The 576716-nt window shown below is 41.8% G+C and overlaps 16 protein-coding genes, 1 long non-coding RNA gene and 2 other non-coding genes across 49 annotated transcripts in view; 8 read left to right on the forward strand and 11 right to left on the reverse strand.

Annotated features, from left to right (window-relative positions):
* Positions 1 to 18368: 18368 nt before the first annotated feature.
* Positions 18369 to 34363, reverse strand: CLDN11 (claudin 11). Its single transcript, XM_073358751.2, has 3 exons — positions 33930 to 34363; positions 30821 to 30985; positions 18369 to 19714 (listed from the first exon to the last, which is right to left on the reverse strand). The coding sequence occupies exons 1-3, from the start codon at positions 34153 to 34155 to the stop codon at positions 19482 to 19484; spliced, it is 624 nt and encodes a 207-aa protein (XP_073214852.1). The 5' UTR covers positions 34156 to 34363; the 3' UTR covers positions 18369 to 19481.
* A 5468-nt stretch (positions 34364 to 39831) lies between these two features.
* Positions 39832 to 75318, reverse strand: SKIL (SKI like proto-oncogene). Of its 2 annotated transcripts, XM_073359408.2 has the most exons (7): positions 75204 to 75315; positions 71641 to 73624; positions 65299 to 65396; positions 55445 to 55683; positions 54963 to 55204; positions 49861 to 50085; positions 39832 to 45284 (listed from the first exon to the last, which is right to left on the reverse strand). In XM_073359408.2, exons 2-7 carry the CDS (start codon positions 72745 to 72747, stop codon positions 45123 to 45125), a joined length of 2073 nt encoding a protein of 690 aa, XP_073215509.1. In that variant the 5' UTR covers positions 72748 to 73624; positions 75204 to 75315; the 3' UTR covers positions 39832 to 45122. The 2 variants fall into 2 exon arrangements, with proteins under 2 accessions (XP_073215509.1, XP_073215510.1); XM_073359409.2 differs by lacking the exon at positions 49861 to 50085 and having other exon boundaries at positions 75204 to 75318.
* Positions 75319 to 85939: 10621 nt separating this feature from the next.
* On the forward strand, positions 85940 to 86012 carry TRNAV-AAC (transfer RNA valine (anticodon AAC)). The gene has a single exon. It is a non-coding gene; the product is annotated as a tRNA-Val (tRNA).
* A 5062-nt stretch (positions 86013 to 91074) lies between these two features.
* Positions 91075 to 144498, reverse strand: PRKCI (protein kinase C iota). Of its 5 annotated transcripts, none has more exons than XM_073359458.2 (19): positions 144402 to 144498; positions 134803 to 135000; positions 124772 to 124893; positions 120953 to 121042; positions 117031 to 117081; positions 115006 to 115091; positions 112101 to 112241; positions 110844 to 110898; positions 108212 to 108270; positions 107642 to 107818; positions 107250 to 107347; positions 105887 to 105973; positions 103980 to 104115; positions 101057 to 101144; positions 99229 to 99354; positions 98326 to 98405; positions 96456 to 96545; positions 96032 to 96147; positions 91075 to 94109 (listed from the first exon to the last, which is right to left on the reverse strand). In XM_073359458.2, the coding sequence occupies exons 2-19, from the start codon at positions 134931 to 134933 to the stop codon at positions 94022 to 94024; spliced, it is 1821 nt and encodes a 606-aa protein (XP_073215559.1). In that variant the 5' UTR covers positions 134934 to 135000; positions 144402 to 144498; the 3' UTR covers positions 91075 to 94021. The 5 variants fall into 5 exon arrangements, with proteins under 5 accessions (XP_073215559.1, XP_073215558.1, XP_073215557.1 ...); XM_073359457.2 differs by having other exon boundaries at positions 134803 to 135147; positions 144402 to 144496; XM_073359456.2 differs by having other exon boundaries at positions 134803 to 135355; positions 144402 to 144496.
* PHC3 (polyhomeotic homolog 3) lies at positions 144304 to 257248 on the forward strand. Its single transcript, XM_078854364.1, has 16 exons — positions 144304 to 144534; positions 147921 to 148113; positions 151077 to 151235; positions 154885 to 154962; positions 158047 to 158205; positions 162859 to 162957; positions 213039 to 213279; positions 214785 to 215659; positions 221749 to 221899; positions 225211 to 225464; positions 226447 to 226606; positions 233972 to 234086; positions 244725 to 244875; positions 244967 to 245198; positions 249818 to 255956; positions 256482 to 257248. The coding sequence occupies exons 1-15, from the start codon at positions 144494 to 144496 to the stop codon at positions 249970 to 249972; spliced, it is 3063 nt and encodes a 1020-aa protein (XP_078710490.1). The 5' UTR covers positions 144304 to 144493; the 3' UTR covers positions 249973 to 255956; positions 256482 to 257248.
* Positions 171071 to 173542, reverse strand: LOC140916865 (A-kinase anchor protein 4). The gene is made up of 2 exons (XM_073358752.2): positions 172141 to 173542; positions 171071 to 172041 (listed from the first exon to the last, which is right to left on the reverse strand). Exons 1-2 carry the CDS (start codon positions 173540 to 173542, stop codon positions 171071 to 171073), a joined length of 2373 nt encoding a protein of 790 aa, XP_073214853.1.
* On the reverse strand, positions 200188 to 202554 carry LOC140916866 (A-kinase anchor protein 4). Its single transcript, XM_073358754.1, has one exon. The coding sequence runs from the start codon at positions 202552 to 202554 to the stop codon at positions 200188 to 200190; it is 2367 nt and encodes a 788-aa protein (XP_073214855.1).
* A 5997-nt stretch (positions 257249 to 263245) lies between the features above and the next one.
* On the reverse strand, positions 263246 to 387774 carry GPR160 (G protein-coupled receptor 160). Of its 4 annotated transcripts, none has more exons than XM_078854366.1 (4): positions 387597 to 387774; positions 268219 to 268269; positions 266635 to 266746; positions 263246 to 265989 (listed from the first exon to the last, which is right to left on the reverse strand). In XM_078854366.1, exon 4 carries the CDS (start codon positions 265933 to 265935, stop codon positions 264928 to 264930), a length of 1008 nt encoding a protein of 335 aa, XP_078710492.1. In that variant the 5' UTR covers positions 265936 to 265989; positions 266635 to 266746; positions 268219 to 268269; positions 387597 to 387774; the 3' UTR covers positions 263246 to 264927. The 4 variants fall into 4 exon arrangements, with proteins under 4 accessions (XP_078710492.1, XP_073215565.1, XP_073215562.1 ...); XM_073359464.1 differs by lacking the exon at positions 387597 to 387774 and adding an exon at positions 275012 to 275229 and having other exon boundaries at positions 268219 to 268264; XM_073359461.1 differs by lacking the exon at positions 387597 to 387774 and adding an exon at positions 275012 to 275229.
* On the forward strand, positions 275324 to 332979 carry LOC144930877 (uncharacterized). 4 transcript variants are annotated; one of them, XR_013636331.1, is made up of 5 exons: positions 275324 to 275629; positions 276802 to 276831; positions 276991 to 277078; positions 280002 to 280107; positions 331860 to 332979. It is a non-coding gene; the product is annotated as an uncharacterized LOC144930877 (long non-coding RNA). The 4 variants fall into 4 exon arrangements; XR_013636330.1 differs by lacking the exon at positions 331860 to 332979 and having other exon boundaries at positions 280002 to 281844; XR_013636332.1 differs by lacking the exons at positions 276991 to 277078; positions 331860 to 332979 and having other exon boundaries at positions 280002 to 281842.
* On the reverse strand, positions 311872 to 347543 carry SEC62 (SEC62 preprotein translocation factor). 5 transcript variants are annotated; one of them, XM_073359416.2, is made up of 9 exons: positions 331690 to 331917; positions 330768 to 330841; positions 328324 to 328429; positions 324101 to 324335; positions 322781 to 322991; positions 320531 to 320623; positions 315641 to 315701; positions 314209 to 314328; positions 311872 to 312471 (listed from the first exon to the last, which is right to left on the reverse strand). In XM_073359416.2, the coding sequence occupies exons 4-9, from the start codon at positions 324289 to 324291 to the stop codon at positions 312002 to 312004; spliced, it is 1146 nt and encodes a 381-aa protein (XP_073215517.1). In that variant the 5' UTR covers positions 324292 to 324335; positions 328324 to 328429; positions 330768 to 330841; positions 331690 to 331917; the 3' UTR covers positions 311872 to 312001. The 5 variants fall into 5 exon arrangements, with proteins under 5 accessions (XP_073215517.1, XP_073215514.1, XP_073215513.1 ...); XM_073359413.2 differs by lacking the exons at positions 324101 to 324335; positions 330768 to 330841; positions 331690 to 331917 and adding exons at positions 334521 to 334629; positions 347439 to 347543; XM_073359412.1 differs by lacking the exons at positions 324101 to 324335; positions 330768 to 330841; positions 331690 to 331917 and adding exons at positions 334521 to 334629; positions 346812 to 347095.
* On the forward strand, positions 347134 to 390282 carry LOC144930859 (uncharacterized). Its single transcript, XM_078854317.1, has 3 exons — positions 347134 to 347542; positions 385934 to 387390; positions 390241 to 390282. Exons 2-3 carry the CDS (start codon positions 386167 to 386169, stop codon positions 390280 to 390282), a joined length of 1266 nt encoding a protein of 421 aa, XP_078710443.1. The 5' UTR covers positions 347134 to 347542; positions 385934 to 386166.
* Positions 369177 to 392736, reverse strand: SAMD7 (sterile alpha motif domain containing 7). Its single transcript, XM_073358882.1, has 8 exons — positions 392551 to 392736; positions 384540 to 384666; positions 382995 to 383131; positions 381627 to 381705; positions 379406 to 380088; positions 371404 to 371525; positions 370526 to 370636; positions 369177 to 369449 (listed from the first exon to the last, which is right to left on the reverse strand). The coding sequence occupies exons 1-8, from the start codon at positions 392651 to 392653 to the stop codon at positions 369177 to 369179; spliced, it is 1635 nt and encodes a 544-aa protein (XP_073214983.1). The 5' UTR covers positions 392654 to 392736.
* A 30420-nt stretch (positions 392737 to 423156) lies between these two features.
* Positions 423157 to 440316, forward strand: LRRC31 (leucine rich repeat containing 31). The gene is given in 8 exon segments (XM_073359418.1): positions 423157 to 423475; positions 426130 to 426297; positions 430391 to 430558; positions 433093 to 433260; positions 434950 to 435011; positions 435013 to 435118; positions 437773 to 437940; positions 439331 to 440316. Coding segments are annotated over 8 exon segments (1464 nt in total). The 5' UTR covers positions 423157 to 423171; the 3' UTR covers positions 439651 to 440316.
* Positions 440317 to 445701: 5385 nt separating this feature from the next.
* LRRIQ4 (leucine rich repeats and IQ motif containing 4) lies at positions 445702 to 453650 on the reverse strand. The gene is made up of 5 exons (XM_073359411.2): positions 452532 to 453650; positions 449630 to 449803; positions 448592 to 448730; positions 447425 to 447621; positions 445702 to 446171 (listed from the first exon to the last, which is right to left on the reverse strand). The coding sequence occupies exons 1-5, from the start codon at positions 453633 to 453635 to the stop codon at positions 446022 to 446024; spliced, it is 1764 nt and encodes a 587-aa protein (XP_073215512.1). The 5' UTR covers positions 453636 to 453650; the 3' UTR covers positions 445702 to 446021.
* Positions 453651 to 457424: 3774 nt separating this feature from the next.
* On the forward strand, positions 457425 to 493799 carry LRRC34 (leucine rich repeat containing 34). 6 transcript variants are annotated; one of them, XM_073359424.1, is made up of 12 exons: positions 457458 to 457537; positions 458256 to 458332; positions 464121 to 464241; positions 467387 to 467508; positions 467662 to 467726; positions 468835 to 468918; positions 470217 to 470345; positions 472507 to 472602; positions 473919 to 474073; positions 475782 to 475937; positions 480136 to 480262; positions 480581 to 481214. In XM_073359424.1, the coding sequence occupies exons 2-12, from the start codon at positions 458311 to 458313 to the stop codon at positions 480782 to 480784; spliced, it is 1281 nt and encodes a 426-aa protein (XP_073215525.1). In that variant the 5' UTR covers positions 457458 to 457537; positions 458256 to 458310; the 3' UTR covers positions 480785 to 481214. The 6 variants fall into 6 exon arrangements, 5 of the variants coding, with proteins under 5 accessions (XP_073215526.1, XP_073215525.1, XP_073215524.1 ...); XM_073359423.1 differs by lacking the exon at positions 457458 to 457537 and adding an exon at positions 493408 to 493799 and having other exon boundaries at positions 457748 to 458332; positions 480581 to 480789; XM_073359425.1 differs by lacking the exon at positions 458256 to 458332 and having other exon boundaries at positions 457425 to 457537.
* Positions 484671 to 503322, reverse strand: MYNN (myoneurin). 5 transcript variants are annotated; one of them, XR_012160736.1, is made up of 9 exons: positions 503135 to 503322; positions 501552 to 501844; positions 497076 to 497878; positions 495094 to 495253; positions 494147 to 494325; positions 493700 to 493783; positions 492934 to 493020; positions 490320 to 490645; positions 484671 to 485614 (listed from the first exon to the last, which is right to left on the reverse strand). XR_012160736.1 is itself a non-coding variant. In XM_073359419.1 (8 exons), exons 2-8 carry the CDS (start codon positions 501815 to 501817, stop codon positions 490377 to 490379), a joined length of 1848 nt encoding a protein of 615 aa, XP_073215520.1. In that variant the 5' UTR covers positions 501818 to 501844; positions 503135 to 503322; the 3' UTR covers positions 484671 to 490376. The 5 variants fall into 5 exon arrangements, 3 of the variants coding, with proteins under 3 accessions (XP_073215520.1, XP_073215522.1, XP_073215521.1); XR_012160735.1 differs by having other exon boundaries at positions 486049 to 490645; XM_073359419.1 differs by having other exon boundaries at positions 484671 to 490645.
* A 4775-nt stretch (positions 503323 to 508097) lies between these two features.
* Positions 508098 to 508170, reverse strand: TRNAV-AAC (transfer RNA valine (anticodon AAC)). The gene has a single exon. It is a non-coding gene; the product is annotated as a tRNA-Val (tRNA).
* Positions 508171 to 511725: 3555 nt separating this feature from the next.
* On the forward strand, positions 511726 to 516096 carry ACTRT3 (actin related protein T3). Of its 3 annotated transcripts, none has more exons than XM_073358757.1 (3): positions 511726 to 511928; positions 515078 to 515482; positions 515669 to 516096. In XM_073358757.1, the coding sequence occupies exons 1-3, from the start codon at positions 511726 to 511728 to the stop codon at positions 515994 to 515996; spliced, it is 936 nt and encodes a 311-aa protein (XP_073214858.1). In that variant the 3' UTR covers positions 515997 to 516096. The 3 variants fall into 3 exon arrangements, with proteins under 3 accessions (XP_073214858.1, XP_073214857.1, XP_073214856.1); XM_073358756.1 differs by having other exon boundaries at positions 515078 to 515126; positions 515238 to 516096; XM_073358755.1 differs by having other exon boundaries at positions 515078 to 516096.
* A 41009-nt stretch (positions 516097 to 557105) lies between these two features.
* MECOM (MDS1 and EVI1 complex locus) overlaps positions 557106 to 576716 on the forward strand; it is a 458380-nt gene continuing 438769 nt past the window's right edge. For 4 of the 5 annotated variants that reach the window (XM_073359440.2, XM_073359443.2, XM_073359442.2 and 1 more), the window contains exon 1: positions 557106 to 557270. In XM_073359440.2, coding sequence (XP_073215541.1) covers positions 557234 to 557270 — 37 coding nt within the window. In that variant the 5' untranslated portion in view covers positions 557106 to 557233. The remainder of the gene's footprint in view (positions 557271 to 576716) is intronic. The other variant, XM_073359449.2, reaches the window with a different exon arrangement.

The following is a 576716-nucleotide window of genomic DNA, read 5'->3' on the forward strand; positions in this document are numbered from 1 at the left end:
ATCTAAAAGAACCTTCCATTTATGAGAAATAAATAATTAAATCAAGGAAATTAAGGATGGAATGTCCTGTATATAATTTCATCTGTTTGAGGCAAGACAAAGTGGTCCCACTTTTACCCACAGATACCTATTGACTTTAACAGGAGTTAAGTCAAAGCTGTATCAGACAGCGGATCTAGCCCCAATGTAACCTCAGCTAGATTCAAGCATGTTTATATTTAGATTTGAGAGGAAGGATGTAGACTCTGAATCTCCTAGCTTTTACTTGTTTTTACAATGCTTTTAAAATTCTGTGTAAGTTACTGTGTGCATCTGTACACACATATACATAGTATAGTCTATTAGAGAGAGAGAGTGTGTGAGACTATATACTCTTCTTAAATGATATACGGCTGTATCTTCATCCAGGGTTTCTGATTTGAACAGAAGCAAGAGCAAAGCTTGCATGATTTGTACATGTCACCAGAGTCCTGTGATAAAAACAGCCTCAGAACATATACTGGTTGGGTGTATTTTTTTAAAAACTGAAGTATCAACAAAATCACATCCTTAATATAAACTCAAATTGTTATTCAACTATTTACCTCATTAACTTAATGTATTTATGTTTCTTCCACAAATGTTCTTCCCTGTCCAAAAGAAAATCTGAGTACATTTCCAAAGGGCCTTCGTATAGAGCACCCACAAAGTGCAGCCCTTACATAGGCAAACATCCCAATGGGAGTTTTGCCCTTAATAAAGATCACAGGATCTGAGACAGAATTTTCACATGCACCTTTTTGCATGCATGCAATGTGAATGTGCCATTGTTGATGCCTGTGGCATGAGGACCTAATCAGTGTTTGTATTTGCAGGTGCGGCTCAGATGCATGGTAAGGTGGGTGGTACATTTTGCAGGTGTAGTTTGAGGGGCTTTGAAAATACAACCACATAAATCTACATCAGGTACCCACTTATATATATATATATATATATATATATATATATATATATATACAAATTACAAGAAGGAATCCTGGACTCCCACCCACTGAGAATCTGTAGTTTCAGTGTGTTTGTTTATTTAATCAACAGTGATATCCTCTGTGTGGGTCTGATCCTGAACCGTGCTGAGCAGCTCCTGAAAAGATAATATCTCACTTAAATCTGATGCTTAGATATCATGGTGAAAAATGTGTTCGAAATACCTAAGACAGATAGATGGCACCTAAGCAGGTTTGTCCCAACATTTTCAGGGAGAAAGAATATGCCTTATTTTCCTACCAGCTCCTGTACTAGATAATATTTTAAAATAGTCATTGCAGCCCCAGTTCTGCAAGGTACTTAAGCATGTGCCTAACCATAAACACATGCCAAAGTTCCTTGCTGAATGAAGGCCTATATTCCCATGCAGTCTAAATAGCTTGTACCAGAGTAGTCACCAGTAACAGTACCTGTTATCATGCAATCACTAATAATACTTGTGTAACTAATCCAGGGCCCATTGGATACAGCCCTGTGGCTATTAATATCCCTATACTTGATTCTAGCATTTCTGTATCCATCCACCCCTTCTTTTTCCAGGCAGATTTGTGAATTTCTGTAAATTCTGAACATTTTGTTCACAATCACCTCTTATGTCATGGGCCATTAGAGGGAATCATCCACTCCACTCTCATCTAAAAACAAAGAAAGAAAAGAGCTTATGCAGGAGGAAAGTTTATGCTGCAGTACTGATTTTGGTAGCATTAGGGATAATGAAGTAGTATTTATGAGTATGGAAAGCATAAGACACATATAAAACTGTAATGAAAGAACTAGGCTATGTTCCATAAGAATAGGCTCTTTCTAAATATATTGCACAGATTAATATAATTTGTAATCCCCTTTATAACTCCTAGGAGTAGATTAAGAAACAATTAGCATAGTCCAATGTCAAGCCGTATGGTTTAAAATATTTTCCCTTATTCAAACAATTAAAACTACCAATGGACAGGTGTATAAGCACATGTGGAAATTACTAATTTGTGGCAGAGATGGGCCTCAATGCAAACCCTAGATCCAACTACCACGAATTTGGAGAAAGTTCAGAACCCCTGAAAGTTGGGGTCCAGGTCCATCTCTGGTTGCAGGTCATCCATGTTTCCCCTAGTAGCAGAATCTTGGGGCTCTTTGATGTTCAGGGAAAAAAATCAAGGCCAAAATTTTCTGAAGTCTCCACTAATTCTGGGTGCTTCCATTTTTGGGTGGCCAATTTAAGGTACTTAAAGGTCCTCACTTTCAGGGGTTCTGAGCACACCAACCAAGTGAAGTCAAATGGGAGATGTGGGTGTAATTCCATGTTCAGTGTCTCAGATTGGGTCCTCAGAAATGGGGGCATCCAAACTTAATGGGCACGTTTAAAAAATGCAAGCCTATACGTACCCTATAATTCCAATTAACATTAATGGAAGCTACACACTTCATTCCCTCTGTTCAAGTGGTGACTACATCCTGATGATCATAATACCTCCCTTTCAAAGGAACCAGAATATTATACTGGTGAAGCATAAACACTTCAACTCTTTTTGGCCAACTTCAGATTTTAGTCCCTCTACAACTTTTTCACAGCACGTGGTTACAACAATTTGATTACAAGACCCAGCATTCTAGCATCCTCACTGCAGAAAATAAATCACACACTGACATCAGGTGTTATAAATTCAGCTTGTAAATGATCTTTACGTTTTTTCATTTTGTTTGGTCTTATGATGTATAACTTGCTTTTATGCAGATGGTATTTTCTGGTGTAACAATTCTCTGCAGTTCTGGTATGAATTGATGTATTTGTTAACAAGTTTGTGATATTATTATTATTTTATTTTATTTGTGGTTTCCAAAACCCCATTGGTGCACTGTACAATGGGAACTTGTGGTGTGTCATGAAGAAAGAAAAAAATATGCAGATGTGTTATGGAGTGATTTTTATTTTCAAATGAGTGTTGTTGATACTATATATATTATATATATATAAACTTATCAAGATACCAAGAAAAGAAATCTAAATTTACCAAAATGTGTATATTTTAATAAATGCATAAAGCTTTATTGTGTGCCTTTACATTTAAAAAATGAATTTATAAAGGAAGCCAGAGAAACCTGTGTCTTAGTATAAATTTCCATAATAATGTAAAGCTTTCAAATGAAAGACTACACCAAAAAAGGAAAGAAAAAAATCCCATATAAATTTTGTTAAACTGATGAGTATCTGAAGGTATGATATTTTTTCAATGCTAAATTGAAGTTAAATATAGACAAACTTTGCCTTAAGTGCTCCAAAATTTCCTTTGTAGAAGAAACATTTAAATGGGCTGATTTTGGAATTTACTTGCATTGTTGTGAAAAATGGTTATTAGTTTACACAATAAAAACCTAAGAAAGTGACAGCAGGTTGACTATTAAAGTTTTAAGTATCAAACAGTCAGTGTTATATTCTGCCTCTTAGACTAGTTCTTTTACCCTCCCCTCGCAACCAAGACCAATTGCATCAACCCGTAAATTCAAAGTGGCAGTTGCAGGTCCCACCCCTTCCTCTTCACAGCTGGGAGCATGCAGGATGAGAGGATACACAAAAAGCCTTGTCGGGATTGCAAGAGAAACACACTACTCACTCCCTGACTGTTTTGCCCTTTGCTCACTGAGTCCATAGTGTCTGTCTTTTTCCATTCTGCCACCCTTTCAAACCATATGCTATCAGCAGATTCACAGTGACAAGCTCAGATAAAGGCCTTGTCAAGGTACTTGGGGCATGGGCTGTTGTATTAATAAGAGGTGGGGGTAAAAGGCCCAAATGGCCGCTGGTTCTCAGTCTTTTCCATTCTGTGACCCCCATGTTACAACAGAGAAAAAGTTTCATCCTCTCCTCTAGCCATGAGGGTGGTTGCAACTGCTGAAATCTGCTCATGATGCCCCCTGGTGGTCACAACCCACAGGTTCAGAACTTGTGGGTTTAGGTGCTCCTGCAGGCCAAGGGGCCAGGCTCTACTTTTGAATTGTTCTACCCAGAATCAGTTCATTTTAACAAAAATAAAGGCAAAACCCTGAACGTTCCTATAATCAAGCAGTTTTTGTTTTGAAGCAGCTCTAGAGCTGGCTGGAATTTGTTGAAATGGAAAAATTCATCAACATCTTAAAACCTAAATTCATAAAATGTTCCTGAAACATTTGGTTTGCCAACCTGCCTGAGCTCTGCTATGTATTAATGCATTAACCTGAGCCTTCTGTTGCTGTTTCATTTTAGCTGGAGCCTCAGCTGAGAGTTAGAAAGATTTCCCTCCACTCGTCTTTGCATCCACTTTGTAGACTGGTAACTGCATGTCTGTTCTTTTTAGTACATGCTCCCCTACTTGGGTTGTCATCTCTACCGTTTATTACACAGCACCTCCCAGCCTGCTCTGACATAGTCACACTAGCTGGGTTCAAGCTAGCACACTCAAAATAGCAGTGTGGACACTGTAGCTCAGGCTGTCAATCCCACCATGCCCTAGGCTTGAAAGCCTGAGCTCCAGCCTGAGCCACAATATCCACACTGCTATTTTTAGCATGCTAACTCAAGCCCTGCTAGCGTCAGTCACGCTACTCAGGCTGGGATGGTGTCAAGGTTCCTCCCCCACTCTGAACTCTAGGGTACAGATGTGGGGACCTGCATGAAAAAACCTCCTAAGCTTATCTTTACCAGCTTAGGTCAAAACTTCCCCAAGGTACAAAATATTCCCCCCGTTGTCCTTGGACTGGCCGCTACCACCACCAAACTAATACTGGTTACTGGGGAAGAGCTGTTTGGACGCATCTTTCCCCCCAAAATACTTCCCAAAACACTGCACCCCACTTCCTGGACAAGGTTTGGTAAAAAGCCTCACCAATTTGCCTAGGTGACTACAGACCCTTGGATCTTAAGAACAATGAACAATCCTCCCAACACTTGCACCCCCCCCCCTTTCCTGGGAAATGTTGGATAAAAAGCCTCACCAATTTGCATAGGTGACCACAGACCCAAACCCTTGGATCTGAGAACAATGAAAAAGCATTCAGTTTTTTACAAGAAGACTTTTAATAAAAAATAGAAGTAAATAGAAATAAAGAAATCCCCCCTGTAAAATCAGGATGGTAGATATCTTACAGGGTAATTAGATTCAAAAACATAGAGAACCCCTCTAGGCAAAACCTTAAGTTACAAAAAAGATACACAGACAGAAATAGTTATTCTATTCAGCACAATTCTTTTCTCAGCCATTTAAAGAAATCATAATCTAACACATACCTAGCTAGATTACTTACTAAGAGTTCTAAGACTCCATTCCTGTTCTGTCCCTGGCAAGAGCAGCATACAGACAGACACAGACCCTTTGTTTCTCTCCCTCCTCCCAGCTTTTGAAAGTATCTTGTCTCCTCATTGGTCATTTTGGTCAGGTGCCAGCGAGGTTACCTTTAGCTTCTTAACCCTTTACAGGTGAGAGGAGCTTTCCCCTGGCCAGGAGGGATTTCAAAGGGGTTTACCCTTCCCTTTATATTTATGACACGCCCCCCAAATCTCAGCTAGGGTGAAACACTGGCTGGGGTTTCTTCCTGGAGCTCTAGGAAAAACAGAGTTAATAAGACACATGCATCTCTAAATATACTACCAAGTACATAAAGACTAACAATATTTTCCACATCTCAAGGACGATTTTAACCAGTTGATTCTGGGAAACTTTCACGGGAGAGTGCATCAGCCACTTTGTTAGAAGCTCCTGAGATGTGTTGGATGTCGAAATCAAAATCTTGGAGAGCTAAACTCCACCGAAGAAGTTTTTTGTTAGTTTCCTTCACGGTGTGAAGCCACTTCAGTGCAGCATGGTCGGTTTGCAGGTGGAAACGCCGTCCCCAAACATATGGGCGTAGCTTTTCCAGAGCATAGACAATGGCGTAACATTCTTTTTCAGTGACTGACCAGTTGCTTTCCCTCTCAGACAGTTTTTTGCTGAGAAACACTACAGGGTGGAATTCTTGATCAGGTCCTTTCCGCATTAAAACTGCTCCCACACCACGCTCGGACGCATCTGTGGTTACTAGGAACGGTTTGTCAAAGTCTGGGGCCCTTAGTACAGGGTCAGACATGAGTGTCGCTTTAAGCTTGTTAAAGGCCTTCTGACACTTTCCGGTCCACTGAACAGCATTTGGCTGTTTCTTTTTGGTTAGGTCTGCCAGTGGGGCAGCGATTTGGCTGTAGTGCGGTACAAATCGTCTGTAATAACCGGCCAAGCCTAAGAAGGATTGAACCTGTGTCTTTGACTTTGGGACAGGCCACTTTTGGATAGCATCCACTTTGGCCTGTAGGGGGCTGATAGTTCCTTGACCCACCTGGTGTCCAAGGTAAGTTACTCTGTTTAGGCCTATTTGACACTTCTTAGCCTTAACAGTTAGTCCTGCCTCCCTTATGCGCTCAAGGACTTTTTGTAGATGTTCCAGGTGGTCTGCCCAGGAATCCGAAAATATGGCCACATCGTCAAGGTAGGCGACTGCATATTCTCCTAATCCCGCTAGAAGACCATCTACAAGTCTTTGGAAAGTGGCGGGTGCATTTCGCAGCCCGAAAGGGAGTACATTAAATTCATACAGCCCAAGATGCGTGATGAAGGCTGACCTTTCCTTGGCAGATTCATCTAGTGGTACCTGCCAGTATCCCTTGGTTAAGTCCAAGGTAGAGATGAACTGGGCCCGTCCCAGTTTCTCTAATAGTTCATCTGTGCGTGGCATTGGATAGTTGTCTGGGCGAGTTACAGCATTTAGCTTACGGTAGTCCACGCCAAAACGTATTTCCCCATCTGGTTTGGGAACTAGAACCACTGGAGATGCCCATGCACTTTCAGAGGGGCGGATTACACCCATCTGTAACATATCCTGGATCTCCCGTTCTATAGCAGTTTTAGCTTGAGGAGACACCCGGTAAGGTTGAACCCTAATTGGGTGAGCATTACCTGTGTCAATGGAGTGGTATGCCCGTTCAGTCAGTCCTGGGGTGGCTGAGAACGTTGGCGCGTAGCTAGTGCACAGCTCCTGGATCTGCTGTCGCTGCATACGCCCAAGGGTCATGGAGAGGTTCACCTCTTCCACGCCACCACCACATTTCCCTTCGTAGTAGACACCTTTGGGCCACTCAGCGTCGTCTCCTCCCTGGGCTGTAAACTGACAAACCTTTAATTCTCTGGAATAAAAGGGCTTTAGAGAATTAATATGGTACACCTTAGGCTTCCGGTTGGAGGTGGGGAATGCTATGAGATAATTAACAGCTCCCAGGCGCTCCTGGACCGTGAATGGCCCTTCCCACGATGCTTCCATTTTATGGGCCTGGAGCGCCTTTAAGACCATGACCTGGTCCCCTACTTTGAAGGAAAGCTCTCTGGCATGTTTATCATACCAGGCTTTTTGCTCTTTTTGAGCATCCTGTAAGTTTTCTTTAGCAAGGGCTAAAGAGGTTCGGAGGGTGTTTTGTAGGTTGGTTACAAAGTCCAGAATATTAGTTCCTGGAGAAGGTGTAAATCCCTCCCATTGCTGCTTCACCAACTGCAATGGCCCCTTAACCTCACGGCCATATACAAGTTCAAATGGGGAAAACCCTAAACTGGGATGTGGTACAGCTCTGTAGGCAAAGAGCAACTGCTGCAACACTAGGTCCCAATCATTGGAGTGCTCATTTACGAATTTACGTATCATGGCCCCCAAAGTTCCATTAAACTTCTCCACCATGCCATTTGTTTGATGATGGTAAGGAGTGGCAACCAAGTGATTTACCCCATGAGCTTCCCAAAGGTTTTTCATAGTTCCTGCATCTGTGAGGATGTCGGAGGGCCAACCTACCCTGGCAAAAATGTCTGCTAGTGCCTGGCACACACTTTTAGCCCTGGTGTTGCTTAGAGCTACTGCTTCCGGCCATCGGGTAGCAAAATCCATGAAAGTCAGTATGTACTGCTTTCCTCTGGGTGTCTTTTTCGGAAAAGGACCCAGAATATCCACAGCTACTCGCTGAAATGGAACTTCAATGATGGGGAGTGGCTGGAGAGGGGCTTTGACCTGGTCTTGGGGTTTTCCCACTCTTTGGCACACCTCACAAGACTGGACATAGGTAGAAACATCCTTGCCCATTCCCTCCCAGTGGAATGACCCCCCCAAACGGTCTTTGGTCCTGTTCACCCCAGCATGGCCACTAGGGTGATCGTGGGCTAAGCTCAAGAGCTTGGCCCGGTATTTAGTTGGAACTACCAACTGTCTCTGAGGATGCCAGTCTTCCTGGTGTCCCCCAGAAAGAGTTTCCTTGTATAAAAGTCCTCTTTCTACAACAAACCTGGATCGATTAGAAGAGCTGAGAGACGGTGGGTTGCTCCGTGCCGCTGTCCAAGCTCTCTGGAGGCTTTCATCTGCTTCCTGTTTGGTCTGGAACTGTTCTCTTGATGCTGGAGACATCAGTTCCTCATTGGATTGTGGACCTAGGCTTGGTCCCTCTGGAAGCGATATAGAGGATGGAGCTGTTTCTGTTGACTGTGAACCGCTCTCCGCTGGTGCACTATGTTGGGATTCAGGCTCCGGCTGAGCCTCTTGGGTAGGGTTATCGGCTGCTGCCAGTTCAGGTTCGGTGGGGCCCTCTGGTGTTGAGGTTGCAAGTACTGGATTCAGTGCTGCCACGGGGTCTGGTGTTGGTTGTTTGGCTGGTTCCGGTTCTGGGACTGGTTCCGTCTGGGTCTCTGGGACTGGATCCACTACTGCTGTTGCAGACATTGGCCTGGGGTCCGGGTCCATCACCTCTGACCGGGTTCTGATAGAAGTTTCCGGAACAGAGCTAGGCCTCACAGCTTGTTTAGCCTGGCTGCGGGTGACTGTTCCCACCCTCTTTGCCTGCTTCACATGATTGGCCAAGTCTTCCCCCAACAGCATGGGGATGGGATAATCATCATAGACTGCAAAAGTCCACATTCCTGACCAGCCCTTGTACTGGACAGGCAACTTGGCTGTAGGCAAATTGAAAGAGTTGGACTTGAAGGGTTGAATTGTCACTTGGATCTCTGGGTTGATTAAATTGAGGTCCACTAAGGAAGCATGGATAGCTGACACTTGTGCTCTGGTGTCCCTCCACGCGGTGACCTTCTTCCCGCCCACACTCACAGTTTCCCTCCGCTCCAAGGGTATCTGGGAGGTATCTGGGCCTGTGGACCTCTGGTGTGATTCCGGTGCAATGAACTGTAATCTGTTGGGGTTCTTGGGGCAGTTGGCCTTTACATGCCCCAGCTCGTTACACTTAAAACATCGTCCAGCTGACGGGTCACTGGGGCGAGGTGGGTTGCTGGAGAACGGGGTGGTGGGACGATAAGGGGTCTGGAGGGTTCTTTGGGAGGTAGGTGGGGCTTTGGGCAGCCCCCGGTAATAGGGTGTGGTCTGGGGTGGTCCCTTCTGGTCTCCGCTCCAACTGCGACCAGTTTTCTTCTTCTCTGCCACCTCCACCCATCTGGCTCCAATCTCTCCTGCCTCGATTACAGTTTTGGGCTTCCCGTCTAGGATGTATCTTTCTATTTCCTCAGGAACACCCTCTAAGAATTGTTCCATTTGCATTAGGAAGGGCAAATTTACTGGAGATTCAACACTTGCTCCTGATATCCAGGCATCCCAATGTTTCACAATGTGGTAGGCATGTCGGGTAAATGACATGTCTGGTTTCCACCTTAGGGCTCTGAACCTCTGACGAGACTGCTCGGGTGTTATCCCCATTCTGACTCTCGCCTTGGATTTAAACAGTTCATACTTGTTCATGTGTTCTTTAGGCATTTCAGCTGCCATCTCAGCTAAGGGTCCACTGAGCTGCGGCCTCAGCTCTACCATGTATTGGTCAGTAGAGATGTTGTACCCAAGGCAGGCCCTTTCGAAGTTTTCTAGGAAGGCCTCAGTATCATCGCCTGCCTTGTAGGTGGGGAACTTTCTGGGATGGGAAGTGGTACTTGGAGAAGGATTACTAGGGTTTGTTGGGATATTCTGCTGAGCCTTTATCTTCTCCATCTCCTCCACATACTTTCTCTCTTTTTCCTTCTCCTCCAGTTCTTTGTCCCTCGCTTCCATAGCTCTCCTGTGAGCAGCCGCTTGGTGTTGTTCTGCTTCTCTCGCTGCCTCCCTTTCTTGTTCCTTCTTCAGCCGCATGAGTTCTATCTGTCTTTCATGTTCCCTTTGTCTTTCCTCAGCCTGAAATTTGGCTAATTCGAGCTGTAGTCGAGCCGCGGATTTTGCCATTCTAACCTCTCTGTTTTTAACTAACTTTACACCCGAGGTTTAGAAATAAACAAACAAAACTTGGCTGTAAAATTTTGCTGTGCTGGAATAGAATACCTATTCTCTGATAGTGACTGTCAGCCTACAGAAAAAGACAATTCCCTTGTCTCTGCTCTGGGCCCAAATTAAAGCAAAAAACCTCCAACTACTTGGAAACCTGCTTACCCAGCCCAAAGAAAAAGCAAATGGGTAGAACACACACCCCCTATTTACTTTTAGGAAGAAAAGAAAAAAAAAACTCTGGGTTGGAAGACTGTGAATTTCACTGCAGGAGTTAAGTACCCTGCCTCCAGGCAAAGAAAACCTGCAATTCGCAAAGATAATCCCCTTTTGTCTCTGCTTGGCCACAGTTTCAGCTTTCAGTTTCAACTGCTTTCTGGACTTCCTTTCCAAAGGAAAAAAAATTTCCTTTTTAAAATCTGTATTTCTAGTTCAAAAAATCTCAACTGGATCTCAAAATGATTTCAGGTTAATCCCACCACTGTGCCACCATGTCAAGGTTCCTCCCCCACTCTGAACTCTAGGGTACAGATGTGGGGACCTGCATGAAAAAACCTCCTAAGCTTATCTTTACCAGCTTAGGTCAAAACTTCCCCAAGGTACAAAATATTCCCCCCGTTGTCCTTGGACTAGCCGCTACCACCACCAAACTAATACTGGTTACTGGGGAAGAGCTGTTTGGACGCATCTTTCCCCCCAAAATACTTCCCAAAACACTGCACCCCACTTCCTGGACAAGGTTTGGTAAAAAGCCTCACCAATTTGCCTAGGTGACTACAGACCCAGACCCTTGGATCTTAAGAACAATGAACAATCCTCCCAACACTTGCACCCCCCCTTTCCTGGGAAATGTTGGATAAAAAGCCTCACCAATTTGCATAGGTGACCACAAACCCAAACCCTTGGATCTGAGAACAATGAAAAAGCATTCAGTTTTTTACAAGAAGACTTTTAATAAAAAATAGAAGTAAATAGAAATAAAGAAATCCCCCCTGTAAAATCAGGATGGTAGATACCTTACAGGGTAATTAGATTCAAAAACATAGAGAACCCCTCTAGGCAAAACCTTAAGTTACAAAAAAGATACACCGACAGAAATAGTTATTCTATTCAGCACAATTCTTTTCTCAGCCATTTAAAGAAATCATAATCTAACACATACCTAGCTAGATTACTTACTAAAAGTTCTAAGACTCCATTCCTGTTCTGTCCCTAGCAAGAGCAGCATACAGACAGACACAGACCCTTTGTTTCTCTCCCTCCTCCCAGCTTTTGAAAGTATCTTGTCTCCTCATTGGTCATTTTGGTCAGGTGCCAGTGAGGTTACCTTTAGCTTCTTAACCCTTTACAGGTGAGAGGAGCTTTCCCCTGGCCAGGAGGGATTTCAAAGGGGTTTACCCTTCCCTTTATATTTATGACAGATGGTGATCAACAACAGGTGATGATCATCAACAACAGGTGATGGTTTGCATCTGGCACAGTCTCAGAGAAACCCTCACGTGGGAGTTTTGTGTTCAGCAGAGAGAGATTCTTGCTGTGTAGGTCATACTGCCTCTCTGACCTCCCAGCTGCACTGAGAATCATTAATTGTGTGATGAGGGCAGCCGTGACCAAGTGAATAACTCAACTGCCTAGCTCTTAGAGCCGGTATTACACCCAGTATGGAGCTCTTCTTCCACCCAGGAAAACTATATTTTGAGGTTTTAGGTCAGTAAATAAGAGCCAAGAGCTGAGAATGTTTCTTAAAGGCAATCTTTGGCCCAGGCAGCCCAGAGGTATGCAGGAGCTGGAGATTCTGCCAGGACAGAGGGAGGCTTTGGAAGTGTGAAAAACAGGTATTTGTCATCTGATCCTTTGTGGTTCCTCCAGTAGCTGTCCCTTCATCTCAGCCAACACTAATATCCTGGCAACCACTTGGCAGGACACTGGAGTTTACAGAAAATCACATTTTTTGCTTTGACTATGTCTGTTTCTTCCCTGTAGTAAACTTTATTCCTGCGTCAGAATGGTCTCCCTGGGGCTTCTGTGGATTTGATTTGGGATCAAACACCATCAACCTGTAAACCAAGAAAATGCAAACACCGCCCTTTGCAATGGCTGAAGTGTGCCTCTCAGAGAGCTGGAAAGAGGACAGTGGTTCTGCTTTGCATGACCTTCTCTTTCCATTCTGGTGCCTGTTGATTCACTAGCTAGGGTACATCTACTGTATGCCACCACCACCAACAGAGGAACTGACTCCAAGTTTTACTGTGAGTTTGTGTTTGAATTAACCCAATTCTCAACGTCAAACTCAGATGAAGCAACAGAGTGTTCCATGGTTTCCACCCCAAACCATAAATAGGCCTTCAACACTTGAAACTGGGCCCAACTCATCTCCAAACTCATCCCTTTCTACCTCTCCGTTCACTCTAACACTCAGTGAAGGCTCTCCCTGAAACTCACCCTAGAAAGGTTTGTGCAGCTGGTGAATATGGCCTAACATTTGTGTTTGTAATAAAACCTGAAACCAAACCAGATGGTCTGTGCTTTGAGTATGAAAGTTTTACACAGCCCTAATTGAAACAGCCACACCCAAAAATCTGGATCCAGACAGCTCCAAACTCTGCAGGTGGGGGATTCAGAATCCAAATCCAGATCTAGGTTTTGCTCCAGCTCTACAATCGGTCAAATCAAAAATTCTGGATTTAAAATCCTGATGTTCCAAAACAAACTTAAGCATCCATCAACCAAGAAGCATCTTTTAATTGAAATCATCCCTTTAACAGCTCCTAACTGCAAGAGAAGTTAAAAGCCTGAGCTGCTCCCTCTCACTGCACATGATGAACACAAGGTAAAAAGAAAGAAAGGTAAAGATCTGTGAGGCAGGATCTGTGAAAATAAATACTGACCCACTTTTATGCTGGGACCAGTAACATTTTTGCACCTTACAGTCTGGGACTATCATGGAATAGCTACCTTTGAATAGTTCAGGCAGATGAGAGATTGAAGCCCAAAACAAAAATGACACTTGCATTACTGCGAAGCAGAGACTTACAGGGTATGCAGATCACACCAGTGAGAGCAAGGAGGGTCCAGGGGAGCCATTTGACTGCATGGGTCTGCTGTATATTTACGAAGAGCACTAAGAAGATGTTACTAATTGATTTATAATCTAATATAAGCAAAGAAATCTGGACAACATTCAACAGCCATTAAATTAAATCAGTGCTGGCTATGGGCCATATGCCTTTGCATGCAGGGTATTTCTGATTCTGAGATTTGCAAGGAACAATTCTCATTTTCCACTGCTGGTTTGGCTCTATCTTGCGAAAAATTAGAGTAGATGAAATGCACAGGCTCTTTTCAAAGCAAGCTGTTGTTATACTAATGACATGCATTTAGGTTTACTAAAAACAAAGGCCATAAAACAAAACTGAGCTGAAGAGGGGCCCTGTACTCTAATGGAATAAAGATATCTAGCACTTTATATTTTTCATCCACACCTTACATTCTCTCCAAATTACAGATGAGGCAAGGAATTCTGCCCAAACAACAAGCCAGTAGCAGGGCCAGGAATAGAACCTGGATCTCTTGACTGTCAGACAGCTGCGCCCACTATTCTGGACCATAGTTGGCTGCAGAGTAAAACTATTGCCAGTGTGTGCCTTAAGCAGGTCCCTATAAAAAAGGAGCAGTGAGGGTATGGCAGGGGGTTAATGGGGAAGATGAAGCAAAGTGAGGTCACTGACTGAGCTCCAATCCAAACAAAGAGACATGTCAGGCCAGACTATGACCAGCCCCTGTGTCAGTGAGCAATGAGACACATGCATCCTCCCCACGCCCTTGTGCCACCCACGTGGAAGTTGCAGACCCCAAGCAGAAGAACTGTTGTAATCTAACTTTGGTAGCTGGCTGTGGAGGAACACTGGGAGGTCCTTGCTGTGAGGAACCATGCTTCTCAGAGCTCCCCCTGGAATGATGAGCCCTACCCTCAATGGGAAGCTCTTGCTGAATGCCACTATTTAGTTTTTACATTTCACTATTCATATTTGTACTGCAATTTGTGTCACCTAATAGAGACACACTCCTCCTGCACCAGGACGTAGCTGCATAACCCTTTGTTCTAATCCTCAGTTTACTTTTAAACAACTCGAGACACATTTTTATTCACAGAAAATATACAAATTGAATGGGAGTTTGGTTAAAGCTTTGGGAATCAACAGGTCTCTGGCTTTTCCTGGTTTGTAGGCTGGTGTTCCAACAGCCTTTGCTGTGGGAATTCTCCAAGAGGCAATCACCTCCTTTGGCTCTCTGAGGAGGAGCTATTCAGCATAAAGCAGCATTCCCCAATGCACAGTCCACAATCACAGGCCGATCTCCACAACGCTGCACATCTGTGTGTTAGACAGTCTTTCATGGTGCCCACATATCAAAGACCGCACTTATTGCTCCTCTTGAGTGTATACAACAACTAACTGTACCAGGCCTGTGATGTAATGAGCACAAGTGTTCTGCCAAAGAACTGGGGAGTTACAGTTCACATTGTGTACATTATATAGAACAATACAACACAACAAAATGCAGTGTGAGAAAACCACATTTGGATCTGTTTGGCCCCAAAGGCAGCTCAGTACCAACACTATTTGTGTTGAGTCAGCCCTGGAGAGGAGGCTAAAATAGAGCTCTGGGTCTGAACCCCCTCCCCCAAAGTTTGGGGGAATTCCACTCCAGCCTGTGTGTCATTGCTTCGGCCTCCTTCTAATCAATGCATTTAAAAAAAACATTTAAAGTCTGAGAGTGGTAACAGTACATTCACCTGTTAGTGCCATGCCCCATTTTCAGTCCCTTTAAGCCTTCCAGCATGGCTTTCTGCAGGAAAGGAGAAGAGGGGGAGAGAGCTGAAGTGTCGCATCCTCGTGAGCCGTGTTGTTCTAAGTACCTTGGAAGAGAAGGATTATGGCACAACAAGGCCCAGATCCACCAAAACTTTCATGGCACCTGAACAACCTTTCCTCCTAATCATCCCCACTTCCAACCCTACCTCCTCTGAACATTCTCCCCCCATTCTGTCATATAACCTCCTCCCCAGGTGGACATGCCAATTTCCCCCATTCTTGAGTCTTCAACTGAGACACGCTCAGCCATTTTGACCCCCACCTGTGCAGACAACTGGTCAAAATTAGCCACTGCTTTCTGCTCTGCTTTCTCTAACTGCAGGGCCTGGATCTTAAGGATTGTGCCTTTGTTCATCCACATGCCATCCCCAGGACCATCCAGTGTTTGGGTATCAGGAGATGTCATAGAATCATAGAATATCAGGGTTGGAAGGGACCTCAGGAGGTCATCTAGTCCAACCCCCTGCTCAAAGCAGGACGAATCCCCAATTAAATCATCCCAGCCAGGGCTTTGTCAAGCCTGACCTTAAAAAATCTAAGGAAGGAGATTCCACCACCTCCCTAGGTAACACTTTATTCCAGTGTTTCACCACCCTCCTAGTGAAAAATTTTTTCCTAATATCCAACCTAAACCTCCCCCACTGCAACTTGAGACCATTACTCCTTGTTCTGTCATCAGCTACCACTGAGAACAGTCTAGATCCATCCTCTTTGGAACCCCTTTTCAGGTAGTTGAAAGCAGCTATCAAATCCCCCCTCATTCTTCTCTTCCGCAGACTAAACAATCCCAGTTCCCTCAGCCTCTCCTCATAAGTCATGTGTTCCAGTGCCCTAGTCATTTTTCATGTCTAGTCCCCATTCACTACCTTTGCCAATAGCTACCATTTGTTTTCATTACTATATAGACCACGCATGATTTCGTTAGTGCTCTTCCCTATTGACAGATCTGTTCCTGAGGTCAGTCAGGAAACACCAGTTGCCTTTCCATCTCCACTACCAACACTAGTGAATAATAAATAAATTATTGTAATAATATGCACTTCTACAGAGTATCATAAACCTGAATTAAGCCTCACCGCAACTCTATGAGGAAGGATTATTATTCCCATTTCATAGACAGGGAAACTGAGGCACAGAGTGATTAAGTGACACACCCAAAGCCATGAAGAAAACAAGTGTCTGAGCAGGGATTGGAATTCAGGAGTTCCTGGCTCCCAGATCTGTGCTCAGATCAACCCCCTCCCTTCTATCTTTAATGTCTTTCCAAGCAAGCCAAATGCCAGCATAGACCAGACACTGCACTTGTCCTTCCTCATCATTCTTCAGAGGTAAATTGCTAGCTGCGTGTAGTCAGTCAACCTAGGCTGGAGTCAGGAATGCAGATCTGTAATAGCAGAGCAGTAAGTGAAATCGCCTGCTGTCAAAGATTACCCAATAATGATCAAAACAGAAATCAGCAGTGTGCTCTAAAAGGAAGGCACCTCACATTGTTAACATTCCAACCAATGTTTGGTCGTGTGAAATAAATGGCTTAGAAAAGTGTTGCCTCTTATTATCTTAAAGTTATTGGTAAAAATATTAGAGTAAATTGGTGCTCAAGAAAATTCTTACGGTTCACACCTATGTGCTTGAAATAGTTAGGATTCCTTCTCCCCCAGTAAAATAATTCCATTTAATTCTCCATGTTTTGTTTAATGTATACCAGCCATAAGAGAAAAAAACCCAAAACTATTTGATTTCCTTGAGTACTTCAAAAAGGCATTTCCTTTGTACTGGAGTCTCAGGAACATGAAGAAACGTGTTGCTACCAATGGGTACATTAATAAAACATGAAGGGCCAACACGCTCTAATCTTCCCTCAGTAAAAACTTCCATTGATTTCAATCCGGATTTTGCCTTAGCACACTAAGAACTGCAGCGTTAGGCCCTCCGGGAATTTTTAGACACACACAGGGGGAGAGATTCTTCTGTTACTGACACAGGGACGAACTGGAAATGACTTTGCTGAAATCAGCGGAGTTATTTTGGGGTGAAAGAAAACAACCCAGCTCAAGGTCTTTATCTCCAGCACCATCCAAAGTTCATTTCAGTCAGTGGGAGCCATTAACTGAAGTTTCAGAGTAACAGCCGTGTTAGTCTGTATTCGCAAAAAGAAAAGGAGTACTTGTGGCACCTTAGAGACTAACCAATTTATTTGAGCATGAGCTTTCGAGCTGTAGCTCATGAAAGCTCATGCTCAAATAAATTGGTTAGTCTCTAAGGTGCCACAAGTACTCCTTTTCTTTTTATTAACTGAAGTTAACTTCAAATTAACTTTGGATCAGACGCTCAGTCACTAAGGGTATGTCTACATTGCAGAAAAGGTGTGTTCTTAATTCTGGTTAAAACAGGTGTGAAGACACAGCAACTTGGCTTTTAACTCAGGTTAGCAGCTCAAGTTCAAGACAATAATGGAGCTGGGATTGAACTCGAGCTGCTAACCTAAATTAAAAGCAGAGTTGCCATGTCTTCACTACCATTTTAACGCAAGGTAGGTAATTTGAGTGAAGTACACACTACTGCATTTGCTAACATCAGAGCTATTCCCTTTTCTCGTTCCAAGATCTACACAGTTTTTGAATTGATTCAACTATTTCAGATAACGATGTGATTTAACAATATAGTTAAATCAGTTCAGCCTCCAGCGAGGATGCAATTAGAGCTTAATCCTGCACCATTTAAATCAATGAGAGCTATAACATTGACTTCTACGGGCCCAAGTTCATGCCCTTACTCTGTTCTAAATGTGCTTCTACTGGTATAGCTTTTAAACGATACCCGTATAAGCACTTTTATAATGGTATAACTATGTCCACATTAGTGTGTTGTATCACCTTAACAATACTGATTTCTACGTTTTCCAGACATACAAAAGATTATTGATAATTATGCTGACTCAAGCTATCATTTGGAATGTTAATGCAAGGAATGAATGGTACTATAAATAAATACCCCCTGCACAGGGAGTCTGACACTTTGATCATTATAACACAGCATCAGAACAATACTGAGCAGTACAGACCAACTACAGAGTAGAATTACTCTCCCTGAATCACGAAGAAAATCCTTCAGAATCACTGGGAAAACTGAATAAAAACATAACAGGGAATAGATATTTGCAGACACACAGGGAGGAAGAAAAAGCCAGTGTTTGCACATACTTTTTTGTTTATTGTACAATATTTCATTTAAAGTACAAAGGCATCATCAGTATTCACTGGAATTTACTGTATTTGTAACGGGTACATTATACTGCGTGTTAAAAAAACTTCCATTTTAAGGATGCAAGTCAGAACACAAATTAATTGGAATAAAGAAAAGAATGTTTTTTTTAAAAAATCAATGTAAAAATACATTTTTTTAGTAACCGATCTGTACAAAAAAAACATGGATAGTGGGGATTAGAGCCCCCTCATGTCATTTAAAGCTATATACAAATGCACCATTTACCTTGTAATTCGAACCTTTGGGCTTCATTTCCTTCATACTGATGAATTTAGAAAAACATTGTTACTAAAATGATCAAATTCCAAAAGAAGTATTTACAGAGAAAGGCAAACAACCTTCCCTCCACCCCCAATCTTACAAAAGAGAAACATCTGTGTGCCTGGAATGCACAGAGTCTCTCCCTGTCCCTGCCGTTTCCATCCTAACTTTGCCAAAGGAGTGACCTTGAGTGGGGGAGAAGTCTATGGTAATGCATTCAGAGAAGCTATCAGAGTCACTTTAACAGTGGGAAAGTGTCTCTTCCACACTCCCATAATCATGGGAGCTGGAGAAAAAGAATAACTAAACAACCACCAGCTAACGTGGAACTACCAAGAGCATCATGAATGCAAGAGGTTAGGGTGGATAATCAGCAAGAAATAAATGGGGCATGGCCTGGTCTGATTTGCTAGAAGTGTCTTTTAAGGCAAAAGTGGGGGTTTCATACTTTAAAATATCAGGCACTCATGATGTGTTTTTTTTTAAATCCTCCACTGTGGAGCTTGGCAATGGTGTGTAACAGTACAAACAAACCCAAAGCACCCAAGTCCACCAGTAAAAGCATAAAGAAAAGGAGTACTTGTGGCACCTTAGAGACTAACCAATTTATTTGAGCATAAGCTTTCGTGAGCTACAGCTTATGCTCAAATAAATTGGTTAGTCTCTAAGGTGCCACAAGTCCTCCTTTTCTTTTTGCGAATACAGACTAACATGGCTGTTACTCTGAAACCAGTAAAAGCATGTGATGATGAAGGCTCTGGGGAGTCTCATGGTTGCTTATACATGAGCACTCTTAGCATGGGTAGGAGAGCTGGATCCCGATGCGTAGTAGAAACGGTTTTCACCAAACGACTGAGCATCTCCTGAGCAACAGACGATGACGCAGCCACCAAAGAGGCAAAGGGCAGATCCAATCCAGCCTGTGTAAAGGGAGTATCCAAAACTCACAATTGTGGTCTCACGGTGAGCAGACACAGGGAACCAGATAGTAGCAACGATACCACACAATGCTGGGGAGACATTAAAAACAACAGTAACTGCAGCACATCAATCCAATCCAATCATAGATGTAGTCATGTGAGCTACGTTAAATAAATGTGAGGCACAGGCTTCTGCTGCTAGCCTGATCACAAGACAGACTGAGCAAATGCAATTCCCACCAAAGTCAATAAAAATTGCAAGCTACTTAGCACCTCAAGAACTGGGTCTTGATCCTGCATGGCACCTCCTGGGAGACAGCAAGTGCCCTTAAGCTCCCACTGACATGACTGCCCTTCCAGGAGGGCAATGGGCACCTCAACGCAAATTTGGAAGGATTCTGTTTTCAATCCTTTAGGAACCTGGCAGATCACAGTAGCTTTTATTGCTGGAGACCTTGAACCATTGGCACATTTTTACAGGACACTTAAGACCTCAGGGTCACTCACCATTGTTTAACAATCAACATTCAGTGAATGTCAAGATGTGCAACAGATTCAGGAATAAACTTACAGATCACAATATTTCACAATATTCACTTCTTAATATTTCGGTTTTAGGCAGGATGGGATAGCAAATTCCTTTTCAGGTCCTCACTCTCTCTTCCTCTCAGTTCATGCTGCTTCTATTTTCATGGTTAACAATGAAATTCATGTTTCAGAGTAGCAGCCGTGTTAGTCTGTATCCGCAAAAAGAACAGGAGTACTTGTGGCACCTTAGAGAATAAATTTCTTGGTCTGTAAGGTGCCACAAGTACTAATGAAATTCAGGTTATGATGCAGTTTTGAGGGGGTGGGGAGGAGGAGAAAAATTACCAATATTTATCAGTTCAAATTTAACCCTTTCAAGCCTATCTACAAACCATTCAGTGTTACTAATGAAAGTCACTTGCCAGTAAGTTTAAAAGCACAATAACAGAGGAAGAAACAGTGGGTATGAAATCCTGACCCCACAGAAGTCAATGACTTCTGACTTCAATGACTTCTTGCAGTTGACTCCAATAACCCTAAAGATAAGCAGTGAACTACCCATTCTTCCAAGTTAACTTTTGGGTTGGCGAGGGCAGGGGAGAGTGGGTATACTTTGAATGGCTTTGAGGCCTTACTTTGTTGCTTTTAGTGCCGAAGAAAACAAATAAAGGCACTGGCATCTGACTGGTAAAATGGCTTCAAAATTCATAATATCAACAGACAATCCAACCAGAACTCAATATAGCAAAACACTTGCAGCCGGACTCTCATTGCCCAGCAGCTCATGTAGTCATTTACACCAGAGCAAAGTGCTACCAGATCAGAACACCACCCACTTTACACGGATGTAAATGAATACACAACATGCAGGGCTACAGACAATCCCAACCCTAGTGTCTCCACAGATTTGACAACACTACTGACATAAAAACCATCCTCCCAAAATACAGCCAGTTGGGTGAGGCACATGAAGCTATGAATTATGCAGGGAGTTTCCAATTGGTGAGGATCATCGCTAGTAAATAAGTATCATTTTCTAAACTATTATCCATATCAACAAATAAAGAATAACTACCCTGAATATTTTACAGTTAGTGCACATAGAATACATTTGTGCATAGACTCCGTGGGCTATTGACAAAGTAGGCAAATTAATTCTCCCTCTGCTTCCCTCCATTTATATACCCCACGCTAAGGCTATATTTAAGATTTTAAAGATCACCCTCAATAGTTCAGTTACTTTCCAAGGTCTAGCTTCCAATGAAGTCCATGGAAAAACTCCCATTGACTTCAGTGAGAGCAGGATCACATAGAATGCAAAATGACACGATTGTGATATAAACAGATGTTAAAAATCATTCCTACCGATTCGAAAAGAAGCTAAATGTGCCCTTTTCATAAACACATCACAGAAGTTAGAGTATGCGGATACTTCATAGTCCTTTTATATTGCACAGTAGAAGGAATATTTTGCACTTGCATAACAGAGACCAGAGTCTTGCCCTGTCTGTGTATTAAATGTGTGGAGTTTAGATATGACAGGCGTAACCTATTTTCCCTTGAGAAAACAGTAGCATGCCCTCTCTCCCCCCCGACTTTGTCCTTCAGGCCCACTGTGGGTTCTCATGAACCTTATCTTCAGTATTTGAACTGAGTAACCTGCAGAAGGGGTGGGAACCTGAACGTGGGAGGATAAAAGCCTTACAGGAGAGATCTGAGCAGAGTGGAAGAGAGAAAGTAGGAATATCCTCACAGGCATTTAAAGGACACCAAAAAGACACTTGCCATTTGGTGCAATCTGATGCATTCCAAAGGCAACATAATTAGAACTGGAAGGATTAGGTATTTATCAATAAATGTCAATTTCACCATAAATACACAAATTGAGGAAAAGTAAGAAAAACACTGCTTGAGAACATATTAGAGTTTGATTTAAGGATATTTACTTTGTATATTTCGATCTGATGTTGACAGTTTGTGTTTTAACAGTTATAAAGCTTTAACTTTTTGAATCTCAAGTTCTATTGCTATTAAATAATTATTGGTTTCAGAGTAGCAGCCGTGTTAGTCTGTATTCGCAAAAAGAAAAGGAGTACTTGTGGCACCTTAGAGACTAACAAATTTATTTGAGCATAAGCTTTTGTGAGCTACTGCTCACTTCATATTGTCTGACCACACATTGTCTGAGCCTCCCATAATTTCCTGCAACTGTGAACATTTAAATAAATAAAAATTGAAAAATGCTTAAAACACATCATTTTTCAGCTACTGGGAAAATTTAAATAGAAAAGAATGTTTAAAAATAAACATTGATATATCCATTAAAATGATTTAAAATAAAAATTAAATTCTGCAAAGCCTAAGTATAGTTATGGCCCAAGGATAAAAGTCATCCCTGGAATGGATGATTTGAAGGTATTCAGAAATAAGGAAAATTCCATAGGAGGGCAGAGAAAACACATCTCCAGTTCAAACATAAAAGCAATATCTATTGGCAAGCAAGTAAAATGTATGTGTCAGATCTTCAGCTGAAATAAATCAACATAGCTCCACTGATTTATGAGCCAAATTCTCAGCTGGTGTAAATCCATATAACTTAACTGACTTCAGTTCACATGAAAACTATATGCCTCCGACCCATAAGAAAATAACCCTAACAAAACTCTCGCCTTTTATTCCTATTCCTTAATTATAAGCTATGTAGGTTAGGCCTGATTCTTTTCTTGTTTGTATCAGGAGCAATTTCAGGGAAGTCAATCGAGTCACCCCAGAGTAAGTGAGCAGAGACTCAGGCCCCTTTCTCATTATAATACTCCTCCTTGAAAGGTCCCACATGGACAGGAATATATGCATTTCGGAAGTGCCTCACCAATCAGGGCACCATATAACATAACATAATATAATATAGGCAAATTAAGAACACTCTCAGAAAAATTAGTATCAGCAACAAGAAGGAATCAGCTGCAAGGGAAAAAGTCCAAAAAAGGAATGGAGATGGGAAAGGTAGAAGGAGAGATGGACAACAATATTCAGGTTAAAAAATAGCATAAGGGGGAAAAAGCTCAGACTTTTTTTTTTAAGGGGTCAGAGAAAGGGGAGACAGATTTTAACTGTGGAGCAAATTCCACTTCCCTGTGGGAGAAGAGCTATAGAATTTAGTAGGGACAGAACCAACAGGGGTCTACAGAAGTTACTCTAAAAACCTATAGAATTAAACAGAAAATTAGATCCTTTTTCTGGGCTTTTGAACTATCCAGTAGGATTCTATAACAAGGATTGAAATCTATTACATTCTACTGCATGGTCAAAAAAATCTACTCCAAAGGGGTTTTTTAAAATTAAATTCTATAGAACTTCTTCATAAAGTTGCAGGAATGGTACAATGGCTTTCCAGTCTACAGCGTGATTGTGATGCTATGAAGCAGTTGGCGTGTGAACACAGATGTCCCTAGGTTATAGAGGAAGTTTCACATACAGCCAGAAGCCACACCCTTAAGGGCATTAAAAGCCAGAAGTGACCAACTGAAAAACAATGCAGCACTTTATAGGCAACCAGGGTCAAAAAATACCATTTGGCATAATATGATCATGGCTGCTGAAAGCAGTGAGAAAACATGCCCCTGTATTCTGAACATGCTCATTGCTATATGAGTTCATAATAATCACCCTCACTAAGGGTCTATCATTGATCCTGCAAACACTGAGTGCTCTTAACACCCATTGAAGGCAATAGGAGTTGATGATACTAGGCACTCTCAGGATTGGGCCCTAAAACAACAATTCTTTATGGCTCATACATCTGAGAAGAATCAATCTGCCCATGTTTTATTTCCTGCAAGAGCAAGCTGTGCTGGACTCCGTCCTTGTGGCTATCAGGGAATCAGAGCGAAACAATAACAAGACTATGGCAGAGTTACAGATTTCCACCAACCGTGTTAAAAGATATCTTGAGGTTGTGTCAAAAATTAAAGTTGCAAGGGGAAAGATGTGGGGAAAGAAAAAGGAAAACTGTTTGGTTAAAGCAGAGAACTAGTGAGAGACTCTGTCCAGGAAAGCAGAGATTGCAACCCCAATGGCTGCCGTTATTATTAGAGAAAATATTTGTTTATGGAAAAGAGAGGAACATTTGAAGAATGCTAATAAAGCCAATAATAATTTTGAGCCTCCCGAAAGAGAAAGACCAAGGGGATTTTAAAGGATATTTGGGGGGGTGGGGAGGATTTGAATTTGTCCTGCATGTAGGTCAGCTTTATCTGATTCTTACAAACAAGAAAATCCATGAGCTTCTAATGTTTTCAAACATGAATGTATCAACTGAGAATCTGCAAAGCCATCTGATGGCTCATGTAAAAAGCTTCTTTGTTGCCCACAAAGGGTACAATCATCTTTTCTTTTCTGTCGGCACTGGGTAAAAAAAATATATTTATGTCCATAGACTGTAAGAGCCTTATCCTTCCAGACCTCTCCCCCACAACACAGGACAGAAGAAAACACTTGCTCTGATATGAGAAGAGCTCTCAGGGTCATTGAAACAATAACATCTCTTGTATATGTGGATAAACTATGTGTAAACCACCTTATTTTGATGTTGACAATGTTGGGAAACTCTGCGCAACACAAGCCAATCAAAGACACTCTATGGGTCAGTTTCACCTCCCCACATTTGGTTGTCACCAGCTGCCACCAGTTCTAAATGAGTCTGTTGATCCTGATGAGGGATGTGTTCAAACTCTGCTGGATTCCCAATACTTTGCATGGGTAACGTTTCAATGTAAATCCCCCCAAAAATATTGGGAAAGAACATGCCACAATTTCAATATTTCTACAAGTCAGCGGGTTCTGATTTTACTCTGGAAGTGACAGAGTAGGATTCAAGAAAACTTGCTTTGTATAGCAATGGAAGGAAAAAGCAGGAGTTTTTGTAGGTAATTTTTAGGCAGGATTAAGGGTTTAGTGAAATAGGTTTCCCTACAAGCTGTCTGAATATAAACTGCCCCTACTTCTCTTTTTCTGCTAATACTGCCTAGGATTTTTACTAAGCCAGCCCATGACCTCTCACAAATGAGACTGGGCGTTGACATGCCATACATTTATACTTGCTCCATCATACTACTATAAATTCATATTGTCATGTCCTCCACACTAAATCCCAACCATGCCATTAATGTGTCGATTGGCCATGTGCTTGCAGGGGTTCAGACCACTGCACTGAAACTCTTAATCTTCTGCATTATAAACTTAGTTTAATTGGGTGGTACATTCACCTAAATAGGGAGCATAAAAGGGGATTGGGGGCTGGTGTGGAGGATAGAGTAGTGTGAATCTAGCTTGACATACTGTCAAGGGGAGTGAGTCCCCACTATCTGCTTTACTATAAAAGCATTGGAAAGTATCCGCAGAAGAAGTAAGTAAAGACAGTGTATATTAAGACAGTGTTACACTTAGGGAGAGAGAATGTCACTGCACATGGAAATTTCCCTGAAATCTGCCTCAATGTCTCCTGTTCTCTCCTATTCAGTGTTATCCAGAGCGAGTTTCTATGATCCTCATTCTACCCAAATAGCAGCTTCCCAATTCTTTAATAGAATGTTGGGGTTTCTTTTTATATTAAACATTTCTTTTAAAACAAAATGAAATGATTCTGGATTCCCAAAGGGGAAACAATCTGGAGTTTTCCTTTAGAGTGTGTGAGGATTAGCAGAAATTTGAGATTAAAAAATAAAAGGCAATCTTTCCTTCTTGACTGCCATAATTTTATTTTAAATGTGACTTTATAACATTCAAAACTATCAGACTTCCAAGAATGGGGCTATTATGAGAGAACTGGCTGACCCCAATTTAATCTTTTACAGACTTTCCATTATTCAATGTATAAAATAACCAATGCGGTTTCCAGTTATCTTAATTTTCAAAATCAGAATAGTAGGTATTTGGTTTTTTTTCACCATCCTTTATTTCAGACCCCACCCAATCTACACTAGGAAATTGACCTTTTGTTATCAGCAATGGATCCCCATAAAACAAGTACCAACAGTTTGGCTGCTAATCTGTTTTTTCTTCCATCAACACTAGCAGTTGAACTGTTTTCAGCACTGAATCAGAGGGAACCACTTCTGACAGCTGTTTGCAGCAACAGATCGATTCCCTAGTACAGACGGGATTAAAGCAGACATAAAAATATACATCAGCACAAAAGATAGAGTGGTGTGCACATGTACAATTGTTCTTACTTCAGCCTTGCTATTTTCAGTGGACATTAAATCAATGGAATATCTGAGCCCACTATTTTCCTGGCAAGTTTTCAGTCGTTATTTTAAATTCCATAATGTGTAACACGACCTCTGTTTTTCTTTTTAACGATTTCAGTGCTAAACGCACATCAATTTCTTAAATTAATAGGGATATTTACAGTGTTGGCAACTCTTGTGATTTCTGCTCAAATTTCACCAAATTTGGTATTATTCTTAAAGCCTTTCTTCCAGGAGTCATGTGACTAAGTGAGATATTTTCAGCCTTCATTTAAGAAAAAAGCAAGTTTTTAGTCCTCATGGTTGTTCAAAAAAGCTTGAATCCTAGAATCTCAGGGTTGGACGGGACCTCAGGAGGTCATCTAGTCCAACCCCCTGCTCAAAGCAGGACCAATCCGCAAATTTTGCCCCAGATCCCTAAATGGCCCCCTCAAGGATTGAATTCACAACCCTGGGTTTAGCAGGCCCATGCTCAAACCACCAAGCTATCCCTGCCCCCGTACTGAAAACGCGAACCACAAAATCCGACAGCAAATAAAAACAACCATTTTAACTCAATCTCATGATTTTTGGAGCCTGACTCATGACTGTTGAATGCTATGGGCTGGCAACACAATATTTGTTTTCCAGAGGACAAATCATTAAGCTGCAGTGGTACTAAAGTCATGTACTTGTGTCCAGTATTCACATTCCAAGGACACCACACCTGGCCAAATTTGACCGAGAAAATGTAGGTGGTGTAAAAATTTATTTTAAAAAGCTTATGATGCATTTGTGATTTTTGTAATCTAACTGAAACAGTTTTATTTTAAACATTTCCCTGCAATGCCCACACAATTTAAACACTGCAGCACTGGGCTACTGCAGGAGAGCCTGAAAGTGATTTGAAACTGATTAGAATAAAAAGCAAAACTGACTACAGTAATATATTTTCATTGATGGAACTGAGTGAAATGCACAGAGTAAGCAACGTTGTAGTGGAAGGTGCTACACTAGGGCCAAAGGGGTTAGAGCAGACAACATGAGAAAGCAAATATGTTCGGTTTTAATCCGCCATAGTATTATTGGTAACATGGGTTAGGAAATTTGTTTATTTTTATTTATACAGCACCAAACATCTGCTAGGCACTTCAGGGCTTGATCCTCCTGAACACACTCCACTCCCATTGACATGGGTAGTCAACACCTTGCAGGACTGAGCCCTTACAGACAGTGGGACTGATTCTGATCTCATGTACACGAGTGTGTATAAGGAGTTATTCCATTGGTCGCAATGGAGAAAAATCAGTGAGCGATCAGAATCATGCCTAAGGAGTATTAACTGGTCCATGTCATTTTAACATTAACACTTTCTTTTCTCAAAGGAGTTGCCAGGTTGGAAACATACAGTATGTCTACACTGCAGCTGGGAGTGTACGTCCCAGACAGGGTAGATAACACATGCGAGTTCAGCTCAAGCTAGCATGCTTAAAAATGGCAGTGTGGACAATGCAGCACAGGAGCTAGTCCGTGCTATTGCCCATGCTGCAAAATCCACACTGTTATTGTTGGTGCGCTAGCTCAAGCAGAATTAGTCTGTGTCTGTCTACCCTGGCTGGCAGCACCCAATGAGAAAGTAACTGAAATCTCGAGAAGAAAAGAATTATGAGCCAGACCCTTTTTCATCATCTGCAGCTCCAGAGGGTCCTGATGCAGGCACAGGATTTCTGGAACCTCCTAATTCACATCCAGCTCTGCTTGGTCTCCTGTGTCCCAATGAGAGTGAGGCTAAATTTTTCAACCTAAACTTTTTTAGGTGAAAAATGCAGACTGGTGACACTGAAATATTTCACAAATTTGTGTCAATTTGGCCAAATTGTTTTGGTCAAAAAAAAATCTATAAAAATGGAAATGTTTTGGTTTTAGCATTTTCAAAATGAACTGTTTTGATTTTTCAATACAAAATGACTTTTTGTTTTGAGATTTTCCTTGAATTTATTTTTTTAAATCTAAAAACATTAGAAAATGTTCAAAAGCTAAACAAAACATTTTGTTTCAGGTCAAGGAACCATCTGCTTGACCCCAAACAAATTTTTGTGCTGACTATTTGGAATTGGTGGTGAACTGAAAGATCCATTATTCAGACCTCTTTTGTCCCAATTTTATGGTGGGGCTAGCGGATCCATCTCTACTCAGATCCGCCAACCACTGCACCCCACAGAGCTGGGACACACAAGCCAGGACTATTTCCCCCCTCTTATTTCTCCCCTCCACCAGGATCCCCCTCTGCCAAGGTTGGCTATTTTGGTGCTCAAGGTTTTAGACTGTGGTCAGTGATGAGTTCACACATTACATTAGCCCTCTATTTTGACTGCCTACTATAGGGATGGTCTGGCAAACCTGCAAACCCACACAGGGCCTATATATCTGATTTTAGGGACATCATTTGTGACAATATCCTTTTAAAATCCAGATGCACTGCTACAGGCCCTAGCATCACAGGCATGGAATCAGTCTCAGGATTTGTGCTGGAAATGGCCCACCTTTATTATCATACACATTGTAAGGAGAGTGATCACTTTAGATAAGCTATTACCAGCAGGAGAGTGGGGTGGGAGGAGGTATTGTTTCATGGTTTCTGTGTATATAATGTCTTCTGCAGTTTCCACAGTATGTATCCGATGAAGTGAGCTGTAGCTCATGAAAGTTTATGCTCAAATAAATTGGTTAGTCTCTAAGGTGCCACAAGTCCTCCTTTTCTGTTTGCGAATACAGACTAACACGGCTGTTACTCTGAAACCAGTATACATTACAGTATTATCCTCTGACCAGTGAGCCTGTTAAATGAGTCTGGGGACTCAGCCCAGTTCCCAGTGCACCACACAGGGGCAAAACCTACCATCATACTCTTGTTGGAATGGTCAGGAGAGAGCCCAAGGACTGAGCAGGCATGAAGACTCAGTCTAGTTATGGAAGGGATTCCCTTCAGCTCAGAGATGAGAGGAGCTGCCCCTCTTCCAAGGACTTCAAAAGGACTTCTCCAGGATGTTCTTCAAAAACATTAAGTCACATGGTGTTTTTATAGGTGTTTAGTGCTTAGTTGCTGGAACTATTTGCAGAATGAACAGCAAATTAAAGGCTAAACTCATAACTGGGGGTGAGGGGAGGGGACGGGGGAGACTGGAGCTGTTCTGCTGTGCTCACTCCTCTTTAACTGACTAACCCTTGTGCTCCAATCCCCAGCCCTGGCATGTGCTGCAGCCGCTCATCCGTTCCCAAGCCCCAGCACTGACTACCTCTGCACCCAGTGTTCACTTTAACAAAATAAAAAAACCAACAACTGCATGATGTCAGTGCTGGCTGCCACGCTGAGAAAGCCAAGGACGAGGCAGAGCTTGCACAAAGAGGCCACTTTCCCTCGCCCCTCCTCCCCTGCTAAACAAACTGATAAAAACAAGACACCAAGGCTGTTGTCGAGATGACGAGGCCTCAAGAATACACAGGTGTTACACTTGGGACAATGAGCTTCACAGTCTGATTCTGGTCAAAACAATCTCCCACTCAGTTACGGAGAAAGGGAAGAAATTGTGAGAGTAACTCAGAGTCAAGGGGGAAAGGGCAAGACTGACGGGCCACATAGGGAAGAACTGCTGACGGTATGCGGGCATATGTCCTTGCCCTCAACTTTATACCCTGTCCTGTTATTGAAGCCAGTATGCCTGCAAGACTTGTACCTTCTTAATCCTGCTTTCCTCACCCTTACACTCAACTTATTTTTATGTGATTCCACCTGTGACACTTCACAGGCACAGAGCTAAGACGAGAATTTGGGGGCTAATCTTTTTCTCTAGGCAACTTTGGGGCAATGGGCAGGGGCGCTGTAACAATTTTTTATGGTGGGGGTACTGATGATGTAAACCATGCGTTTGTTATTACTACTTGAAGCCGGGGATGCAGCAGCACCGCCAGTTCCAGCACCCTTGGCAATGGGAATCTAATTCATGTTCCCGCTCTCCCCTGCCTTACCCCGCAAACATAGTAACACTACTGCAGGCTAGCTAGCCAAATCAATCACCCATGGGCAGCTGTGTGTCTGTCACTACTGATCACCCTACTGCAGACTCGTGCTGGGTGCTTTACTTGGAGCAAGATGCCAAAGGACTCCCTAAGACAATACACAGTAGGGTTTAGAAACCCTTCTCCTCCCCCCGCCATCATTCATTGCTTCTTTTATTTGTTCTCCTCCTCATGTTTATGCATTTGTTTTCTCCAACAGACTACGTAGTTAGTCCACTTGTCCAGGCTGTGGTTAGGCCAAGCCCAGACAGCCATGTCTTCTGAGCGATGGATCAGGTAATCTCCTGCCTACTCAGTTTGTACAGCATGTTATCCTTAAATCAAAAGACGGGAAGTATGTCCAGTGGCCAGATGTGCACCTTACCCAAGAGAATGAGCAGGACTCCTCCCAGCTGGGAACGCCGGTACTTGGCAGCTCCAGGTTCATGACCCATCCGAATACAGGGTAGAACAGTCAGCAGCAAGAAAACAGCAGGGAGGCCCAGCACTGTGGCAGCAATCATCAGTGCTCGGCATGCCTGGACATAGCCTGTTGACAAGGAAAGGAAGCAGAGTCTTGATTAATAAACAAAAACAACAGGAGGAGATATTCAGCCAAACACTCCTATATTACTAACTACCTAAGCACCAAGAAGCTATGGAGCTGGGGAGCAGAGGAGAGGACAGCAAGGGAAGAATTTGGCTTGGGAGGAATTTTCCTAGGTTCCCAATCCTTAACACAGAAATGAACCTGGTTAACAGCGGAAATTTAAAATGGAAGTTCTCAGACAGTGGTCCATGGTCCACACCACAAAGCCCATCCTGGTGGTCTGCAAAATGAGAGCAATCTGGGTCATTTACATTCTTATAACTCAGGGATATAAAACCACCCCGACACAGCTGAGATATGGGACAAAACCCAATCGATCCTGAAGGGAGCATAAAGTAAGGAAATGATCAACTCTGTAACATCAATCTTCTTTCTCATAACCCTATGGTAGCCTCTCCTAGGAGGTATCTAGGGGGATTAGACTTCCAGCAGTGAGGACGGGCAATACCCAGCTGACCCATGGCACTGACCCCCCACCAAATCAATGGAACTTCAGTAGATACCTCCACTCTGTACTTCATTGTGTAATATTCCAGTGCTGTTGAAGCCCCACACACAGTGGAGGCAAATTTCCAGAGGCTTTGGTCAGCCAGGCTAGATGGGGGATTGAGAGATGGGCACCAGTTCTAACAAATAGGAAATTCCACGAATCCCTCAGGCCAATATGGACATCACAGGATTCAGGGGTTTAATAGGCTGAACTCCCTGCCACTTCAGCAGGCAGGTAAACCATGTCCTCTACTGAGCTTCTGTTAACCTATGCAACAACAGCTCAACACAAGACAGCAGGAGATCATAGAGCTGGTGACTGTCAGTGTCCCAGGACAAGGCACGTGTCATTTATATTTGTCTGTGAAATGCCATACACTCCTATTATAACTAACAAAGTAATTACATACATAATAATAATGCTAAAATTTGCTTTTGTTAAAAGGGTCACATGTTTGGCTTTGGTACAAAGTTTGTTCCTATTGTTTGGAAGTCTCCTATCTGCTCCGGACACAGTCTTAATGGGATAGGGAGGTTCTAGGGGAAATGCACACATACTCCCAGCTCCCATTCCCATCCTGTCCAACAGAAGGAAATGACAGCACTGCCATAGGAGAGAGGATTCATGAGTTCAGGAACTCTGATGATACCACACAGTATTTCTGCAAACAGTGCCTTGAATCAAGAGTCACAGAATTAATTATCATGCAGATGAGAAACCAGGGTTCAAGCATTTTCCTCTTCTTGGACATGTAGACTCTGTGTACATTTGAACATCTGCTTGAAAACAAACTCTTTAAAAGGTGTATGGTAAACAAGACTGAAAAGCCCGGTGTGGTTTCAGTAGAATCGGTCCCAGTTAAACATACATACGCATTTATTTTAAATCCTTCTAACTCATTCAGTAAGAGGTACTGTGTGGATTTCAGCTATTAGACAAATCAGGATACATTAGTCCCTGATGTATACCCACTGGTATTAAAGAAGTTACTGCAAGAAGTATTTTGGCCTGTGAGATGTTATTTTTGTTGAAGAGGGGCATTGTTTTCTGCTGCTAAAAGATTTATTTACCTATTAATGAAAGTTTAATAGCACAATCTTTCTTTCTTCCAGGCAGGGGTTTTCTCAGTGACTTCTACAGCAGCAAGTATATTGTGGGCAGTGTGGCACTATACTAAAAATAAACAAGAAGGAAAATTTACCAAAAACTAAGGCACAGGAAAAAAAACAGAAATATGAGCGGAGTCTAATTAGTTACTATGGTAGTGGACACTGCAAGAAACCCTGTGATCAGCCAAATTTAGTGCTCTGCAACACTGACTGACAATATCTGAAACAAATCCAGGGCTTTTCCACCTTCACTGAAACTCACTTCAGAGCACCTTGTAAAAATGTGAATAAAGAAAAACAATTCACTGAAAAGTGGCTGGCAGACCTCCTCCTACCCCTCCTGAATTGCAGGGAGGAGGCCAAAGGCACAGAACAATAAAAAAGTGTTACAAAACTGACGGTCATGGAAATGGATAATGCTACCAGCTAGCTAAACTATTTACAGGTGCCAAGATTGCACAAAGAATCCATATGCTAAGGTCCAGAAGTTTGGTTAGTTAGCACAAAAGGACATATTCAAACTTAGTGACGCATCATGTTTAACTTGGACTTTAGTGTGAAACTAGTTTAGCAAATTACACAATTAGCAAATATCAACAATAATTCAATATAGCAAATAGGAATAACTCTATAATTAAAAGTTCTATATTGTATAGTCTTAATAGGAGCAGAAAGCATTTGAATATCAAGACTAAGTCTTCTAAATTAAAATAAACTGTTAATAATCTAGCATTAAAAATTAATTATACTCATCAATATTTTAATACAGTAGATCTATAATATTTGTAAGAGCAGCTTAGTTATTTATTTAAAGAACTTTATTATTATCTGAAGTCAAAGCCTAAAGTTAATAGAAATAATTGTATAATTCAAAACTCTAGGCCATATCCTATTATTATAATGTATTCTTTGTATGGCAGTAGCACCCAGAAGACTCAGTTGTAGACCACAAGAGAGAGAGAGAAAGAATTAGTGTATCAAGAATGATAGCAAATAAGAATAAAAAATAAAATGGATCGACAGTGTAATAAAATAGAATCATACTTAAGACATAATTAAAATATTAGCCATAATCTATCTTTAATATTAGCTGTAAATATAGGATAGTATCAATCTAGTAGAATTTTGAATTCTATGTGTATTATAATTAGTGGGTGAGATACTGCGCTGTTGAAATCAGTTGGAGTTTTGCCATGGTCTCACTCTGGAGCAGGACTTGTCGCAAGAGGAGCAGCACTTCTCCCTTCATCTCTGTACCAAAAGGGAGACAGTGAGGAGCCCATACCTGGCAATATGAGGATGTCCACTAGTGGCTTGCAGTGATAGAGCCCTGTTGCCATGACACAATCTGCCCACAGCCCTTTGGATCCCAGCTCGTCCATCTTCCTGCAAGTGGTGATGGTGTAGCCACAAGTCACGACCCACTCATTGGTGGCTGTTGCCACGATCACACCAATCCAGCCAACAAAACTAGAGACAAATCCAACTAGGTGCAAGCAGGTGGCAACCATGTTAAGCTGTCAAGCCAGGCAGCTGAAAGGAAAAGCACAAAAAGTAAAGAGTAAAGGAGATGACTGGGCTTTGTAAGCTGGAGCAGCCTTGGTGCTGAACAAAACAAGTGCTGGGACCTGCCCTAAACTGTCAGCAGATAGGACTGGAGTTTGGTGTAAGCAGATCCTGAGTGGTGCTCTAGTGGCAGGGATGCCTCTGATCAGTTCAGCCTCTGGGAGTGGTCAGAACTCCTGCCAGCCCCACTGACAGAGATGGGAGGAGTAACACAGGGAGCCCTATTTCTTCCAGCTAATCAAGAAGGAGCTGAAAGACAAACTAGCCAATCAGAGAGCAGGGAGAAGAGAAGACTTCAGAAGTGTAGACTTACCCCATTTCTATTACCTTGCCTTGGGGTCCTATGTTACTGTCAGAGAACTAAACCCATCAGAATGTAACAGAGTTGAGTGTGGCTTTGTATTTTTATAAATACATTCTCTCTCTGGCTAACTGAACTAATAAAAGGAAAGGCCAGAGCTTTAATTTAAAAAAAAAATCAAATAGTTGGACTATTGGAAATGCAGAAGAAAGTGGAGGTTAAGCAACATTGTGGGGCTGACTACAGGTCATCACACTAAGACACTCCCGTTGGAATGGGCTGGAGAGGGAGGGAGGGAATAGAGCTGGCAGATAAAGTTACTGGAAAGAAGAAATTGATCCTTTTACCAAAACAGAAGCTGTCTGTAGTAAGCAGCCTAGTGAAGATCAGTCATGTTTCCTTGGGATCTTTTCTGATGCCTTCTCTGTCGATGGAAAGAAAAGACAGACAAGTTCCTGCACTACCTCTACTGTGCCCCAGTTCTCAAAGTACTTTGTAATTCAGACTCAAAATGTCTCACTGATCTACTTTCCAGCATCTTATTATTTCCACTTCTGAATTGTGAGACCCAGAGTAACTGATTTTTCACTCATAATTACTTAGGTTTGTAGATTTCAGGTTATTTATTCTGTAAAGAGAGGAGTAATACATTTTTTTAAATGTCAAAGAAGAAAAAATTCACTTTTCCTTCTTAGTCTGAACCAGGTCAAGAAAGGTTGAGAGAAACAGGAGATCTTCCTATTCTTATACTTATTTGCAAAAAAGCATAAAGTCTTTCCAATGCCAGCAGAGTTCTAGCAGAACTGCATAGTGCTCCAGTAGCCAATGTTTGGAATTTGTCAAAGAGAAGATTTGAGTGTAATTGTGAAGCTTTGGGTCTGTACAAATAAAATGTGCCTGTGGAGACCACTAGTGGAATTTTTTTACCATTGCACTGTGTAAGGGAAGAATCTAACATGAAGTAAGATTACATCAAATGCTTTGTCCTCTTAATTTGTGTTTAGAGCTGTTAAAGGAAAGCATTGGGAGCTGATCCCTACCATTTAGATACTGATAATAAATAGCAGCCATGGGCTGTCATTCCAGTGGAGAAATCTAATGAATTCAGATTGCTTGGAGCAGGTCTTCCTTGGCACATAGTTTGTTAAAGTGTTTGCAAGCTTGTGAGAAGTCATGCCCCGTGGCTTTAAAAAGAGACGAACTAGTCAATTTCTAACAAGAATCTCACCTCCAAAATCTTCATTTTTCAAATCTTAGAAATAAGTATGAACAGAGAGAAAACATGAATTTAATAATTGTTTTAGACAGAATTAAAATGAAATGTTTTCCCTGTCAGATATATAGTTATTTTTCAGCTTTGAAAAATATTAGAACTTCAAGTCTTTTTCTAAAAGTTCTTTTAGCCTTACACCTCAGCAAATAAACTACGCAAAAGCACAAGAACTAACAAGACACATGCTAAGCTTCCCCTGTCAATCACTTTACTTTTTTATTGCATCCCAGCTCCTCTTTGTATGTTATTTAGATTTAAAGCTCATTGGGTCAGGGCCTTTGTCTGTAAAGCAGCTGCTAGCACATTGTGGGTACTATATAAACAATAATATAAGGTTCAGAATGAGGGGGACTTAGTAAAAATACATATTTTTGTGGTATGTTTACATTAACAACGCTGTTGCATATGGATTTCTGCGTTGTTTGGTTTGACATGGCTAGGTATGAATTCTTGTTTGTATGCTGTCCAGAATTTGTTGTAGATTTCATAAAAAATTAAGGATTTGAGAAAAAAATTGTGGTCCAAGGAGTCAGAGCACAAGAAGAACACACCTTCTAAAACAAATCCTTCTGTGGTGGTGGTCTCTTTATTAGATGGGACTTGTGAAACTACAGGAAAATGAACCTGAAAACTATAGACTTCTATTAAAACATGCATAGGTTGCCTTGATCTGTTATGAAAGTGGATGAACTCTAAAAAATGGAAAGTCACATTAGGAGATAAGCATCCCAGAATTGCAGACAATAAAAAAATACAGCTTTATACCCTGATCCTGCAAAAGCTTCAGTGAGTAGTCCCACGAGTACTCATGGCAGTAACTGCACGTTAGTGAATATTTGCAGGATAAGGTCCTTAGTTTATATGTAGCCTTCCTATATACTATAGTCTTCCTGGTATGAGTAGCTGCCGTTTCTGAGACTACTGTTGCTAGTGGTCACCTTGCTGAGAAGGGCTGGCAATGTGGAAGCTTCAGTGACCAACACCAGTTTCTGACTCAGTAGCTAACAGGATTAATTTCTCCTGGTTTTTGCCTTTCCTATTTAGTTTCCCTGGGCTGTCTTTAAATTCTCCTGAAGTGTGTTAAAAGGTAGGAGATGCCAAAGACATTTTCGATAGGACATCCTTCTAATTTCTTTTTAGATCATAAAGAAAGGATAACATACTTCCTGTTTTTAAGTAGCTTTCACATAGACAAGGCTCTGGCATTGAAACACTTTATTATGTGTATTATGACCTAGAGTCCCCAGCTGAGATCTGTGTCTCATTGTGCTCGGCACTGTATAAATGCATAGTAAGAGACAGTCCATCTCGGAAGAATTTACAATCTAATTAGACAAAGACAGACAAAGGATGGGAGGGAAAAGAGTCACAGAGAGGTGAAGTGACTTGCCCACAGTCACATAGCAAGTCATTGGCACAGCCAGGGTAGAACCCAGGTCTGATACTATTCCAGAGCTGTAACATGGTCTGCATGTAATATTACATGGAGCACAAATCTGCTTTTATGAGAAGCAGCTGCAGTTTACCATATGCAGCTCTCTAAAGCTTTTGACAAGACAATCTTCTGCAGCTATTAACATCCCTTCATTTATTTCCACTGCTAGAAGGGCATGATGCAAGATAACAGGAGTCCTTTCAGAGGACAGAATGATCTCTTACGTGGAGAAAGCCATGCAAAGGGACATGGAAGCAGGAAAATTCCATGCAATCCTGCAAAACATTCCTTCAAAGCAAGATACATTGGCTAGCCAAAAGACATACTGCTCCAAGAAATACTGTGTCCATATTCTAATTACTTCCTGCATGGGTGTGGGAAAAACTGCCCTGAGCTCCCTCCCCAAAACACTCTGCAACTGCTTAAGGGCAGCCACAGCATAGTATTAAGTTGCTATTAGTAATACAGGTAAGGAAATTCACCTTTTAAAAATGTGTTTTTAACTGGAGAGCATCTCTAAGATCTATGGAAATGTCAAGATATTATTTGAGCTCATAATTAACCAAGGAATACAACAGAAACATACTGAGCATTACTACTGAAACATTGATGAAAAGTAGGTTGACTGGCTTTGGGGTTTAAAAACCAAACAAATGCCCTATATCATACCAACATACATTGTCCTAAGAAATTCTGAGTGTATTTGGGTTTTTCAACACAAAGCAAGAAGCATTTCCCTACATTTTCGCTATACATTTAATCTCAAACAGGGCAACCATTCACATTTTTGCATGGTGGTTAGGGCAAATACCTCTTGCACACAGCACAAAAACAATAACACAAATGTTCAAACCTGCCAGAGAATACAGATGTCCATTTCCCATTAATTTTAACAGGAATAAGGTGTTCAAATACCTTAGGCATCTTTAAAAAATCTGTTTAAAGTTTCAATATCTTGTCATGGTCAGAGCAACACCCAGATTCTTGTACCAGGATTGTGACACCAGAATCAATAAAACAACAAACCACAAACAACAAAGAATGATCTGTCATAGTGCATTTAATATATATTCTTCAGGACAATATTTTGACTGACATGAGTGAATAAGTAATTTTAATATTAAAAAGTAAATGACTTTGCCAACTTAAAAGCAGCTGCCATTAATGTCAATATTTATTACTTAGGCAACAATAGCATAAATGCTTTAAAGCTTCTAAACTTTATGCCTTGTTATTTAGGAGAGCTCCCTGGATCAGCATTCAGTGTTTGCTCTGACAAGTGATCTTAGTTGCAATTAGTTTAACATATTTGTATTAGTTTTGATGGCAGTCTGAATTTTTAAATCATTCAAGCGATTCACTCCTGGATTGTTTCTCCATGTAATTTTCCTAAAACTTTTCAGAATTAATGACTGCTGATTAATCTGGACACCTAGAAAAAGCATGCAACAGGTATATTGACTGCTCACAAGATGCAAAACCACAAAGCTGTATGTGCTAGCAGGTTTACTCTGTTGGTTGCATTAATCTAATTACAGCTACTGATTCACTTTTTCTACTCTGATATCAGAGCTCCTCACAAACATTAATGAATTTATCCCTGTGAGATAAGAAAGCATCCCTGTTTTACAATAAAAAATTAAGAGACTTGCCCACAACCACACTAAAATTTTGTGATGGTCAAGAGCAGAACCAAGATCTGCCAAGTTCTAGTCCAGTCCCATAATCACAAGACATTTTTCCTCTCACAAGAACAAAAATAATATACAGCATAAATATTTTAACATTTCCTCAGCAAGAGAGAAAAATCACCTAGAAATTCTCCATGGTTTGTCAACTAAAAACACACAATTTTTATTTAACTAAAAAAAAAAAGTAAAATCATTTTACTAGAATCTTTGTTTTAAACTTAGTCAGTGCAGGAGTACACAAAAAGGCCTGACCCAAAGTCCATTAAAGTCAACAGAAAGAGTCCCACTGATTTCAACAGGCTGTGAATCAGGCCCTAAATGTTACAATAGGAATATGTTCTGCTTTAATAGGAGAACTTGGCACAGAGGATTTGCAGGAACAGGTCCCAACATGTTTTCTTTTAAAACAATTTTTCTGGTGTTTTCACTTTCCCAAAGAGAGACTATACTGTATTTTTACAGTAGCTAGATAGGGGAAAGGCTTGTTTTCCTGAGAGAATCTGCCAAGCACACAAAGGATGTTTCATTTACATAAAAACAAATACCAGTATTTCCAGGTATATAGAATCTTGGTTCCATAATTCCCAAGTAATATACTGATGCTAAGGGCAGGGACAGTTATGGAAAAGTGGACCTACAAGTTTTAGGAATGCAAAAGTTTTTGGAATCCCGGTCCTACTATAGCCAATGGGAATTTTGCTATTCTTTTAATGGGGACCTGGATTTCAGCCCTAGTATTACCCCCCCCCCCCTCCAACCTACGTATTTTGTAGCAGGAAGGTTAGGTGTTTTTTGAAAACAAGCCATGAATGTTCCAGTGTCCTGTGTAGAACTATAATACTCAGAAAGGCCTTCCACAAAGGTTAAGTTCACACAGCATTGTAAATAAATACCATGAAAACAAGTGTTTTGACAGTACAGTTCTTTATTTGTATTTGAATGCACAATCTATACAGAATATTTACAAGGCATGAAAATGGAAAACAGCACAAAATACAATTGAGGTATAAGCTAAGAGCACAGTATGTCATGTTTCAATAAATATAATTCAAAATTTGTAAACTAAGTGACCAGATAGATGCATCTTGTTTTACTAAAACCATATAAAATATTGGTTAATCTCACGTGAGGTAGAGGACAGCTTTGCATGTCATGTAATGCAACCACAGCAATGCTAACCATAAAACTGTACATCATTGGCAGAAAATTAAAAATTGTTGAATGCACTGATCATTTTATCTCAGGCTTTTTACTAATTTCAGAATAGTTATTCCACTTGTTGCCTTGATTAGAGATATATTCTACAATGTTTTATCAGTTATTCTTTGTAATTGAAAGATTAATTATACTGCCATGTCAGCATCAATAAATACTTCCAATAGTGAGCATGAAAACACAAAAATAGATTTGGTCAATCACAGACCTTATAACCCTGGAAGGCAACAATAACTGCAGCAAAACATTTTTAGACAAACTTTTATATTTCCTAGAATTATTTTAAATACAGTACAACTGTGCTTTCCTTGTTTTCAAGTGAGGTATCTACATTTGAAGAAAAATATTTTATAGATTTTTATTACATTTAGCTGATTTTCAAGTGTTTTGCTTTCTTTTTAAAACCTTTTGATCTGCTGTGCTTGATGAAGAAATGTCTCAACCCACCAATTTTTCAAGCATTTTCCAACTGGAACAGTAACTCAGCAGAAAACAAAAATTCTATCCTTAATAATAATGGAGACATATCATTAAATGTACCATGCAGTTGGTAAGTTGGTGACTTTTACTTTCACAAAAGTGGCTACTAGGCAGAAAACTGACTGTCCTTTTGAACTAAAGGAGAAATGTAACCAATATAAAATATTAGAACCAACATTCCAGTAAGGAAAATGTGTAACTGCCTCTCATACTACAAATGCAACAAACAAATGTAACATTACTGAAATCTGCAGCTTTTTGTACTAAGATATTTTACTGTTGACAGCTTAGATAAAATTACTTAACCACTGCAAGCACAGAATTACAGGTAGGTGTACTTAAGTATTTTGTTAACTTTACCATACTATAAAAAGTTCTGTCATGTGGATTAATTACATAGATTAAGTGCAGGGGAAAAAATACAAATTCAATATTTTTACTGACTAGTCAAAATATATACCCTACTAACAAGAAGTAAATTTTAGGAAGCTGACTATGAAAGTATTTCAAGGCCAACTTTACAACTAATACTACAAAAATGTTTCTAAAATTTCTTATCCCATCATTATAGTTAATTGAAAAATTAATTTTTCAAATTTAATTTAATGCTTTTTTCAAACTAAAACCAAGAATGTATGAATAAAAAGTTGTTCGTGACTTCCAAAAGGTGGGCCTGAGCAGTGCCTGACAGGCCAACATACCAGTAGCTTTATACGCCCTCTAACTTTGCCTACTTCACTAACTGCATTTTACCTTTACTATATACAAATAATTTTACACCTAAGCTATTAATATATTAAATATAGAATAAAATTACTTCAAGAATGTAAAACAATTACTATATTTAGCCACATACTAAAGTTAAAGGGTAACTAAAGGATAACAAAAACTAAAGCAAAGCTTCTTTGAATTAACATCAAGATTTTGCTAACCTCTCTTTATCTAGTGTTAAATGATTGCATTTGTGAATCTGGGTGATTTTACAGCTTCCAACATTACAAAAGATTTACTACTCTTCTAAAGTCATTACATTTCTCTTGCAGAGTGGAGTGCACCTAATATATGAAAGTTTTCCTTTAAATTAAAATGTATATTAATAAACTAGGTATTTATGTTGAATACTAATTATTTTCTTCCAAAAGTGCTCTAGGCAACTTTGCTTCTAAGTGTTCATTAATGAAACTTTTAAAATTAAGAACATTTTAGTCTTTTTCTAAAAAATTAATATTAGGAAAATCTGGAAAACAAACTTCCTGTGTAAAAGACCAACATACAGAAACTAGAATCAAAACAAATTGCACTATTAATATATAAAATGAGCATCATAAGATTAAGAAACCAAGTTCATATTGACAGATTAACTTTTGCCAGCAGTCTCTCTAAATGGGCATTCCAAGTCTCTGCATACATTGTCAAATAAGCAATTTATCATAACTACTCTAAGTCAGTAAAACAGCTCAACATAAAACTATTTATTCTAGAACTTATACAGTATTTACAATTTACTAGAAAACTATCTTTCAATTACTATGGACACAAAACCTATGGCACATTTGTATATATTTTATTACCTAAAATCTGTGTAAAATTAAGTCTACACATGTGGAATTGTGTTATGCAAAGAACCTAAAATGGTTATTTCTTTACTCAATGTAGGAGGATTACAGTAATTTAAAACTTATTGTAATTTTAGAATTAAATGGTATATTTACAAAGTTACCTTTTAAAAGATTTTAATCAATTTTAAGTGGCATTTTGAGCCAATTATTTTATAATTAAGAGGCCATATCTGCAATGGGAATTGTTTTGCTAAAACTTACCACAGCTCCACCTCTGGTTGCAGTAATGGGAATACTAGTATAGACTGTAGCCACTAGCATTTTAAACACTGTATCATTTAGACGGGTTTTGAACAGAGTTAGATAGCATGTGATTACAACACTGGCAGATCCATGGAGCCCTGTCTACAGTAGCACTGGACTCCCATGGGTGTTACCACTGGTAAGTTGAAATAGTGGCAACAACAATGGGAAATTTTGCAGACATCACCTAGTATAGACAAGAGTCTAAAAGTGAAAATTGATATACTACTACTACTGTAATTATCCAGTGAGGACTCTACCCATTCAACAACTAACACATGAAATACTGTGGTAAATCAGATAGTATAAGAATATTAAACAACCCCTTTAGGTCCTATCTACACTGATGATTAAACTATGTGAGCCAACATGGTTTGAAGTGCAAGATGCACTCTGAAAAGTAAGTAAAAATGGCATAATGGGATTCTTTACTGCCTCAATGACATTCAGATCAAACATTTTCAGTTTACCAGAAAACAGGGTATTTTTCCCAGCTGTTAACTGGCACTCACAGCCTGAGACCTGAGAGCAAGCTGTGTTCTTTCAGGCTCCAACATCTAATAATAAGGATTTTGCAGTTGGAATGTGGTCAGCAGTTTTTTTGGTATGTAAACTAGACTAGAACACAGCTCACTCTCTCATAGCTGTATTGACTATGTATATAGTAGTAAGACTTTTGGGGGCGGGGGTCTTTAAAGCAAATAGACATGACTTTGAATACAAAAGCATATAAGGAGCAATCAGGCACTTTTGTCTCCACCCCATAGTCCCCTTTAAATAGTTTGGCTTGCCCAGATAGGGTAGATAGGTATACCTATTTTTAAAAGAATGATCCCAAGATGCCAGAGTGAAAATTTTGTGCTCTGTAATCCATAATAGCAAGGGACACGATGTTTCAAATTGCTTCATTTAACCTGCTTTAATCCTCAGTGTAGATGGGACATTAAGAATTTATTAAAATTCTAAAACACATATTCTTAATTTTATCTCTCCAAACTTGAACAAGCAGTATATGGCACATATGCCAACTTAATCTTTCTTTGTACAATATTTGCTACATTTGTGAAAAAATTAAAATGCATGCAAAGTTTTTAATTTTAGCTAATTCAGAACAAAAATGGAAGCAGACATTTTTACTCATGATTTTATCTAACACTAATTTAACTGTGGAGAGAACAACAAAGACACAAAACTATAGCAAAACTATTTCAGTTAACAGTGGACTCAGATTATGGAACATGGAACTACTAAAAGTATTTCTAATCAACAACAACTAAAGTCTGTCATGAGAGATCCTTCAAATTTTTTGGAAAGAAGTAAGAGACTGTATTCTTTCACCCAATTTTGTAATAATGCATTTAATATGTCAGGATTCTAATAATAAGGGATTCTAAATCCAATCCTTTGTGACCAGGATTTTTCAACATTAATGTCAAGTATACCAATATAGGGATTCTGTACTTCTATCCATTTTTAAATATTATGGTTGAACATGCAGTATTTTTGAAGATTATGGTAATATTTGCCATGTTGTTTAACCACACAAAGTACCAAAATGACTTTCAAAGTGTCATAGCTCAAAATTTGATGTTTTTTTAAAACTTTTTACTAATTACCTAAATGTCAATAAGGCCTGTTTCTACATACCAAAAGAAATCTGTAGAGAAGAGAGACTTTTGGATATCAAAGTAACTAACATATATGAATGATAACAATTGTTATTCTCCAGAGCATTAATATTTTCAAAACAATGTTAATTATCCAAATGTTGAGGGTTTCTACAATACAGCCCCCATTTTATTTTAAAGACTTTCTTCAATAGTTGTTACCTGAAAAGGATTGGGGGGGGGGGGAGTGGGGAGAGAGAGAGAGAGATGGGATGGGATGGGATGGGATGGGAGCAGAGGGAAGGAGATTTTTAAACTTTAAAATACACAGGATTCCATTTCAGTTGTTCCTTTTCACACTGAAATGCATAATGTTATCATCCTCCAAAATGCCAACAGAATATCACAACTTAGATTTTGAAATTCTTTCATCTTGATAATGGACATTTAATAGCAACTATTAAAAACAACAGTTTGAAAATTCTTACAGATGAAATTATGGAAAAAAACCTCTGGCTATTATATTTCTGATGGTCAAATCTCCCTTTATCAGCATGTAAACATGCAGCATTAATTTACAAATGAAAAGCTGCCCTTATTGTCACTTAATTTCTTACTGTAACCCTAAATTCTGCTTTTCTATTTTAAGTTTAGAAAAGATCATAATTAAAAAAAATACATTTCTATAACTGGATATCCAATAGACAGCAAAATAAAAATGACCACAGTATATTTTAAACATACAATGCTGCTTTCAAAAGGTGCAGAGTCCTCAAGACTGCATTAGAAATATAGGCAGAAACTGTCTGTTCTTAAACAAAAGGTTTCATATTGTTAATAGCTGTCTGAGAAAAAACACCAGTACAAATAAATGCAGATTTTCATTAGTTAAGAAAATCTAAAAATGTATATCAAGATATATATCATCACCTTGGTTTTCAGTTTGGGAACTAGAAATACCTTGTCTTATCATACAGATAAATTGCGCACAATTCAACTACAAAAAACCCAGTTTGAAGGGTACAAGTGAGTTTCCCGCTACCAACTTCTATTTTCCTTTTCCATTCTTTGAAGATTTCAAAATCTGAAGCTTCAATTCCTTAATCATCATCTCTAACTTTTCTCTTGCTTCTCGTTCTTGTCTCAGTTCATCTTGGAGCTCTTGTCTATCTGCCTCTGCATGATCCAGTCTCTGTCTCAGTTCTGCCAACTGCACAAATAATTAAAAAGAAAGGAGAGAGCAATTTTTACATATATATTTGTAAAGGCCAAGTATTCATTTAATGAACCAGCTGATTAACGTTGTAAGTATCAGATAAAAATATTTCAGATGAACAATGTGTCTCAGATCAGGTCACAAAGACTTTTTTAAAATAAAGAATCTTTTTCAAAAAGTTGCCATGTACTAGTACACTATTGGCAACAATGTAGTACTATACATGCATACCCACCCTGGTACAATACAAGTAGATCCCCACATTGTGTATATTTAGATATGTTTTCATATTAGTATATGAACTGTCATACCACATCATATCATTAGTACATGTAATCAGATATTAAGTCTCTACCGGTGGTCAGTACCAGATGCTTTTCATATCCCATATTGTATCCCACTGTTTTTGTTCTCTCCGTTTAATTGTCTTGCCTGACAAAATGCTACTTTATTCCGTAAGCATTAATTTTAATGTGCCTCTATAACTAAGGATGTCACCAGAATAAGACATGATGGTATGGTCAGTTATGATTACCTTTAGTGCAAACCAAAGAGAACTGTGCAAACTAAAGAGAAGATGACTATTTAAATTACCTACATAAAAACGTATAAGTTAAAACATGAGCATACATATAGCACAAATATTTTGAATAATATAAAATCAATGTGCTTACTTCACAAAGAAAGCCATGCTAAGTGAAAAATATAATGTAAAATACCCCAAAGCCAAGACATTCATAGTTATAGTTCAAACTCACTAGAGTGATAGAGAATTTAAATTAATTTGCAACATCAAGTCACCTATTGTTGCAAAGATAATGACCCCAATAATACCAAATCATTCTTGGCAAACTGATTAGTGCATACACTATATTCTTGGGATTATATACTTTCATTTCAATGTCACATGTCTATCATGCTGGAAACTCATACCCCCAGTTAACTTGGTCGCCATGAGCACGCACACACTTCTCTCCTTAACAGTCAATTCAATATGTTCAGTATATTGCATTACTTAATATTGAAGGTAAACTGAAGAACCTGATGACCAGTTATGCAAATGATACAATAATGCCAGGCTACAAGTTCTCTCATAGAATTCTTTGTTCATTTCTGGCAATGACACTGATGAAGATTTTGTTGAACTGATAGCTTGAGGAGGTGATCTGTTAGAGCTGGTTGGGACATTTTGACAAAAACATGACATTTTTGCGTTCTTTTCAATTTTCCAAATACTTAGTAATTGGTGACTTTGAAGGCCTTTCCCCGCCCCCCGCCCCCCCCCACACACACACTATTCTGCTAAGGAATAGTGTTCCATGTACAATGAGTGTTGTGAAAGAAGATAAAGAAATATCTCCCAATACTGAACTGAACTAATTTATCCCTGAGTCTCCCCATTCTTTTTTTAAAGATATGGACGCATTTTTGAAAAGTGACATTAAGCCTAATGCAGTAAAAACAAAGAGCAGAAACGAGAGAAATCAATCAGACATTGAAGCCATTTACTATAGAACTGTAATATAAATATAACATTGCTTTGGGTTTTGTTTAGAGTGTCTCTTACATTCAAACTCCTTTCCCCCCCCAAAGGAATGATCATGGATTCAAGTGTCTTAGTCTAGATTTTTCCTCCCCTCCATTCCTCTCCTTCCACAAAACTCTTTTTAGGACAGAAGTGGGAACTGGAGAAGCCTGCTGATGTCGTTGGCTTTTTTTGTGGGAGCTCGGCCAGCTTGATCAGAAGGGTACTTTAAGCAGTGATGACAGTTATACTCCTGCTCCCTATCTGACTCATGTATATAGATAATCCAATAATTTATCTCTAACAAAAGGGCTTTATGAAATCTGGAGAACTTCAAGATTAAACTTGGTAAGTTTATGGAGGAGATGGTACGATGGGATAACATGATTTTGGCAATTAATTGATCTTTAACTATTCATGGTAAATAGGCCCAATGGCCTGTGATGGAATGTTAGATGGGGTGGGATCTGAGTTACTACAGAGAATTCTTTCATGGGTATCTGGCTGGTGAATCGTGCCCACATGCTCAGGGTTCAGCTGATTGCCATATTTGGGGTTGGGAAGGAATTTTCCTCCAGGGCAATTGGAAGAGGACCTGGGGGTTTTTCGCCTTCCTCTGCAGCATGGGGCACAGGTCACTTGCTGGAGGATTCTCTGCACCGTGAAGTCTTTAAACCATGATTTGAGGACTTCAATAGCTCAGACATAGGTGAGAGGTTTATTGCAGGAGTGGGTGGGTGAGATTCGGTGGCCTGCATTGCGCAGGAGGTCAGACTAGATGATCATAATTTTCCCTTCTGACCTTAATATCTATGAGTCTATGAGCTGGGCACTGACACAGGTGTAAGCATTTTCTAATTGTTCTGAAGTATGCCAGGCACAGATGACCAAGCTGCTTTGAATTTAGAACCATGCCATTTAGAACCATTTATGGCACTTTCTCCTTTAGTACTGACCTCTTTCTTCATGATCAAAGCCAATTAGATGGTCCTTTGAAAGTGGCAGGCTGTTAGCATGGACTCCTTGACTACTGTGCTTTTGTGGAGAGCAGGTAACAGGTGCAATGAAATAATATGCATAATGCCACTGTGATGTATGCAGTGCAGGAGCCAGGAAGAGAGCCTCTGATTTCACTTTCTTGCAGGATTCCAGCCATTTGGAAGGATCCACTGGCAGTCTAGTGATACTGGCTAAACTACTCCACCGTACTTTGTAGGGAACTGGTGGCAAGTGTGGTAAAATGGCAGATTAGACTAGACCATTTTGCTACACTCACTGAGGGAGCCAGGAAGAAGGGACTTCCACCCACAACACCCTCAGGCTGGTCTAGAAGGAAGAACAATGATCCAGGTAAGCTCTGAATTCCGCTTTTTCTTGGTTTCCCAGCAGAAGGATATTTCTCACAATTTAAAGCTCTCAGAGGTAGAGAGCACAGCCTGCAGATGCTTTCTATGATAGAAATAGTGAACTGAGGATCTCTGGAATGCTACATCCAGCCTATGAAGAAATCACTGTTCAGAAGAATTATATTTCACTCAGATGCGTCTGTGACTGATGCTGACGGGTATGGCCAAAATCAATTGCTAGTAACGTAGAAATAATTAGACAAGAACGCTTGAATGAGCTGTACTGTCCCATTGAACCACACAGCTAAACAATTGGGAGTTTACGTGAAAAATGTGTTTAGCCTCATAAATCTAACTTTTTAAAAAACGCTTTGGAGAATAATTTACTATTCGTGCCCTCCAAAGAATGTAAACTATACAAAAAACACACGGAACATAATTATCTTCATAAATCAGAATACGCTGTTATCTGCAGTAATGGGGCTTGTACCAGATGTTTAGTAAATTGGACTACACACCGAAAAGATTACTTCTGACAGCAGAGTTTAGGAATCCTACTGAGCAGAATGTCATGAAATTAAGCTCAACAGAAAGGATTTCTGATCCTAAATCAAACACTTCTTCATTCAGCCAGTGGCTGCTTTTCATCTGGTGGTAGTTTTAGTATAGTAAGGGAAGTATAATATAATTTTACTGACAAGTTGACCACAAAATTTATCGACTTTGGGTTTTAGAATTTGTTTTTAAATAATTAGGATGACTAGATCTCTATGACAGAGGATCTGAGACCTGAAATAATTAAAGTTTCATGGCAAGCAAAATTAATAAACAAAATATTTAGAAGAGTCAGACTCCATGCTGCCTGATGCATCCAGCAGGATGACAGACGCTAGCTCCTATAGAAAAGAACAATGATATAGATTAAAAGTTATTTAGTCTAAAGAAGTGAAAGTCTAGCTTTTGACATAGCAGCTTTTGACATAGCGGCGTTGGAGACAGGAAAGCTGGGGGAACTTCCAGAGGTAACGAATCGGGAGACATCATGGGATGAAGAACTCAGACTATGGCCTTCCTCTCCAATAGGACTCTTAATCAAATGCTTCTATGAAAAGTAGAGGTAGCCTCACCTAATCCTATAGTGGACTCTGACACCAAGGGAAGCTGTCAGTCTAACCAAAGTGTGGCCAGAGAAGTGGTTACTTCCAAAAAATATAAGTATTCTTTTTTTCTCTACAACTAAAATAAGAATATTTTATTTTGTTTAGTTTACAAGTGCAAATCTAAATGTATTAAGCAAACCATTTTTGTTTTAATTGCATTTTCTCCTCATTTTTAAAAATTCTTGTTTTTATTAAATTACTGTGGTATGGGTCATTTAATGCAGGCATCCCCCAAAAGAAGAGAACTGCATAATCTCTAGGGAGAGATGATGAAGGATAAAGAGTTTCTGTACCCTATGTCCCCTTCAACTCTGGTCAGCAGGCATGGTGAGGTGTGCTGCCATTAGGTGAACAAGAGAGGAAAGACCAAAGAAGATGAAAGCTGGCAGTGGTACAGGTAACACACTCTTCATAGTAAAAGTTTAAGAGCTGAGCTGCCAACAGCCTAGTACAATTAACTTTATTTGGCAATTTCATAATTAAGTAGGTGGTGCTAGACAAAACACAAGACAGATTTCAAGCAGTGTTTTTTTCCTTACCTGTGCTGCATACTCAGCTTCTTTGTCCTTTTCTAAATTGGAGTCACAGGTACACTTTTGTCTCATCACCTGTTCCAGTTTTTTCTCCAAGTCTCTCTGCTCAACATAGAATTCTTCCATTCTTTGAGCATGCTCAGTTTGCAAAGACTCAAGTTCTTTCTGTAAATTCTGCTGCTCCTCAGTTAGTTCCTTCATAACTTTAGAGTTACTTAACATTTCCACTTCCTGTCAAGAAATGATGACGATTATACACAGAGTGATTCTAAAATCACTACAATCAAAATCATTGTTTCTATTAATTTAAATGGGTATCTGGAAATACTGAGGAGAAAAACAGAATGTCCACTTTGCTGCTGTGTAAATAGGAGTGTTGAATTCTGTAGTCATTATGCAATATAACAAAGTGGTATTGTCAAACACCCAGAGCTTCCAAAAACAAATTCACAGGTCGCAAAAGTGAACCTATGTGAGCAGCAATTTCATTTTATAAACCAATTAAAATAATAAGAACATTACATTTGTTCTTTTATATAAAAATGCAGAGATCAAAATGGGCTGCCTTGTGGCAGCTTAGCAAGTCAGTATTTTTTCTGGATATTGCCTTCTTTTCCTCTGTAGTTTGAATATGTTTTTTAAATGAAAGCTAAGTCTTTGAACCAGGTGTAATCAAACTAGTGATATATACCAGAGTCTGCAAGCAGCCTGAAATAGCAGCTCTGGGAGGCGTGAGCTGTCCCATTTTACCTCAGTTGTGTTGATTCTAAAGTCAATTATACCAGTGTTAAAGTGCAAATTAACTACTTTATCGCTGGTCAAAGAACATGAAACAAAGACAACGATCAACTGACAAAAATGCATGCAAAGCATGCAAGAAAGAGAGAGAATCACATTATGAAGATATGAACAACCTGATGTAAGTGGCATCTTGCTTTGGGGCCTGAAGTGGGCAGAGTTTAGTTTGTGATTAGAGCTTATGATAATTACATTTAGCTTTTTCTTCAATTCAGTCCCTGTACTACTATTTCTCTGATAAGTATCTATGGAAGAGAGGGTTTTAAGGCTAGCTATGGAGAGCTGCGGAGGTCTCTGCTACCACAAATAGAAGGGAAAGAAATCTTCTGTATTTAAATTAATCTTGCCTTAATTTGAATTTAACAAAGAAGCAGAGCCGAACTGGTGATGACAATAGACTTTCAAGGGGAGAGATATTTTTCTGCTCCAAAGGGAAAAACAGACAAACTTTGCTGGAATATTTAGTTAAAAAGCTACTACAAAAGGGAAACCGTTGTAAGCAGCCTAAACAGTAAATATAATCATATTTCAAGCTAGCAGAAGTGGTTAACTTAAAACTAAAGTACTACATGGAACCAGAGAGGAAGATAATATTTATACTTTCACAAAAGTTTATTTTTGTTTAAATACCAATACATAGCATCTTTCATCCACAGATCTCAACGCACTTTACAAAGGTAGATAACTATCATTTTTCTCCATTTTACAGCTGTAAAAACTGAAATATGGAAAAGTAAACTGACTTGCACAAGGTCACAGTGAGACAGTGAAAGAGCTGATGACAGAACCCAAACCTCCTGACTCCAAGTCTGGTGCCCTAGGCATTGAACCATAAAACTTCCCTGCACCTCTGAAATAAGTCTCGTACCTGGTGCTAGTGCCCATTATAAAAACCAAACATTTACCAAACTGTGGCACTAGAGGGAAGGACTGGTGAAAAACTATATTGTGGTGCATGGGATCAGAGTCAAAATTTCAAAAGCCATCATATGATGGTAAAAACCTTTGTGGGATCAGCCAAACCACAACCAACTAAACAGAAAAGTTGATGGTTTGGAGCACAAAGGAACAGAAAGTATATGGGCCAAAGAGAGGCCCAGGACAATCAAGTGCAGTGTTTTTAGCCACAAATGAATAACTCTGGAATAAATTTCACAAAAATCTAGAACAAAATCATAACAGATGAACAATGACCTAGAGCAACTCAATCCTTTGCTGAATCCCATGTTCAATCCACCTGAAAAGACAGACTTGCCTGATGAGAAGTGATTCAACCCTACTGGAGTTTGAAACACTATTTAATAGTTTTTGACAAATGTTTATTTTTTAACTCTTGGTGCTGAAGAAAAAAATTAAGATTAAAATTAACACACATTCTAATTAAAAAACAAGCATTATAAAAATCAATATAGTACATATTAAATGGATTAAAAACTGGCTGACAGATGTCAAAACACAATTGTTAGTAGGAAGTCATCAATGAGTGGCATGTTTTTACTAGGGTTCTACAAGGATCAATTCTTAGCACTGCGCTATTCAGTATATATTTTTGTTAAAGATCTGGAAGAAAGATAAAATCACTGTTGATAAAGTTTGCAAATGGCACAAAGATTGGTGGAGTGGAAATAATGACATCATTTATACAGAACACTCTAGATCACTTGGTATTCTAGGCACAACAGACAACTTGAGTTTTAATACAGCCAAATGCAAGATCTTACATCCAGGATGGAAGAATGTAGGCCATATTTACGGGATGGGGGGACTGAATCCTGGAAAGCAGTGACATTGAAAAGGACTTAGGGATCAGGGTAGATAACTAACTGACATGAGCTTCGATATGCATTGGCAAAAGTCTAACAAAATCCTTTTGGCTGTATAAAGCGGAATATCAAATAGAAATAAAAAGATGTCATCTCTTTATATGGACTGGGTGGGACTACTGCTGAACAGTGTGTTCAGTTTTGATGTTCACACCTTAAGATGACGTTGAAAATTGGAAAAAGTTCAGAGAATTGCTAGAAGAATAATTTAAGGTTTGGAGGACATGCTTTATAGACGGAGACTCAATCTCTTAAAGAGCTCAATCTATTTTACTGAAGTAAGGGTTAAGAGGCTACTTGATCACAGTCTGTAAGTTCCTACACAAAGGGAGAAGACTCCTGGTACTAGTGGGCTCTTTAATCTAGCAGGCAAAGGCATAACAAGATCCAGTGTCCAGGAGTTCAAGCTAGAAAAATTAAAACGGGAAATCATGCACTTTTAAGAGAAAAACAATGAAAGCACTTAACCACTGGAACATCGTATCAAATGTGTGCTTTCTCCATTGCATAAAGACTTTAAATCAAGATTTGATGTTTTCTTAAAAGATATGGTCTAGTTCAGTCATAAATTATTGGGTTTAAGGCAGGAATTACTGGGTGAAGTTCAATGTTTTGTCAGACTAAGTGATCATAAAGGTCCTTTGTGGCCTTAATCTGTAATTCTATGAAGATGTGAGTATGGCTGGGGAGAATGTATTTACCTGCTAACTGAACTAGAGAGTTAACACAGTGAAATTACTGAAACCCAGATCTTGCAATTTACTCTGTGTAGGAACAAGGATCTGCCCACACTGAACCAGTTGCAGGATCAGTGCTAATATTTATTCATTCAGAGTAAAGATTACCACAGTGTCAACAGGACCTATACACCAATGACAGTGCTAAACTTTATCACAAGGTTTAAGAGGGACTCAAGTAGAGCAAAGGTCCTTGTGCAAATGTAGATGCAAACTTCAGGTATAAACAAACACAAAACTCTATTTCATACTAAACTAAATAAGCATGAAATTCACCCCACTGCAGAGGGCCTGCACAAAGCCTTGGGCACCATGCAAGCCCTTAACTTCTGCAATGGGCTGAATTTCAGTCTCATTTATTATTAAATTATATTTTCAGGTACATAAGGCCTAGTGTAAAATTTGGTATACAAATGTAGTGTGCATGCATAAAAATTGTGTGAATACAACTTTAGCAAGAATATTAGGTAACTATTTTTGTAAAGCCAATGCTGTTTAATTCTAGTTAACAACAGAAATATCCTGTAAAAAAAAGAAATTTAAGTACAGTACCTGAACTGTTTTTTAAAATATATTACACTACTCTGGAAATGACATTTTATTATTGCTGAATTAAATCTTAGCTATCAATGAATACAGCATTGATACATTATTTCAAAAGCAAGTGTACCATATTGTACCACACACAAAGATAAAAGTCAAAGCTTTTGTTATCTGTCAATTCTAAACGCCAATGATAGCTCGAAGAAGGTTGAGATTTTTCTATTGACCAAACCTCCTCAATTTTTCTACCACAGATATAAACTCAAAGCATAGTTTTATTCATTAAGAATTCTTCCCTTTTGTTAATTTTACTTAATAGGTCAAAAGCCTAAGACATGATCTGACAGTATGTGAGAGGTAATCTTAAATTTTATTCAAAACTGAGTCAAATAATTATTGTTCAACTAGCTAGCAACTTGCAGCTCATTTGAAATGGTTAAATGTAGATTTCAGAGTAACAGCCGCATTAGTCTGTATTCGCAAAAAGAAAAGGAGAACTTGTGGCACCTTAAAGACTAACCAATTTATTTGAGCATAAGCTTTCGTGAGCTACAGCTCACTTCATCGGTTAAATGTAGAGTAAATTATGTCAACTGCTAGTGAAACAATATTAGACAAAGGAAGTTTCTATTCCGGTAATGGTTTAGACAGCAGCAAGATCTTAAACTATCTGGCATGTGATAGAAAAAAAACAAGGTTTGAATACAGTCAGCTATTAAGCTATACTTTAATTATTAAGGTCATATACTGGTTGAGTATTTAACCTCCAAACCTACAAATTAACACCATAGAATACCTATGGATTATTTTGGTTAAAAAGAGGATTTTGACAATTATACTTAAAGAATTCTATTAAAATATGCAATGCACATTGAAAGAAATATCTAAGCACCAAAAATGCACATTGAAAGAAATATCTAAGCACCAAAAATTAATTAGAAAGTGAAGCACGTGGGTTTTTTTCTCCCAAGTGGCAATACACGTGTACCAAGATCTGAAACTCGGTAAAATCAATTAAAAAATGGTTTTATAGTTTATCCTGTAAATGTTAACATAACGTACATTAGAAAGACAATATAGTGAATGTCAGGTTCCTAATATGAAGTATCACTTGTGCTTTATTTGTAACAGTAGCACTGATTCTAGGACCAACAAGTTAAAAGGAACAACAGTTTTCTGGTGATAAAATCAAAGGTTGGTACCATACCATTTGAAGCTGCTGCTTCTTTTGCAAAATAGTATTCAGTTTTTCTTGCTGTTTAAGGTAGGTTTTCATTACTTCCTCCATGATTCTTCCCTTGTCATCTTCACAATTGATGTCCTTGATAGGAGTTGGGGATGAGGTTTGTGCACCATTGCCTACTTCAACCTGGTTAGATTCTGCAGCGGCTTTGGAAGTGGCATGTTCAGATTTCCCTCTTCTTGTACAATTAGTTGACATAGGTGGATCTTTAGAAGACAAAAAGGTGGCAGAACACTTGTAGAAATTTGTTTGTTGAAATTCCAGATTGCAAAAATACAAAGCAACCTATAAGATTATGTAAAATGCATAAGAATGTAGAAAAAGAATGCAGTAATATATGAAAATTACAAAATTGGCTTGCCTTTGATCTTTACTAAAGTAGATATTATTGGGTATAAAAACTGAAAGAACATGACAGCACGTTTCAAATTTCATTATCTACTCACCCACACTTTTATGCAGTTCTGTGCTAGTTTTTAAGTCGATTTTTTCCTGCTCTTCAAGAGAGAGCTCTGGATAGGAGGCAGCTTTTTTGTGTTTGACACTATTGAATGGTTTCTGTGACTGTCCAGGTAAAGATTTAATTACTTCTGAAATCTTGACTGCTGTTTTTGTAGCTTCTTTACATTGCAATGTAAGGGATACATTTGGAGCAACCACTTTATCACACATGTAAAGGTAATGGCTGAAAGAGTAGAATAGCAAAATTAACAAAAAAACCCTAAGATTTAACAAATGTGAATTAAAGCAGCAGTAAGTTATATTTAAGATGATTTCAAATATTAAATGTTTCATAAGTATAAAAAATTTGCAAGAGAAAATAAATGAATGCCAGAGGATGTTGTGAAGGTCAAGACTATAAAAAGGATTCAAAAAAGAATAAATTAATGGAGGATAGGTCCATCTATGGCTATTAGCCAGGATCAGCAGGGATGGTGTCCCTAGCCTCTGTTTGCCAGAAGTTGGGAATGGGCGACAAGGAATAGATCACTTGTTCTGTTCAGTCCCTCTGGGGCGCCTGGCATTGGCCACTGTTGGACGATGGGATACTGGGCTAGATGGACCCTTGGTCTGACCCCGCATGGCCGTTCTTATGTTCCCTTTTAAATTGTTCTTGTATAATAGAAAGCATAGCTATCTACTGAATCTTTATGCAGTGATTACATAATCTAGGATCTTCAGAACCAAATCAAGTGGAGGAATCCAATTTTCAGTTGATTACTTTAACATGATGTACAAATTACTCATTGGATACAAAAGATAAAATTAAAACTATAAAGGCACTTATGCATGTTAAATGACCATTTTAATTTCTCAAGTATTAATCTGAGGATTCAAATGTTCGATATGGACATTCCATAAAAGATTCTTCTTTTAAAAACTGGGTTCACAGTCTCTAGACTGTTACAAGACACCTTAGAACTCTTACAACTCTTACATTAACAGTATGTCACTGTAATAAGTTGTTAAAGAAGATTACCAAGGTGAAATCAGCAGTTGCACTCAGAGATTAATCATATTCCTTACTCAGTTAACTAAGTGGGCTGTTAAAAGGGTCGTTTCTTCTCTGAAAATTATTTTTGAGAGCCAGATTTATTTACAATGCATTGCTGGAATCTCCCAAACTACTTCATTCAGTACCAAAAAGAAATGTATATTAATCACCAGTACATCAGTCACACAGCAAATATATTCTTTCACAGAAAGAATTCACATTTTCAGTTCAGAAGAAAACTTCTTCCCATCAATCTTAATGATTAGGTCTTGTGCAATGTTCCCTCTAATTTTTTACATCCATTTGTGGAATGAATTTTGTTATGTGCACCAATATGGAGGTGATGTGGGGCAAGGGTGGGGCCAAGGGGTTTGGAGTGTGGGAGGGGGCTCGGGGCTGGGTTAGATAGTTGGGTGCGGGGAGGGCTCTGGCTGGGGGTGGTGGGGCTGAGGATGAGGGGTTTGGGGTGCGGAAGGGGGCTCAGGGCTAGAGCAAAGGGTTGGAGTACAGGGGGGTGAAGGCTGCCCTGGGGCTGTAGTGGGGAGAGAGGACTCCACCCAGTTCTCTCTCACTGCAGCGGCCCAGGGCTGGGGAAAAGTACCTCTCCCCAGTTGCAGCAGCTCCAGGGCTGGGAGAGAGGCACCTCTCCCTGCCGCAGCCCTGCACATCCCCTACCTCTCTCTTCTCCAGTCCAGGCCCCTGTGGCTGCGTGCCTGCATGGCCCTTGATAGCCTGCTGCGTGGCCGTGCAGCTTAGAGGGAACTTAGGTCTGGTGTATCAGTGCATCACGATACAGAATAGTAGTCAGGGAGGATACCAAAAGAGAAGCTTATACTATTAAAGGTCATGTTTTTCAAAACATTGTGCCTCAGACAAACCAATGTAGAAGTTTTTAAATTTTTGTTTATATTTAAGATTACTGAACAGACAAGATGCTAATAATTCTACTCTCCCACTGGAAATTATGTTCTGACAGGTTTCTAAACAGGAGACAGTAGGAAAGCCACTGGTCTGCATTGATATTATCTGTTAAAAAGATTTAAGTATGAATCTGTACTAAGCACTAATATACCGCCTGCTATGACACACAGAATGTTGCTATGCTATTGGAGCTGTGGCCATTTGAAAGGAAAACAATGCCACACAGTATATTTTCTGTTTCCACCTATTTTCCTTACTGTTTCTCATAGTTGCATATTTTAGAGAAAGCATGCAATGTAAAAACTGCAAATCAGTCAGTCTTGCTCAGAAATAAAAAGTTTAATTAGATAATAATGCAAGCTAACACACTAGTCATACAGTGTTTCGGTATTCTTTTCTTAAATATATAAATGAAACTCTAGATAAAGAAGGTGGGGAACAGAAGAAATAATTTGAAAGAAAATATGTAAAATCACTGAGAATCGTACCTGAACTTCCATGAATTTGATTTTTTAAAGTCCTGTTCAGCATCACCAGTTTTGCCCACTATGTGATTTTATCGCTAGAGCCCTGCAAATCCACAGATATCTGCCTTTTATCTCCGGACCATTTTTGCAGATCATGACTCGGATGTGGATACAAATTTTATATCGGTGCTGGACTCTATTTATCATAAGTCTCACAATACTTGATGTTTGTCTTAAAGCTCAAGCTCCTGGAGTCAAGTGATTATGTGAGTGAGTATCTCAGCTTTCATTTTAAAAAGTAAGCCTGGAAATGTGAACCAAGCATACCCTAAAGCTAAGAAACCAGAAGACAAGTAAGAACCCCAAATTCATGACTTTTTTTTTCAATAATGATTTTTAAGCCAATTGCATGATCTTCTGGAGCTTGACTTTAAATTTTTTGAACATTTGGGATTGGCAATACTACTGACATACACCTCTAACTCTGACTGATTTTATTGTATAAGTGCAGGGCTCATCACAACAGATTTGAAGGAAAATGACACATGGGAGGGGAAGGGGGAAATTACAGGGGAATAGAAGGACGCATACTCTACAGCAACTCGATTCAGAGTAACAGCCGTGTTAGTCTGTATTCGCAAAAAGAAAAGGAGTACTTGTGGCACCTTAGAGACTAACCAATTTATTTGAGCATGAGCTTTCGTGAGCTACATCCAATGAAGTGAGCTGTAGCTCACGAAAGCTCATGCTCAAATAAATTGGTTAGTCTCTAAGGTGCCACAAGTACTCCTTTTCTTTCTACAGCAACTGTGGTTCTTTGAGATATTGTAGTCAGCGTGGATCCCACTGCAGAAGTGCATTTGCAAGACTGATTTTTTTTTTAAATAAATGCATCTACTGAGGCTGCACAAGTGCCCCCTTGTGCTCCCACAGGAGGACAAAAGGGGTGTTGTGGCCACAACCATCCCTGGGTTCCCTTGAAATTCAAAGACTGTGACAATAGGGGATTCCGAAAGTAGGGATGGAGGGCAGGGCCACAGGATCCCCACTAACTACATCATCTCTAAGAACCACAGTTAATGCAGGGCAAGAAATTATTCTTTCTTCTGTGAATTTGTGTCAGTGTGAACCCCATTGTAGGTGACTGGCAAACAGTATCCCTCTGGATAGTGGGATGAGGAATATCACCTACATCAGTCCAACAGAGTTTGTAGTCTCTCTCTCCTGAACTTGGCATTTTAATGCTTTAATGCTTGACAAAAGTCAGTAGGTTAACTCCACATGACCGCCTTGCAGATTTCAGAAACTGGCTGTTAGATGCAGGGACTTCATGTCTGGATATATTATCTCACTGTAATGTTGTGAAACTAGGACTGGGAAGCCTGGTAGCTGAACAGACATCTGTAGCAGGTCTGTCAGACACAACTACCACTGCCCATAGGGAGCTAAAAGAATGATTGTGGCTCTCTCTCATTTGACTCTGGAAAAGATCCTGGGGATCAGGGGATTAACTGAAAGACCAGATGAAAAAGGAAGGCATGTGGTAACAATCCCAGACTCATGCCACCTCTGGAACAAAACTTCAAGAATTTGGCATTGTTCTTGGTGGTGAACAGGTCTATCATGGGAAGTGCCCAGGGACTAGTCTCTATGACAGACCTCTACAGCAACCACTCATGACTAGTCTCAAACTGTCTTCTCAGCAAGTCCACCAGCTTATTGCTGACACTCAGGAAGTGAAGAACCACAGAGGCTAGCCTGATGGCTCAGAGGTCTAAGACATTTACATAGTATGCCATGTCTGCTAGGGACGATGTCCCTTGCATTTGTACGTGGTTCCGGTGGGCTCCCCATTCTATTCCTGATGCATCAGTGATTATTTAAACTCAATACCAATGTGGACACAAGAACAAATGGATATAAACTGGCCACTAGGAAATTTAGATTAGAAATTAGACGAAGGTTTCTAACCATCAGAGGAGTGAAGTTTTGGAATAGCCTTCCGAGGGAAGTAGTGGGGGCAAAAGATCTATCTTGCTTTAAGATTAAACTCGATAAGTTTATGGAGGAGATGGTATGATGGGATAACATGGTTTTGGTAATTAAATATTCATGGTAAATAGGCCCAATGGCCTGTGATGGGTTTTTAGATGGGGTAAGATCCAAGTTACCCGGGAAAGAATTTTCTGTAGTATCTGGCTGATGAATCTTGCCCATATGCTCAGGGTTTAGCTGATCGCCATATTTGGGGTCGGGAAGGAATTTTCCTCCAGGGCAGATTGGAAGGCCCTGGAGGTTTTTCGCCTTCCTCTGTAGCATGGGGCACGGGTCACTTGCTGGAGGATTCTCTGCTCCTTGAGGTCTTCAAACTACAATTTGAGGACTTCAATAGCACAGATATAGGTGTGAGGTCTTTTTTAGGAGTGGTGGGTGAAATTCTGTGGCCTGCATTGTGCAGGAGGTCAGACTAGATGATCATAATGGTCCCTTCTGACCTAAATATCTATGAATCTATGAATCTAAGTCCTTGTCAGAGAGGGGACTGAGAATCGTACCTCTCCTCATACACTGTTGAGTTCTAGCCAGTATCCTAGTTCTGCAACAACATGATGTGACAACAACATCTTTCTGTCCATCCAGCATATCAGAGAGTAGACTGACATAAGCCAGAGTTACAGAAGCCACAGAAGAAGTCAAATAAGCAGCGTCATGTATGTGCATGTTGACATATGGCCCAACCCTCCATGGCAGGCCAGTATCATTGTAGCCAAGCTTGATTTTTATCTTGAGTAGTAGTAATTGCAATAACAGGAATTTGTCCTCGAGAAGGTGCACTCTCTCTTACCTGTAATTGATCATAATTCCCATGAACTCTATCATCTGTGATGGAATGAGAGATGATTTTTCAGTACTTCACTATGAGGCTCATCTGAGCAAACAGAGTGCATATTCAAGGTTTATCATCATCCCCTGCTGGGACCTGTCTCTGATCAGCTAATAGTCCAGGTAAGGACAGACATGGATGCCCTGTCTTCTTGGTGCGCCACTACCACCGCTAGGCATTTTGTGAAGATTCTTGGTGCTGTGGACAGTCTGAATGGCAGTAGTTGTATTAGTAGAGATCTGGCACTACTGTGAACCTCAAGTAGTTTCTGTGGGCCAGGTTGATGGCTATGTGAAAGTACATATCCTGTAAGTCGAAAGCCATGAACCAGTCTTGTGCCTGAAGAGATGGAATGATGGAGGTAAGTGTTACCATCTTGCATATGAGGCCGTGTATGTATTTGTTCAATCCTACAACTTTGGATCCTGAACGATCAACCCCTTTTCTTCTTTGGGATATGGAAATATTGGGAGTAGAGACTTCTTCTACTACATCCTAGAAGTGGTACCTCTGTGGCAGTGTTCCTTCTAATTTTTTAAGTCTATGTGTGGAATAAATTTTGTTATGTGCACCAATATGGAGGTGATGTGTGATGGGGGTGGGGCCGAGGGGTTCAGAGTGTGGGAGGGGGTTCAGTGCTGGGGCAGACGGTGGGGTGCAGGTGGGTGAGGGCTCTGGCTGGGGGGTGCAGGCTCTGGGGTAGGGCTGGGGATGAGGGGACTGGAGTGCGGGAGGGGGCTCAGAGCCAGGGCAGGGGGTTGGTGTGTGGGAGGATGAGGGCTCTAGGGGAGGGGCTCCTCTCCCTAGCTGCGGCAGCTCCAGTGGGCCTGGGCTGGACGAGGGGAGGGGCTCCTCTCCGCGGCAGCTCTGGCAGACCTGGGCTGGGCTAGGCCGGGGGAGGCACTCCGGAGGGGCTGGTCCGAGTGAGGGGCTCCTCTCCCCAGCTGTGGCAGTTCCGGAGGGCCTGGGCTGGGCTGGGGGATAGGCTCCTCTCCCCGAAAGCTCCAGCGGGCCTGGGCCTGGCTGGGGGAGGGGTTCCTCTCCCCAGCTGCAGCAGTTCCAGAGGGCCTGGGCTGGGTGAGGGGTGCCTCTCCCCCCGGCACAGCCCTTTATAGCCTGCTGTGCGGCTGCACAGTTACAGGAAATTTAGCTTTGTGGCTCCTAGACGAAACAATGAGGACACAAGAATGGTCCCTGCAGAGGGATGGGGAAGAAAGGTGGGTGGAGGCAAGGAATAGAAATGGATATAGTAGCCTTCGGCAATGATATCTAGCACCCATTTGTAGGCTGTTATAGCATCCCACGCCCAATGGCAAGGGGTTCCCAAAGGTAGCAATAAGCTCTGGATTGGCTCCAGTGTCATTCTCGACACTCCTATCAAACCTGCTGTCTCTATGACTGCCAGATGTGTGACTAAAGAGGTTGACAATGGGCATCTCTTGGCAGGTACTCAGGCTGTCAAGCTTAAGAATAGGACACCTATTGAGAATAGGACCGTCCTCTACTTCTGGGGCTGGTATTTATGTTTTTCAGGAGGGACTCAGGGTTTAAGTCCCTAATGACCGCAGATAAAGGGAGCACTTTCTCTGTTCTGTGGCTAAAGAGTTCCAACCCTTTAAAGGGCATGTCCCCTATGGTAGTTTATTCCTCTTTTGGTACACCAGATGCTAGAAGCCATGAGGACCGCCTGATCATAATGGCCATGGCCATCGATCTCCCACCCCATGCTGATATCAGCTGTGTCCAAGACCACTTGCAATGACATTCTAGCAACCATTTGACCCTTTACTGATATTTTTTAGTTCCTCCCTATTCTCCTGGGGGATCTTCGGAAGGGAGTGACCCTTTCCCAGGTGAAGAAGTTATTTTGCAAACAGGGCCTGGTAGTTCGCAACCTGGAACTGTGGTGAGGCGGCAAAAGAGTATACTTTGAATCCGAAGCATTCCAGTTTCTTAGGGTCTTTACCTTTAGGTGTATCCTCTGTACCCCGTGTTTGGGTGGGCATAGAAAGATTCAAAGCCCTTCAGGGGTACCTTGTATCTCTTTTCCATTCATTTAGATGTGGGACGAAAAATAGACAGTGTTTGCCAAAGTCCCTTTGCCAGCTCAGCTATACCCTCTTTGTAAGGTAAGCGATCCTGGATGTAGTTGTAGAGCTCAGTATATGAAAAAGTTTGTGGGACTTCCCCTGGATGACTGTGGTTTCAATGTCTAGGATCTCCGTGATCTGGGACAAAGGTCCCAGAAAGTCTCAAAATTGACTGCTGGTACTACTGCTTTATCTGACGACAGGAATGATTCCTTAGGTAGCGAGTGAGATTGTTGCTGTCCCTCAGTTGTCACCTGCTCCTGGATGCAGACCTCTGGTTCTGGAGTGAATTGCCTGGCTAATGATACTACTTGGAAGTAAGATGTCCTTTGCACCAATGTATGAGAGAGGCATCTGCTCCGGAACATATCTGACACTGGTCCTCAGTATGGCCAGAATGGCCAAGGTGACATGCTATAAAGTTGCTGGCCAGGTTGAGGATGGTTGTCCCAGTGCCATTCATGGCTTTACAGAGGTGGGACCCAGAATTAGTGGCCTCCAGAACTCTCCCTAGGGTCACTATCCAATAGTAGGGGAGAGAGATCTCTATTCAACATCGGTAAGAATGATTTGGCAATGGAGTATACTTCCTCAAACAGCGGGGCTGTAGAGTGGCATGATTCAAGTGCTAGGAGAGCCTGCGTTGGTCGCTGTTTGGAGCAGTGGAGGTCTCCAGTTCCTCTATTTAGGTATAGCTCAAACCCTTGACAGGTTTGGCTACCAGTGCTGAGGTCAATAGTGAGGCCAGCACCAGGACTTCTTTACCACTTGTTACATCAGCTGACTGGCTTTTCTTGTCCAATTTGGGAAACATCAGGAATTTGGAAGCTTTACCTTTGGAGAAGTAGGGTTTTGAGTCCTTTTTGTGAGGGGGTCCGATGTGGTGCTTGGCACAGTGTTTGCACTCCAACCCGCTTTCCCTCTCAGAGTTTCCCTTTGGTGTTAGTGGCACACATGCTGGCCTTGTCAGAGTTGGTGCCAAGGTAATTGGTGCCAAGTCACCATCGTTGAAGTTATCAGTACCAATGTTGTTGGCTCCTTCTTCAATGTATCCTTCTCTTCGAAACCCCAGAGTATGGTGTCTGCTTGAGGAGTGTTAGCAAATTATTTCTTTGGCTCAGGTCAAGCTGTTAGCATCTCTTCTGGGTCATAAGTGACCTGCATGGACTGCTCTAGCAGATGTAACCTGAGCCAAGTATTACTGGACTTGTTAATCCTTGAGGGGAAAGACCAGCACATAGAGCACCTGTCTGGGATGTGGCTCTCTTCTGAGGGGGAAAGGCATAGACTGAGTCCATCCATAAGTGGGATGAGGCCATCACAGGACAAGCAGGGTTTGAACCCTGATAGCTTAGTCTACCATGAAAAGAGGCAGCTGCTGCAAAGCTCCTCACCTAGCCATAACACGGTGTGCCTGGCAGGGGGGAAGAGCATTGCTGTTGGAGTTCTTTTCTTTTCTTTTGGAAATGTCCAATATGAAAAGGTAAAGAAGATGAAGTTCTTCACCCATTTTTGTGAAAAACAGAGGTTTTGAAGCTCTCAAGAGTACTGGTTTGGACACTTGTTAAAATCCGTTTTGCTACCACAGGCAGTAAGAGGAAACCAAGGAAGGTTCATGGCCACTCCATCCTTTATGTCCCTCACTCAGAAACACAAGGAGGCACAGGGTGCATGAGTGGCCCCCATAAACATGACTATTCAAAGGAATCTTATCTCACACACATGAGGCACATGTGCACCTACAGTGCACACATTAACACATACTCAAAGAAAAAACACTTTTTCTGGCTGCTATAAGGACGAAGTGAGTGCTATACTGAAGAAATGTGCTTGGTTTGTGAAATCAGGGAACCAACAAGTGCTATGCTGAAGAAATGTGCTTGGTTTGTGAAATCAGGGAATCGACTAAACAACGGCAGTAGTCAGCATTTTACAGACATGTCATCAGAAGGGTGAGGTTTCACCTTGCTTCAATGTAGAATACAAACTATGGAAAGATTTAGTCCTAGTTACACATGAAAATTATATTTCAATTATGGCATTAATGAGGTGTGTGGCGTTCTACACACACATTAAGTTACAGAGAGGTTAGAATTTAGCATCCATCACAAAGCCATTTTTACTTTGAAAAGTGACTCAGTGTGATTGCACTTTCCAATTTTTTTCCAGTTCAACAATGCTCAAACATCTCTATTAAACAAAACAAAGTTACTATTAAGTGATGTATCATTTGTTTATTAGCATTAAGCATGACAACTTCACTACCTTACACTAAAAAAATCCAGTAGACTTAACTTATCCTTGTGTAATATGCTGCAATTTTCCCATAAAATTTCAGTTAACAAGTAAAGTTATAATTACATTTTAAAACCTAAAATAATCTTTGAATAATTAAAAACTATTAGACTTAACATACACATTTCTGTAGAAGATGTTCAGTTACCTGGGATGGATGAAAGAATGTGACTGAGTAACAGGGTCTGCTTCATGCTTTATAACTGGATACCATTGCTGCAATTCTAGGCTTTGCTGAGGATCTGACTGAAGAAAAAAATAAATAAATAAAACCAATTTAGGATTGTTTTTACTCATCTTTCAACTTCTAAGAAGTCAGCTTTGCTAAAGAGTTAGTAAAAATGTTATTCAATTATTAATGGCATTTATACAATAAACTCATTTTATTTCAAGCTGGGCAGCATAAGGCAGATGGGGGAACAGAGAGAGGAGAAAGGAAATATAGGCCAATGAAGAGCAGCAATGCGGGGCAAGGAAAGCTGCATGACCTCTAATTTGTCCCATCCAACTATGGATAAAGATGAAACTGCATTAAATATAAACATAGAACATTCACTAATGCTTGTTTAAAATTGGCTCAGAGACACAACACAAATGGATTATTTTTCACATATGGCATTTCAGTAACTGATAACTCTTAGACTGAAATATGGCATGCAAAAAGACAGAATGGGTGTCTACACTGCAAATATATACCTTAAAGCTACAGATATTAACTTCTTTATTAAAAGATGCTGCTTATTTATTTTAGAAATGTACTGTATTACACATAATTCAACTTTAACAATATCTATATTAGCTATATATAGAAAGCAAGAGGGAAAAAGTAGTAATGTGCACTTTATCCCCGAGCCAAGTCTACATACTGAACTGCATGGAAAAACTCCTAAAAATCCATACAAAGATTTCATTGGCCTTCCAAATTTCTGCCAGAAGCATACTATAATTATATGTAGTAAAGGGAAGTAGAACCCAGGATTGCTAATGAGGGCAAGGACAGGGCCTATGCTGCAATGAAATCTTCATCTCACTTTACACAGTTGTCACACACTTTATTGCAAAATGAAGTCTACAAAGAAAAAGCAAGAGCAAATTACTCCAATCACACACTAGGGGATTTTACTAGTCATAGATGTTTGTTTATAGAGGAGGGAAAGATTCACCACAATAACATGACTAAACAATGTTATCTTGAAATACTGACATACTTTAGATATTACCAAGGAGTGACATTGTAAAAGCCTTCCTCATTTCATATTTGAAGAGAAATTTTTGTTCATTTTGTTTCAAGAATATGGAGCCTGGGAAACATTCCTTATCAATTTCTGGCAGTATTCAATGCTCCACTGTGCAAAAAGCAGTAGTATTACTAGAGAAGAGTCTGATACACACATGAGCAACACATATTTTAACATCTACGAAAATTTTTTTTAAAAGTGTGCACATATATCATCTACCAATATATCACAACTTTACAGTAGGAATCCCAAAAATAAGTTCTCATAACTACATCCTTAGCTGTTGAGAGAATACCTGATTAGATAAGTGTACTTTGCACTTCGCCATGTAGCGTCAAACTTGAACTCTAGCAGACCATGACAGAGAGCAAGCTCCGTAGCCAACAACCCTCCAATCAGAATCTCCAGTACACCAAGTTCAATCTTAGGAACTAAAATCAAGAATGCCTCCTTCTGATCTCAGGACAGGACACTGGGGAGATGTAGGCCGCAAAGGAGCTAGGTCCCAGAATGGTAAAAACTTTTAAAACAATAAATACTGCCTTAAATGTAAAGGATTTGAAATACAGAGAACACATAACTTCCACACAAATGGCCTGAGAAGCTGGATTCCAGTCTATTAGTCAGGTCATTCTGATAATTTAAATACTTTATATTCATTTTTCTACTTATGTAGTAGCTATTGTACAGCATGATTTTTACTTTTACCATTTCTGGATTACATTATCTCCACCTTTTATATCAGATGTTTTAACTTATAGATGACCTTTTATACAATTATGTTATACATTACTATGCTATCAGACCAGTTTTTTTAATGTACATGTTCTCCTTTGTGTCTATTTCACAACTGAATTATTTGAAATACAATGAAAATGTTACTTGGTAAAGCCTCTGGCAAATACATTTAAATATATAATTAAAATATTTCCCTTTTCTCTCACTCACTGTCCAGGTCCAGCCATTCTAAACCAAACTATTAATAACATTTTCAGCCCCTGAGGGAAAGTGTCCATTTAAATATAGACTGTATATGCACATATAATAGTAGTTAATGAATATTTGAATGTACTGTACATAAAAAGACATTATCAAAGCTGGTAAGCCTAAAATTTGACCTCATTTTACTCATGTTTGTAAAAGCTATATAAAAATGATTTTATATAAAACAAATGCTTCCAGGCTCTTTTCTAAAAAGCCCAAAACAAATAAAGTAATTGCCAAAAACTTAATAAAAGTATGCATATAAAATGAAGAAATGTATTTATATTTGTATTATGGTAGCATCTAGGGCCTCAGCCAGGGATCTGAAGACCACTGTGGTAGGTACTGTACAAACAAGTAACTCAGACCCTTTCTCTCTCAAAAAAGCTCACAAGGTAAGACAAGACATAACATATGAATGAAAGACAAATGGCGATGTAATGGTATGGGAAGACAAGGTTTTTGTTTTTGGTTGGTTGTTTTTTGTTGGTTTGTTTTTAAGTACTACTGCAGAGGTAGGATTTAAGGAGAGATTCAGAAGAAAAACTGTTGACTCTGCAGATTGTGACTGGGAGTTTTCCCCATACCTAATGAGCAGTGTGGCGGCACTTGTGGGAAAAGCAGACTAGAGGCAATCAAAACAGAGATCATGGACAGAGCAAAGGTGAAGGTCAACAAGGTAAGATCTTGGTAAGGTGGGGTTAAACAGTCGTTACCTTTAAAATCCTTCATCAGAAGCATAGTCAATGGGAGGGATGCAAAGAGGTAGGGGTCAGGTGGTCAGACCAATGAGCTACTGAAATGATCCTACCAGCATTCTGAATGAACTAAAGGGAGACCAAAGTGGGGATGGGTGAGAAGACAACTGCAGCAGTCAAGGCCAGAGAGGAGGAGATTACAGTGATCAAGGCAAGAGTTTAAGCAGCCTGGATAGACAGGGGTTAGATCTTTGAACTGATACATAAGAAGCGGCAAGATTTAGACACTGCCTATATATGTGGGTCCAGAAATAGGGCTGTGATGACACGTAGGCCACTTGGGCCTTCATGAAAGGAAAGGAAGGCAATGGCTTGGGGGAGATGCCAGCTTGGTTTTGGCTATGATGAGTTTAAGTTACATATGAACAGAAGAACAAGCATACTGGGTCAGACCAATGGTCCATCTAGCCCAGTGTCCTGTCTCTGACAGTGGTCAGTGCCAGATGCTTCTGGTAGTTGGAGGTTTAAGGACACCCGGAGCATGGGGTTGCATTTCTGACCATCCTGGTTAATAGCCACTGATGGACCTATCCTCCATTAACTTATCTAATTCTTTTTTGAACCGTTATACTTTTGGACTTCACAACATCCCACGTCAATGAGTTCCACAGGTTGACTGTACCCTGTGTGAAAAAATATTTCCTTGTTTTAAATTGTATTAATTTCATTGGATGACCACTAATTCTTGTGTTATGTGAAAGGGTAAATAACACTTCCCTAATCACTTTCTCCATACCATTCATAATTTTATAGACCTCTATCATATCTCCCCTTAGTTGTCTCTTTTCTGTGATGAACAGTCCCAGTCTTTTTACTATCGCCTCAAACTGAAACTGTTCCACACCCTAATAATTTTCATTGCTTGTCTCTGAAACTTTTTCACTTCTAATATATCTTTTTTGAGATGGGGGACCAGAACCACATGCAACATATAAGGTGAAGGTGTACCATGGATTTATGTAGTAACATTATGATATTTTCTGTCTTAGTATCTATCCCTTTCCTAACATTGTTAGCTTTTTTGACTGCCACTGCACATTTAGCAGATCTTTTCAGGGACCTATCCACAATGACTGCAAGATTTCTTTGATGAGTGGTAACAGCTAATTTAGAGCTCAACATTTTGTATGTATAGCTAGGATTATTTTTTCCAAAGTGTATTACTTTGCATTTATCAACATTGAATTTCATCTACCATTTTGTCACCCAGTTTAGTGAGATCTCTTTGTAACTCTTCAAAGTCAGCTTTTGACTTAACGATCTTGAATAATTTTGTATTACCTGCAAATTTTGCCACCTCACTGTTCATCCCCTTTTCCAGATTATTTATGCTGAACAGCACTGGTCCCAATATATATTTTGGAGGGCCCTTTTATTTACCCCTTCCATTGCTATAGCAAGTATCTATGCTACAGCAGCATACCTGCTGTACTGCAGCTGTGCTACTGTAGCATTTGTAGTGTACACGTGCCCTTGAAGAGATTATTAGAGAGTTTAGTGAGAGCAGTTTCAATGGAATGGAGAGTGGAAATTGGATTGTGGAGAGTCAAGAACCGAGCTGAATGAAAGTCAATACATCAGCTGTAGACAGTCAATTCAGTTAGCTTGGAGGTGAAGGGGAAAAGGGAAATAATATTGGTGAAACAGGTCGGATCGAGGGGGTTTTATTTTTTAAGATAGGTGAGATCAAAGCATACTTGTATTGTGAGGGGAATGAAACTGGACAGTGAAAAGTTCAGAAGAAAAGTGAGGCAACTCAGGGTCTGGAAGTGGCAGTGCTCAAGGAGCTTGATTTTATTACTTTCAATTCTTTATTCAGTAATTTTTAAAACTGAGTTTGTGTTATTGTTTTCCTGTTCTGCAGGTGCACTATGCTTCATTCTCTTTTGTTTCCCTTTAGCAGCAAGAAATAGGAGTTCTGAGAAGAATTCTGTTGGGGTGAACAAGAAAAGACAACACAAACTGAATACTGCCTCTGCTACCCTCAGATCTGCTCTGAGCACGTGGGTTTCATGGACTGGACACAGCAGAAACCACCTGAAGATCGCCCTTGTTACTTTTGGGCCTGCGCATAACCAGCTTGAGAAGTGACAGAGCCAGTGCTTTAGGCTGTCAAAACCGTCACTGAGAGATAGAAGGCATATTTGTACTTTTGCAGGTGTTATACCAGTGTGTGGCACTGCAATGAGAGAGTGATGCAGTGGTTAATCATTCTAGGAGCAAGCACACCACTGACCATACTATGAACATCTGTGCACGCTTAGTAATAATTGTATGTGCGGAAGGAGAATTTGTTACAGGCATGTTATAATGTTAAAATGTCAAAATTCTCTATTGGCTTATTAATAACTGTCACGTTACTGTTGTAAAGTGGGCAGCCCCTGGGTCCCTACACTGATAGTTTCTCAGAACTTGTTTCCAAGGGGTGCCAACTACTTGTAACATTCATGACCATCTGCTTCTCCCTTGAATTGGATGGCAAAACTTGCACCCACTTTAATGGGTGTATGATTAGGCCCGTAGCTTGCAAATGGACAAGTAAATGCTTCAAAGAACACAATATATCCCAACAGGAAGAGGGAAGCATTTCAAAACCTCAAAGTTTAAACTCTCTCTACAGCAAAATTAATAGTTGCACACAAACATCAGTGAAACCAGTGCCTCAAACAATCTCCTATCTTCACCCATTACTTACCCTCACTTCTCCTCCAAATCTCTTATAACCCACTTCTTCAAGCACTAATAATTCCTTCACTAGGACTGTTTAATGTTTTGGCTAATAATTGTATTATTCAAATTATGAGCTCTTTGTGGCACAGACTAGCTTTATGTTTGTGAAGCAATGTATAGACTTATAGCAATACTATTTGCATATTTTTATTACAAGTCCCTCCATAGTAGCTCAAAGTGCTGGCATAAAGAATTGTTAGATTGCTTAAAAAACCATTTATGGCATATCTATATTATATATAACCTGTTTAATGAAGAAAAAAATTACCAAAGTCTTCTGTTTTTAAATAGTATCTTATCAATGCAACATTACATTAATTGAAAAATCATGGTATGCTAGTGGGTGCTTGGTAAGCTAACAAACTCGCTTTAACTGACACAAACAGAATTAAAGCTGACGCTCCATTCTGAGGCTCCCTCCTGCTTTGCTTAGCCATGGCAACACACACTACATAGAACATCACACAAAATTGGTAACTGAAATGAGAAAAGTAGCGCAGTGTTTCCATGATGGCTCTAAAGTTCCTAGCTTTTGCCAGTTTAAAGAAAAAGAAACCTACCTTTTAGATTAACAGTTTTTTGGCAAGTTTCCTACCACCATAAAAACCCCAACACAAAAGGAATATTCACTACTGCTTTGTATTATCTATGCTAAAGATCTATAGTGGCCTTAACTTATACTTGGTTTGATACCTACTCATATTGATAAAAATGAACATACTTCTAAAAATAAATATTTCATCTTTGATCCAGAAGTTTTTCAAGAGTAGTTGAACTTACTTTGGAGTGAATTCTTTTCTGATTTTTCATGCTAAACTTCTCCTTCATTTCCTCCAAAAGATGTTTCAGTTTTCTCTCCTCTGAAGTGCCTAAATATTTTTGGTTAACATGAAGATAACAATGCCACTTGGCTGATTCAAAGCCCCAGTGGCAGGTCCTCTTGTCAGGGGATCTATGCGAATGCATCACAAATGTCTGGGGTGAAAACATTCCGTAGCACTCCAAACACTGGATACACGGAGCATCCGGCTGAAGATAAAATTGAGGTGCAAACAAACCCTGGCACTTGCCCAAGCATTCATGCTCTACTTCGAAGGCACTGCCAGTCTCTTTCAATTGGACCAATGCGTTTTTTGCAGGAGGCAGAGTGCCATTTTGAGGAAAAGTGCGAGGACGTAGTAAAGCATTGCATAGTCTTTGAGCATCAGTCAGTGTTATCAACCCACAGGATGGGGCATTAAATGGAAGGATCCCCAAAACCTTCAGGATATGAAGCTGGTCGGAAGTGCACCTCGAGCAGTATATATACAGTTCATCGCACACTGTATTAATTTGCTGTAGTGAAAAGTCTCGGAGCACTGAATTCAACACTTGAGGCAAACAGAGTCTTTTTTCCCCTCCAACTTTAAAACAAGAAATAGATTCTCCCTCCAATATACTCTGAGTGAGCTCTGTGGAACTGTCTGAAGGAATGAGCAGTGGACTAGGAAGTATCTGTGGTGATGAAAGAGGCACGAAGACAGTGGGTGACATGCTTTCCTGGGAATAACGAGCTGAAAAAGCTGCTGGTCCACCCAGTGAACTCTGGCTGCTTAAATGGAACTGTGCCAATGTGTGTTTCAAACCAGGATTTAAATTCAAAGACTCAGATAGTGTAGTACTGTTCGGTTTGGCATTTTCTCCATCAGACTCCATGGGAGTGTCTTCATATTCATCCATGTTTTCCTTCTTTATTGTTGGCATCTTATTTACTACAGCTTGTACTTTGCTATTTACATGCTTTTCTGTCATTACTTTTTTTACTGGTGGACTGCCATCTTCTTGGACTTCACTCTCTTTTTGGTCAGAAACTGGACTTACAGAGAAATCCGTTTGTGGACTTTCCATCACTGAACTGCAGAATTTTAAATAAATAAATTTGAAATGTGCATCTTCCTAGTTGTGTTTGTTTTGTTTTTCTTAAAGACACACCAATTTCCAACTATTTTAATTATATCATGCCCAGCAAATGTTGTGCCACCTCCTTATAGAGGTTAAAAGATTAAATCCTTGCAAGAGCTACAAATGTAACCCGTTTTGCATGTAACAGCATAAAATTAAAGGGTGGAAGGGTTAACAAGAGGTTTTTTGGGGGGTTTAAAAATATTTGTTGAGTTCTCTTTTATTAAATGGACAGCACAATGTACATACAAAAGAGTATAGTTTCATACCCCTACACCACTATATATAGATCATTCTAATAAATTAATCTAGTAGAAAAATTGGGGTTTGGTGATCAAAACCAGACTTCTTTTTGCAAGTTTTTCTTTTAAAAAACATACTGACTTTTCTTATATGTTTGCATTTAAGTATTAAAATACAAAAATGCTCACTTGTTTTCACTGAGCAGTGCTGGTCTTAATGCAAATCTTCCAAAAGATAATTTCAGTTGGGTGTACAATTTACGCAGCACATCCCTTTCAACTCACAGGATCCAACACAGAGCTTAGTCACTTTATTTATTGTGCAGCCAAGTTTAAATCACACCTCTAGTGTTGGAGAAATGTATTATGGTAATTCAGTGATAAATCCACGAATTAAAGGCTGATCCAGGTTTGCTGGTGGAAACTAAACATCCCTACAAGGTCGGCATCAGTAAAAATTATCCTAGCATGCGTCAGTTTTCCTACCCTAAATTACTGACAATGAAAATAAGATCCAGGCCATCTGCAAGATTCATTGTTTGGGCTAATAATACAAATCTTTGTCAATCCTTTTATATAACCTGTAAAAAGAGGAAAAGATCAGTAATCATCATTCAAATTTATTTGAAGAATACAATCTTTATCTAAAACAGTCTCTCATCTTGAAATGGATTCAATATACCAAGGTAGGGATATGTTCCCTAAATAACTCTAATTTGCAGAGAACTTTGATTTAAAATCATAAACCCTATTATGGCAGCTGCAATGTAACTCATTCAGAGTGCTGCAAACATGTGGCAAAGGGGACACAGAGGGGAATCACCTATTCCCTCACCCTATTCAATGCTCTGTAAACCCCAGGGACAGAATCCAAAAAAAAAAAGGGGGATTACCACATCTCTCTTCCATGCACTGCAAAGTAGGAGAAGATTAACACAGGGAAAGGGGACAACTAGCCCCTCTTTCTTTGAATATGTATATGAAATGAAAGTATTTTCTCCTAACCTCAGCCTTCACACTTTTTACATTCAGTGCCATCCAAACAAATCCAACATAACTAAACTGAAACAGCCTAGACCCTTTCCCACACCAGACGCCATGCAACACTCACCACTACTGCTTCCTCTGAGCCAAACTGTACTTATGTGTTTTTCCACAGCTCACATGCGCTGTATTCTCCCTTAGATTAACATCCCCTCCCCCATAATTTCCTCTGACATACTGACCCTTCCTGGAATAACCCCAACACTCACCACCATCCCGTCTCTCTCACACTCCACCCAGACTCGCCTCCCCCTCCCGCCCATGACTCACCTCCACCTCAGTCTATATCACTCTCTCAACCATTACCCACGCTCTCCTCTGACAAGACTCCATCAAACACAGGACTTACCCTTTTCTCCTCCTTTCCACAGACACCCCAAATACTGAAGTGATCCCGCATTCAAACCTACCACTGACTCTCCCAACCCCCTGCCAATTCTCGTGTAGCCCCCCGAAATCCCACCTCTCAACGGCACACCTCACACACAACTTCTCCCCGGCCCAATCCACACACACACACACAAACCCACCTCACACAAACCCCACCACGCAACTCTTCACCACCCCACCCCCAGGACACACACACACACACACACACAACACCCCCTCCCAACTAGGAACAATTCCCTTCATTCAGTGACTCCCCACATTATGACCCCCGCTCCTCATGGGGTCCCCCCTTCCCCGAACGCACACCCAACCACGAAATAACACCCCTCCCTCCCCCACTAAGCCCCATCCCCCACAGACACTCCCCCAGTTTAGGGATAATGCTCCCACCCCCACCGACGCCTATGGACTAAACCCCCAGCCTCCACAGACACTCCTTCACCGCAGGCATAATCAGCCCCTCTCCACACAATCCCCTGGGTTCGCCCCCTTCCCCCAGACACTCCGACCCCTCTCACGAATACCCTCCCCTCCCCTCCCCTGGGTTCGCCCCCTTCCCCCCCAGACGCTCCGACCCCCTCTCACGAACAGCCTCCCCTCCCCCCCTCCGCCGCGCACACTCCTCCTACCCCCGGCTGCGCCCCCCAGCCTCCTCCCGCCACCCCCGGGGCGCTCTGCCCTCCGCCTCTGTGGCAGGTCCCCTCACCCCGCCGCCCGGCGGCTCACCCGGCATCGTGGGGTCTCCGACACCCCAACAGTAGAGCAGAAGCCGCGCACGCACCGCCCACTCGTGACCTCACTGCGGAGACGGCGGCGCGCGGGCACCAACCCGGCGGGCGCGCGCCCTCGCCTCCAGCCCCGCCTACTGTCTGGGGTAGCGCCGCGGTTGCGGCGAGTGGCTCCCCCTCCCCCTCCCCCTCCCCCTCCCCCGCGAGCGAAAAGCTGGTGGAATGAAGCCAGGGGCTCCTCCTCCCTCCTCTCCACACGGAGAGCTCCCGTCCCACTGCGCAGCGCTTTCCCCCCGGGCACCCCCACGCGCCCATAAGGCCTTCTCGCCCCCTTCCGTGACCCCACGTTCCCCCAGGGAGCGCGCCGCGCCCCCAGGGCCCTTCCCTGAGAGAACCCTACGCTCCTCCAGGGACCCACCCCACTTCCGTGAGTGACCTCAGCTCTCCCCCCCGCTCCTCCCCCGAGACCCAGCCGCCTTTCGTGAGTACCCTCAACGCTCCTACGGGGATCCCCCCCCCACCGCTGAGAGACCCCGCCCCTTGTGAGAAAAATCCCCACGATCTCACAGGGACCCCCCAACCCATCAGAGGGACCACACCCCCTTCTGAGACCCCCACGCTCGCACAGACACCCTCCCCCTTCCATGAGAGAGCCCCATGCTCCCCCCGAGGCCCCACCTCTACTGTGAGGAACCCCCAGCCTCCCACAGGGACTCCTCATCCCTCAAGGGTCTCTCAGGGGTTCCTGCCACACGGTGAATCTATCCCCCACAGCAGCCTTCTGCTCCCCTCCTCCTTCGCTCCCAGAGACCCCAGCCTCTTCTCACCCCAGGCCTCCCACGGCCCAGTGAGCCCTGACCTCCACAGAGACCCCCTTCTCCCACAGCCAGCTCTACCCTCACTCAGAGGCCCCTCACCCCACAGAGACGCTCTCAACCCTCCCCCACCCAGAAACTCACCTCACAGGTATCCCACTTCTCAGCAAGAGCTCTGTCTGCACCCCCAAGGGAGACCTTCTCCCACAGAGAGTCCCTTCCCCCAGGTGTTTCCCTCCAGAGAGTCCACCTTCCCACAGAGAGCCTGTTCCTACTTCACCATAGTCTCCCCACCCAGATACCTTCCCTCTGACTCCTAAACAAAGCCCATCTCCTTCCCCACTGCCCATGGCAACAAGCCCCCAAGAAGCCCTTCCAGGGCCCTCCTCACAGATGCTTCCCCTCCACCAAAATGACCCCCTCCTTACTTTCCCCACACATACAATGCAGCTCCCCATTTCTTCCATTGTGAGACAAACATGGAGACCTGGGTGAAGGACTGGAATCTGGGGTGAGCCTGGGCTGTTACAGCAGGGATAAGAGGGAGAGAAGAGAGAACGCAGGGGAAATCAAATCGGTATCTTAGATGTCTGTATACTAATGCAAGGAGTATGGGGAATAAGCAGAAAGAACTAGACATGCTAGTCAATGAACATGAATGACATAGTTGACGTCTCAGAGAGTTGGTGGGATAATATACATGACTGGAATATTTGGTATAGAAGGGTACAGCTTGCCCAGGAAGGATAGGCGGGGGAAAAAAGAGAGGAGGTGTTGCCTTATATATAAAAAATGTATACACTTGGACTGAGGGTGAGATGGAAATAGGAGACACTTGTTGAAAAGTCTCTGGGTAAGCATAAAAGGTAAAAAATAAGGGTGATGTCATGGTAGGGGTCTACTACAGACCACCTACCCAGGAAGAGGAGGTGGATGAGGCTTTTTATAAGTGACTAACAAAATCATCCAAAGCACAGAACTTGGCGGTGATGGAGGACTTCAACTATGTAGACAGCTGTTGGCAAAATAATACTGCAGGGCACAGATTATCCAACCAAGTTCTTGGAATGTATTGGAGACAATTTTTTATTTCAGAAGGTAGGGAAAGCCACTCAGGAAGAAGCTGTTCTATACTTGATTTTAACAAATAAGTGAGAATTTGAAAGTGGAAGGCAGCTTAGGTAAAAGTAATCATGAAATGATAGAGTTCATTATTCTAAGGCAGGGGTCGGCAGCCTTTCAGAAGTGGTGTGCTGAGTCTTCATTTATTCACTCTAATTTAAGGTTTCATGTGCCAGTAATACATTTTAACGTTTTTAGAAAGTCTCCCTCTATAGGTATATATTATGTAACTAAACTATTGTTGTATGTAAAGTAAACAAGGTTTTTAAAATGTTTAAGAAGCTTCATTTAAAATTAAATTAAAATGCAGATCTTATCAGTTTAGTGCAGTGGTTCTTAACCTGGGGTGCGAGACATGCGAGATTTTTTTTAGAAGGTAAATCATCGAAAACACAAATTAAGCACAGGCACATAATTACAACTACTTTGTTTCATCAAACCTATGTATTTATTAACATTATACATTTTTTAATGATTACTGTAATATACAAAGTTTTTAAGTTTTCAAGTTTTTAAGCTAATTGTAGTGTAATTTTTTATAAGGGGTGAGAGAACATATTTTGAGAACTCCAGACCATCAGCGGGCTGAGCGGGGCCAGGTGTAGTGTATTAAATTGCTCCCCATAGGAACGTGCTATTTACAGTGTACTACTTACGGCGGCCAGTCCTGGTGCTCTAAGCGGCATGGTAAGGGGATGGGGAACTGGGGTGGTTGGATAGGCGTGGGAGTCCCGGGGGGCCTGTCAGGGTTCGGGGGTGTGGATAGGGGTTGGGGCAGTCAGGGGACAGGGAGCAGGGGGGCTTGGATGGCGGGTGGGGTCCTGGGGGGTGGTTAAGGGTAGGGGGTCCCGGGAGGGGGTGGTCAGGAGACAAGGAGGGGTGGGGTTGGATGGGTGGAGGGTTCTGAGGGGGGCAGTCAGGGAGCAGGGGGTCCTGGGAGGGGGTGGTCAGGGGACAAGGAGCCGGGGGGGGGGATGTTGGATGGGTCAGGGGTTATGAGGGGGGCAGTCAGGGGGCGAGAACTGGGCCAGCTGTTTGGGGAGGTGCAGCCTTCCCTACTGCGGTGTACTGTATTAAATTTCTCCCCGTAGGAGTGTGCTACTTACGGTGTGCTACTTACGGCTGCCAGTCCTGTTGCTCCGCAAGTAGCACATTCCTATGGGGAGAAATTTAATACACTACACGGGTGGACAGAACCCCAGACCGGCGGTGGACTGAAAGGCTCAGCCTGCCACCGATCTGGGGTTCCGTCCACTGGCTCCTGCCAGCTGGGGTCCCAGCCGCCGGCCCCGCTCAGCCTGCTGCTGGCCTGGGGTTCCGTTCATCCAGTCCGGCAGCGGGCTGGGCGGGGGCAGTGGCCGGGACCCCAACTGGCAGAAGCGTGCCAGTAAAAATCGGCTTACATGCCACCTTTGGCACACGTGCTGCAGGTTGCCGACCCCTGTTCTAAGGTGGTAGGAGGGAAAACAGCACAATAAAGAAAATGGATTTCAAGAAGGCAGACATAGAAAACTGGTAGGTAAGATTTCTTGGGAAGCAAGTCTACGGGAAAAACAGTTCAGGAGTTCACAGTTTTTCAAAGACAAAAGGGCACAAGAGCAAACTATAGGAAAGATAGGAAGTACGGCAAGAGACCTCCCTGGCTTAACCAGGAGATCTTCAATGATTCTCAAAAGAGAATCTTACAAAAAGTGGAAACTAGGTCAAAATACAAAAGATGAATATAAACAAATAAGTACATAAGGACAAAATTAGAAAGACTAAGGCACAAAACAAGATTGAACTAGCTAGAGATATACAAAGTAACAAGAAAATATTCTACAAATACATGAGAAGCAAGAGGAAGACTAAGGACATGGTAGGCCTATTACTCAACAAGGGGGGGAAACAATAACAGAAAATGTGGAAATGGCAGAAGTGCCAAATGACTTTTTTGTTTCAGTTTTCACCAAAAATTTTAGTAGCAATTGGACATATAATTTAATGAATGCCAGAAAATAGGGAAAGAATACTTTAAAAATTACTTAGGGATAGTATACACTAGAAGTGCTACATTGGCACAGCTGCACTGAAGCAGCTGCGCCGCTGTAGTGCTTCTGGTGATGACACTCTATGCTGATGGGAGAGAGCCCTCCTGTCAGCATAATTACTGCACCTCTGCAAGAGCTGGAAGCTATGTCGGCAGGAGAGCATCTCCCGCCAACATAGCACTCGTGTGGACAGCGCTTAGGTTGTTGTAACTTGCGTTGCTCAGGAAGGTGGCTTTTTCACACCCCTGACTGACATAAGTTATATCAACATAAGCAGTAGTGTAGACCTGTCATTAAACAAAGTTAGATTTTTTTCAAGTCACCAGGGCCTGATGAAATACATCCTAGAATACTCAAGGAGCTGACTGAGGAGATATTTGAGCCGTTAGCAATTATCTTCAAAAAGTAATGGAAGATGGGTGAGATTCCAGAGGATTGGGAAAGGGCAAATATAGTGCCAATCTATGAAAAGGGGAATAAGGACAACCCAGGGAATTACAGATCAGTCGTCTTAACTTCAGTACCTGGAAAGATAATGAAGCAAATAATTAAGCAACCAATTTTCAGACGTCTAGGAGATAATAAGGTGATAAGTAACAGTCAGCATGGATTTGTAAAGAAAAAGTAGTGTCAAATGAACCTAATAGCTTTCTTTGACAGGATAACAAGCCTTGTGGATTGGGGGAAGCGGTAGATGTGGTATATCTTGACTTTAGTAAGGTTTTTGATATTGTCTTGCATGACCTCATAAACACACCAGGGAAATACAACCTTGATGGAGCTACTATAAGGTGGGTGCATAACTGGTTGGAAAACCATTCCCAGAGAGTAGTTATCTATAGTTCACAGTCAAGCTGGAAGGGCAGTTTTCAAGTACATAAAAGGTTGTTAGAAGGGGGAGGGAGAAAAATTGTTCTCTTTTACCTCTGAGGATAGGACAAAAAGCAATAGGCTAGAATTGCAATAAGAGAGGTTTAGGAAAAACTTCCTGTCAGGGTGGTTAAGCACTGGAATAAATTACCTAGGGAGGTTGTGGAATCTCCATCATTGGAGATTTTTAAGAGCAGGTTAGACAACCCTCTGTTAGGGTTTAGATTGGGGTGGCCAACCTGTGGCTCCAGAGCTGCATGCTGCTCTTCAGAGGTTAATATGTGGCTCCTTGCATAGGCGATGACTCAGAGGCTGGAGCTACAGATGCTAACTTTCCAATTTGCTGTGGAGTGCTCATTGCTCAACCCCCTGCTCTGCCTGAGGGCCTGCCACCACTCCACCCCTTCCCCCGAGTCTGCCATGCCCTTGCTCCTTCCATCCCACCATCAACCTCAGCCTGGTCCAGTCCACACAAGAGATCCACTTCCTGGACACTACAGTGCTAATAAACAATGGTCACATAAACACCACCCTATACCGGAAACCTACTGACCGCTATTCCTACCTACATGCCTCCAGCTTTCACCCTGACCACACCACATGATCCATCGTCTACAGCCAAGCTCTGCGATACAACCGCATTTGCTCCAACCCCTCAGACAGAGAAAAACAGAGAAAAAAGATCTCTGTCAAGCTTTCTTACAACTACAATACCCACCTGCGGAAGTGAAGAAACAGATTGATAGAGCCAGAAGAGTTCCCAGAAGTTACCTACTACAGGACAGGCCTAACAAAGAAAATAACAGAACGCCACTAGCCGTCACCTTCAGCCCCCAACTAAAACCCCTCCAACGCATTATTAAGGATCTACAACCTTTCCTGAAGGATGACCCAACACTCTCACAAATCTTGGGAGACAGGCCAGTCCTTGCCTACAGACAGCCCCGCAACCTGAAGCAAATACTCACCAGCAACCACATACCACACAACAGAACCACTAACCCAAGAACTTATCCTTGCAACAAAGCCCGTTGCCAACTGTGCCCACATATCTATTCAGGGGACACCGTCACAGGGCCTAATAACATCAGCCACACTATCAGAGGCTCGTTCACCTGCACATCCACCAATGTGATATATGCCATCATGTGCCAGCAATGCCCCTCTGCCATGTACATTGGTCAAACTGGACAGTCTCTACGTAAAAGAATAAATGGACACAAATCAGATGTCAAGAATTATAACATTCATAAACCAGTCGGAGAACACTTCAATCTGTCTGGTCACGCAATCACAGACATGAAGGTCGCTATCTTAAAACAAAAAAACTTCAAATCCAGACTCCTGCGAGTAACTGCTGAATTGGAATTCATTTGCAAATTGGATACTGTTAATTTAGGCTTAAATAGAGACTGGGAGTGGCTAAGTCATTATGCAAGGTAGCCTATTTCCCCTTGTTTTTTCCTACCCCCCCCACCCCAGATGTTCTGGTTAAACTTGGATTTAAACTTGGAGAGTGGTCAGTTTGGATGAGCTATTGCCAGCAGGAGAGTGAGTTTGTGTGTGTGTGTGTCCCGGGGAGGAAATGGGGGGTGGTGAGAGAGCCTGGATTTGTGCTGGACATGGCCCACCTTGATTACCATGCACATTGTAGGGAGAGTGGTCATTTTGGATGAGCTATTACCAGCAGGAGAGTGAGTTTGTATGTGTATGGGGGTGGGGGGGTGAGAAAACCTAGATTTGTGCTGGAAATGGCCCACCTTGATTATCATGCACATTGTAGGGAGAGTGGTCACTTTGGATGAGCTATTACCAGCAGGAGAGTGAGTTTGTGTGTAGGAGGGTGGAGGGTGAGAAAACCTGGATTTGTGCTGGAAATGGCCCAACTTGATGATCACTTTAGATAAGCTATTACCAGCAGGACAGTGGGGTGGGAGGAGGTATTGTTTCATGATCTCTGTGTGTATATAATATCTGCTGCAGTTTCCACGGTATGCATCCGATGAAGTGAGCTGTAGCTCACGAAAGCTTATGCTCAAATAAATTGGTTTGTCTCTAAGATGCCACAAGTACTCCTTTTCTTTTTGCGAATACAGACTAACACGGCTGTTACTCTGAAACCTGTCGTTTTGTTCAGAGTTATGAATAACCTCCATTCCTGAGGTAATTCATAACTCTGAGGTTCTACTGTACAATATTTTGATTTCCTTGGCTGCAGGATGGAAATTACTGACTCCCCTGTTAAGACCTGTCACAGTTTAACCCTGCCATACGTAGCCCCTCTATCTTATCACATTGTCAACCACCCATTTACTCCACCAATTGTGCCAACCTTTGATAAACCTTCAGGTCCATTTGTCCCTTTCTTCTACAAGAGCTGGAATCACAAAGGGATTTAGGCACCTAACTGCCATTTTAGCTAAGTCCAAAATATAGATCCTCAAAATCCTTGTTCAGCTGCTGCCTGACCCTAAATGTAGGTGCCCACATTTCTGTTGGTGTGCGTATGCAAAGCCACCTCACTCCCAATGTTACTGGTGTGCTTGGTGGCCTAATGTATGCCTGAGTTCCTGGGGGATTTGCAAACAAGATGTGACCTTGCCTATTTGCTTGCAGAGCCTGGTTTGGTAGGAGTTCTCAGACATGCCTAACCTGCACAAAACACAGCCAAGGAGGAGAAGGTACTTTCCTTGTACCCAATAGTTGAATGGTTAACACACTTGTTTGTGATGTGGGAGACCTAGGTACAAATCTCTATGTTTCTATGCAGGGACTTGAATACATGTGTCCTAACTCCCAGATAAGTGCCTTAACTATGGGGCTATAAGGTATTCTGGGGAGGGGCTCTCTCAATCTCCTGTTGAAGTTGTTCCACCTTGCATGGCAACTTAAATTCCTATGAATTGTGCACTTAGCTAGTGTGTTCACAAATATGTGTATATTGCTGTCACTTCCTCTAGTTTTGTATGTTAAAACACCCCACTTGTTGCATCTGATCTTAAGCTTAAGAACCTAAGAATGTAAGAACTGCCATACTGGATCAGAACAAAGGTCCATCTAGCCAAGTATCCTGTCTCCAACAGTGGCTAGTATCAGAGCTTCAGAGGGAATGTACAGAACCGGGCATTTGGAGTTTTCCACCCTTTCTTCCCTCCTTGCTTCTGGTAGTGAGCAGTTTAGGGTCACCCTGAGCATGGAATTGCATCTCTGACCATTTTGGCTAATAGGCATTGATGGGCCTATCCTTCAGGAACTTACCTTGTTTGGTTTTGAAGCCAGTTGTACTTTTGGCTGTCACAACATCCCGTGGGCAGGAGTTCCACAGATTAATTGTGCTTTGTGTGGAAAAAGTACTACTTCTTGTTTGTATTAAACCTAATGCCTATTAATTTCATCAGGTGACCCCTGTTTATTGTATTGTAGGAAAGGGCAAATAACACTTCTCTAGTCACTTTTTCCACACCAGTCATGATTTTATAGACCTCTATCAGATCCCCACTTTAGTCTCTTTTCTAAATTGAACAGCCCTAATATTTTTAGTGTCTCCTCATATGGAAGCCATTCTGTATCTTTGATCAGCTTTGTTGCCCTTTTCTGAACTTTTTCCAATTCCACTATATCCTTTTTGAGATGGGGTGACCAGAACTTGATACACTATTCAAGTGGGGGCACACCATGGATTTATGATTAGATTGTCACATCTTTGAGATGGGGACTGGTACACTGTGTTTCTACAGCAGCTAATGAGGGACTCTCTGCTGATTGGAACCCCTTGGTGCAATTGTAATATAAAAATAATAAATATCTAGAAAGTTTAAATAGTAGAAAGAGGCTCAGTATAACTGTGTATAAACAGTTGTTGCTGAGAGTAGAACAATAGTTCTGCCATCACAAAGCCAATAATGATTATATTTATTTTTGAAACCTAGAGAAAAGGAAAACCACTTGACCTTTCTATCACTAAAGGGCTCTGACAGAGATGAGGGAATCATGAATCCGTAACAGAGCATGAACTCAATTCCTTTATTCAGTGGTAGATGTTTCAACAGCAACACAGGATCATAATTTTACTTTTACCATAGTGTACAGGCCTATGACAGCAGAAAGGTAAGCCTATTATAGAATCATAGAAGATTAGGGTTGGAAGAGACCATAACGAGGTCATCTAGTTCAACTCCCTGCTCAAAGCAGGACCAACACCAACTAAAGCATCCCATCCAGGGCTTTGTCAAGCTGGGCCTTAAAAACCTTGAAGGATGGAGATTCCACACCTCCCTAGGTAACCCATTCCAGTGCTTCACCACCCTCCAAGTGAAATAGTGTTTCCTAATATCCAACCTAGACCTCCCCCACTGCAACTTGAGACTATTGCTCTTTCTTCTGTCATCTGCCACCACTGAGAACAGCCTAGTTCCATCCTCTTTGGAACCCCACATGAGGTAGTTGAAGGCTGCGATCAAATCCCCCCTCACTCTTCTCTTCTGTAGACTAAACAAGCCCATTTCCCTCAGCCTCTCCTCGTAAGTCATGTGCCCCAGCCCCCTAATAATTTTCATTGCCCTCTGCTGGACTCTCTCCAATTTGTCCACATCCTTTCGGTACTAGGGGGCCCAAAACTGGATGCCATACTCCAGATGTGGCCTCACCAGTGCTGAATAGAGGGGAATAATCACTTCCCTTGATCTGCTGGCAATGCTCCTACTAATGAGGCTCAATATGCCGTTTACTTTCTAGGCAACAAGGGCACACTGCTGACTCATATCCAGCTTCTCATCCACTGTAATCCCCAGGTCCTTTTCTGCAGAACTACTGCGTAGCCAGTTAGTCCCCAGCCTGTAGCGGTGCACGGGACTCTTCCATCTTAAGTGCAGGACTCTGCACTTGTCCTTGTTGAACCTCATCAGATTTCTTTTGGCCCAGTCCTCCAATTTGTCTAGGTCACTCTGGACCCTATCCCTACCCTCCTGTGTATCTCTCTCTCCCCTCATCTTTGTGTCATCCGTGAACTTGCTGAGGGTGCAATCTATCCCATCATCCAGATCATTAATAAAGATGTTGAACAAAACCGGCCCCAGGACCGACCCCTGTGGCACTCTTCTTGATACCGGCTGCCAACTAGACATTGAGCTGTTGATCGCTACCCATTGACCTCGACAATCTACCAGCTTTCTATCCACCTTATAGTCCATTCATCCAATCCATACTTTTTTAACTTGCTAACAAGTTATGGTTGAAGAGGTGCCAAAACAAAGCCTTAACTTTGCTGAAGGATTTAAGCCTCCAACTTATTGAATATTATGTGCATCCAACTGTCCATGTTTGAAACAGATTCATTCCACAAACATTTGAATGCTTCCAAAAAGAGTTACCCCTTTTCGTGGGGTGAATTCGTTCCATTCCATGTGTGTCAGAGAAAAGAAGAAAACTTACCAAAACCTCTTATCTCCTTTAGTGCAGAACACAACCACTGAATACACTCATTTTTTGTCTCTTTAAACTTCTTCCCCTTTGTTCATCCACCTGATTAGCAATCTGAAATCACGGAAAAGCTTCCTAGCTGCAACAGAACTGCTTAAAACATAACCGACACCTACACAACTGGAAATGTAGTGCACATGTCTCAAAATACTCAGCGAGGATGTTAAAATGCACGGTGATGTTGCAGAATGCCTTCCTGCATGTGAGGAGAGGGATTGGTCGACCTGGAGATATTTAAATCACCTCTGAATAACAGTTGGCAGGTCAAAAAGCCAATATGCAGAAGTGGAGCTATTCCAACAATCCAGACACATGTTAGCAGTAAAACACAAACCATGGAACTCCGTTGGTCTGCCAGCTCCTGGAGGAATTGTGCACCATGGAAGATCTCACCAGGGCTATAGACTGAACAAGGGCAAGTTTCCGTAGTGTAGTGGTTATCACGTTCGCCTAACACGCGAAAGGTCCCCGGTTCGAAACCTGGCGGAAACAGTTTGCCAATTCTGAAAGATACTCAGGTCCTCCTGAGATTTGTTGAGTGCCCAAAGCTACCAATGAAGTTGGAATTCAAAGTATTTGTGATTGGACACCAAATTAATAATTGGTAGCACCAATGTCTGACTCTTGTTTTATGGGGGGAGGGATAGCTCAGTGGTTTGAGCATTGGCCTGCTAAACCCAGGGTTGTGAGTTCAATCCTTGAGGGGGCCATTTGGGATCAGGGGGCAAAAATTGGGGATTGGTCCTGCTTTGAGCAGGGGGTTGGACTAGATGACCTCCTGAGGTCCCTTTCAACCCTGATATTCTATGATTCTATGAACCATATATCATGTGCCCAACACTGGAAAAATCTACAGTTGTGGTGGAAGAACACAAGCAGATGTAAGTATATGCACAATAGACTGATATACCCCTGTCTACTTTCACCTACACTATGTGAAGCTATACCTCTCTTGGACTGTTTCCTTGGGAAAGCAGGAGGTGCTGTAGAAATATATGTGCTTGGTACAGGTGCCAGTAGGGGAAGGGCATATATACACAGGCCTGAGTGATACTGTTTTGCTGCAGGCTGAAAAACTAGCATAATTGAAAATGCCAGGGCTTAAAGTAGTCTCAAAGAAATGCTGAATCTATCATTGCCCAAAGAGACAATTTAATTAATATAGCAAAATGTTGGAGCTTGTTTAAACACGTAATATTTTTTTCTTCCTGTGAAGGGGGCAGGGAAGGATTTTTAATATTAGATAACAGAAATAGAAGGTATAGCAAATTGAAATTATTTGGATTTGCCAATGTGAATGCACTGCAGGACTATTCCAGCAACATTAGAAGCCAAGTAAGTATGGAACCAGAATGGCTAGACACCAGTGTCTGAATTGGTGCTTCCCTGCTGGCTGTAGATCATATTACCCCTTCTTCAAGTATCAGTCAAAACCAAAAGTCAATGAGATGTACTTGCAAACCAAAATAGAATTGCAAATGGAATTTTTGTTTATTTGTGAACCTGCGTGTTCCCCACATGCCCTCCTCTGGACACATCTTTCCTAAAGCGTGGTGCCCAGAATTGGACAAAATACTCCAGCTGTGGCCTCACCAATGCTGACTGGAAGAGGACAACTATCTCCCATTCCTTACATACAGCTGTTAATACACCCAATATTAATCTTTTCCACAGCTGTGGAATTTTCAATTTGTGATCCAATATAAGCCCCATATCCCAGTATTACCACCTAGCCACTTATTCCCCATCTTGTAGTTGTGTACATGATTCTTCCTTCCTAAGTGAAGTGAATGTGAGCTGACAAAAGAAAAGGAGAGTGAAAGAAATAGAATTCAGAAAAAGTGGCAGAGAATGAAAATCACTGACATACAACTTCTACCACGTTTCACTTACAAAGATTCCAATGATGTCAAAGCATTTTTAAAAGATGGAGATCATCCCCATTTAGATTTTTTTCTTTTCCCCTTCATTAAGTAAATTCTTGTGGCTAGGACACTAATTAGTTCTATTAAGGGAACTTTGGAATAGTACTAATACTGTGTGTTCATGTAATATGTAGGGATTCAGGGCCCTAGCAATGGATTATAGCAAATAGAAATATTTGGGATCTACCCATCTTTGGGCCCGAACCTGAAGGATATTGAGGATGGGAACTGTCCTGCCTGGACATTAGTTTTCATGAATTTGTAAGAGTTAGCTATCCTTGTCCAAAACTTTTCTAGCCTTCTGTCCTATTGTACAGTTGGATGCCTGGCCATCCCATTTTTCTGTAAATTAATTCCTGTACATATAAAAGTGTGTAAAGTGTTTTGGCACAAATGGTGTTACATAAAGACATTTGCCTACAGTTCTTGTTCACAAGTTGCATTAAAAAAAAAAAATTGTGTTTTTACTACTAACCTCTTTGTGCATAAACTAAAATTAATTTCTTAGGATACTAAGGAAACTCATATTTAAGGCAGTCTTACAGTGCAATGCAAAACCAGACACCCTCAGGTATTCAAAATACTGATATGTTTAAGTCTAAAGCAGCCTCAACTTATGTCTTTATGGAAGACCTTTAAAAGCAATACATAAATAGGATTTTTTCTGTATTATATGATGTATTGATATAGCCTGAAAGGGGTGTTTTGTTTTTTTCAGTTGAAGTGGGATAACGGATCCATGTCTAAGACATCCAAGAGGTCCTACAAAAGTAATGAAGACAAGAGATGACGTGCCTAATATTTCTAAAATAAAAATAAGCAGAGCACACCCACAAAAATTTAAGTCTTCAATATAATAAAGTAAAAAAAGTACACTTTTTAAAAAACCCATTACAGGTCACCTTTAACATTCTTTAATGTAGTCTCTGGTGGGCGATACCTCTCACCCACACACTAAGAAGGGGAGAGAGTGAGACAACTGATCTGCATTTCTAATGCGTAAGTGAAAAATTTCATTCCAAATTACTGCCTGCAAAGTGACATGTCAATTAATGTTGTACTAAGACTTAAAATAAAAGAATCTTTCAGGTGAGCTGGTTAACACACATACTAAAACTGTTTGTCAAACTGCTAAATGTGTAAAAGAATCTTGTCACACTGTTTTCTGAATCAGATTCCATTCAAGTGGCACATTTGTGAACAAAGGGAGTTTTCTACAGAGAAATTTAGCATTTGCTAATGTTTCCTGATACATAATCTCTGAAACTGCCAAAATAAAATTTAATTGAACACAGAGATAAAGGACAAAAATATGCATTTTCTAGTCAAGCAAGTATTTGTTAGCATGTCCTTTTTTCTGACAAGTTAAAGCTAAAACAGTTGCTTTAGTAATGTTTAAGATGTAATATTATAAATATTGCAGTAACATCTACAGCACTTGACTTGCGTAACACGGTTGTAGGCCCCACTCATGGCTTAATCCTGTGAAGTGGTGCAAAGCTCCTAGAGGCAAGCTTCCGCTGACATCAACAGAGTTTAGGGTGCTCAGCAGCATGCAGGATCAGATCTTTTAGGAATAACTGTGTATCAAGTGCTTATTAAATAATTGATAGTGTAGGCTTAATAAAACTTTGTTAGTGTCCCCCAAAAGATTGTTCTAAGTGTCTTTCTTCCCCTTTGAAATATGAGGAAGGTCAAGTCTTGTCTTTCTTGGTGGAGGGCTCTTAGAGATCTCAAATGTGTGCAGGAACATGCAGCCCTGAATTGAAGAATAGGTGTTGAGCTCAGAGAGCTGTCATTCATTATTCCACGAGTTTTAATTAGTAGTGCTGGCACTTGATGTTAATCTTACATCAGCCACAGGAGTATTCAAGAATAGTCCATGTGAATTTCTAAAGTGAACAAAACTTGAAGGTGAATTTTCTTTCTAGACACTGCAAAAATAAGCAGAAGCTTGTTGTTCTTTTACAAGTCATTTAGATCAATTTCCTCATCTGTGGGAAAAGCACAGCCAATATTTCTATGCAGAAGATAGACTATTCCGAGGACACATACCATGCACAAATCTTCACAAGTCCACCAGAATAGAAATCTGGAACGGTTGCATTACCTGTTTTCTGTTGTGCCTATTTCCAATGTACAGCTTGATATTCTTCCCAAGCCATCCCCAGAAGGTAATGTAACAATCTCACCCAATTTAAAGATTTGATAAATTATAGTAACTAGAATGTTACAATGTACATATAAAATCGTGTTAGCTGCTTGACAGTCTAAGAAGAGACTGTTTAAAAAAAACCTGTGATGGAGAAAATGTCAAGTTGTATCAATGTGAATCATATACAGTAAGTTATTTTTAGCAAAATGACTGAAGCCTGAGTTTAGATACCTCTGTATATCCTTTTATTTCATGATGGGACACAAGGACAGGAGGAATTGATCAATTTGAAACATGGAGGGTTTTTTTTGGTACTTGCATTAGTTCTCAGTACCAGTACGTGTCGTGGCAAAATATAGTTAAATACAATTTTGCAAGAAAATCTGTGGTTTCACCTATCCTAGCTGATGTCACTGCAACTCAAAAATCACACCTAGAAAGAAATTCAAGAGCAAAGGTTCTCAACTTTTTCCTACAATAGGACCCCTGCAGATCCCCCCTTCCATCTAATATGGGAAGGGTGCGGTGGTCATAAGACACAGGTTGACAACCTCACACCCTAATCAATCATAGGATCACACAAGGAGGGCAAGTGTCTTTTGAGTCCTTTAAAACTCTAGGGGAATGCTCTAACATCAACGCTCAGCTTCAAATATTGGAAAGTGACAGGTTCTGAAGGCAGGGAGGACATAGGCTTGGACTATGTTTTGATCTCACAGGTTAGGAGAAGCTGGTCAGACTTATCTTGAGAATGAGATGCTTTCCTGGTGAGAAAGAATGCTTTTTGCTTTTATGATGTTTAGTGGAGGCAGTTAGGTAGTGTAGGAGGTGGCTGCAGCACTCACCTAGGGAGAAGTAAAATTTTCCAAGGGTGTTACTGCAACACAGTCCACATAGAAACCAGAAAAAGATGTTTTCCTGGTAGCAGAATGGAACCTGTTTGTTGGGGCCCTTGGATGTACTCAAGCACACAATTGGGCTGAACTGAGTATGATCTGGCACTCTTAAAAACACAATATCCTTGCCATAATATCTTTTAATGTAATATTTTTATAAACAGCACTAATCAAATTGTTTGGTTACAGTTGCAACGTGATCTCCATATGACAGCTACAAAATTATCCCATTCTTTCTGATTTGAAATAGCACTGTAAACTGTCAATTTTATCCCCAAACCTGTCATATATGCTAGCCGCTCAGTCACTGGCTAGCACCACTAAGTACTCCTAAGCCTTGCTCCTTTCTCTTGCACACAAACTTGATTCTTTTGTTGGGTCACTATTTCAGGACTTCCCTGGGTGAAGGTCTATGGCTACATAATTATGAAATGCAAGTCAGTGTGCTGTGGGAACTGCTTGCAGAAGAGACTTGGATAAAACTGTAGAGGTTCCAACTACAGCATACAATCCAGTTACATGAAACTATCCATCATCCTCTGAGTGCGTTATACTGGTGTTAATACAATATTCAGAGCCCTAATATAAATGTTTTATTTAAAGACAAGTAAAAAAAAGTGTGCACAAATACAGGAAATGATTACACAGTATAATGTTCAAAACAGTGTTCTAGGTGAAGCAGAAAAATACAGTAGCAACAGTATTCAACTAGAAGAGCACCCAGAGTCCAATTTGTATACAGAAATGAGGTTACTCCACAAACACATGATCCTGATGTAGACAGTTTATCTTTACAAGATATAATAACCTACTGTACTTGACTGTCCATGCCTGATTTCCCTGCTGAATATGCTAAGACAGCCTCTACACATTTAACAACTTAAAAAAAATTAACAGTTAATGTCATGGCACTTAGAGTTTAGAAGAGAAAGTAAAAAATAGACTTGCAGTGACAATTGTTTAAAATATTTACCACTTTTTTTGTTAACTAAGTTGATACTAAAACAGAAGGCAGATCTTAAGGTTAAAATACATAAATAAAAAATGCGTAACTTCTGTAACATTATCTATAAAAAAGTTTTTGCATGAAGCACAAAAACTTCAAAGTAAGAATTCCATTCATCTTTATGTGCATGATGAAAATCTGAAAATGCACTTCCTATATGAAACTGTTTTCCACTGAATATCCTATGAATTTGAGTCACTGTACAGAGTCCAGTCCATTCCTCATGGATAGCAGCCTCCGAGTTTAATACCAACAAATTCCAGACTTCTATACAGATGACGACTTTACAAGTCAAAGGCTAAATACTTCAAGATTATCCCAAATTTAACTTGTGTAGTGGAAAAAAACCTTTAAGATTTAAATAGATTAAAGCCTAAAGAGCAGCTTCTGATTTTAAGGGCCCAACTTGAGACATCTTACAGGAGCATTATTTTCATGAGACTAGGGGGGCCAGGCTCAGTACTTCCCAAAAGTTGAGGCACCCAAAACAGCTTGTCAGTTTTGAAAATGTAGCCTAATATATTTTTTAAAAGATTAGTCTTACAATGTATCTTGTAAACAAAAGTGAGCTAGGTACTGTACTATGGGCATGAACCACGTAGTGTCAACCTCTCTCATTAAAGCTACTAAGTCAGTGTATGAAACAGTTTAAGTGTACAAATGAAGGTAATTCACATCACCAAGACTGAAATTATAGTGTCAATGCACTATAGCTTTCAAGGGAAAACAGCAGCAGAGGGGAAGCTCATTAACCTTAGGTAACTCTTGCTAAAGGCTTGTCTACATGGCACTTGCAACTATATCAATGCAAACTAGGTACCTTTTAGAGCACACCAGCAGGGTGTACACAGTACAGAATATTAGTGCACTCTACAAATCCCACCCCCTGATGTGCTTTGCCAGCACAGTGTAGACAAGCCCTAAGGTATGTTGTGTTTTCAGAATAGTGTTCTATTAACTCTGCTTTTACTAAACTTAGCAGTTTAGCTTAAGCCTTTTATAGGAGAATTTATATAGATTTGACTGTCTCTTAATATCCCTTTTACTTAAAAATGTTTTAAAACCAAGCATAAAATATATTTGGCATCTCTTCAGCCAATAGATCCCTCAAAGATTTAAAAAAAAAAAAAAGTTTGAATATTTAGGTATCCATAAGGACATTTATAAGAATCACACTTCCGGTCAAGTCACTTCTTGTTTAAATTATTTCCATTTATTCCAATTTTTCTGCCAGTTAGTTTAAGTCCATTGTGGACACCTAAGATTTGGAAGAGCTTATTCATAATTGAAAAACACCAAAAAAGTTCAGGAGTCACTGTGGCTAGCCCTTCCACTTTTCAGATACTGGATTACATGAATAAAAAACATGCACTCTTTTTTCCACTGGGAAGAGTGAACACTTTTCCAACAGCATGGCAATAAGATTCTATTAATTTTACTGTCTTCTCCTTAGCTAGGCTGTAGCTATAATATAACCATTTCAGATCTACCAAAACTTAAGGAATAAATAACATGAGGTCCTACATTCTTGAATATTAGCTGCCAATTTCTGCTAAAAAGAATTCTCTGTGCAGATTTTTTCCTTTAAAAAAAGTATGAAGTGAGTTCCACTCACTTAAACTGACACTTTACATCACTTACAGCCCTTGCTGAAAGGGAGAGGCTTGGAAAGGCACTCACTTTTCACATAGCAAAGTGTGTGTGTGTGTGTGTGTGAGTGTGAGAGAGATTATATATATATATATATATATATATATATATATATATATATATATATATATATATATATATATATATATATATATATATATATATACACACACACACACCCCCAGTTATCAATCAGAAGTAGCTCAGGAGTGGAATCTATTCATTCAATTACACGAGCATAATCTTCTCTTGGAACAGAATCAATGTTCCCTAGTCCAAGAAAGCAGCCACTCTCCTTCACTCTACCCATTTTAAAGAACTGCTGTCCTACTGTCATTTGAGTGTATGGGGGCAACACTACAGCTTCAACTGTAAACCTGAAAAGGTCAGTGTACATAACAAGGTTGGAGAGAGGCTTTAGAAGTTACCAGGGCTAAAGTCTTGTCAGTCTTGCTGTTAAAATGCAAGTATATAATGGCTTTTAATGCTGTTTCATTATGTGCCCTAATGCAACACATGCTCTTAAAGCAGTAAGAAGATTTTTCCTTAAGCAGACAGCTACATTACTTACAGCAGTTTAAACAGAAAAATCGCTAGCTGAGAGTTAGCAACCAATGGCTGCTTCTATATTAAAATTAGACTTTGGCAAGATTGTTGGAAGATTAACATTTCAAAAAATTTCTGCAGCCTAACACAAAGTTCAGCATGATACCAAGTTGTAACAACCAAGATTAAAAATCTGACTCCACAGCTGGTGGCAAGGGTAAAATGTTTTTCATTTGATGCAAGTGCAACCAAATGGCAATTTGTTTATCCATGCAGAAAACAAGTGATAGGTGCAATATATGGCACAGTCCAGAAACGAAAGATCAGACACATTCCTCAGCTGACATCAAAAGAGGATTAATATATTCAAAGCCTTCAAATTCAGATTGGTCAATCTTCTTCACAATATCACTGTTAAAATAAAAACTAGTTAGTATCTTGAGTTAACACAAAATTGCTACTTGCAATATTACTCAACTAAGAGTATCAAAGTTATATAAAAAGGATGAGGAAACTAAACCATAAAGAGTTGGTCTTAAACTTTAGAACCCTAAGGAGGGCTTTCTTCTGTAGTCCTCTGAGGAACAGGAGTCAAGAAGTTGCAGGGAAGCAAGCAACGAACAGGTGCATAAGAGAACAGGCAACAGCCCTGTTCTGGTCTTCATCCAGGCACCAAAGTAGGCCCAGCCACTCCATCTCAGTGCAGCAAAATCCTCACACAAACTTATTTCTCTGCCAGCCTCTAAACACAAAGAGACTTCTGGCTTCATACCACATTCTGCCCTCCCCATGGCTCCTGCTGTCTCTGCTCTTTACCAAAGAGAGATAGGGGCTGAACACTCCATACAGATTTCAGACTAGCAGCTGTGTTAGTCTGTATCCGCAAAAAGAAAAGGAGGACTTGTGGCACCATAGAGACCAACCAATTTATTTGAGCATAAGCTTTTGAGAGCTACAGCTCACTTTATCGGATGCATTCAGTGGAAAATACAGTGGGGAGATTTTCCACTGAATCCATCCGATGAAGTGAGCTGTAGCTCTCAAAAAAATTTGTTAGTTTCTAAGGTGCCACAAGTCCTCCTTTTCTTACTGCATACAGAGGTACGAGGCTGGCTCCATTTATGAGAGCTGACTTGGCTTCTCCTGTCTTTAGGTCCTCCTGGCACAGCACTCTCTACAGGTCTGTTAGGTTAAACCCTTCTAGAATGGATGGTGTCTTAAAAAAATTAAGAAATTAGTTACTACTCCTCTCAGTGTATCTTCACTCAACTATCTCAAGCAAGATACTTATTTACAATAAGTGAGGGTATGGAACATTTGTATCGGCTGGTAGTGCTTACAAGTTATTCATGCATAATGTTCCAAAGTTATTTCATTAAATACTATAGAAAGCCCTCAAGCTCCTAAAATAAAGAGAGCAGTCTGGTTTAGGCTGATTACTAAGGGTGGAGTACAGGAGTCTACGGCAGAGCGATCGGGGATCGATTTATCGCATCTACACTAGACTCGATAAATCAATCCAATAGATTGATAGCTACCCGCCAATCCGGCGGGTAGTGTAGATGTACCCTTAAGACTGCAGCGTCCCAAGAAATCAAATGATGAAATTAAAACCCCCAAATCTTGGTTAAAGATCTACCAGACTGCAAATATGGCGTGTGTTCATAAGCACCAACTCAGAGGGTGCTCCGGGATTAAAGCACCACCGGGGGAAAAACAGTGGGTGTTGAGCAGCCCCCCCCCCCCCCATCAGCTCCCTCCCTGCCCACTCAGTGTTTGCCACCTGCCAGCAGGTCCTGCTGATCAGTGCCTCCCACACCCTCCCCACCACAATCAGCTGTTTCACAGCATGCAGGAGGTTTTGAGAGGGATGGGGAGGAGTGAGGGAGAGACGTGCTGGGGGAGGGGGCAGGGCCTTGGAAGAAGGGGTGGTGTGGGGGCAGGGTCGGGAGCAGAGCTAAGGGTCAAGCAAGACCCAGCACACTGAAAAATCAAACACCTGTGCTTGTGTTAGCAAAAGGTCTCTTCGAAGAGGATACCCTCAAGCCTCCACCTCCAAAAGAGCACTCATTGACTGTCTCCATAAAAATTTTAAACACTTTGAGAGCATCTTTTTCACTCCCAAAGTTTTTGTAATGATTTTGGTGTAAAATTCGGTTCACTTTTTCCAAGTCTAGAGAGAACCACACTGAATGGAAGTTCCCACACCCTAGCAGCAGACTGCAATAAAAACCCTGTAGGTACATCTTTTATAAAGCCAATCAAACTGATCTTGCACCATTATAATTTACTAACTTTTTTAAAAAAGGTTTTGTTAAGTTTGAGTTACTTACTCGTCATCTGGAGTGAGCTGGACAGGTTCATTAGTGAACTGGGAATCAAAGTTATCCAGACCAAATTCACCTGATATATTTGGTTTAAATGGAGGAACCACCTGTTTTTGTTCCATCTAGAAATAATTTAAAGTATGTATGAGTAACAGCCTATCAGACAGATTACATTTATGTTTAAAAAAGGACTGAGTTCTGAAAACATTACTTAAATTTCTCATGTCTCTTACAAATATTCCAGCAAATTAATTAAATAAATTAATATGATTAGTGTGTAAAAGGGTTAATGGAATCTACGTCCTCTCTTTACAGAATAGTTTAAAACAGTTAAAAAATATTAGGCATCCCTTTTAACCTTCAGTTAAGACAAACTTTCAGAGTTATACTGCACATACCAGAAGAAACAAACCCATCAGTGTTTACATACCAGATCCCAATCAACATTGCGGAAGAATGGATGTCCCTGAATATCTGCAAATCCTGTTTGAGGATGGCAGCCTAAACGCTCCTTTGGATCCTATGGAAAACCGAAAATGTTTCAAAGTGAAAAATTATTTGGAGAATGTGTGACCTCGAGCATAAAAGGCTAAAGTTACTCGTAGATTTCATAAGACACACTAATGTCAAAGCTGCAAGTGTATTAGGCTAACGCACTGGCCAAAGTAGCCCTATTCTCAAATTTAAATCTGCAACTGTTTTACTCTGCCTTCAGAAACAGGAAGAATTGCCTAATATATGCTGTAATTCAGTTACAAGCTTCTGTATTTGGTTATATGCCCCCCCCCTTTTAGTTAAAATGTGCAAATATCAAAATATATTGCATGCTTGAGACCTATACTGGCGAGGTCACAACTGGATTTAATATGGGAATTTTCATAGGTGGAGAACATCTGACAATCCCAGGCAACCCCATTAGAAGACCCCAAGTTGAACCTGGGGCAAACGGTTGGGGTGCAGAAAGGGGTGAAGGGTGAAAGCTCTAAGAGAGAGTTTGGGTGCAGGAGAGAGCTCTGGGCTGGGGCAGTGTATTGGGGTGCAAGAGGGGGTGCGGGCTCTGGGAGGAGGGGTCAGGGCTGGGGCTTAGGGTGCTGGCTCCGGGAGGGGCTCAGGGCTGGGGTGCAGGAGGGGGCTTGGGGTGCTGGCTCTGGGAGGGGGCTCAGGGATGGGGGTTGGTGTGCGGCCTCCTGCCGGGTAACACTTATCTCCAGTGGCTCCTAGTTGGCAGTGAGTGCAGCGAGGCTAAGGTAGGCTCCCTGCCTACCCCTGCCCCATGCCTCTCCCGGAAGGGGCCCAACGTGCTCCTGCAGCACCTAGAGGGGAGGGGGCACATGGCTCTGCACACTGCCCCTCTCTGCAAGCACCGCCCCCCGCAGCTCTCCCAGCCAATGAGAGCTGCGGGGGCAGTGCTTGCAAGCAGGAGCAGCGTGCAGAGAGAGACCCCTGCCCCCGGGACTGCGCTGGCCACTTTTAGGAGCAGCATGGGGTTGGGGTAGGCAGGGCGTCTGCCTTAGTGGCAGCCACACTGCGCCACCGGAGAACGCGATTGACAGAGATCCTCTAGGATCAACCTGTTGATCGTGATTGACCAGTTGGTGACCACTGCTGTAACACACGTTTAACTTATTGAAAAAGTTGATAAGCATTTGCCGCCAGTTCATGTCAATTTTCCAAGCAAAATTTAATGTCTTTGGTATTTAAAAATAAATGACATGGTCTTTGTCATCACATTTGAAAGGGAAGTTTGTCAAGCCCAGAAACTTGCATTCAAGACCTTCACTAACTAACATGGGGGGAGACATTTTGTTCTGAAATAAGAAGTCTTAAGTGATCTCTCAGAAGTTCCCTTCTGAAATATTCTGGCCATATTGTTTCAATGCAAAATTCCACACGCATTAAGTCCACCTACTTCCAATCATTCAGAATGATTATGATCTAGCAGACCATAAGTACCACAGAATTTCAGAAGTGATGTTTCAAAAATTATGGTAAAAGTATCTGTTTCCTCAATGCCTGGTTAATATGACTATTCTGTGCATTTCTAGATCTTTTATTTTGTGTTTTACCCATTAGGTCTGAATATTTACAAAGTTTCAGGTTTTTTAAACAGTTAAAAAAAAAATCAGCCAAATGTAGGTCAGTTCCATCTATTAAGAATTCTGCTTTAGAACAGGCTTAGACCTTGTCTGCAGAGCTTCAGCTCAGAGGCAATTTTAATTTCAGTTATATCCTCGTAAGTGTAAGTTGACAATGGGAGCTCTTGAAAAACCTTAGTTCAAATATAGGGCTTTAGATCTTACCTTGTTAAGAAAACTTTTTAGAACACTTGCTGCTTTAACAGAAAGGGATCGTGGAATACGGATTTGTTTTTCCAAAATGACTAGAAGAATCGAGAATTTAAGACATCAGAACTTCGTATGGTTAAAGTTTCTTTTCTTTGTAAAAGAGTGTTTTGTAGAGACAACAAAAACCACTAAATAAAGTGGATGCCGCTTAATAGCAACACTAATATAAACAACTTCCTGTTAACAGCAACATTTTGTCAGGAACCAATCCCATCCCATTAACTAATGTTAAGGATATTGGCAATGGCAAGCCACTTACTGATTTTTTTTTTTTTGGGGGGGGGGGGGGGGGGGGGGACATAGCCACAGGCAGGTTTGTGGGGCTGCAGCCAGGAAGGAAACACTGGACAATGCCTTTCCTGGCTGCAACCCCAAAAACCTGTGTGCAGCTGGTGCTGCCATGTACCAGCGCTTCCTTTCGTGGCTGCAGTCCCACAAACCTGTTTGTGCTCAGGGACTGCACAGGAGGTAAGGGGCAGAGACGCCTGCATCCACACCCAATGGGGGAAACCCTGCTAGAGACCCAGTGCTGCGGACTGGGAGAGGAGGCTGTCGGCAGGACAGCAGTGGAGATTGGTACTGTGCAGTTCAGTGGTCCTCCAGCACCCCCACTGCTGCCCTGGCCACAGTTTTCCCTCCTCAGGGGGGGCCCTGGCATCTGAGCTGCACCCATCCTCCCCACAGATAGATTTGCAGGGCTGCAGCCAGGTAAGGCACTTTCCAGTACTTTCAGCTGCAGCCCTACAAACCTAACTTTTGCTTTTTGGCAACTGCCAGATAATGGTAACTTTTTGCTGTCAGCCAAAGGATTGCCAATAAGCAGAATCTATTGTACGTTAAAACCTCACCACTACTCACCTTGAAAGAGATAATCTTCTGTGTTCTGATCAGGGTTATCGGAGCTTCCAACAATATCAAATGGGGATCTGCCAGCCATCATTTCAAACATAAGTACACCTAATGCCCACCAGTCAACGCTGAAGCCTAGGATTTAAAAAAAAATCAGAATAAGCACTATTTTATCAGGGAGGACTTAATTTTAATAAGTATCAATGCTAACTATATGAAGAACAAGATATATTTTACAAATGAATAATTGGACGTCTTGATAGTCAGAAAGGCATGCAATGGTTAAGTTATGACCTAAAGACTACTGTACATTTAAGGTGGGCATGACAATGGGAACAGAAGTCCTCTGGTTCATTATGTGCAGGATGGAAGGCAGTACTCGGGAAGGAGATGGAATGGAGACTTAAAAGGTTGGTGCTGGAACCTTAAAGATTAGGTTCTCAACTTTAAGTAGTAATGTTAGTATTTAAGGGGGAATAAAAAACTCTCAGCCTCAGCTGTGTATTAACAGCATTTTTTGGTGGAAGGTTACACAGATATTTGTGTCAAACACTGCAACAAACAACAATGGTTATTTAGGCAGGTGACATCACATATTCTATTGTTCACTGCTGAAGACAGGGATCAATTAACAGTTCTAGTATCTTGATTCTCCTCAAGGCTGGGACTGCTATAAAGATAGCCTGCTTAGCCTGGGGAGAATCTGGCAGAAAAGAGGAAGGGTCTTGTGTCACTGAAAATTAAGCATACCTAACAAGACAATACTAAGCCATCTCCCTCCTCTGGAAGGAAGGCAACTGTGATAGGTTATAGGGTGAGCCTCAGGCTTTTGCCAAAAACATAAGATGCAAGTAATGCAATGTTCCAGAAATGTCTGCGACTAGCAAAATACCCTTTTGTATTAGTATAACTATAAAAGTGGCCAAGTTAATCCTGAAAGAGAAAAAAGTGTTACACCTACAATAGAACTTGTACATACTGTGTTTGTATAAATTTTAATAGCTATTAAAGGTCACTAGATACATTTTACTTAGGTTTATATGGATAAAGCATTTTAAAATGCTTAAGTACCTGTTTACTTTATAGTATCTGTGACCCAATACTTAGGTTTATAAGAGAGCTACAGTGAAAAAGGGAGCAAATGATCAAGTTCTAAGCTAACAAATGCTTTACCACTGAGACAGGAGAGAGGCAAATTTATCTTGGACCCCGAGAAGAATGATTCTTTACCTTAGAAGGAAGATGAATAAGACGAGACGTGACGAAAATACATAATGAATAGTATAGAGACAGGAGATTAGGAGTTTGTTCCTTGTCTCATGACACAAGAGAACATTCTATGAAATTAAAGGGTAGCAAATTCAAAACGGAATTCCCCCCTTCCCCCCACAAAATGCATAACTAAACCATGGAATTCTGTCCCAGAACGTCATTGAGGCCAAGAAGTTAACAAGATTGAAAAAGGGACTAACTGGACATTTATATGGATAACAATCCAGAGTTATAATAGCTAATGTTAATAAACTGTGGAAGATATTAAAACCTCATACTTCAGGGTTTAATGCTAATTATAAGGGATTAAACCACTAGCTAACGGGGGGGTGGGGGGGTGGGAAAGAGCGCGGAGACTATTCCGCATCTGCCTAAAATGAGATATCTTGCCTCTTCCTGTGAAACATCTAGTGCCGACTACTGCTGGAAACAAGATGCTGGATCATAGGTCTGATCTAGTATGGTGATTCTTATTTTCTTCCACAAATCATTTTACAAGGAAGTTAACAGAAATGCATTACAGCTCAAGTATTTTATGATGCAGCACTGAAATAAATCAAATTACCATAATCTTCTCCTCGCAAAATCTCAGGAGCAATATAGTTGGGAGTTCCACAGAAAGTGCTGGTTGTGTCTCCAGGCCTTAATCCTTCCTAAAAAAAGGAAAGGAAAAACAGAGGGGAAAGTTTTATACCATTTGCTAAAAATTACTTCTGTTTACTATATAAAACAACTATACTTTGTGTAGTGACCCATACCAAAATAAGTTACTAGACTTATATAGTGCTTTGTATGCAGATTACATGCATTTCTTCGATAAAAATAGATCTGTATGCAGAGTGTACAGTGCACTAAGAAAAGCTCTGTCTTCATTGCACCTGTCACTGTTTTCTAATAATGGTCAAAGAATGAAATTAAATATTCCCTTTCTAAAACACTAGATGTTTAAGTTACAAAAACACTATGTTGAATGCATTAAAAAACCAAATCATGTTTTAGGCAACACTATCTTAATTACCAGTCAGAAATGTGTGTTTAAGGTATAATGGATTGCAGTGCTTTCCCATGACATGCAAGGCACCACACAGATCTAAAACAATTTAAAGCAATTGCAGTGTCAGTGGAAATCTGGCTTCATCTAACCTAAAAAGCTAAAAACCACAAAATGACAGACAACACAATTCAGAGAAGCTTCTGTTCCTATTACTAGCCAACATGACTGATCCCAACAATGAAGGTCAGAGGTTAAGCCCAGGACAGGTAGAAGATGTTGAAGTATGGCTGAGGGAAAGTAACGAGTTTTTTTTTGTTTGTTTTTAAAGCATTTAAAACAGACTCCAGATTCCTATCCCAAACCTTTGTTTGCAGAAGTGGTGTATCACAATTGGTTGCATCAAAATGGTGGGAAATCGTAGACGTGACGTTCCTGACCACACCACCATTGAATTCAGAATTTTGACTGTTTTAAAAACACCTGCACTGTTCTCCAGCCAGTTCTGCAACAGTGTGCTTTTAGCACATTTGTCTTGATTTGGGTGGCACTAACAGCCTACTGCCTGAACAAGTAAATAGAAAAGTACTGGTATCCAAGGGCTGATACAGCAGAGTGGCAGATCTAACTAGTTAATAGACTGGGAACTATGTTTTGTTTCAGAAAGTGTGAGCATTTTTACCTTTAATGAATAACTGTATGGCATTAAGTCATAGCATGTTGGGTTTCACTTCATAAAGCCCTTTTTTCCCCCAAGGAAAAACAACAAAAAGGAAAAAAGTAGTGTTTTTTCAGGATTTTGAAAGCAACAGCTCTGATTGCCATGTCCAGATTTCTGTCCAATAGATTGAAGCACAATCCTCTGGTCAATGACATATGGATAGGGTGTTTTTTGCTGCCATGGCTATTTGGGCATCCAATAACCTTAAGGAAAGACCCTAAGACTGAAAACTTGCTTCTCTATACATTAAATAGACCCACTACAGAAAGAGACATTCCCCATAAACAATGATTAGGCAGCCAAAAAACACTTTTTTATAAACTGCCATGGATTTGGAATGACAAAATGCTTAAAAGCTTTTAACACTATGTTTAAGACAATGTAGTTCTTACTCCTCCCTGAAAAACACAGACACTGAGCCCAGCTTAAGTGGCACATATGCAGAGCTCCATTCCTGGCCTTTAATAAGATAGCTGAAACTTGAATGCTCTACCCTGTAAAACTGAAGCACCTGAAAAGCACAAATAAAACTTTCTGAGATGAGGATCCAGTTTAGGGGAATGGACCCAGAATGGTGGTCAATGAGGAAATTCTAATTGCCAATCATTTTAATTGAATGAGTGAATTCATGCAAGCAGACGCAGACTTTCAATCCTAAGCATTTTATAAGAACATCATTTAAATCAGAAGTAAACTAGACCATTTTGAAAGCTGAATTCCACACACAAGTTGTGATTGTATTTCCCTGGCAAGCATCTGCTATGCAACTTATTTTTCTCCAGTGCCCAACAACCAGCTTACAACTGAAAAGTGCACAACAAGCAAAGACAAGTTCATGTTTCAGTATTACATCCACAGCATGAAAGTGGACAATGCTATTTTGGAAAGGGGAGAGTAACGCAGTCTTTAAGAAACATGCTGATATTCCTTACATGACCTATTTTCCGTGGCTATTTTTAGGATGAGACCTCTCTCTCCCCTCAGTGTCTGAAAGAATTGTTATCCTCATTCTGTAGCCCAAGCATACCTTACTGTCTGCTTTGCCTGTAAGCGAAGTAGTGCCTTAATTTTTTTCCCTGGAATTATCTTCAGTCTGGTCTGAATATTTAACTCCTCTGGAAGATGTGGGGAAAAACTAAGCAAGGCAGTTCTCTTGTGGTGCGGAAGCAACGCTCAGCAGCCCAGTGATGACCATTTTAGAAAAGGCCTTGCTCCTAACCTGCCTCCGAGACAGGTATCAAAAGGCTGTTCCTTCTGTTTGGGCTGGGGCATGCTGGGATATGGGAGAGGCGGCCAAGGCCCTTTATAGAACTGGACTTCTTTCCCATTCTCAGAAGACTGAGTGGACACATCTCCTGGCTAGGAGACACAGGAAGCTGTTACTCCCATCTGCGTGTACATAGAATTAATGTGTTCGGGTTCATCTGTTTAAAGTAACACAAGGCTGAAACATTCACAGCCAGAGAGTTGGGGTAATACGCTCATTTTGTGTTTTTCCATTTTCAGTTTATTATTTTATCCTGCTACATTCTGCGATTAGCTTTAGATCCCAATATACAGTGGATTGTAGGCAGGAGTGTTTACACATCTGAGTAGTTCAGCATTTCTTGTTCTTCCTTCCTCCTTTTAATTTCAGATGGGATAAAGCCTTTTGTTTCCACATGAGCTGTATATAAGTTGATAACAGACTTAGTCAGTTAATAAGCTACCATAAGTTACAAGGTAGCCAAGCAAGAAGTTTCACATTTTATCTATTTGGAAATAATTCTCCCTCACCTTGCACATGCCATAGTCTGTGAGTTTTATGTGCCCCTCAGAATCCAGTAACACATTGTCCAGTTTCAAGTCTCTGTAGATTATCCCTCGCTCATGAAGATAGTTCAATGCTAGACTGATTTCTGCAGAATAAAACCTAGAATGAAGTAAGATACATTGATGACACAAGGTCCCTCAGTTTTTCAAAACAGATTTACAACTACAGCATAATAAATAGTGCAGCAATAAAGTGTCCTTCGTGTAATTCTACTCTGAAAACCAATACTGTTTATTCAGTCATAGATGCTTATAAGTGCAAAAGTACGTTCACTGCTGATAGCCCTGCAGAGCCAATACATCTAAGAGAGAATAGGATTCTATTCCTTTTTGCACATCAGAATTGTTCACCAACTTCATGCTGCAGTGACAAAGTCTGACCTCAGTCACACTTGTGACCCCACTGAAGCTGCACAGATGTAAATTGGGGCTGAAGAATTTTCTTAGTAGTGATGATACATAAATAGAAAGAACTCAGTTGAACCCTCAGATCACAGAAGTAGTTTGCAGAGATGGAAGTTAGGAAGGTTTATATATACATACACACACACACACACCCCTCTTTATTTAACTGTTATCAATATACAATCTATATGGTACACTGTTAAACTGGGAGGGTGTACTGAGTGGGACCCACTGGGGTCAGTTCTGGGTCTGGTACTATTCAATATTTTCATTAGTGACTTGGATAATAAGGTGGAGAGTACACACGTAACATCTGAAGATTATATGAAGCTGGGAGCAGTTGCTAGCAGTTTGGAGGACAGGATTAGAATTCAAAATGACATTGACAAATAGAGAATTGATCCGAAATAAGTAAGATGAAATTCAATAGACAGGTGCAATGTACTTCACATAGAAAGGGGAAAAAAAAAATCAAATGCACAACTACAAAATGGGGAATAACTGGCTAGGTGATAGTACTGTGAAAAGGATCTGAGAATCAGTGCATCACAAACTGAATGAGAGTCAACAACGTGATGCAGTTGCAGAAAAGGCTAATATTCAGGGGTTTAAGAGACAAAGTAATTGTCACGCTCCACTTGGAACTGATGAGGTCTTACCTGCACTACTGTGTCCAATTCTGGGCATCACACTTTAGGAGTGATGTGGACAAATTGGAGAGAGCCCAGAGCAGAGCAAAAAACCGATAAGGTTTAGACAAATCTGATGTAAGAGAGGAGGTTAAAAAATGGGTATGTTTAGTCTTGAGAAAAGAAACACAAAGGGGGAGTGGATGATAGCTCTTAACATATTTGAAGACTGTTACAAAGACGACGATGATTGACTGTTCTCAGTGTCCACTGAAGATAGGACAAGTAGTAATTGAGATTGAGGTTAGATATTAGGGAAAACTATGTAATTTTAAAATTAGTTAAGCACTGGAATAGGTTTCCAAGGGAGGTTGTGAAATCCCCATCTTTGGAGGTTTTTAAGAACAGGCTGGACAAACAGATGTGATCTAGGTTTACTGGGTCCTGCCTCAGCATAGGGGGCTGGACTAGATGACCTCTCAAGGTCCTTTTCAGCACTACATTTCTCCAATTCTATTCTCTGTAATTTAAAATTACAAAGTCACTCTTTAGACTTCAGGGTGATTCTAGTGTGAACAGGACTTCTGGTTAATATTACGGTCTTTATTCTGAATTTAAAAGGTATCTGTAGCTTAAAGCACTAAAAATTAAATAGCTACTTATAGGCACTCATCTAACAGAAAAAGTAGAATTTTTTTTGACAAATATCGCCATCTCTTAGCTCCTTTCCATTTGGAGGATACAAGAGTTGGGAGGCCAGTGTCAACAAACTTTGCACTGCTGCATCATGTCAGAAACAGATTTCATGCGAACAATATTCTCTCAGATTAAACATACCTGGCATGCTCCTCGGGCAGTTTCCTCTGCCGCTGCATATGAAACATTAAATCACCTCCATTTACGTACTCTATCACAAAAAATAATCTGAAACACACAAAGGTATATTAATGCAAAAATTGATTGTTTCAACTTTTCATTTGATCTTTTTTACCCTCACAGTTCTTGGAGCTTGATAACTTCTGAACAGAAGGACTGAAAGGGTCTAGCAAGGATTCTCCTTCTCTCTCTCTCTCAGAATATGGATTAGAATGGATTACTCCCATTCCAACATCTTATGTTCATGTCTCCATATTTCAGGGCCTCTCTCAACAGCCAAACAAACAGAATTTGTCCTGGGGCTTCCTTTATTACTAAAGGAAGGTAATTAACTCTTCCCATTCTCCCAAACCACCAGGATTTCTAACTTTCTTTAACAACATTTATAGGTGTTATACAAAAACAATTCTATAGATTCCAAGGCCAGAAGGGAACATTGTGAGCATCCAGTCTGACCTCCTGTAGAGCGTTCCCAAAGTAATTCCTTTTGAATTAAGAATCCTACCACTGAACAATCAATGCTCTGTCTGAACTACCCACGCCCAATTGTGAATGGTTCCCAAATCGACCTCCATACACCCAATCCCACCATTTAGTCCAGCTGTGCCTCTCATTGCCTGACACATCTCAAAAGTTATCACAAACTTTAAAGCTGAACTTATGTTTCCTCATGATTTCCATCACTGACAACCCAACTATCCTTCATTTATCCAGTGTTGTATTTGACTTCTCACTCATATATCCAGTCTCCGACAAGGTCCCTCTAATACAACATAAACAAAATGCAATTTTCTCACTATCCTTGCTGCTTAAGCCATCTTGGCCATCTTTTGCCTTTATTATTTTTAACCTTCTCTCTCATATCCAAGCTATCAAATACCACTACTAAAGTAATCTCTCCTGCCACCTCACCACTCCTTTTTGAATTCCTTCATTCATTTCCTATTTAACAGCATCATATTCAAGCTCCTTTCCCTCTTCGAGGCCCCATGTAACATCATCATCCCCCCCCCCACACATTACATCTGTTCTCATTTCTTCATACTCCCTCTCATTCTCTATGTTCCTACTTCTTTTCTCCCATATTGGGCTTTTTCTTCTATCATACTGTCTCCTATGCTTAGGACAGTTTCTTTCTTCAAGGAAGGAAACATCCCTCCTTCAAATTCCCTTCTTCTCAGAATCCTTTTGTTTACAAAACACCACAGACATTTATGGTGCTATAGTTTTTAGTAATTATTCTGCATTCAGTATTTGGATAGCCCTTTGGGATACCTACCAGTATGAAAAATATCATGAAGTGTCAAATAGTTTCTGACCTTACCTGCTTTCTGTCTGGAAGCAAGAGTGTAGTCCAACAAGGAAAGGATGATTTGAAGCCTGTTCAAAGACGTGTTTTTCCGTCTGTACCCAATCAATATCCTATTTATAAAAACATCGCAAGCTTAGAAAACAATGTTCTTCTTTGCATTTCTTAGGTCAAATACTATTTAAAACTGTATCAGTCAGACACACTGAAATGTTTACATCTTGCATCTAGTTTCAGGATAAATTAAGACAGACTTGTATCAATTTACCTCCATGACAAACTTGCAGCCTTATGCATAATATATAGTGTGATTATAGTACGGTTGAAAATCTAGTTCTTACGGGTACTGTGTGCAAGTTCTTTCTAAATGAAGTATTATTTAGTCCACTGATAGAAACATTGCTTACCTCATCATCATTAACTAGTTCTTTTTTCACAACCTTCATTGCATAAATGCGTTCAGTTTTCTTTAATCGAACCAGTAGCACTTTAGCATAACTACCTCTTCCTATAACTCGGAGCAGATCAAAATCTTGAAGGCCCAGACTGGAGGAAGGTTTGCCACTTTCTCTAATACTCATCGCCTATAAATAAAGATTTTAAACACAACTAAGCAACCTTGCCATTATAATAATATATTGGTAACTGCAGATTTTTTTTTTTTTAATATTGGGGGTTCAAATAGCTTATTTACTGTGCTGCAGCAGTAATAAAAAGGGGGGTGGGGGGATAATTATTAAAGAACAGCTTTGTAGATTAAAATGCTTAATCTCTCCTTTCAGTTTCATATTGAAGTTTTTCCTGCATATTGAATTCTGTGTCTAAACACAAACTTTGTGTAGACTAACTTGAGTTTGCACATGAGATAAATTAGGTAATCTGTATGTAGGTCGCTTTGTGCTAAGATTTTAAAGTTAGTACTGATATACGTTTCCAGACCTTTGAATAGTTAGGTGTACTGCTCTAAAACACTTTACCTCTTTTTCTTCACCAACATGGTCCAAGCTCTCATGACTAGAAGGATTATATGGAATCACTAAAAGAACAAGCAAAAAAAATGAAGGTGTTCACTCTATTAAATGAAAGACAGACAGATATTCTCTATTTTTTAAACTTCCGTGCACAAAAATAGAGGATTACAGTGTAGCAGAAAAGATTTCAGCAAATATTCTAAGAAAAATAGAGTATATTGATTTAAAAGTTGGTTTACCAGCTAAAAAGCTTTGGACACTATTTCACCACCACATTGTTGAAGAATCTCTCATTCATAATTAATACAAGACTCCAAGTTAAAAATTTGAATCTCTAAAACATAGGGTAGCTTGCATTATCTGGGCTGATCTCATGCAGTGATTTCTGAAGACAGAGAATGGTAAAGAGAGAAAAAGATGGAGCATCTGTTAAATTCTGGTTTTACTGGTAAGAATAGTGACTAGATCCAAGTTTGAAAGTGAAGATTACTATTCCTACTTAGATACCCCTCCAACTTGATTTTTGTATAAAAGACATTGCCATGATGCTAACTACTAGTTAACTTTATTCTCTCTCTATTTTTGTAGAAATCAAATCACACCCACCACATTCTTTTGAAGAGCTACCCTATTTACAGAGAGGTGTAAACCTAAAACATGGGGAAATATTTGTTCTCCATCTTTAAACTTTTGATTTGAACAGCAGGATAGGAGATTAAGGTGTAGTACAAAGATCTGTGCATGTGCATTAAATAAACAGGCTTAAAAACAGGCCTCTTTCCCTAAACAGAAGAGAGTAAGGGATGTTTTCCTTAGCTTTTCAAAATGGGGTCCCCATCAGGTATCAGACTACAAGCTCACACAAATGTACCATGAAGCCAGTGATACACCTGATATACATGGATGATATTTTTGTGCTCTGGATAGATGACAAACACCCTCAAATTTCCACCACAACTTCAAGCACCACCACACATCCACTAAACTCTCTCTGGAACACTCCCACACTAGCATCAAGTTCTTGGAAAACTCAGTGAGCTTCAACAATGGAACCATACAGACAGCTATATACAAGAAACCCTCAGATCACCAGACCTACCTTCACAGAGCCAGTAACCAACCCAAACATACCAAGAAATCGGTTATCTACACCCAGGCACTCATACCACAGAATATGCTCTGAGGAGAAAATCCAGGGAATACACCTTAATACACTCAAAACTACCTTTACCAAAAACAAGGACACTCCACCGAAATACCCCAAGACAACCTGCTTCAATTCAGAAATAAAAAACCCCTCCGAATGCACACCCCTAGTTGTCACCTTCCACCCCACACTTGAACCCATATGGGGAAATCAAATAGCTAAAACCCATATATGATGGGAATCCCATCCTGAAAAAAAAAAATCTTTTCTGAACCTCCTCTTCTGGCCTTCAAACAATGCCCCAACCTCATCAGAAGCAAGCTCTCCACAGACCAGGACACACTAAGTCAAAGCTGCACCAGGCCCTGCCAGAACAGATGCAAAACCCGCAGACATCTCCACTGCTACAATGATCACCACCACCCCCAACACACCTTCCATGGGTCCTACACATGCCTATCACAACATGACATACCTCATCCAGTGCACTAAATGCCCCAACAACAACTATTTGGGTAAAACCAAACAGTCACTGATCTCAAATGAACTATCACAGGAAATGATAAAAGACAACACACACCATATCACCTAAGTGGGTGAACAATTCAGAAATTGATCACTCTGACTTATCAGGCCTCATCCTGAGTGGAAAGCCTGCACAACACTTTCAAAAGACAAGCCTGGGAGCTTAAATTCATAACTTTGCTAGATGCTTTAAAAAAAAAAGTATGGTCTTAAGACAGCAGATTTATGGTTTATTGCAACAACCTGTAACCAGTTAACTCTCCTTTTTTGTCCTATGACTACAGGGGTGTTAATAGGCCACTTCACCTTCAGTGGTCCCTTAGAATATGTCCTAACTACTTATGCTACACTATCTGTTTGATCTTGTATTTAGTTGTAACATTCTAAGGCCAGCTCTACACTACAGACCTATAATCGGTATAACTACTTCGCTCAGGCATGTGAAAAATCCATACCCCTGTGCAATGTAGTTATACAACATAACCCCCTGTGTAGACCGTGCTATGTTGATGGGAGAGCTGCTCCTGTCAGCATAGCTACCACCTCTCAGGGAGATGGATTAACTACGCTGACGGGAGAAACTTTCCCATAGGCATAGTAGCATCTTCACTAAAGCGCTACAGTGGTGCAGGTGCACTGGTGTAGCTGTGCTGCTGTACATGAAGACAATCCCTAAGTACCTTTCCCATACCTGAGGAAGAACTCTGTGTAGCCTGAAAGCTTGTCTCTCACCAACAGAAGTTAGTCCAATAAAAAAAAATATTACCTCACCTACCTTGTGTCTTTAATATCTTGGGATCAACATGGCAACAACAACACTACATAAAATTATTCTGTTTGTTCACATGCAATGTTTTAAATTATTTAACAAATCATAATTAAACTGAATTAATATATTATTTCAGAGTTAAAGTACTTGAAATTGCAGAAACTTTATATAAAAATACATTTATTCATTCATCTTACCTGGTTCTATGTTATCTGGGTGCACTGATGACTGATCCATAGGTATTACAGGCTCCTACAAAATGTTCACAGTAATGGTTCATTTCTTGCCTATTAGAGTTTGTAACAATTAACTATATCTTTAGGACTGAAAATGGAAGAGCAGAGGCATTTGTCCCTTTAAGTCCGAGACTCAGACTCCTTTTTAGACAGAGCCAAGTTTAACTAGGGGACTCCAGTTCCTATTCCTTTCACATTTTACTTAAAAAAACCCAGACTATCATATATGATCGTTATCTGATTAACATATTCTAGTTAAAATTTAAAAGTTAGACTAAGCAGCATCCATATTGGCATAATTCAAATAGTTATCACAGATTGCACAAGGGACCATTGTGATCTACTCTGATCTCTTGTTCACACAAGCCATAGAACATCCTCAAAATAATTCCAAGACCATATATTTTAGGAAAAAAATCCACTCTTGATTTAAAAATGGTCAGTGATGAAGAATCTACAATGAATCTTGATAAATTGTTTGAATGGTTAATTATCCTCACTATAAAAAAAAGTATATCAGAAATGCATGAAGGCGGCAACTATTTTGGAACTATTCTATTAATTCTACATAGATCCAGATTTATTCATACTTCAGACAGATACTGAAATAGCAATCTACTCCAGTAGAGAAAAAATAGAGCAGTGGGAATGGGATAGACAAGAAAAGTTCAAATGGCCTTACTAGTCATTTGACTAGTTCAGGGATGCCCAAAATACAGCCTGTTGAATTCTTAAGATGTGGCTGTAGTTGTCTCCTTTTTAATTGCAGGGTGAAGACAAACTGATCTGCAATGTTTTGATGATGTCTGACAGGTAATCCTAGTTATGATATTATGGGCTAAACATAGTTGACTTGCTGTGTGGCTTTGGCCAAACTGCAACTTCTGTGCCTCAGATTTTCCCATCTGTAAAATTGGAGACCTACTTTCCCACTCAATAGTGATATGTGAGGAACCATATTTTTTTCCCCTATGGCATTTGAAGATGTAGAGCATTATACAAGTAGCATCAATTAAATAAATACAGATACAAGCAACAGGCAGGGATGTACATTTATTTTTGATACACAGATATGCAAGTTGGGTGCAGGTATCAGGCTCCTGTCCAATTGCCACTAAGGTCCTCAGCATTGCAGAGTTTGGGGACCATTTCCCTAGTTACCATTCCACTATGCTATGAAGTTTTATTTCAGAATAGTTACTAGATAATTTCACTTACTGGTTGTAGTGCGTGGCGGCCACATTCAATGTTGACTAGTTTGTGGCACTTCTTGTGAACAAGGAGTTTACAGTTGATACATTTATATCCCTGACGCCCCAGGCCCCAAATTCGGTCAGTGCAGATGGCACAATGAGCTCGCTAAGATGACAAATCAACAAAATTCAGATTAAAAATAAACACTAGAAACAGGAAAACAACCAGCAGCATTTTCATTGTTTATATTACAGTAGAACAGTGGTTCTCAACCAGGAGTCCAGGCCTCCGCGGGGGGGCTGTGAGCAGATTTCAGGGGGTCTGCCAAGCAGGGCCAGCATTAGACTTGCTGGGGCCCAGGACAGAAAGCCTAAGCCCCACTGCATGGGGCTGAAGCCCGGGGCCCTGAGTCCTGCAACCAGGGCTGAAGCAGAAGCCTGAGCAATGTAGCTTTGTGGGGGCCCCTATGGGATGGGGCTCAGGGCAACTGCCCTGCTAGCTACCCCTGACACTGGCCCTGACATTTATATGCAGAAAAAAATAAATAGTTATGACAGGTGGGCAGTGGAGTTTTTATAGCACATTGTGGGGCAGGAGGGAAGGGGGCTCAGAAAGAAAAAGGTTGGGAACCTCTGCAGTAGAACACAAACGTCAATCAGGACCCCATCATACTTGCCACTGTACCCTTAAAAAAAGATGGTCTCTGCAACAAATTGCTTTCAATCTATGTATATGACAAGAGAAAACAAGTGATAGTCCTGGAGGAATTCTGCACCACTATGCTTAGGAGACAGAGGAAGATGCTGGCAGTTTATGGGAGCTGCCTGAAGTAAACACTGCCCGGAGCCCACACCCTAAACCCCCTCCAACACCTCAACCCCCTGCCCCAGACCTCAGCCCTGTCCTACACCCAAACTTGCTCCCAAAGCCCACATCTCCTCCTGTACTCCAACACCTTGCCCCAGCCTGGAGCCCCCTCCCACACCCTGAACCCCCTCTGCCCCAGCCCAGAGCCCCCTACTACTCCAAACCCCTCATCCCAGGCCCCACCCTAGAGCCCTCACCCCCTCCTGCACCCCAATCTGCTGCCCCAGCCTGCACCCTGAACCCCTCATTTCTGGCCCCACTCTGGAGCCTACACCCCCAGCCCATACCTCCTTCCACACCCCAACCCCCTGCCCTAGCCTGGAGCCCCCTCCTACACAACCCCTCAGCCCCAACTCCTAGCCCCCTCCTGCACCCCTCATCTCTGGCCCCATCCCAGGGACCACACCCCTAGCCAGAGCCCTCACCTCCTCTTGCACCCCAACCCCCTTCCCCAGTCTGGTGAAAATGAGTGAGTGACTGGGGGTGGGGGAGGAGAAGAAGTGAACAGAGGGCGGGGCCTTGAAGAAGGGGTGGGACAAGGATTTTCGGCTTTCTGCAAACAGAAAATTGGCAACTCTGCTCCCTTAGCTCTTTCATTATCCTTGACTCCCTTTGCACTGCTTTTGAGGGGTGCAGGAAATACGTTTCTGTACTACAGTTTAAAGGAATTACTACTCAAAGTTCTGTATTAATATGTCTAGTAAGGAAACTGTCAAAAAGCATTTCCTGAATTTTTGTTGTCTGTATTATTACAGACCTATTTGTTGACAGGTATTCTGAAATAAATTACCAAAATAATTGAAACTGACATTATATTGTGTTATTTTGACAAACAAAATATGCAGAATTTTAAAATATTGTGTGCAGAATTATTTTTGGTGAAGTATTCCCCCAGGAGTTAAATGGGTATAATAGATGAGGAGCACAAGGTAGTAATAAAGCTATTAACATAAGCAGCAGTTTCAGTACACTTAGAGGTGTGTGTAGGAGGGCCTCACAAACTGAGCTTTGGGCAATACTCACTGATAGAAACAGGAAGAGGACAATCCACAAAATGAACACTAACAAAGCAACTGGGGACAAACAACCATAGAGGCGGCTAGTTAGAGGTCACTCAAGAGACTTTGGAAAGAGCTGCTTCAGTGGAACAAAGAGCAGAAACCAGACTTGGAGAGGGTCAAGGAGGGAGCTGGAGAGAAATTCCATGTGTTTGAGTCCAGTGGTGAAGGGGAGAAGATATATTGTCTATGGACCTGTATTATGCAAATACTACTCATTACACATTGCAGATTTTCTTACACCATGTTTAAATGTTTTAAACAAGTCTGAAAAAAGTACCTAAAAAGTAAATAATTTCTTACAGTTAATATGACAAATACATGCTTGTTACTTTTGATTCCTCTTACTCCAGCATATGGAGGCTGGGCTGGCTGAACACCTTAATTCTTACTGGTAAACCATAAAGAGAAATCCCTGTAACACAAGTGACTCAAACTGGTTTGTTCCTAGAGTTCAAAACAGTGACAATGCCTATTGGTAGCTCAGTACCCAGAGTGCTCTGCCAGCTCACAGCCATTTAAAATCAGTGCTGGCATCTAACCTCTGCAAACAAAATTAAAAGAATATTGGTGTTATGTACCGTTGAAATAATAAATTTTTTGGTGTGCTTTGGATTAAAAAAAAATAATCAGTGAATTTGGGTTATAATTTACCTATTTAAGTGTGTAACATTTAAATAGTCCAAGTGGCAAATTTTACTGAAAGCACAGGGTTATCAAAAGACCAAATACTAGAGATTAACCAAAAAAACTACTTACACTATAAACAAAGAAATGAGAGGTGTTGAAGCCAGAAATGTAAACTTGAGTTACTTCTGTATACTTTCTGGTTATCAGAACTTATATAAAAGGAACCACCTTATTTGATACACTGAGGGCAAAGTCCATTTTCTTTAGACAATGAACATTTTAATCTTTGGAGGCAGTAATAGTACAACTACAGAAGAGAAGGCCAGTGCATCAAGATTTTAACATTCCATTCAACTACCCATGGAAAGTCTTACCCTGTTAAATCGCTTAGCTTGGAAAGTATGACCATTTGCACAATAGAGCTTCCGCCACCGCCGGGCACCGCGACGATAAATAGATTCTAAGATAAGTAAAATACAATTATATCCATGCAAGTGTGAACATTACACCATAACACATTCATGGACACTTTATACACTAATTTACAAATAAAGGGCCCAATCCTGTAAGTCTCTACTCCAGCAGAATTTGATGTCAATGGGAATGTCTTGCCATGAACAGAAACTACAATTTAGGACTCTAAAACCTCTTCACTGACGTGAGTGCTGCCCCCACCAACCAAAACCTCCGAACCCTGATGGTAATTACAAATAATTGCTATTGCCTAAAAGCATTCAAGACTGAGCCAAGAGAATGGAGATTGTCCAGGTATTACAAATATTTGAATAAAAAACCAACTATTTTATTTAAATTGAAAGAATAAAGAGGAGTGCCCTGATTTACACTTTGTTTGCTGCACTATAATTCCCTGATATTTTAGGCCCACAGCTGCCATCACACAATGCATTTTGCACTGGCAGTACCACATTAGGACCACACTGAACCACACAGAACTGCATCTTAAGTTGTTTTTCAAATCCACTTACGTTTGGGAATGCCAGTTTCTAAAAATCTGAGTGATGTCACACTTATCATCCATGTGTATGGTCAAGCAAACCAAATAAATTTTAAATGGGTTTCATTCATACCAATAGTATGCTTTTTTATAGCTTTAAGCACCCAAGTTAAAGCTGAGGCTTTTCTTAAGAACTAGTAGAGAACTAACAATTAACACTTGGGTAACATGACCTCAAATTTCAAGAGCAGGAGCTGAACTGAATCTATAAATTGACAACCACTGCTGTACGCAGGAAGACAAAAAAAAATATGACACTTCTTTACTGGTGACAAGAACTCCAAAGATCCACCTACAATATTCAACCAGCAAATTGGTAACTGTCCAGGAGAAGCTGACATGTAAAAGAAATGGTCATGTTAGGGGGCAAGCTGGAGCAAGTAAAACAAAGAGGCATGAGTGGTTACAAATTAGGTAAATTCTTATCCAGGAGTGACAAAATACAGCACAACTTTGAGTGTAGCAAGACCTACAATATTAACTCAATGTGCCTTCCAGCACAAAAATTTTAACAAGTTCATGTTGGATGAAAACACGCAACTTGCATCAAGTGGGTTTACTTCTGTTGTAAAGGTCTGAATTGGTTCTCATGAGATTTTCTCAGCACAGGAAGCTAATTGCAAAATACCAGAAACTCTTAGTTTTCTGTAAGCTGCGTAGGAATGTGTTTGAAAGTCCCAACCTCTGGGAGACTTGTCTTCTGTGGTGTCAGAGAAAAAGTAGTCACATACCAACACTGCAAGATTCCTCACACTGCCTTATGAACATGATAAGCTGATCTGGTGGGACCACATCCAAGGATGAATGGGCAGGTCTGCAACCTTAATTTAAGAGCAGCGGTTGAATGCAAACCATTGTAAAATCAAATATATTGGGGAGCATGGGGAAGGAAAGCCTCAGCTGCATAATCCATTCAAAAAGTTATCTGGGCAAATCCAATCTTAATCAAAATATTAATTTCAATTGGCACGACGAGGAATTCCCAAGAGTATAATTTAAGAGGTAAACAGTAATTCCGTCTTCCACCATTTCATTGAATTGCAAAGCATTTTCAGCACCATATACAGTTTTCAGAGTCCATTGAAAGACAGCAACGGGAGACTGCCTGAAAGGTGCCTGAAACGTAGTTTGATTTTTGGCCACTTCAGCTAATAAGATTGGACAGCACTGTTAGTCATCATGGCTATCCATCTTTGCGGAAAACCGGATAGCCTGTTGAGAAGAGTAATAGCCACATTTCCGTTTCAATTTCTTAGGTTCTATATCAAAGCTTATCAAGAGGAAAAATAAAAAGCTACTATTTTAATCAGTTCAGCGTATGTTCTGGGATACCATACAATGACCATTTACAGAAAGTATTTCCTTTACAAAAATGCCTACTTACTATCTTCTCCTGGACAAGGCATGCCAGGCCTTTCTGGTACACAAGGGAACACTGTAAGGTAAAGAGTAATGCTTCAGATTGATCTTTTACTTCAGATATAAAGATACATTTTCAAAATATACAACAGATACGAAAAGCACTTGTATCATCTGGGAAGAAAGAGGATGTCAAGGACAATGAAAGATCTATGGTGTAAAGCCAATGAGGTTCCTTGAAAAAGGTTCTTTTAAACAGCTGCTCAAGAGGTCTCCTGCATTCCGTAAGCCAACCTGTACTGAATTAGTTCACTGAAGACCTCTTGCTATGCTAGAGGCTAGGCTTAAACAAAGAATTGGAGCCAGGAACTCCCACATTCTAAGACTATCCTGACTTCTTCTGTGACCTTTGGCAAGTAATAAGAATTCTGGCTTCATTTCCGCATGTAAAATGTGGATTACAATACTTCCCTCACAAGAACATGAATGATTAATGCAAGTTTGTTCATCTGATATTATCACGGACACAAAAACTGGCTTCAAGTACTCATCAGAAGAGCTGTATTGCTACCAAATCTATAGATCAGACTTTTACTATAAGCATTAAGTACACTTTAACATTTTTAATGGCTACATCTCAACTCATTTTTAGTCGTAGTGTCCACGTGACAGCTACAGCAGTTGCCTACATGGCAAAGTAATATTAGGAAATTGTTTAGTGTATTTTTACATGTCAAATAAGGTAACTGAGCAACAGTAACTGAGAAGCCAGCACCATGTAACCAGCAAGCTCTCTAAAGACCACCCGCAGGCCATGGACCCGAGCTCAGGAACCTCAACCATAAATACCCCACGTTATAGAATCATAGACTTTAAGGTCAGATGAGACCATTATGATCATCTAGCCTAACCTCCTGCACAATACAGGCCAAAGAATCTCACCCACCCACTCCTGCAACAAACCCCTAACCTATGTCTGAGCTACTGAAGTCCTCAAATTGTGGTTTAAAGACTTCAAGGTGCAGAGAATCCTCCAGCAAGTGATCCATGCCCCATGCTGCAGAGGAAGGCGAAAAACCCTCAGGGCCTCTGCCAATCTGCCCTGGAGGAAAATTCCTTCCAGACCCCAAATATGGCGATCAGCTAAACCCTGAGCAGGTGGGTAAGACTTACCAGCCAGACACCCAGGAAAGAATTTTCTGTGGTAACTCAGATCCCACCCCATCTAACATCCCATCACAGGCCATTGGGCATATTTACTGCTAATAGTCAAAGATCCCATCATACTATCTCCTCCATAAACTTATCAAGCTTAGTCTTGAAGCCAGATAGGTCTTTTGCCCCCATTGCTCCCCTTGGAAGGCTGTTCCAGAACTTCACCCCTCTGATGGTTAGAAACCTTTGTCTAATTTCAAGTCTAAACTTCCTGGTGGCGAGTTTATATCCATTTGTTCTTGTGTCCACATTGTTACTGAGCTTAAATAATTCCTCTCCCTCCGCTGATATATTTATAGAGAGCAATCAAATCTCTCCTCAGCCTTCTTTTGGTTAGGCTAAACAAGCCAAGCTCTTTGAGTCGCCTTTCATAAGACAGGTTTCCTATTCCTCAGATCATCCTAGTAACCCTTCTCTGTACCTGTTCCAATTTGAATTCATCCTTCTTAAACATCGGAGACCAGAACTGCACACAATATTCCAGATGAGGTCTCACCCCTGCCTTGTATAACGGTACTAACACCTCCTTATCTCTACTGGAAATACCTCGCCTGATGCATCCCAAGACCACATTGCTTTTTTCATGGCCATATCACATTGGTGGCTCATAGTCATCCTGTGATAAACCAATACTCAGAGGTCCTTCTCGTCCTCCGTTACTTCCAAGTGATGCATCCCCAGCTTATAACAAAATTTTTTGTTATTAATCCCTAAATGCATGACCTTGTACTTTTCACTATTAAATTTCATCCTATTACTATTAGTCCAGTTTACAAGGTCATCCAGATCTTCCTGTATGATATCCCGGTCCTTCTCTGTATTGGCAATACCTCCCAGCTTTGTGTCATCCACAAACTTTGTTAGCACATTCCCACTTTTTGTGCCAAGGTCAGTAATAAAAAGATTAAATAAGATTGGTCCCAAAACCAATCCCTGAGGAACTCCACTAGTAACCTCCTTCCAGCCTGACAGTTCACCTTATGGTGCTTTAATAACCAGGCATTTATGGTCTTGCCTACACTAGTACTTTTCACAGTTTGCCTAGCACCCAGGACTCTCCACTGGAAATAGTAACAGAGGAAGCACTAGTGTAGACCACTGAGCACAGTTAGACATGGTGCTAGTTTAAATCACTTCAGCCTGTCACAACTGAAGTGGAGTCAAGGCAGAAGTGAAAGCATATTACAGCAGTGGTTCTCAACCAGGGATACATGTACTTCTGGGGGTATGCCATCTCATCTAGGTATTTGCCTAGTTTAACAACAGGCTACATAAAAAGTACTAGTGAAGTCAGTACAAACTAAAATTTTATACTGACCTGTTTATACTGCTCTATATACTATATAGTGAAATTGTAAGTACAATATTTATGCCAATTGATTTTATAATTATATGATAAAAATGAGAAAGTAAGCAATTTTTCAGTAATAGTGTGCTGAGACACTTTTGTATTTTTATGTTTTATTTTGTAAGCAAGTAGTTTAAGTGAGGTGAAACTTGGGAGTACACAAGACAAATCAGACTCCTGAAAAGGGTACAGTAGCCTGGAAAGGATGAGAGCCATTGTATTACAGTATATCACCATGTATGCAAAGACTTAGGTAATGATCTATTTGAACTAAGTAGAAACTAGAAGGGATCCGGAGCAGTCCTCAAGTCCAGCTCTTTGCATTCAGGCAGGACTAATTAAACCTAGACCATCCCTGAAAGTTTCTTAAAAACTGTCAATGATGGGGATTCCACAACCTCCCCAGAAGCCTATTCCAGAGCTTAACTACACTTATGGTTTGCAATTTCCTAATAGCTAACCAAAAATTCCCTTGCTGCAGATTAAGCCCATTACTTCTTGACCTACAGACACTCTCAGAAGTGAATGCCAGATACTACATTAAATACATGGAATTTTGCCTCTTCCCCCATGCCTTCCCATAGTGAAGATAGTTAACATTAGGAATTCTGTCCTAGGAGGTAGAAAGATCCATCATTTTAGGAATCTTGAAAAATGAAACAGTAATTAGGACAACAGCAATAACCAAGTATGACTGGAGTTAGAAGTTATGATTCTTGCTCATGTGCACAGAAATAAATTGATTCCCAAATCCAGGACTGTGAAGGTATTTTCCCCTCCTTCCAAGCAGACTGGCACTGAATGTTGGGGCTGTCTCACTTTCACTGAAGCAGGGGCCAAATATTCTGTGGCACATACTATCATCATTTCTCTGGTGACCCATCACTTTCCGAAGAATTTCAAGTTTAAACAAAAAGATAGTTTGGGACTGTGGATGGAGCTAAGTGAAATTTGTTTTTCCTAATAATACAACCCCTACTCTAAAGCACTGAACAGGAAACATATGTTAGGACATTGCATGATATACATCGCTCAGTCTCTTGTGACTATAAACAGGAAAGCAGTGGTGATGGCCAGACCCTTCCATCCTTCATTTTGGTGTATTTAATGTAGTACAAGGAGAAGTATGTATCCTCCAATTAAGGAAGTGCTGACATACTACGATGGGAGTTTGGGGCAGTTTTTTGCCATGAGGCCACTGAATGTTTTTTGCCATATGAGGCTTTGATGTTTGGGATGGAGAGACGGAGAAAAGTGCAAAATAGAGAAGGATCCTCAATATTCAGATATTATGAGATAGGCCATAAAGTATCAACTTATACAGAAAAAAAAAATATGTACTGGCCCATGGGTGTAAGGAGAAAGACAGCAAGTTCTATCCTACCATGAATTAGAAGCTCTGAATCCTTGTTTAGTTCATACAACCGAAAGGCTTCCTCTAACTCCAGCTGAGAAGAAACTGTGCATGGGTCTCCTAAAAAAGAATCAATTCAATTTGAGAATACAGCATTGTGACGGAGTCCTCCCAAGACTAGCAGCACTTAATTTTAAATCACAGTAATACTATGAATATTTATGCTAGTATCTAGATTAATATTAGCAGCCTCAATATTAATATTTCAACAGTCATCCTGAAAGAATCATATTCCAGAGACGCCATCTGAACTCCCTCCAGAATAAAGAAGAAGTTAAGACCTATTTACTCAGTAACTATTTTGATTTACAAGTCTTTACACATATGACCTGTTATCACACCCATTTAGACTGGGTAGGACTAAATGCGAGCTACAGATCTAAGGGCGTGTCTACACCGTGCATTAGTGCGTACCAGCTGGGATGAAAACTTCAGTGTGCACCAGTGTGTCATGCACTAAGTGTACATGTGGGCCCTGCTGGTGTGCACTAAAAAGTTCCCTAGTGTGCACTGGTGTAGTCATGTTTCAAACAGCACTGGCACTGTGTAGACAATCTTCTTTCTAAACATCATGCTGTTCTTGCACATACATCTAGTATCTATGATGCTAGAAAAGATTATTGTAGTTGTAGCACAGCATTACTTTCAAGGGAGCTATGAATCGCATGGGAAGGCTGTCTGCTATCTCTAGATCTTTCTTCAACAAATTAGTTCAAGCTGGAAAAAAAGAAGATTCTCCTCCAGCAGGTATGTGCACTTCCAACTTCCATCAGAATCAGGACTGCCTCAGCCTCAAAAGGGATGCCCAGTAAGAGGCAGGCACACTAAAGCTCTCAAATATTAAGTGGTTTTGGGGTTCATGAGCCTGAGTAGGTACTACTTCACCACATGAGATTATTAAGATTTCGCTCAAGATTTCACACACATTCTAATATTTCATAAATGCACAATGTTAAAACTGGGTTAACTTCGCCTTTATATTTTCTCCATCCTTCCTATCAGACACAAAACCTTAAAGTGAAGAGGAAAAAAAAGGCAGCCAATACTCTAGTACTTTCCTCAAATTAACCTGGATGAAGATATAAAATGAATGATAGTCTTAAACTCAAAATCTGAAGGATGATAAATATGTAGTTGTTCTCTCCCCACTGCCCCTTGGCCCACAAGGGACTATTCGCCCTAACTTTTGCAGCATGAATCACAGCTGAATGGGGATGTCATAACAGACCTGACCATTTTTTACCTTACATTTACCTACAGAAAATGTGGATTTGACTATATTTTAATTTTCGTTCTCATGATCATGTGATTTTATCACTGATATCACATGTAATGTCCCAACCCTTCGCAATTTTTGTTGTTAGATGATCACCTACTAAAATGTTTTGGCAGCAAGTATAAACTTCCTCTTTCCTGCCAGCTATGATTTGTCAAGACTAAAATAATTTATATGCTCTTAAAGCCAGACTGTCACGTCTCACTACATCCAATGTGAGAGATTAGTTCCTTTGTGGGACATGGAACTGCCCACTCTCTGCATAAATGCATGTGCTCCAGAGGCTTAAAAAAAGGAACTATTTTTATTCTTGTGCTGCAATATCAAACCAAACCAGTTTTTCTACCACCAAACAGGAACAGAGAACTGTAACACAGGTTTCAGAAATACAAGAAGAGAATGGGCAGATGCTATTAGATATCTCTAAGGAGATTTAATGCCTATAATGCTTCTGATAGATGGTAAATGTTTCATTCTCAAAACCTGTACTAATAGCTTTTTCTAGGTGTGCCAGGAAAATACGTGCTGTTCTCCCCACCACATTCACACAATCTTTCCTTTAAACTTTAAGACGAACAATAAAAATGTTTATTCACAAAAGGGCATAGTGACTTATTGCACCACAACATAAATAGGTCACCCATCTGCTTGTATACATCCAAGGTCTAGAGTGAGAGGCTAATAGAGTGAGTAAATTTAACAGTGAGTAAATTTTTCTGGAAAAAAAAAAAATTATGCTAGCTCTGACATGACCTACAGATTTCAGCTGTGCGCTCCTAACATTAAGAATCATGGCAGGTTATTCAATTAAGTGCTATTAGATAAATAGAGGAAATCTCGTAAGAGCACATGAACAAAGCCATGAAGGGAGGAAAAAAAGGAGATGGATTTTACAGGGAATAAGCAGCAAGTATCCTTTCAGGAGTAACATCAACATTTGCTGTTTTGCATGCATTCAAAGAAAGTTGGAAGTAATGAATTGTATAATAGTATGCATGTGTGAAAAAAAATAGAAGTTACAATACATCAAGCTTTTTATTTTACAAGAGCTAAAAAAATTAGACCTAGTAACAAACAAAGGAAAAATCGCATAGGAGAGTGTGACTCAAATAAAACTGTTTACTCAGGCAGTTTTAAGCCATAGTTTCACTGCTTGCTTATTAAATGCCATATTTCCTGTATTATATTCCCAAGAAGCATGAATAATTTAGTCTAGTGAGCTGTAGCCCATGAAAGCTTATGCTCAAATAAATTTGTTAGTCTAAGGTGTCACAAGTCCTTTTCTTTTTTCTAAAATAATTGAAAGTAAAAGCATGTGCATTATAAGCTGTCAGTTTACATACTAGTAGTATAAACAAGCTGTATTGAGGGTATTTTAAAAAAAGCTTTGGGAAAGGAATTTTTGTGCAATAAACTAAATTACAAGTTTCTAGGAAAACTAACCTGACTAAGGGTTTTCTTTGGCAGGCAGGCAAACAATGTATACTGAAGAGCTATACTTAGTACATATGGGTGGGATTTTCAAACACAATCAGCATGGGATGAACTTTGCTCCCAGTGAAGTCAGTGGTCAGGCCAATGCTGAATGCTTTTGAAAAATCCCACCATATGAAACTAAAAGATTTCAGCATAACCACAGCACTATTAATAAGCCCAATTTTTCACCCTTCTCTAACTTAGGATAGGGCTAAAGACCGCTGGCAGAAAATACCGATATTACAATTCAGACTGAGTACAAAAATTAAGTTCCAAGAAAATTCCTTATATACAGAAGTTAAACTATTCCCTTTGCACATTTCAAAAAAAAAAGAAAACTTATGGTTTTATAGGCCCTCTCTTCAAAATGGAAATCTCATCTATTTAGTTTGTACATACAGCTGTAGATATTTGTGCACAGAGTCAGTTTCTCTTTAAAAAGAAAACAGAAAATTATTTGTAGTCATAGTGTCCATCCCCAGCATGCACTCATAACAAACTTTCCACATCAGTATAATGGTAGAGGTATACTACTCTTCTACAAGTCGGCTCCTCGGAAAGATGTATGTGCTGAACTGTTACTACTGTTCCTTCATTCTACAACACCACTCTTCTCCCCTGAAGAAATAAGGTTTTGAATCAAGGGGTCTGATTGACAGCTCACAGAAAACAATGGGGGGCAGAGGGGGTCACTTCAATAGGATTTGATATGTTGCATTAAGATGCTTAAGTCCATTTCCATAGTTTAAGACTAGGGTTGGAGGAAGGAAGGGTGGGTAGGTTCTGCAACATTTGACCCTAGTGGTAGCTATGAATAAGATTACTATGTTTTTTGTTTTGAACTAATTATTTAGTATAGAATCCAGATACCACCATTATGGATGTTTTATAAATAAATACTTTCAGTAAGAAAATAAGTTTACAGAGGAAAGGGAGGACTGGTTCTCATCTGAACTCAGTTACACCTTCTTAATTTATGTAGGAGAAGGATGGAGATCTAAATTGCCACAAGACAAAACTATGTGATGTCACTTTACCTTCTTCATCAATCCATTTCATAGTGAAGAGTTGTTCATTGTCAAAGAAGCACAGGTCTCGAACCTTATTACACAGTCCTTCAAATGAGATGGAAGGTTCAAAATAGGTTATCATGATGTCCCTGAATAAGGAATAAATTTAACAAAATTATTCAAACTCAGAAACTACAATGTTGTATGCAGGACTACAGAGTTATTCATTTCCTGAACTCTACTGCTTGGTTTGCCAATGCCAAAAAAGTCTTCCAAAAAAAGTTCATCATCCTAAAGTACTTCCTTGTACTCTTATCTGTTTTAATCCATGTGTAACATGAATACACCAGTGCTAGGGAAATAATTTGGCCTTTGTAAGCCATTAAAACAGAATTAATAAGCACTCCAGTTTATTTTCCGCAATTTAGAACCTGGGCTTCAAATGATTTTATTACCTGTTTGAAAACTGGAAGAGTAATCATCTACTTTTGAAAGATTAAGATGTATGGCCCTATGCTACATCATTCCAACATGCATGCTACATCATGAAAACACCAATCACTTATCAACAGGACAGATTTTAGCTATATATGCAAGTAACCAGTACCAACAGAAGCTGGACTGAGAAGAGGGAAATGCTACAATTTATAGCTAGAAAGAAAAAAAATTCTGTAAGGTTAGTTAAGCAGTACATAAGAAGCTTGTTTGTTTCATGAATCTATATTATAGTGAAATAAAATCTATAAATTATTTCTGCAACAAATGTGCAACAAGCTATGAAATGTTCATATAGTCTGTAGATGTACATAGCAACTGACAAGACAGAAGAAATCATTGCCCCCTTTTTGAGCTAATACTGACAGATGAAACAAAACATTAACAGTTCCAGTAATAACTGGGCAGGAGGCCAGCAAAGGAAGGATTCATGAAGTAAGTGGGTTCTAAGAAGGTATCTGAACTGGATAATCTATCAAATAGGTGGGAAACCAGCTCCAACTATTGGAAGCAGCTGGGGGGGGGGGGGGGGGAGGGGAGGGAGCATGAAGCAGTGAAGCAAAGAACAGGAACACAGATGGAGGAACAAAAAAAGTGTGTTTTGGGAGAAAGGGGAGTAGCAGGAAAAAGAAGAAAAAAAATTACATGAGCCATTGACAGTGAAGAACAGGGGTAGGAAACAATGGTGGTACCATAACAAAGCTCTACATGCAATCCCAGAGAAGCCAAGTATTTTTATTAAAATGACAAGCAGCTAATAGCACCGCCACTTACTTCCACAATTTATGTTTGTGGTTGATGGTTTCTATATATTAATGATCTAACATGACCTTTTTAAGCCATCATCTTCTGCCACCCTTTTTCCTGCCTTGTTTAGACCTTAAACTCTTCACGATGGGAACAATCTATGGTACTTAGCACAACGTGGCCCTAGTCTGAGGACTTGTCTACCCAGAAAAGTTATACTGTTACAAAGTAGGGTGTGTATTTAAACCACTGAACTTATGCCAGTATATTTGCTTGAGTGGACACACTTACTCTGGTATAAAACAGTGTGCCCTTTTTTGGTTTAAAGTTATGTCCTTTCAGAAGCAGTTTAAAATACTCTGGAATAAGACTGGCTTTTTTCAGTTCAAGTCTATACTGGTGTAACCAAAACTTAAATTCAGCCAGAGCTGTACGGAGCGCAGCTCCAGTAAATATTTTCAAACCTTAACTCCAGCCTGATGCTGTGTGGTGTAAACCAGCGCTTCTCAATCTGCGGCCCTCTTGGGGTCCATGAGCCAGTTTCAGGGGGCCATGGGGCAGAAGCCCAGAGCCCTGCTGCCCCATAGTTGAAGCCCGGAGCCCCACCACAGGGCAGAAGCCCTTAGCCCCCCTCTCCTCCAGCCCAGCAGCTGAAACCCGGAGGCCACCCTGACACCAGTGGGCCCTGGAGTTTTTAATAGCACGTTGGGGTGGGGGACAGAGAGTCTCAAAAAGAAAAAGATTGAGAACCCCTGGTATAAGCAATACAAAATGCATGTTTAATAAAAATTATGCAACAATTTATTTTCATGGTAATTATGACAAATTAACAGTTATATACTGTACATGGAGAGCAGGAGGAGCCCTTCATAGGCTGGCAGACCACAGATATGGGTGGCTGACAGAATATAAACTACCACGCCTTTCTGATGTAATCAATGAGGGCAAAAGTCAGTGGGTAATCGCATCTGACTTGCATGTGTGGTTAATATCTGTGTACAGTACTCAATTTTCCAACATGAATCAAAAAAAAAAATAAACGCACTATATTTTTCACAAGAAAGAAGAAACTGTCTGATTAGGAGGAGAGTGGGGAAGTTGTTCATCAAGATGAAGAAACAGCACAGAGTATCCCTGAAGAGCACGAACAACACTATGACGCACAGGAATGGGGCAGGAGTGACCTATTGCTGTGTTGGTTAGACAGCCAAGAGAAAGAATTGGGGAGGGGAGGATAAACCCATGACAAAATGTTAGAAAAAAGATTAACTGGGTTGCAGCATCTAAACAAATGTACAGTTTTCAGAGCTATGAGCAGAAATCATGGCTTGAAGATTGGGCTAATTCTTATATTTCAAGCTATGGGGACAGCAAATTAATTAATTAAAACAAATTAAGCCTCTGTGCTCATATCTTTTTCCTCAAAGTCTCAGTCACAAAGCCACAGAAAGTATTCACAGTGAGGCAGAGAAAGATAAATTGATAGCATGCCAAGCGCAAGGGCAGTCGCAACATACTGAACCAACTTGCAAAGTATTCCATACTGCGTACAAACTGGTAAAACAAAATTGTCCCTCCTATAATTCTGAAACAAATTGATCTGCAGAAGTTAAACAGACTAAATATGGGGCAAATTCTCCACTCAAATGTCACCTGCACTAGCGTACAGCAGCACATTGTGAAGGAAATGAAGAAAAAATATTTTAAAATATAGCATCTTGTAAGTTCAAAAATCGCAGTAATGATTGATGAGTCAACTACTTTGAGCCAAGCTTACACTGTTAGCATCTACATATGATTTGCAACAGAGGAGATGGAGCAGCCTATGAATGTGTTTTGTTGACCTAATTGAGCTTCTAGCCACTGATGCCTCAACCATTGCCAGAATCTTACTCCAAAAATTGGATGCAGTGGGATTCACAGAGGCTTACCTAAAGGAGCACTTGATGGCTCTTGCTTGTGATGGAGCTGCAGTTATGCTAGGTCACAAGAGTGGAGTGGCTGCTCTGATACAGCTGCATTTTCCTGAATTGTCTTGCACTGCTCTGCCCTGAACACTCTGTTCACATCGCCGTGCCAGATATTCATGGAGTCAACCACTTTAAAGTGTTTATGGACAAACTGTACTCTCTACTATGCCTCCCCTAAAAGTGCAAAGGAACTTCAAGAATGTGCGGCAACTTTGCATGTAGAAATCTTGAAAATTGGGCCTGTTCTGGGAACATGGTAGGTTGCATCAAGTAGCCATGCAGTGAAAGCGATCTGGAAGAATTACAGTCTCTTTTTTCACTTAGAGCAGTCTGCAGAAGCACAAAGTAAAGGGGAAAAAAAAAAAAAAAAGACATGCTCAGCAGACTCCAGAAACACTTGACATCTACATAATTTGTACTCAACCTGGGCATATTTTCTGACGCTCTACAAGAGTTTGTGGAACTGTCACTTGAGCTACAGTCCATGGAAATCAACATCCAAACTGCACAAGACAAAACTCTGAGGTAGATTTGTGTTTTTGAGCAGAGACTGCAAGCACCAGGGGAGCAAGAGAGGCTTGCCTGAGAAGCTGAAGCTGTGATGTAATTTCAAGACATCACATCAATCAACCAATCCCAATTCTACAGAAGTTTGCAGCATAGGCTCAGACGAAACAGATGAGCAATTTGCTGCTGATGTTAAATTTCTATAGCCTAGGAACTAGCCGCAGCATGCCAACATACTCCATGGAGAATGCGAAGTCCACGCTCCCTGCTATAGACTGTAACTGGATAAGAGAGTGGTAGCATGTGGGTTCAGAGAGTAGAAGTACAGTCACCAGAAGGCAATGCCAGGTCCTGTAAAATCTCTTGTAAAGTGCACCAATATCTACTGATAACATCAAGTGAATGCGGTTTCTCGCACATGAATATAATCTCTGAAAGTGCAGATCATATCAACACTACTTTTCATTAGCTTGGTAGGACTGTCTCTCACAATGTTCAATGCTGAGCCATATGCGAGATCCTAGGTTAGGAAAGGAAGACATCCTGCAACTGATCTCAGGAGTACAGTCAGAGAAGAAAAATAAAGTATGAAAACAACTTGATACAGCTGTGGAGCCTCCTCAAGCAGCTTTTTGTCTATCTGGTAGGTGGAAAGGGAGCTCTGGGAAATACTCTGAGAATTTAAGCCGTGGGTATAACCATAATAGTTTATACTAGTATAACTGGAAATACCTCATACAGACATCTCTTACATAGACAAGCCCTTAGCTGGAGCCTGTAAACCCTTCTATAAAGCAAAGAGTAAAACTGAAGCTTCACAGCAAACACCCCGTGGAGAAGAATGGGACACTCAGTGGTATTGCCTGTATCTACCTTCAGACTTTGTAACACAGCGCTGTTCTGTCATAAAGGAGAGGCAGCTTCTGCCATAATTAAGACTGAGAGTCAACTATGTTTCAGAAGACAACTATTCTAAGCCTCTGAAATCCATATGCCAGTTTGGATTGTCCTGACATTTGCAGTGGCTTATGGCAGAGTGGGGTAAGTCCCCTTCCCTCTGCTGTTACCCAGTGAGAGGATTATTGGTCCAAATTTAAACAAGGTATTCCTAAAACAAACACCCACACCCCCACTGTGCAGGAGTGAAATCTTCCAACCTGCTCTAACTAATCCTGCCACCATTAGTGACAGTTACACCAAAAAGTGAATGCAGGCTCTGGGCTGGGGCAGAGCGTTGGGGTGTGGCAGGAGCTGCAGGCTCTGGGATGGAGTTTGGGTGCAGGAGGGGGCTCTGAGTTGGGACAGAGTGTTGGGGTGCAGGGTGCTGGTTCTGGGACGGGGGTCACAGCTACGGCTTGGGGTGCAGGAGGGGGTATGGGGTGCAGGCTCTGGGAGGGGGCTATGGGCTGGGGTGAGACCTCCTGCTAGGCAGCACTTACCTCTGGCGGCTCTCAGTTGGTGGCGCAGTGTGGCTGCCACTAAGGCAGCCTCTCTGCCTACCCTGGCCCCATGCCGCTCCCGGAAGGGGCCAATGCGCCCCTGGGGAGGGGGTGTGGGGGCACATGGCTCTGTGCACTGCCCCTCTCTGAAAGCACCGTCCCCGGAGCTCCCATTGGCCAGGAATGGGGAGCTGTGGCCAATGGGAGCTGCAGGGGCGGTGCTTGCCGGCAGGAGCAGCATGCAGAGGGAGACCCCTGCCACCCCGCCCCTGAGGCCATGCTGGCTGCTTCCAGAAGCGGTGTGGGGCCGGGGCAGGCAGGGAGCAAGCCTGCCTTAGTGGCAGCCCAGCTACACTACTGGAGATCGCAATCGACTGGGTGGTGGACCACTGGTCTAGGTTTCTGGTCCTGCCACGACTTGATGACTTCTCAAGGTCCCTTTCGAGGCCTACATTTCTATTATTTGCTAACCCTTAATGGTGGTGTAAACACCTCCACTATAAAAACTCGATTTGGGCTCTGAAATTAAAATAATAAACTCTGAAAAATAAAGGCCTTATTTTACAAGGACCTGTACAAATACAGTCAGAGCGAGACCATGGCCTGAATACCTTGCATTTAAAACAAATATTCAAAAGCTCTCTTTGTAAACATTTAAGATGAATAGGATCCTCCTTCAGTAAATAAAAGAGGCCTGCTCCACCCCTGGAAGAAAAAACTTAAAGCAACATTTCACATGAGTAGCCTCTCCAACAGAGTTAGTAAATCATGAGCTACACCGAAATTGTGTTTATCACTATTGTCTTTCCTGGAATTCAATGCAGTAAAGACTCAAAACAGACTGATTCGTTATCGTATCTAAAAAGGGATGCTGTACACCTTGTTGCTGCCCCCCCACTTTTCAATTGAGATCAAATGGCTTTTCTTCATTATCCTTAACGGTCATTTTATATACAGCCTTTGATATACAGCTTTAACGGATTTAAAATTTTTTTTTTATCTAACGGATACATTTATCCCATTGTTTATTATCCCACTGGTCTCCCACGGAAGCCTAAGATTAACTACTATGCACAGTGGGGATAGAGACTAAATTCTTTAGAATCTTACATCTAGATGCTTTGGAAAAAAACTCCTCCATGCATTTATCATGCTCCCACATCAAACATTCATGCTTTTGAGGAGGTCTAATTACATCACTCAGAAAGTCACAATATAAGACTCCCAGAATCAGTCTCCTATTTAAATATTCTCATCCAGTACTAAATCGGAACTCTTTAGAGCATGATTTAAAGTGACCCTTCTCATAATGGATGCTTCAAGGTCTGGAGATCACGTACTCCTGCACAGTGAGATTTAATTGCTCACCATGCCTGAAGACCCAGTCATCCTCCTACCCAGATTAATTTTTATAGTGAAGTATTTACAGCACCGACTGATAAATTATGAAAAGAAAGTAAAAGGTTTACTCCTCTTAAGATATTCCTCCACAGAAGACCATAAGAAGTTTGGTCAAGACAGTGGAGAAAAACTTTCTGTTCTACTAACTTCATACTAACTCATGTGCTATAATTTGCCCAATACCACTATAATCCAGAAAAGAATTCTAAAATGAAGATACACAACAAAATCAAATTCAAGTGTCTGCTGAGTTATGTTTTGGCTCCTTGGTTATATATTAAACAGTTATTTCCCTTTCCTACTCAACGCTGCTATATTAATGTAAAAAAGAAAAGGCAAGTTAACATACCATGAAGCTCATGATACAGATATTTTCTTGCTTGTTCTTGGGACAAGACTACTTATGCTCTGTGGTCCTTCATTATCCCCAGTATATTTAATGATGAATTAGTTTTGATACTAGAACACGAATTCCGTTTATTTTACTATGCATTCACTCAGGATATCTTCATGATCTATTATAAACAGACTACTAATTTTCCTGGGAATTTAACTTTTCATCACTGGCATAAGTTATACTGTTGAGGGGGCTGAAGCATCTTTATCCTGTCATCTAACTGTCCTCTAAGCCTGGTCTAAATTAGAGCTTATGCTGTTGAAAAATAGGTAGAGAATTTTCTGACACTCCATCTACGCCAATCATTAAAGGTAAGCACCACTCAGCACTTCCTGCAGTCTCATCTTAACCTGGATGGATAATGGTTCCTCCTCAGGACTTGCCTTTAACAATGATAGATCTACAGGATTCATCATTGCATACAACAGCATAAATTACTGCATGACCTATTTCTAGCTGTTCTAAACCATGCCGCTAATAATTTATTCCTCTACTTCTACAGTATTGAGATCATATAGCTTTATTATTGTACAGCACGGATAACTGGTATCACACAATCGGTTAAGTACACTAAAGTATGGGCCCATCACAACGAACTTCCAATCACAAGGTGGTGAAAATGTACATGAGAGCTCACATGCTTATACAACGGGTGCTGGCTCTTTTAATTTGTTGTTGCTGAACTCTTTATTAATGTCACTGTGCAAGTACCATGTAAAAATTTTTTTTACTAGTAAGTAAATAAGAATATGGGTAAGGTGCTTAACATAGCCAAATAGTCCTATTAGCAACAGTTGTATCTCTTGCCAACTCCCACTCTGAGGAATTTATTTTATGCTCTAACTGCAATGACCACTCTAGCAAGTAAGTGTTTGAGTAAAAGATCTGTTTTATCTTGAGTTACTGTCACTGCTGAAGAAAGCTATGTTGCACACAGGGGTTCAGAGTTTCAGGTCCTCAGCTCCGAAGCCTGTAGAGGCCTGGAATAGGAGTAGGGAATATCTTGCACACTAACAGTTCCTCAATGGTGCAAGGTGAAAAGTCTGCAAGCGTGCAGGTTTGCCAAAAGTATTTTGACTGCAGGGAAGCAGAAATCAAAATAGGGGATCCCATGATGAACAAAACCCTGTCAAAATGTAAGACCTTAATACAAATCATGACTAAGGCATTCCAGTCAGATAGCTTGTTTATAACCAACTTCCTGTGTGATTCATTTTAGTTCCATATTTAGTAATGAACTACTGACTGCATTAACACCACTCAGGTAGAGTAAATAAACGAGACATTAACAATTATTTTTGAGTGATGCCAATTCAAATAATCACACCGATTGGCATAATTAAGACAGACCTTGCTCAAGAGAAGCCCAGAAACAAACTTCTTTACACATTAGGTCAGGAATGAAATTGAGTGACAATGATCAAACGCAGAAAAGGTTTATGGTGCTCAGTCTACACATGGCTTTTTAACTTTCCTTTAAAATTATGAAACTGCAGACATACCTTAAATATTCACTATTATTGAATGGCAAGCACTACAAACTTAGTAAAATTGCTGCTATAGCTTCATCCAACTTTCTGTCAAGAAATGTGATGTTGTACCTCTATCTGAAATGAACTTTCACCGATGTTTTAGCTATTTGGATTGTGATTTCTTCGGGGCACATGCTGTCTCTTCCTAGGTATCTGTTCATCGTTTAGCACAATAGGTCCCAACAGAGATTGTGACCCTACGCACTACCTTAGTACATAAATTCAAATCTTTCTAAAAATACTGTAAGTAAATCAAGCAGAATGTGCTCATTCTGAACAGTTGTCAGCTGCTGAAAAATGTATTAGAATATCTGGGAGGGAAGAGGGAAAGGTTATCCCAGGTAAATTCATATTTGTGAGTAATGCCACTGTAATGAGCACAGCTGATGATCTGGAGTCAGAATGGGTTCATCTCTTCACTTCTCCCCTGAGTGCCTCTTCCCACAAGCAGTTTCATGAAACCTGACACCACCCACCACCCCCAAGATGTTCCCTGGAGCACAATCCCTGTTAAGTTCCAACTGTGTTCAAAAGAGTGCTTAAGAACCATTTCTGAAAAATACTGCAACTGGCAAGTTTTGGAGCAACTGGCAGCGCTTCCTGAAGCACAGTTTAACACTGTCTATAGATGTATTGCATAAGCTAAGGGACAGAAGTTTAGCATCAAAAAACCACCCCGAACATTGTTAAAAGCAACAGCATAGGCAGAATTCACACTCCCCTACCTCCTACCCAGCCAAGAATAACATTCCAAAAAATGGGGCATTCCCATTATTTCACCATTAGGGAGAAAACATGAGTATTTTCAAATCACTGATTTATAAAGTCTGCCAGCCCAAAAGTTCACATTATCTAGTCAGCATGATAGTTCTCTCCTAACTTACACGAGGGTGCCCCGCCCCCGCAAAGCCCCATCTTCCTTAGATCCCCTTCAGCTTCAGTAAATACTCCTTCCTGCTTCCTCTGATTTCCCATTCTAATGCAACTCTGGAATCCCCCCATAATCACTGCAGGCACCCGCTGAAACCCTAGATTTCCCCTGGCGCCAAGCTTCTGCAGAGACTGCCGGTACCCCCGCCCCGCCTGTAGGCTCACCCTCTCCCCTGAGGCCTTGCTCCATTACCTGCCCATTCAGTGCCGGTAGCCACCACCCCAGGGATCTACAAATATCACCTACCGCTGCTGTCCCTCAGCTCTATCCCTCAGGGGGGAGGGATAGCTCAGTGGTTTGAGCATTGGCCTGCTAAACCCAGCGTTGTGAGTTCAATCCTTGAGGGGGCCAGTTAGGGATCTGGGGCAAAAATTGGGGATTGGGGGATTGAGGACTAGATGACCTCCTGAGGTCCCTTCCAACCCTGATATTCTATGATTCTCTCCGCCCCTCACAGGCCGCTGCCCCGCTCCCGCCCCCATCCACTCCCCTACGTACGCTTCCCTGCAACCGCCCCGGCACCGCCCTCCCCCCAATCAACCCCCTGGCCCCCAGACTCCACTCCCACCCCGTGCTCCCCACCCCCCACGCCACCGAGCTCCCGTCCGCCAGGCACCCCGCCCAGGCCGTCTCACTCACCCTTTGTAGTAGGCTTTCACCCGGACCTGGTGGGCGCTCTCCCCGCCGAGGCTACTCCCGCCCAGCGTCGGGTGGGACATGATGGTGGTGCTGCTGCTGCTGCCGCCGCTACTGTCCCGCTGAGTCGGCATCTCCCCGGCCCCGCGAGGCGACCAGAGGAGCAGGAAGGGAGGAAACGAGCGACTCCGAGAGCGGCCCCTGTAGTGGCACAAGCGCCGCAGCGCCCAGGCTTCAGGAAGCTCTTCAGCCCCGCCTCCGGCCAGCCGCTACGAGCGCCTCAGAGTCAGCCCCGCCCGAGACGGGCAGAGCCCAGGGCCCATACCGGGAGGCAGGGACAAACCACTTCTTGGAGGGAGGCAAGATGAGGACAAACCAGTCCGGTGAGGGGAAGAGGCGGGATCAGCCTATACTCCACAGCAATTGGGGGAGGGGGACGGGACGACACACCACTACTTCCGGCGAGAGCAGCAAGGGGACCACCCACCCAATCCCCCTATCAATTGCCTCCTTGGTCTCCTCCAGTGCGCACCTGTTGAGGAGACTGTTCTACGCTCTGAGGAAGGAAGGGGGGGGGAAACAAACACCAATCTCCTTAAACGGGCACCAGAGCGATTTATCCGGAGACAAACTGTGCAGAAAAAGACAGGAACTGCCACCACCTTCTCTCGTATTCTGTAAAGTGAAGGTGTGCTACAGCAGTGATCTGTTATCCGCAGTTGGTACAGTCCATAGCTTTCTGGGGAGGGGGATATTACAGCGGGAATGGGCAAAGCCATACGGAATTCTGGGGCTTGTAGTCACTAAGGTTCAGAATCAGGGGGCATGCGCGGCTGCTGTTCTCTACCCTTGCTATAGTTGAGTAGTATGTGTGGGTGAAGGCATAGAGGTTGTTGGGATTTTATAGGGAAGGATCTGCCTGGGGTGAAATAGAAGTGTCTGACAGAGGTTTCTTAAGGGTGTAGTGCTCTTCACTTCGAGGAGTTAAGGATGGGGAGCTTGCTACCTTTGGTAGGTTGTACCAGCACAACTGCTACTTCCGCCTCCTCCCTCATGTGGTGTGTGAAATCAAGAAGAGCACTTTTTTTTTTTAAAGTTGTGCACGTGCTTGAATGCTTTGCTGGATTTGAGCCTAATCCAATTCCTGTTTTAATGCAGTGTCATTGTAGCCTCGTTGGTCCCAGAATATTACAGAGATGAGGTGAGTGAGGTAACATTTTCTATTGGACCAACTTCTGTTGGTGAGAGAGTCAAGCTCTGTGTAAGCTTGAAAGCTCTCTCTCTCTCACTAACAAATTGGTCCAATAAAAGATGTTACATAGAGAAATAAATGGGGGGTGAGGTATTTTAATGGTAATATATCAGTTGTTTTGGGAGCAGAAGTAACAACTAGAGCAGCATTTGCTGAAACTCACTGCAAAAATCCTTTTTTAGCACACTGATGTGATTTACCACTGTTTTGAGGTTATGATTAATTAACAGGTTTGAATTCAACAAATGATTGAAACCTGCATGCACTACACTATTCACTACAGCATTCAGGTGCAACAGGATAAAGTGTCATCAATAATTTGCTAGGACAATCTACTCCATTTTTCAAGGGAGACAAGTAATTTGGTGAGGAGTGTTCTGCAGTAATGTAGAATACTCAGGAAGCCTGGGTGATCTATTCTCATTTTTTCCCATGTATCCACTAATATGGGTGTAATTTTAAACCTGTTTCTGTAGGCAGCAAAACATATCATCAGTAATTTACCAGAAGGAAACATAGAGCTATGGTAGCTCTTTGTCTAAATTATTTCTTTTAAGCAATCATACAATTAGAAGTTTCTAGATCTGTTTTTTTTTTTCCCTGACAATCAGCTACAGACCTTGTTCCTGCTGTCACTGCTTTGAGGTCGGTGGAGTGAAATATTATAGGATAATGCAACAGTTTGTGACAAGCTGGTCAGTGCACTTGTTAATCACCTCCAGAAAAAAAAGGGGGGGGGGGAATCCACACATTCAGATCTGGACCTAACGTAATTTTGAACTTCCATTCACCAGCATTAAACAAAGGAATAAGGCCTGGTCTACACTTAAAAATTAGGTCAACATTGCTACGTTGGTCAAGGGTGTGAACAATCCATGACTGATGTAGCTATGCTGACCTAACTGCTAGTGTAGACACAGTTATGTCTTCCTCTGTCAATGTAGCTACTATTGTTCGGAGAGGTCGTGTTCCTACACCAACGGGAAAAATCTGTTCCCTCGGTATAGGCTGCATCTACATTACGGGGTAATGCCAGCACAGCTACAGCAACATAGCTATGCTGGCATAGTCTCTTTAGTATAGCCTTACCCTAAGACTTGCATTTACTAGAGATCAAATAATATAGGGTAACAATACCTGTAATTTAGTCAAACACGTGCTTCTTCCAGGTCCCAGTATGTTATTTTCTAGTTCATTCTCTATTGTTAATTTACTACCTTACCTGTGAGGGGAATCAAGTGACTGCAGCCAATCAGCTTTGATAAGAAAACAGTTGTTTTCTGGGAAATTATTACAAATCTAGTTGCTAACTACCTGGAACAAGATTTTAACCCTTGGCTTGCCAGGCATCAGACAAAATGTATCAGCCTGCCATGCTTCTGTAATGCAAAATCTTAAATTATCCCACTCTGTTACTGTATCACTGACTGACCAACCAACCTGATGACCCATATTGTATGATCCATAACAATTTAACAGAAGGCATTACAATTGTAATCAAGTCAATCTACTTGTATGTAAATTTCAAGGAGATGTACTAGATCAGAGGTTCTCAAAATACATTTTTTGGTGGCCTCAGAGTACAGCCGCCAACTCTTGCGAGTGGCTGTTCTGACAATTTTTCCTACAATACTTAACTTTAGGAAAAACAAATAAATATGCACATATACATGTTCAAATCATTGTAAATTTATTTTGTAGAGGTTTTTTTTCAGACTCAATTATTAAAAATAATGTACAGTTGTCTCTATTCTTTACTAGACCTAAACAGAATAGAAACTCAAATAAGGCGTTTTGCACATTCTTGTCTCTTTTGTTGTTGTTTCTTTTGCTTTTTGGTTGCTTTTTTAAAAAACCTGCTAGCTAGTAAGTCTGCTGCTGTGAAAAGTAATATTTGTTATCAATTTGTTATAAATTTGTATATCAATTTCCACAGCAGATTTACTAGCTAGCTGGGAGGCTGTGAAAAGTGATATTAACAAACATACAAATATCAATTTTCACAGCAGACTTACTCAGCCCTGGCAAGCCAGGGGACAAATTAAGCCCTGGATGGGAAGGTTGTTAGGGAAACAGCGGGGGCCAAGGGCAATGGATGGGGAGCAGGGGAGGCAGTGGGGGTCGGAGGTGGTGTGTGTGTGTGTGTGGTGGGGGGTGAGCCGAGGGCTGGCACCCACAGCCAGGGTCCAGGGCTGGAGCCTAAACCCCCACGACCAGAGCCTGCTGCCCCCCACCCCAGGACTGAAGCCCAAGCCTCACTGCCCCTGGAAAGGTGGGGAACTCACACCGGCTGCCTGTTCCTGTGGCGTTTGTGGCTCCAGAGGGAGGGAAGTGCCAAACCCCTGCTGATGGCCCTGGGGGAGGGGCCACTGCTTTGCACCTGACCCCCACCCCCCAATCACTGCCTAAGAGGCTGTGGCCACTAGAAAAGCCTCTGGTGGCTGCATTTGAGAAATGCTGTAGTAGACTAGCCATCATCAACTAATTCATTTGTAGTAAAAGAAATCAAAGGTAGATGCCAAATGCATTTGTCTGTGTTTACCTATATCTTGTTATAAGTTTAACAATGTAACCAGATTAGCTTGTAGTAGCTTGTAGCCCCTGGTGCGCCGGATCAGTTTGTTTACCTGCCGCGTCCGCAGGTTCAGCCGATCGTGGCTCCCACTGGATGATGACTCAGCACATGTTCATTTTAAGAACACTTTCACTGTAGATTTCACAAATGCAAAGATGGTACCAATGTGAGATTTCTAACTGACTCAAGGTTTAAGAATCTGAAGTGCCTTTCAAAATCTGAGAGGGATGAGGTGCGGAGCATGCTTTCAGAAGATAGCTCAGTGGTTTGAGCATTGGCCTGCTAAACCCAGGGTTGTGAGTTCAATCCTTGAGGGGGCCATTTAGGGATCTGGGTCAAAAATTGGGGATTGGTCCTGCTTTGAGCAGGGGGTTGGACTAGATGACCTCCTGAGGTCCCTTCCAACTCTGATATTCTGTGTGTGATATCAACACTCTGATGCGGAAACTACAGAACCCGAACCACCAGAAAAGAAAATCAACCTTCTGCTGCTGGGATCTGACTCAGATGATGAAAATGAACATGTATTGGTTTGGATTGCTTTGGATTGTTATTGAGCAGAACCCGTCATCTGCATGGATGCATGTCCACTGAAACGGTGGTTGAAGTATGAATGGACATATGAATCTTTAGCACATCTAGCATGTAAATATCTTGCAACGTTGGCTACAACAATGCCATGCGAACACCTGTTGTCACTTTCAGGTGACATTGTAAACAAGAAGCAGGCAGCATTATCCCCTAAAAATTGTAACAAAACTTGTTTGTCTTAGTGATTGACTGAAGTAGGACTGAGTGGACTTGCAGGCTCTACAATTTTACATTGTTTTATTTTTGAATGCAGTTTTTTTTGTACATAATTCTATATTTGTAAGTTCAACTTTCATGCTAAAGAGATTGCACTACAGTACTTGTATTAGGTAAATTGAAAAATACTATTTCTTTTGTTTTTTTACAGTGCAAATATTTGTAATAAAAATAAATATAAAGTGAGCACTGTACACTTTGTATTCTGTGTTGTAATTGAAATCAATATATTTGAAAATGTAGAAAACATCCAAAACTATTTAAATAAATGGTATTCTATTATTGTTTAACAGTGCGATTAATCATGATTATTTTTTTAATCGCGCAATTAATCACGGTTAATTTTTTTAATTGCTTGAGAGCCCTAGTTATAATGAAGGACCAACTAATTGCTTTATGTGAATAAGTGTAACTAGTTTACCTGGGTATGCATAGGAAGTAGAAGACTAGCTTCAAAGAAATGGTCCACATAATATATGCATGACCTATTCTTTCTCGGGGGAAGGCTCTGCCATGACAATATCTCTTAGGAGGTTTGTCAACCTGCTAGAAAAGCTATAAATAGGGCCCTACCAAATTCAGGGACCATTTTGGTCAATTTCACGACCAGAGGGTTTAAAAATTAGCCAATTTAACAATTTCAGATGTTTACATCCAACCCAAAATGGGATAATTGGGGTGGGGGGGCTTGAAAATTGTTGTAGGGTTGTCACAGGATTGCCACCCTCACTTCTATGCTGCCTTCAGAGCTGGGCTCTGAAGACAGCAGCTACCAACCTTCCTGAAGCTAGAGGAGGTTCCCAGAGCTGGGTCCCAACTGCTGGGAGCACCTCAGCTGGGGGCTCCTAACTACTAGTCCACTGGCAGATTAATGCAGGGGCCCTGGCCAATTTGGGGGCCCCCAAATGCGTGATGAAGCTCCAGCTACAGCCATGGGGGCCAGAAGCCCCAAGCCCAGGTGCCCAGAGCCCTGGCAGGAGTGGAAGCTCCGAGCCTGGTCAGAAGCCATCAGGGTGAAAGCCCTGGGCCAAGTCCTGAAGCTGCTAAAGCACAGAAGTGAGGGCACTCCCAGCAGCATGAGAAGATCAGATTTCATGGGGCAGGGCTTATTTCACGGTCCGTGACACATTTTCCATGGCCATGAGCCTGATCCTGCCATGTCGAGTCTGCTTAAACTTTGAACAAGGAAAGTATAAGTTGTCAGATGGAGATCTTCCAAATAATTATTTGGAATACTCTGGAAAATGCATGGAAAGACTTCAACAGACTTTACATCTAAGCTGCCTTTCGATTCTGACCTGTTGGGAAGATTCCAGAGAGACTTTTACAAGCCAGCAATTTATTCCATCACTGCTGTGATCCTGAACTCTGAACACTGGAAGTCACTTGTATGTATATTGATCTTTTAACCATTTGTAACCCTCTTCTTTCTTTTTCCTTTTATTGTTAAATCTTTAGCTTTCGTTACTAAAAGATTGGCACCAGCATGATTAGTGAGACTCATATTGACCTGGGGATAAGTGTCTAACCAATCCAAAAGGACCAATCTCCCATAGGGTGAATCAGGTTTTCAGTAACCCCTCTCTATACTCCACTTGGCTGTCTATATGCGATCCAGGATTGCTAAAAGGTGACTATGGTTGGCTTCTTGTTAACCAGTGTGGCATTGCAGAAGCTGTTTTGTTACTGGCTTGGCTAATAAAATTATAGAATAAACTGACAGTTTGGGGGATTGTCTGCCGTATTTCTTGCAGTCTGCCCTAAGTGTGGCATTCTCAGTGTGGCTATGGCCCATTCAGGCTTCCATTGAAGTCAACGAAAAGACCCTCCTCATCCTTGACATCAGTGGATACAAAATCAGGCCCATATCCTGTGAGGTGCTAAGTACCTCCTAGAAAGTACTGAATACCCTCAACTTCCTTTGAAGTGAATGGATGAAATCCTGACCCCATTGACATAAATGGCAAAACTCCCATTGACTTCAATGGCATCTGGATTTCACCCAGTGAGAATTGAGGGCTCTTGGAATCTGTAGATGTTTAGCACTTTGCATGATCAGGCTCAGAATAAAAGATAGTTCTCTGGCAGCAGACAGTGATTAAAATCATGCACGGATTTGATAGATACAGTACCACTATACCTGCTAAAAATATAGAAATTTTTAAAAAAATTCTAAAATGTCATTTTAAAGTTTTTTAAAAGAACTGATTTTTAAAATTTTAACAAAGTATTTACTGAAAATATGAAGGGTATTTTTTTTAACTTCTTCACCCTATAATTTTACACAATCCATAAATGGCTGCACTCACTGTTCTCTGCAGGACAGTGAGGGTGTGTCTACAGAGCAAAGAAAAACCTGTGGCTGGCCTATGCCAGCTGACTTCTACTCACTGGGCTCAAGCTGCTAGGCTGTTTCATTGCTGTGTAGATTTATGGGCTCAGTCTGAAGCCAGAGTTCTGGGACCCTCCCACCCTGCAGGGTCCTAAAGCCCTAGGGTGACCAGATGTTCCCATTTTTTATAGCGGCAGTCCAGATATTTGGGGCTTTTTTTTATATGGGCTCCTATTGCCCCCCACCCCTGTCCCAATTTTTCACACTTGCTATCTGGTCACCCTATAAAGCCCGGGCTCCAGCCCAAGCCTCCATGAGCCCAAGTCAGCTAGCATGGGCCAGCCATGGGTTTTTCTTTGCTGCATAGACATATCTTGAGTAACTACCTTACATTGGTCCCAATCCTACAAACAGTTAGGCACATACTTAGCCCCATTGATTTCACTGATTATGTTGTGTGGCTTTATGTTTGAAGGTGTTATTTGTACCATAGGTTACTGCTTTTTTGAATAATTGTGGCACCTTAGAGACTAACCAATTTATTTCAGCATAAGCTTTCGTGAGCTACAGCTCACCTCATCGGATGCATACTGTGAAAAATACAGAAGTTGTTTTTATACACACAGACCATGAAAAAATGGGTGTTTATCACTACAGAAGGTTTTCTCTCCCCCCACCCCACTCTCCTGCTGGTAATAGCTTATCTAAAGTGATCACTCTCCTTACAATGTGTATGATAATCAAGGTGGGCCATTTCCAGCACAAATCTAGGGTTTAACAAGAACGTCTGAGGAACAGTGTGTGTATGGGGGGGGAGGAATAAAACAAGGGGAAATAGTTTACTTTTTATAATGAACCAACCATTTCCAGTCTCTATTCAAGCCTAAGTTAATTGTATCCAATTTGCAAATTAATTCCAATTCAGCAGTCTCTCGTTGGAGTCTGTTTTTGAAGTTTTTTTGTTGAAGGATAGTCACTTTGAGATCAGAAATCGAGTGACCAGAGAGATTGAAGTGTTCTCCGACTGGTTTATGAATGTTATAATTCTCGACATCTGATTTGTGTCCATTTGTGTCTGGACAGTCTCTACGTAAAAGAATAAATGGACACAAATCAGATGTTGAGAATTATAACATTCATAAACCAGTCGGAGAACACTTCAATCTCTCTGGTCACTCGATTTCTGATCTCAAAGTGACTATCCTTCAACAAAAAAACTTCAAAAACAGACTCCAACGAGAGACTGCTGAATTGGAATTAATTTGCAAATTGGATACAATTAACTTAGGCTTGAATAGAGACTGGAAATGGTTGGTTCATTATAAAAAGTAAACTATTTCCCCTTGTTTTATTCCTCCCCCCCCCTCCTCAGACGTTCTTGTTAAACCCTGGATTTGTGCTGGAAATGGCCCACCTTGATTATCATACACATTGTAAGGAGAGTGATCACTTTAGATAAGCTATTATCAGCAGGAGAGTGGGGTGGGGGGAGAGAAAACCTTCTGTAGTGATAAACACCCATTTTTTTCATGGTCTGTGTGTATAAAAACATCTTCTGTATTTTCCACAGTATGCATCCAATGAAGTGAGCTGTAGCTCACGAAAGCTTATGCTCAAATCAATTGGCTAGTCTCTAAGGTGCCCCAAGTACTTTTCTTTTTGCGAATACAGACTAACACGGCTGTTACTCTGAAACCTGCTTTTTTGAATGTGATTGGTGGAATTAACTTGATCACTGAGTTAGCATGTCACTACGCAAGGTGATGACATTTTGTTGCTATGCAGTCATTATCTTGGTGTGAAAATGTCACAACACAACCCAATGTGATCATGAGTCACAACATCATCATTGAATGTGTGGTATCAAAGGGGAAATTAATATATGATATATATTTGTTCAACACTAAAAATAAATTAGTTGCATTTCTATAGTGTCTTCTATCCAAGGATCTTAAAATACTTACAGATTAAAGTGATTTTCAAATGTTAACTAATTTAGCCCTCACAACATCTCTGAGAGAAACATTTAATTATACAGATCTAACGAGGGGGAAACTGAGAGCAAAGATTTTCAGAGTTGTCAACCTCTTGCAGGTCTCATTAATTTCTGGGGGAGATGTGAAGGCTGGTACCTCTGAAAATCAGGCCTGAAGTGACATGCACGGTGTGAGCCAAGCAGGGCAGGGAATCCAGGTTTCCCTTTCTCTCAGCGCCCTGCTCTAGTTACCCTCTAATTCTGACCAGCCTGTCTCCTGTGCACGCTTTAGATTTTTCCAAAAACAAACACTGGGGAGGGGGACTGGAGGGAGTGCCATTGCGTTGGGCTAAAGCGCGGCCACCATTTTACCATGACCCGTGATAACCTTTCATGGGCCCTGGCCGGGGGCAATTTGGGATACGGGACTTGATTAAAATGGTAACAGTCCCCTCGAAACTCCCACGACCCTGGGCCACGGCTATTAGCCCTCCGCCTCCCACTCCCGCTTTAAGCCTGTGGCGACTTAGGAGAAGCTTATTGACAACACAAGCGGTGTGGGCTGGGCAGCGTGAGGGACGTAGGACGCGGAGCAGCGGCTGTCTGCCGCACTCTGGCGCCCACACAGCTCCAAGCAGGACCGCGGTGCTAGGTGAGGTACCTGCAGCAGTGGGGCCGGACGTCTAGAGCCGGGGCCTCACAACTCCCCCTGTCCCCCCGACTTCGACCTCCCGGCGGCGGCGCGCATGCGCAATGCCTCCCCGTGAGGGAGGAGAGAAGATGGCGGAAGCGGAGTGAGTAATTCGTTCGAGGCGAATCCGGTCCCGCTCGGGTGGATGGGGGAGGGGAAAGCGGGCGGGGCCGGGCCGGGAACTGGGACCTGATAACGCGGCGACCTTGGGCTAGCCTCATGCAGGGAGCCGTTCCCCTCTCCCGTCTGACAGCGGGTGCCAGGCAGGGCATCGCCGGGCGCTGGGCCACGGGCACCTCCTGGCTCAAGGGCTCCTGCCTGCCGTGCTGCCCCCACCAGGGGCCCGTCTTGGCCAGCCCGCCCCACAGGACGGCACTGTGGGGGTGGTGGCACAGTGGGTGTCCTGAGGGGGCGGTGACCTGGCCTGAGGTGGGATGCGGTGGCCTGGCCCAGAGGTGGCAGTACCGTGGTGGGAGGCTGTATAGCGCTGGGGGTCGTGGGGTGGGTGTCTTGGGCCAGCAGCGTGGTTGTCTTAAGGTGTGTGGTGGCACGGAGAGGGCAGTGGCAGGAGCGCGGGGGAGGGTTGTTTCTACCACAGGGCAGCCTGCTGAGGGCACGGCCCAGGCATAGGGGAGGGTGGAGACTGCTGGGGTGGCTAGGCCTCATCAGGCAGTTTCATGGACTCTGCTAAGCTTACTTGGGTTTGTGATTAAACTTCAAAAACAGACTCCAAGGAGAGACTGCTGAATTGGAACTAATTTGCAAACTGGACACCATTAAATTAGGCTTGAATAAGGACTGGGGGTGGATGTGTCATTACAAAAAGTAAAACTATTTCCCCATGTTTATCCCCCCACACACACACACACTATTCCTCATGCGTTCTTGTCAACTGCTGGAAATGGCCCATCTTGATTATCACTACAAAAGGATTTTTTTCTCTCCTGCTGGTAATAGCTCACCTTAACTGATCACTCTCCTTATAGTATAGTGTGTATGGTAACACCCATTGTTTCATGTTCTCTATGTATATAAAATCGTCCTACTGTATTTTCCACTGCATGCATTCGATGAAGTGGGCTGTAGCCCACAAAAGCTTATGCTCAAATAAATTTGTTAGTCTCTAAGGTGCCACAAGTACTCCTGTTCTTTTTGCAGATACACGCTAACACAGCTGAAACCGTTGTTTGAAACCTATTGTTCTACTGATTCTTGGTGTTTGATGCCTCTGTCATCTGGTAATTTTATGGGTTCGCTTAGTTGCTTGGGTTGCTCCAAATTTTAGTCTAAGGCTATGTCTACACTAGAGAGCTTGTACTGAGGCAGCTGTGCCATTGTAAGATCTCTTGTGTAGCAGCTCTATGCCAATGCTATCAAGTCAGTCCTATAAAGGGACTTTGGTTTCAACCTTCAATATGGAGAGGTTATCTTCTGTGTCATAAATCATCACCCACCTGCTGAACTGATTCTGGATTCCAGGCTCTTCAGCCCCCAAAATACAAATTTCTCAAAAATGGTAGGTCTCTGTCACTTGAGCTAACAAAAGATCATGTTATCTGTCAGCTAATGAAATACCTGTAGTTCTTTCTACGTTGCAACTGATTAATAGAGAAGATAATGTTCTCTTTTTCTTTCACACACACAAAATGTCCACATGTTGCTTCCATTACTATTGTTTGTACTGTGGTAGCACCTAGGTACCACCAATGAAGGACCCTGTTCTGTTAAGCCCTGACCACATAATCAGTGGCAAAAAATACAAGAGCAGGGTTGATTTGAGTGAGTTATGCACCCAGGGGGTTTAAGATTGGATCTCAAATTAAACATAACAAAAACTCTGCATAATTATAGTATATTTTCTTCATATAATTATTGCATTAATTTTCTACAAATGAATGCTTGGGAAAGTTGGGAGCGTAATAAAGCTCTTTTTGAGCAAGTGGGACCATTTAAGCTAAAGGAGTAACTCTTATCTTGCAGAAATCATAGCCTGTTGGCCTCTTGTGGATCAGCCACTAGAGGCGGATACATCACACACATAGCCAGTGTTGTACCTTCAAAATACTTATCAATTATGAAAATTAAACATCCAGAGTGATTCCCTATATTAATAACTTAGTTGAATTAGACAAGATTCTGCTCAAATCGGAAAGAGAAATTTTAAATGTAAATGTTTCATTGAAGTGAACCCAAGATCCTGCACAGGAGGGAGATACAATACTGTAAAGTTTGCCTCTATATTAATTGCCTTCTTACCTGTTACATTTTTTTCTTAATATTGAATGATACTGGCATGTGCACATAGGGGTGTTGTCCTCTGCTGGAGAGTATCAGAACTGATCAGCTTTGTACCATAATCCCTATACATAACACCTAATGATGATGATACTGTACCTAACTCTTACATATCATTTTTCATTAGTAGATCTCTAAGCACTTTGCAAACAAGTATCATTATTCCCATTTTACAGCTGGAGATTCTCTTTCAGTTCAAGTGGTAGGACGCCTATGCTTTTGGAGCAAGAATTCTGAGTTATTTTCCCACTACTGCAATGAGGTTCCCAATGGCCATGGCAAGCAGCATAGTGACAAGTGTGAAGTCCTAGATTGTCACATGTTTGTTAGAATTTATTGATTATTACAAGTTATGTACTGTAAGCACTCTACAGAGCTTTGTTATGCTCTTAGCAATGCTGTTCGTCTGCAGTATACTGCAACTTTCTGAAGGACTGCTTTCTGTGCTCTGCTACCTTCTCTTAAAAACATAAAGTAAAAGAAAAAGTATGTTCTCCTATGATCCTACTCCTTCCAAAAATAGTAGTCCTGCTATTTATTGTTGCTCTGACCATACTGAAACAGAAAATCGAACAAAAATGTTAACTCCTCCAGAAACTCATAGTGAGTTTACTTAAATTTTAAACACGGCTTCTGTGAAGAGAAGTCATCTTCTACAGAAGAAAGAAAGAAAGGTTGGTTAGGAAAGCTGAGGAAGTCTACATTAAGTGAATGAATCTGTATTTCAGATGGTGGGTAAAGAGAGGCCAGAATAGATAAGAAGATTCCCTTCGTACAACACTGCTCTTCTGCATAAAGCAGCGGAGAAGTAAAAGCAATTTTCCCACAGTCTTGTCTCCTGAGGGCAAAAGTGAACCACCAATGATTTTTTTTTCAGAAACTTTATCTTGGTGCAGGTGCATGATGTGAGTAGGCAGTGGCTTTCCCACTGTGCTTCTTTGGAGGATGGTGATATAATGTGTAGCTTGGTGGTATTCAGTTTTGACGGTAATTACATCAGTAAACTACTACTTTAGGAGTTTTTGATGTAGCTTAAGTGTATTATACCTAATAATTAGAATACCTTCACAAGCTTAAAACTATGTCTGCCTGTCCATAAGTGATATACAATGAGTCCTTTTCTTAGGAATTAACATAAATTGTTCATGATTATTTCTTGGGAATAATTTTAGATTTTTTTTTCTTTAAATTCAGTACATCATGTACTAGTATAAATGAACTGCTTGAATTTCCTGCCAGACTGAAAGAACATTGCACTGCTATGGAGAATGAATCCAATGCAACAACATGTTCCGCATGTACAACTACCATCACCACCACCTCCTCCTCTCGGACACAACCACCACAGATATCTGTCTACAGTGGCTCTGACCGACATGCTGTACAGGTACTGGGCTGTGATGTAGAGCAGAGGTTCTCAACCAGGGATCTGGGGCCCCCAGGGGGCCACAAGCAGGTTTCAGGGGGGCCTCCAAAATAAGAGAGCAAAGCCAGTGTTAGACTTGCAGGAGCCCAGGGCAGAAAGCCGAAGCCCGAGCCTTGCCATACGAGGCTGAAGCTGTAGCCCGGGCAACTTGGGCCCCCTGTGCCCCTGCCCTGTTTGCTACCCCGTAACGCTGGCCCTGGCTTTTAATCTACTGGATATGTAGAAAAACCGTTGTGTGGCACAGGTGGGCCAGGGAGTTTTAATAGCATGTTGGGGGAGCCTCAGAAGGTTGAGAACCTCTGATATAGTGTAGAGAGAAATAGAAAGAATTTCATAAACAATGTTTACTGATTAAAAACTCAAACATAGGCAACGTACTGGCTTATAAAAATAAATCGGGCAGTGCTGCATGCTAGTAAGTTAAAAGTTTCATTCTTTCTTTTCTGGTTCTCACTGTCTGGGTTGTTTGAGTGTTTTCATGAAATAGTGATTGTTTACAAAAAACTTTCAGTGGTAGAAACTGTGCTGCTGACTTGAATCTTGCACTATACAGACTAGTTTTGTTATCACGATCATAAGTAATGGAGCGGATGAAATATCTAGATTCCCTGGAACCACAGCCTTGTCATGACAAGGGTCAGCTCAGCTCTCTGGTCTTTTGCATAGATAAATTGTGTACCGTGTATTTTGTAAGGTTGTATGTGAGGTTTTTCTGATAAGACCTTTAAAAACCAATGTGCATAGACATTAATGATGAAATCTTGGCTTCATTGAAGTCAGTGGTAAAACTCCCATTGACTTCATTGGAGCTAGAATTTTATCCCAAAGGTCCTATGACACGTTTTTGAAGCGTAGGTGTAGAAGGTTGCCCCAGCGTTCTTGCCAGTCTTTTCTCTCTAATCCCGGCTGTTGTGCAACGTTTCTTAGTGCCAGTTATCTGCTTATCTGTCATTTACCTCAGAAGAGCCAGCATTTCAGTAGGGCTGTATAGTATGTATTTTATCTGTAAATTGATTTGGGAACAATTGAGCTGAAAGGTGCTATATAATGTGGATTGTCAAAGAATAGGCTTATACTATAGACCAGAATGTGTGTGTTAGTTACAATCTATAATTCACTTGAACGTTGATTATGTAGGAAGTTTAGTGTTATGCAGGTGTTCAGGGAGTGGGGGAGTGTTTGTTTGTTTTTTATTTTCTTGCAATGGTGAACTTCCATTATAGCACTAACAAGATTAAAATAGTTGAGTATTTTGTAGGGCTGTCAATCGCAGTTAACTCACACAATTAACTCAAAAAAATTAATCATGATTAATACCAGTTTTAATTGCACTGTTAAGCAATAGAATACCAATTGACATTTATTAAATATTTTGGATTTTTTCTACATTTTCATATATATTATATTCTGTGTTGTAATTAAAATCAAAGTGTATATTATTTTTTATTACAAATATTTGCACTGAAAAAATTATAAACAAAAGAAATAGTATTTTTCAATTCACCACATATAAGCACTGTAGTGCAATCTTTGTAGTGAAAGTGCAACTTACAAATGTAGTTTTGTGGGGTTTTTTTGTTACATAACTGCACTCAAAAACAATGTAAAACTTCAGAGCCTACAAGTCCACTCAGTCCTACTTGTTGTTCAGCCAATCACTTAGACAAACAAGTTTCTTTACATTGACAGGAGAGAATGCTGTTCTCTTCTTATTTACAATGTCACCAGAAAGTGAGAACAGGCATTTGCATGGCACTTTTGTAGCTGGCATTGCAAGGTATTTGAGTACCAGATATGCTAAACATTCATATGCCCCTTCATGCTTCAGCCACCATTCTAGAGGACAAGCTTCCATGCTGATGACGCTCATTAAAAAAAGAATGCGTTAATTAAATTTGTAACTGAACTCTTTGGGGGAGAATAGTATGTCTCCTGTTCTGTTTTACGTGCATTCTGCCATATATTTATCGTTATAGCAGTCTTGGATGATGACCCAGCACATGTTCATTTTAAGAACATTTTCAGTGCAGATTTGACAAAATGCAAAGAAGGTATCAATGTGAGATTTCTAAAAATAGTTACAGCACTCTACCCAAGGTTTAAGAATCTGAAGTGCCTTCCAAAATCTGAGAGGGATGAGGTGTGGAGCATGCTTTCAGAAGTCTTAAAAGAGCAGCACTCCTATGCAGAAACTACAGAACCTGAACCACAAAAGAGAAAATCAGCCTTCTGCTGGTGGTATCTGTCTCAGATAATGAAAATGAACATACGTCGGTCCACGCTGTTTTCGATTGTTATCGAGCAGAACCCATCATCAGCATGCATGCATATCCTCTGGAATGGTGGTTGAAGCATCAAGGGACATATGAATATTTAGCACATCTGGCATGAAAATATCTTGCAACACTGGCTATAACAGTGCCATGAGAATCCCTGGTCTCACTTTCAGGTGACATTGTAAACAAAAAGCGTGCAACATTATCTCCTGCAAATTGTAACTAAACTTGTTTGTCTGAGCGATTGGCTGAAGTAGGACTGAGTGGACGTGTAGACTCTAAAGTTTTACATTGCTTTATTTTTGAATGCAGTTTTTTTTGTACATAATTCTACATTTGTAAGTTCAACTTTCATGATAGAGATTGCACTACAGTATTTGTATTAGGTTAATTGAAAAATACTATTTCTTTTGTTTTTTACAGTGCAAATATTTGTAATAAAAAATATAAAGTGAGCACTCTACAGTTTGTATTCTGTGTTGTAACTGAAATGAATTTATTTGAAAATGGAGAAAACATCCGAAAATATTTAAATAAATGGTTTTCTATTATTGTTTAACAGTGTGATTAATTGTAATTAATTATTTTAATTGCTTGATAGCCCCAATATTTTTTAATTGTGGTTTGTTATGTATTGGTATATTGCAGGTTATTCAACAGGCCTTGCATCGTCCCCCTAGCTCAGCTGCTCAGTATCTTCAGCAGATGTATGCAGCCCAACAGCAGCATTTAATGCTGCAGACTGCTGCTCTACAACAGCAGCACTTAAGCAGTACCCAGTTTCAGAGTCTGGCAGCTGTTCCACAGGTGAGACTTAAATATGTTATGATGTTCTGCTTAGGACACCCAGAACTGTGAGCCACCATGTTACCCCTCTGCCCGCCCCCAGCAAGAGTGAGTTTTGCTGGAGATTAAACTGTGTCCCCGCTCCCTGCCAAAGCAACTTGTCTGCTTCACCAGCAAACTCCTCAAAACTCTGCCAGCGTTAATCTTGCCTTGCAGGTAATAATCAATGAACCTCAGTTCCTGAGTTCCTCACTCAGTGTGTGGTTTCAGAGTAACAGCCGTGTTAGTCTGTATTCGCAAAAAGAAAAGGAGGACTTGTGGCACCTTAGAGACTAACCAATTTATTAGAGCATAAGCTTTCGTGAGCTACAGCTCACTTCCTCAGATGCATATCATGGAAACTGCAGCAGGCTTTATATATACACAGAGAGTATGAAACAATACCTACTCCCACCCCACTGTCCTGCTGGTAATAGCTTATCTAAAGTGATCATCAGTGATCAGGTGGGCCATTTCCAGCACAAATCCAGGTTTTCTCACCCTCCACCCCCCCCACAAATTCACTCTCCTGCTGGTGATAGCCCATCCAAAGTGACAACTCTTTACACAATGTGCATGACAATCAAGTTGGGCTATTTCCTGCACAAATCCAGGTTTTCTCACACCCCCCCCCACCCCCATACACACACAAACTCACTCTCCTGCTGGTAATAGCTCATCCAAACTGACCACTCTTCAAGTTTAAATCCAAGTTAAACCAGAACATCTGGGGGGGGGGGGGGGTAGGAAAAAACAAGAGGAAACAGGCTACCTTGCATAATGACTTAGCCACTCCCAGTCTCTATTTAAGCCTAAATTAATAGTATCCAATTTGCAAATGAATTCCAATTCAGCAGTTTCTCGCTGGAGTCTGGATTTGAAGTTTTTTTGTTTTAAGATAGCGACCTTCATGTCTGTGATTGCGTGACCAGAGAGATTGAAGTGTTCTCCGACTGGTTTATGAATGTTATAATTCTTGACATCTGATTTGTGTCCATTTATTCTTTTACGTAGAGACTGTCCAGTTTGACCAATGTATATGGCAGAGGGGCATTGCTGGCACATGATGGCATATATCACATTGTTGGATGTGCAGGTGAACGAGCCTCTGATAGTGTGGCTGATGTTATTAGGCCCTGTGATGGTGTCCCCTGAATAGATATGTGGGCACAATTGGCAACGGGCTTTGTTGCAAGGATAAGTTCCTGGGTTAGTGGTTCTGTTGTGTGGTATGTGGTTGTTGGTGAGTATTTGCTTCAGGTTGCGGGGCTGTGTGTAGGCAAGGACTGGCCTGTCTCCCAAGATTTGTGAGAGTGTTGGGTCATCCTTTAGGATAGGTTGTAGATCCTTAATAATGCATTGGAGGGGTTTTAGGTGTGGTCTCTCTCACTAGACACTCACAGAAATTGTTAAATTAAGTTTTCTTCCTCCAAAGAGACAGTGTACATATTAGCCTGTTTACTTAGCTGAAGACTTTCATTTAGTTCAGTATAATGGCACTGAGATGATTCATAGTAAAACTTAGAAAAAGTTTTTATTAACAAAGAAGAGATTTTAGTGATATTCTAAGCAAGAGAAGGAGACAGGTATGGTTATATACAAAACAAAACATACTTTATATTGTCTAAAACTTAATTTTAGCAGGATACAACCTTTGCCTAAGCAGTTTTCTTACTTATATCAGGTTACCAGCATCCCCAACCTTTCGGATGACAGGATCCAACTGTCACAGGCTGAAAGGGTACTGTACGCTATGTCCCTTAAATAATGGATAGTTTAAAAGTCTTTTTGCTCCCCTTACGTTACCCAAAACCCATTGTCTCTGCCTTAAGAGCCAGGAACGCATCCTAGGTACAGGTTCTGTCCCCTGGTGAGCTCACTAACCTCCTCCTTCCATTTGTTAGCTTGATGGCTTTGTTTACCTTATACGTAAATTTGCTTTCATTGTCCTTTGCCTGCAATCAAGATGGTGAGACAGGCAAATCCACGTTCCTTTGTTTAGTGTATGCACTGCCTCCCAAGCCCATATTTCCAGCACACACACAACTCTTTGTACACAGACTGTACATATCACACAATGATTTTGGAACCAGCGTGTCATCAGTTTACATATAATACCTTACAAGACACCATTTAGATACGTATTATGACACCAGTGCATTGTGGGTACTGTGTGTGTGAGGCCTGATATGCACTACAGTATGATGGGCCCTCTGCCAGTTGGCAATGAGGGCTCCCAGGGTCACATGTGTAAAACTAATACTCTAGGATGAAAAATGTAAACCATTACTAAACATAAACAACAGCTTTACTGTGCATGTCTAAATATCTCACAATAATTCATTGTAGTATTTTAGTGACTTCATTCTTTTAATTGTCTCTGTGTGGACTGCAAACCCACTTGAATATTTGTAGTTTTGTAAGAATCTCATTAGGTGCCTATCCTATGCTCTGGGTGTCCATTACATATATTATATAATTATCTGTATAGTGTATTTTGGTAAAGTAAAGGACTTAATGATGTTAACAGGAAAAATCCAAACTTCTCCAACCCTCAACCCCGCTTTCCAAAATATGGATGCAGGGGAAGGAACATAATAGTCCTTAATACAGATAAAATAAAAATAATTAGTGTTTTATATTTTATTTTGGTACTTAATTTTAGTGAATCATGCCGAGGAATATGGGTACATAATAAGTTACAATAAACCTTAGTTGTAATTCTGAAATTGGAAAAGAAAGTACGAGACAATGCCATGTTCTGTTCCCATTTGCAGAGGCTTTAGCATTAATCATCACAAGAAGCCTTCTCCAATGCTCATTAAAGTCAGTGGAAAGACTTCCATTGACCTCAGTGGTTATTGGAAAGGGAACAGTACCCTGGTGAGAGAGGTAATTATCATTTTACACATGGAGAGGCTGAGACATGAAGAATTAAAGACCTCAAGGCTATACAGCTTTATTTTATCAGACATAGGATTAGGACTCGGGAGTTGCTGGATCACAGTCGTGTACCTCTTCCGCTGGATCATGCTGATTGCCTGAGATAGTCATATGATCTCAACTTATAATTGAGATGACTCAGAAGAAGGTAACTGATGTTGCATCCATGTTCAATAAAGGACCTTGAATTTAAAACAAATAAATACAATCCACACAGGACTTGACCTGGTAATCCTTACTCATGTGAGTACATATTAAAATATATGGGGGTTGTCTTATGTGAGTAAGCATAGTGGGATTGCATTCTTAATTAGAAAGTGGATCCTGTTTCCTTGCTGTTCAGATATGTTTTAGGCTGTTATCCATATTACAGGTAACCCTGCTCTCACCCCCAAAAGCAAAACAAGATTGCCATGCAAATAAAAGCGAAAAGTTGTAAACAGATTCAAAGGTAGCCAACATAGAGAGAATTGAGGACACTGGGCAGTTTAGGACCATAGTTTGGAGTACACTGTGCTGTAAACAGATCCCTAACTCTACTGGGTAAAATTTATTTATTTTTACTGGTAATTCAGAGAAAGGGTAAAACTAGAGGTGGGTTTCTGTTGGCTCATGTAATAGTATCTGTTTAAACTTTTTTTTTATTTCCGCTTAGCTGACGTATTTAACATATATTCTTGCTATTTAGGCAAGCCTGTCGGGTGGAAGGCAGTGTGCATCACCTACTGGGAGCGTCACTCAGCAGTCAAGCATGTCACAGACCTCGGTATGTAATCAAACAAGGTTCTATATCCCATCCTAGCCTTCAATGGCTATAATGCAACTTCTTGTAAAGAAAACATTTTTCATGTTTCAAATAAATAAATCTGACTAAAATTATTGCAACATAATGAGAAGTAGGTACATAATGAGACTGTAGTAGTTAGAGGTAAAAAAGATGTATTCGATCATAGAATCATTAATTAATGTAAGATACACTCCTCTAAAAGGACATCATGTGTTTAAACTAGTACCCCAATTAGTCTGGGATTTTCAAAGGAATCCAAGACAGTTAGTTGCCCAATTCTCCTTTGAAAATCTCAACCTTTATCTTAAGAAAATACTAAGTACAATTTCTAGGAAGCATAATTTAACATTAAGTTGCACAATATTTTACAGTTATTGGACAAAATTTTCAAATTTGAAAATCTAAAATTAGGCACTTAAATCCATATGTGGGTAGTTAAATAAAGGTAGCTTGATCTTCAGAGCTGCTGAGCAAGCTGTGGGTAGTTAGCACCTTAAAAGAGTAGACCACTTTTAGTCATGCCTAAATATGGATTTAGGCACTTAACTTTAGACACCCAAATGTTAATATTTTTCTTAAAATATTAATTGCTGGCTTGTACCACTGTATTCAGTAAGTATCTATTTGTGGTAGCTGTTCAGATTAGTTTCCACAATATTACCCTTTATACTAATTATTGTTTCAGATTCTGATTGAGGCACAGTGTTAAAGTACACAAATACCCAATTGTTGTTTATGAATTACAGGCCACTGTGTTTAGTGCAGTCGTTTTCAACCCTTTTTCATTTGCGGACCCTTAAAAAAATTTCAAATGGCGGTGTGGACCCATTTGGAAGTCTTAGACAGTCTGCAGATCCCAGGTTGAAAACCACTGTTGAATGGTATCTGCAGCCTTTCGCGGAGCCCTTAGGCATAGTCTGTGGAACCCCAGGGGTTGAAAATCACTGGCGTAGTGCAAAAATAGATACACTTTGTTTGGCCTCTACAATTACAGATTTTCAATGCTGTTCCTTTAAAACGCCACACCTTATTTGTATGACATAAGGCTTTTTGCAGTTATGGTCTCATAAAATACATGTGTTTAGTAGGGAGCTATTACACAAGTGCTTGTCAGTCTGTTAACTTGCATCTGTTAATTGGAAATGCTGAGGAACAGATTAAAGTAAACATAAGGTTTAATTTTTCAAAATCTCAGAAGCTCACTGTTGCATCAAATTTCTAATTTTGTAACACTAGGTATTGTCATTGTTAAATGTCATTGTGCATTTAAACTGAGGTATACAAATTGGCCAATTAAGTATATCTGGCCATCTTCTCATATAGATACTTGGTTTGTGTATGCATTCATGATAACTGTATACAGAGATCAGACAAGCGATTACACATAATTTGAAGATTCTGATTCCTTGAAAACCAGTACAAGCATAGCAAAATTTTAATGTGGCGATGCCGGGAAGTGTAATATCTTCAAAGTCAAAACATCATAAGTCTCAGGAAGACAGATTTAACTGTTTCAGTAGGTTCCACTTTTGAATATTGTATAATGGAATAGCTTTGAAAAACTAGATGTGACAGATTACTATGCTTGCAAAATATTTGTATCCTAATGTTTTTCCTAGTTGTGAGCTTAATTCTGAGCTGCTAATCTTATTTTTTACTTTGTAGTAACTCACTTTATATTAAACTAATGTATAATAATTGGTTGGATTACTAACAATTATAATAGACTACTAAGTATTTAGAGAGACCAACCTTGTCTCTCTAAATATCCTGGGATTGACACAGCTACAACTACACTTCACACTAAGTCTTTGACTTTTAACGTTCTATGGCCATTTAGCATAAAATAAGTGTAATTCTTTGGATAGTACAAACAACTGGCATCATCAGATGAAAACTATGTTATCTTTTCTTCATGTCATGGTAACTCTGGTAAATTATCCATAGTTAAATAACCTTTTCATTAATTAGTTTTTGTTTCTGTTCAACCATAATAAATTAATTGTTGTCTTCTCCAGTGCATTCATTCTTTAGCTAGAACTTCCATTCACAACTCACAAAAACACCTATTGATCCAACAATGACAGTTTATCATTCATTAAGAATGCTTACATTAAACCAAACATTCATTATTGGGAATTATGCATTTTCATGTGAAGAATACAATGCACAGTGTAAATTTTAAATTGGCAATGGTATTTAAGGATTTGTTTGTAATGGCCCTGTGTTCCTCAAAATAACATTCATGCAACCTAGGCCCCACATTTACTTTTTTTTTTTTTTTATGTACACACGAATCATTAATTATTTAGAACCTGTATCCGGGTGAATTATGCCAGTGCACAATTCTTTGAAGCCAGTTATCTCTGAACCTGTGAAATTTTAAGCCAACATTTTCACATTCTTCTTTATCTTCACTAGTTTACAATTTTACCAAAATACTGTGAATTTCTTCATTTGAAAATTTACCTGTGTGAACTCTTTTGTTGTTTACTTCATTTATATAAACATGCACCTCTGTAGTGATATGTAAATAACTCCTTGTTTTCCATCCTAATTTAGACAGGGGCAGTACATGAATATGAAGGTGTGAGAAAAGGAGTAGATCGTGTTGCAGTGTGGATTATTGATGCCACTGATTTGAATCGGTGCCTTAAACTAGTGACAGACCACACATTTCTGTATTGTTTATGCTTTAGCTATTTCTGTTTCATGTTCAATGCAAAACTAAAAATAAAACTTATGGTGACAAGTAACTCTTCAATTCATGGATTGAACTGCCCAAGCATGGCTGCATGTAAATTGCATTATTATAATGAAAATGTATAATACTGCCACATTAATATTGCTACTTATAAAAAAAATGGTACTGCATGAGCGTTCACACAGTAGCTGACTTATTTTGATGAGAATCTTTAGCAGTCATACACTTTTTAGATCAAAATATTGCTGAATTCTTTACAGCTTGGATGCCACAACTGCCTTGATGTATTTGGTAAGGCTGATTGACTTTAAAACCTAGGATGAAGGGCCACGACCAAAGTAACGTTTTTACTTCCTTAGATTAACCTTTCCACCTCTCCTACATCTCCACAATTAATAAGCCGTTCACAGACCTCCAATACCACTAGCAGCAGTATAACCCAACAGACTATGTTGCTGGGGAGTACTTCTCCTACCCTGAGTGCAAGCCAGGCTCAAATGTACCTCCGAGCACAAATGGTAAGTTTCACAAGTTGCCGTGTTCACAGTTAATTTTTGAAAGTTTTACTGGTTTGTTTGTTTGTTTGTTTGTAAATGGTTCAGGTATCTTTAGCTTCAGGCAGTGTTGGGAATTTGGTAGCTTATTTTTGTACATAAATAGTTCTTAGAGCAGAGGTGGGCAAACTACGGCCCGCGGGCCACATCTGGCCCTCGGGCCCGTCCTGCCCGGCCCCTGAGCTCCTGGCTGGGGAGGCTAGCCCCCGACCCCATACCCTGCTGTCCCTCCTCCCCCGCAGCCATGGCGCTGCACTGGTAGTGATGTGCGCGGCGGGGCTGCGCGCTTATGCAGGGCAGTGCGTCTGGCTCTGGCCAAGCAGTGCGGCTCCAGACACACTGCTCTGAGCGGCATGGTAAGGGGTCCGGGGCTGGGGGGTTGGATATGGGGCAGGGAGTCCCGGGGGGCAGTCGGGACAGGGAGCAGGGGATGGTTGGATGGAGCAGAAGTTTGGGGGGGGGAAACAAGGGGGGTTGGATGGGGGAGTCCTGGGGGGGGCGGTTAGGGGCGGGGGGTCCTGGGAGGGGATGGTCAGGGGGCAAGGAGCAGGGGGGATTGGATGGGTTGGCGGTTCTGAGGGGGGAAGTCAGGGGGTGGGAAGTGGGAGGGGTTGGATAGGGGGCGGGGGCCAGGCTGTTTGGGGACGCACAGCTTTCCGTACCCGGCCCTCCATACATTTTCGCATCCCGATGTGGCCCTTGGGCCAAAAAGTTTGTCCACCCCTGTCTTAGAGCAATGTGACCCACAGAGACAAAGGGACTGTTTAGTCCTTTAAGAGCAGAAAAAAGAAATTCTGCTTTAGAACAGCTCAATGTTATTTGATGAGATGATTGAACATTTGTAAAATAGGACAAGAACATCTGTCCTTGTTTAGTGGATATATGACTAGACATACAGTAGCCGTCTGTATTCCCAGCAGATTGTTCTAATGTGTTTCTAACATCAGAGTTCACAGGCTCTTGATTAAAGCTTTCTCACATTTAACTAAGAATATGCTTCGATGGAGTATTGCCTCTGGAGACTGACTTGGGTCTATAGATTTCATTCTGTTAAGATTCATATGGGATTCATTTGATTTTTGCAATTTCCTGTCAGTGTTGTATTTTCATGTTTTTAAACAGGGTAATTTTCAAAGTTTGAATAATTCTACAGTGAAAGAAAATGACTGTTGTAAAACCTTAATTATGGAGATTTAAAATATTTAATGCTGTTCACAGTGCAAGCACAGGCTCCTGTCCTGCAGTGGGCTTTGCATGGGCAGACCCCTGCCCTTGTGCGGAGCCTCACCGAAGGCATTGGGGCTCTGCACAAGTGCACAGATCCATCCAGGTGGTATTCAGTGCTGGTGTGGGGCCAGAGATATTTCTGTTTGCATGCAAGCTATGGCCCAGGTCCTGCAAGGACTTACGCATGTGCTTTGTGCACTGAGTACTCCCCATCGACTTCAGATCTCATTCCATAATAGGGGTTCTTGATATTAGTGGGACTACTCACAGTGCATGAAGTTAAGTACACCGGACCCTCGCGCGAATTCACATACAACGTGGTTGTGGCCATGGATCCCAAATTGAATTACTTTAATTGCAATTCATTTTAACGTGGTCCCCGCTATAACATGGTACCACGCATGGATCCCAAATCCCGCATTCTAGTGAGGGTTCAGTGTACATGCCTAAGGCTTGCACGATTGGGACCTATAATTATATTTAGGAAAAATCCCCTCGTCCCCCTGAGATTTGCAAAACAATATAGGTACACCCTGGTAGAGCTTTTTCTTATCCTATTAAATTTCCTACATACTTATTGGGAAAGTAGTTAAAACCATAGATGCAGCAATCTAGTATATGCTACCAGTGTATTGTGGACATCTGGAAGGAGCTGTCTCCAATTTGCAAAAAATAAATAAAGGGAGTTTCAAAGAGACTGATGTATAAAGCTAATGGTGGATACCTAATGTATTGAATAGGATGGAAAAAGACACAATATATACCTGTGTGACCAGAGTCCCAGGGGAGCCACACGGAGTTACTCAATTAGGGTGAACTGCAAAGAATGGTTTCAGAGTAACAGCCATGTTAGTCTGTATTCGCAAAAAGAAAAGGAGTACTTGTGGCACCTTAGAGACTAACCAATTTATTTGAGCATGAGCTTTCGTGAGCTACAGCTCACTTCATCGGATGCATACCGTGGAAACTGCAGCAGACTTTATATACTCTAAGGTGCCACAAGTACTCCTTTTCTTTTTGCAAAGAATGGGGCACATCCAATTCTTAACAATACAGGTTTGCAGTTCAAAGTTCTAGCCTATCTAGCATGGAGTGGCCCTAATTACCATTCACATACTTTTCTAACATGTCTCTACAGGTTGACTCTGGGTCATTTAGCCTATAGAATGCTTAACCCTTTCTGGCCACGTGTCACACTTTGTATAAGATTTGCTGCAATTATACAACAGTGGTAGCAACAATGATTTGCATGGTCATAATTTAATCAGATCACGTCACAACATGTATATCTATTTAACTTTTCAGTATGTGTTGTCTAGCTCTTGTGAACAGCTAATTTACTCAGGTCCCCCCCCCCACTCCAATGCCAGTGATATTGGTATTTCAACATTTGACACTCAATTCAAGTAAATAATGTAAGTTATTGTAGTGTACAGCAGTAATACAATATCAGTAGTTTTTCATTTCAGTTCCCTTTTAGATATTTGAGAGCAGCTATTTACTGAGTCTTGGGAGATTCAGATGTGATGTGGAAAGTGCAGAAGATACGCTTTCATGTCTCTTTAGTTATGATACAGTTCTCTTTATAATATAAAATACTATCTTTGTTTAAGACCTGTAGGAGAGTGCAGTCTCCAAGCTCACCCTCATGCAGTGTGGCATGTCACTGCAGTCCCCTACCTCAGTTTCCAGATATAATTCATTTACACTCCAAAGTCTTTAGGAACAATATTCTCACTCTTTTGGGTTCTAATTTATTAAACATTAACCCAGCTCTCAAAAGAGCTGCCTTTTCATCCAACCCTAGGTTCAGGGTCCCCCAAGTCCTCCTTTCTGGGACTGTGTGCTTCAAGTGCTGGTGTTCTCCATCCGCAGACTCCCCTGTTTAGTTCAGGGCTTTTCACAACCTTCCTTGTTGGACGGTGTCCTTTAAATCCTCCCTTCAGCAAGCTCTCCCTGACTGGGCTTGGAACCTTGTTTTTTGAGTCATCCATCCCCATCATCTGACCACTCCCTTGACCCTTCCCATGTGGGTCTAATTATCCTAAACATCTGGGTAGGGAGCCTTGCTCCTCTCACTCTACAAGGCTCATGGGCCTAGGCCTTCCTGCTGCCATAGAGAGCAATGACCTGGGTTTTTCCTATCCCTGCCCCCTTCAGACACTATCTTCCTCTGACCCAGTGGCTGTTTGGGTTTCCTTCAGCCTTCCTCTGCCATCCCCAGACACATGGAATGGGGTGACTGGTCTCTCACATTACTTCCTTTAGCCTTAAAGGGACAGGACTCTGTTACAGGGCCCAATCTTGAAGACTTTTTCCTGAATCATAACCTTAGGTTTGGGCCATTTTGTTTTTATTTTTTATGAAACCTTGTTTGTTGAATTAACTGTTCCATGGTCTCATTTTAACAGACATGTAGTCTGCTTAGTTCAGAGTGGATATCCTCGTCAACCTCTTTGGCTATCCTTTAAAAGCATTCTTTCTTGCCTTTTTTGCAAGAGTAATTCTTCTGAGGAATTCTAGTATTACACCTACAAATTATTCTGTCTCTTGCAGTGGATGAACTGAAATATTTTTAAAACAATGTTGACAATATACAACACCAAACCCCCACCACCATTAGAACTCATTTGCAATTTTGTTGGCAATCTCAGCACCTGGCTCTAGAGAGGATAGAATGGACAGAGTCTGAACTGTCCCTAGAGAAAGTCCTTGCAGGTCATGACTGAGACATACTGGTGGTGCTTTGTGGGGAAGCTTCCATTGGTGTTATCTGTATGGTATGTTATCTTAATGAACAGAGGATTTCAGTCTCTAGCTGTGACAGTTTTTTCCCCACAAAACACTTAGTGTATACTTGAAAAAAGAGTCACTTTGTGTTACTAAACATGATATTCTCTAATTTGAAAATTCATTTTGAGACACTGTAGTCCAGTTGTCTGAGCAGACTATTGGGAGTCAAGACATGTCCGGTTCTGTTGCTGCTTCATTCCATATCTTTATCTGACTCTGGTTGCTTGACTTTGTGCCTCTGTTCACCCCCTTGCTCTGTAAAATGGAAGAAAGATTAAGTAAGCCTCTTTTGAGGCAGTTGGATGGAAGGCAACCTATAAGTACAAAAGTATAATTATCCTTAAAATGCAGAACAATTTTTTAAAAATACTTGTTTATATAATGTATAGTTTGAGATACCACAAATATTTGCTTTAAAAAAAAAAGTTGAGTTAAAGACAACAAAAATTTAAATTAGAATTCATGCATCCCTAAGTGTAACACATTTTACTCCCTACTATAAAACATTTTATTTTGTAAATTTCAAGGTTTTACTGTTACCTGACTACTTTATCTGTAAATTGTGTTTTCTTCAGTTTTCTTTTTCTGTCTTCCCAGCTGATTTTTACTCCTGCTACCACTGTGGCTGCTGTCCAGTCTGATATTCCTGTTGTCTCATCATCTTCCTCCTCTTCCTGTCAGTCTGCAGCTACTCAGGTGAGCTTGCCTGGATTTGTTGTATCTCCATTTCACTGAGCTAGAGCCCTATGTGAAATATCAATGTGTATATGTTTTCCATGTTTATATTATAATAGTATCTATAAGTCCTTAATGTGCTCTCTTTAATGTCATAACATAATACATGGAATATTTGGCTTTCAGATGTTACAAACCATAGATACATTTTTTTTTTGTTACAGTAATAATTAGTTAACGGCAGTCTTCCACAACTCACCTAGCAATAGTTATTTTGTAGGTTACATTGTATGTCTTGCTTTGCTATGAGGCAGATGCATTCCTTTAAAGATCAAGACCTTACTGTTTGGTTCTCATGTTGTTTACATTTATGACAGTTCTTCATATAGTTCCATTGTTTTTTGACCTAATTTAAAAAAAAGTAATTTAGTAGAAAGGATTACTACATCTTACAAATATGAATTTACATATTGGCATGTGTTATTATTCAATGTGTACGAAGCCACAGAATTGAAAAGTGGCAGGGTTTTCAGTAATGTTAATAGAACCTGGATCTATTCGGACCATCCTTTCAGATCCCAGGGTTCAGTCTCAGTACCCTCTCCCTGTCTGATCAAGGTTGATGAGTTCATGGGAGAGCTGATTGAAACTGATCTTGGATAAGGTGGAGGTATTACTAACAGGTTGGAGAAAATGTCCAGAAGATCTTGCTTGCATGGTGGTAGATTTATTGTTTGGGGCCAGGCTATTCTGTTGAGGGGTGGCTAGATGTAATTTTACCATACAATGAACATAGAAATTCAGTACTTGTGGAACCTTAGAGACTAACCAATTTATTTGAGCATAAGCTTTCGTGAGCTACAGCTCACTTCATCGGATGCATGCAGTGGAAAATGCAGTGAGGATGTTTTTATACACACAGATCATGAAAAAATGGGTGTTTATCACTTCAAAAGGTTTTCTCTCCCCCCACCCCACTCTCCTGCTGGTAATAGCTTATCTAAAGTGATCACTCTCCTTACAATGTGTATGATAATCAAGGTGGGCCATTTGAACCTTTTGAAGTGATAAACACCCATTTTTTCATGATCTGTGTGTATAAAAACATCCTCACTGCATTTTCCACTTTTATGCATCCGATGAAATGAGCTGTAGCTCACGAAAGCTTATGCTCAAATAAATTGGTTAGTCTCTAAGATGCCACAAGTACTCCTTTTCTTTTTGCGAATACAGACTAACACGGCTGCTACTCTGAAATAGAAATTCAGGTTTCAACAATAGTCAAGAAAGGCTTATTTTCAATTACAGAATATTCTGATGTTGCATTGGACTTGCCACAATGACCTTTTCAGACTCAAAAAAAACCCCACAACTTACGCTCAGAATACAATAATAAAGAATGTGGAAGCACAGCTACTCCAAGGCTTTTGTCCTTGGGGATAAGTAACACTCATTCTATGCATTGTGTACAATTCAAGCTCATTAAAGGTTGGAAAAAAAATTGTATAAACCTATTGCACACACAAGATTATGTGAGAAGAACGTTAAGGTGCCAGATTCAATCAACCAAAGGTTAGCAAATGCCACAATTTAAGGTTACTTGTTGCCTGTGTAACTTTAATTCAGCCCTTATGTGTATGCATTATAATACAGTCTTTAGTGGATAATACTTAATGAACAGCGATTCAATATTTTATTTTCTGCCCACTGTTCAGTGTGTGGCCTGTGTCTTATTTACTGTACAGAACTCAGGCCCTGAAAATGATCAGTTTACTGTAACAGGGTCATCACTCACCTCACACAAGGGGCCCACCCTGGTCAAGTGCATGCGCCTGCAGTTTGTGGAACGGGGTGGCACCCAGATCTTGTGAGTGCCTCCTGTCCTTGGTCAATGGTTTCTTCAGTGGGTCTTCAGTGACTCAGCCGCAGGGCTGAGTCACACACACACTGTCTGTAGGTGGAACAGAACAAACCCCTTCCAGAATATACAGTCTTTACCTTCTCCTGGCTCTTCTATGGGGTTGTACCTTCCCCAGGGCTTCTTCCTGGGAGACTCTGTTTTCCTGCAGCGCTACCTAGGCTCAGTTCTGGCTCAATCCCCACAGCCAGCCAGGAGCCCCTGGTCCCTGCACTGAACTGTCCATGGTCCTGCTGCTCTTTCAGCCAGCCAGGAATATGGTCCTCTCTCTTCCAGCTCCTGCAACAACTGTCTGCCTTTGTCTCTGCAACTCCTTTTTATATGGCTCTCCTGGCCCCTGACTGGCCACTCCAGGCCACTTGGAGGACTTTTCTTCTGGAATGAGTTACCTAGGGAGGTGGTGGAATCTCCTTCTTTTGCGGTTTTTAAGGTCAGGCTTGACAAAGCCCTGGCTGGGATGATTTAGTTGGGGATTCATCCTGCTTTGAGCAGGGGGTTGGACTAGATGACCTCCTGAGGTCCCTTCCAACCCTGATATTCTATGATTCTGCTCCTCTCTGGGGTGAGGTGTGGCAGGTGAAAGGTGGATGGATAGAAGCAATAGATATATCTTGATTTTTAGTGACGCTTTTGACAGTCACACATGACATTCTTAAAAGTAAATGAAGGAAATGTGGTCTAGATTAAGCTACTATAAGGTGGATGCAAATCTGGTTCACAGACCATATTCAAAGTTATCAGTGGTTTGCTGTCAAACTCTGGGGACATATCTAATGGTGTTCTGCAGGGGTCAGTTCTGAGTGTGGTACTGTTCAACATTTTTATTAATGATTGGATAATGGAGCAGAGAGTGTGTTTATAAAATTTGCAGGTGACATGAAGCAATGAGTGTTTGCTAGCAATTTGAAGGACAGAATTAGAATTCAAAATGACCTTGAGAAATTTAGAGAGTTGGTCTGAGATCAGCAAAAGAAATTGAATAAAGACAAGTGCAAAGTACTACACTTAAGAAAAAATCAAACGCACAGTTACAAAATGAGGAATAACTGGCTAGTCAGTAATATTGCTGAAAAGGATCTGGGGCTATAGTGGATCACAAATTGACTATGATTCAGATATGTGCTGCACTTGTGAAAAAGGCTAATATAATTCTGGGGTGTATTAAAAGAAGTGTTGTATGTAAGATACGAGAGATAAATGTCCCACACTCTACTCAGCACTGGTGAGGCCTTAGCTGAAGTACTGTGTCCAGTTCTGGGTGCCACACTTTAAGAAAGATATGGACAAACTGAGAGTCCAGAGGTGAGCCACAAAAATGATAGAAAGCTTAGAAACCTGACCTATGAAGAATGGATAAAAAATCTGGGCATGTTTAGTCTTGAGAAAAGAAGATGACGGGGGAAGACCTGATAACAGTCTTCAAATATGTTAAGGCTGGACAATAGGTATTTGGCTTAATCTGCAGCAATGGAGATTTAGGTTACAGATTTGGAAAAACTTAACTATTAGGATAGTTAAGCACTGGAATAGGTTTCCAAAGGAGGTTGTGGAGTCCCGCCTCATTGGACTTTTTAAGAACAGATTAGTCAAACACCTGTCAGGAATGGTATAGGTTTACTTGGTCCTTCCTCAGCACAGAGGACTAGACTAGGTGATCTCTGCAGCTTCCTTCCAGCCCTACATTTCTATGAAAAATATCTACTACTTTTGGGTGCCCATTGGTAATTTTTCAGAATGCTTAGCATTCTAATAAGGCTTGGAAGGATTAATTTTTATTGGTAAATGTCAATTTCACTATACACACACACAAACCAACAAAAATATTTATATTGGTAATTGGAATTTACAGGTAACCAAAGTAAGAAAAATGTTGCTTGAGAACTTATTAGACTGAGTGTGATTTAAGGGTACTTACATTGTACATTTTGACATCATATGCTGAGAATTTGTGTTTTAATGATTATATAGCTTTTTAACATTTTGAATTTCAACATCTACTGACATTAAATAATTATCAGACCCACCGTATAATTTCCTCAACTGTCAAAATTTAAATAGATGATAATTGAAAAAGTTGCTTAAAAATAAACATTGATATGTCCATTAAAATGATAAAAAAATCAGTTTCTGCCAAGCCTGATTATATATCACTTCATATGTTCGAAGCACAGCTCCTATTAACTTCACTTGCAGCGGAGAGTGTTCAGCACTTCTGCAGATCAGACTGCAGGGTCTTAAGTCCGGCACTCAGAAAATGAGGAACACACAACTAGTGACCACCTGTGAAAAGTACAGTTTAAGTGGTTTGATTGACATCACATAGGAACTCAGTGGTCGAGGCAGGTATCAACTTTATTTCTGTAGGGCAGCATTCAGCTGCCTTAATCATGAGACCATCCTTTCTCTTCCTGCACTTCCCTGTCTCATTCACAATGCACCTTCCTAGTTTTGCAACAAATGTCTGTAGGATGCCTGCCTCAACAGTCTCCTTCACTTCACAACTCTGCTCCACCCCCAGAGCAGGCCCATTCTGTGTACTGAATGAGTCCTTTGGAAAAAATGGTATGCGATCAAGTAATTAAAGACTCTCAGAATGCATGTGCACAAGGTGGCTGAATTAAGGTTGCATAGGCAACCTTAATAGTGGCATTTTTTAACTTGAGTGCTTGATTTTGAAAACCTAATTCTTTTAATGTAGTTTGTGCATGTAATTTCCTAGTTTTTTTTTTTTAAAAAAAACAGACTGGAAAAAAATTCCATCATTTGGCATCATATTGACACCCACATTGGTGGTCAGTAGGGATGGAACTTTTAGATTCACCACACAAATCTCTGCCAGTTGAGCTAAGGAGTAACTGATAGCTGTAATAGGTTGTCATCCTCTGTGTGGAGCAGCACTAGAAGGGGAGGGATTCTTAGATACTTGCTGACTGCAGTGGGATCTTGGATTCTGTTCCAGGCTCTGGACGTGAATGTGCCTCAGTGGGCACAGATTCTGATCCCCTCCTCACTGGGACCCCTTCTGCCCCATCCTCTCTAAACTCTCACTGTTTCAGTCCAGTTTCTTCCTACCCCCTGGGCTCCTTGTTCTAGTCTCATTCTCATCACCTAACCAGTCCCAAACTCTGTTCCTCAGGCTTCTCATCCCACTCCTCAGGTTTCTCATCTCACACTCCCAGTCCTAGTTTCCATTCTACCATTCCCACTGGCTCCTAGTCCCATTCTTCCTCCCTGGGCTCCTGATTTAGTCTGAATGCCCTCCCTCAGCTCCTTGTCCAGCCAGTCCCAGTTCTTTCCCCACCATCCTTGTGAGATCTGTCTTCATCTCCTTCCCCCACCTTTCTCAGTCTGTCCCAGTTTCTGTCCCCTCACCCCCAGGCTCCTTATTCCAGTTTCTTCCCTCAGTCCTCCTGCAGGTCTGGCTCTTGTCCCCTCTGCATTTGAGCCAGGCAACTTATTCCTCCAGCTTGCCTGGACCCAGCAGGTGAGTCAATGACAGTGCAGGAGAGACAGTCTCCCTGCTTTCAGCTCAGGTGCTCGGATCTGGACCTGGCATAACCTGCAGCAGTCCAGAGCTATACCTGCGCCGTAATTAAAACTCAGCCTGGGCTGGAGTATGCCCAGTGTCTATGGAATCTTTGGGGAATTTAGCTGCTAAAATCTAAGATATGTCAGCTGAGCATGTGTAAACTGTCATTTTTTTCCCAGAGGCTTGTAAATTGGTCAAGTTTGGGCACAAGGCACAACCCTGAAACAAAGTTCACTCTCCAGCCAAATTTCATGTGTCTGCTCCAAAGCACAGAGATGCTAGAGTTTTTCCAAGAAAAAGCTGCCAGAATTTTTTAACTTGGGCAAAACAATGTATTTTCCCCTAGGCTTTCTTTCAGAAGTGGCTGAACCATTTTGGCTAAAATTTTCAAAAACAAAACAAAAGTCAGAGGTAGACATCTGGCATTGAAAAATTTAGCTCAAACTGTTTAAAGTTTGACAAAGTTACATGCAACTCAAAATAAGGTATTTATAATGCAACTGCTGGGCAACCTTAATAATAGATGGTGCTACCACCTGTGCCTGTACTAATCCAAGTGAAACATTAAAATGCAACATTGAAGCATCTCTACATAATGCAATTCTGAATCCTTTTTTTGAAGGAAACTACATTTATGTTAATATTTTGACATAAAGAAACAACAAAATTGAAGTAATTTGTAAACCCCCACAGTAAATGTGGAAAGTTATTCTCTGTCCAAAAGATTTGGAAGAATTGAGGCCATTGCTATAAATGCTTGGAAACGTGATACGTTTGTAAAGAAAACCCTTCATGAACTTATTTCTTTGTGATCAGTTTTCAGCTGCACAGTAGTTGTTTATCTCTCATTTTTCCTGAAATCCTGGGATTATAGGACTAAAAATACCTGGAGATCCTAAATTCCGGGATTAAACTCCCTAATATCGCCTCTGTGATAACCTGTTGTCTCTGACATGGGGAATGTTTCCTTTGATATTAATGTATGGTATATAGTATCATGAGAAGAAGTGGGCTTAATAGTCCCTATCTCTCTTTTCAATTTGGTGTATATCTCAGGGCAAATATCTGTATTGCTTTAAAGGAACAGTGTCAACTTGAAATCAATTAATTGTTTAGGGCAGTGTTTTCCAAACTTGGGACGCTGCTTGTTCAGGGAAAACCCTTGGCTGGCCTGGCCGGTTTGTTTACCTGCCACGTTCACAGGTTCGGCCGATCGTGGCTCCCACTGGCTGCGGTTTGCTGTGCCCGGCCAATGGGGACTGCGGGAAGTGGCGCGGGCCGAGGGACATATTGGCCGCCGCTTCCCACAGCCCCCATTGGCCGGGCACAGCAAACCACGGCCAGTGGGAGCCGCGATCGGCCAAACCTGTGAACGTGGCAGGTAAACAAACCGGCCAGGCCCGCCAGGGGCTTTCCCTGAACAAGCAGCGTCCCAAGTTTGGGAAACACTGGTTTAGGGGAAAAGAAAGTTAAAAGTAATGTTAGGGACCACATTTGTCTTTGTGCCACTCTGCTCGTTTGAGGTTTTACAACTACATTGTATCTAAACAAATGGGGAACTGCTATAGTGAAACTTCATTTGACAGCCATTTTTGTACAGTTAAGGTAAATAAATTGGAAAAAAAATCTCTAAACTTTCAGTTATTGTAATATTACATATATATTTACAGATACATGTATGCTTTTTATTTTTAAGTTGACTATGTCCCTTGAAGTATGGGGCTTGAAAAATACACTCACTCTGGGCAAGGAGGATCCATTAACCTCTGCAGAATCTAAATTTTGATTTTAAAATTTCCAACCTTTTTAGCCTTTCTGGTTTTGAAAAAAACCTTCCAAATATGAACAGAGCATAAATTAATGTTGCTTCATCTTTTTTGCAAAGAGATGGCTCCAGTGCTTCTGCTGCTGTTGGTAACTTTGCCAAACAGCAGCAGTGTAAAATTAACAAGACTCTGCTCATTTTTACTGCTACCGTTCTGAACCCTGTGGATAGCAGAACTGACAAGAATTGTGTTAATTCTATGCTACAGCTGTTTTAGAAGGCTCTAAGCAGGAGCAGAGGCAAACTCACTGGGGAGGACACACAAATGTGACTGGGAAGTAGCTACAGGAACACAGATCTCTTCAATCCCACCTTCTACTCCCTGTAGCATCCAGCAGGTTCTGAGGAAGGAGAAGAGACAAAAAGCTCTTTCCAGCAACTAATGGACGATGGAGATAAGTTTTTATCTGACACCTGCTAGTCAGAGGATGATATGAAAGACAAACCTGTGAGCAGGACCCATGATCAACACCCTAGTCAAAACTCCAGTACCCTTCCACTTCCAACAGCTTATGGCAGGGGAGCTAGGTTTCTCATTACGGCATTGCCTCTGCATCTTGCTGGTGGATACCTTCCTCGCTTTATCTATCTTATCTATCTTTGTTCCAGTACTGTCCTCAGGCTAGTATGTGTGTGGCAATTTTTAAATGTCTGATGAAGTGCTTAATAAAAGAATTAATGGCAATAGGGGTGGTATTTTTTTTATTGATGATATTGCTCAGCTAGTGCGTAACAACCTGAGGAATTCAGTGTAGTGTTGTCTCAGGAAAATCAGTTGTATTGTTCTTGTTATTCCAGCAGGGAGTTAAGATGGGCATTTAGCTGGGCTGAAGTAACATGAGAGGGAAGAGTTGGCACTTGTTCACAGGTTAGCAAGCAGCCAGTCCAACAATCCATAACGAGACACATTTCCCACAGCGGCATCAATCTGTTGTTTTTCAAAGTACCTCATTACCTCCTGGATAATATCCCCCACGCTGCAGCCCTTCTTTGCTGCTTTTTCAGCCAACAGAGGAAGCTTTTTCAAATTCCCTTCCTCTTCATTCATGAATGACAGATTGGGCACATTGAAGTGGGAAGCAGCCATCCACTGGAGGATAGCCTGGAGCTCCTGGTTCTGTGTGCTGCTGTTGGTATTCTGGTTGTTCACTATCACTTCAGAACCGGATGATAAATCTGATAGCTGTTTTCCACTTGACTTCACTTGTGAAGCTTCCCTTGACCCTTCTTTATCAAAAGCTGTGGATTTGTTTCTTGAGAATGAAGCACCAGCTGCATTTTGCTCATCTGATAGGTCACCTATCGCTAAATCAGAATTGTTGCATTTAGTCATGAATAAACACAAGTTCATCACAGATTCCACCAGTTGGTCAATAAATTTCTTGTTTACCTGATCCATGTTGTCAAACTGATCTATGGCTGAACTGGGCTGTGTAGATAAGGCCTTTTTGCTGGACTCACTATCAGTAGTGGCAACCTGTTTAAAACTCTTGTTTGTCTCACTGGAATTGTCATCTATATTGAAACCAGCCTCACGTAAGACCTTCTGGATGATTGATAAGAGGATACTTGATATATCACCCTTTTGGGAGTTGAGCTCTTGGGGAATATTCCTTGACCCAGCAGCCATTGCAAGAGACTTGGAGCTTTGGCTTTTCCCAGCCTTTTCAAAATGAGATTCACGAGAAACAAACCCAAGTGAAGAAGTGCCTGAATCATGAGCGGTTGAATCTCTGCCACTGTTTGTCTGTTGGATTAAGTGCTGTTGTAGCAACATTAATGCTGTCACAGTGAGGTCTTTTGCTAGTGACTCTATTGAGGTGCTGACCTTTTCTGGCTTTTTTTCCTGATTCCCTCTTACCTTTTCTGGAGCTTTGCTTGCAGTTTGTTTGGAATGCAACATGGTTAGTCCCTCCTTAATTATGTGCTCACTTACTTTCTCAGCACAGGTATACATCTTTGGCTTTGGTTTTTCCCTATCCTTCTTTTGTGTTTGTGTTTTCAGTGTTGCAAACTGCATACTTTGAGATTTTGAGTCTGATGGGAATGCCGTTTTCAGTATGGAATATGCTAGGCTGTGAGACTTGGACTGTCCCTTATCGTTTTGCTCTGCTACAAGGACATTATACAGCCGTCTTACCATTACTTCCAAAATTTCAATAGATTTCTGGCTTCCCATGTTATATAGATTCTTCTTCACTGTGGAAGCAAAGTCAGAGTCTGTCATGAGCACCCCTGTGACATTATGCAGATTTTTCATGGTTGAGTCTATCAAGTCTGATATGATGTCTTTGGTGTGTTTGAGGATTACTCTCTTCAAAACTACACAAGCTGGGAGTGTCTTACCATCCTTCCTTTGAACTTTCATGGTCTTCATAAATGAGAACATCATGTCTGAAGCAACCTGATTTGCATAAACCATTAACCCCTTGCTCACAGAAGTACCAGAATCATCTTGCCCAGACTGTTTTACTTGCTGACACATTTGTTTATTATCAGACTTTTCCCCCTGTCTACAGCCACTTTGATTAGACATCTCACCATAGAAGAGTGATGTTCTCTTAGAACCTGGAGTATCTTCCTTCTTGGTAGTCTTTTCTTGAGATGGCCTGGGGGATGGTAGTTTACCCTGGGGTTTCTGTGTGCTTGCTGCAGTGGATTCATTCACTGTTTGTGATGCAGTTTTGTTCACAGAACCACGGGGATTGTTATTTTCATGAATTGCCTGGTGTATACACTTACTGGCAGCACCTTCCAATTTATCTGCGATCTCTTTACGTGCCATTTGAAAAACCAAAGAACAGAGCTTATTTACATAGCATGAAACATTATCTGGATCTCTTTTTCCCTTTTGGGCACCGGCAGACTTTAAAGATGTGTCACTGTTCTGGGACAAAGATGAATCAACAAAGGTGTTGCTGTCTTTGTGTTTCTGAGGGGTATCTGAAGGGGTCAGTGCATGCTGGAGTCCAGCTGCATATTTCTGAAGGTCATTGTTGAGCCAGCTCACAATGCTGAGTTCATCAGTTGAACCTTGTTTGAAAAGACATACTGCTCCTTCAGTTTTAGAATGATTTTGCTTCTCATTGTCCTTTATTACAATGACTTCTTTTTCCTCCAGATTGCCCAGATCAAGTTCATTTGAAGGTTCAGAGATGTTACTGTACTGGCTAGCAGCTTTCTTTGCTTTTGAATCTTTGCCCTTTACATTCAGGCTGGAGACATCTACAAAACAGATCACTTTCCGGTCCTGGTCCTTCTGTTCATCAGGGTTGTAGAGGTCTACTTTACACACACCTGCTTGGCTATGTAACCAGTCAACTTCCTGAGACATCTTTACAGGTTAAAAGTAGAACTGTAACCAGTGTTCTTGTGTTAGATGAGCTGCTGTGATGACCCTGCCAGACTCGAGATGTTGCCTCCTCTCTCAACTTGCCATGGTCTTCTACTGCCAGATGGTATCTTCACCTTTGTTAACACATCGTTTCTATAGTAGTGGTGACATCATAAAGAAGAGATTTTTGCCAACAACTAGTGGTGTGTTTCCAATTATTTAACACGGACTTGCTATAATTTTTATTTCCTTTTTAGCTTGTGAGAAGTCTGTCCTGCATTGTGGGGAAGTTGGATTTAGATACAGGAGGTGCAAGAGAAGAGGGTGGTGTCTTTGTCTATTTCATCATATAAACAGAAGCACGTCTCATAACCATAACCAAGGATAAAGGCAACCTATGACTTGACAAATAAAGCATTAAGCTGTATTTTTGCTGGAAATAGTAATACTTACACCTGAGAGAGAGATCTGTATATTGATAATACAACACAGAGTTCAGCTTTAAAGGAGAAGATACCTCTGGAGACAAACACCTTGGAGATATTTTTCTGGAGGACATCCTGAGACTATGTTTTAAAATATGTGACATATGCTGTTGTCCTGTCCAATCCTAAATTTTATTAGTCCCAAAAACCAAAGCAAAATTAACTTCTCTCTTTGTTACTTACTCTACTCACTGGGGAATGGGGGCTAGAACAAGTGCCCATGACAGTATAGTTGCTGTGGTAGTTTTGGTGCTGACAGGGAGGCAGTTGTATGGATAATAATATTTAGGGATTTTTCTATATGTATTGAAAGGATAGATGTTCATGAGACATGCTAGCACTTTGGCATGTTCAAACACAAGCTTTCATTTTATCTACCTTAACATACATTGTGAACAACCATGCATTATTAATATCTGTTTCAACTCTGAAAATGTACTTTGTCATTCTGGGATTATGGGATTCAATATTTCTTGTTTTACTTTCATTCTAGATTAAATGTGCTCAATTTTCAAGTAAAAAGCTTTTTCCTAACTGCCTGTCCTGCAACAAGTCTAGAATCTGATAGGCTGATTACTTTCCCTCCTGATCACCACAACTAGCAGTAAATGTCAATTATGTTCTGTGATGCTTGTGCAACTCCATAATCTTTACATTATGCCTTACGCAGCCTCTCTGCCTTTAGTGATTGCACAGGTGTAGCTGTTTTGAATTTAGTAAACAATTATAATGATGAACAAGATAACATGGGGTCTGAGTCAAATCCCGTTAAACTCAGTTGGGGTATTTACATTTGGTATCTTTATTCTTAGTTATGTTGCCTTTGCAAGGCTATGGAGTGTGTGTGTAAAAAGCTGGTGGGGGGGGTGACACAAAGAAAACCCCAACCCTTCAAATCTTTACTTTTTTCACTGAAGACAGATGATATGACTGAATAGACACACAGGCTTATCTGTTAATTAAGAAGGTGCTCTTTTTAGGTAGAACAGACTTCCTATAGAGCTGAGCCAATATTAAAATATGTCCTTTACCAATACTAAAGTTGGTTCATTTCAACAGAATCAGTGCCCTTTAGTTGTCATGAATATATAAATTTCTGAAAGGAAACAATGTTATTTTAAATGAATGCAAGTATGCATGAATAGATTCAGTATGACTATACATATGTTTGTTTACATATGAACATATTCATTTTATTATTGCTGAGAAGTCCTTTTCCTGCCACCCTGTATATATACAGTCTTTATCTAAGAACAGTATGGGAGTAGGAAGGTTACTTAAATAGGAAGTTTTTATGGGAGACTGGAAGAAATTCTTCCTGTGATTAATTAGTGTACTTCTTTGTCACTCAGTTTCATACAGCAGACACATACTGATCAGTAGTCAAGAGGAGGATTGAGGCTAGATGTTGCCTAGGTGATGACATTTCCATCAACTTCTGGGACCATAATTTGATGTGTATGTGGAGTGATCATATTACATAGCATATCTCTGAATAGCTACTTTGCAAGGCAGCAGCACAGCTTGAAGTGCAGACTTCAGGTGGCTTCCAATGCCAGTCAGCAAATAGAGAGGAAACAGAAATTGCTGGCTGAAGATATCAGGCAGTGGGGAAGTGTAGATAGAGATGACCAGTCAGAGGCATTTCTGGATTATTTGAATGTTTCTGTCAATGGTCAGCCATTGTTCCTTAACACTGTGCTGACAAATTTCCTTCTTCAGTTGGGTTTTTGGAAGAATAGGTTGCTTCTGATTTTGGGTGAGAATCTCCTGTTCATGATGTGGCTGGGGAGGAAGACCATGCCATGGATGCACCTGTTCCCACTGAGACAGAGTTGGCTGAGGCGCGTTCTGTAGCTGCTAGTGGAGGTTTTGGCAAGGATTTTCCTTGTGATAGGGTATCCCTCATCTCATACTACTGATGGCTTGACCAGTCTGCTTTTTCATGTGTTTTATAGGTACAGCTGAGGGAAGGTACTCTCTGCAGAGTACATAAAGACAAAGTGCCAGTTAAATTTTGATGTATAAAGTTTGCCATTGGCCACAGCTATGCAATATCTTATTCTTAATACAGTGTGTTATGAAATTAAATGTTTTAAAAGGGTCGAGCTTTTGGTAGGGGAAAGACTGTAGCACACCCAGAATATACTTTTATTCACTTTTATGCAATACACACCCATGACTATCATCTGGATAGAAGGTAATGGTTCATTAATTTTCATCAATGTACATCCAGAAATACATGGGTTTGTTGTTTACAGGGTTCATATAGTGTGTGTAGTCTTAAACATTCATTCTCTGTGATACACACTTCATTTGTAAGTGGGGATGATGAAATGATGAACTATTTTCTGACATACCTTTTTTTTCTAGTCTGAAAAAGCCAAAATTTTTATTATACAAGTCTGAAACAATGTCATCACTTATACAGGATGGCACAGTGCTGCAGGAAGCAACAGCAACTCCCACATACATAGTGACATGTTTTCTGAATGATATGATATATTGCGTGATAACTGTAGAGTCCCGACAGAGCCTCTTACACTATGTGGAATGGTCTGGGTGCTGCAGTGAAACACATTGGCAACAGAAAATGAGTACCCTCCTTTCACCTGATCACAGGGTGCATATCTCTGATGCCAGCAGCAGCAACACGTACACACGCACTGTGCATTTGCTGAATAATAGTGAATTACATTATGTGGGATTTATAATAACCTTATAAGGAATAACACAAGTCACATAAATGCCCTTTGTGATGCAGGCTGCATTTGCAGAAGCAGTAGCAATCTAAAGAAAACATGTGCAAGGTGTAATAGCACTCAGTGATTTCTCACTGCATTTCTCATATACTGTCAAAATGTAAAAATGTGTATTTGCAGATGCAACCTGAATCACAAAGGACATCTGTGTGTGTTGGAAAAGCCAAGGTTATAACACTAATATGATGTTATAAATTATTTCTCTCATAAAGTGATATTTACCCTCATTCACCAAATGCATTTGGTGTGCCTAATGCTGTGACAGCCTCATGGATGACAAGTCTAAGGCCTCATGGGTGCTGAAGGGATATGCATAACACTAGGTGATATCTGCCAATACAAACCCTGTGCTGGCATTTGAAAAGATGTGAGTAGCTAGCCTCACTTACCACAATTTTCCACCACCAAGATGATTGCTGCTCTAGGTGCCTAGTTAAACAAGAGCTTAACTTTAAGCCCATGGATAGTCCCACTGAAGTCAATGGGATTATTTGTGTGTAAAGTTACCCGTGTGCTTAAGTTTTGCTGATTTGGGGCCCTAGTGTGTATATTGAATGGCTTTGCAGTGCTGTGGATTCTGTCCTTGCTGATAGGCATACTTGCTTCTTCATAGGCCGTGTGGCGAGACAGCCATTCATTAAAATAAACAAAATATGGCAGATATAAAAAGCATGCAAATACAAAATGTTGAGCATATGGTCTTCAGTAGCAGGCCCTAGTGCATGTTTATCTGATCTTGTTTAGATAAAAGCCAAATACATCTGAATACTCTTTATTCATCTTGTTTGAGGACTGGATTTGGGAGTTCACCATATGCTCTCTCCTCAGTCTTTCTACTTTATCTTCTGTCACTGTATCCAGAAATTGCTGTGGTGGTGTGGTGTTTGTTTTGCTTGTTTGCTGCAGTCTACTGCTTGCAGCAGCAGTACTTGCTTGTGAGGATGACTGTACTACTAAGCTGGTGGTGTCCATGTTACAAATGGCCATGGTCTTCTGCATGGTATCATTGTGTTGTCTTTGTGGCAACAGAATCCTTCTTTCCTCCACTGAACACTTTTCTAGTCATGATGTGGCTTAGGTGTTGATACGATCACCAATAATTAATTTTTTTTTATGGGAACAAAACATTAGTTAAGCTACAAAGCAGAGAGTTAATCCTCTGGTTGGCAGTGAAAGATACAGTTATTTAATGTAGACACTACCAAGGCAGACATAGGCATGGGCGAAAATTCTCCTCCCACCCTACTCAATGCTGGGAACCACCATAGACAGATAGTGATAGCTATTGGTATGTGGCAGATAGATTTAGAGATGACAGTCATTTTTGAATACCATAGTGGTGATGGTCAGAAAATAGTGTTCAATTCAAAATCATTAACTAAATCAATGATACTCAGACCGTAGTGGTTCAGGAGCCAAATTAGTGATCAATATTACACAAAAAAGCCCTAGTAGTGTGAATTCATTGTTTCATTTACTATATACTCACAGAAAAATGACTGACCCAGTATTCGACAATTGGTTAATAACATAGTAAAAGCATCCTGATTGGTTAATAACTTGGATTGGTTAATAATTAAATCACACAGTTTTTTAATATGTGCAGCAAAGAGCTGCAGGAGACATATTAAAGAGCCACTTGCAGCTCCAGGGCCTCAGTCTGAATATCCCTGAACTAAATAATATACATAGTTGAGTTTAAACCAGAAAAACAAGGCCAGACATATGCCTTACAGTAGCAACAGTTGGACTTATGGAGCACACAGTTGAACATGTAAGAGGCAGAGGCACCATTATAATACAACTGGAAAACATTATGCATGCACAAGTGCCAATAGACTATTGGTAGGTGCCCAATTTGATGGCATTGAATGTAGTGGTGGTGGTCAGAAGCTACTGTGGTATTCAATATTGGCAACAGCAAGAGAAGTATTCCACCCAGAGTCCATCCTCTACCTGAGAGAATCAAAGCCACAATGAGTTCTGGAGGCATGGCTCCAATTTGTAAAAGGTAGGTCATTCAATCACGGACCAGATCCAAACTCTGCTAACTGAAGTGAATTACCAATGATGACCAAAGAGATTTTGTAAATAATCTGTAAACTCAATTGTTTGTAATATTTGCAGAATATTTTCAAGTGAACAGATATGAAAAAAATTGAGATTGGTTCATGAAGCATTCATGAACCAAGAACCAAAGAAGAGCCAATATTTGATGGGCTTGCAATGCTCTGAATACTGTTTAACAAGCACTATCATGTATCCAGATCACAACATTTCCAGTCACATATTTATCTGATTTTTAAGAAAGTAGTTAATTTTTATTAATTCAACAGGGTTGTAATTATGAGATCTGAGTTGATTATCTAACTAATACAGCGCTGTTGAGGTTGTCTTGAGGCAGATTTGGGAACAGCAAGTGTCATTTGAATAGCTATTGTAGATTGCCATTAAAAGTGAAAGATGTGCCAATGAGTATTGGAAATAAAAGAGCTAAATTTTGTGGAATGGGATCAGCGGGCTGTGTTTTGGTGAGGTGATTAATCCTGTTTGCCTCAGGGCATCATTGGGTTGCTCTGACAGACCAGAAAAGAAGTTAGATGGCGGGAAAGTGCAACAGGCTTCCCCCCTTGGCTCCATTAGACTGATGTTGGAGAGCCTGGGTGATTTTCCTGTTCTTTAGGAGGGATGTGCCCCTCATTTATATCCTCAGAGCATTCTTCCTTGAAGGGTGATGGGGATGTTCCTGTGTGGCTTGAACTGACCTCTTTTTCTTGTTGCTCATGTTGGGAGTTATAGCACATGCTTAGGAACCTCTCAACTTAGATGATTTGATCCCCCATTTCCTTGAATATTCCGTGTCTCAGTTCTCCATCCACAGACCTGTTGTCATCCATTCTTGGAAAGCTTTCTTGGTCAAGTTCTTTATCCCTATCTTTTTCCTGGTTTGTTGCCTGGGGAAACGCAAACACCAATAAATGATGATAATACACAGAGTGAGACATCTTAGAAAAACCTGATTCTTAGGGTATGTCTTCATTTTGTGGAGGCGAGTATGTTCTTAACCAACTCAGGTTAGCTAACCCGGGTTACAGTAGTAGTGAAGATATGGTGACTCTGTTTTTAACTCAAGTTAGCAGCTTGAGTTAATACCTATATGGGAGCCTGGGATGGAACTTGAGTTGCTAACCCAAGTTAAAAGCAGAGTTGCCATGTCTTCACTGCTGTTTTAAACCTGAGTTGGCTGATTAGCTAACCCAAGTTAAGAACACACGTTGTTTTTTTTTTCTTCCTTTTCATCAATGAAGGCACACTCTGAGTGGACAGAGTGCCTCAAATATAACATCTCAGAGAAATTTCCTTGGCCTGAACAATGCAATTCCATTGTCTACACGCTATATTTTAATCTGGCAATATAAAATTAAAACATGTTAAAGGGAAGGAGGAACAATGACTGGGACATGATACTAAATGATCTTATTCTCTAGATATCTATTATCAGACTATTGAAAAGTCATAGAAACAAATGTCAGAGGTGGAGATGATGTCATCTGGTCCGTTTTTCTGTCAAAATAGGATTGATCCCTCAAAACATTTTTCCACGGCTTTGTCCAGGATAATTTTTAATCTCTCAGATTATGTGGCTTCCCATATTTCCCTTGTAAAATCATTTAACTAGCAGGAAGTGTTTGTGTCCTCATTTTGTCTTTTAATTTCATCTAATTTCTTTTAGTTATATTTATGCAAGAAAATCGATATCCTTATTATTTACCCTTTCTAATCGTTGTTTAGCCAAATTATGTACATTAAATTGTTTTAATCTTTCCTCATAAACCTCTCCCTTTAGTCCTCTATTCATTGCTGTTGCTCTTTTCCTAAATCCTTCTAGTTTGTCAATATCTTTTCAATACCGAGTGCAGAATTTAGCAGTCTCATCAGAGCTATTTAGCTATATATATCTTTATAGTTTGATGTTTTTGAGTGTCCAGTACCAAATTCCACCATTTTTACTGTCTGTTGCAAACTAATATTCATAATTTTCTGAGTATGAATTCAGGAGAGAATAGATCAAATCCATGATTAACTGTATAAAATCCAGATATATTACATTTACTACATTAATTTCATCCACTAAATCCACTATTCCCTTTTTTATTTAATATGTAAAAAACATACCTCTCCACCTCTAATAGACTTCATCCATCAACTGCTCAGCAGTGCTCCAGATAGAGTACAGCAGCGCAAATGTTTGAGGATCTGTTAGCTCGCTCCTGTAGGGTGTGATGGTAGCTGGAGTTGCCTGCCACTGCTTCAGGTCCTCTTCTTCTTGGTAGTATACATCTGAAGACACCGTACAAGTCTGGTACTCTTTTTTTCAGCTCCTCTTTGTGCACAGCCTGAGATGCATTGTGTTAGTGGCTGTCCTTGTGGAGAAAAAGGGCTGGGTGGTCCAGAGACTCTTGTTGCTGACTCTCCTTGTAGACTGTAGACCATGATGCATCACTCAGGTGGTTCTGCCCCTCCTGCTGCTGCCCATTGTAGGACTCTCCAGTTGGCACAGTGGCTATTTGGTCCTTTCTCATTTCTCTTCTCTCCTTCCTTCTAGCTTCCTCCCTTGTATACCACTTTACTTTTTTCTGCAGAAAAACAAGACAGAGTTTATTAGCTGTCCCTGTTCCCACATTAAAAATCTTGCACAAACAGAAGTCTTGGCCTTTTCTGTTGGAGGCCTATGACTTAATCATCCTGGGGAGGTCCCGGACGACTGGCAAAATCTTTAAAAAAAGGGAAGAAGGAGGATCCTGGGAACTACAGGCCAATCAGCCTCCCCTCAGTGCCTGAAAAATCATGGAGCAGTCCTCAAGGAATTAATTCTGAAGCACTTAGAGGAGAGGAAAGTGATGCGGAACAGTCAGCATGGATTCACCAAGGGCAAGTCATGCCTGACTAATCTAATTGCCTTTTATGATGAGAGAACTGGTTCTGTGGACGAGGGGAAAGCAGTGGACGTGTTGTTCCTTGACTTTAGCAAAGCTTTTGACACAGTCTCCCACAGTATTCTTGCCAGCAAGTTAAAGAAGTATGGGCTGGATGAGTGGACTATAAGGTGGATAGAAAGCTGGCTAGATTGTCGGGCTCAACGGGTAATGATTAATGGCTCCATGTCTAGTTGGCAGCCGGTATCAAGTGGAGTGCCCCAAGGGTCAGTCCTGGGGCCGGTTTTGTTCGATATCTTCATTAATGATCTGGAGGTTGGTGTGGATTGCACCCTCAGCAAGTTTGCAGATGACACTAAACTGGGAGGAGTGGTAGATACGCTGGAGGGTAGGGATAGGATACAGAGGGCCCTAGACAAATTAGAGGACTGAGCCAAAAGAAATCTGATGAGGTTCAACAAGAACAAGTGCAGAGTCCTGCACTTAGGACAGAAGAATCCCATGCACTGCTACAGACTAGGGACCGAATGGCTAGGCAGCAATTCTGCAGAAAAGGACCGAGGGGTTACAGTGGACGAGAAGCTGGATATGAGTCAACAGTGTGCCGTTATTGCCAAGAAGGCCAATGGCATTTTGGGATGTATAAGTAGGGGCATTGCCAGCAGATCGAGGGATGTGATCGTTCCCCTCTGTTCGACATTGGTGAGGCCTCATCTGGAGTACTGTGTCCAGTTTTGGGCCCCACACTACAAGAAGGATGTGGAAAAATTGGAAAACATCCAGTGGAGGGCAACAAAAATGATTAGGGGACTGGAACATATGAGTTATGAGGAAAGGCTGAGGGAGCTGGGATTGTTTAGCCTGCAGAAGAGAAGAATGAGGGGGGATTTGATAGCTGCTTTCAACTACCTGAAAGGGGGTTCCAAAGAGGATGGATCTAGACTGTTCTCAGTGGTAGCAGATGACAGAACAAGGAGTAATGGTCTCAAGTTGCAGTGGGGGAGGTTTAGGTTGAATATTAAGAAAAACTTTTTCACTAGGAGGGTGCTGAAACACTGGAATGCATTACCTAGGGAGGTGGTAGAATCTCCTTCCTTAGAAGTTTTTAAGGTCAGGCTTGACGAAGCCCTGGCTGGCATGATTTAGTTGGGGATTGGTCCTGCTTTGAGCAGGGGGTTGGATTAGATGACCTCCTGATGTCCCTTCCAACCCTGATATTCTATGATTCAATACTGTCTCCCTCCATACAGGCCACAGCATGTTGGCAGCATCCTTCAGACTTTCATTTATTTGTTTTTACAAGATAAAATATTCTCACAATTTTTGAAAACTCTTTGTAATGGTGCCCAAAGGTATGTGGCTCTTTCAACCTATGTATTAGCTAAACTGCAACTGTAAAAACCCTTTGTCATATCCTTAGATCTCAATCCTCAAGTCCTAACAATTTCTCAGTGACATAAGATAAATATTGTAGTGTTTTGAGTGATGCCAGAGTGAGTAAAGTGAACAACAGGATGTGAGAAAGTATCCCAGCTCCCATTACCACTGCAGAACTACAGCTGCGGAGACAAAATAGCACATGATGCTGACTGTGACACGGCAACTTGCACTTACTTTCTTCTGAATTGACATGCCCAACATGACACTAAATTTGTTGTGGAATTGCTGAAGCTATTGTGTCTCTTCCTCTTCACCATGTTAGAGAATTTTGCTACTTAGTCTTTACCCATGCCACCCTACAATACAATACAAAGCAACAGTAAGGCAAGAAAGTAATCTGCTCCCTTCATCATAGAGAGGATGATGATTATCATGGTTGACTTCATTAGATCACCAGCAGAGAGCCCAGTTCCTGTTAGATTTGGCTTTATGACTGTCATAAATATAAAGGGAAGGGTAAACCCCTTTAAAATTCCTCCTGGCCAGAGGAAAAATCCTCTCACCTGTAAAGGATTAAGAAGCTAAAGGTAACCTTGCTGGCACCTGACCAAAATGACCAATGAGGAGACAAGATACTTTCAAAAGCTGGGAGGAGGGAGAGAAACAAAGGGTCTGTGTCTGTCGGTATGCTGCTTTTGCCGGGGATAGAACAGGAATGGAGTCTTAGAACTTTTAGTAAGTAATCTAGCTACGTATGTGTTAGATTATGATTTCTTTATATGATTTAGAAAAGAACTGTGCTGAATAGAATGACTATTTCTGTCTGTGTGTCTTTTTTGTAACTTAAGGTTTTGCCCAGAGGGATTCTCTATGTTTTGAATCTAATTACCCTGTAAGGTATCTACCATCCTGATTTTACAGGGGTGATTCCTTTACTTCTATTTACTTCTATTTCTATTAAAAGTCTTCTTGTAAGAAAACTGAATGCTTTTTTCATTGTTCTCAGATCCAAGGGTTTGGGTCTGTGGTCACCTATGCAAATTGGTGAGGATTTTTACCAAACCTTTCCTAGGAAGTGGGGTGCAAGGGTTGGGAGGATTTTGGGGGGAAAGACGTGTCCAAACTACGTTTCCCAGTAAACCCAATTAGAGTTTGGTGGTGGCAGTGGATATTCCAAGGACAAAGGATAAAATTAATTTGTACCTTGGGGAAGTTTTAACCTAAGCTGGTAAAAGTAAGCTGAGGAGGTTTTCATGCAGGTCCCCACATCTGTACCCTAGAGTTCAGAGTGGGGGAGGAACCTTGACAATGACATAAGATCATTGGGAGTTAGATGATTTGGTTTCTTAGTGACCATGGCAACAGTGAACCCAGTTACAATGAACAGCTATGTCTTCCCTAGTTTTTTTCAGAAATGTCTGGCTCATCAAGTTCTGGTCTCCTAAAAAGTCTAAGGGTATGTCGACATGGCGGCTGGGAAGTGTGATTCTCAGATCAGGTAGACATACATGTGCTAGCTCTGCGCAAACTAATACAGTAAAAATAGAAGTGTGGCCATGGCAGCACAGGTGACAGCTTTGGTTAGCTCAGGGGTGGGCAAACTATGGCCCGCAAGCTGTTCTAAGCCGGCCCGTGAGCCGCACCACACAGCTCGGCCCCACTTCAGTGCTCCGGCCGGGGCACTGGGTCGGGAGCTGGACCACACGGCTCGGCCCCGCTCCGGCCAGGATGCTGGGTTGGGGGCCACACCACATGGCTCCCAGAAGCCAGGGCATGGCCCCGCTCCGGCTCCTGTGAGCACCAATGGGAGCTGCAGGGGCGGTGCCTGTGGATGGGGCAGCGTGCAGAGCCGCCTCTACATAGGAGCCGAGAAGGGACATGCCACTGCTTCCAGGAGCCGCTTGAGGTAAGCGCCGCTCAGAGCCTGAACCCCTGAGCCTCTCCCCACGCCCAAACCTCCTGCCCCAGCCCTGATTCTCCTCCCACTCTTCAAACCCCTTGATCCCAGACTGGAGCACCCTCCTGCACCCCAAACCTCTCATCCACAGCCCCACCCCAGAGCCTGCACCCCCAGCTGGAACCTGCACCCCTTCCTGTACCCCTGCCCCAGCTCTGATCCCCCTCCCACACTCTGAACCTCTTGGTCCCAGCCCAGAGCACCCTTCTACACCCCAAACTCCTCATCCCCAGCCTCACCCCAGCGCCTGCACCCCCTGCCACACCCCAACCCCGATTTTGTGAGCATTCATGGCCTGCCATACAATTCCTATTCCCCGATGTGGCCCTTGGGCCAAAAAGTTTTCCCACCCCTGGCTTAGCAACTCAAGTACGTATCTAGAATGTTAGACAGGTTTGTACTCAGGTGGCTAGTTGGAGCTACTGCCATGGCCATCGTGGTCACACTGCTATTTTTAGCATACTAGTTCAAGAAGAGCCAGTACAGGTATGTTAACCCAAGTTGGGATTCGCATCTCCCAGCTGCTATGTAGACATAACCTAAGGAAGATTATGTGACTCTTGGTGAATTTATATTTTTGGTGCAATAAATCAAGCAATCTCAGATAGTCATAACCTATTCAATCATCTAGTTCTTCCTTTGTCAATGTATGATTGTTCCTTATTGATTATAGTGCTTTCTTCAATTTTAAATGTCTCAAATGCTGTGGCTTCTATGACTTAGCTTAGGATACATACTTTTCCATATTCTAATACCTGCCACTGTCAGGGAGTTAGTTATCTGACTAGAGTTTTCCTTTATTAATTTTTATCCATTTATTTCCACGGTTTGTCTAGACTGCAGTTTTGTTTGTGATGTAACTCAGGTTAACTAAAAACAAATATTTGTGAGTGTCTAGACTAGCATTTATAATGCTAATTTGAGTTAGCTGGAATCAATTAATTCGGGTTGCAGTACAACCAAAAACTGTAATCCAGGGCAGTGCTTAAAATCTATCCCTTCCAGTCTGCACTGTATCGCACTAAATAATTCCTCTCCATTTGTTGATGTTGACACTCTTACACTTAAGCTGTTATGTTCTTCTGATTACAGAGACAAGATGGGTCAGGTAATATCTTTTATTGGACCAACTTCTGTTGGTGAGAGAGACAAGCTTTCGAGCCACACAGAGCTCTTCTTCAGGTCTAAAAGCTTTTCTTTTTCACCAACAGAAGTTGGTCCAATAAAAGGTATATTATCTCACCCACCTTGTGTCTGGGACCAACATGGCTACAACTACACTGCATACAACATGTTCCTCTTATGTCTAATGTAGCCAAGAGATACATATTTAGTGCTTTTAATCTTTCCTCATAAATCATTTCTTTCAGCCTTCCAATAATTTGCTCTTTTCTGAACTCCTTCCAATTTGTCAGTATTCTTCCAGATTCTGAGATGCCCAGAATTAAAAAATTCTTGTATATCAATAACCCCTTTTGTACTTCTGTTAAGTATTATGTATCATACTGCAGTATTTTTCCTTTTATTTTACTATTTTCCAACCCAATTTGTCTTTGGTACACGCATATGTTGTGCAATATGATAAACTTTCTTTCAGTGCTTGCATATGTCCATTACACTGGAGGTATTTACATGTCTTGTGTACCTGTGCCAGAGTTTCCCCTAATAGTAGCCACAGACGCAGCCCCACCCACAGCACGGCTCCTTGTATTCCAAACGGACAGTAAAGGATGGTGACACCCTTCCACTCCTTCAGTTCCTTCTTATGGTTTGTAGTCAGAGCAGTCTGTGTTTACCGCCTCGTTCTTTGGGAACAGAGTTATGGATACATACTTATTCTTCCTAGTGGTACTGTTTTTGTTCATTGCACATTTTTCTTATTTTCCTTTTTGTTAGAAGTTTTCTGTCAATTTTTCTGAGTAAGGCAAGCTTCAGGCTGTTGCCCTGTACCACGGGATCCCATGCCAACGTCCCCAGGTTTCAAGCCTTGTTCTGCTTGCTGAAAGCTGATGCCTGGCAGTAATCCTCATTCCTGCTATCTAAAGTGCTTGGATGATGGCCGTGTAAGAGACAGGTGCTCAATTTGCCAGGGCTTCAAGACCAGGACAAAGAAGCTGCAGGAAGAGCACCTTTGATATATTCTTGTGGAGGTTTCCCTTAGACCAGTGTCTGAACCCCCTTTGTTCTCCAAGGGGATTTCATTGACAACTCCTTTCCAGAGTACTCCCCATTTTACTGGCAAATAGGAGCCATAGGAGATCCCCATCACTGGGACCATCTTCTTCAAGGTCAAAGACATCAGACCAATTCCAGCCTCAGAAGGATAAGAAGTTGGTATTGGGCTCTTTGACATTTGCAGTGAAAGATTCCTCCATGGAGGTTCGTTCTGGTGCCAATGGTAGAGCATGCCCTTTGGCTCCCCACTTTCTGTTATTGGTTCATACTTTCTCTCATTGACCTGAGACGTTAACTCTGGTGTCCTCCAAGGGACCGTTGAGACTGGCGACTTCCTCTGTTTTGACACTATATCAGACATCTCTGATTATGGTGGGACATCTGCCTTTATTGGTACTGACAATGCTGGAGGCCTGTGTGGCGGATTATGCATTTGAGGCCACCGCTGCTGTTAATTCAGGGTGAAGACCCTCATCCAGCACCATTCCAGGTACCGTAGTCATCAGCTCTGGCAGTTTGCTGTGGGCACATCAACCACAGTCCTGCTACCCTTTCTTCAGGCTCCTCCACTGCTGTATTATCTCTGTTTTGTCACACAATACCAGCAGCTAGGAAGCTGTCCATGCTTTCTCTGGTACCATGTTCCCGGAATAGATCCTGGTCACAGTCTCCAACAGCTGCTCCCAGTACTGCACCACGTTGGCTCTCAGAATATTCCACTTCTTTGTCAGAATCCGAAGTGGGCTTTTGGATCTCGCGCTATTGACAGTCTAGGGTTTTCTTCAGACCCTGTTCTCATACCCACAAAAGGAGATATGAGGAGATTAGAGCCAGAGATTAGGACAATTGGTGCAGGCACAACTGCGGTCTGGGGCCATACCAGCCTCCTCACTGGCTGTATTGAATGCCTTGGGGGATACAAATCAATATTTCCACTCTCTCACAGGAGCAGATCACATATGAGAGATGCTAGTGATGCTTGGTACCAGTCTGCCTTTTGACTCAGCATTACTGGATTTAACTCAGCCTGCTATGCACAGTGGTATTGAGATATATCCTGAAATTTCTTTCTATTCCCTCTTCCCACTCCTTCTTCATGGACCCCCTCACGAGTCTCTACTGAGATAACAAGTGCAAGATACTGTGTTCTTTGGTGCAGGGTTTTTTATTCCTGATACTTTCCAATACCCAAAGCCAGAAGGGAGTCTCAGACCCAGTCTAGATCTTCTGAACCTAAATAAATACAACAAGAAGTAAAAGTTCCGTATGGTATCCCTTGCTATTGTTATCCCTTCCCTAGTTTCAGCAGACTGGTGTGGTACTCTCAACTTTACAAGACACTTACTTCTGTGTGGTGATCCACCCGAGTCACAGGAAGTTCCTAAGTTTCGTGATATGAGATCATTACAGTTCACTATTCTGTTCTGTCCTTTTATCTATCATCAGCACTGTGGGTTTACAGCATGGTGGTGTGTATGGTGGTAGCTGCCTATCTCTGCCAGCCAGATGTCTGTGTAGCCCTATTTGGGTGATTTGTTGCTTTGAGATCACTCCAGACACCAAGTAGAGGCTGCTATCCATCGCACTCTCTGAACATACAGCACCCTGGGCCTGAAGTTAGAAAACACAGAAAAGTCAACATTATCACCTCTACAAAGAATAGAGTTCATTAGAGTGGTCCTGGATTAAATTTTTGCCAGGGCTTTCCTGCCTTTCCCCAGAATCCAGATCATATTGGGCCTCTATACATTGCTCAAGGATCAGCCAGGAACCACAGTAAGGAATTGCCTCAGACTCATAGGTCACATGGCAGCAGTACTTATGTGACCCCTCATGCCCAGCTCTACCTCAGGGAAAAGTAGACATGGCTAATGTGAGTTTGTCACTCTCAGATTCAGTATCTGGACAGGCTGGTATGCATTCTAGACAGTGTAGCTGTCTCTGAACTGGTGGATGAGCCAAGACTGTATGGGGGAGAGGGATGTCTCTTTTTCTCAACCTTTCCCTTCAATCACTTTGATAACAGCGCTTCAGCCATGAGTGGGGAGCACATTTGGGAGATCTTCAGGCTCAGGGTTTGTGGACTGCCCATGAGGCCACCTTACACATATGTTCTTGAGTTGTGTGCAATATTCTGTGCCTGTGAGCAGTTCCTGCCTCACATTCAGGGCAGGACTGTCCAGGTTCTCTAACAACATTACAGTGGTATTTTATGTGCGCTAGGTCAGACAGCCTGTGCCAGGAGGCAGTCAAGTTGTGGAATTTCTGCATGTTGGAGCTTGGTCAGTCTCAGGGCCTCTCACTTGCTAGGTGTTCAAATGGCCTGGTGGACAGCTTGAGCAGATACTTCAAATTAGACCACAGATGGTCTCTCAACACAGTGGTTCTAGCTTGAGTGTTTTTTGTATGGTGATTTCTGAAGGTGGACCTGTTTGTGACTCAGTAGAACAGGACATTTCTCCAGTTCTGTTCCAGAGTAGGTCATAGCCCTGGGCCAATTTTGAATGGTTTCCTGTTTCTATGTATGCATATCCACCAGTGCCCCTTATTCCCAGAGTCATTGTCAAGTTGAAACAAGATTGAGGCAAATTGATTCTTGTAGCTCAGGCAGCCCTGGTATTGTGATCTACAAAAGCTGTCTAACCCAGGTAACCCTTGCTATTGTCACTAACCAGACACTTGATAACTCAGAATCACAGCTGTGTGCTGCACCCAAATCCTCAGGTGCTACACCTCTCAGCATGGTTTATCAGTGGCTGACAACAGAGGACACATACTGTTCAGTGGCAGTCCAGAATGTCCTCCTTAATAGTAGAAAACAAGAGTAGGTAATCCTCCATCTGGGCGGTTACACATAATATCCCGCATACTCAAACTATGATTCAAAGAATTCTGGACTACTTCTTTATTAGGGCTGTCAAGCGATTAAAAAAATTAATCTTGATTAATTGCGTGATTAAAAAATTAATCACAATTAATCACACTGTTAATACCCATTTATTTAAATATTTTTGGATGTTTTCCAAATTTTCAATATATTGATTTCAATTACAACACAGAATACAAAGTGTACAGTGCTCACTTTATATTTATTTTTGATTACAAGTATTTGCACTGTAAAAAACAAAGTAGTATTTTTCAATTCACCTAATACAAGTACTATAGTGCAATGTCTTTATCACGAAAGTAGAACTTACAAATGTAGAATTATGTATAAAAAAAACTGTATTAAAAATAAAACAATGTAAAATTTTAGAGCCTGCAAGTTCACTCAGTCCTACTTCTTGTTCAGCCAATCGCTCAGACAAACAAGTTTGTTTACATTGACAGGAGATAATGTTGCCTGCTTCTTGTTTACAATGTCACCTGAAAGTGAGAATAAGTGTTCTCATGGGACTGTTGTAGCCAGCGTCCCAAAATATTTATATGCCAGACACGCTAAAGATTCATATGTCCCTTCATACTTCAACCATCATTCCAGGGAACATGCATCCATGCTGATGATGGATTCTGCTCGATAACAATCCAAAGCAGTGCGGACCGACAATATTCATTTTCATTATCTGAGTCAGATGCCACCAGCAAAAGGTTGATTTTCTTTCTTGGTGGTTCAGGTTCAGTAGTTTCCGCATCGGAGTGTTGCTCTTTTAAGACTTCTGAAAGCATGCTCTACACCTCGTCCCACTCAGATTTTGGAAGGCACTTCAGATTCTTAAACCTTGGGTTGAGTGCTGTAACTATCTTTAGAAATCTCACATTGGTACCTTCTTTGCGTTTTGTCAAATCTGCACTGAAAGTGTTCTTAAAATGAACAACATGTGCTGGTCATCATCTGAGACTTCTAGAACATGAAATATATGGCAGAGTACGGGTAAAACAGAGCAGGGGACATACAATTCTCCCCAAGGAGTTCAGTCACAAATTTAATTAATGCATTATTTTTTAATGAGCATCAGCATGGAAGCATATCCTCTGGAATGCTGGCCAAAACATGAAGGGGCATACGAATGTTTAGCATCTGGTCTGTGAACTGAGGAGCCATCAGCTCCATCCAGACAGGCTTCATGTCTTGTGAAGGCTGTTACGAACACAACTTTGTCCTTCAGACTGCCATCCACATGGCCAGAAGGGCATGGAGGCAATGTGCCATAGCATGGATCGACCTGCTTAATGCATTTGGATCGATACCCCACCAGCACATTTTTGCCACGCTGCAAGAGTTTGGGATGCCTGAAAACTCTCCAAATGATCTGGGAACTTTTTGAAGGCTGCACCACCACCATCTGCTCCATAGAAGGAGAGACGCCTAAAATTCCTATCCGTAACAGTGTGAAGCAAGATTGTCCCCTCAGCCCCATTGTTTTCAACTTAGCCATGGAGCCGCTCATTTGAGCTATCTCCAGTGGTCTAGGCAGTTTTGACCTGTATGGCAACAGTGTGAATATCCTGGGCTACACAGACAATCTGATCCTGATCGCAGACAACCTCGAGTATCTCCAACAAAAGCTCGACATCACCAGCCAGGCTGCTAACTGGATGGGACTCCACTTCAATGCTAGGAAGTGCGCATCCCTGCATATTGATGGCAGTAGGGGGGACTCTGTCTAGGTGATGCCTTTTCAGATCCAGGGTGAACCTATGATCTTCCCCAAGGATAGGCAAGCATACCAACGTCTCGGCACGCCCACCGGTTCCACGTACAGCAGACACCTGAGGATACCATCACGGAGATTCTACGAGATGTGGCCAGGATCAGCTCCTCCCTACTGACACCATGGCAGAAGATCAATGCCTTGAACACCTTCCTGATCCGCATATCTCATTCATCCTGAGGGAATCTGCCGTGGTGAAGGTACCTCTGAACAAGGCAGACAAAAGCATCAGGCAGCTAGTGAAGAAGTGGATGTTTCTTCCCCAAAGAACCAGCAATGAACTGGTGTTCATCTCACACAGGCAGGGCAGCACCAGCATCCCTTGTATGGGTGATCTGTACAACATTGCGGTGATCACTCACACCTTCTGTCTCCTGATGTGCCCAGATGCCATGGTGAGAAACATCACAGAAAGTGCCCTGCAGGATGTAATCAAAAAGTGAACTGCCAGAACCCCCTCCAACTAAGATGTTGCCACCTACCTGAGCTGCTCACTGGAAGGTGAATTTGGAAGAGATGGGGGAGACTTTGCTTCACTCTGGACTTGTGTCCGCAACGCTACATGATGACTGGAGAAGCATATTGGCTGCCGCTGGATGTGGTGCGAAGAATGCCAGGAACTGGGACTCCTGGTCCCACAGGTGAAGAACACAGACCATATAATCCTGTGAAATCACTCTGAAAGCTAGAACCATGCTGGAGAGGACCCTGAAGGATGCCGTCTGCTGCCAGTATGTAGAAAAGCTGGACCAGGGCAAGGTTCAAGGTGACGTGCAAGTGGGATGCCAGCAATCACTTCCTCTCTGGCGGCAGCTTCACCTGATTTGCCAACTAGCGGTTCATCCACGGGGCCTGGCTCAACTGAACAGAGCTGTCCGCCATGGGAATCAGGACAGACGATGTAAGAAGTGCAGCTATGCCAGCAAACAGTGTCCCACCTCCTGTGTAGCTGCAAGCCCCATTCCAGAGCCTGGGAGCGGCGACACAACGCCATCCAAGATCACCTGATTAGAGCCATCCCACCACCTGTAGGAAGGGTTGCCATGAACTCCACCATCCCTGTAACCGACAGCCAAATGTGACTAGACATCGTCATGACCAGTGAGGACCAGAAGAAGATCATCATGGTGGACGTCACAGTGCCCTCGAAAACAGGACCCCAGCCCTCCACAATGCCCAAGCTCGAAAGGAGGAGAAATACTCCCCTCTGGCTGAAACCTTGAGAGCTGGGTTTACCAGGTTCAGATACACGTGTTGATCATCGGAGCCATGGGCTCATGGGACCCCAGTAACGAGCGAGTGTTGAGAGAATGCGGAATCAGTCGACACGACGCTCAGCTGATGCGGCAACTCGTGGTGTCAGATTTCATCAGGTGGTCGAGGGACATCTACATAGAACACATCATCGGACATGAGTAATACCAGGAGAGAGAAGCTGGAGTGCCTATGAGAAGCGCAGTCAGGAAAGTAACTGAAATACTTTTTGTGTCTTCTAAATAGACAACAATTTCTAAATGCTCAATTACTGAGGGACAATCTTCACTCATTGATATATTTTGCTTTCTACAACAAAATCTCTACAACTTTTCATGTGTGATGTACCCGAATACTTGGATGCTAATATCTAAACTGTATTCTTAAATTAATTCACCTAAATTTGAGTTATTGCTGATTATGTACTATATGTATCATATGACTTTTAAAAACAAACTTTATATTTGTGTATAATCTAAGCACTATACCCAGATGTACAGACACTCTTTTCTCAACCTCTGTATTTATAAAATTTTAACATTCACTTTAATGAAATGTTTAAATCTGGAACATAAATACCTTGCAATGCCAGCCTCAAAAGTGCCGTGCAAATGCCTGTTCTCACTTTCTGGTGACATTGTAAATAAGAAGAGGGCAGCATTATCTTCTGTAAATGTAAACAAACTTGTTTGTCTTAGTGATTGGCTGAATAAGAAGTAGGACTGAGTGGACTTGTAGGCTCTGAAGTTTTACATTGTTTTGTTTTTGAGTGGGTTTATATAACAAAAAAAATCTAAATTTGTAAGTTGCACTTTCACGAGAAAGAGATTGCACTACAGTACTTGTATGAGGTGAACTGAAAAATACTATTTCTTTTGTTTATAATTTTTAAAGTGCAAATATTTGTAATAAAAATAATATACACTTTGCTTTCAATTACAACACAGAATACAATATATATGAAAATGTAGAAAAACATCCAAAATATTTAATAAATTTTAATTGGAATTCTATTATTTAACAGTGCAATTAAAACTGCGATTAATCGTGATCAATTTTTTTAAGCACAGTTAATTTTTTTTAGTTAATCGTGTGAGTTAACTGTGATTTAATCTACAGCCCTACTTTATATCTTAGCGTTTGCTTTAGCCCTCAGCCCAACTAGGATGCATCTGACTGCAATTGCTACACTTCACCCTCAAATTGATGGTAGAACTGTTTTTACTAATCCTACGATGACAAGATTCCTGAATAGATTGTTCCTGTCTGCTCAAGTTCAAGTACACCAGGAATTTGAATTTAGTTTTGTCTGCTCGTATGGGCCCTCCATGCAAGTCTTTAGGCTCCTGCTTGCTTTTGCACCTGTCAGCGAAGTTAGCCTTTTTAGTGGCCATCACCTCAGCAGGAGAGTGGGGGGACTAAATGCTCTAGAGAGACATAGTCTGGTTAGGCTACACCCTAAGTTTCTGTCAAATGTAGTATCTGATTTCCACCTGAATCAGTCTACGTGCTTACCAGTTTTCTGCTCAAAGCCACATTCTCACAAGGATGAAAACATTCCTTTTTCCTTGAGGAGGTGATATTTCACTGGACTAAATACACTGCATTGGGAGTTATTGGTAAACAATTTTTGTTCAGTAGTGGTTCAGTTGTGCCTTTGTTTAACTATTAATACTCGTTAGTAATATGTCAGTAAAACATGTGAGGCTCTTTGTAATGTTTAGTAGTACTAATAGTATGAATGTTCTTCTGTCCCCACTTAAGCTTTAACATAGCAGTCTATGAACCTCAGAAGGCTATGTGTTTCAGTTTAGATAGGCACCAAGAGTTCAGTATTTATCCAGACCTTCAGATTTGTCTCCCTGACCTCCAGGATGCTTCTCCCTTTGCTCAAGCTCTTTGGAAAGGGTAGGTATTATTTCTGTTTTTAGCCTGGACAACCCAGGCCACTAAGGGAGTGTGTCTTTGAGCCAGGATTAGAATTCAATATTCCTAGCCCCCAGTGCAGCGCTCATTACTAGCCCACATCACTGAAATAATATAGCGGAAAGCATTATTTTATATTTTGAAATGGTATTCTTTCTTTTTTTTCTGCAACCTTAGTTAACTGGTTAAAATGGGAAATGACTCTAACTGCCTGGTGACCATGTATGGGTGAATCTTAGTGACAGAGGCCAAAATGATAGAACTAAATGTAGGCACCTAGATCCATGTATAGGCACTCAAATAAAAGTGGCCTAATTCTTAGAGATGCTGAGCGTTTCTCACTGTCATCATTGTAAGCTGTGAATGCTCAGTACCTCTGAATATCAGGCCACTTGTATTTGAGAGCTTAAAAATTGGTCTGGGTTCATAAGTGGTGAGACTGCTTTCGACATCCCTCTAAAGGAGTTCATTTACACAAGCCACAGATACTTTTATTTCAGTACATTGTTGTAGGGCACAGCACTAGCTGTTGCCTCAGTTTTGAGGGGAATATTGGGGTGACTTACATGTTTTATATATTTTTTTACATTTCTACCTTCCACATAGTTTAACCATTTCTCCCTCCTGTACAGTAGAGGAGGGTGAACTTGAAAGGAAGAGACCCCAAAGACCGCAGAACAAATATGGACATACTTGAAAGAAAGAGCCAGAAAAAACTGCCACTCAAGAGATATGGGGAGTAAGGGCTAGTAGGTGTTGAGTGAGGGATCCTCTGTGAGAAATATATCTCAGGGAACAGCAGGCAACTCAAATAGCTAGCAAGTCCCCACAGAAGTAGTCAGAATCCCTTCTAACAGGCCAGGCAGCAGCCCACAATGGCCTGCTCTCACTTCTGGCATAGAAACCCCTGGACAAAACATAGCAGCTAGCCAGAGTATTGGGTTGTTGAACTGCACAGTATGTGGAATTGCAGAATTACTCTTTTTGGGGGGGAAGATGTGATTCAGCAGTAATTATCACAGTTTTTAAAGGATGAGCAGTGTCTTGTGCATCATTTCACTTCTGAGGTGAACTGTTCCCAATGGTATCCCATATAAGGATTCTACTGTGACTGTAGTCCATTGTGTTAATCAGCTTTCAGACCCTACCACCCTGGTGTTCAACTGCCATGACAGTGTCTACCTTTTGAGAGCTTTCTACTCATGACATGCTCCTAGTTATCTGTGCCATTGCTTCTGTGTTGGGTGTTTAGTGTTGCAAGAGTGCTATACATTCATAGATCATAGCCCTTTCCTGCTCCCATAGGTTTCCTCAGTCCTTGAAAAGTCTCCTGATGCAAAAATGAATTTAGTCTGTGTCACATGGGATCGATTGGCCACTCTGCACTATGAGTTTACTCTCTTTGGACTTCACTTTTTTTGAGAGAGAGACACTTCCCCTAATAAATTGATATGTTTGGACTATAACTCCTGAACTGTTCTAGACAGATGAAGGAAATAGAATGGTTTCTGATGCCAACAGTGTTTCTTGCAAATTCCCATCTAGTTACACGTATTAGTCATATTTCACATCACTATCTACATATGGCGATGGCTCCTCTCCTCTCCTCTCCTCCCCCTGACTGGCACAGCATAAATCCTTTATGTGTGTCCCCATCCCCTGGAAACTCAAAATGGCAGTTTAACTGGTTTTATTTCTACTTCCTTGTGTTTGGTGACTCTTGCTAGGAGTTTAGTTGTATGTTGTTCAAAATACAAGACCTGAGAGTTTTCATCTCTGCTTCCTTTCCTGGTCCTGTTAGGGATTGGACCATATGTGAGCTGTAAGGATATTGCTGGTGCTATGCCCAGCAGCCATGATGTGCTTTCAAATGACTGTGTGTCTGGCTTGTGCGTAAAATAGCTAGTCTAATAAACCACTGAAAGGCAGGTGATTTGGAGTGGTCAGTAAGTAGGAAGCTCATTGCAATGTTTTTACCTGTCCTTTCCTTCCTAATGAGCACATGTCAGGCCAGATGCTGCTGACTGCACTCTGGTTGTACTTCTCTTTGAAAATGTTTGGTGGGTATACTTCCCACTTATGTTCTGTATTTTTTTAAGTGTGCAGACATTTGAAAATACAGCTTAATGTGCAACTAAGAGCTTTTGCTGTATTAAATGTTGTTACTGTTGCTCTTCCTCTTTCCCTGCAATTCAAAAAAGCAACTCATGCTGCAATGTAAAGATGAGAATAAAGAGACTTAATAAAATAGAGATATTTTCTGTTTAAAGTAGGATTAAAAGTCTTGAACAAAAATGTATCAAAAAGTTAAACAACATTTATTAATATGATTGCTAACTATTCCTCATATGTAACATCTCTAAACAGTGCTATTCTGGATATCTTTCCAAATGACAATTAGTAGTTTAAGTACAGTGTTAAATTAATGGTGATATAGTGTAACTTGTCAGAACCAAAGCAAACTTGTGTAATTTACTTGAAATTATTGTGGGGAGCAGGGAGATGGTAGTTCTGAAAGTTTGGGAAGAAAGTATGCCTTTGGTATAAAGATTTGAAAAGCTTTTAAACGGCAACCTTTTAAAAACTATTCCATTTTACATTAGTTTTCAGATGAATGTTAATATATTGTTTACTTTTCCTAAAATCCTGGTTTATGGGTCTGAAAAAACCTTAAATTCCAGGACAATTTTCCCTTAGCATCTCTCCTTTGAATCTCTGTTAAGAGTTTAAATGTTATAAGAATCATATTTACAGAGATAAACCTATGGTTGTTAGGCTCGAGAGAGTGTTTCCTTTGATTCTCAGGTGATAAAGTTAATGGTTTTGCCACATTATACGGTTTGATATCTCTCAGGCAGAAGAGAACCTTGTCAATATTCTATTGCTTTAATAAAGGAATTTGTTATGAAACCAGGGTCTTGTAGGCAGTTGTCTTGTCATTTTCCTAAAACTTTTGTATGGTGCTTGCAGTTGCATATGATTCCTATAATTTTAAAAGGTAATTGTTAAAGATACACTGCCCATTGGGGGCAGGTGGGGAGTTACAACTTCCATGTCTGCCGCTATATATGGAACCTCTCTCCTGAGCACCACCCCTTTCCTCATTTAAATACTTCCAGAAGTCCCACTTTTCTCACAGTACTTACAAGATATTACATCATCTCAACTCTGTTTTTTCATCTATTTATCTTAGGGGTGAATTGCTTGTTTGTGTGGAGAGAAAGGGCATAAGGGTACTGGACATTATGTTGGGCACTTGTGAGAGGGAAGTTGAGGAGTGTGGAGGTATGGACTTAACTGCTGGTGCACCCCCTTGTGGCTGGGAATGGCAATATAGGCTTCCACCCCTGCCAACAGCTGCTTTGGCCTTGTGGTGGTTTGCCTCTTCTCATGACTCAGCCCTCTGTCCATGGTTAGTTTGACCCTTCCAGGGTAAACAGAGTCCAGTAAACTCAAAGAAATATAATATAACTCTTCTCCTCTGTCTGGGCACACCCACTGCAGACTCTTCACCCTTTCCCAGGCTCTGCAGGGTGCAGAGCAATGCATCTTAGGGGGCCCAGCTCCAAACTCAGTAGTCCTCCTCCCCTTTGCACCAGGGTGTTTCTGTACTACCTTTTCCAGTGAACCAGTAGGGAAACCCAGACCCTCCCTCTTCTCCAGGTCCCAGTCCAGGAACCTGTGGCAAGTAGCTAATTTCTACTCACTCAGTATAAATAATAATAGACAATGTAAATTGTATAGGCTAATTTCATTCCTAAATATCAACTATACAATGTTCAAAAAGATGGAAGCAAAACCTGTATTCCAGGTTTATTCCAGTTGGATGCCTACTAGATATCCATTGTGTAATTAACTAATAAGAAATTCTGGTGCTAAGAAAATGTTAATTGGACACAAAAAAGCTTTAACAGCGGGAGGGATTTTTGAAGGCGGTAGTCAGGGTGGGGAACAGTATTTAGAAAGCATCTGATTAATTTGTTTTGTACTGTTGTTTATAAAAGTCAAGGCAAGAACTAATCCTTATTTTGCATAATTTCCTACTTGGGAAATCTTCAAAGATTTGTAGTAATTGGTTACTGCATCCTCTCATCTCTCCACTCTCCCAATATAAGATGTGTTTCTAAACTCCATTTTTGCCGTGTTTTACAATACATGCTGTCTACAGAAGTAAGAACTTTGAAATAGAGACTCACTAGGGCAAGTGAGAAGCTTACTGTGAAGGGATCTATACCGTCTTCCACAGAATCTAAACTTTTTTTTTTTTTCAAATAATGAAATTTCTAGCCCTTAAAGTTTTGAAGACATCTACTTTACTAAACAGTACCAGAGTGAAATTAATAAGACTATGGTCAGTTTCACGACTACTATTTGGAAGACAGTGGACAGCAGTAAAATTGGCAAAAATGATCTTAATGTGATGCTGCTTGAGGAAGTTCTGAGTAACAGCACAGGCAAGCACTGGGGTTATTCACTGTGAAGGAAGATTTTAAAAATAGCCTGGGAGAGTGACAGAGAAGTGGAGACATTTTTCCCTTATTCCTTGCAGGAGCTAGTAGTCTTTGAAAGGGAGAAGACACAGAAAGCTCCTTTTCTGTCCAAGATGGGGGTGGAGTTTCCAATCTATCAGACACCAACTAGTCAAAGATTGATATGAAAGATAAAATGTCCAAGCAGTGTCCAGAGACAACACCCTGGTAGAAATCACAAAAACTATCCTTTCCAAGATACTCTAGAAAGGCTTCTAACAAGGAACCTCTCTGATGGACCCTCCCCCCCCACCCCCCTTACTGCTCCACTTTGCCTCCCATCTTTTAATTTCCTCCTCACCCCACTCTAGTTTTCATATCTACCTGTGGGGAAGCAGGTTTATTGCTCTGACTAGTGCCTTGTATTTCTCACACTCTGTTGAAGTGCTTAATAAAATAGTCTTCCTTTTTAAAATTTTTTTATTGATGATCTTGCCCAGCTAGTGTATGACAACCTGTTGAATTCAATGCAGTGTTGTCTCTTGCAAATGAGTTGTGATGTTCTTATTTGTTGCGCCAGCAAAGATTTGATTTAGGCGCTTGGGCTGGGTCAAAGTAACATGAGAGGGAGGAAGAGTCGGCACTTGCTTACAGGTTAGCAAGCAACCAGTCCATCAGCCCACTACGAGGCATGTTTCCCACAGCGGCATCCATCTGTTGTTTTTCAAAGTACCTCATTACCTCTTGGAGAATATCCCCAACACTATAGTTCTTCTTGGCTGCTTTTTCAGCCAACAGAGGAAGCTTCTTCAAATCCCCTTCATTTTCATTCATGAATGACAGGTTGGGCACGTTGAAGTGGGAAGCAGCCATCCACTGGAGGATAGCCTGGAGTTCTTTGTTCAGTGTGCTGCTGTTGGTATTCTGGTTGTTCACTATCACTTCAGAACCAGATGATGAACCTGATAGCTGTTTTCCATTACCCTTGGATTGTGAATTTCTCCTGGGTGCTGCTGGCGTTTTTGAGGATGAAGCACCATATGCATTTTGTTCGTCCAACAGGTCACCTATAGCTAAATCTGGGCTGTTGTTTTTGGCCATGAATAGACACAACTTCATTACAGATTCCACCAGTTGATCAATAAATTGCTTGTTCATCTGATCCATATTGTCAAACTGATCCATGGCTGAATTGGGCTGTTTAGATAAGGCCTTTTTGCTGCACTTGCTATCATTGGTGGCAGCCTCTTTATAATTCTTGTTTGTTTCACTGGAATTGTCATCTATATTGAAACCAGCCTCACATAAGACCTTCTGGATGATTGATAACAGGATACTTGATATGTCCCCCTTTTGGGAGTCAAGTTGTTGGTGGTCATTCTTTGCCCCTGAGTACCTTGATCCAGCAGCCATTGAAAGGGACTTGGAACTATGGCTGCTCCCAGCCTTTTCAAAATGAGAATCACGAGAAACATATCCAAATGAACTGGCACCTGATTCACATGCTGAGTCTTTGCCATTTGTCTGTTGTAATAGATGTTGTTGTATCAACATTAATGCAGTCACAATGAGGTCTTTTGCGTACTTATCCATTGAGCAATGCTTTTCTGAAGCTTTGCTTGATGATGATTGACCCTTGCTGGCTCCTCGGTCTTTGTCCTTCCCTTGGTTATGCATTTCACTTTTCATTGCTGTAAATTGCATGCCTTGAGATTTGCTGTCTTGGGAGCCTGTTTTAAGTGATGTGTATGCTAGGCTTTGAGACCTGGACTGCTTATCATCCCCTGCTAGGGCTTTAAACAGGCGTTTCACCATTGCTTCCAAAATTTCAGTAGACTTTTGACTTCCTATGTTGAAAAGATTTTTCTTCACTGTGGAAACGAAATCAGAGTCTGTCATGAGCACCCCTGTGACATTATGCAGATTTTTCATGGTTGAGTCTATCAAGTCTGATATGACATCTTTGGTATGTTTGAGGATTACTTTCTTCAAAACTACGCAAGCTGGGGTTGTCTTACCATCCTTCCTTTGGACTTTCATGGTCTTCATAAATGAGAACATCATGTCTGAAGCAACCTGATTTGCATAAACCATTAACCCTTTGCTTACAGAAGTACCAGAATCATCCTGCCCAGACTGTTTTGCTTGCTGACACATTTGTTTATCTCCAGGTTTTCCTCCCTGTTTATAGCCATTTTGATTAGACATCTCACCATAGAAGAGCGATGTTCTATTAGAACCTGAAGTATCTTCCCTCTTGGTAGTCTTTTCTTGAGATGGTCTGGGGGATGATAGTTTACCCTGGGGGTCCTGTGTGCTTGCTTCAACAGCTTCATTCACCATTTGTGATGCGATTTTGCTCACAGAACCACGGGAATTGTTATTTTTCCCTGAACCATGAATCCCCTGACGTATAAACTTACTGGCAGTGCCTTCCAATTTATCTGTGATCTCTTTACGAGCCATTTGAACAACCAAAGAACAGAGCTTATTTACATAGTATGAAACATCATCTGGATCTCTCTTTCCCTTTTGGGCACCGGCAGACTTTAAAGATGTGTCACTGTTCTGGGACAACGATGGATCATTGAAGGTTTGGCTAACTTTGCGTTTCTGAGGGGCATCTGAAGGGGTCAGTGCATGCTGGAATCCAACTGCATATTTCTGAAGGTCATTGTTGAGCCAGCTCACAACGCTGAGTTCATCAGTTGAACCTTGTTTGAAAAGACATACTGCTCCTTCAGTTTTAGAATGATTTTGCTTCTCATTGTCCTTTATTACAATGACTTCTTTTTCCTCCAGATTGCCCAGATCAAGTTCATTTGAAGGTTCAGACATGCTGCTGGACTGGCTAGCAGCTTTCTTTGCTTTTGAATCTTTGTCTTTTACATTTAGGCTGGAGACATCTACAAAACAGATCACTTTCCGGTCCTGGTCCTTCTGTTCATCAGGGTTGTAGAGGTCTACTTTACACACACCTGCCTGGCTGTGTAACCAGTCAACTTCCTGAGACATCTTTGCAGGTTGATAATAGGACCGTACCCAGGACCGTAGAGTGTTCTTTTTTCAGTTGAGCTGCTGTGATGACCCTGCCAGACTCGAGATGTTGCCTCCTCTCTCAGCTTTCCATGCTCTTCTACTGCCAGATGGGATCTTCACCTGTGTTGACTAATGGTTTCTATAGCAGCAGTGACATCATAAAGAACCAGTTTCACCAACAACCAATGATGCGTTGGCAATGCTTTAGCAGTGGACTGCTATACATTTTTTTTCCTTTAGCCTGTATTAAACCTGTGTCCTTTGGGTTTGGAGGGTGTTTTCCGATAGGTGCGCTGAGGGAATGGAGACTCTTTGTGTTTTGTTTTCCATATAAACAAAAACACTTTTTCGTAAACATAAACAAGGAGTCAGCACCACTTAACAAAGAAACTTGCATTAAGCTGCATTTTCTGGATATACTGTGAATATATTGATAGTATAAGACAGAGGTTATCTTTTGATTAGAAGAGGGAATGAAGATGGTGGTAGTCTCATGGTGTTCTCCCTGAGGTGGTGACATCACAAAGATCAGTGCTCACCAATAATAGCTGAACAAAAAACCTCTAGACTTGAAAAGTGTCTTATTTCTCTTTCCATTCCCCACTTTTTTTCTCATTCTCCTTTTCTTTTCCCCTCTTTTCCTTTTGTCTTCTTCCTTCCTTTTTTTTCTTAGGACTAGCCTGTGTATCTTTCTTTTTTCCTCTACTCTGAAATAAAATAAAATCTTTAAATCGAAACACAGGGAGTGTGACTGAGATTATAAAACCAAACTAGTTCCTAATCCCTCTATTGTCAGATGATTGAAAAATCATAACATCGTAGGAATTATATTGAGAAAAGACTTTTTGTCATCTGATCTATCTCTCTGCCAGTGCAGGATTGTTCCCTAATAAAATATTTACCATAGGTTTGTGAGATTAATATTAAATCTCCCTGGTGACATTTCTGTTTGTAGATTATTGCATACCTTGTAGGTCTGGAAAGAATGGATGCTCTTGTTAAATCACTGCACTGGTACTCGGGAGATCTAGGTTCAGTTCTCAGCTTTACCACAGATCTCCTGTTAGATCATGGGCAAGTCACTTAACCAGTCTGATTCTTAATTCCCAGTTCCCCATCTGTAAATTGGGGATAACTCTTCCTTTCTTTCACCTTTTCCCTGTCTTGTCTAGTTGGATAGTAAGCTCTTCGGGGCTGTGTCTTACTACGTGTATGTACCATGCCTCGCACAATGGGACTCCAATCTAGGTTGGGTCCTCTAGGTATGATTATACTACAAATAATAATTACATACATACATATCTGTCATTGTCAGCAGTTGAGTATTTTGTATAATACTCATAACAGCGGCAATTTTCTTTCCATTATGTGGGTTTTTTTCCAGCTCAGTTTGCCTTTGTTATTGTCTACAACATAATTGTATAAAACATTTTGTTCAAAAATATTGCCCAATATTTCACAACTAATTAATGTATAGCACCAGATACCAACTAAATATGTAGATTATAGTTCATTTGACAGATAACAGGTGTAACATGATGCAGAAAAAGTGGGGTATCCTGGTCAAGTACAGGTAGTAGAGTCATAGAATCATAGAATCATAGAATATCAGGGTTGGAAGGGACCCCAGAAGGTCATCTAGTCCAACCCCCTGCTCAAAGCAGGACCAATTCCCAGTTAAATCATCCCAGCCAGGGCTTTGTCAAGCCTGACCTTAAAAACCTCTAAGGAAGGAGATTCTACCACCTCCCTAGGTAACGCATTCCAGTGTTTCACCACCCTCTTAGTGAAAAAGTTTTTCCTAATATCCAATCTAAACCTCCCCCACTGCAACTTGAGACCATTACTCCTCGTTCTGTCATCTGCTACCATTGAGAACAGTCTAGAGCCATCCTCTTTGGAACCCCCTTTCAGGTAGTTGAAAGCAGCTATCAAATCCCCCCTCATTCTTCTCTTCTGCAGGCTAAACAATCCCAGCTCCCTCAGCCTCTCCTCATAACTCATGTGTTCCAGTCCCCTAATCATTTTTGTTGCCCTTCGCTGGACTCTCTCCAATTTATCCACATCCTTCTTGTAGTGTGGGGCCCAAAACTGGACACAGTACTCCAGATGAGGCCTCACCAATGTCGAATAGAGGGGAACGATCACGTCCCTCGATCTGCTCGCTATGCCCCTACTTATACATCCCAAAATGCCATTGGCCTTCTTGGCAACAAGGGCACACTGCTGACTCATATCCAGCTTCTCGTCCACTGTCACCCCTAGGTCCTTTTCCGCAGAACTGCTGCCTAGCCATTCGGTCCCTAGTCTGTAGCTGTGCATTGGGTTCTTCCGTCCTAAGTGCAGGACCCTGCACTTATCCTTATTGAACCTCATCAGATTCCTTTTGGCCCAATCTTCCAATTGGTCTAGGTCCTTCTGTATCCTATCCCTCCCCTCCAGCGTATCTACCACTCCTCCCAGTTTAGTATCATCCGCAAATTTTCTGAGAGTGCAATCCACACCATCCTCCAGATCATTTATGAAGATATTGAATAAAACCGGCCCCAGGACCAACCCTTGGGGCACTCCACTTGATACCGGCTGCCAACTAGACATGGAGCCATTGATCACTACCCGTTGAGCCCGACAATCTAGCCAGCTTTCTACCCACCTTATAGTGCATTCATCCAGCCCATACTTCTTTAACTTGCTGAAAAGAATACTATGGGAGACCGTGTCAAAAGCTTTGCTAAAGTCAAGAAACAGTCATTTAGGCCCAGGGGATAAAAATATAAAAGCTTCCATAAGAATTAAATGCTGGCAAAATTCTGGAACCACTAACATAACTGAATACTCTCTGAAATTAAATAATTTAAAGTATCATTTATATTTAGAAATAGTATTTCTTTTCTCTTTTCTTTGATACCTTAGTTCACTGGGTATGTGGAAAATGCCTCTCGTTGCCTGGTAACCATGCATATATCCATTTTAGGTTGATGTCAAACTGATAAAATTTGGTTGCCTGAAGCTAGGCACAGGTATCCAGGTAAAAGTGATCTAATTGTTTGGGATATTGTGTTTAATTCTCATAATGAATCTCAAAACAGGAGCAGAAGGGGTTCAGAGATGAGCAACCAAATTGATTGCAGGCATGGAAGTGTTTTTGGAAGGATGAGAGATTGAAAAGTTTGGGATTGTTTAGAGAAGAATAGTAGAGAACATGGAGATGTATAAAATAGTGAACAGTGTATTAAAGATAAACTGGGGGTGTGTCTGTTTATTCTTTCTCGTAATATGTGAACAAGGAGACATGAGATGGAATTAAAAAGATCACATTTGAAAAGTGTAAAAGAAAATACTTCAAAATTGCTATGAGATATCATTGATGCTAAGGACTTTATAGGATTCACAAAAGGATTGAATATTACTGGTGGGGATGTAGTGTTGCCTCTTATTAAGGTTGCATGACACTTCCCATTGTAAGACCCTGTTTTCAGTAGCTTATAATTTTTGCAAAACTTTTACCATTTAAGTTGAAACTTTCCATGCTGGGTGTCTGCCCCAAGCACTCTCTTTCTATCTCTGTTTGTGTTTGTTGAAATCTCAGTCCAAATGGTTGTCATTTCCAAGAAAAATATGTTGGTTTGCCCTGGTAAAAAAATTCTTAATATTTCCTTTGAGAAGCTCTAGAGTACACATGCTTTGGAGCAGAGAGTTGAAAGGAGGTAATCTTTATATCAGGGATGTACCTTTTGCTATCCCTGTGAAAATCCACTGAAATTTGACCAAAATATAAACCTTTGGAAAAATAATCGGTTTTCACGTTCTCACTAGAGACTTGTCAGAGCTTATCAGCTAAATTCCCCAAAGAGTCTCCTTGCTCCAAGCAGAGTAGAAGGGGAAAATCTGGACTGGGGTGTTGCTGTGGGTAGGCTTGGGTCCTGACACCATAACTCCTAAGTGTGTCAAATTGGGCACCCAAAATGAATGGAAACTTTTCACTTAATCTCTTTGTATCTCAGTTCCTCACCTGTAAAATGGGGATAATACCACCTCCTCACCTCACAGGGGTGTTGTGAAGATTGATTAATTATTTGTGAAGCATGCAGATAATATAGTGATGAACACCATAGAAAATCCCAGGAGGAAATTAATAATTCTGTCTTCAGAGCAGGGTTTGAATAGTGTGCAATAACTAAGACATGGGGCCACACAATGAATAATGAGAAGAAAAAAAATATTGAAAGGCTGCTCATTAACTGAGTGCCATCTATCCTGTGCACTGAATGAAACAGGTTCCTGGAGAAAAATAGTATGTGGTCACGTAATTAAAGAGTGTAGTGTAATGCATATGGACAAGAAGGCTGAATGAAGGTTGCAGTTCTGCAGATGTGGCATTTGCCGCATTGTGCTCCAGAAGCTGTCTTCATTTTTTAAAAATGGTTTCTATCCCTTGTGGTTGCAAAAACAGTGAATAGTTAAAGTCGATTTCTTAAAGTGCTCTTAAAGTCTATTTCTTTACTCCACCCCCGATGAAGGGATTAGTGCTGAAATCGGCCTTGCTGGGTCTAATTTGGGGTACTGTGGACACAATTCGACAGTATTGGCCTCCAGGAGCTATCCCAGATTGCTCAGTTGTGACCGCTCTGGACAGCGCTCTCAACTCAGATGCACTAGCCAGGTATACAGGAAAAGGCCCGCGAACTTTTGAATCTCATTTCCTGTTTGGCCAGCGTGGCGAGCTCACCTGCATAGATCACCATGCAGAGTCCATCATCACAGGAGACCATACAGTCCCAGAGTCACCAAAGAGCTCCAGCATGGACCAAACGGGAGGTACAGGATCTGATTGCTGTATGGGGAGATGAATCGGTGCAGGCAGAACGCTGTTCGAAAAGACGAAATATTTGAAAAAATCTCCAATGGCATGAAGGACAGAGGCTATAACAGAGACCTGCAGCAGTGCCGCGTGAAAATTAAGGAGCTCAGGCAAGCCTACCAAAAAACCAGAGAGGCAAATGGCTGCTCCGGTTCAGAGCCCCAGACATGCTGCATGCCATTCTAGGGGGTGCAGCCACCACTACCCCAACCCTATACTTTGACTCTGTCCAAGGAGTGAGAGGCAATATGGAAGCGGGTTTTGCGGGCGAGGAAGTTGAGGAGGAGGAGGAGGTTGTAGATAGCTCACAGCAAGGAAGTGGAGAAACCAGTTTCCCCAGCAGCCAGAATCTCTTTATCACCTTGGACCTGGACCCAGTTCCCCCTGAACCCACCCAAGGCGGGCTCCTGGACTTTGAAGGCAGAGAAGGGATCTCTGGTGAGTGTACCTTTGTAAATATTATACATTGTTTAAAAGCAAGCGTGTTTACTGATTAATTTGCCCTGGCATTTGCGGCCAGTACAGCTACTGGAAAAGTCTGTTTAACGTGTCTGGGGATGGAGCGGAAATCCTCCAGGGATATCTCCATAAAGCTCTCCTGGATGTACTCCCAAAGCCTTTGCAAAATGTTTCTGGGGAAGGCAGTCTTATTCTGTTCTCCATGGTAGGACACTTTACCACGCCAGGCCAGTAGCACGTAGTCGGGAATCATTGCAGAACAAAGCATTGCAGCGAATGGTCCCGGTGTTTGCTGGCATTCAAACAACATCCGTTCTTTATCTCTCTGTGTTACTCTCAGGAGAGTGATATAATTCATGGTCACCTGGTTGAAATAGGGTGGTTTTAGTAAGCGGACATTCAGAGGTGCCCGGTCCTGCTGGCAGTTTGCCTGTGGCTGAACAGAAATTTTCCCCGCTGTTAGCCACGCAGTGGGAGGAGGGGTGAAGCCATCATCCCAGAGAATTGGGTGTGTGTGGGCAGGGGAGAAGGGGGTTAGTTGGGTTTCTGCTGCACATGAACCCGGAAACCGCAGCTCCTCCTTTTAAAATTGCCAACCCATTTTTAATGGCCAACCCAACGGCTACTTCGTATGGGAAATGAGGGCGCTGCTATTTGAAGCCATTCCCACATGTTATGAGGGTTAAAGAAGCCAAAGGACTGTGGCTTACCATGGCTGCCTGCAAGCCGAATTCTGTTACTCAGCCCTGCGTGAGAGATCTCTCACACCAAACCGGCATACCCTCAATAAGAGGCAAAATGCAACCTTGAAATGAAATGCAATGTGCTATGTAATGTTAACAGCAAGGTTTACCGTGAAAGAGTGTACCCATTGTTCTATAAAAGTGTCTTCTTAACTACCACTCTCCCTTTTTTTTTTTCCCTCCACCAGCTGCATATGTTTCTCCTTCCCAGAGGCTAGCGAAGATTAGAAGGTGGAAAAAACACACTCGCAATGAAATGTTCTCTGACCTCATGCTGTCCTCCCACACTGACAGAGCACAGCAAAATACGTGGAGGCAGACAATCTCAGAGTGCAGGAAAATACAATATGACCGCGAGGAGAGGTGGTGGGCTGAAGATGGCAGGTGGCGTTGGCTTCCTGAAAGAAGACAGGAGTCAATGCTCAGACTGCTGGAGGATCAAACTCATATGCTCCAGCGTATGGCTGAGCTGCAGGAAAGGCAGCAGGAGCACAGACCGCCACTACAGCCCCTGTGTAACAAACCGCCTTCTTCCCCAATTTCCATAGCCTCCTCACCTAGACGCCCAAGAACGCGGTGGGGGGGGCCTCCGGCCACCCAGCCACTTCACCCCATAGGATGACCAAGCAACAGAAGGCTGGCATTCAATAATTTTTAAAGTTTTCAAGTGCTGTGTGGCCTTGTCCTTCCCTCCTCCACCATCCCATCCGGTGCTTCCCTCCTCCATTAGCCCTCCCCGGGCTACCTTGGCAGTTATCCCCCTGTTTGTGTGATGAATAAATAAATAATGCATGAATGTGAAGCAACACTGGCGTAATTGCCTGTGCAAGATCGAAGGGGGGAGGGGAGGGTGCTTAGCTTACAGGAAAGTAGAGTGAACCTGGTGGGGGAGGGGACTCCATCGAGGAGAAACAAACAGAACTTTCACACCATAGCCTGACCATTCCTGAAACTAGCTTTCAAAGGTTCTCTGATGCGCACTGCATCCTCCTGTACTCTTCTAACCGCCCGGGTGTCTGGCTGCACGTAGCCAGCAGCCAGGCGATATGCCTCAACCTTCCACCCCGCCATAAACGTTTCCCCCTTACTCTCACAGATATTGTGGAGCGCACAGCAAGCAGTAATAACAGTGGGAATATTGGTTTTGCTAAGGTCTAAATGACTCAGTAAACTGCGCCAGCATGCTTTTAAACACCCAAATTCTACCACCATTCTGCACTTGCTCAGCCTATAGTTGAACAGCTCCTGACTACTGTCCAGGCTGCCTGTGTATGGCTTCATGAGCCATGGCATTAAGGGGTAGGCCAGTCCCCAAGGATAACTATAGGCATTTTAACATCCCCAATGGTTATTTTCTGGTCTGGAAAGTAAGTCCCTTGCTGCAGCTGTTGAAACAGACCAGAATTCCTGAAGATGCGAGCGTCATGTACCTTTCCCAGCCATCCCACTTTGATATTGGTGAAACGTCCCTTATGATCCACCAGTGCTTGCAGCACCATTGAAAAGTACCCCTTGCGGTTTATGTACTCTCTGCCTTGGTGCTCCGGTGCCAAGATAGGGATATGGGTTCCGTCTATCGCTCCACCACAGTTAGGGAATCCCTTTGCAGCAAAGCCATCCACTATGACCTGCACATTTCCCAGAGTCACTACTCTTGATATCAGCAGCTCAGTGATTGCGTTGGCTACTTGCATCACAGCAGCCCCCACAGTAGATTTGCCCACTCCAAATTGATTCCCGACTGACCGGTAGCTGTCTGGCATTGCAAGCTTCCACAGGGCTATTGCCACTCGCTTCTCAACTGTGAGGGCTGCTCTCATCTTGGTATTCTTGTGCCTCAGGGCAGGGGAAAGCAAGTCACAAAGTTCCATGAAAGTGCCCTGACTCATGCAAAAGTTTTGCAGCCACTGGGAATCGTCCCAGACCTGCAACACTAGGCAGTCCCACCAGTCTGTGCTTGTTTCCCGGGCCCAGAATCGGCGTTCCATGCCATGAATCTGCCCAATTGACACCATGATGTGCACATTGCCGGGGCCTGTACTTTGTGAGAAGTCGATGTCCATGTCCTCATCACTCTCATCACCGCGCTGCAGTCGCCTCCTCCTCACCTGGTTTTGCTTTTCTTGCAGGTTATGATTCTACATATCATGCTGGATAATGCGCGCGGTGTTTATAGTGCTCATAATTGCCGCGGTGATCTGAGCAGGCTCCGTGTTCCCAGTGCTATGGCGTCAGCACTGAAAAAAGGCATGAAACGTTTGTCTGCCATTGCTCTGATGGAGGGAGGGGCGACTGACAACACGGCTTCCAGGATTGGCTTCCAGGGAATTAAAATCAACAAAGGGGGTGGCTTTGCATCAAGGAGAAACAGAATGGCCCCCTCAAGGATAGAACTCAAAACCCTGGGTTTAGGAGGCCGTTGATTTCACGGAGGGAGGGAGGAAAGGGGGAGAAAATGAATACAAAACAAATCTGGTCTATTTCTTGTTTTGATCCACTTCATCTATCTTTATAGATCTTGCTGGCAGCAGACGGTGCAGTACGACTGCTAGCCATGGTCATCTCCTGGGTGCTCGGCAGAAAATGGTGCAGTATGACTGCTGGCCATCGTCATCTCCTGGCTGCTCATTAGAATACGGTGTAGTATGACTGCTGTCAGGACTGAATCGCCATGAAACTTAAAAGTGACTGAGTCACTCCCACGTTTGCCCAGGTGCCCCTGACCGACCTCACTGAGGTCGGCTAAAAGAGCACCCTGGATTATGGTGACAATGGCTACCAGTCATACTGCACTGTCTGCTGCCAAAAGGGAATGAGCTGCTGCTGTGTAGCAATGCAGTACCACGTCTGCCAGCACCCAGGAGACATACGGTGACGGTGAGCTGAGCGGGCTCCATGCTTGCCATGGTATGGCGTCTGCACGTGTAACACAGGAAAAAAGGCACGAAACAATTGTCTGCCGTTGCTTTCACGGAGAGAGGGAGGGAAGAGGGGGTCCTGACAGTATGTACCCAGAACCATCCGCAACAATGTTTTTGCCCCATCAGGCATTGAGATTTCTTCACGGAATTCAAATGGGCGGCAGAGACTGTGGGAACTGTGGGATAGCTACCCACAGTGCAACGCTCTGGAAGTCGACGGTTGCCTCGGTAATGTGGACGCACTCTGCTGACTAAATGCATTTAGAGCATATGTGTGGGGACACACACAATCGACTGTGTAAAAATGCTTTCTACAAAGCCGACTTCTATAAATTCGACCTAATTTTGTAGCCTTAGAGTCAGATATTTTTCCAAGATGCCACAAAATTTGGCATTTTTGTCATGGAATTGGCCACTTTGTTGCAGCCATGTGCCTCATGTATTGTTCTGTCTCGCAGCCATGCCTAGACCTTCCTGTAGTTGCCTCTTGATTTCCAGCTTTCCCTCTGGATTACAGAATACACTCCTTGCATTGTTGCATGTATCCAGGCAGCCAGGGATAGAGGAAACAGGTTAGTCCAGTTTACAATCAGGGAGCAGTAGGCTGGGTTGCCTGGAGAATGGCACAGCAGCCAACAACTGGAGAGCTGGAGATGTGAGTTACTGAAACTGGCTACCAACTCTCCTTTCTCCAGCACGAATTGCAGAGAAAGAGCTTCTGAGCTAGATTGCCTGGATAACATTGTGGGAGCTGAGATCTGGGTAGAGACCGGGCCACCTAAAGAACATAACAGAAAAATCCATTGTCAAAAATAATCATTTTTGAAAGTAATCATTGACTAATTTTATGTTCCATGAGACATAGTTATGTATATTGTGCATCAAGGTGGGAATAAAGGGTGTTTCATTGTGACAGAATAAATTAACGTTGCACAATTAGAGGGCTCGCCACGGAATTTAAGGATGCTTTCAGAAGAATATGGTCCTGTTTTGTGACACAGGACCCTGACTAAAGTTAAACAACCTCTCTTAATATACACATGTTGGTGATTGTGTCTTTACAGTATTGAAAAAATGCAATAATGTATCTCTTTAAATTGTAAAGAAACAGCAATATTGGAGCAATTTGTCAGACTCCAAATCAAATCAGAGAAAAGTTGTTTTCCAACCATTACAGTTTCTTTTCAAAAGACTGGAAAGAATGGAGGCCTTTGCCATAAAGCTTGTAAAGATCAGCACTTGGAAAATATTTCCTTTGTCATCAGTTTAAAGCTGAATTGAATGGTAGTCTTCTGTCTTACCTGAAATTATGTGATTTGTAAAATGCCCTGATACTAACTTGTGTAGTTTTTTTTTTTACAGATATGTTGGTATCATTTGATGAAATGCATCAGATAAAGTAAATAACTATTGTCATCTTTGTCTTTAATGTATTAGATTTGTAGCTATACTTTTCATATTTGGTTCTTTTCTCAGGTTCAGAACTTAACATTGCGCAGTCAGAAGTTGGGTGTATTGTGTGGTTCACAGAATGGCCCACCAAAGAGCAATAGTCAAGCTCAGTCATTGGCTCTGTGTACTAATAAAACTGTAACTGGTACCAAGGCCAGCCAACTGGATTCTCCAGACAGCAACAGAAAAGGAGAGAGCCCAACTTCTGAGTGTCGAAGTACATCTGTCACACGGACATCAAGTATACATCAATTAATAACACCAGGTGTGATTAAGCTTTAGCTTTTAAAAGGTTGTTAAAAGTTCACCCTGTCATTTAGAGCCCACAAGCAAGTGTCTAATATCTCAAATATTCATTGAATGTTTGAGGTCTTAAATCACTTGGAGATGAATAATTACTTTCAGTGGTGCTTAAAAAATTTTATCTTAGAATTCTCTATGCCTTCACAGAGAAGGGCAGGAGAGAGAGAAAAAGAATTCAAAAAGGAGCATGATTGTGTGTGTGTGTGTGCGCGTGTATTATCCAGGGTGGTGGTAGTTACGATATTTCTGTTGCATTAGCACCCAAAGGCCCAATCATCAGGACACCATTGTGCTCAACAATGCATAAACTTCATAGGTAGATCTGTGCCTGCCTCAGAGAGTTTATAATCTAGTTTACAAGAAGTCAAGAAAATGAGCATGACGAAAAAAAGTGGGGAGCTAGAGGATGAGGTTAACCAAGCTAAGACTATGCACTTAGGTTGGCTATTGCATAATTTAATAATTCCAGCTGGTTCAAAGAGTAGAAATTTTGCCATGGTAAGTGGGCTGAGTGGGGCTGGTGAGCCAGACCTGCTGAATTTCAGGCTTCTTGAGAGAGAGAGAGAGAGAGAGAGAGATAGAGGCTGCAAGGCAGACAGCTCTTGAATTTTTGACCCCCATTGTTGTCAGTCAGGAAAGTAACCTATCCCCTACTTTATCATTTGATATCTAATTTTTTTTAAATTTATTTTTTAAATGAAAGAGAAAACAGGTAGGGCTGGGAAGAGGTATGGAGAAAAGGAAGGGTATGCCCCAGAGGAAAATCTCAGGCATTTCAATTTCCCAGGGTAGGCAGTTATGACAAGGAGTCACTGGCTCCTTTGTGAGGAAGGGAAGTACATCTCTGAAAATGAGGCCACTTTTTAGGTTCCTAATTATTAATTAGTTGCATAACCTTAGGCACTTAGTTTTTACAGACTTAGTCTAAATGTTCTAAATTAAAACTCTTTCAGTCCAATATTTTTAAAAACCTATTTTTAAATAGCACTGACCGACATTAAGTTAGCAATTTTAATCAAACCTTATTGACTCTAAAGTACTTACCTCTTTTATATTATAATTATTTTAAAGCAGGTAAATGCTGTTCTTTTCAAAGTTGAGGATGGTATTTTTTAACTAAAAGTCTTATTAACAATAGTCTTAGAACTGGTGGCAGAAAGATAGATGTCTTTCTATAAAAGCATTAATGTATCTAAAACATGTTGTTTAATTGTTCATTGCTGTATTTCACTTTGGAATTTACCAAAATAAATGCATTATGTTCACGTGTTATATTTGAGACACAGTATATGATTGAAGAGGATATCTTCTAATGTATTTCTAAGTTGTGCTCATCTGAAAGGCTTGGTCAAGTTCTGTGCTGATTTTAGTCATCTGATGTGAAAATTTTCCTCATTTAAATATTTATTGTAATGTTCTTGGAACTTAAGTAAACAAATACTAATGGTCATTTTTTCCCCCTCACAGCTTCATATTCTGCAATTCAACCTCATTCTCTAATAAAACATCAGCAGATACCTCTTCATTCACCACCTCCAAAGATTTCCCATCATCAGCTGATATTACAACAGCAGCAAGTTCAGCCAATCACACTTCAGACTCCTCCCAATCAGGAACCATCTCCATCACAGCACTATGTTCCACTCCAAAGCCATGGTCTTCCTCCAGTTCCCAATAGTGTCCAGTCACAACACTGCTCACCTGGTCACATACATCCTCCTCCTTTAACAATATCTCCTACTCCGTCCCAGTCAGCTCAGCAGTCAGTAGTGGTGTCTCCTACACCTGCACACTCACCTAGTCAGTCACCCACCATAATTATTCATCCACAAGCACTTATTCAGTCACAACCACATCCTCTTATGCCATCAGCTCTACAGTCAGAGCAAAACCCACAGCAACCCACTACTAGTCCGGTACGACCAGTAGCACAACACCTTAATCTTCCATCCCATCTTACAGTTCCACCTTCCCCAGTAGTACACATTGGACCAGTAGATCAGCCGAACTTGATGTCCCCAGGCCAGCAGATAGTGTCTCCAACACCACACCAGCAATATCCAACCTTACAGTCCGTGCCAATCCCAGTTGCAACCCCTCCACATCTGTCAACATCTCCAACCCAGATTCAGCAACTGCCCTTGCAATCTGTGCAGTCTTTACAAATGCAGCCTGAAATTCTATCCCAAGGCCAGGTTTTGGTGCAAAATACTTTGGTTTCTGAGGAGGAGCTTCCTGCTGCAGAAGCTTTGGTCCAGCTGCCATTTCAGACTCTTCCACCACCACAGACTGTTGCAGTAAACCTTCAAGTACAACCATCGGTACCTGTTGAAACCCCTGTGGTAAGCCCTCAGAAATTTCCTTTTTGATGTTTAACTGAAAGTGAAAAACCCTTTTTCCAACAACATTCTATTATGGCCATAGATGACAAAAATCTCTTGTGTGTGTAAGGAAAGAAGAATCTGTTCTCAAAATCATTTACAGGTTTGGTAAAACTGGCATTACTGCATGGCACCTGAACAAAGTGGTGTGTTGAAAAGCTGGCTCCCAGTCTGACACTCATTTTATTGCTGTATAAGCAAGTAATATTACTCTCTTTGCAGAACTGACTTTTCCATTTTGAAACCATATCCTTTGAAGAAAATGTTTTGTTGTTGTTCAAAACCAAGTGAAAATTGAGTGAAGCCCAGGAATATGAGCCAAATGTCAGACAGCCTTTTGGGGCATATTCTGCATCCTACCACAAGTTCTACTTGAGTTCATTTGAAGGAGATGGAGGTTCACAGAGAACTGCACAGGAACAGCTGTAACTTACACCACTGTCATAAGGTCCCTCAGGGAATTAATAGCTCCCCCATACCCGTGGAATGTCATTAACATAATCCCTTCTTCCCCTTATGCCGGAGTGGGGAACAGTTGGTGCAAGAGCTGTCTCCACCAGGTTTATGCCAGTGGAAAGTTCCCCTCTGGACTATGAAATTTTGGCCCTCTATATTAAATACAGTGCAATTTTAATATTCAGATACATTTGTCTAATCAAGGCTTTGGGAATTTTCAATATAATAGACATCAGGGAACATAAAAGCAAGTTATGGGTAACTGAATTTTGGATAGTTCAGTTGGTACTGTAACTGAAAAGCCTCTCCACCAAGAGAGATTTAGGGAATGTTTATGCCCACTTTGTGTTGACAGCCACTGCCCTAATCAAGTTGTTCTTTGCTAGTCTTAGCTCTTATTATTTTTTAGTTGTTGTTTTCAGTTGTGGCTCAGTCATTTTGACCTTGATTCGGCAAAGCACTTAAGAAGGTGCTTAACAGCAAGCATGAGTAGTCCCATTTAAGACAGTGGAATTACTCACATGTTTAAAGATAAGACTATGCTTAAGTGTTTTGCTGGATTAGAACCTTTGTCATCTGGTTTTCCTGATGTGCGCCTACTTGACAGCTCCTATTGCTGTCATAATTAAAGCACTTACTCATTCACTCACCATCCACCTATGCATTTCCATTGATTTTTTCACTCATTCACACTGACAAAATATTATTTTTCATTCAGGCATATTTTCTTATATATTCATAAATACATTTATTTCCTCACACACTATATGTTCTTTGTGGTGTTGCATGTGTCCATCTATTAAATATTGAAAGGGTGGTGTTATGTTTCAAACTGGAAATATTAGAAACATTTAGAAATATTAAAATTAAAGAAATATTAAACAGGCGAGAATTTACACCGAAAAGAGCATCAAAGGTGAAAAACTAAGAATGGAAATCAAACATCTATACTTATCAATACACACAAGGAAAATGAATAAGCCCTCTATGCTCACATAATGGTGGAGGAGGGAAGATAATTTAGAGAAGGTTTATTAGATAAATAATGCGCCTAAGCTTATTTAGACTTGAAAAAAATGGTGAAAATACATAAGGGAAACACTGACATCTTCATTACCTTTTAATATTATATGTAAGAGAGGCAGAGTATAAATCACTGTTCAGCCAGCCAGCTGGGATCATCCCCAATGAGCTTGTGAAAAATATTTGACTTGAACCAGAAGTGTGTTTAAATTCTTTGGATTGTACAGGATTATATTTCAATATACATACAAAAATAAGATGTCCTTCCCCTGCCCCCGCCCCAGTTTCCTATTCTGTGACCAGCTGTTTTTCATAAGCTCAGTAGGGGTCTCTTGTATCCGTCACAGCTTGAGTTCTGATGGGCCAGCAATTTAACTGTATCTGTTCCAAAGAACATTTCCAAAGAGAGTTAGTGCTACTATAATTAGGGATGTCAAGCGACTACAAAAATTAATTGCGCTGTTAAACAATAATAGAATACCATTTATTTAAATATTTTTGGTTGTTTTCTACATTTTCAAATATATTCATTTCAGTTACAACACAGAATACAAAGTGTACAATGCTCACTTTATTTTTTATTACAGATATTTGCACTGTAAAAAACAAAAGAAATAGTATTTTTCAATTCACATAATACAAGTACTGTAGTGCAATCTCTTTATCATGAAAGTTGAATTTACAAATGTTGAGTTATGTACCAAAAAAACCTGCATTCAAAAATAAAACAGTGTAAAACTTTAGAGCCTACAAGTCCACTCAGTCCTACTTCAGCCAATCACTCAGACAAACAAGTTTAGTTACAATATGCAGAAGATAATGCTGTTTGCTTCTTGTTCACAATGTCACCTGAAAGTGAGAACAGGCGTTGGCATGGCGCTGTTGTAGCAGGAGTCACAAGATATTTACATGCCAGATGTGCTAAATATTCATATGTCCCTTGATGCTTCAACCATCATTCCAGCGGACATTTGTCCATGCTGATGACAGGTTCTGCTCGATTTACGATCCAAAGCAGAGTGGACCATCGCATGTTCATTTTCATCATCTGAGTCAGATGCCACCAGCAGAAGTTTGATTTTCTTTTTTCGTGGTTCGGGTTCTGTAGTTTCTGCATCGACGGGTTGCTGTTTTAAGACTTCTGAAAGCATGCTCCACACCTTGTCCATCTCAGATTTTGGATGGCACTTCAGATTCTTAAACCTTGGGTCAAGTGCTGTAGCTATTTTTAGAAATCTCACATTGGTACCTTCTTTGCGTTTTGTCAAATCTGCTGTGAAAGTGTTCTTAAAACGAACATGTGTTGGGTCATCATCCAAGACTGCTATAACATGAAATATATGACAGAATGCTGGTAAAACAGAACAGGAGAGACACAATTCCACCCCCCCCCCCAAGGAGTTCAGTCACAAATTTAATTAACGCATTTTTTTTTTAATGAGCATCATCAGCATGGAAGCATGTCCTCTGGAATGGTGGCTGAAGCATGAAGGGTCATACCAATGTTTAGCATATCTGGCACGTAAATACCTTGCAACGCCAGCTCCAAAAGTGCCATGCAAACGCCTGTTCTCACTTTCAGGTGACATTGTAAATAAGAAGCAGGCAGAAGTATCTCCTGTAAATATAAACAACTTGTTTGTCTTAGCGATTGCCTGAACAAGAAGTAGGACTGAGTGGACTTGTAGGCTCTAAAGTTTTACGTTGTTTTGGTTTTGAGTGCAGTTATGTAACAAAAAAAATCTATATTTGTAAGGTACACTTTCATGATAAAGAGATTGCACTATAGTACTTGTATGAAGTGAATTGGAAAATACTCTTTCTTTTGTTTATCATTTTTACAGTGCAAATATTCGTAATAAAAAATAATACAAAGTGAGCACTGTACACTTGCTTTTCTGTGTTGTAATAGAAATCAATATATTTGAAAATGTAGAATAACATCCAAAAATATTTAATAAATTTCAATTGGTATTCTATTGTTTAACTGCGATTAATTGTGATTAATTTTTTTAAGTTAATCATATGAGTTAACTGCGATTAATCAACAGTTCTAACTGTAATGTGAACAAGATTATGTATTATTTGCTTCTGATCTTTTATTCTGATGTATTCAGACATGTATTATTTATACAGTGGACTTCTTCTAAATTCTTCCCCTCTTCCCTGATCACAAATACTTGGAAACTATATGCATTTTTCTTACAGACCTTTTATGTGGAAAAGGACTATTGTCTGTCTGTATGACTGTGCTTAATATTCCTGAAGCAGAACAGGGGTATCAAACTCTTTCCATGTGGAGGACTGAATTCCATTTTTAATTATAATCTGTGGGTCAGAGTATACATTTAGGACTGTATACTACCCTCAGTGGAACTCCCTGATGTGAATGGGAGGTTTGCACAAATATCAAGTGTAGAATATGACCTTTATATAGCAGTAAACTTTTAGGACTGGATTTTGGTGCCCTTTCTCATAATGAGCAGTCCCATTGATTTTAACAGGACTACTTGTAGAGTAAGGTCCTGTTCTAAGGATGTTATCAGAGGATGGCTAACAATTATCATTATTTATTATGTTATTTAGTATTATGTATTCAGGACCCCAGGTGTTCATTCCTTTTTGTTTCTCTATCTTCCCTATCCTCCTTTTTTTTTTTTGTTCTTTCTCTCTTCTCCATCTGCAACTCTCTCTCTCTTTCTTCCTTCTGGATTTCATCTCTGCAGCAGCTCTCTTCTACCCTCATGATCTTCACTCTCACCATCTACTAAAATGATCAGTTGTGAAATAGCTAATGCTGACATTTAAAGCATCATCATTAGGCTTTAGACATAACACCCCAATGAGATTAATGGTGCAGGGGAATTCACACCTTTCATAGGCTTTGTTTCAGGCTATCACCAGACTGAGGAAAATACTACTGTAGTTATTGTTTGATCTGCATTTGGAAGGTAATGTTAATCCCAGTCCCCTGTTAGTTTAGGCAGGGACAAGACCTGGGGATGGAAGCAAGGTGTCTCTTGACAGCTTGGAGTTGAACTCCCTAATCTCCTGAGTTGACTGTCAGTAAATCACTTCAATGTACATTATAGTGTTGGAGAAAATAATTTATAACAACTTTAGCTGGCAAACTTGGCATGTTCTCTTGAAATCCTTGTTTTGCTTACTGTAGTATGCAGCTGTATGAGAAGGAAAGCACTCTGGTGTTTGCACATAATTTTGGAGACCTTGTACATTAAAGACTCCAAACTGAATTGATTCTTGCTCTCAGTTCAGAAATATTGATTGTAAAATATAACTTCCCCTATTAACATGAAGCCTTTTTTGTTTGATACTGTGAATCTCTGTATTTTTAATGAAAAGGTATAATTTGTAAACTCTTTACCTAAGATTGTATAAAAAAAATGACATTAAAAGAATGTTAAGTTTACAAAGTCAAACACTCAAAAGTTAGGAAATGGCAGAATTAAGGTTGCCTGTGCCATCTTTAATTTGACCCCCTTGTGCGTATGCATTATGATAGTGTTTAATGGAATGATCTCACATTTTTCCCGTAGGACCCCTCCTTTTCTATGCATCCTGAACGCCAGCAGGGCGAGCATTGTGAGCACAGGAGAGATAGTTATCCTGCTCTCAGTTCCTGTGCCTGGTGCCCCAAGAGCTGGGAGGAGAAATTGATGGGAAGGTCTCACTCAGACCCTGCAGACCCAGGATGGCGCATGCTCAGTAGAGACAGAATCTTCAGAGAATTTAGCTGCCTAACTCTAACAAATCTCCACTGGCCATGTGCAAACTGCAATTTTCAGAGGCTTATAACCTGACCAAACGTGGGTGGACTTTCATGAGGATGTTAAAAGTCACATCCCTCATTCCCAGGTGACCCCACCTGCCAAATTTCAAGTACTTCTGGTCCAAAGCATGGGGATGATAGAACTTCTTAATGAAACAGTTATAAGATTTTTTTTTAACATGGGCAAAACATTGCATTTTCCCCTAAACTCATTCTGAGAAATCGGTGTACAGTGTTTGCTGAAACTTTCCAAAAACATTCAGTATGAGGCAGACACACTTGGCACATTAAATTTTAGCTGAAACAGTTAGTTTGGCAAAATTATAAACAATGAAAATAGGGATCTTATAATGTAAAGTGTTGCGATTTCAATCCATGTCCTCTTTACCAAGATTGCCATTCTGTTTTATTGCTTAAATCTAGTGATAGTCTTTAAATATATATAATAAAACATGGAAGACTAGAAAGATTAGAGATTGGGAGGGCCAGTTAAGTTCTGTGGACCACCTGTCTGTGAAGAGAATGGTATACATGTCTTAGAATTTGGCTGATAGTTTTGCTCTCATTATTACTATGCCATCAGAATCCACTCATGGATAGATGGGGGGGGGGGAGGAGCGTGTCTGTAGTGTGGAAAAATGAAAGTATATTATTAACAGGTGATAATATATTTTTAAAAACCAATTGGAAATTTGTTTGTCAAGATTACATTCATGTATCTGTTTTGGGGTGCTATGGAAGAATGGAAATCTTTCTTAAACCAGTGATCTGTTCAATGCAGATTTACCAAGTGGAGAACGTGTGTGAGGAAGAGATGCCAGAGGAGTCCGAATGCGTCCGTATGGTTAGAACCCCGACCCCACCAACCTTGTCTCCACCAGTCATAACCTTAGGGAATGGCGAGGAGCTTGCTTCAGAGGAGTCTTTGTCAGGTGAGTGCAAGTGCAGAGACTGGTGGAATTAGGTCAGCTTTTCTGCCTGAATCTCTTTCTGATCAGGTAACTTTCCTAGCTTGAAATGTTTAAAGCAAAAGTATCTGACTTTCACCTGTTTTTACGGTTTAATGAGAGAGTTCTCTAAGTTAATGAAGCTTCATGAAATATATTAGAAGGCAGGATGGTAGAATGATGTATTCAATTATAAAGAAATATATGAAAAAATTTTAATTTTAAGAAAGCTATTTATATAGAGAGAATATGCTTTTTGATTAATTTTAATTGATTTTTATATTAAAAACAAACAAAAAGATAAATGACGTACAGCTTGTATATCATTTGACCTCTTAGACACAAGGTCTCTGTGGCAGCTACTCTGCTTCCATATTTGCTTGTACAGCACCTAGCAAATGGAACACGTGTCTTGACTGGGGCCCATAGGCACTACCACAATTAATTCATTAATTAATAACAGTAGTAATCTTCATTGGTTTGTGAACTGCCCCCCACATACTGCAGCCCTGATCATACAAGCTGATCTGGAAAATGCTATAAGGATATCAGCTGCATTGTAATTATTCCAATTCACTTCAATTTTTGGTAGGTCATGAGAATGGCATATTGTGAGACAAAAGGAACCAGTAAATATATTTAGTTTAATTATAGAAAATATTCTTTGTCTGTATCTTCCATTCTGTTGCACTAGGTCCTGATCCTGCAGGTAGATGAGTACTCCTGTGAGGTGCTGAGTACCTTCAATTCCTCCCTAAATCAGAGGGAGTTCAGAGCATTTTGATCATCACAGGAGGTGCTCCGCACATTGTAGGATCAGGTCCTGGAATAGACCAGGGAGAAGAAAGCATAAAAAAGTCTCTTCCCTCAGACAGCAGGACATGATTTATTTATTGCCTTCACATGCCAGGAGAGAATGCTGACTGGTATCAGGATCAGTTACCGTATATACTCAGTCAAAAACAAATACTAGCCAACATCAGGTACAAGTATATTTTACTCCTGCCTGGAGGAGCCAGCATATTATGCCCTCCTGGAAGGCTAGAAGGGATTCTGCCTGGACTGAAGAAGTCATTTTGCACAGGTTCCACTATTGTTGTTTTGCTCCCACTCCAACTAGAGCGCCCTTTGTGTGTATTGTATAACTGTTATTAGTAATTGTCATGAAACAACCCAGACATACCTGAGTCTGTTGGGGGAGTCCAAAAGAAATGGTCTCAGATATGTGTTTTTCAAGTTTCAGCAAACAGAGGAGTTAATTACATAAGCAAACCTGCAGTGCCACTCATTCAAAAGGTTCCAACCCTTCAGCTATTTCTTTGTGTTCTTCCTCAGAGCCACAGGTCTGTTTCTAGTATAGAACCACTGTAGAACCTCAAAAAGTATCAAAGCAGGTGTCAATATTCTACACTACAGAATGCCTAACTTAATTCCTGTTACTTTCAACCCCTATCTTATCCCAGGCCTTCATTTGTTTTGATGAGAAACTTCAGAGCAAACACTTTTATTCTAAACACAGAGTAAATTAAAAATCCTAATATATATTACACATTTACAAATCTCTTTAACTGCAAGTTATTCTACTATTTTAATTAAGTCCTCTTAAGAGATTTGTATCAGTCCAATCAGCTTCTTGGGCTGGAAAGATGAGAGAAGTATCTGGCAAGGGGACCATTACACCTCTGAATGTGTGTGTGACAGCAAATAAAGAGGGACTAGGGCATGGAAGGACAAAGGAAACAGCAATACACTTGTGGTTTTTCAGTTTAAGGCATATGCAGACCTTGTTGGTTTTGAGGGTTTTTTTCTATAGAATAAGAGACAAGAAGTGAATATTATTGATGCACTGCAACAAATAATTAACCCGCTGAGATGAAGATTAGAATAATAGTGAATTTATTTATATACCATAAGTGTTGTGACAAAGCTCTGTCTTTGCCTCCATGGGTCCCGTGTTTCCTAGCGGATTTCACTAGCCTCAGAGGCTCACTGTGACCCTCCACGTAACCCTTCTCTCTCTAGAGACAAGGGTCACAGTCTGAGACATTTTCATCATAAGCCAGCGAGGGAGGTGAGGAGAAGTTATACTTCCTTGCACAGTCTCTGTTGTCTCCCAGTCTCAGCGATTAATCAGGGGGAAAAGGGGGTGGGGGAGGGGAGCCTGGGCCCACCCTCTACTCCAAGCTCCAGCCCAGGGACCCTAATAGTATCAGCTATGGTAGCTGACCTTTTATAAACATGACATGTACAATCCCCTGGGCTACTTCCCCCACAGCAGCCCTCACTTCCTCAAGCTTCACTTCACCCTTACCCCAGGGCCTCCTTCCTTATACCTGATATGGTGTGTACTGCTCAGTCTCTCCAACAGCGCAACTTCCTCACACAGCTCCTGACATGCACACCCACCTGACTAACTGGGAGGCTTTTAACTAGTTTCAGCCAGCCCCTGATTGGCTTCAGGTGTCCCAATCCACCTAGCATTCTCCCTGCCTTCTAGAAAGTTCTTAATTGGCCCCAGGTGTCTTAATTGAGCTGGAGCAGCTGCCATTTCACTTATCCTGGTACCAGGGATTTGTTTAGCCTGGAGCTAATATATCTATCTCCCACTGCTTTTCTATAGCCATCTGGCCTTGCCCCATCACAGTGTGCATGACATCTTAGATGGCCACTAGGAGACACAGGCCAAAATTTTCAAATCTGAGTGCCTACAGCTGGGCTCCTGTATCCATATTTAGGCACCTAAATAGAAGTGGCCTGGCTTTCTAATGAGTTTATGAATTTGCAGCTCAGTAGGAACAGGGTTTGTCCAATAAGACCACTGGAAAACAGACCGTATCTAGTGAAGTGCTTCAATATGGTTTTAGGAGCCTAGCTGTAGACTCCCAAGTTTTAAATGTTGGTCTCTGTTCCTGCCTTGTGGACTTACAATCTAGATGGATGGCTAAGGACTGTATGATACAAATATTTTAAAGATGTTTGTTGTGGACAAAGGTGGGTATAGCTGGGAGATACTGAACAAAGGGAGATTTAGGTTGAATGTCAGGAAAAATGTCCTAATGGTGCAGGGTATTAGAATAACTTTATTTTCCTTGGAAGACTGTTCCACGGAAAGTAAAGTTGTCCTATCATTGGTATAATTTAAAGTTTATAATATAAACCATAGGGAAAAAATCTGCATTGACAAGACCAGGAATGCAGTAATGTAGGTGTTTTCCATCTCTGCTTTCTATAACTCTGTGAAAATATCTGGACACTGATTAAAAGTATAATATATTATTTTAAATTATTTTTTCCAGAACAAGTGGGACTTCCTGCCATGGCATCATCAGTCAGTGCCTCAGTAATTAAATCTCCATCAGACCCTTCACATGCCTCTATTCCACCACCTCCTCTTTTGCTTCCAGCAGCTGCCACAAGGAGTAACATCACATCAATGCCTAATAGCATTCCTAGCCTAGAAAACAAACCTCCACAGGCTATTGTTAAACCACAGATCCTGACCCATGTTATTGAGGGCTTTGTGATTCAGGAGGGTTTAGAGCCATTTCCTGTAAGTGTAAAAGTTAAAAGCTATTAATATATGTTTTAAAAGGCAAACAAATCTGGTTCAGTTATTTGTGGCTATTACATAGATAAGTTCTTTGTATTCTGAATAACTTTTCAGAATTTTGGGATTGACCCTCTTTTCCTTCTGTTTTATAGCCAATTTGTTACAGCACTTTTACAGCATATTTTATATCTGCATATTTACATGTATTACAGCATATGTGAATCAGGTTTATCTTAAGTGTATAGTTCGAATTCATGCTACTTTTTTCGTCCAGCTGTATAATTGAATGGCAGGTTACTAGTTTTTAATAGAACCATAGCAAAGAATTTTTCTGGGGGAGCGGGAAAGAGGGCTATTTAAAAGTATATATGTTTTTGTGAGGACATGTATATAGTGAGATGAAATAGTTTTAGTAATATTGTTTATAATATTTAGTTTTATTTTTATCCATCTTATAGAAAAATTACTTGATGTAGATATCTGAGATGGTGCTCTGCATATACTATGATTTTGGTGTTAAGATGTGTTGGACAAACTTTGATCCCATTAAAGTCACTGACAAAACACTGACAGGAGTTGGCCCTATAAGAGCAGATTGTTGCTAACCACTAGAAACTTTTAAAGCCAGAAATGGCCAGTTCCAGACTACTGGGTCTGTAGTTTTGAAAAGTGTGATGTCTTCTGCATTGCTGATCACTTTATTGGATAACTCTCATGGACTCATTCACCTTCCTCATCTCCGTTTGCTTACTATAGTGTCTTCCTGTGTTAAGTCTAGTTTTGATTGTAAGATCCATAGGGCAGGAACCTGTCCTTTTATTTGTCTATAAAATGATGTGTGCATGAGTGGCACTATGTATCATAACAATGAACAGGATAAAGAATGCAAACACTGTTGTAGTGGCTCAACTACAAGTGCTAAATACCATGTGCCATTTTCTTCTAATTGTTGTTTCATACTGCTCTGCTTTTATTATAACAGGTAAGTCGTTCATCTCTGCTGGTTGAGCAACCTGCGAAGAAAAGGCTCCTAATGGAGGGTCAGGTCATGAGTGTTGTGTGTGTTGAGTCAGAGCTGCAGAACAATACAAAACATGCAGAGAACTCCTCGGACACAGAGATAGAGGACATAATTACAGAAGGTTCGTAGATTTAATTTAATACACATTATTCTAGTCGATGCTATGGCATAGACTGCAGTCTGTACATCTGTACTGTTTCTCTATCTTAGATCCTTTCGACACTTTTGATGATGTTTGAAACCATTTTCAAACAGTTATAGCCAAACACAGATTGTAATGGTGCTCAGTGTGGATGCACACTGTTTTAAGAAACTATGCAGTTGACTTACCTAAGTAGTATAGCATAGCTTGGGCTAGCACAGCTCTCAAAAAAGAGACCATGCTGACAGTAGCTCCATTGTAAAACAGTTACAGAAAGTTTTGTTAGAACCCTGGTTTTCAAACATTTTTTTTAACATGGATTATTTTAGTACTATGGTTCATAGATTCAAAGGCCAGACAGGACCACTGTGATCATCTAGTCTGATCTTCATAACACAAGCCGTAGAACTTCCACAAAACCTCTATTTGAATTAGAGCATATCTTTTAAAAAAAACATTCCTCATCACTGGCAAATTTTAAATCAAGAATGAATCTACTACAACCCTGGCTAACTTACTCCGATGATTAATAACCAGTCTGAATTTCCACTCTGAATTTGTATAGCTTCCACTTCCCACCATTGGATCCTGTTACACCTATGTCTTCTACACTGAGGATCCCATTATCAAATATTTGTTGCCCATGGTAGGTATTTGTAGCCTGTGATTAAATCAGCCTTGAGCCTTCTCTTTGTTAGATTCCAGGTGTTCAATCTATTTAGTTTATCACTGACACATGATTTCCAATCCTTTAACCAATCTTGTCGCTCTTCTCTGAACCCTCTCCAATTTATCAAAATCCTGTGTTCAAGCCTTAGTATGGATAGCATCATAGATCATAGAGAGAGAAGAGATTTAGACCTCCTAGTCCAGGCCCCAGTCAATGGTGAATTATTCTCCACCTTACATTTTCTAATATATTTTCAGTCTAATTTTAAAGTCCCAAATTCCATCATCTCCTCTGGGGGTCTCTTCCACAGACTAATACAGCTGACGCTGTCAGGAAGTTGTTTCTGGTACTATGATTTTCTTAATTTTCCACCTCAGCTTCTAGTTTATACCTCCTTGTACCATAATTCCTTTCTGTTCTTCAAATATCCATATATTGTTAGCTTGTCCTCTCCCCTGACCCAAATGAGTTGTTTGTTATCCAAGCTGTACCATATGTACATCTTTTTCTAATATTTCCTCATAAGGGCCTCAGAGACCTCTATAGCAATTGGAATTGTTCACGTCTGCGGTTCTCCCACTAGTGAAACTGATATAGAAGTGATGGGAAAACATACTGTATTTATAGTATATCTCAATGACAAACAAGCTCAGATTTCAACCTATTTAATTATTAACTTCTGGAATATTGTTTTTACTATCATTGTTTGCCACTGCTTAAGAGAGAAGAATTGCAGGTTTTTGGGGAGGGAAAAAGCATAGTGTTTCTAACGGTTCTGAAGCTAAGAGGAATATTTGTTGATGTTGACATAATAGAAAATTTAATCACTATTGGATTTTTATTTAAAGCTGAGATTCAGGTCACCGCTCAAACGCTATTTGGGGCCAGATGCCTTGAGGTTGAAATGGATGTAAATTCTCATCTTAGTAGTTCATTACAGTAACACATTGGAACAGACACACATCGATAACTTATTTATCTTGGAAACACTTTATTGAAATGGGATATAGTAGTTTGCAGTCCTGTTGCAAGTCAAAACATGTGAGATGATAGCTAAAAATTAAATACAAAATTAATTTTAAGCTTCCAGTTCAGGGTTTTCTGACTTGTTTTAGTCTGAGAGATCACAATTGCTGATATGGCTCATAAAAGTCCTCCAAAACCTTTTTTGATTTTGCAAGGACAGCCTTAATTTAGTAATTTCCTGATGTTTGAGGATTTCACTTTGAAACCGTAACACTCTTTTAATGCAGTTTTTTAAATGACATTTCCTACATATTTTAAAATGAAAAAACACAGCAATTTCACCATGTTCAGCTATTTGGTAGTCATCAGTGGAACAGTCTGTACTCTATAATATGTACAACCAATGAGATTTGAGCCCCTGGCCTTTCCGTATCGCATGTAGGCAAGATTCTTCAGAGCCCTGTCTTTTTCCCTGAGAAAGCTACTTAACTCCTTGGCTTGCATGTTGCTTAACATTTGAGGGATATGGAGTATGGTAAAGGAAAAGATGATAACTGACAGAATATTTTACAAAATATTTTAGAACTATCTATCATTGTTTTATTGTCTTCATAATTGTGAATGATGCCGGTGTCTCTCAGTGAGTGCTGCCATTTTACTGATTCTTCTGGCAGGAAGTACAGTCTGATGACATGAACAGCATAAGAGAGGCAGGAGGCTTTCAAAGTTGTTATATGTGTGGTAAGTTCTGTTACTTGTGACTTTTTTTGTTAATTTAACAATACTATATACAATACCTTTCTAGACTAATAAATGACAAAACTTACCTTGCAACAGCTTTGTAAATCTCCTACCTCATGTTTGTGTGTGGAGCGCTCTACTTCTTGATTTATATTAAGCTATTAGACTACCAAGATGGCAATTGCCTGACTCATTGGTAATTACTAATTTTTTACTTCATGTGAGATTTTAAAAATATTAAGGACTTTTACTTTTGGTGTATGCTTTAGAGCGTTTGCAGTTTCAGTGGCGTAATTAGCAAGTCATCTTAAATTTAGTAGTTACACTGAATACTGTTTCATTTTTCACAGGACCCTCCAGGGTTCTTTGTATACTAACAAATAAGTAAGGCTAAGATTTTGTCACGGATATTTTTAGTAAAAGGTCATGGGCAAAAAAGAAAAATTTATGGAAGTCGTGACCTGTCCATGATTTTACTAAAAATATCCAGGACAAAATGGGGATCTGTGGGTCCCCACACCGCCTGAAGTAAGGCAGCTGCACAGGGGCTAGGAGCCGCCAGCAGCAGCTGAGGGCTGTGAGGTACCCCTGCCACCTCAGCTCCAGGGGGCCGCCGCTGCCTGTGGAGATCAGGAGCTCTGGGGTGCTCCCACCCCCATCTCAGCTGTGAGCTGCAGGGTACCCCCACCACTCGCAGCTCCAGAGGCTTGCTGCGGCCAGGAGCTCAGGGTTTCTCCGACCCCGCGTGGAGCATAGGGGTTCCCCCCACCACCTGTGGCGGCAAGAGCTGTGGGGCTGCCTGACCGCTGAAGTCATGGAGGTCACTGGAAGTCATGGATTCCGTGACTAAATCGTAGCCTTAACCATAAGCATTTGTTCCTGAGCAGATTTCAAGCAGACAGGTTATCTATTTTACAGCACTGTTCAAACATTTTCATTGTAGTTATTATTTCTAACGGTTTGTTGTTGTATCATAAACATTCTGCAGTTATTCAGTTGATGAGTCAGAAAACGTTTACCCAGCATTGAGAGCCATTCACAAACACCAAGATCAAATAATTTAATCCCTTTTCCTATCGTTCAACAGTTAAGCTGTGGGTAAAAGGAAGAAGTGCTCATATGCAAAAGAACAGTTTCTTTTTTACCCATTTTCCCGGCAGTCTTCTAAGGGTCTTCTTCTTTTTGCAGGTAGCGTGATCTAGGTTGAATTGTATCAGTATATTCCTTTTTCCCGTAGGAAGAAAGATTGATTTTGAGGGTACATTTGTGTGGTTTTCATTACTTCAGTTGCAAAGTTGATGAGATCTGATGCATTTTCCAGTTTTTAATCAGATGAGATTGAGGTCCTTTCTCCATTGTTACTGCAGTTGTAATACAGTATGAGTTTATAAAACTGGTATATAACATGGTAATATTTTCATTCTTAAAATGAGTTTAGCTTTAATAATATATTAGGATTCTGGGACCTTAAAGTTTTTTCCCCACATTAATCTATTCAGCATTGTTTGATTTCTTCTTGTTGAAATAGTGCTTTCCAGTTTGCTATCCTATTGACAATGTAGCAGAGTGAGCATTGGGCAAGATTCTCGATGAGTAAATATAACCCAGTCAGAATATTAAAGGTTCAGATACCTGACCCTTGTGTTAAACTGCCATACTAGAATCTTCGTTAGCTAGTATTAGAGTTCCATGAACAGTCTAGAACCAAAAAATAGCAACCATAGTTGCAAACAAAGTGGAAATTTTGTGTTGCTAAATATGAATGAAAAGGGACAAAGAGCAAGAAGTAAGATGTATTCAGTGAATTGCCTAATTTTGGGGGGGGAATAGCTAAATAACGGGGGGGCCCAGAAACTAAAACAAAAAACCCCCTCTTTATATGTTCACTTGCATTTTAAAATGAATTTGTTTTTGAACATGCTTGCACCCGTTTTGTAAGCAGTTGAGCTTTACTCACATGAATACGTGCAGAATATAAATGTTAAATTTGCTCTCTTGATCATTAGCACCAGTAGTGTTATATTTCAATAATTGTGCATGAGGATAACTTGTCTGAGGCCAGGGGTCAGACTGGGGAGTGGGGGGAAAAAGCTGGTGGTACTCTTTCTGGATCTACCCAGGTAAGATGCTGCTCATAGTAGTTTGTGCAGATGGTCAAAATATGACCAGGCATGCTATCTGTGCTTCTTGCTCTTGGCTCCTCTTCAGTGGGACTTGGAAACACCCATTTGCACAGGACAACACATGATCTACTGTGCTTCTCAGGCTTATTTTCCCCTCAATGAAGCTTGTGTGCCCTGCTGGGCTTCCTGAGCTTGGCTCCCCCTTGAGGGGCTCAGAGGCCCTGCTGAGCTCCTCTTTGGTTGGGAAGAAGTGGCACCAAAATAAACTGTCAAAATAGATTGTTCAGCTATCCATAATATGATCAGCCCTTCTCCTTTCCTTTCTTACATGCTCTGAAGTTAACAACAATGTGACATCTAGAATATTCTCACTGGCATCCAAGTTAACATCTGTTGATATGAATGGGGCAGATCGCACCTCTAAAAGCTGTTTCCAGTTCTCCAAAAGCAGGCAGATGTCACTGCATCATTAAGTATGTCTGCACTACAAGGGCTACAGCAGCACAGCTGCAGCAGCACGCGGTACAGCAATGGAAGGGATTTTTTCATCACTTAAGTAAACGCACCCCCTTGAGAGGCAGTAGCTGGGTCGACCTAGCAGTGTCTACAGCATGACAGGTCCTCATCTTTGGCAGTTGCTTCCCTCCTGGTTCCAGCAGAATCTGGATTTGTTAACTTTCCAGGAATGATACATAGTCTGATTTCTCTTATAATATTTTGGGGAATTAAGTGTCCTAGGTGAGAGGGCAGGAGGCTGAAGGATAATTTCTATGGGTTATATGATATGGTTGGGTACAATGCCTTAAGTTTTCTTGTGTGTCAGTAAATTGCAAAATTTGCTGTTGAAATTAATCAAAGTATAGTACTGAAAAATATTTACATTTTTAGTGGCTCTGACCACTTCCTTTGTAACCAGGACCATGCATTCACATATAATTATATCACTGAGTGTGGTGATCAGTATGCATTACTGACTATGGAGATAAAATATGTGAAGTAATGTTATTAAAACAGTAAATGAAGTATATTTTATATAAGATGGGAACACTGCTTAACACAGGAGAGGACAGGATTCCCTGAACCACTTGGCAGAGCACAAAGACAATCAAAGGAGCCTGACAAAGATTTGATCACACATGTCACTACATTATGCAGTCTGCAAAGAAAAAATAAACTAAACATAGGCAATACATCTTACAGTAGCCTAATATTTCTAGGAGTCCTGGCTCGGGCATGGCCTGTGTGGCTTAGAAAGGAAAATATCTTAATAATATTAATTTCCTTTCTATAGGCTTATTCTCTTCTTAAATTGCTATAAGAAAAGGAGGACTTGTGGCACCTTAGAGACTAACCAATTTATTAGAGCATAAGCTTTCGTGAGCTACAGCTCACTTCCTCAGATGCATATCGTGGAAACTGCAGCAGGCTTTATATATACACAGAGAATATGAAACAATACCTATTCCCACCCCACTGTCCTGCTGGTAATAGCTTATCTAAAGTGATTTCCAGCACAAATCCAGGTTTTCTCACCCTCCACCCCCCCACACAAATTCACTCTCCTGCTGGTGATAGCCCATCCAAAGTGACAACTCTTTACACAATGTGCATGACAATCAAGCTGGGCTATTTCCTGCATAAATCCAGGTTCTCACATCCCCCCCACCCCCATACACACACAAACTCACTCTCCTGCTGGTAATAGCTCATCCAAACTGACCACTCTTCAAGTTAAAATCCAAGTTAAACCAGAACATCTGGGGGGGGGGGGGGGGGTAGGAAAAAACAAGAGGAAACAGGCTACCAGGCTTTCCTCTTGTTTTTTCCTACCCCCCCCCCCAGATGTTCTGGTTTAACTTGGATTTTAACTTGAAGAGTGGTCAGTTTGGATGAGCTATTACCAGCAGGAGAGTGAGTTTGTGTGTGTATGGGGGTGGGGGGGATGTGAGAACCTGGATTTATGCAGGAAATAGCCCAGCTTGATTGTCATGCACATTGTGTAAAGAGTTGTCACTTTGGATGGGCTATCACCAGCAGGAGAGTGAATTTGTGTGGGGGGGTGGAGGGTGAGAAAACCTGGATTTGTGCTGGAAATCACTTTAGATAAGCTATTACCAGCAGGACAGTGGGGTGGGAATAGGTATTGTTTCATATTCTCTGTGTATATATAAAGCCTGCTGCAGTTTCCACGATATGCATCTGAGGAAGTGAGCTGTAGCTCACGAAAGCTTATGCTCTAATAAATTGGTTAGTCTCTAAGGTGCCACAAGTCCTCCTTTTCTTTTTGTGAATACAGACTAACACGGCTGTTACTCTGAAACCTTAAATTGCTATCTGTTCCATAGATTAGATTCAGTGCTTCAGTGGCTTCCCCAACCCTCCTCCTGATTATAAGAGTTATTCTTATCCATTCATGGAAGACAAATAGTACTATGTAATGATGTGACATATTACAGCTAAGTGACAGAGCTTGAATTTTGAATATGGATTGTCAAATGCTCACAGTGAACTGTTTGTGATCGGTCCGTGGTGGGGGGCGGGGGCGGGGGGAAGGTTGATTACATTTGAGGACATTACCTGCTCATGGATAGTATGCAAATGAAACAAAACAAAAGAGGCTAAATTCATTAGATAAATTAACACTTCACTCTAGTCAAACAATGATTTGTATAATCTACTGGTTTGGCATCAGTTGTCTGTTTACCTGCTTAAAGGCATTCAGTTAAATGTGTTGATATTGATATTTGAATTTTACTTTACCTCCTTAAGAGATGAGAAATTAAATGGCATCATGTTTAAATCATTCAAACTGACTTCTTGTGTGTGTGTCACTCCTTCCTTTAGAGGGACTAGATGAAATGGAAAATGATCTCCTGAAGTGTGAGTTTTGTGGAAAAATGGGATATTCTAATAAGTTCCTACGGTCAAAGCGATTCTGCTCCATGTCCTGTGCCAAAAGGTATTCTGCATTATTATTATTAATGGATGTATATTTATTAATCAGGATATAACACTAAAATTGTATATTGCCCTGAAAAATAGTTAAACTACCCATGCTAAATAACAAACAGGGTCTTTGCCCCAAAGATTTTACAATCTACAGTGATGAGGGAATAGTGTAATATACTAAAAAGAAATTCAGAAAACAGAGTGATGTGTTCTGGCATAGCTGAAATGCTGCACAGAATAGGTAGGGCTTTAGATCTTTATTAGACTGAGTGGGAATAGAATCATAGAATCATAGAATATCAGGGTTGGAAGGGACCCCAGAAGGTCATCTAGTCCAACCCCCTGCTCAAAGCAGGACCAATTCCCAGTTAAATCATCCCAGCCAGGGCTTTGTCAAGCCTGACCTTAAAAACCTCTAAGGAAGGAGATTCTACCACCTCCCTAGGTAACGCATTCCAGTGTTTCACCACCCTCTTAGTGAAAAAGTTTTTCCTAATATCCAATCTAAACCTCCCCCACTGCAACTTGAGACCATTACTCCTCGTTCTGTCATCTGCTACCATTGAGAACAGTCTAGAGCCATCCTCTTTGGAACCCCCTTTCAGGTAGTTGAAAGCAGCTATTAAATCCCCCCTCATTCTTCTCTTCTGCAGGCTAAACAATCCCAGCTCCCTCAGCCTCTCCTCATAACTCATGTGTTCCAGTCCCCTAATCATTTTTGTTGCCCTTCGCTGGACTCTCTCCAATTTATCCACATCCTTCTTGAAGTGTGGGGCCCAAAACTGGACACAGTACTCCAGATGAGGCCTCACCAATGTCGAATAGAGGGGAACGATCACGTCCCTCGATCTGCTCGCTATGCCCCTACTTATACATCCCAAAATGCCATTGGCCTTCTTGGCAACAAGGGCACACTGCTGACTCATATCCAGCTTCTCGTCCACTGTCACCCCTAGGTCCTTTTCCGCAGAACTGCTGCCTAGCCATTCGGTCCCTAGTCTGTAGCTGTGCATTGGGTTCTTCCGTCCTAAGTGCAGGACCCTGCACTTATCCTTATTGAACCTCATCAGATTCCTTTTGGCCCAATCTTCCAATTGGTCTAGGTCCTTCTGTATCCTATCCCTCCCCTCCAGCGTATCTACCACTCCTCCCAGTTTAGTATCATCCGCAAATTTGCTGAGAGTGCAATCCACACCATCCTCCAGATCATTTATGAAGATATTGAATAAAACCGGCCCCAGGACCGACCCTTGGGGCACTCCACTTGATACCGGCTGCCAACTAGACATGGAGCCATTGATCACTACCCGTTGAGCCCGACAATTTAGCCAGCTTTCTACCCACCTTATAGTGCATTCATCCAGCCCATACTTCCTTAACTTGCTGACAAGAATACTATGGGAGACCGTGTCAAAAGCTTTGCTAAAGTCAAGAAACAATACATCCACTGCTTTCCCTTCATCCACAGAACCAGTAATCTCATCATAAAAGGCGATTAGATTAGTCAGGCATGACCTTCCCTTGGTGAATCCATGCTGGCTGTTCCTGATCACTTTCCTCTCATGCAAGTGCTTCAGGATTGATTCTTTGAGGACCTGCTCCATGATTTTTCCAGGGACTGAGGTGAGGCTGACTGGCCTGTAGTTCCCAGGAACTTTACTTACATACAAGTCTTTACTTACATACAAAAAAGAGAAATAAAAAATGTAATGAGTAAGTATAGTTAAGTTGATGTTTTCTAAAGCTGCTCTGGTGCTCCAAATAAACCAAGCTGTACAGCAGTTACCTGTTTACTTAATTAACAAAGTAACAGGTGGTTTCAGGTCCTTCTGTGGTCTGATTATATTTGACTTTGTTTTTTAAAAAATTAAACTTTTATTTGTGAGCTCTTTAGTCAGTGCTGCTGGGGTAGAAATTTAATATTGAAGTCTACAGATACACCATTAACTTAATTAACTAGAGATATTAATCTTTTAGTGGTCTTTTGCTGTAGAAGTTTACCTTGTGTTTTTTGCTTGTTTGAATGTTTAAAATCAGTTTTAATTTAGAATGAAAAAGTAAGCTAAATTCATTTTACTGTCAGTTTTCATAGAACTGCTTTCATTAATTCCAGAGCATAGAGAGGAAAGCATGATTTATCCACTGACCGTTCTAAAACAGAAAAGTATGTGTCATTTTTCTCTAATTTGATCTTCTTTTGAAATTGTTGAAGACTGAATGAGATCATTATGAGTAAAAACATCAGACAGTTTCTGTCACAAATTGGTTGAGTAAATAAATAGAATCTATTAAACTCAAGGCTAGACATAGATACCATAGATCCAAGGAGAGATGAGATTTGGTGACTCTGCTTTTCCTAGGTGCATCGGAGCTGATGTTGGTGATCACACTAGAACTTAAACTCTTTTTGATTTCTGGTGAATTCAGGATTCCAGACACTGAGGTATCTAAATAGGGTTGTCAGGTATCCGGCTTTAGACTGGAACGCCCGGTCGAAAAGGGACCCTGGCAACTCCGGTCAGCAGTGCCGACCGGGCCATTAAAAGTCCGGTCAGCTGTGCTAAGACAGGCTAATCCCTTCCTGTGCTGGCACCAGGCTGCACACCAGAAGCAGCCAGCAGGTCTAGCTCTGAGGTGGGGAGGCCACGGGGCTCCGCGCACTGCTCTTGCCCCAAGCACTAGCTCCGCACTCCCATTGGCCAGGAACTGCAGCCAAATGGGAGCTGTGGGGGGACGGTGCCTGTGGGCGAGAGCAGTGCATGGAGCCTCCTGGCTCCCGCACCCAGGAACCAGACCTGCTGGCCACTTCCAGGGCACAGCACAGAGCCAGGACAGGCAGGGAGCCTGCCTTAGCCCCACTGCACCGCTGACGGGGAGCCACCCAAGGTAAGCCCAACCCCCTGCCGTAGCCCTGAGTTCTGCCAAACCTGGAGCCCCCTCCTGCACCCCAAACCCCTCATCCCCAGAGCCTGCACCCCCACCTAGAGCCCTCACACACACCCTGCACCCCAACCCCTTGCCCCAGCCTTGATCCCCCTCCAACCCTCTGAACCCCTCAATCGCAGCCTACAGCACTCTCCTGTACCCACCAAATCCCTCATCCCCAGAGGCCACACCCCCAGCTGGAGCCCTCACACCGCCCGCGCCCCTGTCCCAGCCCAGAGCCCCCTCCCACACTCTGAACCTCTCAACCACAGCATGGAGCAACTTCCTGCACCCCAAATCCCTCATCCCTGGCTCCACACCAAAGCCTGCACCCCCAGCGGGAGACTTCACCCTCAACCCCCCCCCACTTCCCAACCTCCTGCCTCAGCCCAGAGCCCCCTCCCACACCCTGAACCCCTCATTTCTGGCCCTACCCTGGAACCCACACCTTCAGTCCAGAGCCCTCACCTGCTCCTGCACCCCAACTCCTGCCACAGCCTGGTGAAAATGAGTGAGGGTGGGGAGCACGAGCAACAGAGGGAAGTGGGGGATTGAGTGACTGGGGGTGGGGCCTCAGAGAAGGGGTGGGACAAGGGTGTTCGGTTTTGTGCGAGCTGAAAGTTGGCAGCCCTACATCTAAAGAACATGAGATTGTTGGATTAGAAAATATAGGACCAGATTCTCAGTACATGTGAATCAACGTAGCTCAACTGAAATCAATGAGGCTGCATGGATTACACTGTCTGAGAATCTGACCCATAATGTAGGGAACAATCCTTCACTTGTAAGGGAAATGTTAGATGATCTTAAATATAACTTATAACTACAGATATTACAATACTGCAGGGTTTTTTTGCATGATGCTAAGAATTTAAACTGCTTTTTGTGTAGAGAGCATTAAGAATTTAATGAAAATACTCAGAATTAACTTTTCCAGTTAGTGATTGTTTTTTAATAGTTGAGCTGAAAGTAGAAAAGTCCATTCCCCGTTATTTACCTGCCGTCTGAAGCAATGGAACAAGGGTGAACCCTTTAGGCTAAATTGAGAACTTGGTTTATTAACCAAATTAAATGAGTCACAAATGTGATGTGGCAGGAAAAATGTTCCATGCACTTTTTGGGTTGTGTACACAGAGGAACAAGGCAGTAATGGATACTCTGAGCATCACATTACCAAAATGATACAGTATTGATAAATTTGAGAGAAATGAGAGAAGAGCAACAAAAATTAAGGAGCTGGACCAGAACGATTAATGATGAAATATTAAAAGAGCTAAACATGTATAGCTTGGCTAACTAACCCATGACTATGAAGATAATAGAACTGTTACAGATATTTGAAGGCCAAAGAGTCAGACAAGTCTTTTGATGTTCTTCAAGGGGGCATAGTTAGGGACCATGAGATCAAAGTAAAACAGAAAACTTGAATGTCAAGGGAAATAGCCTGACCGAGTGGTTTGTTGGTCTGTGGAATAGTCTCCCAAGGTGGTCTGAATGAAGCCCCGGTACTTGAGCTACTTAAAAATAGATTGAATAAAGCACTGGAATATGTACTGTAGGGAATAGTCCTATACTGGGTGGGAGATTGAAATTAGACATGGGAAAAATCTATTATTCTGTTTAAATTCTGATAAAAGCTTCATATGAACATGCACAAAAAGCTTCTGAGGTGAGCCCCACTAAGCTTTTGCCAGTGAGGAAAAACAAAATTTTAGCAGAAAGGTCTCCTTCTGAAATTACTTGTGCAGATACCCATTGTTAGGAGTGCCTTGCTTGGTCTTACAAGCCATAGAATCATTTCAGTAGAAAAAAAACTAAGGGGCACACGTACCCCAGACTTTCTGGAAATACAGCGGTATGGGTAAAAGGCCCTGCTTCCTAATCATCCATCCCTCTGTTCCTTTTTCTGCCATCAAGAGTTGCCATGTGACCTCCACCTCTCTCTTGTGTCAGTTTAGATCATACTACTATCCTTGGTGTCTGCGTGAGGAGCATGCACGCTATAACTCTACAATCTGTCTGGGCTTTTATGTCCCAAGCCAGAGGCAATGGAATATGGAGGAATATTTGTCAATCTCTTGATTCTGCTGACCTCAGATAATGCCTCATGATGAGGAGGCTCCAAAGCCTTCTGCTCCTCACCCTAGTGATCTGAGCAGTTGTGGCTGTCTGCTCTTGTTGTTAAGGCTCACAGATGTATCCTTATTTGGACAAGTGGTTCATAAGAATTCTGTCAGATCAGGTGTGAGTCACATCAGCAAGATAACATGCTTCAACCCTTTTGGAATGAGGATACATGTAAAAAAGTCTGTATTGAGTCCAGCTCAGATGCTACAATGTATAGGAGCTTCTTTGGATTCCAGAAGGATCCCTGCTTGTCTGGTTCAAGGCTGATTCTACAAAAGGCAGTCGTATTAGAACTTCCCAGTAAGCATCTGTTTACAGTGGTAGGACTGATGGCTTCATGCACTTTCATAATGCCATTTATGAGACTTCTTATGCATCTGCTTTAGGGGTTTGGCTAAATTTTCTTTACAATCTAGTCATTCATAGTCTGCATAGAATTCCATCTCTGGTCTCAACAGAGGTTGAAAAGTTTATTTTGAAATCCAGAAAGCATTTCACTAGGCATTGTTATACTTCGAAGTGGAAATGTTTAAAGGAGTAGTCAAGTCCTGAAAATGTTGATCCTGCTAATTGACCAATCACAGTTACTTTTGGTTACGGTCTCTTTATGAGAAAGATGGTATGATTTCTGTCTAAGGTACATCTGGCAGTCATTTAAGTTTACCATGCACCTATGGGTTAGTATACAAAGGGATGAGAAGAGACTGAAAAACTGTTTAAGGGGCTGTCACACTTGTATTTATTAATTTTTAACTGTAGAAGTCTTCAGGATTTCAGTCTGATCCGACCAACTCTTTTGTGTACTGATAAATTGAGGTATTTTTAAAAAGTGGGGGGGAGGAACCACAAACATTTAATCAATTTCTTTGCCATTTTTCATCAAAATTTGAACTATTTTGACCAGCTCTGCTGATAAGTGACTGCTTTCGCCATTATCCTTTGAAGCTTGCATTTTTATTGCCATTACTTTGGCTATAAGGCTCAATAAATCCATGCCCTTGTGGCTGATTCTTCTTTATGCCACCTTACAGGAAATTTCATCCCAAACCATTTATTTAGTTTGTAACCTTTAATTTCCTAGAACTTGTGATTTATGATGAGAGGCCAGATTCAGAATCCATTGGTTAGATGTTACAAGGATGCTGTGTATCTCTTTTTAAATTTAGATACATATAAACCTTTCTGTAAGTCACCTAATTTGTTCGTGGCATTGGTGAGGAAACCTAAAGTCTCTGTTGAAGTTTAGAAATCATCAAAATGGATCAAGTTATGTATTCAGATTTGTTGTGTTCCGGTGCCAGAATGACTTAGGACTTGTCTTCACTGCTGTTAATTTGAGTTATAACTCGAGTATTTCCCGTCCACGCACAAACACAAAACTCCTTAATTCAAGTGTGGTGCTGATTTTCACTTGAATTGGCTGGCTCATCAGGGGTTCCTGCTAGAGCTCAAGTTAGGACAACAGCTGCTAATATGACCATTCTGGAGTTATTTGAGTCCATACTGCACTTCAGTGTCACTAGTCCTCAGTGGCATCCCATAATTTCCTCCAGTGCCCAGAAAAAATAGACATGTTCTCCCACAATTCTTTGGGAAAGAAGTCACAGAGCAGCTCAGCTTTTTGCAGTGCAAAGAACCACAGGATATGCCTCTACAAATCTTAGTGCAACACATGAATGAGTGCAATGCTAATATGGACACAACAACTTGAGATTAATTTTGCCGTCTGGCTACTCTTATTCAAGCTAAACTAATTCAAGAGAAGCAACTTGAGAGTCTAATTCAGTTACCTCCACAGGAAAGATATACCTTAAAGGCAATGTTTTCATTAGAATCATAGAATATCAGGGTTGGAAGGGACCCCAGAAGGTCATCTAGTCCAACCCCCTGCTCAAAGCAGGACCAATTCCCAGTTAAATCATCCCAGCCAGGGCTTTGTCAAGCCTGACCTTAAAAACCTCTAAGGAAGGAGATTCTACCACCTCCCTAGGTAACGCATTCCAGTGTTTCACCACCCTCTTAGTGAAAAAGTTTTTCCTAATATCCAATCTAAACCTCCCCCACTGCAACTTGAGACCATTACTCCTCGTTCTGTCATCTGCTACCATTGAGAACAGTCTAGAGCCATCCTCTTTGGAACCCCCTTTCAGGTAGTTGAAAGCAGCTATCAAATCCCCCCTCATTCTTCTCTTCTGCAGGCTAAACAATCCCAGCTCCCTCAGCCTCTCCTCATAACTCATGTGTTCCAGTCCCCTAATCATTTTTGTTGCCCTTCGCTGGACTCTCTCCAATTTATCCACATCCTTCTTGAAGTGTGGGGCCCAAAACTGGACACAGTACTCCAGATGAGGCCTCACCAATGTCGAATAGAGGGGAACGATCACGTCCCTCGATCTGCTCGCTATGCCCCTACTTATACATCCCAAAATGCCATTGGCCTTCTTGGCAACAAGGGCACACTGCTGACTCATATCCAGCTTCTCGTCCACTGTCACCCCTAGGTCCTTTTCCGCAGAACTGCTGCCTAGCCATTCGGTCCCTAGTCTGTAGCTGTGCATTGGGTTCTTCCGTCCTAAGTGCAGGACCCTGCACTTATCCTTATTGAACCTCATCAGATTCCTTTTGGCCCAATCTTCCAATTGGTCTAGGTCCTTCTGTATCCTATCCCTCCCCTCCAGCGTATCTACCACTCCTCCCAGTTTAGTATCATCCGCAAATTTGCTGAGAGTGCAATCCACACCATCCTCCAGATCATTTATGAAGATATTGAATAAAACCGGCCCCAGGACCGACCCTTGGGGCACTCCACTTGATACCGGCTGCCAACTAGACATGGAGCCATTGATCACTACCCGTTGAGCCCGACAATCTAGCCAGCTTTCTACCCACCTTATAGTGCATTCATCCAGCCCATACTTCCTTAACTTGCTGACAAGAATACTATGGGAGACCGTGTCAAAAGCTTTGCTAAAGTCAAGAAACAATACATCCACTGCTTTCCCTTCATCCACAGAACCAGTAATCTCATCGTAAAAGGCGATTAGATTAGTCAGGCATGACCTTCCCTTGGTGAATCCATGCTGGCTGTTCCTGATCACTTTCCTCTCATGCAAGTGCTTCAGGATTGATTCTTTGAGGACCTGCTCCATGATTTTTCCAGGGACTGAGGTGAGGCTGACTGGCCTGTAGTTCCCAGGATCTTCCTTCTTCCCTTTTTTAAAGATTGGCACTACATTAGCCTTTTTCCAGTCATCCGGGACTTCCCCGGTTCGCCACGAGTTTTCAAAGATAATGGCCAGTGGCTCTGCAATCACAGCCGCCAATTCCTTCAGCACTCTCGGATGCAACTCGTCCGGCCCCATGGACTTGTGCACGTCCAGCTTTTCTAAATAGTCCCTAACCGCCTCTATCTCCACAGAGGGCTGGCCATCTCTTCCGCATTTTGTGATGCCCAGCGCAGCAGTCTGGGAACTGACCTTGTTAGTGAAAACAGAGGCAAAAAAAGCATTGAGTACATTAGCTTTTTCCACATCCTCTGTCACTAGGTTGCCTCCCTCATTCAGTAAGGGGCCCACACATTCCTTGGCTTTCTTCTTGTTGCCAACATACCTGAAGAAACCCTTCTTGTTACTCTTGACATCTCTGGCTAGCTGCAGCTCCAGGTGCGATTTGGCCCTCCTGATAATATTCCTACATGCCCGAGCAATATTTTTATACTCTTCCCTGGTCATATGTCCAACCTTCCACTTCTTGTAAGCTTCTTTTTTATGTTTAAGATCCGCTAGGATTTCACCATTAAGCCAAGCTGGTCGCCTGCCATATTTACTATTCTTTCGACTCATCGGGATGGTTTGTCCCTGTAACCTCAACAGGGATTCCTTGAAATACAGCCAGCTCTCCTGGACTCCTTTCCCCTTCAAGTTAGTCCCCCAGGGGATCCTGGCCATCCGTTCCCTGAGGGAGTCGAAGTCTGCTTTCCTGAAGTCCATGTTCCATATCCTGCTGCTTACCTTTGTTCCCTGCGTCAGGATCCTGAACTCAACCAACTCATGGTCACTGCCTCCCAGATTCCCATCCACTTTTGCTTCCCCCACTAATTCTACCCGGTTTGTGAGCAGCAGGTCAAGAAAAGCGCCCCCCCTAGTTGGCTCCTCTAGCACTTGCACCAGGAAATTGTCCCCTACGCTTTCCAAAAACTTCCTGGATTGTCTATGCACCGCTGTATTGCTCTCCCAGCAAATATCAGGAAAATTAAAGTCACCCATGAGAATCAGGGCATGCGATCTAGTAGCTTCCGTGAGCTGCCGGAAGAAAGCCTCATCCACCTCATCCCCCTGGTCCGGTGGTCTATAGCAGACTCCCACCACTACATCACTCTTGTTGCACACACTTCTAAACTTAATCCAGAGACACTCAGGTTTTTCTGCAGTTTCGTACCGGAGCTCTGAGCAATCATATTGAGCCCATTTCACTAGAAGAATGGCAGCTACTGGTCTTTGGCTAAACTAATGTCATTTGTGAAAATTGGCAAGGCTGCCCTTTGAAGTTCAGTTCATGCTTTTACAAAGAATTGTCTCTGTTTGGCGACAAGGTTGGATATTCATGTGAGGGGACCAGTGCTTTTGTCTCTGTTCATGTAGTACCATGTAGCCCTTGTTCTGAGGATCCGCTGTTTGCTCCAGAATAGGGCTCTGTGGAGCTGGTTTCATGAGAGGGGTGAAAAAAAAGTATATTTCATAATAGTAACAGAAGTTCTCCAATTATATTACCTCTGCCACTCCATACCAGACATTTTCCCTCCACCTTCAGAATTTGTGTTAGGCTCTTCTGAATTGAGAGAAACAGAAGGACAGTTAGCGGGCAGGACCTTTCAAACCAAAGGCGGTGTCAGCTGGAGCCCCAGTGTAGACAGTGATTGTCTATACTGGGACTTCTCCCACTTGTGTTAATCTTATAAATTTCCCAGTGTAGACAAGATTTACCTGCCAGAACATCTCTGGGTGGGAAATGCACTGAGCACTGGTGATTTTTGCTACTGCTGGTTATGGTTTGATGATCTGTGAAGTAAGTTTGTGGCTCCTACAGTGTGGCTCTGCAGAGAAAATATATTGGAGATCTTCAGTTACTGGTAAGTAACCTTGTCCTATCATTTTTGGTCATAATTTGTCAAGGCATGATTTGTGTGTGCCACCTGTTCAAAATATTTTGTTTATTAAATGGCCAAATTCTGATAAGGAAGGGAAAAGTGGTGTAGTTATCCCCAAAATGTACACACTGCAAAAATCAGTGCTCATGCGTGCCTGTAATCTGTATAATAGCAATTATATGTACAGGCTCAATAGGCATTCTGCCCCTACTAAAAATTAAGAATAATCTGAATAATGGGTACTGCTGGCTCAGGGAGTACACAAGTATTAGCATGCAGGCCAAGCGCTATTACAGCTCCCCAACTTTTCTAGGGAAACAGGATTGGAACAAACATGTTCCACCAAGCAGACTACATTTCCATAGGAAGCATAAAATGTTGTTTATATTGATTTAAAAAAAAATTCTACTGAGTTATCAGTACACTATTGAATATATTTTGTTTCTTTAGGCACAACGTAAGTTGCACTAAAAAATTTGGGCTGTTTACATCAGACAAGAACAGTCGTTGGAATCGGAAGTCAGATAGCCAAAGTCTTGGACGACGTGCACATCGACCAAGTGGCTCTGATGGGGCATCACGAGAGCATTTCCTTAGACAGGTCTGTGGAATACTTGCTTAAAACTAGAGCACTATTTTAGGAATTGCAAAAGAAATATAATAGTGTAGTTTCTTTGTATTACATTTTCCAGCTTCCAATTACTTATCCATCTGCAGAAGATGATTTGGCTTCTCATGATGATGCTGTGCCAGCTGCCATGACCACTCGTCTGCGAAGACAAAGTGAGAGGGAAAGAGAGCGTGAACTTAGGGAACTAAAAGTTAGAAAACTGCCAGAGAACATTGACTTGCTACCATCTGTACAAGCTGATCCATCAATGTGGACAGTTGATGAAGTTTGGGCCTTCATACATTCTTTGCCTGGTATGTAATGTAGATACTTTCACTTTACAAAACAAAAAACAAACAAAAAAACACACACACACACACACACACACACAGTTTTGGAACATTAAAGCTCTTTGCTTTTTTTTAGCATGGTTATGAGGGAGAGGTACTGTAACAGCACTCAGATGCTAGTTAATTGGTAGTAGAGGCTGGAATGTGATTTGTTTCCTCTTGCTTGTTCCCTCAGCACAACCGGGTTTCCCCTCCAAGCCCCATGTCGATAGAACTAGTCCCACCTCTGCTGTGGCATCCCAGCTGATGGAGAGTAAAGGTGTTCCTCCCTTCAGTCTGATTTCTCTCAAGAGGTCAGTAGAGAGATTGAATCAGACACACTTCCTCCCTTTTATGCTTCTCTTTCTATCTCTTCTCTCCTTACTCATTCTTCATTTAAAAGAGAAAGCAAGAAAGGGGCTCTTCTTTCCTTATATATTATTGAAAGATTAACATTAAAGATCTTTTATAATATAAAAGACTGATTTACATTTTTTTTTCCTTTATAAAATTAAATCCACAGTTTGTATGGCTTTTCAGAGGACCTGAGATACAGAGGGCCTTTTCTATGTAGCCTCTAAGGATGCATGTATTGGAAATCGTACAGACAATTGTAATATTCCATTCTGATATCTAGGATGGGTCTCCTGTCTTGTTATGTACATATTTTCTTTTTTAGCTCAGTGTTCATAGTTGTGATTTTACATTTGTTTGGCATTTTCTTCTGTGACTAGCTCCCATATCTGCTTCCCCCTTGGGGAAATGTAGTTTTGCTCAGGCACATATCTTACCCTTTTCTGGTGATGAGGCCTACCTCACTACCTGAAGCAATCAAAGATTCTTCTCTTACCAAAACATGCCTCTTACATCTCTGCACATTGAAACTCAGGTTGGCTCTGTTCTTATTAGTTTACTTGCTTCTGGGATTTATAGTGATAGCAAACAATTTCTCTTGAAACACAAACATTTTAGTAAGATGATTTTTTGTGGGAAAGTATCTTCATCCCTGGGTGATAAAACTTGCCTTTTTGCCACTGGTCTTTTATGAAGTAAATCAAATTTAGAAGAATTTAATTTGACAGTAAGTGATGCTTCTATAAAGAGGTAGAAATTTTTAATCCACAGAAATTACCCTTGATGTACATTCCTTCTGGTGACTATAATACATGGATGTATATTAAGCTGCATTATCTACCTTGGATCACCTTACAGTACGTTTTTAAAACATGCAGAGCAGCCTAGGCATGAGAAATTCCTGTGCAACTGTGCTAAACAAGGACACTGTTCTTAAAATCCTAATGTATAGTTCTCTACTTTGAAACAATTACCTGAGGAAGTTTCTACAGGATACTGAATCTGTTCCTCATATATGTTTGATAAACATGTTGATTTCTGAATTTAAATGAGACTTGTTCAGAAATTTCTCTACAGTTAACATTAGGTTTCAGTCCAGTCTAAGGTCTTGTTTTCTGCCCTCCTTGGAAATTATTTATCTTCTAGATATCCAAATGATGGGCCCCAACATACCAAAAAGCTTCCTTATTACTATATGGCTACATTTCTTATCTTTTTGGGCACTTCCAGGTTCTCGTCACACCTCCAGTATGTTTTCAAGCAGTATTCTAGAAAATGTTCTCCTATATTACTAACAGAATTGGCAGAGGTGATTGACCTTTGTACAGAAAAGAATCAGGATAGTAATTGGACTGCATATATTATTTTGGATTATGAATCTAATGCACGCCGTACAGGCCATCAGTCTTGTTATACAACATTGATTTGTCAGTTTCTGTCTTTGGTAATCCATTAGATACCTTTGATTTACAGCCTTCTAAATAGAATCCATGAACTGAAATCTAAGCACAGAATAGGGTCTCCTCATCTGGTGTCTATACGTAGCTTTTCCTGAATTCCCTGGGAGCTTTTTTAGGGTCTGTTGGTTTCTGTGACATTTTTACTGCTGCTAATTTCTCCTGGAGAAGAAGAAGAATTGTTGGATCTGCTGTGGCATATGCTCCTCCAGAGATGTTCCACTTTCACATATACTGTTCCAAGGTTAGTGGTCTTTATATAACCCCAAATGCTCATTACCAACTGGGTGCAATACAAGGTATATACAGTATACTCACTTTTTTGGCAGTTGTGAATGCTAGTATATATTTGAGTAAGGGAATTGAAATAATCCAAACTCCAATCCCTCAATTTTCCAAAACTGACTTTAAAACAGGTTTCTTAGTAAAACTCTTTAGATAAGCTATTACCAACAGGAGAGTGGGTTGGGGGGGAGGAGAGAGAGAAAACCTGGATTTGTGCTGGAAATGGCCCACCTTGATTATCACACACATTATAAGGAGAGTGATTACTTTAGATAAGCTATTACCAGCAGGAGAGTAGGGTGGAGGGAGAGAAAACCTTTTGTAGTGATAAAGACCCATTTTTTCATGGTTTATGTGTATAAAAACATCTTCTGTATTTTCCACAGTATGCATCCGATGAAGTGAGCTGTAGCTCACGAAAGCTTATGCTCAAATAAATTGGTTAGTCTCTAAGGTGCCACAAGTACTCCTTTTCTTTTTGATAATAGAATATGTAATCCTTTCTCTGGTGTGTTATCAGGGTATATAGATCATTATGAGATGCTTAATTTTTCTTTTCCTCTTTTTATGCCACTATACTTGTTAGTGTCCAGGAACCCCAATCAGGTATCAAGGCCCCATTGTGGTAGGTGCTATACCAACAGTTAACAGAAGACAATCTGCTGCTTTACAGTAGCTATGTTAATTAATGTGTTACTGAGTTGTAGCTTAAAGTTCCTGAAGGCATAGTTTATGCTATGGAATTCTCCATCAAGACGTTCCTGTTTCCTAGCCATTTAGCTCAACAGTCCTCTAATCTGCATCACCCTGGACTGTAACTAGTTCATCTCCTTAATAAATTGTCAATTGATTTGATACATAACCAAATCTGTGTATAGAGTACTAAAAAGGAAATAGAAAGTGGGTTTACTCTTTATGGCGGGCTTCCTGTTTCAGCTCATAAATTTTATTGCTTTCATACGCAGTGACACTCCACTCAAGCTGAACTAACACTTCTTCACCACTTTCTATTTACCTGTCCTTTGCTCATTTATAAATCAGACTGAAAAGAGGACAATATTCATTCTTTTATAGAATTTAAATATAAAGTTACAATGAGATCCAGAATTAGTCACTTGCTCTCATCCTAGGAACAATGGTGCCTGGTTCTGTTGGGAACACAAATAGGGACTTCTCCATGTGGAGGATTTCCTCATAACTGTACAGATTCTTTATAAAAGGGAAAAGCCAAAAATATTAAATGAAATCAAGAAAGTAAAACTTATTGAGTAATAATTAAAATCAGGAATGGGGGGTGGAAGGTTAAGGGAGAAAACATCTGAAAGGATATAAAAAGAAATGTGCCAGACAAGTGGATTAAGAAAATAAGTTATTGTTTTTAAATTAATATAAAATATGAGGTATAGTGGGAAAGGAGAATCTTCAAGTCAAAACTGAAAATGAGTGGTCTTCTAGGTGCTAGAGGACATTTATACATTCTCCATAGGACACAACTACCATACAATTTGGCATAATTGACAGTTTCTGCTTAACAGATTCCTGGGCTGGCATTGAAATAGCAAGAATGTTGCAGGTCAGGTTGAAATATAACAGAAATCCCCACTTAATGGGATTAGGAAAACTGTTCATCAGGACATCTCTCAGAGAATCATTTTCTTTCCCCCAATGACAATCTGTGGGAGAGATTGTTGGTTATTTGAAACAGTCTTTCCCATTGAACATCCCAATTTTCTGTGTTAAAGTTGCAACCATGTATCAGTGAGCTGAATGCTTGTTACCTTGTTAGTTAAGGAAAGAAAAAAAACAAACAAACCTGGGAAACACAGCATTATGGTACTCCTCAAACAAGGCACCCAACTACCTTAACTCACCTCCATTGACATGCCAGTCTACTATCTTTCCTTCTTCAGACATAGAGTATGCCCTTCAATCATTGCCTGTAATATTAATGATTTTTGTTGGGGGAATTCTAATAAAACTTCATAGCTAAAAATTCTGAAAATTTAAGTCAGAGTTGTACATGTGAACCCAAAAACCGGGGATATTTCAGAAATTATAGGTAAGTAATTTTTTTCTGAGCCTCTGAGATTTGAGCTGTTCACACCTGCAGAATATTAATGTCATCTTTTCTTGCCGGAGAGAACCCAGATGGATTCTGTGTTTTTATTTAATAGATATTTCTTTAGTCTGCATCAAAGGACTCTGAGATCATGGCAATCATTCTTGTAAACAAAATAGGAAAAAATTGCCTTGTTTTACACTAGGATTTTTAATTTTTAATGGGCACAGTTGTACCAGTGGTAGCACCAGTCGATGATGTAATGTAGATAGGACTCAGCTGAATTCAGGAGCTCTTGCAATCGTTGTCTAACTCTCATCTACACTACAACTTCCACCAATGAAAAATACAGCCATTGGGAATTATGAATCAGAAAAATTCCACTGTATACAAGGCCATTGCATCTGTCAGCATTTATTTCTAACCTACTATTTCTTATTCCACTGCAGGTTGTCAAGATATTGCAGATGAATTTAGAGCACAAGAGATCGATGGACAGGCCCTTCTCTTGTTGAAAGAGGATCACCTTATGAGTGCAATGAACATTAAGCTGGGACCTGCACTGAAAATTTGTGCCCGCATCAACTCATTGAAGGAATCCTAATGGGAAGCTTTAGACAGTAGCTTCTCTCTAACAGACTGATACATACTATGGCATACCTATTACTGTGATATTTTGCTAAATATCTTTTTTTCCCCCGACATAATGACTTTAAAATTTACTCCTCCGGCTGTATCATATAATCCTCCAAAACTTCCAGTAATTAGCAAATTTATAAGCAATGCTTGGGAATTGTTAGAATAAAGCAGAGGGTGAGGTAGGATGAGTGGCACATATAAAATGTAATATGTTGTGGTAGATGATACTAGTCTCTTCCCTCTTCCCCCCCCGCCCCCCCCCCAAAAAAAAACCAATACCCAAAACCATGGTCTATATCATACAAGGTTAAGGGTTTTTTAACACAATCTGATCATCGTTTGAATTTTGTTCATATGTTCAGAAAAACAAATTTTTCCCACAAGCATTTTTTAGACTATGGAATAACAGAAGAGTCCACAAAGTCTGTGGAAGCACTGATTATGGTAAAATGCTATGCATTTAGACACTCTCTGAGTTTCATTTCGTCTTGAGCATATCATTTGAAGGGAATTTGTAACAAACCTCTTCTTACAGCCTAAAGCTTATCTGTTGGCCATTGTAGTATTTTCTTCATTTGGAAGTATTCTGTAAAATGTAGGGTGTTCATCGTAACTCTAACATTCGCAGTGGTAGAACTACTGGCAAGCAAATGGCATGACACTCTTCCCAGAGAGTGCTGAAGCACATACATTACTTTTGTTGTTTGTATGCTGGTATGCACTAAGACAGCATTAAATTGTTATACTTCTAGTTTGCTTGCTGCTAGTTAACCTAGACCAACACACAGTTGCTGGTTAAAAGGAAAGAATTAGTCAAAGGTGTGCTGACATTTGGCTCCTATTTCACAGATGACTTTGAAGAGCAAATTGGACCTGCAGAAAATGGTGTAGTTCCCTTTCCTTCATTAGACATAACACTTTGTTTCTATCTACCAGAGGTCAGCATTAGAACCACTGCATTGAATTATAACTTCTTGAACTGACTGTATCAAAAGATTCTGTTCCGATATTTTCTGTCAGCCTACGAAGCTGGAAGTTAAGATTACCCAAAGTTACCTACTTAATGCAAAATGTATGGTGAGAGCTTAACACCCAGTGGGGCAACAAAAGATTTAGAAAAATACACAGCCAAAAGCTGGGGGTTTTTTGCAAGGCACTTTTAGATTTATTTTTTTCTGTACACACAGTGGTGTGGGGAAGACAGTCTAATCTGGCTAATCCTAGTGTGGTTAAATCAAACTTCTTAGCTGAAAGTGCACTGTGCAGATAGTTGGCAGTGTTAATTTCAGTGGTAAAAGAATGGCTACTTTGGGTTCTGCTTAGCTTTCTTTTTTTTTTTTATCTTATCTGTGCTCATTTGATAAGCTAGTAGAAGACTAAAGATATGTTGATATTTATCTCTTGGATTTGTCAAAACTAGAGAGCGTTAATTATTTATATACAAAAATACTATTGGCTAATTTTTTAATCTTTGTCTGATTACTGTGTTATTCTTTGTTTGGCAATGTAGAAAGTACATGTGTTACACGTGAATTGATAATGAATTACAGTATGTTAGATAGTGTGATCTTCTATTGTGAGGCTTATAGCCTAGATCTACAGTTGTTTGTAGTGTTACATGCATGTTAGTTTGGTTATTGTTTTAATCTTGAATTGTTGGACAGTTTTCAGAAAAACACTTCTACAGTTAGCAGTTATATGTATATAAAGACTAATATATATATATATATGCATGTCAACAAGGATTTTTTATATATATTAGCCTTTAATATATATAAATCCTTGTTGACTAATTATTGACAGACTGCCAGGAGCTCAAAGTAACCCAGATTGCTGTACACATTCATTCTGGCTCTTTTGCTGAGCTACACTTCATATATAATTCCTTATAGAGCTGGGAGAGCCACAAAACACTATGTATGCTTTAAAATATCATGGATTGGAGAACTGGAATTGTAGGCCTGGTCCACACTTAAAAGTTTTGCTGCTTTAACTATGCTAACATAATTAAAGCAGTGCAACCAAAAAAGCTAGTGTAGATACAGTTATATTAGTATAAAATTATAGCTTATTCTGGTTTGGCAAAGTGAAATAAGCTATCTTGGATTAGAGTAATTAATATTGGTATAACTGCATCCACACTGGAGCTTTTCCTGGCATAATTTATTCAGTAAGATCACTTTTTAAATTGATGCTGCTTCAAAACTAGTTGATCAAAAAGGAAGAGAAGCTTATGATTTTCTAATGTGTGTGGTCTTGGAGTTTTTTTTTTTAAATTATTACTGTTGAATGTTGATTGGGATATGGGGCTGAACAGAGCTCTAAGTTCATATTTTTCAGTCTTAGATGTTATTTATTGTTCCTACAGAAGTAATTGTAATTTTTTAAAAAGTCACTTTTGCACAACGAGCTATAGTTTCAGTTTGGAAATATTTTAAAGAGATTTAAAATAGAATAAAACATCTACATATTCAGAGGAATTAATATCAGTGTAAGTCAGATGACTTACATTAGAGCCAGTAGACTGTGCGGCTAAATCCCTGCAGATTGCTTTGAAAATGTGGGGGCATTTAAAAAGTTTAATCCCAGTATCATTTTCAGATTCTTCTATACATTGAAATGTTAGACCCATGTTTGAGAGGTGTTGCTGCATCTTTATACTAAGAAAAGCTTCATTGATTTCTCATGTGCCAGGCCTTGTAAAAGTCAACTCCGTTATTTCGATTGAAAGCAGTAGGATGCACATGAAATAAAACCTTCCCACTGTACATCAGAAAACAGTTAAAGTGTTAGAATACCAATGATTTAAGAGTAGGAGGGCCTGATCCGATGATCTCTGGAGACAAGGGAAGTTGTATTGAGCCCTAAGTGTGTAATAATTGTGTGGAACCGGAGGAGAGATGTTTGTGTTCTAAAGGCTCTATACACTTTTGGACATACTCCTATATTAATTTTTATTCATTATGTAGTAGGGCCTGTCAACACCTACATTCAAGTTGTGAGTACAGTTATTATAGTAGGGTTTTTACAAGCATTGTTTTTTACTATTGTAATAACTTATGAGTTAGTTGTTTTGTGCTTTATTTTGCTAAAAGGATGAAGCTTTTGGCATTTAGGGGCTGGTCCAGCACTCTTTGAAGGTTGATTCCCCTTGACTTCAATGGGTGCTGGATCAGGTCTTCAGTGAAGCTAAAGAGAGAAGTATCTGAAAGTGCTACTGAACTGAGCACTACCAAATAACCTTAATTAAGTCAAGACATCTCACTGGTAGTATTTGCAAGTCTTTTCTCTTATTTATTGAAGATGTGTGTAGATATAGTGAAATAAGTTATAGTTTGAGCCAGATTTTGCAGTGTGCTTATCAGGTAAGTGTGAGCCACAAGGTAAGAACGTTTTATCAGTTTTGCCAAAAATTTCTTTGTAAACATGATTAAAAGTTCATCTTCCCCTCTTTGTTTTAAATGTAATTTAGAGAACATGGCCAAGTATATTCTTAAAGAGAGAGGGGAGTTTCACTATTTTTAATGAAAAAAAGTGTCTAAAATTAGACAAGTTAATATTTGTCTTTGAAGATTAAGGGAATTAGTGCTGGCATAAGCAAATTCAACTCTATAGAGTTGCACCTGTTTATGGAAGAGAAGAATTTGACTCTGTTTAATTTGTGTTCTCATTGCATTGCAAATAATATCATCTGAGTGAGAGAAATAGTGCTGTCTTCTCGTACCACACATCTTAAGGAGAAGTTTTAAACTATGCCAGATTTCCTCCCCAAGCATCACCATAGAGATTAAAATATGTGATTTTTACATCATGAATGTAGGCTGTGTGCACCAGTGCCTCTTGTGTAGTGGTTAGAACAAGAGACTGATAACTAGGCTCTCAGAGTTCTATTCAAGTCTCTTACGTTAAAATCGCAGTGTAACTTTGGTTACGTTTTCTACACTTCAGTTTTTACCCTTCTATAAATTGTGTAATATTTATACATCTCAGATGCTATTATGGGGCAAATCAATGTTGAAATGGTGAAATTCTGAGAAGAAAGGTAATATATAAGCAGCATATTATTTAAATTTTTCAATAAGCTTGCAGTTCACTTGGAGTTGACAAAGATGTGGATTCAGCTTTTCCTAAAAAGCACATGCATAAGAATCAGTGGGGTAAATATATTTCAAGAGAAATTGAGAGGATGAGTGAAAATTTCAGACTGACTTCCAATGCAAGCTACTTGCTGCTAAATTATCCAAAATGTCATCTAGATATAAAATAGACATCTAGAAATAGAGCCTTTTGAAGAGTTTTATATGAATTATAATTTGAGCACAAATATCTTAGTACAATGATAAATAAATATTAAATAAGTATAATGTTTAATTCATACTTAATGAACATTTTTAAAGTACTGTATTCTTCTATAGCTGCAGTTGAAAAGTACAGCATTGTTCACACATAATAAATCAGCATATTTCAGCCTCCTGATGAGGAAGTAGAAGTAGAAGCACAAAAATAATTGACACAAGTATAGAATGGTTTATTAGGTACAACTGCTCTGCAGATGAAACCAGTTTGATCCAGGAGAGATGTGAGTTAGCATTAGTAAGAAAAATAAAAGATGAATAAGTACCTAATATTTCCATTTGGAGCTGAAAAGCAAATAAAATCTCTCATTAAAGAGCAGATTTACATGGTCTCATCTGAGTCCATTCATTGGTTTCTTAATGGAATCTAAGATGAGATGGATACAGAAAGTTCTTAATAAGGGTAGCACCTACATCATGAATTTATTGGGTGTTTTATAATAATGATGGCTAGATGACTATACAGAATTTGGATGGCATGTGGCCTGTTAAAGGAGGACTTTAATGCTGACACAAGCATGCACATAAATTAATGCACAAAGCACATTTGGCAGTGATTTTTCTATAATTATTTTGCCAGTATTTGAAATATTTGCAGTTACCACCTTCTCAACATATTAGATTCTGCAGTGAATCTGTAATCCTGTTAATCATATCATGGTGTGCAGTTGTATTGTTATATCAAAGATGCAGCATTATAGCTTCCCACTGTAGTATCAGCTAAGATAAGAAAATGGGGTAGAGAGAGAAGATCCTTTATTTGAACACAGATAGCTTATGGAAGGGTAATGGGATACAGATAGTTTTACCATAGGTCACTGGGGTTCAACTATGATTTTAAAAAAAAGTTATCCTCGAGCTGGTATTCTACATGACATGAGTCTATTATCTCAGTCTAGGATTTAGTGAACAATTTTTCCACATGCTAATTGCTTTCTTTAAATAAGAAAACAAGGATTAAATGAGCAGAAAGAGAAAACTACCATTTCATATTTAAAGATGGTTCCTCCAACACTGGGTTAAAGCACAGTAGGAGGATGGTATGTGGAAGCTGGTCTTCCTGCTGTTATCTAGTCAATGGATACATTGACATCCTGAGGGTTGAAATCCTATCTGATACCTTTTCCCAAAGTGTGTGGGTTAAAAAAAAAAAAAAAGTATTCTATTTTAAAGTTTTCTAAATCTTGCTTTAAAAGTATTCTTTGTAATATAAAGTTTGTGAATTGAAATTGATTTGCTTTGTCACATTTCCATGTAAAAATTGCCATTCGCTTTAAAATGATTGCAGCAAATATTAAGAATGCTGCCATCTCAGGACAGATAAAGTATGTAATGTACTATTAGATCTAGATTTTAAAAGCCAAATCTGACTTGTCAATGTTAGTAACCTTATCTAACTTTTTAAAATTTCATCTATAGTTCATGTTCCATTTGAGAAGTTGATGTATCATAATTCTTACTGGACTAGAGATTAGATTAACCTCATTAAACAGGAGCTGCTAAAATGGATGTGACAGAACATAACCTTATAATCTTCACCTATTGTCATATGAAGTTAAAATGAAGTATTTTCATACATAAACCTGTGGATTAGGTAAAGTTTTACTTATTTCATTATCTTTAAATGCCTGGTGCATGAATACATTTGAGATATACTGATTTTTAAATTCCATTGGGTTTTTGTAAATATTTTATCAGCCCTTTTTGGTGTGTATCCAGTTTATATAGGCTGAAGAAACAGTGTTCAGAAACGTGGTAGGGCAGGGTTTGCCCTATATCTTTTCAAATAGTAACTAGAAATTAAGTTTATTGGTTGGTGTTTTTCAGGGTTGTTCTTGAAGGTATTCGTTATTTTCCTATTTTTAACATAAAATACAATACCGTTTCCATGCTGTGTAAGCCAGCATAAGGGATGAACCTGTGATTGTGGTGCCAAACATTTCAAACTACGTATTGTTAAATATTGCCTTTTCCTGTTTGCACTAGTTCTTAAAATTCAACTGTTTATTGGTAATTTAGCAAATGACACCATAGGCATTTCACTTGCTTTTTAACCATACTTCCCCCAACCATTTTGCATGTGTTTAAATTTTTGCTCCTCCTTTTGGTTACATCTTAGAAAAGGACACTTTGGTTATTGAAACCTCAGAAAGATGTGGCACGTGGTGAATGAGAGAAGCTTTATGCAAGGTAAAGTCATGTATTAAAACTGACAATTGAACTTTTGTTTGCAGAAACAAATTTGGATTTATATATATATATATAAAAAAGAGAATAATGTGTTTGTTCTTATCATGGAGTGATATCATATTGGATTCTTCTTTACCAAGAAGTTTTAGCATATGTAGCATCAAATTCAGCAACTAGATCAATGTCTATAATTAAAGTGTAATATCAGTGTCTATAATTAAAGTAATAATGTAAATGTTAATCCAAAATTAAGTTAAAGAAATTTTACTGTTGAAGAGCACAGTGAGCTATGTAAAATATCATCTTCACTTTGTGTATCATTTTTAAAGAAAAAAGCACTTTCCTATTAACCAGCATGTGAATGAATTATAGATTCTCATATTTGTTAGTCTGTAACAGAGTGAAGTAAAATTTACCTTTAACAACATGTCTGTGAATGGATAATCTGATTATACAAGTGTTGAATCAAAGCACCTTATACTATGCTGCTTAAATTTGCTTGTAATTGCACCTTTTGTTATCTGCACATTTTTTCTTATTGAACATTCTTGTGTGATAACATTGCTCCCTGTGGGTCTAAGTGGAAAACTAGCCAACCTATAGCATCATTTATTTATATCATTATATTTCAATACTATGTTGTATTGTGAGTTCAGTGCTTCAAAAATAAAAGCTACTTCCATTTGTTTACTTTGATTATTTAATCAGTTTTATTTTTTCACTTTAAAATTAGAAATTAAATGCTACATAAAGCTTTAAGGACAGGAGGAGAACAACCAACATCTATTCACTTGAGTTGGGTTAGCCGTTACAAGTTAATATTTTTCCCACTAAGGTAGGGAATATAATTTTTAGTTAAAACATTTGCTTTCATATTCCAACTATAAAAAAACCTCTCGCTTTAACCAGGAAGTAACTGTCCTTTCTGACTGCTGTCAGATTGCAACTTATTTTTTTTTAAAATGTTTGCATATACAGTATCGTTTTTGGTGCATATAAAGTAGGCATATTTACACATCTTGGCAAATAAATCATGAAACATTTTTAAAATGTCACTGAGAGCATCTTTTTTTTAAAATATGCTTAAATAACAAAACACAGGTCTAGTTTCTTTACCCATTCTGTACAACCAAGATCCTTATATCAGCCTGCCTGCCTTCCCCATATCTTTAAAATCAATATCTAAAGATATGTACAACATTCCAACTGTGGAATAATCTCCTATTCTAATTCTTAATTAGAATCTTTTAATTTGTGTTCAATTCCTTTATGCATCCCATTCTGTATTGATAAATATTTTATAGATGTATTTAAAAAATACATATATAAAATCATATATACGTAGGGCTGAAAGAAACCTTGGGAGGTCATCAGGTCCAGCCCCTGTGCTGAGGCAGGATCAAGTAAATCTCGACCACCCCTGGCAGGTGTTTGTCCTACCTATTTAAAAACCTCCAGTGATGGGGATTCCACAACCTTTCTTGGAAGCCTATTCCAGAATTTAACTACACTTATAGTTCAAAAGCTTTTCCTACTATCAAACGTAAATCTCCCTTGTCACAGATTATGCCAAATTACTTCTTGTCCTACCTTCAGTGCACATGGAGAACAATTCATCTCTGACCTCTTTATAACAGCCCTTAACATAAAACTGTTGTTAGGTCCCCACTCAGTCTTCTTTTCTCACGACAACCTGCCCAGTTTTGTTTTGTTTTTAAACTTTTCTTCACCAGTCAGGTTTTCCAAGCCTTTCATCATATTTGTGGCTCTCCTCGGGAACCTCTCCAATTTATCCACATCTTTCCTAAAATGCGGCACCCAGAGCTGGACATAGTACTCCAGGAGAGGCCTCACTGATGCCAAGTAAAGCGGGACAATTACCTCCCATGTCTTACCTACAACACTCCTGTTAACACATCGCAAAACACTAGCCTTTTTCAGAATTGTTGACTCATTGAATTTTTGATCCATTATAACTCCCAGATCTTTTCAGCAGCACTACCGCCTAGCCAGTTATTCACCATTTTGTAGTTGTGCATTTGAGGTTTCCTTCTTAAGTGAAGTATTTTGCATTTGTCTGTATTGAATTTTATGTTTGTGATTTCAGATCAGTCTCTGATTTGTCAAGGTCATTTTGAATTCTAATCCTGTCCTCTAAAGTGCTTGCAATCCCTTCCATCTTGGTGTCATCTGCAAATGTTATAAACATATCCTCCATACCATTATTAAGTCATTAATGAAAATATTGACTACAGAAGCGACGGGTGGTGGTGGGGACATGCTGGATCACATGCCCCCACAGATTTGCTACGTGGGTTGTACTGAGCATTTTTAGTAACACTGCTGAAGCCAGCTGCCCTCACTCTGCACCCCGACTATCAGCATTTGCGGATCGTCTCGGATTGACTAGTACTGGACCTAGTACTGACCCCCATGGGTCACCCTCCCAGTTTGGCAGTGAACACTGATAACTATTCTTTGTAGTCTTTTAACCCACCTTATAGTAGTATCATGTAGACCACATTTACCTCCCTAACTTACAAGAATGTAATGTGGGACTGTCGTCAAAAGCCTTACTAATATTAAGAAAAGGAGTACTTGTGGCACCTTAGAGACTAACCAATTTATTTGAGCATGAGCTTTCGTGAGCTACAGCTCACTTCATCAGATGTTTACCGTGGAAACTGCAGCAGACTTTATATACACACAGAAATCATGAAACAATACCTCCTCCCACCCCACTGTCCTGCTGGTAATAGCTTATCTAAAGTGATCAACAGGTGGGCCATTTCCAGCACAAATCCAGGTTTTCTCACCCTCCACCCCCCCCCCCCCTGGATTTGTGCTGGAAATGGCCCACCTGTTGATCACTTTAGATAAGCTATTACCAGCAGGACAGTGGGGTGGGAGGAGGTATTGTTTCATGATTTCTGTGTGTATATAAAGTCTGCTGCAGTTTCCATGGTAAACATCTGATGAAGTGAGCTGTAGCTCACGAAAGCTCATGCTCAAATAAATTGGTTAGTCTCTAAGGTGCCACAAGTACTCCTTTTCTTTTTGCGAATACAGACTAACACGGCTGTTCCTCTGAAACTAATATTAAGTTGTCACAATTATTGTTCCCTGCCATCTACTAGTCCAGTAACCCTGTCAAAGAAGGAAATTAGGTTGGTTTGGCATGATTTATTGACAAATCCATGCTGCCTATTCTTCATAACGCTGGTATCCTCTAGGTACTTACTTACAAATTGATTGTTTAAAAATTTGTCCCAGTATTTTCCCCATGTATTGAAGTTAGGCTGACTGATCTATAGTTCCCCTTGTCCTCTTGCTCACCTTTCTAAGGAGAGGTACCATGTTGTCCCAGGAGACTGAAGAAGGGCACTCATCCATTGCCCATGCATTCTCAGGGATAATTGCTAACAGTTCCAAGATGGCTTCAATTAGTACCACAGGATGAATTTCTTCAGGCCCTGGCAACTTGAATACATCTTACTTACCGCAATATAATTTAACATGTTATTTCCCTATTTTAGCTTGCATTCCTTCCCCCTTGCTGTTAATATTATATATATGACTATATGGTCATCATTTACCTTTTTAGTGAAAACTGAAGCAAAATGAGCATTTAACCATCTCATCCTTCTTGATATCATCAGCTATTAACTCTCCTTCTCTGCAAAATAGAGGACCTTTCCTTTACTTTCCTTCATCTTTCTGTTGACCTGAATGCATTTAAAGAACCTCTTCTTATTGCCTTTTATATCCCTTGCTAGGTGTAACTCATTTTGAGCCTTAGTCTTTCTGGTTTTGTCCCTTCCTGCTTGTCCTATTCTTTTACACTACTCCTTAGCAATTTTCTGTTTCCACTTTTTGTAGGATCCTTTTTGATTTTCTTGTCATTAAAGAGCTCCTGATGGAGCCATATTGGCCTCTTACTATTCTCCCTTGTTTTTCCTTCACATCAGGATAGTTTGCAGTCATGTCTAATACTGTCTCCTTCAGAAACTGCCAGCTTTCCTGAACTCCTTTGCCCCTTAGATTTTTTTCACATGGGATCATACCTACCAGTTTACTGAGTTTTACAAAGTGTTTTTTGAAGTCCTTTGTCCTTATGCTGCTGCTCTCACTCCCTCCTTTCCTTAGGATCATTAAATCTATCATTTTATGATCACTTCCACCCAAAATATCCTCGACCTTCAGATTTGCAACTAATTCTTCCCTGTGGGTCAGAATCAATTCTAAAATGGCTATCCCCCATTTTACTTCCTCCAGTTTCTGAAACAAAAAGTTATCCCCAATACATTCCAATAACTTATTGGGAATTCTGTGTTTTCATAGAATCATAGACCTGGAAAGACCTCAAGAGGTCATCTAGTCCAGTCCCCTGCACTCAAGGCAGGATTAAGTATTATGTAGACATCCCTGACAGGTGTTTGTCCAACCTACTCTTAAAAATCCCCACTGATGGGGATTCAACCACCTCCGTAGGCAATTTATTCTAATGCTTATCCACTCTGACAGTAAGTTTTTCCTAATGTCCAACCTAAACCACCCTTGCTGCAACTTGAGCCCATTGCTTCTTGTTCTATCCTCAGAGGTTAAGAATAATAATTTTTCTCCCTCCTCCTTGTAACATCTGTGACAAAGCTCTGTTCTTGCCTCCATGGATTCCATGTTTCCTGGCAGATTTCGCTAGCCTCAGAGGCTCACTGTGACCCTCCATATAACCCTTCTCTCTCTAGGGACAAGGGTCAGTTTACGGAATCATTTTCATCATAAGCCAGCAAGGGAGGTGAAGAGAAGCTATCCTCCCTTGCACAGTCTCTGTTGTCTCCCAGTCTCAGTGATTAATCAGGGGGACAAAAGTGTGGGGGGGGACCCAGGCCTGCCCTCTACTCTGGGCTCCAGCCCAGGGACCCTAATAGTATCCACTATGGTAGCTGACCTTTTAGAAACATGACACATACAATTCCCTGGTACTTCCCACACAGAAGCCCCCACTTCCTCAAGCTCCACTTCACCCTTACCTCAGGGCCTCCTTCCTTATACCTGATATGGTGTGTACTGCTCAGTCTCTCCAGCAGCACAACTTCCTCCCACAGCTCCTGACATGCACACCCACCTGCCTAACTGGGAGGCTTTTAACTAGTTTCAGCCAGCCCCTGATTGGCTTCAGGTGTCCCAATCAACCTAGCTTCCTCCCTGCCTTGTGGAAAGCTCTTAATTGGCCCCAGGTGTCTTAATTTAACTTATCCTGGTACTAGGGATATGTTTAGCCTGGAGCTAATATATCTATCTCCCACTACTTTTGTTGCCATCTGGCCTTGCCCTGTCACACATCCTTTTATGTACTTGAAAACTGTTATCATGTCCCCTCTGTCTTCTCTTCTCCAGACTAAACAAACTCAACTTTTCAATCTTCCCTCCTAGGTCATGTTTTCTAGACCTTTAATAGATTTTGTTGCTCTTCTCTGGACTTTCTCCAATTTGTCCACATCTTTCCTGAAATGTGGTGCCCAAAAGTGGGCACAATACTCCAGTTGAGGCCTAATCAGCGCGGAGTAGAGTGGAAGAATTACTTCTCGTGTCTTGCTTACAATACTGTTGCTAATGCATCCCAGAATGATGTTTGCTTTTTTTGCAACAGACTTACACTGTTGACTCATATTTAGCTTGTGATCCACTATGATCCCCAGATCCCTTTCCGCAGTACTCCTTCCTAGCCAGTCATTTCCAATTTTTTATGTGTGAAACTGATTGTTCCGTCCTAAGTGGAGTACTTTGCATTTGTCCTTATTGAATTTCCTCCTATTTACTTCAGACCATTTCTCCAGTTTGTCCGGATCATTTTGAATTTTAATCCTATCTTCCAAAGCACTTGCAACCCCTCCCAGCTTGGTATCGTCTGCAAACTTTATAAGTGTACTCTCTATGCCATTATCTAAAACATTGATGAAGATATTGGACAGAACCAGAACTGATCCCTGCAGGACCCCATTCATTATGCCCTTCCAGCATGACTGTGAACCACTGATAACTACTCTGTGGGAACGATAACTACTCTGTGGGATGTATAATGCAACACCTCCTTCCTTTTTATCCTGCCTGACCTTCCTGAACAAGCTATACCCCTATTTACCAACATTCCCCTCATGAGATGTATCCCACCAATGTGTGATGCCAAGTAAGTCATAATTTAGCTTATGCACTAAAACTTCCAGGTCTTCCTGTTTGTTCCCCATACTCCTTGCATTTGTGTATATACATCTAAGATGTAGAGCAGATTCCTTCACTTAATGCCATCCTGTTGCTCATATGACTCTATAGAAATTTACCATCCCTTCTCACTAGATTGGTGAATCACCATGCAAAGATGCTCTTCCCCTTCTTAGATGGACCCCATCTTTTCCCAGCACTCCTCCTTCCCAGAACAGCATCCCATACATACTGTGCATGTAAAGGACAGGCAGAATAAAGTTCCTATGTCAACTCTACTCATGAGTACAAAGAAGCAGTGACATCCAGTGGGTTGAGCACTAGACTGGGAGCCAAGACACCAGAGGCCAGATCCTCAGCCAATGTAAATTACAGAGCTCTGACTATTTACATTAGCTAAGGATCTGCTATGCCATTGGTCTACTGTGTCACTGTAACCAACTCACTTCTCTCTTTCTTCCTTTGTCCATGAAGTCTATTTGGACTATGTTCTTCATAGTGCCTACTATGTGTTTGCACAGTGCCTGGAACAATCAGCATTGGTATCATTAAGCACTACTTTAATATAGTGGTGAATCATTTGTTTTATCCAATGACCACTATTTTGTGTTTATTAATGTTCTGTGAAGATATTCCATTTTATCTTTCCTCACTGGCACCTAATTTCTGAAGCCACACAATATGCAGAAAAATATTTTTTCTGCTAAAGCTCATATTTTATCCACTGATTCTTTCTACAGATTTACATACAGCTGCAGATCTTTCACACCTACCCTGTACATTTTGATAAGTCATTCTTTCACATTTTTGATACTATCAGCAGTTTAATTTATTTGTACCAAATAACTGTATGGAAAACAAGATAACCTTTGACATTAAAGTAAAATTTTACATTTATTTGTACACTAAGGAAAGCCACTGCATTCTGATGTTACTGGTAAAGTTAGTGTAATGCTAAATATAGAATGTAAAGACCGCAATGAAGTAACAAATAAATAACACTTGCTTCTACAGTACAAATTGTATGTTATGAATGTCTAAGTTACATTTAGTGTTTACAAAAAGTTTAAACTGTCACACTTAATGTCACCCTGGTAATTGTGCATCTTATTGGTCTTTCTTTTTTTTGTGTATGCAGTGTAGTTGTAGCCGTGTCAGTCCCAGATATTAGAGAGACAAGGTGAGCGAGGTAATATACTTTATTGGACCATCTTCTGTTGGTGAGAGAGACAAGATTTGAGACACTCTTCTTCAGGTCTGTGTGGGTCAAAAGCTTGTCTCTCACCAACAGAAGCTGGTCCAGTAAAAGATATTACCTCACCCACCTTTCCTTTTTTTGTGAACAGTTTTAAACATAGTTTACATGATATTTACTTTTTGAGGGGAGAAGGTAGTAAAAGTTACATCCATTCCTTTTAGACAGTTTCTCTTTCCTTAAGCAAAGAGGGAAACTTCCATTTTAAATAGGAAATAGTTAAACTTTTTTAGAACTGATCAATTATAAAGGAGGTAGTTAAAGCTAAAACGTTTGACAATAAATAATACTAGTCCATAGTTAGGGTGACCAGATGTCCCATTTTCATAGGGACAGTCCCATTTTTTGGGACTTTTTCTTATATAGGTGCCTATTTACCCCCCACCCCCGTCCCATTTTTTCACAGTTGCTATCTGGTCACCCTATCCACAGCTGTAGAAGTCTCAAGTTTAGCTAAAGATTTTATTCCTCTCTCTCTCTCTCTTTTTTTTTTTTTAATATGGAAGTTCATGCATCAGACCTGCTTTATTTTAAACAATCTCAACTTTGTTTATTAGCATTTAATGTTAAAATCAGGCAGTTTTTTGCAGAATATTGGACATTTTTATGTACTCAGATTTTTCAACTATATTTGAAAATATAACACAATTCCATTAAAATATTTTGTGCATTAAGCACCCATTTTTGTTTGAAGTCTAGCTTGGAAAACAGTGCAGTATTCCACATTGTAGTGCAATATTCCATTATATATTGGAGCATTTTGTGAATTTTTCTTCAGATTATAGTTTGAGGAATTTCCTTATATAATCCATTTACACGTGTTCACAGAGGACCCAAAATAGCACTGTCCGACACCTCGGATGCACAGCACTTACTTGCATTCTTTTCACACAGCAGTTCATTAACAGATGATTACTGTGCCTGACTTTTCAGCTTGCTCTGTATTTTGATTGTTAAATGGGATGAAGCAGAATTTCCAGCTGACAAATGGATCTGCAGACCACGTCCCCTCTGTCAATCGAATGTCATGACACCTAAACCAGAATGCTGTTGCGATTAGAAAGCTGTTTATGAAGTATAGCCAGGGGACATTCATCTCCATGTAGGCTGGAATCTGAGCACCGAGCAACAAGATGATCATCTGAAGGAAAACAAAAGGTGCCCAAGTACCAAGAAAGCAGATGAGGAGTCTTGTCAAAAGCTGCTTTTTACAGACTGTACAATTGCAGTCAGATGCATATGAAAAAATTAAAACAGTCTCACTTGTAAAGGAAATAATCCTGACAGACCGCACCATAGTTATAACTTCTGACCAACAAATCACAAAAGCCACACATATGACAAACACAATGGCTAATGATAGCCAGTAGCTCTGAACACTGATATAGAAAGGGCATGTAAAAAAGTGGTTCTGTATTTCTAATTCTGCAGAGACAGCTGGAACTTTCAGAATATAAAAGAGGACTGAAATCCATATAAAAACCACAGCAAGTATATAAAATAGCCTTTGACCTATGCTAGCAGGTTTAGGGGTTTGAGCTATAGTCATGTAATAATCTAGAACAGACACAAGACAAACTGGGTAATGCAAGACACCATACGTAAAGGAAATTATCTGAGTGAATAGACAAATGTGGTACTTGGTAAATCTCATACCCCAAAGTGCAAAGTCCTCAAAATACGAGATGAAAGCTATATTCACCAGAAGTGTGAAGTCAAGGACTGCCAGTGAAATACAGAAATATCCCATAAAACTTTGTTTTACATCCCGTCTTCTAACTCCCAACATGAAGAGATTGAGGGACACTTTTCCAAGCATAATCAGGAGCAGCATACAGCTAGCTTCAAGAGGTTGATTGAGTTGGCTGTAGTATTGAAAGGAACAATTTTCACAAGACATGGCAGCCATTCTTCAAGGATAAGAGCCAGCAAAATAAATCTTACAGGACACAATGGTTCATACCTGAAAAGAGAATTAATGACAGTCTTAAAGTATATTAACTGATTACTGTTGTAACTTTCCTGCCAATCATAACTTCCCCACTGGAAGGGATGTTAAGGAGCCACTTCACTTTCAATGGTCCCTTGACATGTGTTATCCACTTATGCGAAACAATCTGTTCCACTTTGTATTTAGTTGTGCCACTGTTGAGTACATTTCCCATACCTGAAGAAGAGCTCTGTGTAATCTCAAAAGCTTGTCTCTCTCACCAATAGAAACTCATCCAAAAAAAGATATTACCTGACCCACTTTGTCTCTCTAATTTCCTGGGACCAACATGGCTATAACAACACTGCATACAATCATAACTTTATTGTCAGTCGAGCAGTTATAAAACTCCTACTTAAATTTTCACAAGTCTTTGATTGTGTATAAAGCTTATATGAAACACCATTTTATTGACAGCAAGTTCCTTTATCTTCTATAATGTTCTTAGTTTTGTAAATTAAAAGATCTGTCATCTTCAATAATTTTTAGATTTAGATTTTATTTTTTACTGAGTGATTTCACTTTTTGTTTTCCATTCAGATTTTTATGGGTTTATTTTTATAACTTGTTTGCATATGTTCATTTCTATACAAAGTGAGCCTGGGATGGCTGCTTCACCTGCATCGGCATGGTAACATCCTCATGCTTATGCTGTCCTCTGGAAGAAGTCATTTTGCTTTCCTCCATTTTTCCTAGAGAACCAGGATGTGGTAAGATCAACTGTTCTTATCTGTGTGTTTAAAGAAGTGAATAAGAGTAAATGAATTAGATTGCCACCTAATATATTTTTTTTAAATCTGTTTCCTAATCCCACAAAACTAATAACTATCACTTTCATTTTTTTTTAAAGTGGCTTTCTCTCCTCATCCAATCTTCTACAAAGAAGCCACTACAACCCTGTGGGTGATGTCTGCTTGTTTTCTTTCTCCTCTGCCTGCCTCTTGCAGAAAATTGGGTGTGGGGTACTTTAAGCCACAGTTTCCCCAGGAGTAGCTCCTCCTGATCTGCTGAGGAAGCCTTGCAGATTGCAGCAGCCCAAGTCTAGAGCACTCTTAGGCCCTTGTGCACAGAGGCATGTGTAGTATGGAAGTACCAGTTGCAGTTAAGGTGGAGTTAAGTTTTTCACTTTCAGCCAGTGTTCTACTACTTTGTTACATATGAAGAATAGAGCAAGAGAAGAGAATCCTTCCCTAAATTACAGTACTTTGAATATAGAATTAATTTTCTGAGAATTTAGAACTAAATCAATTAAATAATCAAAAGTGGGTCCATAAAATATTAGCATTGGGTGTCAAGACTTTTTGTGTCTAATAGTTTCAGAACAGAGTAAGACATTTCAAATAATTAAAACTCAAATTTTGTGCATCAGCTACATTTGAAGAATTTTGGGGAGAATGGTAACTTTTTGCCATTATTCTTCATAAGTTTCTTCTTCAGAAATGCACTCAAAAACAAAACAATGTAAAACTTTAGAGCCTACAAGTCCACTCAGTCCTACTTCTAGTTCAGCTAATTGCTAAGACAAATAAGTTTGTTTACATTTATGAGAGATAATGTAATATTCCACTATAGAGAATTCTACAAAGAACTGCCCTCTTTCAAAATGGCAGCCATCTCCTCCTTTTGTTCGCTAAGAGACTAAAGCCACCAACTGTCTTCAAGGGTGTCAGAGTCCACCATCACTCTGAGGGAAGCTTGGTTTCACTCCTGTGGAGAACAATGGGAGGCTGTGGCTATTTTGAAAGTGGGCATCTTCCTGTGTTAAAAAACTGAGGCAGCGATGGTGGGCATATGCCGAATCCTGTTTGCCGTATTCACCAAGTGAGGTTCCAATTAAACTCCCACTGATTTCAATTAATTTTGAATTGGGCCCTTTAGTTGAATTGGCTTCAATAATACTCACTTGAGTAAGGTAAGTAGGATTTGGCCTTTAATAACAGTGGTTCTATTTCCTTAGAGAACTTGTATATTACCACTTCCATAGTTAAACTCATCTTTAAACATATCTTTCTCAGCTTTTCCACAATAATCAAATACCACTTTCCCAAGATTGTTTTGTTTTATATTCTCCCTATTGTAACTAATCCAATCCCATTCTATGTAGGATCCCATTAATTTGTCATGTTTTCAGTTACTGTGATATGCAGTTTTACAACTTAATCCTGAATTACTAAACTGCAATAGGCTTTTTAAATACTTTACCATCATTATTAAAGAGCCTCCTGTTTCTTGAAAGCATGGTCCATAGCTGCCCTATGAGAGAGAGAACATAAGTTGTCTTTTCATTCAGTAAGAATGATCAGTTTGCATTTTTCCAGAAATAAAAAAATCTTTGCTGTCTCTATTATACTATGAATATAACACTTATAATCATCTTAATATAACTTCATATATCAGATCTAGGCATTTTCATTAAACATTTTCATTTCTCTTCCCTACACTTTGCCTTTCTTCTTCCTTATCCCAATTCCCCCCTCAAAGGCTTCTGCTTCAGGTCTCAATTTTTTTCAGCTTCTACAGACCAACTTCTGCTTTCAGCATTCTATTTTTAACAAGTTAAAAAAATTTATTGTCCAACAACAATTTTTTTTCCAGGGGAACTGAAAAGCTTTTTACCTGCCAAGACTTTAGGCAGGGTTTTGTGTTCCTCTTACAACACTGATCTGTCTGTCAGTCTTTTCACCTGCCTCAGGTGAAAGAGAGCTGCCAGCATACACTCTGTGTTAGGGTGGTGTGATCAACTGTTGCAGGGGGAAAGCCCAGAACTCAAGCCCTGACCATTAAGGTAAATAAAGAAAGAATTATTCTTTCATTCTCTTTTATAACTGATTTATTTGTATTTAAATCTCCATCCATATTTTGTTACCATTTTGCATAAATAGAGAATATTTGTGAACTAGGTGTAATTTAAGTACTACTCTCAATGGGAAGAGAAGACAGGGTTATCTGGAGCTTGAATTTTACTGTCTCCCACTTTAATGATAGCTAGCCGATATATACCTCAGGTTAGAAGGTGGCCCTAAGGCTTTCTATATACTATACACACAAAGAAAAGGAGTACTTGTGGCACCTTAGAGACTAACCAATTTATTTGAGCATGAGCTTTCGTGAGCTACAGCTCACTTCATCGGATGCATACCGTGGAAACTGCAGAAGGCATTATATACACACAGAGACCATGAAACAATACCTCCTCCCACCCCACTGTCTTGCTGGTAATAGCTTATCTAAAGTGATCATCAAGTTGGGCCATTTCCAGCACAAATCCAGGTTTTCTCACCCTCCACCCCCCCCCCCCACACACACACACAAACTCACTCTCCTGCTGGTAATAGCCCATCCAAAGTGACCACTCTCTTCACAATGTGTATGATAATCAAGGTGGGCCATTTCCTGCATAAATCCAGGTTCTCACTCCCACACCCCCCTCCAAAAACCACACAGAGAACCTGGATTTATGCAGGAAATGGCCCACCTTGATTATCATACACATTGTGAAGAGAGTGGTCACTTTAGATGGGCTATTACCAGCAGGAGAGTGAGTTTGTGTGTGTGGGGGGGGTGGAGGGTGAGAAAACCTGGATTTGTGCTGGAAATGGCCCAACTTGATGATCACTTTAGATAAGCTATTACCAGCAAGACAGTGGGGTGGGAGGAGGTATTGTTTCATGGTCTCTGTGTGTATATAATGTCTTCTGCAGTTTCCACGGTATGCATCCGATGAAGTGAGCTGTAGCTCACGAAAGCTCATGCTCAAATAAATTGGTTAGTCTCTAAGGTGCCACAAGTACTCCTTTTCTTTTTGCGAATACAGACTAACACGGCTGTTACTCTGAAAACTATACACACAGTTATACTATATTTTTAAAATAATTGTACATTTGAAAGCATATTGTCAAGTTTGGGACACATTTAACCTGGTTACACTTGGACAGATCTTTCCACCTTTAATCAAACAGCAATGAAAATACTTTAAAGGTGAACGGAAAAGCTGCTAAATAAGGAGGCAAATAAAGGTCCACGCCTAACAAATGGCTCCTAATTTTGTTTGCACAATCACTTGCACCTTAAATGTTGTGTGCAAATTTAGTCATTGCTGCATACAAGTGATAGTGTTTTCAGAATTGCACACACAAAATTAGGAGAAGGGCTGGCTCTATTGAAAAATTTAGCCTTCATATCAAAATTTTCAATGATGAGTGCTTAAAGTTATGCTCTAAAGCCATGCTTTGGCACCTAAGTATAACTGTCCTGATTTTCAGAAATGTTTATTACTAGGGCTGTCAAATGATTTAAAAAAATAATTGCAATTAATCACAAGATTTTAAAAAAATCACAATTAATTACAGTTTTAATTGCACTGTTAAACAATAGAATACCAATTTAAATGTATTATAAATATTTTTCTACAGTCAAATGTATTGCTTTAAATTAAAACACAGAATACAAAGTGTACAGTGCTCACTTTAGATTATGTTTTATTACAAATATTCGCAATATACAAGTCAAAGCATGATGAGGCATGTGAATGTTTAGCACGGGGATGGCCAACGTGTGGCTCTTCAGAAGTTAATATGCAGCTCCTTGTATAAGCACTGACTCCGGGGCTGGAGCTAAAGGCTCCAACTTTCCAGTGTGCCGGGGGATGCTCACTGCTCAACCCCTGGCTCTGCCACAGGCCCTTCCCCCACTCCGCCCCCTCCCCTGAGCCTGCCATGCCCTCGCTCCTCCCCCTCCTCCCCAGCCTCCTGCACACCAGGAAACAGCTGATCGGGAGGGAGGGAGAGGGGGAGGTGCTGATCGGTGGAGCTGCTGGTGGGTGGGAGGCACTGGGAGCCAGAGAGGGAGGGAGAGGAGCTGATGGGAGGCTGCTTACATATTACTGTGGCTCTTTGGCAATGTACATTGGTAAATTCTGGCTCCTTCTCAGGCTCAGGTTGGCCACCCCTGGTTTAGCATATCTGGCACATAAATAGCTTGCACCACTGGCTACAACAATGCCTTGCGAACATCTATTCTCACTTTCAAGAGACGTTGTAAATAAGAAGCGGGCAGCATTATCTCCCATAAATGTAAACAAACTTATTTGTCTTAGCAATTAGAAGTAGGACTGAGTGGACTTGTAGGCTCTAAAGTTCTACATTGTTTTGGTTTTGAGTGCATTTATGAGAAAAAAAAATTCTACATTGTAAGTTGAACTTTCATGATAAAGAGACTGCACTACTGTACTTGTATGAGGTGTACTGAAAAATACTATTTCTTTTGGTTTGTACAGCGCAAATATTTGTAATAAAAAATACTATAAAGCGAATACTGTACTTTTTATTCTGTGTTGTAATTGAAATCAATATATTTGAAAATGTAGAAAAATATCAAAAAATATTTATCATAAATTTAAATTGGTATTCTATTATTGTTAACATTATAACTATCGTTATAATTAATTGCAGTTAACCACAATTATTTTTTAATCTACTTAATTTGTTTTGCGTTAATCACTTGCATTAACTGCGATTAATTGACAGCCCTATTTATTACCCATAAATCTCACTGAAGTCACTGGGAACTTCAGGTGCTCAGCAGTTTTGAACCACAGGTGCAACATATTGCTCTTGATTCTAGAATTATGGTTCTGCCCCAGTCTGTCTTTTGAATTCCCCTTCCTATTTCCCCTGGTCTTTGAGTACCAGTTTCTTCCTGTTTGGCCGCTCTTGTTGCAAGAGATTTTTCTACTGCAGTTCATGGTATCTGAAATAGATCTATAATTCCACCTCATGAACTTTTCCACCTCTTTTCTAATCTCATCTCATAGCATCTTTCACTGTACAACTCCTTTTGCTTTTGGCTTTAACTCAATTTACTCTGTTCAACATGGCTCACATTTTCAAAAGTGCACATCATGCAAGAGTTCACTCTATAATTGTGTACTGGCTGTTGCATGTGCACAAGTTGGGCAGGAGCAATTTTGGGGGGGTGTGTGTAGGGATAGAGCAGCAAACATTATACAATATAAATTAAAGCACTTATGAATGGATGAAAAATAATTTATACTATTCTGCATACGTCAATTCTCCCACCTGCTGAACAATCAGCATCAAAGGGGTTAGTAGTATTAACTCCTGAACAATAATACCAGAGTCCTTTATTCAAAGAGAGAGAACTTTTGCCGACAGCCCCTGCCCCAAATGTTGTTGCTGTCATTTTCAACTATCCAGCTAGTAGTTAAGTTGTGTAAGCATTTCTATTATAAACCACTATTTTCAAAAGGCCTAAAAGGTTCACTGTAGGTGAAACTCAATTCATGAAGTCATAACATTTTGTTTTCCAAACACTTTAAAACAAACCTGACTGTATTATAAAAAACAACTTTGTTTTGGTGGCAGTTAAGATATATTAGACACAAGGGAAGTGGGTTGCACTGAGTAGGAAGACTTCATCTTTTCTTTTTCTTGGTCTTGTAGTGAGAGCAATGGGTCAGAGAGAAGTGTTTAGGGAAGAAACAATGGGTGAACTAACCAACCCATAGGTAAGTGACTGGCCACAGAAGAAAATCAACATTAAAACTGGGAGGAAAACCCAGGAGTTCCATTGCATATTCTGCTCTGACATTCCTTCTCTTAGAAATCACAGATGATGGAATTACCCTCTATCTATAAAGTGTGGTCCAGCATAGATGCACAAGTACAAAACAAAGTTTGTATTGCATCTATACTGTAGAGACAGAGACTTCAGGGCTGCCTCTACACAAGCAAGCTTTGTAGCTGTAATTCTGCAATAGCAGAAACTGTAGAGTCAACAGGACTTGAGGCGTTTTTACGCATGGCTACACCTTCCACCAACGCTATCACTGGTGGAGCTGTACTGGTGATGAATTAGATCTTAGTTTACTAGGAAAGATGCAGCCACATTTGGAGGAGTGGGGGTAGGAATCAGCATCAAAAGAAAAAGATTGGAGGGAAGTTAGAAACAATAGTGAGTTTCCTTGTCTCTGTATGTGTCTGGGCCTCTCTCAATTTAGCCCAAAGGCAAGGAGCTTGGCTTGTCATCTTACCTTAACGCTCTGAGGCCCCATCTACACTACAAATAGAACTAAGGTGACAAGGTTACAGCACTGTTATAATTCATAGTGTGAATCAAACCTGGCTATCAAATATGACTTAGCAAGGTTTTAGGCCAGTTGTGGGGAAACAGTTCCTTTCTACGCTACATAAATTAAGCTATGTTGTAGCCAGTACCAACCAAACTTTAGGTTTTGTAAAAAGAATCTTTTTCAAAATCTGACACTAGAAATGTTTAATTTTAAATTTATTAACAAATAGTCCCTTGAAGTGTGTGCCACCAAAGAAGATTACATATTTTACAAGTCCTAATGCAAAAAAGTCATGATACTAAATTAAAACTTTGTAAACTTTCTGCTGCCAAGTTGGGCACTCAGACATCCTTGATCTAGCCTAGAACCAGTAGATGAAATGACAAGTCTATTTTCATGTCTAAGCTGAAATGGTAAAAAATAAATATTTATAAAATTGCTTTTAATAATCTAGAGTATTATAAATAAAATGGGTAAACAAATTTTTCTATCTGTGATTTTAAAGCCAGGTGCCCCTTAAACAACAAAACAAATGGACTGTGTCTGAAAGTGCAGCCAGAGGATAATGAAGAGGGGCAAAGGATCTGCAATTCTAGGAGAGAAATTTTTCCAGAGCAAATAACCAGCATTGTAAGAAAGAAGCCCAGACTGGAATGTGGAGGATTTGTCAGTCTTCAGCATAACTGAGTTCTGAAACCCAAACAGGTTACAGAGGGGACAGTATATCTATTATCATGCTATATGAGTAAACTGGACCAAAATCTGGAGCTCAGATCTGAGAATAGGAAACATTATTTTGTGAGACTTTATACCACTGGGCTACCCCACATACTGTGTTTCTTGATAATCCCATATTACTTTAATGGTCAGGGGTCAGAGTTTATGCTCTGAAGTTCCCTAACTCCAGGGTGGTGGCATCCTGCTCTCACAGATAGTCAGCTTCATATCTGACTTAAACTTGAACTTTCAGTTCCCAGAAGCACCACAAGCCTCAGTGTTGGGTGGGGGTTTGTTCTCTGCCTGGTGTCACTGTTTTCCCTCCTGCTACCCCACAATGCTTCTCCTCGCCAGGCTGCACCCTCCTGTGCCCATCCTCTCAGCTGGGGGCTGACAGACACACTCCTGCTTTCTCCAAGCCCAGGGTGATCAGAGAGCACTCCTTCCTCTTTGCTCACAGAGAGGAAAGTTGCAGGTGAGTGTGTGTGTAGGGAGAAGAGACAGTAGGCATCTCCCACAAGGAGTGAGTTGAGGTGGGTGGAGGGGACATCTCCCACAGTGGGAAAGTGGGATCTGGAGGGGAAGTGGTAGGTAGGGGGGCAGCCCCCATAGCAGATGAGCTGAGGGCTGGGACAGAGGTGCATGGAGGGGTAGGGGTCCTCCCTCATAGTGGGTGAGCTGAGGGCTGGGAACAGAGGGGGAGAGGAGGCATCTGCCACAGCCACGTGTGTTTGAAGTCTAGGCGGCAAGAAGAGTAGGGGGCATCTCCCACAGAGGGTGAGTTGAGGTCTGTGGCAGAGGTAGGGGGACATCTCTTGCAGCTGGAGAGTAGAATTTCTGGGGGCAGAGAGGAAAGGGACATCTCTCACAGTGGGTGTACTGGGACCTGGGGGGAGGGGGCATCTCATGCTGGGTGAGTTGGGTTGGGGGGGGTGGGATAGGGGTCCTCTCAGAGTGGATAACCTGAAGTCTGGGCACAGAGAGGAGGGAATAGCTGGCCACAGCAGGTGAGTTGGAGGGGGAGGGGGCATCTCCCCCAGTGGGTGAAGAGAGGTGTCGGAGCGAGGGGGGGGGTCTCTCCCGCAACCGGCTGGGGCAGGGAAGGCAGACGGGCTGCCAAGGCTGGGGCGGGCGGTTTGGCGATGAGGGGGAAGCCCCTCTCGCTGAGCTCGGAGGAGCCAAACCCACCTGCAGCTGCAGACGCTGCCTCCTCGCCTGGCAGCCCGGGGGAAGTGGCTTGCTGCGCTCCTGCCCCCCCAGCCCCGGACGGGGCTGCTTCACACAGCTCCCCAGGCGGCGCTGCGCCGTGCAGCTCTGGCTACGCGGGGGGCTCCGTGTTGCTCCCCCCGGCCTCCCTGGGGGGCAGCTGCGGCTGGCGGGCTCCCGCCGGGCTCCGCCCTGGGAAGCGAGACGGGCCTGGCAGAGGCGTAGCCGCCCACAGGGAGGGGACTGCTGGGGCGGAGCAGCTCACACACCGCCGCCCTGCCTGGCGCCGCCGGCGCTGGGCGGGACCGCAGAGCCGGTTGTGTCCGCGGAGGACAGGGGGCAGCCGCCCCGCGGGGCCCCTCTGCCGCTCCCCGGGGGGGTGGCTGGCCCCGCACGCCCCCTGCACTCGCGGGCGGCGATGGGGCCCCAGCACACGCCGTTCCCCAGCGAGCGGGAGTCCAGACTGGAAAGATAATTTGCTTAGTTTCTCCCCTCCTCAGTCCAGGGCCCCATGCTGGGAAAACAGGCCCCCAACTTTCTCACAGTGTTGTGCGCGTCCACAGGGCCCCGGAGCAGAGAAGGGCCCAGCGAGCGCCAAAGGTCAGAGCATAGGGCACGGGGTTCTTTGGGAACAGGGAGGGTTGGGCTGTCCTGTTTCTGAGACCTGTAGGACTGGCCGGGACCTGGAGAGGTCATCCACAGAATCAGCTAAACCTCCGCCAACCGTGCGCCAGGGGTTTCCTCCAGCCTGCCCTTCAAAACTCCAGCGATGGCGATTCCACAACCTCCCGTGGAAGCCTCTTCTAGAGCTTAACTCCCCTTGTAGAGGTAACCCCTCTCTCTGCCGACCAGCCAGGGCCATTGGAGCAGTGGCAATAAGCACAGGCGTTCACTGTAGGTGCAGTCTTTTGTGGGAGACCCTAAGCCATTGTCCGAGCTACTGGGGTGGGGAGGAGAAGATTGTGAAGGGAACCTGATGGAAGGATTATTGGGTAGATTGAAGTTAGTGACTGGGGACTGTGCTTGTGCTCCCTGAGTGGGAGATGGGAGCCAAGTGCTCCTACCCATGGTCTAGGGCAGTGTTTCCCAAATGGTTGGCCCTAACCCACCAGTGGGTTGTAGGAGGCTCTAGGCAGCCTGTCAGAGGCCCAGTGAGGAGGTGAGAGCTGGGAAGGGAGTTGAGTTGTAGAATAAGACTGCCCTGCACTCATCCCATAGCAGTGGCACCAGTCCTGAGGTCTGGGTCCTGCTCCCCACTCCAGGTACTACAACCTGAAGCACAAGGTTACACCACTGCCCCTCTGTGATGATGAAGGGGCAAACAGGCCACATTTGAGTGAGTGCTGCTTTGGGATGAGCTCACTTTCTTCCCCCGCCCTTCCCCACATACGGGGGCCTCCCCTCCGTGCTGGGCTGGGATTAGGATTGCAGTGCTGGGGCACAGGGTGCTGTTGTGCGTGGTGGATGCTCCCTGGACAGGGCATGGAGCGAGAGTAGGCAAAGAACACTGACCTATGATTTTGGGCCACCCTGGCTGGGTCACAATAAAAGACAAACTGCAGTTGGGGGGTTGCCTTAGTAAAAAGTTTGGGAACCAGTGAGCTAGGGGCCAGTTATGGGGCCAGTGAATAGTCAAGTCCAAGTGAAATCAGCAACCTATAGGATCAGGCTCTGGGAATTTTAAAATTGGGAATATGGAGTGTACATATTTTGGTTTGAAATGATTTTGTTGCAGTTTGAATGTTTAGTGTGCTGTTATATTCCTTTTCTAGGCACTCAGCTGATAGAGAAGATAATTCCAGGTGAGTGTGGATACTATTTCCTACTGTGTTACCGTGATCCTTAGCTTGCAAACTGCAGGCAACTTGCCAGCAGTTGACAGTGAAACATGTTGAGACCCAGACAGTGAGGGATGGGGATGCTGGTCCAGGAGAAGATTTATTTTATAAATTGATCCATAGAATGAAAAAGATGAAGCTACAAATACTGCTTACAGATAAAAAGCTGGGACCAGAGCCTGGCTCTCGCAGTGCAAGCAAACAAGTTGACGTAAGTAGAGACAGGTAAATCACCAGAAGATAAAGGCCAGTGTAGCAACTCCAATCCCATTGCTTCTTTCCTGATTTCCAGCATAAGGCATGTAGTCAGAAAATCATTAGGACTGGCCAATCCCTGACAGCCACAACAGCCCTGTGGTAGCTCTCTAGTTCCTTAGAACCAGACCAGCAGCTCCACTTCATGAGACATGAAGCAATACAATCCAGTAATTGCTCAACATAGGCATCTGCACGTCTTGAATTTATTATTAGAAACATGTCTGTAGAAAAGTGAGGTCTGCTCTAGGTCAACTGTGTCCATTAGCCTTCATCTAATCTCTTTGTTTACACTTTAGGAAGCATTTTATAATCCAGATGTTAGAATGATATGATTTTCAGATGGTTAGGTGTTTCCCTTGAAACAAAAATATTCCAACTTGAAATGGGAAAGAAATACTATAGTAAGAGCAGATGAATGTGCAAGAAACAATGCTTATGTATTCAGTGCAAAGTTTTGTAATGCCATAAACAGTGGAAAGACAGGTTTCAGAGTAACAGCCGTGTTAGTCTGTTTTCGCAAAAAGAAAAGGAGTACTTATGGCACCTTAGAGACTAACCAATTTATTTGAGCATAAGGTTTCGTGAGCTACAGCTCATTTCATCGGATGCATACTGTGGAAAATACTGAAGGTGTTTTTATACACACAGACCATGAAAAAATGGGTGTTTATCACTACAAAAGGTTTTCTCTCCCCCACCCCACTCTCCTGCTGGTAATAGCTTATCTAAAGTGATCACTCTCCTTACAATGTGTATGATAATCAAGGTGGGCCATTTCCAGCACAAATCCAGGTTTTCTCCCCTCCCCTGCTTCTCCTGTTGGTAATAAATGGCCCACCTTGATTATCATACACATTGTAAGGAGAGTGATCACTTTAGATAAGCTATTACCAGCAGGAGAGTGGGGTGGGGGGAGAGAAAACCTTTTGTAGTGATAAACACCCATTTTTTCATGGTCTGTGTGTATAAAGACATTTTCAGTATTTTCCACAGTATGCATCCGATGAAGTGAGCTGTAGCTCACGAAAGCTTATGCTCAAATAAATTGGTTAATCTCTAAGGTGCCACAAGTACTCCTTTCCTTTTTAATGGAAAGACAGTTCTCAATGGCCTTTGCCCTGTTGTTAAAGCTGCTTCATGTCCTGAAAGTGTAATTACTGAAGCGCAGTAGGAACCTGATCCAAAGTCCATTGAAGGCAATGAAAAAAGACTAATTTTAAATCCCACAGTGATTGATCGAAGTGGAGGACATCCCCCCCCAGTAAAATATTAGCACCTACAGCCCAAAATAGGTGCTTTTTAAAATAAGTTGCCATAAATATTTTGGGCTCTAGGTGCTAATATTTTACCGGGGGGGGGGGGTGTCCTCCACTTTGATCAATTACTGTGGGATTTAAAATTAGTTTTTTTTCATTGCCTTCAATGGACTTTGGATCAGGTTCCTACAGTCAGCATGGATTCACCAAGAGAAGGTCATGCCTGACTAATCTAATCGCCTTCTATGATGAGATTACTGGTTCTGTGGATGAAGGGAAAGCAGTGGATGTATTGTTTCTTGACTTTAGCAAAGCTTTTGACACGGTCTCCCACAGTATTCTTGTCAGCAAGTTAAAGAAGTATGGGCTGGATGAATGCACTAAAAGGTGGGTGGAAAGTTGGCTAGATTGTCGGGCTCAGCGGGTAGTGATCAATGGCTCCATGTCTAGTTGGCAGCCGGTATCAAGTGGAATGCCCCAAGGGTCGGTTTTTGGGCCGGTTTTGTTCAATATCTTCATAAATGATCTGGAGGATGGTGTGGATTGCACTCTCAGCAAATTTGTGGATGTTACTAAACTAGGAGGAGTGGTAGATACGGTGGCAGGTAGGGTTAAGATACAGAGGGACCTAGACAAATTGGAGGATTGGGCCAAAAGAAATCTGATGAGGTTCAACAAGGATAAGTGCAGAGTCCTGCACTTAGGACGGAAGAATCCAATGCACCGCTACAGACTAGGGACCGAATGGCTCGGCAGCAGTTCTGCGGAAAAGGACCTAGGGGTGACAGTGGACGAGAAGCTGTATATGAGTCAACAGTGTGCCCTTGTTGCCAAGAAGGCCAGTGGCATTTTGGGATGTATAAGCAGGGGCATAGCCAGCAGATAGAGGGACGTGATCGTTCCCCTCTATTCGACATTGGTGAGGCCTCATCTGGAGTACTGTGTCCAGTTTTGGGCCCCACACTACAAGAAGGATGTGGAAAAATTGGAGAGAGTCCAGCGAAGGGCAACAAAAATGATTAGGGGACTGGAACACATGAGTTATGAGGAGAGGCTGAGGGAACTGGGATTGTTTAGTCTGCTGAAGAGAAGAATGATGGGGGGATTTAATAGCTGCTTTCAACTACCTGAGAGGTGGTTCCAGAGAGGATGGTTCTAGACTATTCTCAGTGGTAGAAGATGACAGCACAAGGAGTAATGGTCTCAAGTTGCAGTGGGGGAGGTTTAGGTTGGATATTAGGAAAAACTTTTTCACTAGGAGGGTGGTGAAACACTGGAATGCGTTACCTAAGGAGGTGGTAGAATCTCCTTCCTTAGAAGTTTTTAAGGTCCAGCTTGACAAAGCCCTGTCTGGGATGATTTAATTGGGGATTGGTCCTGCTTTGAGCAGGGGGTTGGACTAGATGACCTCCTGAGGTCCCTTCCAACCCTGATATTCTATGTTTCCACACTTAAGACTGATTAGAAAACCAGGAAACAAATTTGGGAATTCTGCCTAATGTCCTGGTTACAATGGCATTACAATTATTAACATTACGTAGTGCTTTTATTGAATGTTTTCATATCCATAGTACAGCTCAAATGTTATCTAATCTCATAACCATATTTGTTCTTTCACAGGAGAACTTCATATTGAGCTGGTAACCCCTTTCATGTAACAATACTGTGTATACAAGTGAGAAGATATTTCCCTCAGGAATCTTTCTTTGAACAGAATGTAAATATGGTAAAGAAATTCAACTCTATCTGGAGATACAATTTAGGGTGTGTTCAGGGCAAATTCAATGTCATTGTTCTGTGGAAAGGATGTAGTCCCTCCCTCTGGGAAAGTGGGAGGTGGCCCCTCCCCTCAGGGGGAGGGGAAGTGAGTTGGAGGAAAATGGGGACTGTTGAGGGACAGAGGCAAGCAGGGGAAGCCTGAGAGAGACACAGAGAAACAGTCTGGGAGTAGCTGAGAGAAAGAGGGTGAAGGGAGGGCATGGACAGAGGGAAACCGGGACTGAGAGAAACCAAGAGTGGATGAAGAGGCTGAGACTGGGCAGGAGAGAGGCAGACGGGCAGGAGAGGGGCCCTTTAGTTTTAGAGCTGTCTGGTCAAGTCAGCCCATATTTGATGGCATGTTCCTTGAGCATCGGATCCAGTCATCTCCTATCACTGCTTCATATTGTCCCAGACTTCCAGAACAGGAGAACCAAAGGTCCTTCAGATCCCGTGGGTCTGGTGTACTGTGTACCTCCGTAAGCAAACACCACTGGAGTCAAGTCCATCTCTACAGGAAGTTCTGAGAGGCCCTTGAGGTTCAAAGACTCATTTGGGCATTAGACAGCACCTAGTGAAAGATTGGGAAAAGGGGAACCTTGAACTAATAATAATCTATATGATAATAACCTGTGTATACAGATATATATTGAGGGACTGGGTTATATATAGTTAAGTACACTTAGTAAGTTAGTGTGTGTGTGTATTGAAATCATTTTTATTATATATATTATTAATATATTTAATGTTATTATAGGTAGATGGAATCCAGTTCTGGTTGTTCTGGTTTACATAAAATCCCTGTTATGTGGTTTGTTTAAAAAAAAAAAATTGTATTGTCTTACCTACCATTAAATCTTTTTTCACGGTATAACACCCACCCAGCTCTCACCTGCCAAATAAATTATACCACCACTGTGACAGACCATTATTAAATCTTGGTCAATGGTTTTGGGACGGGGTGACCCTCGACTGTACAGCATTTCAAATTATAACACAATAACTACTCAGAGGTCAGTTTACAGTAACTTTAGAAGAGGAATGGTTAGCATTAAAAACAAAAAGCAAGCTGCCTCTTCCCATCCTCGATGTTCTGAGAGATTAAGGACTTTTAGTAATGAAGCTAGGAGATTGTAGCTTGTTTTGAACATTAACAAAAGCTTCTGGAATGGCTTCAGGAAGGAACTGTGTCAGATTTAAAGCTAGTTCACTTTGATTACATTTTACCTTTGATGTGTAGCTTCTGTTGTTTTTTTTTAAATGGAGTTAAGAACTTCCTTTAACCAATTTCTTCCTGTTTCCAGATCAAGCTATTGACTTTTGTATTTTTTTAAAGCCACTTGCTGATGATGGTATGTTAAAGATATTAAGGTATTTTCGATTGTGTCTATAGAAATTCAGAAATAAAGTCTTTTGGGATTGTTTTGGTGCATATGGAAACCTTGACTTCTCTTTAAGCACAAACTCTTATTCAACATGCTCTAGTATAGCTAAAAGCTGAGCCTTTAGCCCATTACATTAATATTTTTCAGGAAAGTTTACGAATACTTAACTCCTTTAAAGACAAAAAGTCCTGTCAATTTGCTGCCTATAGCTACCTCCTTGCACTTTTATAGAACATCTTGTGACGGGTTTGGTCACAGAAACTCCCTCAAGACTGTCACTAGATGTGCTGGGATACCACTGAGAAACTTCCCTGCCAGAGAAGGCTTCCCTCCACTCCTGTCTTATTGAGCTGGACACACCAGTCCGCTACAGCACAGACCAAGAGGTTAGGCCAGCCCCCTGCAGTTCACAGAAACTAAGATTCACTTAGCCCAGGGGCTTCTCAGTTAACAGGGACTTTCCCAGCACCCAGTATTCAGTCTTTCTGGGAGCCTAAACTCCAAATGAATCTGTTTTACTCTGTATAAGCTTTATACAGAGTAAACTCAAATTGTCCACCCTCTATAACATAGAGAGATATGCACAGCTGTTTGCTCCCCACAGGTATTAATTACTTACTCTGGGTTAATTAATAAGCAAAAGTGATTTTATTAAGTATAAAAAGTAGGATTTAAGTGATTCCAAGTAATAACAGACAGAATAAAGTAAGTTACCAAGCAAAATAAAACAAAACATGCAAGTCTAAGCCTAATATAGTAGGAAACTGAATACAGGTAAATCTCAGCCTCAGAGATGTCCCAATAAGCTTCTTTCACAGACTAGACTCCTTTCTAGTCTGGGCCCATTCCTTTTCAGACCAACGTTGTGGCTTATGGCCTGGGTCCAGCAATCACTCACACCCCTGTTGGTACAGTCCTTTGTTCCAGTTTCTTTCAGGCATCTCTTTGGGGTGGAGAGGCCATCTCTTGAGCCAGCTGAAGACAAAATGGAGAGGTTTCCTGGGCCTTTTGTATTCTCTCTCTTGTGGGTGGAAACCCCTTTGTTCTTCTGTGCAAAATCACAGCAACAAGATGGAGTTTGTAGCCATCTGGGCAAGTCACATGTCCATGAATGATTCAGCTTTTTGCAGGCCGACGCCATAGTTTACATGTTAGTTTGAATGTTCCCCGGAAAGCTCAAATGTGGATTGGCATCTCCCAAAGTCCATTGTCAGTTAAGTGTTTCTTGATTGGGCACTTACTCAAAATAGTCCTTTCTCAGAAAGCTAACCAAATGCTTCACTGATGCTACTTAGAGTCAAACACATTGAGATATAAGTACATAGCCAATATTCATAACTTCAAATACAAAAATGATACACACATACAGACAGCATAATCATAACCAGCAAATTACAACCTTTCCATAGACACCTTACGTGACCTCCTTTGTACAAGATTTGGTGCAACTTCAGGACTTTGGTTGCAACAATGATCTATACAGTCACAGTTCACGTCAATATTGTCACACCTCTCACCTGTGGAGCTCAAAGCATTTTACCAACATAGGCAAGTCTTGTTAAATCCAGTTGGCAGTTGGGGAAATCTGGGAAAGTCTCCATCTCTCTGTGCCTAAATTCACCTAGCAAATCAGTGGCAGCACTCAGAATAGAATCCTTGGGACCTAGTTTTAAATCATGTGCTCTCACTACTAGACAAAGTGTCTTCCATGGTGAAACCATTAAATGACCTTGTATAAGAATGCCTTTAACTAACTCCACGGCCCTTTTCCTGTGTCAAACATTCCTTGAATCTGGAATTTGTGTGTGCATGCATGTGTGTTTATTTTCAGGAAAATTCTGCTGCCACTTCTTGGTCTATTATGAAGGTGGTCAGTTTCAGTGCCCTGGTTCAGGATGCTGCTCTGTAATCATCTCTAGCACAATCCACTTATTTCCTTTATTCCTGCCTGGCAGCATTTAGTTGCACTTTCTGGAGGAGGTACTTCCACCTACCAGAATTCTCCAAGTACCAAGCATTGATATGAAGGAAATTGCATTTTGAGACATTTCCTTATTCTAATTGCCATAGTTTGGTCTCCATCTCCCACATCTCTTCACACTGATCTGCATATTTTACTTTGGAACAAAGAATGGCCCGCCTAGGCCAATAGTGGCAGGAGCAGAGGGGCAATTTGGAGCCAGTGGTCTATCCAACCTTTATACCAGGCTGAGGAGAGCTGCTGAAGCCACTCTACTATCCACACTGTTGGGTTAGCAACAAATCAAGCCATTTTCATTCAATAAACTTCTTTAAAGAAAACTATGTAGGAATGTTAGACTTGAAATAGACTTCCCAATTTACTAGTGTCCTCAAGAGCTGTTGCCCGTGCCTGTATCGTGCTGATGGAATATCCCTCGTAACTCTGGCTTTTGTTCTGAGATCTGGCTTCTTGTTTCTCTGGGTAGGTATAGCTAGGAACAGTGCAGCTACAACGTGCTCAGTCTCAGGGGTGGGGGTTCTCTCACTTTCCATAGCACAAGTAGAGTTTCATTTCTACACCTGCTTTATGAGAAGCAATGATGGTTTATTAACGGAGTCATGTTGGATCGCATGTGGTCACAGCAAGGGACTGGAGGTGGGGTGGGTGGGAAAGCAGGTGAAGAAAGTGTCCTAGCTGCTTTCTCTCACACAAAGTCAGAGAAGACCTAAGTGGTAGATAGCATTACTGTCTGTCTCTGTCACCTTCATTTGCATCCGATGAAGTGAGCTGCAGCTCACAAAAGCTTATGCTCAAATAAATTTGTTAGTCTCTAAGGTGCCACAAGTCCTCCTTTTCTTTTTGCTTCATTTGCAGTGTTCATCACTGCTGGCATTTTACAGTTATGCTGGAGTTCTTTTGCATAGCAGGGAGAAGCACTGCCCCCTCCCCTGACCAGAAATAACAAAGTATTTTAGAATTAAGGGCTACAAAGCTAGACTTCCAGAAAGACCCCTATCTAATCCTTCCAGATATCTGATCAAGGAATACCACTGCACTTAGACAATCAGTCTGTGATTATATACATAAGCTACTTGGGCAGCAATGCATTGTCCTTGATCTCAACAGATGCTAAGTAACTTGACACCATTCCAGAATGTAGATCTAGCTGAAGTAGGTAGTTTCTCTTGCAATCACTTCTTGTATTCCATTAAATAAAGAGAGCCCTGGGTACTCTCGACACAGTCACCTCTATCAGGGGTTCTCAACCTTTTTCTTTCTGAGGCCCTCCCAACATGGTATAAAACTCCACTTGTGCCTTAGGTTATTCTGCGTATAAAAGCCAGGACCAGCGTTAGGGGGTGGCAAGCAGGACAACTGCCTGGGGCCCCACGAAGCTAAGTTGCTCAGGCTTCAGCTTCGTCCTTAGGTGGCAGGAATTGGGGCCCCAGGCTTCAGCCCCTTGTGGTGCTGCTTTATCTTTCTGCCCCAGGCCCCAGCAAACCTAATGCTGGCCCTGCTTGGCAGACCCCTTGAAACCTGCTCACGCTCCCCCAGGGGTTCCCAGACCCCTGGTTGAGAATCACTGACCTAGATCACCAATTATCTAACTCTTCAGTTCAAATATGTTGTCACAGTAGGATAAACAGCTGTTAGAGACCCCTCCCTGGGTGAACAGCCAGACTGGAAACCTTTGTAGCTCCTTTCAAACCCTTCTGATGGGACTTCCCCTAAAATCACATGAATCTCTAAAAGGCTGTGGGCCAAATTCTGCCCTCATCCTTGTGCAGCCACAGTGAAGCCAGTTATAATTACCCCAATGTGTTCTCCCACCGACTTCAATACCCAGGTACTGAACACCAACGTAACAAGCAGAATTTGGTTTATAAGCCATCTGATCCAATTCCCATTTAAAATTTTCCCATAGCCATATTCTCCATTCCCCATTTTTGGAGGAAAAAATTATTTCCAACATTAAAATAAGGGGCCCCAGATTGCCTCTTCCTGGGTCTCACAGCTAATGTAAATACCCATAACTCAGTAGAATAAATATGGAAAGTTTCTTGCCCTGAGTTAACCTGACTTCCTGAATTTTCCAGCTTTATTAGGGTCTTCTTCCCTTTTAGAAAGCAAGCATAAGTCCATTCTTGACGCATTCTTGGCTACATTACCTCTCTTTGCTACAGTAGCTTCTTACCCCGCAAGGAAATAAAAAACAGCTGGAAAAGGGACATGAGACAAAGCTTAATTGTAAAGAGGCAGCCCCACACAATGTTTTATCCATTGCAGAAAATCATACATTTGTATCATTATGTGATCCTTTGCGTGATTGTTGTTAAAATACAGAAAATATGTAGAAGCCAATGGAGCTACACCAATCTATACTAGTTGATTTGGTTCTTGATGCTAAATGTTAGGCATCGAAGGACATCCCTTATAAAAAGGGACAAGTGAGCTTCACTCTAAAATATAAGGCACCAAACAAGGAACATTCTTGTAACATCTCATACTCAGTGAATTTTCAAACTGCTACACTATGGAGACTAGACCAAATTCATCTCTGGAATAAGGATCACAGCTCCCAGTGAAATCAATGGAAGCTATGCCTGCTTATAGCAGGGGCAGGTGTGGCTCATGATTTCTAGTTACAGGTATCACTCTTAGCTCTCTCTTCCTGGGAGCAACCAGTTTAGCTGCACTGAGATTACCTCATTTTTCTGAACCTAAGGAGAAAACATCAATATGGCAGGCTTCACATCAACACTGCAAAATAGAAACCTTAAACTATCTTACGATGCAGAGAATAGACTCACTTAAGTCCTAATGCTGTTTTCCGTTTCCTCATGCCAACGGGAGATCATCACCACACAGCTGAGCTGGAAGGGAATAGATCAGAGGTGGGCAAACTTTTTCACCTGAGGGCCACATCAAGGTTCTGAAACTGTATGGAGGGCTGGGTGAGGAAGGCTGTATCTCCCCAAACAGTCTGGCCTCCCGCCCCCTATCTTTCCCCCTCTGACTTCTCACCCCCCTCAGAATCCCTGACTCATCCAACCCCCCCTGCTCCTTGTCCCCTCACCGCCCCCTCCCAGGACCCCCCGCCCCTAGCTGCCCCCCTGGGATCCCACCCCCTATCCAATCCCCTCTGCTCCCTGTCCCCTGACTGACCCGACCCCTATCCACACCCCCGCCCACTGATAGGCCCCCCCGGACTCCCACGCCTATCCAACTCCCCACCCACCGTTCCCCATCCCCTGACCGCCCCCCCAGAACCTCTGCCCCATCCAACTGCCCCCTGCCTCCTGATTGCCCCCCAGAACCCTCTGCCCCTTATCCAACCTCCCCCTCCACACTCCCTGCCCCCTTACTATGCCACTTAGAGCAGCAGGACTGGCAGCTGCACCACGCTTCCCGGCAGGAGCTCACAGCCCTGTTGCCCAAAGCACTGGCAGGACAGAGAGATGAGGCTGTGAGGGAAGGGGGGACAGCAGAGGAGGGTCTGGGGGCTAGCCTCCCCAGCCAGGAGCTCAAGGGCCAGGCAGGACGGTCCCATGGGCTGTAGTTTGCCCACCTCTGGAATAGATGCAGGTAGTTGACCTTGTATAGTTTCCTCTCCTGTATAGTTTCTTCCTAGAAAAGGAAGAATTTGGCCCATTATTAGGAAGTTGCAAGTTTTAGATTGACCACCTGTTGTTCTCAGCTGCAAATGGAGACACTGGTTCAGATTTCACTGTGTTAAAGTGACAGTAAAGAATTCAATACAGAATCTATTTATAAATAGCATTACAGTTTTGTTTAACACTGACCTGGTCAGAGGTAAGTAGGTTCCATCTCCCCATGTCAAGTTATCCATGACCCCCTTCTTTTTCTTAATCTCTTCTAGTCATAACTCAGTTTATCCTACTGTAGCCTCCCTCATAGCTGTACTGTCAGCAACTGAATGAGCTGAATTTCTAGTTGTATAATGACCTCAAGTGATTGTACCCTAAGCATGTCACACAAGAATTCCACATTATTCTGAAAAGCCTTTTCTGATCTTTTCTGGAGAACAAACTAAGCATTACTACAGCATGTAAGATGTAGCTGAGGAGTTTTATATTAATAAATGACCTTCATAAGTATGAACTATTCAAATGAATGAAATACCCCTCAGAGATCAAGTGTATCAGGTGTCACTAGCAATTTCTAATTGTTTGAGGATGATCATCCTGTTAGATTTACAAAACCTAGGGCCAGCAAGTGGCTATCACTATCTAAGTTGGAGGATAAGGGAGAGATAGGGGCTAGCAGTGAGAGCACTTAGCTGACATGAAGAAGGATAAGAAATGGAATTGAGAGCCAGGACTGTGTTCTAGTCCCAGTTTTGCCACTGATTTACAGCACGAACTTCAGCACTTGAAGTTAATTAGATTAATCTAATCAGAGTAAACAGAAAAGTGCCCTTTCCTGGAGTTCAGCTTGGTCCTGTAACCTCCAGCTGTGGAGCCCAACATTCCCAAGGCATTCTCTCCCTTCCGGTTCCCAAGAAGCCACTGTTTAAGATCTTCCTTGGACACCTATACAAGGTGAGCTAGAGTTAATTTCTTGTCATTGGGTCCAAGCAATGCCCTCTTGTGTTTGTGTCTGATCCAAAGTCTATTGAAGTCAATGGGAATCTTTCCACTGAACTCAAATGGGAAAGGTAGTTTAAGCTCTGTGTCTATTTTTGCATTGTTGTGAAAGCTGTCATGCTGATGTTCTATTCCTTTGATTAAGAAAAGTGAGGTGATGTCAATCTGCCTACACTGACTGCTCCTAGGAAGAGAGTTGCTTTCTAGTGAACCACATTTGCTCCTGTAGTGACTTCACTGGGAGCTGTACTCCTTATGCCTCTAGTCACTTAATTTGCAATTTTGGGTACTGCTATAATCAGCCTTTCATAATCTAGGCTCTCAGTAATTGAGTAATGTCTCTTGTTCTATGTCTCTGCCCTGAAGTTACAGTCAGCTAGGTGGGACTGGCTTTTGGTTCTTAGGAGCAAATCTACAACAGCGCTTTCTCAGTTTAGGGTTGATGTTAAGGCACTATGCAAAGCCTATGTACTATTTCACGTTCATCCCTATTTGGCTTTTGATTCCCCGTGTGTTTTTCCTTCCTCTCCCCACTGATCCCTCCCGCCCCCCAAAAATGTATTAATCCCATTCCTTTCCTAGTCCTTGCGTTAACTGGGAATAGTTTCCACTTTTGTCATTAGGAAGGTTGCAGGAGGTTTATTGGGCTTGTGGTCGATGTTTTGGTTCTTGTTGGTGGCCTGCCTACTTGGCCTTCATTTGTGATGCTAATGTGTGCTGATTTCATCATAGGATGCTTATACGTTGGTCTCTAGGACATAAATAGTCTACTCCATTCCTCAATTTCCTCCGCTACATGAGGTGGATAGTGATGTTTACTCATCTCACAGTGATGTTGTGAAGCTACATAGGGTGGGGGAAGAGAAAACCTTTTATAGTGATAAACACCCATTTTTTTCATGGTTTGTGTGTATAAAAACATTTTCTGTATTTTCCACAGTATGCATCCGATGAAGTGATGCTCACTGTAGCTCACGAAAGCTTATGCTCAAATAAATTGGTTAGTCTTTAAGGTGCCACAAGTACTCCTTTTCTTTTTGCGAATACAGACTAACACGGCTGTTACTCTGAAACCTACATAGCTAATAGTTAATGCTTGAAATGCCCTTTGAATTCTCCTTAAGTACAGGAGAGCAGTGTGTTGTTAGAATAATACACAACAGTGTGTTGTTAGATGTCTGGTACATCATGTTTGTCAGAGTACAAGTGCTATAGGGCTGGGACCTGGTCTTTTTATGTGTGTTATAGCACTGTCTACTGTGCTGTTTAAATAACAATGGGCCAAATTATCCCCTCTGCCTGTGAAGAGGAAGAAAACCAGCAGGAGTGTGTAGATAAGGGAGTTGGCTCCCTTTGTAACATCATACCTTTGTCCCTGATCCTCTGAGAGGGCCTTTCACTAGAATAGGGATTCCTATTTGGGGATGGAACAGGTTGGAGGCAGAGTAGAGAGTGGTACAGGAGGAGGGGTTAACTTTACACATTGTTTCCTATTGGCAATCAGCACTGAATCTGTTATTTTACATTTGTTGCCTGATATATGGATTGTGCATTAATTACATTGATATTTTAAGATTTTCCAGTTAACACTCTGAGGTTTGATAGGTTTTTGTCCCAAGATCAGGGCCAGTATTATTAAATTATTAATAAATGTTCATTTGGGAACCCCGATGTGTACGGTTGCAACATTCACACTTAGAAAAACCCTTCTGTATCTGTAATAGTTGTATTAACAGGGTTAGCTAAGTCACCAACATTCTAACCAGCAAGATAGATAGAGATAATACAGAATGTACATTTGAACATCCGTATACTCCACCATCCCTTGCAGAACAACCTGAAATGTTAGACATTATCTCTCTCATCACCATCACCTTCCTCATTGCCATAACCGTGGTCATCATCCTGGCACCTCCCAAGGGCTACATCTCTCCCTCCCAAAGCACCTGGGCTGGAATACAATTTTTATAATGTGTTACGCTGACACCAGGATGCCTACTGCACATTCAGTGGCGGGGTTCTCCACCTTTCCTTGTTTGTTTTTTCCTCACTGTGCTAATGTTGGAGTGCCCTTCTTCCATAGGTTACTAGGTGTTGTACCTCAAGCTTATTAGAATATGCATCCATTAGTTGCCATGGCACTCTTGTGATCAGATATCTGCAGATGTTCCTATCTTAAAACATCAAAAAGCTTATATCAGTTCATATTCCTTTGCTTACCTGGTTCCATTTTATACAAAAAATCCCCTAAGTGTAATAGCCCGGGTTCCCCAAGAACTCAGGGTCACTGTTTGGTAACTCACTCATGCTAAGGCTCATAGGCCTCAAAGCTTTATGATAACTGCTCAAGCTAGCAGGATGTAGGTCTGTAGGTTTCTTGCATTACTGATACATAAATTACCTTTAAGCTAGGTCTATAGGCTACACCTAACTACTGTACTTAAGTGACTTCACTCAGTGTCCAAGCACCTGAGGCTGTATGGATTTTTGGATGTGCTGTTTCTATACTATGTACATACCCTCTCAGTCCTTTATGGTGAATTCCAGGGACAGTTGCCTCTGTTGAATGTAGCTATGACACTGTTATGTATTTTTCTTTTTCTATACTGATGGATTACATTTCTAAGAACTCAGGGTGGGAGCCACAAAAATACTTCAGCATCTAAAAATGGGATTTAGGGGCCTAAGTCCCACACGGCAACTCACAAAACTCCCGCTGAATGCTGTAGACACTGAAGTTCACTTGTTGCCTAAGTTTTTCAAAGTGAAAATTCCATAGGCGCCTACGTTTTTGCCTCTGGGCTTATGCACGGCTGCTTTGCTCTAGGTGTCTGGATGCCTATCCCCCACCTAAGCCCCAGGGCAATTCATGAACCAGGAGAAGATAGGCATTCGACTGCCAGTCTTGCCCCTGGGGCCCCATCAGGTAGGTACCCTCTGAGTATGCCTACCATATTGGGCCCCATTCAGAAGTCAGCTAAAGGAAGAGGAGGAGGAGATGGCAGTCCTCTTATAACTTCTAGCCCAGTGGTTAGAGCACTCACCTAGGATGTGGGAGACCCAGGTTCAGTTTCCCCCTCCTTGCAATAGCAGGAGAAGGGAGTCCCCAGTTCAAATCCCAGCTCTCAGGCGAGTGCTCTAACCACTGAACTAAGAGAGTCTGATATGGCAGTCCTTCAGTCTCTCCTGTTGAAGCTGTATCATTGCTGAGAAATAATGAGACTGATTGGAGCAGGGGGACTTGACCCCAGGATACCCTAACCACTAGGGGCTTGGGGTGTAGGAAGGTGCTCTGGGTTGGGACTGAGGGGTTTGGAGGTTGGGCTGGGGTGAGGGCTCTGGCTGGGGATGCGGGCTCTGGGATGGGGTGCAGGAGGGTGCTCCGGGCTGGGACCAAGGGGTTCAGAGGGCTGGAGGGGGATCAGGGCTGGAACAGGGGGTTGGGGCACAGAAAGGGGTCAGGGGTGCGAGCAGCTCCCAGAAGCAGCGGCATGTCCCTACTCCATCTCCTACACAGAGGTGTGGCTAGGCAGCTCTGCGTGGTGCGCTGTCCGCAGGTGCTGCCCCTGCAGCTCCCATTGGCCGTGGTTCCCATTCCCGGCCAATGGGAGCTGTGGAGCCAGCGCTTGGGGCAGGGGTCCTACCAAGGTCCCTTTTCAACTGGGCACTCCGATCAAAAACCGGACACCTGGCAACCCTACTCAGTGTTGGTGTAGCCTATTAGAATGGAGAAACACTCTGCTGTCTCATGGAGACTTTATTACTTTAAACTGAGAGTCCATGTTTTACTCTGTGTGGAAAGTTTTTAATGCCCGTAGAGCACCTACCAATGGCAAGTGACGTTCTGGCACTTACAGGAGGTAAATTCAGAAGAATTAGTGCTCAATTTTATTGTTTCCTGTTTCATTCCATTTCAGTGGTTAAATAAACTTGTGAAAAACGAGAAATTCAATAATTCTTTATTTTAAAAAGATGATCACTCTTGTAGTTTGGAAAGATGCCACAAGCTAGCCTAGTGAGAGTCATGTGTCTGATCACCATTTCCATGAGACTCTTACAAAAAGTACCCATGCAACAAGCACACTTACTACTGGGTATTGCTGTACACTATGAGGTAGTAAACATTTTGTCCACAAGTAAGAGTTTGCAGGATAGGGCCCTGATATAGAGTTTAATATTGTGCTTCAGGTTTAATTGCAATTAGATACTTTCTAGCTGCTAACTTCAGGATATATGACTTGCTCTGGTTTGTAACTGGCTGCACGCACAAACCTGGATGACATCAGAGATCAGAGCTCTGAAAGTAAATGTAGCCCTTCTGCCCATCAGAATTGGCAGCAACGAGGGCTGGGTTCAGTATCAAGGGGTTCCATTTCAATAACACAATGCAAAACCGACTTGAGATCCCACCCAGTGACCTGGGACAATTACATACCACCCCCCTCTAAGAGGCAATACTTCCCCTCTCGCAAGCACAGAGTCTGAGTGTAGCAAAAATCCTTTTAATAAAGGAAGGAAACAATGTGGCATTATGTTGGGGAAACATCACAAACAGGATTCAAAACACAAACCATGAGCAAAAGACCCACCCCCAAGTAAGTTTGGCAATGTCCCTTTCCCCTAGAGTCTTAAGTCCGTCAACCCAACAGTCACCCCACCCACAGTTTCTGACCTTGGTCAGTGCAGCCCCCAGAGTTCAGGAGTTCATCTGCGGAGTTCATTTCCCAGCCTGGGTGGAAGTGGCGGGAGGTATGGGGGTGCATCTTCCATGCTCTGCTGCTCAGGTCAACGGCTGAGTGCCACGCCTCTCCATGGGTTCTGCTGCAGTCTTCACCGCCAGCTGAGCCTCTCCGCCAGCCATCCTGCTTGCCGCTCCTCTCTGCCAGCCGCTGTGCTATCCACTATGCTTGCCACCAGTCTCCGTGCTATCTGCTCCGCTCCATGTCCTGCTAGCCACTCACCGACTGGTCTTCAGGCCCCCCATATAACAGCACTCAGTGATTTCAACTCTTAGTAATTTTAGCTCTTTAGTGATTTCGGCTCATAATAGGGGAAGCCTCAGTGCTTCTACACCATTTTCCCCAAGTGAATTCAGTTCAGCAGCCTGTAACCAGACTTCTAATAGTATCAAAATTAGCTCTGATATTACACGGTGGGGCAAGGAGAGGGTGAAATTGGTGTTTAGCACCCCTACCACCAGGTATAAATACCTGTCCCCAACCTCTTTCAATTCACTGGGTTTTGGAACCCATGTCCTTGCCTAGCGAGTGCTGCTTAGTTGAGGGCGAGTCCCTCTGTCATAAAATGCCAAGTACAGTTCTGCTGTCCTTGATTCACATAACCAGGATAGCAACCTTTATTACTCTTGCCCCAATAACAAAGAGACTGGGGATCCCACAGCAGCCAAAGTGACCATTTGGGCAGGCAGACCATCATGTTAAGCAGGGTGGGTGTGCCCATGCAAACAAGATCAGCCCCTGAAGTCCTTTTCCACAGCTCACCACCAGATGTCAGGGTAGAGCTCATTCTGACTCTGCTTACATAAATAAATTGCTGAAATCCCCTGATAGGTAAATAAACCTCTTCACCGCGGTTTCTTTTTCTCTGTATTCTTGAATTCACAAAACATACCAAATTACATAAGAAGTTTGTGAGGTGACATTTTCTTTTCATGAAGTGGTGTGGCTTTTCTTGTTGTCACCTGAAACATTGACTTATTTACATTGTGACATTTCCTGTTGCTTCCTATTACCAATCTCAAAACGTAACAGAGCAGTACACTGAGGAATGAGTTAGGGGAAAGGCACCTTCCAGCGTAACTGATCAATGGATATGCCACATGTATTTTCCATCTTATCATAACTTACTAGGTTCTTATGTAATATGACCCATGTGCCACTGTGTTGAACTGTGACAACTGGAATGAGTGAGATTTTAGTTGTCTCATTGGAATGTGTTGCAAAATCCTCCCTCTCAGTAAGGAAGCACTTAAAACCTGCCTTAAAAAGAATCTCAAGTGAAGATGCCTCCTTCCAAGTGACTTGGCTGGACTGGTGTGTGCATGTGTGTGGACTGGTGTGTGAAGGAAGAGAACCAAGTTCATATTGCACTCTGTCTTACTATCATTGTCTATGACTCACTATCTTGATCTACTATCCCCATTTGATCAACTGTGCTCTCAAAATGGACAGACCGTGGGATGTTGCCCCATCCTAGGGAAATAAAATGCAGTGTAGGTGAGAACCACTAGTTTCTTATGTTTGATTTATTTTTAAGCATTTATTTATACATAAAACAAAAATGATTTTCTTTCTTTGATTGGGTGGCTCTTTTGGATTTTTCTTTAGGGGGGTCCCTTGCATCTAATTGAGCTGTGGGGTGAGAGCTCAGGTCATTGAAGGACTGAAATCAAGGAATGTACCTAAGAAAGATGGCTTTGACCCAGAAAAATACAAAAATTAAATGTAGTTTTGTCTCTGGATAGTGGCTCATTACTCATCTCCTCCAGTCAGGCATTGATCCTGTATTGACAGAAATCTTGAGGATCACTTACTGACCCATCTCCCTTTTAAATCTGAATGGATAACTTTTCCAAGAGGTTATCCTCTCTGCTCATTCATGCATGCATTGTGAGTTGAACTGGGTAGACTCAGGTCATTGTGAGAACTGGTTATCGCCACGTAGGCCATGTGCTTCCATAGAAGCCTCTGTTGATCTCATAAGGGTTCTGGGGTTCTCTTTAAAGCTTTTGAGTGTTATGTCTCAGGAACAATGTTATACAAATTGGATGTGGATTTTTTACAGGTCTCCTGAAATAGTGGAGGTGAATGGCTCTATCTCCCTAAACAGGGAAGCTACCAAGACATTTCCCCTACTTATAGGAGCCTATTTTAAAACCTGCTTCTTCTCAGTGCAGAATCAAGAGAAGATTCAGACCTTTCAATGTCCCTGTCTGTATAAGTGAAAATCCCAAATATTCTATTGGACATTTTGTTTTCCTCTCTCCTCTTTCTCCTGGGTCTCTTGATCTGTCTGATGTGGCATAGGTGACATCTCAAAGGGTTAATTTTTTCAAGGCTATGTCTTACACAGGCAGCTTGCAGAAGTGTGATATCTTCAGGGAAATCACAGCCAAAGCTTGTTCTGACAGTTTAATGCTTCTAGCTTGATACCCTGGCTCTGAGCTCTGGTAGGCAGCATTTCTGTGGAACCACACAGAAGTGCTGGGCTCTCTCTATCTAGCTCATAGGTGCCTCATCATAAGAATGAAGTAGGGCCCTACATGCTAGGAGAGGCTGCAGTCATTTGTGTAAAGGAAGATAATATAATATTGGGGACTGTGACATTCCCCTGGTGTTATCTGGACCAGTGATCTGCTAGGTCACTCCAATCCTTGACTCTGGGAGCCAGCCTTACCCTGTTCTGCTGTCAGAACCCCCACTCCAGGGCTGTTCACACACAGCCTCTGGCATGTAAGCTGCTCCCAGCTATTTGCAATTGAATTACACTAGCCAGTATCCCCGGTCCCAGAGACAACCCTAGGAAACTCCATTTTGCAGTGTCCAGTTATGCCCACTGGACGCTGCAAGCTTATATAAGTTTGACACTTTAATAAAGAAATTGATATGTACCAGGCTTGTTATCCCAAGGGGAGTCTCTGGCACACTTCAAACCAAACACACTGCTTTCGGTAGAATAAACAAACAGATTTATTAACTACAAAGATGACTTTTAAGTGATTATAAGTCAAAGCACAATAAGTCAGATTTGGTCAAATGAAATAAAAGCAAAATGCATTCTAAGCTGATCTTAATACTTTCAGTGCCCTTACAAACTTAGATGCCTCTCACCATGGGCTGGCTCTTCAGCCAGGCTCCCCCCTTTGATCAGTGGTTCAGTCGCTTGGTGGTGGTGGTGTCTGCAGACACAGGTGGAAGAGAGAGAGCATGGCAAAATGTCTCTCCCTTTTATCATGTCCTTTCTTTCCTCTTGGCTTTGCCCCCCCCCTTTAAAGTCAGGTGAGCATTACCTCACTGCACTCCCAAACTGCCCAAAGGAAGGGGGTGACTCCCTCGAAGGTCTAACAGAATCTTTTGTTGCTACCTGAGCCAGAGTCCATTGTTCCTGTGAGGCTGGGCTGGGTTTGTCCCATACATGCCCTGCCGAGGTGTGAACGGCCTCTCTGCTCTTGGAAAGTTTTTGCCTGGGCTTGCTTTAAGCCACGAGGATACATTTTCAGCCTCATAACTATATACACGAAATTATAACCTTACTATGACATTAATGTAATAATTACTATAACATCACTATAACAACCATGCTCAGTGCATTATGAGCCTTCCAAAGACACCCAACATGACAAACTTTGCATTGGATACCACATAATCATTTTATAAAGATGAACATGGGGGTGCAGGGTGTTCCCCCGAGGTAGAGAGCATCACAGGGGTATAGGGACACAGCTCCTGGACTAGAAGACTGACAGAGTTGGGAATCAAATGAGGATTTTCTGAGTGGGCACTAACTATATATAGCTGGCACTTATGTACTGCAGAGACAGACACAGGCACCAACTTTCGCTGGCACCAGTGGGTGCTCGTGCCGCCCCGGCCCCACCCTGACTCCGCCCCCTCACTGCCCCTATTGGACCCCTCCCTAAATCTGCACCCCAGCCCCACCTCTTCCCCAAGCACACCACGTTCCTCCTCCTCCCCCCTCCCTCCCTCCCTCCCAGTGCTTGCTGCGTGAAACAGCTGTTTCGAGGTGCAAGCACTGGGAGGGAAGGGGGAGAAACAGGACGTGGTGGCGCACTCAGGGGAGGAGGCGGAGCGGAAGCCGAAGTGAGCTGGGGTGGGGGAGCAGGTCAGAGAGCTGCCAGTGGGTGCAAGCAATTTTTCCCTGTGAGTGCTCCAGCCCATGGAGTCAGCGCCTATGAAGGTCAGGTGCCTTAGAAATATCCATGAGACCTGTATAGGTATTTAGAAGGTGTGCATCACCATAGCTCATGGTATCTGAGTGCTATAAAACTTACATAAGAGACTTGGGTCCCAGTTTTTTCTCTGTGCTGAGTGTACGAATGGATTGGTGGCTGGGGGCGTGGGGAAGATGGCTTTAAGCCACTTTTTCATTCCATGTATTCTGGAGCTGTTTGGAAGTGCTATAACCCAAGCATGGGTTACAGCAGCCTCAAGGCTGCTTCCACTTTGCTTCCCATGGCTCCCTATCCATCCCTTTCCCCAACAGTCAGTGTGGTAGGTGCTTGAAAGTTCATTTATTGCTTGTTGTTTAATCTCCTCTGAATTAATATGGTAATTGCTATCACTCCAAATGCAGTCTCATGTCTGAGTGCTTAAAACAAACAAATAGATCACGTAGAATAAAATTTCTCAAAAATTAAATACCTTGCACTTGAGAAGAGAGGTCACTTTGGGCCCTACCCTGTGAAGTCCTGAGCTGAGCTCTGCCAGCCTCTTTTGATTGCAGTGAGAGCTGAGAGCCCTAAGTGCCGCACAGGATTGGCCCCTTCTTCACTATCTCTTCTTTAGCACCATGTTGATTTTAACTATGTAACAAAGCCCACAAGCTTTTTGTTAAGAATCTATCAGTAAGTTTTGTAAATAATGGGCTGGATTGAGCCTCCAGATTTAGGATGTTGGCATTTACACCTGCTTGCAACTGTGGAAACATTTTAGGGTGGTGGCTGTTATATTTGCTTAGGGATAGCGTAGGTGGGCAGGTGAGGGAAGTCACCCGGGGCTCTGGCATGCAGGAAGTGGTGCTAGGGGAGAGCAGCTTTAAATGTTGGCTGGAGCTTCATAGCAGATACCCTTCTAGCTGCAGAGTGGGGGATGGGCTGAATCAGTGCATCATCCAGGTACTGTTGCACTGGCTCAAGGCAGGGCCCTGACAGAGCCAGGGTTGGAGTTAGCATGCACAGCATGCTACTGGGAGCTCGCAGCCTGGGTTCTGCAGTGAATCTGGTCCTAGTGTGTTTCATGTCACAGCTTCCTCAAATTTGTGCGGTTTAAAAACCGTCATTGTCCTGCAATGAGTGCAGAGAGCACAAAAGGCTGTTGCAAGAGAAGCTGTGGTTTGCTGGTTGATCAGCTTCCTGTTGACCAGTGTGTAGAAACAGACTTTACTTCCCCACCACTGCTGATTCCTTCCTTTTTCTTCCTCTCCCAGGAATGAACTAGAGATTATGCTGGGGAATGGACAGGGAACTCTACCTTCCGTCTTGGAAGCAGTAAAGGTTTTCTCTGCATTATTCATGCAGTCCTTTGAGTTTGTTTGCTTCCTTCTTCCCCACGCACTAAACAAACACTTCAGGGCCAACAAGCCTACAATAACAAACCAGCAGGTAGCCCCAGTGGAAGAAAAACACCCAGAAAAGAAACAGACTTAAGTCTATCCAGTGAGCCCCCTCCTCTGGAACAGTGACCCTCCTCCTCCATGTCTTCAATCCTTTAACCCTTCCACCAACAAGGCTCTATATTGCAGACTCCAACTTTCCAGTAAAAGATGGTCTGATGAGATTCCATTTGCAGCTCATTGAGACTGTTCTGAAATTGCTTGGAAGGACTAGCACAGAAAAGCAGAATGGACTCCCTGCTTCCATGATCAGAGGTTTGTGTGCTGCATCTGCATCATCCCTAGCTCTGGCTGGTTCAGGCCAGGTTATTCTCATTAGGCACTGGGGTATATTGGAGGTAATGAATAGTTCCATGCAGTATGACCCTACATCTCCTTAAACTTCCTAAAGAGCCCAGCTGCAGTGCCATGCTTTAGAAAGGTGCAAGCTGTTTTCTTCTCATAGCTGCCTCATCTTCTCCAATCCCCTCTTTTTGGAGTGTCTTGTGCTCAAGAGGCTAGTTGAAAACAGTTCTTGCACCCAGAAAAGAACAGTGAGTGCAGTTGTGACTGGCCTCTGCATAGGCTCACAGAGTCTTCTCCCCCCACTTGGACATTTTATAATCTGACCGTCAGGGAGCAAGAGATGGTGATCATAAGCATATCTAAGCTTCAAACTTCCAAAGGGATTAATAATGTAAGCATGTATGGGAGAAATGAAAGGACCTGAGAGTAGCAGGAACTTCTGTCAGGAGAATTGTATGAGAAACTAGTATGTTTAAAAAACAAAACAAAGTGGTTGGGCTGAGACAGTATGTGGTGATAAAGGTTTTAATGGATTAATGGAAACTTAATAAACTATTTATTTGACTGAGGAAAAAAAGAGCCATGTGTTTATTCAAAAAATTGTTACATCTAAGAAAAATACTGCACTACTGTTCCATTAAAGGGGTGTTTTCTGTTTCTTATAATCTGTCCCTTAAGGGATTCCTTATTGCTATTAATTAGGGCTCCTGATCAGACCTATTTCCTCCCATTTGTTCCTGGATTGTTTTTTCTTAAGTAGATACTTCAACAATTTCCTTTGTCAACTTTTAATTCAAAAAGCTTCTCTTAGTCGTAATCTGTTTCCAGATACTCAGTTGAAGACCAGTAAACCCTACTGTACGTCGGTGTATTCTTCTGCTGCATGTTGCAGCTCATCTTTCACACAGGTCACAAATGATATTAAATCCAGCCTTGAATCATGATCAGTATTTCATTTACTGAACTAGCAAGTTTCCTTAACATTTATAACTGCAGCATGTTTCCCCATCTGTAGTGTAAACACTGCTTCTATATATTATGACACTGCAGTTTTCTCTGCTTGTCTTTATCTGGTTGTAACAGCTTTGGTAGATGGATAGGCAGAGGTACATACTGTAAGTCTCTGCCTCTCCTGCGATGAGAATCATACTGGTAAACACAGATGGAGCTAGCAGGCGGACAAGTCCTAAGTGAGAGGTGCAGTTATTTATAATGCTGTTTGTTCAGCAGCTGGAGCATTAACTCAAATAACTTGTTTACCAATAACTTTTCTCTCCTTGTTTGTTTCTGAAGTTGCTCAGTCTGGTGATGGGTGCTATATATGAACTGAGAGACTGGTTTGAGATCTAGTGCATTATACCCACTGCAAGCAGAAAAAATGATTACTCACCTTCTTGTAACTGTTGTTCTTCTAGATGTGGTGTTCACATCGATTCCAAGCAGGTGTGTGTGTGCCACATGCATGGTCCTCAGAAACTTTTTCCCTTAACAGCTCCCATTGGGGCAGCTAGGGAACCCCCTGGAGTGGCACCTTCATGGGGCTCAATATATGACCCTGCCGACCCAACCCCGCTTCAGTTCCTTATTGCCAGCTACTCCGACAGAGGGAAAGGAGGGTGGGTATTGGAATGGATGTGAACAACACATCTCAAAGAACAACAGTTATAAGAAGGTCATCATTTTTTCTTCTTCGAGTGCTTGTTCACGTTGATTCCAATCAGATGACTTCCAAGCTTTCCCCCACAGGTGGGGTCAGAGTTAAGGAATCACTGATTGGAGAACCACTCTGCTGAAAGCTTTGTCCTCTCTAGCATAATGGGTGGTAAGCATGTGCACCGAAGACCAGTTTGCCACTCTGCAGATCTCCTGGATGGGCACCTGGGCCAGGAAAGCAGCAGAAGAGGCTTGAGCTAGTGTTGAGTGGGCTGTAATAGCCGGGGCTGGGACCTTGTCGAGGTCATAGCAGGTACGGATGCAGTCCGTGTCCCAGGAAGAAATGTGTTAAGGAGATCAGAAGCCCCTTCATCCGGTCTGCCACTGCTACAAACAGTTAGTTCGACTTCCTGAAAGGCTTTGTGCACTCAGTGTAGAATGCTAGTGCTCTCTGGACATCTAGTGAGTGAAGCCTCTGTTCCTGTGCATTAGCATGCAGCTTGGGATAGAAGACTAGTAGAAAAATGTCTTGGCCAATGTGAAATTGGGATACCACCTTGGGCAGGAAGACTGGGTGCAGCCTGAGTTGTACTTTGTCCTTATGGAAGACTGTGTAGTGGGGGTCGGAAGTTAGCACTTTTAACTCAGACACCCTCCTGGCTGATGTGATGGTAACCAGGAATGCCACCTTCCACAAGAGATAAAGAAGGGAGCATGTAGCCAGTGGTTCGAATGGGACCTCCCATTAGCTCAGAGAAGACCAGATTGAGATCCCAAGCAAGTACCAGCGGTCGGGACTGTGGATATAGCCGTTCCATGCCTTTCAGGAAATGGCCCACCATAGGGCTGGTGAATACCGAGCACCCCAACTCTCTTTGGTGGAATGCCGAGATGGCCACAAGGTGTACCCTGATGGATGATCCCGCCAAACCTTATTGCTTCAGATTGAATGGTATAGATGCCTGAAGTGGAGGTACGTGACGCTGCTCACACCAGCATGAGAACCTTTTCCACTTCACTAGGTAAGTAGCCCTGGTGGAAGGTCTCCTGCTACCAAGCAGCACCTTCCTCACCAATTCCATGCATTGAAGCTCCGTTGGTTTAACCATGAAGCTTCCAAGCCATGAGATGGAGGGACTGGAGGTCCGGGTGAAGGAGGTGACCGTGGTCCTGTGCGATCAGATTGGGGTAGAGCGGCAGTGTAATCGGGGTATCCACTGACTGCTCCAGAAGCATTGTGTACCAATATTGGCATGACCATGCTGGGGCCAGCAGAATTACCTCCACTTTGTCCCTGTGGATCTTGAGCAGCACCTTGTGGACGAGTGGTATCAGTGGGAAGGCATACATTCGACGGTCTGCCCAGGGTAGCATGAACGCGTCCAAGATAGAGCCTGGACTGTGTTTTTGGAAAGAGCAAAACATTGGACACTTCTTGTTGTTCCTCATGGCAAATAGGTCTACCCGGGGGAACTCCCACCTTTGGAAGACGGAATGTTTGATGTCCGGATGGATGGACTACTCGTGGTTGCGAAACGACCTGCTGAGGTGGTCTGCAGGCTTGTTCCGTACTCCAGGGAGATAGGATGCCTCCAGGTAAATGGAGTGGGCTGTACAAAAATCCCACAGCTGAGAGCTTCCCGACAGAGAGGGAAGGAGCAGGCTCTACCCTGCTTGTTTATGTAAAACATGGCCGTGGTATTGTCGGTCATCACCGCCATGCACTGACCCTGCATTCTGGCTCGGAAGGTCTGGCAGGCTAGACACACAGCTCTGAGCTCCTTGATATTGATGTGGAGTGAGAGCTCGACCTGCGACCACCGACCCTGCATCTGTAGGTCTTCTAGGTGGGCCTCGCAACCCAGAGCTGACATGTCTGTTACTAGGGTCATGGAGGGTTGAGGGGTGCTGAATGGGACTCCTTCACGGACCACACGAGGGTCTAGCCACCAGCGAAGGGATTCTAGAGCTCGCTCCGGTACTGTCACTCCTGGGTCCAAGCTGTCTCAACCTGGGCAATAAGTTGAGGCGAGCCATGCCTGGAGCACCCTGAGCATCAGTCTGGCATGCCATGTGACCGAGGAGACTCCGGCATCCTCTTTCAGTTGTGGTGGTATACCACCTGTCATTGCTAGAAATCTGGACTCCGGCAGAATTGCTCTGGCCTGTACCGATTAATTCTATTCTTTGGATTGGTGAAAGCGTGGACCTTTAGGAGGAGTCCAAGTCTCAAAGGTGTCTCTGACTTACCGGACTTGGGACTCCACCTGCTCCCTGGAGCACCCCTGCGGCAGCCAGTCGTTGAGGTAGGGATACACCTATACCCTCTTTCAGAGAAAGGCCACAACCATCAACATGCACTTGGTGAACACTCGGGGGGCTGTCAATAGATCAAATGGGAGCACCATGAAGTGGTAGTGTTTGTGGCCGACCAGAAACCTCAGGAAATGTCTGTGGCCCAGACAAATGGCTACATGAAAGTATGCATCTTTCATGTCAAGGGTGGCATACCAGTCTCCCGGATCCAGGGAAGGTATGATTGTGCTCAGTGAGACCATGTGGAACTTTAACTTCACATGAACTTGTTGAGTCCTTTTAGGTCTAAAATGGGTCTGAGACCTCCCTTCGCCTTGGGGATAAGGAAGTATCTGGAGTAGAATCCCTTGCTCTTGAGGAACCTCCTCCACTACCCCTATGGCAAGGAGCGATTAAACCCCCTGAACAAGGAGTTGATCATGAGAAGGGTCCCTGAAGAGGGATGGGGAAGGGGGGTGGGAGGGAGTGAGGGAAGGAGCGAACTGGAGAGAATATTCCACTTCTATCTTGTGAAGCACCCGGTGGTCCAATGTTATTTGCGACCAAGCACGGTAGAAGTGGGACAGATGATTCAGGAAGCACGGGGCAGGATATTGGCGAGCACGCCGTCCTCGGGCTTCCCTTCAAAAACTTTGTTTGGAGCCCAACGATGGCGTGGTTGGGCCTTGATCCTGCCCTGAAGGCGGGTTTGAAGGCTTGCGCCTGTGATTTCTGCCCCTTTGCCTATAAAAATCCTGCCTCGGCTAAGGATGATATGGTGTTGCTGTTGCTTAAAGTGTTTGCATTGGGTTGCAGGGGTGTACATCCCCAATGACTTAATGGTCACCCTGGAATCTTTCAAGCTGTGCAGTTTGGAGTCAGTCTGCTCCAAAAAAAGCCCTGCGCCCTCAAAGGGAAGGTCCTGCAGAGTTTGCTGCACTTCCGGGGGTAGCCTAGATGCATGGAACCAGGGTGTTTGTCGCATGGCTATTCCTGAGGAGAGGGTATGGGCGGCCGAATCTGCCAAGTCCAGGGACGCCTGCAGATTGATCCGTGCAGCCACTTTCCCTTCCTCAACTATAGTGGAGAATTCCATTCTGGAGTCTGCCGGGATCATGTCTTTGAACTTCAACATGGCGGTCCATGAATTGAAGTTGTACCTATTGAGGATAGCCTGCTGATTGGCTATCCTCAGTTGTAGCCTGCCCGTGGCATGGACCTTTCTGCCGAAGAGGTCCATCCTTTTTGCCTCCTTGGACTTGGGTGCTGGCCCTTGCGGTCCTTGATGCTCCTTCCTGTTGACAGCCAGCACAACGCACAAGCATGGCTGTGGGTGCGAGAGCAAATACTCATATCCCTTGGAAGGGACGAAGTATTTACACTCAACGCCTCTAGCAGTCAGCGGGATCAAGGCTGGGGTCTGCCACAGAGTTTTTATATTGTTCTGCACTGTCTTGATTAGAGGCAGAGCCACGCGTGATGGACCTTTGGGGGCGAGAATGGGGTTCTTGGTCTCGACAATCTCCTCCGCTTGCAACCCCATGTTGCGGGCGATTCGCCTGAGGAGGTCTTGGTGCGCCCTGTGATCTATTGGAGGTGGCCCCGAAGGATGCCCCGCTACAGCTTTCTCTGGGGAAGAAGACGAGGTGGCTAGTGGAGGTATTGGGTCCTCCTGTCCCTCTAAGTCTCTGACCTCCTCTTGGTCAGTACAGACTGTTGTGGCCACTACAGTAGATACCTGGGACTGGTCCTGTGGTGGAGATGTCTCGGCCACAACCTGAGCTTAAGGGCTTGGGCCTGGTGCCTGGAATCCAGTGACGGAGACGGGTAATGCGTGTCCAGTGCCAGCGAAGGCGGACGAAGACCAGGTGCCGTAGGTCGGTGCCGATCATCTCCTGGCATGGGGGATCGATGTCAGTCTGACCGCGGTGTTGGAGAGGTGGGGCGTCACATCACCGATGCTGGTGAGTCTGTTGCCAGGCTTGGTGCCAGGGAGCAGCGCCACAGCGAGGTCAAGCAGTGCCAAGGATGGTGCTGAGCCAGGGACTGGGAGTGCCCATCATAGCTGGCTTGCCTCTAGATGGTACCAGCCTCATTGGCACCAGAGGCTTGTCCCTTAAAGCTGGGTGCTGTGCCACCATCATCTCTATCAAGTCCCTGGTGGCTTCAGAAGTATCCGGGGTGGAGGGTGGCTCTGTCACCTAGCACTGGCCCACTGGAGAGTCGCTGCGTGCTAGACTCGGTGGTCCCGTCTGGGGCACCAAAGTCGATGGCAGTGACTCGTGCTGTCTTGGCACTGGGTCCTTTCTAGGGTGCCCTTGTGCCTCCCCTGAATGACTTGCTGCTTTCGGGGCCAGTGAGCCCCCTGTTTCGGTCGGCCTTCTTGTGCAGCACCAGGGAAGTTGAGCGGTGCCGGCTCGCTGATCCTGGTTGTGGAGCCAGAGCCGAGGGTCTCTTCTGCTAGAGTCCTTCTTTGGCCCCATGTCGCATACGGATGCCGGGGCACTCTGTACCAACATGCTTGGTGCTGGATCCTGGCACTCTGCGGCAGGCAAAGAGCAGACTCCATTAAAAGCTGTTTCAGGTGGAAGTCACGCTCTCTTTCTTTGTTCTTGGCCGAAAAGCTTTACAAATTCTGCACCTTTCAGTTTGGCATGCCTCCCCCAGACACTTTAGGCAAAAGTTGTGTGGTCACTTATTGGCATAGACTTATTACAAGTGCTGCACGGCTTAAAGCCTTGGGCTTGCAGCATGCCCCGGAGCCCAGGGAAGGGATAAGGATTGAGGAGGTACCCCGTTCCACACCTACTGATAAAACTAAACACCAACTGGATCTAACAAGAGAAGCGAAGGGAGAACTTGCTGAGCACCGTTCCAACGGCCATCATGGACAGTAAGAAGGAACTGAAGGGGGGTCAGGTCGGCAGGGTTGTATATTGAACGCCATGAAGGCGCCACTCCAGGGGGCTCCCTAGCCAACCTGATGGGAGGGGCTAAGGGGAAAAGTTTCTGACAACTGCATGCGGCACACACACACAGCTGATTAGAATCCACGAGAACAAGCACTCAAAAAAGAATCAGTGCTTCACTGGTATAAGGCAGGGTTGTCTGTTGATCCAAATGAGAATTGTCTTCTAATCTTTACTAATACCGTCACATGAGAATTTTGCATGTATAGCAGATAGGCTGAAATGTCCTATGTGTACTTTATATTTTATTATACATGGCTGATTTGCACCACATATCTTGGAAATATAATAAGGGATTCAGCAAACTGGGTTCATTATAAATGATTCTGCACCTTTCTCTGCTGTCTGTCATAAGCACCTGGCTATATCAACAACCACAAACCAAAGGCCAGGAGATCTTATAGCTTCAAACAAACTGGTGTGGAGGAATGCCTGTCTCACCAGAGGGGCCTGACCCTGCAGGCATGCTCAGAGAATGCCTACCAGCTGTTACCGACCAGCCACTGCATCAAGTGTGTGGAGGCAGGCCACTAATAGGTAGAGGGACAGCAGAGGACTGCACAGAAGATAGCTGGGGGCACAGGGAAACACAGGGCAGGTGTGAGAGAGGTATTGAATGTGAGCAGGAGAGAGAGAAATAGCTGTTAGGGCATTGGTCTCTAAGTCCATTCAGCTGCTTAGGTGCCTTATTTTAAGATAGGGTTCACAGATGAAGACCCCAAATAGAGGGAGGTGTCTGTCTCTGGTCTGTCAGCAACATAAGTGCCTAAGCCCCTCTTCTCAACAATTTACTCCTGGTTAACTTCAGTAGCTCCCCACTCAGCTGGCTGGCTTGTGAAAAATCCCTTCTGTAGGTGCCTAACTCTTCCTGTGTGTTGTATGGGGGAGCCAGGGTGCTGCACTTGGGGCTCAAAATTCCACTGTGTGGCAGGTCGCCTAGGATTTAGGCATTGCAATGCTGAATGGAGTAATACCTAAGGATCTGCCCCATGTGCCTTTCCCCCCGTCTTGTGAAATAAGGATAATGACATTTATTATCTTTTGTGAAGTGGTTTGGTCTAGCTCTGAAACATGACAATTGCACAGAACTCTTTTTTTTCTTTTCCCCACCCCTCTCTACTTGAGACTTATACTGGAATTATTTGCATGATGCTCATCACCAACCCTAACACTTTTTCTGAAGTTCTTTGCAGGGGGAATAAATGTTTTATGAAACCCTTTTTTCCACTAACTAAACATAAGTTCAGCACTAATGACCACTGTATCAACCCATGGAATAATGGACTGCATACACAATCAGGAGCTATACCTTTTTGTTTTCATGGGTTTGTTCAGTTGCTACATTATGAATAAAATCATCCAATGTTTTTTATTAAGCAAAGCAAGAAGCAACTGTGAAATTATACCAGGAAGTCTATTGAAAACAGACTCAAGCATTCATTTGCATTGCTGGGGTTATTTTGTCCTGCTCTGTCTGTAAATGAGAAAGCTACAGTCTAACTCAGTGTACAATACAGCCTTGCACCATTTTATGCCATTCTCCTCACAAACTTTTCAAGGCACATGATCAAAATCAATGATAAACTGAGTTCAGCACTAAGGCACATACATACCAATTCTGCAATAAAAATGTGCACAGCAATAAAATGAATTTTGACTTCCAAGTATTTTACAAAGGATGATTCGTACATCTTCCCAATGCCCCTGTATGGCAGGTAAATTACTATATTACTCATGTTGCAGAGAGGTTAAGACTCAAATTCTCCTTCAGTCATATGACTTGGAATAAGAAAAGGAGGACTTGTGGCACCTTAGAGACTAACCAATTTATTAGAGCATAAGGAATGACTTATGGAATGGAGTTGCAAGTCATTCCTCCAACTTGCAGTGGTGTTGGATTAGGTTGACAGAGAAGAACTTGGCCCTATGGGTTTGACTGGTGCCATAGAATGAGTCAGTATCAAAGCTGGGATTAGAATACAGGGGTTTCTAGTTCCCAGTTCTATACATTGAATAGAACTGATCCCCTCTTTGTTCTGGATTCAAAAGGTTTGACAACTGCTTTAAATAGTAATGTACCATATGGATAAAAAATGTTGAACACAAAAGCCTACAGTTCAGTTCTCAATGCCAGCAATGGAGATGGAGCACCATACTATAAAAATTGTTCCAGCATCTCTGCAAGTGTTTCTGGGGTTGCTGTTAAGATGTATTAAAAGGCATCAGATATGAAACTCAAGTCAACCAAGTAATTAGGACTTATTAAAAAAGCCACACTAGCAAATGAACATGCTGCCTCCAAGAGAAATGGGCTTTGGAACTAATCTCTGACCAATTATAAAGCAGCATTCACTGACTGTCCTTCATCAAAGGTGGAGGCAGAGTGGCTGAGATACAACTAAATTTGCAATAAGTTTCTGTATTTTAGCATAATATGGTAAAATGCATGATTAAGTTACTTAGCTGTCTCAGGAGGCAAGTCAAGACAGCTAGATTATGAACTCATAGGTTCAGGGAGTCAGCACGTTGTATTCCTACAGCATCTCTGCCATTAGGCTCTTTCCCTAATCAGACATAAAAAAAAGGCTCCTGGCTAAAGTGTAATTTACCAGTCATTTGAGTCATTCCCCTTCCCCTTTGTCTCTCCTTGAAGCTACATTACACTCTATGGATCTAATCTAAGTCCCATGGACTTCACTAGAAGTTGGATCAGGCCTCAAATGAGGCAATAACAAAGACTTTTTAATATTTAAAATACTTGAGAGAAAATCTGAGATACACATCACAGGGTGGTCACGGTCCCATTTGTCTAATATGTATTAAAATTCTACTAAATTTCTAGTAACTATACATTTGCTCAGTTTCCACAGCTACTAGTAACCTCCTCCCCACTGCCATACTCTCTAATGCATACAGTACAGATTTGAGAATGAGTTGAAGAATATTTGAGTCTTGTATACATTACCAGATAAAGATCTGAAAAAAATTAATGTACACTAGTTGATAGAGAAATTAGGTTGAAAATTCTAGTCTACCCTGTTCCCAGAGCAGGTTTCAGTATAACATCTCCTCTAGATGTTGACCTGCATAGTTTTCTGCTTAACTTTAAAATTTTTAATAATTTTTCAAAATTGGTTAAACCAAGGGTAATCACATTTTATCAAAAAAGAATAACTATTACACTTGTTATATAGCTATAGGGAGAAAAATCAATGAGACCACTAAAATTGTATTGCAATAAGGAAATTTTAATAGAGTAACTGTTTAAATGTTCCACTAATATAAATAAAATTGTTCCCATTAAAGTCATCCTACTAGACAGGCATATAAATTATGAAGTTTAAATCAAAACTGGTAAGGGGAGTAGAAGCAACTTACTCTGAAATACTTTGATTTAAAAAGTAGCCACATATCTTAAGAGAACTGAATGCTGGTCAGTACCTTCATTATGTCCATATCTCTATTTGGACCCTGTGTCTGTTTTGGAAGTGTGTATGCAAAATGTCACATGTCCACTGATCCTTTTTTTCTTTAGTTGTTGCTGGCATATCAAATTGTAGCCACTCATTTCCTATCTAACCCTAAAATAATTTTTATAATAAGTGCAGTGAATTTAGTATTTGTGGAAATATCTAATAGAACTGGGCAGTGAAATGCTTTGCGTCTCCACAGAACAGCTCCCAACAATAGTGCACCCTTTCTCACGTTACCCTGTCACTGTGTGAGTTGATCACTGCAAATTTAGGGTTAAGGGTAATCGGGGGTTCAATGTGTACATGAGCTGGATGTTCCACCCACTTCACAAGTTCTTTTTTAAAGGTGATATGTGAACCAATAAAGTTTAGGAGCCAGTGGATTGGAGGATAGTTCCAGTTCCATGCCTAGTTAAGCTATGAACTCTCCTGCCCCAGGGTTGTTACGGGTTTTGAGATCTAGACACCTGTCTGTCTACTAGGAAATGGACTTCCACCACAAGCTCATTTCAAATAGGTCACTGCACAGACAGCAGGTGACAGCTTTACTAAATAGGTATTTAATATTATTCCAATTTAGAATGATTAAACTTAATATTCAATAGGATTATTAAGATGTCATTTCATTTTAGCTGGGGAACTAGAGCTATAATACATTGCCCTAAAGGCTTCAAACTGGGGGAGCCTAATTGTTTTTTTCTTGGAAAAATGCTGGACCTTATTTTCAAATATTAGTTAACCATCTTCAGCTTATGTATTACACACTTTTTTTCTACCTCAGGTTCTGTTCTCCAGGTTTTTAAAAACTAGAGAGAGGCCAAATGTCAGTCTGACTTGATTTTAACTCACTGAAATCAATGGGAGTTTCACCTGAATAAAGACAAGATTTAGCTTCAGCGTCGACTACAAAATGGCTTTACCACCCTGCATTTTACAGTAAAAGCAAGGGTTCTGTGCTGTTCCTGCTCAGCTGAAAGGAGGATGTATGTCTACCATTTTATATGATAATACTGGGTGTTTAGGGTGGTGCTGAGCTACATCACAGAACCAAATGGCTAGAGCGTTGTACACAAAGGATTGCAGTCAGTTCCCAATGCTAGCAACGGAGATTGGAACTGCAAGCATGGTAGATTTTAGCTTCTGCCTGAAGGCCGTGTGTTGTTCAAAATAATTGCTAAACTGAGTGGAGAGAAGAGTTTTGAGCCAGTGTACTATCCCATTACACATGCACCTCTTAATAAGGTAGTGGATGGTACTGACGGATCTGTTAAAACAAGTCACTGTAAACAGCAACACCACACAAATGTCAAAGTTTGTTAGGGAACAGGTTAACAAAAATTTCTTCCATATTAACAGAAAAATGCATAACAGATCCAATCTCTGTTCCCCATACAATAAATATTCAGAAGTAGTAAGCAAATCAGACCTTAATGCACATGTAAAAAGTATATATTTGCACAACCAGAAAAATTAACATCTTCATTCAAAACACTGGTGATGGAAAAGAGCAATTCAAGAAAAAAATCTGTCAGCTACTGAAAATTCAAGCAATATCTAGTATTCTTTCCTCACAGTGGTGTCAGGCAGGAATATCATCTGTATTCACTATTTCAATTTCAGTCTGAAACTGAACAATTCAGAATGTTAAATCTTAACTTTTTAAATGCTTATATAACAAAATGTCCTCCAACAGTCTAGCAAATAAGAGATGTGTGAGAAACTGAACATTCAAATTGCTTCAGGAGTTTTAAAAACAATTAGCTTTTTTGTTATCTGTACTCCTGAACAGGTGAATACTCTCAAGCAGTGCCTACTCCTCAGTTAATACAGTACTCCAGTTTCTGAATATAGAAAATGTTAAGATTAACATTAAGGCATACAGACAGCTGTGTTATCTGCTTTTGTTTAATAAAGGATCAATTTACTCACTCAAATACATGGAATGTTGGCAAGAAACTAAAAGCTCCTGGGACAAATCTACCAATCACGTACAGATTCTGTGAGGTCCTCCATCTTGCATTTCTCTAATAAACACACCCTGAAATGGCTTCAATTATACAAATTGAAATTTGGATAAAACTTCTAAATAATAAGTAACAGTTAAAATAAAAAGGGTTGCTTTATTTTAAAATTGATGGCAGGGGAAGTGAGGGGGAAAAGACGACAGCTGGAGTTTCCAAAATGCTGTTCCCTTTGCCTCCTCGAGATGACACCTTTCTCTGAACCAGATGTACAAAACAGTTTGGATTTCTTAAGTTGGTGGTACACAATTTGTACACAACTGAAAACACTGCAGCCAAATAAGCACTACCAGCTTGTGGGTCTTTAGCAAAATACTTTAAAATTACCTTCTGCTAAAACTAGTTGTCTTAAAGTTCTCTCTTACAATTTTATAAAAATCAGGAAGAATGTCAAGAGCCATCAGCTAAGAAGTGCTTTACTTAACTAGCTATTAAATGAATATACTAGGAATAATCTGAGATTTGGTTATTCAACTTTTACCATTTTACAAAGCTATTTTGAGTAGGCTATACTTATTGAAAAGTTATGCAAGTATCAGAAAATGACAATAGGGAAACTATGTTCTTCGGTATGTTTGAGGACTATCTAGACAAATCATAGGATCTGACAGAAAACTTGTCAAATTGACAAAACTTTTGTAAATGTGTATTAATTCAGATTGTACCAAGTAATCAAGCTAATAGTTTTTTAAAAATGAAGATACTAGATATAAAACTGTTTGGATAACATGTATTTCAGCAAACAAATGGAAAGAATGTTACTGTAACTACATTTTGGTGATCAGCCAATGAAGAAAATCCAATTGTTTTACACATATTCAGTCTCAAAACTACAGTGAGTTAGGATTTTTCATGTAAAGACCTAGTTTCTTCTTCCTCTTCCTCCTCCTCCTCCTCACAATCTCCTTCATCTGTTTGCTGTTCAAGTTCCTCTCTTGTGATCATTTCAAAATCATTTCCATTTCCACTACTATGCTGGGATCTGTCATCCTCACGCCTATCACTGTCTGTGTCTGAATGCCGCTCTCCTCCAGAGCCTTCTGCTCCTGAGTTGCCTGTTGCTTCGACTTTTCCTTCCTCATCTTCCTTTTTCTCACCATCTGATTTCTCCTCACTGTCAGACTTCAGCTGCTTTTTGGTCTCTGATTTCTCCTCTTTCCTTGAGTCTGCTTTTGGTCCCTTGTATTCGTGTGTGTACAAGGGCCTGAAGGAGTCAATGAAACCCACGTCTGCTGTCAGATTTGGCAAAAACCAGAAATGATGCCTTCCTCCAGTTATCAGCCAAATAATAAGGAAGAGGATGCAGCGGGCTGTGAGGAGAGAGCCCAAATATTGTATATAAATATTTACAACATAACACAACTGTTTTTATTAGTTGCCTCTCCCCTGCTGCACTCAAAATCAAGTTGAGGACAGACAAAACACGCAAAATACAAATGAAACCAAATTCCTGGGCTGGAAGGATGGGTCTAACAGCATGTTCTGATACTTAATGGTGGTGATGGAGAAGTAAGCAAGGGGGAGAATTAAAAGGTGCCATCCTTCAACCCCCTCCCAAAAATAAAAGTCTGATGATAAAAGTTAGAAACAGTAAAGAGCTAATAGACAGAAAAGTCTATTCCCTTGCAATGGGATATGATCATCTGATCTTAGCCAAAGACCAAGTTTTCTCTATTGCAGTTTGTAAATCTCCATGAAAAATAGGAGGGTCAGTGATCTCCGATCTGCATTTTAAGCATTGTTTTGCTCAGCTACACACCATACAAATCAAAAAGAAAGCTTGATTACCTGCATCCAGCTCCTCAAAGGTAGCTAGGCTCCTAACTTCCACTGATTTCAGATTTAAGGATTTGGGCCCAGATCCTTAACAGGTGAGCCACATTCTCAGTTTTATTTCTTTTGCAAGTGCTTATGTGTTGGTCCTGAGCTATTCCTTAAGGGCACTGCATCTAATTCTGCCTAGAAGAAAGGCAGGTGGCCAAAACGCAGGCCTCTGATATCAAGATGCAACACGTACCTGAATGCGACTCAAGTGGTTTTCCTTTCCTTTGTATTCTAGCTACATGCAATGCCCATAAGTTTATAACTAACACACTGTTTCTAGGTAAGGTGATTCCACTTCTGCCCAAAGCCTGAACTGGCTTTTCAGGAGGAAGCACACATTCTCTGGCCAACAAGAAGCACTGCCTCTAATTTGTAGATGATGGTCCTTTCCCCCTCCCTGTTGTCTCAAATTTTTTCTTCTCTTCACCTTAGCCACTGTTTCTCCTCCAGTTTAAATACCCCACCACCTTGGGCACCTCTCTTATCTCCCATTAGATAGCAGCAGCAGCAGCACTAGTGCCTAAAACAAGAGTGAAGCAGCGAGAGGTCGAACATGAACAGTGGACTAGAGAGCTCTGATAGGAGAGAGTGCTTATGCTGTCCTAAGGACTACGATCTCCACTATGCAAGATCTAGATTGCACATGCTAGTGTAAGCCTGCAGCCTGAAACGGACCCTGCGGAACACTTTTTTCCAATGCCACAGTAGTGACATTTAGTAGCCATTAAGGAACTACTCACATAAGGTAAGTCTACGGCAGTGGTCCCCAAGCTTTTCCTCTCGTGCTGCACCCCTTTACCAGTAATGGAATGTGTTCATGCTCCCCTGGCCAGGAGCAGGGCTGGGGTGGATGGGGGTGTGTGAAGCTGTGGTGGGGAGGTCAAGCTGGGGCCGGGAGCAAAGCTGTGGACGGGAGCAGAGCTGAGGGCAGAGTTGGGCTGGGTGGCACTTACTTCCCTATGGGAGCTGGCCAAGGCCCCCCCAGATATTCCTCCATGCTCCCCAAAGGGGTGCATGTCTCACAGACTGGGGACCACTGGTCTATGGCTATTTTAAAGAATAGGGGTAAAATTTTCAAAAGTGAAGTTGACAGATTTAGGAGCCTAAGTACTTATTCCACTTTTACAGATTAGAAAGGGTTCTAAGTCACTTAGACATGTCTGAAAATTTTACCCTACTTGTCCTGTTCAGGTAACTTCTATTGATAAACAAATGACACTTACCAACAGCAAGTAGGAGAATACTGGCTACGAAACAGCCTGCGCCTACACTGAGGTAATAAACACCTACTCGCATCTCTGCAGGCCAAAGTGGGAAGAGAGTTGCAGCTATAACCGCAATCACTAAAAATGAAGAGAAGAGTTTGAGAAACATGGATAAGTTACCAATTAAAGGGCAATAGTAGTCTGGTGGTGTTGCCTGTAGTAATGTTTGTACAGTACTTTGAATAGGCATTCCCATTATTTGAGTGCCATTCAGAAACAGAGTCCAATTTCTCTTGGCCCACAAATACACATATATAAATGACCAGCTTAGGCCATAAAAACCCAGTAGAACAGGCTTAAGTTTAGCAAGCAAGTGAATATCCCCACCCTTTCATTTTTTGCTTGTTTTTCAGTCCCCACCCTCACCCCCCTTGTCTTCCATAGAGTTGTGCAGTTTCTGTCCTCCTGCTATATGCTGAAGTCTACAAGATTGCGTAATCACATAACTGGCTCCCAACACCACTTTAAAAGCTAAGCACATTACCTTTCAAAGCCCTAAATATATCATGATCATATAAATTATATCATCTCCTTAGAGAACTGTGCTGATGGAGAAGTGATATGAACATGGAACTGGGAGCCAGCAACTCCTACATTCTAATGCCAGCTCTGACACTGACTTACCCATGTGGCCTTGCCTTGGCAAGTCACTTCCTCTCTGCCTCAGTTTTCCTCATCTTATAATTGGAATAAACAATATTTACCTGCCTCAGAGATGGTTTGAAAAGATGATCTGTATAATTCTCAAGATAAAAAGCACCATATAAGTAGTAAGTATTCCCCGGTAAGTGTAGACAGAACCCAATATACAAAGTATACTGTACACTACAACCCCACTAGTTGTAGCATGGTTAGGCCCTTTACATACTGATCAAAAATATTTATCCATCTACCTTAGGTATTTCGAAGGTGCCCATCACCATAGTGGTTAGGCATAAAGTGTCAACAGGATTCTCTAGAAAGGTGCTACCATGATTTCTAAACTCAGGGAAGTTGGGTGCCTTTTAGGCCCTAACTTTTTCTATTTCCCCTTACACAGCAGCATCTAAGGAAGAATAATAGACCTGTGTGTAAACATTAAAATTAGTCTAGACCTTAAAAAAAATTGCTCGGGCCAATGATCTACATAAATAATACTGGGAGGTGGAAGGGAAAGGGTATCAATTGTGAGTGTTCAGTACCTATTAAGGACACAATCTATTAGTGCTAAGCAATTGAAATCTACAGAGCAGTTAGCAGGTGTAACTGTAAGCGAGGTGCAAATTGATAAAAATGTTAATTCTGTGTCTGAATATGAGAGAGCAAAAAGGAGTTTGTCCATGGGAAAGAAACAGATGTGCCTGTTTGGTACTATAGCCTATACTACACATTAACATCCATTCTTACTTACCAAGAACAAGTCCCATGGCAAATGTTTTAAAATGAACTGGGTCATAGATCCACACATACACCTGCAGTAAGAATAATCAGGTTAAAATTAACAAATTATATTCCAAATTAAAGATCTTTGGTAAGAGCTTTCAGATTAGTTTCCTCATCTGCACATTTCTGTATTACCATATTACTCTAGTACTAGGTTACACTCACCACCAGGTGCCACTCTGTCCTCCAAGTCAGCACTAAACCACAATACAGCATTGTGGTGAGGGGGCACTGAATTGCTGGAGGTTCTGTATTTTTGGATAAGACATGAAGCCAAGGTCTATGCCAATTCTGCTCAGTGAAGTAGCTGCAGAAGCAGATTTATAATCTTGTGGCTACCACCCCTTTAAACCTACACAAATTGCCTCAGCAATGCACTGACCTTAATCTGACTCCGTGAGCAGAAGGCCTAAGCATAATACTTTTATTGGAGAAGGATGTATAATACAAATATTACACTGGTGCCATATCTTGTCAGGCACAAGGATGAAGGCTGGGAGCTTCCAGCATCTGATAAATGCTTTTATTAGGATATATGTTGCTCACACGCTGGTGTGTGTTGGTGCCTTTATTTAAAATATTTTAATGATTGACGACTTACTAGTATTATTTACTCCCGGGGGCATTCTGTGCCAAAAAATTAAAAATTCTGCACACAGTATTTTAAAATTCTGCAAATTTTGTCAAATGTGGAGGCTCCAGCTTAGCATTGGGGAGCATAGGCCACTGGCTGCACAGAGGTGGGAGATCACTGTGCAGCTCCCACCCAGGGACACAAACTCAGCAGTCTTTCAGAGTGGTAGCCGTGTTAGTCTGTTTCAGCAAAAAGAACGAGGAGTACTTGTGGCACCTTAGAGACTAACAAATTTATTTGAGCATAAGCTTTCATGGGCTAAAGCTCACTTCATCAGATGCATGCAGTGGAAAATACAGTAGGAAGATATATATATTGTGACAAAACTCTGTCCTTGCCTCCGTGGGTCCCACATTTCCTGGCGGATTTCGCTAGCCTCAGAGGCTCACTGTGACCCTTCATGTAACCCTTCTCTCTCTAGAGACAAGGGTCACAGTCTACTGAGCCATTTTCATCATAAGCCAGTGACGGAGGTAAGGAGAAGTTATCCTTCCTTGCACAGACTCTGTTGTCTCCCAGTCTCAGCGATTAATCAGGGGGCAAAGGTGGTGCGGGGGGGGGAAGCCCAGGCCCACCTTCTACTCCAGGCTCCAGCCCAGGGACCCTAATAGTTTTAACTATGGTAGCTGACCTTTTAGAAACATGACGTACAATTCCCTGGGCTGCTTCCCCCACAGCAGCCTTCACTTCCTCAAGCTCCACTTCACCCTTACCTCAAGGCCTCCTTCCTTGTGCCTGATATGGTGTGTACTACTCAGTCTCTTCAACAGCGCAACTTCCTCCCACAGCTGCTGACATGCACACCCACCTGACTGACTGGGAGGCTTTTAACTAGTTTCAGCCAGCCCCTGATTGGCTCCAGGTGTCCCAATCAATCTAGCATTCTCCCTGCCTTCTGGAAAGTTCTTAATTGGCCCCAGGTGTCTTAATTGAACTGGAGCAGCTGCCATTTCCCTTATCCTGGTACCAAGGATTTGTTTAGCCTGGAGCTAATATATCTATCTCCCACTACTTTTCTATAGCCATCTGGCCTTGCCCCGTCACAATATATAGAGAACATGAAAAAAAATGGGGGTTGCCATACCAACTCTGAGAGTAATCGATTAAGGTGGGCTATTAGCAGGAGGAAAAAAAATTTTTTGTAGTGATAATCAGGATGGCCCATTTCAAACAGTTGACAAGAAGGTGTGAGTAACTGTGTGTGTGTGTGTGTGTGGGGGGAATTAGCATGGGGAAATAGGTTTTAGTTTGTGTAGTGACTCATCCACTCCCAGTCTTTATTCAAGCCTAATTTAATGGTGTCCAGTTTGCAAATTAATTCCAGTTGTGCAGTTTCTCATTAGTCGGTTTTTGAAGTTTTTTTGTTGAATAATTGCGACTTTTAGGTCTGTAATAGAGTGTCCAGGGAGGTTGAAGTGTTCTCTGACTGGTTTTTAAAATGTTATAATTCTTGACATCTGATTTGGGTCCACTTATTCTTTTATGTAGCGACTGTCCAGTTTGGCCAATGTACATTGCAGGGGGGCATTGTTGGCACATCATGGCATATCACATTGGTAGATGTGCAGGTGAACGAGCCTCTGATAGTGTGGCTGATGTGATTACGTCCTATGATGGTGTCCCCTGAACAGATATGTGGACAGAGTTGGCAACGGGCTTTGTTCCAAGGATAGGTTCCTGGGTTAGTGTTTTTGTTGTGTGGTTGCTGGTGTGTATTTGCTTCAGGTTGGGGGGCTGTCTGGAAGCGAGGACTGGCCTGTCTCCCAAGATCTGTGAGAGTGAGGGATCGTCCTTCAGGATAGGTTGTAGATCCTTGATGATGCGCTGGAGAGGTTTTAGTTCGGAGCTGAAGGTCATTGCTAGTGGCGTTCTGTTACTTTCTTTGTTGGGCCTGTCCTGTAGTAGGTGTAGGTGACTCAGTTGTGAGGCTGCACCCAACCCTGACACAGCTCAAGGACCGGGCCTGCCCCAGAAACAGCCCAGGACCATGCCCCTCAGTGCCACGTGCACCAGGTGTAGGCAGGCAGTCTCAGCAAGGCAGGATCCAAGTGTGGAGGGGCTTAGTGTGGGGGGATCCAGGTGTGGGTTGAGAGGGTTCTGTGTGGGATCTGGGTGCAACAGTAATGGGAGTCTGCAGGGGGGTCCAGGTGAAGGTGGTTGGGGCTCAGCAGGTTGGGGATCTGGGTGCAGGGGGAGCATTGCCTGCTGGGGTTCTGGGTGTGGGGAGAGTGAGGCTTGGCAGGAGGGTCTGGATGCATGGGGGTTGGGTGGATGGGGGAGCAGCTCCTTGTACAGTGATCCCTCCCGCTGCAGCTGAGGAGTGATGGGTGCAGGAAGTGGGGAGTTTGCAGAGCTTCCTACAGCCAGGGGAGAAATCTGGGGGTGGATCTGACACAGCCCCAGATACCGTGCAGGGGAAGAGGAAGTCCCGTCCTCCCCAGCGCAGCTGGGACTAGCAGCTGAGCCCAGCGCAGGGTAAGAGCCACCAGCCAGGTCTTCCCCAGTCCTGCCCTTTGCCCCACAGTGATTTACCTCTATGCCAGCTGCCCTGGGCACTCAAAACATACTGCTGGGGAGGGTCATATGACCGCTCTTGTGGCTTCGCCATCAGAAAGTCATTTTGCTGCAGGGAAGCAAAGAAAACTGAGGGGGATATAAATTCTGCGCAAGTGCAGTGGCGCAGAATTCCCCCAGGAGTATATTATTTTCCATTAATAATACATAGCCCTTTACACTTTCAGCATCTTACAAACATTAATCCTCATAGCTCCATCAGAGGTAAAGAAAGGAAAGTTACTCTTATCTGGCTTAGCTGAAAACACCATTTAGCTGTATATTTCTACTTGAAGTTTAGCATGAGACTGGAATAAACTTCCCTAGCTCTCAAAGACTAACATTTTCCAGTGCTGATAGTTGTGTCTCATTTACTGACCAATCAGTGGTGCTTCAATGTCCCACTTGAGCATGCATTTGTAATGCTTTAATGAGTGGGAAGCATGGAACTCTCTAACCTCTGAGAATCATTTGTGAGCAAAAAAATAGCTAAATGGACAAAAGGTAAATCATCAAGGGTTCATCTCCCAACTGTAAGGAAGTAGGAACACAAAGGATATCTTCAGAGAATTACAGGTAAATAATTTTCCCTTCTCTTAAGCCATAAAAATCACTTTCCTGAATGGATTCCTAGAAGTGTTACTACTTAAAAGAAGCTTTAGCTAAGAATAATTTATGAAAGATGTTTTCTCCAGGAGTTCACATTAGGTAACAGACTCATGGAAATGAAAGAGCGTCAGAAATAATACTAAATCACAGTGTTTATGGAGCTTTGGAGGTACTGGCCATGAAGCCATAACTTTCAGTAAAAAACAAACTCATGTTCCCAAAAGGGAAAAAAATATATACTTTGAACTAGTAGGATTAATGAATGTCAGGCCAGATAGCATCTTCATCTAGTAGTGAAGACTCCAAGTACCTGACAGCAGTAACTGGTAACCTTCACAGCTGAAAAGGTGACTTATATCAACTGCATACCAGACATATACAAACCCACTACTGTAGGTGCTCACCAATTTTGTGGAGAAAGTTTCTCTCAATGTATAGTCTGTAGGATAGACAGGGAACTGGAACCAGTCATAACGGGACACTCCTTTGCTGACCTCCATCAGAAAGGAATTTAAGGAAACATTCCAGACAGCTGTGTCTCATTGGCCCATGTATGAGACATTTCCCTCTGTTTAAATGGGCAAAATCACTGAAAAGTACAGGAATTCCCTCTTGTCTCAAGATATAAGTGCAAGAGCAGGAATCCAGTCTGATACCGTTAGAGAAGTAAATCATCTGATTTAAAGAAGAGGCAAGTGAGGCACGAAGAGATTAAATAATTTAAGGCCACACAGAAATTTGGTGGCAGAGCCTAGTTTAGAATTCAGGTGTGCCTGACTCCCAGTCCCATGTTCAGACCACGAGGCTTCTAGATGGCAGCCACCTTGGACTCCCTTCCCTGTAACTGAATTTGAAGCTCCAACTTTTGTTTAAAAATACTTCAATATGGCATGACTTTACTAGCAAGAAAGGCCAGCAAGGTTTCCACCCATGCTGGTAACTATCAAAAGGGCAGAAGGAAAAAGTCTGGAGAAATCAATCAGTCTCAGTATTTTATTGTCAATGTACTGGTCACTGATAAATGTAGGAAGTGTAGAAATATAAGTTACACACAAACCTCACCTCATTTCCATCCAGAAAAACTTGATCTTCATGTGGCTCAAGTTTAAATTTTCTCTTGGTTTCCTTTTTCTTGGGTGTTCCTGGGCTCTCATCCTAAGAGCATATCAATCATGAAACAGAAGGAATAATTAAAAAGGAATTTAGAGACTGTAAAAGGCTCCAGATTCATAGGTTCCATTTTGAAATTTTGGCTGCATCCATATATCCTCATTACAAAGTTGCTTATGAGTGCTGAACAAGAAAACTACTGCAAAAGCACTCCCTATTACTAGCCAACATTTCAAAATAGGACTTCCATTTCTACACATGCAACAGCACACACAAATTTGGTGCACTGTCTTACATATATACAAAAGTTAAAATATAGGTGTAGCACTCTGCACCTCAACGCAGCACCCTGGAACCCTCATATGACCGGGTTGAATATCAATTATGATATATTTCATACAAAACATGCCATGTAAGATATCATATGAAAGGTCACAATCTGGTGAACCTGACTGTTCTATCAAAGTATGTATATTGTTAGTGTGTATGAAGTTATGTAATTTTGCTATATGGTTGCTACTGAAATATGTTGTAAGTTTGAGGCTGTCTCTGCATGGCCACTTTCAGCGCTAAAACTAAGTTGTTCAGGGATGTGAAAACACCCCCCCCTAAGCAACAAGTTTTAGCACTGAAAAGTGCCAGTATAGACATCGCTTTATTGCCGGGAGCTGCGCTCCTGATGATAAAGCTACCACCACTCATTCGGGGTGGGTTTTTTCATTGCCAGGAGAACTCTCCCTCGGCAATAAAACATGTCTATATTGCCCACGTCACAGCGCTGCTGCGGCCGCACTGTAATGTGGGCAGTATAGACATACCCTGAGAGTTGTCCAGTGCTAGTTCTCCAGTGACAACAAAGGAGGTTATCCTCTCCCAGGAGGGTGTTAAGAGACTTTTAATCAGCAGGGGAGAGGTAAACAAGGGGTTTACAATGCTGTAAGAGTGCTACACAAGCATCACACAATGGGGGACTGCTCAACTCTGTGACTCGGCAGAGCCCACCAGGACATATCTGGACTAGTGTTTTCCAGGCACATGGACTGAGGATATCAAATAGGGGAGAGAGGCATCATGCTTCTACCTCTCTCATCCCCCACCTACGCTGGAAGCAACAAGAACGCTGTGAAGACAAAAAGAAAAGGAGGACTTGTGGCACCTTAGAGACTAACCAATTTATTGCCACAAGTACTCCTTTTCTTTTTGCGAATACAGACTAACACGGCTGTTACTCTGAAAGCTGTGAAGACGAAGACTTGAACTGAGGAGACTGGTCTCAGGCTTAAAGGAGAGGCCTGTGCATTACGAACTGTGACCTACCTGCAACATCCAGTGAGTTCAGAGAAACTGCTTAATCTAAATATTGCCTAGTCTACTAAGATTTAAGATTTAGACCATGCATTTACCAAAAAAAAAAACAACAACAACAACTATCTCTCACCTTTTGTGCCTACCACTTATCACTTAATAAGTATCTTTCTATAGTTAATAAAGCTGTTTTACATTTTACCTGAAACAATGTATTTTGCTTGAAGTGCTTGAGAAACCTCAGCTCAGTTTACAAAGGCTAGCGTGTGTCCTCTCCACATCGAGGGAGGGGTGGACTGGGTAATAAACTTACACTGGTCAGGCTTCTGACTTGGGCAAGAGGGTATATTCTGGGGGTGCAAGGCTGGCGGCTTGGGAGACTTGCTGGGCCTTTCTCTGCGTGATTCATGAGTGGCTCAGGGAGCATTCATGCAATTAGCTGGGTGTGGGGCTCCACATGCTGTTGTGCTAAGTGATGATAGTGCCTGGAGGGGTTTGCTGCTTATCACTAGCAAAGCAATATGAGAGCTAGCCCAGGCTGGAGAGTTAAGGGGGCACAGTGGTACCCCAGTTCCAGGTTGTACCCCAGGGATCCCATCACAATTGGTACAAAGGATCACTGCATGTTCCAACCAAAGACAACTGTGTTTTGTTTGTTAGCGTAAATTCCATCTTCTCTGTCATTACGATAAAATGATGAGGTGCACAATTGGAGGCCAGGTTGGGCTCCCTTGGAAAATTTAGATCCAGATATTTAAAGTAAGTAATAGAATAGCAAGGAGATGGTAGGTTAAATTTTGGGTCGAACCACCTTACCCTTTTAAAAACTAGGTTTTTCGCAGTAGTTAGCAGTATCTGCTAATAGGTTTGACCGTTTTCTTTTTGGGTTGCACTTACCTTCTTGCACTCTTCTTTCTCACCATCCTTTCTCTTTTCCTTCTCTTTCTCCTTCTTAGTCTTTTCATCTTTGCCACTTTCCTTCTTGCTCTTTTTCTCATCCTCTTTCCCACTCTCAGTCTTTCCTTTCTCTTTTTCTTTTTTTGTGTCCTTATCAGGCTTCATTTTCATCACTTTCAATGCTCGGTGAAAGAACTGTTTCTTTAGAAGTCTTACAATAAAAAGGTTATATTACGAAATCAATTCGGAGTTAATGGTGCGGTTATATGTTTAGAACACAGTTATGTTATTGGATATCTGTGACAGCATGATGCAAAGACAATATCACACCAAGCAGGACTGGTTATTAATAAACATAGTGGGCCTGATTCTCCTCTGCCTCACACCTGTGTGCCTTCTTTGTAAGCCTGTGCAAAGTGGAAGTAAAACCTCTAGCTTCCTGATTCGGTTGCATTTTGCAGAGATGTAGATGACAACACCAGGAGCGGAAAATCAGGTCCATTATTTAAATTTTTCTTACATGTCAACATTTCCCACAGCAGCAGGAGATATGAGAAGTGGACATACAACTTTCCAGGCTATGTGGTTCAGAGCTGTAAGTTGACCCAAAATGTACTACTGAAACCAAGGTAACACACCTAGACAACCACATTCTGTGCTGTCCCAAGCGTAAACTTGGTGCCAAGTGAGGGGGAAAGTGTTGGGGAGACTTTTACATCTGAGAAATCAAGCATATGCCAACTGAGATAGCCACAGCATAGAATACTGTGGTCATGGCCTCTGCCACTACAAGAGTAGGGGCTGCAGGAGGCAGGGATTAAAACACCAGAGAATCTGGCTCTTACATTGTGGGCTAGTTAGTCTGAATTATTGCCATCTTCACCCAGTAACTGATTCTTGTCCTTTCATTTATCTATTATTGTAGATCACGTGTCTTTGTCAGAGCTATTTATGGTAAATTTACCTAAATATTTTACAGGGAAAGAAATCAGCTGAACTACTTCATTGGAAAAACTATATGCAGAATGATATTAAAATAAAACACACAGCTGGAGGCACAACAAAAATTAAACAGATAAAAAAAAGAAAAGCAAGGTTTCATTCTTTCCTTTTTAAGGCAGAATAATTTTAATAAGAATGTTTGAAAAATAGTCCAGTTCTGCTAATCTGATCCTAAGCTGCATTGCTTTCAGCCTGACCCTGCAGTTCCTATACACACACAAACTCCCACTAAAGCCAGTTGGAATATTTAATGCAAAATGGCAGTAGAATCAGGTCTTCAATTCTTTATTCAAAAGAAAAAGAAAAAAGGTTACTTACCTTACAGTTACTGAAGTTCTTTGGGATGTGTTTTCCACATGGATTCCACTCTTGGTGCACACGTTCCTCATGCCTGTAAGATTGGATTCTTTTGGCCAGCAGTGTCCATTGGGGCCGCACCTGTGCCCTAGATCTCCTTGCTTCCCATCCACCCCCCACCTCAGGCATAAGGGTGGAGCGACCCCAACCATCCTTCAGGTCTTTCGCCAAAACAGAATCCCAGAGGAATAGGACTCTAATAGCAAGAAAGTAGGGCAGGGTGTGGAATTCACCTGGGCAACACATCTCAAAGAATCAGTTACTGTAAAGTAAGTAAGCTCTCTTTCTTTCAGTGATTGTTCACACAGATTCTACACTTGGTGAGTAACAAACAATTCATTTGCTTGTAGGTATCCTACTTAAACAAAAATGGCAAGACAGCCCTACCAAGATAGGCATCCATTCTGGAAGCCTCTGCCAAAGAATAAGGGTCCCCACAATAAGGGTCTGAATCCCCAACCCTTTGAGCTGATGTAATGGCAACTAAAAAGGCAGACTTCACTGATAGCAACCACCTAAAGACACTAAAAGGAGACCTATCAATCCTGTTAAAACTATATTGAGGTCCCAAGAGGCCGGTGACTCCTGAACTGGAGGGGGTAAAAAAATAAAACTAATGAATAGGGCCTTTAAGAAATCTAGCCACTCTAGGATGGAAAAAATACAGTTTGGTCCTGGATAGCAGGGTGATGTGCAGATATTATTGCTAGATAAACCCTTATGGAAATAATAGGAGGCCAAAAGTTGTTTCAGGTCTAGTAAACAGTCCAATGCGTTGAAATGAGAGTTGAGGACAAAAATAGTGTAAAATCTTTTTTGTGGAAGAAGATGGCTCTTGCTGACCTGAAATCTAACAAGACTTCTATGAACTCTCTGCTTTGAGTCAGTGTGGCAAAGAACTTTAAGGCTACTTTAATCAAGTTGGCCATTTGCTGCGGTGATTTTTCCTGGATCGACCCATCACTGGGATATTGGTAGACCTGGATCCCTTCTCTCCTTACGTGAGCTGCTACATCTGCCAAGTCCTTGATGAACAGTACTAGTGCTGTGGAAAGACCAGAAGACAAGACACTGTACTGGTAATGAGATGTTCCTACTAGGAATCTGAGGTATTTCCTATGAGCCAGATGTATGGATATCTGAAAATAGGTGTCTTGCAAGGTTAGAGCCATGAAAGTCTTGAGGATCTAATAGAGGCTCGAGTCACCATCCTGAACCTGAAATGGTGGATGAAGTTGATGAGACATCAAAGGTCCAGAATGGGATGCCAGCCTCCTTTCTTCTTTGGAATGAAAATATAGTGTGAATAAGAACTCCTTTCCCACCCCGAACTCAAAGGGCACCTCATTCCATTGCTCAGAGATGCAGGAGAGAAACCACCTTTCTTCAACAGTATCTTGTGAGAGTGTCTCAGAAGAGGAATGGGGAAGGTACCTGAAGGGTAGTAAGCAACTGGAACTGTCAGCAACAGGTATTGCATGCAATCTCTCACATCCACTGGTCCACAATGATCCCAGCCCAGGCTTCCCTGAAAAAAGACAGGCAGTTGCCAAAAGGGCTCAACTATGGCATGAAAACTGCTGTTGAGAGGAAGACGTTGAGTGCATTGTAGCAGAGGAAGAGGCGGTGGGTTCTCTATTCTGGAAGCTCTGCTTCTCCCTTACTGGCTCCAATATCCTCAGAAAGTTGTAACAGTATGGAGCAGAGCGACTATGTCTGAAGGAATCTTGAGGTTTGGTTTGCTTTCTTCTTGGGGCTGAGGTGTACAAACCCAGAGAACGCAAAGTGACTCAGGAGTCCTTTAACAAGGGGAGGGCCTCATCAGTTTTTGATGAGTGTTTTGGACCTCCCCAATTCTGAACCACCACCAATGTGACCATGGTGCAGGCGGACGTATCCGATACATCCAAAGCAGCCTACAGGGAAGTTAAAGCTATCAGCTGCCTCTCTCGCATGATGGATTTTAATTCTTCCTTATGCTCCTGCAGCAGTCTTTCCATAAACAGAGAGAATCTGTCCCAGTTCAAATAGTCATAATTAGGAGATTGGCAGAGAAGACAACTTTTCTGCTGAACAAATCTAGTTTCTCAGGGTCCTTTTTCTTGGTGATGTTTTTGGGGGCCCTTTCTGCTTGGATCGTTCTGTAACGGCCACTATGACAAGTGAATCTGGCACTATAGGAACGGCCATAGTGGGTCAGACCAATGGTCCATCTACCCCAATAACCTGTCTCTGGCAGTGACTAGTGCCAGATGTTTTAGAGGGAATGAACAGAACAGGACAATTCTGAGTGATCAGTCTCCTGTCATTCAGTCCCGGTGCCTGGCAGCTGGAGGTTTAGTGACACCCAGAGAATGGGGCTGCATCCCTGACCATCTTGGCTAAAAGCCATTGATGGACCCCTCCTCCATGAACATATCTAATTCTATTTTGAACCCAGTTATACTTTTAGCCTTCACCACGTCCCATGGCAACAAGTTCCACAGGTTGACAGTGTGTTGTGTGAAGAAGAACTTCCTTATATTTGTTTTAAGCCTGATGCCTATTAAGAAGCAAATAAAAATACCTGAAGCCCTTAGGAACTTCATACTGTCTATCCACGTTTTTGGAAGTGGCAGGTATCGATGCTGGAGCCTGCCATTAGTCCACTGCAGGTTCTAATAATCCCTTGTTAATAAGCATAGAGTCTACCAGACATGGAAGGATGCAGAATGTCTAGCAGCTTTTGCAATTTCTCTTGCACTAATTTCCGTGGGATGTCAAGGGTCTTGGCGACACATTTCTTCAGTTTTGGAATGCCTTAAAGTCATCTGCTGGACAACGTAGAGAGATTGGCTGCCATATCAGAGGAGGAGGAGGAAATTGTTGCCAGGATCAACTGTTCCTCTACCCCTGCCTGTTATAGCCTCCCCCCTCTTAGGGGAAGGCAATCTTACTTTAGAAGTGAGGGCAGAGGACGTTGGTTTGAGGGCATATGGCTGCATACACCAGGCATGCGGCTGCATACACCTTACACCAGTAAGGCCGTGACTGATAAGTAGGAATTGTTGGGCCCGCTCTGCCCTTATGCCCTTGAGTGTGGGGGCTGGAGGACATCTAGAGCACAGGCCCACCCCCAACAAGCACTGCTGGCCAAAAAAATCCAATCCGGTGTGCATAAGGTGGAATCCATGTGGACAATCACTTGAACAACAAGGCATTTAAAGCTTCTCCCAATTTCAGTCTTTACTGGAAAGTTCATTTTGCTCCTACAAGTCATGAAGTAGAAACTTAAAATCTATCTTTGCTGCCCTCCAATGCAGCCGACAGTTTCTTGATCGACTGCTGCTGGATATTTGTCGGTTATAGAGCCCAGGCCTTCAGAGCAGCAGTCCCACAAGAATTCTTACATAAGAACAACCATATTGGTCAGACCAAAGGTCCATCTAGCCCAGTATCCTGTCTTTTGACCGTGGCCAATGCCAGGTGCCCCAGAGGGAATGAACAGAACAGGTAACCATCAAGTGATCCATCCTGTTGCCCATTCCCACCTTTTGGCAAACAGAGGCTAGGGATACCATCCCTGCCCATCCTGGCTAATAGCCATTAATAGACCTATCCTCTATGAATTTATCTAGTTCTTTTCTGAACCCTGTTATAGTCTTGACCTTCACAACATCCTCTGGCAAAGAGTTCCACAGATTGACTGTGTGTTGTGTGAAGAAATACTTTCTTCATCTGAAAGAGCAGCTATTCTGCTAGATAAACATTACAATGTTTGTGAAATTGGGAGAAAGATACTTTCACTTAGCTATTATTTTACTGTCTCCTTTTTCCTCCAGGGGTGCTGCTCCAATGGCAAAGCCACCAGTTATTACAGGATCGGGCCCAATAAGTTCTTCTAATTGTTAACAGTGATATAATTACAATTATTAAACTACATTATTTCTATGTTACTGATACAACACCACAAATATTTTTTCAAACATTCTAATCATAAACATACATTGCTTCAGCAGTCTCTTTTGAAGTAACTATAAGGTACACACAAAAGGTTAAGAAAAATAGTGAAAACAATTTTTGAAAGTAGCTGTCCCATTTTCAAAAGGGCCCAAGTGATTTAGGACCTTCAGAAAATGGGACTTTAACGCTTTTGAAAATTGTACTTGTTATTAAGACTATTTATCTTGACTAAAAGGCCATACCTGTTGCAATAGTCAACTATAGACTCTCGAGTTGTAAATAAGGCTTCTTCTCCCTTCTTGGCTTTTGTCCACTTAGAATCCAAAAGGCAGTCCACAGCTTTTGAGGCTGAAAGGAAAAAAGGAAAAACAAACCTGTGATAAAATATAGAAAGAGTTCACTTCAATATCTGATCTACCCAAATACTACAAAAACAGAATCTGTAATTAGTTCTCTCAGTTTTGCTAAATACAGGAAAAAAAATCCTACCTGCATAATGAAACAACCCTCCCCCACCCCACTCTTAGAGAGATAGGCTACACTATTGCAACAGAGCTCCCACTGATACAAATGGGAACTTCGACTACATAAAGAATCCAGGTTCAGATGCATACTTTTTACAATATTATATTACAAACCAATTTTAACAGGACATTGCAAGAGCAAATCCTATCCTAAATAAGAATTTTGTTATAATTCCAAAACTAAGGTGTGGGGATTTTCTGTTTAAGAAATTCCAAAGGAACCTTAAAAAAAAAAAAATTATCCTCTACAGTAGTTTGTGCTGCTAGTGAATGAAAATCAAAAAAGTTAAACTGATTAGTCCATTTTTACTAGCCAAGCTGAAATACAGGAAGTAAAACATGTAAGTAGTTAAAAAAAAGTCAGATTTTAAAAATGTATTTCAAGGCATGATTTTTTATTTTTAATGTGACAGTTAAATCTTTAAATATTCTTGGCCAAATTCTATGAAAGGGAGCCATGTAACTATGTAAAGCAAAAATCTGGCACAAAATATGAAATGGATTGTTATGTCCAGGCTCTAAAAGTAACAGCAATACACTAATCATGGAGCAGATGAGATCAAAGGAACAAGCGTAGAGGTATTTGTTTATCCTGGAAAATTCTGATTAACCTGTCCCACAAAATTGCTGTCCCACACCTTCTGTATAAACTGGCTTGCAGACACCAAATGTCCAAACATGTACGAAGGTGTAAGCATGTGCATACAGGCTCAGAAAGAGTGTCTGAAATCATAATGAAGATTTTAAAGCTTAAAACAACCAAACCTCAACTCTGAGAGATCCAATTAGTTACTTTAGAAGTTTAAAGGCTCCAGGACAGATCCTGGCCCCCAATAAAGTTACTTTGCCCTGGTAGTACAATGCAGCCTTCAAGCCATCTTAACCAGATACCAGAATATGGGAATTTCTCTGGCATAGTGGAATATTCAGGTGGTGGAAAGATAATGTAGCCAGCCCCACAGCATTGCTTCCCAGTCTCATCATAGAGGGCATTTTCGGGACACAAGGCCTGGCTGGAGTGCTGCTGTGCTCTGGTACTCCTTGGCTACAAAATGGCTCTGTGGGGGCCGCTGCAGTCAGGTGTTTAGTGAGAAGGTAATTTACAGGAGAACTATTTTTGTCCAACCCTTCAGCTGCACGGACTGGAGCTCTGGCACAACTGATGATGCATCCTTTTCCCCCCTCTTTTTTAATATTTACACTTTGTACAATAGCTATTGCACAAACAGTCTGCCGGTCTGTACTCCAATTATATTGCTTTCAGCCAATCATTACTGAAGCATTCTATTAATGGTATTGATTATACCATGTGATCTCCCACTTCAAGGTTGTATGAATTTAAAACACAAACACAGCTGTGTGTGTGTGTGTAGCTAGGAAAAGAGTTATGATTTTTTCACTCTTTAGTCAGGCATATTACACATTTTTGTTTTACAATCTGTATTATTGAGGGTTTTTTTTTAAAAAAACAATGTCATAACTATGCTCCGTACAATGCCAGAGCATCATACCAGAAAAGTGTAAACTTAATGAAAACACTTCCAACAAACTTGAATTTGGAGTAAGGACTTAACTGTGTTCCATGTGATTGGACTGGATTTTGGAACTCTAGAACAGCTTCATGGCAAAATATATTGCTGAACTATTCTTTCAATCATAGGACTAGAAGGGACCTCGAGAGGTCATCTGGTCCAGTCCCTTGCACTCATGGCAGGACTAAGTATTATCTAGACCATCCCTGACAGGTGTTTGTCTAACCTGCTCTTAATCTCCAAAGATAGTGTCAAGGTTCCTTCCCCACTCTGAACCCTAGGGTACAGATGTGGGGACCTGCATGAAAACCTCCTAAGCTTACTTTTACCAGCTTAGGTTAAAACTTCTCCAAGGTACAAACTATTTTACCTTTTGCCCTTGGATTTCCACTGCCACCACCGAACGTTTATCTGGGTTTATTTATTAGGAAAGTGTTGTTTGGAAACATCTTTCCTCCCAAAATCCTCCCAACCCTTGCACCCCACTTCCTGGGGAAGGTTTGGTAAAAATTCTCACCAATTTGCATAGGTGACCACAGACCCAAACCCTTGGATCTTAAGAACAATGAAAAAGCATTCAGTTTCTGAAAAGGATTTTAATAGAAGAAGTAAAAAGTAAAAAAGAATCACCTCTGTAAAATCAGGATGGTAAATACCTTACAGGGTAATTAGATTCAAAAACAGAGAATCCCTCTAGGCAAAACCTTAAATTACAAAAAGAGACACAGACAGGAATATCCATTCTATTCAGCACAACTTAATTTCTCAGCCATTTAAAGAAATCATAATCTAACGCATATCTAGCTAGATTACTTACTAAATTCTAAGACTCCATTCCTGTTCTGTCCCTGGCAAAAGCATCACACAGCCACAGACCCTTTGTTTTTCTCCCTCCTCCCAGCTTTTGAAAGTATCTTGTCTCCTCATTGGTCATTTTGGTCAGGTGCCAGCGAGGTTATCCTAGCTTCTTAACCTTTTACAGGTGAAAGGATTTTTCCTCTGGCCAGGAGGGATTTTAAAGGTGTTTACACTTCCCTTCATATTTATGACAGGTGGAGATTCCACAACCTTCCTAAGCAATTTATTCCACTGTTTAACCACCATGACAGTTTGGAATTTTTTCCTAATGTCTAATCTAAACCTCCCTTGCTGAAATTTAAGCCCATTGCTTCTTGTCCTATCCTCAGAGGTTAAGAAGAACAAATTTTTCTCCCTCCTCCTTGTAACAACCTTTTATGTACTTGAAAATCAAGTCCCAGCTCAGTCTTCTCTTTTCCAGACTAAACAAAACCAATTTTTTCAATCTTCCCTCACAGGTCATGTTTTCTAGACCTTTAATCATTTTTGTTGCTCTTCTCTGGACTTTCTCCAATTTGTCCACATCTTTCCTGAAATGTGATGCCAAGAACTGGACACTGTACTCCAGCTGAGGCTAATCAGTGCAGAGTAGAGCGGAAGAATTACTTCTCGTGTCTTGCTTACAACTCTCCTGGCTAATACATCCCAGAATGATGTTCACTTTTTTTGCAACAAGGTTACACTGTTGACTCACTTAATTTATGGTCCACTATGATCCCCAGATCCTTTTTCACAGTACTCCTTCCTAGGCAGTCATTTCCCATTGTGTGTGCGCGCAAGTGATTGTTCCTTCCTAAATGGAGTACTTTGCATTTGTCCTTTTTGAATTTCATCCTATTTACAATTCTGTTTTATATCCCACAGTAAGAATTAAATTTCCTAATCAACACAAGACAAATGGTTTAGAAGGAGAACCTGAAGCAAAAGAAGAAGAAAAAAAACCAAACAGTTAGGAATACACTGATCATCTTGGCTGTATTCTGGATGTCACAGTGAAACTTGCCCCTTTAAGACAGAGGGGGGCCCACTGCACCTGTGACTGGTCAGGTGCCTCCCAATTGGGCTTCAGAGCAAGGCCATATCACAAGGAGGAGACTGAGACAAAGAGAGAGTATGAGCATGTCAGAGTCAGGAAGAGGCATGAGCAGCCTGAGACCAGAGGAGAAACAGAAGAGTAGCAAAGAGTGGCTAGAGGGAAAGAACTCTAGGAAAACAGTAACTGTGAGCTGCTGGTGACAAGTTCTGAGGAAAGCTGTTGGGAGGACTGACTAGCGCTGGGGAACCTTTTATGAGTTGCAGGAAAGCTTGTGCAGAGGCCTTAGGAACAAGGGAAAGAACCAGTCTGATCAGTGTAAGCCAGACCTAGATGCAAGGAGAAGAAGATCCCCAGGACCAGAGGTAAAACTCATAGGTAAGGAGGTCTGGGGAGTGGAATACTGCAGGGATCTAATGTGGGGCTATACAAGACGACTTGTGAGAAAGAAACTGGTCTTGGAACTCTCAGGTGAATGCCCTGGAGAGTGAGGATTCTAGAACAGGGATAAAGAAACTGGGGTTGAACGGTTAACAACTCTCAGGTGGGCAACCAGAGAATGGTGACCTCTGAACGGGATTGAAGAGTTCTATGTTGTAACCTGGAAGAATGCTGTGTTCTGTTTTGGGAGAAACTGTTGTTACCATGAAGGATCTGAAGATTGTGGCACTTTATATGAATAAAAGGGTTTGAATTTGCTGCTGAGAGAGACAATATTCATTTGCATAGGCAGCTGAAATGGAAACTGAGGTGGGCTACGCCTGTGCTACTAATGTCGGCACCAGGGGGGTGCCCATGTTGAGGTTTCCCTGCAACACTGAGGGATACACAATAGAGCACTTTTTTTTTCTAACCAGGCAAAACAGACTTTGAACTACTATAGTATTACAGCACCATTATACCAAATACAGGTGGAGTAATCCTGATACCACACCACACATGCCTTACTCCTAAGCCAGTAGGGGATGGGTACAAGTGAAAGTAGTATCCTTAACCCCTTCAGCCAGGACAGTCACCTTAACTTGGGGCTTTTAAGGGTGGGATGGGAGAGGGGCGGAGAAAGGAGGTGATGGATGCCCTTCAAAAAATAAAACAAATGATTAACATTTTAAACACCAGCATGACTTACTGAACACTCAAGCAAGAAATGCCTTCATTTGATGAGAGTGGAATTTTCTGTTATATTACTGCCATTTTTGTATAAAATTTTACCAGTAATACAATGTCATCTCCAAAAGTTACAAGGAAAATAAGTGATTGAAAAATATAACCATTCAAACTACCAAGAAAGTTATAATACAAGTATATAGCTCTTACATAGCCCTTTATATCTGAAAAACACTATGAAGATTAATTGAACCTCACTACACCCATCTGAGGTATATAATTACCTTCATTTCCATTTTACAGATGGAGAAACTAGGGCAGGAAGGTTCAGAAGCTCGACCAAGGCTACAGAAAGGAGTCTGTATGAAGTTATAAGTAGAAGTAGGACGACTTGTCTCATAGTCCTAATGCCACCCCTCACAATTTTTGTAACATTACTTCATAATGAAAAGTGAACTAAAAATAGAGTTTGAAAAAAAAAAAATCACTGGCCATGGCACATGGGAAGCTTTCCCTAGTGATTATGAGAGACTACGCCATCAATTTCATATTAAAAGATAATTTATACCCCTTATCATTACAAATAAGTTTCTGGATGAGAACAGAATAGCCAATGTAGTATTGTCTTGCAAAGTCTGCAAATAGTACCTCTGCTACTCCTCATAGCTCAGAGAGGCAGCAAGACAATTAAATCAACAAGATTTAGGTTAGTTTCCTGCTTCCATTCAGACCCCTCGAGGGGTCATATTAATTTTAATCATATTAATTTAATGCTGCTATTGCTGTTTGACAAAGCTCTGGCTTTATTCATAGAGAAAAAAGACCCAAAACCTGGAGACGAAGAGAGGGGTTGTGTAGTGGAAATTTGCTGCCACTTTCCCCCCAGCAGCTTGAAGGCTCTGGGGAAGTAAAGTAGCAGAGTCTGTCCCTTTCACAGCAACCAGGATACTCAAGAGGATGGGGAAGAGACAGAAAGCTACTGCTCCCTTTCAGCAGCTAGAGGTGGGATGTGGTGTCAGATTTATCAGACACCTACTACTCAGTGACCAACGTGAACATTAGAGCCCCCAAGCAGGGTGCAGGGACAACTGCCTGTTAGAAATCTCAATCCTCCTCCCTTACCAGCAGATAGGGGTGGAAGACAGACCAGGCTTTTCACCAGGGCGTCTTACTCTGGACCTCACTTCTGCTTTCCTCCTGACTGTGTCTTCTGCATCTGCTTCAGGTTGGTAAATGTAATCTTCTGACTAGTAAGTGCCTTGTTAATTTTCCTGGGCTATAAACCTTACACAGCTTACTAATTAAAAATACTAGTAACCTAAATTTAAAAAAAGTACAATATTAGTAAATATGCAGTATCATTATTTGGTTACAGATAATCTTACCAATAAAATAATCAACTCTGTGGCCCATCATGTTGGTAGATTTTGTAGGACAGTTGAAACGTAGGTATTTGGCTACAGCTTTCTCCTCTTTGAACGGCTCACCAACTTCCTATAATATAAAAATATATAATTAATACTGGTTTAAATACAGCCAAGAGAGTTTCATTTTAACTTAAATCTCAATTATTTTAAAAAGCACCAAGTTTTTTTTTTTGGCAATATATAAATAATGAACAGCATGGTCCTTGCTCCAAAGAGCTTTCAGTCTGCATAAGACAAACTGAGCCAAAAGTTCAGTTCTGAGATAGTTTGAAGACCACGTCATGAGATCAAAGCTTGAAGGCTTTGCAAGAGTGAGTTAAAGGAGGAACTGAGGAGGAGAAGGAAGGCGCTTGGCACATGGAAGGTGGGATGCTGTTCTAAGCATACAGGACCGCATGAAAGAAATTATAAAGTTGAGAGTGGAAAGAGACAAAATGGAGAACCCAGGAGTCAGAGACTGTCAGATGATAAATGTGCAGACATGTTGGCAGAGCTGAGTGGCACAAAACCTTTAATGCAATGAGAAGCTTGAACCTAATGTGGAAAAGGAGTAGAAACTGATGAAGTCTTTAAAGGTAGGGAGGCACTTACAGAATCTTATGACTGGTAGCTGTAGGTGATACCACATGACTTAAGAATGACTTTACAAGCAGAAATTGAGACAACAATTGAAGAGATGCTACCAGTTTGGAGAAAGGAAGTAACAAGACAAAAATGTGCTGGGCTAAGATGTAGAAACCTCAGTTATCCTCACAAAAATGGGCATTTGAGGAGAAGGATTAGCTGTTTTGCATGTGTGAATATTAACATATTTGTAAGAATGTAAAGTGATATATTAGAGTGTCTCTGCAACCCAAATAACACTCAGAGATCAGTCACTGCAGAATAATGCTATGTCATGAAACTGAAAGTATCATCTCTGTGCCTGTGCTTGCTTTGCAGGACTGCAGAGCACGGCACTAGAACAGGCTGGGTCACTTACATGGCAGTATGGAATATGAATGCTCTATAGATGTATTAGTTATTTTTAATCCATAACATGCCTGTCATGAACCACTTCTGGTCTTGCACTTATAGCAATACATTTTAATTCTGCAATAAACACTTTAAATGGAAATGCAAAGATCAAGTATTTTTTTAAAACCAAACTGAAAAGTTTTAGACAGAGTGAGAGGGTATTACCAAAATTAAACAATTTGTACACAAACAGGAAGAGCTTGTAAAATAAATTGGTTGATGAGTGGTCATCCCACCTGAGCACGCTGTTGCCTTTCCTATCTGAATGGACAACTTGAAAAGGAAATTACACTTAACATACGACACACACTTTACCAAATGACAGAATGTACTGGGTAATTCTCAGAATGCCAGTATCTTCCAGACTAAATCCTTTGGAGCATGTATCTTGTACACACATATATATGCAACACACGTAAGGTTGAACGCACATGCCTGTACTACAGTGGATGATTGTACATTAGCCCTTATATAGGCAAAATGAAGCATTTCTCCATGCTCCTACTTGATTTCTGAATCTTCACTTGAAATCTTTGTAAATCTATCCCATAGCAATGCATAAACAAAAAATCTACACAAATAGATATACCCAAACACCACACATAACTAATGCAACTATAATTGATATGAACTGACTCGCTCTGTTGTGTTGATACTTTGACATGCATACTGATGTTATAAATACGGAGGAATAAATACAATGGGTTAATTTTCACTTAAAGTTTTTGTAATATTTGTGAGTTTCCACCCTATCAAATAACCTATATTTAGTACAATAGCTCCCTACAGGACAAATGTCCTTATTTCACAATGCAGAGTATGGAAATGCTCTCTTGGAAAAATCATTCACATTTTCCATCAATGCTTAATTTTACTGCTAGTCTTGCTTATGTTTTTCCCCTGCCTGTTATCCGGCCAGTTCACGATTGTTCCCTACCTACAGTGCATTTTCTAATGTTCTGTCCAGTCTAGTTTTCAGTGTTCTAAGCAATAGGGCTCTCCCTTGGGAGGCCATTCCAGAGTTAAATAGCTCTTACCAAGTGTACACGGGCATATATTTAAAAAACAAAACAAAAAAAACCCACCAAAACACAGAACGTGTCAGAAACTTAAATATATTGCTCTTTTTAAAGATGCAATTTGACAGACCTCTATTTCAGACCTAAGAATATCAAAACAACAAATATTTCAACTCCCATTAACTTGAGCAGGGCCAGAATTTCAGCCCTAATTTCCATTTATGCACATTCCTTTTCTTGTAGGCACATTTTATGTCATCTAAATGCCTAAATAACAGATTACTTATGTAATTTGCAAGCACAAATAGCCTAAATTATTTCCTCAAATGATTGCAGGTTCAAAACTATTCCTGCAAATGGAGGCCTGGTGAAGATCCAGATGAAACCGTTAACCCTATGTACTCTAATCTCCCCTCAACATGCATTTGTAATTTCCATTGATGCTAATGATGGCTCTGCATGGACCCAAACAGAACGGAGCTATAGATATTTGACAAATTGAAAACTTCTGAAGTTTTTAAAACCTGCGCATGCTAAACTGGTCTTAAGCTTCTCTCTCTTTTGTTCCCACGTAGGTGTGACTTGTTCACTGAGGCTCTTCTCATTTGTGAGATGATTGACATGACCTAAAATAGGATGTTTCCCTGTCACAATATAAACAAAGTTTCTGGAAAAACATAATAGAACTAATGAGGACTGTCATTAACAAGATATTTAATGTGAAGACAAAATATTAAGAATCTTGGTGTCCTTCTAACACTAAAGAAGTGATCACACTTCTAAATAATCTTTGAATTTATCCATATGAATATTTAGTAATAATACTTTGTACTTCTATAGCACCTTTTCAGGATTTCAAAACATCTATGAAGTGGAGTAAATATTTTACTCAATTTTCAAATGAGGAAATGAGAGAATTTACAAGCTTCATTTTCAGAGCTGCTTGACATTCAAAGGTCCCACTAACTGTAGTGGGATTTGTGGATGTTCAGTAAGTCTGAAAAAACAGGCCCTGTGTGACTGGTCCAAGGTTACACAGCAAGTGATGGAGCTGGGAAGTCAGATATAGAGCCTGACTCTCAGTCCCTTGTTCTAACATCTCCTCTCTTATTATTACAGTACTGCAACTGTGTTAAAATTATTTTAGTTAAATGCTGTTTTTACACTCAAAACATTGGGATGGATCCTAAGGCACACCAGAGCTCTATTCAGTGTATACTAGGGAGGAGGCAGAGGTGTCATTATACTATCTTTCCAACACCTCCTCCCACTTTGGGGGGCATAAATTAAAGCAGCCACAGTCCTCTGGTGATCCTATGTCAACAGAACAACCCCTGAGTACAGCATCATGCTATCCCCCAAAAGTCCTCCAAGCATTCTATTATACCAGTTCTGGGTCACCAGGGTATTCCCCAACTACACCTTCACAGCATCCTTCAGTATAGTGGCACAAATAGGACTTAGTTTGGGCTAAGGATCTGTACTATTTTGAAAGAATTTGAAAGAAATTTATTTAGATAAGCTATTAATCATTGCAAGATGGGTCTCCTAATAGGAGTTATGGTAGTGGATATTTTATAAAAGTAAGTAAGCATGTACAGCAGGGGCGGGCAAACTTTTTGGAAACCACATCGGGTTTCCAAAATTGTCCGAAGGGCTGGTTCTCACCCCCTGATGAGCCCCCCCACCCAGAAGTCCTGCCTCATCCACTCCCCTCCCCCCCACTCCGTCCCCTGACCAGCCCCAGACCTGACTGCCCCTCGCTGCCACATCCAACCCCTCCTCTCATTCCTGACTGCCCCCCGGGGATCCCTGCACCCATTCAATGCCCCCTGTTCCCTGCCCTGTGACTGCCCCAACCCCATCCACACCCCTGCCCCCTGACCACCACCCCGAACTCCCCTGCCCTCTATCCAACTCCCCCCACCCCTTGTTCCCTCCCCCTTACCACGCTGCCTGGAGCACTGGTGGCTGGCGGTGCTATAGCTGCACCACCCAGAACACCAGGACAGGCAGCCATGCCGCCCAGCTGGAGCTAGCCACGCCACAGTGCAGCAGAGCATAGGGTCAGGCCATGGCTCTGCAGCTGTGCTGCCGGTGGCAGAGTGAGCTGAGGCTGTGGGGGAGGGGGAACAGCAGGGGAGGGGCCAGGGGCGTCCCTCGGGCCAGATGTTTGCCCACCTCTGATGTACAGGCTCAAGTTACAGTTGTGAGTTGCTGAGTTTATGGTAAACCGCAGTTTTCACTCACTTGCCTGTCCAGATGTTTTGCTTTCTGGTGGGAGACATTAGTGGAGAAAAGAATGTGTTCCTGTTTAGTCTGAAAAGGATTGTATTTGATCAGAGTGTTTTTAATGGATGACAATGGTGCTAGAACCTGGGACAGACTTCACTTATGAGTTAAATATAAATAAATAAAAATTAACTAGCTAATTTCACTTTCAAAAAATTATGTACTCATTCAGGACACATTTTTATACAAAATTCAATCACACAACATGTCTAAGCTTGTGAAACTCAATTATCTTGACTAAATCATATGAAAGATGGGAGACAATAACAAAATTAAAAATTAAAGCTTACACTGTATCCTAGAGAAAGAACATTTATTTTCTGTTTGCCTTTGTTGGTTTGTGTAACATCTTTAGCATTTATTTAAGAAATGTGTCAAGGTAAAAATATCACTGAAAAAAAAAAAAAAAACACCTTTGCTATTTTAAAACACCTCTCATCCAAGGATCTCAAAGCACTTTACAGGCATCTAATTAGAGTTTAGAACTATCAGGCAGGTCAGTATTGGAAACTCAGGTACAAAGGCTAGGGGTCAGATTTTCAGAATTATTTAGGTGTCTATCTTACATCTTCAGGTATTTAGTGGGATTTACAAAACTGCCTCTCTCCACCTTTAAGCACCTAAATATCCCTGAAAATCTAGCCCTAAGTGATAAGCTAAGACTAAGACTAACTCTAGACCAGGGATCGGCAACCGTTTAGAAGTGGTGTGCCAAGTCTTCATTTATTCACTTTAATTTAAGGTTTCACATACCAATACCATATTTTATCATTTTTTAGAAGGTCTCTCTCTATAAGTCTATATATAATATAACTAAACTATTGTTGTATGTAAACAAGGTTTTCAAAATGTTTAAGAAGCTTCATTTAAAATTAAATTAAAATGTTGATTTTATACCGCCGGTCCACTCAGCCCGCTGCCGGCCCGGGGTTCTGTTCACCTAGACCGGCAGCGGGCTGAGCGGGGCCTGCAGCCAGGACTCTGACTGGCAAGCGCAGCAGCCAGAACCCCAGACTGGCAGTGGGCTGAGCGGGGCTGGTGGCCAGGACCCCAGACCAGCAGTGGGCTGAGTGGCTCAGCCCGCTGCCGGTCTGGGGTTCCGTCCGCTGGCTCCTTCCAGCCAGGGTCCTGGCTGCCGGCCCCCCTCAGCCCGCTGCTCATCTGGGGTCCCGGCCCTGTCCACACAGAGTAAGTACCTACTTTCTCCCTGGTTCTGGCCCATTCTCTTCCTCTCTCTGAGATGAAGGTGGGAGTGCACTGAGAACAGGGCTGGGGGTGAAGGAGCAGGCTGGGGGTTGGGGTGCAGGGTCTGGCCAGGAGCTAGAATGAGGAAGGGGGCTCAGGGTTGGGGCAGGAGGTTTGGGTGTGGAGCGCTTACCTGGGCAGCTTCCATTTGGTGCAAGGGGTGCAGGTGGGAATGTGGGTGTGGATGTGCAAGAGTCAGGGCATGGGGTGTGGGGGGGTGCAGGGGTCAGGGCATGAGGCTGGGGTGTGTGGGGGTTGCAGGGCTGAGGGCAGAGGGCTGGGTGTGTGTGAGGAGGGTTCATGGGTCAGGGCAGAGGGCTGGGGTCGTGGGGGTTCTCCCAGCCCCCTGCCCTGAGCGGCTCACGGCAGGAGGCTGGAGGCGATATGCCGATTCCACGCCCTTCCCCAACATCACCGGAGCAGAGAGCTTGCTGCGGCTCTGCTTTTCCCTCTCCCCTTCCATAACAAGGGCTGTCAGCTGATCGGCCACAGGGAGGGGCAAGCTTGCCTGCCCTGCAAGGAGAGAGCAGTGGGCGGAGAAGAGTAGGCCAGGCCAGGCAGGATTTTTAATTGCATGCTGCTGTCCCCGGCAGATAGCAGCGTACCATTAAAAACCGGCTCACATGCCATCTTTGGCATGTGTACAATAGATTGACGACCCCTGTTCTAGACTAAGTGACTGATATGTGAGTTACCCGAGGTCCCTCAAAGGAAGCCTGTTGCAGAACCAGGCCTAGAAGCAAGATCTCCAGACTACCGGGGTACTATATTTTAACCATAAGAAATGCATCCTTTAAGAAAAAAGGATGAACAATATTGCTCATTGCAGTGTTCTTGTAGCCGTATTGGTCCCAGGTAAATAGAGAGACAAGGTGGGTGAGGTAATATCTGTTAGTGGTCCAACTGAAGATATTACCTCACCCACCTTCTCTCTCTACTATTGCTCATTGACATTGTGTCCCATATAAATATCTCTCACTAAAAAAGAATCATCTATTTTTTCCTTTATTATATTCAGTCATAGCTTTAATTTTGTTGTGCAACAACTAAAAGTATCATATTTCAAAATTAATAATTAATGACAAAATAGGAGGAGGGGACAACATTTTAAAAGCAAAGGTCATGCCTAATTTTTTCTCCTAGCCTTATGCCAGGTGATTTGGCCCTTCCCCACACCTGACTTGGTGTTTTTGAAGAGCATACTACTTGTCTGACTGACAGTAAGTGCTGTTATCATGGAATAAATTATCTTTGTCTTCATATCCTGTTTTGCTACTTCTCCTGTTTTTCTTGTTCTTCTTTTCTTCCTCCTCCACTATCTGACATCTCTTGTGCGTACACTCCTCTCTACCTTTTGCCATTCTCCCTCCCTGTCTCTCCAGCCAGCATCTGACCTTTTTTAAAAAATCACCCTGAAACTAACCGAAAAGAGCCCTAACAAATGGGAAAGTTGGTTTAGTTTTAGTGAAAAGTGTTCTATTGTCACTTCTGAAGACCAGTCCTTTATTCATCCACTGAAAGGGTAAACCACAGAAACAGTGGTGCAAGCTGTTGTACAATGTCCTACCCACAGATTCTAACCCAAATGTGGAAGAACCAACTGTAGGATTATGAAGTTAACGGCTTCATAAAAATAATGAGCAGCACATCTTTCATCTAGTTGAATCCCAAAAGCCTGTGTATAGCAGTTAGAGAAACTGACTGAAAAAATCAAGAAATCTGGATTTCTATTCCCAAGTCTGCCACCAACTTGGACTGAGGCATTGACCAATCACAATCTTTGCCTCAGTTTCTCCATCTATGTAATAGTGGTCATATTTACTAATATTTGTGAAATACAGTGACACTAAGATGAGAGGCATTTAATAAGTACTAATTATTTATCCAAATACAAGTATAGGCACAATTTTAGGTAGGCACGATATAATTATCCACTTTAGAATTTGGCCAGTACAGTTCCAGCTGTGATGTTCAACTGAACACCTGTCCAAATGAACTGGACTAAGACAACTTTGTGTTTAAGTGAATACTTTCATTGTAGGTTATAAAACATGTTTGTTTTGTTAACGACATGAAAGAACACCTTGGATCAGGTTTCCGGGATAACAGAAAAACACAATAACTCCCCCTCTCCCCCCAATACCTTTTTTGAACATATGTATTTAGACTTTCTTAAACAGATGTTAATCTGCAGACTGTAAAGGAAAAATTTTTTTAAATACATCCTATTATATATACATATATATACACACACACACACAGCTTTCTCGAGAAATTAAAGTCTTGGGTCTTCAGAAACCTCAATATCACTAAGTATCACACCATTTTTAGCAATCTGATTCCCTCAGGATTTTCTCTTTTCAACATTTTGTTTAATATAGTGCTCTTCCTATTACCTCAGTTAAACTGCCACCCAAGTTAAGATTTACTAGAATCTTTACCTCCAAAATCCTTTTTATTGATCCTTCAAAGACCAAAATTTTAGTAAATTTCACCTTGCTGCCAGGACACTACATAGAAGAGAGCTGTGTGGCAGGGAAACACCACTGAGTGGAAACAGAGTAAAAAGGAAGAGATGAAGGTGGGATTTCTAGACGGAGAGAAACAACACAACTTAGATATGGGGAAAATGAGAGACTACATAACTATGGAAAGGAAATAAATCCTGGTGGGATATGAGAAACTTGGTTTTTTTCTTATTTTGCCTAAGTCAAGAGGCTAACCTCCTTCATTGTTTTATGTCTAGATTCATAGATTCCAAGGCCAGAACGACAACTGTAGTAATCTAGTCTGACCTCCTGTATAGCACAGGACACACAATTTCCCCAAAATAATTCCTAGAGCGTATCGTTTAGAAAAACATCCAATCTTGATTTAAAAATTACTAGTGATGGAGAATCCACCATGAATATTGATCAATTGTACCAGTGGTTAATAATTCTCATTGTTAAAAATTTACACCTTATTTCCAGCGTGAATTTGTCTAGTTTCAACTTCCAGCCATTGGATTGTGTTATACCTCTCTGCTAGATGGACAAGCCCACTATAAAAATATGTATTCCCCATGTAGATACTTGTGGACTGAAATCAAATCACCCCTTTACCATCTCTTTTTGTTAAGTTAAATAAATTGAGCTCCTGGAGTCTACCAATATGAGGCAGGTTTGCTAATCCTTTAATCATTCTCATGGTTCTTCTCTGAACCTTCTTCAATTTTTCAACATCCTTTTAGAATTGTGGACACCAGAATTGGACACAGTATTCCAGGAGCAGTTGCACCAGTACCAGATACAACGGTAAAATAACCTCTTTACTTTTACTCGAGATTCCCCTGTTTATGCATCCAAGGATTGTATTAGTCCTTTTGGCCACAGCATCACACTAGAAAATCATATTCAGCTGATAATCCACCATGACACCAAATCTTTTTCAGTCACTGCTTTCCAGGATAGAGTTCCCCTATCTTGTGAGTATGGCCTGCATTCTTTGTTCCTAGATGAATACATTTACGTTAGCCATACTAAAATGCATATTGTTTGTTTGTGCCCAGTTTTACAAGCATTCCAGGTTGCTGTGTTTTAGTGACCTGTCCTCAATATTTACCATTCCCCCAATGTGTGTGTCATCTGCAAACTTTTAGTGATGGCAAATGATTGGAAGTTTAAACACCAGCCTATAATCAACAGTTAGGGTGGAGTCCACAAAGCAACGTAGACTCCTAACTTATATTAAGGCTCCTAACTTCCACCGATTACAATAGAAGTTAGGAGCCTACATTGCTTCATGGATTCACCCTTGGTTCCAGAAAATCGGATATACATTTATAATGGAAAAATTGACTACCTTAATAGAGGCAGCTTGCAGTATTACTTTGAAAACTGGTGTTCCTTTTTGAACTATGCCAAATCAGTCCGAGAAGCTAAGAAAAACAACTGACTCATTTTGGCCAATTAAGAACTCTGCGAATTAAAGAGTACTCTCTTTGTGGACTCATCTCCTACATTCTGTTTGATATATGATGGAGAAACTGCTAAGAAGGCAACATGTTTATCTATATATTTGTGTTACAAATTTAGGCCTCGGTCCTGCCAACTCTTATACACATACTTAACTTTAAGCATGTGAGTAGTCCTGTTAAATTCAGGAGTACTTCTTAAATGCTTTAAATACACGTATGAGTTTTTCAGGATTGGAGCCTTAGGTTGTTATTACACCAGACATTAAATGTCATATTTAAATTGTTATTGCAATGGATGCAATTCTAACTTGTAAGCACCTAATTATTTTCTTGTTCTAAATATGCTTTTTCCAGTTTTCTTTTTTTAATAGTAATTTCTTTTAAAGTTTTTAAAAAAAGAACAGGTCACAAGCACAAGAATGAATCCTGCCCTTCTTGGGCCAAACCAGGTATGATTTTCTTCCCCCAGAAAATTCCAAATTGGGAGGAAGAAAGAAGAAACATTTCTCTGACCGTTTTTTCTTTTTTTAATGGCAGCCGTTTGACACTGATCATGGGCATGGCATGCTAGAATGAGTCCCAGTGTGATAGATTAGTGGGGACAGGGCACGTGAGATGATCAAAGTGAATAAATACACAAACTGTATGACTCTACAATTCATTACATGAACACTGCCTCCATGAGTTCACACACACACACACTCAACCTTAACTTCATTTTAGTATATTTTGCCAGGGAATATATATCAGTAATGTAACAATATAAAACATTTCAGGGATGGTGTAATTATTCCCAAAAGATACATTACAAACCCAGGAAATTCAGAGTTAAGGTTACATTTAAAAGAACTCCAAACATATTCAGGTTAAAAAAAAAAAACATGGTGAAGAAATTTAAACAACCTTATCTCTGCCCTGAAGTAATGTAGTATTTGTGATCCCAGATTAAATTTATTTCTAAAGACAGATTTTTTTTTTTACATATTCCCCTCCCTGCATGGCATCATTTTCTGTGTTTGTAATGCTTGGTTTTAGGATAATTACAACTTCTCTATAATGTTTTCAATTGAGAAGTTACTGATTATTTGATATATATGCTCAAACTTAATTCCATGTTAATGCAGTTTGTTCTCTCATAATTTCTCTAGGGTTTTTTCATACATGAATACTAAACAAGAAACCTAAGAAGAAGATTACCATACATCATTTCTAATTATTTGAAGATCTTTTTTTGAAATTTGAAATTTAGGGGCAAATTCACCAGTACACCAGAACAGCCAGAGCACGTCAGCTAGTTAAGATGGTTTTACAACTGCTTAGCATCATTAGAGCAGAATTAAGCATACTGGAGAATATGTCCCTTAATTTGCAATTGACTTATTAAGTGAGAGAGAGGGTTGTATTAGCGAAACTGGTGATATGTGAAGGAGGGTGAGACTCTCTGTGCTTCCAGGGTTCCCCCTGTGCTCCTGCACAAGATTTCAATTAATTTTAACTGTATGGGAAGTCTGAAATGCCTGCATTATTCCATTGTTAAAATCATTTGGACAAAGAAAAGACTGATAGCTCCTTAATTTCTTAAAGGTTTGTTTTTAACTTAAACTAACTTAACAAAATAACTTGTAAATTCTCAAACTCTCTCTTGCTCAATGACTGTTCCACTGTGGATAAATCATTAAATCATCATTGGGCCAGAAACAGGGGGAGAGAATGACTGTAGTACAGTGGGTAAGGCATCCACCTGGGAAATCAGAGACCCCGGCTTCAGTCTCTCTGCTCCACTCACTTATTATTTATCCACAGTGGACCAGCTTCAGCAGGAGACATTGAGGGAACCTAACATCAGTGATTAGGGCACTCTCCTGAGAGATGTGGGATACCCCATCCAAATCCTCCCTCTGCTAGAGAAGGGGGAATTGAACCGGAATCTCCCACATCCCAGGTGAATGCTCTAACCAGGGGGCTAAAGTTATAAGATGGGAACCACCTCCTCCTCCGGCCAGATACTGAATGGGACCCAATCTGGTAAGCAGATTCAGAGGCCACCTACCAGTTTAGGCCACGTATGTGAGATAGGCAGCCAAATGCCTATCTTTCCAGATCTTGTGAATTGCTCTGGGGTTTAGGCAGGAGATGGTGTCTCAACCCCTTGAGGAAGGCAGACATGTACACTCTCAGAGACATAAACATAGGCACAAAGGAGAACTTACCCTGAAAACTTAGGTGCCAAATGAGTTTAGACACCTACAGCATTTAGTGCGTGTTTTATGGATCTCAGTGACACGAAAACTGGGATTTAAGAACCTAAGTAGCATTGTGGATCCCACCCAATATGTTTTGGCAACCTGAACTACAGATGCCTTTATTGCTCCAGCTGTAATAAATGCTTTATTCCCCCCCTTGAATATTTACTGAAAACAGCTCCTTCCCACTTCGTTAGTATTTGTCTAAATAAACTTTTTAATATCTAAAGACGACAGGATTTTTTGAGGGGTGGGGGAGATGTAGGAGGGATGATTTACTGTACCTGAAAAGACACCCACCATTCACAAAAGTAATCATTTATCTGTCTAAATTTCAAAAAAAGCTCATCTCTTTCACCAACAGAAGCTGGTACAATAAACGATATTACCTCACCCACCTTGCCTCTTTAAGAAAAAGAATGAAAAGTTTTAAGCCATATTATGAAGAAAATCCCTTCCACATATTTTTGCTTACAACTGAATAGGTCTTTAAGCTGCAAGAAGGTATGAGAAATTCAGACAGTTTCCAGGATGTGGAAACCCCTTCCGTCACCTCCTCCAAAAGGAAGAAAATGGTTATTCCCATTAATTCAATGGCCAGCGCACAGCTGCGCTTTTGCGACAGGTGTAGCGCACTGGGGGTGCCCCTCTGCACAGGTGTGTCGGTGGGGGAGGCTATGTGAGCATGCATAGGAGCTGGGTGGGGGCACGCAGGCCAGCACGGAGCTGATGTATTGCTACGGTACCACAACAAGGGTAGCATGCAGCCGTGGTCCGTGTGTGGTCACATGAGGCAGGGTGCCAGTGGGACAGGTGGGCTGTGCGCAGGGCTGGGCTTTGCACGCGGGTGGGGAGCGGGGTATGCGGCGGGGCGCGCAGGCTTCAGGCGGGCGTGCTCCAGGGAGGAGAGGGGCACTCGGGCAGGGCCTTACGGGAGGGAGTCAGGGGCTGAGGCGAGAGGCTGGTGGGGGGCCCGAGGGTGGGCAGGAGGCCGGGGGCCTCCAGGCGTCGGGGGCGGGGAGCAGGGCCGGCCGCAGGGTGCTCGAGCGGGAGCAGAGACAGGGCAGGAGGTCGCCACGAGTCCCCGCGGGAAGCTGCAAACCTGGATCCGCTTCCTATGTCTCCTCCGCTCCGCCATGTTGTCGCCGTCTGGTCTGCCGGTGACGTGGAGGCGGGAGTCCCGCGAGAGGCTGCGGGAGCCGTTATGTAAGCGGGGCGGAGCGGGCTGGTAGTTAAGTTGGGGCTCGCGACGGGTGGGAGGGGTTCCGGGTGCTGTGGGGGCCGGGTTAGGGGCCGGCTCGCGGGACGGGGCGGAGAGCGCTTCTCTCCGCCGGCTAGGGTGGGGGAGGCAGTTTTGGCGGGGTCCTGGCGGAGAGCGGGGCTCGAGCTACGTGCCCTGCGCTTCCCCTGCCCCGCGCGGCGGGGGCGAGCAGCCCGCTGGGCGGCCTCCCTCGCGTCTCCCTTCAGTAGCGCGCTCCTGCTCCCTCATTGTCCCGCCTGAGGGGAGGGGAATGTACCCTGCATCTTACCTAGCGCCCCTGGACGGGATGGTAGGTGCTAGTGCGGTGTCTACACTAGCGCTCACAGTAGTGTTAGTTAACACGTTAATTAACTCAACTAACCATTCAAGTGTGGCTAGATCCTTGGGGTTCTTTTCTCACCCTTGTGTGCTATGATCCCCAGGGTCACCACCAGTTTGGGACATTGGTGCACGTCACCCTTCCTATTCTCCACCTGTGCCACAAACGTGTTCAGGGGACACCATCATAGGGCCTAATCATATTAGCCACACTATCAGAGGCTTGTTCACCTGCACATCTACCAATGTGATATATGCCATCATGTAGGCCAGCAATGCCCCTCTGCCATGTACATTGGTCAAACTGGCAGTCTCTACGTAAAAGAATAAATGGACGCAAATCAGACATCAAGAATTATAACATTCAAAATCCAGTCGGAGAACACTTCAGTCTCTTTGGTCACTCGATTACAGACCTAAAAGTTGCAATTCTTCAACCAAAAAACTTCAAAAACAGACTCCAATGAGAGACTGCTGAATTGGAATTAATTTGCAAACTGGATACAATTAACTTAGGCTTGAATAAAGACTGGGAGTGGATGTGTCATTACACAAAGTAAAACTATTTCCCCATGTTTAGTCCCCTTCCCCTCCACCCCACCCCCCGCTGTTCCTCAAACGTTCTTGTCAACTGCTGGAAATGGCCCACCTTGATTATCACTACAAAAGGTTCTCCCGGCCCCCGCTCTGCTGCTGGTAATAGCTCACCTTACCTGATCACTCTCGTTACAGTGTGTATGGTAACACCCATTGTTTCATGTTCTCTATGTATATAAATCTCCCCACTGTATTTTCCACTGAGTGCATCCAAAGAAGTGAGCTGTAGCTCACAAAAGCTTATGCTCAAATAAATTGGTTAGTCTCTAAGGTGCCACAAGTACTCCTTTTCTTTTTGCAGATACAGACTAACACGGCTGCTACTCTGACACTAGTTTAGTCTGTTGAGAACTGTAATGCTTTAGTCTAAAATCCAGATTATTGGGTTCAATTCAAGGGATAACTGCGTGATAAACAGGAGGTCAGCCTAGAATCTGATGGGATGGTCTCTTCTGGCCTTCAACTCCGACTCTGTGTCAGCATACACAAACTGATGTATGCAGCTATCACAATTTAGAATAATTGCCTGAAATGAGCCCGCAAATGTAGGTGCCCAATTGTGCATCCATTTTTGCACATTGGCTAGAGGCATCCTGTTTTTAAAAGGTCCTGAATTTGTATACAAAAGGCTAAAAATCCTTGGTCAAAATTTTTAAACGGAAGGTCCAAAGTTAAGCTCCTAAATCTGTATTTACTCAGGTGTTTTTCTTCATCTCTGCCTACTGTGTTCATGTGTTCTATTCATGTACAGTACAAAGCACGTCACGGTGCACCAAATGTGTGTGGCAGCACTCCAGGTACATTCTGCCAGGTACACTATTTTATGCCAGGAAATAGATTAAACAAACCAAAAAGTATCCGTAAATTGCCATAGATGTTATTCTCTCTCTTGAAAGTCTGCCGCAAAGCTAGATTAGTAATAACCCATCCTTTTTAATATAGGCACATACATTTAGGATGGACAATTGACTACGCATTCCTAGATGAGAGATTAGAGCAAAACAAAGATAGCTGATGCACCGTGCCTCTATTTGTAGTTGCCTTTTGATATGTCCATAGGTCATGAAGGCATTGTACCTGTTTAGGTTAGTCAGACCTTTGCCCATAGTTTAAGCAATAGGTGCAGATATACATCTTACATAAAAATCAAATACCTTTTTATCTGAGATTGTTTCACCACGTGCTTTTACTAATAGGCCATATATATTAGGAAAGCATGTTTAGTTCTGTGCCAGAATATGCAACCCACACCAAACCTTGTACGCGGTTATTCCTGCTAATCTGGAAGCGCTCAGCCTGTCTCAGTTTGTATTCCTGCGCAAATGAAAATTATACTCTCAACTGAAAACCAGACAGAAAAAAAAAGTTTAAAATAGTTTCAGATATTATACTTGCCCCTGAATCACCCTGCCCACTTCTGTGATTTTATAATCACAATTTCCTTTTTTTTTTAAAATGTTTTTCTTTCCCTTGTTGCTGGACAACGGATCCACACAACCTACAAGTTAATCTGACTGATTGTATCATAAAATCATAGAATATTAGGGTTGGAAGAGACCTCAGAAGGTCATCTAGTCCAATCCCCTGCTCAAAGCAGGACCAACACCAACTAAATCATTCCAACCAAGGCTTTGTCAAGCCAGGCCTTAAAAATCTCTAAGGATGGAGATTCCACCACCTCCCTAGGTAACCCATTCCAGTGCTTCATCACCCTCCTAGTGAAATAATGTTTCCTAATATCCAGCCTGCACCTCCCCCACTGCAAGTTGAGACCATTGCTTCTTGTTCCATCATCTGCCACCATTGAGAACAGCCTAGCTCCATCCTCTTTGGAACCCTACCCTTCAGGTAGTTGAAGGCTGCTATCAAATCCCCCCTCACTCTTCTGCAGACTAAATAACCCCAGTTCCCTCAGGCTCTCCTCATAAATCATGTGCCCCAGCCCCTGATCATTTTTGTTGCCCTCCGCTGGACTCTCTCCAATCTGTCCACATCCCTTGTGTAGTAGGGGGACCAAAACTGAATGCAGTACTCCAGGTGTGGCCTCACCAATGTCGAATAGAGGGGAATAATCACTTCCCTCGATCTGCTGGCACTGCTCCTACTAATACAGCCCAATATGCCGTTGGCCTTCTTGGCAACAAGGGCACACTCATATGCTGCTTCTCGTTCACTGTCATCCCCAGGTCCTTTTCTGCAGAACTGCTGCTTAGCCAGCCGGTCCCCAGCCTGTAGCGGTGCATGGGATTCTTCCTTCCTAAGTGCAGGACTCTGCACTTGTCCTTGTTGAACCTCATCAGATTTCTTTTGGCCCAATCCTCCAATTTGTCTAGGTCACTCTGGACCCTATTCCTACCCTCCATCGTGTCTACCTCTCCCCCCTTCTTAGTGTCATCTACAAACTTGCTGAGGATGCAATTAATCCTATCATCCAGATCATTAATAAAAATGTTGAACAAAACCGGCCCCAGGACCGACCCCTGGGGCACCGCTTGATACCGGCTGCGAATTAGACATCAAGCCGTTGATCACTACCCGTTGAGCCCAACAATCTAGCCAGCTTTTATATCCACCTTAGGGTATGTCTACACTACGAAATTAGGTCGAATTTATAGAAGTCGGTTTTTTAGAAATCGGTTTTATATATTCGAGTGTGTGTGTCCCCACAGAAAATGCTCTAAGTGCATTAAGTGCATTAACTCGGCGGAGCGCTTCCACAGTACCCAGGCAAGCGTCGACTTCCGGAGCGTTCCACTGTGGGTAGCTATCCCACAGTTCCCGCAGTCTCCGCTGCCCATTGGAATTCTGGGTTGAGATCCCAATGCCTGATGGGGCTAAAACATTGTCGCGGGTGGTTCTGGGTACATATCGTCAGGCCCCCGTTCCCTCCCTCCCCCCGTGAAAGCAAGGGCAGACAATCATTTCGCGCCTTTTTTCCTGAGTTACCTGTGCAGACGCCATACCACGGCAAGCATGGAGCCCGCTCAGGTCACCGTCACCCTATGTCTCCTGGGTGCTGGCAGACGCGGTACGGCATTGCTACACAGTAGCAGCAATCCCTTGCCTTGTGGCAGCAGACGGTACAGTACGACTGGTAGCCATCATCGTCATGTCTGAGGTGCTCCTGGTCGCCTCTGTGAGGTCGATCAGGAGCGCCTGGGCAGACATGGGCACAGGGACTAAATTTGGAGTGACTTGAGCAGGTCATTCTCTTTAGTCCTGCAGTCAGTCCTATTGAACCGTCTTATGGTGAGCGGGCAGGCGATACGGACTGCTAGCAGTCGTACTGTACCATCTTCTGCCGAGCAGCCATGAGATGTGGATGGCATGCAGTCCTTCTGCACCATCTGCTGCCAGCCAAAGATGTAAAAGATAGATGGAGTGGATCAAAACAAGAAATAGACCAGATTTGTTTTGTACTCATTTGCTTCCCCCCTCCCCTGTCTAGGGGACTCATTCTTCTAGATCACACTGCAGTCACTTACAGAGAAGGTGCAGCAAGGTAAATCTAGCCATGTATCAATCAGAGGCCAGGCTAACCTCCTTGTTCCAATAACAACGATAACTTAGGTGCACCATTTCTTATTGGAACCCTCCGTGCAGTCCTGCCTGAAATACTCCTTGATGTACAGGCACACCCTTTGTTGATTTTAGCTCCCTGAAGCCAACCCTGTAAGCCGTGTCGTCAGTCGCCCCTCCCTCCGTCAGAGCAACGGCAGACAATCGTTCCGCGCCTTTTTTCTGTGCGGACGCCATACCAAGGCAAGCATGGAGGCCGCTCAGCTCACTTTGGCAATTAGGAGCACATTAACCACCACACGCATTATCCAGCAGTATATGCAGCACCAGAACATGGCAACGCGATACCGGGCGAGGAGGCGACGTCAGCGCGGTCCCGTGAGTGATCAGGACATGGACACAGATTTCTCTGAAACCATGGGCCCTGACAATGCATGCATCATGGTGCTAATGGGGCAGGTTCATGCTGTGGAACGCCGATTCTGGGCTCGGGAAACAAGCACAGACTGATGGGACCGCATAGTTTTGCAGGTCTGGGACAATTCCCAGTGGCTGCGAAACTTTCGCATGCGTAGGGGCACTTTCATGGAACTTTGTGACTTGCTTTCCCCTGCCCTGAAGTGCATGAATACCAAGATGAGAGCAGCCCTCACAGTTGAGAAGCGAGTGGCGATAGCCCTGTGGAAGCTTGCAACACCAGACAGCTACCGGTCAGTTGGGAATCAATTTGGAGTGGGCAAATCTACTGTGGGGGCTGCTGTGATGCAAGTAGCTCACGCAATCAAAGATCTGCTGATATCAAGGGTAGTGACCCTGGGAAATGTGCAGGTCATAGTGGATGGCTTTGCTGCAATGGGATTCCCTAACTGTGGTGGGGCTATAGACGGAACCCATATCCCTATCTTGGCACCGGAGCACCAAGCCGCCGAGTACATAAACAGCAAGGGGTACTTTTCGATAGTGCTGCAAGCTCTGGTGGATCACAAGGGACGTTTCACCAACATCAACGTGGGATGGCCGGGAAAGGTGCATGATGCTCGCATCTTCAGGAACTCTGGTCTGTTTCAAAAGCTGCAGGAAGGGACTTTATTCCCAGACCAGAAAATAACTGTTGGGGATGTTGAAATGCCTATATGTATCTTTGGGGACCCAGCCTACCCCTTAATGCCATGGCTCATGAAGCCGTACACGGGCAGCCTGGACAGTAGTCAGGAGCTGTTCAACTACAGGCTGAGCAAGTGCAGAATGGTGGTAGAATGTGCATTTGGACGTTTAAAGGCGCGCTGGCGCAGTTTACTGACTCGCTTAGACCTCAGCGAAACCAATATTCCCACTGTTATTACTGCTTGCTGTGTGCTCCACAATATCTGTGAGAGTAAGGGGGAGACGTTTATGGCGGGGTGGGAGGTTGAGGCAAATCGCCTAGCTGCTGGTTACGCGCAGCCAGACACCAGGGCGGTTAGAAGAGCACAGGAGGGCGCGGTACGCATCAGAGAAGCTTTGAAAACCAGTTTCATGACTGGCCAGGCTACGGTGTGAAAGTTCTGTTTGTTTCTCCTTGATGAAACCCCCCACCCCTTGGTTCACTCTACTTCCCTGTAAGCTAACCACCCTCCCCTCCTCCCTTTAATCATTGCTTGCAGAGGCAATAAAGTCATTGCTGCTTCACAGTCATGCATTCGTTATTCATTCATCACACAAATAGGGAGATGACTACCAAGGTAGCCCAGGAGGGGTGGTGGAGGAGGGAAGGAAAATGCCACACAGCACTTTAAGCACAGCACTTTAAAAGTTTACAACTTTAAAATTTATTGAATGACAGCCTTCTTTTTTTTGGGCAATCCTCTGTGGTGGAGTGGCTGGTTGGCCGGAGGCCCCCCCACCACGTTCTTGGGCGTCTGGGTGTGGAGGCTATGGAACTTGGGGAGGAGGGCGGTTGGTTACAGAGGGGCAGCAGTGGCAGTCTGTGCTCCAGCTGCCTTTGCTGCAGCTCAACCATACACTGGAGCATACTGGTTTGGTTCTGCAGCAGCCTCAGCATTGAATCCTGCCTCCTCTCATCACGCTGCCGCCACATTTGAGCTTCAGCCCTGTCTTCAGCCCGCCACTTACTCTCTTCAGCCCGCCACTTACTCTCTTCAGCCCTCCACCTCTCCTCCCGGTCATTTTGTGCTTTCCTGCACTCTGACATTATTTGCCTCCACGCATTCGTCTGTGCTCTGTCAGTGTGGGAGGACAGCATGAGCTCGGAGAACATTTCATCGCGAGTGCATTTTTTTTTCTTTCTAAGCTTCACTAGCCTCTGGGAAGGAGAAGATCCTGTGATCATTGAAACACATGCAGCTGGTGGAGAAAAAAAGGGACAGTGGTATTTAAAAAGACACATTTTATAAAACAGTCGCTACACTCTTTCAGGGTAAACCTTGCTGTTACCATTACATACATAGCACATGTGCTTTCGTTACAAGGTCGCATTTTGCCTCCTCCCACCGCGTGACTACCCCCTCAACCTTCCCCCCTCCCTGTGGCTAAAAGCGGGGAACATTTCTGTTTAGCCACAGGCAAACAGCCCAGCAGGAATGGGCTCCTCTGAGTGTCCCCTGAAGAAAAGCACTCTATTTCAACCAGGTGACCATGAATTATATCTCACTCTCCTGAGGATAACACAGAGAGATAAAGAATGGATGTTGTTTGAATGCCAGCAAACATACACTGCAATGCTTTGTTCTACAATGATTCCCGAGTACGTGTTACTGGCCTGAAGTGGTAAAGTGTCCTACCATGAAGGACGAAATAAGGCTGCCCTCCCCAGAAACCTTTTGCAAAGGCTTTAGGACTACATCTAGGAGAACCGCAAATGCCAGGGCAAAGTAATCCTTTCACATGCTTGCTTTTAAACCATGTATAGCATTTTAAAAGGTACACTCACCAGAGGTCCCTTCTCCGCCTGCTGGGTCCAGGAGGCAGCCTTGGGTGGGTTCGGGGGGTACTGGCTCCAGGTCTAGGGTGAGAAACAGTTCCTGGCTGTCGGGAAAACCAGTTTCTCCGCTTGCTTGCTGTGAGCTATCTACAACCTCCTCCTCCTCATCATCTTCTTCGTCCCCAAAACCTACTTCCATATTGCCTCCATCTCCATTGAAGGAGTCAAACAACATGGCTGGGGTAGTGGTGGCTGAACCCCCTAAAATGGCATGCAGCTCATCATAGAAGCGGCATGTTTGGGGCTCTGACCCAGAGCGGCTGTTCGCCTCTCTGGTTTTCTGGTAGGCTTGCCTCAGCTCCTTCAGTTTCACGCGGCACTGCTTCGGGTCCCTGTTATGGCTTCTGTCCTTCATGCCCTGGGAGATTTTCACAAAGGTTTTGGCATTTCGAAAACTGGAACGGAGTTCTGATAGCACGGATTCCTCTCCCCATACAGCGATCAGATCCCGTACCTCCCGTTTGGTCCATGCTGGAGCTCTTTTGCGATTCTGGGACTCCATCATGGTCACCTGTGCTGATGAGCTCTGCATGGTCACCTGCAGCTTGCCACGCTGGCCAAACAGGAAATGAGATTCAAAAGTTCGCGGTTCTTTTCCTGTCTACCTGGCCAGTGCATCTGAGTTGAGAGTGCTGTCCAGAGCGGTCAGAATGGAGCACTCTGGGATAGCTCCCGGAGGCCAATACCATCGAATTGTGTCCACAGTACCCCAAATTCGAGCCGGCAATGTCGATTTAAGCGCTAATCCACTTGTCAGGGGTGGAGTAAGGAAATCGATTTTAAGAGCCCTTTAAGTCGAAATAAAGGGCTTCATTGTGTGGACGGGTGCAGGTTTAAATCAATTTAACGCTGCTAAATTCGACCTAAAGTCCTAGTGTAGACCAGGGCTTAGAGTTCATTCATCCAATCCATACTTTTTTAACCTGCTGGCAAGAATACTGTGGGAGACAGTATCAAAAGCTTTGCTAAAGTCAAGATATATCACATCCACTGCTTTCCCCAGATCCACAGAGCCAGTTATCTCATCATAGACTGTAGTGGGGACTTATACACAAACTGAAAATATAGGGAAATAAAGTTTTAATCTATTTTAGATAGAGTAAAATTACGCGTTTCTTCTAAAAATAGTGGGTAAGGTATAGTCAGACAGAAGTGTGATTTTTAAGTTGACAGTAGCCTTTTAATAATTATATAATATGCTTAGCTGTTGAAGTGACAAAACAGCAGGTGCAAATTGAGGCTGTTGGTTTAATTTACCTATGGAAGAGGTTTTGCCCATCTCCTGAATGACCAAGGATAACAACACTTTACTTGGCACAGAAGTGGTGGAATGCCAGGACACTGATGTGGAAACATGACTTGACATGCAGAATAATGACAAATGGCATGTGATGTAATACTTAAATCTGTCTTATGAGAAGCCTTCTGCTAATACTGCAAGAAAGCTTTGGCTACTCAGGTTACAGACATATTCATACACACACAAAATGCTTTAGGAAGAAAATGCTCTCACTCCCTGGAACAGCAAACTATGTCCGGTGCCATACCTCTCTGTTGTGCGTGTGAGGTAGCATGTCTCTGCTGCTAAAACAGCAGACTTGTTAACTAAGTCATGATCATATTAGGAATTTAAATAAGTGGAACAGCAAAGTTTCTTTATTCAATCTACATACTGACCTTTCATTAAAAGGCATCTTACACAATTTCTGAAACCTGTATAATTGGGAAATTCATGGTATTGGAGCAGCACTTGGAAAGTCTGCCTGGAAGAATGCAGACTTAGGTGAACTTGGCTATGCAACAAACAGAGGATTACCTGAAGGCCAACAAAACAGAGGAACTGTTGTGGCCACAACCTTGAACTGAAGGGGAGTTGGATAGGTGGTAGAGACATCCCAGAGAAGAATGAAGGGACTTTGGAACTCCCAGGGATGAACCAAATAGGAATAGAAATGCATACCAAGAATCGAGGAGGGACCTATTGGCCTTTCCTATAATTGCCTTCTATGGTGGTGGATATGTGGCATATAAAACAATTATTTCCCATGGTGGAACCTGACCACGGAGAGACGTTGTTTTACAGATGTCACAAAGTCTAGTGCTGCCAGGTGACCTCCTGTGCCAGTGCAGCTGAAAGAGGTAGTATGAACCTTCATGGAGTTGGGGTGTGTCCAGACTTTAGTATGATAGGGCTTAGTCAAAACTGAGTGATTGCAGGTAGCAGAACCTTTCAAGGTGATCTGTGTCCATGTGGATTCCAGATGTATAACTTAGTTATGATCTCCTAACAAGTAAAAAGAGTCAGACGGGTCAGTTCATAATGTGAGTATCTCACTTGTTCCAATGACCTATTGTCTTTAGGAGAGTGGGATCATGCTCTTGCCTTGCTGGAGTTTGAATAGCATGACAGATTTCTGTTACCAGTCTGCCTGAGGTGTCAGGTGATCAGGCTGAGGCCACAGAATCGTTAAGGGAGGAGATGATGGAACACACCAAGTGTCTAAGTTTTAAAGGTTGATTAATAAAATAACAGTGGAGAGTGATGGGTGCTCCCCACGTCACTCAGAGGAAGGAAGAAAGCGTTAGTGCCCCAAGCCCTAACGCACTTTCATACTGACACACGCACCACCCAAGGCTGGCCTGGCCTGGGTGTAACATAAGAAGAAGGGGGGGAGGGGTGGACAGGAGTTCTGTCCTGTGTGCACAGGTCGTCCGCTGCCAATCTCTGAATTGCTCCAGCTCTCAGGAGGGTTTTTAAGTCTTGGGATCCACTGGGGGTTTTTTGTTCAGTGACCTCTGCTCCTGGTGCTCTTTTTACCAGTCCAAACCGGCTTTCTGTGGTATCCTCAACTTTCCCAAAACACACCGGCTAGACTTTGATGTCCTCTTTGTTTTCCTCCATGCTGGCTGTCAAGGTTCCTCCCCCACTCTGAACGCTAGGGTACAGATGTGGGGACCTGCATGAAAACCTCCTAAGCTTATCTTTACCAGCTTAAGTCAAAACTTCCCCAAGGTACAAAATATTCCACCCTTTGTCCTTGGATTGGCCGCTGCCACCACCAAACAAATACTGGTTACTGGGGAAGAGCTGTTTGGAAACGTCTTTCCCCCCAAATACTTCCCAAAACCTTGCACCCCACTTCCTGGACAAGGTTTGGTAAAAAGCCTCACCAATTTGCCTAGGTGACTACAGACCCAGACCCTTGGATCTTAAGAACAATGAAAAAGCATTCAGTTTTCTTACAAGAAGACTTTTAATAGAAATAGGAGTAAATAGAAGTAAAGAAATCCCCTCTGTAAAATTAGGATGGTAGATACCTTACAGGGTAGTTAGATTCAAAACATAGAGAATCCCTCTAGGCAAAACCTTAAGTTACAAAAAAGATACACAGACAGAAATAGTTATTCTATTCAGCACAATTCTTTTCTCAGCCATTTAAAGAAATCATAATCTAACACATACCTAGCTAGATTACTTACTAAAAGTTCTAAGACTCCATTCCTGGTCTATCCCCGACAAAAGCAGCATATAGACAGACAGAGACCCTTTGTTTCTCTCCCTCCTCCCAGCTTTTGAAAGTATCTTGTCTCCTCATTGGTCATTTTGGTCAGGTGCCAGCGAGGTTACCTTTAGCTTCTTAACCCTTTACAGGTGAGAGGAGTTTTCCTCTGGCCAGGAGGGATTTTAAAGAGGTTTACCCTTCCCTTTATATTTATGACACTGGCCTTCACTGCCTCTACAGGTCTGTTCAGCTGCATCTTCCTTTCTCACAGCTGGTTGGTGGATTCTAGACCCCGTCTTTTTCAGCAGGAAGCCAAGCGTCGGCTGTGAGCTGTGGCCTTGAACTGGAGTCAGTGCCTTATCTCCTGACTGAGCGAGCTGGGGTATCGAGTTAACCCGTTCTCTGCTCTCTTCCTCCTTCCCCCTCTGGCCTCTTGTAACCTGCAAAGGAACCTTTCACTCACACTCACACCTTTAACCGTTTCCGAAATACTTTGCAATGCCTGCAACAACGTTAGCAACATACAGTACTGATCTGCCTCCCCAGGGGACTTGAGAGAGGGGGCCTTTGGAGTGTGACAATAGGGCATAGTAAGAGAAATGTTGTAGGTAAGGAGGAGTCTGGATCTGCTGGCAGCAACATAAGACTTCAGGAATTAGGTCCTGAATTTTGTGTATTGTGTTAGGAGTAGAGTGGGAATACAAGCAGCTTACAAAGTGGGTTTTGGATACGTGAAGTTCAAATAGTCAAGATTGTTCTTTATTGTATCTATCTGATTTAGATAGTAAGCTGCATGGGGCACAGACAATGTCTTTGTAAAATGTCATCCACAACTATGGAACCAGTCTTTACAGACGTCTTTTCAAGCCCTGATACTGGGTTCTCATACTCTGATTTTACAAATGATGCTGCTCTTAAAAATCAAGATGGCTATTGTGACATTACACCCCATATTCTTCATAAAAATATGGTTATGATATGAATATGGCATAACAGATATATTTTATGCAAGATGGCTCATGTAAGGTATCATTGGAAAGGTTATAATTTACTGAATGTGATTATCCAATTTGTATGCATGTATCATTTCTGTATCTAAAGTTAGAAATATTGACTACGTAACAATTACATCTGTGTGTATACTTGGGAAATGCCCACCAGACAGTAAGCAATCAGCCTTAATGGGCCATTAGAAAATGACAATGAGTCTTTGAAGATGTGGATTTCCAATAAGGCCTGGAGTTCCTTCCTCTGGACATTGCAAATAAACCTGGCTTCATAGTTGCTTTCAAACTGGTCTGCTTTCTTTTTAAGGGAAATCCTAGCACAGCTTTCTGTATCCTTTAAGGCAAATAATACACAATTGACTGAAAGGGACAATTCAGAAGTCACTCAGTAACCCACTACAGGGCCCAGACAAAAGAATGGAACCAGTATGGTCCATCATGTAACACATACTTTGGGACAACTTAATCTGCAGATCACTGGCACTTTAAGCCTTACCAGCTGTTTTAAAGCTGTATTGCATCAGTGTATAGAAAGGGAGACTTTAATCAGAGAATCCAGACAACATGAACAGTAATGCTCCATATTAAAACAAAAAATCCTTGTGCAATTTGCTATTGAAGTGATAAATGCAGATTTGCCAAAAAACATGAAATATATTTTAAAATGCATACCGTGCATTGCATTACAAGTATAGATCAAATACAAAGAGAAGACCATGACTGCAAGTGAATTATACTCTATCGTGCCCAGTCTTTAACCTTCTCTTTCCAGGAAGGTTATTAATAAGGTTATAGCTGGACAACTTTGGTGTCCCCTGGTGTCAAGTTCCCTTGATCTCTTTCAGTCTGGCTTTGGACCTGATTATGTCAGGAAGAGTGGTCTCATTGGCTGATGATGTCCTAGAAATAGACAAAGTACATGTCGAAGCTGATTTTTCATTTTTTTCTTTTCTTTTAAAGATTTGTCAGCAGTTTTTGATACCAGTGCCCAGGAAGTTCTGTTGACACACCTGCAGATACTGGCTAGGATAAATGGGAAGATTTTATTCTTCTCAAATACATCCTAAATTGTGGGGTTGCAGAATTGTTCAAAATGCCTAAAAGTTCTCTCATATGGGATCCACTGTTCCAGTACTATTCTGTCACTGCTTAAGTTAATGTGTACAGTATGTGAGGCCATTGTAGGAAGGGCTATGTTGCCATCAGTGTTCAGGTGACACACAGCTCTATATCTGATTTTTATTGAGCGTAGATGGAGTAGTATATCGATTTTCCAGTGCCTGGCTAGGATTGAATGTGGATAGGGTGGGATGGTTGCAGTTCAGTCCAGACAAATTATTGATGCTGGTAGGATGGGGCAGCATCTAGCAGAAGGCAAGATGGAGTGGTGCCTGCCTCCGTGATTGAGGAGGATTGACTACATTTTGTCAATGTGGTTTGCAGTTTGGGCAGAGGAAACTTTTGGATCCCACTTTGCTCCTGAATTCTCAGTGGTATCTACAGCCGAAAATGCTTTTTTTCATCCAAGTCTGGTTAGGAAACTAAAACTGTAACCATTTTCTGTGGTGTAGACCTTGCTGCTGTTACCCATTCTCCCAGATTAATTATTGCAATGAACTTAAGGGGATACCCTCAAGAAACAACTCAGAAGCTACAACAGCTGCAGAAAGCAGCTGACCAACTGCAAGGAGAACTTAACACCAGTTTTCCAGACTGATTTTTCTTCCTATTTCCTTCTAAGTGAAATTCAGGTTATTGACAATGATCTATAAAACTGTGTATGACTCCTGTTTAGGATCTGCCTAACTGAGATGACACCTTGTGCTATTTGTAATTTAGAATGTTGAGGCGAGCCAGGTACCTCATTAGCTTTAAACATCTTGAACCTGGAGTCATGGCCTTTGTTTCTAATATGTATATTTCTGCTGGTCTAACAGAAACAGTTTTTTGACCATTTTAGGATCGATTTTCATAGGCTTTTATCTCAAGGATCTGATTTTGAGGGATGGACACAGTTCACAGTGTAGAGGTGCAAATTTATTCTACTTTTGTTTATATTGGTCAATAAATTGTGTATGAATTTAGTCATTTTATATTTGCACTTGGACACAATGTGATGGGCATATTTTACATATAAAAACCAGTAAATAGGTACTAGGAATTGGGGGTGACATCCCATATGTGAGATTTTACATACAACCAATGGTAAAACTGGTAGTATATTCCATGAGCTTTAAACAGTAACGATTGGTGGATTTTAATGTATGCATATATAAAGTGAGGCATTTTGATTCTAAGAATCATAAAGCAACCTGTATGATGCCATGTAAAGAGCTGGAATATACCGACAGGCATAGATGACTGTTGCAAATATTCTTGGGGTTGGGTCTGAGCAGGGGATAGCCACAGCCACATGGCCCATTCCTGTTAGCACCCAAGCCCAGCAAAATCTGAGCACCAGGAAAGTGCTTAAAGTAAGGGGGTGGGGGTCGCAACCCCAGATTGAGCAGGGGTGCTGAGGGGCACATTCTTTTAGTGAAGCTGCTGCTGCCTCAGACCATTCAGCTAAGCTCTGTTTTCCCATCAGCACTGAGTCCAACTCTGCCCCATGCCACCCAGCTCCAGTTAGCACCTCCGCATTGGCTGATTGTTTGGGAGCTGAGCCAATATGACCAGGGTCCCCTACCAGCAGAGGGCAGGGCACACTTCCACCAATGGGGCATGATCATGGGCAGGACAGGTATACCTCTGCCAAGGGGAGGCAGTAACCAGAGCTCAGTGGTGTAAGGGCGGACCCCCTTCCCTGCTGGCATGATGAAGGGACAGCCAGACCAAATTTGGGTGACACTGCGATCTGGTGCATGGACTCCTGCTCCGAGTCCCAGGCTCTGCCCCTTGTGACTGATCCTGTGTCCAGGGGGAAACAGGTAAGAGGCAGAGATGAGGAGCATCAAGATTCTGTGCGCCTGGCAGAGAGCAATTTGTGGGGACTGACCTCCTCTAGCCCGATCCACCAGCTGCCTATGCTGATGCGGATTCAAGTTAGCTGTATGGGAAGGTGTTATTCAGTTGCAGCAAAGAAGACTAGTCAGTTCCTGAGCTGCATCAGAAATATTACAAACAAAACAAGAGAAGCCATTATACCATTGTACAGCATTTGAGGGAAGTACCATGTGAAGTGCTGTGTCCAGTTTTAAGTATCCTTCTGTAAAACGTTTGTGGGAATGCTCGAATTCTGGAGAAGATTCTAAGGAGAGCGGCTCAACTGATAAAAGTTATGTTAGATCATAGCTGTGACAACAGGTTGGTGAGCAGAAGCCTATAGAGTTTGTAGAGAAGTTTATTGGGATCATAATACAGTACTTAAAGGAGATCTAAAAAGTTTAGGTGAGGATCTGTTTGAACTAAGCAATAGTAAGAGAATATGTGGACAGCCCAAAAACATAAATTTAGGTTAAAAAGTTCAGATGCTATTTTCTCCTCCACATGCAAAAAAATTAACATATTGAATTCTCTGTCCTGTGAAGACTATTCCACAATTCTAGGATTTTTTTTTTAATGGGCAATTATTCGGTCACTGAATGGCCTGAAACATCAGTGGTATGTGATTCTTAACTGGCAGTTCTTTCTTTGATGCACTGAATTACAATAATTATCTGATTCAGGGTCAGGTGGGAATTCCTCTCACTGATCATACTGAGTTTCCTTTTGAGATTTTTCACCTTATTCTGGACTATTAAGAATAGAATATCTATTAAGACTATATGGGCATAGTTCATATAATAAAATTCTGTAATATGGGGTGAGAGAAGACTGGTATTGATGGACCTTCCAACTTCTATTTTTAATTCTTGTCAGAAGAATTTCTAATTCAGTTATTCCTAGCACAGACTGATTTTCAACACATGCAGTATTAAACTTTATTTATTAAGCCTTGTAATTGGGCTTGGTTCTGTACAAATAAAAGTCACAGTCCCTGCCCCAGCTTACACATCTAGTGCAGACACAGGCAAAATAATTTGGACACATATAAGACATACATACTCCCCTTCATTAACTGCTTCACTGCTGCCAAATGTGGCAGATATATTAAGTAAATCATTTCCAGTGCCACCACATGTATTCAGGTGCATCATCTGTGTTCCACTGTGATTTCAGGGGCACATCAGAACAAAAGAACACAGAGGTGGCATGGACACTGGAACACCAGTAAGTAACAAAGCTCAGCCAATATGGGTACATATTTGAGACTGCTAGTTACACCTCTGGTGCAGCATGTAATATTTGCAAAAAGAAAAGGAGTACTTGTGGCACCTTAGAGACTAACCAATTTAATTGAGCATAAGCTTTTGTGAGCTACAGCTCACTTCATCGGATGCATACTGTGGAAAGTGTAGAAGATCTTTTTATACACACAAAGCATGAAAAAATACCTCCCCCCACCCCACTCCCCTGCTGGTAATAGCTTATCTAAAGTGATCACTCTCCTTACAATGTGTATGATAATCAAGTTGGGCCATTTCCAGCACAAATCCAGGTTTTCTCTCTCCCCCCTACCCCCCCCCCCCAAACCCACTCTCCTGAATTGGAATTCATTTGCAAATTGGATACAATTAACTTAGGCTTGAATAGAGACTGGGAGTGGCTAAGTCATTATGCAAGGTAACCTCTTTCCGCTTGTTTTTTCCTACCCTCCCCCCCCAGACGTTCTTCTTAAACCCTGGATTTGTGCTGGAAATGGCCCAACTTGATTATCATACACATTGTAAGGAGAGTGATCACTTTAGATAAGCTATTACCAGCAGGCGAGTGGGGTGGCGGGAGGTATTTTTTCATGCTTTGTGTGTATAAAAAGATCTTCTACACTTCCCACAGTATGCATCTGATGAAGTGAGCTGTAGCTCACGAAAGCTTATGCTGAAATTAATTGGTTAGTCTCTAAGGTGCCACAAGTACTCCTTTTCTTTTTGCGAATACAGACTAACACGGCTGTTACTCTGAAACATGTAATATTTGTTAAAAATATAGAAAGAACATGCAGGTATTGAGAATCAATAAGGCCTCTAATGTTTATATATAAGAATAATCTGAAAAGCACAGCAAGGGCTGAATATGTGGCCCTGTCTAGTAGTGCTGTGAAGAATTTTTTTGCTTTTCATTCTCATTTCAGGAGTTGGTAGGGAAATCTTGAAAGAGAACATTCAACACTAGAGGTTTCTCCTTGTATATAAAGAGAATGGATGTGTCTGTTTATATGAATCCTCTTTCTTCCCACTTCATCCCACCATGGATTTCCACACTGCAAATCTGTGTTCATTATATTTTGGCTGCCCTAAGTGAAATTTCTCAGGCATAGAAAACTAATAAATAATTATTTTTTTCAGCTATGGGCAGAATAATCCCATATGTGCAAAATTATCACGTTTCTTTCACAATCCAAGCTGCAAAGTTTGGATCCCAATTTTCCCCACCTTTTGGAGTTGTGGTCTCCCATGTTTAAGAAGGATGAATTCGAACTGGAACAGATACAGAAAAGGGCTACTAGGATGATCCGAGGAATGGAAAACCTGTCTTATGAAAGGAGACTCAAGGAGCTTGGCTTGTTTAGCCTAACCAAAAGAAGGCTGAGGGGAGATATGATTGCTCTCTATAAATATATCAGAGGGATAAATACCAGGGAGGGAGAGGAATTATTTAAGCTCAGTACTAATGTGGACACAAGAACAAATGGATATAAACTGGCCATCAGGAAGTTTAGACTTGAAATTAGACGAAGGTTTCTAACCATCAGAGGAATGAAGTTCTGAAACAGCCTTCCAAGGGAAGCAGTGGGGGCAAAAGACATATCTGGCTTCAAGATTAAACTCGATAAGTTTATGAAGGAGATGGTATGATGGGATAACATGATTTTGGTAATTAATTGATCTTTAACTATTCATGGTAAATAGGCCCAATGGCCTGTGATGGGATGTTAGATGGGGTGGGATCTGAGTTACTACAGAGAATTCTTTCCTGGGTATCTGGCTGGCGAATCTTGCCCACATGGTCAGGGTTCAGCAGATCGCCATATTTGGGGTCGGGAAGGAATTTTCCTCCAGGGCAGATTGGCAGCGGCCCTGGGGGTTTTTCACCTTCCTCTGTAGCATGGGGCACGGGTCACTTGCTGGAGGATTCTCTGCACCTTGAAGTGTTTAAACCATGATTTGAGGACTTCAGTAGCTCAGACATAGGTGAGAGGTTTATTGCAGGAGTGGGTGGGTGAGATTCTGTGGCCTGCATTGTGCAGGAGGTCAGACTAGATGATCATAATGGTCCCTTCTGACCTTAATATCTATGAATCTATGAATTGTTCAGATTTGAGCCCGTTTAGAAAGATAGGCCTAAACCACAAAATTCAACTCCGGATCTGAAATCTTCTTATTCTAGGGTACGGGATATATTGTGTTAAGTTCCCCTCTGGTTTCTTTAAAAATAAATCTGGCTTCCTTTCTATCCCTATCCTTAATAGATACTGCAAAGGTGCTGCTGAGCTGCAAAGAGATGTCACCTTAGCCTCTTTTAGCTTTGCAGTGACATCTTGTGACCAGTTGACCTGAGAGAATAGCAGAGCTCTACCCTCCCATGTGGAGGAGAATTTCATGGGGACTGTGTAAACGCTTTTTATATAAAAAGAAAAACAGCAAGGCTTTCATGAAGGTACAAGTTTGAAAGTCTTGCAACTTAAAATTAAGTCACAAACGGAATGTTCCATACAATGAGAGGAAAGGGAGCAATTGGAAGACCATTGCATTAATTGTTTTTAATAAGACAAAGGGACACTGCCAACTGGAAATGTAGTCAATTTTACAAAAAAAAAAAAAAAATAACTTCAGGTACTACACCTATCCCTGAGTCTCCCTGACAATTTTTGTGGTTTTACAATTGAATTTTGTTGTTGTTTTTTTAAAAAAAATTGTCTCCCCTGTTGCTGTGTTGAAAACCTACACAAACAAAAGAGAAAGTGACTACAGTGAAACTTACTACAAATAAACAGCTGTCAAGAGCACAAATGAAAGAATGAAGAATAATTTTTTACTCTAATCTCTTTCACTTTTTGTAATCATAGGCATTACTGACTAGAGTAGTAGGTAAAGATGTTTCAGGAAGAATGTGATTTTTAAGTTGACAGTGGCCATTTATCTAAAAGTTTTAAAAGTAAATTTTGATTATTTTACAAAAACACCCAAAATCCTTTCTTAGAAAGTTTTTAGCTGTGAAAAATACAGAAAAGTTAATGAAAAGGGTAGAGGTCACTACTTGTTAAAGTTATCTGAGAAAAATTGAACAGCAAACTAATTGCCATTCTAAGTTTAATAACACTTACTTAGTTTGTTTTGTTTTGTTTTTTAGAGAACCTTACGGAGTTATACTTAGGTTTTCCGGCTTCAGGTTTTTATTTTGTTTTTTTTTTCTGATTATAGGTGTTTATTTTTAGGGAATTTTTGACTCATATTTTAGGAGTAAACAATATGAGGGGTTTTTCATCTCAGTTTAAAAAATTGTTTTCTTTGAATTATATCAAATATTGTTCCATTTGTAGCCCTTTACTCCCAGGGATGATCTCCAAAGAGCTGATCTAAAACCCTAAATCAATAGAAAGACTCCCATTTACTTCAACAGGATTAGGATTGGGGCTCTTGTGAGAGAGGACTTTAGGGTCCTTCATCACTATAAATAGTTTTAAATACTGCAAAAATGGCAAATTTGGGGTGTTTTGTTATATATATATTAGACATATGCATAAGTAGGGTTTATTGGGTTTTACTGATTCAGCCCTAAAACCGGAAACCCTAATTATAGTATGTAGAGAAATACACAAATATATCAAAAGTATTAGAGTCCAATCCTGTTCCAATAGAAGTCAATAACAGAACTCCCATTGAAAGCAGAATCAGGCCCATACAATTTTTAGCCCAAAACTTCGCTGTTTCAGAAAGAGAATACTCCTAAAGGCCACACAATATGAACAGTACAATACAGTAAGATAAGCATCTTCATTTAGTTGCTGCTGTTAGCATCTTGTCACACATTATCTAATGCACAAAGGTGTGATCTACAAGACCAAAGACGTAACATAATTTACTTAAAGATAAAACAAAAGAACAGGTGCCCATAATTTAAAATGTTAAATTACTTTCCCCCCACAACCATGGTAAATTAAAAACATACTTAGACACTTAGAGGTGTCCTAAGCATCAGTTTTCCTTTTGTTTAATTACTCAAGGCCATATCAACTAGAGTAGGGGAAAGAGACTCTCTGTTAATGACATACAGTAGAACCCCAATTTATCAACACTCAATTTACAAAACTCCATTTTGTCCAAAAAATGTGTGTGTTTCCTGGCATAAGGGCTCAGTCCTTCAGGGATGCAGATGAGACTGGGAAAGAGCATTGCAGAGCTGAGACTGGGAAAGAGCATTAAGGCAACTGACTGTACCTCTCAGCCTGCCAAGACCTGAACGTGGGACAAAGTGTGTGACAAAAACCTACAGTGAGGAACACACAAAATAATTAATGCAGGAAACATCACAAAATGCTGTGAGATGTATCCCTTTCTAAAACCTCAGTTTCATGATCCTTGTTTGTTCTGTTGTCAATCATTTTCAACAGAAAAAGTGAGGGGACACCAAATTAGTGCAGAACATAGATAACTTTGGCATTAAAATGAGTGACCACCCTTGAAATGTGTTATACTCAAAAGGTATGCTGCTGAGCATAGGTGCTTTTTAATAAGTGGTCTAATAAGGTAAATTAAGACTTGGGGAATGGGTGCTGCTGCAGGTCAATAGGCCAGCAGGAATTCTGAGCCCATCATTGGTTGTGACTGTGAGGCATTGAGCCAGGCAGTGCAAGAACTAGGAAACATTTCTTTCTTGGCTCATCTTCATGACAGACTCTGCTCTCACTTTCTCCTAAACTCAGCTCATATGTGCAATCAGGCAAAACACAACTCAAGGGCAGCAGCAGGAGTATCCCAGAATAATGAATATGACAGTTGTATGCATCATTTTAATGTCCAGAATTTAACCAGTTTGCCCTACCCACACCCTGCATCCACTTCTCCACTACACAAAAATGCTCAGTTCAGGGAGGGCATTGAAATTTACTCAAATTGCAGAGCACTAGGCAAAGTTCTCTATAGTTTGAAATTGTTCCCATATACTCCCATTAAATTCCATATGAATTTTGCCATTGACTTCTGTGGAAACAGAATTGGGCTCTCAACAGAGATGCTGAGCAAAAGCCAATTGTTCAGTGCTATCCCTTTCCCTCTCACACCTTGTTCCTCAGCACTCAGCAGCCTGCGGGATCAAGCCCTAAGACAGTATTCTTTGAATCCTAACGGTTCCGAATGATAATTTTGGAGTTTTGATTTAAATTTAGGCTTTAATTGCATTAATATTCACTTTTATGAATTGCACTTGAAATTAATTGCACTGCTGTGTATTTGCACTTTTTAAAAAATGCTTTTAAAAATACCTTACTAAGTCCTGCTGCATTTGGAGGTTATTTCACTATCCCTGGTTTTATGAAGGTTTCAGATGTCCCTTGAAACCATTTGTAACATAGGGGTTCTACTGTATTACTGAAAACATTATGCAGGTTGGACCCAGCTCAGCTCTTCTGAAAATTGATCATCTGAAAGTCAGCCTGGGCTCCAGCTGTGTCACATGGATTTTCCCTGTTTTCCGAAACAGTCTGCTCCACTATTTTTGAAGTTTCTGGGTCCTGGGAGCAGGGACTGCCCAGTGTATCACCACTGCTATTGCAGTGAATAGGGGAGGCCATGTTGGTGGGCTGATCTGATGGTTTGCTTGTAGCAGAAGGAAGAGGCATGGGCAGAGGAAGATTCATCATGTAGAACACATTGCCCAGCCGCCGACTCACCTTTAAAGACATAAGCAATTACAGTAATTACTTCAAATAATGTCAATTTAACTAATTGCTCATCTTAACCTTACATTTGAATGTAGGGTCCAGATTATCCACAGGGCTGATGGGGACATGGCCTCAGAGCCTTCAGGTTGTATGGCCTCCAGCCATCTCATAGGGCCAGATCTAAGGATGTTTAGCAAAAGTTCAGAAATGGCCTCCACTGCCCCTGCCTCTCAGTTTCAGCTACTACCAACTTCTGCAGAATTGGTTTGGCTGTGCTCAGCAAAATCTGTGGAGGAAGGGGAGCAAGCACCCTGTTGAATCTAGACAACAAATTCCTTCTTTCCCAGTAGGTGGTGCGCTTTAGCCTGCATAATGCAGGCTATTGGTGGTACATAAGACAAATGATTAAGAGAAGAGAGAAACAGGTTTAATAAGAGGAGAATGAGAGATATACAAGGGTTAAGAAGAAGGAAAGGAACATGGGTTAGGAGAAAGATAGATGAGACAAATAGAAATGAGAACAAATTTGAAGTCAGTGGATGAAATTAAGAACAGGACATTTGTAACTGATGGGCAGGAAAACCTTCTTGTCAGTGAGACCTGTAACACTGTGGAATACTGTCCTAAGGAAAGTGATGGAAGCTTCATCACTTGCGTTATTTTAAAGGAAAAGTCAAAGTACTGGAGAATTTACAGGACAGAACAATCCTCCATTGGTCAGGGGAGGGAGGGAAATAGGGGAGATGGACTAATTGACCAGACAAGTCTTCCTCATTTCTAATTTCAACCCAATCTTATGACCCTGGCTATGGATCCCAACCTTCCCAAAGGCATTCCCTTCCATCACTGTCTCTCAAGCAGCTGTTCATAGTTCTTCCCCGGGGCGCTATTGAAAAGCAAAGGGAAGCTGAATTGGAGTTAATGTGCTATCCACTGGGACTAGATAGTGCACCCTGTCACAATACTATTTCAGATATTTTATTGGTGAAAGAGTGTTATATAACTTCAAAGAAAATCAACAAAATTTTGTCACTTTCCCATGAAACACAAATCTTTCATTCTCTCTCCATTTAGCATTTCAGTACCTGAGATCGAATTTTTAGTGCTGGTCCAAGTTTTAATCCCATTGTGTCCAACAGGTGTTCTTCTGTGAGTAGTGGCAGGGTTTCTCCATCAATAGCATGATCTTTAAATATCTTGTCAAACAATAAAATGCACACAATGGCTTGTTAAAACAGACTATTTTATGTCTTCTATTTTAATCCTAATAACCAGACAATAAAGGCAGGAAACAGTAACATGGAAGTAATTCAGCTTTATTTTAATCTGAGAGCAGATGGATGTGGCTGTCATCATCTGTGCCTGCAGCACATCCAGTTGCTCTCAGAGAGTTCCAGCTGTTTAATGTTGCAACATTATTTAGTTTTATTATTTTAACAAAAGTGATCAATGAAAGGGAGGCTCACATCTGAGTCATTCATTCTTTATCCATGAATATGCAGATTTTCAGCCTCCTGTTTACACTGCTTATGATTTTTCATGAAATTGAATGAAGTAATTTCACTATTGCTTAAAACATTGCTTAACATCACAATAACATGCAATTGCTTCTGCGTGTGTGAAAGTTGCACAAGTGCTCTACTGGCAGAGTGTGGGCGATTAAAACACTTCCTTATACAGTTTCTTTCCTATTAACATTTTCAGATTACGCCATGATAGAACACTCTGTATTGCAGCATACAACCACAAACAAGCATTAACCTACATTGTATGCTGTCTTTTACTGCATGGTTGTACATTGCCTAGCTAGCACAAAGGGGCCTCATGATACTACTCTAATGCAAATAATAAATAGTAATAATAATTTAATTTCAGTAGATAAAATAATGTTAGCAGAACTTTAAATCCAGGGCATGTATCTTTAAACATCTAAAATGTGAGTATGATTAATACTTATGGTCACCTGTGCATAGTCTGAACAACCTGGAAGGCTAATAATAAAATTGTATACATCATCAACAGTCCATTTGCGAATATCTTCAATGGAAGAAATATCTTCTCCACTCAGAATCAGGCCATGCGCTCCTTTGAGAAGGAAACAAAAATGTTGTGTTTGTATGACCTCAACAGGCATAACAATAGGAAAACCTTATTAAAAGTAAGAGTTTATACACATCTACAGGACCTACTTCATATACTAACAATACTATGTGGTCACGTATGTATAGCATAGTCCTAAGCAACATACTAAATAATCACTCATCACTTTCTAATTCTGAAGAGTTTTGTTTTTTCTTTTATTCAATTACTTTTATTTTCTCTGCTGATGGTACTGTACATGCCTACCACACCGCAGCATTTTCTCTAAAGACTACATTATCTGATGCTTTCAGTTTGTTATACCTTACCACTATTTTAACTTGACTGACTAATATTTCAAGTGAACAAACAGACAAGCCGATAAGAGTGCTCTGTGTCACACTCATTCATATCATAGTACTGATGAAGCATGAACTGCATGATGTGTGTCAGTCTCCAGGTAAATACTAAAAGGCAACATCTTCTATACTGTTTGAAGGCACATCAGTTCTAGGTGAAGCACTGTACTAGGGACATCTTCTGTAAAATGACAAAATAGCACTTCATAAAAAAATATAACAAAGTCAGAATGCATGTTATACACCAGGGATTCTCAAACTTTATTCCGCCGCAACCCCCTTCTGACAAAAATTGCTACAGGACCCCCGGAGTGGGGACCAAAGCCTGAGCCTGCCCAAGCCACAGCACCCCGGATGGAGGGGGCCAAAGCCCCTCTGCCCAGGCCGGGGGGCCCAGGCCGAAGCCCAAGGGCTTCAACCCCAGGCAGGGAACCTGTAACCTGAGCCCCGCCACCCAGGGCTGAAGCCCTCAGGCTTTGGCTTTGGCCTGGGTCCCAGCAAGTCTAAACCAGCTCTGGCAACCCCATTAAAACAGGGTCATGACCCACTTTGGGGTCCCGACCCAAAGTTTGAGAACCGCTGTTATACACAGATTATTTACGCACCAAAATTCAGCCCATCACAACTAGTATCTGCTGTAAAGGCATGCAGAAAGGGTATGGACAGAAGAGATAGGCTAGTTCAGAGACTTCAACAATTTTTGTATTGTTTTGTTTGGCATTGCATTAATTTTGCAGACAGGAAACAAACATGTAAGGCAAGTCTGCAAGCTAATTAATTCATTTTCCAGCAATACAAACTGGCATTTCTGGATGTTTTAGTATAAAGACCTGAACTGGCTGCCATTTAAGTGAATGGAAGTTTTATTAGGATTGGACCCATTGCTGTTAGAGCACTTAGCAATGGCTGCAAAACTTTAGAACAGTGATCCTGTGAAGCTCTCCCGCCAACATAGCGCTGTCCATGCCAGCGCTTAGGTGGTGTACACTACAGAGTAAAGTCGACTTAAGTTTTGTCAACAATCATAAGTCTCTTTAATAACATCATTGGAGGACGTCTACACAACGGTCCTTGTGTCAGCTGAGCACATCCACAGTCGTTGCTCTTGCATCAATAGAGAGAGCATTGCATCAAGGGTAGCTATCCCACAGTGAAACTCGCCAATCTCTGTCGCCCTCTGCTGCTGGGAGCTCTGGGAACGGATTGCGGTGCATCATGGGGACTTGCTCGTAATTCTGTGATGCAGTACTTTCCATCCCACCATTCCATGGGCTTCCTACTTCGTTTTGTGCCTTTTTTCAGCAGCCCTTGTAAAATATGTGCCCGCCATCTCTGCCTGACAACATGGATCTTGAGCTGCTGACCATTCTGGTGATGAGCATTATGAACACAATACGGTTGGTCCTGCAGTATTTCATGAGCTGCAAAACAGACAGTGAATCGGCGATGCCTGCCTTTCTGTCTGCCATGGAAACAATTCAACACTGCTGCTGGCATTCACGGACCAGGTTGCCATGGTGGACCATCGTTATTGGGCTCGGGAAACAAGCACTGAGTGGGGAATCGCATCGTGATGCATGTATGGGATGACGAGCAGGGGCTACAGAACTTTTAGATGCACAAAGCCACCTTCCTGGAACTGTGTATGGAGCTTGCGCCAGTACTGAAGTGCAAGGACACCAGAGTGAGAGCTGCCCTCACTGTGCAAGAGCGAGTGGCAATCAGCGTGTGGAAGCTGGCAACTCCAGACTGCTACTGGTCTGTCGTCTAGGAAATAATTGATGGCTTTGAGGCAATGGGATTCCCTAACTGCTGCAGGGCAATAGATGGAATGTATATCCCAATTTTGGCCCCCGAACATCTTGCGACAGAGTACATCAACCAAAAGTGCTAATTCTCTTGCAGGCACTGGTGGATCACCAGGGCCTTTCACTAATGTCAACGAGGGGTGGTCAGGTGATGCATGCATCTTTCAGAACATTGGACTGTGTAGAAAGCAGCACACTGGGATTTTCTTTCCAAACCAGAAGATTCCAGTGGGGGATATGCAAATGATCATAGTGATCCTTGGAGACCCTGCATACCCCTTGCTCCTATGGCTCATGAAGCTTTACACTGGGAATACACAGCAGCAAGGAGCACTGTAACAACAGGCTCAGCAGGTGCCGAATGACCATTGAATGTGCCTTTGGCCCATTAAAAGGACACTGGGGCTGTCTTTTTGGCCGGTTAGACCTCAATGAGGAAAATATTCCAATGGTCATTGCGGCCTGCTGTACTCTCCATAATATTTGTGAATCAAAAGGGGAAAAGTTTCCCAAGGGATGGGCTGCTGAGGGTGATTGGCAGAGCTGATTTTGAGCAGCCAGATACAAGGGCAATTAGAGGGACACAGGAGGCAATTCTAATTGTGGAGGCTTTGAAGGAGTAGTTTGACAATCATAGAATCATAGAATATCAGGGTTGGAAGGGACCTCAGGAGGTCATCTAGTCCAACTCCCTGCTCAAAGCAGGACCGATCCCCAATTAAATCATCCCAGACAGGGCTTTGTCAAGCCTGAGCTTAAAAACTTCTAAGGAAGGAGATTCCACCACCTCCCTAGGTAACGCATTCCAGTGTTTCACCACTCTCCTAGTGAAAAAGTTTTTCGTAATATCCAACATAAATCTCCCCCACTGCAACTTGAGACTATTACTCCTTGTTCTGTCATCTGCTACCACTGAGAACAGTCTAGAGCCATCTTCTTTGGAACTCCCTTTCAGAAAGTTGAAAGCAGCTATCAAATCCCCCCTCATTCTTCTCTTCCATAGACTAAACATCCCCAGTTCCCTCAGCCTCTCCTCAGAAGTCATGTGTTCCAGTCCCCTAATCATTTTTGTTGCCCTCCACTGGACTCCTTCCAAATTTTCCACATCTTTCTTGTAGTGTGGGGCCCAAAACTGGACACAGTACTCCAGATGAGGCCTCACCAGTGTCGAATAGAGGGGAACGATCACGTCCCTCAATCTGCTGGCAATGCCCCTACTTATACAGCCCAAAATGCCATTGGCCTTCTTGGCAACAAGGGCACACTGTTGACTCATATCCAGCTTCTCGTCCACTGTAACCCCTAGCTCCTTTTCTGCAGAACTGCTACCGAGCCATTCGGTCCCTAGTCTGTAGCGGTGCATTGGATTCTTCCGTCCTAAGTGCAGGACTCTGCACTTGTCCTTGCTGAACCTCATCAGATTTCTTTTGGCCCAATCCTCCAATTTGTCTAGGTCCCTCTGTAACCTATCCCTACCCTCCAGCGTATCTACCTCTCCTCCCAGTTTAGTGTCATCTGCAAACTTACTGACGGTGCAATGCACACCATCCTCTAGATCATTTATGAAGATATTGAACAAAACCAGCCCCAGGACCGACCCTTGGGGCACTCCTCTTGATACCGGCTGCCAACTAGACATGGAGCCATTGATCACTACACGTTGAGCCCGACAATCTAGCCAGCTTTCTATCCACCTTATAGTCCATTCATCCAGCCCATACTTCTTTAACTTGCTGGCAAGAATACTGTGGGAGACTGTGTCAAAAGCTTTGCTAAAGTCAAGGAACAACACGTCCACTGCTTTCCCTTCATCCACAGAACCAGTTATCTCATCATAGAAGGCAATTAGATTAGTCAGGCGTGACTTGTCCTTGGTGAATCCATGCTGACTGTTCCGGATCACTTTCCTCTCCTCTAAGTGCTTCAGAATTGATTCCTTGAGGACCTGCTCCATGATTTTTCCAGGGACTGAGGTGAGGCTGACTGGCCTGTAGTTCCCAGGATCCTCCTTCTTCCCTTTTTTAAAGATGGGCACTACATTAGCCTTTTTCCAGTCGTCCGGGACTTCCCCCGATTGCCATGAGTTTTCAAAGATAATGGCCAATGGCTCTGTAATCACAGCCGCCAACTCCTTTAGCACTCTCGGATGCAACGCATCCAGCCCCATGGACTTGTGCATGTCCAGCTTTTCTAAATAGTCCCAAACCACTTCTTTCTCCACAGAGGGCTGGTCACCTCCTCCCCATGCTGTGCTGCCCAGTGCAGTAGTCTGGGAGCTGACCTTGTTCGTGAAGACAGAGGCAAAAAAAGCATTGAGTACATTAGCTTTTTCCACATCCTCTGTCACTAGGTTGCCTCCCTCATTCAGTAAGGGGCCCACACTTTCCTTGACTTTCTTCTTGTTGCTAACATACCTGAAGAAACCCTTCTTGTTACTCTTAACATCTCTTGCTAGCTTCAACTCTGTGTGATTTCAGCTAGGTGTGATTTGGCCTTCCTGATTTCACTCCTGCATGCCCGAGCAATATTTTTATACTCATCCCTGGTCATTTGTCCAATCTTCCACTTCTTGTAAGCTTCTTTTTTGTATTTAAGATCAGCAAGGATTTCACTGTTAAGCCAAGCTGGTCGCCTGCCATATTTACTATTCTTTCTACACATCGGGATGGTTTGTCCCTGTGACCTCAATAAGGATTCTTTAAAATACAGCCATGTATCAACAATAATTCATAGTAATGTGTCTGTATGTGATGCATTTGACCAAGCAATGCTTACTTGCTGCCATGAATTACTCCTGTAGTGCTTGCTTCTTGAGCGTTAATTGCAAGGAGCAAATATTCCTACCTATAGCCACTGTGTTTCAATGTTAAAGCACTGAGTGATATATGTATTTCACAAATAAAGACTCATTGTATTTCAAAGACTCAAGTTTAATATAGAAATAAAACACAAACTTTTGGACAAACAGGGGACAAAAATGAGGAACATCTCACGGTTACGGCTCTCACAGCTGGGTGAAATTCCCATTTTCATTGGAAACCAGTCCCCAGACATGGAGTGCACGGGGTACTGTAGGGGACCAGGAATACACGATGAATGCGGTGCAGGAGTTTAGGGAGGGCATGGATCGGAGTTCTGTAGTGGCTGGAGTGGGAACTGAGTGGGATAGCTTTGAGTGCAGGCTAATGAGGGACTTCAACATCTCCATCTGGTCCTCCATGAGCTTTATCATCTGATCCTGCCCCTGTGTCATTTCCTGGCTATTCTTCAGCCTCAGTCTTTCACTGTATCCCTCAATGCTCTTATTTGGCTGTGTGCTGCATCTGTTGACTGCAGTATTTCACGAAACATATCCTCCTTACTCCTCCTGGGTTGCTGCCTTATCTGATGGAGGCACTCTACCGGTGTGGAGGAGTGTGTTCTCAAGGGCACATCTTCAGATCTCAAAGAAACAGTGAAGAAAGACAGTATTGTGAGTGCGCTCACACCTCTGAATCAAAAAAGTCGCACACACCTCTTTCTCACAGCCCCTTGGCTAGCACACAGGTTGCTGCAAGTCCCAATTATGGTGAGTTCCCGGGGAGGTGGGATGGGAAAGGCAGAAAGGGCAAGAAAGGACAAAGGGTGGTTTGTGAAGGGGGTTATTATAAGGTGGTAAGGAACCTAATCTGAATTTTGGTACTCTTTTCCACAGGCAAGGGCAATCAAACCTGATATCTCACTCTTAAGGGTAACCTAGGATGCCAGGGAGTATCTCCTGTATTCGTGTCGCTTCAGATTGGCTTCATATGCTGCTGGTCTGTGTGCCGCATTGGTCCTCGCAGAAATAATTGCCGGGTGGCATGGGAAAGTTTCCTGCAATGTGGGGAGAAACAAGGCAGCCCTCCCAAAGAACCTTTGGCAGAGGATTGCAGAATCCCTACAGGAAATATTCCTAAAGATCACTATGGAGGATTCCAGAAACATCCCCGTGTATATTAACAAACTTTTCCACCACGGCCCCACTGTGTAGATGGACAAGCTCTGGTGTTAATTTCTGTCCCTTATCCCTCCTCTACCATATAACAAAGTACATAAGAGCTCAATCTCCTCTCACTATGAAGCATGAAAGCAAAATGAGCACTTTCCCAAGCTCCCATCTCCTGCATCCTTCATTCCAGAGCTGGAGTGCTGGGACCTGCTAGACCCCTCTGGAGTGGAAAAGAGGTCCTGACACACCACACCACCAGACAACGCCACCGTGTGCTCCACATAGTTCTCCATCTCCATCTCCTCATTCACCACTTCCTCATTGGAGTTGAGTCTGCTGGCCACTGACTCTATTCCCCTCGAAGTATCCATGGGACTGTTGACAGTGAAGGTGGGGTCGCCACTGAGGATGGCGTGCAGCACCTTATAGAAGCAGCATGTCTTCGGCATCACACCAGAGCAATGGTTGGCCTCCTGGTACACCTGCCTCAGCTCCTTGATTTTAGCACAACACTGCTGTGTGTCCATTTCGTGCCCCTTCTCCTGCATGCCACCAGTAATCAGTCCATAGCTATCAAAATTCCTATGGCTTATGTGAAGCTGCAACTGCACAGCCTCCTCTCTCCATATACTCAGCAGATCCAACAGCTCTGGTGTACTCCACATGGAAGCACGTCTGTTGCATAAAGCCAAAATGGTCAGCTGGAAAGATGCTATGTGAATTGTTCATGCCGAGCAAACAGGAAGAGGAATTTAAAAAAATCCCGGGCCTTTAAATGGAGGAGGGTTGCATACCTGTGTACCTTCAGGTAGCAGAGTTTGAACTGCTGATCAGAGTGGTCATGATGGGCATTGTGGAACACCTCCTGGAGGTGAGTTAGGGTGACATAACCAAGTGAGGTGTCTACACTGCCGCTGTGTCACTCTAACTACGTTGCAAAAAGCTCTATGCCACTTGTTGAGATGGTTTTATTATGTTGGCATAACAGTGGAGTTACATTGGAGAGAGAAACATTTCAGTGTGTAAACTTCCATTGTTTTGTTGACAAAAGCTGACTTTTGTCAACAAAACTGTGTAGTGTAGATAAGACCTTATTCACACCCCTGAGTGACATAATTTCTACCGATGTAAGCTGTAGTGTGTACATAGCAAACCTGAGGCATGGATTGGTCTCAAGCAGAGGGCAGCTGATGTGAGGACTCCCTGTGCTGCCCAACACACGCATAGAAGTGTTGCTCAAATGGGCAGTTGCTGCCAGGATCCCACAAGGGAGCCTGGAGGAGATGGGAGGATAGAAAGCATCAAATGGGGTTGCAGAGAACCACAACATTATCCTGACACGATACATGTGTTAGCATCCCATCAGCATGTGATGAGATCATTTTGCAACAACATAATGGCATGACACACTATTGTGATGTTTGCATCAGGAGGTTACTTTGTGACTTTGCTCCTCTGTAACTCCATCTACTTCCCATGTGGTTCTCCAAGATTGAACATCACTGCCTTAGAGAATGAAACCTTCATATGCCAGCAAATAACATGTGAAGATCTCTATAAATGGGAGAAATAACTATGTTTGCCATCACTGACGTGTACTTATCAGGTTATGTTAGCTGTAGCACATGCCCTGATTAATGAAGTCCACATTTTGAAACCCTGACTCTATCATTGTAAGTGGGGTTTAAATAAGGAGAGGATGATGAGAAAGCTAATCAATACAAAAAAATAGAGGCCAACTTGACAAACCTGGAGGCAGTAATGGATTGCTGGGTACTGGGAAGCTATATGGCAGTGCTGAGAATGGGATTGCAGGAGGATACATGTACTTGTCATCAAAGGCTGTGCAAGCATTACTGGGATCCTTCTCATTTGCACTGCTGCAGCCATTTGTTTCAGTGGGAATTTCATGAGTAGCACAACTTTTTCTCAGGCTGTGTTCATACTCTTTACAGCTTTTCACAGCTGTAGCAGATGGCTCAACATGGGTTTTGCTTTGCTCGTGTTTGTTTAGCATCTCAAGCTCTGTTTCTTTCTTGTCCTCTTTCTCATCATCGGCAGTGATGGAAGCAGAGTCTGCATTTTTGTCTTCAGCTTGGCTTTTGGCGCCACTGGCATTGCAATCACTAGTTTTGTGATTCCCAGCTCTTCTCCCTGGCCGGCGGCCTCTCTCCCTTTGCAGACTGCTGATAGGAGGATACGGGCTGGTTGCCATGAGCATGGTGTTGCCATGAAGGTCATCAAGGGTGGTTCGATGAACATATAGGTCGCTAGGAAGGTGACCTTCGGGAAGTCTGTTCCTGCCACGGAAAGCAACTGGGCTAGCTGGGATTCCATGATAAAGGAAAGGTGCCTCCAAACTTAGTAGCCCTTTACGATGAGCTTTCTCAATTTCTTTTTGTTGAAAAATAGCACTCATTTCCATTTCCATCCTAAGAGGTAAACAGAGCATTAGCAGTGAGGACTGATCAGTTCTCTAGTCATTTCTTTTTCAATGACAGATTAAACTAGAATGATATAATACACAAATTGAAAAATGTTTCTTTCCCATGTTGCTGTGTGTGAAAGATCCATATGAACAACAGAGGAAACAGAGAAAGTGACTATAGACAAAGTGCTGTCAAATGCACAAAAGAAAACCCCCAGAAAAATATTATGCTTGTGACAATAAGGGATGAAATATTTTCCGACAAAAGCATGATTTGTAAGTTGATAACACAGGCATCCCTGCATCAGTTACACTCAAGTCACAACCACAAGGGCTAGAGACTTAAAAAGCTTAGATTCCAAGCAGAAAATTATGTACCACCTTGAAAAAGGGCACTTATGTGGCAATTGATGCAGCAATATAATCGTATTATACATGGGGCCTTGATTATACTGCCGGAGCCAGTTAACATCAGAAAGTAAAGATCTTGTGTCAACTCTCCAATGCATCTTGGTCTCTGTCTAATGCTTAGATGGTGCAAAGGGCTGTATTCTGGCAGTAAATGACATTCTGAGAATTACCTTTGTGGAGGGAACTACCCACTGACCTAAAGCCAATGGAACAGATTCCTGTGCCAGCTTCCCCTCACTGTATCTGGCATAGGGTGGCTTGCCGGAGAAAGGAGGGAGATATTGAAGGTGAGGTAGAGCTCCACTCTGCGATGCCAGTCCTCTCCTGGCATTAGATCCTTTAGGGACAGGCCAGTGCAGAAGCAGGAAGCTGTGACTGGCTCCCCTCCCACATCTAGTGAGTACTCCCACTACAGGTACTCCCTCCAGCATCTCCAGTTGTAACCCTCCCAGTTTCCCCTCCCCTCTCCAGCAGTGTCCTCTTTTTGGGAACTTGAAATATGGTAACCCTAGTTTGGATTCAAGTTCCTCTTTGAAGATTAGGGTGAGGGGTTCACTACATGGGAAAAGGAATCCAGCTGATTACATTGAAACTGGGACAAATGACCAGATTTCCAGATAATCATCTATGACACCAAAACTGCTTCACTAAACCAGGACACCTGGTCATCCTGTTCATGGTGTAGGGATTTCCAATCCTCCCCAGAACTCCAGCTGTAGAATTTAAAATACTATGAGTGATGGGTCCAAGCTGCCAAGTTCAGATCTGGTTCTGAGTTTTCCCAAGGTCAGTGGTATTTGAATCCAGAGTTCCAAGCTGCAAAGTCTAGATCCATATCTAATCTTTAACCAAGTTCTGGATGTTCCAGCTTTGGCCTGAAACCTCTCTTAAATCTGCTATTTAAAGCTAAAAGCAGAATGAGTGAGACAAGCAGAAAGTTTTTCTGTGTCCCTGGCTTCCTGAAACATAGAGGATTTTTTACAGATCTGGATGGTTTGAACAAGTACTGCAATTACTTTTAACGGGGTACCAAAATTTATGTATTACAAAATCTGCAGCTTAAGCATCCCAGTCAGCCTCCTTTCTCTCCACTCCAGGCCTTCACCTCAGTGCAAATTTACATTCAGGTACCTGGCAATATTTTGTTTTTGAACCAACTCCTGCCTTCTGGCCACAGCTTCAATGGATTCTGGCTGGAGAAAACTATATCCTAGAAAAAATAAATATATATGGTTAGAAAGGCTTAGAATTGCACTCACACGTCACACATGCCCTAAAGTAGGATGCTCCTAAAAGTATTGTTAAAAGTTAACAGTTAAAAGGCCTGTTGAAAATGTACCCTGTGGAATATTTTTCAGAGTCACTAGTATAACTTCAAGACAGATGCTGCAAACATTTCTCTTTTCAACGGGATTAACAGTAGTAATAACTAAGCCCAGTAACAAGTGTTTGTAGGATCAGGACCTTAGTCAGGAACACGTGCCATTGATACTTCTAAGGCAAGGCAGAGCAGTGACATTTATGAGATGACTTCTGTCTTTGAAGTACATGCAGGGCCAACTGAGTACATAATAACTGATAGTTTAAAAAAGGGAAAGAAATGTAAGTATACTCCTTAAAAGTCTATTTACAGCCTGGCTGCCATGGTCTTACATGTAATTTTTTAATAGCATTTCCTCTCTGAGACCCGTTTCAGACCCAAATGTAAATCAAAGGCAGAGACCCAGAGAAGGGAGAGAAGCTGAAGCTAAAAGTTCCTGTTTCTGAATCTTCGTGGCTTTGAGTGCCCTTTTATTCATCTTAGACCAAATATGGGGTCCTTGCTCAGCTTTCACTCAGACCTGAGTAAGAACCTCAAGAAATGATCCATTATTAACTTCTTATTCCCAGCATGACATGTGTTGCACAATTCCGCAGCCATGAAATTTGCTACTGTATCCACCCCTTGCTTTAGGACTGAGCTCCAAAATGTAAACTTTATTAAAACAAATATGTAGCCATCCTATATGGGAATAAATTTATATCCAGGTAGCATGTGTCCCGGCAACAGGATCAAATAAAGTGATCAGTGAAACAGCTCCTTAAAACAGCTAAGACGAAAAAACATCCTATTACAGAGAGTTAAATGTGTGTAATACAAAGAACATTGCCAGTCAGATAAATGTTGCTGGCTAAAACATTCTGTTTACATGGAGAGAGATGGACAATACCATACTATTTGGAAAATGCAAAAGCAAGGGGAGGGAGCATATAGGATGGACAGGGATCTTGAAAGCCCAGTGTACCTAATAAATTCTAATTTGCATGTCTGAAGTCTCATATTTGTGCAGATTGGGATTTCTGCTAGGCAGGCTGCTCCCTTTCTCATGGCTATTTTACAAAGGTAAATACAATAAAACTTATTTACTGCCATCAGTGACAAACCTGATGAAAAGCTAGGAGTATCCACTTTTTCAGTAGTACCTTATTACTTCACAGGATCATTCAACTGGCTGTTACCTGGACCAGGGTAAACCCGATTGGACAGTATGTTTGGCATGTTTGCATGCTGTGGGACCGAAGGTCCAAGGTGTGAAGCTACATGGATCTGTCTTGGGTCAGCTGGTGCCATCATTTCAGTAGAAGGCAACAAATCTCTAGGGAAAGACAGAAAATTACAGTTAGATATGTAAAGTATATGCTCTAACTTAACGTGTCATGTTCTACACTCACTTACAACTCCCTTTGACTTTAACAGGACTGGCACATTTGACTGAGGCAGAACTGGGATGCTATTTGCAGAATTTGCTCAAAAAATTTTGCTAAAAAGTAATGAAGTAATAAAATAACTCAGATTAACACCTAAATTCTTATGTAAAAGGCCTTGGGGTATTTTACAAGCCCAAATGGTCACATTCAATTTTACCTTTCAGCTGAAAAACAGCACCACCAATAACACCGTGTCCGAACCCTGCCCTCGAGCACAGATTCTTAAGTGACTCAGAGGAAAGATCTACTGAATCATTCATGCCACATATAGCAACACTCTGCATTTCTTCAAGGTCTCCCATGCAAGTACTGACTAGCCACAACTCTCTTTAGAGTCTCAAAAAGGTATGTCTACACTGCAATGAAAGACCCGTGGGATAGCCACAGCTGGCCAGGGTCAGCTGACTTAGGCCCACAGGGATTGGGCTGCGGAGCTATAAAATGTCAATGTAGATATTTGGGCTTAGGTGAGTCCAGACTCCAGCCTGAGCCAGAACACCTACAGTGCAATTTTAGAGCCCTGCAGCCTGAGCTTTGCGAGCCCAAATCAGCTGACCTGGGCTCTGAGACTTGGTGCCAGGGTGTTTTTTTATCTCAATGTAGACATACCACAAGTCTCCTTAGAATAGATCACAGCCTAAGGTACTAGTGGCTGCAGACATTTGTCAAAGAAATTAATGCCCTGTTTGGTTTATATTGTTTATTTAATGTTTAGATGCCCATTGGCTCTTTGGACATCTCTCCTGGCAGATTGGTCTGTACCAGCAGTGGTCAGAAAGGGCATTATGTCCTAGGGAAGTAACTTAAACATTCCTGTCCTTGGCAGTAGGAGTCAGTAATTGCATGTCTTTTCAATATTGGTCTTTCTGGGTACTGATGGAATAGGACATCCAGTTATGTCAGAAAATGTTCTATGTTCACCTTAGGACTTGAGGGGGACTTAATAAATATGTTCCAGAGCAGAGTAACTGGTATTAGACAGCTGACTCAGCAATTGTCCGTGTGGAACTTAGCGCTGTGTGCAAAGGTGGATAGGAGCATAGCAGGAACAATGTAGTATTCTGTATCCAAAGACAGGGATATTAAATTTATATATAGGGGCGAGCTAAGGAGACACACACAGCTTCATTATTAAGTTCATTATTCATTATTATTAATAAGCTTAGTTATTAAGGCTATTTTAAAGACTAGAGACCAAAGTGTTAAAAATAATCTCAAATCTTAAAACTCTACATATTCACAAATATAAGGTGATCTGCTGTTCTTTAAATGCAATGGAGAAGTGGAGAGAAATACCTGTCTACAAAGCGAGGTTCAAACTGTGAAGGAATTGCCTGCATTCTCTGCTGGCCTGCTCCCATTAACTGAGGGTTTACTGCCATCATCTGGTTTCTCATTAGCACTTCTTGTCGCTGACGCAGTTCTAACACAAAGCATATAGACAGGTTTCAGAGGAACAGCCGTGTTAGTCTGTATTCGCAAAAAGAAAAGGAGTACTTGTGGCACCTTAGAGACTAACCAATTTATTTGAGCATGAGCTTTCGTGAGCTACAGCTCACTTCATCAGATGTTTACCGTGGAAACTGCAGCAGACTTTATATACACACAGAAATCAAGAAACAATACCTCCTCCCACCCCACTGTCCTGCTGGTAATAGCTTATCTAAAGTGATCAACAGGTGGGCCATTTCCAGCACAAATCCAGGTTTTCTCACCCTCCACCCCCCCACACAAATTCACTCTCCTGCTGGTGCTAGCCCATCCAAAGTGACAACTCTTAACATAATCAAGTCGGGCTATTTCCTGCATAGATCAAGGTTTTCTCACATCCCCCCCGCTCCCATACACACACAAACTCACTCTCCTGCTGGTAATAGCTCATCTAAACTGACCATTCTCCAGGTTTAAATCCAAGTTAAACCAGAGCATCTGGGGGGGGGGGGGTAGGAAAAAACAAGAGGAAACAGGCTACCTTGCATAATGACTTAGCCACTCCCAGTCTCTATTTAAGCCTAAATTAATAGTATCCAATTTGCAAATGAATTCCAATTCAGCAGTTTCTCGCTGGAGTCTGGATTTGAAGTTTTTTTGTTTTAAGATAGCGACCTTCATGTCTGTGATTGCGTGACCAGAGAGATTGAAGTGTTCTCCGACTGGTTTATGAATGTTATAATTCTTGACATCTGATTTGTGTCCATTTATTCTTTTACGTAGAGACTGTCCAGTTTGACCAATGTACATGGCAGAGGGGCATTGCTGGCACATGATGGCATAGATCACATTGGTGGATGTGCAGGTGAACGAGCCTCTGATAGTGTGGCTGATGTTATTAGGCCCTGTGATGGTGTCCCCTGAATAGATATGTGGGCACAATTGGCAACGGGCTTTGTTGCAAGGATAAGTTCCTGGGTTAGTGGTTCTGTTGTGTATGTGGTTGTTGGTGAGTATTTGCTTCAGGTTGCGGGGCTGTCTGTAGGCAAGGACTGGCCTGTCTCCCAAGACTTGTGAGAGTGTTGGGTCATCCTTTAGGATAGGTTGTAGATCCTTAATAATGCGTTGGAGGGGTTTTAGTTGGGGGCTGAAGGTGACGGCTAGTGGCGTTCTGTTATTTTCTTTGTTAGGCCTGTCCTGTAGTAGGTAACTTCTGGGAACTCTTCTGGCTCTATCAATCTGTTTCTTTACTTCTGCAGGTGGGTATTGTAGTTGAAAGAGGGATTCTAGATGGACTCCTCCTGAAGGTCGAAACAGCAGACTGGACTTCTACATAGAGTGCTTCCGCCGACGTGCACGGGCTGAAATTGTGGAAAAGCAGCATCACTTGCCCCATAACCTCAGCCATGCGGAACGCAATGCCATCCACAGCCTCAGAAACAACTCTGACATCATAATCAAAAAGGCTGACAAAGGAGGTGCTGTTGTCATCATGAATAGGTCGGAATATGAACAAGAGGCTGCTCGGCAGCTCTCCAACACGAGTTTCTACAAGCCATTACCCTATGATCCCACTGAGAGTTACCAAAAGCAACTACAGCATTTGCTCAAGAAACTTCCTGAAAAAGCACAAGATCAAATCCGCACAGACACACCCCTGGAACCCCGACCTGGGATATTCTATCTACTACCCAAGATCCATAAACCTGGAAATCCTGGGCGCCCCATCATCTCAGGCATTGGCACCCTGACAGCAGGATTGTCTGGCTATGTAGACTCCCTCCTCAGGCCCTACGCTACCAGCACTCCCAGCTACCTTCGAGACACCACTGACTTCCTGAGGAAACTTCAATCCATCGGTGATCTTCCTGATAACACCATCCTGGCTACTATGGATGTAGAAGCCCTCTACACCAACATTCCACACAAAGATGGACTACAAGCCGTCAAGAACACTATCCCCGATAATGTCACAGCTAACCTGGTGGCTGAACTTTGTGACTTTGTCCTTACCCATAACTATTTCACATTTGGGGACAATGTATACCTTCAGATCAGCGGCACTGCTATGGGTACCCGCATGGCCCCACAGTATGCCAACATTTTTATGGCTGATTTAGAACAACGCTTCCTCAGCTCTCGTCCCCTAAAGCCCCTACTCTACTTGCGCTATATTGATGACATCTTCATCATCTGGACCCATGGAAAAGAAGCCCTTGAGGAATTCCACCATGATTTCAACAATTTCCATCCCACCACCAACCTCAGCCTGGTCCAGTCCACACAAGAGATCCACTTCCTGGACACTACAGTGCTAATAAACAATGGCCACATAAACACCACCCTATACCGTAAACCTACTGACCGCTATTCCTACCTGCATGCCTCCAGCTTTCACCCTGACCACACCACACGATCCATCGTCTACAGCCAAGCTCTGCGATACAACCGCATTTGCTCCAACCCCTCAGACAGAGACAAACACCTACAAGATCTCTGTCAAGCTTTCTTACAACTACAATACCCACCTGCAGAAGTAAAGAAACAGATTGATAGAGCCAGAAGAGTTCCCAGAAGTTACCTACTACAGGACAGGCCTAACAAAGAAAATAACAGAACGCCACTAGCCGTCACCTTCAGCCCCCAACTAAAACCCCTCCAACGCATTATTAAGGATCTACAACCTATCCTAAAGGATGACCCAACACTCTCACAAGTCTTGGGAGACAGGCCAGTCCTTGCCTACAGACAGCCCCGCAACCTGAAGCAAATACTCACCAACAACCACATACACAACAGAACCACTAACCCAGGAACTTATCCTTGCAACAAAGCCCGTTGCCAATTGTGCCCACATATCTATTCAGGGGACACCATCACAGGGCCTAATAACATCAGCCACACTATCAGAGGCTCGTTCACCTGCACATCCACCAATGTGATCTATGCCATCATGTGCCAGCAATGCCCCTCTGCCATGTACATTGGTCAAACTGGACAGTCTCTACGTAAAAGAATAAATGGACACAAATCAGATGTCAAGAATTATAACATTCATAAACCAGTCGGAGAACACTTCAATCTCTCTGGTCACGCAATCACAGACATGAAGGTCGCTATCTTAAAACAAAAAAACTTCAAATCCAGACTCCAGCGAGAAACTGCTGAATTGGAATTCATTTGCAAATTGGATACTATTAATTTAGGCTTAAATAGAGACTGGGAGTGGCTAAGTCATTATGCAAGGTAGCCTGTTTCCTCTTGTTTTTTCCTACCCCCCCCCCCCCAGATGCTCTGGTTTAACTTGGATTTAAACCTGGAGAATGGTCAGTTTAGATGAGCTATTACCAGCAGGAGAGTGAGTTTGTGTGTGTATGGGAGCGGGGGGGATGTGAGAAAACCTTGATCTATGCAGGAAATAGCCCGACTTGATTATGTTAAGAGTTGTCACTTTGGATGGGCTAGCACCAGCAGGAGAGTGAATTTGTGTGGGGGGGTGGAGGGTGAGAAAACCTGGATTTGTGCTGGAAATGGCCCACCTGTTGATCACTTTAGATAAGCTATTACCAGCAGGACAGTGGGGTGGGAGGAGGTATTGTTTCCTGATTTCTGTGTGTATATAAAGTCTGCTGCAGTTTCCACGGTAAACATCTGATGAAGTGAGCTGTAGCTCACGAAAGCTCATGCTCAAATAAATTGGTTAGTCTCTAAGGTGCCACAAGTACTCCTTTTCTTTTTACAAAGCATATAAAATTCTATTGTAAGTTCAGTAAGTGATTCTATATCTAGTATGAACCTTACCAGAAATATAATAATTAGTTAGCATATAATCTTTCTTTATATTCTACCTGTTAAAAAGGAAAATAAGACACAAAGTACTTGCCACTTAAAAAAATGTAGCCTTATATCCCCCCTTAGTTACACTGAGCATCTCATTGATCAATATAGCATATTATAATAGGACTGGCGAGTAATTAAAAAAATTAATCACAATTGGACAATTAAAAAATTAATCGTGATTAATCATGCGATTAATCACGCTGTTAACAATAAGAGAATACCGTTTATTTAAATATTTTTGGATGTGTTCTACATTTTTCAAGTATATTGATTTTAATTACAACACAAAATACAAAGTGTATAGTGCTCACTTTATATTATCATTTTTATTACAAATATTTGCACTGTAAAAACCAAAAGAAATAGTATTTTTCAATTCACCTAATACAAGTACTGTAGAGTAATCTCTTAATCATGAAAGTTAAACTTACAAATGTAGAATTATGTACAAAAAAACCTGCATTCAAAAATAAAACAATGTAAAACTTTAGAGCTTGCTAGTCCACTCAGTCCTACTTGTAAACAAGAAGCAGGCAGCATTATTTTCCGCAAATGTAAACAAACTTGTTTCTCTTAGCAATTGGCTGAACAAGAAGTAGGACTGATCTGGACTTATAGGCTCTAAAGTTTTACATTGTTTTATTTTTGAATGCAAAAAAAAGGTTTTTTTTACATAATTCTACATTTGTAAGTTCAAATTTCATGATAAAGAGATTATACCACAGTACTTGTATGAGGTGAATTGAAAAATACTATTTCTTTTATTTGTCATTTTTACAGTGCAAATATTTGCAATCAAAATGATAATATAAAGTGAGCACTGTACACTTTGTATTCTGTGTTGTAATTAAAATCAATATATTGGAAAAATGTAGAAAAACATCTACAAATATTTAATAAATTCCACTGGGTGTTCTATTGTTTAACAGTGTGATTAAAACTGCGATTAATCGTGATTAATTTTTTTAATTGCAATTCATTTTTTGAGTTAATCACATGAGTTAATTGCAATTAACTGACAGCCCTAATATTATACAATCTTTAATTGCACCAGAAATAAACAAGACGTGCAGAGCCTCATGTAAATACAGTGACAGTTTATACAGTCCATATTGATGCATACCTCACCACTATGAAAGTGTGAAGGAGTAGTGACATATAGGAAGTGCTCTGTTTGTGGAAATTTGTATTTTTAGTGATAGGGCAGTTCTATGAAAAAATGGAAGACTCTAATTATCTAAGAAAAATGCCATCCTGTCCTGATATGAAACAGCATAATCTAATGGAATGAGCATGAGTCAGGAATTATTTCAGATTTGGGTGTCGAAAGCTAAATACAGAATTCCATATATGAGCATCTCATAAGAGTCTGATCCAAAGTTCAGTGAAGTCAATGGAAAGATTCTCTGTGCTTCAGTGTGTTTCAATGGGTTTTGGATTAGGACATAAGTACTTGATTTTCAGCGCACCCTTGGCTTCCACTGACGTGAGGTAAAAGAGAAATATATATTTTACTATTTGTTTTGATTGTTTTTAATTATTTTTAAATTTTGAATGAATTAAAAGTTCCACAGGTCCAAGGACCTTTAACATCCTTAGACCCTGAGAATGTGCTAGCTATTGAAGTGTGCTATTAAAGTGGTCACACTTTCATTGGAGTAATAGTTTATAAAAGTTTAGTAAATTATTAATAGATGTTTTAATAAATGGTTATCAATTGTTATAGAGTCCAACAAGTCCAAAGGCTGTTTATAACCATGGCTTATAAACCTTCCACACTTTCTACCGATGTGCTTATAACCATCTATAATATACTGCTCATGTCTATGACATGCTTATAACATAAGAACATAATAACAACCATCCTGGGTCAGACCAAAAGTCCAGCAAGCCCAGTATCCTGTCTTCTGACAGAGACCAGTGCCAGGTGCCCCAAAGGGAATGAACAGACAGGTTATCATCAGGTGATCCATGCCCTGTCACCCAATCCTAGCTTCTGGCAAACAGAGGCTAGGGACACCATTCCTGCCCATCCTGGCTAATAGCCATTGATGGACCTATCTTCCATGAATCTGTCTAGCTCCCTTTTGAACCCCATTATAGCACTGGCCTTCACAACACCCGCTGGCAAGGAGTTCCAGAGGTTGACAGTGTGTTGCGTGAAAAAATACTTTCTTGTGTTTGTTTTAAACCTGCTACCTGTTAATTTCATTTGGTGGCCCCTTGTTCTTGTATTATGAGAAGGAGTAAATAACACTTCTTTATTTACTTTCTCTATACTACTCATGATTTTATAGACCTCTATCATATCCCCCCTTAGTTGCCTCTTTTCCCAAGCTGAAAAGTCCCAGTCTTATTAATCTCGCCTCATACGGAAGCCGTTCTATACCCCTAATAATTTTTGTTGCCCTTTTCTGAACCTTTTCTAACTCCAATATATCTCTTTTGAGATGGGGTGACCACATCTGCACGCAGTATTCAAGGTGCGGGCGTACCATGGATTTATATAGAGGCAATATGATATTTTCTGTCATATTATCTACCCTTTTCTTGATGATTCCCAACATTCTGTTCAATGTTTTGACTGCCACTGCACATTGAGTGGATGATTTCAGAGAACTATCAACAATGACTCCAAGATCTCTTTCTTGAGTGGTAACAGCTAATTTAGACCCCATCATTGTATATGTACATCTATTAATGATTTGTTAACCCCTTATAAACAGAACCCCCAATATAAAGTGGGACCATTAATGTTTTATTTGGTTCAAATGCACTATATACAGAGTATCATTTGGGGCATGTTCCAACAGATGTAAGCTTCAAGCTCCCCACCAGCAGTCTGGGAACAAAAGAGAATCAAGGATGAGAACAGGGCCAGCTTAGTGACACTTCTGCTGCTCTTAGGTCTGCCAGGATGGGGCTGCAAAGGCACAGTCACAGACCCTCCTTTGAAAATTCTCTCATCTGTACATATCCAGGACTTGGTCTTTTCATTTATAGGGCTCACCAGTAAGCAGCCTGTTTTTCCACAGAGCTTTTGAAAATGGGCACCATTCCCAGAGTGTAGTACAATGTATACCTATAGGAGACATCAATTCCTTGAAAATTTGCCCCTCAGATTATATGATTAATATCCCTGGAAAATTATTACCCCCTGCAAATTAACCAACAAAAATATCTTAGTAACAAAACTTTATTTAATAGCATATTTATTATAAAAAAAAAACCTGTATGACCATAAGTTGTTAGATAGGTGCACATTGTGTGCTGCTAAGTTTGTATCACACAGCTTGTGCATGCCCTGTTATAATGTCCCAGAGTTCTGGGAGTTTCTTGAATCAAATTAAAGACTGTGCCTTGGGGAACATAACGATCAGTTTTGCCCATAGTTGACTAAAGACTTGATCCTGCAAAGTAATAAGTGCCTCCTGTAAGAGAGGTTTCAGAGTAACAGCCGTGTTAGTCTGTATTCGCAAAAAAAAAAAAGGAGTACTTGTGGCACCTTAGAGACTAACCAATTTATTTGAGCATAAGCTTTCTGGATTCCACTGAATGCATCCGATGAAGTGAGCTGTAGCTCACGAAAGCTTATGCTCAAATAAATTGGTTAGTCTCTAAGGTGCCACAAGTCCTCCTTTTCTTCCTGTAAGAGACAATCCTACAGTCATTGAAGTCAGTGTCAAAGCTGCCACTGAATGGTGCAAGGTCAGGGCTCCATTCAGTACCCAGCATCTTCCAGGATTGAGCCCTAGATCTATGGGAGTTACAGGAGCAGTGCCCTCCCAGGTGCTAGCGCAACTCTCAGAATCAAATTTTAAATTCTCAAAGACCCACTCCAACATAAACTGGGCTCCATATAAAATGTGGTGTGAACTTTTTGTAAGTCATTTATTCAGTTTTTCCCAAGTCCTGGTCAGGAATCTGGAGGGAATCTTTCCAGGACATTAGACCTGTCGGACATTATTCCTCACATATTGTATACATATTGTGAATACTATAAACACGGTCTTGGAAAGTTCTAGTTCCAGCTTACCTCCTGCTGCCATGCCACTTGCTAATCGGTATAAGTGCTTTTCGTCCAACGTCCCTTGTTCCCCAAGTATAGACATCTTTCTCATGTGATCTCGGGGAGTCATGTTATGAGGTGATGCAGCAGACCTCCCTTTTCCAATGTAAAGAATGAAGTCAGAAGGGCCCAAGAAGATAATAAAATATTCAACAGTTTAAAAGAGATCAGGTCCCACATATAGTTTTTCTGGTAAACAGATAGACCTGCAAGGCCGGCATGCAGTGCTTGTAGGTACCACAGGGCATATGACAGAAGTGGTATCTGAAGTGGGATTTTGCCTTTCTGAATCTTTTCACAACTAGTAGCCATATCAAAGGTGCCAGAATTCTAGTGCTACTATTTCCTTCCAAAGTTAAAAAAAAATCTTTGAGACTTTTAAAAATTCAACTTAAACCAACACTAATTTTCCTGTGTGTTCCAAAAGCCCCTTGATTTTTTTTTAAGTGAACCAAAACACCATGAAATTTATATAGGTAATAAAGCAAAGAAACACACACAGAGACAGGGGTAAAGCTAGTCCATGCCCATCAGGTTCAGTGAAGGAAGGTGCCCCAGAATTATACCAGTGTTAATTAGATCAGAATCTGTCCCAGAGTCTAAGCCTCTAGTAGCACAACAGTTGCTGTTCTTTGTAAAAAAACAAAACAAAAACAACTAAATTTAGGCTACACTTTTAATAAGCTATCTTTAAAAATAACTCTAAGGTGCCTACCTGTTGCTGGGGTGCCACAAGCTTTTTTTTTACTGTCTGGGTCTTCAGAACTATCAGATGTTTTCTGCTTTATTGTTAGGAGACAAACAAGACAGAAAATGTTTGTACGAGTGCTGACTCAAAACTCGGCAGACCGAGCTCTCATCTCTGAACACAAGACTATACTAACTTCATTCTAAATCAGCATTTCTCAGCTCAAGGCTCTTCACAACCGTCCCTTGGGGAATAGAGCCCAAAGTTAGACAAGTTAAGTCCATGCTGTACTATTCATATTAGGCATGATCCGGCTCCCATATGAATTCACTGTGAGTTTTACTATAACTACTACTGGAATAGGATTGGGCCCATGGGCACAGTTTGGGGGGGAATGTGAGGGGATATTGCCTCCCCAAACTGCAGGCCTCGGGCAGGCATGGAATTTGCCTCTATGCACAGCCCCATTGGCCTGACTGGAGCTGCCCTCCAGATATGGAAATCAAACTATACCTATGATTTGGACCCACTATTACTATTTATTTAGCCATTTTAATGACTATTTTAACTGTTACTTAAGAATGTGATGATTGCATCCAAGCAATATCAACAAAACATTGGTAGATACTAAATATTAGCTGTTTTTTCCTCAAGAGATAACAGGTCTGGATATCCAGAGACATCAGTCTCATGGTCAGTAGCAATAGCTCAGGCTAACTTTTTCCCTCTAAAGGAGCATAAAGCCTGCTTTCAGCAATGAACAGAGACTAGAGGATAGATAGGAGCTCAAAAACACAATTAACTTAAAAGCTTTGCTGAACAAATCATGCGGAAGGAAACAAGGTAAAATACAAGTGTCCCTGTACCAAATCCTGCAGCTTTGATGCAGACAAACCTCCCATTAGTTTCAGTGGGGTAAGTAATGGTTGTAGAATTAAATTCTGACTGTACTGGTGTACAAGAAGGGCAAGCGGGATGACCCCAGTAACTGGATGCCCATCTCCCTCTGCTCCACGATGTACAAGCTTTATGCCAGCTGCCTGGTGTCGAGGATCACGGCGTGGTCGGTGAGCGGGGGAGCCATCAGCTCCATCCAGAAAGGCTTCATGTCCTGTGAGGGCTGCTATGAACAGAACTTCGTCCACCATCAAAACGGCCAGAAGGGCACGGAGGCAGTGCACAGTAGCATGGCTTGACCTGGCTAACGCCTTTGGGTCCATGCCTCACCACCACCTCTTTGCCACCCTCCAGGAGTTTGGGATGCCAGAGAACTTCCTTCGTGTGATCCGAGAGGTGTACGAGGGATGCAGCATCACCATTCGCTCGGTCAAAGGGGAGACCGCTGAGATCCCAATCCGGAGTGGAGTTAAGCAGGGCTGTCCCCTCAGACCCATCATCTTTAACCTTGCCATGGAGCCGTTGCTGTGAGCGATCGCCAATGGCACAGATGGCTTCAACCTCCACGGTGAGAGGGTGAGTGTCCTGGCTTACGCGGATGACCTGGTCCTGACCACAGATGACCCAGAGAACCTCCAATATATGCTAGATGCCACCAGTCGAGCTGCTGACTGGAAGGGGTTCCGCTTCAATGCAAAGAAGTGTGCAACTCTCCACATCGATGGCAGCAAAAGGGACTCAGTGCAGACGACGGGGTTCCAGATCCAGGGCAAGCCCGTCATCTCCCTGGCAGAGGGGCACGTGTACCAGCACCTCAGCACGCTGACGGGTTTCCGTGTCCGGCAGACACCTGAGGACACCATCCAGGAGATCTTGCAGGATGCCGCCAAGATCGATGCCTCCCTGCTAGCACTGTGGCAGTAGATAAATGCCCTGCACACCTTCCTGATCCCCCGCATCTTGTTCGTCCTAAGGGGATCCGCCGTGGCGAAGGTACCCCTCAACAAGGCAGACAAGATCGTCTGGCAGCTGGTGAAGAAGTGGCTGTTCCTTCCCCAGAGAGCCAGCAACGAGCTGGTCTACATCGCCCACAGGCATGGTGGTGCCAACATCCCCTGCATGGGGAACCTGTGTGACATCGTGGTGATCACCCATGCCTTCCGCCTGCTGACAGTACCAGGAAGTGTGAGCCGGAACGACATCATGAATCAACTACAAGAAAGGGACTGAGAGACTTTTTCCATTGGACCATATGAACTGGAACCATAAACTCACTGAACATTAAATCTCACCAAATGAGGGTAAATCCATCCTCATGATTGTTTCCACTCATTATACTCCACACCTGAACATAGCCATTATATGAACAAAATAGCCCCATACCTCAATGTCTGTACTTTGACCCATTAACCTTTTACCTCCAGTCGGGGATATTGCAGATTATGTATTCCTTATGCCATCGAATCCTAAACCAAACTTTGCACCCCTTGATAATCTGTACCTTATTCCCTGATAACCAGAAACTTCTATGCTTAAACTCTGTACCATTTTTTTTATTTTAACATCATCTTTTTAAATTAAAAATCTAAGGTATGAGACTGCAGTAAAGTGGTCATGATAGGGTTAACTGGGTTATCTAGAGAATTATGGGATGGAACAATACTTCACTCCTCCCTTATTCCCTGCCCTTCCCCCCCCCTTCTGATATAGTTAAATAAAGCGGCAAGTTCCCACCCTGCAATCCTGTGAGTAGACTTGCTTTTGTTGCACTGAGCAGTCCCTTTACAAAAGAGATGATGGCTCTTACTCATTATGGGCTTAGCCCTGGTCTACACTAGGAGTTTAGGTCGAATTTAGCAGCGTTAAATCGATGTAAACCTGCACCCGTCCACACTATGAAGCCCTTTTTTTTTACTTAAAGGGCCCTTAAAATCGATTTCCTTATTCCACCCCTGACAAGTGGATTAGCACTTAAATTGGCCTTACCGGGTCGAATTTGGGTTACTGTGGACACAATTACACGGTATTGGCCTCTGGGAGCTATCCCAGAGTGCTCCATTGTGACTGCTCTGGACAGCACTCTCAACTCAGATGCACTGGCCAGGTAGACAGGAAAAGGCCCGCGAACTTTTGAATTTCAGTTTCCTGTTTGGCCAGCGTGGCAAGCTGCAGGTGACATGCAGAGCTCACCAGCAGAGATGAGCATGATGGAGTCCCAGAATCGCAAAAGAGCTCCAGCATGGACTGAATGAGAGGTATGGATCTGATCGCTGTATGGGGAGAGGAATCCGTGCTATCAGAACTCCGTTCCAGTTTTCGAAATGCCAAAACATTTGTCAAAATCTCCCAGGGCATGAAGGACAGAGGCCATAACAGAGACCCAAAGCAGTGCTACATGAAACTTAAGGAGCTGAGGCAAGCCTACCAGAAAACCAGAGAGGCGAACGGCCGCTCTGGGTCAGAGCCCCAAACATGCTGCTTCTATGATGAGCTGCATGCCATTTTAGGGGGTTCAGCCACCACTACGAGGGGGACGAGGAAGGTGATGATGATGAGGTTGTAGATAGCTCACAGCAAGCAAGTGGAGAAACCAGTTTTCCCGACAGCCAGGAACTGTTTCTCACCCTGGACCTGGAGCCAGTACCCCCCAAACCACCCAAGGCTGCCTTCTGGACTGGGCAGGTGGAGAAGGGACCTCCGGTGAGTGTACCTTTTAAAATACTATACATGGTTTAAAAGCAAGCATGTGTAATGATTAATTTGCCCTGGCATTCATGGCTCTCCTGAATGTACTCCCAAAGCCTTTGCAAAAGGTTTCTGGGGAGGGCAGCCTTATTGCGTCCTCCATGGTAGGACACTTTACCACTCCAGGGCAGTAGCACGTACTCGGGAATCATTGTACAACAAAGCATTGCAGTGTATGTTTGCTGGCATTCAAACAACATCTGTTCTTTATCTCTCTGTGTTATCCTCAGGAGAGTGAGATATCATTCATGGTCACCTGGTTGAAATAGGGTGCTTTTCTTCAGGGGACACTCAGAGGTGCCCATTCCTGCTGGGCTGTTTGCCTGTGGCTGAACAGAAGTGTTCCCCGCTGTTAGCCACGGGGAGGGTGGAGGGGTTAGCCACGCGGTGGGGGGAAGCAAAATGCGACCTTGTAACGAAAGCACATGTGCTATGTATGTAATGTTAACAGCAAGGCTTACTGTGAAAGAGTGTACCCATTGTTCTATAAAATGTGTCTTTTTAAATACCACTGTCCCTTTTTTTTTCTCCACCAGCTGCATGTGTTTCAATGATCACAGGATCTTCTCCTTCCCAGAGGCCAGTGAAGATTAGAAAGAGAAAAAAACACACTCGTGATGAAATGTTCACTGAGCTTATGCTGTCTGCCCACACTGACAGAGCACAGACGAATGCGTGGAGGCAGACAATGTCTGAGTGCAGGAAAGCACAAAATGACCGGGAGGAGAGGTGGTGGGCTGAAGACAGGGCTGAAGCTCAAATGTGGTGGCAGCATGATGAGAGGAGGCAGGATTCAATGCTGAGGCTGCTGGAGGATCAAACCAATATGCTCCAGTGTATGGTTGAGCTGCAGCAAAGGCAGCTGGAGCACAGACTGCCGCTACAGCCCCTGTGTAACCAACCACCCTCCTCCCCAAGTTCCATAGCCTCCTCACCCAGACGCCCAAGAATGCAGTGGGAGGGCCACCGGCCACCCAGCCACTCCACCACAGAGGATTGCCCAAAAAACAGAAGGCTGGCATTCAATAAGTTTTAAAGTTGTAAACTTTTAAAGTGCTGTGTGGCATTGTCCTTCCCTCCTCTAGCACCCCTCCTGGGCTACCTTGGTAGTCATCCCACTATTTATGTGATGAATGAATAAAGAATGCATGAATGTGAAGCAACAATTACTTTATTGCCTCTGCAAGCGGTGATCGAAGGGAGGAGGGGAGGGTGGTTAGCTTACAGGGAACTAGAGTGAACCAAGGGGCGGGGGGTTCCATCAAGGAGAAACAAACAGAACTTTCACACCGTAGCCCGTCCAGTCATGAAACTGGTTTTCGAAGCTTCTCTGATGCACACCGCGCCCTTTTGTGCTCTTCTAACCGCCCTGGTGTCTGGCTGTGCGTAATCAGGGGCCAGGTGATTTGCTTCAACCTCCCACCCTGTCATAAACGTCTCCCCCTTACTCTCACAGATATTGTGGAGCGCACAGCAAGCAGTAATAACAGTGGGAATATTGGTTTCACTGAGGTCTAACCGAGTCAGTAAACTGCGCCAGCGCGCTTTTAAACATCCAAATGCACATTCTACCACCATTCTGCACTTGCTCAGCTTGTAGTTGAACAGCTCCTGACTACTGTCCAGGCTGCCTGTATATGGCTTCATGAGCCATGGCATTAAGGGGTAGGCTGGGTCCCCAAGGATACATATAGGCATTTCAACATTCCCAACGGTTATTTTCTGGTCTGGGAATAAAGTCCCTTCCTGCAGCTTTTGAAACAGACCAGAGTTCCTGAAGATGCGAGCGTCATGTATCTTTCCCGGCCATCTCATGCTGATGTTGGTGAAACGTCCCTTGTGATCCACCAGAGCTTGCAGCACTATTGAAAAGTACCCCTTGCGGTTTATGTACTCGGCGGCTTGGTGCTCCGGTGCCAAGATAGGGATATGGGTTCCGTCTATGGCCCCACCACAGTTAGCGAATCCCATTGCAGCAAAGCCATCCACTATGACCTGCACATTTCCCAGGGTCACTACCCTTGATATCAGCAGATCTTTGATTGCGTGGGCTACTTGCATCACAGCAGCCCCCACAGTAGATTTGCCCACTCCAAATTGATTCCCAGCTGACCGGTAGCTGTCTGGCGTTGCAAGCTTCCACAGGGCTATTGCCACTTGCTTCTCAACTGTGAGGGCTGCTCTCATCTTGGTATGCATGCACTTCAGGGCAGGGGAAAGCAAGTCACAAAGTTCCATGAAAGTGCCCTTACGCATGCGAATGTTTCGCAGCCACTGGGAATCGTCCCAGACCTGCAAAACTATGCGGTCCCATCAGTCTGTGCTTGTTTCCCAAGCCCAGAATCGGCGTTCCACCGCATGAATCTGCCCCATTAGCACCATGATGCCTGCATTGGCAGGGCCCATGCTTTCAGAGAAGTCTGTGTCCATGTCCTCATCACTCACATCACCGCGCTGACGTCGCCTACTCGTCCGGTATCGCTTTGTCAGGTTCTGGTGCTGCATATACTGCTGGATAATGCGTGTGGTGTTTAATGTGCGCCAAACTGAGCTGAGCGGGCTCCATGCTTGCCATGGTATGGCGTCTGCACAGGTAACTCAGGAAAAAAGGGACAAAATGATTGTCTGCCGTTGCTTTCACAGCAGGAGAGAGGGAGGGAGGACCTGATTACATGTACCCAGAACCACCCGCGACAATGTTTTTTACCCCATCAGGCACTGGGATCTCAACCCAGAATTCCAGTGGGCAGTGGAGACCGCGGGAACTGTGGGATAGCTACCCACAGTGCAACACTCCGGAAGTCGATGCTTGCCTCGGTACGGTGGAAGCACTCCGCCGAGTTAATGCACTTAATGCACTTAGAGCATTTTCTGTGGGGACACACACAATCGAATATATAAAAACGATTTCTAAAAGACCGACTTCTATAAATTCGACCAAATTTCGTAGTGTAGACATACCCTAAGTCCTCCTTTCTCTAAAGTCAGTGACACTAGGATTGGGCCCTATTGACAATGCTGCTAATGCAGAGGTGGGCAAACTATGGCCCACGGGCCACATCTGGCCCGGCCCTTGAGCTCTGGCCGGGGAGGCTAGCCCCCAGCCCCTCCCCTGCTGTCCCCCCTTCCCGCAGCCATGCCGGCAGTGAGGCTGCGAGCTCCTGCCGCTCTGAGAGGCATGGTAAGTGGGCGGTGGCGGCACGGCAGTAGGGAGTCCCGGGGGGCAGTCAGGGGACAGGGAGCGGTTGGATGGGGCGGAGGTTCTGGGGCAGTCAGGGGTCGGGAGACGGGAGGGTTAGATAGGGCGTGGGAGTCCCAGGGGGCCTGTCAGGGGTTGGGGAGCAGTCAAAGGACAGGGAACAGCGGGTGTTGGATAAGGGGTAAGATCCCGGGGAGGGCGGTTGGGGCGGGAGGTCCCAGGAGGGGGCGGTCAGGGCACAAGGAGCAGGGGTGGTTGCATAGGTCGGATGTTCTGAGGGGCGCAGTCAGGGGGCGGGGAGAGGGCGGGGCCAAGCTGTTTGGGGGTCACAGCCTTCCCTACCTGGTCCTCAATACCGTTTCGCACCGGGCTCTCGGGCCAAAAAGTTTGCCCACCCCTGTGCTAATGGCTGCTTTCCGCTAACAGATCAGAATCACTGTAAGCAGAGAAAGAGAGCCCCTGAGAGGCTAAAAGAAAAGGAGTTCTTGTGGCACCTTAGAGACTAACAAATTTATTTGAGCATAGGCTTTCATGAGCTACAGCTCACTTCAGCCAAATTTTCTGGACCTAAACTGTCACAGTGCAGAACACAGTTCTCATAATCTAGGATTTACACCTCTCTCTTTCCCCCTGCCCCAATTACCACATTACCCAACAGACTGCAAAGGAATTTGCTGATAAGATGAGAGAGACCAGAAGCAGAAAGAGAGGAAATGAGCTGCAGCCAGAATTTCTGGACCCAAACCCTGTAGAACTGTTGCTATTTTAGAGTTAGCCACTGGTCACTCCCCTCATCCCTATGTCCCACCCCACTCACTGAAAAGACAATAAAGGGGACATGGAAGTGAATGAGGAGTAGCAGGTGATTAATTCTTAACAGAGCCAGAGATACCAGGACTTGGAAGAAAGAGTGCCTGAGGAACTGCAGGCAAAGTTTGTCTCAGCAGTGCCACAGATTTGTAGTAATCCAAGCAGCCTTTGAGAGTTTATGGAAGGAGATGTGAGAGTCCCCAGATCAGTAAATAAGCAATGGTTCAAGAGGTGGGAGCAGAAATCCTGGAAGAGTGTCCACCTCCCACATTCTCTAATGCACTCCATCCCATTGCAAATACTGAGGAGACGATGAGGGGAGACAAGGGATTCCAGGCAACCATCTTGTATAAGATGTCTCCCTCAGCCCCCACAACGACTGAATTCAGAATAGGGGTGGGAGGAGAAACTTCTGTTTCTTCCACTCAGACACAGCAAGGACACTGAAGATTTACCATGTCTCCCCAAGAAGGGCAGGTTGCTTGCCATTTTCTATCATTTTTAAAATTATATTTGCCATATTTCCATTTTCTCATGTTTAAAAGACATTGCTTATCCATGGCTCTGGGTGCACATGGAATTAATACATGCCACTAAAATTCAGACTTCATTGTTAACATTCCTGCTACCCCTCCCCTGCCCACACAAAGCCTTCCTCCCCGGTATCCCTGCTGAGCCAATAAATTGAGTGAGCTGTATTCTATTCATCATCATCAGAATTGTTCACTAAAATCCAATTATAGGGCCAATCAGTTACACCTGTGCAAAGTCCATGAAGACAGTGGGGTTGCAAAGGTGTCACTGAGGGAAGAATTTGGCCTAGGGAGGAAGCTTTAGCACTGGTGATGGTATGAAAGCAGGAAAAAACAATCTGTAAGCAGTTCAACTAAACTGAGAATTTATTTAAACTGAGCACACTTTATATGGAAATTTTTGCGAGACAATGAACATGGACTTCCAAAATGTACAGATCCTCCACAGAAAACCATACTTTTAAAAGGGTAGTTCATTATCAGATATCTATATTCTTTGAGGGAATCAATCCTTAGAATTTGTGTGGATTCCAAATCAATTCCAAAACAAGGGAATAACCATGTCCTTAGTTACTTTATAATAAACTGTATATGCATAGTTGAGTCATACTTTAATCACAAATACTTTACAGTGAGACAGAATGAGTGTGGGATTCCATTCCAGCCCCCATTTCTCAGAAAACCGTACCATTTTCTGAAAATTCCCATAGTTGGTCTCAGTCCCAAAGTGAATTTTACTGAAGGAATGTGAATTAAATTAATTCAGCCATTTGAATTATATGGTGGCGGGGGAGGGAATTACTCTCATCAGGAAAAAATGTGACCCACTTTTAAATAAAAGTCTCCTAACTCACAAATGGCTGAAACACTAGATACCAAACTGACCATCACATTAGTCCTCATGGAGGAGGAAAATCAAGACAGATTTGAAGATATATAGCTTAGTATCTTTCAAGTTTTCAAGCTATGGATCTGAACATGCACCTTAAGACTTGTTTTCATTTACTTTTTTTAGGGCACTTGAGTCTAAAGTGGTTTAGGATGCTGGATGTTTGCTGAAGCACATCCGAGCTGCCAAAGTGCTTCTGAGCCGCTAAAGTATTTTTAAAGGTGCCTCAGCGCTAAAGCGCTTTAGCGCTGAACTGAACTACTTTTACAATGGCTCAGGGGATAGGAGGTAACTAGTGGGAGAGAATGTAGGATTGCCATACTGTATTGGACCAGTGGTCTACCTAATTTGTTTCCTGTATCTGACAGTGGCCAGATTGGATGCTTCAGAGGAAAGCACTAAACCTTTGCAATTACCGTACAGCCTGCCTATAGGGGAAGCTTCATTGTAACCTCCTCAGGGTTTGGCTTGTGTCCTGAAGCATGAGAGAGTGGGGTATTTGGAGGTGGGAGGTGAAGTGGCAAGGGCTGGGTGTGAAGACAGAGCTTGGAGACCAGGAAGTGTCTTTTTGCTTTCCTCTTTAGTAACTTCAGAAAAACAATATACAAAAAACTGACATTAATAAGATATTAACAGCTGCCAGGGCACTTGTCTACACTGGAAAGTTGTACTGATTTACGTATACCAGTATAAAGCATTACAACCCCCTAGCATGGGCATGGTTATATTGGTATAAAAGTGATTTATTGTGGTATAGCTATTCCTGTATGGGAAAAGGACCAAGCTATATTGATATAACTATAAGGCATATCCACATCAACTATAAGCTGCATCCACACTAGAACTTTTACTGGTGTAACTATTTCATTAAAAAAATCACACCCCTAACCAAAATAGCTAGCCCACTAAAACTTTTCAGTTTAGACCAGGTAAAGGTGACTGTAGTTAGCAGGTGACCATTTGCACTGGTTTCCATGTCATTCACAAAATGTATTTGGATTTTGACAAGTTAACTACAGTCATGGATTGTATAGAAAGTTACAATCTGCTGACAAACATGCTCTTGCTAAATAGCACGATTGTTCTGCGAGCTAGTGCCAGGGCTATTTCAGATACTGCCTTGAAGCATCTGTTAGGGAAAGTTGGATGGGTTTCGTTTTGCCGTTTTTTTGGGAGGCGGGGGTGAAGGTTGTATTTTGGTTTTGGTGATGTTTCCACTTTAAATGTCCTGTGGAAATATGGCAGCAAATAATTCAGCTTCCATTAATTTGATGAAGCATGAGAAATATTTGCAGATATGTGGTTTGAATAAAGATAAGCAAATACCAAGACCCAAACTAGTATCGGTTGATACACCCAATTTAGGAGTCTTAGGTCTTGTCCATCTCAAGCCACTATGGTCTTAACTAATGTAATTGAGCAACATAAATCTATGGCTTCCTCCACAAAGGCTGTGTAGCCCGATGCTTTTACTGAAACACCAGGCTTTGAAAATTTACAAGCCAGAGAGAAGATTCCACTCATATGTGAGTTTTTCATGTTAGAGGTTCTGTGAAGGCATTGTTTTTTACTGGTGCCTCAGTATATCCCATCTGAAGAAGTGGGGTTTTTACCCAAGAAAGCTTATGCTCAAATAAATCTGTTAGTCTTTAAGGTGCCACCGTACTCCTTATTGTTTTAGTATATCCCATGTAATTTACATTAGGTTTTCTTTTGATTATACTAGGAAAATTTCCCAAATGCTCTTGTCTCTGAAATTCCAAATCTAATTCTTTATACTGGACTTCAGAATATCATTAGTGTGAATTTGGACTATGTTCATTTTGCATAGAGGACACAATCTTGCATATGGTTTCTCTCTGCAGGAAGATTAGAACTTAAATGTTTAGTTTCAGTTGACTTGAAAACACAGAAACTGCCTTACTGGAAGAGAACAGTAGTTTGTCTAGGTTCAGCCTGCTTCAAGACTAGAACTGACCTAGCCTCAGAGGGAAGTAAAAACACGCATAATGTACATGGCAAGCTCAGTAATGCTATTTCCTTTGGGAAAATTCCTACCCAGACCAAACAGCAATTAGCCTGTGCCCTAAATCATGGGTTGAATTCATGATTCTTTTAAAAGGCTCACTCTGCCTCCTAACAGCTATCATACTAAAAACTGCCATATAAAACAAAAACACTTTGAAAATAGAGAAAGCATACTTCTGATTCCTATATTAGCTAGGACATTGGTGAGAACTGAAAGACTGCTCAAAATTTTGAAGCTGGGGTCATATAAAAAAATGCATACACACCAGCTGTTCAGTGCTACATTCATGTATGACTCTTCTCTGATCCTATTGCACAAATCCTGGCTGTACAGCACATTACAAGGATGAAGACAAGTTAATCTCTAGCTTTGGATTCTTACCCTCAACAAACCCTTCTTGGCAGCAGGCAGAACCACTCACCCAGTGCTAATTCTGTCTCAAATTATTAGGCAAGAGGTGGCAAGACACAAACTTCATGAACTAAAAACACTCACAAATCTAATCATGTTATGTGCAGTGTCAAAATGTGTATAGCAGTCATATGTATCTGGACAATTTATTCAAAGCAATCTACTGCTTTTGGCAAAACCTACCCTAACAATCACAATATATCACTTGTTGGAAGAGTGTCATTCTTTATAGTTATATAAATTAAGATTTCATTAATTTAAAGACTGCTTTGACATACTTCATGTGCATATAGAATTACCATTTAAAAAGTAATTTGCAATATATCATTGCAATGGCTCTGCTCTACTCTTTTGGAAGGAAGGAAGTGTACTTCTAAAATCCTCAAGTAAGTTAAAGAGAAAGGAAACAATTTTTTTAAAAATACATCTTTTTCTTGAATAGTATTCAACATAATATTGATGTAAATACTGTATATTTCTCTCCTGACATTTTTTGCGTCTTCTTTTAGAAAAGCTTTCTTGGTTGCCTCAATTATAACAAGTTTAGATTCTGTTTAAAAGGAAACAAATTTAGTCCCAATAGTAAAACCTGAAATCTTTTTTGTTTTTGCCTTAAAACTACCAAAGTTCGAAATTGTGCTGGATTCATAAGTCCACAGCTAGCAAAATATATGGCAGTTCTAACAAATAAAGAAAAAGTATGCGAACGTTATCAGACAACAGACTAGATTTAGAGGGCTAAATTCTAATCCCAGATACGTGGGCGCAAACTGCTCTGAGACTGAGATTAGAGTCTAGTCCTAAAACTGGATTGAGAACAATTTTTCTTCCTCAAGGAGGAAAAATAACTATATTTACTCTGTGTATGTTGCCAATGGAGTTTGCATACTTTTACAACCTGTGTAACTGTAGAAAATATCACCATTATTGACCCATCTGAATACCAAAATTGGAAGCTGTAGTTCATTCATCAATAGTTCTAGGGACAAATTCAACCCTGGTGTCAGTGGGTGCAGCCTCTGCTGAAGTAAATGGAGTTTAATTTCCACATGCTAGAGCTGATTTTAATAGTTATTATTAGGACTGATCTTGTTCCCATTGAAGTTAATGGGGGTAGGAGCAGGCTAATTATTCTGCACATTTCTAAGGCAACCTTTAGCTACATGCATTACACTAGCATCTAAAAGCCATGACCAAGATCAGTCCCTGACCCCTCTGTGCTACACACTGTCCAAAAACTTAGTAAGAGACCGTTCCTGCCGTGAAGATATTTTAATATAATAGATAAGACAGACAAAAGGTGGGAGAAAGGAAGAGTTATTATTCCTATTTTTCACATGGGGAAATGAGGCACAGAGAAATTAAGCGACTTGGCCAAGGTCACACAGGAGGTCATGGCAGAACTGGGAATTCAACCCAGATCTTTTGAGTCTCAATGTAGTGCTTTAACCACAGGACCATCTTTCTCACAACCTTAGCTCTATTAATATTTATTTTTATTTGTGGTAGCAAATAAAGGCTTCAGTTGAGGCCCCATTGTGCTAGGCTTTACAAACGTATAAGAAGCCCTGCTCCTAAAAGTTTATAATCTAGTATCAGTCTGAATTATATTTTTAGATTAAGGGAAATAACAAAACAAGATAAGAGCTCTGCAACCCAACCCAAACCCAGAGGGAGCCTACTACAAATTTTGGGTTTGGGTCAGGACAGAACTCCACTGGACCCTCTCGGGCTTGGATCTGGTCAGCTCTGATGGCCTTCTCTTGTCTGTGGGGTCGGCATGGTGGCAACTGCATGCCCCACTCCTGAGGGCCTCTGCCTCTCTGTGCAGAGTGTGTGTTGTGGAGTGAGTGTGCTGACACGTTGCAGCACACACAGCACATCAGAGAGCAATGGCTGGCAGGAGTGGGGCACACAGCCATGTGCCAACCCCACAGGCAGAGGTAGTGACAGTGCTGACTCAGATTTGGTGGGCAGCAGTTGGGGCGAAAAATGACCTTCTTGGACTCGGGTACAATCAGATGGGCTTGGATCCAGATCAGATCCAGGTTGGGCTTTAAAATTAGGCTCAAGCAGACCTCTAGTGGAAGTTAAGTTTAAATAAGAGCACAGTATGTTTGTGTCTCCGTGTGTACACCCTCTCTAGCATTCTGCATCCACCAGGACTCCCAGTAGAGGAGCTGCTCCTGAACACAAACTATTTAGAAACATAAAGATGTGGTACAGTGAAAACAAAGTAATAATAATTACCAGGCTTCATACATCACACTAAAAACCTCAGACCTACAACCTTGCAGTAGATAATCTACTGTATTAATGGGGACCCGCAAAGAGAAAAAAAATGAAGCTAGTGCCCTTTTAACCTTTTTGACTTATAAAGCTGGCATGAAATGGTTGGGTTTTTTATATTGTCTGTTTTGTAACATTGGAAATGTAGGTTCTGGATAAGCTGGAAAACTCTTTGACAACTGGAGAACTAGACTAGAACCAAATTGAATTTCACTGGGATTTGGGCATCTGATTTAAATTCCTTTGAAAATCATATCTGAGTGCAGATAACGTCATCACCAGAGCCAAGAGAATGAAAACTGAGCTGCTGAAAGAGGAAGGGACTTTTATTCAGACTGATTAAAACTCTTTGGGGTTTGGTTTTTTTTACACACCTATTCAACTTCAGTGATGAACTAACAGTGTGACTAAATAAAGCCTTGGGTAAATATTCAATGCTTTCCCTCTTCAGTTAAGGTATTAGAGATCACAGTAAACATCCCTGAAACCTCCCAGAAGTTTTCCAGCAAAATCAGATAAAACTGCACTTGACATTTCTTGTATGTCTAAGACAAAACAAGCTGATTAAAAAAAAAAAAACTTTTCAGGCATTCTTTATGTATCGTGAAGCAAAAAAGGGCACAAACCCAAATTTTAAGAAAATTCTTTGGAGGTCACCTTAGATTAGATATAAGCTGCTGTTATCAAATACCAAGCCCACGACAATGACTAGTGTTATTTTCTGAGTTAATATGCATAGCCATAAGACTTAAACCAAACTACATTTTATGCAGTGAAATTACTACATAAAATCTCAGACTTCAGGCCTGATCCAGAGAGATACTGAGCAGCCCAACATTCAGGAGCTTCAGCAGAAGCTGAGGGCTTTCAGCTTAGCATTGTGCAGGATCAGACCCATACATGGTAACTTGGGTCAACACTGTCTTTAGTAGGGACAGTGCTCTCTCCATAAGATGATGACTAGAAGATACAAGCACGTTGTACAGAGTGTGGAGAGAAGAGACTATCTTAATTTTCCATGATCTTGAGAGAAATTATTCACTATGAAAACAGACATGTAGTTCATGTTCACTAAATTGTAAGGAAATTACAGAGATCTTGAAATATTAAGTCTACAATGCAATAAAGTAGAGCCTCAATCTTTCTCAGTCTACAAACCCATTTACTCTCCTCCATTGGTCACACTCCCTTTAATAGCTGTGTGTGAGGAAGTTTCATCTTACTAAGACTTCAATATTTTTACAAAATATAATACAATGTATAAAGATGTACAAAATACTTTTATTCTGCAGAACAGTATCATTAGGACCCATTAGATATCAAGAGGCCACACATGCTAGAGACATCTTAGATAGATCGACCTAAACTACGTTTGTAAAAATAAAACAATGAAGTACATGTTATGGTTCAGTAGCCTGAATAATCCATAAAGTGTCTCCCAGTCATTAGTGCAAATAATTGAGGTTTTCTACTGTACTTCAAATAAGAGAAATTAACATGAAGACTAAGTTGTAGCTGCTTAACAGCTAGTTAATTTTAAGGAATATTTCATCATTAAATATTTTTAGTTCCTCTGGGTTAAGATAACTGGCATTCAGTTTTCTATTGTATCTATTTGAGATTTTCTGCTAAGTATGGTAGCATTTTTTTAGATGAGTAAATGTATATGGAACCATGAACCATCTGGAAAAACAGGACATGTTCTATTTATGAAAAAGATTTTGAAAAAATCTTCAAACTGATCCATTTGATTTTGTAAAAAATTTTAAGCTTCCAGCCACATGTTCAAGGATTATTCACTCATGAGAATATTTCTAACAGATAGCCAATGCTCCAACACACATAATTTATCATCTGTATTACCTGTCATATACCATGCCTATCTCTTCCTAAAGTTACTGTATCTAGAGTTAAGTACCATGGTTTAAAAATGCCATAAAGGAGACTAAAAGTAGATGTATGATTTTTCTGTTGTGATGTGAGGATATTTAATACCACAATCTGAAAAATCATACAATTTCTGATATTGTATAACCATGACTATACTACCACATTACACTAAAACAACTAGCATTTTTAAATTCCATTAACATGTATACTTACACCTATTATGAAGACCTTAGTTTCAAGATAAAGGAGAAAACCATGAACATCCAAGAGTTTGTATGTTCACCATCAGTCTTCATTTCAAGCTGCCTTAGTCACATGATTGGCAGCTTTTAAAACACATGAAGATTAACATGTCAAAAAACTGTCTTAACTAACGCTGACTTTGCTTTAAATACAAATTCAACTTATCTTGATTAGCTCTCATCCCTCTTTTTAAGCCCTAGCCACTCTGACATCACAAGCCCTTCTCCTATACCATCTCTTAAAGAGCCTGTAAAAACATAATTACAAGAAGAGCACCGTGCTGATCTGATAAACCTATTTCAACAGTTAACCTGCTAATCTGTTGTTAGCCTTTAAGATGCTTGGTGCATTCACTTAAAATCTTACTGTTCCCAAAAGAAATGCAAGAGAAGGTTCAGAATTGCCTCAGCTCTTTTCTATAATACTTTGTTTCCTATTGATTTTTAGAAGCTACATACTTCTGCCATTTGGCCAGCACATAGCTCAGAATTATGTATCCTATTGGATTGGGGGGAACTAGAGGATGACAATCCTGTTAAGCATATTGTGAGACTAACACAGGGATCAGATGGTTATACTGCTCAAGCTGACAGTTTACTCTTTAATTCTCACAGTCAGTGAGTTAACACCTCTCAGAGTGAATGCATGGTAAAGGGCGGACTTTAAAATGTCAGACATTTACTTATTTCTTCTAATGTCAGTCTCTGCCATCAGGAAACTTGCTAATGTTGTTGTAACTGTTAATCACCTGTGCACTTGCATTAATGTTCAGGGAAGGGAGAGAACCTAAATGAAGCAACAGTAAAATGGTCCAAAAAAACAGCTAACTTAATGGCTAAACCTGGAAAAACATTGAGCCACTCCCACTAATCATTGCTCCTGGAAAGAAGTTCTCACCAACAAAGAGAGTTTATTTACCTTTAATGGTGTCTTTTCCTAAAGAGTATTATGACATTAGTTTTGAAGCCTTTTTAGGGATTGGAATAGCGTAAATTTTCCTTGTTGTGGACATTGTCATGGTTACTGGATGGCTTCATGTAATTTCACCATGAGTGAGAACATGAAGGCCAGGGCCACAATCTTCAGACAGTTTCCAGTATCAGATCTTGAAACTCATTTCACGAACATAAGTTTGCCAGCAGGCACCAGCTGGCATAGACGGAGAAACTTTTTTTAATACAGTTGTTCAACCCATGCATGCCTAGGTAGTGCTAGGAAGCATCCTATGCTCAAGAATAATTTTTCCCACCTGGGTTTTTCCATCCACCCAGCCAGGCACCTAACATGGAAAACCTTAGCATCTGAAATGTAATTAGTAGATCTAATCTGCAAACATGTTTTCTAATCAGGTGATTTTTAAGTAGCATGGCCACAGCCTAAAACTAGGAAACATTGGGTAAGTTGGCCAGTTTCCCCAGTAGACCAAGAGCAGGGTCTTGCATCAAGAGTCTCTCACAAAGTTTGCTATGAAACATGAATCAGGTTTCAAAAAGTGGGTTTAATACAGACAGGCAAAAAGGCCCTCTCAGGCTGAAACAAAATCAGCAACATAATTATGACTTTTTTCTTTGATTTTATCTAGCAACAGAAGGCTGGAGACAGGGAAGTAACTTTGCAAGATTGGTGGCATCCAGAGGTGGTTTCTTGAGAAGAAGCAGGATTATTGCATGCTTTAGGGAAGGGGGATGACATCATTTTCTGAAGGAGTCACTAAACATATCTGTCAGTAGTGGGTCTAGCTGGTCTTGGCTGGATTTTACCAGCCCTAAAGCACAGGTTCTGGATCATGCAGTGGTCTGCACATCTCTTTATGATTCTAGTACTACCCCATTATACATCTTCATTGGAGGGAAAGTGGGGAGAGCAGCAAGGAGAGCAGAGAGAGACCCAAGGGATGAAATGTGGAAGGGAGCAAAGAAATGGAGGGGAATTTATGGTTAACAGAACCAAATGTAAATCATGAACTGGCCATGGGGAGTGGGGGGAAAGAAATCTTCTCTTATGTCACATTGTGACTGAACCTATCGGTTCCTTTTTGCCACCTGTTGGAGGTGTCAGTGCCCTGACACCTCCCTGCTTAAGGAAAACCCTCTCAGGCCAGGCCACTACCAAGACTTAGTCTTCCAGGGGACTAGAAGGGCCAGAAGGAGACACTGACCAACTAGGGGCCAGTAGACCAGTTAAGAAGGCTTTCTTGCACCTGCTTATGGGAATGCTGGGTGAGGTGGGTGTAGGAACTGAGTGCCTGAATACTAACCCAGAACTCCAAGGGCAGGCTAAGGCCTTTGCTTAAAATGCTGCAATTAACTTTTATGTTCCTTTGCTCGTTTAATTGCACAAACAGCCAAATTCTCATTTGTTTGTTGTTTCACTATTTAAAGATTGATACAGAGATCATGGAATGAGCCGTACTGTTCCATGCAAGCTGCCACATTCGTCAGTGTCACCATTATCTAAGAGGATGATTTGGAGGGTCATTTTATCATGTATCATAAGAAATTTGAAGAGGACTATCCAAAAAAAATAACATCAAAAGTGTAAGTAAGTTATCTTTAAGATGCCTTGAGAACCCAAGAGAGTGTCTTTCTGAAGTCATTACAAAAGAGAAGGCTGCCCCTGGTATGTCTTAAGTTTCAGACATGCTCATGTACCTGCAAAACATAACAGGTTGTCAGTGGTGGTGCAGTGGTGAAAGAAACAACGGATGAAGCAGATCAGCTTCCATTCAAAGAATTTAGAAATAGGCAAAGAATTATTAATTCAGCTTGCGGTGTGCAACCGGCTGCAAATACAGAGACAAGGTGAGACAAATCAAATTGTTGTCACAAGAGGCTTGTCAACAGTAGGAAAATAATTTGAGGCAGAGAAGTCTTCTCTCCAATTTGACAGAAACACGGGATATGATTGACATGACTCAGCTGGTGACATTTGTGTTTGAAAATGGCAGTGTAAAGGAAGATATTGGACAAAGCCACCTGTGAAGAAGTAAACAAGAGGGAATGTTATTACAAGTTCAAGAAGTACATTATTTACAACAAAGTAACAATGGACCTGGCTTGTGTAAGCAGATGCAGCATCAGCTATAACTGGATCCAAACAGGCTTTATCACACTCTTCAGTCCAGACACTGATTTTCTGAATGGTCACCGCCTTAATTGTCAGCCAACATATTATGATGAGTAATATGTTTCATCAAGTCCATTTAAGTCAGGTCTTCCCCTATGCAAAATGAGATGAGATTGTTGGGCCAAGGTAGAGTTTAGCAGAGGTTTTTCAGTCTTTTACCTGAGATCACAGAATCAAGAAATGGAGAAATATGATCTTGCCAGCAAGGAGTTGTGGCCTGAGAACCTCTTGATGCTAACTGGTGAAGTGGTGCATAGGCATCACCTGGGTCTGGTATGTAACATTTTAGTTCATCAAAGAGTGTCATGTGAGGTCTCAAATAAAAGACGGTGTCACACTGGTCATCAGTATCATTGTGAAATGCATATATGGATGTTGTGTAAGAAGTCATTCATATACACTGAAAATGATACTTAAAGGTGTGTGTTGAGGGACTGGGTACCAGGAAAGATGAAAAAAAGAGGTGTTTCTCCCCGCCACAGCAGCTCCGGGGCTAGGGCTAGGGCTAGGGCTGCGGAAGAGGCATCTCTCCCTGGAGCTGTGGGGAGAGATGTGTCTCCTCCCTGTGCCGCAGCCCAGGGCTGGAGGAGCCTCAGTGCACAGCCCTTGGTGGCCTCCTGCACTGAAGTGCAGGCATGCAGCTTAGCGGGAACTTAGATTCTGAGGATTCAGAGATTGATATATGTTTCTTGCTAACCTGTACAGAGAAATGAGGCTTGTTGCAAAGACCTGGAAGGCAGTGCTTGTGCTGCCAGAGGCTGGTGGTTTCAGGGAACTGATCCACAGGAGGCACAGACAAGATTTCCTTAGGCTAGGGGCAGGTGGTGTTGAGGTGACTCGCAACCCTGGGTACTTCTGGGGTGCATCACAGGATGAGTAGCTGGACTTTGCATTTCTGATTGACATTGTTAAAAAGCTGACATTAGTCAATTAAGAGCTTCAGGACAAAAAAAATTATGTTACACATTTAATTCATTCAGTGTGAAATTGGATCTGTGGATAGCTCAGATAAAAAAGCAATACAGCGCTTCCCAGCCATGAAAACCTACGTCGGAGAAGTTTATAGAAGAGACTAAAAAATAACATAACTAGGGTTATGTCTACATTATGCCATTGTAGTGCAGACATGAACTACATGTACTACAATGAGTGTTTCTGGCTATACAGGAAACATGCAAAGATCATGCCTTATTAAGGATACTGGTTTTATATTGCATATAGAAGTCAATGCAATTTTTGTGCTTTGTGTCACTTAGGTTAGTGTAGTGTGTCCTGTTGGTTTTTTTTTTTTGGTGCTGCCATCCTTCCAGGATAACCACTGCTAGAAAAAGAAAGAACGAAACAGGGTAGAGGCAAATTTAAAATACATATTTAGAAATGGGCCTTATCCTTTAAGTTCAGAACGAGATTTGTATTGGAGTACAGATTTTCCCTAAGTTCAGGGCTGTTCTGATGTTATGCTCAAGTTTGGCCCCATCATAAAGATAAGAGAGAGCCATGAAGATATGACAAGGAAAGGTACAAAAACTGCAGTTTAAATTCTCAAGCATAAATACCAAGTGGAATATGTCTAATTATCTAGTTCGAGAACAGACTCCAAGTTTTTATCCTAATCAACCACAGAAAAGAGAGTTTAAAGTTAAAGATCAATTAGGACTCTTCATAAATCATAAGATAGTATGGAAAAGCTGATCAAATTTCAATAATTAGAATTTGTGTAAAGAAGTCTGTTTCCTTAATCCCACTTCTTTTGGTAAAAGAGGCCTAAGAATCCTTGTGAAAGAGTGCAGGGAGTTAACGGATTAGCCTGCACTCTGATCACTCTAAAAGAAAAGGAGGACTTGTGGCACCTTAGAGACTAACCAATTTATTAGAGCATAAGCTTTCGTGAGCTACAGCTCACTTCCTCAGATGCATATCGTATCTGAGGAAGTGAGCTGTAGCTCACGAAAGCTTATGCTCTAATAAATTGGTTAGTCTCTAAGGTGCCACAAGTACTCCTTTTCTTTTTGCGAATACAGACTAACACGGCTGTTACTCTGAAATCTGATCACTCTGACACCAATTAGTATTTCCCTCCCTCTTCCCTCTCCAAGAAAGGTGATTGAGGTAATTAAAGATAATTAGCTAATCAGGCTAGTAGGCTGTGTGAGCTAATTAGTCCATCAGCTCAAGATTGATAAAAAGACACAGGTAGGAAGTGCAGCTGGTGGATAGGTGAAGCTAACACTAGTGCTAGCTGAACCCAGTCTCACAGAGGCCTCAGGGAAGGGAGACCTCTGCTCCTCTCAGTTCCTGAGGGAAGGGCCTAAAGCACAGGGGACATTGTAAATACAATAGTATTATTGCACGGGACTGTATGGTGGAGGGAACTCAAATAAATGGCACGGTGGATACACAACCAATAGAGTCCAAGATAGTTCCTATGGTGCGAAAAGGCAGGAGGGGAACATGCCATGGTACAGTCCAGTTATTTGTTTTAAGGAATCATGTCTGACTCCTCAAGACAGATTTAAATGTGCAAGTATGAGGCTGAAAGTGAAGGAACTGGAAAAATTAAATAGAGGACTAAAAGAATTGTCATTGACATTAATGCAAGATGGTTGATGAAACATGAGAGATGGCCTGATCAAGTCTGCAAGCATCCCTACCAGGGGGCAAACATTCCTACTTAATATCATTAATACTGCTTCTGAGAAGAGAACTTTGTGTCTGAGTTGCTGAAGGTGCCATCCAAAAATGCAGAGAAGAAAGTGACAATGAGCTTTTTGCCATTTGTTCAAGACAAAAATAAAATGAAAAAGAAGAATGAACTTCTTGGGTGCAATCTGCAACAGACTGAAATATGTCGAGTTGTGAATTCCACTTTGTATTGTAACCTCCCATTTTTGAGCTATATGCAGAGCATGTGTCTAACCTTCCCCAAGGCAAGTCTATTATGATGTGTTCCAGACACTTACCCTGCCCAAGAAAGGTGCCTGGCACCTCACTGAAGATCTACCACTGAGAAGCCATCATTGAGCAATCTAGAGACATTAATTTTGCTTGTCTCTCAATTACTAGCCCAATCCCATGGAACAATGGATTTTCTAACAGGGGTGCCTGCATAGCTGCAGGTTTTGCAGCTTCTCAGTTTGGGCATACCAAAAACCCTCCTCCCTCATACTTCCTCCCTAACAGGGTCCTAGAACCCAGGCTCCAGCCAAAGCCCAAACATCTACACTGCAATTAAACAGTCCCTTAGCCTGAGCCCCACAAGCCCAAGTCAGTGGGTACAGGCCAGCCACAGGTTTTTAATTGCAGTGTAGCCATACCCTAAAGGGCTTGAGAGGTCTGAGGCCCTGTTTTGGGGAGCAAGGATAACTGGACTATGGAATCTCATGTCTCAAGGAAGGTTTGAGCCAGGAAAGTGTTCCCTAGAATCCCTGAGTTAGGAACAGTGACTAGACTCTACCCAGTCTCAGACCCAGTTGCCTTAGAAGCATTTGGGACCTTGCAATTGGGTCCACTTGCAACAGACTGGTAACTGTCCCTAGTTGGCCTGGGCCAGGTTGTGACACAGTCAGCCTAAGCATCCTAAGTCATCCTAAGCATCTGACGCATCAATGTTCAACACAAACCTTAATGAGAAAGTAGTAACACCTATCGGAGACCTAGAGCACGTGGTGGAGGTTCAAAAATTCTTCCAGAGTCACCATCAGACTCATGGTTGGTTAACTATGAAAGGAGGACAGATGCCCTAGTCTCCCAATGATCTCAGTGGGGCTCTTTGGAAGACTGTGTCTCTGCATTTGTATGTATGTTGAAATTTGCAGCGAACATATACTGGACTTTCACTGAAACACAGCATGCATGTTATACTGGAAGCAGTTCTACTAAGTTTACAAAAGCACCTGAAGGAGGTTTTGGAGCAAAGTGGCCGATTATAGTCTGATGACACAATTGCCTCAGTCTCAATGGAAATCTGACTTGATCTAATTAGCAACAAAGAATGGGAACAACCCAAAGACAAAACTGGAAAACCATACCTAGAAGCCAGTGAACCTATCCATGACGGCTCCCAAATACAAAGGTCAGAGGCTGAGCACAGAGCAGTGACCTTGAGTTCCTTTCCTTTCTTTTAACAGTTCATAGAGTCACAGATTTTAAGGCCATGAGGAACCATTAGATCATCTAGTCTGACCTGTATTACAATTTAAAACAGGGGCTCCAGATTTCTATCCCAAACCTATATTTTTAAAGGAGATTGTGTCACAGCTCATTAAATCAAAATGGTAGAAAATTATGGGTTTAAAATTATGGAGTATCCATGAATTCAGACTTGTCAGTTTTTAGAAGACGTGCCCTCCTCCCATCTAGTCAGTGAAATACACAGCCTGACATCATTATTTAGGATGACTTTCAAAAGTACTTTAGTATGAATTGCTGATCACCAAATACAAACATGCTCAGTCCAGTAATACTTATTCTGGCTAAAATTCTATAGAATTTAATGGAGAGTTTTCCTGAAGTGAGGCCTGTAGGATCAGATCCGTTATACCAGATGGTACCCTATGGAAGAAACACTGATCCTTTGACTCTCTTGATTTCTAATTAGGTTTCTAGTAATTAATATAGTTTGCAGGCCTTGCATGAACTCAGCCAATTACCCATTCATGTAAATGATTAACTGAAAGGGGATTACTCCTGGCATAAGTTCAACCAAAAATAATTTTCCAGCACTGAAAAGCTGCTCTGACAAACTGGAAAATGGTAATACAGTATAAAAAAATTGTAAATGTATTTTTCTAGCCATGCAATTTTTCAAAATAGTCTAATATCAAAGCACAAAGAACACAAACATGATAATATAAAGATACATTTCATATTATCAATCACACTTTTTTTCTTTTATGAAATCAAAGCACATTCTCAATGGGATTCTTATGAATGGAAATTAGCAAAAAGGTCAATTCATTTTTTAAAATACTTAAATTGAATGAACTTTAGTCCCAATCTTACAAATGCATACTTTTGGGTGGACCCCTGTGCCATGTATATGAGAATGCATGCCTGGCACCTTTATTGCTACAGTGAACTTTTGGGAGGACCAGATAAGCACTCTAACGAGTTCATACTCTTCCTTCAGGAGACCACTACAGTGTCCTAACTGAGACAGTTGGAAGGTCACAGGCAGGGCTGAAGAAAAAGTTCAGTTTGTAAGTATTAACATCTCAATCACCTTCTATGGGAGAAAAATATTGAGGATACCCACACCCTAATTTCAACACTACAAAACCTCTAGCAAAGAACATTTTGAATGGTATTTTTGAAATGTAAAAAACATTGTGAAAAGTTAAAATCTGAAGCCCTATTCCTGCAACCCTTGAATGCATGAGTAGTCTCATTGAGTTCAGTGGGATTACTTGTGCAAAATTACTCATATACATACATGTTCGTGGGAGTGTTTGGTATGTTCTCTGTAATACAATCACTGTAACTTCAAAGACTTTGTTTCTGGTCATTCTTAAAGACATTAGATAAATATTAGAATAAGGCGTTGGTTTAAATTTTCATAACACAGTGAAACCTGATTTAAACAGCCACTCAAGAAACCAGTGAAAACAGATTGTCTAGCAGAATCAGCTAACGGCCAAACTCCAAAAACTTTCAGCTGAATTCAGTCCTCATGTATGCACACTGAAATCAATGTAGCTACACCAGTGAGGGTCAATGGAGCTGCTTCCTCTGCACCCATCTTCAAGTAATGACATTTCCTGCTAACTGTAGCCTAGCCAGGGTACTTTTCAGGGTTTCCAAAGACTTTTTTGCTGACTTTGTACAGTTGATGCACATCTGTCTTTGGCAGGAGTTCCCTTAGTTTAAATGTAGCCAGCAACAGATTAGTGGATGACACCAGCACACAAATTTGAAACAAACTGGGAAGAGGCATGAAGAGGTTATAGCAGTGAAGGCTGCAGACAATGAGATTGTTCCAGGAAAAGGAAATAAAATAGCAGATATACAAATTAAGGGGAGAGAAGAATGGGCAGCCGTAATAATCACATTAAAACAAGTTTATTTTCATCCAGTCTCCTTAACAGTGTTGTAGCATAACATTTTTATATAACCAGGACCTGAAATTTCTGTAAATAAGGTGTGGGACCAGTTTTGGGATGTTGTTTGGTAAAACAAGGTGATGATTTCTGATCCGGCACCACTGAAGTTAATGGGAGCTTTGCTATATTGACTTCAATGGACATAGGAGCAAGCCACAAGACAGGATCTCTGTCTTAAGAAGTTGCCTACATTAGAAAAAAAGCAAGGACCGCATGGCCATTAAATGCTATAGTCTGAATTCAAAATAACTTTATTTTAAATTCTTGGTTATTAAATATATAAGTCCCTTAAATTTTGTAAAGACTTTGGGCCAAATTCATTTCTATGGAACTCCATTGAAGGGACTGGAATAAGAGTAGGGGTGACTTTGGCCCACTATACTTATGTTCTGTGTTATTTTAACTAGATGTGTTTTTTTTAAATAGGTGCATGAAATAAATAATTGGGAGGGTAGATTTATGTTAGAAGAGGCACTACTAAACTGAAGAGAAAATCCCCAAAATGATACTCAGTGATTAAGTACATGGAATATAGGATTTCAATGTTTGCAAATCCTTTTTCCAAATCAATTTGTGGCACTAATCTTCTAATGGCATTATTCCCTTGGAATATATGCTGGATTAAGGAGTCATGATGTGGCAAAGTACAAAAATTCAAATTAATCTCTCTATAGTGGATGCTCAACAGGACGCATTTTTAACTAGTTTGTTCTAGAGCAGGTTCTGTTCCTACCCTCACCCCAATTATTACACAGTGGAAAGAACACGTAAGCGTATTTATGTGGGGCACTCAAACAGTGGTGCGCTCACAAACCACCTCCCTACATATCAACTGGGAGATACAGCTGATCTTTCCTTAGTCAATCCTGCCCTGTCCAGTGGGGGTGCCCTAGTGCGGGAAGAAGACACAGAGTCTGTTCATCATGCAGCAGTAGAGCAAGTACCCAAGAGTGCACACTGGAGGGAAAGTCGACCATTGCACTGCTGGGTAAGGAGGACAATACCAGGCCCATACACTGCAATCTGCCGCACATGCTAATCCAGGGCACAAACTGTGCCATTCCAAAGCAATATCAGTGTTTACTCCACCACACTGCAGCTGTCTGTCCAGAATCATCCTGCTCTGCACTGGAATCACTCTGCTTCCCCCTTTCCCTTCATAGCTCCTGCAAGTAAGGCCACAGATATACCCTAAGGGAGGAGGAAATTAGGTCACTGACAAACTGCATTTCTAGGTGCTGTTGCTGTGGCACTAGATTTCCTGCAAAAGTCCTTTAAAAACCTGTAGCAGTGACAGCATTTTTGAATGTACAGTACAACCCATAAAGTGTTAGTGTCAAAGCATTAATGTTAGCTTTAAACTAAAGAACTTGAATGAGTCTTTAAGAAATCCCCAAGTACCATGAGCACAGATTGTCACAAACTGCTATTTAACAGGCTCTGTGGCGTTGCAGTGAGAGTGCAGCGTTCTGTTCCATCAGCACCTGAGCCATTATTGCAGGAAAGAAGGGAACAACTTGTCCACATTTCAACCCCCACCACTCAATTCCCAAGCAGGAAGGAAAAGAGCAAGGCATGGCAGTGGGTCAGATAGACTGGAGATGGTCTGGAGTGGCAGCAAATGTGAGATAAGGTGATCAGAGACGTGACATGAGATGTTTCAGAGTAACAGCCGTGTTAGTCTGTATTCACAAAAAGAAAATCTGTAGCTCACGAAAGCTCATGCTCAAACAAATTGGTTAGTCTCTAAGGTGCCACAAGTACTCCTTTTCTTTTTGTGACATGAGATGTAACATAGTGAGATGATAAAAGCATAGCTCACAGGAAGGGACCAGACGGAATGAGCATCTCCCATGCAAAGAAACTAGCATCGGGAGTCATGATAGCATTATCATTCCTGGTGTAGGATAATACTAAAGAATGGTAAAGGCCAGTAGAGACATACTTGGAGAATTATACTAGCTGGAAATGAAAAAGACCTATTAGGCCAACTCCTCCAACCTCCTGCCAGAGAAGTGTAGTGAGTTCACTGCAGTATATTTTCTATTCTTTTTTCCAGTCTAGTGTAAACACCCCACCCCAAGTACAACTGGGAGACTCTTTCACAGCCTAATACTGTCAAGAAGATTTTCCTGATACTCACTCCAGGTTTTTCCTGTCTTAATCTCATCCTGTTTACTCCTAGCTATACCCCTGTGCATCGCCCTAGATAATTCCTCCCTCTCCTTGGTGTTTAAACCATGCAGCTATTTACAGACTGGCATCATGTTTACCCACACTACCTGTCTTTTAGCCAAACTATGTAACTGCTTTTAAATCAGTCCCTCCAGCCCCGCTGATCAATTTTGTTGTTCTTTGCCAAATGCCCTCTGGTTTGCTAGTACCTTTGGTGGATTGGGTAGGTTTTGCTGGGTTCATGATTTATTATCAGTGGGCCTCTGTTTGTGATCACAGTAGCTTTCTGTGTGTTGGGAACATAGACTCCTCTGAGGATGGATTTAGTAACTCATATTCCTTAATTTTTATTAATGTATTATTTGAATGGATTTAATGCTCACTCAGGCCATTCTCAGAGTCCTGGAGATGAAGGTACTCTGTTTACCCACAAAACAGATACAACACAGGAAATGGCAGAGCAAGTTTCCATATATAGCCCTATCCATATGCCTCCTCCTTGACCCGGAAGAATTGCCTCTGCAGATGCGGGTTGTTCAGTTTCCGTGAGCCGTACAGTTCTTAGCCTTTCTTCTGTGACTGTAAACACAATTGCTTACCAGTAGTCAGGGCTGGATTTAGGGGCAAGCAAGCCAGGTGACTGCCTGGGGTGCCGGGCTAGGGGTGCTGTAAGGTATTCAAAAGTTTAACAAATGGAGGGGAGGGGGTTCCAAAGACACTCCTCGGCTGGGGCACTATTTGATCTAGGGCTGGCCCTGCTAGTAGTAGTCATGGTAGTATGTCTTGGTTGGTGGACTCTTGTCAACTAGGAACTGAACTGATATTGCTGTACAGTTAAACACACAGGGACAGCTCCTGCAAACTTTACTCAGTCAAAACTGACTTCAGTTGAAGCTATGACTTAGCAAGGATTTCAAGTTTGGCCCATAGAATTGCATCAGTTTACAATCCAGACAATCGAGTACCTAAGGTGAATGAAAATGAGCTCGCTTCTATTGTCCCTCATACGAAAACATTTCCAACCAAAGTATGCAAACTATTTAAATGCTCTGCTTTGCTTACACTCTTGCAGTTCTTTTGGAGTGTACTGAGGGTGAGTGAAGAGGTGAAGGAAACAAAGAGCTGTTTCTTCAGACAGTCATGTAATTTGATCTATAAACTGATTCAGCCCTTCTAAAATCAGCTGCTTCCAACAACCTGTGAGAGGTAGTAAGCTCAGTACCGAAGTACATGCAATGACTTCCTCATTTTTTTACTATTAATTTATTCTAAAAAGAAAACTGACAAGACTAGTGAAATGAATTATTCCTGGACCTGGTTATAAAAACAGTGTTTGCTACATATTTTGCGAGACCTGACAGCTCAAAATCAGCAGAACAAACAGCCCAACAAATTGCAGTTGATCAACTGGTTTGCACTGAACAGCTGATTTCAAATTTGTGAAGACAGAAACTCTCTGCCAGACAGCAACAACCACAAATGAAAACAGCCAGACAAATCTGGCTTTTAAGGAAAAGAGAACTTCACTTCTAGAGCATGGTACATTCATTTTCCAAGCCATGAAAATGCTTTAAAAGGTGCAACTGATCCTTTATTTCAGAAATGGAAAAGAGAGATACGTAACTTTGTCTATTACAAATATTGCAGTGCCAGTACATGAAAAGTTACAAATGTAAACAAAATTGCTTTACATCATGTATATATAATTCTGCTTTATATTATATCATTTGGTTTGTACATTGGTCATGAGAAACATAGTTGTGACTAATCATCTAATACATAATTGTATTTAAAAGTTCTCCTTTCCCACCTCTTAAGCACCTGTCACTTCACAGACTTTCCAACAAAACATCATGAAAACCAAATAAAACATTTAAAAACAAAGTGGCATAAAAATTAGCTGTATATAAAAGGAATGTTTGCCAACAGACTTTGTTTTACCATTTTTTCCTTCAGCCTAATTGCTGGTAAAATAGCATAAGAACTATATATGAAGGACCCCGTGTTCCTTGTGTTACTTTTCAATTTTGTTTTTCTTTTGAGAGAAGTAATGCTTGCACTGTACCCGAAATTAGTTGGTAAAAGAAAATGACAAGGCTTTTCTGGCTGGTGTAAATACAGAGGATAAAATCCTAATTCCACTGAAGCCAGTGGGAACCTTTCCAGAATGTCATCCCCAACACTTGGCACTGAGATGTCTGTAAATAATTTTCATGTGGAATGTTAGGAAGGAGGTGACAAAGGAGCCACCCACCTAGGTATCCCCGTCCATTGACGAGATAAGCTGGCTTTTAGGACTACTATGCCCAATGAACCAACATAAAATGACACCAGTATAGCAGAGACTTAGGACTATTAGTTCCACCTGTGCAAAATACTGAGCACCTCCACTGTGGTGCTCAACACCATCAGCTCCCTTTGTAGGCAACAGAAATTGCAATGAGTTCAGAATCTGGTCCACTGAATTGTATACCATTGATACTGACATGGAGAGAATGATGGGAAAGTAGCTAAGGAATTCCTGATAATATCCACTATAGGGGGTGGGCGGATAACCAATTAATAAATGTTGCTAAAAACAGTTCTAACTATGTTTGCCAGTCTTCTGAAAGGAGCAAACTGGAGTTCCCAGGATAGATGTGAAGAGGGCATCTTGAAGCAATCCCCATTTCAGTTGATTATGAACCAGATCAAAAGGAAGAAATCCTCTGTGGAAAAGGGAAAACATCAGTGCTCATCAGGCACTAGATTCTTCAGGGGCTTACACACTGGGAAATCTGATGGTGAAAGCAAAGGAGAAAGTGAAAGAGCAGAAATTGATAACTCTAGACCAGATAATCAGAATGAGAAGCAAGCTCCCTGTGTAGCAGGTAATGCTGATACCACAGTGATGGGTGCATTAGAAATAGTATTAAAGAATGAGTGCTTGGTTTTACTGCTAGCCAGAATCCTCTTATTTGTTGTTGATAGCTTATTTTGTATGTGTTGTTTTCTCCTGATTAAGCCACTATCATGCTGTGCCTTATAGTTTGAGAGACACAATGCAACGACTGGGACCCATGTTGCTGAGGCTGGAGGGATAAAGCTTTTGAGTTACCTCCCTCTTGATTCCTAGTGCCAGAAGTCAATATCAGAATCAGCTCATCGGTTGCAGAGTTTCTGTGGGACATCAGCACCTCAAGTGGTAGCTTGGTTTGCTTGCGTTAAAGGTCAGCTTCTGCACACCCTGCTGCTAGAAATTTTAAGACAACAACAAAAGCAGATCACAGAATCACAGAATATCAGGGTTGGAAGGGACCTCAGGAGGTCATCTAGTCCAACCCCCTGCTCAAAGCAGGATATTTCTCAACACTTGATATCGTGAGGCTGGAAATCAATCTTCTAATTTTTGTGTGTATACAAGGTTGCTATTAACCTCTGCACCATGGAAGAAATAAAGCTATCATTGAAAGGCTGGTGGAAGGTGAGGTTTGCAAAAGGGGTGGAGATGGGGTGGAGAGGCAAAATGTAGAAAGAGGGGGTTACTGTTTTTTGTGCAGCTTTTGGCTGCTCATTTTTGGCCAAGGATATTTGCTGGAGGAGTATTTTTACATATTTGCTAAGCGTTCCTGAAGGCCAGGATAGGTGCACTGTTACTTTATGTATGAATTGAAATGAATAAATAAGATGAAAGAGGGGTTGCTGAGCAGACCCAAGACCCACCAAGAGCCACCTCAGTACCTATTGGGCATCCATAAAACAAGGTTAACAGATGGTAGAGACCGTGGTCAGAGCCGTCACTGAAGGACGGGGCAGAAGCCTTGTGGGATTGCACTGCAAGGACTAATTGAACTGGTGATGCTCTGTTGCCTGTGCTTCCAATCTGTACCAGCACAATAACAGGTTGAACCGAGGTGGATAGAATACTTGTGCAGGACAAGTGCAGGGATAATGATACACAGAATACATCCGCTTAGTGATTTACAAGCATTTTGTGTGCTTGAACTGGTGCTGTTAATGTCAAAAGTCTCTAATGTAGACCAGCCCAAAGACTTCCAATGGCAGATTCTTCTCTCATTCAGCATCAGGTACCATCAACCAGAGCATGGTGCACCTGTTCCCATTACTTAGGGTAACTATGGACAATTGACATGGTCCAGAGGTTCCACCAGTAATCTCTAAAATGGGAATGCAGCCATTCCACAAATTCTGCAAGGGTCAGTATGTTTCATTATGTCTTAAGCGGACAGTTGTAGTTACACAAGACAAAATCTCACTGTAGTGGGGTGGTCACCCACTCCGGTCTTAAAGGGCTTAAAACAGCCTAGGAGAGGGCTGTGGCTGGGAGCAAGCAGTTCCCAGGCTGATTGGGGAAGCAGGCTCAGCTATGGCCACACCCCAATCAGGGCTCAGCTGGCCCTTATAAGAGGGCAGTGGGCCAGGAGCACACAAAGTATCCTCTAGTTGCAGAGAGAGATGGGCCTGGCTGTTGGGGAGCCCACCTCAGGTACCTGAGGTGAAGCAGGGCTGGGGAAGGCCAGAGGAGCTGGGAGGCTTGAGATGGGAAAAGCCTCAGGCTGCAGGCTTTGAAGATGGTCTAAAAAAGGGTACTGGAGTTGCAGGGAGCAGCCCACGGGTAGGCAGATGCAGCAGGTCCAAACCCCCCTTGCCTGTGATGATTGGCTTTTGTACTGCAGTCTGCCCCATTGTGTGGGGGCTCAACAGTGACTAGCAGTAGACAAAGACTGAGGTGAGGTGGGGATAGTGGGTGGGTGTTCCCTGGGGAGGGGAGACTCAGAGACTGTGAGGTTACTGCCAGGGGGCAGCACCCTAGGGAAAGGGGCACTAGGGTCCAGGAGGGACACGGGGGCCAGTGGCAAGTGGGACACTGGCTTGCAGAGGGTGCTCTGGAGGCTGGAAGTGCTAATTCTGTGGCACCTCCTGCTGGTGTCTCACGGGGGTGAGTCTTGCCCTGTGATGCGCATCAATAAGATTACTGTTAGGGGTAACAACAATCCTGGTTTTTGGTTATGCAGATGAACCTCCATATCTCATTTCCAAAACAAACACCACATCTGGTATGTGGTGCATTAAGCAGTTCATGCAAAAACTGGGTAAGAAGCCCAACAGCAAGAATATGGACCTAAATAATTGTGCATTAGATGCAACAGATTTAATGGAGCTGGGTAAGCAAGTTTTCCTACCTACTGAAAGCTTCTGGGACAGAGTTTTCTATTCTCATTTGCCAATGAAATAGTCCAACCCCACTCCTTTCTCCTGTGTCTCTGATAATGATACTTATTCAGTATTTTCATCTGGTGATCCCAAAGCATTTTGCAAACATTAAATAACACTTTAAGTCATGCAGCAATGCTGTGAATCGGGTAGATAGGGAAATTGTGCCTCAGTTTCCCTTCTGAAGACAAATCACTCTATCCTGTTACCATATTAGTTTAGAAAAGCACCTCTATATTAAGGCATATTGACACATAACATTCACAAATTAAGTGGGTTATTTTTGCTGCTGTTTTGTTTTTACCTCTAGTTCCTGTGTTACCTTTTCTACCAGAGCTGGAGGAGCTCAATCTTTCCTGGAATGATTTTGTAGGAGGGGCTCTGAAACCCCTTGCTCTTCGGCTCCATCATATGAGTAAGTTAAAAATCCTCCAACTAAACAACTGCAGGTTGACAGCTGAGGATGTTACTTCATTAGGTACAGTATGGCAGTTACATTTACTCTCCAAACAGCTTGTTACCAAGGGTCTATTGTGACCTATTAAATCTATACTTCTATCACACCACAGCAGCCAAAATCTCAATCCGTGTCTCCACACTCACAATGTAAACTCTCGGCTATAAAGAAGTGTAACTCACTTATACTCATGAGTAACTTTATACATAAAATTAGTCCTATTGAGTTCAAAGGGACTATTCATGGGCAAAAAGTCTCTCACATGCAGAATGGCTGAAGAATCAGCTCTTATTTGTGCAAGAGCAACAAAATTACCCAAAGTGGTTTAACATTTTAAGCAACAGGCTTGAAATGCCTATTAGTAGACTGATCAGAATTGGAAGATCAAATCACAGCATGATCAGTTTAGGCCTTTTTCCTTCAGCAACAGATACAGAGAGTTCTGTGCAGATGATGATGTACTGAGATCTTTTGGAAGAGACCTTAAAAACAGATGGCATCTTTTGTAAGAAATTTGGCTAAAATTTGCCTTCCTCTCACTGTTTTGCTCTAATTGGCTGAAACCAGCCACCCAACAAAGGGTGAAGTTCCATTTTAGAGATGGTATTTGTATAAGAAGCCCTGATCTTGCAAACACTTACAACTGAACGTAGAATTTACTACTGTGAGTTCATTGTGAACATACAAAGGAAGGGCAAACCTAGTGGCGTTTGAGGCTCTGCAAAGTTTATGGATTATTTTGAAGTTCACAAACTGTCATGAGCTAGAGTCTGCTTTTAATTTATTATTTTTTTCACTCCTTTTTTATACTTTTTTTTCTTGTTTTATATTTTATCTGCCAGTGGATATTTTTCCCCCTCTATCCTGTCTCTGCCCCTTTTTCCACCGCAGCCTTTGCTTAAGGGGATGCAAACCTGATGATAGCTGAGTTGAACTTTCAAATCACGGCTGGATTTGAAATTAAGCAAAATGAACGTGTCCAGCATTAATTTTTATAGCTGTAAATGCAACTATAACGGTAATTGCTGTTTCAAGACTTTAGTCCAGATCAGGACTTCAGTTTTATTTTTAGGGCTATGGAATACCAAAGTTGAAGTCTGGAGGCCTGATTTTCATCTTGCTTACACCAATGTAAATTAGGTATACTTTCCTTGAAGCCAGTGAAGTTACCCTGATGTAAAAAAGGTTTAAGAATCAAACCGTAGGCCTTTGGCATGTACTTTAGAGCTTATTTATTTATCCGTCCATGATGCATTTTGAGAACAGTATGCACATTTGGTGATAAAATGGTTAAACTAAACAGGTGCCTGTTTGAATATATGTCTGCTTTTGAAAAAGCAGGGGGTTGCATTGGATGTGTTCACAGTAAGAAAACATAGGCCTGAAAACACAATTATTGAACCATACTCTGTTTCTTGTAGAAGCTCTGACTAACTTGTGTGAGAAGTGGAAGAAAACTGTTATTCATAGTCATTGTCCTTTTATTTATCTTTAGGGTGGAAAAGGTGTCTGGAATGTAAGTTGCTCCACCAAACATTAACACGTTGCACTGCTTAGGACAAACACCTTCTCAATGCAAAAACTCTGGTCCATTTTCAAGATCTGGGAAATTATTCTAAGTAGATTAAAAAAACAATTAGGCCTGAAAAGCTCTGTGTAAGCTCGAAAGCTTGTCTCTCTCTCTGACAGAAGTTGGTCCAATAAGATATCTCACCATCTTGTGTGTCTCAAAAATTAGGAGGCATTTTAAGGGGTCTCTCTCTCTCTCTGACTTCTATACTCATTTAGTACAGAACAACAGGCATGGTTATTTTTGTATTACAAACCATATAGTTTTCAGAGTAACAGCCATGTTAGTCTGTATTCGCAAAAAGAAAAGGAGTACTTGTGGCACCTTAGAAACTAATTTATTTGAGCAGAAGCTTTCATGAGCTACAGCTCACTTCATCGGATGCATACTGTGGAAACTGCAGAAGACATTATATACACAGAGACCATGAAACAATACCTCCTCCCACCCCACTCTCCTTCTGGTAATAGCTTATCTAAAGTGATCACTCTCCTTGGGGAGGAGGTATTGTTTCATGGTCTCTGTGTATATAATGTCTTCTGCAGTTTCCACGGTATGCATCCGATGAAGTGAGCTGTAGCTCACGAAAGCTTCTGCTCAAATAAATTGGTTAGTCTTTAAGGTGCCACAAGTAAACCATATAGTTATAATTTATTATTAAAACAGTCATATGAGGATTTCCCCATTAAACTATAACTGTAAATTATCATGTTGGTAATTAAAAAAAACAAATCTTCCTTTGTTTTTAACATCCCAAAATTGCATTTACATGTAGGCTGACCAACTGATTTCAGTTGGGAACTAGTTTAAACTAACAACATTTTTTGTTTTTTCCCCAAAAAGGAGCTAGCCTTTTAACCATTGTGTACTATAGTTCATAACTATTACTTCAGTCAGAATGCACACTAGGTGTCCCTTTTGAAGCATGAGATTTGCAATTAAATATTAGCATTTCTTTGAAATGCTAACACTTTTCATTGCCATGCCAATGGCAGTAAAGAGATGAGATGACGAGCTACCTCTGAGTGCACGTAAGATGGCTGGTGCCTGCATACTTTGATTCAAATCCAGGTTTAACTGGAGACAGCCAGTTTGAGTCTAAGGGCTTGTCTATACTATCTGCCAGATCAGCAAGCAGCGATTGATCCAGCGGGGGTTGATTTATCGCATCTAGTCTAGACGCGATAAATCAACCGCTGAGCGCTCTCCTGTCAACTCCGGTACTCCACCAGAGCAAGAGGCACAGGCGGAGTCGACGGGAGAGCGTCAGCTGTCAACTCACCGCAATGAAGACGACATGGTGAGTAGATCTAAGTATGTCGACTTCAGCTACATTATTCACATAGCTGAAGTTGCATAACTTAGGTTCCCCTGTCCCCTCCCTCCCTCCCTCCCACAGTGTAGACCTGGCCTAAACAATGTTTAAGTGGCATCTTTTTGCCAGAAATGATGCTTTTAAAGGTTCAAAAACAGCTATACGAGGACTTCTTTCTTCTTAGCTCTGCACTTATCCAAGATGGCCTCAGTGTTGCCAAATCTCATGATTTTGTCATGTCTCATGATTATTTTTCTTAAAGCTCCAGCTCCTGGAGTCAAGGGGATATGTAATGATTTCAGCCTTCATTCTTAAAGGAAAAAATAAGTTTCTAGCCCTTGTGGCTGTGGAGAAAGCTTCAAAATGTGACTCCAGAGCACTCTAAAGGCTCAAGCAGAAGGCAAATAAACACCAAATCTATTTTTACATAATCTCATGATTGTGAAGCCTATCTCGTGATTTTTGGTGAGCTGGACGTGTGATTTTTTTTTTTTAACATTTGGGGTTGGCAATACTGTGGTCCCCAGATGCAGTTCAGAGGGAGTTGGAAATTTTCCCAGATGTCTACAAAAGCAGAGCTGTAAAGGATAAGCCATACAGATCTCCCATTTACACTGGTTTCCCTGTAGATTACAGAACCTGGGTCATTGACACAGGTCTACAGGGAAACTCAAGCAATGTGGTATTTTTTCTGAGGCCAGGCTAAGGGTATGTCTTCACTACCAATGTTAAAGCCCTGCTGCAACAGCACTTTAACATGGCTGTGAAGCCGTGGCACCAGCGCTGGAAGAGAGCTCTCCCAGTGCTGTAAAAAAAACCACCCCCACGAGGGGAGTAGATACCAGCACTGGGAGCACGGCTCCCAGTGCTGGTGCACTGTCTACACCACCACTTTACAGCGCTGAAACTTGCATCGCTCAGGGGGATGTTTTTTCACACCCCCGAGCGAGAAAGTTTCAGCGCTGTAAAGTGGCAGTGTAAACAAGGCCTAAGTGTCAGGGGTGGAGAGTAGGAGGTGGGTGTGTGTTACAAGATGTGTATTTATGCAACAGCAAATCACCTCCTGACTTGCACTTTCTTTTTCAAAGACGAAAACACAACCGCATAATTAAAATGAGAATTAAATGACTAGTGACATCCTTTCATATTGTGTCAAACTGTATTTTTATCTTGTACTCAAAATAGTATCTAGAATGGTTCGTCTTAGACTTCTGGGCTCTTTGTAACAGGAGAGGCACTTGAAACCATTCCTCATCTTGAAGAACTGGATTTATCCTGGAATAATAACATAGGTGGAAAACTATCCCTCTTGACCAAAAGATTCCAGACAGGCTGCAAGATCAAAATCCTAAAATTTACAGATTGCAGTCTAACAACAAAAGATGGAGAATCTCTAGGTAAGTGTATTTCACATACCTATGTTGAAATACTGGCTCCTCAGACCTGCAACTATTTTGGTTTCAGTTTTGGCATTTTACAAGAATCAATATTAAGCTTAGTATTGATTGAAAGTTATTAAATTTCTGGCTGTCCACTATAACAGTATCTGTATTGGTTTCCAAAGAAGCCCTTTTTGTTAACCTATGAGGTCAGATGATTTTGTGGTTATAGCATGGTGTTGGGAGGAAGGATTTCTGGGTTTGAATCTCAGGACTGCCTGTGATTTCCTGTCTGACCTTGGGCAAGTCACTTAGGCCAAAATTTTCAAAGCTGAGAGTCTAAAGTTAGACAATTGTGTATTTAAGCACGTGCATAAAAATGGCCTGATTTTCAGAGATCTGGAGACTCTTCAAACAGAGACTAAGGCCTGGTCTACACTGGGGTGAGACTGATCTAAGTTATGCAACTTCAGCTATGTTAATAAACTAGTTTGCAAAACTAGCTGAGTTATGATACTTCTCTTTTCCCTCTACACCCACCCCATAACTGAATACTGTGTTCTTTTGAAGTGATTCTGTATTTTGAAAACCTTTTTTTGTCTAAAGGGAAACTTTTGTGCTATGAGCTAAAGATAAAGGATTAAACCTTCTTCCCACTCCCCAAAGCTAGAATAGCTCCAGTGGGTGGTCTGTATTCAAAATATATATAGTTTATCCTTTTGCATTAGAATGTTCTCTTCCCTTCACTGTTCCTTATATAGTTCTTTGTATTTTTTTCCACTTTCTCATCCTACTGTTTCACTGATTTTTATTTCTCTAGTCCCGCCTTACTCCTTTTTTCACTGTTTCTTAAGCAGAACATGAACCCAATGAATCTAAATCAAACATTTGAACCCATGTTAGTGTGTCTGAATGCAGACAAAACAAGTTGGCTCAATCCTGCTTTATAGTGGGGTTTTCTGCAATATCCTTCCAGTAAATCTGGTAACTAACCAATTCTGTTTTCCTTTTTTTTTTTTTTTCAGCGGAGGTTCTAAATGTCCTCCATGACCTTGAAGTATTAGATATTTCTTTTAACAGAAACATTTGCTGCAGTCTGAAGAGTATTGCTCAGGAATTGAAAAATGTGCCAGTTTTGAAAGAATTAAATTTGCACATGTGTGGATTAAAGCAAGATGGCTTCCAGCATTTAGGCTAGTCTAGATTTAGAGTGATTTAGATTTGGAATACCAAATCTAAAACCCATCTAATAAAATGTCTAGGCTAAAGGCAATGAAATAGGTATTTTGTGTGATAGAAATCATAAGAATATCAAATATTGATAGATAATTATTCTCTTCTGTTTGGGGACAGTCTGTTTCCTTTAATAAACAACTTTCAGCACCAATTTCTTGGTTCAAAGTCATCTTAAGGGGCTAGTAACACAGGATATGTCTACATTGCAATGTGAGCCCAGGGTTAGTGGGACTTGAGTCAGCTGACCCATGTTAGGGAACCCTGGCCTTAAGCATCTATACTGTATTTTAACACTGGGTTAAGACTTTTGTGACCCATGCTCAAACTTAGGGCTCTGCACGCTGCAGTGTGGATGCCAGACCCAAGCCAAAAAAATCATATCCCAGAGTCGCTAGTGCTTCGCCCTCCCCACCTCCTGAAATGTGGCTGCTCTGGCCCTAGGAATGTGGTGCACTGTGGGGAAACTTTACTACCTGGCCTGCACATTACCAGGAACCAGCTTGCTTTGCAAAAAGCTTGACCGGTTCCCTTTTCCTTTGCAAACGAAGGAGGTTCTCTGATAGTATGCTTGCAGATTGGTGATCAGAACAGAATGGGTTAATGCTGACCTGAGCTGCTGCCATTTGCCAGGGAGGCAGGTTTGAGGGGCTTCCATTTTCAATAGTGGTTTGCCAATTGTTGAGTGAGAGAGGACTAAGTTAGTTGTCCCATGGAATTGTGGGATACTTCTGGATGACTCCTGGAACCTGAGTCAAGCAGGGCTGTGACTACACTGTAAAGCAATAGGGCTTGGATCCTGGGCCCCAGCTTGACTTGAGCTTGGACCCTCCAGCCCTGCAGGGTTCTGGGTCCCTGGGTCCGAATCCTACATTATACTAACCCAGATGCCCAGGCTCAAGCATGAGCTTACATTACAGTATCGACACACCCTAAAAGTCCTGAAGTCTGTCCAAATTATCTTTGTCTAGTTCCTAGCAGACTAATTATTCACCACACAACTCCGTATCACAAGTGGTGCTATTTGGCACCCTTGATGGTTTTCTCAGTAAATAGACTGTAACATTAATGGGTATGAAGGGGGAGCTGCTCTCTCACTTTTGGGTGGTTCTTTTAGAGTAAGGTTGAGTGACATTGGTGGGAAGAGCTTTGCAATGTTGACTGACTTCTGACGTAACTACACAGAAAACCTCATTCTCCAGAGCTGTCATTCTGACACCTTTCACAAATATTAATACTAGAGTAAACAAACATTAAGTCCAGTCTGCCTTGTGTGTTAGAATAGTCAGTGACCATGAATTCTGCCTTTTTCATTTTAGACAGGGCTTTCCAGTACTTACCAGAGCTAAACAAATTAGACCTATTGTGCAATAAAGAGATTGGTGGAGGGTTTAAGGATTCAGCAACTCATTTGGCCGGTTTTAAAGACCTAGAAGTCCTGGATCTCCACCGGTGCTGTGTAACAGAAGAGGACATGGTGGTTCTCAGTAAGAACATTGTTAGAAAATTCATTAAGAATATAAATGTTTTTAACTTTGAAAATTTCTCATAGGCAGAAAATAGACTCCACCTCCATCAGATTTTAATAGTCAGGACTAGTTTATCCACACAGATTTGGTATTGCAGTGATTGTGGTGAACAGCTAGCCTTTTGGTTAAGGTACAGGACTGATTATCTTGGGCTAGTCACATGGGGGCTGATCTTGAGAGGTGCTAAGAACCTGCAATTTCCCTCATTCAGCACCTTAGGACTTGCCTAAACTTAAATGCTACAGGAGTACCCCTGCAGCTGACCCATTGTAGCACTTCAGACACTACCTATGCTGACAGGAGGGATTCTCCCATTGGCACAGGTAATCCACCCCCCACAAGAGGTGGTTGGAAGAATTCTTCTGTTGACCTAGTGCTGTCTACACAGGGACTTAAGTTGGCTTCACTACACCTCTCAGGGCATGGATTTTTCCCCACAGTTAAACAGATTTAATTTTCTGGTGTAGACCAGGCCTTAGATAGCCTCATGTGTAAAACAGAGCTAGTAACAGTTACTTGCCTCTCAGATTTTGAGAGGCTTAATTCATTAATGCTCATAAAGTACTTTGAGATGCTTGAATGGAGAGAAAATACTGTTAGAATATTATTTTTGATAGGCCACAACACTAAGGGGCATTTCTCAATGCAAGTGACATAAGCCCATTTGGACAGATGTCCACATCATAGACACTAGCATCAACTAGGCAATCTTGTTTTTTCGTTAGTTGATCACCCTGGAGAAACCAAGGGCCAGATCCTCAGAAGGTGTAGTTGGCATGACTCCCAGGGATGAATGCACATGAAAATTGAACTCTCCTGTGACCCATAGTGGTAACTCCATATCAGGGCAGAAAAAAGTACAGTGGCAGGGTGGTGTGGGGAAAGCTTGCACTGCTGTTCTTCGAAGAAACTGATTTTATTCTCCAGGGCTTGTTCAAACCCTGTTCTAGAGCACTAATTTCACTTCCTATTACAGGAAATACACAGTTCACCTCCCACCAAGGAGATGGTTTAGTTTCTTTGTTTTCTGTTACCATTGTATTTTGACATGAATTTTAACCTTTAGAGTAAAAAAAAATAAAATAAAATAAAAAAATCCCATGACTTGAAGCATACAAGCTTGGTCTTCCTATGAGGAAGATACTGTGAAAAGCTACAGATGAAGTAATACTAGTAAGGAGGGGAGTTAACTTAATCATTTTAGTAATAATTTTCAGTCCTGGTGATTTTTTTTCATTTGATGCACATGTAATAGGACTTTGATAACGAACTACTGGTATATAGTATATGAACATATACTACTTGAGGTTAGCAAAGGCAGTGAGATTTGGATATAGATTCCCCCATTAATTTTAATAGGAGTTGTATGTTTAAACCCCCTAGTTGGCTTTGAAAATCTTAGCCACTCTGTCTGTTGGAGGCCAGACTCTGACACCCTTACTCAACGCTAAGTAGTACCTACTCCTTGAGTAGCCCTATTGAATACAATGGGACTATTTATGGGGTAAAGTATTACTCAGCATGTGTAAGGGTGTCAGAGTCTGGCAGTATGTTTTGGGTTGAGTGATAAATAAAATTGTAGCAAATAAAACTACAGCTATATAGTCATTTAGGATCACGACTAATAAATATTGTGTATTTTTAAAGCACAGGTGATACCTTTACTCTCGAGTCTTCAGGAGCTGAATTTATCATCCAATAAAAACATTTGGAGTGTCTTCCAACTACCTTTTTAGCAGGCTCAGATTTTTACCAAAGTTGAAATCTGTGGTCGTCAGCAGTTGCTCTTTAGGGGAAGATTCTTTTGCGTCACTAGGTAGGAATGTTTTTTAAACTATTATATATTCTCTGTATGCAGCAAGATGCGATAATGCAGTGGTTTTGCATTGTCCTTTGATGGGATTCAGCAGATCTGTGGTTGAATTGTGGCTTTGGTCATGAGTAAAAATGTATCTTTTGGTCTCACCCTTGGCTCTGTCTGCCCATGTCACAAAACCATCACAGAATTTGACCTGTCTGCAAAGGGAAGTCTGAAAGTGGAATACCAGCAGTACTATAGGTCAGGACTTAAGTGCATTGTAACAGCTTCTGATCACATGCCTGAAGGATTAATAGGACTACATTAAAATGTATTAATTTTAGAAAAGAATGCTAAAGTGTATGATCTCATACTGTGCTGGAATTTTAATCATTAGTGGGCAGACCTTGTAGTAATTATCCATTTAATACTGATGTCTTAATATTTACCACTCCTAAGTGCAAAGGGATCTTGACACATGCCCATAAGAGACCCATAGTCGTGAGCATATACCTTTATGTTTGAGTAAAGTTTTTTTGCATCCGATGAAGTGAGCTGTAGCTCACGAAAGCTTATGCTCAAATAAATTGGTTAGTCTCTAAGGTGCCACAAGTCCTCCTTTTCTTTTTCTTTTTTTTCCATCTCTAGGTACCAACAGAAACTTTCTGGCCTCCAAGTAAGCAGCATGTGTGCAAATCAAGAGCCTATAAAAGGGATTATAGTAAATGTTGCATACAGAAAAGAGAACCTGTTACTGCTTGCTCTACTGAAGTCAATAGCAAAATTTCCACTGACTTCAGAGGAATCAGAATCAGGCTAGCACTGGCTTGAGGTCTTTGCAGGCAATGTGCTAAAGAAGCATAAAATGTTATAGAATGGTGATTTCTTGATATCTTCAAGTCAGCATTGTCAGAAAATGTAACGAATCTCACCTTGCATAAATGGGTTTGCAGCAAGAACTGCTCCCTTTAAATTGTCATAAAATGGTCAAAAGTGCTCTTTTTACATTAAATTTACTTCAGTGGGGCAGGATCAGGCCAATATTGCTAATGTAAAACAAAACAATCCATCTGTGATGGGTTGGGTTTCACCCAGGCCAGTAAGGGGTTCAGTTAACACCTGCCTTGCAGCTCTGGGTGCTTAAATGCTATATTGCTGTGTGGCCCACAGACAGAAATGACCTGTGCCTGCCAATGGTGAGGGTAGGGAGGGGCAGAGTGAGGGCAGCTAGCTTCAGCAATGTTCCTGAACATGCTCAGTCCATGTGAACATGCTCAATACAAGCCAAGCAGCAAATCTGTGAGGGGACACATGACCCTGTATGCCCACAGACTTGACATCAACAGTCCACATTCAAGCTTGCTGATCACATCTTGGCTTTCACTTCCCTGTTACTCTGACAGGGGGTCTCAACAACCCTTCCAGCCCCAAGTTCTCCTGCAAAAATGTCTCTGCTATAGGGTTGCCATCCCTCCAGGATTGGCCTGGAGTCTCCAGGAATGAAAGATTAATCTTTCATTGAGGATTATGTGATGTGATGAGACCTCCCAGGAATATGTACAACCAAAATTGGCAACCCTATTCTGCAGTGCACAGCTTCACACACATAGTACTCACAAAACCCTTTCAGGTTTGCTGCTCCTATCGAGACAATACACAGCAGCCTGTTAGTTTAACTGGGGTTAACATATCCTTCCCTTCAATCACAGTGCAAGCTGGTTTATAGTAAAACCAAAACAAATTTATTAGCAAAAGGACATAGGTTTAAGTATAGAAGGAATAAGGATAGAAATGGTTACAAACAAAAGTTAAAATACTCTACTTAAACTGAAACACAACTTAACAAACTAGTCTTTTGTTCATAGTTTTCTTACCGTAGTCATTCTTCCAGTATGGCTGGCTAGTCCTTAGTCAGAATCCAAATACAAAGTTCACAGCACTTGGTTTCTTTGTCTGCTCAGATAAAGGATAACTTAGGGGTTCTCTCACTCTTTATAGCCCAGTAAAAATCTGAAATGTATACTTCTGAAGTGTATCCCCAGATCAAGTTCCTTTCCCCTGGGGCTGTAGACACAATGTTTAGTGTAAATACAGGGCTGGCTTCTCTCCCACTTGTGATTTTTTTTTTTTTTTTTTTTTTTACAATGCAAATGATCTTCCTGCAACCTCTGATACAAATGAATAGGCCTCTGTCCTTGGGCACACCTGGCTTGAGGGGTCGGCCCCTTTTCTTTGTCAGGAAAAACCTGTTTATCAACTACCCCTTTTAAAATGATTTAAATATATTTTAGTGACCTATTTCTAGCACAGCTGGATGCACTGAACTGGTCAGGCCAGCTGACACATCACTGCTGCGTATCGGGGAGCTCCAGGACATCTGACACTGGGATGCCCATAGGGTCACACGTTCCCAACCCCTTTTAAGGAAGACGGCTCAAGGACTTGTCTGTTAAATACCCATTCTATATGTGAAAAATCAAATGTTGAACTCTTTAGGGAGTATGTGAGATTTTATTTTGTCTAACTTTTACTGAGATCCAATAAGCCTACGTTCTAAGCACAAGTAAGTAGGCAACATACTTAACCTATTTTCAGGTGAATACATGGTGAAATGTCTACTAAGGCCACGATTTCTGTTAGTAAGCAGAAGTTCCTGGTGTTAATCTTTTCAGCTGAGACTGCCCTTCACCTCCCTGAACTGGAGATATTAGACCTTTCTTGGAATAAATGCGTTGGTGGGAACCTAAAGCTGCTTTTGGAAGCACTAAAGCTTGCAACAGAGATTCGAACGTTGAGACTGAGCAGCTGTAGCTTGGTGGCTGAGGATCTGACTCTTTTAGGTATGTATAATGTGATGTTTACTAGCAGGCAAGCAGCTGCTGCATTTATACCACAATTCAGAGACTTGTTCCTTAGGTAGAGCAGATTTATGCATTAATCAGATGACAGGAGGCAGAATGCGGCAGTATCTTTCCACCAGGGAATTTTCATCCTGCTGATGAGGGATATTTACTCAGTACTTTACACAGTGACAGGGCAAAAACTGAAGAGTGTAGACAATACTGGAAAAATATGCAGGGATCCATTTTAGCTGAGCTATTTGTATTACTTCACAAATGCAACACTTAGAAAAATAAAATGTACAATATAAACACTAGATTTAAAAGCGGCAAATAGTCCTGTGGCACTATAAGGTGCCACATGACTTAGTCTGGATCTGTAAAAGCAGCAAACACGGCTACCCCTCTGATACTAGATTTAAAGCCACTTCTGAGAAGTTTTATATTGCACAACCAGTATTTCCGGGCTCAGTAACTCCAGCTAAATTATATTTTAACAGCATTACGTGTAACTGTAGTGGTGCCAAATCTCTGGATGTTAGGTGTTTTTGTGAAAAGCCCCAACTCCTGGAGTCCATGTTGTTAGAGGAGAATATCAGCTTGTTTAAAAAGTAAACTTTTAGCCCTCTTAGTTGCTGAGAAATGCTGGAAAATGCGAATCCTGAAGTCTCAAACACCAGAAATCAAATTAAAATTTCTCATAATTTTTTTAAAAACCTCCTGATTTTTAAGTCAGTCTCTTGATTTTTGGGGGCCTGACACATGACTTTTGAATGCTTGGAGTTGGCAGTACAGTAATAGCTGCTTTAAAACATTTTGGGTCGCTGTAGACCACACAATGGTAAAAAAATGCTTGAGCCCTATTGACCCTACAGCCTTCACTATTACTACCACTGACCAAATGGCACCACTGGTAAATTACAGGTCCTAATTTTCTTAAGGAAGACAAGACTTAACTCCCATTAGCTTTTCAGAATTAGGCATGGCTCTTTCAACATTTCTCTCTCCAGATCTCACTGTAAAATCTTCCTGCTGGTTTTGTCCTATGCTTGATGCTAAACTCCCTCTGACTGATCCATCATGAGGTTGCCACACAGTTTTAACCGAACACCTTTGTAATTCCTTTAGTTCCCTTTGAATTGCATGTTGGAAACTACACACCACCTTTTGCGATAAAATAGGCTTTGTGAGACCAATAGCAAGTATCTCTCTGATTTTGTTTGAGCAACATGTTTCGTATCACTGAGTTAGTAACCATTGCCATAGTTTATTGCTAAAGGACCATAAATAACATGGTAGTAAAAGAGCACTATTCTTAGTCATACGATTTTTTTTAAACAATATTTGTAAGTATATATTCAATGTGTATTCCAATATCTAATTCTTTCAGCATTAGAGGTCCAAGGTGGGCATCTAGCCAAATTACAGAAGCTAGATCTGAATTATAATGACACTGTTTCTGATGAAGGATGGGCCACTTTCTTTCAAGGCTTAACTGCACTCAAAGAACTTTCAGAGTTGGATGTCAGTCTTTGGCCATCATCTTGTCGTGACTGTGGAATGTGGTTCAGCAAGTTGCTAACAGATTTGTCAAAGCTGCCTGCATTCACAGAGATAGGGATGCAAAGGTGGGCCCTTCCGGAATCACAGCAGAGGCAAATGGAAAGCTTTAATCAGGACACTAAAAGGAATGTTCACTTTGACTATTGATGCAGGGCCTTGGTTTCTGAAAAGGTCTTTCCAAGTAGCACATGCATTCTGTATTCTGGGATTCTGACTCAGAAAATAGCCTTTTTTTTTTTGTTACTAGAAATCTGTTTTCATTGTGTCTCTTGAAATAGTTGCGAATTATACCGTTATTTAACCTGTGAAATACACAGATAAACTCCAAATGTCTGGGTATGTAAGGAAGGTCTGTCTTATATACATATCTAACTGTTTTTAATAAGCTACATTTAAAATGTGAGCCTCTTCTGCCTCATTTGTGGTAATGCCCTTTTGTCATAAATATAAAGGGAAGGGTAAACACCTTTAAATCCCTCCTGGCCAGAGGAAAAACCCTTTCACCTGTAAAGGGTTAAGAAGCTAAGATAACCTCGCTGGCACCTGACCAAAATGACCAATGAGGAGACAAGATACTTTCAAAGCTGGGGGGGGACAAAGGGTTCTCTCGGTCTGAGAGTTGTTTTTGCCGGGACCAGAGCAGGAATGCAGGTCAGAACTCCTGTAAAGGGCTAATAAGCAATCTAGTTAGATATGGGTTAGATTCTGTTTTGTTTAAATGGCTGATAGAATAAGTTGTGCTGAATGGAATGTGTATTAAGGTTTTGCCGAGAGGGATTCTCTGTTTTGAATCTGATTACCCTGTAAGGTATTTTCCCATCCTGATTTTACAGAGGTGATTCTCTTACCTTTTCTTTAATTAAAATTCTTCTTTTAAGAACCTGATTGCTTTTTCATTGTTCTTAAGATCCAAGGGTTTGGGTCTGTGTTCACCTGTGCAAATTGAGGATTTTTATCAAGCCTTCCCCAGGAAAGGGGGTGTAGGGCTTGGGGGGGGGGGGAATATGGGGGGAAAGACGTTTCCAAGTGGGCTCTTTCCCTGTTATATTTGTTAGACGCTTGGTGGTGGCAGCAATAAAGTCCAGGGACAAAAGGTAAAATAGCTTGTACCTTGGGGAAGTTTTAACCTAAGCTGGTAAAAATAAGCTTAGGGGGTTTTTCATGCAGGTCCCCATATCTGTACCCTAGAGTTCAGAGTGGGGAAAGGAATCTTGACACCCTTAGACATATCTGCTGATAGAAAGGTTGGAGCACCTTGGAATACTTATTCATAATTCAGGACTGCACACAATTCTGGCCCTTGTATGGTATGCCAATGACATATGGGGGCCATAAAAGGACCACAGCATAGGGGGCATGCTGGGGATCGGTGTGGGCAGGGCAGTAGTATGCTTATAACTCTCCATGCTGCAGTGATGCTGGACTGCAGAGCAAGTCATAGGCATTCTGGGTATGACTGTAACAAATTACAGGATCCCTTGGGGCTCTTCCTGCTTATGTGAGGGTCTGATTAAGCCCCTGCCACAGCCTTTATTGCCCTCTAGCTAGACTACTCTGTGTTGCCTATCTCAGTAGGTACAGCCATGGAGTCTAGCCATTACCATTAAGGGGTCTGATCCACTGCTCACTGAAAGCAATGGGAGTCTGTGATGCACTGTCCTCCTCACACCAGCCCTGAGAGAGTTGAATTAGGACAGGTGAGCCCAATCTATCAGTTAAGCTCCAAATAGGGGAGGTTTACATTGCTTGGAGAAAAAAGAAAAGGAGTACTTTTGACACCTTAGAGACTAACCAATTTAGTCTCATTTCATCGGCTGCATCCGATGTAGCTCACGAAAGCTTATGCTCAAATAAATTGGTTAGTCTCTAAGGTGCCACGAGTACTCCTTTTTCTTTTTGCGAATACAGACTAACACGGCTGTTACTCTGAAACCTGTCATTGCTTGGAGGACACTAATTAGGAAGAAGCTCAATTGTGAGGGAAGAGGCAGGGCTTCTATAAAGCCAGGAAGCTGGCAACAGAGATGAGTTTGCAGATCTTCTCCCTGGGATACGGGAGAAGATGTATGGTAGGAAGGGGTCCAGGGATGAGAGCAATAAGGTGGGTGTAAACACAGACCTTAATGGCTTGGTACAGTACCCTGAAGTGGAACCTAGAGTAGAGGGTGGGCCTAGGTTCCCCTACCATCCACTGCAGAGTGGTACTGCTAGGAGCTCTGAATGGGAAGACTGCCTGAGTTATTGTGGGAGTAAGCTAGTCAAGACAGCAGGTGTGAGGCCTGCCTGATGCTGCTGGTAAAACCGAGACCTTAAGAGACTCCCCTAGAAGAGGAAATCACAGTGTGATCTGGCTGGAGGGCTGAATCACAAAGCAGCTGTGTTGCAAGTTTGTGGAGTGGAAGGAGAGTGGCATGTGGGAAGAGAAGAAAGGAGTTGCTGAACCAGCTGGAGCTAATTGCCAGCAGGAGGTGCTATCCAGTGGTGAGTAGAACACCCCCTGTCAGAGTCCTCCTAATGACTCCTCTGAGCAGGGGTGCAGGGATGGGGGTTATGGCCCCCATCAGTTTTTTACTAGCTGGAGGGTGAGTGATGGGTGGAGAGAGGTGGGGCTTCTGGGGAAGGGTGGTGGTGGGATGCTTGGGGGGAAGGATGCCAGTGGCCCCCCACTTTAGGGAGCTTCTGCTCCTGCCTCTGGGTCCTGGCTCAGGCCCATAGCGCATGTATTACATGTTTTGATATGCAGCACAAGCCTCCCATCACATTCTCACAATGTCCCTGTGAAGCAGGTACTATTAAGATTCATCTTTCTGCTTTACAGATGAAGAAAATCAACACAAAGAAGTTGAGTGCTTTACTCTAGGCCATATAGCAAAACAGGGCAGAATAATCAGGAACAGAGTTTAGGATTTCCTGGTGCCCAGTCTTAAACTCAGCCCATCTGACCCATTAAACCAAGGAGCTGACTAGTGTAAAGTAACCCTTCTGTTTTGTTTGCTAGGGCCAGACTCACCTACCCTCGCTCATGTTAATTGCTGCCTTACAAAGGGCCAGATTTTGCAACATGTACTTATGTTGAGTAGCACCTTAGTCCACAAGATGCCCCAATGACTTTAAGGGGATTATTTGTAAAGTAAGGTACATTTACTAAGTGGTAGTATCAGAAGCTGCCCCCTAAGTGAGGAGTCCTATTGAAATCATGGGACAAACAGAGTAATAAAAAGTACTGCTCAATTAGCCCTGAGAACTCCATGCAGAAACCTTTTCCCAGTGGCAAAGACACACTAGGATCATTCTCAGCCCAAGTCACTTACCTCAGGAAGGAGCCCCTGCCGGAAACCACTTCTGTTCAGGAGTTTAGTATGTTGAAGATTCTTTGGCAGCATTGAGCACTGCTATACTGGGGGGATTAATTTCTGTAGAGGAAAATCCTCTTCTGGCTAGTCAATATGAGTAACAGCTGAATATGCTGCTGCTTTGTTTACTCTTCCCATACTGAATTACTACACTGTTTACTCTGATTTCATTGGGGCATCTCTGAACTTCCTTGTTCTTGTCACAGCTTGATTGTAAAAATGTACTTTACTATCCCTCAGGAGGCAAAACTGAGATCAAATTGTACGTTTGGTCAGACATGGCACAAAAAGTTAGTTTGTAATCAATTGTTTTCAGAAGAGAAATTCTGTAAAGGTGAACACTGATAATTCAAACATTAAAAAGACGCAAAGAGCATCAGTTTATGTTCCACTCAGGATTAACACTTACTACTTGAAGCCTATGCTGTAAGTGTGTCCATTTCTAGCAATAAATATGCCAGGAGAATCTTCTAATATGGAGGCACTGAAAACATTCCAACATGAGTTTTAACACACTTTATGTGGCATTGAGATAACATTACAATGATCTACTGAAACACCTCTCTCTCTTGCTACACCTCATAGCAAGTATCCAAGACCTGACAAGTATTTTTCTGATATCTCCAAACCCCCAGCTTCTCATGATTGTCCTCAATGTGGAAACCCTTGTCCATCTGCAGGTTGTCTCTTCCCTTGATTACAGTAATCTCCTACAGCAATTCACATCTGCCAAAAGTCCTAGCTCTCCTTCAAATCCCCCCTCTCTTCCAGCAACACCCTCTTCAATCAGTCCTGTATCCTCCCTAACTTGAATTATTGTTTTGTGTCATGTCTCATTTTATTTAGTCTGCAAGGTTTTTAAGGGTCAAAAACATGACTTACTTATTTGTTCGTCTGGTTTTTTAAAAAAAATCTTACCAAAAAACCCCTTTGTATGAGCTCCAGGGGCCTTAACAGCAATTATGTTCCCAATCTATTAAAATATCATCTAGTAACCCAATACAATGGAAGTATTTGCATGCCAACTCAAAGAGCAGCAAAACTCCATCCCACTCCACCCAAAGTGCCCTGGCCCCTGCTTTCATCAGAAGACCTATTAAATAGATGACTTTTGCAGGGAGTTTTGAAGGTCAACAATCTATTGACCAAATCCTTAGTTGTGGAATGTAGGCCCAGCCCTAGAAACATTCTATCTGATTGCCCATGCTTCTTACATCCCTTCAGGGAGTACTGCATATCTAGGGTTACCATACCTCTGGGTTTTCCCAGATAAGACTCTTTTTTTTTTTAATTCTCAGCCTGGGCAGATTTTTCAAATAAGAAGCAATGTCTGGGATTTTTGTGGCACAGCTCAGAAAGCACTGTCTCTGTGCCCCAATTGGTCCCTTCCCTGTAGCTACAGCTGCTGTATCCTACCTACCCAGGCCCTGGCTCCCAGCTCTGGCGCAGGGGAGAGGCCCACAGGGAGGTACTGCCTCCTGGGCCTGTGCCAGCTGCCCTGCCACTGTGACAGGGAGTGAGGCCTCAGGTACCCCCTTCAGGTCCCCCACAGCAGTGTTCTCTTTCTGGGAACCTGAAATATGGTGACCCTACCATACCCCTCCTTTGTGTGAGCCAATGGGGAAGGGCCAGTGCCCTATCTTTTCCCCACCTCTAGTACATGCTGGGAGGGAGCAGGACTTCAATTTTCGCCTTACACAGACCACCCAAGTGCTTCCACCCATTCATGCTCTGTGAAGCAGCATATGGGCTAGTCACAGCCTGGCTCTCAGTTTCGATTCAGGCCTTACCCAGGTAAATCTCTCAGTGAAGTCAAGGGAAGGATGCCTTGCCTGAGCAGTACTAAATCAAAACTAGGCAGTGATTCAGAGTATGGCCCTCTGCTTGTGGACTGCGGTTGTGTAAATGTGTAGTAATGTGTAAATGGGTTATACTAGCACACTAGAAACATCCATCAATTGCTCTATATGAGCAGGGGCACATTAATATGTGAAATCCAGAAATCACAGGACCATTTTGTAGTTTTCAAATTCACTATGTGCTGCAAATAAGCCTTTTATATGAAGACAATTTGCAACTGCGTGTATTGTTTTTGGGACTAGACATAAATCTGAGGACCTGACAATTTGCAGTTATTAAATGCTGTGACTAGACCTACTCAAAATTTTTAATTAAAAAGGGACATTTTTGCAAAAATCTAGAAATTTTGGACTTTTTTATAAGAATAGGATTATAATTAAGATGTCCTGGTAGGAATAATTATATTTCACCTACCATTCCTCTTGTATTGTCAAGCGAGGCAGTCATCACTTCTCATGAACTCTTGTGTAGTATTGCTCTGTTCAGTGCTACAGTTGCTGTGTTTTTCCCCAGAGGTGGCTGCACCTCAGTGGTAGGCAAAGTGCTGTCTAATGGCATATGTACTTTTAAAACTCTATAGTAGTGCAGCTGCCCCAGAGGTCACCCAATAAAATTAATAGCAGGTTTAAAACAAAAGGAAGTCCTACTTCACACAACACATAGTCAACCTGTGGAACTCTTTGCCAGGGGATGCTGTGAAGGCCAAAACTATAATAGGGTTTAAAAAAAACCAACCAACTAGATAAGTTCCTGGAGGATAGGTCCATCAATAGCTATTAGCCAGCATGGGCAGGGTGTCCACATGCCCTGGGTGTCCCTAGCCTCTGTTTGCCAGAAGCTGGGAATAGATTGTGATTGCCTGTTCTGTTCATTACCTCTGAAGAACCTGGCACTGGTCACTGTCAGAAGATAGGATACAGGCCTAGATGGACCTTGGCCTGACCCAGTAGGGATGTTATGAAAACACAAAACCACTGTAAGACCGTTCTCATTACAGAAGACATGAATTTTAAAGATTTTAGTCAGCACAGAGCTCCACAGATACAATTCACTTCCAGTTAATCAATTACCCTTGTGCTTTGCAATCATATACATTATTTTACTATCTAACCTCATTTAACTGGAGTCATTTTGACACATGCACAAAACTGGCCATAAAGCACCTATGTTATTTTTTTAATTCTAATGTTCAGTATTCTGGACATTTTAGTATTGACTATCCCTTACTTTCTTGTCTCTCCCTATATCTGCCCTCCCAATGTGCAAGAGCTATAAACAGTTTGATGTAAAAATCATATGGAATTACTACTTTTTGCCCTTTGCACCTTTGCCAGGCTTTTCTTTCCCCTTTTCTTTTCCTTTCTTATCTTTCTTTCCTTTCTTTAACAGTTTTTGAAGCTCAGCAAAAATTCCAAGCCCCTTCTGCACCATCTGTCCACGCCACCAAGCCTGGATCTGAAAGAGAGGATGGAACAATATTGTTACCTCGAGGAGAAGAGGGTGACTTCAAACAATTGAATTGAGCACTATGTCGGCTAGTATTGATGCAAAAAGCTGAATGCATTGGGGTCTGCTGGAGTAAACTGGGGTTAAATTCCTGATTAGACTAAATTAATTTAAATTAAGAGGACCTGCCAACCAACTAAATTATATTTTTCAGATTATTTCCATGTGGTATTTTAAAATTAAACTAAAATTTCTCTAAGGGAGGGAACACTCTCGTTGTTCTCTCAACTCTTTGGTCCAGGCAAGGACTTCAAGTGAAGAGAAGTCATCTTCCCAACTTCAGATGTCCCTATTTGGCTGTTACGTTAGCCCATGTACCCACAGCCAATTTGGACCTAGCTAATTGTCCTACATTGGGCCCCATAAAAGGGAAGTTGTTTCCTTTCGGATGTTGGGTAGCAATGTGTTAGAAATAAGAGACAATAACTGTGGGAAGGGAAGAATTTGAAGTACAGGAAAATCAGGGAAGGGAGGACCTGCCCTTTGTTCCTCATCCCCATTTTTTGAGCAGAATGACTTTACTGCCCACTGGTACTGTAGACTGAGCTTCTAATAACCATCTAGGACAGTGATACTCAAACCACAGTGGTTCAGGAGCCAAATTAGCAATCACCATTACCCAAAAGAGCCACAGTAATTCATTGTTTCTTTTTCTCTCTCTCATTTATATTATATAATTAGAATCTCACAACAAAATGACTGACCAAGTATTCTACAATTGGCTAATAACATAGTAAAAGCATCCTGATTGGTTGTTAATTATCATTGTTTTAATATGTGCTACAAAGAGCCGCAGGAGACATACTAAAGAGCCACTTGCAGCTCCTGAGCCTCAGTCTGAGTATCACTGATCTAGGGCTGTTCCAGGCTGAATCTCTGTGCCCCCAGGCTCTACAGTCTTGGGACTAGAGGCTGCAGCTTACAGCTTCTTTCCCAAGCAGGGATTTGGCTTAATGGATCTGCACTGTGCATGGACCCAGTGGCCATCCCCCTGCCAAGCCCACATTCCCCATTTGGCAATGAGATAGATACCTCATTGTGTGCAGTGGAGTGTCTGCTGCTTTACTGCCCCACCATAGCTGACACAGAATTTTTAAGATACTTCAGGGCCTTGCATAGCATGCCCTGTAGAATGTTGTGTCAAACACTGAATTATTAATAATGCAGTTTGTGCAGTGTAGTAGATCTCTTATGCCTTGTACCTTTGTAGCCTTGGCCTTTTGATGCCTCTTTTCCCGTAAATACTCCCAGATAGCCAAGTTCCCCTGGCTGCACACCTCAACTGGGGGGTCTGTCATAGGGTTCCCATCCAGCAAGACAAGCTGCAACTTCTGAAGATTGTCCAAGTTTTCTGGGAGTTGGAACAACTGATTGTTCTGAACAAGCAACCTTTGCAAACCTAAACAAATAAAATCACAAAACTGCAATGCACAGACTAATAATAATCTGGAGTGTTTCCCTGGGTGTGTTTACAATAAAACAATGTATTGCTGGGGTGTGAAATATTTACTGTGTGTATATAAATATTTCCCAGTACATCAATATATTATTTCATTCTATAGTACAAAGGGCCTAGTTCCCAAACATGGAGAGATTTTTCACAGGACTTCAATAACACCAATATGTTTGTTCTAATGGTGTAATCAATTTTTTTTCTACAAAAATATCAACAAGAAGGGTGTTACTGCTGTTGTGCCTTTCTACTTCCACAGCCCTGAGTTATGAGTTTTTAGGCTTAGGCTCAAGGTAATTGCAAGAATACAAAATTGTTTTTCCCCCAAAATAAGAACTAGAGTGAAGCACTCAACAGAAAGCTTCATTTTCTAAATGATATGCCACACCCTGAGGTGGGTCACTGGCAATGAGAACTAGACTTGGGAGCTGGGGATCTTAAAGTATGATCCTCTAAGCTTAAAAGACACCTGTCTGTTATCCAAGGCTGAAATCAGGCTTATTGACCTCTATTTGTGGCCCAACCATCATTAGGGGAGGAGAGAAGGCCACACTGAGTGGGTGTGGGTTACATAAACACCACCTACACACTGCATCTGTGCCTCATACTCAGGGGAGTTTTGTGAGGCAGCAAAATGCTTTCTTGGTAAGAAAGCTGCAAGAATTGTTAACTGTTCTACTTTGTTATCGACCAATTTGAAAAAACAATGCTATATTGCATCTAAATCTATTAAATAGGGGAAAGTCTTCAACAGATCATCAGACAATAAGAATTTTTAATAATACAGATTACTCTACCTAGTCTCTCATTTGGACCAGGAAAGGTGTCTGGGTGAGAAGAGGAAGACTTTTGAACTCTGAAATCTCTGCTTAAACTTGTGCCCTTACAGACACAAATGCATATGATGTTTTTTCACCTTGTACTTGACATATGGAGTCTGGGAGTTCTTTAAGGAGGTTGTTGTGACAGTCAACTATTTCTAGGTTGCTCAGCAAGCCGATGGAAGGTGGCAGGTACTCCAGACAATTGTTCTCTAGGTACAGCTCTTTCAGGTTCTGGAAAAAAATGTGCACGATTTTCTATTTAAAAAAGGATTTGTTTCCTTAGGGAGATCATTGAACAATGCACAACTGAACATCGGCAAAAGCAAAACATATGACTGGGGAGATAGCATTGTTAGGTGCTCAGATACTATGGTAATGAGTGTGATATAACTGGATAAACGTACCCAGCAGTGTTCTCTGAGTTTGAGCATCCCTTTAAAGTGCCGCATGACCTATCAAGGCTTGAGAATTTTCTTCCTTTGCCTTGGTTCATAGTCATGTACATGCACTATGTGGTCCTGTCACTCCTGCATGCTAGCAACCTCTTGAAAGGTATAGCAACTGCTCTGTAGGCAGGCAAAGAGAAGGGAAAACATGAATTCCATCAGCAATTGGAAAGTGGCTTATTGCCTAGGCCTTGGGGGTGATTGAGCACCCAGTAAAACACGGGTTTAACAATGCTACAGCCCTGGTGTAGAGGCCCAACACATTTTATGGGATCAGAAAGATAAACATACATAACCTATTCCACATAAGGAGAAGGAAATAATAGAGAATCTATGTGAAATAGGTTATATATAATATAGATAGATAGAGATACCTAAGTCTTGGGTCCATCAACTTTAACAAGACCTGTTTGTTACAAATGTTTTACCCAATCCTGCCAGACCTCAATGGACCCAGTTCTGCAAGGTGCTGTGTCCCATTGAATTAAATGGGACTTCAGTGTGCTCAGCACCTGCTGTTTCCAGGCCCTGTACACCAAATCCCACTGAAGTCCATGGAAGGTGCACTTGTGGAAGGCCTGTGGGATTGGGATTCATTCTCTTCAAACAGCTTACTTCTTCTGTGCTTCTTTGTGGTACCAGGCAGAGTTATTATTGAGCTCCTCTCCCTCCTCTTTTTCTTACCTGCAGTTTGCTGATGTCTCTTGGAAGAGTCATGAATTTGATCCCTTTATCTTGTCCCAGATATAATTTCTCTAATGACTGAAGGAGAAAAACTTCCTCTGGAAAAACACTGAATCTGTTTCCAGTCAGACCAAGGCATTTTAAGTTAGAGAGTCCCGTCACCTCTGGAGGTATCTAGGCATGTTCCAAAACATACATTTTAAAAAAATACATTTATTTCCGTTAAATAGCTATGTTTTGTTATTTGTTGTTTGCAGTTCTGGGAAATACTCTCTCACATTACTACAGATCAATGAAGAATATCATGCTGGCCACATTCTATTACATTGCCATATTATGGCTGAAATTTTTGCAACATTTCCCTGCCATATTCCGTGACTGAAAGGTGTCTCCATGTAAACTTTATCTGAATTAGGCTATTTCTTAGCATATATGTTCCTTCCAGAAGAGGCTACCTGGAGAATGAAATGTAAGAACAGTTCCTGTGCTTCCCAATTCCTCTGACAGTATCTGTGTATTATAAGATAATTTACGTAAATTAAAATGTTAAATTGGATCATTTGCATATATTACCACTTCCACAAATTTAGCCTTCAAGGGAAAAAAAATAACACAAATCATGATCTCCTGGCAGAAGATGGGGAGGATTGCATTATATCACAAAAGGGAAATGTGTTTGATGCCCTAAGAGCAAGACACCCATTACTGTTGTTCATGTATTGACAGATTTCAGCTGTATAATTGTCCCCTAGGCTAGAGTAAGATAATGGATCTAAAAGCATTAACAATTTGTACATCCATTGTAAACTTGCCTCCTGCTCTGTTTCAAATAGTATGTCACATTTACTGATACTAGGCAAGTGCAATTATCAGACCGTTACTTCAGAAAAAGAGAGGAATAAATGGAGCCAGGCCCTTTTAGCATCTAATCTCTGCTATTCAAAGCAGGTTACCATGTCACTTTTTAGTGGTTTGGTTTTGGTTCCTTTTTTCCTGGCTGAATATCTGCTTGTCAGTGGCAGTTGGTTACAGGGGGTAGTGAGGCTGTCATGCACATCAGCATTAGGAAAGAAACGTTCTGAACATAATAACTATCCGTAGTTTTATTAACTGCAATTTTAATTAAGCTACCGTCACTCATCCGCTCCAATGGCTTTAAGAATGGGTTATTCTAGCACCTTGCTGCCTTTGGGTAGCGTATAGCCGTGTCTCATATCACAAACAGCTTGTACATAATGCCTTATAACAGGGGTGGCCAAACCGCCTCTTGCGAGCTGCACGTAGTTCTTTTATAGTTAAAGTGCAGCTTGTGGAATCCACCATGTCATCCCTCACATTTTCCACTGGGTGTGGGGAGCTCAGGGTTTCAGCCCCATAGTGCAGTGGTCAGGTTAGGAGCGTCTACCCAGCGGGAAGCGGGGTCTCGGGGCATCAGCCCCACAGGAAGCACCTGCAGGAGCTTCAACAGGAGCAGGGCAGAAGCCCCGAGCCTCGGCAGACGCCTCTCCAGGCAGAAGCCCCAAGTCTTGGCAGGCACCTCCTGCAGGGCAGAAGCCTCGAGACCCCCACCGCCCTGCTGCAGGGCAGAAGCCCCAACTCCTGGCAGGCCTGCTAGGTTCTCAAACTTCTGAAGATTATCATCTGCAGCTCCCAGGGTCAGTAAATTTGGCCACCCCGCCTTATAATGAACACTGCACAAGCATCAAAGAAAATATCCTTCAAGTAAAGCACCGAAGTACAATGCTTCCATATCATATCATTCTTGGGCAATCTAGGCTCCCATCCTTTATGAAGCTCATGTTTTGCACCCCAGTACCTGCAAGGACCTTATTACAGGATTGGGGCCATCAAGTACTTAGAGGTGAAAGAATTCTTGATGCCTTGGGATATAGTTTCAAGACTCCCATTAATGTTAAAGGAAAACAATGAATAATTAGAATACCTTAGATAGCTCAATGCCATCCTGTACACATGTGTTAAAGAAGAGCGAGCTCTAGCTATCTGAATAGATTAAAAATTAAGTTGCAGGCCAGCTTTGGTATTGACACTCATTGAATGTGGCTAGCAGTGACAGTGAGAACTGCCAGGTTACTGATACCTAACTCCACTGCGTGGTGGAGGGTAGACTGAATCATGATAAACCGGCTCTGAATTGCAATGGAGGAGAAATGAGAAAGGGAAGGTAAATTATATTGCTTCTACCGCTGCCCTCATCCAGTGACTAATGTGGATGAGACCACTCCAGCAAAAGGCATGTCCCTAAATTGGGAAGAGAGAAGAGAAATTACAGTAGGAAGTCTCACTGTATGGGAAGTTGGAAACATTTTGGCTTCTGCATTGGGTAGACCTCTTCCCTGTAAAATAATATTCAACAGTTATAGTGGTGCTTTCCAGCCAAAGATCTCAGAGCCCTTTGCAAAGGAAAGTAAGTATTACCAGTTCTGTTTTAGAGATTGAGAGACTGAGGCAAAGAGGTGAAGTGACCTGCCCAGGATCACACAGCTGGACAATGGCAGAGCCAGGAACAGAATCTTTTGTTTCCTGCTTCCCCAATTAGTGGCATCTCTATGTGGCTGTGCTGCCTGGCATAAGGATTGCTGGTGTTTGCATACCTTAGAGTCTTACATATTCTTGAGTCTCACGTCCTTGAAGTCAGGCTTGTATTATTATTATTTATTATTTTAGCATCTAGGAACACCAGTGATGGGCCAAGACCCCATTGTGCCAGGTGCTGTACAAACACAGAACAAAAAGATGGATCCTGCCCCAAAAGACCGTACATATGATTATCTCCCTATGTTGTAGAGTTAAGTGGCTCATACTATTACATTTGAGATGCATATTAGCCTAGTGAATTTGAAGTGTATCTAGAATCCCACGCCAAAAATAAATAAATCAATACCTCATGTATTTGATTGTCATCCAGTGACAATATTTCCAGATTTTCCATAGCACAAATCTCTTTAGGGAATTCATCAAAGAAATTTTCACTGAGATCTAATATCTTGATACAGGTTAATCTGGTAAAGGAAGATGGTAGCATTTGCAAGCCAGTGTTTTTCAAATAAATGAGGCAAAGGGACATCCAGTGGCAAATCTGACGTGGAAACTTTTCCAAGTTGTTACCAGACAGACCAAGCTCGTTCATTTCTGTGAGCTGCTTGAAGCTAGGAGGGAGCCTACGCAGGAGGTTATTAGACAAATCAAGCACAGTCAGTCTCCGGCAGTGATGCAATGTATCAGGGACTGATAACAGGTTATTGAAAGCTAAAAATAGTTTCACTAAGTTTGTTAAAGATACAATCTCTTCCGGGACAAAACTCACTCGATTTTGTTCCAGATCTAGTATTTCCAGGTTAAGAAGGTGACAAAGCTCCAGGGGAAAGCTTTCAAATCTGTTTTTTTGCAGGTAGATCTCTTTAAGTTGTCTCAGATTCACTACTTCTTTAGGCAGATACCTTAGATTATTGCCAGAGAGTCCAAGCAGCTCAACATGATGGAGGCATTTACAGATCTCCACTGGGAACTCATCCAAGTTTACATCATAGAGCCTGAGCTGACGGAGAGCCTGCAGTTTGCTGATTATATGCAGCGAACTGTAAGAGAGTGGATTGCTACTTAAATCTAAGCTCTGAAGATATTTCAGCTCCCCAAGTTCTTCACATACGTTGTGTATGTAGTTCTTATTCAGATAGAGAACTTTCACCTTCTTAAGACGATGGATATCACCTGGGATGTTTTCAATTAAGTTTTTTTCCAAGTGCAATTCTTCCAGATCTTCCAGTTCAAAGATTTGTAAAGGGATAGTTGTCTGTTGCTTATTGGCTAAATCAATAAAAAATATCCGATCTGTGACGTGTACAGGTAGAGCATCCTCCTCTAGTTCTGTAGTCTCTTGTGTTTCCTGTGAAATCTGCAAACTGTCATTCTCAAGAATTGTGGTATCTGCCCTTGAGAAATGAACATTCACTGTGATGGCATCAGGGCTCTGCTGAATCTCAACCATCTGTGCTACTTATTTTTAACTCTAAAGAGAAAACAATAAGGAATCAGTAATACTCCAACTTTAACCCACTTAAATAAATAACAATCAAAGGATGAAATAGTTCAATATTTAGGGGCAGATTCTGACTTCAGATGCACCCATACCACTGAAGCTGATGTTACTCACTGACATCCAAAGCTTGAAAGAATGAAAATAAAGGCATTTTTTGGCCCTTAGTGTATTGGTAAAGGCACAAAGGGCCAAATTCAGTGGATGAAATGCTACTGAAGTCAACAGAGATGCATCTGCTTACACCATGACTGAATTTAGCCCAATGCGCCAGAAAGTCCTAGGTATAAAATTATTTGGACCAAATTTTGTTCTCAGCTACACCAGTGTAAATTTGGAGTAATGTCATTGAAGCTAAAGCAGTTACTGCAATTTATACCAGTGTAACCAAGAGCAGAATTTGGCCCTATATTGTCAAGTGATTTTAAATTGAATAAACAGTTCTTACATAGGTTTCAGAGTAGCAGCCGTGTTAGTCTCTATTCGCAAAAAGAAAAGGAGTACTTGTGGCACCTTAGAGACTAACAAATTTATTTGAGCATGAGCTTTCGTGAGCTACAGCTCACTTCATCGGATGCATTCAGTGTGTTCTGAAATAAATTCAACACCTTTTTTGAAGTAAGTTTTATGTGGCAGATCCTCATTTGGTGTAAATCAGCATAGCTCCATTGAGCTATAAAAGTTTATACCAGCAGAGGAAATGTGCTCATATTCTTAAAATGTTTTCAGTACAGATCAATTTGGATTTCTCCTCCCAAAATTCAGTGTTTTTTTCAAAGTTTCCAGTTTACTGGAGCACCAAACAGTGATACCTCCTGGAAATTAGATCTTTTCTATCATTAAAGTGTCCCGATTTTCATATTCTAGTATTGCTTTGGAATTTTTGCTCAACTGGGGCATGATCTTGATTTCAATGGGAGTTGATGAACCTAAGAAGCATCACGCCTTTATAGGCTCAAAGGCAGCAAAACACTTAATTTAAAGCATGTGCCTATGTGCTTTGCTGAATAGGAACAGGATTATCCACATTCAGGCTAAGGATGTGTTTAAATGCTTTGCTGAATCAGGACCAGAGAGTTGTCCTATGGGTTTTGTGCAACAGGCACCATGTTGGATATAGTTTTATGATTATACTGCCCCTAGCATAATGGCCTCCAGATCTCAGCTCAGGCCTCTGACCACTACTATATTAAATAATAATTCAATAATAGCAGAGTTTTACAAATTATATCACCATTTTACATGACATTTATTACTTCTATAGTTTCTGACCAATATGGACAAGGTACGTGTCATTTGAATCATATGTATATACGCATTTAAAATCCTAGGATTGCAGAATGTTACTGAATAAAGGAAAATAGGGAATAATAGGAAGAGGAGGGGATTAGCTCACTTGCATCTGATGTCTTAAACCTACTGGGGTGGACGTCATGATCCCACAAGTCAATGTTCAAAGAGTAGCAGCAGCAGCAGAGAAAGCAATGGGAGGAAAAACCAAGAGGCTGGTGGCTGACTCATTTACCTCTACATCATAATCTCACTTGAAAGGATGTCATAATCCCAAAGATGAGCTGTTTGCAAGCATCAGCAGAAAGAGAGAGAGGAATGAAAAATATACAAAATAACAAGTGGTATAGAGAAATTGGATTCAGAATGTCTGTTGCCCCATCTCATAAAACAAGAACAAGGGAACAATCAATGAAATTGAAAGGCAGCAAATTCAAAGCTGATAAAAGGAAATACTTTTTCACACAAGCCGTAAATTAGACTGCAGAACTCATTGTCACAGGATGCCCTTGAAGCCAAGAAATTAGCAAGATTCAAAAAGAGATTGGACACTTATAACAAGAATATCCAGAATTATAATAGTAAATGCTAAAAAAAAAAAAAAAGTTTTGGAAGGCATATAAAATCTCATGACTTGGGATTTAAACCAATCTCTGACTATTAGGGGCTAAGAGGAGAATTTTTAGGGAGCAAATTATCCCTCATCTGCCTACTGCAGCATTTCTTGCATGTTCTTCTGAAGAATCCAGTGCTGGCCACTTCCTCAGCAGGATATTGGACTGGATGGACCACATATCTGATCCAGTATGGTGATTCTTGTGTTCCTATGAATGGAAAAAGAGATGGGGGGGGAGAGAGGGAAAGAAGCTCAGATTTGGAGACAAAGCAGTAGCCATCATAACCATGCAGTTTGGGATAAGTTGGAATAGTTCCAAACATGCAGGTTGGAATAGTTTTCTATTTTTGATGTAGAACCAAAGTTCGTGCACTGTCATACACCCTGCTTCTGCCCTGTGAGAGGCAGCAGCACATGTCCTGTATACAAGGGTAATATTAAGACAGTGACAGACAGCAGAAAAATGTATTAAATGAGAGGGACTGATACAGACACCTGTGTGAACAGACTGGTCTGCCCCTTTAAGGATGTCAGGAGGCCTGGGACCAACCTGTCCTGGTCAATCATCAGACACAGTGCAGAAGGGGCAGGAGCTCCTTATAAAGCTCAGCTGGAGGCCTGCAGAGTGTTGGGTGTGGTGGTCATTAGTCCTTCCTAGGTGGGGGAGACAGACCAGTAGCATACATGTGGTGGAGAACACAGGTTGGTGAAGAAGATGGTCCAGGGGTTACAGGACCTTGCTACCTGCTAGTTGTGTGAAGACAATTATTGACTGGTGGTTCTGGACCAATTCTTGGAGATCCTGCCTATGGGAGCCCAAAGTTGGGTCAGGCAGTTTTGGCCATCATCCGGGGAGAGACCTGAACAGAGCGGGAGTGTCCGGGGGGAAGAGCAAGAATGGGAGGTTGGGGGAAGCTCTCAAGGGGTCAGACTCCTGCCTAGCCCTAGATGTAGGGTTTCAGAATGGTTCAGCTCCACAGTGTTGGAGAATTTCCCTTGAGGGGGGAGAAGTCCTGGGGGTAGGTTACTGATCCAGCAAACCTGGGCACATCAAGAGAGATTGCCCAGTAATAACGTGCAATTATGCAGGGTGCTATTTCATCCAAGGGGTAGGGGGTTGGGACTGCCTCCTAGTAATTCCTCCATTAAGCAACATGTAAGGCATCCATTAAAAGGACACACAAAGTGGGTCAGAGCACCAGAAAAAGGAATATTTCCAGTGAAGCCTGTTAGGGGCACCCCTATCAACCCTCCAATTTCATGGTTCTGAGAAATTGATGCCATCACAGGATGAGACTCAACCAATTCCAAGGCTTGTGTGAGGGGGAGAGGGAGGTAGGCAGTTTGTGGCTTTGCAGGGAGGACCCCAATCAAACATCCTCCTGTGGAGGGAACCCCAAGTTTGTGGCTTTTCAGAATGAACTCCTCTGTATGGAGAGGTATTTTCATGGCTGTGTAGGGGGACTCTGCTCCCATATGTTCTTCACGGGGAGGGATCCCCAGGCTCACGGCATTGCAGAGCACCCCAGTTCAGTGCATTCACAGGGCCAGTTTCACCCCGTTGCAGAGCGCCCCTGGGAGGGGTCCCCAGTTTCATGGCGCTCCGGGGATACCCCAAGCTAATGCATGGCATGTCTCGCAAGCGAGGGGCTTTGCTGGCACAGGAAAGGCTCCGCGCCAGCAACCGCTGGGTCTCGGAATCAGCCCGCCCTGCGCGGGGGCGTGCGAGGGTGACCCTCGACCAGGGGCAGGCTCGCTCAGCGCCTTCCCTCGCAGTGCCCGCGGGGGTCGTTCCTTACCTGAGTGGGACGAGGGGACGCAGGCGCACTGGAGAACCCTCCGGCCGCACGAGAAGCGCGTGCGGTCGCTGTCCCCACGGCAACCGCGGCCGGGGACCTGAGCTCGCGGCGGGGGCAGCGCTCGGGAACCCCCATGGCAGCGGCCGCAGGTAGCCACGGGGGGCGGGGGGGGGCTGCCGCGTGCCGCCGGGGCCCCCGGACTCTGACCCCCCAGCCCCGGGGAGCCCCAGGCATTCAGGGCGCAGGGGCCCGCCGTTCGGGGAGACCCCAGCCTGGCGTCACGGGGGCAGGAGGCCCGGTGCGCCGCAGCGGTGGGGGGCTCACGCCGCAGGGGTGGGGGGCTCACGCCGCCGCGTTTCGTGGGAGACCCCGGCGCGTAGGGTGCAGAAGCAAAGGCGGGGGAGGATATTCTCCACGGCGCCTCTGGGCGTGATCGGATCTGCCGCCCCCCTTGCGTGCAGGGGGAGAGACCGGCCAGGTGGGGCACGGCTGGAAAGGACCCACAGGCACGTAGCCCAGGGCCCCATTCTGCCGGCCCAGCGGCGCTTCCTCGTGGGCACAATGGGGCTGCCTCCATCCGCCGTGAAGGCGATGCACGCTCGGCTGGATCGGGCCCCTACCCGGTGAGCTGTGCTTTGCTACGCCTGATTTTTTTTTTTTTTTTTAAAAACTTCTTTGAAACTAAAACCTGTGAGGCATATCGTTAATGTTTGAAGCATCCACTTGTAATGGGCAAACAAGCGACTCTTACAAGCCCAACAGAAATAAGGGGAAAGCCTTTAGAAGAGATGGGTGTGTGTGTTTGGCTGTTTGTAGAAGGGGAATTGATTTATTTTTTAATATTAGGCTATTCCCCCCCCCCCATAGTGTGACATCAGAGTTGGCAGTGAGAGCACCTAGAGAGCAGTGTGATTTTTGTGAAATGACAGCTCACTCCTCTGAAGGTAACTTTATTGCTAGAAAAGTTATGCCATAAGTTAATATGTAATTTGTGTTGAAATTCTCCACTGCTGCATATTGACACACATTATTTATTATTTAAGGAAATATCAATATAAGATACAGGCCTTTAAGAGTATAGTCTAATTTAAAAGTAGATTAAAGATGATCAAGTATGTTGGAACAGTGAAATCTATCTCTTGGTTTTGCTTAGTAAAATTCAGTACTCACACCCTTGGGCTTGTTATTTTGCCATGGAGGAAAGAATGTCTGGGTAGTCTACACTGCAGCTGGTCACAGGCAGACACACTTGTGCTAGTCAGGCTTGAGCTATCGCACAAAAAATATCAGTGTGGATTTTGTGGCTTGGGCTCTCAGGCACTCCCAACCCCCTGGATCTTAGCTAGGGTGGCTAGCCTGCCTCTCCACCAGGGCCAACCATGCTGCTATTTTTACATGCTAGTTCAAGCTTAACTAGCATGAGTCTGTCTACCTGCCCTGGGAGGGTAGCTCCCAGCTGCAGTGTAGAAATACCCTATATGTACAATCCTATAGTAAACATTGTGGGAAGATTCTCTCAAGCATCCAAGATTTGTTCAGTGCAGTAGAGCAGAGGAGTGGTTCCTGATTCTGTGGGCTTGTCTGCATCAGCCCCTGTGTGAGTTAGGGCCTTGTCTTCAAGGTCTGACCCATAGCCTTTAACAGGCCAATCTGTTAATTTATGTAAAAACTCCAAACTGCCTTGTCTTCACTAGAGTTTTACTTCGAGGTAGGAACATGCCATTTTTTCCCCTAGTGAAGACAAGGGCCTGCCTTGAGTGCTCAGGAATGTATGAATAAACATGTACATATGCAAGGACAAAATATAACTCTAAACTGGACGAAGGATGCTTAAGTGGTTGTTTTGCCTTTCATCTGTATTACGCTGTCATTTGCCTGATGCTGAATATTGATTAAAAGTGCCAAGTCTAGAGTCTTTCTACCAAGGTGGTATTTTTTGTCCCCCCCCTCCCCCCAAGTTTGGAGATGGGATCAATCTTGCTATCAGAACTGCTGACTGTTGAACCTCAGCCCAAAAGGGGAAAATTGCTCTGTTGTTTATTTGTCAGCAGAGTTGCAGTTATTTTTAATTGACTTATTTTAAAAGTTTGAGTGTGTCTGCAACGTTCACATCTCAAGCTCACTACATCATTTTGAGGAACTTTTATTTCACTCTCTGAGTATCTGCCTCTCAGGACTGGTCTATACTACAAAGTTAGGTTGATGTAAGTTGCCTTGCATCAACCTAGTTTTGCATGAGATACAAATTTGTCTCCTGCGTATGTAAACACCCTGTTACAGCAACGCAGTAACTCCACCTGCCCAAATGGCATCAAGCCATGGGGGACGTACTGTGGTTGATCGAATACAGTGTAGATACATTGACCCTAACAGTCCTCCAGCAGCTGTCCCACAATGCTTGAAACTCACTGCTTTGGTCAGAAGTGTGAACTCTGCTGCCCAGGGGTTACAGAGATCCGAAGCTACCCACCCACCCTCACTAAAAACCTCACATGTTTTTGAAATGCCTTTTCCTGATTGCCCAGCTTGTGAACACAGCATGCACATTGTTGTGTGCAACTGCCAAACCGACCATGCTGGCTACATGCTCCAGATGCATTCCTGCCTGGAATAGACAAGAGGCATCAGATCTCCTTGGCCTGTGGGGAAAAGAGGCTGTTGAGGCTTGGAACAGCCACAAAAATGTGACAGATTACATGGGGGATGCAGGTGAAGGGGTATGACAGGAATCAGCAGCGATGACATGTGAAAGCTAAGAAACTGCAGGAGGCATACCAGACGGCATGGGGACCCAACAGTTGATCTAGTGCTGAGCTACAGACCTGCTGCTGTTACAATAAGCTGCATGCCATACTTGCCGAGGAGCCTGAGAGACAGACCCCCCGCTGTGAACAGTGAGGAGGAGGATGGGGGACATGCGGTCAGGGGTGTCCAACTATGCTGCGAGCCAGGACCCATTGGAGGCTCCACCGCCGTCTAGTCAGTGGCAGCAGCAGAGCTCGGGCGAGTGGGGAAAGGAGCCTCGGGTAAATGTGTGAATGCAGTTCCCATGACAGTGACTAAATGTACAGATGGTGCCTGACCCAGTGCAGCAGGAAGCAGGTATTGACTTTTCATTAATTTACTCCTCCTAGAAGAGGTAGTGGAACATCAAACCAGAGGTAGAGTTATCTAGTTTTCATTTCCTTGTAGAGTCAGGCAAGGGAGGCCATGCAGAGCAGTTTGTTTATGTACACAGGGATGTCCCTTGAATCCTCCTGAGAGATCTCGATGAAACTTTCATACTCCGCAATCCTCTCCCAAAGCTTTCTAGGGATGGCAGTCTCATTTCTTCCTCTGCAGTAGGACACTTTCCCACGCTAGTCTGCAGTGACTTCAGCAGGCACCATGGCGGTAAATAGGCTAGCAGCATATGGGCCCAAGTGGCTTCGGGATGCCAGCAGCAGCTGTGCTCTCTGTGCCTTGGTGAACCTCAGAAGCAAGAGACCAGCTAAAATCACCACTGCCTGTGGAAAATAGTGCCAGTACTCAGCACCATTGCCCTGCATTCATACCCATGGGGGCCAAAATGTTATTGTTTCATCCTACAGAACAATTCCCTCCTCATTTCCCCCATGGCCCTGCTGGGCCATGCTCACCATGGCTGGAGCTGGAGAGCAGTGCTGGGCACAGGCACTCTGGAGCTGAAGTGTCAATAAGCATGTCTTGTTTAAAACTTAAGGAGAGCAACGGAAGGGAGTTCTGAAACTTAACTTTCACTTTATAAATACGATACCGCTGGGTATTTTTTCTGTGTCTGCTACGGTTGTGGCCTGGAGGGGTCCCCCTCCACACTTGTTGAAAGCCTGACCTGGATAAAGAGGAAAAAGAAGATGACTCAGAAGGATATGTTCTCTGAGATCCTGCAAGACAGTGCCGTTTCGGACTGTGAGCAGAGGGGCTGGTGGGTGAATATATCTGACAGCATGGAGAAAGGCCCAGGAGTCCCAGCAGTAAAAGGAGAGGGAGGGAGCTGCACTAGGGCATAATGGGGCTTCTCCAGCAGCAAACACAGATGCTGCAGCCTCTTGATCTACAGGTTCAACAAGCATGGGCTCACCTCCCTTTGCAGTCAATGGAGAACTCCATGTTAGCACCTTCCTAGGCCCCCAACTTTCCATGTGGCATCAGGGGCTGTGTCTCTATGCCTCCCACTCCATGCTGGAGGACAGTAAGAACAGCTTAACATAAACTGACCTGAGAGCACCCCAGTTGCTGTTTGTGTGGGCAAAATGGACTGAAATGGACATAAACATTCTTTCCCCTTGTAAGTTCTGTTAATTTATTTAGGAATTTTTTACTGTATTTGTTTTTTAATTGCACATAGGTTTTTTGCACTAGTTTTGGGACGCAATAAAATTCTATTTTTTCGCATCTTTATTACTTCACAACATATGCTGCAGAATGTCTGGAACTACTGAAAGCACCCACAACTTCTTATTATACAGAACAACAGAACTCATAGGATCAGTGACAAACATAGTGTAATAATTATAAAGTTACAGCTAGCACTGCATATTAATAGGTGCATTAACAGAGAGTGTTACATTCATAAATGTACATCAACCACCACACAGGACCCCGCAGCCCCCAAAACTTCAGGACCAGGTAGAGAGCACAATCCACAACACCACATTACAGTACTGTGGTTAACTGTTAAAGGGCTCTTTCAAGGCCTCCTTCAGCTGCATAACTCCATGTTGAGCTCTTCTGATAGCTCTTGTGTCTGGCATTCAGCATTCATTCTAATAGCTCTTGTGTCTGGCATTCATTCAAATTCAGCAGACAGCCACTCCACCTCCACCCTGGTGGCAACGTTTCTCCCTTTGCCTCACAGATATTATGCAAGATATGACTGGCAGCTACAACCAGTTGGGATGTTTCTCTTACTGAGATCCAATCATGATAATAAACATGGCCAGATTCCCCTCAATCTATCATAAGCACATTCAGCTGTCATTCTGCACCTGCTTTCCTTGGTGCTTTTGAGATGGCTGGCTTCATAAGCAAGGGGTAGGCTGGGTCCCCCGGGATCACTACTGGCATTTCAGCATCGCCAATGGTAATCTGCTGGTTAGGAAAGAATGTCCTTGGGTGCAACTTTCTTGAACAGTCCTCTGTTCTTAAAGATGTAAGCGTTGTGCATCATCGCTGACCAGCCAATACTGATAGTGGGGAAGTGTCTCGGGTGAGCCCCCAATGCTTGTATTACCATAGAAAAGCTTTTCTGTTGATGTAGTCTTTGGCAAGATGGTCTGTTGCCAAAATAGGGATATACATGCCATCTGTCACCCCACAACAGTTTGGGAACTGCACTGATGCAAATCCATCCATTACGTCATGCACATTACTAAGAGTCCAGTCCTGTGTAGCAGGAGACGATTAATGGCCCTGCACACTTGCATGACAGCTGCCCGCACTGTGGATTTTCCAACTCCAAAATAATTTCCCACTGACTGGTAGCAATCTAGTGTTGCAAGTTTCCACAGTGCGATCACTTCTCAACTGTCCATGCAGCTCTAATTCTGCTGTCCCTGTGCTGGAGGGCTGGGGATTCAGCATACAGATCCAGAAATGTGGCCTTTCACATCAGAAAATTCTGCAGCCAAGCCTTGTCTTCCCAAATCTGCATTAAGATATAATCCCCCAGTTAGTGTTTGTTTCTCGGGCTCAGAAGCAGCATTCCACCATCTGCAGCTGCTCCGTGAACTCCACCAACAACACTGAATTGGTTCTCGCTATGTTCCACAATAATCTGTGCTCCAATAAATGTTTATATCCTCTGCTACTGTAGTTCTTCTTGAAGCTCTGCAAATATCAGAGGATCATACATCCTTGCATTTGCAATGCTTGTGACAAGAGTGTAGAGCTTTGTGGGCTCCATGCTTCAGCGATGGCAGACAGTGAGAAATACTGTGCAGTTTTGTAGGATTTTTTTAAAAGGCACCAAAATGATGGGATATGGATGGCATTATGGGATAGAGAAAGTTGCATGATGAGAACTTGACCCTTTGCTCCCAGTCATCCCTGCACAACTTATTCCTGCCCCACCAGGCACTGCTAGAATTTCCCAAAAGACAGTGTGCTGGATGATGGTGAGTCGCACACTGGAATAACTATGCACGGTGCATTGCTGTGCATCAGTACAAGCACTCCTGGTGAATATGCAGAGCACTGATGCAAGGAGCCAACATAATAACTGTGGCAGCTTTATGCTTGCGTTGACCAAAGTTTGTAGTGTAGACACGGCCGAAAAGTCAAGATGGCTCATAGTCCCAGATCGTAATACTTGACCTCGATGCTCGAAAAGGAGTAGCCTGAAATGCATTTTTCCATCCAGAAATGGCTAAGTGATTGAACTATTCCCCTGTGTTGTGGCCTTATCACAGATATTCATGCATGTGAATCCTCCAGACTGCATTATTGCAACACACACTCTTACCTGCTGTTAACGCTAAAGATCACTCTGGGCTTGTCTGTATGGAGAGTTAGTGCGTGGGAAATAGTGTAAATCTACAGTGCTCTAGCCTGCCATGTACTAACTGGCCATATGGAAACTCCTGTAGCACACTAAAAGTCTGTAGCGTGCTTTGACTTACTGCTGTCTCTCAGTTTTGTAGAGGCCCCAGATTCTATATGATGGGCACATTAGAAATGCATAAAACTGTCTACTAAATTGCTTTTATTTTCAAGCTGTCATGTCAACTCATCTAAGTCTCCATAAACAGTATTTGCAAGCCTGCCAAGAGTCGAGCCAACCAGAAAACCCTTTCATTGCACACATGCTTGAAGAAGCTGAGAAAGCAGATATAACGTAAGGAAATAATAAATAGCATTTTTTAAATACTTCTGAAAGCTTTGGACAGTGTAACAGGACCAGGAGTGGAATGATGAAAAAGGACAGTTCTCTGGAGTTTAAATACAAATCACCCTTTTTGGGTTTAGGTTTTATTGCAGGAGTTCTGGTTTAATTCAAGTTGACAACAGCTTGGCAAAAGTCTGTAGCTGCATATTCCTTCCAGGCAGAAAACTTAAAATGTACAAAACATTTAGGGCAGTGGTTTCCAAACTACGGAAGCTCTCATCAACAGGTACCTGAGAAAAATCCTGTAATGGCGGACAACACATTTTATTTAGTACAGAGGTTCTCAAACTGGAGCATGCCCTGGAGGAATGTTCAGGGTGGGGGAGTGCGAGCAGCGACGCCAGGTGGCTTGGGCCGGCCCAAAGTGGTGGGGCTCAGGGAGGGACTCCCACCTCCACTGCCTGACTCACCGGGGGCCAGCCCCAGGCAGCGGCGCTTGGTGGGTGGGGGGAGCGCCACCTCCACCCTGACTCACCTCAGCAAGCCACCCAAATTTGAGCTGAGCCTCCCCTTTGAGTTACAATTTTTGGATGTGCTCCCCAACCCAGACAGACCTGGCGTTGCCGCTCACCCCTCTGAACGTTCTCTGCCCCCCACGGTTTGAAAACCTTTAGAAGCTGTTGCTAAATGGAAAGCAGAAATCTGGAGGGACATGTGACCCCATGTGCCCCTTCCGCCATGCATCACCTCTGATCCCAGAAGGGGGGACATGGAGGACTACATTATTTGGAAAGGGTATGCAGCCTAAAAAGTTTGAAAACCATTGATTTAGGGTAACACCTCTGTTTTTCCTGGAGCAGTCTCTCCTGGCTTCTGATTAAGACATACCCCTTTTTATCCCTCTCTCCATACAGTTTATGCCCTTCTTTGTTGAGCCTAAGGCTATGTCTGCACTAGGACTTTTGGCAGTCGGGGGTGTGAAAAAAACACACCCTGACTGACAAAATTTTCACCGACAAAAGCTACTGCCACTTGTTGGGGTGGTTTAATTATGTTGGCAGGAGAGGTCTCTTCCGCTGGCACAGAGTGGCTACGCGGGTCCATAGTGTAGATATAGCCTTAATATGTTCAACTGCACCTGATTAGCTACAGTTGGTTCGCTGAGCCATTCCTTTCTGGGAATTAAACACTAAATTCTAGCCCATTGTCTGACTTGATAGAGCTTCCTCCTAGGAACACCACTGGGGCAAGAGATAACTACCCTTTAGGCAGAGAAGTATGCAGTGTAGTTGTAGCCATGTTGGTCCCAGGATATTAGAGAGACAAAGTGGGTGAGGTAATATATTTTATTGGACCAACTTCTGTTGGTGAGAGAGACAAGATTTCGAGTCACGCAGAGCTCTTCAGGTTCTGGTGGGAAAGGTATTTCAAGTAACACAGCTAAATGCAAGATGGAACCGACTATTTAACATAAGTACTCAGCACATGTTCTAAGCGATCATTCAAGGTAGAGTCGCTCGTTAACACCTCTGCAGTCATCGGATAAAAAGAAAGGGTTAGTGGGTAACAGATTGTTGTAATAAGCCATAAATCCACTGTCTCTGATTTTTGATATCTAATAGAGTAATGAATTTAAGCTCCAAGGCTCATCTTTTGAAAGCAGGTTTTCTTTGAGGATGAGGACTGATATGTCAGATATAGCGTGACTGCTTTGTGAAAAGTGTTCACCCACAGGTGATAGGGTGTTTTTGTCCTTTATCATTTCTCTGTGTGAGTTCATTCGAGAGCATAGTGATTGTCTGGTTTCACACATGTAATTGTTATTTGAGCATTTAGTGCACTGGATGATTTGATGGGCATGTATAGGACCCATGGATCTTGAAAGGTGTGTTGATTATTGTGGCAGTGGAAATATCTCTGCAGGTTTTGCATCTGTTGTTCTGGCAGGATCTGGTACTGCTTTGAGTTGGTGTATCCTGGTCTGTGGAGAGTTTGCTTCTGATGATGAGCTTGGAGAGGTTGGGGGCATAGGCGCCGACTCCGTGGGTGCTCTGGAGCTGGAGCACCCATGGGGAAAAATTGTTGGGTGCTCTGCACCCACCGGCAGCTCCCCGCCCCAGCTCACCTCTGCCCTGCCTCCTCCCCTGAGCGTGCCACCGCGTCCTGCTTCTTCCCCCTCCCTCCCAGTGCTTGCGCCGTGAAACAGCTGTTTCGTGCGGCAAGCACTGGGAGGGAGGGGGGAGGAGGAGGAACGCGGTGCACTTGCTTGGGGGAAGAGGCAGGGCCAGCGCACGGATTTGGGGAGCGGTCCAATAGGGCAGGGAGAGGGTAGAGTCGGGGTGGCGGGGCCCCCACCGGTGCCAACAAAAGTTGGCTCCTGTGGTTGGGGGGTAGTTTGAAGGCCAGAAGTGGAAGTTCAGGAAAGATTTCTTTCAGGATGCGGGGGTCCCAATTGAGTCTGGGTTGTGGTTGTTTGATGGCTCTGTGTATGGGTTCCAGTGTGGGTGCAGGAGGACAAGTAGGGGTGTGTTGTCAGACAGGGTTTTATTTCCGCATTGAAGCAGGTTCTCTTGGGGTATTTGGGTGGTCCGTTCCATGACTTGATCTACTTTGGTGGAGTTTCCCTTGTTTGGTGAAGGCAGTTTTAAGTGTGCTAAGGTGTGTATCCAGGACTTTCTCCTTGGAGCATATTCTGTGTCATCTGAGTGCCTGGCTATAGATAACAGATTTCTTCCGTGTTTGGGGAGGTCTGAGGAAAGATGATGTAGAGAAAATGGAAAGAAGAATTGCTTTCTTCTGTGCTCAATTATTGAGAGTGGAGTGGAATAAAACAAAGGAAAGGGGATAAGGAAAAAGGTGAGAATGAACCTTTCAGAATAAGCTCCTGAATCATTTTGCTGCTAAAATTCTAAGTGGGATCTTGTGGCAGTACAGTGTATCAAGCCGCCAAAATGAACAATTATGAATTACAGCTAGTATAGCATAGTGCTCCATGGATTTTTTTGATCCAGATTTCACAATCCTGATAAATATACTAGTGGAGGGAAAGCACCATTGCATCTCAGTCCCGTGATACATATAGAACTAATACTTTTGTATAGTGTTTCTTTCTCCTGCCATCCTTATGTTTCAAAGTATTACTACATTACAACAGATTGACAAAAGGGATCACATTAAAAATAGCTGGAAATAACCGCTTGCTGCCAGTACAGAAGGTTACGGATGAGGATTTTCGAATGCTTGCCTGCATCTTAAGCAATAACACATTTGTTACAGGTAAGTTGTCTCATTACTTCATATCTCTTTATAAATTGGAAACAAGAAACATTTTTGAGTATTGGTTCTTTCTTCTTACCTTTCATGTGGAGATCAATTAGTTATTAATAAGTGTTGTTAGTCTTATTTATTTCTGTATTCTTTGCCTTTCAGGGCTGGACCTTAGATATAATGTATTAACTGATGATGGAGCAGAGCATGCTGCAAAATTCCTTCAGGTAGTTTTCTCTGTGCCAAAATATTTGATTTTTACCTCAAGTTTGTGGTTTCATTGGCCATGATAACATTTATGTACAATATATTGGTGACAGTATGTGTTGTTTTGGAAAAATTCCAGAAATCTTGGCTTTTCATATCCAAATCCATCAATTTAGAATATCAGATTGCATTCATCATAACATTTTTGCAGTTGTTTCAATATATGTGGTTTTTACAGTACAGTCTGCAAAAGAGGCATTTGTATAGCATTTTGGTAGTATATTGTGCATGACAAAAAATTAACAGAAATGGACAAAAACATAATGTATATCCTTAGTATGTATGGAAACTTAAAACATAGGCTTCTGGTGCCATCTAGAAGCAAGCTATATATAGAAATCCCTGTAGTCTGCAACTCCACATCTATGGAGTCAGCTCATCGCTGCAGAATCATGCTCCGAACCTAAACTTTCATTTTTAAAAGAAAATGTATTTTTCTAGCTCTAATAGTTGTGTAGAAAATCTTGAAAATGTGATCAGTGTAAACCAATGCAATATTGCTTTCCTGAGTCTGCTGACAGCCTGAAACAGTACCTCTGAGGCACATACTATCCCAGTCTTTTCCCGGGGCTTTGAACTGAAACCTAAGGATGACAATTTAACTATCAACACTATTAACTTTATTACTGATAGTCATTTTAGTAGTATTTTAGCACCAGTATCCCCCGTCCCGAGCTTCCTCCCACACCTCCCCAAGTATCAAAACAAATACTTTCCCACTTGCCTAAACCTCCGATTTGCCCCTTGTCATTTTCTGTGATGAGGTTATTTGTTGTAGGTACAAAAACCTTTGGCATGTTGAAAACTGAATATGCAAATGATAGCAGTTTGAAGCTGGTCTATTGGTTAATAAGGATATTTGTTAGTTTTTGGTTAATCACTACTGTGTTCATTTTTGTGTTACAGTTGTTTTTAAAGGTTTATGCTCAGTACATTAATTATGGAGAAAACTGTTTCTAAATAAAATGTCTTTCAAAACGGTGTGAGGCATCAGCTGTTTAAAATGAAAAATTTCTCTGTAAAATGTATTTTTGAGTTTGGCGTCGGTTTCCTGTTTGTGTACTGCAGGAAAACGCAACCCTGTGCTACTTCAATCTGATGTTTAATGATATTGGCACCAATGGAGCCGAATTGATAGCTAAAGCATTGCATGTAAGTATTAATCGATATACTATAGTAATTTTGACAATAGCATCTGATTTGATATTATATTTTCTGATGGACAAAACTAACTCTCTCATCAGCATCAAAGTTAATCTAAAAAATCCCTTTTTTCCCCTTATATACAGTATTTTTTGTAACAAAGAGATTGCTTGTCTTCTCAAGACAGACTGTTTCTCTGCTACTTTTAGATCATCTTTCAGAAGAAGAGAAAATTGCCCTCTTCAGCCATTGATATTTATTGATTTCAACTATAAAATAGCTGGATATCTCTTTGTGAAAATTATGAAACTGAAAAATAAAACCAAAATGTCATGTATTTCACCAAAATTTGATGGGGCAAAATTTCATACAAATCCATACATAGCCAAGATTTTTTTTATTTTATTTTTCCATTATGTTCTGAAACTTGCTATTGGATTACTATTATTTTCCTGTTTTTGTTTTTAAATTTTCCTTTTTTATGGTCACCTGATTAGCCTTCACATCAGTTTGTTAAGGACGTCACTGTATAACCTCACATATCAGCGTATAAAATGTGGTTTTTGTAATTTCATATTTAAATTGCTCAGAATGGATTTTTCAGCACAATTTCTGTTACAGTGGCACTGAGGAATTGAAAAGTGAAAATTATTGTGTATACACTACAGCTAGGGCCTGATCCAATGCCCACTGAAGTCTTGTCTACAGTGGACTTTGGATCAAGCCCTTAGTTTGCCAAAAAAGAGGCCAATCTTGCAAAGATCTGCACACAAGCTTAACTGTCTACACATGAGGAATTCCACTGAAGTCAGTTGACTTCAGTGGGATTTGATTACTCATGGGATAAAGGCAGATGAAAGACCTGCAAAATTCTAGTTTTCTACATTACAAAATTCAGCTATTAGCTAAATATGTGAAAAGACAGACATTATAATAAACTATAATGATGAATGGATTTAACTCTATTTTTAAGCAGTTTGTGTCTATGCTATCAATTTAGACACAAATATCAGTCTGGAATTCTTTAATAAACATATGAAAATTGGGAGATTACACTGGAAGCACAGATACCCATAAATAATTCAGAGCCCTCCCACCCTTGCAAACCCTTATGCTCTTGGTAGACTTTACTCAGGCAACTAGTCCCAGTGAAAAGATAGGCAGCTAACTTACTGTTAACAATTGGCTGTGTTCCTTACAGAAGATGACATTCTGTAAGTATGCCACAATTAAAAAATTGGTAGTTAAATGTATAATATCACAGCTTAGATCATTTCAGGAAAATCCTTTTAAATTTTCTTTACTAGAGGAATGAAACGCTCCAACACTTGAGAATGACTGGCAACAAAATTGAAAACAAAGGTGGGATGTACTTTGCTTCAATGCTGCAAATTAATTCGACCTTAGAGAAGTTAGATCTTGGAGACTGTGATTTGGTGAGTAAAGTAAAATTATCAACTTAAACTGCAAACTAATAGCCTTTCAAGTGTATTATAAAGGTCCTGTGGTTAAATTAGTGGAAGATGCCATCTGTTGCCCTTGTTTTATATACTGTGATATCTTCAACTATCACAAAATGTCCTGTTGCAACTAACAAGATGCACTTGGAAGGGCCTGTAGCATAGTGTGTTTATAGGAATATGTGATGTACTACATTATAGCCTCTAACGGTCAGTTCCTTTACTGCCAAAGAGAAAAGAGTCTAATATTTTTTGAGATTCAGTATGTGTTATATACGTCATATCATCTAGAGCTCATCTAATTCATGTAAGAAAGAGATTCCTTATTCTCTAAGGGCTCTTTTCATTCTAAAGAGGCTTCTGGAGGGGTATGAAGCGTTGAAAGGTGCACTCCCTTTCAAGAAGTGCTCTCCTCTCATTATCAGCCACATTGTGTCAAAAGCAATGTTGTGTTAATGTCCATGGGTGCCCCCAGCTTCCCCTAGGTGCACTCACAGACTACCCAGTCTAGTTGTCAGGCCATCCGTATAATGGCAGTGGGTTCTTCCTTGGAGAACAAGGTTGCTAATATAAGTAACGAAAGTTTCTAGTGCAGGGTACTGTCTGAGTGAAGAAACCTATGGAGAATGAGGTTTCATTCTCATAATATTTCTGGTGCTCCCAAACTGGAAGGTGAAAATGCCTTTAAAAATTAAAGGCATTACAAGCATGTATTACTGGGAAGATATAGTCACCACAGATAAACACAGCTCTTAGAAGCTTTGGATAATTGTACTTCTATGCTTGAGTAAAATCAGTTTAAGGGAGTGTCTCCTGCTTCACTATGTGATTATAAAAACAGGAGCATAACCAACCGGCTTGTCAAAAGACAGTGTTCCTTTGACAGTTCAGCGTGTTACAGAAGTATGACTGAGGCGAAAGGAATAAAAGATCAGAACTGGCATCTACAGTAGAACCTCACTAATTTGACTTCACTGATTCACACACTTCATAATTTTCCTGTGGAAGATAATGCATATCCACTTAATATGAAGATAATTAATAGAAGAGTGTTAGCTTTAGTGAGTTCTCATCTACCCTGCCCCTCACCCTTGGCCTGGGGAGCCACGCATACCCACAATCCCCACCTTACCCCAGGGAGCTCTACCCTCCAAAACCCTAGCTAGAGAGGCCAACCCACCTCAATTCCAGCCTTATCTTAGGGACCCCCTACCCATGCTATCCTTTCCCTAAGGGCTATACCTTCCACAACGCCTACCCTAACCCAAGCCGGGGAGCCCCACTCTCTACAACCCTAGTCCGGAGAGGCCTGTTCACTTGAACACTAACCCTGGACCAAGGAGCCCAGTCCTAATGCTAGCCTAGGAGCCCTACCCACCAGAACCCTACCCCTAGCTTTAGGAGTCCTACACTCTTAACCACTAAACTTAGCTGAGAACCCTACACTCCACAACGCTAACCCTAGTGCAGCGACGGCTACTGACCTGAAAGCTCACCTTAGCTCCACATCCCTAATACTAGCCCATTTTAGACATATGCACCTGAACACTAACTCTAGCTCTGGGAAGCCTACCCTCCACAGTCATAGTCCTAGCTGAAGAAGGCTTACTCACCTGAACCCTAACCCTCACCTGGAGAGCCCTGCCCTCCACAACCCTCACCCTAGCTCAGTGAGGCCCACCTACCTGAATCCTAACCTTAGACCAGATAGCCCTGCATTCCATAACCCTATCCCGAACCCGGGGAGCTCTGCTCCCCTACACCCGTGATATTACTAACAGTTTTACCCCATGCATTGCGAAAAATTCTTCTTCTCTAGTTTATCAGATTCCGTTTATTTTTAGCAGGTCTCATAGTAATTCGTGCCTATTAGTTCAGTTCCACTCTCTTAACATCCTTTGCCTGCTGGTATTTCCAGGAAATGTTTGTATGTATTGCAATACTGCAGAGGCAGATGACTACTGAATATCTCCAAAACACATGGAGCTAAAAATAACAGTATTTCTAACTCATGTCAATTTGATATTTATGATCTTCTAAAAATACATCCTGTAAGAAGGCATGGTATCTTTGGTATGTTGCTTTATTTATATATTGAACAGGTTTCCCTAAAGAGTTTATCTGTTTTTGTTTTCAGGGTACACAAAGTCTAATAGCAATAGCAACAGTTATGAGCCATAACAAAGCGATGAAAGCCCTAAACCTAAATCGTCCTATACTGTATAGCCAAGAGGTATGTGTATATACTGTAGGGTCAGTTCAATTAAACAGATATATGCATACATAGACTCAATATTGATAGCTTTATGGAGGCCGATAGTGGTCTTGGACAGCGTGACTCTCTGGGGCTTCTTTATATGCTTGTGTGATAGCTGCCAGAGTTGTTTTTTAAGTCTTTCTGCCCAAGGAAGAGAGAACACCAACAAAAAGGATTGTAGACTCAGACTCAGGGGCCAAGATTTTCATACCTCCTTACCTAGAGTTATGCTCCTGAACCATAATTTAGGCACATGAAGAAACAGCCTTCTTTTCAAAGTGCTCAGTTCTTGACCTCAATAGAAGCAGTTGGATGATCAGCACTTATTTAGGGGTTGTCTAAATGGGAATTGCAGAGTAAGAATGGCTTTTTTTGTTTAGCTTAAACTCCTTCCTAAGTGACATAAACAGAACCAAAGAAATGTCACTCTTAAAATGAGATAAGTGTCCATTTGGGGGGTTCTGACAGTATAACTGCATCAGTTTAAATTCACACCTTGGCTTTTACTGAAAAAACTTTCCTGTGTAGACAAGACCAAAGGTGCCTAATCATGGATTTAGGAGCCTAATTTTAGGCTCCTGCTTTTGAAAAAATCTGAACCAGAATAAACACCATGCTATATTAAGGGCCCAATCCGACACCAATTGAAGATTATGGGAGTCTTCCCATTTGTCACTCCTCTCTGGTCTGTAGGCTTCTCCATTGTGTCTACCTGACTGAAGCCCCTTATAAATTATTGTTTTAACCACAGGTGATAACTTTAAAACCAATTCACTGCCTCTTATAGAGGCAGGATATATGTTTTTTTCTATACTTAATCCCTCTTTCAAAGACTTCTGCTCTTCATAAAATAATTGTTGATACGTATTTCTGTCACACCATTGACGTCAATGGGAACTGGATCAAGTCCTAAAACACTGTGTCATGGAAATTTGGAAAAGAAATGATCAAGGTAGATGAGAGAACTAGTAGTTGTTAGAGTATCGACTTGCCTGAGATTTACACTGCGGGGATATACAGTTCTGTAAATCTGCAGCCACATTTTGGTAATTCATTATTTTCCCAGTGATCACAATAAGAAATTGTTTCCTGACTTTTTGTATATCAATTTGTAATACATCAGAAGGAAGATGAGTTAAGGTCATATTCTGCTCTCGGATATGTGTAAACATCTACCATTGACTGCAGGGAAAGTTGTACTTGTTCCTGGGGCCAAACATCAAAGAGCGGTGTTTGGCCCTAAAAACTGATGGGATGTTAAAATTATAGTTTAACTGAGATTTTATTTTTAGGAAGAGTCCACAGTTCATATATCTCTAATGATGAAAAATAATTCTTGTCTTATGGAACTGCATTTGTGCAAACATGAAATGAAGAACTTCGGTGTGGAGCGACTGTGTGATGCATTGTATGAAAACCGCAGCCTGCGATATCTTGACCTCAGTTGGTAAAAGATTCACCCTCTGATTTTGTTTAAACTACACAAATATAGAGTATATTGTTGCTGGTGAAAACTGTGCACCATGCAATATCAGTATAGCAGTATTGTATGGTACTTGCTACCGTTCCCTCCAGAAAAAATGTGATTTTTCTAGGTGAGATGGAGAGTTGAGGTGGAAGCCATAGTTGGAGGGAATGCAACATTACTAAGGGATAAATTAGTATTTAGCCACAGCTGTGGGGGTGGTGCAGGGCTATGCCACCACAGAAGGAGCACAGAAGGAGAAAACATTCTGCCTCAGGGAGGTGCAATGCCCACTGTGTATATGGAGGAGCAACTGACAACACCCCTTTAAGGAGTGCAGCATCTTCCACCCTCCCCAGCCTGGCTGGTCAACTCTGCTATGACTCTGGCCACAGAAGGAGGGGAAGAGAGGTCTCCCTCTCGCCCCTCCCCCCTCTGCTTAAGGGCTATGCCATAGTCTAATCCTAAATTTACAAGCTTCAGCCTACGTGGTCAGCTATACCTCATTAAATCATTTCCCTGCCTTACAGGGGCCTCAGGCCTGAGTGCATTTCAGTCCCTCCTTCTCTTCTACCCATTGTCACGCAATAGTTTAGTCTCCTGCGGGTTTTAATAGTTTGGTCTAATTCTTGTTGAGGTTGGTGTGGAGGTAGGGTAGCTGGGTGGTGTTGGTGGCCTGTAATATAGAGGATGTTAGACTAGATAATCTGATGGTCCCTTCTGGCCTTAAATTCTGTAGTACTGTACACTTCAGTGAAGAAAGGTTTCAGAGTAACAGCCGTGTTAGTCTGTATTCGCAAAAAGAAAAGGAGTACTTGTGGCACCTTAGAGACTAACCAATTTATTTGAGCATAAGCTTTCGTGAGCTACAGCTCACTTCATCGGATGCATACCGTGGAAACTGCAGCAGACTTCATATATACACAGAGAATGTGAAACAATACCTCCTCCCACCCCACTGTCCTGCTGGTAATAGCTTATCTAAAGTGATCATCAGGTGGGCCATTTCCAGCACAAATCCAGGTTTTCTCACCAGCAGGAGAGTGAATTTGTGTGTGGGGGGGTGGAGGGTGAGAAAACCTGGATTTGTGCTGGAAATGGCCCACCTGATGATCACTTTAGATAAGCTATTACCAGCAGGACAGTGGGGTGGGAGGAGGTATTGTTTCACATTCTCTGTGTATATATGAAGTCTGCTGCAGTTTCCACGGTATGCATCCGATGAAGTGAGCTGTAGCTCACGAAAGCTTATGCTCAAATAAATTGGTTAGTCTCTAAGGTGCCACAAGTACTCCTTTTCTTTCAGTGAAGAAAGAGCACTTACTCTACAGTACATACTAATCAGACAGTGTCAAATTATGCCACTTTACAGAAGATGTAAAAAATCAAAATTGGAAGAATACAAAAAAAGACATTTAGGACCTGAACCTGTTACCCAGCAACTATTGGAAGTGCCTGCACATGGATTGCAAGAATGGGTTCTAAAAATCCCATTAATCTATTAGCTTGTGTTAATAGGTGCTAGTTTGAGTAAAAATCCAGTTAAAGTATATGTGTTGTAGATTGCTTCAACAGCTGTAAATTTCAGAACAGTTTATTCAGCAGCCTGAGGGGTGTTTTCTGCCTCGGAAGCCGTACTGAAGGTTTCTCAGTAAGATCCCCCCTTTTAAAAAAAATATTTCTCTTTCAGTAATAAAATAACTCGTGATGGTGTGAAATTTCTGGGAGAACTGCTGAAACGGAACCAAATTCTGGAAATCCTAGATCTTAATTCAAACCGGATAGAAGATGATGGAGCCATCTACCTGAGTGAAGCCCTGGCTTTGTACAACAGGACTCTTCAAGCGTTAGTATAGCTAAATCTCCCCAAAAGAGATTGCAGATGTAACTATTGGAAAATCAGAAAATGTGACACAGCAGTATATGAGTTGGTATTGTAGTACATCACTTTTTTATGCTAGTGATCCAAACTGCAAAGTCAAAGAGTTTCCAAAATCACACATGGATGGGGACAGCTGGGGACACTGATGATGACAGACCCATGGTTTCACCTGGGCTCTGGCAGAACCAGTGAAATGCAAGTCCAAGGAATGCTCCCCACTCAGCAAAGCAAACCTGAGTGTCTGGACTGGCTGGGTTGAACTGCTGGGTCAATCTGTGGGAGGGAAGTCACATGGACTCTCCTCTTTTGGGAGAACGGATGCTAGGAACAAGAAAGGCTAGGGGCAGAGGGAAGAGAGGGAGAAACATGAAGAGCTTTGGTATGAAACTGCAGAAAAACCTGAGAGTCTCTGGATTAAGTTTAGAAGTGTGAGCAACAAGGGTGATGTCATGGTGGGAGTCTGCTATAGACTATCAGACCAGGGGGATGAGGTGGACAAGGCTTTCTTCCGGCAACTAACGGACGTTACTAGATTGCAGGCCCTGGTTCTCCTGGGAGACTTCAATCACTCTGATATCCGCTGGGAGAGCAATACAGTGGTGCACAGACAATCCAAGACGTTTTCGGAAAGTGTAGGGGACAATTTCCTGGTGCAAGTGCTCGAGGAACCAACTAGGGGCAGAGCTCTTCTTGACCTGCTGCTCACAAATTGGGAAGAATTTAGTAGGGGAAGCAAAAGTGGATGGGAACCTGGGAGGCAGTGACCATAAGATGGTCGAGTTCAGAATCCTGACACAAGGAAGAAAGGAGAGCAGCAGAATATGGACCCTGGACTTCAGAAAAGCAGACTTTGACTCCCTCAGGTAACTGATGGGCAGGATCCCGTGGGAGAATAGCATGAGGGGGAAAGGGGTCCAGAGAGCTAGCTGTATTTTAAAGAATCCTTATTGAGGTTACAGGAACAAACTATCCCGATGTGTAGAAAGAATAGTAAATATAACAGGCGACCAGCTTGGCTTAACAGTGAAATCCTTGCTGATCTTAAACACAAAAAAGAAGCTTACAAGAAGTGGAAGATTGGACAAATGACCAGGGAGGAGTATAAAAATATTGCTCAGGAATGCAGGAGTGAAATCAGGAAGGCCAAATCACACTTGGACTTGCAGCGAGCAAGAGATGTTAAGAGTAACAAGAAGGGTTTCTTCAGGTATGTTAGCAACAAGAAGAAAGCCAAGGAAAGTATGGGCCCCTTACTGAATAAGGGAGGCAACGTAGTGACAGAGGATGTGGAAAAAGCTAATGTACTCAATGCTTTTTTTGCCTCTGTCTTCACGAACAAGGTCAACTCCCAGACTACTGCACTGGGCAGCACAGCATGGGGAGGAGGCGACCAGCCCTCTGTGGAGAAAGAAGTGGTTCGGGACAATTTAGGAAAGCTGGACGAGCGCAAGTCCATGGGGCTGGATACACTGCATCCGAGGGTGCTAAAGGAGTTGGCGGATGTGATTGCAGAGCCATTGGACATTACCTTTGAAAACTCATGGCGATCGGGGGAGGTCCTGGATGACTGGAAAAAGGCTAATGTAGTGCCCATCTTTAAAAAAGGGAAGGAGGAGGATCCAGGGAACTACAGGCCAGTCAGCCTCACCTCAGTCCCTGGAAAAATCATGGAGCAGGTCCTCAAGGAATCAATTCTGAAGCACTTAGAGGAGAGGAAAGTGATCCGGAACAGTCAGCATGGATTCACCAAGGGCAAGTCATGCCTGACTAATCTAATTGCCTTCTATGATGAGATAACTGGCTCTGTGGATGAGGTGAAAGCAGTGGACGTGTTCTTCCTTGACTTTAGCAAAGCTTTTGACACGGTCTCCCACAGTATTCTTGCCAGCAAGTTAAAGAAGTATGGGCTGGATGAATGGACTATAAGGTGGATAGAAAGCTGGTTAGATCGTTGGGCTCAACGGGTAGCGATCAATGGTTCCATGTCTAGTTGGCAGCCGCTATCAAGCAGAGTGCCCCAAGGGTCAGTCCTGGGGCCAGTTTTGTTCAATATCTTCATTAATGATCTGGAGGATGGCATGGACTGCACCCTCAGCAAGTTTGCAGATTACAGTAAACTGGGAGGAGTGGTAGATACATTGGAGGGTAGGGATGGGATACAGAGGGCCCTAGACAAATTAGAGGATTGGGCCAAAAGAAATCTAATGAAGTTCAACAAAGACAAGTGCAGAGTCAAGCACTTAGGATGGAAGAATCCCACGCACTGCTACAGACTAGGGACCGAATGGCTAGGCAGCAGTTCTGCAAAAAAGGACCTGGGGTTACAGTGGATGAGAAGCTGGATATGAGTCAACAGTGTGCCCTTGTTGCCAAGAAGGCTAACGGCATTTTGGGCTGTATAAGTAGGGGCATTGCCAGCAGATCGAGGGACGTGATCGTTCCTCTCTATTCGACATTGGTGAGGCCTCTTCTGGAGTACTGTGTCCAGTTTTGGGCCCCACATTACAAGAAGGATGTGGAAAAATTGGAAAGCGTCCAGCAGAGGGCAACAAAAATGATTAGGGGACTGGAACACATGACTTCTGAGGAGAGGCTGAGAGAACTGGGATTGCTTAAGTCTGCAGAAGAGAAGAAAGAGGGGGGATTTGATAGTTGCTTTCAGCTACCTGAAAGGGGGTTCCAAAGAAGATGGATTTAGACTGTTCTCCGTGGTAGCAGATGACAGAACAAAGCGTAATCGTCTCAAGTTGCAGTGGGGGAGGTTTAGGTTGGATATTGGGAAAAACTTTTTCACTAGGAGGGTGGTGAAGCACTGGAATGTGTTACCTAGGGTGGTGGTGGAATCTCCTTCCTTTGAGGTTTTTTAGGTCATGCTTGACAAAGCCCTGGCTGGGATGATTTAGTTGAGGATTGGTCCTGCTCTGAGCAGGAGTTTGGACTAGATGACCTCCTGAGGTCCCTTCCAACCCTGATATTCTATGGAGATGCTCCCTTCCCACCAGCGACAAAGCCCTAGTAGTTTCCCTACCCAGCTTCTGACCCCTAAATTTGATCATCCACCTGACAAAAGGAGGCCAAACTTTACCTCGTCAGTGACTAAACCCTGGAACACTACTGCTGCCAAGCCCTTCCCTTTATGGCAAAAGTCCTAAACTCTCCTCCCTCCACCAGGCACACTTCCAAGCTGCTAAATTTTCTGGTTTACCCTTCCTACGGCCAATTCTACTAAAAGCCCTTTAAACTTTTTTCCATTTTACTTGTTCCCCCCCCCCTTGGTTTAAGTAATTTGTTGCTATAGAACAGTAGTTTCTGTTCCAAGTGTTTTTGCTGCTTGTTCTCATACTTGTGATATTTTAGCAAGTTCTTCTTTTTCCCTTATGGATGAATCTAAAATTAATTTGATAGTATTTTCCTCTGTATTATATTTGGTTCACAGTACACATCTCGAGTCACTCTAATGAACATATGGCTGTCAGATCTGGTTCTCGATTCATTTTAGTATCTTGACTGTTTAGGCCCTTTCCTGTAAAATGTTTTGCAAACAAAATTCCTAATTGCTGCATGGAGTGCCATTTAAGTCAGCATGACACATTGCAAGAATAAGGGTCTTCTTGTTTCAGGCCTTAAAAATAATTTTTCTTGAAGCCTTTTTATAGTTTATTTCAAGTTCACCAGGAGATTGTCTAATCTCTCCTACAGGATATATTTTATGTCTTGCAGAAAACCATACCTTTGGCTGGAGGTAAGCTCTGATCATAGGTGTTGCCTGAAGCCATTAGTTTTGGGGAGTAAAGATCAAAGGGTCTGCTAGATGCCTCTGAAAAACTCTCAGGTTCACCAATACAAACATACCTCTCCCAGCTCCAGGATCAAAGTTTAACTTGGCTAGAAACCAAGGCCATGCTTTAAAACAGACTAAATATGAGAGCTAGCCACCAAGCATAGGGTCACCTGCTTAGAAGAAATGAATTGTCAAAGTCTTTGGCAACCAAATCAAGGAAGTGCCTTGAGGAATATTAGAATTATATAGGACTTAGTAACAGATTTGAGCTATAAAAATAGTTTTTGTTGCTGATTTGTTCGAAATACTGTACTTAAGTGGTAGGAATCAAATGGCTTGGAATTTACTTATATAATTTGTTTTATTTCTTCTGTTTACTAGGTTAGCAGTAACGAGCAACAATATAAGTGGAAAAGGACTTGTTGCTCTTTCGGATTCAATGAAAACAAACATGGTGCTTTCCTACATTTATATTTGGGGAAACAAACTGGATGAGGCCACCTGTGTCGTAAGTGTTTTCTTCATCACTGATCTTTTCCACAGTTTATCTTCATTTTATACTAGCGCGCTCAGGAAAACTATTTGTAAGACTGATGTGTAGTTCATTACATTTTATTTTATTGTAAAATTATGGTAGTTGTGGCGTAGTCTTCTCATGCCAAACAATTACGGGACAGGAAAAGTATACAAGCGATTAAAATGCCATTTAGTGCTGACCTAGTCTGTATCATCTTCTACTGTTCTGCTTTGCACTTTCTAAGCCTCTGGCAGGCAGAACGTGTTAGAAGAATGTTAAATTTAAATCCTTTGCATTTGTTCATTTCAGGCATTTTCAGACTTAATTAAAACTGGCCGCTTGAAACCAAATTGTACAGACGTGGATCCGTATGAAGTGGATGGGCATGAATATCTTGCAGAACTCTCTCATGGCCTTAAAAGGCATTACTACTGGACACCAAGTTATGGGGAGGTTGATAACAAAGATGCTAATGCCAGTCTTGCAATAGGAGCAGTTGCGGAACATTTGTGAACAAGGTAACAACTTGATGCATTTATATCTATCAGCTTGAGGGTTTTTCTGGCTTATTTCTTTGTAAATCAAAATGATAGTATGTAGTTTCTTGAGGAAGTTATTTTGGAGTGTGCCAATATAAGTTTGAAAAGTACTAGAGATAAAACCAACTCAAACTGAGTCCAACGTGAGCTTTTTAACAAAGTATATATTGTTGCTGTAGGCAGTGGTTCTCAACCTATTTAGCATGGTGGGCCACATATAACACAGAAAGAACTGCATGTGGGCCGCATCCACACAATATACATACTACCTCTATGCCCCTGAGGATGTCATATGGGCCACAGCTGTGTGCTGATGGGGCTGTGGGTTGAGAACCACTGCTGTAGGTAAACAGAAGTTTGGTAAATGATACCCAGACTATGATTAAAGGACTCTTATGATGAAAGTGCATGGATTTAATTGCATTCATTTTTTATATAAGGAGAGAGGATAGTCTCTGTTACAGACTATTGTCTCAAGCTTCTGTCTTTTTCTCTGCCCGCTCATTTAGTCAATATGATCCACCCTCTAACAGAGGAAGAGCAACCAACGGTGATAGCAGTACTTTGCACTAGTATCTTCCCAACGTTCAGCACAAAGTTGGGGGGTTTTTTAAGTGACAGCTTATAATGCCCTTAAATAGAAAGTGTACACTGGCAAGAAAATCAGGCTTCTAAAATAAAGCAAAATTGTCAAGTAGCTACAGCAATGCACTTAGAGAGCAACTATGCAAGAATTATTGTTCGTTTGACTCTTAGTGCCACAACGTTGCTCTCCTAGCGCTTTGGGCCTACTTAGGGCTCCGCTGTATGAGGCAGAAATATCCAAGAGGGTATTGGTACTGATTGTGTGTGCTCACTTAGAATTTACTCTTTGAGTTGCTCTCAAAAATAGTTACACTCATAAGGGGAAGTAACCAAATCTGACTGACGAGATACTAACTAGCCAGTTGCTGTAGAACTATGTGTTACCAAGCAATCGCTAAGCTAATACGGCAAGCTCAGAGGACGGCTTGGGCTTGTCACTCTGTGCTGAGCCAAAACTACTCCTCCTTTTAAGGGTCTTCAAAAAAAGATGAAGGCTAAGATAAAATAGGAAGAATTGGGATGATTTGGTTACATTAGATGGTCATATACTAGCTATGTGGACAAATAACCAAGTTCAAGAATAACCTTGGTTCTCTGTCATTTTAGATTAAGAGAACTGGGGCAGGAGAAACTTATAAATATTCTATCCTGTAAACCAGCTTCTCATTTTCTCTGCAAGACTGTAAATAACTTCAGTACACTTCTTCATTGTTTTTCACATTGAAAGGGTTGGGAAAGCTCATTAAAAATATTTAGCACATTTTATTCAACTTTTTCCCTTTCGTAAAACTTAAGTACTTCAGAACAGAGATGGCCCTACTTAAATATCATAAACATACTTGTTGAGGTTGGACCAAATCAGTTTTACTTCATCTTCCAGACAATAACCACGTATTATCTTGCATTTTATAGAAAGGAGAATGCAATGGAACTTAAAGAATAATTATACAAAACTTACCATTATTTAATAGCATATAAATGATTCTGAAGCAAAGGTGATAAGAGACTGTACTTTAACAGAGAATAGATGCTGTTAGAGTTTGGGACCTGGAAACTGCACCCTCTTTATAATCCCCCAAGATAACAGCTTTACAGGAATAATGCAGCTGGATAGACCTAGGTTCCAACTATCACTCTGAATAGAACACTCAGTGGTGTAGACCCTGGCTGTGGAGTTCCTTGTCAGAGATCAGTATGAGCCCAACCAGTTCATGCCAAGGCATAAAATATGCCTTTTCAATACAGTTTTCCTTCAACACAATTAAAAAAAAAAAGCCATGCACAAAGTTAGCCTTAGCCCTGGAAGTGGAGAGAGACACGTTGGGCTTTTGTGCCTGTTAGATACCATGCAGCTCAGAATCACTGTAATGACTTAGGCCAGTGATTGATCTACTCCAGTATCCTGTCTCCCAGTGTCAATGAGAAAGATGCATGTTGGCCCATAACAGACAGCTATGGAATAGCCTGCTTCCAGATAACATTTCTTCCTATTGCTAGGTAGGCCTGGTCTACACCAGAGTTAGGTTGACGTAAAGCACCTTACGTCAACCTAATTATGTCAGTGTCTACCCTACAGCCTTGCTCCCGCCGATGTAAGTGCCCTACTACACGAACATAATAAGTCCACCTCCACAAGAGGTATAGGGCTTATGTTGGTGTAGTTAGGGTGATGCAGTGTCTGTTACTTACATAGGCTGTTGGCTGTCTTGTCAGTTTCATGGCACGGCCGTGAAATTGACAAGAAAGCGTAGCTAGAGCCCAGCTGTCACCCATCTCCCTGGAGAGCTGGGCATCTGGACCCCACTTCCGGCTGGGAGCCAGGGCCTGAAGCCTAGCGGGCGGGAGGCAAGCCAGGCTCCCAGCAGGGAGCTGCCAGCAGAGTTGAGAGACTGGGCTTCCCACACTGCCCCTCTTAGGTCGGTGGAAGCACTCCTGGTGCGCCACCAACACAAGCAGGGTAGTGTGGACAGGCACCACCAGAATAATTACCATGGTGGCTGTAAGTAGACATAATATAGGTCAACTTAAGTTGCTAGTGTAGACATACCCTTAGTGGTAGGTTTATTTTAGAAGCATGATAGTGTGTTTATATTCTTTGTCAAAATTTAAGGTAGATCATCCTCCCCTTTTGCTGCACATTTATGTTCAAACTACTTCTAATGATTAAATTAACAACTTACGGATTGTTATATAATGATTAATGCTAATGATGGATAATTTTATTCATAAAAGTAATGTAAGCTTAAAATAGGCTGTGATAAGTAACCATGACTCTGCCAAAAGCAGTGTTTTAATTTTAATTGGTTTGATGAGAGCAATAACATCACAAACAAAATGTGAAAGGATAAATGGCATCCAGTTTGAAAATAAGTGATGTGTATTTTCAAAGAACACCTTCACTACACCTCATTATTTAACAGTAAGAGCTTTAGCCTGTGACAGCATTCTGTTCCATTGACATTATCCGCAAAAGTTGTCCACATATCTAACACCACTAATTCCTTCACATACTTTTTATCAGAGAGTGCTATAAGATGACTACTTCTAAATCTGTTACAGTACTTATTTCAGCAGGTTTCTTCAAATTAAAATAGTCAAAATCACAAATTCTGTCCAAGGACTAAGTTATCTTGTATATTTCTGAATAAAAAAATTACTATAGGCAAGAAACTACTACTTTATTCCTGTGAATAAACTGTAATAGCTAAAATGATACCTAGTTCTCATCTTCGGCACTCCAAGCACTTTACAAGGGGAAACTGAGGCACGGGGACGGGCTATGATTTGCCCAAGGTTACTGAGCAAGTCAGTAGCACAGTGCTTTAGCCAACAGGCTCTACTGTCTCCATAGAAAAAAATACAAGTGATTTTTTTAAAAAAAATTAAGATATCCTTTGTAGAAGACATTCACTGCAAAGTAGTTTATATCTGCTTTAAAACATGGGGGTAAACTTACATTGTTTTGCACACTGCTTTGCATCTTTCAGTGCTCAAAAATAATTATAGTAAGTAGTATTTAGAACAAATTTTTTGTTCCTTTACACCCAAAATATTGCCTTGTAGCAAGGGACTTGGGTGGTTTTTTTTCTGTTGGAAGGAAAATGTAATGAATGATGCTGTTCCCAAATAACTCCTATACAACTGTATACAATGCTAAGGGCTGTCTCTGAGCCCTCTCTGATGCTAGTGTAGTGTGTTGTGATAGTGGTTATGTTAGACTGCTTCCCTCCTCCTTTAATTACTACCCTTTGTAATTACAAACACCAGACACCAGCTGAGGGAAAATTACAAAACAAGTTTATTAAAGCCTAACATAAACACTGCAACCTAAGTATGTACACCCCCCCGCCCATGGGATTATAAAAAAAGAATTGAACTATATACACATAGCAGAAGGAAAAACACTTTGTATATACAGGAAAAATACTTCAAAAATAACTTAACCCAAATCGATTACTAGTTCTTATCTAGACCTATTTCTGTAAGTCTTACCAACGGCGTCTCAAAGTCCAGTCTTGTAATCCTTACTCTGGGCTTTTCTACACTTGGAACTTACCAAAAAAATTATTGCAGAATAGCTATTCTGGTATAACTCCCCATTCTGGAATAGCTAGCTATTTTGGTAAATTTCCAAGAGTAGACAAGCCCTCAGGCAAAACTTCAATTGAAGTTAGTGGACTTGCTGAGATTTGGATCACACTTGAGATCGTCTTTAGAAGTCTTTTTCAAGATTTTAAAGAAATTTTAATGGTCCCGCTTTCATTTTTCAGAAAGGAGAACTTTGGTTAACTATTAACGGCATTTGACTATTTAAGACGTCCACGTTTTCCCCTATTCACTCTTTACATGGACCATCAATCCTCTTGATATAACTTCCAGCTCCTAATTGAACTTGAGAGCAGTAAGCTGCCACATAAGAGGCATGGAAAGTACTCCAGGCATTGCCACAGATATGCAGGACAGCTCTCTCTCTCAAAGTTCTTCAGCACCCAGCTGGAACACTCCTACACATTTTTTTAAATTATATGTTATATTAAATTAATATATTTAAGGGAAATCAACTCAGCAGCTGAGTCATTTTCATCGAAGTTGAGGATAAGAATTGGTACTCAAGAGTACAGCTCATTAAATTATTGCTGCAAGAGAACAACTTTATCAGAACCTGTGTATTCTGTGAAGAGAGGTTTAAAACCGTTGTCTTGTAAAAATGATGATCCTCCTGTGTATAAAGAAAACTAAATGAGTAATATAAAGCAAATGTCACCTCTATAAATATCTAAACTGGATCCAGTATAAATCTAAGCACTGTTGTTGTTTTTTTTTAAGTCTGACATGTAAGAATACTGTAGTAATCTAAAATTTTAGAAATATAAGAACAGTTGAAACAAACATTCTTATGGAATGCATATTCTACACAGGAATGTGTTTTTCAGAGTTAGTTTGCTCTTCTGGTAACATATGCGTTACTCAGTAATTCTGAACAAGTTAAACTTTTTTTTTAAAAAAGCAGTAAGGACATCAGAAGAGATGTACTTTAGTACATTTAAAGATGAACTTGCCAAAGAGCAGTGTAACCATATAAGTTGGCAGAGCACTTAAGATGGCTTTTCTTTTGTGCAATACTAATTATTGAAACTGCATTCATCTTTATACCTTTGCTGTATTTTTGGTAGAAAATGCAGCCTTAGATCTGGTCACAAGGAGTGGACCTTTGTCACTTATATTCAAGGCCCTGCTTTTTGGTGCGATTCTTCAGTCACAGAATTACCAGTTGGACACGGAATCCTTGAAAGATTACGAGGGAAAAAACAAAGATTTCAAAAGAATGAAAAAAGCCACACTGCACCACTGAAAACCCAAAATGATTCGTCCAATGTCCTACACCCGTGTGCTGAAGGATAGTAGATGCTGGCAAATGCTGTGGCATAGACATGATGGAGACAAGCAAATACTGCGAAGGTCAGGAAGCAATGACAAGGATTGGCTTTACTGCAGTGAGAAGACTCTTGGGAGACTTAGTTGTACTTCATAATGTCCAGTAACCCTCAACAGCAAATTGACCGCACGTAATTAAGAATTAAACAATCAAAAACAGTATTACACATGTCACATTTAAAATGATAAACAACAAAAGATGAAAGGTCTATTTAATTTAAAAGGTACAGACAAAGAGTAAAAATAAACACATGGATAAAGAAAGCAACAAATAAAAGACAGAGCCATGCCCAGGATTCAGGGTTCCATTTGCAGAGGATAAATCCACTAAGAAATTTTTCACAAAGCCCTTTTAATTAAGGTAAAGATGAGTTTTAGGGAGTAGAGTAGGAATTATATTAATAGGTATCTTCTATGCTCTTCTGTTTACCAAGGCCTAGACCCTAGGCACCAATGCAGATAAAATGATATCAACAAATAAACAACCAGCAAAGAATGCACTTAAAAATATCACAGATGCTGTTTTTGACTGGAGAAAACATGCCTCTGTGGCTCTTTATTTGATTATTCTTGACAGTTCTAAGATTGGCTTGGTGAGGCATAAAAACACTCCCACTAATCACAATGGAGCTTAAGCAGTGACACTGTCAGACACCAGAAACGCTGCTTGTTAAAGAAAAAGCTAATATAAACTCCTTGGGTCCGGCTTACAGACAATGTGGTTCAAGCTGCAGTAGCCACATTTGGATATCAAAGGAAAACTCCTGAATGCTAAAACCAACCAGAGTATTGGAAAAAGCAGAGGAGTGCATGAAAGCAGATAGAGCGGTGAAAAGCAACACAAGGGCAGATCAATGAAGAAACATTGAAGATCTAGCAGCTGAAGCTGCTGCTATTATGGATGTCAGGGCTATTTACCAAGTGATTAAAATCCTGTGTGTCAATTTCAGAATAGGACATGGGCCAATAAAAAGCAAAGATGGAAAAATGCTTACAACTAAGGTAGAATAGAAAAATAAATGGGCAAAGCATTCACAGAAGTCCTCAACAGACCAAGGCCGACTTCAGCACCAGACTTCCATTTAAACATGCAAACCTGACCAACGTGACGTTACCATCAGTCCAAGAGAGATGACAGAAGTACAGGCCACAATCAGGAAGCTGAAAAAAATAACAAAGCAGCAGGAGATGATCAAATCACTGCAGAAATGCTAAAAGCATTTGATACTATCACCTTAATGAAACTGACAGAGCTGTCCCATAAAGTTTGGGAGAAAGAGAAGCCTCCTGACGAATGGAAACATGGAATCATTGTCAGAATGTCCAAAAGGGGTGATCTTATTGACTGTAACAACTGGAGAGGAGTTACACTACTCTCTTGCAGGGAAAACCTTCGGTAGTGTGATTCTAAACAGGAAGAAAGAGGCAGTGGATGCAAAGCATAGAAAACAGGCTGGATTCAGGCCCAAGAGATTCTGTGTAGACCAAATATTCAGTTAAGGACCACCACAGAAGAAAGTATAGAATGGCAAGGTCCCCTCAACAATTTCACTGATTTTTTTTTTTCAAAGATAGACCTACATTATGGACTATTCATTCTTCACTCCTATGGAATCCCAGCTAAAGTTGTAATCATCATCAAGGCCATGTACAGAGATGTGAAGTGTTCTGCAAAGGTGGACACCCAGACAACTGAATGGTTCAGTATGGACACTAACGTGAAACAGGGCTGCATTTTATTGCTGCTGCTGTTTGGCACTGCCATAGACTGAATATTGAAGAAGTGTATTAGCAATACTAACACTGGTATAGCGTGGGGGAGTTGACAAATGTCTAGAAGGCCTAGACTTTGCTGATGATATCATGCTGAATGACACCCATGAAAAGTTACTAATAAAGACAGACAACCTTGCAAAGAACAACCTTTGCCTATCTTTGTTAAGTTCTTCTAGTACGGCAGTTCTCAACTGGGGGTCCACGGCCCCCTGGGGTTCCATGAACCCTTTCAGGGGGGCCGTGGAGCCCTAGCACAAACAAACCTAAACCAAACATCTTTGAAACCTAGATTTCAAGCAGTAATATTAGATGGCAAAAATATCAAGAAAGTAAACCCATTCATCTACCTTGGCAGCACCATACTGACCACTACACATCACAAGAAGGAAGTGACATCAAGAATAGGAAAGGCACCCACAGCATTTACTAACCTTAATATGGAAATCAATGAGAGATAGAGCATCAGACCAAAACTGAGAATTTTCAATTCTAATGTAATCTCAGTGCTAACATATGGCTGTGACAGATGGAGATCTACCAATGGTTAGACAGAAAACTAGACACCATTGAAAATAAGTGCCTATGAAAGATTCTGGACAGTGAGAAAGACTTCATTACCAATTAAGAGATCCATGAAATCATCAATCAGCAACTCATTTCCACCAGACTCAGAAGGAAGCCCTGAACATATCTGGGGAATGTACTCTGGATGTCAACACAAAGACTCCACATGAAAACTGTTCAGTGGAAACCAACTGGTGTGAGGAAATAAGGAGTCCAAGAGAAACCTTAAGAAGAACACTTAGCAGAGAGGACAGAGTAGTTTGTCTCAGCACCATAGAGCAGACAGAAGCAGCAGCAAAAGACAGAGGAATTGAAGACCCTAATTTCTGCCCTGTGTGCCAACCCTTGCACAAGAATGTTAAAAAAAACAAAGAAAACAGAACACCACCACACATTGTGGCATAAAAAACAAACCATTTTCACATGGGTCTTGCTACAAACCACAGCAACTGCCTAAAACTGCACTACTGACATGGGAAATAAAGCAGTAGATAAACACTGCATTTATTTTTAAGGAAATGTTTTTCTATTATGCCCTCCTGAATTCTGGCATGGAATAGTAAGAGCTTATTGTGGGCAACCCCAAAGTTTAGGGCCTTGGATCAATCTTCTTTACTAAAACACCCCCATCTTTAGCTTTCACTTAATTTTTTTAGAGTAAATTTATTGCTCATTTATTGTAAACTCTTCAGGGCAGGAACTGATGTGTCTGTACAGTGCTTAACCCAAAAGGGCTCTGATCCTGACTGGGAGTTCTAGGTGCTACTGTAATATTAGTAACTATGATGATGAAAGTCAGACATTTGCTAGCCATGTCTCCTCACAGCTAACGCAATATAACTTCTTACTTAAAATAATCTTAATCCAATCTGACCTACACCATTCATCATATTCCATCTTTTGACCTCTCTTGAGCAGAAGACTGTCACTTCTGTCAAACTACGAGATGTTTGGGGGATGTGGATAGATGACAGCTAGGATCAAACTCATGTTTGTCACATCTGAATGTGAATCCAGGCCTTGGAAAGGGAAAGGCTATGTGCTATCTAGCCTCTAAATCATTGCTCAAGGAAAAAGCCTCCCTCACCTGTCATGGCATTTGCCCAAAGCTTTCCATCTAGTCTGACTGGCAAACAGCTGCTTCTGATTAACACCAGTAATGCTTCAAAAACATTTCACCAAAGAACTGGCCCAGTTGCCATCATATACTCCTCTTACATTGGCCTGGAGTTGGGAGCCTGTGTTTAATAAATTCGTCATGCAATTTTTTTTTTTTTTATACAAGGCTGTGTACAAGGACCACACCTGTGAGTTAAGGTATTTAAAGTAAATTAACTTACAAAAATATGGCTTGAAAGTCTGCTCACAAATGACACTAACATGTTAGCTCTGTATGAGCATTGGAGGAGATCTCCAGAGTACAGTTACGTATCTATTTAGCACACGTTTCTTAAGGCAGGTGCTCTGGAAAAGTATTTCCTCCTAGGAAAAGTCAGTGGTCAATTACAATGATAAATATGATTCCGGATTAGCAAAATTTAACAAGAAATGAGAAACAGCACTGCACAGTGTAGATACATTACCAAATGTCTTCACTTAAAAGAATGAGAAAGTAAGTCCAACAGCTTGGACGATTATGTTCACCTTACCAATAATGTGTGTGTTCACTACCAGGATTGTCTTGTTGGTTCCCATATTGCACAGAGTCAGTACAACTGCTGCAGGAAAATAAACTGAGGTTCTGAATATCCAGTCACAGCAGACCTCAGCAATGTGTCTGAGGAAGGAGACTGATTACCAGTTATAGGCAGCAGCATCTGATGGTCTTCAGTCCCAATGGGAAGAGGAAGTGATAAAGACATCTCAGAAGGCTTCACATCTGCAGACTCTGACAAAGGGCTTTTTTGATTTTGAATGGATTCTTGCTCATTGTAGGAATTATCAACTGTGTTAGAATCAAGGGTAGTTTCAGATCCTCAAAACAAAACAAACAAAATTTATAACACATTCATTCATGAGGAAAAAGTAAAATGCCTGCAATTAATGTAAGGAAAAGTACACTTGTGACAGGAAAAACCATTGAGTGGGTGAGGTAAATTAAGAGATTAACCTTTTTTATCCCTCAAAAAACCTCAACAGTTCCCCACCCTCAAATTATAGAATCATAGAAATGCAGGAGTGGAAGGAAACTCGAGAAGTCATCTAGTCCAGTCTCCCTCTCCCCCAACCCTGGAAGCAGGAACAAGTACACCTAGTTCAGTTCCCTTAAAACGCTTTGTTACAACTATTCTTTTCTAGGGAACAAAGACTGGATAGAGAATTGCTCAAAATTTATCAAGGGTACTCTGTAGCACTGCAAAGCTATCCTTTTAATCCAGCTGGCTGGTAGGCTTAAAAAAAAGAGTTCTTTAAGTGTAAGCATTTGGAGTGTCTGAGAATGACACTGCCTGAAACTCAGCCACCAAGCCAGTCTGAGCTTAGTCTGAGCTTTAAGTATCAAGTCCCTGGTGCCCGTGTCCAGGTCATGATGGCTCGAGAAATGATACATCACAACAGAGCCTCTGTTATCTGGGCCACAGTAGAGTAACAAATCCTTAAGGTCACAGTTTATGGGGAAAATCAACAGGGATTCCTTGAAATATTCTAGCAGTGGGCTGTAGAACAATGGGCATGTCAGGCATCATCTCTTTCAATTAACACAGTGCTAGGAAGAACAGAACTTTTGCAGAAGAAGGTTATTTTTACACAGTCACTTTCTAGAGTACAAGTGCACTTGAAAAATCAGTTTTAATCAGGTCTCAGCTGAAATGGGTGACAGTGGACCGTTCATTAAAAACTTTCACGTCTCCCCCACCCCAAATCCTTGTAGGGCGTTGATTCAGGCCCTGCTGAGGCTGGATAAGGATATTAATTAGTCGTGCCATGCTAATACAATATTATGGTAGCATGCAAGGGCCACACACTAAGCAAAGGTTTGCAGTTCTCCTGTTTATGCTACTTTAACTCCCTTCTCTCTCTGCCACCACTTCTGCTTCTTTCTCACCTCATCGTCCATGTCTCCACATACCCAGCCGGCACCACATTCCAGCTCCCCCAGCCTGGCCCCCCTTTGCTTGGCAGCCTCTATGTCCCTTTCCCAACCTGTCTCTTCACTATTCTTCCAGCTACACTTCCAACAAACCTTCCCCAGCAGCTTACAGCTTGTCTCTCCCTGACACTCCCTTCTGTTATCTTCCTGCTTTACTAGATCCTCCCCACCCATCCTCTACATGCAGTTTCACCAGTCCATGATCCTCAAAGCTGCCACGGCATGTTACTTCTCCTTTCATTCTGCTAGTCTCTCCCCTGCACTGTCTGGGCCAGCCCCCGTGATTTCTTTTTTTATACAACTAGAGGTAAGGGAGTTATGGACTTAATGCACTTAAGTATGGACAGATGTGATCCACTGTAAGAAGGCATGCAGAGCCAGTCTGGAGGGAGGTTGTTTACATTATCATCTTAACTGCCCACATACAACTCCTCCATGCTCAGTACTGTAAGCTATCTGTATACCAAAGTTACTGCCATTCAAACACTTGCATGTAAATCTAGGAAGAACAGGACTAGGTATAAATGAGAAATCTTTTTTAGGATAGAATTCCTAATTGTAAGTGTTGCACCAGCTGTCTATCTGAGCTTGTGTGCCTGTTAATCCAGCTCAGACATGGATTAACTTTGACTATATAAAAAAAACCTGAACAAACTCACCATCTTTAATTATTGCATAAAGGAACATCTGGGCCTACAAAGAATCAGGAAGAGTAATTCCTGGAACTGGTGTGAATCATTCACCTCAAATCTATACCTGTGAGAGCCATCAGATGTGGGGTAGAGCCATACTGAATAGGATTCACAAAATTCTTTTGTGACCCAGATGACTTTCACAGCTGTCTTAGAGCAGAAATCTTTCACAGTTTTATTAGATGAGACCAGATTTTTTAATGTTAATAGTCTTGTCAGCAGCCCCCCACTCCCTATTGACAATAGTGGCTTAACACTGTAGTAGTCACTGCATTTTCTTTTTTAACATCTCCCCAGGACCTTCCATTTTAAAGCCTGCTTTTTCCAATCCTTATCTGAAAGATTTGGGTGCCATTAGAGCAGATATTCTAGGCATTAAACAGACCTCTTTTCTTATCTAATTTTATGTTACATTTAAAAACACTAAAGCAGAATTGTTATTCTTTGACCCCAAAAATTCATTTTTACAAGACTAATACTTACCTGTGTGAACTTTTGTTTTGTGCTTTTTTAAATTTTTTATATCGGTGTAAGAATTTCCACACAGTTCACAGATAAATGGCCTTTCACCTGAAAAATGGTTTGACAGTTAGAATTGCAGAACAGAGAAAAACTATTTCTTAAGCTGTCTATAGGACAAAAGGCAAAATAACTGCAATGAAAATTACTTTAACAGCTTTATGACCTAAACCCATCTAAAAACAGTATCCAGAAGGAAAACATTCAAAAAAAGATAAGATGAAAATGGTGACTACAGGACTGACTGCTTCATTTGAAGCAGATCAGACACCCAACTTGTCTTTGTACTAATGTTTATCTGAAAATTAATACTACAACGTGAATATTTTCTTTAATATTTAAATAATTCCCATGTTACTCTATATTACAATGCTTTACAAATAGACCACACTTTATAATCCAAGGAATGGATAAAAAAGTATAATCTCTATTTTACAGTTGAGAAAACAGAGACACCAAGAGGTTAAAGTGACATGCTGACTCGCACAGAGAAAGTTTAGCATCGGAGTTCCTGATTCCCTACTCTGCTGAAGTCTTGTTATTTTAGATTTACAACAACAATTTAGATTTATTTAAAGAAAAACTATCTAATCAATTTTTAAATGAGTTAACACAGATACAGTGTGTCCTCTTAATTTGTCTCAATTATAGCATAGTACATAATTTTAAATGCAAAAGATCATACTGAAAAAAATTTACAACACAGGAAGTGGCCTATCCAGAAACTGACCTGTATGAGACCGAAAATGTTTGTTGAGCTCTCCTGAGGAAATAAAACTTTTGCCACAAATACCACATATATATGGTTTCTCTCCTGAAGGGTACACAAGGCGGTTAGTATTTCAATATACAGATGTGTATGTAAAATGCATATTAAACAGAGTCAGTGTACAATGGTGTGAAGAGCTCCCCAAACCCCAATAAAAATTCAGATTTGCACCACTAAGCAACCCTCAAGGAAAAGCCCAAGGAAAGAGCCAACACAACTCTGGTCCTTTCTCCTATACAGAGTCCATACCCACTAATGCAGACTCCATTACTCCACTCCCTCCCCAAATCCTGCTCTTTAGACTCCATTATCACTAATTGCTCCCTTCACCTCTTCCGCTGCAGCCAACCCTCTCCAAGATGGATCCCCAATTTACACCAGCTCACTCAGCAGCCCACTTATCCTCACCTGTATGTTTTCGTGAATGAGTGATAAGAGAACTGGATACTGCAAATGCTTTTCCACATGTATCACACACATACGGCTTTTCTCCTGTATGGCGACGAACATGGTACGTCAGCGTACTGGCCTGAGCAAACCTCTGCCCACACCTATCACACACGTAAGGCTTCTCACCACTGTGCTTCCTAGTAAGAAACACACACCTTAGAGAATCCCACACAAGGGAGAAGAGGACACAAGATGAAAGGAACTTTGTGTTACACCAGTTAATATCTTATATCTGGCCTCACTATGGTGATATTTTGTGGCCTAACAGGAGTAAGATTAAAGTCTAGTTTTCAGATGGAAGTTTCTCACCCTCAGGGACTGCTCCAATTCCCAAAGTCAATGGAAAGAGTCCCACTGACCTCAGTGGCTGTTGGATCAGGCTAAGGGCATTGCACAGGCAATAGGTCAACCCTGAGAAGTAAGCAAGACTTGTGTCACTCTAGTATGAAAGCTGACTACCAACAACGCTGACAGCTACTGCAGAGAGACACATTGTACTCTCCCCTGCCAGAGAATATAAATGGACTCATCCCTTCACCAAAACAACAATGGCAGAGTAGTTCTCTTCTCTCAGTATGGTTAGAAAGGGAAGAAATTACCAAATGCAACAGGGGTGCTAGGATGAATGTTCCCACATGGACTGCTGTTCCAAATCACTACCTTGGGTGGAAGAAGCAGGCCGAGTACATACATTAGTCTGCAATGAAGACCTGGAGCTGAAAGTAGGGAAGGACTGGGAATGACAAAAACAAGTACAACATTTATTTAGGCCTGATCCTGCAAGTGCACACACACACTGAACTTCCTGAGCAAGTAGTTGTTTAAGTCAACTATTCTCATACATGAAACTAAGCTTGTGCATAAGTGTTTGCAGGATCAGGGCTTTAGTTAGTACTTTCACTCACCTGGCATGGATCTTCAGATTGCTTGAAGTTGCAAACTGCAGATTACATACATCACATTTATATGGTTTCTCTTCTCCATGATGCATACGACTGTGGAAAACTAGCTGGCATTTCTGGGCAAAGCCTTTGTCGCACAATTCACATTTATATGGCTTCTCCCCTGGGAAAGAGATAAACTGTTACCTTTCCACTGTCTTGGTGTCTATGTAAGAAAGCCTTCAGTTAAGTTAGTTGACCCAAACTCAGGAGTTGACCCTAGTACTTCTTGTTTAGTGATGCCACATAGCACCCAACAATCAAGCAGTTGAGCCTGCACATTATCAGAACTGCAGCAGATAATTTTTTTAAAGCATCACCATTTGAAAATTCTCCGGTAATTAACTATTAGTTTTAATAAAATCTATTCTTCACAATTAATACTAGCACTGCATTGTCAGTAGGCACAGAATCGTTTTAACTTATGCAAAATCCTAGATATTAGAGCTGGAGAAGACCTATTAAGTCGTCTGGTCTGTCCAACTAGTATGTTCTTCTGCTCTTGCTAATATTTCTGCTGCAGCATGCTAACAGCGGTTCCCTGACCATCCACTATTTTTTAATAGATATTATGGTATTCTCTAATAAATATGTGCTAAGTACTATTCCTAGGTCTCATGTGACTGTATCGTAGGAGAACATGAGTTTATATTACTATAGTAGTGCAGAATCTGTTAGTAGGCAGAGGTTTCAGAGATCCTCAAATTTAATACATAATGCCATAGATCAAGGCTTGACAAAAAAATAAATTACCAGACACCTGCTCTCTAGAGGACTAAATCTGCCATCGAGTGGCTGATGCAAATGATAAGGTTTCCCACCCGTCCATGCGAAGTCCAGGTGCAAGAACCAGAAAAGGGAAATGCACTGCTGATGTTTCTACCAAAAACACTGTCCTTGGACCCTTCTCAGGGGCTCCAATTTTCATATTTGACTCTGGCTAGTCAGCATCTGGTAGATTTGAAGCCTTCCCCCTTGACTACTGGAAGGGAAAGGAGTTCTTCATCTGCCCATCCTTACACCCTCTTATTTCCTCCTACTCTAACTCCTTCCTGAGATTCCTGGAAATAGCTCCACTGCTTGAATCTGCCCAAACGGGAGCATAATGAAAGTGACATCATTTCTGGATGTCCTAGAGTCCTGAATAACAGCAGTAAAAGGCACCTGTGTGTAGACAATTTTACTCTGTCACCTACTGAGAAGGCTATGAGCAGCAGCAGCAAAAGCACTGGGGCTCTCTGCAGACAGCATCAATTCACATTTGGAAAGTTATTCTCATAACCATGTGCTATAAACTTTTTGTAATTAAATTAAAGCTCAGATTTTGTAATAATGTATGGCTTAGCCATGCACTATAACAAAATATCATTGTCGAAGTTTCCTACTTGCCACCGGAGATTGGATTTTTCAACCCGAGATGTTATCAAACTCATTCTGGTACATCAAGACTTGACAGACATAAATAGCTGCACAAATTACTATATTGTGTACATGATGGAAATCTGAAAGACAGTGAACTAATAAATTATAAATGCCATTAATATGACATAGCTTGAAAGGATAGTCTGATCTCTTGTATATCAGTCAGACATTTTCTGCATTGCACTCCACTTATTTACCTTACAAGGATAAAGGACTGAATCAGATCTGCTGGGACTTCAGGAAGTCACGGTATTCCCTACAGGGTGCTTTAACTGCAATGCTATCCTTTCTAGCTCTACTATTTTTCTAGACACATTCATAGTTTCTATTTTAAAATATTACAGACTGGTGGAATGCAATTAGCACTGACCAGCAGTAACCATCCAAATATACAGAACATCAGCATGAAGATTTGAAGCTTCTGAAACAACATATTAGAAGAAAATAGGGCTCCTTTCTAGTTATTCTTCCCCATGCTATCATTAAAAACAAAAGAAGCCCTTATAAACAAGACGACAGCTTACCTGTGTGCGTTCTGACATGTGTTTTCAGCTGATTACACTGTGTAAATGCTTTCCCGCAGAGTTGACACACATAAGGCTTTACTCCTTTGTGTATTCTCATGTGTCGTCGTAGACTACTGGCTTCTGAAAATATTTTCCCGCAAGTGTTGCATACTGGCTTGGCCTTGGAGTATTTCTGATCTAGTTCTTCTCCGGCGCTCTCCAGTTGGTAAGAGTTCTTTTCACTAGCTATATTAGACATACTGTGTTCTTTCAATGCACAGTTCTGCTGTGGCTTCCCCCGTTTTTGTTTCACTGTAATAGTCTGAATCAAAACATCTTGTGCTGCAAAAGTTTCACTTTCCACCACAGACGCTAGCTGTAGTTCTGAGTTATCGCTGCCTTGGGCAGCTTGTTCCGTTATCTGTGTGGCCAGTTTATTTGCATCTAAAAACATATCGACTGATGAGTTCTCAATTATGTCATTCTGATATTGCACTGGTTTATTCTTCATGTTTTTCTGAGAGTTAAAAGTCTTTTTTCGCTTCCTGGTCTGAGCAGATTTCTTTTCTAAACCCACTTTTTTTGCTTGTGGCTGAACTGAGTCTGCAGAAGGGGCATCTGATTTCTCTCTATTATTGTAATCTCGAAGAGTGAGGAGGCAAGTTTGTTGGTTCAGTTCAATGTTTCCCGTAATACTAGAAATCTCTGTAGAGGAGGGATTAGCAATAAAAGCAAAGTCTTCCATTTTTATTTTACATTTAGTGACCACCTCCTCCACTTTGAGATAGTCAGCAGCCTGGTGAATTTCTTTAACATTCCAACTGCAAGGAAACAAGGCTAAATGACAATATTCTGGACAAAGAAAACCTGTGTCACTGAGAATCTATATAAATAAATACTAAGACTTTTACAGGTTTCAGAGTAGCAGCCATGTTAGTCTGTATTCGCAAAAAGAGACTAAGACTTTTTTTTTTTTTAAGACTTTTACATGGCTGTTCTCTTATTTAAAAATAGTTTCATGGTTAAAAATTATAACTGTCAGGAGAATCTAACAAAATCTAACTTTATATCTTTGATATTTTGAGATTATTTAACACTGATATATGATAGGAGACATATAAGCTGACAAAAATAATAATTCTATAGTGGTTTCATTCAAGAATCTCAAAGCATTTCACAGACAATGAATAAAACCTCAACACCTCTGTGAAGTATGTATTAACCCCGTTTTACAGACAGAATTGTTTTCAAATGGTCATTACTGTGGATCAGTGGCAAAGACAGGAGTAAAACCCAGGAAGTATAGCTTTAGGACACTATACTTTTGTTATACCTGAACAGAGGTCAACCTATAATGATTTAAAAAAAAAAACCTTCTAAAAATATGTGTTATACAGTATTCTAACAAATAATTATCTCTGGAGCTTACAATGCTTGGAAACAAAATCAGTGGTAAACAAAGTGATTTTATTATGGTAATAGGTTCCCCAAAGGACAGATTTTAAATAACAAAGCTATTCTCCATCAACACAATATATAAAGCAATTACTTTCAGTACAATAAAATGATTAAGAATGATACAGATCACTTTGGTCTAAGCTTATATGGATTCAGTATAAATGCAAAAGGGAAAAAATTATGATTAAAAAAAAGAAAAGTAGTAAAGTGCAGAAAGTCAGCCCAAGTTTTGATATTCTGAATATTCCTTCATGTGAAATAATATCCAATACTAAAGTGAGTAAAACAGAATTTACCACAAGTGTTCTTTCACCCCCTTTTTTCTTTTCTCCTTCCCATTCTCCTTTCTTGTCTTATCTGTCTTTCTTTCCTGCCTTTCTTCTTGTCCATCTATTTTCTCCTCCTCTTCCACTCTCTTTACCTCTCTTCATTAAGGGCAAGGCCGGCCGTTACAGAAGCATTCTAAGGATGCTGCAGTGGTTTGTAAAAGCACTTTCTTAAAGAAAAACTGCAGTAATTGGTTTTAATAGCTTAGAAAGATAAATATTAACTACAGAATAGTATCTTGAACACAAACCCCGAAGTTAGTTCAGCATTAGGGTTGCACAGTTCAAATCATAACAAGCTAGGAAATACAAAACTAAGGTTCCATCTATTGCATTAACTTGTCCACACTGCTGATGGAACATTAAATTTTATTATATATAAGGTACATGATTTTACCACAAAAATATATATCTTAAAGATACACAAAGAATAGAAAATACCGTGGAAACTATTAAAAACTAGACATTTATCATGGTACATGAGCTATATCCTGGTCTAATAGGGACTACCAAAAATACAACGGTATAAAAAGTAAATACAGTGGTGCTGTAAAAAATCCACATTTTTAATAACGCCCACTGTACTACATATGTACAGTGTGGCAGAACTAATGATGCTCTTACATTGTCTGACTTTTTGTCATTTTATTTGTGCAACCAAGATGCTGTACTGACAGTTTCACATTCAATTTCTGCCAGAGTGGATCCAATTGCAGGATCAGAGCCTAAATAACTAAAACCTGCTATTTTTGGTACTCAGAGGTAGTGATTAGAATACCTTGTATTATATAAATTTTCCTCTCAAGCACTGATTGCAGAGTGAAGTTGTCTGTGGCTCCAATCTTTTAACTACTTCTGCATGGAAGCAATTGTTTTCTTACCCCACACAAACAAGAAAAACTGACTACACACAAAGTGATGTAAAGTGCACAAAGTTAATAACGAAAAAGATGGAGAAATATTTGTTCTCTAACCACTTTTGGGTACAGTAATAAGACGTGTTACTTGTAACAGTAACAGGTAAAACAAATTCATACAGAAGTCTAATTTTTGAATTGATGGTGTCCCTAAACTATCTATCACAAGGTGAATAGTCCCTTTAAGAGGAAATGGATCCAGTTCACCTGTGACTAGTTAGCTGCCTCCCAACAGGACCTGACAGAAGGCACCTTGCCTCTATACAGACCATGGCAACAGTTGAGAAAAGGGAGCATGTAAGAGTTACTAGGAGAGTGCTACATAAGACAGTGATAGTTGGGAGCTTCTTGTGAAGAGAAAGAAATGCAGAAAACTGTTGGGAGAGTGAAGCAGATGGGAGCTATTGGAAAGAACTAGTCAGATGAGGAAACCCTGAGAAATAGAAGCCTCAAGGTAAAGGGGAAGAACTAGCTCAGTCAGCGTAGGCCAATCCCATGAACTAGAGAACTGATTCTAGAGGGAGGTTCCCATAAGAAGGGGTAGGACTTGCAAGAAAGGAGCCTGGGGAATGAAATACTGTGGAGAGTCCTCCAGAGATGTGGCAGCCTGGGCATAGGAATTAGAGAAGAGGGACTGTTTACTCTTGGGTGGGCAGCCAAGTGTGGAGCTGGAGGATTGCTGTATTTCAACCTGCCTTATTTTGGGGTTTTTGAGAACTGTATTTCTCAGAGGGACTTGCTGAAGGTTGGAATTCTATTAATAAGTTATACCTAGAAGCAGAGCTTCACTTGGACATAGGAAAGGAATGTTGTCCTTCTGGGTGAGGAAAGGTGACCTTCAGGGTGATCCATGGAGGAAAAGATGGGCAACTCACTCAGCCCCAGAGATTGTAGGAGAAATTGAGGGAGGACTAGCCCTGACCCATCATGGTTGCTTACATCTGGTGAGCCCTGTTACATCTTCTCTCAAACTTTGGTATTTGCCTTTCCTGCTTATGCAGCTAGGTCTGGTCTATGTATATAAGGAAAAATGGGCTCCTGTACAACCAACATTACTGTGGGGGTTATCCTTCTCCTCCCAGAAATTAAGTAGGATATATTTTTAATCTCAATCCAGAGAGCCAGAGTCACAAATATGAAAACTCCTACCAGCAAGTCATTTGACCAAATATAGTTTGAAGATTTATATAGACACTATGGAAAGTTGATTGTAGTTAGAGAACATATGCCTCTTAATATGGATGTGAATTGTCTGAATTGTCACAGACACACTCTAAATGGCATCTGGATGGCTTACACAAATTAAGTTTTATTTTTTTAAAAATATATATATATATATATACACACACACCTAATATAACACGTGAGATCAGGGTAGCCAAGGTGAGTCTGGTATGCACATAGAAAAAGGCTTTGGTGTAGAAATTAAGTAGATGACTGGGAGAAGAGACAGAGAACTACAGCAACTCAATCTGAAAAATAATTAGGTGACAGCAATTGTATAGCCTAATAATGGGTTTAGATACCTTAGCAAGAGAAAATAGGAAACAAATTTCAGGTCTAGACACTATCACACACTTTGAATAGAAAATAATAATAGTGTTCCTTTTGGTTCATATGTAGTATTATACATGCATTTTAAAAGCCATGTAGACAGCTGACCTTTATTCTTTGGTATGTACTGTATCTGAAATTAAACGTGTTCTTCCATAATTTATGGCAAAGAAATCAGTACTGAATCTCTTTAACTCAACCTTTATTTAAAAAAAAAAAAAAAAAAAAAAGTATGTTACCTGTCAAGGTTTAAGTTTCCTGTGTATATAAACTCCAGGAGTTTCTGAAATCCATCAGCCTTCACTTGAGTCTGATCCAAAACCACATTATTGTCAGAGGCATCCCTGTAAAATGCACCAAAGTACTCGCTGAAGGAGGCAAGCACATTTCTGTGAGCTTTGAACTGGAATTCACCAATAACTACCGTGCAGTCACAAAGGAAGCCTGCCTCTCGCTGCTTGTTCAGCCTCTCTAGAAGGTGCTCACAGTGATGGGAATACTGCATTTTGGTAGGGGGATGGAGTGTCTTGGCCTAAAGAAGCAAAGAAACTTGTTAACGTACTGTGTTTTGAAAGACATGAAATTACAGTTGTAAAGTGGGACACTGTCCAATACTGTTCCCATGATCATTGCAGTGCAACTCACTTTAATATAGTGTCCTTTGAGCAAAATATAAAAAACAGCGAGAAACAGAGCACTGGATCCCTCTCAGTGTGGGACCGGTTAGTCTTAATGCATATAGAGACAAGGTGTGGGAGGGAAAAGGACACATTGTGCATGTGGGGACACATTTTCCCCTGCCCCCAAAATCTGAATACTAGGTGAATCGTTCATTGGTCCAAGTCTATCAGCCTGATGCTTTTATAGAAATGGTCCTGTAAAATGAATGTTAAAGTTTCTAATCAGTGGAGTATCTCCTGACAGAAACAGATTTTTTCCATTGAACAGATCATGGGAGCAGTTACTAGGAAACTACTGAGTTCTCGTGCAACTGTGTGGCAGTTGGCAAGATGCAACCTCTTTGTGCATAACTTTCTCTAGGTATACAAGGGGGATAATGTTTACTTACAGCCATGTCACAGGAGTGCTGTGAAGATCAGGGATCCTATCAACCTTTTTTTTTTTAATCACTTTCCCTGGCTATACCCGAGTGCCCTGGCTAGGCACTCTTCGTACTTGGCTGTCAGTAGCCACTGTCTGTGTGGGTCATTAACACAGCAACGAGAGAGAGGGGGGAAACATCTGTATAAAGCCAGCACATTTGCCAGGTGGGCTGGGCAGCACCTCGCCCTGGGCTGCACTAGGCACGCCTGCCTCGACCCAGCGGCAGGGAATGAGAGTAAAGTGCCCAGCGTAGACAGAGGCCCAGGGCTGCTGCTGTTTGTTTCTATGGCAGCGTGTCAGAGGCACCTACCCCCGCTCCTCAGTTAGCTGCCTGGGGCGGTTCCTTTGCCCAATCCCCGTCCCCACAGTTACTTGGTTCGGTCCGGTTCCCCCCCCGTTCTCCCGCCAGATGGTTTTGTCGCATCCCCAATTCTCCCATCACGTCAGCCCCCGCCCGACTCCGAGCCGGCTGGCTCGGCCCAGTCAGTCCCCTCCGAGGAGCGGCTAACGCGGCTCTGTCTACACCCACGTATACCCCGGGGGTGGTTGGTTCCGTCCCGTCTGCCGCTGCCACCACCCCTCCGGAGCTGGGCGATTTAGTCCCGTCCGCTCCCACAGCCCCCCAAGACTGTTCGATTCGGTCCCGCCTGCCCAATCCCCAAGCGGCGGAGCCAGCTGAGTGAGGCCCAGCTCGGGTGGGGGAAAACTGTACACACACCTGAGGAAGGGGAAACCGAGTCCGTTCCCCTCAGGCCGCCATTTTATGATGACAGCACACGCACCGCTTGTCCGTTTCCGGAATATCACTTCCGGTCCCAGCCTGGGAGGTCTCTGCCCCCATCCACATTGGAGCCAACCAGGCTCCACGTTACGTCGCTAACAGGACCTGCCTCCCACAGTGGCACGGCGTCATCCTCCGGTCTCGGTCTTGTGGGGCTGCGGGGGACGGTGGAACAGAGGCGGTGGGCAGGGCGTGGACAACAATTCCCATCGTGCACTGCAGCACCGCGAGCGGGAGCCCCGATTCAGCGTGGAGCAGTGCACGATGGGAGATGTAGTCCCGGTAAGGCTGCCCCTCTACTCAGTGCGGGTGGCGGGTCATGTGGCTGCCAGAAATAGGCCTCCAACGCCGAGGTCTGGCAGCTCGTGTTACAAAGTCTGGGCCGCTCTTTCCCGTGAGTCCCACGTGTGATTTACAGAGGGGTAGGGGCCCAAGCTGCGGATGACCTTGACTAGGTGGGATAGTTTACCAGTTACACAATATAGCCATACTGGTATAGCCCCCTGCAGGGATACTCTTATTCTGTTGTCCCAGTGGCTTTTTCAGGTTAGCTTAAACTTCTTCCCAAGCAACACAGAAAAGTGGCTGTCTGTAAGTTATGTAACACATTTTTGGGTTGTTGTTGTTTTTTCCAAGACCCACCTATCCCCTTGTACCACTGAAACAAACACTGCGTCAGGCAAAGTTAAGGGCCTGCCTAGCCTACCCGCCTCCTCTCCAGTGCATTACATAATTTATCAGCAGCCCCAAAATGGCAGCTTCATAGCAGAATTGGGAAGCCTATATGGGGGGATTAAAATGATATAATTATATTGGTACCAATTATAGGAAAAACTGATGGAAACGACTTAGGTGGTTTGGGTACAGGAAAAGAAGATTGTGGAAGAATATATAGGACACAGGGTGTTACCCTCCACTTCCTCAATGTAAGAGAACGTTTGGAAGCCTGCAAACTAGGTGGACTGATGTCATACAAAAGAATTTGATTAGCTGCAGAGTTTCTGAGGAACTGCTTCAAGACAGACTGGAATGGAGAAAAAGGATTCAAAGAGGTGACCCATATAGATGGTACTAAGACTGGAAGAAGAAAAACTATACTGGTTTAAGTTCACACCTTTGCCTTAAACTGGTGTGGGAGCAGGGCCCTTGCTGTGTAGACATGGCCTCTTAAAGCAAGGAGCCAACCTTGAACTTAAGATCCATATCTCAAGCCATGATTCAGCGAGTCTGGTTCCAGGTGGTTGGTTTAAACCTTTTTCCAGCAAAAACATACAGAACTCTTTAAACATAGTTTCTGGATGTAGATTCCAGTGTGAAATATGTACTCTGAGACACACAGTCACATGCATACATATATTCAAACCAGAACATGGAGAGGCACACAGCCATGCACAGAGAACGATGCACAGAGAACCATGTGCACGCACTCTCACAGATAACTGTTACAGTTTGATAGTAAGATCTGATTAGTTAGTTAGATCTTCTCAGATGATTGTGCAGCCTTCTTGGCTTCCTTTGCCTCATCTAGAAAGGGAAATTGAAGGTCTTTATTTTTTACTTTATGCTACCTCTCAGCTATCTTATCTGTAAATGATGGGAATGCTGGTTGCTTCTCTCCACACTAGTGTTATGAGGCCATGGTCAATAATTAAGGTTGTGAAGTGTACAGAAATATTAAATGCAGTCAGCTGATGAAGAGACGAGCTTCTGGGTGTCAACCTGGTGCCCGTTCCCCTAAAGAGTACTTTATCAGAAAGATGTGCACTTGTGCTCTCAGATCTCTACCTCTCATCTCTACCTGAGAGTGGTGGGCAGGAATATGGACCAGTCTGTACAGTTGTGAATAACTTCCTATTGACTAGTAGTTTGATCTTGGTACAGACACATTGCATTTAATTGGGGTTATTCAAGTGATATATTTCATGTGGATTTTTAACTCCTTTCCCCCCACCCCACTCACTTTTCCAAATTTGTGCACAAAAATCATTATAGTTATGACTTTAAAAAAAATAGGTTACTGGAGGGAGGGGAAGAGCTATGTCTTGGAAACCTCTTGATCAAATGAGGTTGAATTTGCACCATAAACTACCCTGGTTCCTTAATTGGTTGGCTCTATCATTTTCAAACGGATATGATGATGTATGTGGATTTTAGCAAAGTTCTGCTTTAAACAAAAACTACATTTCAACTGTCACAGTAACTGCACTAAATGCATATCTGACTCCTCTTAGACTCATTGAGTGCACCCCTCTTAGATCTTGTGCCTCACGCCATCACCTTCCTTGGATTAGAATCATGGGGTTCTTCCACTCTACTGCCCTGGCTGCAGTCCCTGGTTATTGTGATTACCTCAGACTTACGTTCAGCACAGCTTTCTTACCTCTAGGAGCAATGACCATGGTAACCAGTGACAAGACAGCCTTCTGAAAGCAAAGTATTATTTAAACATGAATGTTTTCTCTGAAATGCTCTATTAAAACTATAGACTGTATGTATGTCTAGCTAAACAGGCATCTAATAATTTCCTATATGGAGGACCTAGTAATTCTAACTTCCTACAGACTCTTCTTCAGACCCTCTCTCTGTGTCACCTTGTTTTCCTCGGCAGCTCCTGGAACTGACCCCTTTCCTCTCACCTTTTAACTGTTCAGACCTGGTCTACATAGCAAGTTAGGTCAGTTTAACTACATCAGTTAGGAGTATGAAAAATCCTACCTAAGGGCACGTCTTCACTAGCAACGCTAAAGTGCTGCTGCGGCAGCGTTTTAGCGTTGCTTGTGTAGTCGTGGCAGAGTGCTGGGAGACAGCACTAAAAAACCGCCTCCACGAGGGGAATAGCTACCAGTGCTGGGAGCATGGCTCCCAGTGCTGGTGCACTGTCTACACTGGTGCTTTACAGCGCTGAAACTTCCTGCCCTCGGGGGTGTTTTTCCCCCGTGTAGACGGGGGAAGAATTCTTCCATTGACCTAGCTACTGCCTCTCAGGGAGGTGGATAACCTACACCAACGGGAGAACCACTCCCATCATCATAGTTAGTGTCTACACTCAAGTGCTCAGTGGCACCACTGTAGCTTTTTAAGTGTAGACAAGACCTTTGTGTTCTTTTGATCGCTAAGCTCCCAACATGGAAAAACAACTGTACCATATCAAACTGGTGTCTGGAATTACACCATTCTGTTGGGACTGCCCCCCCCACCATGTTTGCTGGGAAATTATTTATCTGGATCCATTGTATTGCTTTAAGCTTGTTTTTCCCAGAGCCCCTTATTAAGTTAGAATAATACATTCAAACAGGAAATCTGAATAACCCAACATAATTCTACAGTAACTTTATCTTACTGACCAGGTCACATAAAGTGTTTATAAAATTATTACATCTCAGTATCTTTAGCTTATTATAACATAGCATCTTCAAGGCTGTCACAGCAACTATAACTAAAGTGCATCTGTGGCTGACCCATAAATAGGAAAAAGCTTTCACAGATCCATTAAGGGAATGTTAATTGGTACAGTCTGGAGTTAATGCAGATAATTAAATATTTAATTAAGATAGTAGAATACGCTAACGGTTCTGTTTTACTAGATGAACTAAATTAAAATCAGTTTTATTTGCTGTTAAAAATTTTGAGCTGCCTGGTGTGTCTTCTTTGGTTCCGTTGCTTTTGTTACCAATGTCCCTACATTTCACATATCAATAATATGAATGAAAGTGACAATATTACAATAGTTATTTATCAGCACTAATATTGCCTGTCAAAGGTTCAGACAATGCATTTCAGGCTAATTGACAAAGATAGCAAGATATGTAAGCCCCCATCTACCCTTTAAATAGATGCACACAATTACAATTTCTTGTTGAAAATCTAATGGCCAATTGTATTATCACAATATATATGTTTTAACAATTGTTTCCATTATTACCATTGCAAAGTGACCTATTTGCTACATTCGTTTTATTATTGCTTGCTCTATTATTATTTGTTGTTTACTGAGGACCATCAGTATGCTTTGCACCATTTCATTACACATAGGAAAATATGGTCCTTGCCCAAAACAGCATACATGCTAAGGCCCCAATCCTGCAATCCTTTATGCACATGAGCAATTTTATTTGAACTCAATGGTACTATTCAGAGGAATAAAGCTACCTGTGTAAATGTTTGCATGGTCAGAGCATGCATTAGAAATACAGTTAAAACAAAGAATGTACCAGCTTTTTCTTTCTTTCTTTCTTGAACATTGAAAGTCTTTGCAAAAGAAGTGTTTCTTAAGGAATTATTTGAATAATTAATATCAGAATAATAAAAATAACATAATAATTAATACTGTATGCTAATTTTTATTTTGTTATCCATGGAGATCACGGGATGGTACAGAAGGCGTCAACTTTAATGTTAGACAAATTTCATTGTTAACAAAGAAAAACTAGCAAAATAATAAGCTGCTTAATATTATTCACTATTTTCAGGGCTTTGATATTGCCCTTTGGCTCTTCTCATATACCAGATATGATTTCATTACAAAATACACATAACTGAAACCTAAAACAGTGCTCAAAACTTTTAACAACTTCAAATTGTGTATTTTTGCACTCATTTAAACTGCTGTTTAAAAAGAATCTAACAAAACTATTAATTTGAAACAGATTCCACTAGTGTACATTCAAGTATGAATTATTAAACAAAAACAAAACCGGAGAGCTGGCTGGTCAATGCTATAAAGCACTTTACTTTTTCGAAGATCTCATCCTGACAAAATGAAAGGATTAAAATGGTACCAGTCAAAGAGATTTTAAACTGCCCCTTTTGGAAATGTATTTTTTTTTCCCTAATGCAACAGTATTCAGTATAGTACAATGTATTTAAAAGAAGTCTTAAAACACAGATTTAGGGACAAAACTGTTTCCGCCCGGTTTCGAACCGGGGACCTTTCGCGTGTTAGGCGAACGTGATAACCACTACACTACGGAAACTTGCCTGTGCAACAGCTTTGAAACTGTCTCTTTTATGAATGTGCTGGAGGACCCTGAGTGTTCTAATAAGAGCTGCAATGTGCAGGACCTTTATTTACAACGTTAGCGCCATTTTCCGGAGAAGCAACCCCTGCCTAGATTCAGGTGGACGACACTTGCATCTGACCAGGTCTCCAGGCACTCAGTGCATCTGACCAGGTCTCCAGGCACTCAGTGGAGCGCCTAACACAAACATGGGTTAGACTGACGCACAAATTGCTTGAAACACCAGTGACAACAGTTTGGGGGGGGGGAGCTGTCCCCGGGCCACTGCAACGGGGCTCCACGCGACTGCGCTTCTGGAGCATGCACGGCCCCCCCCCCCCGTGACTATGGACTGACCCCTCTGCTCCCAGCACCGCATCCCACCCACCCACCCATCAGGCATGGCACCCTAGCGCCCAGCAGGGGCGGCACTGAGGACTGCAACACATCACTGGGCAGCACCCACCTCCGAGGATACAATTAATCGATTCGCCACGGAGTAGGCATCGATTTATGCCTCCCCTCCCCCCACGCGACTTTCCCGGGCGTCACGTGCACAACAGAGCCCCCACTCCAGGCGCCCCCCAGGCCCGGGGCAGGGGCAGGCGCAGCGCACCCCCCGCGCGGGTGAGGGCTGCGTACGGTATGTATCCCATACCCCCCGCCTCCGCGGCGTGCGCAGCACCGCCCCGCAGTACGCATGACCCTGGGGAGCGTGCATAATAACTCCGGGTTCCCTCCCTAAACCGGGTCTGCCTCGTGTGTCCCTTCGCAGCCTGGCCCGTGCCCCGCTCTGGGGACTGTAGAGCAGGCAGAGCTGCATAGGAGCGCCTACAACCTTCACATCGGGCCTCAGAGGAGCAGCCGCGTTAGTCTGTATTCGCAAAAAGACAAGGGGGACTTGTGGCACCTTAGAGACTAACCAATTTATTTGAGCATGAGCTTTGGTGGATTCCACTGAATGCATCCGATGAAGTGAGCTGTAGCTCAACACGAAAGCTTATGCTCAGATAAATTGGTTAGTCTCTAAGGTGCCACTAGTCCTCCTTTTCCTTTTACCTTGGGCCTGTGGCTAAGCCGCAGTCGCCCCCTTTTGACACCTACCCAGCCCCAAGCGTCAATCTACTCTCTCCAGTGCTTGGTGCAAAGACTAGGGGCAGGGCTCAAGAAGGACATAATGTTCCTTTTTGGCATTTTCAAAGGCTACCTGTTTGAAACAGATACACAGTGCGGGTGGGAGGAGCTTTAATTTCGTGATCAACTTTGTGTTCCTAAGTAGTTAAGCATGATACACATAGTTTGACTTTCTTTTGAGTCACACACATGCTCCCCTCCCCCCCCACTGGCATACCACCATTTATGTTTATTTTTTCCTTTTCTAGATTGGATGGTTGGTGGAAGATATTCCTTCAACAACTAGAGTGTATTAAAATTAATATCTGAATTCTAATAAACTATTATTCCTGTAGATTAAGTGACTCAATATTTGTTTAGTACTGTAGTATTAAAGGGAGCTCAGTTTTGGACTAAAATTTAAATGTTGTTAAAATAACTTAACCAAAAATCAGTCAAATATTTAAAATAAATAAATAGATAAATTTGTTAGTCTCTAAGGTGCCACAAGGACTCCTCGTTATTTTTGCTGATACAGACTAACACAGCTATCACTCTGAAACCTGCCAAATATTTCTGTTAATTTAAAAAACAAGGACAGTAAAAGCAGGATTTTTTGAAATCAGAAAGCAAACAGTCCCCCACTGATGTTTGTATCTAAACAATGCAGCATTGTGATAGTAAATAGTGGAAGTTATGGCTCTGATCCTACAATTGGATGCACGTGGCTGGACCCCAATAGCCACCTACACAGACCCAGTTACAAAATCCTGGCCTTAATTTGTAGGACCAAGAAAAAAAGAACATTATAGCAACACTGAAGAGGGTAAAATTTCTCATAAAAAGCTGAAAAGAGCTATAAGAAGAAAAGTAAATGTTGTATTTATATTAGCAATAACATATACCTACGGTGTCTTTAATCCCAAAGAATAACAAATCCCTTTACAAATTTAACAAATTGACAGGCAAACTATATATATATATATATATGAATCACTTCATTCACCTCAGAAATGTTAACATCTTTGGAATGAAATTCAGCCACTATTTAACAATACCACTCAGTTTAGAGAAAGTAAAGAAGACTGTGCCCAATTAAAACTATTTTGGGAACCTAGACTGCAAAATACAATTGCCTGAGTTGGAATTTGTCTTGGACACAATGGTTAACAGCTTAACTCTTACAAAAAGTGTCTTGCACTCTTTAATGACCTCAAATCATCAAGACCTCATATCCCATATATTAAATTAAGCTGCTAGGACCTGTCTTAGGCAAAAGCAAAATAGGCATCTACTGAGACTTGTGTATTGGAAAGCCAGAGAACTAATTCAGTACTCTGTGGATCTGTCCAGCCTCCCTTTCAAGCAACAGACTAAGGAGAGATTCCTCACCATTGTCCAGAGCAAAGCTTGGGTCTGACCACATGATTATGGCAGGCTTGCCAGTCTCAAGGTGCTGCCTGCCCTAAAGGTGTGTTAGAAAATTTCATTACTGACTGAGAGGGAAAAGTCCTACCACCAGAATTAACACCATCAATTCCCAGTGGCAACTTGCAGATCTTGGGCCTCCCTAGCAGATTATTCTAATTATTTTTAAAGTATGTTAATCAAATTTAAAAAAGAAAAACCCTACCCCAATCAAATATTTTATCCTAAAAAAGAGGGAGCCCCAGGAATGTTGTTATTGCTATTAGTTTTCATATGGAAGGCAATGAGGCACTCAGCTACTACAGGTTTCAGAGTAACAGCCGTGTTAGTCTGTATTCGCAAAAAGAAAAGGAGTACTTGTGGCACCTTAGAGACTAACCAATTTATTTGAGCATGAGCTAGCTACAGCTCACTTCGTCGGATGCATACCGTGGAAACTGCAGAAGACATTATATACACACAGAGACCATGAAACAATACCTCCTCCCGCCCTACTGTCCTGCTGGTAATAGCTTATCTAAAGTGATCATCAAGTTGGGCCATTTCCAGCACAAATCCAGGTTTTCTCCCCCCCCCCCCCCCCCCAACTCACTCTCCTGCTGGTAATAGCCCATCCAAAGTGACCACTCTCTTCACAATGTGTATGATAATCAAGGTGGGCCATTTCCTGCACAAATCCAGGTTCTCTCACTCCCTCACCCCCCTCCAAAAACCACACACACAGCTACTACAGTGACAGGTAGCAAGTTAAATCATGGGGCTCCAAGCCAGCTCCTCCAGCAATCAGGGAGTTTCCCATGCAGGTAGTGAACAGTTGGACTTTTCTTAGCTTGATAAGAGCTGAGGGGGTGTCTTAGCAACCAGGGCACTACTCCTGTATGTGCCTCTGTCATAATAGGAGGGGATTATCTCATGAAGGGGAAGTTGCTGGCCCTCACCACTCCCCAGTGGCCTGTGCGGGAAGTGGCAGGTGGAAAACCACATCCTGGGATGGGGGATCTGTTATCGGCTGTGGTTATAGACAATGGCTCGGGCCTGATCAAGGCAGGCATAGCTGGGGACAAGGAACCACGTTTCACCTACAGCAACATAACAGGCCGGCCTAAAGCCAAGGCTGTGATGCTGGGAGCAGGCCAGAAGGACCTCTATATTGGGGATGAGGCACAAGCCAAGCGTGGGATCCTCTCCATCAGGTATCAGAGAATGGTGGGGGCTAGGCCTGGGGAAATGAGGAGAGCAGGCGAAGGAGTGGGTTCTCTCCACCTGGTCTAAAGAGGGGGACATGGAAAGATGGAAAGTGGGTGGGGAGCAGGCCAAGTGGGGGGGTCCTCTTCATTGGGTACCAGGTAGGAAAGGAGATGACAGGGGCCCCTGCCCAAGGTGGAGAGGCAGGTTGCTTTAATGAAGAATGTGTCCATCAGGTACTGAGGAGGGAGGAGGAGCTATCCCTGCTCATCAGGTACCATTAGCCTTGTGGGAGGAATGTTGTGAAGCAGCAGTTAGGTGGATGCAGGGTGAGCTGGGACAGGAGGGCTGGCATCTGAACAAGGAAGGAGCATTGCCTCAGACAGCAGTCTCTTTTGGAGGCCTCTCCTCATGGAGAGAGTTTGGTACAGGAGGAAGAGTTTTCCTCTGTACTAGTCACTTAGATGTTTGATCATGGAAGGGGCTGCAGAAGGAAACTGTTGAAGAACCTGCAGGGCCTTTTCCAAATGAAAGGCTGTTGCTATTGGCTTTTGCTCTGCACAGACTGATACAAGCATCCCAAAGGTAAACATGAGACAAGGCCAAACAAGGTCAAAAAGTGGGAGGGAGAGCAAAACAAGGAAGAAAGAATAGAGACTAACAGAGGAGGCTGGAAGTGTGGAAAAGAAGGGAAGGGGGCCACAGAAACAAAGAAAGAGAGGGTAGAGACAGAGAAAGATGCATCTAAAATTCTGTGCAGTTTGACTGCTACATCTTTATGAACTTTTGCAGCTGGTGTGAAGGTTTCCAAAGGGCATGGGGAGGTGTGCAAAACAATTTCATCTGCCATGTAGCTATGTTAGTGCATTTGGGTATAAAAGAGACATTACAAACACCTTTCAGAGTAACAGCAATGTTAGTCTGTATTTGCAAAAAGAAAAGGAGTACTTGTGGCACCTTAGAGACTAACCAATTTATTTGAGCATAAGCTTTCATGAGCTCCAGCTCACTTCATCGGATGCATACTATGGAAAATACAGAAGATGTTTTTATACACACAGACCATGAAAAAATGGGTGTTTATCACTACAAAAGGTTTTCTCTCCCCGCACCCACTCTCCTGTTGGTAATAGCTTATCTAAAGTGATCGCTCTCCTTACAATGTGTGTGATAATCAAGGTGGGCCATTTCCAGCACAAATCCAGGGTTTAACAAGAACGTCTGAGGAACAGTGGGGGGGTGGAGGGGGAAGGAATAAACAAGGGGAAATAGGTTACTTTTTATAATTACAACCATTCCCAGTCTCTATTCAAGCCTAAGTTAATTGTATCTAGTTCGAAGGTAGCTGGGAGTGCTGGTAGCGTAGGGCCTGAGGAGGGCCCATTATCCTTGAAACACACCTCATGTCGACACACAAAAGCAGTTGCAGGAGTGCACTGCTGCAGTTGTCCTTCCCGAGCACCATTGTATCCTGCATCACCCTGCCCCACTGCAGTGCTAATGTAGACAGAAAATGCTGTAATTGCAGCTGCACCTTTTCATAGGCCTAGACTGCAGCTACACACAATAATACGCTACTGCTCTTGTAATCTCTTTAGCAGTTGCAATGTACATTGTCTCTTGTATTTCAGACTACATTCCTGTGATAAATTACTGAAGCATCTATTATTTTTACACATTAGAGTTTTCTGTTTAATAAGGTGTGATGCATGCAGTTTTCGGGGTTTTCTTCTTTAAAAAAAATAGAGAAGCTTCCATAAAGCATGTGCTACTTTGTATATTGAAATACACTGAATTATACAGTTCCAGTTTTCTTTTAAATGGTATAGCACTTCTCCAGTTGTGGATAACTCCTACAAAACACTGCTTTAGGGACCTGTGCTGGAAACATTGCACCCATTTTACATTAGAAGTACAATGATTGGAAAGAGTGGTGTGACATGCTGAATAGTTTTATATTAGCCAAGATGGCTAGTTTGTGGACACACCGCACCATTACAATTTACAGCAGTTTCACAGGAACCACTATAAAATATAATGGTGCTTTTCTTTGATGTAGATAAAGCTATTGATTGACAATGCACCTACAAATAGGTGGGAAGGTTGTGTAGGGAGTAGTAGCAGGGAGAGGAATTAGAGGAGGGAATAGGAAAAGCTCTGGGTTAGGAAAAGTGGAATTCAAGGGATCTGGTGGAGAAAAGGAAGCACTAAAAGAAGAAAAAGAAAAACTGGAGAGAGTGAAAAGAAGAAGAGACTGGAAAATTGTACACAACAAAGAGTAAAAAAGGAGACAGAAAAAGGGAAAACAAATACATAGATCTCTCAGGGCTTGTCTAGACTAGCATACCAATTAGTTCAGATTAGCAAATGTGAGTGTAAAGTGCTAAACTAGATACTCCACAGACACTTTTTTTTGGATACAACACACACACACATAGAATTATAGAATATCAGGGTTGGAAGGGACCCCAGAAGGTCATCTAGTCCAACCCCCTGCTCGAAGCAGGACCAATTCCTGGGTGACAGATGCTGGGAGCGGGTATGGGGAGCTGCTGGGGAGCTGCTGACATATTAATGTGGCTCTTTGGCAATGTACACTGGTAAATTCTGGCTCCTTCTCAGCCTCAGGTTGACCACCCTGCTTTACACTCTCTATACTTGTTGAGTGTTATCAGAGAGTAAGGTAAATCTTCTAGCTACTAATCTACTGGATGAATTTTTGAGGTTTTGCAGAAGAAATACTCCCACAATAATGTTTAATAAACATACATTATCAATATGAAATTAATAAATTGTAAAAGATTCATATTGGACTTTTCAGTAATATTTTAAAAATCATGTTTACATACTTTTTAAAATGTAGGTCCTAATCCTGCAACGTGCTATATCCCTTCTTAGGTGCATTGAGAGTTAAGGATGTTCAGCAGCTCTAGGAGGCAATCACCAACTTTCTTGAACACAGGCCATTATTCATTTTATTTTTCAAGTAAACACTTGTGACTTAAGAGTTTTATATACAATACACTTCATGAAATGCTATACTTGGGAATCACCAGACAAGGTGAACCTGGTAAATGGTGAATGCTGGGGTTATGGACATGGTGATTTTGTTAGGAAAATGTTGCCTTTGTTTTTCATCTGTTTGAACCACATGTAGGTACCCAGTGGAACATGGAATTGTCACATCTTGGGCGGACATGGAGGCTGTGTGGAAGAATGTCTATGACCATGACCTGAAGATGAAGGCAAGTGAGCGGCCAGCACTGTTCACCGAGGCACCGCTCAACCCACTGGTCAATCGAGAACATATGACAAAGGTTCTCTTTGAGCGCTTTGAGGTACCAGCCCTTTATGTGGCCATCCAGGCCGTACTGGCACTCTATGCATCAGGCCTTACCACGGGCTGTGTGATGGACTCTGGTGATGGCGTTACCCACACTGTACCTATTTTTGAGGGCTACTGCTTGTCCCATGCCGTTCTCCGGCTTGACCTGGCTGGCCGTGACCTTACAGACTACCTGATGAGGATCCTTAAAGAGAGTGGTGTCTCCCTGGTCAGTACAGCTGAAAGGGAGATTGTACGAGACATGAAGGAGAACATGTGTTATGTGTGTCTGTATCCAGAAGAGGAGATGGCTAAGAATCCAAGGGAAGTAGAGAAATCTTACAGGCTGCCTGATGGGCAGGTTATTAAAGTCCAAAATCAAAGGTTCCGCTGCCCTGAGACCCTTTTCTGCCCATCTAATATTGGCATAGAGGCCCCAGGGATTGACAAGCTCTGCTTCAACACCATCATGAAGTGTGACATTGACCTAAGGACCAACTTTTACTCCAACATAATCCTGTCTGGTGGTTCCAGCCTCTTCCCTGGCCTGGCTGAGCGTGTAACCAAAGAGTTAATCCGCATGGTCCCCAGTGACACTGAGGTGAAGGTCATGGCTCCCCCTGACAGGAAGTTCTCTGTTTGGATGGGGGGCTCCATCCTCTCCTCCCTCTCTGCCTTCCAGCAAATGTGGATTACCATGGCAGAGTACAGGGAAATTGGGCCTAACATAGTGCATAGAAAATGCTTCTGAAATCCAGTTGTTTTTAAAAGGATCTAACTGAAAGTGTTGTGGGAAAGAAAAGAACCTCAAATTATAGTAACCTCAAAACTCTAGGAGGCCTATGCCTGTAGTATTTGGTGAAAGACTAATAAAAATCATGACTCTGGGTGTGCTTGTTCTAGAATATATCTTTATGAATATGTATAAAATGTTCTGGATTTCTAGTGAGAGAGTTCTTTACACAAGGACACAACAGTGCGGAAAACAAGTGAAGTAGATGAAAGTGACAATTTTACAACAACGGCTTTTTAAATCTTATCCCATTATTACTGAATGTATGTATAAGTGTAATATCCCCACACTTTCTAACAGACATTTCCATTACTAAAATGTAATATTGAGCAGGAAATAAATGAGGGACACAGGCCATTGCAATGTTATTATGCACATATTTGGTAGATTATTTTTCTAGCGAGACCTAGTTGGAAGAGAGATATTTACAGACGAGAAACTCCTTTCTTTTGAGTTATGACCACAAAATAAAGAGATCCACTTTGTTTTCCTTTGGTTGGAACTAAGGTCAGCCCAAGCACCTGCCTCATTAGGGAAAATTCTCCCTAGAATAGGTAGAAGAGAGAACTCTGGCCAGGTGGATTTGATGCCTATGTTGAAGAGCCAATAGCCTCTCTGGCCGTAGCGATGTGGGGCCATTGGCGTGTGTGGGTTTTGTGGGGGTAATTGGGGGGAGAACAGAACGGGTTTCCTGGCCACGTGACTTTTGTGACTATGGAGCAGGTGAGATAAGAGCACTACAAGCGGGCCACTTTACATAGCACCGCTGCTAGAACTGGGCTAGGCGAGAGAAAGAAAAGAGACTCGTAAGCCACGTGGTTTGCTTGTGGGCGGAGTCAGGCATTTCCAATCTCCCGCGAGCGATACCATTTCCCCTCCGCGGCCCGCCAAGCCAATGGAAACAGAGGAGACTCTCGCTAGCCAATCCATGCGCGAGGGCGGGACGGGGGAGGGTATATAAGATCCGCTGCAAGGCAGGCTCGAACGGCGGCGCGGGGGGGGGCCCCAGTTTTTCTAACCCTAAGTTTAACGTGGCCCCTTCCCCGCCGCAGCCGGCCGCTGTTTTACTCGCTGACTTTCAGCGGCCGGGGGGAGCGGGCGGAGACACCAACCAAAAAACGTCAGCGAGGGGTCCTCCCCTCCCACGCCGACCTGGGCCGGCGGTGGGACCCGCCAGCGAAGTCCCCGCCGCCCCGCCCTGGTGAGGCCGCGGTCAGCCGGTTCGCGCCACTGCTGCCGCGAAGAGTTCGTCTCTGTCAGCCTCGGGGGCGGCCGGGGTGGAAGGGCGGGTCCCGGGCGAGTCGGCCGGGAGAGCAAACGTGAGCGGCAGCCCCAGGCAACCGCCCTCCCCTGAGCTGTGGGGCCCGCGGTCGGAGCTGCTCTCAGACACGCCGAGTCGGGAGCGGAGGCGGGCCCGTCTCCTACAGCCGCGCGAATCTGCCCCGGCCTCCGTCCGCCGTGAGGGGACTGCTCCGCTGCGCTGCCCAACGACGGGCGAGCGGTTTCCTAAGACCCCCGCTTCGTTCTCTCCCCGCCCCCCCTCAAAACACGTGCCCGGGGCCCTGCTCCGTGACCCCCGCCCTCCCCCAAACGCTCGCCTCCGGCGCCCTGCCCCCCCCCAACATACGCCCGGGGCCCCACTGCGTGACCCTGGCCCCACCCCGTCTGTGAGTGTCCCCCAACATGGTGGGGGCCTTGCTCTCTGACCCCCCCAACCTGCCCCTGGGACCCCACCTCTCCCAGGGTCCTGCTCTGAGACCCCAACACATGCACAGGGTCCTGCTCTGTGCGCCCCCCCCGACACCCATAATCTGTTACTCTTCCCCCTCTGGCGGCCCCCCGGCACACAGGGCTGTGCTCTGTGACTCTCCCTGCTTGGTAGTGCGTGAATATGGCAAGAAGGGCCACAGGTTGGCGCCGGGTGTGTGTGTGTGTGGTTGGGGGAGGAGCAGGGTCAAAGCATGGTAAAGAGGTTGTTGGGAGGAGGGCGGCCCACAGAGACCCAATTTCATTATCTGTGGACTTCCTGGATCCAAGAGGAGAGCTGCAGGTAAAAACAAAAGCAGGGCTTCTGGAGTCTTGAATGTTCAGCCTCTCTTAGAGGAGAAGCCTCTTTTTGTCCAGGAATAATAAAAAAAACGTCAGGCTGAGAGTTAATTTCCTCTCATTGGCCCATCAGTCTTGCCATGTATAGTTAAACAAGATTTTTAATACTTTTTTGAGTGCTGCAACTCAGACATACATGCAGTGATACAGGCTCGTGATATTAAACTGATTTAATTTATGAAGCAATCTAAGTTATTAATCTATCAGGATGCTCTTACAATGTTAACCAATTGCGGTTGATAAAATACGTGGTCAGTCATTTTCTGTGGAAATACTCTATCTGTATTTAAAATATGAATATATAGTACTATTGTAAATGAAACAATGAATTCACACTACAGTGGCTCTTCTGATTGCTAATTTGGTTCTTTGAATCACTGAGGTCTAAGTATCACTGACATGGAGGCTAATTGTGGGAGAAATGCCACAGTCCTGACTAGACAAGCACAAAGGAAAACTGTCTATAAATAATGTCCTGGGTTGTGCAATGGGAGGCATGATAAGGAGGGTGTCGAAGGTGTTCAGGCTTTGTCTTCTGTTTACCTCTTTCTTACAGAGCCTGGGTTTTGCTTAGGGTATGTCTCCACTGCAAGCAGCAAAAAGAAAAGGAGTACTTGTGGCACCTTAGAGACTAACCAATTTATTTGAGCATGAGCTTTCGTGAGCTACAGCTCACTTCATCGGATGCATACCGTGGAAACTGCAAGCAGCGTGGCAGCTGTGCTGCTGTAGTGTGGATGCTACAGTAACAGGAGTTTTGCTGTTATAGTAAATCTATCCCCTTGAGAGGGGGTAGCTGAAAGATGAATTCTTTTGTCAGCCTCACGTGTCTACACTGGGCCTTGGGTTGGCTTAACTGCATCTCTGAGGGCTGTGAATTTTTCACATCCATGTGATTGATATAACCAAGTCAACTAAAGTATTAGGATCATATTTTGGATGAATGTGTATCTTAGGCCATGTTTACACTATGGGGCTATACTGTGTTGGCATAACCCCAAAATGTAGATGCAGCCTACGCCGATGGAAGGGGTTTTTCTTTTGGTGTGAGAATACCACCTCCCTAAGTGAGTAGCTATCTCAACCTACATTTTAAGTGTAGACCAGGCCTAAAACTCAGTGCAGGGCCTTACTGCATCATATAGCTGCAGTTTAGTAAATTGATGTTTGACCAGCACCACCTAGTGGCTGTTTTCTTTCTTTAATGTAAAATGAGGGTAGACTAAGGCAGAGTGGAGTGAGTGGGGAAAATACATGCTATGTTTCTAAAGGAAAAGTAAGAAAGCTATGTGTGTGTCTTGTGGATTGGTAAAAGAAAACACATCTTCCTGTTTTGTATGTATAACCGTTCTAATGAATTTGTTCTTACTAAAAATATAAAGCTCTACAACCCTTTACCATTGTCCTGTGGTCCAGTTTCTTAGTTCAAAGTAACCGCTTTACTCATTTTTACTTGATAAGTTAGGAATATCTTTTGTTTTCTCATCTAACTTTAGCTTAACATCTATCAAATATTGCTTTTGGGACTTGCAGCTAACCAAAGAGAAGGCAAGTTTACTTCACACACAACAAAACATCCTAAAGTAAAATATTTTCAAGTGAGGGTTCCTACCCTTCTGTCCTTCAAGCCTCTCCCTCCCTCACCCCTCTTTGACAGCAATTAAATAGAATTGTATGGGGTTCCTACCTGAAACTACACAGTGTCAGTCCTTGCTTGACTATGTTCATTGCTATAAGATGCTTACTTCCCAAGAAACTAAACAGGTCTCTGCCATGTCTCTGAATAGTTGGAATCCCCTCTGCAAAAAACCTCACTCTTTTTTCTCCTTTCAATTCTCCTGCAAGTTAAAAGTAAGCAGGGAACAGCTCACGGTACATATGTTCAGTCTTATGTTTAACATGCCTTTTTGTCAGACAAATCTAGCACTAGATGAAATAATTACCTCTAGACGTGCCATTAGTCAAGGTAGGGGAAAGGAAGATGGAAGTGCCAAAACTGGATGGAAAGAAGGGTCCGGATGAAACAAGTGAATCCTGCCAAATGCCCTAGGACCATCTAAGGTGAAATTGGAGAAAAAAGTCCACAATTAAATATACTTAACTGGAAAAGTCCCAGTCTGGCCAGGACCTAATGCCTAAGAAACAACCCCTGGGTTGATTTATTGGTTGGGCAGGATGTTTTATAAATTAAAATGAATAGGGCAAGAAGTGATTGTTCAAGTACTTGGGGCCTAGGTGATGGTAGGCTTTGTTACTTGTAGCTTGCAGAGGTAGATGTAATTCCTATTCAAAGGAGTGAAAGATCAGCCATGTGCTGCAATGATTTAAGCCTCCAGATCGTGTGCCTGGAAGGCTCAGTTGTGTGTGCATTGCTGTTGGCTAGCCTGGGGATGGCAGAGGCAATGAGTATGGTGAGATCTTTATATTAGAGAAATGAGTGAGCCTCAAGCATGTGCTGGAGTTGACTGCTTTTGCAGCATCTCTAGAAAGCAGTCAAGAGACCTTCCCTTGAATGTTGCTTCTCTCCCTTTCCCCATCTGGCTGGCCAGCAGGGATGTGCTCCCTGAATAATTGGGTACTCTCAAAATCCCTGAAAATACTCCCACTTGGCTCTGAAAATCACTTGGTTTGAATTTGTCAGCTATCTCACCAACATAAAAATGTTGGCTAGACAATTTAATAGCTAAGAAATGGTCCATATGGACTAGTAAAAAGATCTAGAATTGTGTGTCTGCATATTGATACCACCATCCACCACCACATGATCTTCTCCTGTGGCATTCTGAACAGCAAGGGAAAGAAAGGAGCCTTGCAGACCACAGAAGGGAAGAGGATAACATTGTTTTCAACAATTTTAAATAAAATTGGAAATTTTACATAGTTCATTATCCTCAATTTTTTTTAAATTCTTAGGCTCCTACTCTTACTATGTTTAATTTGGTTTTCCAGTCCAGCGTATGAAAATAACACTGGGCCAAATCTATTCCTTGTGTACCTCATTTTAGTGGAGTTTACAAATTATTTACAAATTTCAGGGAACTTAGGTCTTTGTGAAACTGGGGAGTATATTACTCCAATTTTACTTCTATTGGTTTGTACGGCAGCAAGCAAAATTTTGTGCGAGATGGCCGCCTTGGGGCGTTACTACTGATGATTCTACAAAAAAAAATAATCAGGGGGAAGATTCAGCTATTGTGATTGTGCTGCCTTCCCAGATACACTAGTGCTTTACCACAGAAATGATTCGAAAGAGCACTGCTGTGGCTTTTCAGGAATCAAAATAACTCAAGCTCTCAGCAAGTTTTTGCCTTAAGAGCTTAAAACTATTTGTAAGTGGCAGCCACCACAGAAAGTGAAGGAATTCACACTTGATAGTTCTCCCCTTGATGAAATTCAACTGGTACCAAGCAGCAGCCCCTGTGAGAGTGAGCAGCTTGGGGAAGCAGGTCTGCAATCGTGTCATCCCTTGCTTCATTACATGTTTCAAATTTTAAATTATTTTTTTAAAGCATAACATGACTTATTTAACACTTGTGTACAGTGCCACATGTGCACATGCTGTGGGTAAAAAGAATAAAGACATGATCCCTGCTTTGAGGACCTCATAATCTAGGATAGGTATGACATGATGTGATACAAGGAGAGAGAACATCACTCAAGGGGGGAAAAGGAGGATTTACATACAATAAGGTTATGAAGTTGCTTACATAAGGTTTGCGTCATGTTAGGATTTAATTTTAAAACATGGCCCCACTGTGCCAGTGATTTATGCATGGGGGTTCCACTTCAGGCAGATGGGTAGCTGCCTTTGGTATTGTGCCTCTTTTTACCTTGGCGTATTCTCCATAGTGGCAGGGAGATGCTGTGGCTAGAGGGCAGGCTGTGGGAAATGTTCTCCATCACTCCACCATCCCTGTGGAGCATCTGTAAGAAAATACAGCCTGGGGCTGTTAAATTTCCTTCAGAGACCTTCTATGCGGTGGGTCACCCCTTTCCTATTTCAGGACAGTGGAAGTGGCAGTGCTGCTGCCAAGGAGCTGGAGGAGAAAAGGGATCAGAGAGTTAGTTTGCAAGTGCAGAGTGCTGCACAGAGGGCCCTCTCCTCCCATGTATCTCCCAAGAGCTGTGTGGTTCTTGAATGGGCTGCAGGTTCTGACGCATTGAGACATCAGTTCCCAGTAAAAGAATTTGGAGAAAACTCTGTGATAGGCACCCCATTGCATTTCTTTCCCTCTGTGGGTTTCTGTCACATGCGGGATCAAACTGGGCCTTTGTTGTTTTCAATTTAAAAAAAAAAGAATTTACTATTTAAATAGGTTAGTGTGGGAGGAATGGTTAGAAAGAGGGGAGTTTGGAGGAGATGCCGCCCAAAGGTGTCGTTTGGTCTGGTAAAAGCATGAATCCAGTTAATTTCTTAGAAGCAGCCCCTCAGCCCACTTGCATAAAAATGGTAAATTTGCTGAAGTGCATCAGGTAGGAAGAATAACAATGCAATAATATAGAAAGAACAGTAAAAACAGCAGGAATGTCTCAAACTGAAGACCTGAAAATGCTACAATAAAATGAATCTTGATGGCCCTGAAGAACGTATATGTGCTGTTTAGTTTGAGACATAAAAGTATGCACATTTCCCCCTCTATTTTTAATATGCTCTTTCAGCTGCATGTTTTTCAATATGTATTTTGGTTTTGTCTGTGGTTCAGTGGATAGAACACTAGACTGGAGACAGGGGACCTACTCTCTATGCCTGGGTCTGCCACTGGCTTTGTGACTTCAGTCAAGTCACATAACTTCAGTTCCCCTATCAGTAAAATATGAATAATAATACATAACCACCTAAGGGCTTATCTGTATGCAGAAGCTGCACAGGTTTAGCTAAAATTCAGTTAAACTGCTGCAACTTGTTTGTGTGCATGTGTGAACTCTCCTATTGGTTTAAAATTAGCTATATTGGTTTAGTTTGTGCCTGTAAATTTGCTGACACAAGCTAAACCAATATAAGTCAGGTTTAACTCATATAAAAGTGGTGTCCACACTTAAAGTTGTACCAGTTAAGGTAAATCGATATAAAATCACATCCTTAGTAGGTAAACTGGTACACCTTTTTGTGTAGACCATACCTAACAGTGAGATCTATGCTTTAAAAATATTTTATAAGGGCTGCTTATTAATATTATTTATTATAGTTAAAGAAAATTCCAATAAAATATATATATTAAAAAAACCCGAATATTTATGTGATTGTATAAGAAAATTAAGGTAGAGTTTAAACTGAACTACAGTATTAAGTCTAACAAAACAGCTTGGTCTTGTGAAACAAACAAAAAAGTGTCCTGATGAGGAATAATAGTTAAAATAATAATATCAAAGAATGAAGAATTGTTTTATTTAAAGATTATTTTAACTACTGATGAATCTGGCTAAACATTAAAAGAACTTAACGTAGTCCTGTTCATACACTAATCTAAGGGTACATGGACATTTCTAAAATGTAGAAGTGATGTCAGATATACAGATATGAATCAGCAATGGGAGAGATGTAGCTTTTTTAACCATTGTATTGATTTTTGGAAATAATCTTTATATGTAAAATGTTATTAAATCAAATCTGCATAATTAATAAAAATAGGAACTGAAACACATACTGGCTTTTCATATTTATATATCCCTTTTTGCTTTGCAAAGATCTGCATTTTCAAGTTGACACGCTTGATTTAGAAAATTGAAGCCAGAAGGATGGATGTGTCATTCAAAGGCTCAAGAATTCTCTGGTTCCGGTAGGTCCATTATGCTATCAGCTGTGCAGGTTGTTCTCACAGTTCAAATTCATCTTTTTTCTGTGGATTGCTGGATTTTTTGTTTGTTTTGTTTTGGTCCTTGAATTACCTAATTACATTGTCTTTCATTAACCCCGTATTTACTGTCTAGATGTTATTTGGACAAATGTGAATTTGCAACAAAAAATAATGAAATGACTTAAATGCTTTTACTCTAGCCGATTGAAATTAAGTAAAATAAAATAAAAATACTATTGTATCTTTATAACACCTTGCAACTTCTGTCTTCAAAGTGCTCTGCAAACATGAGTATTGTCCTTGCTCTACTGAGGGGAAAACTGAAACTTAGTGAAATCCTGGCTCCATTGAATTCAACACAGAACTCCTATTGAATTCAGTGGGGCCTGGATGTTGTCCCCAGAGAATTCATAGACTTGCCTGATGCCACATAAGTCAGTCCTAGAGCCAGTATTAGAACTCAGGAGTTCCTATTGCCCAGGCCACTAGACCAAGTTGCCTCTATATGGGTGAAATTCATCCTTGTACAGAATACCAACCAGGTCTATGCATGTTTGAGAGACTTTAGTAGTGTGTAAGCTTTGTACAGACAGCACAGGGATGAATTGTTTCCTATGTGATCATTGTTTGCCGCTAACAAAACATAATAAAAATAAAAGTTCAGGATCAGGACTCAGGTTATCTTAAAATTAATTATCTTTTTCAGTGGGGTTTCAGCTTTTGAAGTCAATGGTAATTAAGAGTACCCAGTTTTATGTGCACAAAAAAAAGCAACCTTGGACATTCAGCTCTTAGTTGTATTAGCCGCTAATATAATAATGGTTTAGGAGCAGAACTATTTTTTTTCTTCCCTTTTGTCCAGGAGAATGGTACAGTTATGCAGATTTCTATTTAATTAGTTTCTTTCCTATAACTTTATAAGCCTTTGTTTTTACTTTTAAAATCAGTGCTACGAAGCAAGTTTGTCCTAGCTGTACTGTATAGGTCTTGGCTGATCTATCATATATTTTTTGAACAGTAGATGGCAACATCCATTCACCTGTAGCAAAAACCCAACACAAATATTCAACACATTACACAACATAATGTACAAGTCTGAAAATATCAATAGTGTGAAATAGAACCATTCTTAAAATGATCATTTACAGTTGTAGATTTAAAGTGAAACAATTTATATGAGCCCTGATATGCTATGATTGTGATTGTTTTCCAACTCAAAAAGGGGTTACAGTGAAATTGCAGTCTGCAATTGCAATTGTTGCAGGTTTCTCGTTAAGGTTCCTTTGTTAAGCTTTGCAGCAGGACACCACTGTGAAACCTCATTCCCGAGCAAGTATGGAATAAGCATATATTTTAATATATACTTCTGTTAAGCTTTGTAAAAGACTAAGGAGTGTTGTTTGAGCACCTTCACCTGATTGCAAGCAAGATGGTTAATAGTTTTGTCTCAGATATCAGTTACGCTTCATAGTTTGCACTGTGCTTAGAAAATGTGCAAAATGTGCTTACCACTCAAGGTGGAGAATGTGATTTCTAGACCTTTAACTTTAGGATTTACCTTGAGACGTAAGAGTTTGAGATCCTGGCTCTGTTGAAATTAATGGCAAAACTCCCATTGACTTCAAAGAGGGCAGGATTTCACTCATTATGTTTCATAATTTGTTCGGATACCATGTACCTAAATAGATAATGGCCAAAATGTTCAAACCTGTGTACCCAAAGTTAAGCTCCTAAATCTCTGTTTAGGTACCAAAATATGAATAACCTGATTTTTAGAAAGTGCTGAGTACCTGCAGCTCTCATTGACTTCAGTGATTTTTTTATTGCTCAACATTTCTGAAAATCAGGTCACTTTATTTAGTACTTAAATATGAAAAATTTGAAAAATTAAGCCAATGCAGATATATAATAATATGTTTCAATTTCTTTTACTGTTTAAATAATTTCACTCTTTGATTCTGTGAAATACCTGGTTTGCTCTGCAAGTGTGAATGTCAGTCATGTCAGGTGTGAGAGTGAGTGGTCTAACTGTCTGTTGCCCAAAGTTACAACCACTTCACAGCATTGATTTTCAGTTATAAAATTTTCAAAAGTTCTCATGAGTTATTGTAATAATTAATGTTCTGAGCAGACAACAGATGTCAAGAATAGCAGTTTTATTGAGAAGATGACCAGACTCTTGTGTGGTGATAATATACTGAATTATGGATCATTCACAGAAGTGATAATATTGTATTGGTGGCATATTTTTTCTCTAAGATTTTGTTTCTTTTTGATGCATATCTGGGTCAAGTGAATCGTACTGTTGAATGGTTTGCTGTGATTTGTGAGGGGGAAAGTATGGTACAGAGGATAGGACAGGAAATTAGGAGATGTAGGGTTTAGTCCCAGCTATTCTGTTGAGTCCCGTTGTGCCCTGGGGCACTTAACTTCTTGGTGTCTCCATCCATAGAATGGGGATAATGATAGTTACCTTCTTTTGAGATCTACAGATGAAAAGTGCTAATTATATTATTCTCTTAATCCCCCTGATCCAGAGTAAAAACTCAATACACCCATATTATTTTTTGAGGCCAGGCCTTCCATAATGTGAACATACCTTCTAACAGCAAATTCTCAGGATCAGTACAAACCCATCAGGCTACCATATTTGCACTTAATTCTGTTTCCTTCAGCCTAATAGCCTTCTAAAGAGCAGAATTGCATCACTCCTTCCATCACACTAATATTCTTTTATATTATTTTAAAGAACTGTATCATGGGATCTACTATATTTAACTAACACCAGGAAGTAGTTGTGTCTGGAGGTCAGCGACCCAAGCTCCCACGTTTCTTTGCTATGTCTACCATACAGTCCATGTTTTTCATCACAAGAAGCATCTTGAACTGCTTATAACACATAAAGTATACATTTGTCTTGTTTTAGAATAGCTTTATGCTGTTCAGCTGCTTTTATGTCCTCTTCTGTGTCTAAAGATAAGTATGTTTAAGTATAATTCTGAAGTTTTTATCTTCTGTACCATCAGCTTACGTTCTAGTTACAATTTCATATTATGCTTCTCTAGGAAGCTTTGCACAAGCTTAACATGACAATTAAGGGAGTGAACTGGCAAAAGCCTGCTGATTTTTCTCCCTTTCCTTTCACTCTTATCTCAAATTCTCTAAGGTACACCTCTTTATCTACATGTTTCCAAGAAGGTGTTCAGTTAATAACTCAGACGAATTGTGGCTGCTAGGATCTTTTCATGTATTAATTTAACTCTTCCTTTTAAATAGAGTGCCAGAAAATAGCTGTTTTTGTGTGTTCTCCATTTATTCTGGCTGGATTTTTTTATGGTGTTGAAGTCACATACTGCAGCCCTTTGATTCTGCTCCCAAGAAATTATCAGAGATTACAGTAGGGGCGTTACAGGCAAACTGGGATACTCACTGCAGTATTAAATAGCAATTTTGTTGTGTACTTATGTTGATCTTACTGTGTTTTTATTTATAGTTAAAAGGTAAACCTACAGACTAGGACATGTCTGATCTTGATCTGATTAAGCAGAAAAGTTTGTAGTTGTTTTGCTGCCCGGTTTCTAGCGGCTGTTGCAGTTTGTAGAGGACAGTGATGCAACACAGCTGACATGCACAACAAAACTCATTTTTCAGTGTAGACAGTCATAAGACTCATTAAAGGGCAGAGGTTTGTTGGCTTCTATGTGCTAAAATGTTATTTAGTAGTTAAACAAAACATTGTTTAAACACACTCTGCTCTTTCATTAGATATGACCAAGAATATGTTTAGTTTCCATCTTGTGACAGATACTGCAACCACAAGCAATGCCTTTGGGGACCATATTGTATTAAGTTGATGTATCACTGTGGGCTAGGGATTGTGTGCAGCACCCCCAGGAACCAAAAACAGTGGGGTGTGATTAAGGTGAATCACTTAGGTTGTAAACACCGTTAGAGAGGTACCCCCTAATGGGTAGGCTTGCATATGCTGTTTCAAACTAGGTTTTCCAGAGATCAACAGAGAAAGAAAGGGTTTTTGATATAAAAAAGGCTGGATTTAAACTGGCTCAGGGCCTTCTTTCAGATCCAGCAAATGGACAGGACTTTCTGTTCTAGGGAGCACTCCAGTCCTACCTACTAGTGGTTCAATAAAACTGATGGGTGATCTCTGGCAGCTTTTAGCATGTGTATAGGAATGTTTATTGGTTTTGTGTGTGTTTTCTGTGTAGTGCTTTTACCTTAAGAATAAATGTGCTTGCTTAGAAAGGAGTTGTGTGGCAACTTATAACTGGTGGCAATACACTGTTCGTAGTACTTGGAGAGAAAGCAACACACAGGCACTGGCTGTCAGGAGACTAGCTTGCTGCAGATATCACAGTGTATGTCAGGGGGCTGTGAAATTTTAAAATCCCCAATCAGAAAGGACAAGAGTCCCTGCTTGGAGTCAAGTAATGGCAGGAGACCTGACTGGGAACTCCTGGAATGGTACCTGGAGGAGTACAGGTGCAATTACTCTGGAAGTGTGACACATCTTTGTTGGTGTAGCAGCAAGTTTAAGTTTAAGATGAGAGTTAAGATGAATTGATTGTTATTATAATAAATTATTTTGGCTCTCATCTACAATTTAAATGTAGTTGTCCCCCTGAAGCACGTAGATCACTGTCAGTGTGGATTAGGAGGTGCATAAAAATGTACTCAAAGTTGTCTAGGATTGGAGCTGAAAGGATTCAGCCTCTCACCAGGCTGGGCCATTCATTTAATAAATATGAAATGAATATAAGCTTACCATCAATGTTTGGATAATGTTGCAGTGAACCTAGTTAATTGGCAATTTGTGAATAAAGGAAGAAGTTCCCATGTAGTCGAGCTCCCATATAGTCAAGTTTTAGTCTAAAAGGAAAAATCAAGAATATTCAGCTGAAATGAGACTGGTTTTAGGGGTCTGTGTTCTTATAGGTATGTTTAATAATAGTTGGTGAAAGTTAAATCAGCCTGCTTCTGCCAGTTTCATCGTATTATAACTAAGTCCCTGACCATTACCATAAAACAGTCTCCAGCTCTAAATTACAACCAGTTTAGTATTAACTAATTTGGGTGGAACATCAAGCATGTGGTATTGTCAAATATTTGGGCAGTGTCATAGACAGTACTGGAAGATACTCAAAAGATGTGGATGCTTGTGTGTCAGCAGCTGCTGCCATGTTTCAGGTCCTTCAGTGGCTTCTGTGGGGATGTCCTTGCTGTGGAGCTTGCTATGAAGCCACAGATCTATAGAACCATGGTTATACCAGCTCTGTTGTATGGAACTGAAATCTGGGTGTTGAGAGAGGCTGAAGAACACTGGATTGATGTTTTCAATTCTTGTTATCTTTGTCAGCTGCTCCATGCCAACTTGCAGGACAAGATAAGAAATGTGGATATTTGAAGCCAAACCCAGCAACTGCCTCCATCAATACTAGCTCTGTTTCGGTGGTGTTCTTAGTATGGACATATTAGACTTGAAGACCAAAGAATTCTGAAGTGTGTACCAAGGAATGCCACTACATGGCTGCTGACCACATGAGCATCAAAAGCTTCAGTGGTGCAATAAGATTGTGATTGATGGGCATAAATACACTGACCACCTTAGGCACCTTGCCAGAGATCGATCTGGGTGGTACTTGATTTGCAAGGCGGCCATGTCCCTTTGGGATTTGCCATGATAATGGTAAATGTTGAAAATTTTGAAAAGTTGCATTTACATGACTTACTTTCCTTCATCCTAAATTATGGAGTTCAATTCTACAGTTGAGGTCAGTGGCAGAATTCTAATTGACTTAAATGGGAGCAGGATGAGGCCCATAATACAATCAATCTCTGTACATCTGGAGCAATCAGAATGAATGATAAATATCGGGAAATGCAAACTGGGATCCTGCTCGTGCATTCTTTATTCATGCAAACACCTATGGACTTCAGTGAAAAATTAGCCTGAAACTGGCTTACTGAATTGGGATCTCTGTTTTATAGAAAGAAACTTAACCAGGACAGCTAAATATTAAAAAAATTTCATGCTTCTAAAAACAGGACATGAACATGTTTTCAGATCTTTGATATGTGTATTGAGGGTGATAATATTGGTGATCTGAAAGTGAATGTATGAGAGAGGTTGTTAGTGTGTTGGAGTGACTGAGTGTCATGATGGTAGTAGGCTAATGCCTGAAGACTGGTGCTGTGCTGCGTGTGAGTGCTGCCTTAACATATGATTTCCTTCCTTTTCAGAGCTTATGTTGTAAGGAAAAATGCTTGGGAAACCTCAACTCCAAGTTAATGATGTTTTTGTATGGTGGAATTTCCTAGTGTTTAAAATAATACATATTTAGGCTGGGGAACCAGAAGTGGAAACTTGCTGAAGGGCTAGTGAGAGGATCTAGATGGGTGTGGGGGTGCTGCAGAGTTTGTCAAATTATTGTATCATCTCCCTTTAAAACTTTGCAAGCCTGGTGGAAAGAGCTTTACTGATGCTACAGCTTCCTCAGTCTGGCACTTTCGTGTGAAACTACAGGAGCCTGGTAGACTGAAAGCTTTGAGTGCTGAGCAGAGAAAAAATAAATGTCATTTAAAACTTTCTCCAACGGGAGTGAAAAGTTTTAAACAGAGCAGATATTACTGCTTCCCTGGCCCCCTGTTTTCCCTAGTGCTGCTTTCTAGCCAGTTCTTCTTCCAAGACCCTCAGCCAGTTTCCATCCCATGCTTTAAGTTCTAGGCAGATACTTTCTCCTCCCCATTTACTGACGTATCCAGTGTTCCCCTGGTAGACTATTAAATGCTTAACTTTTATATGTATAGGCTAAGATATTCAAAACCACTTAGGGGATTTAGATGCACAACTCATTTTAATTTCAGTGGGAATTGTACATCCTAAAATCCCTAGATGGTTTTTTAAAATTTCAGCCAGAACTACTGCTTGCAAAGATTGTACATATAAAAATTATAATAGAAAATATATAACTATATAAAACGTATATATCAAAAACACATGTGCTTATAATTTACAAGTAGAAAACTTTACATGGTAGTAGAGAGGGTCCAGTAACAGGGATGTGGAAGCAGCAGTAGGGGAGCGCTGGACTCAAGGGTCACTGGTCAGGATGCAATGGGTAAAGAGATGATCTGGTCATGAAGGTCACAGATTCCTTGACTTTAACTGCTCTCTGAGACTGCTTTGGTTTCAGCCCCAGGTGGCGGGGCTGTCAGCTGCAGGGGCGAGGGGGGGAGGGCTGGGGCCTTCAGCTGTGGGCGGCGGGGCTGGGCCTGTCAGCTGCAGGTGGTGAGACTCAGGCTTGGGCTGTCAGCGCTGGTGGCGGAGCTGGGACTGTCAGCCCTCAGCCCCAGGTGGCGGAGCTTGGGCTGTCGGCCCTGGGCAGGGGGTCTCGGACGGTCAGCCCTGGGCAGTGGGGCTCGGGCTCTGGTGTAAGCCACCCGTGGGGGGCCCAGGCATCAGCTCTGCCATGACTTTATCCTGATTTTGTACATTTTTACCATGACAGTTTGATGAATTTTGTTTAATTTTACCATGACAAAATTGTATCCAGAGTAATGGGCAAAGGGGCCTTCCCAGGGGCTGCCTGGAGAGAAGATCCTGTTTTGCTTGCATTAGGAGATGCAAAATGTAGGTATTTTGTGCACCTAGAAAGTCTGGAGGAGAACAACACCCCTTGTGCAGCCTTTCTGACATTCAGGGGGCATGTTCTGAGAGAGGATCCTTTCTTATAGCTCAGCCAGTGAAGCACTGGCTACATAATTGGCTGTGGTGTAAGGACAATCGTTTTGATGAAAATGCTTTTTCTGTTGGCCTTTCTATGCGTGATTCATTGTGCAAAAACACATTGTACAAACCATTTTTCATTGGAAGTAATTGATGAAAAATTAATGATATGCCTTGCAATTAATCATAAATTACATTTTATGACAAATTAATTTGATGAAAAATATATAGTTAACATCTCTGCTTAAATGGAAATTGTTATTCTAACAAAATGAAATAAATACAATTAAAATACATGAACATTAATAAGCTTTTAAAAATAGCCAATTTCTTTGCCCTCGGGAAAGGCTATTCCTCACAATAGCATAACTGCATCTTATGGACAAAAGTCTCATATGACCTCTATCAAGCCAAAGAGCATCATACCCTCTTCAAGAACAGAAACATGAACTAGTGGTCAAATTATTGATTCTATGGTAAATTCTTTTGGGGAAATATTTATTCCATGCATCATGATTGTACATAACACTGAAAATACCAAAGCACACATAGTGCTGGGTATTCCAGGCTCTTAAAAGGACTTCACAACATACTGCAGGACTGGCATATTTCCAGGTGTTTTTCTACCACACTGAAGTTTATCAGTCAGTGGTACTAACATTGTATATGCCATACAATGCCATAGAGTTGTCTGTTGAATTGATGGTCACCCCTACACGATGAAACTCTGTGTTGTAGGACTTGGTTACAAAACTGTAATGGCTAAAATGTTTGAAATATGGTTTAGTCTTGCAGCATAGATGGGTGCAAACCATCTTTTAACCATATTCCTGAATTATACTACAGCCTTGCCCAGAGTGTTGCCTGGTTCAGAATGCGGTTAAAGCAGGATAACTGCAAGATTGAATTATGGTATAACAAATGTCAACTCTACCTTGTTGTAACCAGCTCTTGCAACACAGCAGATTTTTCAAAATGTAGAGAGGGCCTAAATTTTTTTCCATCTTGATGCTGAGGCAAATGGAAAGACAGGTGCTTAGGAAAAAAACAAACCACTGTTCCGTTGCTGTTCACATAATCTTTTTCTTTTGCAACTACTTAGCTTGGCTAAACTCTTGTTGGTGCATCAAATCAGTATCAAAATGTAGGACAGACATTGGAGCTGGTTGTGCCATTGAGAAATTATTCTTGAATGACATGTTTGACTGTGAAGAGTAAACGCTACTCATTGGAATCTGGTAGTCAACTCAGTGATTTACCAACGGGGTGGTTGTTTTTTTTTCCCTTTGGTCATCATTGTTGGAGATCTGTCTTTAAACCAGCTATTTCTAGTTGTTAACAGGTATGTATGCTACTTGGTTGAAGACTTGGGAACCAAATTTGAAATCCAGAGGAGACGTATTACCACTGTCAGAAAGGCATAGTTCTTAAGCTGTTTACAGGTTCCTAACTAAATACCGTGTAATGCTCGACAGGGAAGAATACATGTGGACAGCTTTTCTTAAGACATGCTTCAAGGACAAAATTAAAATACTTCCATAGGGTGTAGACATCAATCACCAGAAGGATGTTCTTGTACACCAAGTACTATAGAGTATAGCTTTCCAGTGACCTTAACACACTGGCCAACACAGGAGCTGCTTTAGTAATTACAGAGTACATTAAGTATCAATCAAAAGCCACCATCCAACTAGAAGACAAACCTTTTGTGCATTATTAAAATAAGATCCTTCCCAGAAGATTTAGGCTAATAAAATTGAATTTAATAATGCAATAAGTGAAACTCAAGTTTAAAAAAAATTTGGTTTCTCCTTTATTGATAATATCCTAAGAAATCCTATATTTTTTATAATGCATAAAATACGTAAATCTTTGAATAATCCCTTGAATGGATTCACAGTTCAGTCACACATTCTCTCAGAGTTTCCCTTTATTTTTATTCTAATTTTTATTGTATATTTTATTGTGAAATAATTGCTATTATATATCAGGTATGCATCATACTTATTGCTACAGATTAAAGACTTGAGGTGAGCTCTACATAATATTCCAGCTAGTTACAATATGGAACATTTTTCTACAAATATTATGCAATGTTCTACAAATATTAGCAATGTTCCATACTTGCTAAAAATTAGGCCCTTTGAAGGAATCTCAAAATCACTAGTCATTTATTAAAATCTTGGTCAGTGCATACTAGTATGTTCATATATTACTGATGTTGCAATTGTTAGTGGACTGTAGTACAGGAAAGGGGCCTCTTTCATAAGAGTTCATAATATTCAATTTATGATTTCCTATCAGTCTAATCTTTAAAACAATCTACTTATATAGCATTCACATAAAAGTTATAGGTATTTTGGAGAAGACAATTGTAGAATATTTTCTACATTATATTAGTTTTCAATCTTTACCATCCTGAAAGGTTTGGGATTGGGCTGTGGGGCCTTCCTGAATGTATCGCTCCGTTGACTCAACACAGAATATTTAGAGCAGGGGTCAGCAACCTTTCAGAAGCGGTGTGCTGAGTCTTCATTTATTCACTCTAATTTAAGGTTTCGTGTGCCAGTAATACATTTTAACGTTTTTAGAAGGTCTCTTTCTATAAGTCTATAATATATAATTAAACTATTGTTGTATGTAGAGTAAATAAGGTTTTTAAAATGTTTAAGAAGCTTCATTTAAAATTAAATTAAAATGCAGATCTTATCAGTTTAGTGTGATCCTTGCCATTGCTTTTCCTTGCTGAGTTTTCCAATGTCTGGCACGTATTTGGATACTATAAGCTGCACACAGGCTTCTGATTGATCAGTTGTTGACGGGCTCAGAGAGGGACAGAGGACAGATTTCATGTGTGAAGATACCTGTTCACGCAGGTATGTGGATCCAAATGCTGAAAGCATTGCAAATGCAATTTTTTTCAAACAGTTAAATTTCACTGGCAGGGACATCCAGCAGGTCAGAATAGAGGCCCCATGATCTCTCTCGGTAGCTTCAAGTGAACTCTGCAGATCTCCAAACTTTAATGCCCACAATTCTGAGCTTTTTAACTGAATGAGCTGCATTTCGAAATCTTCAACACCCATCCACTGAAATACAGACAAATCCAAGTGTCTTTTGTTGAACTTTTCAGGTTTAATTAGAAAAGAAAGCATTGAGCCAAATTGCTGGAAATCTTGAAATCTGTCAGAAAATTCTGATTCCAGTTCTTGCATGTACATTCTAATCTCAACGTCAAATGCAGAGCGCTGTTCCACGTGGCGTGATAGTGATGTAAGCAGCAAACCAGGACTTAAAAATATCCCAGCACAGTGGTGCTGAAACAATTTTTAAGGTGGGGGTGCTGAGCTGTGCCCCCTCTTGCCCCTGTCTGCACTCCTCACTGCCCCAGGCTGGGGTCAGTGGGCCACAACTGGGGCAGCTGCAGAGCCCTGGGCTGGCGGCTGGACCCTGGGCCGGCAGCAGAGCCGCCCTGGACCGGTGGCTGGGTCCCAGGGCTGGCAGCAGGTTGAGCGGGGCCAGCGGATGGAACCGCAGCTGGCAGGAGGCCGACAGCCGGTACCCCAGGTCAGCAGTGGAGCCCCTGGGACTGGTGGCCAGGACCCGGGCAGTGTGAATGCCACTGAAAACCAGATTGCGTGCATGCTTTGGCACGCATGCCATAGGTTGCCTACCCTGATTTAGAGCATGGCTCAAAGCAGAATATTGTATTGATTCACTGGCTAGGTAGTACAAAAACTCTATTTTTTTTATAAGCAAGGACAGGTGACAGATCAGTTTCACAAAGTTTCATTTTAGGAATAGATAAGCAAGGTTGCACAATCTTGCTCTTAATTATTAGCATACTGAAGAGATAGGAAAGTCATATGCAGTGTCCATGTTGAGGGCATGCCTAAATGGGGAAAAACATGGCTGTCTTTGGTTTCAAAATGGTAGGAAAGGTTATAACTTTATTTATTAGAACACAAATATTTAAGCCAGTGATATCTGTTGATCCAGTCCAGCTCCTATTAAAGTAAATGGAAAGTTCCCCACTGACACCAATGGGAGTTTGTTCAAAATTTGTCATTTATAAATTCAGATGCATACAATATGTACAATGCTGGTGAACAGGGATGATTCCAGTTCTCTTATGGGTCAATAAGGAAAAAGCTTCTCTATAACACACACCATAGCCTTGGCTTTTTTGTTCAAACACTTTGAGAGAGGATAAGCTGGTGGGTATCCTCCATACCTTTGCACTGGCCAGAATGGCACTGCCAGTTAATGACACTATCTTGGAGCCTGCCAGGACAGTATGGCATACCCCTCCCACATACACAGCTACCCCCAAAGGGGCCCAAAATGTTACTATGTCCCCACCAAGGGGTTCCTGTTTTCACACCCTCTTCCAAATTCCCTGGTTGTCCAGGCGGCGACTGAATGAGCCAAACACCAGCTCCCTTGATCTACACCAGCCTATAAAGAGGGCAAATGCTTGGACCGTTTGGGACGCAAGGTGTTTTCCTCATCTAGTCTTCAATTCAGGATCGAAAAATACCAGGTTTATTAGCCAAATAGGATTTTCTGAATTACAGTAAGTTTGAGGATTTTACCAGTAGCCGGCCTCAAAAAGATCAGGCTCGTTTTCAGGTGCTTATAGTTGGTAGCTAGGATAGCCCTCTCATTGGTCGTGGATGCACCAGCTACCTCTTCCAGGGCCATGGCTATAGTTATGCGTAGGAAGTCTTGGCTCCATTCTTCTGGTTTCCTGAGGGAGGTAAAGAACACCAGTGAAGATGTTATTTATGATTAATCTCATCTTTTTAACCAAAAGATGAATGAATCGCTGCATACCCTCAAGACTCCAGAGCCAGCCTTCGTTCACTGGGCATCTACACTACTGCTGTTGAGAGCAAATTCCACCACCTGCCATCCTCCCAACACTACAGGTTCCCCATTTCCACCCTCAGACCATATGAGCCCTGGAGGAAATGCCAAAAGACTCATAGACCTCACCTTCTTGGGCTGCCTTCGCAGGCTTTGACGTCGCAGACACAATCTCCACCTAAGAGATATTTCTGAGGCAAACCCCAGAGCCACCAACCTCTATGCCTACCACCTCACGATCACCCTATTCCCTTTGGGGGTCATTTAGCACTCTTTACCCACCCTTGGAGTGTAATAACAATACACAAACGGATGTTGAACATTATTCACCATGGCTTACAATCGAGTTTGTCATGCTACCTCCTCCAAGACCCTCCCCTCCCTGTCCCTCTTTAGGGACCACTCTCATGACAGCATCCTCACCCAAGAAACAAGCTCCTTACTATGAGGATCAGTAGAAAGTGTTCCCCCAGAATACCAGGGAATTGGGTTTTACTCGACTTACTTCCTGATACCGAAGAAGAAAGGCAGATGGAAACAAATCCTCGATCTCTGACATCTCAGTCCTTCCTTCCTTCCCTCCTTCCAGGACAAGATGATCATCACCGATGTATCCCTGGTGGGCTGGGGAGCCCACATGGACAATCACATGACATGTGATTTCCCCGAGAATCCAGGATACCCATAAATACCCTGGAACTCTAAGCCGTAAGGAAGGCATGCCAATCCTTTTGTCTGTACATTCATTCCCATCACGTTCTTACCATGTCGGACAACACAACCACTGTTTTCTGTATCAACAAACAGGGATTGACTGCTCTATGTGCAGAAGCAGCCACACTCTGGAATTGGTGCATCAATCATCACATCCTCTTGTCTGCAGCCTGTCTTCCAGGGACACAGAATGTACTCATGGACTCACTCTGCAGACATTTTGCGATCGACCACGAGTGGGAACTTCACAGTTAAGTTACACGACATCTTCACCTGATGGGGGGCCCCAACCTCTCCTGCTGCAGGTACTGTGTGAGATCTGATGAGGCAGAGCAATGGTCATTCTGATCGCCCCCTGCTGCCCCAGGTAATTCTGGTTTCCCAGTCTTCTCCACATGTCAGCCTGCCCACTGATTTACCTCCACAACTTCCCTGACCTGCTGACCCAGTATGATGGAGAGATCAAGCATCCCAATCCACATGCACTCCACCTCAGAGCATGGTATTTGGATGGGCTTCTGCTTTAGAATGCATGTGCTCTGCAGCTGTGCAAGACATCTTCTCTAGCAGTGGGAAGGACTCCACTAGGCAATGTTACCAAGCCAAATAGAAATGTTTCTCATCTTGGTTCCAACAGAAAGGAGTTTCACCTGAGTCGGCGGGAATCCCTCTCATCCTGGGTTATGTTCTGTCCTTGAAGTCATCAGCTCTTGCCCTCAACTCTTTGAGAGTCCATTTGGCAGTGATTAGTGCATTCTATCCTCCATTGGAAGATTGGTCCATATTTACACAACCACTAACCGCTAGCTTTTGGAAAGTCCGCCAAAACCTTCTCACCTGTCCAAACAATCATGCCCCAATGGAACCTGAATCTAGTTCTTTCCATGCTAACAAAACCACTCTTTGAGCTGTTGGCATTGTACTCCATGTCCCTCCTTTCCATGAAAGTTGCCTTTGTTGTTGTTGTCACTTCTGTGAGTTGGGTTGGCAAACTTGATGCTCTGATGGCAGACCCACCTTTCACGGTTTTTCAGAAGGACAGAGTCTCCCTGCATCTACACCCTAAATTTTTACCAAAGGTGGTCTTCCAATCCAGTCACATACCTGTTTTTTCCCGAAGCCTCACACATCCTCTGAGGAACATTGACTCCATTCCCTAGATGTCCAGCAAGCCCTGGCCTTCTACTTGCAGAGAACAAAATCTATCAGGAAGTCCCCTAGACTGTTTGTTTTGGTAGCAGAAGGACTCAGAGGACAAGCCATCTCCACCCAAAGAATCACCGAGTGGATTTTGGGTTGCATTAAACTCTGCTACCAACTGTCAGGCCTACCTCCCCCACAGAGGGGAGAGGACTCACTGCACGAGAGCTCAAGCCTTGACCACAGGATGTGCCACTTATGGACATATGTAGGATAGCCACATGGAGTTCTGTGCACACCTCTGCAGTGCGCTATGCCCTAGTAGAGGACTCAGCAGCAGATGTCTCCTTGAGTATGGCAGTTCTCTGCACGACCATTCCATTCTCATCCTCACATCCTCCTCCAACTTAGGCACTGCTTGTTAATTACTTTCAGGGGAATACAATAGGGACCATCACTCGAAGAAGAGGAGGTGTCTTACCTGTAACTGGAGGTTCTTTGAGATGTGTGGTCCCTATTTGTATTCCACTTCCTGCCCTCCTTCTCCTCTGCCACGGATTTGTTTGATTCACAGTGGAGAAGGAACTGGAGATACAGTCGATCTGCCCTGCCCATTATCACCTTAAATGGAAGTACGAAGCAAGCCAAGGCACATGCATAGACAAACGGGCACTACTTTCAAATTCTCTGACTCCTGGTGCATGGTGCGCATGCGTAACCCTCAGAAGAATATGGATAGGAATCACACATCTCGAAAAACTTCCAGTTACAAGTAAGTAACCTCCTCTTTTAGAGGGAGTTTTGATTTGAAATGGTCACAGTGAAAAGCAGGAAGTAGTGCAGTAATGTTCCGGGAGGCAATCTTATCTAGTGGTCTGAGCCAGGTGATTGGACACTTCGATTCTGTTCCTGCTTCTGTGGTTGTGCTTTTTGACTTGGGTAAATTAATTAACCTCCATGTACCTCAGTTTCTGTCTGTGGGATGGAGATAATAGAACTCACATTTGTGAAATGTTTGGAGAGCATGAGATGAAATGTGTTGTGTAATCTAATAGTAGTAGCAAATGTTAATTTAATGACACACGACCGACTAGTGGATTGCAGTCTGTTTTGATGAAGTGTTGTGTTATATTCACTTTTCTTTTTCTTTCAACAGATCTGGGAACCTGCAATGTGTCATTTTAAATCATTTTGTCCTCAGCATTCACAGATGAGTGTAGATTCCTGCCTCCAAATGTTTAAAAAATGCCCAGACTCTATTACCAGGACATACCCTTAGTTACATTCTTGGGATCCTGGTTCTCAAAAATTGGAGCTTAAAGCCAAGTCAGTGGTCCGGTTTTCAAATATCTGAGCATTTAGCAGTTCAGTTTGATTTTAGTGGAACTGTTGGGTACACGGCACTCTTTAAAAATCAGGTTACTTATTTAGGAACCTAACTTTAGGCTCATATTATTAAAAATCTTGACCTGTGTCTTTTCTTGTGTCTCTTTCAGAAAGGGTGCCCAAAGCAGAAAGCAGAGCTATCGTATGCCAAATTCAGTAATCAGTGGAGTTGTGCTTACTTACATCAGAGGTGAATTTGGCCCTCTGTCTTTGTTGTGTGAGCAGAGATTCCATTTTAATACATTACAAGCTCCCAAGAAAACCTTTTAATTGACATTTTCCACACATTTTCTTCTGTTTGTTCTGTCTTTCGGTTGAGTCGCATTTCCCCACCCTCTGCCGTACACTAGAATTCTGGAAAAACTTGCTCTCATGCATAATGAAGGAGGAGAAGTTACAAAGGAGGAATGTATTGGCTTCAGTCTCTACTCCTGGTCTCTATCTTGCTCTACAAGCTCATACAGCAAGTGTGTGGTAGAGCCAAGAATAGAACTTTCTCCTGATGCCAAGCCCATGGCCTTAACCCTTTCCTCCCATGAGAAATCTAGCCGCCTTACTCTATTTCAGTTTCCTAGATGTCGCAAAAAAAAACCAAACAAAAAAAACCTTGTATTATTTTGGCCTATAAATTGATCCCAGGGCTTGGGGGGAGGAACAATGGGGATGGGAAGCAGTGAATGAAGAACAATATAAATATTGATATGAAAATAAGCACTTACAGAGCACTATGTCTTCTCAAACTGCTGTGCATATAGAACTATTTAAACCTTATACTAGATATTTCAGCTTATTTAAGTTGATCCTGAGTGAATTGCCCATTTTAAAGTCACTATAAAAAAATCTATCTAAGGCCCAATTCTGTACCCACTGAAGTCAGTGAGTGTTTCCATTCTCTTCAGTGAGTGCAGGAACAGACTTTAAATCAGTAAAACTATTAGTGTGACCACAGTGATCTACAACTCAGAAATCAGATGTTGTGTCCTGGCCTCTCTTCCCTCCACTGCTTTTTTTGGGCCTCAAACAGACAACTATATATTTCCAGACTCTGGCTGTTCGGTCCAAGCCACCCTAGAGAGATGAGCCCTTCCTCCACTTTCTGTTTGGTGAGACCAGCCAGTGGAGATCTTCTCTCCTGCCCTTATTACAAGGATCCTGTTTTCATCTCCCCTGGTAACACCTGCTGTTTTAGTGATCATATTTTGTGTGTAGTGTCTATCTTGGGAAACAAAGGGCATTCAAAGGATAATGAAGGTACAGTGGATTGGCTAGTGTGTGTGTTCAAGTGCAGATCACTGCTCTGTCCTGGTCCGAGTCTAGTAATGAGAAGAGTATGTCTGAAGCCTAGTATGAAGATAACACCAGCCAAGTTCCAAATACTCCCCACTTTTCCTGCACTCAGGATTGCAGCAGAAAATTAAAGAGCAACAATGGTCTTTAATAGTGTCTCCTGAATCAGCACCCATGTCTTCAAAAACAGACACTGCCTCAAAGTGTGAAAAGCAAACCCACTCCAAAATAGCTAGCTGCACAGATTTAAAAGGAGCAGAGTATAGGGCTGATATGGGGACTCATTTTGCCTTTTGCTGTGCTTTTCAGCAAACTTTTCATCAGATTCATGGCTGCAGCTGGCCTACATTAGCAGGCTCCTTTTCAGGATTTCTTCCCCAGAAAAGCACATTCACGGCCTTAAGAAACTGCAGAGCAGGGGGAAATGGATGATCTCCTAAAAGCTGAAGGATGCCAAGTTGCCCTCACTCCCAGGAATTTGGATAAGTAGCCAGACACTCATGTCTGTGACCGCACATTGGGCAAAAATCTGACTTCTCAGTTTTAGCCAGTTCCATAATATGAACAAGCAGCAGCTGCTAAACTTCACATAAGAAAGTTCATTACCTTGTTAAAAGGAAATCCCTTCTTTGTTTGCTCTCACAGACAACGAGCAGCATAGTTATACATGATGGGCCCAGACTTGCCGTTTTAATGCAAGTAAAACTTCCACTGAAGACAATGGAGAATTTTGCCTATCTAACTGAAATTTTGCCTGTGAGAGCACTGCATGGTCAGGCCTTGTATGTGCTATTGTTAAGTATGAAAATGCAGCCCCACAGGAAGATAAAACACACAATGGATCCTTTATTAACCAATATAAATAGTGTGAATTGATCATTCTTGACCTTAATTATATTTTGTTCCAGGCATATGTATATATTATTTAGCATGATTTTTAATTATAATGCAATATAGGAACCACAGTCATGGATCGGGCCCCATTGTATTAGGCACTGTACAAACATAAAAACATAGTCTTTGCCCCAGACAGCTTACAATTTAAATAACGGAACACAATAGGAGGTCCAATGAGATAAACAGGGTGGGAATATGAGGGAAGAAAATGAACAGTTGAACAGAAAGGCACAATTTGTAGGTCATCAGTTGCGTAATTCTGGTTATTTCCACCCTCTGTCATTGCTTTACTGGCAGATATCAGCTTGGCACCAAAAGTGCCTGCACATTGCATCTATACAAGAAATTCTCAAAGAGAATATAGGAAGTGATTGTTGGGAAGATGCCCCAGATATCTATATTATCTTTTAGGAGATTATATAGTTAATAAACATCTTTGGCAGAGAAAATTTAGCACCAGTGTCTTCTGACACATCAGTGATATAAAAAATGAAATTGCCATAATAGTAGGAAGGACATGGCATTACTTCAGTTTTCTCTCTGAATAGTTCTTTGTCTCCAGGAATTATTTGTGTATCAGCATTTACAGTAAAACCCACCTAAAAGCCATTTTTGCTTTGAAAATCTCCCCACCTTGCTTTAAGCACATAAGTTTGAAATTTTGGCTTGTATCATTGTAATCCATCTTTGGCAGTGATGTCCTAGACTCAGACTGGTATACCTCATTACTCCATCATATAGTTTTTGTGCATGTGGTTTTGCTTTTGATGAAAGAGCTCTCAGACATAAAAGTTGCTGTGAAATAGGCTTAATAGGCTTTCCTGAAGAAATAAAACTAAAAGATTAAACCTGAGCTATCTCTGGAAGTGCAAGAGAGAAAGGCAAAGATCTTTGTTCTCCAGCCCATCCGCTGGAATCTTATGGCCAGTTTGGTTATCATTTATCCTTCTGAAATGCTGATTCAGGAAGTCACTGATACCGATGATAGCTTGATCCAGGTGCTTTCCATTGATGGAGATCTGCACTTGCTCAAAACTGAAATAAAATGGAACACTGCTGTGGTAACACTGTCTAAGGAACTTACCGAGTTTCTAAACTGCTCCAGACTGCAGAGTCAGCAAAATGTGTGAAAGAGAAGCCTATGTGTTGGCAACATTGTGTTTGATCCACTGATAATTGACAACACTGAAAACTGCTCAGTTTAAGGGAAACCACACATTTACTTGGATCATCAGCCAGGAATACATAAGGTTCATTTAAAAATAACTATTAAAATTCTGATTATTTACATTTTTTAATGAAAATTGCCATCTGCTGTTCTTCCTGCCACCTAGCATTTGTTATGTCATTTACTCACTTTCTGATTTTGGCACAGCCTTAACTTTTTATAATGCTTAATAATAGATTTATTCAAAGCTTAAGCAAATCTTAAAGCCTTTTAAATCTGTCTGGATGTTGAAACAGAAGGTCTGATTCTAATTTCACACTGGTGTGAATAAACTGACATTTACAGTCCATTTCTTTAGAGAGACCAGTTTCAAGAAGCCTGTCCCCAGAGCTGTATCTGTTTAGTTCTGCTGTCTTTATGCAAAGGGACCAGATTGTGATACCCTTACTCACATCAAATGGTACATTCACTGGGTCACATCAAAATCAAAGTAAACAAACAAAAATCCTACCAAACCAAAATGCTATTCTATCCACACAGTTCTCTACCTGGGAAGAGGATGAGAGAGAGAACCAATCACACATGACAGCTGTTAGTCATGATGCTTAATGCACTACTGGAAGGCATTCATACTGTGGTGATGAGTGCAGTATGAGAAGCTACAAAGAATAGAATAGATGTTAGTGGGGCTCCTGGTGGAGAAGACACCACTCAGTATAAGGGTATCATAATATGACCTTTGAGTTGTACCATACTTCATGAGGGGTCCCACTGAAAACAGTGGCCCTTGTGGAATAGGTTGGTGGTCAGTGTGAGTAAGGGCGGCAGAATTTAGTCTTATCTTTTGGGATTCCACAAATCCAGGATTGTACTTGTTTCTTCTTGATCACCTACATCTGATGATGTAGACCCAGCTCAACACTGATGGCAGTATTTGGCTCTACAGCTGAATATAACTAGCAGAATATCAAGTCAAAGAAAATGATTCTCATACTGGTGAATGAGGAAATATACACACTTAACTTCCATTAGCATTAATGGAGAGTTATCCGTGTATATTTTCCATGCCTCAGTGGCAGAATAGACTTCAGAATGTGTCTTCATATTAGCCTCAATAGATCTGAAGTAGAAATAGTGATAATACTCAAAAGAATAATTATTCCCTTTTATTTTATCTTAAAAATAGTCCTCTTGCTAAATCAACTATGGGTTCAACTGCTGTGTAAAGATTATTTAATGTCTGTGTGTTTGAGCAGTAACGAATGTTATATGAGTTTGTGGTGTAATTTTTCAAGCAGAAAATAAAAGGATGAAGGAAAATGTCTGAAATACTGGTATAGAAATGAGTCCTAAACAAAGCTCTTTTGTTTAAAGCCTACAGAGTGACCTAAAATATTTGCCATGTATTGTAGGGCCTAATCCTGCTTTAGAATGCATGCCTGGAGGTGTGAGTTTTTCTGAATAATTTCTGAAAGTGAATACCTTAAATTTGCCTCTAACATATACTTTAGCTTGTTTTATTCATTTAGTTTTAGTAGATTTATTACTTTATTATGTTGTGACTAATCTGGCAATTCTTACTCAGGCAAAACTTCCACCGAAATAGCTGGAAATTTTTACTGAGTAAGGATTAGAGGATTGGACCATTTGTAATGTTATCATAAAAATGCCATAACTGGCCTCCATTTTCTACTGTTTGTGCTCATAGGTTTTTGTGTTTTATATAGCGTTGTTCGCATGTTAGGTACTGCTGGCATCGAAGAAAAAGTTTAATTAAAAATACTATAAAGAGTCCAGTGTAAAAATCAAAGGTCCAGTACTTTGATACCATGGTAATAGGTACCTTAGAAATACCATAGATGGATTATATAATAAATTATTCTTCTCTTGTTTCTCTCTTCTTTTGTACTTCAGAGACCATAATGCACAAAGTTTTAAAGGAGAATAAATAGTAATTTTTAAAAATTAAAAAGAAATGGTTTTCCAGTTTAAACTAATTGATCAAAAATGATGGAAATGATGAAGTGAGACCTCAAGAATAAATATGAACAAAAACATAATAAAAATTGACTAGGAACATAATCCTGAATGCTAACATAAATCCATTTCCATTGTAACAAATGTGGTTTAATTTAATCTCCAGAATGTATTACTGCCAGAAAGAATAGAATTGACAAGCTCTAATGCATTGGTTACTCTTAAAATTCCACTTTAACTATTGACCTGCTGATGGTGTCCACCACTGAAAAGACTATCTTAATTATCAAAGTCATCCATCTCAATAAAGTCTGTGCATGTGTATTATTTACAGATTATTCCTGAAACTACTAAATGACTCATATACAGACAAGGGATCAGGAGTTCAAATTATGCTATGTTATCATCAGAGTACAACAGTGTGATCTTGGGTCATGTGTGAATTTGACCTCTTATGAAATAAGTGTTGGCTGGTACTTAGAAGAAAGGAAAAGCTATACTAGTATAGTTATACTGTCTACCTAATGGCCTGATCCTGCAAGGTGCTGATTGCCTCCTGGGTGGTGCTGAGTGCTCTCAACTTCCACTGAAGTCAGTGAAAGTTAGTGGTGCTCAGTGCTATGTTTTTACATGCACGAAAAGAGCAAACACAGTATTTTCAGCTGAATGACTTTTGTTTTAGATTGAGTATATCAAAACCAAGAAAGGACAAAAGTAAAGTCTTCTGGAGAGCAAAATTTGTGTGTGTCTTTGTTACAGGCTAGAAACCACTCTAACAGCTTAACTGGCCAATAAATTAAGTTCCAGCTAACCTAGTTTCTAATGCATTTTAACCATCAACCAGTGTGAATAGTTGTAAGGAATGTTGGTACTGGTTTCAAAAATGTTTTCTGACCTAGCCTGGGTAGAATTGTAGTTTTAAAATGGTTTCTGATTCTATTAAATAGTTGTAAAGTGTTGCCATGTTCTCTTAAGTCATTGCTGTGTTGCATCCTAGAGGTGGCTGCATTTCAGCGATGGATGGTGTGATCCTAGTATATCGGGGTGAAATCTGAGAAAAACTTCCACTGACTTCAGTGGGGCCAGAATTTCACCCCAGATTATTATGTAAGTAAAGCACTTTGTGATTCTCGAGGATGAAACATGCAACATAAACATAGATAATATTTATTAACAATTATTTTACTATAATTTATGAGTCCCTACTCTGTATTACCCAAACCTTGCTTTGGGAATACTGTAGGAATTGAAGAATCAAAGGAAGATTACAGAGAAACAATGTGTTGGGTCATATAGTCAATCCTCTGGCACTTCTTTTAAGCTTAGGAGTAAACTGCAAAGGAGAAACAAACCACAGAAATACAGAGATGCCTTGCTTCATTTTGAAATCTACATTTGGGGTTATATTTTAAATACTAATAATTTAGATCTAAAATTGTTGTAATTAGGTTTAGTCTAGTAAGTAACCATTATTATTTTTCATGGAGGGAAAAAAAGTTTAAGAATCTCTTGTTATCAGTGTAGACAGACATTTTGTTCAATTTTGCAGGTGGCCAGAAAGCTATCGGTGCACAGTCCACAAGAAGACATGGACTGGTGGATAACACAGACACCATAATACACAGAATCTTTTCCATAAAATGTTAATGTTAGGTCTTGTGAACCTGTTTCCAGTGTCCGTTCAAGTGGGTGCTAAAGACATTATATTCTGTAGGGTATTCAATTGGGAAGACCTATATCCATTTCTGGGAAATACTGTTACAGGATCCTACACAGTTATGCCCTGCATACAATTTCATCAGGAAAGGTATTGCCCTGTAAAGGGTTTTGACATGAAGCCTGTGAAAAACGCTGTATAAATGCCAATACAATGCGATGCAATACAAAACGTCACAAAAATACTTTATTAATTAATTCTGACACTGTGTTTTTTGTACTGGAATGAAATAGGAGTGAAATATAAATGTGTTCCTTACATTTTAAAGAAAAAAACAGGTTTGTTGGTTTTACAAATATGCTAGAGTTTGCCTTACTTAGTGGCTCCTTAGCAAGAAAAGCAGAATTCTGTTTGTCTTGTAATGTTACTACAGATAAATGCAAATAAACCACTGACTTAGAGGAACTGGGAACATTCTTGATGATAGAGGCCCCTGTTCCGCTCCCACTAAAGCAAGTGGGAGCTTTGCTCTTGACTTCAGAGAAAGAGGACTAGGCCCAAAGAGGACTTTATCAGTGTAAAGACTTTACCCTATAGGGTAATAGCTCTTGTATTCAGTAATACTAAAATCTTACTTAAATAGCTCAATAACCAAAGAAATAGCTTGCCCAGACTTGCAAACTATTGTACAAGGTTGTTTCAAAGAGTGGCTTTAGTACAAGAAACATGCTTTAAAGCAAGTATTTTACTTACCCATTAAAACAGATCAGTCTGGGTTCCTTAGTACTGCTGCTTTTTGTCTCTCCCCTTCTCCCCTCATCCCACCCCAGGAATACAGTGCATTACTTTATGGCTCCAGCACTGGGGACCTCCTCCACTCTATGTTTGCCATGCTTCCCATAGGAAGTCCCTATTTCAGAGGTTGAGGCATAGGCAAGAGGGCACCAGGTCTGACCACAGATTTTGCACTTGATGAAACTGAAGTCTGAGCAGACCTCAGCCAATGGTAAAACTCCCATTGACTTCAGTGGAAGTAGGACTGAGTCCATAGCGGGTCATGTACCCATATTATTATAGTGTTAATATGTGAAGGTCATATAATTAGGTTTTCCCCTGCCTTGCTTCTTCTGTTGAAATTATCCTTTACTGTACCCGTTAGTTTGCTGTACCTTGTCCTGTTCCTTTCAGATATAGGGTCCAATCTTGCTATTACTCAGGCAAAGCACTCATGGGGTGAAATTCTGGTCACATTGAAGTCAATGACAAAATGCCTATTGACTTCAGTAGGTCCAGGATTTCACCCATTGACTTAAATGGCTACGAAGGAGCTGTAGGATTGGGCCCATACACAGAGTCACATACTCTATTATTTGCTCTGTTTGTTTTATCTCCCTGTGATAACATTTTATTCCAATTTCACTTAACATGAAGTTCACATTCTGTTGATCTTTCCACTTACACTTTGAATTGCTGTATTATTCCCATTTGTTTAATGTTTTGTCTACATTCCAAATATTTTTTCTTTTGTTTGCTGTAGTTCCCCCACCCCTTCTTTTCAATTTTCCAAAATATTGTGTCTGCACTATGCTGTCCTTTTAAGAGCAGGGCAGGCTGGGAATCCTCTTCATGATATAAAATAAAGGTCAGCAGTAGGAAATCAGTCTGGTCTTTGGTAAAGGAAAGAGTTGCAGACCTTGAAAGTTTGAAGGTATTAGTATCTTTTAGTGGCATTTGTTTCTAATAAAAGGGGCTTGGTCTTGAGTTCTACTGCTGTTTAGGCTCTGGGATGCAGATGAATGTAATATATGTTTGGTGGAGGAGCCAGGAGCACTGGGATTTCCTGCTAACCCGGAAGAGGACATATGCCACTTTCTGAGAGTGAAGGTCTAGCACCATTGTAGTCAATGGCAAACCATCTCACTGACTTGAATGAAGCTAGGATTTTGTCTTTAATATTTAGGATGTAGGGCTAGGGCCTCTCTAATATGTCACACTCCTTTTGCTAGACCATACATCTGTAGACTCAGCTCACACTGCAGCATGCACGAAAGAGATACCACTCCAACCTACACAGGTCAGCTAACAGGAGTGCAAATACTGTCGTAATAAGTATTGCAAAGTCCACTTTCCAAGATTTCCCTCGAGCTCCACTCTCAATGCTGCATTGTAATATAAAATATATAAATCAAGTGTTAAGTGATGGAAGTGAGGAAGCATCTCTCAACATTCAGCCTATTTTTATGGTCATCTCACCATGTCCATGACCATCATTATCCTAATGCTCACTGCTACCTGCTGCCCTATAACTGTCACTCTTCACCTGTCTCTTCCTTGTCTCTCCTTTCCCCCACCCCCAGTTCATGCACAGCAGTTTCCTATCAGCTTGTCTCCCCACAAAAACTCCTCAGCATAGTCTGACTATATAATTAATTCACTTTGAAAATGTAACAAGATCTATAATGCCTCTGGGCTATGACCTTGCATTTGTAACTTTAATCCTCATTTGCCCCACCTGTCCCTCTGTTTGACCATTCTTTATCTTGTCAGATCTATTCTTATGTTGTAAATTCTGGCGGGGAAAGACTATGTTCATAGTGTATATCTAAATTCTGACTTATACTTATAGGAACTCCGTGAATAAATAATAACAAGCAGGTTATCCATAATTGTGCCTTAGGGGAATCCTTTCATTGAAACACCTGGTCTGGTCTGGTCTGGTCTGGTCTGGTCTGGTACTGGTCAGTTAAAGACAAAAAACCCTACTAGATGAACTAGAACGTTAATTCCTATGAGATAACAACTCAAAGTGAATCCAAGGTCTATCTGAATCCTTCAGATTACTGTGAACCCAACAGTGTCTGGTCCCAGCTTTGGTCAAAGGTTTGCCAGGGCATAAGCTACAGAATGGAGGTTGGGGGTAGACTTCTGTGTCATCTTTATTTTATGTACTGTCCGCCTCCCAGCACCCTAACATCAAGCCTTTACTGTATTTATCCTGACAATGCCCCTCTGAGGTAGGGAAGTACTATTATCCCCATTTTACATATGGGGAATAGAGGTGAGAGATTAAATGACTTGTCCAGAGTTATAGAGCAGGGAATTGAAACCAGATCTCTTGCATCCCAGGGAGTGTCCTAACCACCCTCTGATCCTTTCTTCAACCTCCAGTCCTTTTTTCTTGTCTCCTCCAGATAGAAGCCTGGTAATTTTCTCCCCTGTCTGTTTTTTCTCTCCTCTGTGTGTACTGTGAAATCCACAGTCCTGCTTGTAGCTGTATGTAGTAGGCATACATCCTCCATATCGTTTTGTTCCATATTTTATTCCCCCAGTGCAATATTTTGTATAGTCTACTGGCATCTTGTATTTTGTTCCTCAGTAGGGACCAACTACATCCCGGGTTAATTTCACAAATTTCAGCAAAGGTTATGCCAAGTATGGGTTAGATCCCAGGCTTCTTTGAGACATCATGCAGGTTGTGCTTTTCCTCAAATATCTCAATCTAACATTATATACATCAATTAAATCAGTTTAACATCTATTTTCAGTTAATTGTCTTCATTGACCGCAAGAGGTGTCAGGTGTCAGGAATACCATCTTCCCAAGCCAAGCCCAATGCTGCCAGGTAAGGCTTTTTCTTGGAGGAGGAAAACAAACAATCTTTTCCGCATTACCTTGATGGTTTACCTCAGTACTGATCGGTAATACCCAACTCCAGCAATACTAATGTGGATAGCAGAAAGTTCAGACTTTACCCCTAGTTAGCTCTTATCTTTAAAGTGTTCGGAAACTTGTGACTATAAAAATAATAATCACTATGCTTATACTGGACCTGATTCAATGATCATTGAAGTCAGCCTGGGGAGGTCTTTCCTTTGACCTCAATCAGCATTGGATCAGGCCCATTGTGTAATGCCTGATAGTCATAATGGATGAACTTCAAAAGGTTCAGAGCCTGGATGCTTATCTGCACTCTACAGATCTATGAGATCAGGGTGGAAATCTTCTGTGAACCATATATTATAATTTTTCAGATTTCTACGTTTGATCCCAGCTGCAGCATGGGCAACTCTCCTGGTGCTTCACTCCCACTGGGACCCAGAAGGGCAAGAGAGAAGGACTGCAAAAATTACAAACATGAAGATCTTTCCAAATCTTAACAGAAAGGTGAAGTTGGAGGTAGGTTTTAGAAATGGATTAGTATTTGGGGCAACAGTTTGGGCAGAGGTGTGTTGGAAGTACTTATTTTACTCTGAACTGGCTGATCTAGTCTTAAAAGAGACACACACGTCTAGCTGGGGCATACCGAGGGAGAACAAGGAACATATCTAGAGGGATCCAATGGAGGCTAGTGATGTCTGCAAATGGGAAGGTGCATTCAAAGACTTATTTACAGAAGCTGTTAGGAATCAGACTGCATCTAGCCGTGTAAAGAGCAGGCAGTGTCTGGAACCCCCACTGGGTATATAGCTGCATACACTTTACCTTCATGCATGTAGACCTACGCACGTGGTTTGTTAAGCTCCATCATCAGCCCTGCTCCTGCTGCTTTCCTCCAGCTCCAGCTTTCTGCGGGGATCCCAGAAAGAGAGAAAGGGGGCTCCTCCGGAAAGGTAGCCGCAGGAGCGGAGGGGAAATGAGCAGGAGCATGCTGCTGAGCCGCAGGTTGGGCCGTTTGCATTGCACTGCAGGCGCAGCTGAAGGTGCCTGTGCTAATGTTTGAGCTGCCAGCGTGGCTCGCTCCCTTCTCGCACAGTGCAGGCGTGGGGCGCATTCCACCGCTTTCCTTCCTCTCTCGCGCTATGCGTTTAATGGCCTCAGCTAGGAGTAGGGGGCACGGGCGGAGGGCCGAGAAGGTAATCACGCCCCAGTGCTCGTGCTGGCTCGCTGCAGTTCCCCCTTGAGACCGGACGGGGGCAGCGCAGACCGATCTGTCTTTGCCCCCCGGTAGCTTGCGAAGCTGAGACTCGCCTGTTTGTGGGAGGCTGGGGAGAAAGGGGCGGTGTCAGCAGAGCAGCATCTGGTGTGAACCTGAGCAGCGCTGGCAACGCACCACATTCCCACACCCCAAGAGGATCGTTGGACTACCTGGGAGGCATCTTAAAACGACCTCTGTATTTATGTGTCCAGCTAGCAGCGCTGCTTCTCCCGCACAAGCCAGCCGTTTACATGCTCCGTGATTGCGCTCAGCAATCGTGAGCTTCTAACTTCTCTCCGAAGACTAGCAGACTAATAGTAATTCAGTTGCGTGAAGGCCTCCCACATTTTGTGACTCTGATTTAAAGTCATTTAAAGAGAGAGGCGAGCAATCAACATCAAGTAAAATAATAATAGTAATCCCCTTCCGGGGTAGCACAAAGCGGGGGGGACGAACACAATGTTAAACAAACAAACAAACAACTAAATAAACAATGAAAGGTTTGCTAAGGAATCCGGTGAGTTATAGGAAGGAAAATTAAATGTCCGGTGCTTTACAAGACGGCATGTTTTACAAGGGTGAAGGAAACTGTGCAGAAAATGCATTTGCTTTTATTGTTGCTTTTCATTGCCTGTGTTGTGGTGGATGCTTTATGCCATGGAGAGCAAGTTTAATTGAACAAGATCGCCGATTTCATTGAACATGGGGCATGGTTTGTGTGTGTATGTGTGAGAGCGTGTGTGTGTTTTAAATTAACCATTGAAGGTCTGGGACTAAAAGCAGAAAGGATCGCGTTCTCCGATGCAAATTCTTCAATCCCACATTAATAAGCAAACAAATCAAGATACCTTTCTTAACACAGTGCCCAGGTAGAAAAGCCTCAGTCCTTTTGTATTATTTTTCTCTCGTGTTTAGATGTATTTTTTTTTAAATCGCATCTATCATTGCTAGCCTTTCCCACAGTTTTAAGTAGACAGCTTAAAGCGAACACCTAACGGAGGAGGCATTTGCTACTGGGAAACTTCCTAGTGTTTTCCCTTCCTTTCGAGAATGCCAGACAAGGGGGGAAAAGTGCAATCTTCCCATTGATTAAAGTCTACATATTTGTCTTTAGGCACATCGGGTTGATCCAAACTTTCGTGTGTGTCTCTCTTTCATACCCCCCCCCTTTTCTGTGCATTTGTAAAGTAGCCCTATCTAGCAATGATAAATATCCCTGTTGATCACTTGATTGATTACCTCTCTGAAAGGTCACGCGGGCTTGCAGTAATTTCCTTTTGCCTAAGGCTCCCTTTTCACTTTTACTCCAGCACGACAGCTCCAAGTATACAGGATCTTTATTTTTTATTTTAACCCCTAAATAGCCCCCCGAAAACAATGTATTGGAGAAAATCGTAGGAAAATAAACTCTCTCGCAGACTCCATTGCGCACTCAGCTCCTCCCCGCCCCAATGTATGCTGTGCACTAGTGTTTAATAGATACTGAACTTGCGAGTAAACTCAATGTCTCTTGGGTCTGAATTTCACGTCTGAGAGTCTCCCTCCCCTCTTCTCCTGTGGACTGAGAATTCGGATTTAAACAACCAGACAAGCTATTAATTTACCCATGCTTCCCAGGGTCCTGAACCCAATTAATTTCTAATAATTACAGCCCAAGGGGGCTAGAGAGATCCCTCTGCCTCTTTCTAGCCTTGCCACTTCACGGCATTGAGGCCAGCATATAATAATAAAGTGTATATTTTGAAAGTGATCTGCAGAACAGTGAGTTATTGCAATGAATGAAAATTGTTTCCATTTTGCCTAATTGAGCCCATGGCTGAAAGCTGAGTTCTGAGACTAAATAAAGAGGACTGTTTCATTTCAACAAGCACTGGAAGCCCCTGCATAGCTTTTTGGTCACCCAGCAAGAGGTTTAATTTCTTAACAGCAAAGCCGAAATCAAGCGTTGGGTAAACAGTATTAATAATTGCATTACAATGATTAAATTAATCTTACGGGTAGCTAGGAGAATATAGGTTGAGACTGAATAACACGATGTAAAGTTCACTGCACAAAGACAATAGCCCAGCAAATAGCTCGATGAAGAATTCCAACTTGCCTCCGAATACACTGCGGGGCTTATTCATTTATAATGTGAGGAAGAGAAAATTTCCTGTTCTGTAGAATGCATTGAAACCTGAGGGTTGCTTTCCCCCACACCCCCAGTATATATTAAAATAGATTTATTCCCCCCTCTTTTAAAATATTTTTTCGTGGCTCTGATTCTACTACAAACACCCTCCCCCCCCCAAACAATTCCAATGTTCACTAGTCAGCAATTTCCCCAACTTGAATGGCTAGAAACGCTTAAAAACGTGACCAACCGAAATTAAACGGATTTCTCGTGGGTCTAGCAGGGAACTCTTTGGGAGGGTGGCAAACTTTATGAAGGTTCTGTCCGCGACTGATAGATCAGACATCAGAAAAATCTGTTTGATGCAACCGAAATGAAAATCGAGATGTTTGCTGCGTGTTCGGGAAAACAGAAAGACACCTGTTCGGGGTCTTGTGATCGCTTGGGACTTTAAACAGGTGAAACTGTCAAGCTGGAGGAGAAAGCTGGTGTCTTCCAAGGTCAAGAGACCCAAGTGGGCTGCTTAGAGGAATCTATATCTGCACAGATCCCTCTGTTTAACTATATTAGATTGTCGCTTCCCCCTTCTGTCGCAGAAAGGCGTACAAATACAGACGCTTGCTTTTCTGGTGCAGATGTGCTACAAGGGGCCAAGGGGTTGTTTAAATAACCTCAGTAGGTCTGCAAAGCAATCGAAAGTCTTGTGTTTTTGTTGTCTTGGTGGTGTTCTGGATCTCAGAGAAAGGCTAATGAAATATACTTCCCATTGGACAATTACTTTGAGGCTGTTGCTAAAAAAAAGTTTGTAAAAGTTCTCAGCCATTTTCGATTAGGGTTAGAAAGCTGGCATCACCTGGGTTAGTTCATTCATCTTTATCATTTAAGAAACTCTTTTGAAGAACCCGACAGAAAACAATGTCTGATAGAGAAGGAAGGGGGTTCAGTGCCGGAAAGGTGTAGAGTCCCACTCCTCAAGTTTTCTTCTTTCCCAGAATTAATTTCTTCTTTCTCCCCCCTCCCGTCCCTTCCCCCAGTTGTGCTGTGCTCCCAGCCTAATGCTTTCCACGGGCACCATTTAGTTGAGCGGGTCAGTTAGTTCACCGCATATCACTTCATAGCCTTTCACCAGGAAACCAAAATGCTTCTAATCATTTCTAAAAGGAGGGCAGACGAGGGAAATAATTGTAGCACCCCCCGGACACTGCGGGTAGGTGGGTGCGTGGCTGTCTCTGCTGGCCAGCTGATAAGAAGTGTCCTAAAAGCCCAGCTTCCCAGTTCGCAGCGCGTCATGGAAGGGCCAGGCTGCGGGGCACAGACCCAAGCTAGGGTGCGCACTGAAGCGGGATTCTTTGGATGTCAGTGTGATGTTGCTTTTGAGTTTGTCTCGGTTACACACAGAATCGGGGGAGGGGGAGGCATGGAAAGAAACAGGTGATCGCAGAGGGAGGAGGAAAGAAGAAGAGAAGTCGGGTCACTTTACAGCTACTTTTGCTGAAGCTCTGCGTTGGCGCAGCTTGGTGTGTTAACCTAACCCTTCCAAGAAGAAAAGGAGTCCTTGTGGCACCTTAGAGACTATTGGTTAGTCTCTAAGGTGCCACAAGGACTCCTTTTCTGTTTGCGAATACAGACTAACACGGCTGTTACTCTGAAACCTTCCAAGAAGGAGTCCCTCTCTCCTCCACCCCACGCTGGGCTCTGTAATGCAAAGGGGTCGGGCTTTATTAGTACTCCCGCTAGATTGCGGAATTTCCCCCCTACAAAAAACAGCTGCATGGTGTGTTTTTTATTATTATTATTCACATATTAAAAATAATGGCGAGGTTCAAGAAGTTCGCTCTCCGGTGGGTTTTCAAATACTTGTGCCTCATTTGGAGAGGCGGGAGGGAAACATGAGAAATTCCCTTTGCTATTCAGTCATTTCAATTTGTTTCGTGTGTGTGCATGAATCATCTAGGTGTTTGCGGAACACGTTTCTGTGGAGTGGACAAAGGCTCGTAGCGTTCGCAAACGTGCTGTCACAATCTAAACTAAGTTCCGCGGTTGCTTCTAAAACAAACACGTCTTCATTAGGTTTACCGTGCTCTGCAATGTTTATGTTCTGCTGGCCATTGTAACCTTATGGCAGGGGTGGCTCTTTTCTGCTGTTTCGCCTTAGAATGGCCATGATTCTGACCGTGAACACCAGCAGGATTTTTGTTTAAAAAGAGCGAGTGATGCTTAAGATTTTATTAAAACCAAAACTTGAGCAGCATGTATGTACTGGCGCAGCACCGAGTCTGAAAGATTGTAATTTTCTTTTATGGTGTCTGGCAGGATTTGCAACAGATATTAATGGGAACATAAATAGCGCATAGAAGGTATTGAACAAAACTGTTTAATGCAAGGAGGTTGTACCAGAGGAAAATCTATATGTAGTTTGGACTGATTCATACCTTGAACAGAGCCATCCCCTGAAGGAATTTCCAGTTTCAGCGGGTCCCCTTGTTGATTGGCAAACCCTGTAATTAAAACAGATCCAAACAATACGGATTATCATTTCTAAAGTGCTTTTTTCTTTTATCCAGCTGGGGGGAACTGAACTCAAGCTGAAGGTGGGAAAGGGAGTGTGTGTGTTTGGAAGAGTATATAATTTAATTATATGCATACATAAAATGTATAATTTAATTATATCTGTGTGTCTGTTTAAATCCACAGATCTATGATGATTACGAGTGGGTCGGAATAAACTATTAACATGTTGCAAAGATGACAGGGTATCATTAATCTTACATAAACAGCTAGAAAGAAAGTGTCATTTATTCTACTCTAAAACTCTGGGACATCAAGAGCAGGGAGATTTTTTTCTGTTATAAATAATCTGCCTCACTGCCGCCCCTCGAGTCAATGAAAAGTGGCTCAGAATCCATTCCTTCTCCAGCAGATTGGGACAGGAAAAGCTCTAGAGTGTGTTACCCCGATGCTGGTTTATTAATGAATAATAATAATTGTTGGGGGTTGATGGCGGAATAAAGAAGAAGAAGAATTCGGGCATCTGGCTGTTTGCGACTGGTTGGCTCTGTCCAGGTTGTTTTTATTGGAGAGGAAGAGGTGTCCTCGCTCCCTTCCCTGGGCGGCCTCCTCCACTCCACCGATTGCCAGCTGACAAGATCCTGAAATCGAAGTGATAGATCGCTCCAAACTTTTTTTGGCGGCGCTGAGATGTGGAAGAGTGTGTGTGTGTGTGGGGGGGGGGGGGGGGGGGAGCCGCCCGTGCGCATGTGCGAAGGTGTCCAAACTGACAATGCTGGAGAGATAGCGAGCCTGGATTGAGAGAAAGAGAGAGTGTGAGAGAGAGTGAGAGAGAGAGAGGGGGGAGAAAAAGGAGCAAAAGATCCGAGAGGGAAACCCCCCCCCCCACCCACCACAGCAGCGGCGCGGGACTGGCAGCATGAGATCCAAAGGCAGGGCAAGAAAACTGGCCACAAGTAGGTGCAATATCCCTTTCCATTGGCTTTTCACCCGCTCTCTGCCATGTTGCGTGGAATGTCGGATGCGCCGGGGTCTGGGGCGCAACGCAACCTGCAGCATCCCAGCACCCCTGCGCCGGAGCCCAGCCGGGGAGCGCATCCCGGAGCGCAGCGCAGCGGCTGGGAGAGCGGACGCAGGCTCAGGCTGGGGGTGCTGGCGGGGACTGGGGGGATCAGAGGCGGGGGTGGGGGGAGGATTTCAGGCAGCCCCCCCCAGCAGGCAGATCGCTGGGTTGCGGTGGGGGTGTGTGTGCTTATCTCGGAGGAGGGGGAGGCTGCGGGGTCGCTGAGGAGGCGCTGCCCGGCCGCTCGGGCTGGCTGCGGGGGCGCTGGGAGGCGGAGAAGGAGTTGAGGAAAAGTTCAGTGGCGAGCGCTGGAAGTTGAGCGGTGGCTGCCGCCGCCGGGGCTGCGAAGAGCAGCTGAGACCATAGTGGGCGCTGTCGGCTCTCGGCAAGCTCGGGAGGGGAGGGGAGGGGTGTGTGGGTCAGGGGAGGGGGAGGGAGTCAGGCGGCAGGTCTCGCTATGAGCTTCCAGCGGCCAAAGCAGGAGAGTCCAGGCAGGTGGGGGGGGGGGGGGCAAGGGAAGCGAGAGCTCCCCCCTCCCTCTAGCTCTCCCAGGAGGGCATCCCAGTTAGTGCTTTGCACAGGTAGCTAGCGGAGCTCTCCGAAGGGGGGCTGGTCAGGGACCTTTAGCCTGGGGCTCTGACTCTCTGTTTTCTCGACACTGGGGCGTGAGGCTGCAATCTCTGCGCCCAGGGAGGCAGCTCCGGGGCTCCCTTCCCTCTTGCATTGGTGGTAATGAGAAGGCGCAGAAAGTAAAATCTTAGCTCAATGGATCGGCTGGGAACTCTGCATTAATGGGGACACACACACACCCCCGCTGGAAACGCTGCGTTAATGGGGACCCCTCCCGCCCCATTCCTATGCACTCAGGAAACAGAAAGAAATAGTTGTGGAGGAAATGTTCCAGTTTATTTCCTGTGTGCAACATTGCAGACGCTGTCAAACGCAGCGCGTGCCGAGTGACAGTGGACAAGGCTTGTTGACCAGATTTTGATGCATTTGATTTTAGTGTAAGTTAAATTCGTCCTGCGTGGGGCAAACAATCTCCTGCCAGTGCAGTCTGAAGGTGCAAGGTAGCAGGGCTTTGGCTGCAAAACGAGGCCAAGCGGTTTCGTTCTTCAGTGGCTTCCTGCAACTTTCCACTATGTCTCCTTGGGATCGAGTGCTCTGGTCGGTTTAAAAAACAAACAAACAACAAAATCCCGGAGCCTGCTTCAGACGAATAATACATTCCGTCTCAGCACTAGCCCAGAGTGGCAGCGTTTTTCGTGACTCCTCGTAAATGGAGTATATGTGAGGAGCTGGGGAGAGGGCAGAAGTGATTGGGCCATCAGCCCCAGTTTAAACGCTAGATCAGCTCTCTGCCCACTGGAGCCACAGGATGAAGTTGATCTAAATATTGTAATTTCAGGCGTTTTCTCGCAGTTTATTCAGTTCGGCTGCACTAGGTCTATATTGTGTTAGCTTGGGTCTCAGCAATCGGCATAAATACTGCTCTATTTATTTTTACAGGCACTCCATCTTCTCCTTTTTGACAGCGATAATGATCTTTTAATTGCAACAGTTGCAAAAAAAAAAAAAAAAAAAAAAAAAAAAAGAAAAGTAGCCTGCCTTCGTGTCTTATTTTAAACACAACTGATGTCTTTTATTTGTGTGTGTGAGTAGGGATATACTATATGCAAGTTTCATTGGATATGTATCTCAATTGCAACTTTAATTTCCATCTGAAAGTGTGCCGGAAAATGGTAGATGGAACGCTGCATAACATCATAAATGACTAACAATCGGTTTTTGTCTACTAGTGAAAAAATATGTAACTAGAGAAAAGGGAAAGCAAAAGATCTTTGGATCTTCATCTACTTTTCTGTGAAACTTAACAACAACCTATATTTGATTAGCTGATTTTAAAGTAGATCCATCAGCACAATTTGAAAACAAAAAAGCTTCCAGGTCACCATCCCTGCTTTTAGGCTAATTGTGAAAATTATGTGTTACATTCACTAGCACATATGTATCATAAATTTTCCCTAACGTTTCTGGGCTGCTGCTGCTTTGCAATGCTTAGATTTGATCACTTTCAAACTTTCTTCTTTGGGTTGAATGTCTTGGCAGTCACAGCAGCGGCAGCAGCTTTCCCTAGACAGATGCGTTGCATTATATAATCCTTCGGTTACAATACGCTCATAAAGGAAATCGTATTAAAAAGTTGAGATTTTTGTATTTTGAGACCCCTTTAATTTCTCCTTCGAATACCGTGTGAGTTTCATGGCGTGGTGTATGCGCGCCTGTGCTGGTGGGGGAAAATTAGTGGTGACCCCTGTAATTCAATCATTCAACAGGAAAAGTTTTCAGCTTTTGGTTTCATCCTGTGACCCCTTCTCTTCACGATTTAATTGCGGAGCTGTGAAGAAGAAAAAAAATAAAAAGAAACGTTTTGTGGCTGTAACTTGGAAAAACACCCCACTCGGGATACAATTGGAATTCTCTTATTATTCCACTTTTGCCTCTGTGTGTGTGAAATAAACTAGAGACAACACCCCCCAAATTGTGACTAACACCAGTAGTCGGGAAAGTTCTGCCCATAATTAACCAAGGGAAATTGGATGCTTATATTTTCCCTCTATATATTGAAATAGCAATTTAGGGACTTTTGCTAACCTGAAAAATCTCAGACGAAACAAAAGAAGCCACGTTATGAATAGTTAGTGAATATTTTAAATCTCCAGCTGTAAAAATAAAGGGAAGGAAAAGAGGCAAGACTTTTTTTTTCTTTTTGAAGGCATTTTCGAAATGAAGTCTGAATATAATATGGGGAAAAGAAGGGTGCACATTGCAAAGCTCCCGAGCAGAGACACTATCTCGACCGCTGCACCTTTTTAGAGTTCCAGGATTGCACCTGCATGGCGACAGTAATTTACAGCGACCACCGTTTGTGCTATCAATGGTGTCACACTGTGGCGGGTTTTTTTTTGTCCGACTGTATCCCTGTCTGAAAATCACTCCTGAAGAGTGACACTTCACAGAACTCAACCCCGTGCACCGAACAGGCTGTACAGTCTAAACCAGTGGTAGCCATTAGCCACCCAGTAGCCTCGTAAAGAGACAGAAGGTGATCAGATTAGGAGAACGCACGTGAATAAGGGGGCACTTGTTACTTTTACACTTTATCACCGGGTTTTTATTTTTAAACAGGCAATTTAGTGCAGGTCCAGAGCTATCTAACCATCGGAGATAGTAAAATAACACTTTCCCGAGTTCCAGCAGGTTTTCCTGCGCCTGTAACTTGCCTCTCTACTACTTAAAAGCCTGGCAAGTTTATTTGCCTGTTTAAGACTCTGTCCGGGAATTTGTTTTTGAAAAGGGAAATGTTTGCCAGTGTCCAGGCTTTCAGCCCCCTTTAGCAAGGCTGTTTATTTGCCATTACCTCTGGCTTAGTACTTCTTTATTGCACTTGGCACTTTGTGTAAATAGTCTCCTAAAACATTTCAGTATACTTCGTCAAAGAAACCCTCTAAGTTTAGAGGAAGGTTAATAACGCGTCGCTCTATTTTGAAATAGTGGGGAAGGGGAAAGAGACGGTTCATTAAGGAAAAGATGGAGGGAGATACTCTTTCTCTCCATTTATTTTGACGGTAAAAAAATCCCTCCACATCTATATCGCTATGCATTCGGCCAATTCATAGCTAAATGGATTTCTGGATATGTATATTTCATAGATGATACATGATATCTGTAGCTTATGTACTGCACACCCATCCAGCTCATCCACACCAACCATAACACTTTTTGTATGGCTTGGAAGCAAACGGGTTTCCTAGTCGTCCCCCCCCCCCGCCCACCTCACAAGTTGCGATTCATGTGGAGTAGTTGACAGGAGTCCCGTTTAGCTGAGTGATTTGATGTGGCCTTCCAGAGAAGGAGAGAGGGGTTCTTCAACTCTCAGTCCTGCTTTTTAGGAAAGGGGGCCCGGGTAAAGGGAGGACCTGGACACGTACTACGATCAGCGCTATTGTCTCTAGCATGCCTCTTGTCACTCCCCCACCCTCTTCAAATTTCTGGTGCACAGAAACCAAACGACTCTCCCATCTCGATCTAAGGCACACGAGGAATTGAATGTGTTCCTCCACTTCTAGGCCAATAATTCCCCCAATAATTCCTCTCCCCCCTCCCGCTGCAAAGCTAACCAAGCCAATCCCCCAAATAGGGAGGGCGGAATACAACCACCATCACCCTCATTCCTACAGCTAAACGTCTTGTCAAAACAGCCTCTCTCCAGGAAGGTCTGGGAGATTAGATCCCGCTAAACAGGGCCACTGAGTCCGGGTTCTGGGGGATTCTGGGGGTCTAGACATGGGTCATGTGGCTCTAGACGCTGAATCTGAAGAGATCGGGGGCTGGGGTGAGCTCTGCAATGAATCTGGAGGCAGCTGGGTCTAGCAGGGCATAGGCACTGAATCAGCGTGGATCCCCGGAACGTTCACACTGCAGTTTACAATGTGGCAAAGTATCAGCAGGGCGAGTCTTAATGGGGAAACCACTTTCCCTGCCCGGAACTTTGGAGGTGCAGAGGTTACCATCTGTCTTTCACGTGACACTTATTTGGGATTCGTGTGTGTGCATATCACTATATATAATGTAATATACAAATAGTATGTAGTTTGTTCCCGGATGGCTCTTTCACAGCAAGGGGGGTGGGGAATAGGGGGCGAGACAATCGCATTATATGCCAAGCACATTTTCACAAGGCACTTGATTAACCCTTTTCAGGATGGAAAGCGTGTGTGATTTTTTTTTCCCAGGGCATCCAGAGACTCACTGGGGTCGATAGACTTCATTGAATTTGAAAACAATTTTCTGCTCCCCCCCCGATGCTGTTTCTAAAATTAGATCATCTTTCACAGCAACCCCCATCCCTTCTCCACCTCGTCTGCCTTCTGTCTGCTTCCACCAGTGAAATGTATGTAGTCTACAAAGGTTTCGAGAAAAAAAGAAGGACCCAAACACAAAGAGAAAGCAGGGCAATCGGAAAGCAGAGATCATTATTAATATAGATCTATTTGTACATGAAAAATGTAACCCCAGTTAATTAAGGCTGTTTACATGGGGTACAAGAAACTTAAGAAATGTCTCTGCAAAGGGGAAGGAACTGTTTACAAAACTGTTTCAAAAGTGTGACATATTGCTGCAGTTCCCGCACTAAAAAGCTAAACACACTTGTACGCCTTTGAAGTACCCTGGCTGAGGCAACATTATTGGACTCCGATTCAGATATTGCTTGTGGGTATAACTAATGACTTTTACCTATTTAGTTCAAGTGGGAGGGGCGAAAGTCCTGGATTCCTTGTCCATTGGGGATCTCTCTAGAGAGTTTGAAGCTGGCTCCCAGCCAGCTCTGTACAATGTCAACACTGAATATTTGAATTCCCAGACTCTATTTAACAAGTTTCTAAATAAATAAACTCGTTGTGTGTCTGTGTTTAAAATTATTTCACCTCTTTCGCAAAAGCTGCAGCATCTTATTACATCGGCCTCGCAGGCTGATTTCCCTTTTCTTTCTAGACACACACCAACACAGGGGAAGGCATTTGGTTACAGCCATGGATCTCTCTCTCTCTCTGGCTAGTGCGAAGTGGAAGCGGGGTGGGGCTGGGCAGCCCCGCAGGAACGCACAGACCTTTGCGGACTGCTCGGCGTGCCATGCTGTCTAATCATAACTAAAAACAAAGCTAGGTTCAGAAAGTCAGTTAAATATTAATCATTTCTAAAAGGAGGCCCATGTGTGTGCCATTGCTTTAGCAATGCCCTGTGGATACTCAATCATTTTGGCTGCTGTACCACATGCAGGCTCCAGGGACAGCTTTCATTGTTGTTGCCATAAATGGCTATTAGTGTTCATATTCACCTATTTATTTAAACTCCTTATATGTGTCTCTGTTTATATGCGTGTGTGCATGTATATTTATGCATGTAGCTAGATCTAATCTGTATCTGTAGGTAAACATATATGGATACATAGCAGATAGACATGGTTGAGTGTCTATATATGAGGGCTGTAAATGTACCTAGGCATGTAAATACAGAATAGCTGTAGATGTTTGCGTGTACATATGCATAATCACCGTGTCTGCATGTATAGATTGTGTACATGCAAAGACTGTGTGTCAACAATATAGGGAAAGTAGGTATAGAGGTGTGTGCACCTGTACATGATTACTGTATGTATATGATATCTACATGCATAGGGTAGATATGGAGTGTGTATGTGTTTGAACACACTAATCTAGATCGTTGGGGGGTGTGGAGGGAGAGAAGGAACCTATTTAAAATATTTCCTGACCTCAGTTTGTCAGCGGCCATGTCCTAACTGAGAAAATGTTCTTTGGCCCTCTTCAGGAGTGTAATTCCCCAACAATGCCATCAAAGTTGTTGAGCAGTGAAGTGGAATTTACTCTCTACTATGATAGGTACACATTATGCAAGAGAACAAACTAAAAAAAGTATCAATGATCATTAAAATCCCCTGCAGTCACAATAGAGGGTAGATGAAGGGAGGGAATGGGGGAAGCAGATGGAGGTTTATAAAAACTCACCTAAGTGTGTCTACACCACACACACAAGTTGAGCACTTTAACTTAAATCAGGTTTTAAAGTTACTTAGTTAAACTCATGCAAAATCCTGTGTAGACTCTCCTATTTCAGATTATTTCAAATCTCTCTTGACTGAGCTGCACTAATCAAGATAAACCATGTTTATATCAATTTAAGGGTGCTCAGTGCACCCTTTTCACCCAGTTTAACAAAATCAATTTTACATTACATCTTTAGTTAAATGGGTGCAACTTTGCATATCGGCAAGGCCTAAGGTTGGGATGATAAGTGTATTTTTAAAAACTAAGCTAGGAATACAGTGACTTTCACTTTTCCATTTAACAAAAGTAATGGTATTTATTAAGAAAAAGTGGGTTCTAGGGTCTTAATGACAGCCACACTACTCTTTTGCATCCCCATTGTTATTCATTTGTCTCTTTTGCATCATTGCTGTTATTTGTATTCCAGTAGCCCCTAGAGACCCCATTGTGCTAGGTACCATGCATACATCTAATGGAAAGATGGTCCCTTCCCCAAATAGCTTACAGTCTGTGTTTGTGGTAGGGGGCAACAGGTGGATACTATAAACAGATGGTGAATGAAGGAGGAGTTCCAGAAAGCACAAGGTAAAAGTGATACAATTATGACTAATACCATTATGATAAAATGTTTTGTAGTGGCATTGCAGTATTTCCCCCAGAATCTTATTTACTTTCATTTGATTACCACTACAAATATTATTATTATTTTTTAAAAAGCCACACCAGAGTGCATGGGTTAATGTGTTGGCACCGTGGCAGGTGTGTGCATTAGTGAGGTGTTAATCAGGAGGCAGGTGCAAATAATAAGGAGCACTGAGGATGTGAAAGGAGGATTAATGTAGGGGACGAAGCAGTGTGAACATAGAGTGTTATTGCCTAAATAAAGACACATGGCTGTTTGCCTGTTTATATTGCCCTCTCTATTATCAAAATTAAAACACCTGATAGATTGAGAGAAACCTGCCTGACTGTTCATGGACATTATGCCCCTTCCCTGTGCTAGTATGTCAGTTCTTAGAAACCTCCTAGACATGTTTCCAGGGCATAGATATAGAGTCTACCCCTTCTCTCAGATATACATGCACAGCTCCCATTCGACTAAACGGGAGCCACATATACATGGAGGGAGAAAATTTAGCCTGCAGTGAATATTGTATTTAATGCCAAGTATTGAATATAATTAATTCAGACTAATATAGCAATAAGGACTGGAGAGTGCAATACAGTTATTTTCTTGTAGGGATTTAATACTCTGTTCTGTTTCACGGCAATATTATCTTTCAAGCTAGGATATACACAGCTACATAAAAAACACAGTACCTTCAGGGAATGTCAAAGTTTGATCTACTAAATAAAGGAAATTCAAAGTTAAGGCTGAAATGTACCACATGGCCTCCAAACCCCAGAAACTACAGGCAGCGAGAAAGTAGCTAAAGGTATGTTCTGTGTTTTGAAAACAACTAGTCCGTTAAGTACTAAGGGCCCAATTCAGATCGCAGATATACAGCACAATGTAAAACCTGACTTGCTGATTGGAGTAGCTGACTTTGCAGGCCTTGTACTGATTTTGGGAAGTTCTTGAAAATCTCATTTGGACACCATAATAGTGTCTCATTTGGACACTAAAACATGTTGGTTTTCTTCACAGAGGAGAACAAATTTAATGCTTTAATTATTTTAGATGGGATAGCTCTCGTGTTTGAATTATTTGCTAAGTTTTAGCCTAATGTAAACGCATAATTGAGTCTAAAACCCCAGTGAAATAAAATGTAGAATGAAAACTACCACCGAGCCTGAACTATAGCTCCATGACAAACTTCTCTATTCTATAGCAAAGTGTTTCTAGAGCACAACTCCACTTTTTGACTGTAGTAAGTTAGAAACCAGAAAAGCGAGGCTTCTGCGAATGGGTTGTTTTTGGCAACTGTACCACTGATTATGTACAAAATTTAAAGAAATATTAGTTCTGCCAGTTTAATTGTCGAGAGGGTTACAAAAATAGGAAAGCTTGGGGAATATTGTAATATCATACTATTTTGTCTATTAGATATCATTAGATATCCACTGTGCTGAGCATTTCACATCAAACAATCTAACAAAAACTTCCAGATGGTTTAAATTTAAAAATTAGCCATAAATATATTCTGCATAATGCAATTTGCCATGTATGTTTATTGTGTGCTATGGGAAAATGCTTGGCTTCAGACAGTTTACTATATAACATGTACACTATTGTTGTTGTTTATATTGTGGTAGCATGCAAAGGCCCCAGTCAAATACGAGGCCCCATTTTGTTATGCACTGTACATACCCACAGAAGGACATGATCCCAGCCCCCAAAAAGCCACATAGGCAATAAGATGTAATACAATATATGTGTAATACAGTGCATGCCATACAGCAAATTGATCATGAAATATAAACATCTGGCAATTGTGGAAGAAGTGAATATTAGATGACTTTGTAGGATGTTTCAAAACAACATAAGTCAGTAAAAGAAGGGAGGGAATAAATGATACTAGGTCTCCAATGGTTTATATTATGATTTTGTAATCTGGTTTATAAAATGGTTCACCCCAATCTAAAGTGGTTGGGGAAACAGTGTTAGCACTCGAGCTGCCAAAGCTATACTTCTTGCTAATGCGGTTCCAGCATGAATGTAAATAAGGCCCAGTCCTGCCGTTCATTTTACTGAGATCTTCACTGATTTCAGTGGGAGATGGAGGGTGCAGAGGGAGTGAAGGAATGAGCGGTGCAAGGGAATACTGGTAGAGGCACAACAGAAGTATGAGTCTTTTTGTTCCTTTATTGGATTCTCCAAATATGTGGGGCTGAATTCTATCAGAACCGTACAAGCTGGAGTCCTTCCTTAGCTTCAGTGGGATTCTTAATGAGGATAAACATTCAAAAGATTGTGAGGTTCTCAGATGCTACAGTAAAGTGGGCCATATGAGTACCTAAATAGAAGTAGGTTTCTCTTTCTTGTGCAAAGCCTTTATGCAGGGAAGTGTGAATTTTACCCTTCAAAGAAGCTGCTTTGCTCATGTATGAACACCAGCCTGGCAAAGTGGCAAAAGACTTTGTATCTTGGAAGCAGAATTGGCTTAGTGCATGTTATGGGCCTGATCCCAAATTCATTGAAATCAGTGGAAGGATTTCTATTGACTTCAATGGGCTTTGGATCAGGTCCTACAGCAGTAGTAATCCACTTCCATTGTTCTTTAGAAATATTTTTGATTAGCATCTTTTTATTCTATAGTGAGACCTAAATTGTGACAAATACCTGGGTTTACATCAGTGTAAATTTGGAGAGGAGAATTTGGCCCTGTAATCTGGCCTCATTTAAGAGCTATTTTAGTATAATGTGCACAAACCCTCATCAATGAAATATGAACATCGCTGAAGAGGGGACCATGAAAAACATATACAAACATTTTTGTTTTTTGCTTTACCTCATCACTTAACTGCCCCCCTGCCTGACAGTATGTGACAGAGTCTCTGTTTCTGCTCAGTAGCAGCTCAGGACTGGGAATAATAGGGTGGTGGAGATCAACACTGAGGTACACTGGCAGAGTGTTGTAGGGAATCTTGCACAATGCCAGCTCCCATTATGCCTGGCTGGTTTTAATCAATGCTATCAGTCTCTTGCTTTCACAAGCACTGCAATCATCTATATAAACCAGTTAGCTAGTGCTGAAGGTACCTGGTACATCCAGTAAACACCTCCTGTGCTGTTGAATGTTCCCAGTACTTCCTAGAATTTCATGATTTACAGTTTAATTCAGCAGAATAAAGAGAAGATGGGACAGGAATCAGAGATGAGGATTAACCCATAGGAAAAAATCACCCAAAATGTATCTAAAACATGTCTGGCTTTGGGGACCTGTAGTGCTTTTATTTTTTAAAAATCATTTAAAATTTTAATTGTATTTTTAAATGATTAACTTTTCCCACTTGAAATCTCTTTGCAGTTTCACCTTGATGTGGTCACTTTTTAACCACAGTTCACTTAATTGCACCTTTTTGAGGAATTATGCAATCACTTTTGTGTGTTTTAATCTTTCCCCATTCTCTTTGTAGCCAGGTGTTAAGGGACAAAAGGAAATAAATTACTTGAAAGAAGATTGAAGTTGTGTTTTTTGAGCTATTGATGTATTTTTGGATATAAGAACCAGCATGGGATGTCAGACTAGGCATACACAATGAAGAAGAGGATATATAGTTCTAGCCTTACAAGCACTGCTTTATACTACTGCTAACCTTGTTGTATTGGGTTACTATAGGATATTATAATAATGTTGATTTATTATTTCTTAGTGAACAATTGTAAAAAACGTAGCATTAATAGAATGGACTAATAGTTCAGGACCAGATTTTGCAACCCCCTACTCACAATGAAAAATACATGAGTAGTCCATGGATTATTCACATGAGTAAGTACTACTCAACAACCTGCAGAGTGAGGTGCTACCTGAAATAAGTGAGGGAACTGTATCTCACCCCAAGTAATTGAGGATTGAGCAAAACCAGGTCTGCCATGTCAGGAAGGGCTGGGGGAAGTTTCATGCCTGATGAATAAAAAGTTTCAAGCCCCCTTAATAAATTATTAATTAATACTAGTGAGCAGATCCAAAGTGAAAGAGCAAGGTGAAATTGTCTGACTTAGCTCGTCAGCGGGCACTATGTGAATACACCAACCACACAAGTGGCCTACGATGACCCAGATTAGATCCCCGGTGCGCCCCAACTGGTGATAGTACCAAATCCCTCTTTCGAGGATCAGGTATAAACCAAAACCAGGAGATTTATCTTCAGATGGACAGTTTTTGACATTTATTTATTATTATTTGAATGAGAGCAGTGACTACAGAATCCATTCAGGGCCCTTTGTGCTTGGCTTGTTATGAACTTACACAGCTCATGCACAGGGTAGAATGTAAGAAAAACGCACCTTCGCCCCATCTCCAGGCCCCCGCATGTGCCATTACAGCAGCAGCATCAAGTCCTGAGGCAAGATGGTCACTTTTAGGCAAATCCCCTGGGATGGGGGTGTTTGGTATTGTGCTTTCTGCTTGCTGGCTGGCAGATGTAATGTCAGATTCAGCCGCGTTGGCCCTCTCCCCTTACCAGCAGCCAGCCCCACTCAAACCATCCTCAGATGCCTGTATTATTTTTGACTAGGTCCACCATGGGTAACCCAAACCACTTTAAGCCTTGCGTGTTCTTGCAGCATCACCCTTTCTCTTTCAAAGACAAATTATTTTCACTGGGACTTGCAGGAGAAGAAGCGGGAAATGCAGCCAGATAACCCGGTGTTATAAAATCCACAGGTTGTGGTTCCATCTGTCTGTTTGCTGCAAGGGAGGCTGAAGCAGTGTAGCTGGGAAGTGCCAGCAGCCGAAGAATCCTCCAAGTCTACCAGGCCTATTAAAGTTCTTTTAAATCAGTGCCGATAAAAAGGGTGCAGGCAACCTCTGAGTGAGGCTCCATAAGCTCAGTTTTATGCTGGGATATTTTGGAGCCAAACCCTCACAGATTTCATGTAGAGAAATACCCCATGGAGCATAACATAGTGTGAATGAAATATACTAAGGAACAAGAAGAGTGATATTATGACTTTCCAGGGAGCTAGCTGTAAAATTGGCTTTACGCAGACATTTTCTGAATTTTGATTGCAATTTTGTTAGCAGTGCAATGTTTTTAGATATAATTTCCTGTTCACAAAATAGATATTTGAAAACTGAAGAGATAAGGTTTCTGCAAAATATAGAGAGTTTTGAAGGAAAGGCAGGATGCGGGGTGCAGTCAAATAATTTGCACCCCCATATAAAATGTTTGATTTTGGATCAGCCCGCAAGGCAGGCCTGTCCAGTGCCACATAGATCTGTTGTTGGAGGCTCTCCATTGAACTCAGTGTTGTGGGATTGCCTCATTGGCTTGTAAATAGTTTGCACTATATATGGTGATGAATCACAAAATTTTCCAAAGTGGCTTCATTTTTTGGGTGCCTAACTGGAGTCACCTTACAGAGACCTGATTTTCACAGTGTGGTTGCTGAACACTTTCTGAAATTAGCCCTCAAAAATGGAGACTGTCAAAATCACTAGTCACTTTTTGAAAACCTTTGCCAAAGTGTGTGTGTATCTATATTAATGTATACAACTACTTTCTACACAAGAGTAACCTTACATTTGTTGCTCATTTGATTAGTTTGTTTTACACTGACCTGGCACAGGTTTGAGGCCATCTTGTTCAAACATTTTACAAAGCTATACTCACTACACTTTTCCTGGGGAAAGTCATTTATAGATGAGTTAAAAGTGGCTGGGTATTGAAATGAACATCTGTGGTGTATGTGACAACTACAAAAAAGTTGATCGGCTTTCAAGAGTTACTAGTGAACAGTGCTCTGCCATCAAGATCACTGACCAGCCAGTGAGAGTTGATATGGTGATGTCCGAGTTGAGTGTCCCTCAACATTCTGTTGTGAGAGAAGTTTTGACCTTGATTGTTTGAATTTAGCTCTTACTAAGAACAAACAACGTCCTTCCCTCAAATTTTAATTTGGCTAAGGACTCAAATACTTTTATTCCAGATATTCCTGGGTATTTAGACATCCTGGATGAATCTCAGTTGCAGTTTAGTAGACAGTGTAGATCAGGGTAGAGCAGATTGATTCACAGCGTCCAAGTTATTACCTGAAAATGGCTAGTTGGGGTAGAATAGAATTTTATCTCATACAGTGCTGAGCGCTACTTACATAGCATGAAGGAGAAAAGGAACACTGAGAAATACATGGAAAAAGATTGAGAAGCAGAAACTAGACAAAGGCTTTTTAAAGGGACACTATCATCAACTTGACAATCGTGTTTCCTTCTGAAAATGTTGCATTTGCAGTTGTAACCGCTACAATACTGGAACAGAAAGAAATTCGAAAAATATTTTTATTTCACTCTCTTTTTTTCCCAGTAGGTTTGTCTTGTACATTTGACAGCATTTTGAGTTTCACTGTTCTGGAGGTGGGGTTCTCCAGGATCTGTAAGAGGGTGTTTAGCAGCAAAAGTAGCAGCAGAAATGAAACAAGGTGACCAGGCAGTAGGCAGATTATAAATATACACAGAGAGAGAGAGAGAGAGAGGTGTGAAGAGCAGGTATGATGGTATTGCTGTCAGACCTGCTTCAGCATAAAGAGGCAAGCGGAAAAACCTCTCTGGGAATTTTCTAAAAAAGAATTTTAAAGAAATTCAGGGCACTATGTAAAAGATGCTTGGTCTGAGGACTGGATATTTTGAAATTAGTATCCCTTTCAATGTGCTCTAGACTTTTTCTTTTTCACTTTCCACTGTGTCCTCTTCCTAACACACTCTAAATTAGGAACATGTGCAGTGCTTGGCAGACTGACGAGCGCACCTATCTTTATCCTGCCCTCTCTGGTTAGTCTCATCCTTTGACAGGCTGAAAATGTATATAAGCTAGTGTGGCTAAATGCAACTAAATATGCATCACACCAATGCTCTGTACCCTTTGCTGGCTCCCAGTTTGCATCTGGTGCCCAATTCAAGGCACTGTGCTCACTCTTTAAACCCTTTAATGGTTTGGCGCTGAGGTACATCAGAAGGTGCCTTCCTATTCATGACCCACAGAGACAGCTGTGCACCTAGAGCTCCAGAATGAAGCTTGCCAGGCTAGAGATAACACAATCTTGTTCAAGGCTCCTACCTGTGGAATGACAAATCAGAAGAGATAAGTCTAAGCCCTGGCTGATGTCTAACTGTCAGAGCATGTTAGAAGACACATCTTTTTGCAACAACATTCCCACTCCACCCAGCCCCCCTTCCCCAATTGAAAACAAGGAATTACAACAGCAATGAAACAGAGCGAGGGAAGGAAAAAGGAAGAGGAAGTAAAGCTGTTGATATAGAAGAAGCTACTGTGGACAAACCTAGGCAAATCTTAATCACTGTAACTGATACTACAGTAATGGGTGCCCTAGAAATACCTTGGATGGATAGATAGCGTAAGATAGAAAGATATGTCTAATCTAGGAAATAGTCTAGATTCATCTTTTTACAGGTGAGGTGATTAACACTGGTTGCGGTAAGACAGATCTGTCTGTTAAAATACACCAGTAATACTGAAGATGCATTTTGAGCACACGCAGGATACTGGGAAACTCAGACAAAGAAAGTATTTTTTGCTGACGGTGGTTTCAGCCATCTTTTCACTTCCGTGTGTGTGTGTGCACGCATGCACGTGTGCTTCTCTTAACCCCTTCATTGAAAACTATCCTTCCGCTGAATGACAAATGAGTTTATATGGACAGTCCTTTTCCACTCAGCTGAGGCAAAGTCCAAACCATCCATATAATCTATAGCCCTCAGATTCCGCATAGACAAAGACTGCACCTGATTCTTCTCTCACAGTACTCTAAATCAGGAGTAAATGCACTGAAGTCAATGGAACTGACATGAGATCAGTCAGGCCTGCCAGCTGTTTTCATTGCTGATGCTAGTCTTGGAATTACCAAGATATAGCTTTCTTTTAGGAACCTAGAAACATAGAAAGTGCTAGATTGACATAGATATCAATGAGCTCAATCTATTTAATTTAACAAAGAGAAGATTAAGGGGTGATTTGATTACAGCCTATGAGTATCTACATGGGGAACAAATATTTAATAATGGACTCTTCAGTCTAGCAGAGAAGGTATCCATTGATTGGAAGCTGAAGCTAGGCAAATTCAAATGGGGTATAAGGCAGACATTTAAAACTGTGAGTAATTAACCACTTGAACCATTTATGAGGGGTTGTGGTGGATTCTCCATCACTGATAATTTTAAAATCAAGTTTGGATGTTTTTCTAAAGGGTGTGCTCTAGGAATTATTTTGGGGAAGTTCCATGGTCTGTGTTAGACAGGAGGTCAGACTAGATGATCACAATGGTCCCTACTAGCCTTGGAATCCATGAATCTATGACCCATGGTCCACCTGCTCCAGTATGCTGTCTCTGACAGTGTTTCGCCTCAGATGTTTCCGAGGCAGATGCAAGAAACTCCACGGTTGGTAGATGTGGGACAATTTGACTCTCTAGTGAAGGCTCATCCTCAACCATAGTAGTCAGAGACTGGCTTAATCCTTGAAACATGATGTTTTATCTCCCTTTGGGGTGGTCTCAGGGAGCATCGTATTCCATGAGATGTACTGGACTTTAAAGCTTGGGAGAAAGATGAAATAACCCTTAATACTTTACTTATGAGAACATCTTTCCATGGAGCTGTATAGATACAGTATATGTATATTCTATCTATTCTGATCATGATGTGAGGAACAATGACAGTTCTTACCAGACATTCTTCCTTCTCTAATCGTCTGTAAAATTTGAGGATAGCTTTTAAGATAGTCTTGCTTTTGCTTTCTAAATTCTTCTTTTAAAAAAATTGTTCACCAAGATGGGCAGATAAGGTGAAGCAGAAGGCTTATTCTGGTGCTATATCATTGCTGAGTTCCTGAGTGGCCTGTTCAAATGAGGAAAAGATGTTGAACTAAGTTAGCATCAAGATTCTAGTGTGTGAAAGAGAGCACCACATCTGCTTTTACAATCGTATGTTGGCTAAACAGGATTGTGTACTCTTTGTGTTGTCCCAGAAACCTTTCAAGCATACAGAATACAGAGTGCCAATGACTTGGAGCATCCTGTTTCAGCTGATTTCTTCCTGAAGTTGGATCTGGATTTTTTATGGTCTTCAGAGAATGGTCAGTGTGTTCACATATCTTATACAGCAGATGGTCAGAGGTATGGTAGGGGTTGCTTTATGACAAGACATACAAAAATGAGGATTAGTAAGTATGGAACAGAGGAAACGGGGGCAAAAAAAAAGATTGCAGTGGTATTCTTCCATCTACTCTGAACAGAATCTACACATGCTGGGCCAGATCCTCAGCTAGTGTAAATCAATGTAGCTACATTGAAGTCAAAGGAACTATGCCTATTTACACCTGCTGAGAACCTGTCCCAGTACATTTAGTCCAGATTTAACCCCTTCCTGGTTTGGGTTTATTGGTAATTAAAATAAGAAACAAACAAAAAATGTACATAGCTCAAGCTTTCTCACTACTCTTGATTTTTCCTGTGGATGCCCTGAAGAGACTTCTCTGTCTCAGAGATCCTTCTGCCCAAACAAGCACCCTTACTTCCCTTTGTGTTCCAGAGCCACAATGAGTCAGCAGGAATCCGTCACCATCTCCCTGCAGGGCTCTAGCACCTACTAACAGGGTGGGTCAACTTAAGGAGCCTGTTACAGGAGGCTGCGGTACAAATTGGTCAGTCCCTCCTTTTCGTGTGATCTCATCAGAACAAAGTCACTTGCTGAAAGTAATGGCAGGTAAATTTAGAACGAGCTAAAGGCAGTATTTCCTTGAGCAACCCATGGAATTATGTGGGAACCACCGTGAAAGTATCTTGAGCCCCAGGGACGAGTTATCTCTGTGAGGAACAGTATAGTAGTACCCAGAGAGGGAGTGACTCTGTCAGAGATGGAGCAATGATCCCAGTCATCTCTTTCATCTGGTGGTGGAATTTGAACAAGGGGATCCCGGGTTCTGCCCCTACCCTCCAATATGGGCTTTGGTGAAGGCTGAAGTCTCTTTTTTTTTCATGGCTTTTAGTCATTAGGGGGGTAGTTTTCCCTTTTCAGTGATATTTCAGTGTTGAAGTGGCTGGACGTCTAATCCATCCATTTCACCAGGGTATCTAAGCACCAATATCTAACAAATATTCCTTTCACTGGGGCTTGTGTCGCAGGTGAGGCAAATGCTCTGATCTTTTGCGGAGAAAGTTTTTTTTTTTTTAAACATATCAGAGTTTTGACTCATTTGGTCTAGTGGCACCAATGGCTGTTTAGGGAGAGTGACAATATCTGAAAATAATAGAAGCAGGGCTTTTTCTATGTGCTTCTGAGATGAATTGCTCACCCCTTGAATTACTGCTTCTTGGTGTCTTGCTGCCTGCCACAGAATCCCCCACCTGCAGCAAACACACTTCAAGATGCAGACCTATCACTTGCCCCATCTCCCTTCACCTCTCTGCCGCAGGACTGAGTGCCAGAGCTCTTACCCTCCTTTTCTTTTCCTGACCTTTTGATTCTGTTAGATTTTCTACACCTCACTGCAAATGGACCATAGATGTATTGATTTAAATTTGGCTGTCATTTAGACTGATACAGGACAACGGCAAGGACCAAAGCACTCTCCTAGAACATCAGCGGGTCACTTAGTTCTTAATTTTGGTGCTTCCCCAGTTTGACTAGGAACGGAAGAGGAAGGAGACTAGACCCTGGGTGATGTTCAATAGCTTGGCTGTCTGTCTGAGGCTAGCAGCCAGGGCTGGCATTATGCTGTGCTTTGGGACATGTTGTTTTGATGAATGGTTTTCCATTGCTGGTGGACAGACCACCGCTAGCATCAGCCGTGATGGAGTATGACCTTCTAACTCTGCTTTGGTTAATGAACCAGAAAAATGTGCAAAACCTGTTAGAGTGGGACTTGTAAGAATAGTAGCGGGCGGGCAGCTTCTTTCTGATAAGGCCTTCTACATTATATAGATTATCTTTGAGTCTTGAGCTTTGTCACAGCCTCGTGGTCAATGAGAGCACCAGAGAACTGTGGCTAATGAAAGGGACCTTGTAGGGAGGTAAAAGATTTCACTGAAGTGGAAAACACATGCCGGGAATAAATCTGCAGTAAAATGAAATGGCTTTGCAACTTCTTGCTGTGCTAGCCGCAGTATCTTTGCTGAAGGAGATTTTCCTTTACCCTTCTAGTTTATCCCAGTTTAAAGGGAGCCAGCAGTCACAGGCTTTGCAGGGCCTGGGGCTGACTCTGGTTAGCCGTGATACTGTATAATTAATAACTACATTAACAGTGGAATCCCATTTATCCTATAGAGCAGGGATGTGGAATTTATATACTAAGTTAAGGATACTTTGGGGCCTTTTCAATGTAAATGAGACTCATCAGGGGACATAACCCAATTTTGGATAATGTGTTTAGGTAAAACAATTTTCAGGTAAGAGGGGTCCAGGTAAATACGTTTCTTTTGGGTGAAATGCATCTGTCTGAAGAGGGTCCTGATGTAGAATGTGTATCTGGGAAAAGGGGGCCTACCTGGAAAACTGCTGTGCTTTGGTAATCCTGAATAGAGGGTTAATTGCCAGGTAGTAGAATTTACAGCAGCCTTGTGGCTGCTCTAAGTTGCACCAGTGGCTAAAATGTCCCCAGGCTAGTTCCAGGAATAGGGTATGGGTGCATGTATAAGTGTGCAAAGGTGACATCAAATGATATTTGCATTATGCTCTGCTCAGTTACTGTTGAGCACAGTTTACTTGCAGCTCTGGATTAAGCCAGATGTCCAGTTGCTGTATATATATAAATATGTTAAAACATGCTACTTAACCTCAGTGTTGTCATTTGAAATTTAAATTGTAAATTATGTGTTTATCTAGTACTTTTGTAATGTAAATTAATTCCTGCGCTCTCTACTGGTTCACAAATGGCACTTGTTTGTAAGTGCTTTAAGTTAACAGTTATTAGAAGGCACCCTTTACTTTTCTCTAAGTTAATATTACATAATAAGGTGAATGCTAGCCAAAAGCAATAGTGAAGTGATTTTAAAAAGAAATCCTAATTCTGGGAAAGAAATATTATGAAGCTGTAGT

Source organism: Lepidochelys kempii, chromosome 9 (genome assembly GCF_965140285.1).
Source record: "Lepidochelys kempii isolate rLepKem1 chromosome 9, rLepKem1.hap1, whole genome shotgun sequence".
NCBI lineage: Eukaryota > Metazoa > Chordata > Testudines > Cheloniidae > Lepidochelys > Lepidochelys kempii.

Excerpts from the sequence above, each read along its gene's own strand:
- LRRIQ4 (XM_073359411.2), bottom strand. The coding sequence starts at position 453,635 with ATGGTTGAGATTCAGCAGAGCCCTGATGCCATCACAGTGAATGTTCAT. Across the intron at positions 449,804-452,531 it reads ATGACAATCAAATACATGAG|ATACCTCCAGAGGTGACGGG; the intron begins GTATTGATTTAT and ends GAACATGCCTAG. Across the intron at positions 448,731-449,629 it reads GAGACATCAGCAAACTGCAG|AACCTGAAAGAGCTGTACCT; the intron begins GTAAGAAAAAGA and ends ATTTTTTTCCAG.
- GPR160 (XM_078854366.1), bottom strand. The coding sequence starts at position 265,935 with ATGGCTGCCATGTCTTGTGAAAATTGTTCCTTTCAATACTACAGCCAA.
- LOC140916866 (XM_073358754.1), bottom strand. The coding sequence starts at position 202,554 with ATGTCTCAGGAAGTTGACTGGTTACACAGCCAGGCAGGTGTGTGTAAA.
- PHC3 (XM_078854364.1), top strand. The coding sequence starts at position 144,494 with ATGCCTCCCCGTGAGGGAGGAGAGAAGATGGCGGAAGCGGA. Across the intron at positions 144,535-147,920 it reads GAGAAGATGGCGGAAGCGGA|TACATCATGTACTAGTATAA; the intron begins GTGAGTAATTCG and ends CTTTAAATTCAG. Across the intron at positions 213,280-214,784 it reads ACATCAATTAATAACACCAG|CTTCATATTCTGCAATTCAA; the intron begins GTGTGATTAAGC and ends TCCCCCTCACAG.
- LOC144930859 (XM_078854317.1), top strand. The coding sequence starts at position 386,167 with ATGAATAGGTCGGAATATGAACAAGAGGCTGCTCGGCAGCTCTCCAAC. Across the intron at positions 387,391-390,240 it reads ATGACCCAACACTCTCACAA|AGTCCAACAAGTCCAAAGGC; the intron begins GTCTTGGGAGAC and ends CAATTGTTATAG.
- CLDN11 (XM_073358751.2), bottom strand. The coding sequence starts at position 34,155 with ATGGTTGCCACCTGCTTGCACCTAGTTGGATTTGTCTCTAGTTTTGTT. Across the intron at positions 30,986-33,929 it reads GGACATCCTCATATTGCCAG|GCTATGTCCAGGCATGCCGA; the intron begins GTATGGGCTCCT and ends CCTTGTCAACAG. Across the intron at positions 19,715-30,820 it reads AGTCCTGCTCATTCTCTTGG|CATTGTGTGGTATCGTTGCT; the intron begins GTAAGGTGCACA and ends ATGTCTCCCCAG.
- SAMD7 (XM_073358882.1), bottom strand. The coding sequence starts at position 392,653 with ATGACTCCCCGAGATCACATGAGAAAGATGTCTATACTTGGGGAACAA. Across the intron at positions 380,089-381,626 it reads CAAAAACAAAATATTGCCAG|GATGGAAATGGAAATGAGTG; the intron begins GTACCTGAATGT and ends TTTACCTCTTAG. Across the intron at positions 369,450-370,525 it reads CACTAAAAATTCGATCTCAG|GTGAGTCGGCGGCTGGGCAA; the intron begins GTACTGAAATGC and ends ATGTCTTTAAAG.
- LOC140916865 (XM_073358752.2), bottom strand. The coding sequence starts at position 173,542 with ATGTCTCAGGAAGTTGACTGGTTACATAGCCAAGCAGGTGTGTGTAAA. Across the intron at positions 172,042-172,140 it reads TACCTGTGCTGAGAAAGTAA|AAAAGGTCAGCACCTCAATA; the intron begins GTGAGCACATAA and ends AAAAAAAGCCAG.
- PRKCI (XM_073359458.2), bottom strand. The coding sequence starts at position 134,933 with ATGCCGACTCAGCGGGACAGTAGCGGCGGCAGCAGCAGCAGCACCACC. Across the intron at positions 101,145-103,979 it reads CAGACTATGGCATGTGCAAG|GAAGGATTAAGGCCTGGAGA; the intron begins GTGAGGGAGAAT and ends TCCTTTTTTTAG. Across the intron at positions 96,546-98,325 it reads TAAAAAGTTTTCTTAACAAG|GATCCAAAGGAGCGTTTAGG; the intron begins GTAAGATCTAAA and ends GGTTTTCCATAG.
- SKIL (XM_073359408.2), bottom strand. The coding sequence starts at position 72,747 with ATGGAAAGTCCACAAACGGATTTCTCTGTAAGTCCAGTTTCTGACCAA. Across the intron at positions 65,397-71,640 it reads AGAAAAGAATTCACTCCAAA|TCAGATCCTCAGCAAAGCCT; the intron begins GTAAGTTCAACT and ends TTTTTTCTTCAG. Across the intron at positions 50,086-54,962 it reads AGAAGCAGCAGCTTCAAATG|GAAGTGGAAATGTTAAGTAA; the intron begins GTATGGTACCAA and ends ATTTCTTGACAG.
- MYNN (XM_073359419.1), bottom strand. The coding sequence starts at position 501,817 with ATGCAGTATTCCCATCACTGTGAGCACCTTCTAGAGAGGCTGAACAAG. Across the intron at positions 497,879-501,551 it reads GGAAACTTAAACCTTGACAG|TTGGAATGTTAAAGAAATTC; the intron begins GTAACATACTTT and ends GTTTCCTTGCAG. Across the intron at positions 495,254-497,075 it reads ACATGTCAGAACGCACACAG|GGGAGAAGCCATATAAATGT; the intron begins GTAAGCTGTCGT and ends TCTCTTTCCCAG.
- SEC62 (XM_073359412.1), bottom strand. The coding sequence starts at position 347,027 with ATGCATGCTCACATAGCCTCCCCCACCGACACACCTGTGCAGAGGGGC. Across the intron at positions 334,630-346,811 it reads GCTTAAAGACCTATTCAGTT|GAAGTTGGTGAGCCGTTCAA; the intron begins GTAAGCAAAAAT and ends TTTATATTATAG. Across the intron at positions 328,430-334,520 it reads CAGAGTTGATTATTTTATTG|CCTCAAAAGCTGTGGACTGC; the intron begins GTAAGATTATCT and ends TTTTCCTTTCAG.
- LRRC34 (XM_073359423.1), top strand. The coding sequence starts at position 458,095 with ATGTTTGAAGCATCCACTTGTAATGGGCAAACAAGCGACTCTTACAAG. Across the intron at positions 468,919-470,216 it reads TGATAGCTAAAGCATTGCAT|AGGAATGAAACGCTCCAACA; the intron begins GTAAGTATTAAT and ends TTTCTTTACTAG. Across the intron at positions 480,263-480,580 it reads TGGATGAGGCCACCTGTGTC|GCATTTTCAGACTTAATTAA; the intron begins GTAAGTGTTTTC and ends TGTTCATTTCAG.
- ACTRT3 (XM_073358755.1), top strand. The coding sequence starts at position 511,726 with ATGGGGGATCTGTTATCGGCTGTGGTTATAGACAATGGCTCGGGCCTG. Across the intron at positions 511,929-515,077 it reads CGTGGGATCCTCTCCATCAG|GTACCCAGTGGAACATGGAA; the intron begins GTATCAGAGAAT and ends AACCACATGTAG.